This window comes from Bos grunniens, chromosome 15, assembly GCF_055505025.1.
Source record: "Bos grunniens cultivar Pamir isolate PY7600 chromosome 15, Bosgru_T2T1.0, whole genome shotgun sequence".
Classification (NCBI taxonomy): domain Eukaryota; kingdom Metazoa; phylum Chordata; class Mammalia; order Artiodactyla; family Bovidae; genus Bos; species Bos grunniens.
In genome coordinates this window covers 28,598,375-29,170,970 of record NC_141179.1, presented here as the reverse complement: position 1 = coordinate 29,170,970, position 572,596 = coordinate 28,598,375, and the positions used below count along the sequence as shown (strand labels likewise).

The 572,596-nt window shown below is 49.4% G+C and overlaps 4 protein-coding genes and 4 long non-coding RNA genes across 26 annotated transcripts; 4 read left to right on the top strand and 4 right to left on the bottom strand.

Moving 5' to 3' along the window:
• Positions 1 to 50,346: 50,346 nt before the first annotated feature.
• TMPRSS13 (transmembrane serine protease 13) lies at positions 50,347 to 83,027 on the top strand. Of its 3 annotated transcripts, XM_086339444.1 has the most exons (14): positions 50,347 to 50,432; positions 61,838 to 62,072; positions 63,145 to 63,249; positions 65,908 to 65,946; positions 66,051 to 66,173; positions 67,099 to 67,228; positions 69,067 to 69,159; positions 70,091 to 70,134; positions 71,181 to 71,343; positions 72,577 to 72,749; positions 78,036 to 78,134; positions 80,424 to 80,566; positions 80,718 to 80,870; positions 81,546 to 83,027. In XM_086339444.1, the coding sequence occupies exons 1-14, from the start codon at positions 50,412 to 50,414 to the stop codon at positions 81,570 to 81,572; spliced, it is 1,548 nt and encodes a 515-aa protein (XP_086195570.1). In that variant the 5' UTR covers positions 50,347 to 50,411; the 3' UTR covers positions 81,573 to 83,027. The 3 variants fall into 3 exon arrangements, with proteins under 3 accessions (XP_086195570.1, XP_086195571.1, XP_086195572.1); XM_086339445.1 differs by lacking the exon at positions 65,908 to 65,946; XM_086339446.1 differs by lacking the exons at positions 63,145 to 63,249; positions 65,908 to 65,946.
• Positions 83,028 to 113,495: 30,468 nt separating this feature from the next.
• FXYD6 (FXYD domain containing ion transport regulator 6) lies at positions 113,496 to 150,104 on the top strand. Of its 7 annotated transcripts, XM_086339438.1 has the most exons (9): positions 113,496 to 113,534; positions 125,255 to 125,488; positions 144,160 to 144,222; positions 144,831 to 144,869; positions 144,975 to 145,049; positions 145,624 to 145,660; positions 146,386 to 146,435; positions 146,985 to 147,035; positions 148,920 to 150,104. In XM_086339438.1, exons 2-8 carry the CDS (start codon positions 125,470 to 125,472, stop codon positions 147,011 to 147,013), a joined length of 312 nt encoding a protein of 103 aa, XP_086195564.1. In that variant the 5' UTR covers positions 113,496 to 113,534; positions 125,255 to 125,469; the 3' UTR covers positions 147,014 to 147,035; positions 148,920 to 150,104. The 7 variants fall into 7 exon arrangements, with proteins under 7 accessions (XP_086195564.1, XP_086195565.1, XP_086195562.1 ...); XM_086339439.1 differs by lacking the exon at positions 125,255 to 125,488; XM_086339436.1 differs by lacking the exon at positions 125,255 to 125,488 and having other exon boundaries at positions 113,496 to 119,169.
• A 1,637-nt stretch (positions 150,105 to 151,741) lies between these two features.
• Positions 151,742 to 167,543, top strand: FXYD2 (FXYD domain containing ion transport regulator 2). 2 transcript variants are annotated; one of them, XM_086339434.1, is made up of 9 exons: positions 151,742 to 156,915; positions 158,462 to 158,584; positions 159,818 to 159,894; positions 160,039 to 160,078; positions 164,596 to 164,634; positions 164,828 to 164,902; positions 166,543 to 166,579; positions 166,751 to 166,781; positions 167,356 to 167,543. In XM_086339434.1, the coding sequence occupies exons 4-8, from the start codon at positions 160,060 to 160,062 to the stop codon at positions 166,773 to 166,775; spliced, it is 195 nt and encodes a 64-aa protein (XP_086195560.1). In that variant the 5' UTR covers positions 151,742 to 156,915; positions 158,462 to 158,584; positions 159,818 to 159,894; positions 160,039 to 160,059; the 3' UTR covers positions 166,776 to 166,781; positions 167,356 to 167,543. The 2 variants fall into 2 exon arrangements, with proteins under 2 accessions (XP_086195560.1, XP_086195559.1); XM_086339433.1 differs by lacking the exons at positions 151,742 to 156,915; positions 158,462 to 158,584; positions 159,818 to 159,894; positions 160,039 to 160,078 and adding an exon at positions 162,168 to 162,709.
• On the bottom strand, positions 167,158 to 185,892 carry LOC147357521 (uncharacterized). Of its 2 annotated transcripts, XR_015141894.1 has the most exons (6): positions 185,770 to 185,892; positions 185,290 to 185,353; positions 183,702 to 183,830; positions 170,312 to 170,442; positions 169,094 to 169,706; positions 167,158 to 167,651 (listed from the first exon to the last, which is right to left on the bottom strand). It is a non-coding gene; the product is annotated as an uncharacterized LOC147357521 (long non-coding RNA). The 2 variants fall into 2 exon arrangements; XR_015141895.1 differs by lacking the exon at positions 167,158 to 167,651 and having other exon boundaries at positions 169,694 to 169,824.
• Positions 185,893 to 185,994: 102 nt separating this feature from the next.
• DSCAML1 (DS cell adhesion molecule like 1) lies at positions 185,995 to 555,709 on the top strand. 3 transcript variants are annotated; one of them, XM_086339404.1, is made up of 33 exons: positions 185,995 to 186,475; positions 203,397 to 203,714; positions 208,084 to 208,230; positions 456,844 to 456,990; positions 463,610 to 463,888; positions 467,414 to 467,689; positions 469,185 to 469,481; positions 471,166 to 471,438; positions 480,799 to 481,077; positions 481,488 to 481,607; positions 482,526 to 482,702; positions 504,774 to 504,973; positions 505,528 to 505,624; positions 506,241 to 506,369; positions 513,395 to 513,562; positions 514,754 to 514,824; positions 519,118 to 519,358; positions 522,858 to 523,004; positions 525,775 to 525,930; positions 533,482 to 533,621; positions 539,755 to 539,908; positions 542,107 to 542,224; positions 542,600 to 542,763; positions 543,160 to 543,258; positions 543,957 to 544,145; positions 544,529 to 544,816; positions 546,928 to 547,083; positions 549,156 to 549,186; positions 549,335 to 549,453; positions 549,756 to 549,908; positions 550,529 to 550,723; positions 552,527 to 552,838; positions 554,669 to 555,709. In XM_086339404.1, exons 1-33 carry the CDS (start codon positions 186,253 to 186,255, stop codon positions 555,142 to 555,144), a joined length of 6,339 nt encoding a protein of 2,112 aa, XP_086195530.1. In that variant the 5' UTR covers positions 185,995 to 186,252; the 3' UTR covers positions 555,145 to 555,709. The 3 variants fall into 3 exon arrangements, with proteins under 3 accessions (XP_086195530.1, XP_086195532.1, XP_086195531.1); XM_086339405.1 differs by lacking the exons at positions 185,995 to 186,475; positions 203,397 to 203,714; positions 208,084 to 208,230; ... (1 more) ...; positions 463,610 to 463,888; positions 467,414 to 467,689 and having other exon boundaries at positions 469,342 to 469,474; XM_086339406.1 differs by lacking the exons at positions 471,166 to 471,438; positions 480,799 to 481,077; positions 481,488 to 481,607; ... (21 more) ...; positions 552,527 to 552,838; positions 554,669 to 555,709 and having other exon boundaries at positions 186,297 to 186,475; positions 203,397 to 203,452; positions 203,632 to 203,714; positions 469,185 to 469,531.
• LOC147357520 (uncharacterized) lies at positions 188,861 to 189,696 on the bottom strand. The gene is made up of 2 exons (XR_015141893.1): positions 189,174 to 189,696; positions 188,861 to 188,939 (listed from the first exon to the last, which is right to left on the bottom strand). It is a non-coding gene; the product is annotated as an uncharacterized LOC147357520 (long non-coding RNA).
• On the bottom strand, positions 425,256 to 427,555 carry LOC147357519 (uncharacterized). Of its 4 annotated transcripts, XR_015141888.1 has the most exons (4): positions 427,541 to 427,555; positions 427,019 to 427,155; positions 426,556 to 426,682; positions 425,256 to 426,082 (listed from the first exon to the last, which is right to left on the bottom strand). It is a non-coding gene; the product is annotated as an uncharacterized LOC147357519 (long non-coding RNA). The 4 variants fall into 4 exon arrangements; XR_015141887.1 differs by lacking the exon at positions 427,541 to 427,555 and having other exon boundaries at positions 427,019 to 427,158; XR_015141886.1 differs by lacking the exons at positions 427,019 to 427,155; positions 427,541 to 427,555 and adding an exon at positions 426,847 to 427,001.
• On the bottom strand, positions 546,690 to 555,796 carry LOC147357517 (uncharacterized). 4 transcript variants are annotated; one of them, XR_015141890.1, is made up of 4 exons: positions 555,657 to 555,796; positions 550,095 to 550,217; positions 548,478 to 548,722; positions 546,690 to 547,147 (listed from the first exon to the last, which is right to left on the bottom strand). It is a non-coding gene; the product is annotated as an uncharacterized LOC147357517 (long non-coding RNA). The 4 variants fall into 4 exon arrangements; XR_015141889.1 differs by lacking the exon at positions 555,657 to 555,796 and adding an exon at positions 555,062 to 555,196; XR_015141891.1 differs by lacking the exon at positions 555,657 to 555,796 and adding an exon at positions 555,062 to 555,196 and having other exon boundaries at positions 548,573 to 548,722.
• Positions 555,797 to 572,596: the final 16,800 nt, after the last annotated feature.

Below are 572,596 nucleotides of genomic sequence, written 5' to 3'. Positions count from 1 at the left end.
CAGGGTGGGCATCTGAGCAGTAGTAAGTCCAGCTTGAGTGTGGTAACAGACACAACTCCCACTTTCTGTCCCTGGGCTGGTGATTAGGGAAGATCACTGTGTCAGAGCTACACATAACAGGGAGAGAGATCTCAAAAGAACCAACCCTGAGAATAAATCAAAGAAAAGGAAGCTGCCTGGGGATACTTGGTAGTCCTTGGGTCAAGTAGAATGACAGATGTGAGGGGGAAGGGACCACCAAGGGCCAGCCCAGCCCCGGGAGAAGCCTTCTTGCTGTTGGTTACAAAACCTAATTAACGGGTATATTCCTTCACCGTCTGCTCAACTCTTCTGGCTGAGAATAGAACAGATAAGAAGGGACAGAACCCCCTTTTGATTGTCCTTCTCTCTTCTGTTCAGATGGTGGCTCAGACCTGAATGGGGAGTTGCTTGAATTTTAGTTGGATGGGTGATAGTCCTCCTTAAACGACACAAGAGAAGACTCTACACATGGACATCACCAGATGGTCAATACCAAAATCAGATTGATTATATTCTTTGCAGCCAAAGATGGAGAAGCTCTATACAATCAGCAAAAACAAGACCGGAAGCTGACTGTGGCTCAGATCATGAGTTCCTTATTGCCAGATTCAGACTTAAATTGAAGAAAGTAGGGAAAACCACTAGACCATTCAGGTATGACCTAAATCAAATCCCTTACAATTATACAGTGGAAGTGAGAAATAGATTTAAGGGACTAGATTTGATAGATAGAGTCCCTGATGAACTATGGACAGAGGTTCGTGACATTGTACAGGAGACAGGGATCAAGACCATCCCCATGGAAAAGAAATGCAAAAAGCAAAATGGCTGTCTGGGGAGGCCTTACAAATAGCTGTGAAAAGAAGAGAAGTGAAAAGCAAAAGAAAAAAGGAAAGATATAAGCATTTGAATGCAGAGTTCCAAAGAATAGCAAGAAGAGATAAGAAAGCCTTCCTCACGATCAATGCAAAGAAATAGAGGAAAACAACAAAATGGGAAAGATGGTAACCCACTCCAGTGTTCGTGCCTGGAGAATCCCAGGGACAGGGGAGCCTGTTGGGCTGCTGTCTATGGGGTCGCACAGAGTCGGATACGACTGAAGCGACTTGGCAGCAGCAGCGGCAGAGATCTCTTCGAGAAAATTAGAGATACCAAGGGAATATTTCATGCAAAGATGGGCTCGATAAAGGACAGAAATGGTATGGACCTAACAGAAGCAGAAGATATTAAGAAGAGGTGGCAAGAATACACAGAAGAACTATACAAAAAAGATCTTCATGACCAAGATAATCACGATGGTATGATCACTCACCTAGAGCCAGACATCCTGGAATGTGAAGTCAAGTGGGCCTTAGAAAGCATCACTACAAACAAAGCTAGTGGAGGTGATGGAATTCCAGTTGAGCTATTTCAAATCCTGAAAGACAATGCTGTGAAAGTGCTCCACTCAATATGCCAGCAAATTTGGAAAACTCAGCAGTGGCCACAGGACTGGAAAAGGTTAGTTTTCATTCCAATCCTAAAGAAAGGCAATGCCAAGGAATGCTCAAACTACCGCACAATTGCATTCATCTCACACGCTAGGAAAGTCATGCTCAAAATTCTCCAAGCCAGGCTTCAGCAATACGTGAACCGTGAACTTCCTGATGTTCCAGCTGGTTTTAGAAAAGGCAGAGGAACCAGAGATAAAATTGCTAACATCCGCTGGATCATCGAAAAAGCAAGAGAGTTCCAGAAAAACATCTCTTTCTGCTTTATCAACTATGCCAAAGCCTTTGACTGTGTGGATCACAATAAACTGTGGAAAATTCTGAAAGAGATGGGAATAACAGACCACCTGACCTGCCTCTTGAGAAAGCTATATGCAGGTCAGGAAGCAACAGTTAGAACTGGACATGGAACAACAGACTGGTTCCAAATAGGAAAAGGAGTCTGTCAAGGCTGTATACTGTCACCCTGTTTATTTAACTTCTATGCAGAGTACATCATGAGAAATACTGGGCTGGAAGAAGCACAAGCTGGAATCAAGATTGCCGGGAGAAATATCATTAACCTCAGATATGCAGATGACACCACCCTTATGGCAGAAAGTGAAGAGGAACTAAAAAGCCTGTTGATGAAAGTGAAAGAGGAGAGTGAAAAGGTTGGCTTAAAGCTCAACATTCAGAAAACAAAGATTATGGCATCTGGTCCCATCACTTCATGGGAAATAGATAGGGAAACAGTGGAAACAGTGTCGGACTTTATTTTTGGGGGCTCCAAAATCACTGCAGATGGTGACTACAGCCATGAAATTAAAAGACACTTACTCCTTGGAAGGAAAGTTATGACCAACCTAGATAGCATATTCAAAAGCAGAGACATTACTTTGCCAACAAAGGTCCATCTAGTCAAGGCTATGGTTTTTCCAGTGGTCATGTATGGATGTGAGAGTTGGACTGTGAAGAAAGCTGAGCGCCGAAGAATTGATGCTTTTGAACTGTGGTGTTGGAGAAGACTCTTGAGAGTCCCTTGGACTGAAAAGAGATCCAACCAGTCCATTCTAAAGAAGATCAGCCCTGGGATTTCTTTGGAAGGAATGAAGCTAAAGCTGAAACTCCAGTACTTTGGCCACCTCATGTGAAGAGTTGACTCATTGGAAAAGACTCTGATGTTGGGAGGGATTGGGCACAGGAGGAAAAGGGGATGACAGAGGATGAGATGGCTGGATGGCATCACCAACTCGATGGACATGCGTTTGAGTGAACTCCGGGAGTTGGTGATGGACAGGGAGGCCTGGCATGCTGCGATTCATGGGGTTGCAAAGAGTAGGACCTGACTGAGTGACTCAACTGAACTGAAAGGGTTTTGGGCAGGAGAGATACATGCCAGATTTGCATTTTAATTAGAAGAGGAAACCCAGAGCCCAGAGATAACGAACTAAGGTGACTCAGCTTGTTAGTGGCAGAGTCAAAACCCTGGTCTCCTGATTGAAGTTCAGCTCTTTGCCTGACATGCCCCACCAACTAAGCTTGTGGAACTATGAAGACCATGTGAGTCTCATGTCTTGTGCCTGTTGACAAAGAGACAAGAGGAAGAAATACTGGTATCCCAGGTTAGGGACCTCCCCTGCTAATTCCCTTGAATCAGCAGAGCTGGGGCCAAGAGCTGTGTCAAGTCTGCAGTCTACCCTGGGGATATCATTCTAGATCAGTGGTCAAGACTCACAAGGCTGCTGGGAGGAACCTGTGGGCCTCAGAAACAGATACCTTATTCTCACTTAAGTGGACACTGCCAGGTGTATGCCCTTGGACCAGTCTCTTTACCTCTATTAGCTGATGACAAGGTTGGAAGAACTGTAACCTTCCTGGGCTCTTGTCAAGCCAGATGCAGAAGTGTTCTGACAACTGAGAAAGGCTTCCCAAATAAATGGCTAGTAGAAATGTTCAGCAGAAAGGCCTCATATTGGCTAGAGGGAGCCAGTGCCCTTTCTCATTGTCCTCATTCACTTGTCCTTTCTCCTGACTGTATTCATTCTGAGCCCCGCCCACCCCAGTAAGAGTGGGGCCTTTGACCATACTTGGACTCCTCCCCACTTCCAACCATCTTATCAGGAAGGGTGAGGACCTAGTTTATTGGCATTACTCTCATGAACCTGGATTTGAGATGTTGAGAACATTGACAAAAATATCGCCTTCATTTCAAGAAACAGATGTGTTTTCCTTCTGGAGTCTTGATGACTTTGATTTCTCCAGTTTTTAGGGATTTTATTTCCCTTTAATTCTAAACTTAGCAGCAGTCTGAACTTCCATCCTATAAATGGTGGAAATTCATCTGCTCTTGGGTTTCCATCCCCAGAGGACTTGTGGGGTGCTCCGAGAAGACTCCCATGCCCAGGGCTGTCCTGGCAGCCTCATACCTCACCTCCTAGGGTCTCTGGGCTGCAGCTAGCTGCTCACTTCAAGGGTGGACACAGGGTCTATTACATTTTGACTTTCTGTTGGAGGCTTGCAAATAGCAGAAGTACCAAAGAAATAATTTTCAACTAATTCTAGACTTAGCCACTCAGAGCTCCCACCAACTTTCCTTAGGCTTCCGGCAGTCATTGTGGCAGAAGAAATCAGTTAGCTTCCCATCACCTAGCTTTCCCATGGAAATTTCCAGGCCTTTCTGAACAACCTTCTTGCCCCCAGAGAGAGGAGAGGACTCCTTTTTGCTGCTCAAAGCCCACTTCTTCTTTTTTGCTTGAAGATGATTCACAGGAAGCACCTCAGTATCCTTCAAGGGAAATTCCTAGTCCTGCCTCCAAGGTATAGCCTGGCTCCATTGGCCCACAAAATGGCTAGTTTCTGGCAAGTTTCCTTAAGTCTGCCTTGGTGTTAGATAACAGGGCAGGTGGAACAGCTGCTGTGTGGCCCAGACATTGGCATGTCAAGCCCAATCCAGGGCTTGCACAGCCATTCCTCCATGGAGGGGAAGAGACCAGGTCTGCCTGCTCCTCCTGCATGTATCTGGGTTCCTGGTCTTCTATGAGAAAGACCAGGACAAAGAACAGTGATTTTCAGGTGTGGGATGTGACAGCCTAAATTCAGACTGGGGGAAACATTTCTCTTACTTCTCCAGGAGATCTGCTAAGGAGATGCTCAGTTGACATTGTGGAACAAAACCTCTAGACCTTGGTCTGAGGCACCTACCTGGGGTCCACCACTGAGGTCCAGGGCCTTGCCCAAAATAATGGGCATGTGCTTACTTTCTATTGACATGAGTAAGAAGGTTCGCCCAAGACAGAGGGAGGTTCCCACCTAAAGACAAATCCTAAGTACTACTCTCTGATGTAGAAATTGCTTGTAACCCTTTGAATTATAATTTTTCAGTTTCAAGAGTTTAAAGGTTTCCATTCTGCTGTACCTCCAGTGGCAGCTGGAGTGCCGGGTGGAAGACCTAAGACTGGGGTTCCAGCCCCCGGTTGTCAGTTGCCATCTGTGACTTTGGACAGATCACAAATTCCCCAGGTCTCAGGTTTCTTAGCTATAAAATAAAGACGATACCTCTTCTTGCATCCTATTAGAGTTGTCAAGAGGTTTATCGTAAGCAAACAATTGTTAAGTACACTTAACTAGATAATGTGGGATACAAAAATTAGTCAGACACTGGCCTGATCAGGAACATGTACTTTCAGTACATGCTTACTTTAATAAACAACTTATCAGAAGGACCAGCTTAGGTGTAAAGTGTTTTGTAAATCCTAAGATATAATACATATGCAGGGCTTCCCTGGTGGCTCAGTGGTAATCTGCCTGTTAGGAAGGAGACATGGGTTTGATCCCTGGATTGGGAAGATCCGCTGGAGAAGGAAATGGTAACCCACTCTAGTATTCTTGCCTGGAAAATCTCATGGACAGAGAAGCCTGGCGGGCTACAATCCATGGGGAACAAACAGTCAGACATGACTGCAACTAAACAACAAGGGTATTAGTACTGCTGGTAATTTTCCTATGGGTTGGGTCTCCTTCCTGGTCAATGCCAGGCCAAGCATATCTTGCCCAGGTCACAACCCCAACCTGTATGCCCCACCACTTTTGGCTCCAGAAGATCTTGCCATCCCGTGAAATCCTGGAGTCCTTATGTGAAGCTCGATTTATCTGTGCCCGATTCTCTTCTAGCACTTTCCCCAGGACATATTGGAAATAAGGCCTTTCCTCTTTCACAGAATTAATGGCAAGTACAGGAAATGATAACTGGACGCCAGCTGGGCATGGTGTACAGAAAGCACGCACATGTGCCCAGCGGATGGGTGCGTGGGAGGGGGACAGAGAAGAGGGAAGCGCTACAGTTCAAGGGTGCAGCTGAATATAATTTATAGGAAAATGAAAGTCAGAGAAGAGGACTTAGATAAAGGCAAGTTCACACCTCACCCCCAGATTCATTCTGTGGCCATCTGACCTTTGGGGACAAAATAACGAGTGAGTTGTTGCCCTTCTCACCTTCTTCCAAACTCTTTTTCACAAGCCAGTGGCTGGGTGACTGATACTGGGAAGTCCTGCTGGTTTCTCTGGTGGCCGGTAGCCCCTCCTTTCTGCCTGTACTAACTTACCCTTATCTCCTCCCCCAGCCCCTCTTCCCAGGACACCAAAATAATCCAAGTGTAAAATTCTCAGGCTGTGTGAGAGAAAAATGAGCATTTTTTCCTGAAGCTTTTTAGAGTTACTGCATACGGTGAGATTTTTTTTTTTTACACTTCTTAAAACTTTGGTTTGGGACTTCCCTGGTGGTCCAGGGCTTCCCCTACAGGGGGCGCAGTTTGTTTCTGGTGAGGGAACTGGGATCCTGAATGCCACACAGGACCACCAAAAACAAAACAAAACAAAACCCCCACAAATTTGGTAAATACATTTTTTAACACCTAAAAATTCTTTGATTAAGTAATAAGTGTTCAGAAATATATACCATTTATCAACTCTTTGGGCTTCCCTGGTGGCTCAGCTGGTAAAGAATCCGCCTGCAATGTAGGAGACCTGGGTTTGATCCCTGGGTTGGAAAGATCTCTTGGAGAAGGGAAAGGCTACCCACTCCAGTATTCTGGCCTGGAGAATTCCATGGACTGTGTAGTCCATGGGGTCACAAAGAGTCAGACACGACTGAGCAACTTTCACGTCACTTTCTATCCACACTTTGATGCACGGTTGTTATTATTTAGTCTCCCAGTTGTGTCTGACTCTCTTGAGACCCTGTGGACTATAGCCCACCAGGCTCCTGTGTCCATGGGATTTTTCAGGCAAGAATATTTGAGTGGGTCGCCATTTCCTTCTCCAGGGGATCTCCTGCATTGGCAGGTGGATTCTTTACCTCTGAGCCACCAGAGAAGCCCTTGATGCATGGTATGAAGCCCCAAATAGGTGACTTATATTTAATGTCGTGTGTGTGTGTACTAAGTCGCTTCTGTTGTGTCTTTTTGCAACCCAATGGACTGTAGCCCTCCAGGCTCCTCTGTCCATGGGATTCTCTAGGCAAGACTACTGGAATGGGTTGCCATGCCCTCCTCCAGGGGATCTTCCCAGTCCAGGGATCATCCAACCCTAGTCTCCTGAATTGCAGGCGAATTCTTTACCACTGAGCCCCTTGTGACCAACTGTAGAAATTTTAAGCCTAATTTCAGAAAGCTGAAGTAAATATTAATAGATTCTCTGATATTTATGAAATTCTCATAAGTGGTCATGACTTGTGTCCACAGTTATAAATTAACAAGAGAGTTTCCACGAGATGCTTGCCCATCCATTGCTCCCAGGAGATGCTCCCTGTACAACCATATATGAAATTTTTTTTTCTGGCTCCTCTGTTTATTACACATATTTTCTTGAGAATATATTTATTACACATATATTCTTGAGTTCTGGACTCAATTCTTTTCCCTTCTCCATTTAGTTTTCCTCCCCACCAGAGTTGTGATGACACCAACTCTGGTCATCACATACTAAAGCATAAGTGAGTAACTCAGCTCCTCTGAGGATCTGCTTTGATGACAAAGTCCATATTGCCACATCTTCCTCATGACCCTTCTCCCTCTTAGGTCAACAACTCAAAACTGCTAATATTCATTGAGCAATTGCATTCATCTCACACACTAGCAAAGTAATGCTCAAAATTCTCCAGGCCAGGCTTCAACAGTATGTGAACCATGAACTTCCAGATGTTCAAGCTGGTTTTAGAAAAGGAAGAGAAACCAGAGATCAAATTGCCAACATCTGTTGGGCTATAGAAAAAGCAAGAGAGTTCCAGAAAAACATCTACTTCTGCTTTATTGACTATGCCAAAGCCTTTGACTTTGTGGATCACAACAAACTGTGGAAAATTCTGAAAGAGATGGAAATACCAGACCACCTGACCTGCCTCCTGAGAAATCTGTATGCAGGTCAAGAAGCAACAGTTAGAACTGGGCATAGAACAACAGATTGGTTCCAAATCAGGAAAGGAGTATGTCAAGGCTGTATATTGTCACCCTACTTGTTTAACTTATATGCAGAGTACATCATGAGAAACGCTGGACTGGATGAACACAAGCTGGAATCAAGGTTGCCGGGAGAAATATCAATAACCTCAGATATGCAGATGACACCACCCTTAAGGCAGAAATTGAAGAAGAACTAAAGAGCCTGTTGATGAAAGTGAAAGAGGAGAGTGAAAAAGTTGGCTTAAAACCCAACATTCAGAAAACTAAGATCATGGCATCCAGTCCCATCACTTCATGGAAAATATATGGGGAAACAGTAGAAACAGTGACATACTTTAATTTTTTGGGCTCCAAAATCACTGCAGATGGTGACTGCAGCCATGAAATTAAAAGACACTTGCTCCTTGGAAGAAAAGTTATGACCAACCTAGACAGCATATTAAAAAGCAGAGGCATTACTTTGCCAACAAAGGTCCATCTAGTCAAGGCTATGGTTTTTCCAGTGGTCATGTGTGGATATGAGAGTTGGACTATAAAGAAACTCTTTATAGTTGAGAGTTTTGACTCCCAAACTCTTGAGAGTCATTTGGACAGCAAAGAGATCCAACCAGTCCATCCTAAAGGAAATCAGTCCTGAATATTCATTGGAAGGACTGATGCTGAAGCTGAAACTCCAATACTTTGGCCACTTGATGTGAAGAGCTGACTCATTTGAAAAGACCCCAATGTTGGGAAAGATTGAAGGCGGGAGGAGAAGGGGATGACGGAAGATGAGATGGTTGGATGGCATCACTTACTCAATAGACATGAGTTTGAGTAAAATTCAGGAGTTGGTGATGGACAGAGAGGCCTGGCGTGCTGCAGTCCATGGGGTCACAAAGAGTCGGACATGACTGAGCGAGTGAACTGAACTGAATTGCCCCGTATCAGCCACTGTGATTAGCACCAGGAGACTAATGAAAAGGAGACTGTGTTTGCCTTGGAGGATGTTTAGTTTAAAAGCAAGGGGAAATTTTTGGAAACCTAGCATTGATTACTGTGCTGGGTAATGTGCTATCATTGGGCTTCCCTGGTGGCTCAGTGGTCAAAAATCCGCCTGCCAATTCAGGAGACGTGGATTTGATCCCTGGGTAGGTAACACCGTGTCAAAAATCCGCCTGCCAATTCAGGAGACGTGGATTTGATCCCTGGGTAGGTAACACCGTGTGGAGAAGGAAATGGCAACCCATTGCAGTATTCTTGCCTGGGAAATTCCATGGGCAGAAGAGGCTGGCATGCTTCATGCAGTTCATGGGGTCTCAAAGAGTCAGACGTGACTTAGCAACTACACAACCAAAAAATGTGCTATTATTACTTCAACTTATCCTATTTGAGATATTCTTTCCTTATTTTACAGACAAGGAAGCTGAGAGGTTATATGACTTTCCCAAGGTTGCTCAGAAAATGGTTCAGTCCAGGTCTGTCTGACTACACCCCCGTGTTCCTCTTCTTCATGCCTATTCCCACCAGCCACACACAAAAGGCAGCAGATGGGACATTCCAGCCGTAGGCCAGTTGGGAGGCTGCCAGACAAAGAACTAGGCTGAGGTCTGCTGTAGGCGTTTGGGTACAACTGTGAGAGACCCAGGACCCAAGGCAGTCAGGGTGAGGTGTGTATGTCAAAGCTCCCTGTCTATTTACAAACATTTCTCAGGAACCTAAATATGAATGCATGTAGGACTCATTCTGATGACCCTTAATTTAATTACATCTGCAAAGACTCTGTTTCCATATGAGAGACCATTCATAGCTTCCAGGGATCAGGACATGGATAACTTCTGGGGAGCCATTTTCATCATACCAGAGTGATGCGTTTCAACGTTCATTTCCATATTCATTCAATCATACCTGGATTATATATAAATATATATATTGTTGTTTTTCAGTCGTTCAGTCATGTCCAACTCTTTGCGACCTCATAGACTGCAGCATGCCAGGCTTCCCTGTCTTTCACCATCCTTTACTATATATATACGGTGTCCTTCATCTTATATATGCGGCTTCCCTTGTGGCTCAGCTGGTAAAGAATCTGCCTGCAATGAGGGAGACCTGGGTTTGATCCCTGGGTTGGGAAGATCCCCTGGAGAAGGGAAAGGCTACCCACTCCAGTATTCTGGCCTGGAGAATTCCATGAACTGTATAGTCCTTGGGGTCACAAATAGTCCGACGTGACTGAGCGACTTTCACTTTCACCATATATATAGGTCTTCCCAGGTGGTGCTAGTGGGAAGAAACTGCCAGCCAATGGAGGAGACATAAGAGACATGGGTTCGATCCCTGGATCAGGAAGATCTCCTGGAGGAGGGCACAGCATCCACTCCAGCATTCTTGCCTGGAGAATCCTGTAGACAGAGGAGACTGTAAAGTCCATAGGTCGCAGAGTCAGACACAACTGAAGCAACTTAGTATATGTATAATATTGAGCATTTACTCAATACTGGACCCTGCAGGACACTGGAGGACATGGTAAGCAAATCAGAACTCTGTCGGAGTTTAGAGTTTATTTATTTATTTATTTATGAACACATGTTTAAAAGTATTGAATTTGTTACAGGATTGCTATATTCTGGTTTTTGGCAGAGAGGCATGTGGGATCTCAGCCCCCCAACTAGGGATTGATCCTGCTCCCCTTGTATTGGAAGGCAAACTGTTAATCACCAGACTACCAAGGAAATCCCAAGCTTATTGTTTAGAAGGAGAGATGGGCGTTAATCAAATAATCACCCAAATAATATGCAAAATTGCAGCCATGATAAGAGCTCTGAGAGTCTGTGATTGAGACTTGACCTGGTGAGAAAGCCCCAAGAGAGCTTCCATGAGGAGGTGCAGCTTTGGTAATCTGGGGCACAAGTTGGGGTCACCAGCTTAAGAGGGGAGGGAAGAGTGTTGCAGGAAGAGGGAACAGAGGGCAGAACCAGGGCATGACCAGCGCCAGCAGGATATGCAGGGCTTGTTGTGGACCCCTAGGGAGGGGGTGTGGGTTTCAGGGACTCTGTGGGGGTCGGTCTGTTGTGCCTCCTCCCCATCCTTTACCCCTAATCCTAACTAGTGGCTGCTGCCTCATGTCCTGGGACCTTTCCTCCCTGTTCCTCCCTTAGGCCTCATCCTTTCACTTCCTGCCCAGTGTGTATGTGGTTTAGCAAGGAAACCCCCATGTGCAGTGTTAAGGGCAGACCTCTAAGGTTTGATCAACAAAAATTTAAAAATTTAAAAAGTGCCTACTGCATGGCAGACACTGTGTCAGGAGTTACAGAAATTAAGACAAGAAAGTGACATTTTTCTGGCCCTCGAGGAAAGAGACTGTAGGGTGGAGGGGAAAGCAAGAGGGTTGAATGCTGAACAGGCTGTTGTCCTGCATTGAATCTCATTCCTGCTACTTACTGCTGTGTGGTCTTAGGATACTGACTTTACCTCTCTGTGCCTCAGTCCCTTTAAGGAGCACTTAAGCCAACCAACAATTAATGTGGCCCCACTCTGCTGTAGGCGGTAGGCCAAGGGCTGTCAACCTTCAGAGACCTGTCTGACTGGGAGCAGAACACTGGGGCTGATTGCTTCCTTTTCTGGAACTTCAGCTCTGGTTCTGCTGCCTGCAGTGCTTGATCCAAATAGGTTTCCAGGGAAGATCTCACCAACTGGCATAGTGGCTACTTTGCCCACACTATTCCCAGGCATAGTGCTCCAGGAGATATGGCCCACGATGACCGGGCCGAGGAGAGTGAGTGTTCTAGGAGTGTGGAGCCACCTTTCTGCCTCCCCTTCCCTCGTTCTGCAGAATATTGGATACTGTCTACAGAGAACCCTCCTTGATGAACACTAGTCATTCTAATGACCCCCAACTTTGCAGAGTACTCTTCTGGCCAAGGATTTTCATCTACATCTTTGTTTTTCGGCCACGATGACCAGATGCCTCTGCTTGAATTTTTGGTAATGACACTGGCCCTAGTCCTTTCCATCAAACCATCTGTGTGGAAAGGCCGATACGGGGTCAGACAACCTGCCAACTCTACTGAGTTTGGCTACTCTGATGGCTCAGTGGTAAAGCCAATGTTTCAGACACAGGTTCGATCCCTGGTCTGGGAAGACACCTGGAGAGAAAAATGGCAACCCACTCCAGTATTCTTGCCTGGAGAACCCCATGAACAGAGGAGCCTGGCGGGCTACAGTCCATGGGGTCACAAAAGAGTCAGACATGACTTAGCAACAGAATAATAACAACAACTGAGTCTGGCCAATGGCTTTATGTCTTTAAGCCTCCAATTCTGTGAATATTAAGTGATATCCTGCCCCTGTGTCTTGTTTTCACTCCATTGTGGTCCCCAAGATAAGGTTTAGGGTGGGGTGAAGAAGAGCAAAACCTTGAGCAGCAAGTGGTTGAACTCTCTAAACCTGGCTGAGCCTTTTTGTTCACTGATATTCATGATTACTCCTCCAAGGGCTGTTGTGGGGGCAGGTGGCTTACTGCCTAGAAATTTTCTCGTTGGGTTTCTTTTCCAACCATAGTGGCTTTTGCGTCTTCTTCTCCCTCCCTGCTCTCTCACCATTTAACGTCTAGGTGGGGGATTTTGTTTAGAGTGTGAAACAGTCTTCTAGATCATTCAGGTCTTCAGAGGTGTGAGGAGTTGTTTTTGTCCTTTGGCGGGGAGGGCATTTTCCATGTGAGCAGAGGCATGGGGCTGTGACCCCTCATACCCTGGGGCTACTGTGGTAGCCAGGGTCTGACCCGAGAGTCCAGGAACCCATGGGAAACTTGGAACTGGATTCTAGGGTGGGTTCTGGGGCAAGCTGCAGAGCCAGCCTAGTTGCTACACAGCCAGGCCCAGCAAGGACGGGAGGATAGGCAGTCTCAAAGATAGGCTGAGAAATGTGTGAAGGAGAGAGCTCAGAGCAGAGTCTACCCAGCAGCACAAAATCTGGGTGGACAAAGAATCTATGGAAATTCACTCCAATTTTTAGGGTGTGGTGTGCAAAGCATAGCCATGCACACCTTGCAAACATGGAGTTTGCAAGTAGAGTAACTCTGAGTCTCAGTTTCTTTCTCAATGAAATGGGGATAATAGTAGTTATTGCATTAGGCTTTTGCAAGGATTAAATGAATTAGATACATAAAAAATGTTTAGTACAGTGCATGGTGCAATGGTGCATATAATATACATATATTATGTATATATATATATAGCACAATTTCTTCATTCATTGTTGGACATTTAGGTTATTATTTTCATTTTTGAATATTGTAAATAATTGTGCAGTGACTATGAGGGTGCAGATATCTCTTCAACATAGTGATTTTGTTTTCTTTGGATATATACCCAAAGTGGAATTGATAGATAGTAGTTCTGTTTTGAATTTTTTTAGAGACCACCAAACTGCTTTCCATAGTGACTATACCAATTTACATTCTCACAGCAATGCACAAGGAAGGGTCCCTTTACTCCATACCCTTGCCAGTATTTGTCTCTTATTTTTTAAAAAATAATAGCCATTCTGCAAAACTGTGGTTTTGATTTGCATTTCTCTAGTAGTCAGTGATGTTGAGCATCTTTTCAGGCACCTGTTGACCATTTGAATGTCTTCTTTGGGAAAATGTCTATTCAAGTCCTTTGCCCATTTTTAAATTGGATTATTTGTTTTCCTGCTAATGAGTACATTATTTATATACTTTGGATATTAATCCCTTATCAGATGTGTGACTTGAAAATATTTTCTCCCATTCTGTAGGTTACCTTTTCATTTTGTTGATTGCTTCTTTGGCTGTGTAGAAGCTTTTTAGTAGGATATAGCCCTATTTATTTATAGGGCTAAATATATATAGCCCTATATATTTAATTTGTTGCCTTTGCTTTGGGTGTCATATCAAAAAATTGTGGTCAAGGCCCATTTCAAATCATTTTTTCCCTCTGATTTCTTTTAGGAGTTTTATGATTTCAGGTCTTAAATCTACAATACAATTTTAGTCAATTTTTGTGAGTAGTGTGAGATAGAGATCTAGTTTTATTTTTCTACATGTGAACATCCAATTTTTCCAGGATCCTTTATTGAAGAGACTGTCTTTTCTTCATTGGGTATTCTTGGCTTTCTTGTCAAATGTTAGTTGACTGTATAGCCATGGCTTTATTTCTGGGCTCTTGGATCTGCTCTGTTGGTCACTGTGTCTGTTTTTATGACACAGCCATACTGTTTTGATTATTAAAGCTTTATAATGTAGCATGATATCAGGAAATGTGATCCCTTCCACTTTGTTCTTTCTCAGCAAAGAATGCTTTGGCTAGTCAGGATCTTTTGTGGTGTCATATAAATATTAGGATTGACTTTTCTACTTCTATAAAATATGCCATTGGAATCCTGACAGGAATTACATTGAATCTATATGTGGCTTTGAGTAGTACATTCATTTTAATAACATTAATTCCTCCAGTCCATGAAAACAGGATAACTTTCCATTTATTTGTGTCTTATTTGATTTCTTTCATCAGTGTCTTACAGATTTCAGTGTAGGAAATTTTCATCTCCTTGGTTAAATTTATTCCTAGATATTCTATTGTTTTTGATGTTGTTGTAAGATTGTTGTCTTCATTTTTCAGATAATTTATTGATAGTGTATAGAAACACTACTGATTTTTGTATATTAATTTTATGTCCTACAACTTACTGAATTCATCTATTAGATGTAATATTTGGTGGTGTGTTTGTGGGTGTGTGTCTGGAGTCTTTAGGATTTTCTATATAGGAAATCATGTCACCTGCAAATAGAGACAATTTTACCTCTTCCTTTCCAATTTGAATGTTGTTTATTTCTTTTTCTTGCCTGACTGCCCTGGCTAGGACTTCCAGTACTATGTTGAACAGGGGTGGTGAGTGTGGGCAACCTTGTTTCTGATCTTAGAGGAAAAGCTTTCAGACTTTTAACACTGAGTATGATGTTAGCTGTGGGCTTAGTGTATATGGCCTTTATTTGTGGCGAGGTATGTTCCTCCCATATCTAATTTGTTGACAGTTTTTGTAATGAACAGATGTTGAATTTTGTTGATACTTTTTCTGCTATCAAGATGATCATGTGATTTATTTTATTCTATTAGTGCTATATATATGGCATTTATTGATTTGCGTATGTTGAACTATTCTTGCATCCCAGGGATAAATCCCACTTGATCATGGTAAATAATCTTTTTAGTGTGATGCTGAATTCAGTTGCTACTATTTTACTGAGAATTTTTGCACTTACATTCATCAGGGATATTGGCTCGTATTTTCTTTTCTTTCAGTGTCCATGTCGGGCTTTGATTTTTGGCTGGCTTCATCAAATGAGTTTGGGAGTATTCCCTCCGCTTTGATTTTTGGAAGAATTTGAGAAGGGTCAGCATTAATTCTTATTTAAATATTTGGTAAAATTCACCAGTGAGGCCATCTGGATGTGGGCTTTTCTTTGTTGGGAGATATTTGATTACTGAATCAATCTCCTTCATAGGAATTGAACTGTTCAGACTTTCAATTTCTTCATGGTTCAGTCTTGGTAGGTTGTATGTTTCCAAATATTTATCTGTTTCTTCTAGGTTGTCCAGTTTGTTAATATATAGTTGTTAATAGAAGCTTACTTTAATCCTTTGTGTTTCTGGGGTATCAGTTACAATGTCCCCTCTTTCATTAACAATTTTGTTGATTTGAGTCTTCCCTCTTTTTTTCCTTGGTTAGTTAAGCTAAAGTTTTGTCAGTTTTGTTTGTCTTTTCAAAGAACCAACTCTCAACATTGTTAATTTTTTCTACTGTTTTCCTATTCTCTATTTCATTTATTTCTGCTCTAATCTTTATTATTTCCTTCTTTCTGCCAATTTTGGGATTAGTTTGTTCTTTTTTAGTTTCCTAAGGTGTAAAATGATTGGGTTGTTTATCTGAGATCTTTCCATTTTCTTAATGTATGCATTTATAACTATAAACTTCCTTCATAGAATTGTTTTTGTTGTATCACATAAGTTTTGGCATGTTGTGTTTCTGTTTTCATTTGTCCCAAGATATTTTTCTATTTCGACTTTAGTCTCTTCTTTCATCCTTTGGTTGTTCAGGAGAGTGCTGTTTAATTTCCATATATTTTTTATTTTTCCAGTCTTTCTCCTGTTATTGATTTCTAGTTTCATACCACTATAGTCAGAGAAGATATTTGGTATGATTTCAATCTTGAATTTGCTAAGACTTGTTTTGTGGTCATACATGTGGTATATCCTAGAAAATGTTTCATCTGTACTTAAGAAGAATATATATTCTGCTCTTGTTAGATAGAATGCACTGTATGTGACTATTAGGTACATTAGGTCTAGAGCATTCCTCAAATCTGCTGTTTCATTATTGATTCTCTGGATAATCTATCCATTTGTTGAGAGTGGGATATTTAAAGTCTCCAACTATTATTGTATTGCTGTTTATTTCTCCTTTTAGTTCTGTTAGTATTTGCTTTGTATATTTAGGTGCTCTTTGGTGCATAAATATTTATACTCATTATATCTTCTTGATGAATTGACCCCTTTATCATTATATAATGACCTTTTTTTGGTCTCCTTTTACCATTTTTAAAGTCTGTTTTTTCTGATCTAAGTATAGCTACCTTCTACTCCTTTTTTTTTTTTTTTGGTTTTGTTACCGTTTGCTTATAGTATCTTTTTCCATCACTTCATTCTCAGTCTACATGTGTCTTTATTAAAGCTAGTCTTTTGTAGACAGCATATTGTTGGATCTGGTTTTCTCTCTCTTTTTTTAAATCTATTCAGCCATTCTATGTCTTTTGATTGGAGAATTTAATTTGTTTACATTTAAAGTAATTATCGATAGGTTAACTACCTATGCCATTTCGTTTATTGTTTTCAGACTGTTTTATAGATCCACAGTTCCTTGTTTTTTATCCTCTTACCTTCTTTTGTGATTTGATGTCTCGTGGTATCAGAGTGCTCTGACATCTTTATTATGTTCTTTTGTGTAACTGGTACATGTTTTCCCCTGTGGTTACCACGTGTATGCATCCACAGTCGCTCACTCGTGTCTGACTCTGAGACCTCATGGACTATAGCCTGCCAGGCGCCTCTGTCTGTGTTTTCCAGGCAAGAGTGCTGGATTGGGTTGCCATTTCCTACTCTGCTTGGGGAATCTTCCCAACCCAGAGATCAAACCCGTTTCTTGTGTCTCCTGCATTGGCAGGCAGATTCTTTACCACTGTGCCGCCTGGGAAACCTGTGGTTGCCATGAGGCTTATATACGTGTGTACATGATCAGTTGCTCAGTCAAGTCCAACTCTTTGTGATGCCATGGACTGTAGCCCACCAGGCTCCTCCGTCCAGGTAAGAATACTGGAGTGGAGCCATTTCCTTCTGCAGGGGATCTTCCTGACCCAGGCATTGAACCCAGGTGCCCTGCATTGTAGGCAGATTCTTTACTGTCTGAGCCACCAGGGAAGCCCAAGGCTTACATAAAATATCTTAAAATTTTAACATCCTGTTTTAAACTGATATCTTAACTTCAATAGCATTCCTAAACTTTGCATTTTTATTTCTCTTCCTTGTCTCATTTTATGTTATTGATAGTACAGTTTACAAAATTTTTTAATTTATTTTTTAATTGGAGGAAAATTGCTTTACAGTGTTGTATTGGTTTCTGCCGTACAACAGAGCAAATCAGCCATAACGATGCCTATATCCTTTCCCTCTTGAGTCTCCCTCCCTCCACTCCCCCATTCCACTCCTCTGGGTCATCACAGAGCACCAGGCTCTGTCCCTGTGTTAACAGACTTCTAATATTGTATATCCAGTAACAGATTATTGTAGTTACAGTTATTTTTCAATACATTTACTTTTAAACTTTAAAACTAGAGTTATATTAATAAGTAAATTACAGACCACCATTACCACAATAGAAAACTGACTTTGACTATGTATTTACCATTACCAGTGATTTTTACACGACTTTCATATGTTTTTATGATGTTAATTAGCGTCCTTTTACTTCCATTCAAAGAACTTCCTTTACCATTTCTTGTAAAGCAGGTTTAGTGGTGATGAACACCCTCAGCTTTTATTTATTTGGGAACATCTTTATCTTGCCTTTATTTCTGAAGGATAGCTTTGCCAAGTATAGTATTTGTGGCTGACAGTTCTTTTCTTTCAATGTTTTGAATATATCATCCCAGCTCTCCTGGCCTAAAAAGTTTCTGTTGAGAAATCTGCCAATTATCCTGTGGGGGATCCTTTGTATGTGACTTACTGTCTTTTTTTCTTGCTACCTTCCAAATTCTTTCTTTGTCTTTGACTTTTGACAATTTAATTATAATGTGTCTTGGTGTCACCCTACTTGGGTTCAGCTTACTGGGAGTTCTTTAGGCCTCATGGATCTGATATTCATTTCTCCCAGTTTTGGGAAGTCTTCTGCCATTATTGCTTTAAATATACTTTGTGCCTTTTTTCTTTCTCTTCTACTGGGATTCCCATAATGCAAATATTGTTTTGATAGTGTCCCATAAGTCCTATCAGTTCAGTTCAGTTCAGTTCAGTCCTATAGGTTTTATTAATTCTTTTTCATTGGTTTCTCTTTTTGCTCCTCTGATTGGATAATTTCAAATGTCCTGCCTTCAAGGTCGCTGATTCTTTCTTCCACATGGTTGAATCTGCTGTTGGGGTTCACTGTTGAATTATTCAGTTCAATCAGTTTAGTCGTTTTGTTTGTCAGCTCTAGGATTTCTGTTTTTTTCTTTTTGTGTGTGATGTATTTGTTGTGGAACTTTTCATTTTGTTCATATATTGTTTTGCTAATTTCATTTTGTTCTCTATTTGTGTGTTCTTGTAGCTTCTGAACTTCTTTAAGAGGATTATTCAGATTTCCATTTCCCTAGGGTCGGTTATTGGAGCTTTATTCGTTCCTTTGGTAGTATTATGTGTACTTGATTTCCACAATCTTTGCTTCCCTTACTTTGGTATTCACACATTTCAGTAAGCAGTCTTCTTTTCCACGCTTTATAGGTTCATTTTGTCAAAGACACTGGTTCACTAGACTTCTCAGGTAGGAGATCTAGATGTGTCAGCTGGTAACATCCTTGGACAGGTGAAATTTACTATGGGATCTATTTTTGGATGAGTCCACTGCCCAAGCTCTGACACTGAGGAACTCCAGTGTCTGAGGACAATTAGATAGGACTGCTGGCTTGGTTCCCTGCGCATGCAAGGCTATAGGATGGGTTCTCTGGGTTATCTGGGTTCAATGATCAGGCTTCCTAGATTGTTGGTACTGGGTACCATACTCAGCAGTAGATGGGGATATGAATTAGCTTCCTTGCACTAGCAGGGCCTGCATGACTTGTTTGGGGACCCAAATCAGACAAGAAAGTGCACTGACTTTCCTGGAAGATGGGTGAACTGGTTTTGCACTGCAGACAGGAAAAGCTATAGGATATGCTCTCTGAATGCCACTGGAAGGAGGGTTATAGGATGGGCTACACAGCTTCCTGTTTGCTTTGGTTAGGTTCCCTGGCTGGACAGGCTGAAGACTGTATTCAGCAGTGGGTGGGGCTCTGAGTTAGATTTCCTGTTAGGGTAGGTCCTGCAAAGCTATTATTTAGGGATCAAACTTCGCTAGCCTGATGGGCCACCATCATAGTTCTGCAGATGGGTAGGGCTACTGGCCAGGTTCTTCATTCAAGTGCTGCTCTAACCAGATTTACAAGATAGCTCTGATTAGGTTTCTTCTTCAGGTCAGCCCAGGGTCTGTGTTCAGCTTTGGGCAGTGGTATAAATTAGTTTCCCTGCCAGTTGGGGCTGCAGAATGGGCACCGGGGCTGGCAAGGTTCTTTCTTGGGTGATCAAATCAGACAGACCTGCATGCTAAGCTCCCTGGACAGACATGGTCACTGAGTGGGCTCTGCAGATTCAGAGCCACTGGCTGGGTTCTCCAGTCAAGTGCCACTGTAATCAGGGCTGTGGGATGGGTTACTGAGATTCCCAGGAGCTCCTTTTGGGTTTCCTGGCTAGCAGTATTTAGGGTTGTGAGTTGGCTTCCCAGTCCGGGTGGAGGGCCAAACCAGGCTCTAGGACTGACAAGGCCTTTTGTTTAAGCTTCCAAATTGGGTAGGCCTGTACCCTGCCTTGTTCCCTGATCAGATTGCACCAACATCTTTGCTCTACAGATGAGCAAAGTTCCTGATTGAGGCTACCACTTAAGTACAGGTATAGGAACTTGGCCTGCCAAAATCCAAGCTCTGGTTTCTATGAGCCCTCCTCTCTTCTCCATCCAGTTTGATTCCCAGTGGTCAAGCTCTGCAGATTCCCCTGTGATCCCCCTGAGGCAAGACTGGAGTAGGACTCCCAAGATACTGGGGGAGCTGGACGTCCACATTGGGCTCCTTTTTCCCTCTGGAGGCACCATCGTCTCAGGGACAACTGCTCGGTGTGGGGCTGTGCCAGTCTAGGGGAGGGGCAATGTGGTCAGCGTGTAGCTGTTCTTCATAACCCCCTTATACAGTCTGCTGGGTCTCTGTGGTACAGGAGATGTTTCAGCCTCACCTCCATGCTTTTGGATTTTTACGGTGATGTCTTGTCCACGAATAGTTGTTCATTGCTCTTGTGAAGTGGGGTGAAGTCAATGACCTATGTCATCATTTTGGTGACATCGCTCCATCCTTTTCTCTGTATAATGCAAAGGTTAAAATATATTAAAATTATATTAATTTTATTAATTATAAAATCACATATAATTTATATATAAATATAATAATTTATATTAAATAAAATAAAAATAATTTATATATAATATACAATCATATAATAAAATTATATTGATTATATTAATTAAATTTAAAAATATATATGGTTTTAATCATATTGCAGATATAGTTTTATATTTGGCTTTTCTATTTCTTGTTGTATCATGTGTATATATGATATATGTATGACATGTTTGTACATGATTATGTCTATGTATATGATGCATATGTATATCATATGTGTTATGATATATCATACATATTTTTCATATTAACATTTATTGAGCAGTTACAAAGTTTTGAGCATTGTGTTGATGTTTTTTCATTAATCGTCTTGCTTAATCTCACAACAATACTATGAGGTAAAAACTATCAGTATCCTCACTTTATAGATAGGTAGTTGAGACTTAGGAAAGGAATTGGTGAAATTGGTATTTCCAACCCAGATCCATTTGAGGCCAGAATACAGAGTTTTAACCACTACCCTATCCCATAATACTTTTTTAAAAGTGTGATATAATTACATGCAGTAAAATCCACAGATCTTAAGTGTATAAACTTGGGAGTCTTGACAAATGTATATACGTGTAATCACAATCTTTTAAAAAATTCTCTTTATTTGCTTGGCTGTGCCACGTCTTAGTTGCAGCACGTGGGATCTTAGATCTCTGTTGCAGCATGCAGGATCCTTTAGTCATGGCATGAGAACGGTTAGTTGTGACATGTGGGATCTAGTTCCCCAACCAGGGATCGAACCTGGGCCCCCTGCTTTGGGAACTTGGAGTCTCAGCCCCTGGACCACCAGGGAAGTTCCCACAATCATTTTTAATGACTTCATAACTCTCCTGAATCTAATTTGAATTTTTAGCTTGGTAAGTAAGAGGCTAGCCAATGGTACCCTGCCCTGTCTTCCCTTCCAGGCTGCCCTGGATTCCCCTCCCCAGTCTTTGCACAGTCTGGCAACTAGAAGCCTGGCATACTAGGGGCCTTCAGGACCCTTATTTGTACTGGTAGTTTAAGGTTTTGGCTATTATTTCCTACCTAGCCAATTCCTCTCTTGTGTGACATTAGACTAAAAAATTTTCCTTAACACACTGCAGTGAACAAACTGTACACCTCACACTCTTCGTGTGACTCTATTATTATTTCCTTAGAATAGATTTCTGGAAGTGAAATTACTAGATTAAAGGGCACGGACTTTTTTTTAAAACATCTTTTGATATATCATTTTTGCGTGTAAGGGTTTTCTCATTTTAAAATCATTTCCTTAGAGGAAATGTCAAGAACTGGGATTATTAGGGCATAAATATACCAAAGGTCTTTGATGTGCATTCAGGCAAGAGTTTTGCACCCTGATCAGCTTTCACTCCCTAGCTCACCTAGTGAATTTGAGTTTTGCTGGAGGTTAGCTTTCCTTGGCCCATGTCTTTTCCATGGCCAACCCTGTGATGGGATGAATGGGTCTCAGTGGGCCACTCCCCAACCTCTGAATGTGTAGGAAAAGATTATGTGGGGAAGGGAAGGTACTCATATTTCTAGGAAGCCACCTTGCCTCTCTGGTTTTTCTTCTGTCTTGTAGTGAGCTGTTACCTGCCTGCTCCCGCGACTGGAGGACGTCTTGTAGAAAGGCAGCTCCCTGAATTCATCTTCATGCCTCCAAAGCTAACACAGAGCCTGGTTCACACTGAAAATGAAAGCTGCTCGGTCATGTCTGACTCTTTGTGACCCCATGGACTGTATAGTCCGTGGAATTCTCTAGGCCAGAATACTGGAGTACTTCCCTGGAGAAGGTAGCTGCTCCCTTCTCCAGGGGATCTTTCCAACCCAGGGATCAAACCCAGGTCTCCCACATTGCAGGCAGATTCTTTATCAGCTGAACCACCAGGGAAGCCCACCTGGTTGAAACTGGTTTCTGATAAATAGTGGTTAAATAAACAAAGTTAGTCCCACTATGAAGGAGGTTCTGCTCTGTTTGGTTCATTTACAGTATCAAAATTTGCTTTATTTTTATTTATTTTTAAAATTTTTATTTTATTTATGTTTTCTTCTAAAAGCTTATTTTTAATTGGAAAATGATTTCTTTACAATGTTGTGTTGGTTTCTGCCATGTAACAACATGAATCAACCATAAGTATACATATGTCCCCTCCCTCCTGAACCTCCCTCCCACCTCCCACCCCATCCCACCCCTCTAGGTTGTCACAGAGCACCAGACTGAGCTCCCTGTGTTATATAGCAACTTCCCACTAGCTAGCTATTTTACATGTGGTAATATATATGTTTCTATTGATAAAGTAGCATTGTAACAGCATCCAATTTAATGGATCTCAACAGATTGGCTTCTTTGTCTCTATTTATAGATGAGTAAATTGCTCAAAGAGGAAGAAAACTTGCCTGAAATCACACAGCTAATAAGTCTCAAAGTTAACAGATTTGACTCCAGACATGGTATTTCTTTCCACTGTCTTTGGAATGTAATATGTGAGTCACACTGTTTTTATTTTTTAAAAGATATTTTCAATGTGGACCATTTTTAAGTTATTTATTTTTATTCTGGCTACACTGGGTCTTCGTTGCGGTACAGGGGGTCTTCTCTAACTGTGGCAGGCAGGCTTCTCTAGTTGCAGTGGGTGGGCTTGGTTGCTCTGCAGTCTGTGGGATCTTGCCCCATGGTATGTGGGCTCTTGGTTCCCCCACTAGAGATCAAACCTGTGTCTCCTGCATTGGAAGGAGGATTCTCAACCACTGGACCACCAGGGAAGTCTCACAGCATTTTAAAGTAACTGTGAAGGGTGTTGTCTGTGCTCAGGTTGAAGGCTGACACTGAGCTTCCAAGGAGAGGACCGTGGGTCAGAGACTCAGAGAGCAGAAAGGCTGTCTCCCCTTAGCTCCCTCACTCTCACCATCACTGTCTCTAGCTTTGCGTCTGTAGATATCAGTGAACTGCAAAGAGAATTGCCACCCTCACATTAATAGGATTTCTCAGAGTGGGCTACAGACCATAGGGCATCAGAATCTCCTGTGGCACGCAGATTCCTGGGTGTCTTCACAGCTATTCAATCAGACGTTCAGAGTCAAACCCAGTCAAATCTGCAGTGTAACCATTTCAGCGGGTGAATCTCATAAGCACACCCTCAAGTTTGAGAACCACTGCCTTAGAAAGCAGAGAAGGCAATGGCACCCCACTCCAGTACTCTTGCCTAGAATATCCCATGGATGGAGGAGCCTGGTGGGCTGCAGTCCATGAGGTCACTATGAGTCGGACTCGACTGAGTGACTTCACTTTCACTTTTCACTTTCACGCATTGGAGAAGGAAATAGCAACCCACTCCAGTGTTCTTGCCTGGAGAATCCCAGGGACAGGGAAGCCTGATGGGCTGCCATCTATGGGGTCACACAGAGTCGGACACGACTGAAGCGACTTAGTAGCAGCAACAGCAGCCTTAGAAAGAAGTGTCCACAGTTGGAGCTGCAGGCCTGGCAGGAGGGGTCGTCATAAGGGACAAGCATTCTCTTGTTCAAATTTGAGTGGCCAAGGCACACTGCGACTGCCAGCATGCCTGAGAGAAGGCCCCGGGCTTGTCCCGTGTGGGGGTGTCACGTCTCTGACACACGGAGCTGTGATATGACCAAATCAACGGTCCCATCTCAACTGACATTTGATGGAAGTAAGATGTCATGTTGATTACTGACCAGACTGTCGCTGGATAGCGGACCAGAGCACTATTGCCTTGAAGCATAAGTCTGTTTTTTAGCTTTTTCTTCGTTTTCTTAGGAATGTTCTTTGACCTACCCTTTGCTTCTCTTCAGGGGCCAGAGACTTCAAAGGCCAATGCGGGTGTGGAGCCGGGAGAGGCATTTTAGAACATAAAGAGAGGAACTAGGTGGGGCCTCAAGTTTTATTGAGAAACCACTGCAGAAAAATATCATCTGTGGTTGTTCTGGGTAGAAAAGACTCTGGGGTTAATTTCTTCCAATCTTTCTGTATTTTTAGATTTTCTCTAACAAACATGGAACAATAATACCTACTATTATGAAACTACGTGCCAGACTCTGTTCTAAGCACTTACAGGGGTTATCTCATTTCATCCTCACAACTAGCCCATGGTGGAGGGCCTATTTTTACTCCCCTCCTACAGATGAGTAAATTGAGGCCCAGAGATGTTAAGTAACTTACCCAGAGCTTCACAGCTGGTAAGCGGCAGGGGGAGGATCGAACCAAGGCAATTTGACTTCAGATACTATGGGTTTAGCTGCTATTCTCTCCTGCACGCTGTGTTTATAACATAAGAAGGTGGGCATTAAAAAAGATCTTGACACAAAAGTATTCAGAGGCTCCTTGTGTGCTGTCCATTTCAAGCGGTAAAGTAACAACACCAATATTTACCCCGCACTTACTTGGGACTGACTAATTTATTTCCATCAACTCGTTCAATTTTTTAGAACTTCCTAGAACTGCACTGCCCAGTGTGGCTGCTGCTGCTACTGCTGCTAAGTTGCTTCAGTCGTGTCCGACTCTGTGAGACCCCATAGACAGCAGCCCACCAGGCTCCGCCGTCCCTGGGATTCTCCAGGCAAGAACACTGGAGTGGGTTGCCATTTCCTTCTCCAATGTAGGAAAGTGAAAAGTGAAAGTGAAGTCGTTCAGTTGTATCTGACTTTTCTTGACCCCATGGACTGCAGCCTACCAGGCTCCTCCGTCCATGGGATTTTCCAGGCAAGAGTACTGGAGTGGGGTGTCATTGCCTTCTCCGTGGCAGCTACCCCTTTATGTGAGACCACTGGGTACCTGAAATCTGGTTAGTCTTAATTGAGATGTGCTGTGGATATAAAATACATGTTAGATTTCAAAGATTTAACATTAAAAAAATTAACTGGGTTAAATAAAATATGTGAAGATCAATTTTGTCTGTTTCCTTTTACTCTATATCATATAGGTGGTTGTTGTTAAGTCACTAAGTCGTGTCTGACTCTTGGTGACCACATGGACTGCAGCACACCAGGCTTCCCTGTCCTTCACCATCTCCCAGAGTTTGCTCAAATTCATGTCTATTGAGTCAGTGATGCCCTCCAACCATCTCGTCCTCTGTCGTCCCCTTCTCCTCCTGCCCTCAATCTCGTTGCACAGAGTCAGACACAACTGAAGTGACTTAGCAGCAGCAGCAACTCTTCACATCAGGTGGTCAAAGTATTGGAGATTCTCTTTATCTATAGGTATTAACTTTTTAAAAATTGCATCTGAGTGGTTGCATTTTGGGCTCATCTTTTATTTCGCTTGGCTAGTGCTGGTCTGAAGGGAGCTGTGTGTTGCCATTGCCTCATTTTCCAGACAAAGAAACTGAGGTGTTAAGGAGCCACCGGGATGATCCAGGAGGAGGCAGGATTGACATCCAGGCCTTGGGCTCCACCTTGCCTGCTGCACGGCACTGCTTTCCTCTCTGTCTTCCCAGAGTCTATAATCCATGCTGATCAGACAATCATGTATGCCTGAAATCAGTAATGGACAAGGAGTCCCACCAGATTCCCCGAGTCACAAACACATGCTGGGCACAGGTTGCGTGAGAAGCATGGTGCCACTACCCTCGCTGGATTCTGTACAAAGTGGCAGCTACGATGATTGCTGATGTTCCTTGAGTCCCTTTGCCAGGCACTGTGCCAGGCACTTCATCCCTATCCCTTCATTTAGTCCTCACACCTCCCCATGAGATTGCCCTTTGTAACCCCAATTTACAGATGAGAGGACTGAGATTTGGCAAAGTTAAAACCGTCGTCCAGGGTCACACAGTCAGAGTGGGCTGCATCTGGGACTCAGTCTCGACTTTGCCCACATTGAGAGTTTGCACTGTTGAACTTGCCTTGCCAACCGCAGACTAGGGGTTGGGAGGTAATATACATACCCAGGGGACTGTTACAGTGCAGGAAGTAACAGGGCAGCCAGCATAGAGCAGCAGCGCAGGGCACAGGGGCCCCTGTGAGTTGGCACTGGTGAACGAGGGACACGAGAGAGCCTTTTGAGTGCTGAGCTAGAAAATCAACACATCCCACATCAAATCAAGAGACCTGTTCGCTACTGGCTAAGAAAGACTCACTATGACCTAGACAACATGTCTGCAGGAAAAGATGTGTGCGTGAGAAGGGAGGTTGGCAGAGGAACCCAGGTCTCCCTAGGACTGAGAAGCTTGAAGGTCATCTGTACTCAGGACTAGAATCTTTTTGGAAGGGTCTGGCTTGATCAGTCCTGGGGTGAGGAAGGCACTTTCAAAGGAGACTATCAAGTTCATTCCTCTGGGAACTCTCTCCAAATTGAATGAGCAGTTGGCTTTCTGAGGGTTTGCTTCTGGGGAGAATTTATTTCTGTGCCTATGAAAAAATTCTAGACTTGTTTAGACCCTTGTTTCTCTGTGATCAGCTTTGGGGAACGCGCTGGTCTCCTTGGGGTGGGGTTAGTCCTCCCTTTGGCTTTGTACCTGTGGATCTCAGACTATCTCCAAGTCTGGATCTTTCTAGAAGGGCTGCTTCTGGCGTCTGTTCCCAAGTGCCAGTGGAGCAGCCCTGGATGAGTGGTACCCAGCTGTGGGTAAGTGCCCTGGGCTCTTCCTGCCCTACCTGCTGGGGAAAGAGGTCTGATACCCCAGGACTTTAATGAACTTGAGGCTTTCTTTCACTTTTTTGGTTTTTCTAGGGTTTAGTGCAATAGCATCTATGAATAGGGGGGAGAGTTCTTGTTTTAGTTTGGTTTGGGGGGTCCACCTTCAAAAATTTATTGTTTTTAATTTATTTTTTAACTGGAGGAAAATTGCTTTACAATGTTATGTTGCTTTCTGCTGAACAACAATGCAAATCAGCCATAACTGTACGTATATCACTTCCATCTTGAGCTTTCTTGACTCTACCCCTCTAGGTCATCACAGAGCACCAGGCTGGGCTCCCTGTGTTGTACAGCAGCTTCTCACCAGCTATCTGTCTTACGCACAGTAGTGTACATATTGGAGAAGGAAACACCAATCCACTCCAGTATTCTTGCCTGGGAAGCCCATGGGCAGAGGAGACTGGCAGCCTACCATCCATGGGTAATAGAATCACACACGACTGAGTGACGGAACCACCAGCCACCAGCAGCAGCAGCAGTGTCTAGATGTCAAGGCTACTTTCTCTGTGCATCCCACCCTTTCCTTCCCCCTCTGTGTCCACAAGTCCGTTTGGCTTGAGATGAATCATTTCGTGAGGACTTTATCATCTCAGAGAATTCAGAAAGCCTAGGTTCTGGGTTCTGCTAGCTGAGAAACAGCCCCTGACTGAGATTAAGTCATCAAGATAATGTCGAGTTGACCGGCTAGTGGCTTTCTTTGATGACATCTTCCACATCAGAGCCTCTCAACCTCAGTATGAGTGACATTTTGGTCTGAATACTGCTTTGTTGTGGGTCCAATGCTTTGCAAGGCGTTTAGCAGCATCATGGCCTCTACCCACTAGGTGCACGCCACCACCAAAAACAACCAAAAATGTCTCCAGACAAGGACAAATGTCCCTGGGTGAGAACCACGGCTCTGCACAGTCTAGGCCTCTTTCAAATTTCAACAGGCCAGCTACTTAGGGTGAGTCAAAGGAGTGAGGAATTGATCATGTGTGTGGCTGTTTGAGTGTTGGGGTGAGAGGGAAGGAGAAATATTCATTAAAAATTCCATCTGTGTTTGCCATCCGTGGGCTTCCCCAGTGGTAAAGAATCTGCCTGCCAAAGCAAGAGACTTGGGTTTGATCCCTGAGTCAGGCAGATCCCCTGGAGAAGGGAATGGCAACCCACTCCAGTATTCTTGCCTGGAGAATTCCATGGACAGAGGAGTCTGGTGCGCTATGTCCATGGGGTCGCAAAGAATGGGACATGACTTAGTGAATAAGCAATGACGATGCCATCTATAGAGTCTGACTCAGGGCACAAGATTAGAGTCAGAATTGAATTCTAATCCTCCACTTAGGAGTTATGTCATCTTCAGCAAGTTACTTAACCTCTCTTACCTTGACGTACCTAGGAGCAAGGCTAAAATGAGATGTCGGGAAAAGTGCAACGATGCAATAAGCATTGCAAATTCTCTCCCTGCTCCTTGGGATCTAAGGTGGGTTTGAGCTCCAAGTCCCAGACTGGCTGTGCTCTGAAGCCTGCACAAGAGGAATTCCCGGGTGACCCGTGAGCTCACGCTTGTCTTTTCTGTGTGTTTCTGTTTCCACGTCATGTTTTCTCTTCTGTTCCGTGGTGACGATTGCACTTCTTCCCTTGATTTCCATCAAAACCAAAACAGAAACAAAAGTAAAAACTCCCTTGCAAAAAAAAAAAAAAAAAATCCATGAGTATCATCAGTTTACTGAAAATGGGTGACCACACTGTACCTGTCAATGAATGCAGAATTTTGAATTTGTGTGTTGAAATTCCTGTCCTTTAAATTCAAATTGATTACCTAGCTTTGGGGGTCCCTTTCTGACCCTTCAGCTCAAAGGTGAAAGGCTATTACTCTGACTCCTTTCTCCCTCTCTTCCTCACAGTTTGCTCCCCCCTCCCCCTTGCTTCATCTCCTCACCATTCAGATCTTAGCTCACCTCTCACCTTCTTAGAGAAGTCATCCCTGACATCATTTTTATGCAGCTCCCTCTCTTCTTTCCCACCAATCACTCCTTATCACCTTGTTTTCTTTGTAACACTTACTACTATGGAAGTCATCTAGTCATTTACTAGTCCCGCTGCTTTTTGCCCATCTCTCTCCACAAGGTGTAAGCTTCATGAGGGCAGGGCCATCATCTGCTCACGCAGAACTCCTGTCCAGAACTGACCTGAGCTATCTTGGAGACTCTCTTCCCGCAATAAGGTTAGGGTTAGGGTATTTGGTGCAGAAAAAGAGGAGCATGTGAATAGGATGTAAAACCCAGAGCAGTGAGCAAAAGTTCCAGCACCAGCAGAAGAAAGAATGCAGATATAAAGGGAACTCTGGGAGACAGGAGTCCCACTCCGTCATCCTTGGAGGTGTGGGAGTGACCCTGGCTCCCCACAAGTTTGGGCTGGGGAACAGAGGGTAAAATCTTCAGACAACTGAAATGTGTTAGGGACATATAAAAAACCGATATACTGGGGACATTTTCCCTTAAGAAGATGATCAAAACCAAGGCCACACAAGAGGATTATAGGAGGAGTTTTGAAAAAGTTGATACTGTTCTTTTGGTGTCCTGAGTTCCCAGCCTGGAGGACTCTGAGGCTGGCCCAGGTGGGTAAGGCGGTGGTGAACTGGAGAGCCTTTCCTAGAAGTGTCAGCAGGCGGCGCCCTAAGCCAAGTGTGTCCTGTAAGGCTCCGCGAGCAAAGTGGGAGGTGGTTCTTCAGGCCCTTTGCTGGGAAATGACTCTCCAGGATGACTTCATCAGTGGGCTGTTCATCTACCAGGTTCAGTGGGGTGAAACCCAGGAGGACTGCATCACTTTGTTATATCTGAGGTGAGGGTGCAGCTGGAGGTTCCCTTCTTGACTTATTCATTCAACATTCATCAACATTCTAATTAGTGCCTGGTCTAGAGGGACACGGCAAGCATTTCCACAAGATACCTCTGTCCTGCTTTCTTTTGAGTTTGGGAAGTGGAGTGGAGGATGGGGGAGTGAAAGCCAAAGACTGGTGTCTGAACATGGAAAATGGGGGGTGTGGATGGCAAAGTGGAGAGCACCCCAGCCCAGCCCAACCCGTGGTTCTTTCTTGCACTCTCTCTCCTTTGAAACTGCGCACTTCTTGACTCTACTACGTCTCTGGCATTTAGTGCAAACTGCCCTAGAGTCTGATAAGTTTTTTCTAAGTACGTATCTTATCTCTCCAACCAGCTGAATGGAAAAAGATGCTAGGTCAGGAATTATGTCTCATTCATTAATACTATCTTAGGAACTCCCACCCCAGCTACCTCTTTGCCAGTATTCAGTACAGTGGCTAGAACATAGGGATGGATGTTCAATAAAGATATGATAATAATGATAATGGTGATGATGTTGATGATAAATCCATGGGCCATCTGTATTAACGTACTAGGAATGCTACAGAGGCCCTGCTGAAGCAAGCCCTGAATGTCACAGATACTAATAAAGATGTCAAAGGTTACTGAGGCAGGGTGGTGCGTGGTTTGGATTTGAGGATAACCAGCACCTCTGCTTTCGGAAGTAGTCATATCTCAGGAAGCAGATAGCAAAGATAGCACACCCTTCATTATCACCCAGAATATTTCAGCTGATGATGAATTACATTTATCATAATAGCGTAGGACCCACTAGGCAAGCACTTAACCCTTAGCTCCTACTGGTTTGAAACCTCCCAGTGATAGAAAGATGTGGGGCAGTGTTACTCCCTGGGCACAATTATAGGTAGTGATATTCATGATTCATTCATTCACCTGTGCCTGCATTTACTCATTTCTTGAGCACCTACTATGTGCCAGATGCTGCACTAGATGCTGAGACGCAATAGTGAGCTGAAACAGACATGGGCCCTGTCCTCAATGAACTTAAAATCTTGACAGAGGTCCATCCAATTATCACACAAATACAGAATGACTACTGTGATAAGCACATGCCCACACACTGATACAGAGGAGAGGTTCATGGTGAAATGAAAGCTTGTTTTAGGAGAATTTAGCCAGGAAAGGAACCCCTCTGTCACCCACAGGCAGGAAACCAGCATGGTAACACGTCTGAGCAAAGCTAGATGTGGCTTCTACTGAGATTACCTGACTTCTGTCCTCTCAGAGGCGAATTGGCTGCTTTGTATTTGAATTTCAGGGATGTCATGTTCTGAGGGGCAGCTAGAAACTAAAACTCTGCCACATTAGGGGTTTGATCAAACAACAAGACACCCAGTAGGTTGTCAGGATTCACTGATCATCTAATCTATCATTTTAAGTGGAAAGAGCTACTGAAAATAGGGAGGTACACTTTTTAGTTCAGATGATCAACTCATCCTGGTTAACCGGGGGCTTACCCAGTTTGGGCACTGAAAGTCCCATGTTCTGGGATTGTCCTGCTTTTAGAGCTGAGAGCACCACATCCTGGGAACCCCAGAGTCCTGGGCAAACCAAGATGGTTAGTTATTCTAGTGCAAGCCTTCACTCAACTCTGCCTCTTGGTTTCCTCTTCTGTAAGATAAAGCAGCTGGATGAGAACAGGGGTTCTCAGCCCTGGCTGCTCATTATAATTACTAGGGAAGCGTCTCAAAAATACAAGTGGCCAGCTTCTCTTCCACAGCTTTGACTGGGGTGAGGCCCAGGCGTCAGTGATGCAGAAATTCATCCCCAGGCTCAAGTGCTGGCCCATGTGGCCACTGGTGTTCCTTCCCCCTCCCCAACTTCTCCATCTCCCTTTGTGGCTCTCGTGGTCTTTCTTGGATGCTAATTCTACCCAGCTATGCCCACTAGGCCTAGACCAATCAACAACATCCCTCCTACTGTCCATCCTCTGTCTTGGCCTTCCCCTTCCCTAGCCTCGCTCACGCCTCACTAGAGAAGCTGAAGAGATCTCTAAGTTCAGATGACCCCTCTGTTGGGACCAGAGCCAGGCACCGTGCCCTGGGAGTCTTTCCCTTTTCGTCTTCACAGTGGAGAACAATCCCTGTGTGTGCCTCCTCCCAGGTGGGTCCTGGGCATCCCTCGGCCCAGGGGTCATGTGGCTGCCCAGTGACCCTAATTTCATTCCTACTCTGGGGTCAGAGACTGATACGTAGCTCCCTGCTTCAGATACCAATGTGCTCTGTGGGTACAGAAATAGACAAACATATAGTCAGCTGAATTTTTGGCAAAGATACCAAGATAACTCAATAAGGAAAAGTTAGATTTGTCAATAAAGGGTACTGGGATAACTGGATGTTCAAAATGAAAAAAAAAAAATGGATCTTGACCTCTACCTCGCAACACACAAAAATTTTAACTTTAAAAGGATTATAGATCCAAATGTAAAAGCTGAAACCATAAAAATTATAGAGAAAAATAGGAGAAAAATCCCTTGGGTTCAGAAATAATTTCTATCTACTTTTTTATTAAGAAAAAAATTTTTCTGGCCACATTGTGGCTTGTGGGATCTTGGCTCACAACAAGGAATTGAATCAGGGCCTGGTCACGAAAGTGCCAAGTTCTAACCACTTGACTGCCAGGGAATTCCTCAAGAAATGACTTTTAGATAAGTTATGAGAAACACAAACTATGAAGGAAAAAATTGATATGTTGAATTCCATCAAAAATAAAAACTTCTCTTTAAAAGACACTGTTAAGAAGATAAAAAGATAAGCTGCAGAATGGAGAAAATATATGAAAACATATATACAGAGAGTGCAAAACATATTTAGAATATAAGGAGAACTCCTAGAGCTCAATAATAAAGAGAGAAACAACTAGATAAAGAGGGGAGGGGACAAAAATCTGAATAAACACTTAAGTAAAGGAGATATTAGTTCAGTTCAGTTCAGTTGCTCAGTGGTGTCCTACTCTTTGCGACCCCATGGACTGCAGCACGCCAGGCTTCGCTGTCCATCACCAACTCCCAGAGCTTGCTCAAACTCATGTCCCTCAAGTCAGTAATGCCATCCAACCATCTCATCCTCCATCGTCCTCTTCTCCTGCCTTCAATCTTGCCCAGCATCAGGGTCTTTTCCAATGGGTCAGTTGTTCATATCAGGTGGCCAAAGTACTGGAGCTTCAGCTTCAGCCCAAGAATACTGGAGTGGGTAGCCTATCCCTTCTCCAGCAGATCTTCCCAACCCAGGAATCTAACCAGGGTCTCCTGCATTGCAGGTGGATTCTTTACCAGCTGAGCTACTAGGCAAACCCAAGGAAAATATGGAAATGACCAGTAAGCACAAGGGCTTCCCTGGTGGCTCAGATGGTAAAGAGTCTGCATAGTGGGAGACCCGGGTTCAATCCGTGGTTGGGAAGTTCCCCTGGAGAAGGAAGTGGCAGCCCACTCCAGTATTCTTGCCTGGAGAACCCCATGGACAGAGGATCCTGGCAGACTACAGTCCATGGGGTCGCAAAGAGTTGGACACGACTGAGCAACTTCACTTACTTACCTTATCTTAATTAGCACAAGAAAGAATGCTCAATGTCATTAGATATCAGAGAAATGCACACTGAAACCACGTTGAAATACTATTACATACTCATTAGAATAGCTGAAATTCAAAAGACCAACAATAGCAAGCATGAGTGAGGACACAGAGCAGCTAGAACTGTCATATGTTGCTGGTGGGGATGCAAAAAATGGTACAACCACTTTGGAAAGCAATTTAGTTTTTCTTACAAAGCTAAGCATAAACTTACCATATGACCCAGAAATTCCACTCCTAAATGTTTTATACTCAAGAGAAATGAAAACATGTCCATACAAAGATATACGTGAATATTCATAGAAGCTTTATTTATAATTTCCAAATTGGAAGCAATCCAAATGTCAACCAACTCGTAAAGGGCCAAGTTATATGGATTGCAATTATATGGATTGCAGTATATCCATATAATGGAATAGCACCAGCAGTAAAAAAAAAAAAAAAAAAAAAACAGACTACTGCTATATGCCAAAACATGATGTTGACTGAAAGAAGTTACACATTTAAAGAGTGCATACTTATGATTACAATTTATATGACATTCTAAAAAGGCACAAAAAAGTGAATCCGTGGTTGTCAGGGCCTGGGAGTGTGGACAGAGGACTGATTGAGAAAAAGCGTAAGAGAAACTTTTGGGAAGATGGAAATAATTGTTTATTTTGAATGCAGTAGCAGCTATGCAACTGTAATATTTTTCAAACTCATCAAATTTCAAACTTTAGAAAGTTGAAGTTTACGGTACATAAATTACACTTCATGATATCTGTTTTTAAAAAAACGACTCAGATCATGCCACTACACTCCCCCTACCCACTCCACTTACTTAAAAGAACACGATGGCTTTTCATTCTTCTTCAAATAAAATTTAGACCCCTGTCTGGACTAGATCTGACAGACAGAGTGCCTGATGGACTGTGGATGGAGGTTCGTGACATTGTACAGGAGACAGGAATCAAGACCATCCCCAAGAAAAAGAAATTCAAAAAAGCAAAATAGCTGTCTGAGGAGGCCTTACAAATAGGTGTGAAAAGAAGAGAAACGAAAAGCAAAGGAGAAAAGGAAAGATAAACCTATTTGAATGCAGAGTTCCAAAGAATAGCAAGGAGAGATAAGAAAGCCTCCCTCAGTGATCAATGGAGAGAAATAGAGGAAAACAATAGAATGGGAAAGACTAGAGATCTCTTCAAGATAATTAGAGATACCAAGGGAACATTTCATGCAAAGATGGGCTCAATAAAGGACAGAAATGGTATGGACCTAACAGAAGCAGAAGATATTAAGAAGAGGTGGTGAGAATACACAGAAGAACTGTACAAAAGAGATTTTCACAACCCAGATAATCACGATGGTGTGATCACTCACCTAGACCCAGACGTTCTGGAATGTGAAGTCAAGTGGGCCTTAGAAAGCATCACTACAAACAAAGCTAGTGGAGGTGATGGAATTCCAGTTGAGCTACTTCAAATCCTGGAAGATGATGCTGTGAAAGTGCTCCACTCTATATGCCAGCAAATTTGGAAAACTCAGCAGTGGCCACAGGACTGGAAAAGGTCAGTTTTCATTCCAATCCCAAAGAAAGGCAATGCCAAAGAATGCTCAAACTACCGCACAACTGCACTCATCTCACACACTAGTAAAGTAATGCTCAAAATTCTCCAAGCCAGGCTTCAGCAATATGTGAACCGTGAACTTTCAGATGTTCCAGCTGGTTTTAGAAAAGGCAGAGGAACCAGAGATCAAATTGCCAACATCGAAAAAACAGGAGAGTTCCAGAAAACATCTATTTCTGCTTTAGTGACTATGCCACAGTCTTTGACTGTGTGGATCACAATAAACTGGAAAATTCTGAAAGAGATGGGAATACCAGACCACGTGACCTGCCTCTTGAGAAACCTGTATGCAGGTCAGGAAGCAACAGTTAGAACTGGACATGGAACAACAGACTGGTTCCAAGTAGGAAAAGGAGTCTGTCAAGGCTGTATATTGTCACCCTGCTTATTTAACTTATATGCAGAGTACATCATGAGAAATACTGGGCTGGAAGAAGCACAAGCTGGAATCAAGATTGCAGGAAGAAACATCAATAACCTCAGATATGCAGATGACACCACTCTTAAGGCAGAAAGTGAAGAAGAACTAAAGAGCCTCTTGATGAAAGTGAAAGAGGAGAGTGAAAATGTTGGCTTAAAGCTCAACATTCAGAAAACTAAGATCATGGCATCCAGTCCCATCACTTCATGGCAAATAGATGGGGAAACAGTGGAAACAGTAGCTGACTTTATTTTTCCAGGCTCCAAAATCACTGCAGATGGTGACTGCAGCCATGAAATTAAAAGATGCTTACTCCTTGGAAAGAAAGTTATGACCAACCTAGACAGCATATTAAAAAGCAGAGACATTACTTTGCCAACAAAGGTCCATCTAGTCAAGGCTATGGTTTTTCCAGAGGTCATGTATGGATATGAGAGTTGGACTGTGAAGAAAGCTGAGAGCCAAAGAATTGATGCTTTTGAACTGTGTTGTTGGAGAAGACTCTTGAGAGTCTCTTGGACTTCAAGGAGATCCAATCAGTCCATCCTAAAGGAGATCAGTCCTGGGTGTTCATTGGTAGGACTGATTTTGAAGCTGAAAATCTAATACTTTGGCCATCTGATGCAAAGAGTTGACTCATTTGAAAAGACCCTGATACTGGGAAAGATTGAGGGCAGGAGGAGAAGGGGACGACAGAGGATGAAATGGTTGGATGGCATCACCAACTCAATGGACAGGGGTTTGGGTAGACTCCGGGAGTTGGTGGAGTTGGTGGGAGGCCTGGCGTGCTGCAATTCATGGGGTCGCAAAGAGTCGGACACGACTGAGCGACTGAACTGAACTGAACTGTGGCCTATGGGACTCCAGGACCACTCTTTCCCTTGTTCTTTCTGCTTCCACGATGCTGCTCTTTTCCACGAAGCTCTTCCTTCTACCTAGAGTACCGCCTCCGATTCTTTCTCATTATCCAGGACCTTCCCTGACTCCATCGCCCAAAGCAACCCCTTCATTCTGCTCCATTTTACCAATTTTCTTTCCATTGCTACGTGAAACGGTTGTGCTTGTTTACTTTTTCTTGCTTACTGTTTGTCTTCCTTTTTAGAACTCGAGCTCCATAAGGACAAGAACCTCGTTTGTTTTCTTCACTAGAATTTGTTCAGATTTTTTCACCAGATTTGTTCAGAATCCTCAGTACCCAGCCCAGGCCTAACACACAGGAAGCTCTCAAAATTATTTGTGAAAAAGTTTTTTTTTTAAAGGTTAAACACAGAGTTATCATATGACTCACCAATTCCAATCTTGCGTATATACCTGAGAGAACTGTAAACATGTGTCCGCACAAAACCTTGTACATAAATGTTTGTGGTAGCATTATTCATAATAGCCACAAAATAAAAATAACCCAAAAGCCCATCAACTGATGAATGGATCATTGAAAGGTGAAATAAACATGCAACAGAATATTGCACGTGTGCATGCTAAGTCGCTTCAGTCATGTCCAACCCTTTGCAATCCTATGGATTATAGCCCACCGGGCTCCTCTGTCCATGGGATTCTCCAGATAAGAATACTGGAGTGGGTTGCCATGCCTCCTCCAGGGGCTCTTCCTAACCCAGGGATCGAATCTGCATCTCCTGTGGTCCTGCATTGCAGGTGAATTCTTAGCCTCTGAGCCACTGGGGAAGCCCTGCAACTGAATATCATTTCACAAGAAAAAGGAATGAAGTACTGATACAAGCTACAGCATGAATGAACCTTGAAAATATTATGATGAATGAAAGGAGCCAGTCACAGAAGATCACATGCTCTGTGAATCCATTTATATGAAAAGTCCAGAACAGACAAATCTGTTGAGACAGAAAGGATATTAGTGGTTGCCTATGGGGTTGCAAGAGGTAAGCTGAGGAGAAATAGAGAGTGACTGCTAATGAGGGGCGATGAGTGTTAGAATTCATTGTGGTGATAGTTGCATAACTCTATACACTGTAAGCAGGCAAATTATTAGGGATGTGAATTCTATCTCAAAGCTGCAATTTTGTGTGTGTGTGGCGGGGGGGGGGGGGGTGCGGGGCAGAGGGATGAATTCATGAATCTGCTTCTTCTGATCACTTCCTAGGTCTTAGGGGAGACAAGTAAGACATGCCCCCATGAGCTGGTCTGTGTGCCAAGAGCTGGTCTATGTGTGCTAAGTCACTTCAGTCATGTCCGACTTTTTGCAATCATATTGACTGTAGCCTACTAGGCTCCTTTGTCCATGGGATTCTCCAGGCAAGAATACTGGAGTGGGTTGTGGTCCATCCTCCAGAGGAACTTCCTGACCCAGGAATCAAACCCGTGTCTCTTATATCTCCTGCATCGGCAGGTGGGTTCTTTACCCACACCACCTGGGAAGCCCATGAGCTGGTCTACCCTGCTCTATTCTAGAAACGCACAGTGATGCAAGAAATGTGCACACACATGTCCCGTTCCCCTCTGGGATTCCATCCCCATGGAGCATCCCTGGATGCTATGGGAGACCTCCCGGAAAGGGTATCCTGGAGGGCCGCACAGGATCCAGGCCCAGGTGAGACTGCTGGAATTTTCTCTCCAGGTCTCTGTGCTAGAGCAAAGCATTCTCTTAGTCACTGGGCTCCGTCACCCCGCCCGGGGTTAATTGCCCCTCAACCTCTGTGTGTGTGTCATCCACACATGTGGACGATTACGCTAAACTTGGGGCTGATGACTTGGCCCACGTTGCATCACACCAGTCTTGGCCCAGTGAAGACTGGGAGAACTGGCTCTCCCAGGTGCTCGGGGTGAGTGGAAAGCCAGGGCACTCAGCACTTAGAGGGAGAGGGGACAGTGGTGGCACAGAGGGCTCTCTGGTCTTCCTCACTCCTCACCCCAAAACTGGAACCCAGAGTGGGTGGAGCCATGGTGGCTCAGGCCAGAGCTGAGGATGGCTGGGTGGTTGGCCTTGTATTTGGCCTTGAAGCATTGAACTTAGTATAGGAAGGTCTATGGTTTGGTGTTGAACCACAGAAGCCTTGGGCAGCCTTCAGGCTCCAAGATGTGGGCAGAGGCCTGGGAAGAAAGGTCAAGGACAGGAAGTAGGTCTTTAGAATCCTGGCCTCTCAAAGCTCTGCCATAAGATGTCAGAGAGTTACCCTGCAGTAGTTTAAGAGAATGATTCAGAAGAGAGGATCCCTGAGGTTCTTTCAGTTCGGACATTCTGAAAGCCTGATTGTGAACACCCACTGAGCACTTAGCCTGTGCCGTGGCTGTGTATGTCCTGTCTTCATTCATCTTCACATAACCCTATGAGGTGTAGCCTAGTCACAGTAATTTTTCTTTGTGATAGGGAGATCAGTGGAGGAAATTTAGTTATTAAGCAACTCCTGATAGACACATAGTAGAGAGTCAATAAGGACTTGTTGAGACTTCCAGAACAAACTTATGGTTGCTGGGGGAAAGGACAGGGGGAAGGGAGTTAGGGGGTTGGGATGGATATGTACACATTGCTGTATTTAAAATGCATAACCATCAAGGATCTACTGTTTAGCACGGGGAATTCTGCTCAATGTTACATGGCAGTCTGGATGGGAAGGGAGTTTGGGGGAGAACGGATACGTGTATATGGGTGGCTGAGTCCCTTCGCTGTCCACCTGAAACTATCACAACATTGTTTGTTAATTAGCTATATCCCAATACAAAATCTGGAGAAGGAAATGGCAACCCACTCCAGTATTCTTGCCTGAAGAATTCCATGGACAGAGGAGCCAGGCGGGCTCCGGTCCATGGGGTCACAAAGAGTCGGACACGACTGAGTGACTCTCACTCAATACAAAATAAAAAGTTTTCTTTAAAAAATAAAGACTTGTTGACTGACTGGTTGCTTAGATTTATCCTAGACATTGCGAGGGGATGCAAAAGAATTACATGTCAATTAGTGAGTACTAATTGTGTGTATTCTTCTGGAAAGTATTGTCCAGTCTTGGAAGAGAGACTAAACTTCTACGGGTTTATTAATGTTGGCAATTAATTCAGGTAAAAGTAATAGTGTCCAAATTCAAGAAAATATATTGTGAAATAAGAAGAAATATATGTATTGGTCTCTGCTCCCTCCAGTTCCTGTCACAGGGCTCCTGCATCCCTTGTAAATAGAATGTTAGGAGAATCTTTTGTTTTAGTGTTTTAGTCTTTGACCCTGGTTCTTGACCCAGAGTTCCTAAAGTTCTTTTAATCTCCTGGGTGATCCGAGTGTCTTTTGTTCTAATGAGGCAACTCTGGGTGGACACTTGAGCCTTCCTGGATGGGGGCTGGCCACCAGAAAGACCGAGCCATGATGAGAAGCTTAGACATTTCGGCCCCACCCCCTCATTCCCTAGAAAGGGCAGAGAGGCTGGAAACAGGGTTGACAATTGATCATGCCTATCTAAGACAGCCACCATAAAATCCCAATAGTCTGGGGCACAGGGAGCTTCCAGGTTAGTGAGCGCTGGGAGGGTGAATGTGGAGAAACTCCTGCCCTTCCAGACCTCACCTGTGTTATCTCTTCATCCGGCTGCTCATCTGTGTCCTTTATCATACCCTTTAATAAAAGGTAAGTGTGAGTAAACATTTCCCTGAGTTTGGTGACTTGTTTTAGTCAGTAACTGAATCCAAGGGGGAGGAGGTCATGAGATCCTCCAGTTTGCAGTTTAAGTTGAACAAAAGTTGTAGGTAAGCGAAGACCTTATTACCTGCAATGGTATCTGAAGTTGGGAGCAGTCTCATGGGACAGAGCCCTTAACCCATGGGATGTGTCAGAACTGAGTTAAATCATAGCACATTCATCTCATGTCACAAATTGCTTGGTGTGGGGAAAAACCCACCTTCTGGTGTCAGTGTTGTGAGTAAGGTAGGAATGGGGAAACACAAGATGAACACCGAGTTTTTCCCATCACAAACACCTTAACCCAACTAGAGAGAAGCTAGTTTTCAATATTTGTTTTAGATTTTCTAAAGATGGTGAAAAGTTCCAATATTCAAGGTTATTGAAAAAGTTGTGCTTAAGAGGAATGTTGTATGATATAATATAATACCATTGTATTGAGTGTTGTCTCATTTAATCTTTGAAACTCCATGGGATAGTAATGGGGTATCATTATTCTCTTTTGCAGATAGATAAACAGATCCAGATAGTAAACTTATAAGTAATATAACCTGAATTTCACTTTAGGGTATATATATTTTAAGCCATAGTCTGGTTTACATCCTTAACCATTATAGATAAAATAGTAGCCTCACTCAGAAAACCAACCATAGAGAAAATTGGAAACTTCTCTATACAAAGAATTGTCAAGTCACAGTTGTTTTCAGACACATTTCCAGCACTTACTAGCTATGTGTTCTTGGGCAAATTACTTATCCTTTTTGAGCCTTGATTGCATCTTTGTCTGTAAAATGGGGGTAAAAGTATCCATTCATAAGTTTGATGTGGCAATTGACTGAGACACTGCCCATAAAGAGGATTCAATACACATTAGCTACTCTTCTGGCAGCAAAGTCCTGAGATGCGGAGTGTGAGGATGGAAGAGAATGAGGCTTCCATGAAAGGGCAAGTGTCATGAGGACAGACACCATGCTGGGCTGCTCCTGCTGTTTTAGTGGCCAGAGCAGTATTTGGTACATGATAGGTGCGCAGCAAATTATTGTTTACAGATGTATAATAGTTAAGCAAGATTTCGGGGGCTGAGTGGTAAATGGAAGGGAACATATTTCAGCAAAATGATCCAGGCACTGGGATCAAACCAGGCCATCCTAAAGGAAATCAACCCTGAATATTCATTGGAAGGACTGACGCTGAAGCTGAAGTTCCAATACTTTGGCCACCTGATGTGAAGAGCCAACTCATTGAAAAAGACCCTGATGCTGGGAAAGGTTGACATCAGGAGGAGAAGAGGGCAACAGAGGATGAGACGGTTGGATGGCATCATCTATTCAATGGACATGAGTTTGAGCAAACTCCGAGAGATTGTGAAGGATAGGGAAGCCTGGTATACTGTAGGCCATGGGGTGGCAAAGAGTAGGACACAACGTAGCAACTGAACAGCAACAACAGCAACAATTACCTTCAATGCAGTGGGTCCTGAGCCTTCTGCTCTGACTCAAGAAAGGGAACCAAAAGGTGCTACAAATAGTTTTGGATACTGCTTACTAGCGGGTGGTTCAGAGGGTAGTCACAGCACCCGAGGTCCATGGAATCTGGATGTTTTGGGGGAGAATTTTGGAAACTAGCTGGAAATCTGGTCTTGCTCTGTGTAATGCTCACCATTCAGTGCTTCAAGGGTCTCCATCAGAAACCCCTAAACCCCTTTAGTTTTCCCTCATTGTGGGAAATTTAAAGCTAAAAAGAAAACCCCAATATGAACTTATAAAACTTGGAAGGCTGAACTGAATTCTGGGCACATTTTAGCAGTCAAAAGCATTGAGTGAAGACAAATTGTAGGCAGATGTGTTTATACATAGTTTCAAGCTGATGGGAATAACGTCTTATGCCCTAAAAGTTTACTTCAGTGTTTCCCATGAGCCATCTCACACTATTACTTGATCTCAAAGGGGAAGGCAGAGAAGACCTTATCTTTGCTAGGTCACAGCTGACAGAACTCAAGTGGAGTGATCTGGCCAAATTTCCACTTCTGGGGAAGGAACTGAGCCAGGGCTGGACCTGGGTCAAGGCATATTGTCCCTAAGCAGTGTTCTGGGTTGGATATACAGACAGTTTCAAGGGAAGTTTTGCCTTCATGAACTTTTATGTTGATCACAGTTATTAGGGGCATGAGTGTGAAGTGCACAGTCTTGCAGGCACTTTGGCTGAAGCCGGGCTCAGCCAAGCCACCAGCCTGGGGACCTAGAGACCCTCTGGGCTTTCCTGAGATTGTTACCTCTCCCGTCCATGTAGGAGTGCTGTCCTAAGGGCTAGAGGAGGTAAACAAAGAGAAAGGGCTTTGCAAATGTGGTTTTTAATGTGTTAATATCCATGAGGAATAATATCTATAGTAATATCCATAAAGGAAAAAACTCATATTCCTATAGATTAATTTGATCTAAACTGAGAAATCTTTTGAAAGCCGAAAAAGCAGAAAGGCTCATGCTTTCTTTCCAAACTCTGAATAACCTATTGGAGAAAAGGAATAACATAGTTGCGTGCTTGAATATCTAAAGTTCCTCAAAAACAGAGATAACAAATTTATGTTTACAAAAGGGTGAAGGAAGGGAGGGGATAGTTAAATTAGGAGTTTGGGGTTAGCAGATACAAACTACTATGTGTAATAGATACACAGTGAAAATTTACTGTGTAGCACAGAGAACTGTTTTTAATATCTTGTAATAAACTATAATGGAAAAAATCGGAAAAGTATATATATACACATATATATAAAACTTCCTCATTTTCTATATACCAGAAGCTAACACAATATTGTAAATTAACTATACCCCCAAAAAATATCTAAAGTTTCTCACATTGTCTAGATTTAAAGTCTGGATAACTTTGTATCTTTTTAAAAATAATTCATATTAGAAAAGCCAAAAGTTCAAAATGCACAATGTTTCCCTTTCACTGGGGAAACGATATAAATGTCTATCTTTTGGTGGCAGTTGGCGAAACGCAGCATGATTAATCTGGGGACCTGCAGGGCTTCACCTTCAACGACTTCACACTTTTCATCTGCTGTGATAAAAACACATCTGAAGCAGCTGAAAAAACGAAGCTAGGAAAAGAGTTATTTACATCCAAATAAAGTCATCCTTTTAAAATACTCTGAGTTGTAAAGAATAAAGGTTCTAACAAGCATGTACATATTTAATACTTTAAACTTTATTATCAAAACAGCATATTGATACTTAAGAAAATTTAAAAATATGACGGCCCATTACACTGGTCTATTACAACCGACACCATCATGGTAAGAACATAGATGTGAGGCAGAAAATCTGGATTTGAGCATTAGCTCCATCCTGCATAAATTTTTGACAGTGGCAGGGTTATTGACTCTCTGCTTCCTTGTTGCAAAATGAGATTGTGTTCTGAAGACAGAATGAAGTCATATTCACGCAAGTGCTTTGCAAATGTGAGTTATTATTTCTTGGTGCTCCTTTTATACTTAACCATGAAATATATATATATGTGTGTATATATATATATATAATTTTCCGTTCAAATTCTTATTTACTGCACATTGCACCTGTTTTTCTTTCTTTCTGGGTTCTGACCACCCTTCTGTTCTTGTCTTTCTGGGCAAACTTTGGCGGCATTTTCTTCTTTCTTGAACTGTGATTCTATTTCTCTCTGTGAGATTTTCTGTTCCTCAGCTCTTCTGCAGTAATCTCCACACTGCCTGCTCCCCTTCACTGACTCCCTTCTCTTGTGCCCAATCTCTCTGCTTAGAGATTCGGTTCTCCAGAGTTGAAAAGGACCTCACTTTTTAGAGGTAAGGAAGCTGAGACCAGGGGCCCCTGGGAAGAAGTTGCTTAAGAGTAACAGAGCAGCAACAGAAGTCCAGTCCTGAGTCTTAGCCCAGGGCTTCCCTCCACCACACTTCCAGTAAGGATCCTTCTCTCTGGGCTTCGGATTCAAAGCATGGATCTTAACCCTCTCTATACATGCTCAATGGAGAAGGAAATGGCAACCCACTCCAGTGTTCTTGCCTGGAGAATCCCATGGACAGAGAAGCCTGGTAGGCTGCAGTCCATGGGGTCGCACAGAGTCGGACACGACTGAAGTGACTTAGCAGCAGCAGCATACCTGCTCAAAGCAGTATTTGCTGTTCAACCAAATTTAGAAATGATATCACAATGGATACTATTTATTGGCGGGTACTATGTACCAAAGCCTGTGCCAAGTGTTTTATACAAATGATTTCAGTGAGTGGGGGCATAAATACTTTATTTGAGAGGAACTGTTATCCCCATCTGAGGAGACTGAGGCTCTGAGATGAGGAGTAACTTGCCCGAGGACACAGAGGTAGTACCCGAAGAGCTGAGATTCTATTTGCTGTTGTTCAGTCTCGAAGCTGTGTCTGACTCTTTGCAGCCCCATGGGCTGTAGCACGCTGGGCTTCTCTGTCCTTCACTATCTCCTGGAGTTTGCTCAAATTCAAGTCCATTGAGTTGGTGATGCCATCCAACCATCTCATCCTCTGTCATTCCCTTCTTCTGCCTTCAGTATTTCCCAGCATCAGGGGCTTTTCCAGTGAGTCGCCTCTTCACATCAAGTGGCCAAAGTATTGGAGCATCAGCTTCTGCATCAGTCCCTCCAATAAATATTCAGGTTGATTTTTTTTAGGATTGACTGGTTTGATCAAGGGACTCTCAAGAGTCTTCTCCAGCACCACAGCTTGAAAGCATCAATTCTTCGCTTCTATGCCAGATCTCAAAGCCTGTTGTACAAACCACTCAACACTCCCTGCTCTGAATGTTCCTTTAAGGCCTCTCACATTCCCCTTGGCGGCCCCAAGGTGCCAGCCTGTCTTACTGCCTGTCTCTCACACCTCCTGGAATCTCACCTCCTCCTCCTTAAAGCCTTCTCAGATGGATCAGAGAGGAGTAGAGGCGTTGCTGCTGATGTGGGAGTCTCGTGGTCACAGCAGTGTCTCACTTGTTCTCACACTCTGTAAGCATTGGACTAGCTGTGCCCAGATGGACCCAGGTTGCCTCTGCAGGGCATACCCTCCACCTGCCTGTCAGCGCCACCAGTCTGTTTGCAGATGCCTCAGTCCTGTGGAAAAATTAGCAGCAGTCGGTGGGTGGTCCTGGTGAACCACTGTGTGTGGTCAACCGCCCAGTCACGTCCTACTCTTTCTGACCTCATGGACTGTAGCCCGCCAGGCTCCTCTGTCCATGGGATTCTCCAGGCAAGAATACTGGGGCGGGTAGCCATTCCCTTCCCCAGGATATCTTCCCAACCCAGGCATTGAACCTGGGTCTCCTGCATTGCCAGTGGATTCTTTATCACCTGTGCCACCTGATTTTTTCTCAAGGAGGAGCCCACGTCAATATGACTGTGGGGGCCCTGGCTCCGGGCCCACATTTCAGGGGGGCCATAGCAGCCATGGGCCTGATCTTAGAGAAATTCGTGAAGGGAAGAAGACCTTGACATCCCTTCACACCAGGAGCAAGCAAAGGAACTGGGTGTGTTCAGGTGGGCAGAGTGCCGGCTCAGAGGGTCACCAAACCATTCCGCCGAGTGTGAGAGGGGTGGTTGTGCTGAAGCAGGACTTGACTTCTGCTGGGAGGGGGACTGGGAATTCGGAGAGACGGGTGTGGGCGAATCATGAGGAAGAGCAGCTGCACCAAATCCTTCTTTGGAAACAGGTGGCACCAAGGACTGTCTCCAGATGGTGCATCTTCCGCTCCCATCTGGGCACAGCTGGGTGGCTTCCAGGGAGGGGCATCACAGAGGGTCCATCTGAGAGGGCTTGGCTGCTGTGGCCTGGGACATCCTGAGAACAGGCCTAGCCTTCCTCACTGCCCACTGTTAGAGGGGGCGGGGGCCAGAATATGCCAAGGTAGCCCAGGGTTCTGCCAGAGGCTTCTTACCTAGTTTATCCCGTCTAATCGTGGATTTGGGGTGATGCTAACCACCCCAGACAGTGATGGCAACTGTGATGGTCATGGGGAGAAGGCCCGTAGTACCTCTCTGCCTCCTGTTGATCCTGCACCAGATCCAGGGGGTAGCAAACTCCACGACTAAGGGGAACGCTGGCTCCTGGGTTGAGGGTTCCAGACCCTTTGAGGCACTCAGCTGTGGGGTCATTAGGTGGTCCTTTGGCCATGCTCAGGCTTCCTGCCCACCTTTCTTTTCTAGGTATGCCTGGCCTTCCTCCCTCTGCTCTATCCATTACTCAAGCCAAGAGGCCCCTTATCTGTAGGACATGGGAAGCCTCAGCCGTGCCCCACCAGCCAAGTCCCCTACCAGTCTTCCTCAGTCTTCTGGCCCCCGAGGGGCCAGCTGGGACCAGGAACATCATTTAGGCACATGGGTTATTTCTTCTCGGTTTGGAAAAAAGTACCACCACTCTACTCAGCCTCCCCTTATACTATCTGGGAACATCCTTAGCCAAGTACCTGGTGTTGATCTGGGCCAGTGGCCCTGCTGGTCTGGACTCAGGGAGAGTGCTGGACTCAGGGATGGGGGAAGCAGGGGCTGAGGGGGGAAGTACAGACTCTGGGGTGGGGCAGGTGTCTTGACCCAAGGGGTCTCTCCTGGTGACTTACTCCCTTGAGGGTGGGCTTGGTGTCTCCTCTCTGCCTGGCCTCTAAGTATGTGGTCTGTGTGTCCTGGCTTCCCTTAGACCTGAAGGGAAACCCCTCTGCAGAGCTCTGAGTGATGGAGAAGCTCAGAAGTGGGGTGCCTAGGAGGGAGGGCACTCAGAGTTTCCACGGAGGAAGCAAGGTAGAAATTCAGGAATGAGGCTGCTGAAGGATTCAGGAGCCAGGACCATTGGCAACCAGGTGCAAATAGCATGGCTAAGAGCCTCGATTCCCAGACTGTAGCCCTAGGAAGGAGCTCGCAAGGACCTGGGTAGTGGCAACTGGAGCAGCCGTGAAAGTGGAGTGCCAAGAGTTTAGTCTCAAAATAGTGAGATTTCTGTCACTCTTCACGCTCTTGGGGTTGCCTTGAGGCACTTGCTTGTTTGCATGGATGATATGTTTTATGTGAAACTCCCTCCACCCTGAAGGAAAATGACCCAGAGGCAGGAAAGGACGAGGCTACGGATGGCCTGGGGTCCCCACTGCAGCAGAGATGAACGGTAGAGCAAGTGAACACCTGGGTCCATTGCACTGCTTGCCTCTGGGTGGGAAGTGGTCAAGGTCAGGTCCCTGGTCAGAGAGAACTGAGGATGGTGTGACCAGGTGTCTTCCTTCTATGGAGACAAGCAAGTGCAGAAGCCGAGGGCAGAGAGAGGTCTTCCCCAAGGCCAGTTCTGTTGGGGGAGAGTTCAGACCTTAGGCCAGCCCAGCACCTACCCCTCTGGAAAGAGGAGAACTACCAGCAAAGAATTTCAAGCCTCAGTGTCCCTCAGCCCCGCCTCGCAGCCCCAGCACATGTACTGCGTGTTCCCCTCGACCCCGGGTAGGGTCCCGCCCTCCTGTTCTTTGCCACCCTCACCCCAGCAGCTACTGCAGGGCCTGGTGCTGAGCCGTCAGCACTGATTGAACTGAACCAATGGCTGGTGGAGCTTTCCACGTGGGTCCTCAGGCTTGGTCAGCAAGGATGCTGAGACGACCTGTGTCCCTGATGGACCCAAAGAACAGAGCAAGAAATACAACCAACATCTCTCCAGAGCCTCACAGTGCCGGACATATTCTCTGGGGGTGGACGTGTCACCACCGTCTTCCAGAGAGTGAATCTGAAGACCTCCAAGTTCACATAGCTGGCCTTTATCTCCGAGGTGGGGTTCTCATCCCCCCAGGCTGGCCCAGAACCCCAATCCTGAGCTCTTACCAGAGGCCGGTGGGACCTTCAGGGAATGACATGAAGTTAAGGGTGACCCTGGGAGGCCAGTGGTCTGCCAGGGGGACAGAGTGGGGGTCTGCAAGTCTGGTGCATGGAAGGAAAAGCCCAATGCCAGTCTCCAGCCTTAGTCCCTGGTGGCCTGAGTCGGGGTGGGTGCCTCCCTAGGAAAGAGGGAAGACAAGGCACAGTTTGGCATCTCCTTGGGAATGGCATGCTGCGATTCATGGGGTCGCAAAGAGTCGGACATGACTGAGCGACTGAACTGAACTGAACTGGGAATGGATAATCGAATGGGAGGAGTCCCTCTACCATGGAAGGCTGGTAGAGGGAGGAAGAAGGGAATGGGGCCAAAGCTGAGTTCTTTTGGAGAGCCAGGGCAGTGACACCCCAAATCACCCAAATCTGGAGATCCCTGGGGTCTCTGCCTGGGCCCTCCGGAATGCCTCTCCTCCATCCTTCTGCCTCTGAATTAGATTTCCCTCAAAGCACCTTTGGAGCCAATGGTTTCCAATCTGATCTAGAACTTTCCATTTTCCTATATGTAAATGGAGAGATAGTAGTCACATCCGTTGTTGTTGCTTGAGTGTCCCCTCAATGAGGCCCTCCCTGACCTTCCTGTTTCGAATTGTAATTTTGCCTCCCCAGCCCCCTCAGTCTCCTTCCCTGCCTGGTTTTGCTCTATGACCCTCTCCCCTTTCTAACACACTGTATCTTCTATCTATCACCATCATTATGATCTATCTGTTTATTTTTTTAATTATTTTTGTCTGCCCCACCCCCCAAATGCCAGTGCCATAGGGCAGGGGCCTTCACTTATTTTGTTTATGGGTCCCCAGCACTTAAAACGGTGCCAGGAACATAAGAAGCCCTTAACACATATTTGTTCAATGAATGAGTGAAGGATGGGTGAATAGGATTGTTGCAGGGATTAAATGCATCGTTGTATGTGAAGCATTTGGTAGGATACCCAGCACCTTATTATTTCTGCTGTTGCTATTGTTTGTTAGATGTGACTAGTACAGATTCCTCAGGCTCTTGGCTCTCTGGTTGTCCATCTGTAAAGTGAGGAGATTGAATCACTAGATGAACTCTCGGCTTCCTTCAGGCTCTAAAAGATCTGCAGTTCTATGATCTTTGTGCTCCAAATACTCAGAGTCTGGAAGGTTCTTCCTGAAGCTCGCCTTCTGCTGTTCTCAGCAGCTCAGCTGGGTGTGGAGGTGCTAAGTAACCCTTCCCGGCTCCTCTTGCTGTTTCTTTAGACTCGACTTCTTTTGACAGTATAGGGCAGAGGTATGGAACCATGAGTCACCCTAGGATTTCTTGGAACCTTTTCCCTTCAAAACATTTGTATGTTTTATTTGCACTGGTTTTGATGTCGTTTCATAACATTTTATCGTTTTCAATAGGGGCAATTCATTATGTGCATAATTAGAAGCCATTTGATTTTAATTTCCTTTAGCGTTTTTATAGAAATAAGCCAAAAAAAAAAAAAATTCTTTTTGCCAGACCACATGTCCTGATTTGAGATGTGGATATGCGGTCCTTGCAGATAAAGGTTCACACTGTCCTGCCGTGGGTGGGCCTCTGAGCTTGACCGATCCCCATGGGGACAGGATCATACCTCAGAGGGCTCAGAAGCACCTGTTTTAGGAGCCGAGGTTGGCAGGGCTAAGATCATCCTCACAGGCGCTGTGAGGACATTTTGGGCCATTATATCTCCCCAGAATCCCCTTCTGAAAGAGGCAATCTGGAACCCCTGTTCTTCCCCACAGCTGACTTTGTGGGGGCAGCTTTAGGAATAAAGGTAGCTTAATCCTCCGGGTATTTGGCATTTGCTGAGTAACTGGGGAGGCCTCGGAGGAGGGGCAGGGGACAGGTCTGGCTAGTTCTGCGCTGTTGTTCATACATGGGATTACTTCACATGTCCCAACCAGCTTCCCCGCCCAGCTGCGGGGGGGGCGGGGTGGGGGGCGGCACTCAGTTCCAGCCCCCTTTTTCCCTACATGCCTGGGACGCCAGAGGCCAACATGGATCTTCCCTTCGACACCAGCTGAGTCCGGAGGCTTCAGCCCTTGGGAGACCATGGAAAGGGACAGCCGCCGGGTGAGTGCGTCTGGGGACCTCGGGCCAGAACCTCCTAGCACTGGGAAAGCAGGGATGGTTCTGGCAGCTAGGTGTGGCATGGGCACCCGTGTGCGCCTTGGGTTTCAGAGGAAATTGAAGGTGCCTTTTCTAGGAGCTACTTGGCAGTTACTCGGGCAGCCTGCTTTATCACAATTCGTAGAAGTGGCCACATGGGAGGAGAAGCTGATGGGATTTGGAGAGTGGTCAGGAAGCACCCCCTGGGTTCTGTGGCTGGATCCCGGGTTCCCACTCTGTGGTCCCTGAGAACCCCAGCCAGTGTGTGTGCTCTTGGGAAGTCTTTGCTGGTTTGAGAATCACAAAAAAATTATTAATAGCATTCTAACCAAGCTTCAAGGTTATCTTGGGTAACTCCCTCACTAAACCATCCTGGAAAAGGTGACTTTCTATGTGCATTTAAGATCCTCGAGGGGCTTTTTCAACTTCCCTTGGTCATTATTTTGAGCCTCCATAATTGTCATGCTTGGAAAGTGTTCCTTATGTCTAACCATGATTCCTTCTGCTACAACCAAGGTGACTTTCCTTTTCTGCTTTTGGTGGTAGAGAGCAGCCAACTGTCCTCTGCTGAAAAGCCAGCCATGTCCAAAGCTTTTGTTCAACGATTCCTCAGCTCAGCTTTCTTTTCTTGAGGGACATTCCTCTTGTGCTCTAACTTCTCCTCGGGTCTTATTTTCTGCTCATCTCCACCTTCTTCTGTTCTCTGTTGATGTGGTGGAATCTAGGACTTGGGGAAGGATGGGCCACCTCTGGAACGGAAGCCTATGTTCTGGTGGACAGTGGGCTTGTGGTTCATTCTGAACCCTAGAAGTGTTTCTGCACAGTTTACCATCATCTCTCCCGCCATTTTTTTCCAGCTCTTTCTTGACTTTTCTGTGCCAGGTTTTCTCTCCTGCCCTCTGCTCTGGACTTCTTGGCTCATGTCTCTGCCTCACCAAAGTCATTTGACCCTAGGATTCTGGGGATCATTGGAGCCTCTGGTGAGCAGTAAGGGTAATGCAGAGGGAGTTTTGTCTGAAATGTTGGGAAAGTGAACCCGTGGTCTCAGCCGTGGGTCATGTTCTTTGATAACTTGCTGGGAACGTAAACTTCATGGCTCCTAGACAAGAGGGGTGAGAACAGAAGCTATCTGAAGGGTCAGTCCCTGGGACAGGGTGATGGGTGGGGGGTGATACCTGCTAGGAAGCTCACCTCTCCAGAGTTAGGGACCAACATGGAAGGTCACGGGAGGGGCATAGGATGGAGGGCAGGCTTTTCATTATTGATGGAATAAATGACACACGTATGGCAGGTGCCATGTTGACTCTGGGAGGCTGTCCTAACTTACCTTGGAATGAAAGAACTGAACAACTGCTTCCTTATTAGGGTTCTTAGGTTCGTCCCCTTATTTAAGGTGGAACCTCCAAGATTGTGAGCCTGAGGAGGGGACAGAGAGAGCTTCCTGAGGGTTTTAATCTCATCTGCAGTGGGTTTCTTAATACAAATGAAATTGAATAAGAGCAAAGTGGGAGCAATTGATCATCCAAGGCTGTGCCTTCTCCCTGAGGACTCCTTTGTAGAAAGATGCATTGTACTTTTTGACCATCAGCTCCATAGAGTAGTGAGAAAGAAGGTGGCCAATGGACTTTAGCCTGATGAAGCTTCTCTGTGAGCTGGTTGGGACTTCAGGGGAATCTCGGAAAGAAGGCAGAAAAGGCTCAGAGCTTCTTTGTATTCAAAGGAGAAGCTGTAGGGTGCGGTGGACAGAACACTGACCAGGTTCCTGGTCAGCTGTGACTTTGAACCAATTACTTAACCTTTCTGCACCTTAGTTTCTTCATCTGTGAAATGGAACAAATGTAGTATCTACTTCAACAAGTCTTAGAACACTGTCTTTCACCTAATAAGTCTCTTTGACGAGAATGTCTAGCATAGTTAGATAGATATATAGAGGTAGACATATATTCATAGCTAAGATTTATTGTCATCGTCATCATCATTGTCTAGGGTCTAGTCCTAGTTCCTCTAAATTTGGACAAATATCTTCTGTTCTCTGTTCCTAAGTTTCCCCACTTACAAAACGAGAGGGTTGGACAAATTGCCCCTAGGCCCTTTCCTGGTTCCATGACAGTCTCTGGAATCACATAGAGTGGAATTACAGATGTGCCACAATGGAGATGCACATTTATTCTTAAAAAACAGTGTGTATTTTGTGTTTTTTCATAAGGCATCACATTCTTAATCCTTAAAGAAGTGTCACATTTATTAAAGAAAGACAGAAATAGACCCACTGATAGAGCAACAATTCTCTGTAGAGTGGATTTTCCCCTCCTGGGTCTACTTAAAGTGGAGCAGGTTTTCCAAGACCACGGATGCCATGGACTTGAGAATGGCTGGAGATCCCAAGTCTGGTCCGGGATGAGGCAGCCTCTCTGCAGAAGGCTTGTCAGGTTCCCAAGACGGCAGACAGTAGGCTCAGGTGGCTCTGCCATTCCCTAGACCCTAAAGTGTAGGCACCCCCTAGGACCTCCGGCACCTGCCCTTCGTCCCTGCAGGTATGCAGCCCTCACCTGAGACCTCTGGGTTCCGTGTTGGCATTGGCGCTGAGCAGCCTTCCACCAAGCCCATCCTGCCTTGCCTCCCCGTGTTGTCCCTGTGATCTGGCAAATGTGAGCGTGAATGTTGTGGGGGGTGTGTATGGGGCTCCAGGCTGGGTGCTGGGCAGGAAGACCGAATGATGTAACAATAGCCACTTAGCTTAAGTGTCTTGGGTAAGTGTTTTGGCAAAACAGCTTCCTCTTGGTACGGCAACAATGGGGGTGGATGGTGCCCAGCCAGGCAGGGAGGGTGCTGAATTGGGGCATGAGAGAAGCTAGCACAGGGAACCCCGGGCTTTGTCAGCTAAGTGGAGGCCTTAGTAATGCCAGGTAGAGTCTGTGATAGGGTAGCAATTCCCAGGACTGCCCACGGGGCTCCCATTCATACCAACCCTGAACTGTGTCAACAACCCAGCATTGGCAAAGAGAGGACATAAGGAGAAACTGAGGAACCAAGTTTCTGGGAAACCAAACATTGTTTGCTTGGCAATAGGGAGTACTCAATACTCTTTGAACTATTTGATTAATGAATTAATGAATGAATAGGAAGGTGTTTTGATTCTGGCCTAATAGGGATCCCCAGCTTTTTCACACGTTTAAGAGGCATCATAAACTAGAAGGAACTTTAGCTCCCAATCATGCTGGCAATTTTCAAGTTCTTTGTAGCAACAGCCTCTTTCATTCAGATGAAATCTTATCTGGAACCCATTGTTTCAAACTGAAAAGTTAATCTGTTCTGTTTGAAGTGGGATAAAGGACTTGAAGACTTTTACTTACTAAGCTGGATTCCAAGGCATCTCCACGGAACTTCAAATGCTCTGTAGAAACTTGTCTGAAAATGGCTGGTTGTTTTTTTAATGTATTTTTAAATTTTTTATTTTGCATTGGGGTATACCAGCCCAGTAACAAACAACATTGTGATAGTTTCGGGTGAACAGGGAAGGGACTCAGCCATACATATACATGTATCCATTCTCCCCCAAACTGCCATCCCATCCAGGCTGCCACATAACATTGAGCAGAGTTCTCTGTGCTAGACAGTAGGTCCTTATTGGTTATCCTTTTAAAATATGGCAGTGTGTACATGTCCATCCCAAACTCCCTGACTATCCCTTCCTGCCTTCCCCCTGCCCCACACGCCCCAGAAACCATAAGCTCAGTCTCAGAATCTGTGAGTCTGTCTCTGGAAAACAGCTGATTGTTCAATCCCTTCATTGTGTAAAGTCGCCAGCTCCAGAAAGGAATGCCGTTATCCCTCAGGTCACAGAGCTGGTTCAGAGCAGAAGCAAGATTCCCTGGTGCCTTCGGTGCATGGGCCGACTCCTTGTTCTGGAGCCCAGTTTAATTCCAGGCTGCCTCGGGCCCCTGAGGCTAACATTGCTTGTGTGTGTGGGGGGGGGAATGGGGGGCAGGGCGGGGAGCAGGTGTTGGGGGCTGGGTGGGAGGAGATGCTGGGGAATCTGCCCATGCTCTGAGGGCCCTGTATTTGTGGGGTTTCTCTGGGTCCAGGGAAGGGAGGGGAGGAGTCAGCCCTGTGTACTGGAGATGCGACGAAGCCTAGCTTGGGCAGTGGGAATGGAAAGAAGCCTGAACCTCTCTAATCCAGTCCAGTTCATGCTGGAGGGTGTTCGGGCTCCCCAGCCGTGGCCCAGGGGCTCCCCAGGCTCCCAATAAGCCAGGGAGCTTTTTGGGTGTTGTTAAAGGGCTCCTGATCTTTCTTGGTATCCCGGCTTCTGCAGGGCTTGGGGACCACCTCTTCCTGCCTAGTCTGGAGTGCTGGGGTGCCCACCCCTAGAACCTCCTCGATGCTCAGGATCCCTGGAAGACTGACACTGCCACAGGGGCCTCAAGCTAGTGAAGAGTCCTTCCTTTTCTGAGCTTGTTAAGGGGCGGGCAGTAGGGGGAGCCTGGTGGTGGGCAGCAGCCTGAGGACAGGAGTCAGAAGGTCCGGATTCTGATCCTGGCGCTGCCCCCACCGGCTGTGTGACCTTCAGCAAGTCACACTGCCTTTCTGGGCCTTAATGACCTCAGCAGTAGGAAAATGGGTTGGACTAGGGGGATTTCAAGATGCTTCTAGTCTGTAGGCAGCCTACAGCACAGCCCAGGGCTAAGGAGGGAGGCCCAGTCAGTCCAGGCTGGACTTGAAGGGCTCTAATGGACCTGCCCTTGGCCCTGAAGACATGTTCAAGTTGCTGCAGGTGGACCTTCTTTTTTTTTTAAATAAAAATTAAATTTAGTTTTAAAAATTGGAGTATAATTGCTTCACAATGTTGTGTTAGTGTCTGCCATACAGCAATCTGAATTAGTTATTTGTATACATATATCCCCCCTCCACCTGCCCCCGGCATGCTGCAGTGCATGGGGGTCGCAAAAAGTCAGACCTGACTGGGCAACTGAGCAACAACAAATCCCCTCCCTCTAAGCCTCTCTGCCACCCGACTGCCACCCCACCTCTCCAGGTCATCACAGATCACCTGGCTGAGCTCCCTGCGTTATGTACACGGCTGTGAATATATGCCAGTGCTGCCCTCTCGGGGCTTCTCAGGTGGCACTAGTGGTAAAGAACCCACTGCCAACCCAGGAGACGTGAGAGATGCAGGTCGGGAGGATCCTCTGGAGGAGGGCATGGCAACCCACTCCAGTATCCTTGCCTGAAGAATGCTATGGACAGAGGGGTCTATGGGCCACGGTCCATGAGGTCGCAAAAAGTCAGATACGACTGAAGCGACTTAGCACCCATCAACGTGACTCTCTCAGTTCGTCCCACCCTCTTCTTCCCCTCCTGTGCCCACAAGTCCGTTCTCCACGTCTGCATCTCTATTGCAGGCGGACATTCTCAAGTCTAGCATGAGACGTTATTAAAGGGTACTTTTCCCTGTGCTGCCCGGGGCTCTGAGTGACGCACAGAGTGCAGGCTGCCGTCTGTGGGTAAATAACTGTCGCTGCAGAAAGCCCAGGGCACAGTCCACGGCGGCAGCCACATAACTGCTGAGATGAAGCAATCTGAGAGTGACTGTGACATCACTCAGCACAGCCAGAGGCCCCTGCCTCCCTGGCACCTCTGGCTGGGCCTGCAGGAGATGCAGAGAGGCCAAGGGTAGGACATACCCGGGGGCTTGTTAGCTCACTCCCATCCCCACCAGGTAAGGGGCCAGGGCAGAGCTGCAGCAGGAAACCCTAACCCTGACCCAGGAGCCATGGTGACTCTACCCCAGACGCAGTTGGTACAGAGGGCAGGTCTCTAGTTTTAGTCCCTGTTCTGCGATTAGACAAGACGTACCTGAGCAACTTTGAGCAAAGCATACAAATAATTAGGGCCTCTACTTTCTTGTCTGTAAAATGGGCATAATAATCCTCAGCAACTCCTGGCCAGGAAAGTGCTTGGAAAGAGCCCCAGGGCTCAGGGCCGGGCCTGCTCTTGTCAGCCCTCTCCCTGGCCCATCCCCGCTGCCTTCCTGCGGACCCTGGCCCTGCCTCCCTCCTCCTGCCCCAGAACATCTTGAGGGGACTGGATGAGTTTTGAGTAGGGGTCCCTGGGAGCTGCAGAGACACAGGCAGGTGGCAGCAGTGGCCACCTGGGGTGTAGGCCTGGTCCATAAAGGGGTGAGGGTTCACAGCTCCATTTGCTCCATTTGTAAACCCAGAGACCACGCCAGGGGTGGATAGGGTTAGATAGGAAGAAATGCCTTAGGATTGGCAATGCTAAGCCAGGGAAACGGCCCTGAGTCACCCAGGCTTCGGCTCTGCCCTGTCCCCCTCCCTCCCAGGGAAGGCAGAGGAGCCTCTGGTCTGCAGGTAGGTTGTACAGAGCCTGGGCCTTGGTCCTCTAAGTTCCATTCCTGGGTCTGCTGCTCACCTGCCAAGGCCAGGAATCAGGCCGGTTCAGGTCCAGGCTCTGCCCCTTGCGTCCAGGACCAGGGGCAGGAAGTCTCCCCGCCCTGTTCCCCACCTGCTCAAGGCATCTGCCCTGAGGGTGAGGTCAGGCCTCCAGGAGGGATGCTGGAACCTCAGCAACTGCTCTCCAAGAATTGAGGAAAGGAAATAAGTTAGTGCTCTAGTAGGCTAGACATCAGGAAGGACTTCCGGGAAGGTGGAGTGGCAGGCAGTCAGCGGCCGTGGAACCGCCTGTTCTGGGGGTCCCGGAAAATGAGAATACCTAGCATGTCCTATGACGTCTGGAGTCAGGAAGACGGAGTCAACGGCCTGTCTCTGACGCTGTGTTCCTCTGGTCTTGGGGCCGCGCTAGGGGGACACACTTGGGTGGCTCCCCACATGGGCCACTCTGTCTGGCACCTGGAGGTCCCTGGTCCGCGGGCTCAGAAACTCTCCGCCTGCCTCCTACCCTGTCCGACACTAGAGCGCTTGTGCTCCTGGGGCCTCCAGCCCCTGCTGGGGTATCACTGTTTCTCCCCTTCCCCCAGCTTCTCCTCCACCCCCAGCCCCCACCTCCCAACCCTGGGAAGTCTTTGTGCTGGGCCACAGAGGCCCAGAGTCAACAGTTTGAAAGAGTCTGACTGGAGACGACTCACCCTTCCACCTGGCTCCTTGGGCACCGAGCCCCCGGGTTGGTTCCATCTTACAGGTCCCACCTCCCTCTAGACTCAGAGAAGAGGGACCCACGTAGGTCTCCTGCCAGGACCCCAGGGCTCAGCTCATCTCTGCTTCCTGCTGGTCAAGGCCTAGGGTGGGCAAGTTGGGACCTACCTGTGAGTGAAGCCAACGTTGGGGACAGGGACCCTGCCTCCCATGGCTGCTCTCAGGCTCCTGCTCTGCCTCCCTGGTCCCTGCTCCCTCCAGCCTCCCCCAGGTCTATGCACCCCCATCTTCCTCTGGGCCTTCGCCACTGCAGGCCCCTCAGCTCTTTCTCTCTTACGCAGCCCCTGCCCGTCATGATGGGGTAACAGGATCAGAAGCTTGTGATCAAATCCCAAGACCACTAATCCTTTTAGAGGTTTTAGGCATGCTCTTGAGTCCCTCTGAACCCCAGTTTCCTCATGTATAAACTGGAGATAAAATTTTCTGTCCAGCTTGTTAACTAAGAGCCTTGTTTAAAATGGAATAAAAGGTATAAAAGCTCTTTGCAAATTGTAAACCCTGAAGAAATGCAGGAAGTTACTGTGGGCCTTCTTGATATTCTGGGGCCAGATTCTACTTGCTCTGAGGGGGCCTGGTGAGACTCCAAGCCCATCAATTAACTGAGATGTCAATTTGGGCATATTCTCAACCACGTTGACGCTCAGTTTCGAAATCTGCAAAATGGAGTTAATAATACCAACCACGAAAGCTGTTATGAGGTTGAAATGGGATCAAGTAAGACGTCTGATGGGCTGTTAAATTTGTTACAGTGATGAGCATTTATAAACCGGGCTCTGTCATATTGATTCCTTGCTTATCTGGGGGAAGGAGATAAGATCAGTCCCATTTCGCACGTGGGGAGACAGGTTCTGAAGGGTTAACTCACCTGCCCGAGCCAGTTAGGCATGGATGTCATCATATTTGAACACAGATTTTTCCATCTGAAGGCCAGTATCTTTAACAAACAAACAGACACCTACCCACCCGCCATCACCAAGCGTGATGGTCACCAAGCGCTTACTCTACATTCATCACCCATCACTGCAATGCTATGAGGCAGGGTGACCAGCTCACTGTACAGATGAGGAAACCAAGATGTACAGAAGTTAAGTCACTTTCCCAGAATTACCACCTGGCTTCGAGAGTACTGGAGGGCTCCTGACTACCAGGTTCCACCCGAGATCCTGACAGACCACTGGGACCAATGCTGTTTCCCACCAGAAAGTTCCACAAGGTCGAGATCCCTGTAGAAACCCCTGGCCGCACCCCCAGATCCCCTCTGGTGCTCCCAGCCCTGCAAGGCCCCAGCCCTGATTCTCAGGCCACGTCACAGATGCAGAACAAGCAGCCCATGCACAGGGTTCAGAGAGAAGATGTGCCAGGAGCCTCTGGCTGATGACTCAAGGAGGCGGGGGACTCAGATGCACGCAGGTGTGTGGCAGTTCCGGACTATGGGGTTCTGGGCAATCTGTGCTCTGAGCCTTGGATTCCTCATCTACAAAATGGGCTTCTAAATGTGTCAACCTCCCAGGGATGGAGTGAGGACCCCAGGAGGCCACAGATACGCAGGTTTATTGTAAACCCTAAAGTACCACTCACTGAGAGCTATTATCATATTATTGTCTTGAGTTATGGGAATTTCCCCTGAGGTGGGGGTAAACTTATATTATGAGCATCACAGACGGAGGCCTGGTAGATCAGTGGGGATGCCGCCATGCCAAGGTCCCGAGCAGGTGCTGAGGCTTGGGTGACTGGTGGGAAGGAAGGACGGGACCCTGCCCAGCCTGAGCTTGTCCCTCTCATGATAGGACCTTGGTCTGGTCTTTGTCCAGTTCCCTCTTTCTCCAAAGATGAGCTCACCCCACCTTATAGCCCTCTATGCCCCAGGGCTGTTAAATCTCAGCACGGTGGGTGCTGGGTGCGCCAGTGCAAAGGGGGCGAGGAATGACCGTTTCCTGCTGGACACAGGGCAGAGATTTCCTATTTTATCTCAGTGAATCCTCAGGATGATTAGTCCTATTCTACAAATTAAGAAAAAGGAAAGTTGAGGGGCTTGTCCAAAGTCACACCTCGGGTGAGACCTAGGATTGGGGCCCAGGTCTGCCTGACACCAAAGCCAGTGCTGTGAATAGAGGCATTGTACATTCACACATATTCTCACCTCCTCTCCCTGCTCCGACTCCTGTCCTGTTGCCCTTGAGGCTTCCGGGGCATAACCCGTCTTTGTTCTGTGGAGCTCTAGCGTCTAGACAACGGGGGTAGGAGGGAAATTTGAGCTCTGGTTCACCTGGGTCAGCAGCTGCTGCAGGTGCTCTTCACGTCCCTAAACACACACGCGTGTGTCGCTGCTCTGCTGGCTGGGGCATCTGGACCACGTGTACTTACCCACATCTGTCAGTGAACCCCAGTGACTGGTGACTCCTGGGATAGTCACTCCTGGTCCCTGCCCCTGGGAAGCTGAGTACAGTCAGGGACGTGACATCCCTTCTTGGATTCATCTCACAGCCTCCAGAAAAACAAAGAAGTAACTAAATCCGCTACCTCTGACTCTTAGAAGATGGAGTTTAAAAAAAACTAACCCTGTCTGGTAGGCTTGATAGTGTTGACTTGAGTCTGATGTTCTGATAAGCAGAACTTTTTAGTAACTGGGCTGCTTACTAGTAATGTCAAATGCATTTAAGCACAGCGGTCGGTGAAAGATGAAAAGGAGGTGCCTGAGGTCCAGAGCCCATCCCCTCCTCACAGCCCTGCTGACTGTACCCCCAGCACAGGGACCCTGAGCACAGGTCCCGGCTCCCTTTCTTCCTGCTGCTCCCCCGTTCCCTCCTTGGTGTTCAAAGTTCAGCAAAAATGAGAATGAGGGGCAGATGTGACCCCCTAGGCCAGGCTAGCCCCCAGCTCCCCCTGCTGTGCTGGGGACTCCTACAGGGGCTTAGAAGGCAGAGGTGGTGCGAAGGAGGGCAGAGACCTCTGTAAGGGGCCAGGGAGAGGAGAGAGGAGGCCTAATCTGGTGATAGGGCCTGGGCATTCTACAGACCAGGGCGTGGCTGCCACCAGAGGCTGCTCGAAGACTTTCCATCAGCCCTGGCTGCTCACCAACTCCCAGTCCCAAATTGAGTACACCCAAAGTCCTAGGCTCTCCACGGAGGAACAGCGCTGGTGTTCGTGGATCACCTGCTCTAGCCGCAGCTGCTTTAATGCTCACCTCCCTCCTGAGAGAGGCTGCAAAGCCTCCTGGTTGAACGTGACCTTCAGAGCCCAACTTTCTGGGCTCACATCCTGGCTCTGGCTCTCAAACACGAGAGTTTGACCAAGTTTGATCAATCTCTCTGCTTCTGTTTCCCTGGCTGCACAATAGGGATAATCAGAGTTCCCTCCTCATAGGGTTGTTTCTCAAGATCAAGTGAGTAAATAAATGTAAAGCATGTTAAGTCCTCTGAAACTACAGATTAAAGTGCTAAATCTAAATGAATGAATCACTTCTCCTATAGCTGAATAAGGTTAAGGACCTTGGTCACCTTCTTCCCCTGCATTCTACCTCTCCTGTTGTATTGTTGTGTGTGTGTGTATGTGTTTGTGTGTGTGAGTGTGCATGAGTTCCCTTGTTACTGAGAAAAGGGGAGAACGAGGCAGGTCAAGGCTTTTCTTAAGCAATGTGTCTCACACTTTTTGATGACAGCTCAAAGTAAGAATGATGTTTTATAATCTAAGGATGGGATGCCAGGGAGTGAAGAGGGAAGAAAGGGTGGTAACTCCCAGCTCAGAGTGAGGTCTGGTCCAGCAGCCTCTTTTTTGAGGGTACCTAGACACATGTCGCCCCTGGAGGAGGGCATGGCAACTCACTCCAGTATTCTTGTCTGGAGAATCCCATGGACAGAGCAGCCTGGTGGGCTACAGTCCATAGGATCACACAGAGGTGGACTGAAGTGACAGCACAGCACAGCACAGACACATACAGCCAAAGCAGATGCCCCATGCTCTAGGCAGATGGCCTAGTGCCCTCTGCCCACCTCTCTATAAGGGGAGAGACCACAGGGAGTTGGGGACAGCAGGCTCTAAGCTTTCATTCCATCCTCAGACACTCTCTTCCCTGTTTGGGGGCTCTGCTCACCCCTTAGCCACCTGCCCCAGGACCTCTGTCTGCTGGGTCAGCAGGGCTGACTGCTGGATGAGTTAATAGAGGAGTAGCCTGAGGGACAGCCTTCCATCTGCTTTCAGAATGCCTCCCCGGCAGGGACGCCTCCACCCCGGGCATCCCCGGGCCGAGCACCTGCAGCCCGGGCATCACCTTCGAGGTCATCGTCTGGCAGGTCCTCGTCTACCATGTCACCACTCACAACATCATCTCCAACTCGAGTGTACCTTGTCAGAGCCACGCCAGTGGGGACTGTCCCTGTCCATGCATCTCCTGCCGGGCCCACGCCAGCTGCCAGGGCCGCCAGGGAGAGCCCAGGTAAGGGGGACTCCTGCAGGGAAGGCAAGAGGGACAGGGAAGCCGCCCGAAGGCGGAGGGGGTTTAGTGGGGGTGAATCTCCAAGTTGGGCCCTCTCTGCTTCTCCTCTGTTCTTGGATGACAATGTCTGGGGAGGAGAGGGGATGGTCTGGATGGGCAGTGGGGGACCTGGGGAGGTGGGGGCAGAAAGGAACCATGACACACAAACCCAAGACAGTGGGAAACTGGGGTGAATGTGGTAAAGCATAAGATATCAGGACCAATAAAGCAGGTATGACTTGGGAGGCTGCACATACTGGGTCAAGGTGCAGATTTTGGGAGCCAGAGCTCCTGGTTAGAAACCAGGCCTCTTTCCTAGAGCTGCCCTGGAGGGTCTGCCAGGGAAGCTGGGGTCAACATGGGAGTACAGCGATGATCAAGGGCCTATCTGTGGGTGGAGGAACAAAGGGAGAGATTCTGATCAAGCAGGCACTCCCCACCCCCAACTTCCCAAGCTGGCCATTATGATTCAGCCCATAGGGGGACATGCCAAATGGGCCTCAGGGACTGGCTCTGCCCTTAATAAAGCAGCCCTTTTGCCCCCATCCCAAATTTGCCCTCCTCTTGCCCTCGAGTTCAGTCTGCCCCAGTACAAACAGGCCTGGAGAAGGATCTCAGATCTGGGGCTCATCTTGCCCTCTGAAGAGTCAATGAGGCACTTTGGTATAGAAACCTTTGGCATCAAACACATTTCATTTGAATCCCTGTTCTGCCACTCACTAACCAAGTAACCCTGAGCAAGTCATTTAACTTCCTTGAACCTCAGCTTCCCCATCTATAAAATGGGTATAATAATGCCCAGTTCACACAGTTGCTGTCAGAATTAAATAAGATACCACACACAAATGCCTAACAGGCCCATAATACATGCTAAGTAAAAGGGAACTTGGTATCAGGCAGGGATGTACCATATGCTGGGTGGAGAGGGCCTAACTGGGTCCTCCTGGACCAGCCTTCTTTCCCTACCCCGGCTCCTCTCTGCTGGACTCCCCTCTCACAGTCTCACCCTCCCCTGCTGCTGGCCTGATCCTAGGTATCACCTTGCCCAAGTTCACCTGGCAGGAGGGCCAGAAGCGGCTGCCGCTCATCGGATGTGTCCTCCTTCTCATCGCCCTCGTGGTGTCGCTCATCATCCTATGTGAGTTTAACGGAGGGAGCAAGCCTGGCCCCTGGTCATTGCAGGGTAGAGTGGGGCTGGGGGATGCGGGCACCCAGCAGGGAGACAAGAGTGGGGAACACACACCGGCTGCCGTGTCCACAGAGGGATGCTCCTACAAGTGGCCTTGAACCCTGGCACCTCCAGGCCCCTTGGAGGTGGGTGGGTTGAGAGGGTGGAAAGTCAGAGGAACGAGGAGTGGGTCCCTTCTGTAGTAGTTCACCAGTCTGAGCTCAGTTTCTGTGTCTTCAAACGGGATTAAATCCATTCATTCATTCAAGTTAACATGTGCTTAGTAAAATATCCTGAAGATTCTCTGGGTTATGAGGAATAAATGAGCTAATGGCACAGTGCCTGACACAAAATCCCACTCTAAAAATGTGAATTATTTAAAAAACAAGCATTAAAAACATTGATGAGGTAAAGGCCCCTTGGGCATTTTTGGTCAATGAGATCAAGTGTTCAGGGGTCCAATCTCCCTGAAATCCACACCCTCTTCTTGAAAAGACACTCAGGACCTGTGCCAGGACTCCCTGCTGGGATGTCTGCTCTGAGCTCAGCACAGTGGCAAACCTTAGCGGGAAGCAAAGGGGAGTACCCACTGTACCCCCCAGTCCTCGGGGCGAGTACAGTCCCCTGGGAGACAGAGATGGAAATGATTAAGGCCAAGTGGATTTGAGTACTACCATCAGGAAGAGAGTACAGCTGTGTGGGTACGGAGGCAGGGGACAGCTCCTGAAGATGAGGACCCAGAAGATGGCAGGGAGGGGAGGATCTCCTGACAGGGCATCTAAGCGGGGTGAGCGGCTGCAGGAAGTGTGTGGGGGGGCCAATGGGCAAGTTGGCATGGGGAAGGACCCGATTCGCCAGGGTGAATACTCATCTGGGGACCTGCAGGCTGTCCTTGGGTTGGGCACGGCTGGGCCACATTGTAGAGAGCTTGAAGTGCCAGGCGGAGGGGTGAGGATTCTGTTACAGAGGCTGCTCAGGGCGGTGAAGGGCGGGCTGGGCGACTGCAGGGAAACACCCAGCTGGCAGGGCTGTTTGAGGAAGAGAATCACGTGAAAGAAGTAGCTGGTTACAAGTACAGCTTTAGGACCAGATAGACCTGCTGCAGCATCTCGGCTCAGCCACTTAAGTTAATGAACTTCCTGAGCCTCAGTTTCCCCACCTGCCTGACAATGCCCATGAAGGTGTCAGCACAGAGCCTGCCTCGTGGCCTCCATGTGAACCTCCCACCAGGATGCTCGACCCTAATCCCTCCCTTCCCCACACAGGGCACACGCTCCAGGGGAGGCCCCTGGCAGTGCACAGAGAGCAGCAGGAAATAATCCTGCAGGAGGTGAGAGGGCAAGCTGGGCAGGGGGGCTCTCAACATGATTTCACAGGATTTCCTGAAGTCCCCTGACCTCTGGACTTCCCGGGGAGGTGGTCACTGAGTAGCTCAGCAATGCGGTCAGGACTAGAGCCCCCGCCTCCTGAGAGCTCTCTGCTACACATCAAGGCGATCCCAGGAGCCTCGGTGCCCGGGGTGGGCGTGGGTAGAAAGACCAGGGCACAGGAGGAGGAGAAGTCCAGCAGGTTAAGGGGACTGGTGTCTGAACCAGGGAGGAGCAGTCACACAGGGTGACCTCCAGCTGGTGAGACAGCATAGTGGGGCCAGTGACAGAGGCGGGGGTCAGGGCTGAGAAACAGGTTGCAGACAAGAGGCAGGGTAAGGGGTCAGACCCTGGGCTTCCTCAGGCGTCCAAGGTGAGGAGTTTCCAGGCAGGAGGCATGACAACTCCCCATATGGAAAGAGCTCTTAGGAAGTCGCGGAGCTGATGCTCACATATGGTTTGTAAAGCTGTCGGCTTTTCAACCCAACTTGTGCATTCGGGAATCAGCCACCTAGAGTTGCTCGCTGAGTGGGAAGACACTTTTTTATTTATTTTTGGCTGCGCTGGGTCTTTGTTTCCATGTGTGGGCTTTCTCTAGTTGAGACAAGCGGCGGGCTGCTCTCTGGCTGCGGCGCACAGGCGTCTCATTGCCGTGGCTTCTCTTGGTCTGGAGCATGGGCTCTAGGGTGTGCAGGCTCAGTAGTTGTGGCTCGCAGGCTTAGTTACCCTGAGGCAGGTGGGATCTTCCTGGACCAGGGATCGAACCTGTGTCCCTGCATTGGCAGGTGGATTCCCAACTGCTGGACCACCAGGGAAGTCCCTGGGAAGACAGTTAAAGGCCTTGAGACAAGCAGTGGGGCAAGAACTGAGCCTAGGGGATAGCTCTTGCTTATAGAAGAGGGAGGTGGAAGAAAATCTAGGAGCTTTCTAAGCTGGAAGGACAACCTCTGAGAAGATGGGGCAGGCAGTGGCTGCGGATGTGTGTGCTACAACCTGCAGCGCATAGAGATGCTGGGGATGCTGGACTGGGTCTGAGAAGGGGCCTCCGGGATACTGAAAAGGAGGATTTCTCTGAACAACTCTCTGGCCAGCATGTAGGGCAGGAGAGCTTCCGGAGTACTACCCATCTCCATACCTCCCTCCCTTACTCTCTCTCTCTCTCTCTGAGTGGCTGCTTTTGAGTTTGCCTGGTGCTGTCCTGCTTGCAGGAGCTTTCTGGAACATTCCAGAGCATTCCTGAGCAGCCTTTCTCTCCATACAGATGGGGGACGAGAACCCCAGAGCCCAAGAGGGATTGCAGGTCGGTGTCTGAGAACCCCCAGGGCCTTGGGCTGCATTGTGTCATGTCTCTCTGGGGCTAGCAATGACCCAGCTTCTGCTTTATGTTTTTTTTTTTTTTTCCAGTTTACTTTTGGCGGGGCCACACAGGGGTCAATTACAAAGAGCCAAGAGAGAGCTGTCCTAGTCACGCTGTGCGCTGTGATGGAGTTGAGGACTGTAAGCTGAAGAGTGATGAGCTGGGCTGTGGTAAGGAGGTTGGATGTGTGCGTGTGTTCATGCGTGCACTCTGGGGGCTGCAAACTGGGTTTCAGCTCAAATGGGAGGTGATGGACAGAGACCTGGAGGATCTGGGTTCTAGTCCTAATAGACTGGGGTCTGGAACCTGGCTTTGAGTGTGACTTGGGCGAATCACTTACCTTCTCTGGGCTTCAGTTTCTTAATTTGCAAAATGTGTGGATTGGACAAGATAAGTGCTTCTCAAATAAAATCTGACAGCTCCCAGCAAAGCAGAGCTGCTCTGCAGCTGGAGACAAGTGTGGGGTCTGAAGCCCTGTCCGTGTACCCCTTCTCTTTGCCCAGCAGGTAACCTCTGACCTGCCACATCTGTGGTTTCATGAAGGTCAGTTTGTAAATGAAGCCGCAGATGAGACAAAGACCTCTTTAAGTGGTGTCCTCAGTGGTTTTTACAAGCGTCGTCTATGTACAGCCCTGATGTGGGTGTCTGTGGGTACATAACCTGCCCCTTCCACCCGTGTGCATTCATGTGTCCTTGCCCACAACCACATCCATCTGTGACTGCGCAGGTCTAGTGAGCACTCAGTTGGATCAAGGTTCCCTTTGTCACACTCTTATTTGGGCACGTCACTGCCCTCTTGGGGTGATGCCTCCTAGCAGCGCTCACCCCTTCTCCCAGCAAAGGCTCCTGGGTCCTGTTGGACAGAGAGCTCTCTGCTCTGCTCCAACCCCTTGCTTTGGCTCTGCCCTCACCGAGCATCTTGGGCTCTGAGCATGGCTGATGGCCATCCTGTCCCCGGCCAAGCTCCCAGATGTTTGCAAGGCCTCAGCAAGAAGCCTGGGGAAGGAGCATCTCAGAGCCTCACTCGGTTCATTCCTCAAGAGCTTGGAGCCTCCTGGTGTTGAGGACCCCCCTTGCCCTTTTCTTGACCGGCAGTGAGGTTTGACTGGGACAAGTCTCTGCTTAAAGTCTACTCTGGATCCTCCCATCAGTGGCTTCCTGTCTGCAGTGACAGCTGGAATGACTCCTATTCGCAGAAGACCTGCCAGCAGCTGGGTTTCGAGAGGTACACCTTCCCCACCAGTCCCCGCTTCAGGGACGTCTCAGACTTTTCACACGGGCATCTCAGGCTTATTGAGGGTCACTCATACCAAGAAGACTCTTGGGGACCAGGGCTGAGGTCACGAGCTCATAGTGCCCTCAAGTTATTCAAAGGAACAGTAGCCTGGGGAGCCCAGGTCTGGGGGCAAGCTGTTTACAGGAGGCCAAAGTAGTTATTTGCATATATGGAGCAGGATGGCACTCCTATACGGTTCTTTGCATCAAAGCACCCTCATGCCCACGAGCACATTCAATGGTCGCGGTGGCCTTGTGAGGTGGGTGTGCATTTGGGCAGGTCTTGTCTTCTCCTCACATCTGATAACTAGAAGCTCAGGCTGGGCAAACCCTTCAGTGGACTCTGAGCAGCTGCAGCTCAAGCTAGGACTCATCAAACGAAGAGTGAGATGGGCAGATGTGGCCAGGTAAAGTCCTTAGCATCTTTGGCTCTAAAGATCTGAAACAGGAAGCTGGTACTAGTAGGGGGAGTAGGGAATGGGGTTTACCATGACCTTCCAGCTTAAAGGAGCCCTCCATTTCTGGCCACATAGTCACCTCCATACTCCCTCTTGGTCTGGGTTTCAAACCAAGTAGTTTGAGGGGTTCACTAATGTGTGTGAAGTTCTGGGGAGAGGGTTTATTAAGGATCTCACTGTGGGTTCTCTGTAGAAGAAGCACCTGGAAAACTAGGGCTTGGGGGCTAGGACTGAAAACCAGTTCTCTGCCCCCATCTCAGAGTTCCCATCTGTGAAAGATGACCTGGGTGATCTAGTTGGAAGATGACAGACATGGTTTATCATTGAGTTGTGTGACCTTATGCAAATGTGAACTTCCCTTGGACTTCCATAGACAGCGTCATTTATGCAAAGAATATTCATTGAGTTTTTATTATGTGCCAGACACCCAGACAAGATCCCTATTGTTGGACAATCTCTGGTATGGTGTGGGCGAGAGAGGCTTTAACCAATAATCACAGCACTCTGTGATGTGTAATGGAAAGAATACGTGGAAAGCATTATGTACACACAACAGAGAGGGTGCGTGACTGCACTTGGACGTCAGCAGAGCAATGGAGGAAGAGCACCCGCAAAGGGAAGCTTGCGTGTAAGGGTGTCCCATGTCCTAGAAACGCACCAAAGTGCCACACAGATAGCAGTCCATGGATCACGCAGAGCAGGATCACCTGGGGTGCTCGTTAAAATGCACCCTGAAATCAAAATCTCTGGAATTAGGATTTCAAACCCTTAACGACACCCCAGGGTGGTTCTTAGGCACATTCTGGTCTAAGGAGCCAAACGGTTCTCAGGCTTTAATGTGCAAACCCATAACATGGAGATTATTAAAATGAAGAGCATGGCTCAGCAGGTCGGGGGCAGGCGTGGGGCGTGGGGTGGGGATGCTGCTGCTGTGGGTCCATGGATCACAGTACGGATAGGAAAGGGCTCAGTCTGTGTTTCTCAAACTTCAGAGTGCAGCGGGATCACCTGGAGAGCCTATTAAAACTCAGAACCAGAACTGTTGATTCAGCAGGTCTGAGACAGGGCCCCCAGATTTGCATTTGTAACAAATTCCCAGGCAGTGCTAACATTGTCCCCAGAGATGGGACCATATTTTCAAAACGACTAAGTTAGTGTGTAAGGCTAGTGGGGGGAGTAGTGGAATATGTGGGTGGGGTCTGAGATCATTGGATTTTAACTGCCTCTGGCCTCTGTAGCAGGGCTGGCTGGGACTCTCATGCAGGCCCGGGGACCAGGGGTGGGCGCTTTCTCAAGGTGGTTCATTCCTTTCCCCTCTCCTCCCTTGCAGTGCTTACTGGACAACCAAAGTGGACAATAGGAATGTTGACAGCAGTTTCTCAGTCTCCGAATTTAACTCCACCATCCAGCAGAGCACCTATAGGTATGTGGGGTGGGCATGGCTGTCTGCTGCCTCCAGGAGTCTTTGGTAAATGTCCAGAGCATCTCAGAAACAGCTTCGTTCACTACCTGCCTCCTGACTTGGAAGTCATCAAAACTTGGTGCACAGAGCACCTCGAAGTCAGGGGCACCCAAAGAATTTACCTAGTTGCCAAAGATAGTGAATAAACTTTGGGGCCACTGATCAGCCTGATGTTGGGACTGAAAGCCACTGCAGTGAGGGCGTTCAGGGTGGAGAGGGAGAAGCATCCCTGGGGTGGCAGTGGGGAGGGGGAGTGCCAGGTGCAGGGAGTCAGGGGCAGGGAGGCCCATCTGGGGAGCATCACCCTCTCTCCCCGCCAGGCCTCACCACCTGTCACTCTGCACTGCAGCTGCTCTCGTCCTGATGCCACTGGGTGGAGGGGGCTGGGGGGGTGTTGCTCCACCAGCTAGCAGTGTTTACCCTGGGGAGAGGAGAGAAGAAACCAGGCTGTGAGAGAAGAAGGCGTGGGGAGGGAAGGAAGGCAAATGAGCTGCCTCCTGGATTCCTGCTTTGTGCTGGGTGGTTCACGTGCTGCATTGCTGGTAGGGCATTGAGCAAGTGTCAGAGGAGAGTTGGGCCACATGTTTAGCTGCAGAAAGATGCTGAGACAGTGAAGTCATGAGTTCAGAAGACATGACCTAGCCCGTATGTGCAACCTGCCACAGAAAAACTGGGAGGTGGGGAGAAGGGTGGGGCTGGTTTGCATTAAGCCATCCCTGTCTCTAGAGAAAGCACGGGAAGGGTCTGTCCTACTGGGAGGGAGAAAGGTCAGAATCTCCATCTTCTTGTGCAAAGGGGATAGGATAGAACTTAGCAGGAGCCAATCATGGAAGGCTTCCTGGAGGCGGTGGCTGATGTGCCCTTTTCTCAACTTTTGTATCTCCTCCTGCAGGTCTGATTGCCCTTCCCAGCAGTATGTCGCTCTACAGTGTTCCCGTAAGAAGATGCTCTTCCTCCTGGATTGTGGCCAGTGTGGGGTGGGAGTCGGGGGACAGAGGGATGGAGTCCCTGTGGAAGAGGGCTAACCCTGGGGATCAGAGCCAGGAAGAGGGGCTTGAGCAGCAGGCCTGTTTCAGGGCCAGGGTGCCTGTAAGTCATCTGGATAGACACTCTCAGGGCAGCATTTCCTCTTCTGACTCTGCTCAGCCCAGCAACCTCACTATTCAAGTGTCCTGGATTCTGGGCAGGGGGCAAAGGATTGAGACAGCATGTCAGAGCTCATGGTAGGTGAAGAGCTGGTATTGAATCTTGGGTCTGACCACAGGGCCAAAACCGTTAACCAGTCCACGAGTGCTGTGTTCTCATGATGACCAGGTGGGGTGCCCCCCTGAGCAAGTGGGCACAGTGCTATGGACTGAGCCCCTCAGACCACCGCTGGCTCTACACTCTCTCCTCCTTCAAAGGAGAAAGGAAACTCTGTGCATGATTTCAGGGGATGACTCACTCTGGAACACGTTTGGAAATGTTCCCCTGGGGCACAGGGCCCCCAACAGCACTAAATGACCCCCTGAGAAACCATGTGAGCACCAACTACTTGTGCCTCATGGGAAGGACTTTTCTCCTTCATTCTGAAACCATCCAAATCACATTGCTCATCAATTCAGGGTTGTGTTAGACTTGGTCTGCTTTCCAAAGCTCTTGACAGCAGCCCTCAGGTTCACCATTGTGACCCTAACGCCTGGCACATCACCCAAAGCAGGGGGTACTTAGGAAGCATTTGTTGAATTATTGGAACAACAAATGAGTGGGAAGAAAGAGGATTTCCTAGGATCAGACTTTCTACTGGATGATCCCAGAAAGCCAACCTACCATGTGGGAGCTCTGTGTTGGCAGGAAATAGCTGTGCTGAATCAGATTAAGTGGGCAAAGCAGCCTCCGTGGGTGGGTGGTGCCCTCATGCCTGAGCTTCTCTGGGCCTAGGAGCATGGTAGCAGCTCTAAGAAAAGCAGACTTCATAGTTCATCTCTTCTGCTTCTCTCCAGACTGTGGCCTGAGGGCCATGACCGGGCGGATCGTGGGAGGGGCGCGGGCCCCAGAAAGCAAGTGGCCATGGCAAGTCAGCCTGCAGTTCTCCCGTACCCACATTTGTGGGGGCACGCTGATCGATGCCCAGTGGATTCTCACCGCCGCCCACTGCTTCTTTATGTAAGTGCCCGAGGGTGCCGTGATGTGACACGGCTGAGGGTCTGGACGCCAGGAAGGGCTGAGGGCAGACTGACTTCTCTCTGTGGAGGGGGACTTTGGTTGTAAGCCTAGCCCCGAGGACTGGGAGGCACATGTGTGGTGAGGACCATGATTCGGTCCTGGGAGTGTGAGTTGGGGTTACTTATGCTGAGCCAGTGCAGAGAGAGAAAATACCATTGCTGGCTTCAGGGGAGAGAGAGGGGAAGGTAGACGGGAGGAATTGGGAGCCTGCCCTAAAGAACAGGGTGAAATAAAGAGGTTTGGGGCTTGTGGCTGCTTTCAAAACCTGGACGTTACAGGAGAGGAGCTGGAGACATCGGGAATGCTGTCCCAGGAACTGAGGGACTGGGGCTGTGGGCAGGGCAGTGCAGTCAGCTTTCAACAGTCACCAGCCAGGCTTGTCCTTCGAGTTGGTGGACAGGAAAGGGCTGGGAGACGAGGCCTCAAGGGCACCGGCTTCCCCAGCAGTGAGTCTTCAGTGGGTCACTTTGTCCTGTCGAAAGCCCCATTTCCGCTGAGAATACTACCACTGAGATGTGTCCTGTCCACTTCATTGAATCCTTGGTGGCATCCAGAGGAGACAGTGGGGCCAGTGGGGCCAGTGTTCCCAGAAGTCTTACTCATCTCCTCCCATTTTCTATTTTTAAAATGTTATCTATTTATTCATTTATGGCTCTGCTGGGTCTTCATTGCTGCATGTGGGCTTTCTCTAGTTTCCGCAAGTCGGGGCTACTCTCTAGTTGCGATGCATGGGCTTCTCATTGAGGTGGCTTCTCTTGTTGAGGAGCAGTGTTGGGGCTTCAATAGTTGTGGTGTGTGGAGTTGTGGTTCCCAGGCTCTAAAGCGCAGGCTCAACGGATATGGCACATGGGCTTAATTGTTCCTCGGCATGTGGGATCTTCCCGGACCAGGGATTGAACCTGTGTCTCCTGCATTGGTGGCTTTACCACTGAGCCACCAAGGAAGCCCCCATTTTCTATTGTAAGGTACAGAACCACCAGTTCAGAGCAGCTGTTTGAAAGTAGAGGATTGTTCTAGACCCCTGGGCTAAGATAGAGTGCCCCCTCCAGAGGTCATTTCATCCATCCTCCTGCCTCCAAGCTGGTGCTCTGGTTGAAGCTCCTTGTGTGCAGCAGATGTTGCCAAGACCTCTGCCAGATGGTAACTGGCCCATGCTCTCTGTGGCTTTGGCAGTACCCGGGAGAAGATCCTGGAGGGCTGGAAGGTGTACGTGGGCACCAACGACTTGCACCACCTGCCCGAGTCAGCCTCCGTCGCCCAGATCATCATCAACAGCAACTACTCAGATGACCAGGACGACTATGACATCGCCCTCATGCGGCTCTCCAAGCCCCTGACCCTGTCCGGTGAGTGAGCCCCTGCTCAGCCAGCACCCCTCGGTGCCGAACCTCTGCACTTCGTAGCATCCACAAACCCATCCCAGGGTCCAGAGCTTCCGCATGGCAGATGTCAGTCTTCGAGATCATTCAGTGGAACTCTATCTTATAATTGAGGGGACTGAGACCCAGAGATTGGAAATAAACTTGCCCCAATGACTCCTCTTCTATTTCAAGTTGGTGACAGAGCCAGGGTTTAGGCTCTGGGCTTCATTAAGATAAACAAATCGAATTGTTTCACTGGTACAGCCAGCACTTGACAGAGGCCAGACACCATGGTAAGTGTTTTACATCTACAATTTCATATAGTCTTCATTACCAGATCCTGTGAAGCAGGTACTATTATTAGCTTCATTTTCCCTTTGAGGAGAAGACCTTTAGAGAGAAGAGAATTCCCTGAGGCCATGAAGTAATAAGGAGCAGCTTCAGGACTGGGTCCAGGTGGGTCTGCTTCGCAGGCCAACGTTCTTCCCACACTGCTCTGTACTGGCACATTGCCAACACCGAAGTTGCGAACACAATCAACATACCTATGCAACCAAACAGCCAACTGCTGCAAAGTTGGAGCTGAGACCTTGAGAACTAAATGGGGCTACAGAAAGGAAATGCTACCGAAATTCTCAGGAGATCAGTTTTCATTCATTACTTCATCTGCCCATTTGTTCACGTATCAAATACAGTGAATCTACTACCTAACGGCTCTGCAGCTCCCCAGCAAAGAGAACAAGACTGATGGCACGCATAAACAGCCGCTTAGAAGCTAGTGATGGGATGTCAGGGGCCACCGGGGGAGAGGGGCACGATGGCACAGATGTGAGCAGCTAAACAGTCTTGGCAGGCTAGACAGACGTCTTTTCAGAAGCCTTGGAGGGCTTCCTGGTTAGTCTAGCCTTTCTGGCGCTCTGGGCCTGTGAGCTGGCCTTTCCTGGCACATTAATTGCGGAGGCGGGGTTGGTCCTGAGTCAGAGCAGTTAGCTCATCAGAGTGGTGGGGGGAGGAGGAGTCCAATCCCCAACGCAAGATTCGGTTGGGTGGGGCCAACCCAGAGCCACGCCCACCTCCGGCCACGCGCACGCTGTGAGCCCTCTCTGTGAGCGGAGGGGTGCCCTACTGCCGGTGCCTTGCCCCTTATGCACACATAAAAGGGGGTAGGCATTCTGCAGGACCAAAATAGGCCTTTCCAATCTTGTCAAACACAGACTCCATTTGGCTAACCGTCCGGACCTCGCTTGGCATCAACCCAAACCCCTATTAATATTATCTGATATTCCAAATCCAATTAAATAACTTGTAAAATGAAATTTAAGTTATTATAGCATTACATGTGCTTTTCAGACTACAGCAGTCCCTCCCTAGACTCTGATAGCCACCCCTTCCTGCTCCCCACTTCTGGTCAAGAAGCATCTTTGTAGCATTATAAATCATAGCTAGGGTTTATGTTGGAGAAGGCAATGGCTCCCCACCCCAGTACTCTTGCCTGGAAAATCCCATGGACCGAGGAGCCTGGTAGGCTGCAGTCCATGGGGTCGCACAGAGTCGGACACGACTGAAGCAACTTAGCAGCAGCAGCCCCAGCAGCAGCAGGGTTTATGTAGTCCTATGGTCAGACCATGTGCCCTGATTTTTGGTTTAGAAATCAGAGCAGATTTTCTTAAACTGCCTGGTAGGCTGAGCACTTTGAAGTTACTGTACTAGCTGAGAAAGCTTGTGAAAACTCACTGATAAATTTAATTACCCCTTAAAAAACTCAAGTAGATATATACTAGTGTTACATGTTTTTAAGGCTGTATGTCTCAAAAATAGGTATAGACTAATTTTTTTTTTGCGATACAGTAGGTTCTTATTTATTTTTTTAATTAATTTATTTTTTTATTGAAGGATAATTGCTTTACAGAATTTTGTTGTTTTCTGTCAAACCTCAACATGAATCAGCTATAGGTATACGTATATCTCCTTCCTTTTGAACTTCCCTTCCATCTCCCTCCCCATCCCACCCCTCTAGGTTGTTACAGAGCCCCTGTTTGAGTTTCCTGAGCCATACAGCAAATCCCTGTTGGCTATCTATTTTACATATGGTAGTAAGTTTCCATGTTACTCTCTCCATGCATCTCACCCTCTCCTTCCCTCTCCCCATGTCCATAAATCTATTCTCTATGTCTGTTTCTCCATTGCTGTCCTGTAAGTAAATTCTTGAGTGCCATTTTTCTAGATTCCGTATATATGTGTTAGAACATGATATTTCTCTTTCTCTTTCTGACTCACTTCACTCTGTATAATAGGTTCTAGGTTCATCCACCTCATCAGAACGGACTCAAAGGCATTCCTTTTTATGGCTGAGTAATATTCTATTGTGTATATGTACCACAACTTCTTTATCCACTCATCTGTTGATGGTCATCTAGGTTGCTTCCATGTTCTAGCTATTGTAAATAGTGCTGTAATGAACAATGGGATACATGTGTCTTTTTCAATTTTGGTTTCCTCAGGGTATATGCCTAGGAGTGGGATTGTTGGCTCATATGGTGGTTTTATTCCTAGTTTTTTAAGGAATCTCCATACTGTCTTCCATAGTGGCTGTATCAATTTACATTCCCACCAACAGTGCAAGAACATTCCCTTTTCTCCACACCCTCTCCAGCATTTACTATTTGTAGACTTTTTGATGATGGCCATTCTGACCAGTGTGAGGTGATATCTCGTAGTTTTGATTTGCATTTCTCTAATAATGAGTGATGTTGAGCATCTTTTCCTGTGTTTGTTACGCATCTGTATTTTTTCTCTGGTGAAATGTCTGTTTAGGTTTTTTTCCCACTTTGGGGTTGGGTTGTTTGTTTTTCTGGCATTTGGTTGTATGAGCTGCTTGTATATTTTGGAAATTAACCCTTTGTCAGTTGTTTCATTTGCTATTATTTTCTCCCATTCTGAGGGTTGTCTTTTCACCTTGCTTATAGTTTCCTTTGCTGTGCAAAAGCTTTTAAGTTAATCAGGTCCCACTTGTTTATTTTTGTTTTTATTTCCATTACTCTAGGAGGTGGGTCATAGAGGATCTTGCTTTGATTTATGTCATTGAGTGCTCTGCCTATGTTTTCCTTTAAGAGTTTTATAGTTTCCGGTCTTACATTTAGGTCTTTAATCCACTTTGAGTTTATTTTTGTATATGGTATTAGGAAGTGTTCTAATTTCATTCTTTCACATGTAGCTGTCCAGTTTTCCCAGCACCATTTATTGAAGAGGCCGTCTTTGCCCCATTATATAGTCTTGCCTCCTTTATAAAAAATAAGGTTCCCATAGGTGCATGGGTTTATTTCTGGGCTTCCTATCTTGTTCCATTGGTCTATATTTCTGTTTTTGTGCCAGTATCATACTGTCTTGATGACTGTAGCTTTGTAGTACAATCTTAAGTCAGGAAGCTTGATTCCTCCAGCTGCATTCTTCTTTCTTTCTCTTCTTTCTCAAGACTGCTTTGGCTATTCAGGGTCTTTTGTGTTTCCATATGAATTGTGAATTTTTTTTTTCTAGTTCTGTGAAAAATGTTGTTGGTAATTTGATAGGGATTACATTGAATCTGTAGATTGCATTTGGTAGTATAGTCATTTTCACAATATTGATTCTTCCTACCCAGGAACATGGTATATCTCTCCATCTGTTTATGTCATCTTTGATTTCTTTCATTAGTGTCTTGTAATTTTCTGTGTACAGTTCTTTCATCTCTTTAGGTAAGTTTATTCCTAGATATTTAATTCTCTTTGTTGCAATGGTAAATGGGACTGACTCATTAATTTCTCTTTCTGATTTTTCATTGTTAGTATACAGAAATGCAAGTGATTTCTGTGTATTGATTTTGTACCCTGCAACTTTGCTAAATTCACTGATTAGCTCTAGTAATTTTCTGATACTCTCTTTAGGGTTTTCTATGTACAGTATCATGTCATCTGTCATCTGAGAGATTTACTTTTTCTTTTCAGTCTGGGTTCCTTTTATCTCTTTTCCTTCTCTGATTGCTATAGGTGGGACTTCCAGAACTATGTCGAATAATAGTGGGGAAAGTGGACACCCTTGTCTTGTTCCTGATCTTAGGGGGAATGCTTTCAGAGGCATAGACTATTTTAAGTCGTATTTCGTGGTTTTGGTTAGTAATTGGTGCCATGTCTTCATTTACTTTTTGTTTACACTCTAGCAGATAAATGTGTTAGACTCCCAGTTTATAGGAAAAAAATTTTACATTTATCCTCCCTCCCTCCCTCTCTGCCCCCTCCCTCCCTTCCTCCTTCCCTCCTTCCCTTCCTTTCTTCCTAGGAGCACTTTATATGTATCAGGCACAATTCTAGGTACAGGAAGCTGCAGCATGCATAACACTGCGAATATCCTCTCTAGGGCTTCCCCAGTGGCTCAGGGGTAAAGAATTTGCCTGTAATGCAGGGGACTTAGGTTTTATCCCTGGGGCGGGAAAATCCCCTTGAGAAGGAAATGGCAACCCACTCCAGTATTCTTGTTTGGGAAATCACTTGGACAGAGGATCCTGGCGGGCTACAATCCATACGGTCGCAAAAGAGTCAGACTAAGCAACTAAACAACAACAGCAAATATCCTTTCTATTAACTCTTTTCCACTTGCAAACTGGTCAGTGCTCTAGTCCACAGGGGAACGTTAGTTCTCATAGGGAACTTATGTACTGATGCACAATAGCACCTTCTGTATGATTCTGAGTGCAGGAGCGAGTGAGCAGGAGTTTAATGGGCTGTGCCTCTAGGGGTTTGCTCTTCGAACTTGGTGAGGTTGTCTCACCCTGGAGGGAGAGCCTCAGGCCCTGGCCAACCAGGGTTGCCCTCTCCAGACCAAGCAGGACCCACCATTGAGACATCTTGGCAATAATACCAGGCATTTAGCCGGCACTGCTCCTTGCTCTGGGGGACAGGTGTGGAAGAGACTCAGTGAGGACAGCCGCTCTTGGAGTGGAGACACCCTCAGCCACCCAGTATCAGCTTGGCACAGGGAAACTCCAAGGCACATGCATATGCCCACATGGCACCACTGAAAAATCAGAATGTCTGGGGGACTCTGAGAGTACGCTGAAGACTGGAGGGTCAAGATAAAGTGATTGAATTTCTTGCCTGGTCAATTGAAGGCCTTGAAAGATTCAGGAGCACTCTAGGGGTAAGGAGGATGTCCTAGGATGTTGGTATTCTTGTCCCTCCTCGCACCCCTCCAAAACCTCCAGCCTCTTCCCTTCACTGATGTCTTGAGGTCTTGTCGCAGCTCATGTCCACCCTGCCTGCCTCCCCATGCACGGACAGACCTTCGGCCTCAATGAGATCTGCTGGATCACAGGCTTTGGCAAGACCAAGGAGACAGATGGTGAGAGGCAGATGCTAGACTGTGTGTTGTGTGTGTGTTTGACTGTATACATGTGTTTCTTTTCTTTTTTCTTTTACTTGTATTTTTTTGTGGCATTTATTTTCAGGCCATTTTTGTTTCTTCAGTATCTTCTGGGGTATCTTTTTCTTCTGTGCAACCTCCTCTTCTGGTTTAGGAAAACCTGCGCTTTTTTAGTAAGGATCATCTCCATGTGGCAGGGAGAGCTCATGTACGGGTTGATTCGACCATGAGCTCTGTAAGTCCTGTGCTCCATCTTGAAGGCTTTGCTTACTTGGGTGTGCTCAATGACCAGAGAATCTGTATCTAAGCCCTTAAGTTCATCATTACTCTCTGTATTTTTGAGCACGTGCTGTAAAAACTCAGCACTCTTCTTGGCCCACTGATCCTTTCCAGCCCCACTGTTTGACCTGAGCACACGTATCAGCTCCATTATTGTGACGACAGAATGGAACACACTGCTTTTTCAAAGTGACACCCTTCAGATACTTGGTAGCTTTTCAGATATGCATACCCTTAATGGCCTGGGCAGTTTCGTTAGTGTTCCTAGAGTGAACATGAAGATTTGAACCTCTTGGTTTGCACAATTTTGTGGCGTCTTCTGGATCAAGTGAATAGTGAACCATTTTTAGAGGTCACCTCAGGTTGCTTATCAGAAAAACTATACATGTGCTTCTGTATATGGGGTGATTTGTAGGGGTATTGAGATGAGGGTCTACCTAGATGAAGGTTTGGGTATATAGATTCATGGGCCTGGATATGAATGTGTGTATATACACACCTACATATACATCAAAGCCGGGCTTCCCTGGTGGTTCAGTGGTAAAGAGTCTTCTGGCAATGCAGCACACACAGGTTCAATCCCTGGGTTGGGAACATCCCCTGGAGGAGGGCATGGCAACCCACTCCAGTATTCTTGCTGGGAATTCTTGCATGGACAGAGGAGCCTGGTGGGCTACAGTCCATAGGGTTGCAAAGAGTTGGGCATGACTGAAGTGATAGCATGCATGCAAGTGTGCTATAGGGTGAGCACCGGGCTGGGCATTTTTGCCTAATTTGGGGTCCGGAAGCCTGCTGGTGATGATCAGGGGGGCTTTTGGCAATGGTTACAATGGGACTTAATCAGTTTTGGAGGTGGCCTTGGTTCTGGGCTCCATGCCTGTGGCATTGGTGCAAAGCCTCTCACCTGTGATCTTGGGATAGGACTCCCAAGTGCTTGGGATAGCACTCAGATATCTTACTAACCTCGTCTAGAAAGAGTCAGTAGACTGAGCCTAAAACTATAGTTGATGAAGAAATGAAGAAGCAGCAGCTGCTCATTCTGGCTGGAAGAGGAGGCCCTTTGGTCCTTGTGTGATGTGACCTACCTTGTTTTTGTCTGGGCTGAAACAAGGTTAGAAAGTGGTTTGGTCTTCCCTCACTTCATCATGATGACTGGGCGGCCTTGTCTGGTGTCAGTTCTGTCGGATTGTGGATACTGGGCAGGAAAGCACGGTAGTCAGCTGGCCTTGCCGTGAGACTCATGAGACTGGCAGGTGTCAAGACCTTGCTCATGGGATGAAGTGACTGGCTGGGAGCAGCCTTGTTCTGACCTTAGCTCTCTAACTGACTAGCTGGGTGCCTGTGCATGCCTGCTCTGTCGCTTCAGTCGTGTCTGACTCTCTGCAACCCTATGGACTGTAGCCCACCAGGCTCCTCTGTCCACGGGATTCTCCAGGCAAGAATACTGGAGTGGGTAGCCACACATTCCTCCAGGGGATCTTCCCAACCCAGGGATCAAACCTGCATCTCTTATGCCTCCCGCACTGGCAGGTGGGTTTTTTACCACAGTGCTACCTCTGACTGTGGGCAAGTCCTTCTTCAGCCCTAAATTTCTCCTTCTGTAAGTGGGTTCATCACACCTGCTCTCCTTAAAGCACATCATTACCAAAAGCAAATAAAGTGATCTATTGTGTTGACTGAAAAGTTCTTTTGGGTTTTCGTTCTATCTTTTCTGTTTTGAATGCAGAAAAGCACTGTGCGCGTGTCAGGCAGCCTGATAGGCTTGTGGGTTTGTCTCTGCATGTGTGTCTCTGTTCTGTGTAGTGATTTGTGTCTGGTGTGAGGCTGTATGTGCTCCTGTGTCCTGGGTGACCCACCATGGGAATGGTACCCTCCACGCCTGGGAGGTTGCCAGTCTGGGGCCTGGGGTGGGCAGCTGGAAGGCCTCAAAGCCGCCTGGAGTCTCACTCCCTTCCCACCCTCTCTCTCCTCCACCCCACCACACTGAAGAGAGGACTTCCCCTTTTCTCCGGGAGGTGCAGGTCAACCTCATTGATTTCAAGAAGTGCAATGACTACTTGGTCTACGACAGCTACCTTACCCCGAGGATGATGTGCGCGGGGGACCTGCGAGGAGGCAGAGACTCCTGCCAGGTGGGCTTGCTTCTGCGTGGGGCTCAGTCCTGGGACCCAGAGGGAAGGGAGGAAAGTTGGGGTGGTGTAGTCGGAGGGAGAGTCGGGGGCCCACCGTTTCCTGCTCAAGGGCCACCTTTCCCACCCTGCTGATGGGCGTGCTCCCTCGCAGGGAGACAGCGGGGGGCCTCTGGTCTGTGAGCAGAACGGCCGCTGGTACCTGGCAGGAGTCACCAGCTGGGGCACGGGCTGTGGCCAGAGGAACAAACCTGGCGTGTACACCAAGGTGACGGAAGTGCTCCCCTGGATATACAGCAAGATGGAGGTGAGAGCCCTGCTGGAGGCGTGTTCCCAGCAGGCGGGGATCCCCCAAGGTGGGGTGCCTGGAAGCAGGCCTGGCCTTTCCCCAGGGTCTTGGCCAGGTCTCCGCACCCCTCTGCTGTTGGGTGTGTTCAGAAGTTGCCAGGACAGGACAGGACAGGTGTCAAATGTTGGCCAACCCCAGCTGCCTGGACTTCTTCCCCTCCTTTTCCTCCTGCAAAACAGAGCTCAGAGGGTTGGAAAGGGGTGGGGACCAAGCTGGGGGCCAGCCCCCAGGATCCCTCTCCTCTCCCCAGCATGGAGTCGGGGAGGCCTCCCCTCCTTGGCAGGAGGTTGGTCTCCCAGGAAGCTGGGCAGCGGGAAGGGGAGGTCTACCCCACTTCTGCTGACCCAGTCCAGCCCCTGCCTCCCCTGGACCCCCATCCTTCCTGTAGCTGAGCCGGCCCTTCCCTTCTCCACCCAGGCAGAGAGAACTCTGGTAGGGGTGGGGAAGGTTGCTCTGCAAATCCAGGGTGGTGGGTCTCTCAGAAACCACTTCCACCTTGTCCCCTTGGCTGCCCCTCTTCTCTGAGGGACAGTGCCCCGTGGCAGCTGGGCTGAATTTTAGGCTCTGAGCCCGCATCCCGTCCTGTGCACACCCAGCCCCGCTTCACTCTGTTCTCTCTCTTTTCGTCCTCAGAGGGAGATGCGGTTCCGGAAATCGTAAGCAGCTGTCCTGCGTCATCTCACAGAGTCCGCCGTGAAGACTCTGGCCAAAGGGACCGAGCCATTTGCAACCTCCTCTGGGCTAAAGGCCACCAGACACCATCGTTACTGCCACCTCCACTGTCTGCTGCCTCTGTGAATACACACGTGTGTGTATGTTTACATGTGTGTGTCACTGCTCTCCCACGGTCCTCAGAAATCAGGAGAGCTGTCAGCTCTTCCCAAACCCCCGGCTGGAAATCACCTGAAGACAACCCTTTGGGCCCCAGGAGGGGTTCCCCGACACGGAAGTGTCCATCACGGATGGAGGAGGCGGAGCCCAGGGACGGTCTGGAAGGCCATGTCAGGAATTCTTGTTTCCCCACCCTCACTGGAGACTAGTCCAGAACAGGCAGCCCCCTGTGGCCCAGCCATCACCGCCAGCAGGGGACAGTATCAGATTTCACCGAGTGCCTGGACCGCCTCTAGTGGGAAGATACTCCTGTTGACCTTCGGCCCATCCCGCCCCTTCTCAGCCCTCTCGCTGGATGCGGAGAGGGGCCGCGCCGTGGCTGTGCACGCTGACCACTCAGGACAGGGCTTACTGTCTTCATTCGGTCACAGGCTGTTGGAGGCAAACTTCATTTCATTTTTATATTCAAGTAACAGAAATAAATGTATTATTTAAAGTTTCTCCCAAAATTCCAGGAGCCAAGAGAGCTAGCCACTCAATCGCCCCAAGAACTCTGAGGGACTCCTGGCAGCTGTGTCCCCCTGGCATCCCATGGAATGCTCTTGGCCTCAAGGGGCCAGATGAAGGGGCCCTTTGAGATACTCAGGGAAGCAAATCCATCACCAAGACAGCCACAGTGCTGCTGTATCCGAGGGCTGTATCCGAAGGAACCGATGCTGCTTCTCTGTTGGCCCCAGAGCCTGGGACAATCCAGGCGGACGGGCATCTCTGGTACACAGGGATGTCCTGGAACTTTGGAATTTCTTCTCAGCTTTCCTCATCTTTCACCTTCTCAGGGACACAGTGTTGCCATGAAAACTGCCTCAGAGAGAAAGCTGACTCTGTCCCCAGGCTGCCTCCAAACTGCTTTTCTGAAGAATATGAGTTGCCGCTCCGGCTGGGCATCAGTGAGTTTGGCCTCTGAGTCAGCTGAAGTCCCGGATCTTCTGCATCCTTTTCTCTGGGGCACTTGGTCCTCCCGCTGTCTCCTGCCTCCCTTGGGCCTATCTGGTGGTGCTCTGACTCCCAGAAGTGGGGTCCAAGCAGATCAGCCCAGCCCAGCTCAGGCAGGTGGCTGCTTGGGGGATAGACTGTTCTAGAAGAGCAGCTGGGATTGGCTAGCATGGCTCCGAAGGTTCTGAGGGGGCTGGTGATATGTTATCAAGGCTGGGGCTGGGAACAGCTTGTTCATGTCCACAGCACCCCAGCAGATCTTCAACAATAAAAATTATGTGACCTGAAAAATTTGTCATTGGATGTTTCAGTGGTACCGTGGGTAGAAAACTGAGGCTGTCTACCCAGATGCTCAGGCATCCTCAGTTTGGTTCTTAGTTTTGGTTCCTCAGCTTTGGGTTCTGCTCATTTAATCATGATTCATTTATTTATTCCTTTACCCATCATACTGGTGCCTGCCCTGTGCTAGGAACTTGTACCAGGCCCAGGAGGTACAAAAACAACAGTGGTCCTCAGGAACTCAAGGTCATGACCCAGTGTGATGGAAGCTGTGATTCAGTGTGAACACTGTGCCTGGAACACAGCCTGCAGCCTCACCTAGAGAGGTCAGGGAAGGCTTCCCAGAGGAGGTGAGGTTTGAAATGAATCTTAAAGAGCACGTGAGTCTTCACCAAGCAGATGGGTGGGGGGGAAGAGCAGTCCAGCAGTCCTTTTTGCCTCCTTCCTCTTTCTCTGCCTCTGACTTTGCCAGCTCAGCAAAAGGCATGTTTACGAAGAAGCCCCAATGCTTACTCAACTGTTTCCAAGAGAAGTGGATGGGTGGTTCCGTTGGCCTCTTCTAAAAGATCTAGTCCTTCTTGCTCCATACTGACTTTTCCTGCATTTAATATATTGACCTCTTTTATATTATTGACCTCATTTAATGCCCAGCACCCACACCACCCCCACTACACACACTTGTGCCTCTAGCCATGAGCACAGAATTCTCCAGGCCTGCCTGCATAGGCCTGGCCTTTGGACACCACCAGAGTGTTTAATTCCCCCCACCAGTGCCAGGGCAAATCCTTCCTCCAATCATTTTCTCGTTCCATCTGCATGACAAAGCAGGAGGTGGGGGCATGTGCCAGGCCCACTGGATGAGCAATAGGGGTAACACAACTGCTGTCACAGATCCCACAATTTCCCATGATCTCAGTGGCTTGACGCAATCAAAGCTTATGTCTCATAACCCACTCCAGTGTTCTTGCCTGGAGAATCCCAGGGACGGGAAGCCTGGTTGGCTGCCGTCTATGGGGTCGCACAGAGTTGGACACGACTGAAGCGACCCAGCAGCAGCAGCCAATGGGAGCCTTGCTTTCACGTGATTTTTCAGGGACTCAGATTTTTTCAGCCTAGTTGACTTTGTCATCTGCTTCCAGTGAGAGGACAGAGGAAAGAAAACGTGAAGAAGGCAGATCCATTTCTTAAACGCTCTGACTCAGAAGTGATCCATAGCACTTCACTCATATTTTATGGCTGTCCACGTGTCACGTGGCACCAACTAGATCAAGTGGGAAAGGCCCTAAGAAAAGTGGTCCTGGGCAGTTCCCAGGCAGGAGCGAACACTTGTTTTGGAGGATAAGCAGCCATCTCTGTCTCCCAGAGGAAGCTGGTCAGATCCCAAAAGCCAGGCCTTGGGGCAGAGAGTTAGAGCTTAGGCCATTTCTGTTCCTGTTTCCTAAGGAACCAGACCCTTTCCTTCCTCTCTTGGCTTCCTAGAGCAGAAATTGATTTGCAGGGGTGCAGGCGTATGCAGTCCATGGGGTCGCACAGAGTCGGACACTACTGAAACGACTTAGCAGCAGCAGCAGTAGCAGGCGTATGTGAAAAGACCCTGATGCTGGGGTGAAAACAGCATGAGATTGAGGGCAGGAAGAGAAGGGGACGACAGAGCACAAGATGGTTGGATGGCATCACCGACTCAATGGACATGAGTTTAAGCTAGCTCTGGGAGCTGGAGATGGACACAGAAGCCTGGCCTGCTGCAGTCCATGGGGTCACAAAGAATCGGACACGACTGATCAACTGAACAAGGCATGTGCATGTTCAGGGGAGGTAAGAGAAAGAGCAATCTCTAAATGGAAAAAAATAAAAGTATTCCTTAGGCCCAGGACATCTATAGAGGCTGTAAAAATCATAAGGACTTCCCCTGTGGTGCAGTGGATAGGAATCCGCCTGCCAATGCAGGGGACACAGGTTTGATCCCTGGTCCAGGAAGACTCCACACGCTGCAGAGCAACTAAGCCCATGCACCACAGCTGCTGAGCCCAAGGGCTACAACTACTGAAGCCCTCTAGCCTAGAGCCTGTGTTCCACACCGAGAGAAGCCACCGCAAAGAGAAGCCCACACACTGCAACACGGAGGAGCCCCCGCTCACTGCAACTAGAGAAAACCCGTGTGCAGCAACGGAGCCCCAGTGCAACAAAAAATAAAAATAAAGAATTAAGGAAGAGGCTGGGAGAATCTCAGAATTTCCCAGCTAGACTAAGATACCTTCGCCATGTCGTGCTGTGTGCTAAGTCGCTTCACTTGTGTCCGACTCTTTGCGACCCCGTGGACTGGAGCCCTCCAGACTCCTCTGTTGATGGAATTTTCCAGGCAAGAACACTGGAGTGGGTTGCCATGCCCTCCTCCCAGGGGATCTTCCCAACCCAAGGACTGAACCCGTGTCTCTTAAATCTCCTGCATTGGCAGGTTCTTTACCATTAGTGCCACCTGGGAAGCCAAAGTACCTTAGAGATATATTAAAAAAAAAAAAAAAAAAAAAAACAGAAAGAAAAAACTCATGGAGGGTGGGGGATGTGACTTCCCAAATTGATCCAGAATCTCCAGGGAGATGGGTGTGTGTACTGAGGGGAGGGTTTGCTGGCGACACTGTCCTGTGTTCGCTGGGTCCCAGGCATTCTCCAGGCACCAGTAAAACTCTCTGGCTTTGTCAGCTCTGTTGACGGCTGAATTTCCCTGGAATTTCCCGGTGGAGAGGGGCAGGGTCAAGTGAATGCGTCAGGAACACGGCAGATGAAGATGACACTTTGGAGGAGGAGCCACTTACAGCCTCGCTGCCCATCCAGCTGCCTCTGGGGTTTGGTTAGGTTCCCAAGAGCTATTGTTGCCCATAATTGCTCAGCCAATGTTCTGATGAAATTGGAAGGACGTTGGGAGATGCACATGGAGAGCTCCTCGTAATGATAATGATGAGGATAATGACAATAACAGCTAGCCTCTGCTGTATGCCAGCTACTGTGCAACACTCGATGTGTATTATCTCCTGTGAGCTTGGAGTACGCATTTTATGGCCTCTGGTTTACGGATGAGGAAACAGGGCCAAGAGAAGTGAAATAAGCTTCCCCCAAAACTAACAGCTACTAAGTGGCAGAGCTGGACTTTGACACCAGGCTGTCTGATGTTAAAAGCTGTTTTAAAAAACAGGTGGAGTCTTCCTAGCTGCCCTCTCCTGGGGTCTGCCATCTGGCTCCACGGATCTTTCCGTTCTCCACCAGGCTTCCGCTGTGCGAGGGGCAGGGTGGACAACATCCCAGGAGGATGGGCACATCCCTCAGAGCGTCACATGACCTGAACTTAGAGCAGGCAGTTTCTAGAACCCGGGACAAATGATTCACGGATGGGAGGAGGCCCCCTGGCACCTCCTGCACCCCCAACCCCCAAGTGGGTGGTTTCCCTCCCATGCCATGACATGCCACAGCTCCAGGACGCCTCCACGTCTCCTCGATGTGTGTAGGTGACTCCAAGAAGTGCGTGCCACTCATTCCGTACCTCCTCTGCTCTGGCTCAGGCTTCCTGTTCCCTGACACTGCCACTCATCCAGGGAGCAAGCTCCATACTGGTCCTACAGCGGGCCCACCCAGGGAACACGGAGGGCCATGCTCTGGGGATAAGCAGCTGGGACGGCCCAGGCAGGAGGCTTTATTAGGTGAGTCCTTTGAGAAGGGAGGAGCACGGCTTGGCCTTTGGTCCTCCACGCTCAGTTCCTGTCAGTGAAATCAGTGGGTATGACAAACCATCTCTTCTGTCTAAGCCCCAAGTCCCAGAAGTTCTTCACTTTTCATATGAGGAAGGAGCCGGGAATCCTCTTTGAATGTTGTTGCTGTTGTTGTTTAGTCGCTAAGTCGTGTCTCACTCTTTTGCCATAGAGTGTGGCCTGCCAGGCTCCTCTGTCCATGGGATTTCTCAGGCAAGAACACTGGAGTGGGTTGCTATTTCCTCCTCCAGGGGATCCTCCCAACCCAGAGATCGAACCCATGTCTCCTACATTGGCAGGAGGATTCTTTACCACTGAGCCACCAGGGAAGCCCCTTATTGGAATAATTCCTCCTAATTATGCTATGTTGCAGTGGAGAGAACCTTGGAGCTGGAAACCAAGTACCTGGAGGTACAAATTCTTCCAGGTACCTCCAGGCTCGGCCGCTTGTGTGGCTCTCTGTTCTTGGGCAAGCCGATCTCTGTTTCCTCGTATGTGAGATGGGTGTATCCAGCCCACACTTTGGTGCAGGATGAAGTGGGAGGATGCATGTAAACACACAGGGCAAAGTGATTGGCCGTATTATGATGTCTCAACAAACATCAAATTTGAAACAAAAAGGATAGGTCTTTCACCTCCATATGCCTTCACCCAACAAGTGTCATAGGAGAGGGATATTTGACTATTATCTTCAGGGTTTAGGAACTTTCCTCTTAGTCTCCTAGCAATGGGCTGATCTTCCGAGCAGATGGCACTACCACCTGCCCTCCCCTACTGGTGGCTTCTCTAAGCCATGGCAACGCACTGAATTGAGCTCACTCAGCTCTCTCATTCACTGATGGGACCAGGATGGCTTCCTGTCCCTGGCCCTGCTCTGGTGGCATCTGACTGCTCAGTCAAAGAAGCTGACAATTCAGGGCTGTGAGGGCACACACATCTTTGTTTCTGGTGGACTCGTCCATCCACGGCCATCTGGCTCCTACCCCGTCACGTCTGTGAATCGCCACATTGCCAAATCTGATGGAAACGGAAACTTTTTTAGTCCTCATCTTACCAGAACTCTGAAACTGCAGCATTTCACTCTCGAGTACTTCCTACTTTGTGAAATTGCTGCAGCTTCTGCGGCATCAAGTTCTCCCAATTCTCCTCCTGACCCTCTGGCTGTTCCTTCTGTCTTCCATAAACTCTATTAAAGGTGTCCCTAGGACACCAACTCTCTTCTCAGGGTATATACTCACCCTGAACCATCTCATCCAGCCCTGGATTTTCTAACCAATATCAGTGGAGCCGGTAGGAATTTGCTCTACATCATTAAAGTACAAGAAATGTCATCTTTCTTTTTAAAACCAGATTAAAATCTGACTTTGAACTGCCTCATCCTGGCTGGAAAACATCTCTCTTCATGTTCTTCCCCCAGAAACTCAGCCCCAGGACAGCCTGTCCACCGTGCTCCTGGTGGGGTACTCAGTCTGCAGCCATCGCAGATCCCCTTAGAGGATTACAGGTAAAAGGAGTAGCTCACAAACCTGCTGCTCTCTGTACCCCTAGTCTCAGGAACCCCACTCTCCCTGGGTCAATCTCAGGCTGCTCTCCACTCTTCAACCCCCAAAGCCCTTCTCTCTTTGCAGACAACTCAGACCTGTCTCTGTCATTTAAAAAAGAAAAATTATTCATCTGTTGGTTTGGGCTGTGCTGGATGGGCTTTCTTTAGTTATGATGAGTGGACTGCTCTCCAGTTGTGGTGCCTGGGCTTCTCACTGCTGTGGCTCCTCTTGCTGCAGAGCTCAGGCTCTAGACACAGCCTTCAGTATTTGCGGCACACAGACTCTAGAGCACCGTCTCAGAAGTTGTGGTGCATGGGTTTTGTTGCCCCAAGGCATGTGGGTTCTTCCTGGACCCGGAATCAAACTCATGTTCCCTGCATTGGCAGGCAGATTCTTAACCACCAGACCACAAGGGCAGTCCAGGCCTGTCTCTTTTATGTACACTACAGTGTGTTGGAATTTTTTGACCTATGACAAAGGCAAATAATTTCTCTCTAGGGGAAAAGCCATTCTTTCTTGATGAGATCATGGCAGAAATCAAGATCACCATAGATCTCTATGATTGTACACAGATTATCATGAGAACCTAAGTTTTCATTCTTCTAGGATAAATTACCCTAGGTGACATCATGGTTGCGTGCATGCATACTAAGTCGCTTCAGTCATGTCCGACTCTTTGCAACCTTATGGACTGTAGCCTGCCAGGCTCCTCTGTCCATGGAATTCTCCAGGCAAGAATACTGGAGTAGGTGGCCTTGCCTTCCTCCAGGAGATCTTCCTGAACCAGGGATCGAACTTGCATCTCTTATGTCTCCTGCATTGGCAGGCAGGTTCTTTACCACGAGCGCCGCCTGGGAAGCCTGACATTATGGTTATCATATGTTTAACTCTGTACGAAACTGCCAGGCTGTTTTCAGAGGGGCTGTACCTTTTTACATTCCCACCTGCTGCGTAAGAGTTCTAGTTGCTCCATGTACAAAATAGGTAACTAATGAGAATCTACTGTATAACACAGGGAAATCTACCCAATGCTCTGCGGTGACCTAAATGAGAGGGAAATCCAAGGAAGAAGAGATATATGCATATATGTGGTTCCTTCACTTCATTGTACAGCCAAAACTAACACAACACTGTAAAGCAATTATACTCCAAGAAAAAAGAAAGAGTTCTAGTTTCTCCCTATCTGCTCCAGTTCTGGGTATTGTCAGTACTTTTTGTTGGAGCCCTGCTAACAGACATGCAGTGGCATCTCACTGTGGTTTTAACTTGCATTTCTCTGATGACTAATGATATTGAGCATCGTTTTGTGTGTTATTTGTCATCCACCTATCGTCTTCAGTGAAATCCCTGTTCAGATCCTTTGCCTGTTTTTTGGTTTGTTTCTTATTATTGAGTTTTGAGAGTTCTTTTCTTTTCAAAGATTTATTTATTTACCTTTATTTTTTGGCCATGCCGGGCAGCATGTGGGATCTTAGTTCCCTGACCAGGGATCAAACCCGCATCCCCTGGACAGGCAGCTCAGAGTCTTAAGCGCTGGGTCACTAGGGAAGTCCTGAGCGTTCTATACATAGTTCAAATACTAGTCTTTGTTGAATATATGATCTGTAAATATTTTCTCCACATACGACCAGGCTTTTTGTTCTCTTAATTGTGTCCTTACAGAGCAAGTTTTTAATTTGGTGAATTCCAACTTATCAGGTTCCTTTTTTTTCGGATTGTGCTAAGAACTCTGCCAAATCCAAGCGCAAGAAGATCTTTTGCTGATAGTTTCTCTCAAGAATTTTATTGTTTGAAGTTTTACACTTGAACCTGAGAAGCATTTGGAGTTACTTTTTGGATACCATTGAGTTATAGATTGAGGTCTATTTTTTTGTTTGTTTCTTTGTTTGCAAATGGATGCCAGGTTGTTCTAACACCTTTTGTTGAGAAGACTGCAACTTTTCCTATCCAATTGTCTTTGGATTTTGTCAAAAATCAATTGAGCATGTTTGCACAGGTTTATTTCTAGACTCTATTCTGTTCCACTGATCTTTGTGTTCGAAAGTGAAAGTGAAAGTCACTCAGTCGTGTCTGACTCTTTGCGACCCCATGGACAATACTGTCCCTGCAATTCTCCAGGCCAGAATACTGGAGTGGGTAGCCTTTCCCGTCTCCAGGGGATCTTCCCAACCCAGGGATCGAACCCAGGTCTCCCACATTGCAGGCAGATTCTTTACCAGCTGAGCCACAAGGGAAGCCCAAGAATACTGGAGTGGGCAGCCTATCCCTTCTCCAGCGAATCTTCCCGACCTAGGAATTGAACCAGGGTCTCCTGCATTGCAGGCGGATTCCTTACCAACTGAGCTATCAGGAAAGCCCTGATCTATGTGTCTATCCTTGACCAGTGCCACCCTGTCTTATAGTATGTCTTCGGCTTCACAGGTGGCTCAGTGGTAAGGAAACTGCCTGCTAATGCAGGAGACCTGGGTTCGATCCCTTGGTCAGGAAGACCCCCTGGAGAAGGAAATGGCAACCCACTCCAGTATTCTTGGCTGGAAAATCCCATGGACTGGCTGGCTACAGTCCATGGGATCACAAAAGAGTCAGACACAACTTAGTGACTGAACAACAGGAGCATAGTATATCTTAAAGTTGGCGGGGTGAGTGCTCCAAGTCTGTTCTTTTTCAGCATCATTTTGGTTATTCTAGTTCTTTACATTTCCATAGAAATTTTAGAACCAGTTTGCTTAATCTATAAAGAAACCTGTTGGAATTTCGACTGTGATTGTGTAAATCTACAATCAATTGGGAGAGAATTAACGTGTTAACCACTGAGTCTTCCAAACCATGAACATGACATGTCTATCCATTTATTTAGATTTTCCTTGATTTCCTTCATCTAGATTTTGTAGTTTTTAGCACATAGATCCTGTTACCATTTCATTATATTTATAACTAAGCAATTAAATATTAATGAAAATAATGTTTTTATTGAAATAATATTTTTAAACAAAAGAGAGGGAGATGAGTGGCATTGTTTTATATTTTTCCAACTGTCTTTAATGTCTGGCTTAATGAAAGAACTGGATTCTCATTCTTCCTTCAGTGTTCAGTCTGTTGTGATACACTGTTTTGGTTGAAATACACAAAGAAAATTCAATATTATACAAATATAGAGTTGGAAAGTGGAAATCTATTTTATTAGCCTTTCAGATAATTATGAATACTTTTTTTGATACTTAGTGTACTCAGACTTGACAAGTGGCAGTTTCTTAAAGGTCAGGTGCAATGTGGAATGAAAACCTGTCAATGAATTTTTTACTCAGTTACTTTAAAAATCTCTGGTCTGTGTTGCACTCTGGGTTTTTTCTTGTTGTTTAGTCACTCAGTTGTGTCCAACTCTTTGTGACCCCATGGACTGTAGCCCACCAGGCTCCTCTCTTCATGTAATTCTCCAGGCAAGAGTACTGGAGTGGATTGCCATTTCCTTCTCCAGGGGATCTTCCTGACCCAGGGATTGAACCCACGTTTCCTGCTTGGCAGGTGCGTTCTTTAACACTGAACCACCTGGGAAGCCCTGAATGGATGGGTCTTTGGCCCATGTCTAATTTTGTAACATAATGAATCTGTCATTTGGAAAATATTGATTCTGAGTTATGAACATCTTCCAAATGCTGACATATTTCATTATACAGTACCAAAAATAATTTGTGTTAACATCACTACTGCTCTCGTTAGAAGAGTATTTAAGGATTGGAAATCAGTCAAGCCCCATGGGGAAGGATGCACATTTTCCAAAATTCTAATTTTCAGTTGAGAGTTTAAGTTTTGTCCCTAGCAACAAATATTGTCTGTATTGTCTGTTCTTTTCCTTGCTGTGACAAGCTCATTTTGTTCATTTTTGAGAAAATGATTGCCAACTATCAAGTCTGAATAGCCATTTGTCTGTTAATTTTCATTCAAGGAAAAATGGTATTTCATGAAAAAAGTGGCTAGTTCAGCTTGCAGCTCAAAAATGCAAGTGTTTTTCCTCAAGACAACTTAGCACTTTGGGATGCAACCAAAGCGCCTTGTTCACACTTACCATTTTCCACACTGAGTACTAAAAAGACATGTATTCAGGATTGAGACTAAATAATGAATACTTTTCAATAAGTAATTATTTCTACCACTTCATTGAGGGGCTTCCCTGGTGGCTCAGTGGTAAGGAATCCGCCTGCCAATGCAGAAGATAGAAGAGACATTGGTTCAATTCCTGGGTTGGGAAGATCCCCTGGAGAAGGAAATGGCAACCCACTCCAGTATTTTTGCCTGGACTTGGAGAATCCCATGGACAGAGGAACTTGGTGGGCTCCAGGCCATGGGGTCATAAAGAGTCGGACGTGACTCAGCAGGCACACTACTACTACAACTTCATCAAAGACGCTCTTAAAATCTGGCAAGTGTGTGCTGGTGGAGGACGCAGTGTCTGCACACAGTCTGTTGCTGTGGCCTCAATTCGTGGTTCAGTTCAGTTCAGTTCAGTCACTCAGTTGTGTCCAACTCTTTGCGACCCCATGAATCTCAGCACACCAGGCCTCCCTGTCCATCACCAACTCCCGGAGTTCACTCAAACTCACGTCCATTGAGTCAGTGATGCCATCCAGCCATCTCATCTGCTGTCATCCATTTCTCCTCCTGCCCCCAATCCCTCCCAGTATCAGGGTCTTTTCCAATGAGTCAACTCTTCGCATGAGGTGGCCAAAGTATTGGAGTTTCAGCTTTAGCATCATTCCTTCCAAAGAAATCCCAGGGCTGATCTCCTTCACAATGGACTGGTTGGATCTCCTTGCAGTCCAAGGGACTCTCAAGAGTCTTCTCCAACACCACAGTTCAAAAGCATCAGTTCTTCGGTGCTCAGCTTTCTTCACAGTCCAACTTTCACATCCATACATGACCACTGGAAAAACCATAGCCTTGACTAGATGGACCTTTGTTGGCAAAGTAATGTCTCTGCTTTTTAATATGCTATCTAGGTTGGTCATAGCCTTCCTTCCAAGGAGTAAGCGTCTTTTAATTTCATGGCTGCAGTCACCATCTGCAGTGATTTTGGAGCCCAAAAAATAAAATCTGACACTGTTTCCACTGTTTCCCCATCTATTTCCCATGAAGTGATGGGACCAGATGCCATAATCTTAGTTTTCTGAATGTTGAGCTTTAAGCCAACTTTTTCATTCTCCTCTTTCACTTTCATCAAGAGGCTTTTTAGTTCCTCTTCACTTTCTGCCATAAGGCTGGTGTCATCTGCATATCTGAGGTTACTGAGATTTCTCCTGGCAATCTTGATTCCAGCTTGTGCTTCTTCCAGCCCAGTGTTTCTCATGATGTACTCTGCATAGAAGTTAAATAAGCAGGGTGACAATATACAGCCTTGACAGACTCCTTTTCCTATTTGGGACCAGTCTGTTGTTCCATGTCCAGTTCTAACTGTTGCTTCCTGACCTGAATATAGGTTTCTCAAGAGGCTGGTCAGGTGGTCTGGTATTCCCATCTCTTTCAGAATTTTCCACAGTTTATTGTGATCCACACAGTCAAAGACTGTGGCATAGTCAATAAAGCAGAAATAGATGTTTTTCTGGAACTCTCTTGCTTTTTCAATGATCCAGCGGATGTTGGCAATTTGATCTCTGGTTCCTCTGCCTTTTCTAAAACCAGCTTGAACACCTGGAAGTTCACGGTTCACATATTGCTGAAGCCTGGCTTGGAGAATTTTGAGCATGACTTCACTAGCGTGTGAGATGAGTACAATTGTGTGGTAGTTTGAGCATTCTTTGGCATTGCCTTTCTTTGGGATTGGAATGAAAACTGACCTTTTCCAGTCCTGTGGCCACTGCTGAGTTTTCCAAATTTGCTGGCATATTGAGTGGAGCGCTTTCACAGCATTGTCTTTCAGGATTTGAAATAGCTCAACTGGAATTCCATCACCTCCACTAGCTTTGTTCATAGTGATGCTTCCTAAGGCCCACTTGACTTCACATTCCGGGATGTCTGGCTCTAGGTGAGTGATCACACCATCGTGATTATCTTGGTCATGAAGATCTTTTTTGTATAGTTCTTCTGTGTATTCTTGCCACCTCTTGTTAATATCTTCTGCTTCTGTTAGGACCATGCAGAAGCGTGGCCAGGAGGAGCTACCCCTCACCCAGGGTCAGGGGCGTTGACCGAGTGCACCAGGCTGAGACGGTGCAGGAGCGGCCGAGAGGAAGTACCCCATGTCTGAGGTCAGGGGCAGCGGCCAAGAGGAGCTACCTCTAGTCCAAGGAGCAGTGGCTGTGCGGGCCCAGGAGGGCTGAGAGGAGCTACTCCACATTCAAGGTCAGGAGGGGCAGCCGTGAGGAGATACCCCTCATCCAAGGTAAGAGAAACCCAAGTAAGATGGTAGGTGTTGCCAGAGGGGATCAGCGGGCAGACACACTGAAACCATAATCACAGAAAACTAGCCAATCTGATCACAGGGACCACAGCCTTGTCTAACTCAATGAAACTAAGCCATGACCTGAGGGGCTACCCAAGACGGACAGGTCATGGTGGAGACGTCTGACAGAATGTGGTCCACTGGAGAAGGGAATGGCAAACCACTTCAGTATTCTTGTCTTGAGAACCACATGAACAGTATGAAAAGGCAAAATGATAGGATACTGAAAGAGGAACCCCCCAGGTCAGTAGGTGCCCAATATGCTACTGGAGATCAGTGGAGAAATAACCCCAGAAAGAATGAAGGGATGGAGCCAAACCAAAAACAATACCCAGTTGTGGATGTGACTGGTGATAGAAGCAAGGTCTGATGCTGTAAAGAGCAATATTGCATAGGAACCTGGAATGTCAGGTCCATGAATCAAGGCAAATTGGAAGTGGTCAAACAGGAGATGGCAAGAGTGAATGTCAACATTCTAGGAATCAGAGAACTAAAATGGACTGGAATGGGTGAATTTAACTCAGATGACCATTATATCTACTACTGTGAGCAAGAATCCCTTAGAAGAAATGGAGTAGCCATCATGGTCAACAAAAGGGTCCAAAATGCAGTACTTGGATGCAATCTCAAAAATGACAGAATGATCTCTGTTCATTTCCAAGGCAAACCATTCAATATCATGGTAATCCAAGCCTATGCCCCAACCAGTAACGCTGAAGAAGCTGAAATTGAATGGTACTATGAAGACCTACAAGATCTTTTAGAACTCACACCCAAAAAAGATGTCCTTTTCATTATAGGGGACTGGAATGCAAAAGTAGGAGGTCAAGAAACACCTGGAGTAACAGGCAAATTTGGCCTTGGAGTACGGAATGAAGCAGGGCAAAGACTAATAGAGTTTTGCCAAGAGAACGCATTGGTCATAGCAAACACCCTCTTCCAACAACACAAGAGAAGACTCTACACATGGACATCACCAGATGGTCAACACTGAAATCAGATTGATTGTATTCTTCGCAGCCAAAGATGGAGAAGCTCTATACAGTCAGCAAAAACAAGACCAGGAGCTGACTGTGGCTCAGATCATGAGCTCCTTATTGCCAAATTCAGACTTAAATTGAAGAAAGTAGGGAAAACCACTAGACCATTCAGGTATGACCTAAATCAAATCCCTTATGATTATACAGTGGAAGTGAGAAATAGATTTAAGGGACTAGATCTGATAGACAGAGTGCCTGATGAACCATGGACAGAGGTTTGTGACATTGTACAGGAGACAGGGATCAAGACCATCCCCATGGAAAATAAATGCAAAAAAGCAAAATGGCTGTCTGGGGAGGCCTTACAAACAGCTGTGAAAAGAAGAGAAGCAAAAAGCAAAGGAGAAAAGGAAAGATATAAGCAGCTGAATGCAGAGTTCCAAAGGATAGCAAGGAAAGATAAGAAAGCCTTCCTCAGCGAACAATGCAAAGAAATAAAGGAAAACAACAGAATGGGAAAGACTAGAGATCTCTTCATGAAAATTAGAGATACCAAGGGAGCATTTCGTGCAAAAATGGGCTCAATTTGAGGTAAGCAGCCTTAATTTGTGATAGTTTTGTGTACCATTACTTTTGTATCATTGGTGCAAAAGTCGACACAGTGAAAAAGGCAAATGACCTCACAGCATTATTATGAAAATAGTTTTGACACTGCTGATCCCCTGAAAAGTCTCAGGACACCTTCTGGGGTCCTCAGCAACTGCACTTTGAGGACAGCTGCATTAGACCATGGGACTTCCTAGGTGGCGCTAGTGGTTAAGAACCTGCCTAGGAATGCAGGACACACAGGAGATGGGGGTTTGATCCCTGGTTCAGGAAGGTCCCCTAGAGGAGCGCATGGCAATCCACTCCAGTATTCTTACCTAGGGAATCCCATGGACACAGGAGCCTGGCGGGCTACAGACCAGGTGGTTGCAGAGTCGGACACAACTGAAGTGACTTAGCTCACGTGCACATATTAGACCACACAAGACAAAAAAGGGAAAGCCACAGGTATTGATTTTGGATAGGCACTTTCTGGAAATTCTACCGGAACCATATCTTGATCTCACCCTCCCTGCTCACTCTCAGCAAAAAGTGAACAATCACACCTGTGTAGAGGGCTAAGGCTGTCAGCTTTATGTGGTGATGCTGGGTCTTGTTGAAGAAGAGGGCTGCTTATTTAATTGCAGTTTAATGAAGAGCTCAGTGGGTGGGAGAAAGAGTGATTGGGAATTTGCATTTCTTAACGTCCTGGGCTTGATGTATCCCCAGCCAGTGCTCTACTTCTTCTAAGAAACACTTCGATCATTCTGCCTGGGACTGGGGAAGCATGGCCAAGAGTGTCAATACTAGAGACGAAATCTGGGTGGGGTCTGCTCTGAGGTTGGGACTAGAGATCAGAACGCCATCAGGTTCTTCTCTGATAATCCTCCTAACAGGATGAATAGATGCCCCAAATTCTGCTGGATTCAACACACTGTCACCAGCACTCACTAGTCTGGGACTGCATTGAGTGCTGGGAGCAGGACTGTGGTTGGGGTGGGGGACACACACCCACATCATGGCATCCCCTCCCTGCCCCTTTATACTCTGGCCTTTTTCTTTTAAAGCTTGATTGTGTTTGTAATTTTGTAATTTAATTCTCACTGTGTGTTGTGCTGTGCTTAGTCGCTCAGTCGTGTCCGACTCTTTGAGACCCCATGGACTGCAGCCCGCCAGGCTTTGTCCATGGGGATTCTCCAGACAAGAATACTGGAGAGGGTCGCCATGCCCTCCTACAGGGATTTCTCACTATAGGAGCATTTTTTTAAAAATCCAAACGATCCTAAAAACTATGAGATAATATACATAAAAGGTACTGTTTATTTGTCAAGCATAAACTTTCCATATCATCAGTTTATGATCTCATTTAATTACTCAACAACTAGTATAATAGTAGGTACTACTGCAAAGAAGAAAGTAAAAATCACTTTAAATCCCACCATCCAGAAGTATATATTATTGGTTGGCACTTTGGTAAAATCTTTCTAGAACACTCTCTATGCATTCATAGAGAGAGGTCTACAATTTTATATGAGTGGGGTCATATTTTACAGATTATTTTGTATGTTGTTTCCTTTTTTTCTCAACAATAAGAGATACACATCTTCCCCAAGGGGGTGGATATTATCATATTTAATAATTGTAGAATACTCCATAGTATGTATGTATGTGTGTGTGCTTAGTCGTGTCTGACTGTTTGCACATGGACTGTAGCCTTCCAGACCCCTTTGGCAATGGAATTACCCAGGCAAGAATACTGGAGTGGAGTTTCCAGGCCCTCCTCCAGGGGATCTTCCCAACCCAGGGATTGAATCCAAGTCTCTTATGTCTCCTGCTTGGCAGGTGGGTTCTTTACCACTACTGCCACCGGGGAAGCCCCCATAGTATCCATGTACCAATTTAATCAGGTGATGTTTTAATAGGATAGTTAGTTTTCAGATTTTGATATTACAAACACTTATGTCATAAATTTCTTTGTACATGCTTCATTCTAAAGCAATGATCTCCTAAAGGTACATTCCTGTAAGTAGGGCTGTCTATATATTTATTGAAAATGCTCCGCTGTTTTTCAGAAGAGTTTAACTTCTACACCTCCACAGTGTCGAAGTCTGTTATCCCAGAACTTTAGCAATTTTCTCTGTATGGAAAGAGGCAAGAGTCTAGCTTAATGAAATCGTTCCTTCGGGGATATACCCAGTGGTCCAGTGGTTAAGACTCTGTGCTTCCACTGCAGAGGGGATGGGTTCCATTCCTGGTCAGGGAACTAATATCCCACATGCTGAAGATCCTGCATGCCAAGCAGCAAAAAGAAAAAAATCATTCCTTTGATATGTACCTCAATTATATAGTGTCAGTATCCTATTCTTTTCCATCCTGAATCCCCCTCAGTCAGCTGGGGGCAGCTACAGAGGCTGATGGCTTGACGGCAGGCAGCCTGTTTGTCCCCATCCTGAGTTCCCTCAGGGCACGCCGGCAGGGTGGCTGCAGTGGCTTCCTGGCCGCAACATCCTCTGTTTGCTGGTAGGCAGGAAGCATCCTTTTTCTATACCTGCCCACACCACACAAGAGCATTTCTGCCTCGATTTGTTGCTCTCCTATCTCTTTTTCCTCCTGAGGTAGGAGAAGCAGGACTTGAAGGATGCAGAGAAGGTTGGAGAAGCTGAAGCCCAAAGACTGAGGGGGAGAGTGGGGCCAGAGGATGCTGAGAAGGTAGCAAGTTATGAGCAAGTTACGTCTGTGCACGTACATGCATTGGAACACACGTGTGGGTACCTCGGTGCTACCTGTACATGCCCTGTTAGTGCGCTCGTTCTCAAAGTGCGGTCCCCTGTGGGTGGAGTGCAGTGCTCTGTTTTAACAAGTCCTCCTGCTGGTTGCAAAGCTTGCTTACACTCTCGAACCCCTCCTACAGGATGAGTTTATCTGAACACACCTGTGTGCACCAGGCTTTGAGATATTTGACTTGCAGGTGGAGATTTGCATGTAGATATCCTGGCAGCAGGAAGCTCACTCCATCTCTCTTGACTTTGTCCTCTCTGAGCACTCCTGAGTCTAGGGCAAGCACTCTGGGGCACTCAGCAGATCTCAAATGATGACGATAATGACAGCAGCCAGATGCGTCTCCACCCAAGTGCCTTTTTCTTAACAGTCTCAGGATAGAACAGCCACAAGCCACCATTCTTTGATCACAGATAGAAATCTAATCTCAGCAGTGTAGGAAGCAGGAAGTTCACAATGGGAGAGCCAGAGAGATGGCCTGTTTGGAGTGGGAAAAAGCCTCCCAGCACTTCCCCTAAACAGGTTTCTGGGACAAAGAAAGCAATCTCCTGTCTATTCCTGGCTAATGACTCTGCATGCAGAGAGTGACAGAAAGAGCTGGGGGTGGGGGTAGGGGTAGGGGGTGGGCAGGGCCTCAGCCCAATACAGGGCAGGGGTCGGGTTGGGGGGTGGCTGGTGATTGTGAGGTGTCCTTCTGTCATGGATAATGCATTGTGGGAGACCTGGGGAGCTGGGGCTCCTCATGGGGAGAAGGGGCCAGGAGGGCAGAAGCCCTGAAGGCTATGAGCTAAGGTTGCATCTTCACCAAACAAACCCCAAACAAATATCTGCTTTGCACCTGGATTTGGGTCCTGGCTCTGCGACTTATCAACTGAGCAACTTTGGGAAGGTTGCTTCATTCTTTAGGTTCATGTTAGGTAATTAGCATAGGGAAAAGGAGTCCAGAATGGCCGTGGCTAAAAGATAAGGAAGAGAAAAGCCCGCAAAAATAGAACAAAGAAAGGTCCGAGGACCAGAGTAAGGACCTCAGGTAAAACATACAACACTCCTGGCTGGCCCAATTTACACAGGACAGGGCCAGGGAGAGAAAAACATAAAAAGAGGAGCCAAAGCTGGCTCGCTCCCGCGCTCTCGCTGTCTTCTGCGCGCGTGCATGCTCTGGCGCTCTTCTCTTCGTGTTTCTGGGTCAACATGCCCTCACGCTTCGAAGATGGATTTTCCTGCTATTATCTAAATAAAATAGAGCTGTAACACTGACCTGTAACACTGACTTGTCTAAGATCTATAACACGGTCCGCTCGAGACCTGAGAGCTATAACATGGTCTGTCCAAGACCCGAGAGCTGTGACACCCCGAGGGCTTTAAAGTCCGTCCCTCCAAATCTTTGTTGTGGACGAGACAGAACCAAGGAGCATACACTCACGTGACAGTTCAGTTTCCTTGTCTGAGAAACGGTGACAAAAATAGGATCTGTATTGCAAGGCTTTTGTGTGGATTATATGAGGGTGAGAGAGGAGAGAGAGGGGCTCCAGGATAGACATTTACAATAGCCCCCTGTTCACACTTCTTGAGGAAGAAAGAGACAGGCTCCAGGTTGGACCCTTACTACCAGCCTCCTGTTTACATTTCCTGAGGCAAGAGACAAGTGGGCTCCACGCTCCGTATTTATGACCAGTCTCCTGACTGCACTCTGCTACAAAAACAACCGGAATAGGCTAAATAGCTGGACACTGGACACTTTCTGGCAGGAACAGAGAGGGACTAAGCCCTATTTAAAACATGTAGAGGTCACGTATTTCCCACCCTTGGGGCAAGAGACACTATACATGTGCAGAAAGACTCCATGGGGTCAAAAAGGCCAGGGGTGCCAGACCATAGTGAAGGAGGAAACAGACCAAGCTGGACTCCATCTTAGGCCAGGCTGCGAACATTAGACTACATGCACGCTCACCCTCCCAATGGACTCTGAACTTTGTGCCCAGTGTCTATAGAAATGGCATACCAGTAGAAAACCGGACCCCCGGATAAAAGAGCCTCAGGACTTGCACTTGGATTCTCCGTTGCCTAAAAGAATATGCTAATTATCTCTGTAACAGAACAAAGTAGTAAATTCCATCATGTTTATCGGGATATGACCACAGGCCTATTGATAAATGTCCACTGTTTAACTATCTAGGCTTATGACACATGAATCATGGGTTAACTTTGATAGTATCTCTCTTTCACCTTGTCCAGACTAATTTCAAGGAATTTGGGAAGGTGGGTTTGAGAAAGTACACTTAGAGTATATAAGGTTTTCACAAAAACTGGTCGGGGTCCTTGGCTAAGAGGAGACTCTGCCTTGGGCCCGCCGGTGTAATAAATTACACTCCACTGTCTGCATTGTCCTTCTGAGTGAGTTTGTTTCCCGGAACGCATGGCTACAACAATGATAAGTCTCGCCATCCCCCTCCACACACCCAGACGCCCTTGTACTGAAATCCGTCTTGGCTATGTGCACACCCAGGAGAGGGTCCTGAGACAAATTAGTTATGGGGTCAAAGAAAGACAGTTGGCCAAAAGGAAAACAAAGACCTGGAAGACTGCCCTCTAATAAAGGATTTAAACTTCCCAAAGGTGTGACTCTCTTCATTCTCTTGCTGAGTTCGCCCATGTGTCCTTTTGTACGTACTGTGCTTTTCTAATAAACACTTTCCTTTCCTTTATACTTTCTATATCCTTGTTACATTTTTCTTCTCAAGGCAGATGAGGACTGGGGATTTGGACTCTAACTGTTGGCTCCTGGTGTAGTGGTTAGGGTTCTAGGTTTCCATCCAGGTGACCAGAGTTCAATTCCTGGTCAGGGAACTAAGGTCTCACTTTCAGCTGCCGCTCACCCCTGCGTGTGTCAGAAATGAAGAGGACGTATGGGAACTCATCAGTGCTGTGCTGGGCCTGTGGTAGAGGCTTATTTACCATTGGCTGTTGGTATTTGTATTACCTCCCGAAGGCTCTCCAGAGACCAGAAAAAGGGATTCAGTTCTCTCAGTCACTCCCCAAACCAACCTGTTGAGTTAAATTGGATGGATCAGTGGTCCTCCGGATAGGGGTGGGGTCATCCCTCCTGGAACACCCAGATTCCTGGCCATCTGCAGAGATCCATGGGTCAGAGCAGTGCGTGTCCCTCCGGCCCTACAGTCACCGCTGTCTCGTGTCTTCGCATCTGCTGGGACTTTTTGCCTCAGTCGTCTGCTACAGGGTAGAGTTCACTGCAAAGCGGGTCGGGGAAAATGGGGATCGGTAACCCCTGGCACTTGAGGCTGTTGTGTGGGAAGGAGTAGGACGTGCCTAGTTACCTGCCTGGTACACCCCAGGTCCAAGAGAGGTGTCAGTTAAGGTTCTCTGTTAGAGCTGGTCAAAGTATGCTTGGTCAGTACAGGAAAGTCAAGAGACAAATGTTTATTGAGCAGTTGTCATCACCAGGCACTGCGGTAGGTATTTTATACATATTTTCCCTACCAATCTTCATAATAACCCCATAGAATAGAGACCATCAATAATACATCTTCAGGGACTTCTCCGGTGGTACAATGGTTAAGACTTTGCCTTTCAATACTGGGGGTGTGGGCCTGATCCCTGGTTGGGAAGCTATGATCCCACACACCTTTGTGACCAAAAAACCATAACATAAAATGAAGTGATATGGTAACAAATTAAATAAAATTTTTAAAAATGATCCACATTTAAAAAAAAAAAATCTTAAAAAAAAGGACCCTCACAAGTTAGGAAATTGGTGCTCGGAGAAGTTAACGAGCTTGCTTAAGACTTATAACAGCACTCAATTCTAATTAGTGATTATCCATGCTTATTTTTGGAAAACTCAGCAGTGGCCACAGGACTGGAAAAGGTCAGTTTTCATTCCAATCCCAAAGAAAGGCAATGCCAAAGAATGCTCAAACTACTGCACAATTGCACTCATCTCACACGCTAGGAAAGTAATGCTCAAAAGTCTCCAAGCCAGGCTTCAGCAATACATGAACCATGAACTTCCAGATGTTCAAGCTGGTTTTAGAAAAGGAAGAGGAACCAGAGATCAAATTGCCAACATCCGCTAGATCATGGAAAAAGCAAGAGAGTTCCAGAAAAACATCTATTTCTGCTTTATTGACTATGCCAAAGCCTTTGACTGTGTGGATCACAATAAACTGTGGAAAATTCTGAAAGAGATGGGAATACCAGACCACCTGACCTGCCTCTTGAGAAACCTATATGCAGGTCAGGAAGCAACAGTTAGAACTGGACATGGAACAACAGACTGGTCCCAAATAGGAAAAGGAGTCTGTCAAGGCTGTATATTGTCACCCTGCTTATTTAACTTCTATGCAGAGTACATCATGAGAAACGCTGGGCTGGAAGAAGCACAAGCTGGAATCAAGATTGCCGGGAGAAATCTCAATAACCTCAGATATGCAGATGACACCACCCTTATGGCAGAAAGTGAAGAGGAACTAAAAAGCCTCTTGATGAAAGTGAAAGAGGAGAATGAAAAAGTTGGCTTAAAGCTCAACATTCAGAAAACAAAGATCATGGCATCCGGTCCCATCACTTCATGGCAAATAGATGGGGAACAGTGGAAATAGTGTCAGACTTTATTTTTGGGGGCTCCAAAATCACTGCAGATGGTGACTGCAGCCATGAAATTAAAAGACGCTTACTCCTTGGAAGGAAAGTTATGACCAACCTAGATAGCATATTGAAAAGCAGAGACATTACTTTGCCAACAAAGGTCCATCTAGTCAAGGCTATGGTTTTTCCTGTGGTCATGTATGGATGTGAGAGTTGGACTGTGAAGAAGGCTGAGCACCGAAGAATTGATGCTTTTGAACTGTGGTGTTGGAGAAGACTCTTGAGAGTCCCTCGGACTGCAAGGAGATCCAACCAGTCCATTGTGAAGGAGATCAGCCCTGGGATTTCTTTGGAAGGAAAGATGCTAAAGTTGAAACTCCAGTACTTTGGCCACCTCACGCAAAGAGCTGATTCATTGGAAAAGACTCTCATGCTGGGATGGATTGGTGGCAGGAGGAGAAGGGGATGACAGAGGATGAGATGGCTGGATGGCATCACTGACTCGATGGATGTGAGTCTGGGTGAACTCCGGGAGTTGGTGATGGACAGGGAGGCCTGGCGTGTTGCGATTCATGGGGTCGCAAAGAGTTGGACACAACTGAGTGACTGAACTGAACTGAACTGAGTGGTTTTCTCTGTCAATTTCATTCCCGTTTTTTGCATTCAACAAATACCAATTATACAGCAATTATAGGGCTTCTCGGGTGGCAGAGTGGTAAAGAATCCACCTGCCAATGCAGGTGATGCAAGAGATGTGAGTTCAATCCCTGGGTCAGAAAGATCCCCTGGAAAAGGTAATGGCAACAACCTCCAGTACTCTTGTCTAGGAAATCATATGGACAGAGAAGCCGGGTGGGCTACAGTCCATGGGGCTGCAAAGAGTTGGACACGATTGATCATACACACGCACACACATCCCAGTTATACTGGCTAGTGGGGGAGAAGGTTAGAAACGTAGGCACCACGTAAGAGGAAAGAACTTAGTTTATTTCCTGGGTGAAATCATTGCAGCCCTTCTTCTGATTCTGAAAAAGAAAGTTCCGAGTTAAACTTAGGAAGACAGTTGTGGATTCTCTTTTTAACAAGGAGTTGTGTGCCAAGGGCTATATAAATGTTTACTGTTAGAATAAACGGTCAGAATGGGGAGCATTTTATACCCGTCACCTCCCACTAAGCTTCCATACCAGGCCTGAAAAATGAAAATCAATAGAGATAATGCTTTAAAAGGTAGACATCAAACACACCTCTGGTCTGAGAGGCAATTACATGAACAGCATCATCAAAGAGACGAGTGAATTACAGGAGGGTTCAGAGGGATGGAGCTTTCGATGGATGCAGGAGTCCATCATAAACAAAAAGGCAGCGACTCCATGACCACAAGTGGCCAGGATGCCAGGCCTCTGGCTACTACTGGGTCCCCTTTGGGAGAATGTAGGTTGTTGATAGGTACCCGAGTTTGCCCTGTATGGAAGCTCCTCTCCCCACAAGGCAGTCAATCTGCAGGTTTCACATGAGACTTCCTTATACAGAAGTTCAACAATCTGCCAGCCCTAAATCATTTTTATTTTTTTTCCCCCTAAACTCCAGCTCAGGCTTTGGGGTGGAGGTGATGTTGGGGCTGCACAAAATAATAAGTGGATTCAGAACAGTCTTACTTGCCTGGCAAACGTGTCTGGGCTAGTGGGTTATAGCCTATTTTCAAAGCTGGTTTATAGACTGAATGGAGATGCCTTCTGGGTCCCTAGAGTTCTTCCTGGCCCCCAAACTCAGCTGCAGCCTCTGTTCCGAGCCCGGATCCAGTGGGTTGGAAGACAGTGTACGATGATAAACAGGTGTCTCTCGCCTGAAAGCTGGCTCCAGGCACTCAGGGAGGGGCAGGGAGTTCAGATGCCTGCTTATGCTAACAGGCTGTCAGTTCCTCTGTGCATAGGGAAAACAGAAGCGCGGAGCTATTCTGATCTTGTCTAGGGAGCCATTATGTACTGAATTTCTGACATCATTATATCCAAAGGGCAACACCACTCAGTTTTCTCCCATTTGTATTCACTAGGAAAAGACAAATGGGTGCTTATTTGCAGAGTGGAAAGGCTGGGGGGTGGGAAGGAGTGATCTTGTGCTCCAATCTGAATAACCAGCAGCTCTGGAAGAAGTGTGCTCACAATTAGAGATCAGCACCTTAAGGTGACGTTACATGCTTACAAGACAAGTTTAAGTTAATCAGGCAGCAGTTTAAGTTTTCCAGACTAATGGGATTGGGATGAATTTTTCACTTAGAAACAAATCGCATCCATCCTTTGGCATGCCTTGTTTCCTGACATATGTCATAGTTTTCCTGTGGGAAGATAGGGAGAGATTTTATTTTAGACTACCCCCGCCCTGACTGCCTTTGCTTTTCTTCCTTTTCCAAAAATCAAGATCTGGATAAAGATACCGAAGAAAGGGACCATGCAGGATCCACTCCAAGAAGAGAGATGCTGAGATGTGTGTTTCTGATATGCTGGCACGTTCATCAGGGTGTGCCTGTGGGGTTGTGAGTGGCAGGGAGAGGTCTTCTAGGGGAGGAAGGCTTGTGCTGAATTTCTGCTCTCTCATGATTAAAGGCTGCTCTCCCCACTTGTTCCCTTAGGATTGTGTTGGCTGCAAGGAACAGAAAACCAGCTACAGTCAATGTGCTGGGGGCAGGGCGAGGGCTGTCAGCCGGTGCCACCTCTAACGGAAGTGAGGAGAGCCGCTGACAGCCTCCAGCAGCCCCACCCTTTGAAGGCTCCAGCCTAGGGCCTGGGAGGGCCAGAGCTTACAGAGGGAGGGGAGGCCTGGCCTGTACAAACATCCCGCCACCCCCATCCTCCTGTCTTAATCTTTTAAAAAAAACTCAGTCTGGAAAAAAAAATTTATGTACTAGAAGCTGAATTTTCTCATGTAACAGGAACTTTGGAATTAGGTTATTCAGATGTTGCTGATGGCTCCTTCTAGCTTCCTTTCTTTCTGGTCTGCTATCCTGAGTTTAAGACTCTTTTTCTTCATGGTTGAAAGAGGGCTGCTTCACCTCCAGGCATCACACTCATGTTTCCGACCAAAAAAGGACAAGATATAGAAAACAAACTTATGGTTACCAAAGGTGAAATCGGGAGAGGGATAAATTAGGAGTTTGAGATTAACAGATACGCATTTTGTTGTTCAGTCGCTCAGTCGTGTCCAACTCTTTGAGACCCCATGGACTGCAGCACGCCAGTCCCTGTCCTTCACCATCTCCTGGAGTTTGCTCAAACTCGTGTCCATTGAGTCAGTGATGCCATCCAACCTTCTCGTCTTCTGTTGTCCCCTTCTCCTCCTGCATTCAGTCTTTCCCAGCATCAGGGTCTTTTCTAATGAGTTGGGTCTTCCCATCAGGTGGCCAAAGCATTGGAGCTTCAGTTTCAGCATCAATCCTCTACTATATGTAAAACAGATAAAGAACAAGGTGCTACTGATAGCACAGAGAACTATATTCAATATCTTGTAATAAATTATAATGGACAAGAATCTGAAAAAGAACATGTGTATATACATATACACACACACACACACACTTGCATGCTCAGTTGCTTCAGTCGTGTCCGACTCTTTTTGACCTATGGACTGTAGCTCAGCAGGCTCCTCTGTCCATGGGATTCTCCAGGCAAGAAAACTGGAGTGGGGTGCTGTGCCCTCCTCCAGGGGATCTTCCTGACCCAGGAATCGAATCCATATCTCCTGTGGTTCCTGCATTGCAGGCCAGGTTCTTTACCCACTGAGCCACCTGGGAAGCCATATATATATATATATATATATATATACACATATATATGTATAACTAAATCACTTTGCTGTACGCCAGAAAGTAACACAATATTATGAATCAACTATAGTCTACTTTAGAAAAAAGAAAGACTAGGGGAAGGAGCAGGAAGATGAGGAAGAAGAAAGGGAACAGAGGAAGGAACAAACGGAAAAGAGCAAAGGGCAAAAGGGACATATTACTGTGTCTTTCTTAGAATTCTTCCTCAGTATAATTCTGTTCCCATCTCCTTGACCAAAACTGGATCATATGAATGCCCCTAGTTATTGAAAAATCAGCAGTTTAAACTGAACAAGGACTTTCCTGGTGGTGTAGCCGATTAAGAGTCTGCCTGCCAATGCAGGGGACATGGGTTTGATCCCTGGTCCAGGAGGATTCCATATGCTGTGGAGCAACTAGAGCCGTGTACCACAACTCTACTGAGCCCGTGCTCTAGGGCTGTGAGCCCCAGCTACTGAGCCTGCGTGCTGCAACTGCTGAAGCCCGCCCACCCAGAGCCTGTGCTCTGCAACAAGAGAAGCCACCACAATAGGCTCACGCAACACAACAGAGTGGCCCTCACTCGCTACCACTAAAGAAAGCCTGTGTAAAGCAGCAAAGATCCAATACAGCCAAAAATAATAAATAAAGAACAAACCAAACATGTGGCAACTGATTTAGAAAAAAGTTCTGATAGAAGGGAAAAGAAGGCATGGACAGAGGAGCCCGGCAGGCTATAGTCCATAGGGTCACAAGGAGTCGGACACGACGGAAGTGACTCAGCAGCAGCAGCAGCAGACCTGGTCTGGAAAACCAGCGGTGTCTGCCATCCTCTGCAGTTTCTCCTGCTCCATCCACAGTCACTGAAGTCCTGCTTTTCAACCCCAATGTCATGTCAGGGTTACCTGTTCCTCCTCTCCTGACAGTCTGGCCTCCTCTCCTCTGCCTGGGACCTCACCAGCACTAGCTTCCTTACCCGCTTCATCTTGGGACGAGAGAACAAAGGAAATGCATCTCACAGGTGTGGTCTGGGCCCAGGGGACCAGAGCTCAGGGAACCAGTTCTGAAGACCCTTTGATTAAGCTGAAAGGTTGTTGCCTGGGAGAGAGATCACAGAAGAAAGTGTTCAAAATGCATCTGGAGAGGTGGGCTAGGGTAGGATCTTGTAGGATCTTGTGAGCTGTAATTCATTTAAATTTATTGTAAGTGGGTCACCATGCAAGACAGTGGGGTGTATAAATGGAGTAAGATGGCTGGCTGATCTCAAGGAGTTCCCATTCTACTAGGGCCTCATGTGTGTGTGTTCAGTCGTGTCTGACTCTTTGCGACCCCATGGACTATAGCCTGCCAGGCTCCTCTGTCCATGAGATTTTCCAGCAAGAATACTGGAGTAGGTTGCCACGTCCTCCTCCAGGGGATCTTCCTGACCCAGGGATCAAACTGGAGTCTCCTTATTGGCAGGTGGCACACCTGAAATTAAACACAGAAAAATTCAGATTATGGTATGTACACGCACAGATGCAGAGACAATGCAGTTCATGGCAGCATGGACAAGACAGCTTTAATTTCAGTAAGATGATTTTTGAATTTCACTCTGCATGGTAGATGCGATTCATGTAAGTAGAGAAGGGAGGGACAGGATGTCTTAAGCAGAGAAGATGATATGAACAAAAGTTTAGGGGCCGGCAAGCAGGCAGGGTATTTGAATAATTGTGAATGGCCCTGTTGGTCTGGGGAACAGCATTTGCCAGGATTGAGGTGACCAGAGTGATAAAATGGGGAAGGCAGGGCAGAGAATGGGTCAGGAGATGAAGCTGCAAAGGTAGGTGGGTGTCGGGTGGTAAAGACTGAATGCTGGATTTTAAGCAGCTGGATTTTAACTTGTAGAGAATTGGAGTCTAGGAAGGTTTGAATCACATCAGTGTTGTAGAAACTAATTTCCAAACAAGAGTTAGCATAAGGGTGGGGAGACTGAGGCAGAGGCACCAATGGGAGGCTGGCATCATGGAGCCTGATCTAGAACAGAAGCAGTGGGGGAGAGGCATTAGGATGGAGCACACTTTTCCAGATGAATAACAGTGTTGGAGCAGTGCCATTTCCAAAGTCAAGGAAAAGCAGGGAAGGAGAGTCAGCTCTGGGGCAGGGGGTGGGGGGGAAGTAGGGTCAGATGATGGATCCAGTGTGAGTATCGCTGAGCCCCTGGAGATGATAACTCCTCTGGGTTTCTGGAGTAAGGACCAGGCTGAGAGAGTGGGTCATCAGCCCCAGGTGGGCGGCAAAATCATGATCGTGGATTGGACTGTCCAGGAACAATGCAGAGCAGAGGACAAAGAGCCCAACACAGCTGCTTGAGGGAAAAGCTGAAGAGTTGGGGGAAGATCAGGAAAGGAGGAAGGGCGCATGACCAAGGAGTGCTTTTGAAGTGAGCAGAACTCTTTCAGCAAGGAGTTAGGAAATAGTTCTGTCTTAGGGTCTGGGGGCTTAGCATTTGGCTGAAGTCTGGGATAGCACGCCTTCAAATTCCTACAAAGCAGAATGAGTACAAACGGACATAGAGTAAACAACTTGTGGGCGGGGTCTGCTTGGGTCCTGTAGTCTGCACCCCAGGATGAAGCAGCACCCAAAGGGGCCTGCTAGGATGGCTTTTGGTATTGCTCTTTTAATTTTCCCGCAGGCCCTCTCTGCCTCCTGTCCATGGCCGTGTGACCTGGGTTGCTGACATGCTGAAGGTCTGTGTCTGCCACAGTACAAGGCAACTGGGGGCAAGTGCTATCCACATGGGGTCTTAGCTGCACTATTGCAAGGTATTTTGCTCAGCTTTAAAGCACAGATGAGTCCGTAAGCTTGAAACAGTTACACCGGCCTTCCAAACCTTAGGTCTTGGCGTGGCTCTTATTCTGGAGGGGTGGGGGTGGGGAGGATTTAGAAACAGTTTCTGTCCTTCCTCGTCCTTCTGTCGCTGTGGCCAGGACCCCCCCCCCCGCCCCCGCTCCCTGGCCTCTGGAGATGCAGGCTCCCTTCATTGGGGTGTAGGCCCATTTCCCAGCTTCACATGAGCCCTGCTCTCCTGACAGTTCCTCACCTTTGACTGTGGGATCCCCCACGCTGCAGAGTCTGCCACTCCCCAACTCTTGCTTACAACAGCTCTCTTAAGGCCCTTCAGAGGCTTCCCATTCTCCTGAGAATAAGAGTTGAATTCACCCAGGAACCACCAGGCCTGCCTGGACTGGCGTCTGCATCCTTCTCCAACCTGTCTCTTCTGTTCCAGAGCCACAGTGGCTCCTTTCATGCATGCGCCTTCTGCCTCAGGGCCTTTGCACATGTGGCTTCTGTTCCCATGTCAGAATCATCATTTCCCAACCCTTCCTGTCACTCCAATTCTTGGCTCCTTCACCTCCTCTCCATAACACCTCCTGACCCTTCAGCTTGCTTCTCAAATGCTACCTCCTCAGGGCTCAAAACCATTTTAATGACACATTTATCCATGGGATTATTTGATAAATCTCTACCTCACCCATTGATTCTAGTGTGTATTAGTCTCTCAGTTGTGTCTGACTTTTTGTGACCCCATGGATTGTAGCCTGCCAGGCTCTTCTGTCCATGGAATTCTCCAGGCGAGAAGACTGGAGTGGGTAGCCATTGCCTTCTCCAGGGGATCTCCCTGACCCAAGAATCGAACCCAGGGCTCCTACATTGCAGGCAGATTCTTTACCGGCTGAGCCACCAGAGAAGCCCCATTGGCTCCAAGGGGCCATGACTTTTCTTTCACTGTGCAGCCTGGAGCTTGGCCCGGGGCTCAGTGCCCAGTAGCTCCTCATACCATAAATGCGTGGAAAGAATGAGGCAGCTGGTGACCTTTTTCACTGGCGTCCGCATGTGTCCTAGGGGCTAGATGCGTTTCTTCCTCCCCTAAAAGGGAGCCAGGACTCCTGCCAGAACAAGCTTGTGTGTGACTGCATAGCTGTGTCACCCCAAACTCCCTCAGCTGTGGCCCTGGATGGACCGGGGAGAAGCCCATTTTCAGCCCTTCCACACGTGATGCAGCTTTTACTGTTCCCCTGTGGCTCTTTGCTGCCCTGAGGTATCTGAGTAATTTGGCCAAACACCATGGCATTCTCTGGTAAGAAAAGGGCAGGTACTAACAGGTGGCATGGCTTTGGAGTTCTGCTCCCCCGGCCCGTGCTTTCCCAAACAGACTTGCAGAGCCGGGATCTGAAGTGTTCTCACCAGGAGAAACTCTGAAAAACAACACAGCGAGGTGGCAGGTGGTAGCACTCAAGCGCGAGTGCGAAGGACACGGGCCTTGTGAGTGATGTGGCTTCGTCTCTCAGAGCAGAGCAAAAAGAACAGGGAGAAGGGCAGTTGGAACCAAGTGCTCATGTGCAGAGGAAAAGGTTTGCCCCTGCAAATCCATGTAAAGTCACACGGATCTAAGAGATCTGAGCCAGGTTTTGATGAAAGAGCTTTGATTTTCATGGGCACCCAAGGAACTCTGGGGACTGGGCCAGAGTGACAGCGTCCACTCTGTCCAAGGTCCGGTGCTCATGGAGGTGTCTTGTCCTCTCAAGCGTTCCCTACTCTTTCTCAGCAGCCACTCATGGCTTCCACATCTGGGCAAAGCCTTCTGGAACCCATGTTTATTTCCTGCCTTGGGACTTTGAGATTGGACCATTTCTCAAGATAATTTAGTCAGAGGGTCCATCTGGAAGGCGGTTCTGGATTATCGAGTCTCTCTCTTTCACGTCACAAATGAGAAAACTGAGGGCCAGGGCTGGGAGTGTTGAGGTAAGGCTGGCAGTACCCATGGTTCCAGGGTACAGGGTCTGTGAGGAAGTCCCTGTGGCCCCTCTCAGGCTTGGACAGCTTCTCCCAGGAATTCCCGGCTCCATCCTGCCCGGTCCCCCTCCAGGCTCTTCTGGGCAGCTTCATGGCCTGCAGCGTGGCTTCCTGGCTACCAACCGAGTGGCCAGCCCTTGCAGTATCCGTGGTTTCTGCCAGCGCCTGGCCTGGAGCCCTTCCTACAGGCCCTGCTCCTCAGAGCAGCTGCCTGCTCGCTGAGCGCCCACTCTGCTCCCGGGCTCAGCTCTGGGGGTCAGTGTTCTCACCGCCATTTCACGAGGAAAGAAACTGAGGCTCCAGAGCGCCCTTCAGTGCTGGGCTCTAGGGGGCATCACGGGCGGAGTTGCTGAGCTAGGAGTTAAATCTCATTAAGGTTTGTCGTTCTCGAATTTGGACCTGAGAAGTGGACTGGGAGGGGGGCAGTACTGTGACCCTGCGGGGGCAGGATGAGGGCCCCCCATGAGGAGGATTTGGGAGGCAAAGCTGTGGTTCCGGCGAGCCCCCGCCTCCAGCAGCCCACCGGGCTCTCGCTGAAAATGACAACTCCAGCCAGAACCGGCGCGCGCGCCTACGACACAGCCATTCATGCTTTAGGTGCGCATTCCCCTTAATTGCCAAGCCTCCCAGTTAACGTGGGTTGCAGTGTCTGGTGCTGGGTTATTTTCTCGTATTTTTCCGACCCCTCCCCGCCCTCCTCCCCGCTCCCCCCCGCCCCGCGCCGAGTTTACTATTTCGGAGAGACACTAGCTCTGTCATCGTGTTTGTCTTGCTCCCTCCCCACCCTCAGCCGAGGAAAACCAAAAAGCAACAGCTGGCGGCGGATGCGAGCGCCCTGGCCGGTCTCCGCGGCGGCGGTCTCCTGTTGCTTCTCCAAGCGGCCTGCCCCTTGAATCCCGCCCGCACCCAGGAGCAGCGGCGGCGCGCTCGAGGGGCGGGCAGCGCCGGGCGAGGAGAAGGGGGTCCGCGCGACGACGCTACCCGGAGGCCGGCAGACGGTGACACCGCGGTCCCCGGAGCCCAGCCCCGGCCGAGCCCCCGCCCACCACTCCCCACCCCTGCGGGACGCGGCGCTCCAGCCCGCCCCCACCCTTCCCAGCAGGGGAGGCGGGAAAAACAGCGAAAGCCTCGCCCACTGCCCTCCCCCAGCCTCGCCACTCCCAGGCTCCTCCGGACTCCACTCATCCTCCTGGGATTGTCTCGGAGGGGACACGCCGCGCAGGTAAGCGGCTGCAGAGGTGGCGAAGTTGGGTTCCTCTAACGAGGAGGGAGAGGGGCTGGGGTGGGGACCGATCGCGCGGCGCCAGGATGCTGCCAGGGTAGGTTTGTTTCGGTGGGTGTGAGCGGTTCTCGCCAGGCACGCAGCTAGGGCAGCAGAGACCCGGTAGGAGATGGAAACCCAAAGAGGAGGTGGGCGTCGGAAGAGAAGAGGGGCCGCCGACGGGGGAGACAGGCCGTGGCGGTGGGGTGAAGCTGTTCGGACAAGGCGTTTGCTGCTACCTGGAGCTTGGGGCTGTGGTTTTGGGAGAGGGGGAAAGGGCTGCTCTCCTCTTACCAGGGCGGTGTAGTTTTCCCTTTGTTACTTGGAAGCTGTGGACACTTGAGTGTGCGGTTGTGAAGACGAGGGGAGGTGGCTGGCTATGAGTGTGCACACATGAGCCATGAAAAATGGGACTTGCTGATTTGGCGCTTGGAGGACGGGGGAGCTGGGGCTGGGCAGTGGGCACCGGGAGGAGGGGCAGGTAAAAAAAAGGGCTGGCGTTCCAGGGCATGGTTCATGAGAGTGCATTAGTGTTCCTCTCCTCTTCTCTAACCCGTCCTGGCTTCTTCCAGCGGGGTGGGGGTTGGGGTGGGCCTGGTCCCCCGGCCCCATCCCCTCCTTTCCTGGTACCCTGCCCTCTTTCCCCAGCAAGGCTGGCCTTGGCACAGCCTTCCCCATTGTGTCTTTTGGGCTTCCTTGCCTAGTTGGAAGGGGCTCCTGGCACTTGCTTCTGGGCTCTTACAAGTGGTGGCTGGTAGAGGAAGCACCGAGGGTGGGAGCAGGGAGCAGGCATGCTGGAGAATGGGCCTGGCCAGGCCCTCGCTGCCCACATCCAGCCTCGGGTTGTGGCTTCCAGGGCTTCTCCCCGCCAATGTGGCCTCTTTCTCCACTTCCTTTGTCTTCTTGGCATCGTGCTCTCTGCCTAGGCCCAGATTTCCAGGTTTGGAGATGGATCAGTGGGCAGCCCATGTCTTCTGTGGAAGGGCCCCCACTCTGGGGTCCCAGGGCCCTCATCGTGTGTATGTGCTGATGTCTATATCTGTTTCTGCTTTGGCCTTTTTCACGTGACCTGCCCAGTAGTTGCCATGGAAACCCCTTTTCAATTCTCAGCCTCCCTCCTTTTCTGCCCATTCCTCACCTCCATATCTCCTCCCCTCCCCCCAACATGGTTGCCTAGATACTGATTACCCCTGACTTCTCTGGGTAGGAGACCCTGAAATGCTAGCTCCCACCTCACACTGATGTCGCCCCTAGCCACTCCAGCTCCCCCAACACACAGTACACATCACAAACACACCCCAAACATGCACGCTCACCACACCACCCACATACTCAGACACACACCTGCTTGCCACACACACTGCATAAACACACAGCACACACATATATTATATCACATGTACACCATGTACACACTAAATACACCATGCATGTACCAAACCACCGCACACAACCCACAAGGCTACACATACACCTGTCATTGAACTGTGTGCGCTTTCACACAGACCAGCAATAACATATACCATTGCTTTCCTTCTCTCTCTCTCTCTCTCTCTCTCTCTCTCTCTCTCACACACACACACACACACACACACACACACACACACACACACACACACACACACACGAGTACTTCTGAACAGGTCTCCAGCTGGAAGAGAGCGCGATTTCTGCCTCATCCAGCTCCTTGGAGGAGCGTGTAGGGGAAGGCTGAGAAAGGCTAGGAGGAAGCATCTCCCTGAGAACTCTGCAGAAGATGGGGGGAGATGCCCTTCCAGACTCCCTCAGAGGGGAGCCCCTCTCCTGGGTGCTAGATGCAAGAGGCTGGGCATGGACCAGAATGTAAATCTCTCCCCACTGCTTCCTACCTGCCTTTACCCTAAGAAAGCCTGAGGCTCCTGGCCCCTCTTAGGAATCTCAGTTCTGCCCCTGAGCCTTCCTGCCTAACACAGGATCAGGCAGCTCCAAGATCTGCTGAGGCTCTGAACCTCTGCAAAGGAAGGAGGAAAGGTGTGACTGTGTTAGGAGAGCAGGGGAGGGCAGGGAGAGAAGACAAAGCCTTGAGGATTGGGAGGAGGAGGAGCCAGCAAGAGAGGAGCCAGGTGTATTTAGAAAGTATTTAGGGTGTATTTAGGGTGATGATGGGCGGGGAAGGAGTGTCCAGGCTGCCCTCTATCCCCCAGGGACACTTTCCTGCTTTCTTCTTGGCTCCTCCAAGCACATCTGTGTGTCTTGGGACAGGAAGGCAGTTTGCCAAGGGCTCCTGGATGGCTAGAGCTTGCCCAAGACCTGTAGCTTCTCTCTGGGTCTGGTGATAGACTCTGGAGGCCAGGGTCTCCTTTCTGGCCACCTTGTGAACTTTGGACTGACTTGGGCCCCACTTCATTCAACTATTCAGTGAATTGCTTTAAGTACCTACTGTGTGTTCATTGCCAGGATCACGAGGAAGAGAGTCCCTGACCTCAGAATCCTAGATTTCTCAGAGCCAGAAGGGGGACATCCAGTCGGGACATCATGCAAATGGGAAAACTGAGGCTTGGAGGTCACACACTCCACTGTGGCTGAGGCCTCTGACTCTTCAGCCAGGATTTGTGACCCCCTCCCCACACACACACACACATACACTTCCTGTCGCACATCACTTGCTTCACTTGCCTTTTTTTCTTTGTTGCCACCAATCCTCTGGGGACTACCATGTCCCTTCAAAGTGTGGGTGCCCTAGTGGATGGGGAGCCTGCTTCATTATGTTTTCTTGGAGAATGTGGCCAGGAGAGGAGGGAGCAGAGGCAGTTCCCTAGACCCTGGAAACTCCCCGCAGCCATAGGGAAGCCAGAGCATTGGATCCTGTAAGTCAGAGCCTGGCCCCTGGCCCCGTTGGGCCTCGCTGGCAGCCATCTGGATGGCAGACTGTGTCAGGCAGCCCCCAGGACTCATTGTTTAACAAATCACTCACCAGCTTCTGCCTGAGCACCTGAGGAGGCAGACCAGTCACGAGAGGCCCTGGCCCTGCCTGCAGCATAAAGGAGGAGAGCCTGGGGGTGCAGACCGAGGTGTAGTCCTGGCTGTGCTCCAGGGGGCATTGCATTCATATCCCAGATAGCCCTTCAAACTGGGTTTCTGGTGGTAGTCAGGAATGGCTTAGACTGATCTCCAGCAACTGAAAGCCTCCACGATTTTATCTTTTTTAGTTTTTGGCCACACCACGCAGCATGCTAGATCTCAGTTCCTTGATCACAGATCGAACCCAAAAGCCTCCACGATTTTAGGCCTTTGTTTCCTCATCTGCCTGTAGATGGGTCAGATTTCATGATTTCTAAGGCATTTGTTTTCCTCCCAGTTTTTGTAGCCTGTACAGTCTTTCAAAAGATCCCTTTTCTCTCCAGGTGCCAAACTGTGCTTATAATTTTATAACACAGGGTTGTAGCTGAGTGGAGCAGGGAAGGGGGTGGTCTTTAGTCACCCCTGAGAAGGCTCCCTTTTCAACCTGTGAAGACAGGAGATGCTCAAGAATCCGAGACCAAGTTCTTATCTCCCAGGCTGCAGCCCCTGACCCTCCTGGACACCATGTCCACTTGGTCTGTTTTGCTAGGATAACACCCGGGGCCTGGTGGAGTCTTGGGAGATGTGGTCTCTGGAGGGATGAGCCAGATTGATTTTGAGTCTATGAATCCTCGGACAGAGAGCCTTGGGGCAACTGGAGAGCGTGACAGGAGGCACTGGTCAGGGCTGTCTGTCTCTGATGAGAAGCAGAATATCTCTGGCTGAAACAAAACCTTGGATCCAATTTGGCAGCATCTTCTCTGCCCTGGAATGGGAAGTGGGAGGGGAGACTCTGACCTGGGAAAGTATGAAGTCAGCCTGGAGGCCACACAGGAACACACTTGTTACAAAGACGCACGGGGGATCGGGAGGCTCAGGAGGGGCGCTGGGGCCCAGGGGACCAGGCTGGGGCCGTGGGAATGTGGCTGCTCAGCTCAGAAGCTCTGATTTGGGGCCAGGGATGAGGGAGGATCTAGTTAGAATGACAGTGACCCTCACATGGCTGGAGGGCAAAGCCAGTCCTCGGGAGGGGGCCAGAAGCAAGGTCTTAACGTCATACGTACATCCCTTTAACAGTTGTTAAGTGAGTCCCTTCCCTATGCCAGGCTCTGTGGGCTTTCCAGGACCTAGAGCCCTCTGAGATGATGGTTTCATTTCTCTGAGCGCTCCTGCCCGGTTCCTCCGTTTCTCCCTGGCTGACCTTACCCCACCTCCCACCCAGAAGGACCCCCCCCCAACCTCCATCTTCAACAAGCAGGGCCCCCGCACTCGCTCATGTGTGGCTCACACTTGCACTCTCTCTCCCCTTCTCACTCATACATAATATCCATACCTGACACACAGGCGTGAGCTCACAGGTTCCCTGCACCCTCTCACCTCGCCCAGCTGCAGTCTCTCACCCAGACCATGGTGATGGGCTCTCTCTCCTTCCACTTTCTCAGCCCTCTTGCTTTTATTACCACTGATCTGTGGGCCAGTATTCCAACCTCTCCGTGCCTGTTAGTGGGGACAGGTGCCTGGCTCTGGCCCTCGAAGCTCTCTGGGTCCTGGCCGCAGCTATCGCACCAGGCACCTTCTCCATGTGATCATCCCGAGCCTTGGACTTCCTACCCTCTGCCTCTGCTCAGGCCCTAGCAGGAATGAACCCTTACTTCGGCCTGCAGAGCAGGGGATGGTCGCCTTTGGAGATGCACAGACTTGGGATCTAATCTGGCTGCTGACGCTTCCTAGCTTGCTTAACTCTTCTAAGCCTTAGTTTCCTTATCTGTCAAATGGGCATGAGAATTGAGCAGGGCTAAGTTACGTCAAGTGCTTCTTTGTGCCTAGCATATAGAACACACTTGCTGGATATTAATTGCTATAATAATAATAGTACTAACACATTGTTATTGTTATTAGAATTTCTTTCAATTTTTTAGGACTTCTCAGGTGGCGCTAGTGGTAAAGAACCCATCTGCCAGTGTAGGAGACATAAGAGACGAGGGTTCGATGCCTGGGTCAGGAAGATCCCCTGGAGAAGGGAATGGCTACCCACTCCAGTATTCTTGCCTGGAGAACCCAATGGACAGAGGAGCCTGGTGGGGCTACAGTAGTCCATAGGGTCTCAGAGGGTTGGACACAACTGAAGCGACTTAGCACTCATTATCGTTACAGTGTTCTTTGAGGCCCCTCTCCAGTGCTCATTCTTTAAGATAGCTTTTCCTATTTCTTATCAGAGAAGGCAATGGCACCCCACTTCAGTACTCTTGCCTGGAAAATCCCATGGATGGAGGAGCCTGGTGGGCTGCAGTCCATGGGGTTGCTAAGAGTCGGACACGACTGAGCGACTTCACTTTCACTTTTCACTTGCATGCATTGGAGAAGGAAATGGCAACCCACTCCAGTGTTCTTGCCTGGAGAATCCCAGGGACGGCGGAGCCTGGTGGGCTGCCGTCTATGGGGTCTCGCAGAGTCGGACGCGACTGAAGCGACTTAGCAGCAGCAGCAGCAGCAGAGAAGGAAATGGCAACCCACTCCAGTACTCTTGCCTGGAAAATTCCATGGACGGAGGAGCCTGGTAAGCTACAGTCCATGCAATTGCAGAGTCTGCACATTTCTTAGTAAACAGACAAACTTTCCTCTTCCTGGTACCCCTGAAATGCTCTGTTGCTTCTTCCCTTAAAGGCTACTCCCACTGGGCCAGCACTTAGCTACTTATGGCCATGCCTGCTCCCCACACCCTCTCCTGCTTCTTCAAAGGCAAAGTCCGTTTTTTCCCCAGATGGGGGTGGGGGGGGGGTGGCGGGAGCATGGTGTCAGACGTGGAGCAAGCCCAGTGAGCATCTGTGAATTGAACATATGTGGGAAAAAGTCCTCATGCACCAGGGCATGTTGAAATCCCACTTGCCCCTCCAGGCTGTCTCCTGCCTATCACTCGCCCCCCAGGTGCACACCACACACACCTAAAGTGTACATTCCTTTTTGCCCATGGGTCATCTCAGTTTGTCCTGTTCCTTTGGTAGAGTTTGAAAACTAGGAGTTTGACCTCATTGGAGGTCTGGGGGGGGCTTCCCAGGTGGCGCTAGTGGTGAAGAATCCTCTTACCAATTCAGAAGATGCAAGAGATGTGGGTTCGATCCCTGGGTTGGGAAGATCTCCTGGAGGAGGCTATGGCAACCCACTCCAGTATTCTTGCCTGGAAAATTCCATGTGCAGAGGAGCCTGGCTGGCTACTGTCCATGGGCCCGTAAAGAGTTGGACACAACTGAGTGACTGAGCACAGCTCAGGAGGTCTGGGAAGTGCTTAAGGACTGAAGGCAGTGGAGGGAAGCTGATTCATCATAGTGTTTTGGTGACTGGGATTTGATGGAGACCTGGAGAGTGGGCGGGAGGAAATGAGGGGAAGGGAGCACTGAAAAATTTTAAAAATTCCTTTAAAATTCCACACAGATCCTTGAGTTGTTTTGAGCTTAGGTTGGATTTGACTTAAAACGATAATGGTGCTGAACGCCTGATCCTTCAGTCATTGGCATTAACTGAGCAGCCACTCTGCAAAGTGTTGGAGATTCAGAGAATGCCTAGAAGGTGCCTCCCTTCTACAGAGCTACAGAGCTCATAGTCTGATGGACGGGACCTGGACAGAAGCGTGGGCCTTGGCTCTGTGGGGATTGGGGCAATGAGGCATGTAACAGGAAGGAGGAGACAGTACTTTCCTGAAGCTGAGACAAACAAGGTCAGGTAAACCTCCATGCAGGCAAGTGACCAGGTTCGGCAGGTTTCCAAGTATACGGGCCCATAGGTCAGGGATCATCCCATGTCATTTCCACCACCAGGCAAGTCAGTGTGAGCACAGACAAAGTGCCCTGTGGGCTCAACTGCCCACCCAGAGCTGTGCTCTCAAGGCAGTGGGCTGTTGGGCAGAGAGAGTGGAAGGAGCCAGTCAAGCGGCCTCATCCTGCGGTCTGCCTGTGAGCAGGGTCTCACGGGCCTGGCTCCTGGGCCTCTTGGCCTGGCAGCTGCTCTGAGTTTCTGTTTCTGCTGCTGGGACTGTTTGGCCTCTCTTGAATGGTCCTTTGTCAGCAGGCGTGGGGACGTGATTCCATGGCTGGCCTGACTCACTCGCTCATGCCCGCCCGGTTTGTCAGGGCCCTGGCCTGGGGCTTCTGTGCACCTCGGCCCACCATCCTGACTCCCTGGAACTGGACTGAGGTCCCCTCAGGGGCAGGGGCGTGGGCCCCCGGGCTGGCAGGCAGCAGTGAGTCCTGCTCCCTGACTCACTCCGCACAGCTTGTGTCCTGGGCCTGTGGCAGGGTCAGCCGCACAATGCTGCCCCGTGTTCCTGCCTCTGGGGGCTGTCAGAGGAAGCCACGGGGTGACGGCTGGCCTGGCGCTGCCAAGACTGTCATATCTGGTGGTGACGGGGGGCTGGGGGTAGCAGCAAGGCCTCACGACCCTGCTGGTGGGCCAGCTTGGGGTCTTTCCAAGGGAGTCTTTTTAGAAACCAGGCCTGAGGCTGTGGTTTGTGAGTCCAGTGTGTCACTTCTAAGAGAGGGCTTTATTTCTTTTCGTGGTTGGCTCTTTTCCTTTTCCTCAGAAGTAATTCCACATTAAAGATAAAGGTGCCTCCTTGTTCAAACAGCTCTCTGTGCTTGATAAAGGGATTCTGTCCCTCCTACTCCCCCTGCGCAACTGGGCTGGATTGGGCCTGGGCTTGAGGACTGGGAAGAGCTCTGCACCATGGAGGCCAGTAGGCCCAACCTGCAGCCTCCCAGCTGTTGGGGGGTGCCCTCCTCCATGACGGAAGGATGGTGGGGCAGACCTATAGTTGGGGTTTCTCAAGGAGACCCTGTCAGGCCTGAGGGGCCTGGGAGGAAGGGGCCACCCTGGTGGGTGTCAGCTGCGGCGATTTGGGCCAGAGACCCCTGCCCTGCTTGTCAGCTGTCCATCTGCCTCAGGGCAGTGCAGGAATTCAGTAAAGTGACTACAGCCACCGTGGGCCCCTCAGCCTATTAGAATATCACCACTCTCTGCTCTCTCCTCAGTCCCAGGCTTTGACTTCTCTATGCTCTTCAGCCCTTCTCTGGAATTTTGTAGTTAGGCTATTAAACGGAATACTTGATGTTTAATGCTTGTTTGATGAGCATTTAACATGCAAATCAAGGGAAGACGTTGCATTTTCCTCTGGAGCCCACAGATCCATCCGTGACCTCTAGTTGGACCCAAAGCAGTTGTTTTAAAAGGCAGCTTTAAAAGCCGTTGCTGGGCTTTTGGCTTTGTGGTTCTGAACCATAGAAGCCCAGCCCCTATTACAGAAGCATCGGGCACCACCAGCAGGGCATAGGGCTCCACGCTGCTTGCCAGGAAGGTGACCAGACCTGGGCTTGATGGGGGTTGGGGAGCTGTTTGTTTTTTTTTAACAGAATTAAAAATTTATTAAATTGTTTTTAATAGACTTTTTAAAGAAAAAATTTAGATTTATAGAAAAACTGAACAGCTAGTACAGAGAGTTCCAACACAAGCCGCCTGCACATTTTTCTGATTACTGTCTTACCGTAGTGTGGTATATTTGTTACAATTGATGAAATAATGTTGATATATTGTTATTAGCTAAAGACCATCTTTATTCAGGTTTCTTTAGTTTTCCCCTAATGTCCTTTTTCTATTCCACAATCTCTTCCAGATAGCCACATTCCATTTAGTTGTTATGTCTGCTCAGGCTCTTCTTGGCTGTAACATTTTCTTAGACTTGTCTTGTTTTTGATGACCTTGAGAGTTTTGAGGAGGACTGGTCAGATGTAGATATACCCTTCAATGGGGATTTATCTGATGCTTTTTTTGGCTTACGGCTTTGGTGGAGGGAGATCACAGAGGTAAAGTGTAAGTTTCATCACACCAAATCAAGGGTGTATACCATCAGCATGATTTATCCCTGCTGATACTGACAGGGAGGGCTAGGCTTCCAGTCCCTTTCAGCACTTCCACTTCTGCACAATTCCAAAGCCTGGTGATGGGAGCTGTGCTCTTTCCCCTCCTCAAGACAAACATCAGTCTGTCAACCAGCACTCGGTGGCTGTCTGCACCACCCCAGCTCTTACAAGTCATGGGGTAACAGAGAGCTTCCAGCCAGGAGAACCTTGTTAAAAGACAGCGTAAACCAGAATGTGTTGTGTGGTAAGTCAGTGCTAATGACAGATCACAGGTGCTCTTTGAGTCTGGAGGAAGAAGCCTACAATTCAGTTCGTGGGCTGGAGTGGCAGTTGGACAAAGACAGCGTTTCTCAGCCTTGGCTGCATGTTAGAATGAGTGTGTGTTGTGTGCTCAGTCGCTTCAGTCATGTCCGACTCCTTGTGACCCTATGGACTGTTGCCTACCAGGCTCCTCAGTCCATGGGATTCTCCAGGCAAGAATACTGGAGTGGGGAGACATGCCCTCCTATGGGGGATCGTCCCGATGCAGGGACCAAACCCAAGTCTCCTGCATTGCAGGTGGATTCTTTACCACTGAGCCACTGGGGAAGCCCTAGAATGAGTGAGGGATTCTAAAAATGACTCATGCCTTGGTCACACCCCCAGAGTTTAGAATTTGGTGGGACTTAGTTGATTCCCTGGAGAAGGCAATGGCAACCCACTCCAGTACTCTTGCCTGGCAAATCCCATGGATGGAGGAGCCTGGTAGGCTGCAGTCCATGGGGTCGCTAGGAGTTGGACATGACTGAGTGACTTCACTTTCACTTTCATGCATTGGAGAAGGAAATGGCAACACACTCCAGTGTTCTTGCCTGGAGAATCCCAGGGATGGGGGAGCCTGGTGGGCTGCCGTCTATGGGGTCGCACAGAGTCGGACACGACTGAAGTGACTTAGCAGCAGCAGCAGTTGATCCCCATTATGATTATTATTATTATGCAAAAGCTCTACATGTGATCCTAAGATGCAGGATTGAGAACTGGACTACACAGGGAAAGGAAGGCCGTGCTCAGTGGAGGGAAGAGATACTCAGTGGCTTGGAGCTCGATACAATGTGGTGGGGGATGGGAGTAGATCATCTTAGCTGAAAGTACTGGGAGGAAATACTAGAAGGGTAGAAAAGAGATAGAGGTATTTATATGCCAGGCTAAAAAGTTTTGATTTTTTTAAAAAGTAATTAGGGTATGGAAACACCATGAATACACTGGAGTTTGGTAGAGAAGTGATCAGCATACACATTCGGTGTATTAAATCATACAGTCCAATTAATGTCCAAGACAGATTATAGGGAGAGGGTGAAAGATAGGTGCAGCTACTACAGTGTTAGGCTTCCCAGGTGGCGCTAGTGGTAAAGAATCCTCCTGCCAATGGAGACCTAAGAGACGTGTGTTCGAAACCTGGGTCAAGAAGATCCCTTGGAGGAGGGCATGGCAACCCACTCCAGTATTCTTGCCTGGAGAATCCCATGGACAGAGGATCCTGGCGGGCTATAGTCCATGGGGTCGCAGAGTCGGACATGACTGAAGCGACTGAGCACGCGGACACTACTGTATTATGCAGGGTACCGCAACAGCCCAGGGGAGCAGTGGTGAGGGTCTAAACTACAGCGAGCAGTGGAAAAGAAACTTACAGAGGTCCTGCAGGAGTGAGCACGGCTAGGACTTTGCCACAGATAGGACGTGGTGTTCTGGAGGCGGGGAGCAAACCCTGTGACCTCAGTGAGACTGTAAGCTCGACGAGGCAGGGACTCTGTTGCTGCAGCTCCCCCAGTGATGACTGAGGTCCTTGGCAACAGGAGGCCATCAGTACCTGTTGTTAATTTGGTTCCTGGAAGAATAACGTTACCATTCTTTCCAAAATTACTCCTCATTCCAAAATTAATCTTCTTTTCTCCACCAATTTCTCCACCTAAATGCAGGCAGATCTCAGCTGTTTGGAAATCAACCTAATTCAATAACTTGGGCTGAGATGTAAATAACTGTTAGGATTGAAGTATTTACCTTTCAAACAAAACGTTTGGTGGAATTAAGAACTCTCTTCTTGGGAGAATGTTGCGGGTGTGGATATATTTTTGAGTAGGGACTGTCTTTATTTCAGTTCTACACCTTAATCTAATTTTGAGCCAGACCAGAAAAAAATGGGAGGGGGGTCTGCAGCTTGGCAACCTGCTCTGAAAGGCTGTCAGTTGCTGGGCTGGTAGTTCTGTTGGCATGCCCTGTGAGCCTGGCTCCAATGGCCAGGACCTCCTACAACCCGTCTGGGATACTGTCTTGCTTCCTGCATAGATGCAGATGTTCTGCTGGGCAGAGAGCAGCAGGGTGCCCAGCAGGTACTGTGGGGAGGCTTGGGAGGGAGAGAAGGCAGCCCGTTCTGGTGTGAAGCTCAGCTGAGAGTGAGTGACAGGAAGACCTGTGAACAGCTGGGGTCCAGTGATGGCTGACGGATGAGCCAGCCCTCCTGCCTCCTAAGGGGCTCCGGGGTCCCAGCCTTCACATCAGTCATAGTGGACAGAACAGAGCCGGGCAGGAAACTGTGAAAGGGGAAGAAAATGACATCATCGGTGTCAACGTTAAAGCTGTTGAATTTTATCTGGGTTATTCTCTTGTCCTCTTTTTTCTCCCCTGGGCTGGGTCAGACCACTTCCATCCAATGAGCCCTGCTTGGTCTCAAGTCAAGGTCAGCATTTTTATTTCCCTTAGCGTCCATGCATTGCTGCACCTGCCAGGGAGGCAGCGAGGAAGAGTGGAAAAAGCCTAGGACGCGGCATCCACAGAATTAGGGGCCGATGCCAGCTGTGCCATTGTTAGCTGCGGGGCCTTGGACAAGTAACGTAACTCTGAGCCTCACCTTCTCGAATCTGTAAAAGGGCCCTGATATCCAACATCTCCTGCATCTGTGATGTTCCTTTGAGCTGATGCTTGTGAAGTTGTCTGGTAAGTCAGGCGTCTTACAGATGTTTGATGTTAGGGGCATCACCACCATCACTGTGATCATCCCCTTCAGCCATCATGGGCAGGGAGGAGGGTGGGTGGATCACACACAACACAGTTGGTCCCCCTTTGTCTTACGACTGCCACAGGTACACTCGAGGGTCTGAGGCTGAAGGACAGGAGTCTCTGGTCCGATAGACCTTACTCCAATCTCCCTTAAACCCAGAAGGCAGGAGGACCAGGGTGTCCTGGGCACAGCATCCCAGTCTTGCAGAGGTCTGCCTGGCACCCACCCAACCCCGGGAGTCTCAGGCCCCAGGCCTCCTAGGGAGAAACCCTGAAGGGGCCCCTTGCGGGAGGCAGTGGCTTCTCCTGGGAGGCCTCTGGGTTAGGAAGAAGACTAGGCGTGCTCACCGTGGGGTGTGGCACCTGAGGTCCACCAGGGCTAAGCCTCAGGCCCCTGGCCGCGGCCCAGCAGGCTGCTGGGACAGCAGAGGCCCTGTGTCTCCTGTTGGGCAGCCGCCCTGCAGCCAGAGCGGGATGTGAACTGGCTTCTCCCAGGAGCTGCAGCTGCCTGCTGACCCTTCTCTCCACACCCCACCTGGGCACATTTTCCTTCCCCTGCTCTTTGGAGCACTGGTGTGACTGGGAAAGGCAGGGCGTGGTGAAGGCTCCGGGGGAGCCAAGGATGGAGGCCCAGCTGGGGGCTCATGGGGAGGAAGACAGTGCGGAGCCTTGTGTGATGTTTCTCCAAAGTAGATTTCTCAGCAGTCTCCAACCTCTCCTTGCTTTGCCACCTTGTCCATCCCTTGTTCAGTCTCTATCAGGAGCGCTGTTTCTTTGTTGTTCAGTCGCTAAGTCGTGTCTGACTCCGTGACCCCATGGACTGCAGCACGCCAGGCTTCCCTGTCCTTCACTATCTCCCGGAGTTTGCTCAAGTTCGTGTCCATTGAGTTGGGGATGCCATCCCACCGTCTTACCTTCTGTTGCTCCTCTCCTTGGGCAGCCTCCATTCTGTCCCGGAGCCTCTTCCTTTTCGCTTTGCCTGCCTCTCTTGCACTTCTCTTTGGGCCCCCTCCCCTGGTCAGCTTCTCTTCTCTGGGATTTCTTTCCTTTTCTGTCTCATGTCCTCTGTCTCGTTTCTGGGTCTCTGGGTAGGGGGGGCTCCCGCACTTGGGACTGGGAGGCTACGTCACCCGCCTCAGCTGCCCCAGGCAGATCTGTGCTCCTCACGCCACCTGTCGGCGGCCCTGGGTAATGCAGCCTGTTTTTCTGGAGGAAGAAGAGGGCAGTGGCCCCCGGAGGCCTTTTGATTCTGTTAAGTGGGGGTCTGCCTGCTTCTGCTGTGGACCGAGACCTGTCCCCGCCCCTGTTGTGGGGACGCTGGAGACTTCCAGGGGTGGAGGGAAGTGAAAGGAGGCCACTGGGGCCTTTTCCCCAGCTCTGTTCTCTGTTTCTCTTCCCCATTTCCCAAGAGAAGCTAGAAAATCAAGGCGGAAGCTGAGGAAGGAGGTGGGGGAATGATGATATTAATAGTATCAGCAGTTGATACTTTAAAAACACTTGCTATTCACCAGGCAGAGACTTCCTGCTGTGACATGGTATCCCTTCATTGCAAATGATCCAAACCATTGCATCTGGTTGAGACAAGGCAGGTAGCCTGTGGGACCGGCCAGAGCACACCTGGCCGGGACCTCTCCCCATCTCTTCTCCCTGCTTCTCTCTCCTGCCAGCTCTTCCCTGGTGAGTTGCTGCCTGACTTCTCCGCACCAGATTCCCCCACCGCCACATCTCACACCTTGGCTGCTATGAACCCTCCTCTATTGTTTCCAGACTATGTGACAACCCCTGAGGGACACTGAAGTTTCAAACCCAGTCCTTATAGCAACAAGGGAGTGGGTGCGATTGGCAGCCTCCAGTAGACCTTCAAGGTTGGAGTTGGGGAGGAGCTGCTTACTCTCCAAAAGGAGATGCCAAAGGGACGGATGTAGGCGAATGATAACTGCTTATGCACAGAGGCTAGTTCATCTAATCCTCACAGCTCCTGAGATTCCTGTTTTACAGTTTCAGAAGCAAAGACTCCAAGAGGTAGAGTGACTTGTTTGAGACCCCAAAGCCACTGAGTAGCAGAGAGGCAGGATGGTGGAGAGATTCAGAGCAGGAGCCAGATTGATTGGGTTTAAATCCAGGCTCTGCTACCTTCTGGCTCTAGGACTTTAGACAAGTTGCTTATTCTTTCTGGTCTCAGTTTCTCCTTCTGTATAATGAGGATAATCATAAATGGAGCCATTTCCTAGAACTACCATAAGGATTGAATGAGTACATATAAACCACTTAGAACAGCACTTGGCATGCCATGAATGCCTAATAGCTGTTAGGTATTGTTATCACAGAGCTTTACAGTTTACAAAGGCCCTTCACGTATATTACCTCACTTGACTTTTATAATAGCCTTGGAAAGTGGGCAGCAGGGTTGGCTGATCCTCCAGATCCCTCCATGCTGTGCTGTCAACTCTGACCTAAACAGCTGCACAAATTCCATACTCTATTACCAAAAAAACCACCCTCTCCAGTGAACAACTCTATCCACAAGGGAATAGAAATTCTCTCTTGGGTGTGAGCTGGCAGACACTGAATTCCACTGTGTCTTTCTGTCAGGGGTGTGTATGAGGCCAGCGATGTTAGGACTTGGTTGGTAAATGTTTACCCAGAGGCGGGAGCCCCCTCTTTGCAGAGTTCATCTGATTCTCTCCAGGCCTGAGCCTTGCAGCCTAAGCCCACTGGATTGGGACAGCAGCAAGGACTAGAGTGGCAGCTGCCAGGGGCGTGAGCCCTCTGGGAGCAGCAGTGCAGGTGACCCGTTGTGGCCTTTGTCCCTGAGTGGGCGTGAACCCTCCCCTGGGGTGTGGGGCTGGGGGCGCTGGAGTCCAGGGCTCACAGCAGGAAGTTTACCCTTCTTCCCTCAGCAGGGAGGCAGACTGAGCTGGGCGGAAGTATGGAATCCAGCTCTCATCCACCAACGGACCATTCTTTCTCTGCCTCAGTTTCTTTCCCTTTAAAATGGGTCTGATGGAAACATAAATTTTCCAGGCTATTTTTAAGATTCAGTGAGAATGAATATTTAAAGTAGTAAGAATAGTACCTGACCAATATTCTGTTTATCACGATTATTATTATCATTTCTTATATCCAATCCTGACCCCAAACTGGGCTGTAACTATGGGCTTCCCATCCCAGCATTCTCCTTTTCTTCTATAGAGTCCATAGAATGATTCCAGTGCTCCCCATAGGGCTCTGTCCCATCGACTCCCAAACTGCCAGTCACCAGCGCCTTGCTTATTCCTACAGCCAGGCTCACAGCTGGATGACTCACCCAGAAGACTCACCTGTCTTGGTTCCACATCTGCTTTCACACTGCGGTCCAGGCTTCTGCTCCCAGAAGTGTGTAGTGTGAGTGCGGCGGGCTTGTGTACCTGTGGGAGCTCCAGCCATCAGGGTCCCTGAGGTTCATGCCAGTGGCTCCAGGGTTTTGCCTCACGTGGATTGGCCTGGGGGAAGCATTGTATGGAGGCTTCTCCAGTCAAGGAAGCTGCAGCTGTATCTTGCAGCTATATGAGGAACGGGAGTTTTGAGCCTTCTGTTGCTGTTTAGTTGCTAAGTCACGTCTGGACTCTTTTGTGACCCCATGGAGGTCCTCTGTCCATGGGATTTCCCAGGCAAGAATACTGGAGTAGGTTGCCCCTTCCTTCTCCAGGGGATCTTCTTTTACCACTGAGCCACTAGAGAAGCCCCCTTGAACCTTCCAAAAGGGGCCAAAGATAGAGAAGAATCACCTTGCATTTTACAAAAACAGATGATGAAACTTGGTGATGACTGATCTCTGGGAGCTTCAAGGTCCAAGAGTATAGGGCACACTGTAGGCATTTGAGGCCACGGTGTGGTCCCTGCTTCCGTTCCAGGCCACTTGTCACGTGGACATGAAGTGAGGGACAGACCCTCCCCATCCTGAAAGCAGCTTGGTACAGAGAAGGTGGAGCGGAGTGCTGGGCTCAGTCAGGAAGGACCCCAAAATACCCGCGGGAACAATTCCAGACAGAGCAGCCGTGTAGGTGATGACTGGCCCTTTGCTTTCTTTTTCTCCTGTACATAAAATCCCAAGAGAGCTTTGAATCAAAGCATCTAAGTTGGGAAGCAAAAGGTGATGAGCAGTTTAGAGAGAAGGGCAGCTGCATGTGACTGGAAGTGGTTTGCTTGAGTGCAGAGGACGCCTGGCTGCCCCAGCGGGGATGGAGAGTGGGAAGACCAGGGGAGCAGAAGGGGTGCCAGAGAAGATCAAAGACAACATTCCAGCCTGTGTGCCCTAGAGGCATTATGTCGCCCACATTCTCGTAAAAGCACAGCGCACCTCAAAGCTGGACCGGGAGTTGGGCCTCACCCACCAGATTATACTGACCATACACCCAAGCCTCATTCCTGAGCACGTATGATTGAGGGCCAAAGCTGCCATTCATGGAGGGCATGCATGACCCTTTCATAGAAACATGCTAAGGAGGCTTGAAAGGACTGCTGGAGCCAGGCCCCTGACTCCAAAGACATCAGACTTCTTGCCTTCTGTAATATTTTCCTCCCAAACAGTAAGACTTTCTAATGTCTTAGGAATGTAAAGCATCCACCTCTTTCCCCATAAATCAGACCGATTTGTCTGTGATAATTTTTAGTCTCTGGTTTTAGCCCTTAGCCCGGCCTTAGACCATTCAGATCTATGCTACAGTGATAAGCGTGTGTGTGTTGCTCAGTCACGTCCAAGTCTTTGTGTTCCCATCCACCATAGCCCGCCAGGCTCCTCTGTCCATGGGATTTTCCCAGGCAAGAATACTGGAGTGGGTTCATCGGGGGATCTTCCTGACTCAGGGATTGAACCCGGGTCTCCTGCATTGCAGGCAGATTCTTTACCAACTCACCCACACAGTACAGCCAGAATAATCAGAAAGGACTCTTCTGATTGATTATCTCTTTGCCTCCTGTTGAGAGAGTGAGGTGTTGGCCTCCAAGCCTTCTGAAGACCCTTTGCGGACACGGTTCTATCAGTCACCTTCCCAGAAGCCAGCACGGCCCCCTTGACATCTGACCAACCAAAGGCAGTCTTTATCTTTTTGGACAAGCCACACAGCATGTGGGATCATAGTTCCCCAAGCAGGAATTGAACCCGTGCCCTCTGCAGTGGAAGTGCAGAGTCCTAACCACTGGACCGCCAAAGAAATCCCTGAAGATAATCTGGATCACTAGGGTCTGTCAGTGCTTCTCTCCCCGCTCCTCACTGCCTTGGTCACTGCATTCCTGTAGGTGCCTTGGCTTCTTTCCTGGCTCCAGCCAGGCTACCGGAGCACCCTCAGGCATTGCCCAGCCTGCTTGTTTCCCTCATGGTACTCCCCTCCTCCAGTCCTGGCCTGCCCAGCGCCCAGTCCCAGCATATCAGAGCCGCAGGCAGGAGCTGGCAGTGTGAGTTCTGGGTAGATGCATTGGCTACATCACTTCTCTGTTGGCACTTCAGACTCCTCAAATAAAGAGCTTTCATCTCAATCATTTTAACTCACTGGCATTCAGTGCTTCTAAGTCCATCTGGTATACCTCACATCATGCTTATGTCCTATTTATACACAGCAAAATCTTTTAACAGGTTTCTTTGTTCCAAAGATTTGGATACATCATAGGCTAAATCTTGTTCCTTGGCATGCAATAACAGTCTAGGGTAACCAGTTAGCCTAAACAATAAGGCCCAGGTATTAGGGGTTCCTTGGTGGCTCAGATGGTTAAGAATCCGCCTGCAATGCAGGAGACCCAGGTTCGATCCCTGGGTCAGGAAGCTTCCCTGGAGAAGAAAATGGCAACCCACTCCAGTATTCTGGAAAATCCCAGGGACAGAGGAGCCTGGTGGGCTACAGTCCATAGGGTCACAAAGAGTCGGACTCGACTGAACGACTAACACTTTCACTTTTCCAGGCATTCTGTGACCCCATAAAGGTCCCCTTCTGGTATGTCCTTTCTAGGGAGGGGGCCTTATCTTTCTTTGGGGATCCTGCCAGGACCCAGGCCTTGGTGATCCCTCTGGGCACATTTTTGATGGGCTGAACCCTAAGGAAGGCAAGCAGGTGGGATGCCAGGGAAGGGAAGCGAGGCCTTGGGGGCTGAATGAGACAGAGATGAGGATGAGATGAGGATGTTTCCCTGTAATTTGGAGCTTGTGCCTTTTAAAGGGAGGTTGTTTCTGAGTTATTTTCACAATAGAACTGGGTATTCTGATCTACCTCACTGCTTCGTGGAATCAAAAATAATATAGCGTGATGCTATATCATCAGCTCGTGGCTTCTCTTTCTGAGCAGCTTTTACCCGGCAATTATGTGAAATTATGTGACTCAGTATGGAAAGATAATCACCAGAGAAACTCTTCTGATTGCTGTCTCCTGCACATGCAGAAAAGCAACTGTGCAGACGGCAGAGAGATCAGGGAGGGAAATTAACATGGACAGGCTGTTGCCACCCAAAGTGTCAGCTGTTTATCAGTGTCGAGATAAATGAGAGCATGGAACAGAGCAGGAAAATGAGTGGATTCTGAATTGTTTCTCTGAAGATGCTTCAGAGGAAGCACAAGGTGGCTGGTTCTGTTTTCCAGATGGGAAGGACCGTACCCCATCCCTGTCTAAAAGTTAGGACTTTGCCGGAGCCCCATCCCAGGGGGCCAGGTTCACAGGCTCTCCCAGGTAGGGGGGTCCATGATCTCACATGTGCAGGTGGCTAATGTGATTTTCCTGAACCCCCTCTCCCAGCTCCACCCAACTCTGCCTTGCTTTTCAGTCTTCCAAAAATTCCCGCCCACCCTTCAATCTACTACTTAGCCTCTGTGGCCTGGAAATGGGGTTTACCACACCTACCACCTCTCAACCTCCCCCACTCCTCGGCCAGCCTCGCCTCCTTTCTGGGAGAAAGGAATGTGAGGGGCAGTTGTGTGGGAGGGAGAGGAGAAAGAGATAGAGGTCCTCAGTGCAGCCATGAGAGAAAGACATTCTGTTTCCCTTCAGAGGCTCTGTCTGCGTCCTTGGCCACTCGACTCAGGGACAGTGCCAGAGGAACCAGCGAGATTTTTTAAAATGGGTGTGGGGGCCAAGAGGCCCCCCAAGGAAGCTTATGCTGAGGTGTGGCTGGCGTAGTCCTGGCCTGGGCAGCAGCTTGAAGGAGGAGAGTTGGTCTCTTTCCAGATCTGTAACAGTATTTCTTTCAGCTCACTGTAACTTGATCAGAAATGTTTTCTTTAGAATACAAAGACAGGTCTTTACTCTTTAGCCTGGCGTGCAAGATCCTCTAGAGGCTGACTCCAGCTCTCTTATCAGAATTCTCACCACCCACACTCTCATGCTTTACACAACTCGATTATTCACTGTTTTGGAAGGTATCTTATTCTCGAAATGGCAAATACTTGGCAGATGGCTGTCACGGCCCCTCCTGCGCTTTGCAGACATCACAGATGGATGAAGGCCCTCACATCTACCTGCCCTCATTCAGAAGCCTTCTGAGGAAGCCACTTCAGGTGGCCACTACTGAATGAAGTGCCTTGAGGTGCAACTTGAACTGAACTTGAAATTGAATACTGTTTGTGATCCCCGTTTTCCCTTCTCACTGCCTTTGCTCATGCTGTTTCCTCTGCCAGAATGCCTTTCCTTTTCTCCTTTCTTACCGCTGTCCCTCAGAATCCCATCCTGCTCTCAGGGTTCAGCTGGACTGTCAGCTCCTCCATGGAGGCAGCCCAGGTGCCCTATTGTATTCCCTGCTCCCTCTTCTCTGCCCTGCCATGCGGGCTACTCCTTGAGTGTAGTCTCTGCCTCTCGTGAAGCTCTCTTCACATTTGCTGAAATATCTTGAGTGCTCTGCTTTCACACACTGCCCCCCGTCTTGCTTGCCTGTTTATCCCTTGCAGAACCTGGAATTGTATACCTCTGTTTAGGAATTCAGTGTGTTTGTGTGTGTCGGGGGTGGGGATTTACTTGAACCTAAGCATCTATGGAGGTAATTAGGTGGAGCTGTGGAGAGGTGTAGCTGTGACTAGCGGCCTGAGACCCTTGACCGGTGTCCTTCCTCCTCCCTGGAGGGGCCTTGCTTGCCTCATAACCCCTCTGCTGGCTAGAAGCAGTCCCAGCTGCTTCCCCTGTTCAGGGGAGGGAATTAGACAAAGTCTTGAATACTAGAAGGTTGGAATTACTGGGGAATGTGAGATCTGCCCCCCAGAAGGGTGAACAATAAAGAAAAACTGAGTTTACAGCTAATAGATCGTCATTAAAGAAAATTCTAAGATGTTCTCCAGAAATCAAGAAAAATGGCTTGCTGGATGCCTGAGATTCAAAAGGAATCATAAACAAATGGGTTAGTAGATACACAGCATGAGTTATCTGTTGCAACATAACAGTAGCTTAAAACAACAAATGTTTATGATCTCACACAGTTTCTGAGGGTCAGCAGTCAGGGAGGAGAGGAGCTGAGTGGTTATGCTCTGGGCCTTTGATGAGCTTGCAGTCAAACTGGCAGCCAGGTTGACAGTCGGTGAAGGCTGGATGATCAAGCCCGCTTAATGGTTCATGGCAACCTTACTTCCTAGTGGGCTTTTGAACCGAGCTCCTCGGTTCTTTGCCATGTGGGCCTCTCCATAAGGAAGCCTGAGCATCCTTTAACATGGCAGGTAACTTTCCCTAGAGCAAGCAATCCGTGAGAGAGAAAGCAAGAAAAGAAAGCTGTGGTGCTTATAATCTGATACTGGAAGTAACATATCAATTCTGCCATGTTTTTACTGGTCACCCATACTAGCCCTTGGAAAAGGCAATGGCACCCCACTCCAGACTCTTGCCTGAAAAATCCCATGGACAGAGGAGCCTGGTAGGCTGCAGTCCATGGGGTCACGAAGAGTCAGACACAACTGAGTGACTTCACTTTCACTTTTCACTTGCATGCATTGGAGCAGGAGGAAATGGCAACCCACTCCAGTGTTCTTGCCTGGAGAATCCCAGGGATGGGGGAGCCTGGTGGGCTGCCGTCTATGGGGTCACACAGAGTCGGACATGACTGAAGCGACTTAGCCACGGCAGCAGCAGCATACTAGCCCTAGTGCACTGTGAAAGGAGACTGCACAGAGGTGTGGATGCCAGGAGGTACTGGGGGCTCTCTTAAAGGCTGGCCACTATACACACAGGTGAATCTATAAAGTGTTTCTTTCCAAGAAATACAAATGCTAATACCTATTTCATAGAACTAAGAACAGAACTGAAATTTTGTACAATAATAGCATATGTATCAGGTAGAAGGTGATTTGTATTTTTCAAGAAGAATATTTTACCTTATAACTATTATACATTTTGGCTTCCCTGATAGCTCAGTTGGTCAAGAATGTGCCTGCAATGCAGGAGACGCCAGTTTGATTCCTGGGTCGGGAAGATCCCCTGGAGAAGGGATAGGCTACCCACTCCAGTATTCTCGGGCTTCCCTTGTGGCTCAGCTGACAAAGAATCTGCCTGCAATGCCGGAGACCAGGATTTGATCCCTGGGTTAGCCGTAGACATTTAAACTCATTGTTAAGGGAATTCCCTGGATGTCTAGTGGTTAGTGGGGCTTCCCAGATGGCTCGATAGGTAAAGAATCCGCCTGCAGTGCAGGAGACAAGGGGTTGATCCCTGGGTTGGGAAGATCCCCTGGCGGAGGGCATGACAACCCACTCCACTATTCTTGTCTGGAGAATGCCATGGACAGAGGAGCCTGGTGGGCTGCAGTCCATAGGGTCACAAGAAGTCGGACACGACCGAAGCAGCTGCGAGTGCATGCTAGTGGTTGGTCCTCAGCGCTTTCATTGCCAGGAGCCTACATTCAATCCCTGGTTGGGGAACTCAGATCCCACAAGCCATGTGGCACAACCAAAAATATAAATTAAATCTTTGTGAAATTGAATATTGTTTTGGTCTGTTCTAAGGCTGCTATAACAGAATACCATAGGCTAGGTGGCTCATAAACAATAGATGTTTATTTCTCATATATCTGGAGGCTGGGAAGTCCAAGATCCAGGTGCCAGCAGATTCAGTGTCTGATGAGGGCTTGCTTCCTGGCTGATAGATAGCCGTCTCCTCACTGAGCCCTCACATGGCAGAGGGGCAAGGGGGTTCTCTGGGGTCTCTTATAAAAGAGCACTAATCTCATCATAAGGGCTCCCCAAACTCGTGACCTAATTACCTCCCAAAGGCCTACCTCCAAATACCATCTCATTGAGGATTAGGTTTCAACACATGAATTTTGGGGACACAAACATTCAGTCTATAGAAAATACAAATGATCAAATTCCAAAGGTAACTACTAAAAGACTAGAAATAGCTTGGATAATTTCTTAACCAGTAGAGGGAGAAAATAAATTAGAAAAAAAAAATCGAAAGAGAAATACACATAAGAAAAGTAGGAGGGAAACAGGTGGTAGAAATCAGACCAAATATGTCAATAGTCACAATAAAGTTAAATGGAGTAAACTTGACCGTTAATAATCAGGTCGAATTTTTTAAATCTAGCTGTTTACTGTAAGATGATAAGATACACACAATGCATAAAGAAAAGTAGAAAGTAAAGTAGAATTTAAGATAGGATTCATATGTAATCGTAAAAGAGTCAGCTCGCAGGACAAGGTAACAATTTTAAACTTATTGTTATAATATTGTAAGAAATTTGGGGATAAATTTATAAATTCTTCCTCACAGTGGTAGATTATAAAGCAACTTTTTCAAATTGGTCACACAGTCAAAACATGAGAAAACATATAGAAATTTCAACAATATGGTTAATTTTCTTAATCTAATGGCATACACGGAGAAGGCAATGGCACCCCACTCCAGTACTCTTGCCTGGAAAATCCCATGGGCGGAGGAGCCTGGTGGGCTGCAGTCCATGGGGTCTCGAAGAGTCGGACATGACTGAGCGACTTCACTTTCACTTTTCACTTCCATGCACTGGAGAAGGAAATGGCAACCCACTCCAGTGTTCTTGCCTGGAGAATCCCAGGGACGGGGGAGCCTGGTGGGCTGCCGTCTCTGGGGTCACACAGAGTCGGACACGACTGAAGCGACTTAGCAGCAGCAATGGCATACAGGGACTTCCCTGGGAGCTCATACAGTAAAGAATCTGCCTATAATGCAGGAGACCTGGGTTCAGTTCCTGGGTTGGGAAGATCCCCTGGAGAAGGGAATGGCAACCCACTCCAGTATTCTTGTCTGGATAATCCCATGGACAGAGAAGCTCGGTGGGCTATAGTCCATGGGGTCACAAAGAGTAGGACACGACTGAATCGACTTAGCACACACACACAATGGCATATAGAACTTTTTTCCCAACAATAAAAGAATTTGTAATTTAATACATGGAGTATAGTTTTTGAAGTGAATAACCATATACTAGATCACAAAGCAAGTCTCAATAAATTTCAAGATATCCAAATACTACAGAGCACATTCTCTGACCACAGTGCACTTAAGTTAGAGTGAAGTGAAAGTGAAGTTGCTCAGTTGTGTCCGACTCTTAGCGACCCCATGGACTACAGCCCACCAGGCCCTCCATCCATGGGATTTTCCAGGCAAGAGTACTGGAGTGGGGTGCCATTGCCTTCTCCGTTAACAGCGGCTAGGCATATTATATTTACTTGGAGCTGGTATACTTGGTGACAGCCTTAGTGCCCTCGGACACGGCGTGCTTGGCCAGCTCCCCAGGTAGCAGCAAGCGCACGGCGGTCTGGATCTCCTTGGATGTGATAGTCGAGCGCTTGTTGTAATGCGCCAGGTGCGATGCCTCACCAGCGATGCACTCGAAAATGTCATTAATGAAGGAGTTCATGATTCCCATGGCCTTGGACGAGATGCCGGTGTCCGGATGGACTTGCTTCAGCACCTGGTACACGTACACGGAGTAGCTCTCCTTTCGGCTTCGCTTGCGCTTCTTGCCGTCCTTCTGGGCCCTGGTCACAGCTTTTTTAGAGCCCTTTTTAGGGGCAGGAGCAGACTTCAAGTTAGTAACAAAAGTAAATTTAAAATCACTATACATTTGAACATTTAAAAAGCGTGCTTCTTGATGCACAGGTCAAATAAATTATAGCACAAGTCTAAAATACTAAGAACTAAATAATAATCAAAAAGTCACATTTCAAAGCTTATATTTGGAATGAAAGTGGCACTTAGACGATTATAGTCTTAAGTGCTAAGATTAGAAAACAAGAAATGCTAAATATTAATGAGCTAGATATACAATAAAAGAAAACAAATCTAAAGAGAAAACAATGGAATAAACCCAAAGAATGTTTAAGGGCAGAATTAAGAATAATTTAAAAAACCGTAAAGAGGATCAACAAAATTAAGAGTTGGTTCTTTGAGAAGACTATTAAAACAGTTAAATCTCTAGTGAGTCCAATCAAGACAGAAGAGAGTTGTCGCAAATAAACAAAATTAACAATGTAAAAAAGAACATAATTCAGATCCAACAAAGATTTCTAATGATAGCTAGAAAATACTACAAACAACCTTATGGCAGTAAATTTGAATAGAAAAGGAAACATTTCTGTAAAAATTAAAACTCACTAACTGTATTCAGGGAAGATCCTGTGGAGGAGGAAATGGCAACCCACTCCGGTATCCTTGCCTGGGAAATCCCATGGACAGAGGAGCCTGGCGGGCTGCAGTCCATCAAGAAAAAGGTAGAAATCTGAAGAATGTCGTGTGTGTGTGTGCGCGTGTGTGTGCGTGTGTGTGCACGCGCGCTCTCAGTCTCTTCAGTTGTGTCTGATTCTTTTGCAATCCCCTGGACTGTAGTCCGCCATCCCCCTCTGTCCATGGAATTCTCCAGGCAAGAATACTGGAGTGGGTTGCCATTTCCTACTCCAGGGGATCTTCCAGACCCACCGACTGAACCTGCTTCTTCTGTGTCCCCGGCATTGGTAGGTAGATTCTTTTACCAGTGCACCATCTGGGAAGCTAGAGTGTCGTAACCATTAACTCATTGAAAAGACAAGTTAAAATTATCCCACAAAGAAAATACTAAGTCAGGTGATTTTATAGTTTAGTTCTACCAAATGTTCAAAGAACATACTATTTATTTATACTATATTTATTTCAATCTTCTGCAGTCTCTTCCAGGGAGTAGCAAGAGAGGAAATACTTGTTCTGTGAGGCCAGTACTACCATGATACCAAAAGCAGGCAAGGTTGATACAATAAAATAAAAATTGCAGCCCCATATCACTCATGCACATAAATGCAAAAATCTTAAACAACATATCAGCAAGCCAAATCCATCAGTTTATTTAAAATAATACATTGCTTTCATCCCACAAATGCAAGGATGATTTAACATTAGATAATTTTATATTCACTTTACTTCATTGATATAGGTTAAAAAATATAGATGTAGAGTACTCATTCATAATTAATATAAAAGAGAAACATGTTGGAAAACCAGGATTAGAGGGGAACTTCTAAAATGTTAGAAGAAATCTATTTAAAATCAGTAATCTCCTTTTTTATAACTAAATAATATCCCAACGCAGGAGATGCCTGCCAGTGCAGGAGACGCAGGTTCAAGCCCTGGGTCAGGAAGATGCCCTGGAGAAGGAAATGGCAACCCATTCCAGTATTTGTGCCTGGGAAATTCCATGCACAGAGGAGCCTGGAGGGCTACAGTCCATGGGGTTGCAAAGAGAGGGACATGACCGAGTGTGTAAGTGTGCGCACGTGTGCACACACACACATATAAACACATATACTACATTTTCATTATCCAGTCTCAACACACACAGACAAAAGGTAATTATGTGAGGTGATGGAAGTATTAACAAACTTTATTGTGGTAATTATACACTGTAAACTTACACAATGTTATATCACAATAAAGCTGGGGGAAAATTAAACATACACACAAATTTAAAAATTAGTAAGACTATATGTGTGTATGTCTTTTATCACTGATTCTATTCTGCATTTTACTATAAGTCCTAGCAGTACAGTGTGACAAGAAATAGAAATAAACACTATATTCTTCTATTAGAATAGAAGAAACAGTCTTGTATCATTTACAGATATGTCCACAGAGAAACCAAAAGAATCTATAGGTAAATTATTATAAATAGTAAGAGAGTTTAGTAAGATGATTGGATTTAAGATCAATGTATACAAATCAATTGCCTTTCTCCATACCAGCAAAAATTAGAAAACACAAGAGACAGTATTTTAAATAACAATAAAATAATAAGGTACCTAGCAATATATCTAACAGAAGACGTGGAAGACCTATATGAAAGCATTTATAAAACTTTATTGAAATACACTGAGGGACTTCCCTGCCAGTCCAGTGGGCAGTGGTTAAGACTCTGCACTTCCACTGCAGGGGGCACAGGTTCGATCCCTGGTCAGGGAACTAAAATCCCACATGCCCCGTGGCAGAGCGCCCCCCCCAAAAAAAACATTGAAAAGAATATAAGCAAATGAAAAGATTTATTTATAGACAGGAGACTCAATATCACAAAAATGTTAATTGTCCCCATGTTCTATAAAGTGAAGTGAAAGTCGCTCTGTTGTGCATCTGACTCTTTGTGACCCCATGGACCATACAGTCCATGGAATTCTCCAGGCCAGAATACTGGAGTGAGTAGCCTTTCCCTTCTCCAGGGGATCTTCCCAACCCAGGGATTGAACCCAGGTCTCCCATATTGGGTGGATTCTTTACCAGTTGAGCCACAAGGGAATAGGTGAATTGTGATTCCAATGAAAATCCCAATCATTTTAGATGAGTTTAACAGACTGATTCTAAAATATATATATATAAGAGCAGAAGACCAAGAATAGCTAAGACATTCCTGAAGGAAGAGGTAAGAGAGGCAGAGAAGAGAGGAGAAAAAGAAGAGGAAGCTTCTCCCACCACTTGGGAAGATTACCATAAAGCTATAGTAACTGAAACAGTGATCTTGATGCAAGAACAGACAAATGGACGAATAGATCCAAAGAGAAAGGCCAGAAACAGACCCACACCTGAACAGAAACCAGATACATGACACGAGTGGCCCTGGAAGATACCGACAGATGGTGCCGTCCAGGACATCTGACTGTCAGGTGGAAAGAGCAAGAATTGGATTCCAACCTCATGCCTTCCATAGACATTCATTCTGGATGGAATACAGACTTAAATGTAAAAGACAGAACTTTAACATATTTAGAAGAAAAAAAAATTTTTTTAAGTATTTATTTGGTTGTACTGAGGCTTAGTTATGGCATGAAGGGTCTTCAGTTTCAGCATGTGGGGTGGGACCTTTTAGTTGCAGCGTGAAATCTTTAGTTTCAGCCTGCGGGATCTGGTTCTTTGACCAGGATGGAACCTGGCTCTCTGCAATGAGAGTGCAGAGTCTTAACTGCTGGACCACCAGGGAAGTCCTGCAAATTCTTTCTGACTCAGGGTGGCAAGGAATATCTTTAAACAAGACAGAAAGATCATTGCATTCAGTAACATTAGAAGTAAGAAATTGTACTCATTGAGAAACAGTAAAAATGTAAAAAGGCAAGTATCCTTAATGACAAAACTTTAGTATCCAGAATAATAAGTGAATAATAGTGATGTCAACCCATTGGAAAACTGAGCAGAAGACATGAAAGGGCCATCACTGATGAAGAAACAGGCATGGCAAATAAACAATCAAAAGCTAAACTGCATTTCTAAGGAATCCAATTGAGACCATAGTTTACACTTCTAGATTGGCAGAAATTAAGCAGTCTAGTAATAGCAAGTGATAAGGATGTGGAGTAGTAGGGACAGTCATATGCGATGGTGGGACTTTAAAGTGGGGATGGTCACTTGGGAAATAGTTTGAACATTTTCCATAAAGTTGATAATTTGTACAACCCAATGACTTAACTCCTAAACTTATCTCTTGAATATAATTTTTCAAACTGAAGAGTGACCCACTAATTAATTTGTGGGTCTAGCCATTAATTGGCCTAGCTATTTTTTTCTTTTAAAGAAACAGAATGGAAAATATCAGAGGGCATCATCCTTTTAAAGGCTAAGTATTGTTTAGCAATATTGTTATTTCTGGTTTACATGTATGTATGTTTGTACTGGGTTCCAACATAAAAAATATTTCCTGTGAAAGTGGTAGTTAAAAGATTTGAAAAACAGTGCCCTTGTGTGCTAGGCAACAAACTCAAAATATGTTCAAAAACTACACTATAATAGCACATAATTGGGGGGAAAATCTGTTGATAGAACAGACTAATACATGGTAATATTTACCTGCACAGTGAAGTATTACATAACACTGAAAAATGAATGAACTGTGTTTATGAATGAGTCTTAGAAGTGTTGAACAACAAAAAAGCCAGTGTCAGATGATGAAACAAAGTGATACATTATAAAGCTCAAAGAAGCTCCACTGATGTGTTTTTCAGATACATGTAAGTGATAAATATTCTTTAAAAAGAGCAATATATATATATATATATCTCCATACAATGGAATGGAGAAGGCAATGGCACCCCACTCCAGTACTCTTGCCTGGAAAATCCCATGGACAGAGGAGCCTGGTAGGCTGCAGTCCATGGGGTCACGAAGAGTCAGACACGACTGAGCAACTTCACTTTCACTTTTCCCTTTCATGCATTGGAGAAGGAAATGGCAACCCGCTCCAGTGTTCTCGCCTGGAGAATCCCAGGGATGGGGGAGCCTGGTGGGCTGCTGTCTGTGGGGTCGCACGGAGTCGGACACGACTGAAGCGACTTAGTAGTATACAATGGAATATTATTCAGCCATAAAAAGTACTGATACATGCTACAGTATAGATGAACCTTGAAAGCTTTATGCTAAGTGAAGAAACCAGATGCAAAAGGCTATGTATTTTATGATATGTTTATACAAAGACCCAGAATAGGCAAATCCATAGAGACAGAAAGTAGATAGTAATTGTCAGGGACTGTGAGAAAGGGATAATGAGAAATGACTGCCCGTGGGTACCAGCTTTCTTTTGGGATGATGAATGTTTCTTAAAGATGATAGTGCACAATTTTGTGAATATACTAAACATCATTGAATTGTACGCTTTAAAATGAATTTTGTGGTATATGAATTGTATCTTAATTTTTAAACTTTTTTTTAAAGAAAAGCAAGGAACTTGTTAAACGTCTATGTTCAGGGTGCTGTTTACCTCTGGGAGTAAGGCAAGGGGATGGGTTGGAGGAAATAGATAAATGCAGCAGCGTGTACAAAGTGCCAGTTCTTAAGCTGCTTTATGGATGTTTCCTTTTACTGTTTCATTATGTGTGTTACATATGTTTTTATACTTATGAAATATAATGTGAAGTTTAAAAGAAATACAAATATTAAGTGAAGTAGCATTAAAAGCAAATAACTGCCTTACGAGAAATGCTTCTTGAATTCCAAGTGGAGTCCAGGGTCACTGCCGTGGTTTGATTGCGGATGGAGCTATTCTGACCTCTGCTGGCCGGGAGGTGAAGGGCAGCTGGGGGCTGCGGGCTGCTGGGCCAGGAGAGGAATGAACCCTCCCAGCACGTGTGGTCCTGGCTGCTAGAGAACGTGCAGGAGGTCAGACCGCAGCCGGTTTCACCCCACCAAGAAAGAGCAAGCAGCTTTGGTCTTTTCTGGCCTGGGTTTCTTTCCCTTTACCTCTCTGGCTCTCTAGTGCCCTCCTTTAAGCCCATGAGTGAGGCACGTGTAACTGCACCGAAATCCATCCCTGGGAGGGACCAGCTGCCCTGCCCTCGGCCTCCATCCAGATGGCCCATCCAGGGACCACTGACCCGAGACCAGGGGCTTGAGCAGAAGTCTCAGGCACCTGCTGGGGAAGGGGAGGCCAGGCATTGATGCTCTGAGAACCTGTCTCCATGCTCCCTTTGTTTAATCAAACCACCTTTCAGAGGTTTATGAACTAGAGTCTATGAGAGGAGTTGACTTGGGCACTTTGGAGGTGAGAGGGTGCGGGGGCACCTTGAGGGAGAGCTGTCAGCCCTTCAGGGATTATTATACAGAGTCCAGGAAACAGCAAGCCTCCCACCCTCACCCCTGGCTGGACACGAGGGGCATTGGTCTCCCTGCCCCCGTTTAATCTGATAGAAAAAACTTCCGCCAGTGGGTCTCAGTTGTAGAGGATGAGGGCACAAGTCCCAGTCATCTTAATGAGCTAGAGATGGCCATGTCTCTGGGTAGTCTGGGGAGGAGGACTCAGGTGAGATGTTCTCCCCAAACCCTTGGGGTTTTGTGACTTTGGCACCGGAGAGGCGGCCTGGTGGAGGCATTCCTGAGCTGGGTTAGGATCCAGGCTCTGCTGCTTGCTTCATAAGTGTTATTCACCTCCTTTAAGCTCAGGCTCTTCACCTGCAAAACGGGTTATTAGTCACAGCGCCTGCTGGTTGAACTGATTCCATCGTAATTGCATTCATGCTTGCAGAGCCCGCTGTAAGGAGTCTGTCAGTGGCAGCTGCTTCGGCTTTCAAACCATCTGAGGGGAGAGCTTGGAGTCAGGGTGGGAGTCAGGGTGGGAGTCCGACTGGGGCCCAGGCCGGGCTGAGGGTTAGAGTGAGGAGTCTCCTACCCAGAGAATCATTTCCCTCCCTCTGTCCCCAGACGCCATGGAAGTGGTGCTGCTCTTCCTGTGTGGCCTCCTGGCCCCAGCGGTCCTGGCCAGTGGTGAGTATCCCTCAGGACCTGGCTCGACAGGGTGGCAGCCACAGCCCTTTCTCATGGAAGGTCCTGGCCCTGTGGGACACTCAGGGTGGGGGGCTCTGAGATTCTACCTGTCTGATCAGCTTCCTTGCCTTTAGTCTGCAAAGAAAATCCTGGAAGGCAGCAGCTAACTCAGCCCCCAATCCAGCCTGCCCACCTCTCCCCACTGGCTCCTGCCATCAAGCCCAGCAGGTCCCTGTAGACTCAGCCTGAATACTGGGAGCCAGACTTGCACATCAGTCTAGACTGCGAGTCACGTGTCCTCCCTTGGTTTCAGCCTCTGCACCTGTAACAAGAAGAAAATCCCCCTGCCTTTTGGGGATGATTTAAGATTCAGAAGGGGCAATATGTGTGTCTCCTGTGAACACAGACTCTGACTCGGGCTCTGAGCTGCACCTGCCTTTGGCCCCCACAGTGACCCTGGCAGGCTGCCCACCCTTCCATGCTTCTGTGAGCGTCTCTGCTTCCTGGGCCCTGCTTTCCAGGGATCCCTGTGTGGGGAGTGGGGCCTGTGAGACAAGGTGGGAGATGTGAGCTGTCTTCTTCTTGACCACATCTGTTTGTTTTTCCAGCCACTGAGCAGGAGAAAGAAAAGGACCCTTTTCATTATGGTGAGTGGTGATGGTGGGGGAGGCACAGCCCCACCCAGGGGCGGGACTGACGTGCTCTCCCTGGCCCTCCCCCTCTTCTGACTCTCACCCTTGTTCCTTTCGCAGACTACCAGACCCTGAGAATTGGGGGATTGGTGTTTGCCGTGGTCCTCTTCTCGGTGGGGATCCTGCTTATCCTCAGTAAGTATATTTGTTCCTCTGCTCACTCTCGAAGGGCAATGTCTGTGGCTGTGAAGCAGGTGGTATGCGGTGTAAAAGCCTGGCAGTTCTCTTTCCTGGAGATCGAAGGAGCCTGTCTATCTTCCTAGTTATCTCCAGAACCTAATACGCTGCTGGGCACATAATAGGTGCTCAGTGAAACAGTGAAGCATGAACAGAATAAGTACTCGATGAAAACAAGCACAGATACGAAGGGGCGGGGTGGCTGTATCCATCAGGGCGTGAGTGGGGAAGTCACAGGGGAGAGGAGACGGGGGCTGTCCTTAGAGGGCTCCGAGGCGTATCCCCCTGCATTTGTTTCTCCTCATGAGCCTGGGCTGCTCGCAGCTGTCAGCGCTTACGTGGTCAAGAAGACAGTCGTGTTGAACCTTGACATCAGAAGAGCCCTCCTCCAACCAAGGATCGCCACATACAGCCGTGCAAGTCATTCACTGCGCAGAATCCCAGGCCACTAGTCACACCGTCCCAGACTCACAGCGCAGCCCTGCTCTGGCCAAGCCGGACACTAACCCTGGATGGTTTCTTTGTCTTTCAGGCCGCCGATGCAAGTGCAGTTTTAATCAGAAGCCGCGGTAAGGATGCCATTGCTGTGGGCACCTGGGGTGACGCTGGGGGGGCACAGGGAGGGGCCCGTGGTGTGTGACCCCCAAATGAATGTATTTCTGGATTCTTGTCTCGGAGACAGGCCATGTGCCTTGGGGTAGGGGTAGAAGTTTTGCGAGTTGCCAGGCAGCCTTGGGGGCAAAGGAGAGGTCAAAAGGTCAAGGGTCAGCCTGCCCTTCTTTCTTCTGATGTTTGTGTGGAGTGGGGGAGGGAGAGGAAGAAGATGCTGGATCCTTGTCTGGAGGCCCTTGAGACAGTTGGGCTTGGCCTCAGGGTCTCTCTCGAGGTCTGTCTCCTCTCTCCAGGACCTGTGATGCTGCTCTGCGGGTCACTTGTTCATGAGGCTCTTTGATTTTTGTGGAAATTTGGGCTTCCTCTCACTCACCCTTCTGCCCCTACATAAGGGCACACTCATTAGTCCCCATGGTAACTCAGGGCAGCCCTGGACCTCAGAAGTCCCAAGTCAGTGACAGAACACACCCCTTCCCAGCACTTATCCCTCTCGGGTGCCAACATCGAAGGGTGCCCGTAAATTCCTCTGACTGCCCCGCATGCCATGAGCCCCATAATGGAGAATGATCCACCATGACCTGGAGGAGATGAATCCCTGGGCCCTGCCCCAGCAAGGGGAGTGGCGGTGCTCTCTGGGTTTGCCCTGGAGACCTCTGACAGCTTGCATCTTGTCTGCCTGCAGGGCTCCTGGGGATGAGGAAGCTCAGGTGGAGAACCTCGTCACTGCAAATGGTAAGTGTCAAGACCACCTGCCCAGGTGGGACGGAGGAAACGGGCAAGGGTCCTTGTACAGCTTGGGGTGGAGGATGGATGTCAGGTGCGGTGGCTTCTTGAGAGCTGGCCGGCCAGGCATGTTTCCAGGTGCCAGAGAGGGGTCCCGGGTCCTCTTCTGTGTCATCCCCTCACCTCCACTAGACAGGCTGACGACTGCTACTTACAGGGACTCTGCTCAGTGCTGGGCTTGGGACAGAGTGCTTCACTTCTCAGTAGTGGGCACACGGCCCCAGGAGGTAGGCATCACTCTCCACATTTTACAACAGAGGGGCTCAGAAAAGTTCAGGAACATGCCAAGTCCTCTAACAGGTGAATAGCAGATGGGGATCTGCGCGGGTCTGTCTGACTCACAGTCTGCATGAATCACCTCTGCTCTGTGGGTCAGGCTCCCCCCAACCCCCGAGACAGGCATAGCTGCTGTGGGGGGCGGGGGTGGCCCGCTGGGGTGAGGAGTTCATTCCCCACCCTCCATACATTCACTGGGCTCCATTCTGGTTCTTTTTCCAGCCACGGAGCCCCAGAAAGCAGAGAACTGAAGTGCAGCCCCCAGGCGCAAAGGTAAGATGCTGTCTGCCCATATCTTCTGTCACCATCACTGTTCTGACCAGAGTCTGGCCGAGGAGTCATCAGGGAAGAATTGGGCTAGCTTTTGCAATGTGCATGGCTTTTATTATGAGCTGTGCTCTGCAGAAACTCAGTCTGAAGTCCATGAGACAGATGGACTAAAACCTCCCAGTACCACATGCACACACACACAAAACATGCAGTTGGGAAATAGAGCTTCCTCACAACCCAGCAGTCAAGTTGCTGGGGCTTCATCCTAGCTGCCATGTGGGCATGGCTTGGGAGGGAATTAGCGTTCGTGAAATGCTCCTGATATCAAAGTCGTATAAAGACAATGGCTTCCAGTGATGATTCAGAAAGTTCCTCAGGCCATCCTTTGAAGTTAACATTTTATTTTGAAACTTTCCAACCTACACAGAAGTAGGAAGAATAGTATATGGCCCCGAACCCCCACCCCCAACACCATACCAGCATTATCAGTTCTTGACATTTAGGGGCACCAAGTTACTGTTCAGTATTCATTTCCGTTGTTCGTTATAGTAATGCAGGAAAGCAATAATCTAAATGCTTTATGGTTTTCAAATTGCTGCCACATACACAAACTCACTCAAGCCTGCCAGAAAAAGTGAGTAGGACAGGTGGGGTTTAGCCCCATTTTATAGATGAATAAATTGAGGTCAGAGAGAAGAGCCATACAGATAGTAAGTAACAGACTGGAACTTGAGCTCAGGGACTTTGTATTGATAGTTGAGGGCTGCATTTCACCACACCCCTCTGCTCCTGCCTGTCTCCCTTTATGACATACCCTGCGATACACTGGGACACAGCAGCGATCAGTCTTCTATTGCTCACTCTGCCTTTTTTCCATACAAATAAGGGATATGTTGTGGTTTAGTTGCTAAGTAGTGCCAACTCTTCGCGACCCCATGGACTGTAGCCCGCCAGGCTCCTTCTGTCCATGGAGGTTCTTATCCATGGGATACTAGAATTCTTTCCGGTATTCCCAGGCAAGAATACTGGAGCGGGTTGCCATTTCCTTCTTCAGGAGATTGTCCCAACCCTGGGATTGAACCCGCGTCTCCTCATTAACAGGAAGGTTGTTTACCACAGAGCCAGCAGGGAAGCCCCAGATAAGGGATATACTTTATCCTAAATTGTGAGTTGAAAGAAATTTCTGGATGTAGAATGCCGGTACACCAGCTCTTACCGTGATGGTAATAACACGGGGTACCTGTGGAGCACTTGAATTCACTCCTAAGTGCTTTCTGTTCTCATGACAGCCCCGTGGGTGGGCAGAGTGGGGCTCATTACCTCCATCTTCTAGCTGGGCCCTGGGGAGGTCAGGGATGCCTCAGCTTGACGTGGCTATAGATCCAATCCAGGTGGCAGGTGTCCTAGCTGTGGCTCAGTGATTTGTCCACGTCACGGCAGCTCGTGGTTCCGAATCTGGGGAGCTGTGTGGGGAGGCGCCAGGGAGGAGCCTTGAGCCAACAATTGTCTTTTTTTTTTAAACTAGAACTTCCTTGGAAACCGTGTTCTCCTGAGTCTCAGGACTGTGAGCAATTCTTGAGAGTGTCCTGAGAAAGAAACCCGGGTTTAACAATCCTTTCCATGTCTTCATCTGCCAGCTTCCATTCCCCTGAGAGAGCCCCCCACCCTGAGCTCCATGCCCTCCTCCACCTTCATCTCCTGGTCCTGGTTCTCAGACTCATCCTCTGGTGTACTGAAAACAAGGCACTTGGAGTGGGTCTCATCTTAGGGGTTCCCATGGGCAGAGGGGCTGCCCTAAGGAATGGCTGGGAGACGCGTGGATGGAGAGGTTTGAAAGGAAGCCAGGGGTTTGTTTTAATTTGAATTCTCTTCTGCTTCCACCTCCAGAACCTGAAGGCAGCTGCTTGAACCTTTAGATGCAAATGCTGATGCTTAAGAAAACCGGCCACTTCAGCAACAGGTCTTTCCCCAGGAGAAGCCAAGAGCTTATGTGTCCCCAGCCCCTTGACACCTGTCCTCAACTTAATAATGCAACCCCGCCTCCCCCACCTGGAGCCTGTGGTCTCGTCCACCTCCTGTGATGTGTATGTCTGTGTGTGTGTGTCTGATGACTGTGATCTTTGTGGTTGCTTGTTCGTGGATGATGTTGTGTTTTAGTGAACCCGAACCCACCTTCCTGGGCCGGAGCTGAGCCATGTGGCTGGCAGCGCCTGCCTCTCTCCGTGGCCCCATCACCTCCCACTCTTGGGAGTCTGCTTTTTCTCTGAGAGACCAGTCCCTTCTCTCGATTTCAGGGTGGCTATGGGGGTCTGGTGGGAATCTCCAGTTGGCTTGGGGCTTGGGAAGGTTTACATCACCTTCATGACCCTTGTGCATGGCTGCTTTTCACTCCTTTTGTAAGAACCTTGCTTCCATACTTGTCCCTGGACCAAATCTGTGCTGAGGTCTCTTGGCAGTGGGAGGTTCCAGCAAGGAGCTGATGAGCCCACCTTGCCCTCGGGTGGCTGAACCCCTTCCCTGGTGCCCATATGCCCCGCCTTACCCTTCCCCCGGGGAAATGTGCCCCTTGCATATCTTCTCAGCAATAACCCCCCGGGCTCTGGAACCATTCGCCCTTCTCCACCCTTCCCTGCTCCAGAGATTCCCATCTATAGCCAGCTCGCCTGGACCCAGACTCTCATCCCTGAACTGGGGCTCTGGCAGGTCATGGCTGAGTGGATGCATTTGGCTGGGGCCCGTGCTCTGGGGAGGGGCAGCATGGAGAAAGAGCAGGGGTCCTCTGCTTGGCTGTCTGCGCCCTGCTGGCCAGGCAGCAGCGCCAGCCCCCGCCCCCTCTGCTAGCCTGGCCCCAGGTTAGGGAGCAGGCAGGGCTCCAGGCAGCCCTGCTGCAGGGGGAGCAGCAGGAGGTCCCAGGTGGTGAAGAGAGTGGAAAGTCAGAGCCCGCCCCTCCCGCCCCTCGTGTTCTCGTGGAAACTGACCAGCCGTGCCGCTGTGACCAGGACTGCCATTCTCTGTGTCGTGATCTCTCCTCTCAACAAGGACAAAAAGGAATAAAATACCACTTGTTTCCTAGTGGCTCTGAGGTGCTTTCCTTTTTGTGCAAGAATGTACGTATTTGTAGGACCTGTGTTGCTTGAAGGGCTGAAGGGAGGGTGTCCTTGGTCAGAGGGAGCAAGTGACGGCCGCAGGGCAGCCGGGTGCTCTTTATTTTGGCTGCTTGACCACTTAGCTCCTCCCCGCTTCTCCAGCCACCCTTCCTCTGCCCTCCTTTGCCCACACCCCCACCTCCTCCTGCTTCCACCCCAGGTCACGGGGTTCAGGCTCCACCCCACAGCCTTACCCGTGCGTCCTACGTGTCCTGGAGCGAGGGGAGTCCTGAGGGCTTGCTGGCCTGAAATAAAAGGGTCTAACCTGTCCCTCTGGTCAGTTTTGGAGCCAATACCTAAGAATTTGACAAAGAGGGGTATGGGTGAGTTACTTGGGTTATGATCAAAGCCCTTACCCTTTCATCTTTCTCTAAACCCTCATACCCCCTCCTCTGTGAAGCCTTCTCAGACTTAAGGTAGATAAGTCCCTTCTTTTCTGTGCACGTAGTCACACTGGCTCCTGCCTTTATATCTTCGTGTTTAGTACTCTATGCCTTGGACCCGTACTGTAGAGACCAGGTGGATAATGTCCATTTTGGCAGTGACACAAGAGATGGGGCACAGGGCCGTGGGGTCACCTAGAGTGTCCTCCCAAAGGCATTCCAATTCAGTTTTGAAAGAAGGACTGTTGGCCAAACAAACACACCTGATGGGGCTGTCTTCCTTGGAGGTCATCCAGGTATGGCCCCCACCTCCAACTGTTTTGTGTGTCTTTTTTGTATGACCTGTTTCCTAGGGGGCAAGGACTATGTCTCCTTCAGACATAAGAATGCCTGAAACACTTTACAGTCTCAGAAAATCTTCACAGAGTCTGTCTAGATTCTATGAGTTGTTTGGAGCTGCAGAATCACAAGGCACGGGTCCTGAGGGACCGTGGGGTTCAGCCACGCCCTGGTCACCCCTGGGACATGTGTGATGCCTCTTCTGCGCTGCTTGTACCCTCGGTCCCCCAGGTCCTTGAAAAGACCAAGGCTTATAGTTGAGATCACACTCAACGCTGTCAACCCAGAGATCGTGGTGGCTGAAACAGCTCTGGTCACGCTTTGTATATATAAGCTCACAACCACCAATCGTGGAACTCTTGACTATGGGTCAGGGAGTTTGTAGGCTTTGCAGCAGTTGCAGAGAAAGGCCGAATGAAGATCCTTAGAGGCCCCGGATGCACAAAAGTTGGTGAGGGACTTCCCAGGTGGTCCAGTGGTTAAGAAGCCATCTGTCAATGCAGGGGACATGGGTTTGATCCCTAGTCCAGGAAGATTCCACATGCTGTGGGGGAACTAAGTCTGCGCGCCAGAACTACTAAAGCCTGCGTGCTCTAGAGCCCAAGCTCCGCAACAAGAGAAACCACTGCAGCAAGAGAGGCCACCGCAACGAGAAGCCTGCCCACCGCTGCTGGAGAGGAGCCCCTGCTCACCGCCACTAGAGACAGCCCGTGCGCAGCAACAGAGACCCAGCACCACCATAAACAAAAATAAATAAGATTAATTTTTTTATAAGTTGGTGGTTTTCTCCACACATTCATTATTGAAAAGAAAACATGAAACAATAAAAACAAGTGTAAGCAAGTCCAATGGGGAGGTTCTGATTTTGCTCATAATAATTATGTTAACAATAGAAAATAGTAGTTCTCATCTCTAGCATAAACCATAACGTGGTTCTCTCTTCTCTGCCAGACTCTGAGCACCTACCTATTTCTCCTCCTGGCGATCTGGCCTGATCTCTGAGCTAGATACTCACATTTTACAGCCTCTCTGATAAATCTTTGACAGGTCTAGGGCCACATGACTGGCAGATGGAGGAGCTAGGCGTTGGGTGCAGGCTGGCTGTCTCCAAAGTTTTTCACAGCACACACATGGCTTGGCTTCTTCAGGAGGCTGGCATCCAGACAGAGGAAGAGGATCGTCTGGGCTGGTGAGACTGCAGTTGGAGCCTGACGATCCCTTTGGGGCATCAACTAGCTGAACTGTCTTCTGAGGAGGGTCCTGTGGGAAGTGAGTGGTCTGGAAGCAAGACACATAAAGAACAAAGAAACTGATGATCAAAATAATAATAATGGATGAATGCATGAAGACAGCTAACATTTACCATGCACTTACTATGTGCCAAACCCTGGGCTGAGGTCTTCATGGGTTCCAACTTGTTTAGAACTCACAGCTATATATGATGGCATCCCTATTTTACAGATGAGGAAACTGAGGCTTGGTGGGACCTGCCTGAGTTTGCACTGCTGCTGGCAAAGCCAAGGTCCATGCAGGTCTAAGGCAGTGTGACCCTGTGCTTCAGAGGAAGGACCCAGGGCCATCAGGTGGACATGAGCAGGAAGCAAAACTTGGCCTCATGTGAGTGAGTCCTTAGCTCCCAGGCTATGATGACCCAAGACTGGAGTGAGCTCCCTGTTACTGGAAGTGTTCAAGGTGAAGGAAAAGGACCAGCAGGTAGAATCCTCTAGGCGAGATGGGCTCAAACCTACCCAGTATGACCTAAGTGTCCAGGCCTGAACTGAGGACCCCCTCATGCCCCAACCAATGGATGGATGAGCCAGTCTAGCTGGAGGGCGCGGGCCAGGGGAGAGGAGTCCAGAGTCCAGGCATGTCTTCCTTCTGGACCCGTACTCCATGCAGGGAGGACCTCTTCTGTCCACTCAGCCTCTAGGGCACATGGCTTATATTTGTGACTTGATTGAATATAACAAGAAATGAACGGGAAAGCTGGACTGAACAGGAAAGCTGCCATGATGTGCAATTTCCCAGAAGGGTCTCAGGCAGAAATCTCAGTTGTCTATACCTTCCACCTCCCAGCCACTCCCCCTGCTCCCCACCTCCCCCTGAATTCCACTCCAACAATTTTCAGGTCTATTTGCATGAGCTGTTTATGCTACTTAGCACCACATAAAAATAGGTTAACCTGCCTGCTTCCTACCCCAACCCTGGGCTGTGGCCCTCCCCTATCACTTTTTTTTTTTGCAGGTTGTGGATTGGAAGTTGCCAAATTGTTCTTGGAAGAGAGTCAGAGGCAGAAAGCAAGCAGCAGGGAGAGAGGGGTGGGTGAGGGGGTCTCCAGGCTGAAGCACACCCCAAGGTCACTGGGCACCTTCTCTTCCTGTGGGGCGGAGAGCTCTGCCCTGCCTGGGATCCTAGGTTGGCAGGGGTGGCTGGCGGGACTGAGGGTGAGAGAGCTGTCCAGCTCTGTCTGGTTCACCCCACCTTGTCCCTGGCTATTCTGCCTCACCCTGGGCCTGGAGAGAGCGTGAGAGAGACTGGGGGCGGGGGGTGGGGGGCACAGGTAGGTCAGGTGTGTTTGCCTGAGCCAGGGGAGGAGCCTTGGAAATACCTGTCTCCAGGCCACAGAGAGGAAGAACGGCCACCTCTCACCATTAGCCTGATTCATTGCTGTCACGGTTGAACTCCAGGGGGGCAGAATCAGCCAGATCAAGCCAACTGGCTGTTGATTTTATGGAGCCAGCCCCAGCCCCGTGCCTGGTTGCACAATAGCGGGGCACCGGCCAAGGCAGTGATGGCAGAGCAGGTGATGCTGCGATCAGGTGTCCTGAAGGACTCACGGTGGTAGGGGCTGCCGGGCAGTTGGCCCTCTGCGCCGTCCAGAGGTGCAGAGGGGGTTCCTGCCTCTCAGCCAGTGCCTGCTGGAACTGAAAAAGGCTCAGGACACCCCTTGTGTTCCCTCCAGCTGTGTGATCTGGGCCAGACCCTAGCATCTTTGTCAGTTTCTGTCTCTGTAAAATGAAGTCTTTCCTAGCCATGGGGTAAGCTGGGCTCCTGTGTAGTCTCGGGAGCTTTGGTTTCCTCAACTGCACAATGGGTCCATCAGTATCTTTCCTGTTCCCTCACAGGGTCAAAGTGAGACTATGGACATAAAAATACTGAAAAATTTACATGTATATATTATGTTATTGTCAACTGAAAAACATACAACCTAAAAGTTGAGGATTATGTTTTATTTGGGGGTATTATTGAGGACTATTAAAAACCCATCATTTTGCCAACAAAGGTCCATATAGTCAAAGCTATGGTTTTTCTAGTAATGTACAGATGTGAGAGTTGGACTGTAAAGAAGGTTGAACACCAAAGAATTGATGCTTTTGAACTGTGGTGCTTCAGAAGACTCTTGAGAGTCCCTTGGACAGCAAGATCAAACCAGTCAATCCTAAAGGAAATCAACTGTGAATATTCATTGGAAGGACTGATGCTAAAGTTGAACCTCCAATCCTTGGACCACCTGATCCGAAGAGCTGACTCATTGGAAAAGACCCTGATGCTGGGAAAGATTGAGGGTAGGAGGAGAAGGGGGAGACAGAGGATGAGATTGTTGGATGGCATCACTGACTCAATGGACATGAATTTGAGCAAGCTCCAGGAGATAGTGAAGGACAGGGAAGCCTGGCATGCTGCAATCCATGGGGTCACGAAGAGTCAGACACAACTTGGCAACTGAACAACAATGAAAAATTACTGAGGACTGTAGTCTGGGAGATGGCCTCTCAAGTAGCTCTGAGAACTGTTGCAAAGAGGTAAGAGAGAAACCAGGATATATAGGAGTTTCTACTGGAAAAAAAAAAAGTAGCTAAACATGGAAAGATCACTGCTTAATCATAAAAACCAGCCATCCCAAGTTAAGGATCTTAGTGCCTTTCTATGTATGGGAAGATGCAAGATTCTGGGCTTATTGAAATCATTCCTTTGATGTGCATCTTAGCTATCTAGGGCCAATATGCTGTTTTTCTCTACCCTGAATTCCCTCAGGGTGCACTGTCGTGAGCAGTGGCTGCTGGTTTGATGGAGGGCAGCATTCTTTACTGAAATGGCAGGCAACATTTTTTTTTGGTCCACATTATTAATATTTTATTACCATTCAGGTCCTCTGTGCCCTTTTTTGTGATAGCAGGGTTCCCCTTCTGTCCTGTAGACTGGGGTTCAAGTTCTAACATATCTACATACTGTGAGGGTCTGCTTCTCCATGAGTATCACAAAACCTGCTTGGATGAGTGGGATGAATGAAACAGAGAGATGAGAGTTCTTCAGAACTGTTGAGAATGATAACATGGATGGAACTGCTACCAAGTGAGCAGAGATGGGGGCCAGACTCCAGACCTGGTAATCTGTGTGCTCGAAGAAGCCAGGACAGACTTGGTAGTCTCTGAAGTCAAAGATAAAGATGATTACAAAGCCAGATGTGAGCTATTTGGGCCATGGCAGTGGAATCCAGAAGGTCATGGAGGAAGGGTAGGAACAGCAGAGGGTGGGTCTGCTCCTGGTGGTCTTCCTGGAGGTGGTGAGCTTGGAGCTACTTTTCAGAGATAAGGAGGAATGTGGTTACTGGAAGGAGAATGTCTGCCACTGGAGAGAAACAGCCTCTGTTCTCGTTCAAGCCCAGACGCAAGTTCTTAGAAAAGTCAAGAATGCATTTCTCTCCAGGGTATTCACTGCGGGAGAGGTGGGTCAAACGGGTTTGCCCTGGTCACCAGCTGTAGAACCAGAAGAGGACGTCCCCAGGTCCCACTGCTCAGGGAGCAGGAAGGCCTGGGTGACCTTGACTTTGAGTACATTGCCCCTTGGCAGCTCCCAGGACCTGTGTGCCCCACAGCTCAGGCCATCTTGATGCCAACTGTTAAGGAATGGACCCTCCAGGGCCCACCTCCTCCCAGCCCTGACTTATAAGACCCCAGTCACCCTGGCATCCACAGCCACAGCCAGAGACAGTATTCCCTGGGGTTTGGGGCCTCTGGCAGCACAGCTGTGGCCTGAGAGTCACCACGTTCCCTGCTAGGTGACCATGCGTGCCACGCAGCTGAGGACGGACCTGAGCCAGGAACCGGACTTTCTAGGGGCTCCTGGCTTCTCTCCAACTGCGAGCCACCACCAGGAGGACTGGTGAGCCAGCCTGGAGTCCAAGGCTGTGGCCGCTGCCATGCAGCTCCCAGGTCCAGGGCTGGTGGATCTGGAGGATCCTATCCCAGGAAGGCTGGCGATGAGGGCCTTTGCCTCGATGCTGGAGACAAGGCTCAGGCGATGTCCCAGCCTCTCAACTCTTCACCCACCAGCCCAACCATGAGCACCCCAGACGGCTGCCCAAGGCTGAGGAGTCGGGGGACGAAGGAGGCCTGCTAGGGAAGATGGGAGGCTGAGGCACACCAGCTGAGGACACTGTGCCTTTGGACAGGCTAGAGCTGAAGGTGGGGTCTGGGAGTTGGGACCACCTCTCCATGTCTCCCAAAGAGCTCCTTGATTTCTGGGTCTTGGGGAAAACAGCAGAGCATGCCCCTCTTTGGCTCCAGCCTGGAACAACAGACAAGAGAAGAGCGGTTGGTGGCGTGGGGGCGGGGGGCGGGGATCTTTGCATTGTAGTCTCTGGATGAAAGAATTGTGTTCCCACCTCGGTTGCCCCCATATCCCAGAAGAGACTGGAAGAATAATAAAAGGGGCCAGACGCCAGCAGGTAACAGCCATGTTGTACAGGGTGTCGGGGGAGGAAGGGAAGTTTCAGGGTGCTGGGTGGGTGGTTGGCTGGCAGAGATCATGCTGAGGGTCATGGGCAGAAATGTGCCCCAAGAGCCCACTTTAAAGATCACCCCGCTGGGGACAGCCTGGGCAAGAGATTAACTTTGAGTGTCCTTGTCTCCTGGAGGCCTGCCTAGGGTGAGGGTCGTGAAGGTGGCACCTATTAGGACCCTCTTGGCCAGGCCTTATCCTACATCACCTCTATTCCTGTATCAGCCCTACAAGGTAGGTGCTATCACCCCATTTTACAGATGGGAGAAGGATGCATAGGATCAAGTGTGGGTGCATGTGCCTGCAGGGACCCCTGACCTTCCTGAAGAGACATATAGGGAGAGAAGCTACCCTGGGCTTCTCTGGGGGATGGTGGGCCATGGTCCAGGTTGAAGGAGCCAACACTTCCCTGGAAGAATGTAGGATGTCTCAGTGTCAGCTAGGCTGATGAGCTCAGTCAGGACAAGGAAGGGCTGGGTGTGAGTGAGGGGAGAGGGACAGGACCCCCTTAACTTGTAACATCTGGCTTCCCCTGAATGCACAAGGCGAACACTTTTATGAAAATTTCTGCAGGGCTCCAAGTGAAGCGCTGGAGGGGAGTTGAGGGGCAGGGATGGGGAACTCCCAGGAAGGACTCTAGGGGAGCTGCTGACAGGGGATGGGGGTGGTGCTGGCCACCCACTGCCTCTCTGTAGGGACAAACTAGTTCCTGCTACTTATTAGAGAGCAGGTGAGTCATAAGAAGAGGTTGCATTAGGCACACTGTTTGTCTGCCTGTGCCACTGGCAAAATTATTTCACTTCTGGAACCAATTCATTCATTTAATAAAACCGGGGGTCCACCCAGAGCCAGGCCCTGCTCTGGCACTGGGGATCTAGGAACGAGCACGGCAAACAAAAATCCTTGTTCTCCTGGAATTTAGTTTCAGTTGAGAGAGAAGTGAGAAGCAACTTAAGGAAAATATAGAATTTATCTGCTGTAATAAGTGCTATGAAAATATAATAAGGCTAAGAAGGGATTTGAAATATTACAGAGTAGGTGTGTAAATTATAGGCTAGGATGCAAGGAAGGGACATTGCCTGAGCAAGTTCAGCCAAGGAGTTTTCTGGAAGAAGTGTCTTCAGGAAGAGAGAATAGCAGGTGCAAAAGTCCTGAGGCAGGAGTGTGTCTGGAGGGTCAGAGGATCATCAAGGAGACCAGCATGGTGGGAATAGAAGGGGCAGGGAAGTCATTAGAGACAAGGTTGGAGGGGTCACTGGGGCCAGATGCAGAAGGGCTTCTAGAATACAAGAACGGTTTTGGCTTTTACTTAAGGCTTCCCCAGTGGCTCAGTGGTAAAGAATCACCTGCAAAGCAGGAGACACACAAGACAGGGGTTCAGCCTCTGGGTCAGGAAGATCCCCTGGAGGAGGAAATGGTAACCCACTCCAGTATTCTTGCCTGGAAAATCCCATGGACAGAGAAGCCTGGCAGGCTACAGTCCAGGGGGTCGCAAAGAGTTGGACACGACTGAGTAACTGAGCATGCACGAATGCACAGTCCTCAGAAGGTGTGAGCAGGAGAGTGAATCCTTAGTAAAGTGAGGGAGTTGGGTGGGATGACCTTGGAAGCTCGTTCTAGTTATCAGTGACACAGGGCTCAGGGTCTCCATTTGGGATGGAGATGCCTTTCTTCACAGCATTCGTGTCTGGGAGTGTGTATATGTGTGTGTGTGTGTGAGAGAGAGTGTGTGTGTGTGGGGGTGGGAGTGGTCCTGGCTGACGTCTCTACTTTCTTTCAGGGCCACTGATAAGTCTGCACCAGGCAACCTCTAAAGGCCTATCTGGTCCTGAGATTCAGGAGTTTCTCCAAGTTCCCAGCCTGGGGGATGTCTGTGCTGTGGCTCTGGGCTGTGAGCATGCAGGTTTCCACTGGCAGCATGTGACCGGGGGTGGTGGCGGGGGTGGGGGGCGGCTGTGTGGAGGCGGCGTCTGGTGAGCAGCTGGGCCCCTGGGCAGCCTTCTGGGTGGCGGGAAAAAGAGGAAGGAGCCCAGAGGCAGGGCTGCCTGCTGGGGCGGGTATGGCTCCCCAGGACAGATCTCATACCAGCCAGACAACTCCCCCCAGGTCTGCCTGTCTCCGTTTCCAGTATTTTCCAGCCCGGGTGGCTCCCTGGGGGTACATTAGTCATCCCCTAGGGGCAGGAAGTGTTGATAAGGAGGGACAGAGCGGTGGGTGTCATCTGACCAGAGCCCAGACCCGCACCTTGCAGACCCTGCTGTTCACTGTCTGTGTTGGGGCGACTCACGAGGGACCGAGGAGGAGCCTGTAGGAGCCTGTGGTCCCCAGTGAGCCTCACAGACTGCTTGCTGCAGCCTCCCTCCAGGCCCTGACAGGGGCCCCAGTGGCCAGAGAACAGGCCTCGCTGAGCTGGGGGCGGGGGACACTGCTTGCCCTCCGGTTCCCCCGGGTGGCTCCTGGCTCCAGCTGGGAGACGGGCCCTCCCACTAAAAGTGCTGTCTTCCGGCCGCCCCACCCTGCGGCACCAACCAGCATCCCCTGGGGCCTCGTGAAACTGCTGGTGTCTCCAGACAGACAGGCAGGTCTGACCTCACAGCCTGAGCTCAGACCCTGGGGGCCAAGCGAGGAGTCCCAGCTGAGGAAGCCCAGGTTCCGCACCCGCCTCTCCTCGTAGCCCCAGCTGCTCCCCATCTCCGCCCAGCTCCCGGGGGAGACACGGGAGGCTGCAGACGGTGCCCTGGGCCCAGTGCCAGGGCCAGAAAGCGCTCCCTCCCCGCCGGGGCAGCTTCCAAGGGGCTGCCCACCATCCTGTCCAGTCTCAGGGATCTCTGGGCTCCAGAACAGGCCCTTGAGGCCACATACATCGGGGCCAAGGCCAACTGAGCTGGGGGAAGAAGGTGTCACTGGGGAGAGGTTTGGGGGAACCCCTGCGTGCCCCTGAGTGTCTCTCTCAGATGACCCAACTCCAGGGACAGGGGAAGATCGGGGACTCTGATTCCACGGGCTGAGGCCCCGGCCAGGGACTTCTTGGCTGCTGGTGACCTTTGCAGGTGCCCCGGGCTACACGGAGGCATTTCACCCCTGTGTGGGGGCTGTGGTTTGTTTGTGGACACTCACAGCTCCCCTCATTTCTCAGGTGCTCTTGGAGGTCAGAGAATCTGCCCCCTTCTCACGTGGAGCCCAGCCCAGCCCGCCCCGGCAGGCAGGCACGAGGTGAGGGCTCCGTTGCCAGCCCCTCCTCCCTGCCTTTGTCTCTTCCTGCCCGTGGGCTCAGCTGGTTTGTGGAGAGAGGGAGGGCAGCTCTTCGCATTCAGGCCCTGGGTCACTAGCACCTCACGACTCTCTCTTCTTCTGAAGACACAGCCAGCAGCTCCTGCTATGGACAGGTGGTACCTGGGTGAGTGCCCTGAACCCCGTCCCCCCACCTCACCATCCTGGATTCTGACACAAGTGTCCACCCCATCACTTTCAAGAGCACCCCCCAGCTCCCCAGGAGTATAGGGAAAGCAGCAATGGGGAGAGGCACGATTTCTAAATGAGGGCATCTCCTTCTGGGGGCCTGGGCGTGCTGTCATCTCTGCTCCCAGCATCTCTGAGCTGTCAAGAGCTGGGAAGGCAACTTGTCCCACAGCCCTCATTCTCTGTCGGTCATCTGTAGGAACTCTGAAGCCAGACTGCTAGGCTCAGAGCTTGGTTCTCCTACTTCCCACCTGCCTGACTTCTGGGAAGTTATTTAACTTCTCTGTGCCTTCATCTACAAAATGGGGATGATAATGATGCCTTCCCTGCCTCATCAAGTTGCTGTGATGATTAAATGAGTTGGTTTTTATAGAGTCTTTAGGACAGTGTCATGCACACACAGTTAAAAATGTAACTATTGTAGATGTAGCTATTGATTTGCTGTTGTAGCTATTGATTTGCTCCCTATTTCTCTTTTATCTCCTGCCCATCTCTCTACCTATCATCTAGCATAACCATTGATCTATCTATGTATCTATGAACTTTCCACCTATTTTTATACTCCAGAAAGAATCCACGGTAGCTTATGAAGATAGACAACATGTACTAAGGGAGCAAGATAATGTACAATAAGGGGGGATCAGTGTCTGTGTGGAGAGCCCCAGGAGTTTGGGGAGCACAGTCATGGGGGTCTGGCTTTCTGGCCCTGGATTTGTCCCTGACTGGGTATTTCAGGCAAGTCGCCCAGTCTCCCTGCCCTCAGTCTTCCTGGGCTGTCCACTGGGGATCACGGCACTGGCTGGGCCAGCTCCAGGGGTCCTTGTGGGGGCAATGAGCAGCTCAGTTTCTTTACCCGTGGAATGGAGCAAACGTGGAATTAGCAGGACAGCGTGTGCAAGAGCCTGACACATACTCAGTGCCTGCCAAGTGTCAGCTCGGTTGCGTTTTCATGAATTTCCATCACTTGGCCTTGGAAGCCGAAGAGGTGAATGGGTGCCTCAGCTTCTGGTCTGCAGGCCGTGACAGTCTGTCTTTCTATCTCGCCCCCATGTTCATTTTGCTGGGAAGTGGGTGGCTTTCTTGGTGTATAACAGTTAACAATAATGACACTTACTGTGTACCAGGCCCCCCACCATGCCCTTCACTGCATTATCCCACTTTCTCTTCACAGCAACCCATTTTACAGATGAGGAAACTGAGGCACACAGAGATTAAATAACTTGACAGGGGCCGCATGCTTAGCAAGTGGAGGAGCCAGGAAGTGAACTCAAACCTTGATCCCCTGTCACTACTCCAAGAGGATTAATAGATGGAGTCCTTTTGAAGGGCTAACCTGCCCTTGGTGGACAATGACCTCTGACCTTGGCCTTTTAGCTACAATTGAGCATCAGCCTCTTCTGGAAGCCAATCTGATTGATTAGAACTCAGCCAGGAATATGAGCATCCATGGAGGACCTAGCACCGGGGTCCCCAATGTGAATGGGGCCACAGTAGAGGGAGAAGGAGTCCCTGCCTCCCAAAGCAAGGGCCTGGCTGTCAGTTTTCACCTTGCCTCTCACCAGCTGTGTGCCCTTGAACCACGGCCATACCCTCTCTGTGCCTCAGATGCCTCATATATAAAATGGGGAAATAACACAAAGTACCAGGAAATAACAGTTAGAAACATGCTTTTCATATCATAAAAGCAAGGCGTTCTCTCCATGGTCTGGCTCAGCCCCTTCCCAAAGAAGCCTGTGGTGTAGCGTGGGGACTGGCATGGAAGCTGGGCTTCATGGCTGGAGAAGGGCGTGCCAGAGGCTGCGGGGACCGAGGGCTTAGTGAGGGGTGACTGGAGCCCTTCTGACCGAGGTGAGAGCTGTTAGATGCGGCCTGGATGGAGGAAAAAGGTACAAAGGAAAGGGCCTTCCCAGGCATGAAGGCCTGGAAACCTGCACAGTGCACCGGGGGGCGGGGCGGGGGCTCGGGTGGGTTGTGCACCGGGGGGGCGGGGCGGGGGCTCGGGTGGGTTGTGCACTGGGGGGCGGGGCGGGGGCTCGGGTGGGTTGAGGGGCCAGGCACCCTGGGATCACCTCAAGAAAGCCCCGAATGCCAGGCGCCGGCCGCACCAGCAGCCTGCACAGTGCTGGGAGATGTGGGCAGCTGCTAGGGTCGAGGGCCTCTGTGGGACCCCCGACCTTGTCCCCCGCAAGCTGTAGTACGTGCTGAATGCATTTCAAACCCCCCGCTTCCCTACTGTCAGGGCCCCAGCTGTGGCTTCTCCACCTGGCGGGTGGACCCCACGGCTCTTCTCTCTGGAAATTTCCTTTGGGAGGGTTTGGAAAGACGGCTAGTTCCTCCCTGCCCCCGCTGCCCCTGCACCTCCTCAGGCCTCAGCGGGAGCCCCACTGTCCACACCCGGGCTTTTCTTGTGACCAGGGTAAATATTACCTGGCACTGTTAATGTTTAATGCCCCCACCCCATCTCTGGCCACCCCACAGCCGGGCAGTCTCCCCAAAGCAGAGGCAGCGGGAAGAGGGCAGCGGGGACGGGCCTGGTCTGTGGGGGAAATGGCAGAGTTGACAGATGACGGTGAGTGCGTGTGTGTGCGTGTGTGTGCGTGCGTGTGCATGCGTGTATGTGAAGCAGGAGGTGCTTGGACCATCTTTGAGGGGTGAATAAGACCCCCTCTTCCATCTCCTGGCACCCCTGCCTTCCAGAGCACCCAGCACCCCTCTCTCGTACCGTGCGTGCCAGCCTCCTCTCTAAGAAAATCTGCTTTTAAAAGAGGATCCCACCTTAACACCAAAGCAATCTAGCTTGAATGGTGGAAACATGGGTGCCAAGTAGGAGCTGCTGGGGCATGGGGGGTGGTGAGCATGCATCTTCTGGACTAAACCGAGCGCAGGAGGCAGATGGGGGTGAGGCGGGGCAGCAGTGGGGCCCCGGTCAGCCTTCTCAGCCTGGCTTTAGGACCAGAGCCCCCGGGTTCAGGACACATGCCTAGAAGGCATCCTGCGAACAAGGGCAATCGGGTCTGGAATTTAGTGGGCCTGCTGTGGACTGTGGTGGTCTTTGAGCCAGATCTAGAAAAGCTGAGGTCTTTGGGTGGGGTGGGCTCTCCCAGTGGCTCAAGACGAGGAGGTCAGGGAGGATGCAGTTTCCTGGAGCGGCAAGAGGAGTGGTGAGTCCTGTCATGGCTCTGACACTAATGTCCGTGTGACCTTGAACAAGACTTGAACTGAAACTGGGGAGACAACCTCAGAGGCCTTCTGCATGGGGACAGGTGCCTGGGGCCCCCTCAGGCCCTTCAGTGGACCCCTCCTAACCCAAACTCTCCTGGCCCAGGGGGTGAGCTGGGCTCACCAGACCCCACCGCCCAGGGCCCAGTCCAGCACAGCCTGGGAGGTGAGGACTGGCGTGTTCCTTTGACCTTGGGCACTGCTTCCCTAGCACCAAGAAGGGGCTCAAGTAGGGCAGAGAAGAGAGGCCACCACAAGACATGACAGAAAAGCTCTGGCCGGGTGCCCTCCAGCTGCCCAATAACAAGTGCACTCAGTTTACAGGTGGGAGGGCAGAGCCATGACCTCTGCTGGGGGCTGCAGACTGGATGGGACCACCCGTATTGAAACGTCTCCTTCCTCCTGACCATGTGAGAGGCAGCACAGCAAAGGGGTGAAGCACCTCGATTTTTAACAACAAATGGCCTGGGTTCATTCCCAACTCTGCCCTTTTCTAGCTGTGTGACTCTGAGTGAGTTGCTTAACCCTGCTACGCCTCCATTGTCTCATGGATGATATTGGAATAATATTAATGCCTCACAGGATTGTTACGATGGTTAAATGAGCTATTGCTTTGTTAGCCTCCGTCTGCCACATGCCAATATACTGTTTCTGAAATAAATTTGCTTTCCCCTAAGGATAGCAATGTAGGATAGAAGGATCTAGAAACAGAGGTCCAAGACTCATTTCTGCCTCCAACTTTTACCGGAACTTTAGAGAAGTCTTCAGACTGGGCCTTGGTTTCTTCCTGTTCAGTGAACATTAAGGTTCTACTTATTTATTCATTGGTTCACTTCACAAATATTCGCCAAGTATTGGTTGCCCCAAAAGTTGGTTTGGAATTTTCCATAAGATGTTATGGAAAAACCCAATACGTTGTGGCTGATTAGTCATATGGAGAAAGGTTGCTGCTGAGGCTTATGGAAGATGCTTCTGTGGCCTCCCAGAAGTGCCAGCCCCACCCCACCCCCAGGCACGGTGGGTCCCTGCTTTGGAGGCTCAGTGGTGGGTCCCAAGCCGACCGTCAGGAGCCACGGAGAGCAGATGGTGTCACTCGCAGTGGCATGACCACCCCTGCTCCTGGGATGTCCCTCCAGCAGCTTCCCCTGGCCCCCCTGAACCTCTGGGGGTGCTGGGACTGGAAGCACGGGAGTCCCCCTGTTTCTGTGGCTCACCCCATCCCCCACTGGCTCTCAGGTGGCAGCCCCAAGGAGAACGAGGACCCATTCTACTACGGTGAGTCTGGCGGGCCCCCTCCCACCCTTCCTGAGTGATCCGCCCCCCCACCCCAAACCCACCACCACGCATCCACAGTTCCTGGCCTCTCCCAGCCCTGGGTCATGTGCCCCATCTTCCTGAGTTATTACTGTGGGGCTAGGGGAAGGGTCTGGGGTCACCCATCCCACCTCCCCGCCCTCTCTTTCCCCAGACTACGAGACCGTCCGCAATGGGGGCCTGATCTTCGCCGCCCTGGCCTTCATCGTGGGGCTCGTCATCATCCTCAGTAAGTGGGGCCGTCCTGTATAAGGGGCTGCTGAGGGGGGCACAGCTCCTCAAAGCCGCTGAGCACACTGGCTTCCCGGGTGGGGAGGGGAGAGCCTCTCTCTTACCCCCTTCCCGGGCGCCCTCGCCTCTCCCACAGAGAATGTGAGAACCTGATGCAGAGGGGGCTGTTGGTCCCCAGACCACCCAGGAGATGCCCTTTCCCCCGAGTGCGCCCTCTAGTGGACCAGAGGGGTGCCGCCGAGATGGGGAACTGGCTCCTGCTGGCCCCGGGAGGCTCCAGTGCCCTTGCGGCAGGGGAAGGGAGGGAACCAGCCTCCACTGGACGCTCCCTCCCCCAGAACTGAGCGCTTTCTTGACCCATTAATCCTCTTGGCAAACTGAGGGATGGCCGCCACTGTCGCCACTTTCCAAATGAAAAAACCAGACCCGCAGTGGTAGGTGCAGCAGCCTGCCTGAGGTGCCGCCGCCAGATCGGAAGCAGAGTGGGTTCCGAAGCACCTCACCCCGACCCCGGCCTGCTGCGGGAAGGCAAGCACCCCTGGCAGCCCAAGGTCTTAGGCTCCCTGCTGGTTTACTGTGGATCCCTTACTCCCTGGGCCTTAGTTTGCTCATCTGTTAAATGGGGATGATCCCTCTTGTCTCACAAGGTTAGGGCTGGCAGTCAAAGACGCGACAGCCAAGGGAGTAGTGTAGGTATGGGGTGTTCTAGCGGAGAGAAAGCTCTTTGCCTTACCCGGCCCCAAAAGGCACACAGCAGGGGCTTAATAAATGTTTGCGGACTGGTGCAACCAGAAGAAAAATACTCAGAAACACGCCGGTGAAAAGAAGATGCAGAATGTAGCACATCTCCTTCCAAGTCCTGGGATTCTAATGGGCGTGTTAGATGCTGCACCCCCCCCCCCCCGCCCCCCGCTGCCTCCACTGATGGCTCCAGTCTACCGACAGGGCCAGCCTGCTCGATTCCCTGGCAGTTCTCTGAGGGCCTGCCTCCCGGATTCCCCTGGCGGTTCCCTGAGGGCCCCGCTGTGTTGTGGCTGAGCTCGCAGTGGCGGAGGCGGATGGGCGTGAGCAAGGGTTTTTGCCCTGGACTTTCTGCGGTTCTTCTCGAGCAGCTTCTACATGCCCAGTGGGGTGTGGGGTGGGGCACGCTGTGATGGCTCAGTCTCAGCACCATTCCTATCCCGCTCATAATCCACCACGGACTTCCCTGTAGCTCAAACGGCAAAGAATCTGCCTGCAATGCAGGAGACTAGGGTTCGATCCCCGGGTTGGGAAGATCCTCTAGAGAAGGAAATGGCAACCCTCTTCAGTACTCTTGCCTGGAGAATTCCACGGACAGAGAAGGCGGCCCACAGTCTGTGGGGTCGCAAAGAGTTGGACACGCCTGAGTGACCAACACAGACACACACACAGTCCACCATGGCGCCGCCGCCACAATGTTTGCGGACTGCCCAGCTGGCTGACTTGGACTTCTGAACGCTTATGGTCCAGCCATATATAAAGAGAGACAGTCAGCTGTGGTCTCCGAGGCGGACACGAAGCAGCGCTGGCAGGAGGAGAGGAGGAGGGGCTACGGAGCTGAGGCCTCCAAGGTAGAGAGGGTCTCCTTGGCAAACTAACCTCGTTTCTCTCTTTAAGGCAAAAGATTCCGCTGCGGGGCCAAGAGGCAGCACCGGTGAGTGCCGGCCTGGTGACTGATGGAGGTGGGCGGGGAGGGGTGGGAGGGGCCGGCAGAGGGTTTGCTCGCTCAGGCTGGTGAGGAGGGTCCCCAACCTCAGGGAGCCCTGAATCCCTGCCCCCTCCACCCCACTACCTTTTCTTACCTGTCTGCTTTCCTCCATCCCAGGCAAATTCCTGAAGATGGGCTCTAAGGAGAGGTAGGTTTGCGAGGAGCGGGCAATGGCTCTGGATAATAAGGAAAAGGGTCTTTCATCCATCAGTCAGGTGTCTGTCACCCTCATATGGGTCTTTTCCTTGTTGGTTTTTAAAAATTTTTTATTAGAGTATAATTGCTTTACAATATGTTAGTTTCTGTACACCAACGTGAATCAGCCATAAGTATACACATATCCCGCCCACCTCTTGAGACTCCCTCCCACCCCTCTAGGTCATCGCGGAGCACCGAGCTGAGCTCCCGGTGCTCCCCAGCAGCTTCCTGCCATCTATCTACTTTGCACATGGTCGTGTGTATATGTCAGTCCTATTCTCTCAGCTCGTCCCCCCCGCTCCGTCCCACTTGTGTCCACACATCTGTTCTCTATGTCTGCGTCTCTATTCCCACCTTTTTAAAATGATGGCCCCAAAAACAGAAAAAAAAATATGCCGTAGGATGTGTGACCAAGGGAGGCTGCAGAGATGCGCCAGAGGAAGGTAAGGTGAAAAAGGGATGAAACGGAAGTCCCAGCCTCTGCAGCCCTGCTCACAGCCCCCATCCTGCCTTTCTGTTTGCAGAGCCAGTCGTGCCCACCTTTGCACCAGGGCTGCTTAGAAGTCTTTCCTGAGCTGTAGACCTCTATCCCAGCACTGCCAAGCCCTCTGCTGAAGGAAGCTTCAGGCTCCACGTGACCCCTGGGTGGGCTTCACCTCCTTCAGCCCCGTGTTAATAATAAAGCTGGCCTCAGAGACGGCTCCTTCCCTGACCTCCTCCCTCGCTCCTTCTCTCCTGTAACTGCCGCCGTCAGCTCCTTCAAGCTGGAGTCAGTACTCCTGGTCTCTGGCTTTTCGCGTATTCGCTCACGTGCCCACGCCTGTGAAAGTAAGAAGTCCAATGTCATCATCTCCGGGCCTCTCCTCACCCCCCAAATTGCCGAGAGCCCCTGGGACAGAGGACTCAGCCTGCCTTCCGAATGCCAGGCAAAGAGAAAGCCAGACGGCCGAAGGTCACAGGTTCAAAGCCCTTGGGTGGCCCGGGGCCTGGGTGTGGCTCCAGTGGGAGTCGCTGTGGCCCTGCCCTGGGCTGCCCGTGTTTTAGTTGTTTGTGGGCACATTATGTGCTCTGCCCGCATTTCCCCAAGTGCACCGGCGTGCCAGGATGGGTGGGTCTAGGGATCTTGGGCAGGGGGGTCCTCAGCACATGCTGTCTCCTCATCCCTCACCCCCAACTGTGATGCCAAGCTCCAGCCATGCCCTTTCCACTCTTGGGGCCAGGGAGGCCTCAAGTTTGACCTAATCTCATCCACCTCTCAGTACTGGCTTGGTTAATTTCAGGGTCCATTCAGAGAATGGACAGTGAGGGTGGGGCCTCTGTTAACCTTTCCCCCAGCCCCCTGTCCATGCCCTTAGGCCTCCACCCTACTTCAACCAGAGATGGTGTCAGGCTGCCCCTCCCACCAGCCCCTGACTTCCTGATGCCCACGGCCCCCAGACAGCACAGCACGCTGCCCGTTTCAGGCACTTTCTGCCCTCTGGTAGGAGCCCATCTCCCCTTTCCCTCCCTTCCCTCTGAGAGGGGAGAGGCGGCTCTGAGGCTGGATGGGGTGGTGGGATCATGGCACCACCCAGTGTCCATTTCCTCATCTGAGTTTTTGAGCATCCAAGGGAAGGCGGAGGGATTGGCCCCGGAAACCAAGACAACAGCAAGTCAGCAGAGTTTGAAATGAACAAGCAGGGCACTGGAGGCGGTGTAGGCCGCACTCGGCTTGAAAATTGAGTTCTTTGTCTTAATCCACTGTCCCCAGGACCACCAACCCTCACAGATTCACAGAAGGCTTGGGCACCGAAGGCCTGTAGGGAGCAAAGTAGACAATCCTTAATTTTCAGGAAGAGAAACTGAGGTCCTGAGAAAGGCAGCGACTTGTCCAGGTGACACAGCCAGCCGGTGTCAGAGCCAGAGTGACACCCCAGGTCTCTGGCTCCATTTCAGAGTCCTTCTCACTGACCCCATGGGTTGGGAGGAGACACTCCAGTGAGACACAGAGTGGAAACCTTGGCTCTTGCAACTCAGGGCCAAGGTCTTTGTGACATCCTGCTCTGAATGTGGGCTCACGGATGACAAATAAAACCTGACAGGCCAACCCCCTAAATAGAATTCAGGATTTCCAAGACACTGGAGCTGTCCACGATAGTGGCAGAAATGAATGGGATGGGGCAGGTCCAGCCATGGGGGATTTCAGGGAGGGGAGCTCCTGAAATTTCTTGGATGTAGCAGCAAGGCAACCAGGAAGAAGGGTATTCCAGGCCTGCGGCTCACCTGAGGAGAAAAGCCGTGGAGAGGAGTCATGTTTCTAGAAGGTTCCATACACAGGCCCCGAGCCTGCCAACCCAGCTGCCTTGGAGGGGGCTGGTTCTGGGTGAGTCACTTCGGCCTCTGCCCCTGCTGTAAAGCCCTCCATCCTCGTGAACCATGAGGTTTCCCTGGATCCCAGGCTGTTACCCTGGAGCACCCAGGGTGCTGTGCAAACTACCCAGTGTCCCCTCCAGAACTGTCAAATATTAACCTTAGGGTAGGCCCATGCCAGCTGTTACTTAAGCAGCTCCCAGGAGAGCAGCCGCTGCTGAAAGCCACAGATTCGGGTAACCTTCAGTGTCCTCATGAACACTCTCCCCCTCCCTCTCCATGAAGGTCACAAGGACTGGGAGCTACTGAACTTTCACTTCACTCTGGGATTTTCCACAATTCATACACAAATTAAGTCACGAATAAACACCAAGACTGGGACGTGATTGAATGAATTACTTTTAATCACACAACAGTGACAAAAACAGCTAGTCTGAGGGCATGCAATTCCGTTTGTCACCACCAGAGGGAGGATGTGTCTTACTCCAAATCCTTTTCAAAGGGCGTTTTCAACTCAGTCTAGGGGCTGGGAGAAGAGGGAGACAGAGGATGAGGTGGCTGGATGGCATCACTGACTTGATGGTCGTGAGTTTGAGCAAACTCTGGGAGATGGTGAAGGACAGAGAAGCGTGGCATGCTGCAGTCTATGGGGTCGCAAAGAATAGAACACAACGGAGCGACTGAACAACAAAGGGCTGGGAGTCCTTTGCTGGAAGAAGAGGCCTCCGGGTCTACCCGGTGCCCTGGTTTCCCAGGAACGCCCTGGGCCCTTTCCATTCTGTCTGCACACCCCTCCGGTGTAATTTGCCCTGCTCTGGGGTCTTGAGCCTCCATGGAATGTAGAGACCCTCTGTGATCTACACAGATTCCTCGACTTGGGGTAGTTATGTAGCCTCCAACCACATAGTTTGATTTAATCAGTGTCATGAGCAGGACCTGGAGAGAGGTGAGCAAGAAAGGAGAGTCCCCAAGAGCCCACCCTGAGCATCCTCCTGGCCCCAACCTGTCCTAGGGAGTGGGTTCCCTGGGCTGATAGGAATAGGGTGGGGTTGGGGTGCTGAGCTGAAGAGAGGTCCAGGGCAGAAGGGACTGTTGAGGCTCCCCCCCAACCCAGGCCCTCCTCCCACTCACCCCTGCTGGAGAGATTAATGGCCTCCCTGTTGATCCTCGGCTCCAGGCAGCTGAGGTCTGAACGGCAATTCAGCAGGGCTCTGCCCGGTGGTGACCTGCTCCTTGCCAGGTGCTCATTCTTCATCGTCCGCCTGACAAACACCCCGGGGGGAGAGGGGGGAGGTGGAGATCAGAGGCCAATGCTACAGCCGCCTGGCCTTTCCTGTCGTCACAGTGAGTCTCTGGCTGGGAAGATGGATCGGGCCTGGGCCTTGGAGCCAGGGCCACAGCAGCCACAGGGCCTTGGGAGGGGAATCACGGAGCCAGGGACTGGACTGAGACAGGCAGGGAGGTGGCCGAGTGACCCAGCCTTAGAAGAAACCCTCAACTCGGCCTCGGTGTTCCCCGCCCCCACTGGGGACACTCAATATCCTCTGCAGTTGAGCGGCTGAGGGCGTGGGAAGAAAACCTATTTAGAACTTGGGACCTTGGGGTCCATGACCTCAGCTTGACACTGGGGGCCCCGGGGGTGGGGGCCACCTGGGGAGGTCGCCACAGGAAACCAGGTAGGGGCTTTTCCCCAGGGGTGGACGGGCCTCGTGCCTGGACAGCACTGGAACCCGCTGCACCCAGGGTGGTGGCTCCCCAGGCTCTGATTCGGTAACTTATTTAGGGGGGAATTTCAGGCTGCCTGCTCTGACCCTACATGACCTCCCCACTCCCCCGGAGGGCCCGGGGCACTCCTGGCTGCTGTTGGCCTCTGGAGCTCTTAAACTTGGTTCCTGTTTCAAGAAATTCTTGCTGTTGCTTCCCCGAAGGGCTTCCTTGGTATCACCAGGAGGAATTCCCCAGGTGAGGTGGCCGAGGGGAGGTTAGAGGAGGGAAAGTTTCAGGCTGGGGCAGCAGTCTGAGGCCCGGAACTTCATTGGCAGTGCCGTCCATGCTGGGGACGCTGGTCTCCCTGCCAGCTTTGGCCTCTGCCTCCTGTGTGACCCTGAAACACTTTCGTCTGCCTCTGGACTTGGCTTTGGAAAAAGCAAACACAAGACCAAAATTGCAGGTGTTGGCTTCAGAGTCAAGGGGCTCTAGGAAGGGGTAAATGGGACCTGTAGCTGGTCCCCTTGTTACCCCCAGCCCCTAGATGAACAGTGCCCAGGGAGGCTGGGGGTACACACACACACACATGTTCACTCCCTCCTAGCAGTTAAAACAGATTTACCCAGCAAGTGATGAAGGCAGACAAAAAAGACACACTTGACAAAGCAAAGGAGATGAGGCTGGCTTGGCCCACAGCCAGGAGCGTGTTGTATTCTCTCGTGGTCTTTGTTTCCTGAAAGGCCTATCAATCAGTAACAGAGTCGTGCCAAACCCAGCTGCCTGGAGCCAAGTGGCCCCCGCCCTGAAGTAAATAACATTTCAGGTCTCCTGTCCATGGACCATCTGCTCCTGAAGCAGTGAGTCACATCACTGGGGAGCGGCCTCGGCCCTCAGATGCCCGCCCCGAGCAGGATGCGATGGGTCCCGTGGGGTCTCAGCGACTCCTGGACCCTTCCTGAACCCTGCTCCCAGGGGACCTGTTGGAGATGCTGCGTCTCTTGAGACTCTGACCTTTCCTTCATGTCTGTCTGCCTCACGGTCTGCGAACCACATGAGGGTGGGGGCGGCATCTAATGGTTTACCCACCCGTCCCCAGCGTTGCGCCCATCAGAGGCGTGTAGTATACGCTCAGTAAATGTTTGTTGACTGAGCTCGTGACTGGCTGACCAGAGGAACGAATGAGTGATCACCCGCAGCTGCACCTGCTGCTTCCCAGCTTCTGAGGGGGCAGGGAGAGCTGCTGGGCATTGCAGTCTGGTCAGGTGGCTGGTGGTGTGTCTGTGTGCACCCCTGGAGCCTGAGCCAGGAAAGGGCTACTAGGGGCCTGTCCTAGTGACAGCCAGCATTTTGTCCCTGATGAGACAGTTAAGATCACAGGCTCTGGAATCAACCCGCCTGGATGTGAGCCGGGCCTGACCAATTGTGATCTATGGGATGGTGGCTATGTCCCCGCCCACCCCCAATCTCAGTTTCCCCCAGATAGAGAAACAACGTCTGACTTGAGGAGTTCGGGCTCCAGACTGGTCCTCGCTGACCGGCGGCTGCTTTGTTTATACTCTCGAAGATTCTCCCAATGTGGACATCTGGTGCTCCTGAACTCTGCAGGCACCCTAGCCCTTGTCCTTAATGCCTGACCGGCCAGTGCAGTCTTCTAGAACACTATTCAGGGCCAGGAGGCAGAGGCCTTGAGTCCACGCTCAGCCCGACACCCATGAGCACGATTTGGGCCACAGTGTGGACATGGCCTGACCCGTCCTGGGAGGCCCCACCACCTGGACCCTCTGCCAGCTTGGCTGGGCTCACCAGCTCCCCTGAGATCAGTGGAGGGCGGTCTATGGCTGCTGTATGGGGACCAGGGAGGGTTTGTGGAAAAAATTTGTGTGTGTGTTGGGAGTGTGAGTGTGTGTGAGTGTATGTGTACATACATGTGTGCTGTATGTTAGAACTGGGGAGAAGCCAGACAGGCCAGGCGATGGTGGGCCTGCGTGGACCCAAGAGGCTGCGCCCAGCATCTGGGGCGTGGGGAACAGGCAGCTCCACCTTGCCAGCCACTCTCTGGATCACGACCCCTCAGCTGAGCATGAGGGCTGGGTTCTTAGAGGACACACACACAGCTAGGCAGGGGGTGAGCGGCTTCACTGTGAGGCAGGGCTTGGGGTGAGGGGCAGCCGTGTGGTGGAGAACCCGAGCCTGCCCTGTCCCTTCTTACGGCGCTAGGGGGAGGCAGATAACCAGATTCCCCATGCAGTGGCTGGGAATGGAGATGTCCACAGGGAACTGGAGACTGACTGCAGTGCCAAGACAGTGGGATGTGCCCTCCAGAGCCACACAGCCGCCAGGGCCCAGGCAGAGGGACGGGGAGGCGGCTCCTGGGCTTCACACTGCCCTGCCCTCCTCTTGATCTGATGTTTTTCCTCCTCTCAAACCACGCAGTGAAAACGATCAGAGCAGGAATACTACAGCAGAAGAGGCATGGGGGGCGATGGAGCACAGACTTGGGTCTGGAGCCTGGCTCTGCCACTGACTAGCTGGGCAGCACAGGGCCCGCCCCTTAGTGTCTCTGACCCTCAGTTTTCTCATCTGCAAAATGGGGATCACAATGCCCAACGCATTAAAGAGATTGAGCAAGATCTTTTGTGTAAATAAGATTGGGGACTTCACTGGTGGCTCAGTGGTAAAGAATCCACCCGTCAATGCAGGAAACATGAATTCGATCCCTGATCCGGGACGATCCCATGTGCCACAGAGCAACTGAGCCCCTGCACCACAACTATTGAGCCTGTGCTCTAGAGCCGGGGAGGCAGAGCTACTGAAGCCCGTGCACCCTAGAGCCTGCGCTCTGCAACAAGAGAAGCCGCAGCAGTGAGAAGCCCTGGCACCACAACTAGAGAAAGCCTACCTGCAGCAACAAAGTCCCAGGGCAGCCAAAAATAAATACATAAAAATTATATTAAAAAACCAGGATCGGTAAGCCATAAAGCACTACAGAAGTGCAATGTGGGTTTTAATTGCAGTGTGAAGCAATATCAATCAAGGTTTTCACTGGGTTGGGTGATTACATGCATTTCAATATAATTCAGCAAAATATGTATTAGACATTTGAATATCAAGTATGTGCCAGGCACCATGTTAGGTATTTTAATAAGCTTAAGTGGAACTTGTTTATGAAACTGCAGAACACAAACCCATAGATCTGCCTGTCTGGTGTTTCCTAAATGCCAGTCCTAATACCTATGCTGAGCAGCTGGGATTCAAACCCCTGGGAAATGTAGAATACAGATCCCTGCTTCTGTAGTCTTGGATCTCTCTTTCTCTGTCTCCATGGTCGTGTGTGTGTGTGTGTGTGTGTGGTTGATTAGTTGAATTTAGGAACCACTAATCTAGTTCAGTCCTTGCTGAGCAGTGAAATCTGAGCCTCAAAGAGGAAGACACTCTCAGAGGACAGCAATCAGAGGCCAGGCCAGTCCCAGGTCCCCTCAAAGGCTTGTCCTCTGAGGAAGTGCCTCAGCAGAGCGTCTAGAATAGGGAAGCAGAAGACTTGAGCTGGAGTCTCAGCTCTGTATTTAGTGACTGCTTAACCTTTAGCAGGTCACTTGCTTCTTGCAACCTCAATTTCCTCATCTGTAAAATGTGAGTATTGATACCTGTCTCACTGGTGTCTTCGAGGGAGCATGCTTTAAAGCCTGCAAAGCTCTACTTTTTAATTCTGGATAGAGCCAGACCTGACTTTTCCAAGGAGAAATCCCACAGACCGAACTGTCATCCTCTTCCCGGAAGTTCAACCAGATCTAATATGGAAAAACAATCCCCTCAATGGAGCAGCCCCCACCCCACCTCACCCTGCCCCAGTCCAAGGTTTCCGGTGCTAGTCTTTGGGTGACACCTGCTGGCCATGTCAGGTACTGCATAATCATGTCACCTAACAACCCTGGGGAATGATCGTCTCCTTGGACACTCACTGCCACCCCACGTGATAGGTGTTATGCTTCCATTTTACAGGTGAGGAAAGTGAGTTCCTGCCAGGCATAGTGAATCTCTGATTCCAGGTCCTTTGTTCAGCTCCATCTCTTCCTTACCTCTTGCTCTTGGACTGAGCAGGGTGGGCAGGAGAGCACCTTAAAAACCACCTTGAATAGGAACCGGGATTAGGGGCATGGCCTGAGTTGGGGGGCCAGGTCCAGGCTGGTCTAGACTGTTGTCTTAGTGGCAACAGCCCCGCCAGGCAGAAGACCTGGTGTTCCCCGTCTCCAGAGAAGCTAGACGGCTGGCAGGGGCTGCAGCTGCAGCGAGACCCTCTGAAGAGGCTCAGGGAGGCTGTTTGCCCAGGCTGTGAGCTGAGGGCTTTGGAACAGACCACTGTGAGCTCAGCTGTTCTGGGCAGTGGCTGGCCTGAAGTCCAGTGCACGTGTGTGTGTGTGTGTGTGTGTGTGTGTGTGTGTGTGTGTGTGGTCTAAGCTACTTCTCAGTAAGGACAGTATCAGGTGTAGTGACTGAGAATAAGGATTCAGCCTTATCTCTAAAAGATGCACACTGAAGGATCTGCGGATGAACTTATATAATGCATGAGATTTGCTTAAAAATATCCTTGGTGATGGGAAGTGAGGGTGGAGGGGGAATACAGATAAGACAAGATTGGCCACGAGTCAACAATTGTTGGCCCTAGAAGATGGGCGCATGGCAGTTCATTATACTCTTCTCTCTACTTGTGATACGTTTGAAATTTTCCATATTAAAACCTTTCTGAAAACTTGACAACAGAGATACTACCAACCTCCACAAATGGCAATAAAGAGAAAGGAGACTCTGGCCAGTCCTGCTCAAGGCTTGGGCTTCTGACACTGGCTGTGTGAATTGCCCTATGTCTCAGTTTCACTGTCTGTAAAACGGGGATGATCATAATTATATCAGTCTTATAGGTTGTTTGGAGGGTTAACTGAGATTAAGCACCTAAAGTACTTAGCATAGTGCTGGACCATAATAGGGTTTAATGATAATAATCGTTATTAGGAGTCCATCGCTCTGGTTATAATTTGCCAAAAGAAAAAGCTACTTTGGCTGATTCAGACAAACAACTGGCCAATTCAGTTCAGGTTCTGACCAGTGAGTCTTGGAAGACTCAGCCTTAAACCACCTCGTGCCAAGTGTGTGGGTATCTCACGCACTTGTATCTCAGATGGGCAAACACACCCCACAGAGCCAGGTTCATGAAACCCCCACAGGGAGTTTGAGATGTCCCAACTCCTGGTACATCTATTTCTATCCAGCTTTTACTCTCCAGGCTCTTCCCATAACAAAGCCCACTCACATCCTGCCTTGATTTTTCCTAACCACTTCTTTCTCTGAGCTGAAGCATCTGTCTTCACAGTCTCATTGAATCTCAGCCCTAGGTAGAATCTTAAAAGTCTTCTAACTGAACACTATGGCTGCGGAGGATAGAGTGGCAGGCAGAGCTACCCAGCTGATGGGTGGGAGACAGAGGACAATACAACCTGGGTTGTGAATGCCTCGGTAGATGGAGAGCAGGTCTGGGGGTCAGGAGTCCTGCTTCCAAGCACTGCCACTGACCCTCAGGCCACATGGCCTGGATTTTCTTCACCTGCACAGCCACAGTTTCCTCCTCTATGACGCAAGGTGCTCCCAATAGATGGCCTCCAGACCCCTTCCCACTCTGACCTTTAGGGTCAGTGTGCAGACCTCCGCATGCTGACCTCTCTCTGTCTCCTTCCCCACCGAGTGCAAGCTCACCAGGGTAGGGACCCACCTTGGGGTTTTCAGGCCCTTCCTTGCACAAGGGCCAGGCAAAAACTTGCTGAAAGTGCAAATAACCTGACATGTGCTTCCTCTGGGTTGAGTGTGAGCAGTGGCCAGTGAAAGGACAGAGATTTCAGACTAGGAGAAATGGGAAACCTCCCCAAATACTTCACACTGTATCCACAACTTGGAGGTTCCCAATAACTCCTACAGTGTTTGAACGGTTCTGGGAAGTCCTTGCAGTAAAAGAAACCTATTTGCCTTGGTTATGCCAATGTTTTCCAAGCCTGTTTGACCAGAACTCAGTTTTTGCATATCACCTGTTCATGAAACTCTTGGGAAATGCGGTGTAAGATCATTCTGCCTTGTCAGCTTGGTTTAAGTACAATCACATGTAGTAGAGATGCTACACTTTCAATGCCATGTGGTCTGAGATTGGGCCTCCTGCTCCTCACACCTACATTCTCAGCTGAGCCTGCGACCCACACTAGACTGGGCTGGGCCTTCAGAGGTTGTTCAGAGTCTTACCGGGGCTTCCCAGGTGGCGCTAATGGTAAAGAACCTGCCTACCAATGCAGGAAACTTAAGAGATACTGGTTTGATCCCTGTGCTGGGAAGATCCCCTGGAGGAAGGTATGGCAACCCGCTCCACTATTCTTGCCTGGAGAATCCCATGGACAGAGGAGCCTGGAGGGCTACAGTCCACAGGGTCGCAGAGAGTCAGACACGACTGAAGTGACTTGGCACGCACACACGTGAGTCTTACCCGGTGCGTGCAAATGATGCCATTTGACCCAGGCAGTATCTCCTCTCTGAACATTCTGCAAAAAACGTGTCTAGTCATGCCCCCCTACCCCCGATCATCCACACCAGGGTCGCAGGGAAGCAGCAGCTCATGGGAAAGAGGTCCAGCATCGTTGGTGTGTCAGCCGCAAGGAGCCAATCAAATCTTGGGCAGCAGAGAAGGTCCGATACCTATCTAGGGAGTGTCAACTTCTGTCCTCAGAACTGCACAGACCTCATCTGGAGTACTGGGGCCACTCTGCTTTTAAGGGGGATGCAGGGATAGTTAGGGGCTTCCCAGGTGGTGCTAGTGGTAAAGAATCTGCCTACAGTGCAGGAGGCCCAGGAACTCTGGGTTCCATCCCTAGGTCAGAAAGATCCCCTGGAGGAGGGCATGGCAACCACTCCAATATTCTGGCCTGGAGAATCCCATGGGCACAGGAGCCTGGAGGGCTACAGTCCATGGGGTCACAGAGAGTCGGACATGACTGAAATGACTTAGCTCGCATGGAAGGATAGTTAGGGAGTTGGGGATGGACATGCACACACTGCTATATTTGAAGTAGATAACCAGTAAGGACCTACTATACAGCACAGGGAACTCTGCTAAATGTTACGTGGCAGCCTGGAGGGGAGGGGAGCTTGGGGGAGATGGACACATGCATATGCATGGCAGAGGCCCTCTGCTGTCCACCTGGAACTATCACAACACAGTTTGTTAATCGGCTAGACCCCAATACAAAACAAAAAGTTTTTTTTTTTTTAAATGGAGATGTTTTGAAAGTTGAATATGTGCAAAGGGGAAGACCAGGAGAGGGAAAGATCTGGAAATTATGCTGGAACAGGAGAGATGGACAGAACTGCGATATTTAGTCTGGCAAAAGAAAGGCTTGGGGCAAGGAGGGCGCTATGGAGGCTCTTCTCAAATATTTGCAAAACTGTCATCTGGCCGATCCTTTGAACTCCAGAGGGCTAAGGCAGAGCGGGCCCCATAAAGAAAAGAGTGAGTGTGTGATCACAGAGGATAAGGTTAGGATGAACTTCTGTGTGGGTAGGGAGCCCCTTGTCCTGGAAAATTTAATCAGACTGTCAGCACCTGTCTGGTGGTGTAGAGAGAACATGTGGGTGTGAAGTGGGGCTGCTCAGGGGGGTTCTCAGGCACCACTGGGCCCCTCGCCGAGTCTATGGCTATTGGGCTGGTACCCTCCACCCTTCTCACCGTTCCCACAATGTTGCCGTTTCCCCTGGCAACCCCAAACAGCATTTTACCCACTACTACAGCACTCCAGCTCTGTGACTTTGCCCGCCAGCACGTGGACTTTCTGTGCTCAGCGAGGCTGGAGGGGCTTCCTGGTGTCTTCCATGACCCTTGGGCTTTGAGGGGCACCTCAGTCCTCTATGCTGATGGCCCTACCCCAGGGATGGGAGGGGCATTGTCCCCCAGAGAGGGTGCAGAGGGGACTCTAAGTGGCCTTCTTCCCCTGAGATCCTCCGGTCTGAGAATGAAGTGGCCAGATTTCCTAGGAAGAGGGCTTTGAGCATCTAAGTCAGGGCTAGTTCCACGGCTGGGACCTTGACCTTCCCTGCAGAGTGGAGAATCTCTTCAGGGGCTGTGGCCTTTCAAAGTATCCTCTGTGTGTGTAGCACTGGACAAACATATAAATTACATGGTGTGTGACATCTCTGAGGCAAGGGACTGTGATGGGAATCCAGTCTTGGATTCCTGCACCAGAATCCAGAAAACCTGTTTCTTGGCTCATCTCAGCCTCCACGGTGTGACCCACCCCCTAGGATGGACTCAGGCTCTGTAGGACCTGAAGCTTAGACCATTCGGAGGGCCCTCCTTCGGGAAAACAATACACAGCTATGAATACAAAATGAGAGACAAACATGATTATTTAGGATGCTAAAAAGAAAATTGCTGCAAATTACAAATTCTGAAACAACTGACAAATACCACAGACATCACACAATCTGGGCAAATCACAGTATTTGTGTGAACTCACTACCTGACACACCTCTATAATGCCTTAAAAACATTTTTCTTACACAATTTTTCTGCTCACAATTTCACCAACCAGCTCCTGGCTCCATACATTTCTGACCTGGTTTCTCTTCCATGACACACATCTCTAGTACAGACGTCTTAGGCCATATCATGCTGTGATTCGACTTGGGCCCTGCAACTTTGTGTCACAAAGCCAAGTAAGTTGGTGCAATGGGTGGTCGTATTCCTACAGCCATTCCCTATGCTGGGATGGTTGCAAAAAAACATACCTCACCAATCCCAAATCTAATGAGTGAGCTATAGATTCATCTCTCACTTGCTTTGGGGGATCCTGAGTCAGAGCCCCAAATGCACACCAGAACCCCAAATGCACCACAGAAAGAGCAGAAGCGATAATTGATTGCAGATCAACTGTAGTAATCTACCAAATTACCAATACCATCTGACTATGTGAACTCATTGCTGAGACCCTGTGGAACTCTGGGACATCAGTTGTATTAGATTCATGGTAGTTCTGCCTCTGGGCACATCACAAGCCTCTCGGAGTTCCCGTTTCTTTATCTGTAAAGTGAACAAGACCTTTCTGGCCTCATCTGGTCTGTTATGGACAAGGATCTGAAATAAAAGAAAATGTGAAGCCTTTGTGATCCCCAAAGTCCCACGCGATGATGAACATGAGAAAGACCACGGTGAGGCTGGCTACACAGGGATCTGCTGAGACCTGGCTTTAGGGTCAGAGTTCCTGAATCTCTGGTGCTCACCTGTCCAGGCCAGAAACTTTCATCTGATAAGGGGAAAGCTTTAAGGCTTTGATTCCAGTTAAAGGACACACTGCTGGAAGGCATGACCCATGAAGTTGTAATTGGGTATTTGCAGCCCTGTAAGAATGAGCTTGTCTGGTCATGAAATTAGCATCGAGTGCCTCCTAATACAAGGAAGCATCAGGCTCTGCAGGTACAAACCAAACAGGTTTGGAGCCTAGTATTTGGAAGAGGAGACAAGTCAAATGTGTACATAAGTAGTAGCCACAATGAGGGAGGAAGGGGTAAGAGCCACAGGCCAAGGAGATGTCTGGGGCAAGCAGAGTCCAGAGAAGGTCCCTGCAGAGGTGAAAAAACTGGTCTGTGCTGGCTGGGGAAAGCTGGGGGTGCCTGACCAGGCCTTGCTGCTAAGGGAGGCACACACAGGTGGAGAAGGGGCACTGGGTACCTGAGGAAGAAGGAGTGGAAAATGTCGCACTCAGGCTTTCCAGAGAGAAGATGTTCACGTACAGTTTGATGAGCACATTTGTGAGTGCCTTGTGGGTCAGCAGAACTGTAGAATGACCTAGGAAGCTAGCAAAGTAAGCTCCCACTCGTGGAATTTTCCTGTTTTTCTTTCTCACTTCGTTTGGATTCCTCCCACCTTCCCCTGCCCCCACCCCTCGAGAGAGAGCTTCAGCTGCACAGAATTTGGGCTTCATGGAACCTCTCTGGGTTCACTTCTTAGCCAGTTTCAGAGTGGGGAGCAGAGATAGGACTATGGTGAAGAGGCTGCAGTTATTGAGGGGGTTTCTGCACCCCCTGACCAACCCTCCTGAGACAGTGGCCTGTACAAGGTCTGTGGGCCCCCAGAGGTGCCATCTGTGGGGGAGGAGCCTCAAAGATTGGGGCACTTTGTTCAGAGAGCTTAGGATCATGATACTAGAATCCAAGATGTGGAGAGGGTAAGTGACAAAATGTACCTAGACATCCTCAGCGTTAAGCATACAGAACTTCGGTTTAAGAAATGCCCAGGTAATTTAATGACAGTACAATGGCACCCCACTCCAGTACTCTTGCCTGGAAAATCTCATGGACGGAGAAGCCTGGTGGGCTGCAGTCCATGGGGTCGCTAAGAGTCGGGCACGACTGAGCGACTTCACTTTCACTTTTCACTTTCATGCATTGGAGAAGGAAATGGCAACCCACTCCAGTGTTCTTGCCTGGAGAATCCCAGGGATGGGGGAGCCTGGCGGGCTGCCATCTATGGGGTCGCACAGAGTCAGACACGACTGAAGCGACTTAGCAGCAGCAGCAGCAGCACTGCCTTTTTGTATAGGCATCATAGCGACTTCACTTTCAATTTTCACTTTCATGCATTATAGAAAGAAATGGCAACCCACTCCAGTGTTTTTGCCTGGAGAATCCCAGGGACGGGGGAGCCTGTTAGGAGGCTGTCTATGGGGTCGCACAGAGAAGTGACTTAGCAGCTGCAGCAGCAGCATAATCTATGAATTGCAATGATTCACCTTTCTCAAGACCCTGATGCTGGGAAAGATTGAGGGCAAAAAGAGAAGGGGGAGACAGAGGATGAGATGGTTGGATAGCATCGAGTCAATGACATGAGTTCGAGCAAACTCTGGGAGATGGTGAAGGACAGGGAAGCCTGGCGTTCATGGAGTTGAAAGGAGTTGGACAGACTTAGCAACTGCACTATAATAACAAGCTTGTCTCAAGAAGACAGAAGTATTCTAGATACACGTGCATGCATTTGCAGCAAAAATGGTTTCCTTTGTGCGGTTTACTTCTGAGTATCTGTGTGAAAATACATATTTCTGTCTCTGCCTACATTAGAGAACGTGCAGAGGTGAAGAAACTGAAGCCCCAGAAAGAAAATGACTTGTCCAAGATCACAGCTGACTATAGTGGCAAAAATAAGACTAGAACCCAGAACTCTTCATATAACATTAAAATCAATTACAGATTGGAGAAAAAAGAAAAAAAAAAGCCAAGGAAATCCTTATTTTTTTCTCCTCCAACCAATGAATAAGTACTAAGAAGGTCAATCCTGAATTAGCTATATAACCCCAAATGTCAAGTTTGTACCACTGACCTGGTTCAGTATTGATTCCTTTTATGAAAACCATGATCATACTGAGTTGTTAAAGAATTTCAGAGCACATAGGAAGGCTCTACTAAAATAATTATATGTCTTTGTTTTTGAAGAAAAGTATCCAAAATATATAAGCTGTTGTTTGAGTTAAACAATAAAAACATCTGTGGTTTCTCATGATGGCTCTAGTCCTAATATAACATGGCAAAATAATACCCCCCAAAATATCCATGATTAACCTGAATTGGAAAGGGTTCACCTCCCAGTGTCTTCATATAGCTGCTTCAACTGGCATTGGTAAAACACACACACAACCAGCTACTTCATCACCCACCATTCTAATGCAATAAAACATTGAAAATTAATCACTGGTTTTAAATGAACGGTGTGTCTCTACTGGCAATGAATCCCACAAATTAGGGCATATGCATAGGTGTCAATGCAGGATTTTTGGACTGTATTCAAATTGCATCTGAGCACAGGTGTGCCTGTCATTAAGTGTCTGTTTACCTGTACACATGGATGTTTGCCTGGGCAACTGTGTTTTTTCTCACGTCGGTGAGCATACATTTCTGTGGGGGTGTGAGGGCTCCTTTCCAAGTTGGGACTCTAAAGGAATTGTCCCTCCTATCAAAATTAAAAAAGAGTCCCTCCAAAATGTCAGCTGTGGGAGGAAAGCATCGGGGTTTGGCGTGGGCGGAGGTGAAGCACGCATCCCACTTTCTTTCCTGTCGCTTTTCCCTGGGGGTTCCCTTGCTGGGATTCTTGCTGACTCTGCCAGGCTACTCCCTACCTCCATCTCCTGTTAAGAGCGGACTTCGGAACATCGCGGAGCCAGATTGTCACTTTCAAGGATGTTTTCCTAAATACTAAGGAGGGACAAAACCTAGGAAATGGAAAATACGAAAAGCAGGAGGACTGTCTGTTTTCAGGTCCTTTCCTTGAGGACAATCACACCTTGCTTTTTCAGCCTCAAGTGCACCTTCCTTCCGTGTTTCTGTGGCCGCTTCCTGGATTCCCAATGCCTGAACTCTGGCCTCGCTGCCATATGGACGGCAGAATGTCATCCCAATATCCTCTTCCATCCAGCTCTTTCCTCCCCTCCCCCGCACAGGTCAAGGTCCTCTGAGCAAAGCCAATAACATTAGCGATAGACGTATTTACTGTGCTTGCTACATGCCAGCCACCGGGCTTGTCTTATTTAATCCTCACAATAGCTCTCCGAGGCGGATGCTGTGGCTGTCCCCATGTTACAGGTGAGGGAACAGGCGCTTAGTGCCCATGAATTCCCCAAAGGTGGACAGCTAGTGAGGGCAGAGTTGGGCTGAGATCTTAGCTCTGGCTTCAAAACCACTCTCTTAACCATCACATTATATATAGAGAGAGCTTCCTGTGCTAGAGGGAGTCTGCCCTCCTCACCTGCCCACCCCCGCTCCCCATATCCTCACAGCTTCTTCAGGAGACAGTCAGCAAATGACTTCACCCTTCAGGTCACACTTGACTCCCTCCACAGGCTGCTGTGGTCCCTGAAAGGCCCTCAGGTGTAACCTGCATAAAAGGGACACTCAGGTTAGAGGAGGTACTTCAGGTAAATGGAGAGAAGGGGGTCCCCCTCTCTCTTTCCAGCATGTGGGGCCTGAGCAGCTGTGCTGACACCCCCAGGCCCCACTCAGAGTCCGCCCCTCCTGACAGACAGCAGCCCCTTTCATCCTATCTGACTTAGCAGTTTATTTTAGGCACGGCCTGACCAGGTGCTCTGGGTCAATAGGCTTAGTTTTAAATAACTGGATTCCTGTCGGCAACGGTCTCCTTCAGAAGGGGAGGAACAGGGCAGACGAATGAGCCCAGCAGGCTGGCAGTGCTGAGGGATGCTCTCTGCCAGCAGACTGGAGATGGCTGGGCTCTGTGGCTGCCTGCTTGACCCCTGGCAGGTCCCCCGCTTCCTCCCAGCAGACTGGAGATTGCTGGGCCCTGTGGCTGCCTGCCTGACCCCCCAGCAGGTCCCCCGCTTCCTTGCTCCAGGCCTCAGCTTCCTCACCTGTCAAGTGGAGGGCGGGCTGTGTCACCTCAAACACCTGTTGCAGTCTGCCCCTCGTCTCTGACCTATACCTGTGTGCGTGTTCAGTCACTCAGTTGTGTCCGACTCTTTGTGACCTCATGGACTGTAGCCTGCCATCCTCCTCTGTCCATGGGATTCTCCAGACAAGACTGCTGGAGTGGGTTGCCATTTCCTCCTCTAGGGGATCTTCCCAACCCAGGAATGGAACCTGTGTCTCTTGGGTCTCCTGCATTGGCAGGCAGATTCTTTACCATTAGCATCACCTGGGAAGCCTATACTTGTGTTTCCAGAGGGCAAAACACCTAGAGAAAAAGCATCTTCTGTGGAGTGGTGACTTGGTGTCACGGAGTAGGGCCACCAGAGGAGGCAGCCCCGCGCAGAGCAAGCACTTCTGCCCCAGAATCAGGAGACCTGGGTTCCGGTCTTGCTTGCAATACAAACTGGGTGACCTTGAACAAGCCAAGCCTCATTTTTCTCACCTGTTTTAAAAGGGAGTGATAAAGCTTCAAAGAATATTGTGAGGATGGCACGGAGCAATTGCAGGTGAGAGCCCTTTAAACTCTGAAAGCGCTATAGGACAAAAGTAAATGCACCTGGCAGTTCCTCAGAAAGTTAAAAATAGAATCACCATAGGATCCAGCAATTACCACTCCCCAAAGAGTTGAAAGCAGACTCTCAAAGAGATACTTGTACACCTATGTTCAAGGCAGCATTGTCCATAGCCGCCAAAGGGTGGGGGCAACACAAGCATCCACTGACAAATGAATAGACAAAGTGCGGTCTATATATACTATGGAATATTATTCAGCTATGAAAAGGAACACAATTCTGACACGTTACAACATGGATGAAACTTAAAGACATTATGCTAAGTGAAAGAAGATACAAAGTTGTACGATTCCACTCATGTGCAAATTCATAGAGACGGAAAAGTAGATTCGTGCTTACCAGGAGCTGGGGAATACAGAGCTATCGTTCAATGGGTACCTTTCCGTCTGGATGGTGAAAAGTTCTGGAAATGAATAGTGTGACGGTGATACAACACTGCAAATGTACTCAATGCCACGTAGAAAGAAAATGGTAACTTTTATATCATGAAGATGCTAACGTATTTTTAAAAGTAAATGCCTTGGGCCCCAGTGCCTAACTCACTGCCTGGCACACAGCGTGTACTCAACATTCATTTTGTAACTGAGCGGATACCCTCACTCAAGCCCTAGTCAATTCCATGCCAACTTTAGGCAGATCGCTGTAAGGAATAAACCAGTTTCTGCTTAGTGACAAAGCTGTGGGGCAGCGGAGATAGAGGAAGATAAAGGAGGAAGAGACAGGAGATGCAGCTGACATGAAAACTATTCATTGCAAATAATGTCTGAGTAATCACAATGTGCGTGGTGGGAGGAAAATTCCCAGAGTGTCTGGGCTCACCTGGGGCTTCCCACGAGGCAGGCTTGCAGAGGGAACTAGGGGTTGGGAGGGCATGCAGGTTTCAGCTCTGAGATGGACAGTCACCCGGGGCGGCACCAAAGGGTCTTCGTCTGGCTTTTACTCCGAGAATCAGGCTCCCCCACCCAGGTGGTAAACTGAGTCGGAAGGAAGCACGAAGCCGTGGCCCCAGGTGACCGAGCTGGGGAGACCCGGGGCGCCCTTGGTCCGGGCAGGGCGGGCTCTTAGCACACGTATGGCACACGCCTGTGCGCGACCGCAGGCTGGGAGCCGGTGGGTGGCAGGGACCCCTCGCCTCTCAGACGGCGAACCCTGGTACGGGTCGTGGGGTCCGGGCCCTCGCCCCTGTGCCTGGGCTTGTGGGGCTGGGTGAGGGGGCGTCTGGGCTCGGGGCTCGCGAGGCGCTCCCCAGCCCGGGTGCCGCGGGGGGGGCGGGGAGAGCGGCCGCCTAGCCCAGCCCCGCGGATGACAGGAGCGAGGGAGCCGAGGAGGGAGGAGCCGCCGCCGCCGAGCGCTGGGCTGAGGAGCGGAGAGAGCGGGGCGCGGAGTGCGGGCGGCTGGGAGCGCGCTGAGCGGGGGAGAGGCGCTGCCGCACGGCCGGCCACAGGACCACCTCCCCGGAGAATAGGGCCTCTTTATGGCATGTGGCTGGTAACTTTCCTCCTGCTCCTGGACTCTTTACACAAAGGTGAGACCCGCGCGGGCTTCAGGGCGGCGGAGGCGGCGGGGCCGGGGTGCGCGAGGCTGGCGGCGAGGCGGGGTGCCCGGGGGTGGGTGGCTGGGTGGGAGGCCTCCAGATACTCGGGGCTGGGGGACGCACCCCGGCCCCGGGTGGGTGGCACCGGGGGCGGGGCAGGCATCCGGAGAGCGGCCAGGTGAGAGTCCGCCCTGGACCGCTCGGCCAGCCACCCGCGCCTGCCGTTTTGGGGGCGCGCCCCGCGGGGTGATGGTGAGAGAGCCCCTCAGCTCCCCGCTTCTTGCTGGGCCGCTGTTCTGCCCGGACCCCTCCCCCAGCCCCTTGCCCGCCGCCTGCGGCTGGGTGGCGCTGGGACCCCGGGGTGCCCTCCGAGTCGAGGGGTCCTCCGGCCGTGACGGTTCACCTGGAAGTCCTGGTGGAACCCGGCCGCGGCTTACTTCCCCTCTGCCGCCGGGTGCCCCTCCGCCGCCCCAGACCCCCTGCATCGCACCGCATGGCGCTTATCCTTGCCCTGGCTGGATGCAGGGCGAGGAGAGCTAGGGGTCCCGAGACTTGAGGTCCCTCGGATACCAAGTTTCTTCTCCAAACCTAGAGGTCGCCTTCTCCCAGCCCCATCTCACCCCCCACCCCTGCCCCAGGGCACTAGCCTCGGCTTCTTCGCTAAGCCACCTGACCACCTCGGGCAGCGCGCCCCAAGGTGCGAGATTCTACGCTTCGGCGCCTGGTCAGCCGACCTGGGACAAGTCTTGGGTTGGGGGGGGGGGGGCGTGTCGCTTTCCCTGGAGAGAAGGCGTTGCTAGGGGTGGGTCCAGGTGTCCGGCATGTCCAGACCTGCTGCTGGGGCTCTGCGCACCTGATCCTCGAGGCGGCCGGGGTTGGGGGTTGGAAGTGGTCACACATCTTCGACCAGAGTCACCTGGGCACCAAGTCGGCATCAGGCCGTCCCCGGCGCTCGGACTTCCCAGGCGTTCGCAGAAGACGTGCCCCCAGGCGCGCGGATGGCGGGAGAGGAGGCGGCCGAACTCCGCGCCCTTGCGCGGCGGAGCACACACGCTCGCTCTTCCGAGCTCAGCTTTACCTGTTCAGCCCTCCAACTTTTCTCCTTCGCGCCCTGGGGGACAGCCTCTCCCCTACTTTGCCCAGGCGGCTGCGATGGCCCAGTTGCAACTCTTGACCCCTAGGCGATGGGGGAAGGGCAATCCAGTCTAGGGTTGGCGCTCCCGGAGGGGTCTCTAGTCCTTCGTTGCCCGCGCCCCAGGGGTCTGGAGTCTGCAACCTGCGGGAACTGAGTGCAATATCTTGTGGCTTTGGGGGAGAAAGGTGACCCTTATCTTATTTGTAAATACCGCGGGTCAAAGCCAGATTGAAGGCCGAGATGGTGCTGAGGTTTGCCTGGAGACCGGGGTGCGGGGCGAGGGGCGGCCTCTGAACCGTGGACAAAGTAGTTGAGTTTCTCTGACCCAGTGGGGTCCATGGGGTAACACACCAAGGCTGGTCTAGATTGATTAACCCCTTGCCCCCTGCACAGCACCCTCTCACATCACCTCAATGGAGCCAGAAGCCTGCCTGTGGTTCAACCGCGCCCCCCCACCCCCCAGTCTCCCTCTCCCCAGGCTCTTCCTGCCTCCCTCCGCCCCCGCAGGCTGGCTCGGCTCGCAGCTTTAATTACATTAATATTAAAAATACATAAGGTGAAGAGCAGCAGCTTTCTCTCTCTCGGTCTCTCTCCATCCGCCACCCTTTGCGTTTTGTCAGACGAGAAAGCATAGGCCGGAGCAGCTACCACACTGTTGCCCAGCTCGGTCCACACACGCCCCCAGGCCCCCGCCGCTCCTGGAGACCTCTTCCCGCGTAGCCGATCCCCAAAGACGAGGCCCCTTAGCGAATACCTGACGGGCTCTCCCCTCCCCCCTTCAGAAGGCGGGCATTAATAAATGAAGCCCAAGCTATTTGATAGGGAAGGGGAAGATGGGGGTGGGGGCGGAGAAAGGCCCAGGAGGCGGCAGGACAGCCCGAGGGGCAAAATCTTTTCCCAGCAGAGAAGGAAGTCGCTCTGGCCTTGGGCCTGTGGGAGGCTGGAGGTGCCAGGTGAGGCGACACCTACGTGGCCTTTGGATCTGCAGAGCCCCGGGTGCCCCTGCCATTCAGAGGCTCCAGCGTCTGTGTTGGGCGCCAGGGCGACTTGCCAGACAGGCCTTTCTCTTCCTTCGTGCCTTAATTGGATCTTAGGTGCCAGGCTGGTCCCGGGGGCCTGTTCTGCTTGGGGTGGCAAGGTGGTGGGGGTGGCGGAGGCGGCTGGGGGAGATGTTGAGGAGGCGAGAGCAGCGAAGATGGGGTTTGGTGTATTTTTCTCTCCCGTTGCCAGTCACCCCCGCGGCACCAAGGAAAATGTAAATGTGAATGTTCGAGCCTGTTACAGAAAACAATATCCTCTTGCAATAATTTGTACGTCCATCTGTGAGGAGCGGGAGGAGGCAGGGAGAGAGAGAGGAGAAAACAAGATGAGCTGAAGCGTCCTCTGGATGGAATTAAGCAGTTATTGAATGTGTTTTAAGCTTCTGTTATTTCCATTCCTCTTGAAATACCTTTTTTTTTTTTTTTTTTGATGAAGCCTGAGCTTCAGACTGATTGCCCAGAACTAAAGTGGGAAGGTGTTTTAATAATCGGTTATCAAGTCTCCAATAACTACCTTATTATTGCCAAACGCATCCAGGTTTGGGCAGCCAGATGAACCCCAGTGAGACGCTCTCTGTTGTTCCATCCAGCGTGCCAGCATCTGTGTTGCCTGCATTTGCATTTTTACTGTGCAAAAGAACAAGCTTCCCCGGCACTAAAATTCCTGTTTTCTAAAAGCCAAAATAATGGGTTGCATTGATTTTTTTCATTTCCCACCCCAACCTCTTGGATGGGGACTCATGGTTCCTCTCTCTTGAGAAGACCGAATTAAAAGGCTTCTTCAAACCATTAAGAAAAATCTCTAACACTCTGTTCAGAGTCTAATTAAAGGCAGGAGGGGGGGCGCTCAGCGAGTGTGTTTTTAAAATCTCGACCTGGCAAACACAACTTCGGGGAAGCAGGTGAAGGACCCATGGGCATTGGGGAGAGGGTAGGTAGGCAGAGAAGCCCTGGGTGCCTGCATAACATAGGGGGAGAATGGGGTTGTCATGATGCCTGACAAACCTTTCAGATGTTTCGTATTTCTGGGCATCAAAGTCAGCTGCCTTGAATGTATTTCTGCAGCAGACTGGGGAGCTCAATTAGAAACAAAAAGCAAGTAAGCAGTTGACCCAAAGGCAGCGCTTAAGTTGAGCAGATCCCAGGAGACTGGCTGAAGAGGCTTATTTTTCTCAGATTGAGGAATGAAGAGGAGGTGGGCAAGCAAATGGCGGCAGGGGTGGGGGTTGGCCCAGCGATGCTTTGCTAAAGAAGCAAGCCCATCCCCACCAACAGGCTGACTAGGAGTATCCGGACACAGGGTAACTCTGTGGGCTTTTAACAGAGGGGTGCAGACTTCGTGGCCCCCTTACCTGCTCCTGGTCTTTGGAGATTCCATTCTTGTAACTTGCTTGGTCCCCTGCTCAGCCTGATGAAGGATGATTTTATTTATGGATGAGTTGAAGGGAGGGTGGATGTTCAGAGAGCTTTCTTTTCTTTTTTTTTTTTCAGGGGAATGGGTACCAGGCTGGGAGAGACTCTCCCCTCCCACGTGATCCTGGAGGAGGTGTTTCTTGGGGGCACTGGAAGCAGTCAAGAAGAAAAGCCCCCTGCTTCCAAAGTGCTTTCTCAGCCCCTAGCTCAGTAGATTCTAGACAGCACCCAGGTGCCTGAATGGGGTGAGCCACAGGCAGCAGACATGGCAGGGTGCCAGGGACCCAAGGGCAAGCCCTGGATTTGCATGTAATTTGCATACAGATTTGCATGCTCACCTAGCCAGGCCAGGAGCCTCGGGTAGCATCTTGATAGCATCTTGATCTTGGCCTCAGTAGAAGCCAGGCAGTGACTTCTTTCCTTGGGTGGAGTGGGAGTGGGGCAAGAGTGGGAGAAGGAGGATGTTTTCAGGGGTGCTTCTTTCTTCCAAGTTTTAGCCCCCCAGGGGTTTAGCACTGAGTCCTCCTCCTGGCAAGGCAGGCCCTCAAGCTTGCAACGGGGATGGAATGTGTGACAGTGGCAGAGATGCCTAAAGGCGGACCAGACTTGGGGTGTGGGTTGTCCCACCTGTGCTGCAGAAAGGAGAGAGGGGCACACCAGCCATGGGAATCCAGCACCAACATTCACCTTCTGGTGTGTGCACCCTCAGGATGGAGGCAGCTTAGGGCTGTGGTCAGTAGGTGGAGAAGCTGCAGCTGATGGGAAGGGAGTATCAAGTGAGACAAAATGCCCTTACACCCTCTTGGTTCGTCAGTGTCCAGTGTGGGAGGAGGTTGTGGCCTCTGAGAGGAAGAGGCCCCAGCCTCCTCTTCTCCCTTTGTTAAGGTGCCTTCTGTCACATGCAGTGGTTGGAGTGGGGGGCAGTAGGAAGGCAGGCGCTGTGGTCAGAGGACTGATGAATAAAGAGCTGGGAGTAATGCTTGAAGAGCCAACAGTTTGTGGCAGCTACTGTGCTCCTTCCCACAGAGTCAGCTGGGATGTCCGAGGTAGGGAGGCGGCCTCGAGAATGATTCTGTCTGCACTTCCAGGGCCCTGGGCAAATCCCACCCTGGCAAGTGCAGCTCCAAGGCCTCCCAGAGTGCTTTTCTGCACATCTAATGATCTGGGAGGGGCTTCCCCGGTGGCTCAGTGGTAAAGAATGTGCCTGCCATTGCAGGAGATGAGGGTTCAATTCCTGGGTTGGGAAATCGGGAAGATCCCCTGGAGGAGGAAATGGCAACCCACTCCAGTATTCTTGCCTGGAGAATCCCATGGACAGAGGAGCCTGGCAGGCTGCAGTCGTGGGGTTGCAAAGAGTCAGACGCTGGCAGTGATCTGGGAGGGCTCTGGTCCCACAGACATTTCTGAAGAAGGTGGGGGTGGAGCCCTAAGATGTGGGGTGGAGCCTCAGGGGACGGCTAGAGGGAGAGAAGGCCAGTGGGCAGAGCTTCAAGCTCCCATCCCTCAATTCTTCCAACCAGAGCATTTTGTATATCAAAATTGTAAAGAAAAATGAGATTTCAACTCGATGGTGTAGTGGATATTCTGAATCAAGGCAAACCCTTCATTCACATCCTTGTTCTGCCCTTAATAGGGGACATTGGGCCTCTGAGCCTCACTTTCTCCGGCTCTGAAATGGGATTAAAGGAGATGATGTATACAGCATAGCTAGAATATAACTGATTCTCAGTAAAGCTTAGACCTCTTCTATTTTTCTGCACTACTTTCACCCCCAGCCCACCATTGCTGCTATTTAGCCACTAAGTCGAGTCTGACTGTTCTGTAGCCCACCAGGCTCCTCTGTGCATGAAATTTCCCAGCTAAGAATACTGGAGTGGGTTGCCATTTCCTTCTCCAGGGGATCTGGGGATCTTTCCCACCCAGGGATTCAAACCCACATCTCCTGCTTGATTATTAGGTTCTGTCAGTTGTACTAATGAGCCACAGTTTTGGCCAAGCCAACTGACTTAGACTTTGTAGCAGTAAGAAGACTGAGTGGTGGCCAGGGCAGGGAACACCACAGCTTCCTTCTACCATCTATCAGTTGGGTAGCTGGCAGGATCCATCCTCAGCCAGGTAGCTGGGGCCATGCAGGCACCTGGGTTTCCCTGGGAGCAGGGTGTCCAGCACACTCCCATTCCCCAGCCGCAACTGGTGGCAGCTGTGGAAAGGGTGAGGGCGCAGATGGGCTCCAGATCTGGACTTGAGGGTGAGGCAAAGGCCAGTCTCATACTTGTCTGAGGAAGGTTGGGGTTGGCTGGTAAATCTTGACTGTGATTGGACGGAGTAAGAACTAGCCTGGATTTAATGCCATAAACCTGTGTAAATGTGCTGCTCAGGGTGAGCCACCCCCCACACCTTGTAGCTGGATGGATTTCACTGTTTTTCAGGTAGTTTCATGTATAGAGGACACACCTGACAGCCCTAGATGTTGGGGATCCCCAGAGCACTCCTCTCTCCATCACCCAGACAGTCGCAGGGAAGCAGCCAATGGCCCAGAGGTCACGTGCTGCTCATGGCAGGTTGTGGCCTGCGGTTCCGTGAGTGGGGGGTGGGGCTGTGGCACAGCCGGTTGTGCCCTGTTTAACAGATGTTTGTCCCGCGCTACTTTAGCGTGAATAGCATTGGCCTTGGGCACCACCGCTGCCATTCAGCTGCTCTCCCCTCATCCATTCAGCTACCTCCCACCCCACTTCCCCATGCCCTTGCTCTCCTTGATGCTTGTGTTGACGGTTTCCAAGGTCACCATCTTCATTAAGAACAGTTATTCAAAGGCTGGTTGCATCTCCGTTAAACTCTGTGTGTGTCTGTGAAGAAGCGTTATTCATAAACCTAGAAAACTAAGCTCAGCCTAATTTAGGCACGTCACCTAATAGTTCATGTCCCTCTACTTCCTAATCTGTAAAATGGGCAAAATAATCCCGGTCCTGATCATCCCCCCGGGGTTGGTTATTGCCTGGGCACAAGAAGGATGAAAGCCATACAACTGTAGAGCATGCGACAATCCCCTGTAAGCTGATGAGGGCCACATATAAACACACACGTGTGAAAAACCACAGCAGACCAGTTTCAGCCTTATAAATGCTCTGCTGAAACGTGAGGTATAATTACTGTCATCTCATCATACAGGAACAGCAAAGGTCTCACAGCTGTGTGTGGCTGTCTCCCCCTTCCTGGGCGCCCCACATATGGAGAATTTTCTAGCCTTTTCATCAGTGTGGGGAACAGCCAATGAGACCCAGCAGGGCTGGCAACTATCTTCATGGAGCAGTCTTGGCAGATTCCCTGTGGCCCCAGTGCCCGGGGGTGTGGAAGGAGCTTACCTCTCCTCCATCCCTAGGTGCTTAGACGTCTGTTTACTCCGTAGTCCTCTGGACGTTCCCTTGAGGGTATTTTCCCTGCTGGGAATCCACACTTGTGTGTGTGTGTGTGTGTGGGAAGGAGAGTAGGCACAGGGTCCCATCTTGTGTGACCTTGTTTGAGGTCACGGCAATTACTGGAATCCAGGCCCTGAGCTGACTCATTGGAAAAGACTCCTGTGCTGGGAAAGATTGAGGGCAGGAGGAGAAAGGGGTGACAGAGGATGAGATGCTTGGATGGCATCACTGACTCAATGGACATGAGTGTGAGCAGACTCTGGGAGACGGACTGGGCCTGGTGTGCTGCAGTCCATGGGGCCGCAAAGCATCGGATACGCCTGAGCAACTGAACAGCAACAGACCCTGAGAACCCAGCTGAGTCAGGGCCATGGTCACCTTGTATCTGGTATCTGGAGAGGCCTCCCAGAGCCATGGGTGAGGAGAAGGACGGGGGACCTGCCTTGAAGGTGTGACTGCCATGGGTCCAAGTCTTCCAGGTTGGAAGTCACGTTCAGGGACACTGAATTCATCCCCTCACCAGCTGCCTGATCCCCTCTGCACTTTCCCCCCAGCGGTGTTCCTCCTCTGCTCCAGCACTTCCAGTCACAGGGAACTCCTTCCTTTCAAGGCACCCCATTCCCCGCCAGACATCTCTGAGTATACAGAGCTCACCCTTGTGATCAGCCAGTTCTGTTTTGGCCCTGACCTCCTCCTCGCTGACTCTTGCTCCTACCTTTTAGGCCACATGGAGGCAGGATCTATGGATCCTCTTCTACATGGGCACACTGACCACTAGTACGCAGATGTCCTGCGCACCTGAGCCCTCTCCTCTAGGCAGCCGACCAGCAGCCCTGGCCCCTCTAACGCTTGCTCCTGTGCTGTGGCTTCCTTTCTCCATGATGCCCTCCATGCCTGGGTTGCTGGAGCAGCCAGAACTGCAAGATCGGTGGAGACAGGGCTTGGGTCCCAGCCAGGACTCTGGCCAGCTGTGTATCTGGGAGTGTATGACTCTCTAGGCCTCGCTCTCCCCATCTGTAAATGGAGGAGATTGGACAAAATAATCTCTTAAATCCCTCCAGCGTGAACAGTCTAAATCTAGGAATCTCTGGGGACAACTGTGCTGTCTGAGCTGACTCCTGGGAAAGACCTTTCTGGCCACAAGGGGTCTTCTTTTGACAGGCCCTGTCCAGGAGGGGCTGGAAGATTAGAGTCTGTTTGACTGTCAGCTGTTGCTCATAACTCCTCCTGGAGTTCCATATGGAGCTGATGGTGAGGGGCCTTGTAGGTTGAAGGATCTTTACTGGATCGCAGAGCTTTCTGATTGCTGGTTATAGGACCTATGTTTGTGCTAAGAATCCTAAGGGGGAAAGAAAAAAACCCCATGTTTCTGATGACAGAGGTGGCCACTTGGGCCTTGGGGCATTGCTTCTCATTGGGGTGATACTGCTTTCTTAGGGCTGTTTGGAAGTTGGAGATACTTTGGGGTTGTTATAGTGACGAGGGTAGGGAGTATATAGTGGGGGGTGGGGAGGGATGATTAGGGATGAAATGTCTGATGCCTGGGGCAGCCCCAAATAATTCAGAATTGTCATCCCCCAAATGGCTCTCATTCATCAGAAAACCCCCATGTAAGGATGATCACATCTTGGAGACATTCTGAGAGTAGAATGCAGTGCTCCCTTTGAGAAATGCAGCTGGTGTAAGGTAGTTTGAAATGCCGCTCTGCCAGCCCTGGCTGTGCTACTGAGGAAATTACTTGATCTCTCAAAGACCCTGTTGTCTGAGCTGTAAAATGGGGTCTTGGGCAGTAGCCCCATTAGAGGGTGCTTGTAGCGCCATGATGCAAGGAAGGGCCTTCTCACAGTGCCTGGCACACAATAAATGCTAAAAAAAAAAAAAAAAGGCAATGGTGACCATGATGATGGTGAGGATAGAGATGAAGCGGGAATGCCAGGTTTGGGGACAGAGGGTATGGGACTTGGTCCCAGCTGCACCATCCTGTCCCAGAAAAGTATCAGTGCTCAGATGCTGTCTGGGGAGACTAGCCCTTCTCTGCCTCAGGGTCTAAGCTCAGGTTGTCTCCAAGGTGTGAATATAGTATGGGGGGTTTTCTGACGGTGGGCTGGACCTTGTCTCTCTGGTCCTTACCTGAGCTTTGGATAGACATGGTGGTTGAGCTGAAGCCCCACTGGTTGGTCCTCTCTGAGATCTGTTTTTCCAACTATGGAACAAGAACAGAGTGAAGACAAATGATACATCTCTTTTATGAAAACCTTTGTGTGGAGCTGCAGCAGAGTAATCAACCTTGCAAATTAATCCAAGAAACCTCATGGGGCCACATCTGCATTAAAACAACAGCTCTGTGTGAGGCCGGGGGAGCTGCGGTAGATGTGGGTATGGCAATGGCCTGTCTATCGATCACACCGTTATTATTTTATTAACTTGATCGCCAAATTAAGGAAATTAATGCAGGGCTAAGATCCTGTCAACCAAGCCCAGGAGAACAGCCTGTTGTTGGGAGAGTGGGTAGAAATACAGTATGGCAGGTCTATGGAGCATTATTGTGAGTGTAGACAGAGGACCACCTGCCTCAGAAATGGAGTTCCCTGGCCCTTTAACAGACATGGTGGATCTGGTATCTAAGGATGCGCATGTGTAACAAGCTATCCAGGTGGTTCTGACACATAATAATGTTGGAGATACTGTCTGAAGTTGTCACCATCATTGTTGGTGAGAGGTAAGTATTTGCTGAGGGATATTTATTCCACAAATACTTCCTGTCTGCTCACTCTCGTGATAATACAACAGCAGTGAACACTTAGGTGGTTACCTATACCACTTACATATTAACTCATCTAATTCTAACAACCCCTGAAGTAGATATGGTCACCCCCATTTTATAGATGAGAAAACCAAGGTGCAGAGAGAGGTGAGGTCATCTTGCCTGAGGTTACAGTGCTTGTCAGGGGGAAGAGCAAAGGGCATCAGAGTCTGGGTGTTTAACCTCTGTGCTACGTGCCTAGTGCTGCGCTCGGCCCAGGGGACAGAGTGGTGAGCAAGGCAGCTCACAGTCCTGCGGAGAAGCCCTGCCCACTCCTCTCCTCCCTACTCCTGTCCAGCCCCACTGCCTGTGCCCAGGTCTGGATACCCCTTGGGGGTTCTTGTCCGTCTCTTGGGGTGGGGGGTGGCAGGTGGCAGGGGCCCCAGAATCGGCAGATGCTCCTGGATGAAATATGCAGTGAAAGAGAAGGGTAAATATTGTAAAGGAAGAGAAAAAAAATAATGACTCACTTCTCCCAGTGGAGGTGGTAGGGCGTTAATATGTCAGTCCCCTCGGGTTGTCATTTACGATGATTGGAGATGATGACATGGGGACCATTCAGTGTGCACCTGGAGGAAGCCTCAGCTGGCCAGACACCTCCATCCCAAGTCAGGCAGGTGGGGTGGGGGCCCCTGGGTGTCGACTGCGTGCGTGTTGAGTTTCCTTCGCCAAACTAATCCCAATGGCCAGACAGCATAGGGCAGGCGGACGAGTTGATACGATGGATATTTAGGTTTCAGGGGTGACCCTGGGGCAGCCCAAATGCCTGGGGCGATTTCTGGTTTAAAAATATTGCTGTGCTATTTCTACATTTCTAATCTCCCAGCCATTTGGAGCTTGTTTTATGAAACGCGGCATCGGGGTGGTGCTCAATGTTAACCGGCGGAGATTAAATGGGTTTAAGTCTGGGCGTCTGTCACATCACAACCAAGCCCATAACTTCCATTTTCTATTAAAAATCCATTTCCCCCTTTGACCAGAAGAAGCTTTGCTGTTGATCTGATCTCTCTCTCTTTATTTATGAAGTGTTTCCCCCTCCTCTCATTCTCTCTGTAAATCTGCCTGGTTCTGTCTGCAGAGGAAAGAAAGAGCCGGGGGAGATGGCTGAGATTTAAGGGGAAAATCGGAGTTTCCTGTCCAAGGATTTGCTTTCCAAATTAGGACCGGCTTCCAGAGGAGCAATGAAAGAGAGAATTCTCATAAGGCCTCAAACCTTGAACTCTTCAGCGTCATGTTGGAAAAAGTCTTAGGATTGGGAGCCAGGCAGACCTTGACTGAGGGTTGGCTTGGTGGCCTCCTGGCTCTACCATCTTTTTCCTCACTTGTAGGATGAGACTTGGGTTTCCCAGCGGGCTCAGTGGTAAAGAACCCGCCTGCCAGCGCAGGTGATGGGGATTCGATCCCTGGGTCAGGAAGAGCCCCTGGAGGAGGGAATGGCAGCCTGCGCCGGCATTCTTGCCTGGGAAATCCCATGGACAGAGCAGCCTGGCGGGCTCCAGTCTGGGGTTGCAGAGAGTGGGGCACGACTAAGTGATGGTGTGCACATGGGATGAGATCCCCAGGGCCCACCTTGTACCTCTGCGTGGGGATTCTGTGAGAGAATGCCCCTGAAGCAAACAGTAGGCACTCAGTCAATGTTAGTCTCCTTTGTTTTGAGAGCTCTGTCCCATCAGCCAGAGGGAGCCTTCGGGGAGTAGGTGTACAGCCAAAATGAAATTAGAGAAAGGCTCTGAGCCCTTCTGCAGACTCTGCCCTGGGCAGTGGGTTAACCCTTTTCCTGCTCCTGTCTCCTCTGCAGGCTTTTGAATGGTGGTGGTGGGGGGGAGGGGGCGGGAACGTTCTCTGGAGTTTGATGCTTTTCACCACACCTAGGGTCCTGTTGCGCACATGGCTGGTGCTGGGTAAAGAACTCCTGAAGGAGTAAGTGTCTCCTGGCCCCGAGTCAGGAAGGACCTGGGAGAGGAGATTGTTGGAGGGCGATGGAGTCACCCACAAATGCAGAGCTGCAGAAGGGAGCTGGGCCCCAGCCACCCTTTGCTGTATTTTTCATCTCCCTGGTCTTCTCGGAGAATCTCTGGAACTCAAAGCTAATAACAATCCCATCCCTCCTAGTCCTGCATCCTCATTATGTGGAACCATTACTTTCACGTTCTGTCTCACCTGGAGGACAGGTAAGATAGTACAGTCCTCCCCCTTTTGTGAATGAGGACATTGGAGGGTCAGAAAGGCTAAGTGGTTTACCTGAGGTCACACAGCACTTCAGCAATGAGCCCCAGGAGTGAAGACTTGTCCCAGGTCTCAGACTATTGTCCCACACTTCTGTGCTCCCCAGAGCTGGCTGGGGCTCTGTCACTGCTCTGAAGATTCAAACAGGAGCCTGAGAAGGAGGGAAAGCCACCACCATCAAATCCTCTCCAGACTCTGTGAGGTGGGGTCAAGGCCCCCAGGCCCTCGCTACTGCCCTTCCCATGGATGGTGACTGAGTGTGCTCATTGCTCCTGTGGCTGCTCACTGTCCCATGTGCCCGCCACCATCTGGGCACGTGGTGGAGACTTGAGGGAGTTAGTGCCTCAGTTTCCCCTTTATAGATTTGCTTACTCCTTTCTTTTGGCAGATGGGGTGAGGCTGAATTAATGTTTATTTAAGGGCTTCTGCATTCTGGGCTGACAGGTGCCTTGTGATGGTAAAATATGAACCCGACGTAAGTGCAAAATGCTATTGTTTTACACCTGAGGGTGATGCTTCATAATGGCAATGCACTGTCAGAGCCGTAAGCAGAAATGAATGGTTTGTCTAATCCTCCCCAGCTCCCCCAGACTCGGAAGACAGCGGCTCACATCCCAGGGTGGGAGAAATATGAGGCTACTCACCTTTTGCTATCAATCTGCTGTTTCTTCAGCCCTGACAGGTGGCTGGACAATCCCAGTCCATTCATCAATTACATCCACCCATTTGTAGTTCCTGAGAACCCCACGTCCTTGGCTCTGGCAGGATCCAAGGCCCAGAGGGCAGGAAGGCTGTTGCTATTGTGGCTGATGCTCCTTCCAGAAGCCTGGAGCCAAGGGAAGCCTGGGCCAGGGGCTGTATCTGCAGGCAGGGATGAGGAGACTAGGAATGTGTATTTAGGGTAGGTTTGGGAGGGAAGAAAGGATGGGGAGGGATACCCAGCCTGGAAAACCAGATGCTGTGGCTTGATTCCTCTTGTCTTCAGCATGTTTCCTACAATACAGCAGTTTCCTTCCCAGGCTCTGAAGTCAGGCAAAGTTGGGTCCCAGCCCACCTCCAACACTTACACTCTGGGTTACATTGTGTGAGTTACTTAACTTCTTGGAGTCTTAATTTCCTTATCGGTGCAATGGGAATATTTCTCAGGTGTCACAGTGGTAAAGAATCCACCTGCCAATGTAGGAGATGCAGGTTTGACCCCTGGGTGGGGAGGATCCCCTGGAGAAGGGAATGGGAACCCCCTCCAGTATTCTTGCCTGGGAAATCCCATGGACAGAGGAGACTGGCAGACTACAGTCCATGTGGTCACAAAGAGTCGGACACGACTTAGCAGCTAAACAACAGCAATGGGAATTACAACATCACCTAAGAGAGTCATGAGGTTAAGTGAGAGCACCCAGCCTGGCCCGCAGTTAGTGAAATCCATGGTTGCTAGTATTATTGCAGTTGGTCTTATCACTGAGGGCTGCATCATACAGATCCTTAAATATTTTCTTACCCGGCCCCTTAAATCAGACAGTTCCTGAGTTCCTCTCTGTCAGAGATCTTTCTCAGCTTCCTAAGTCCATTTGTCAGGCATAATGTAGAGTCTTTCTGTTTCTTGATGGATTTTGGCTTCCAAAATCCATAAAGCTGCCATGGTGAGTGTGTCTGATTAACTAGGTTGTCTCAGGAAGTACCCAGAACTCGAGAGTGATGTTCCTGTTCCCACAGGCTGAGCGTTGTCTGAAGTGTTGAGTCTGACAGGGGCCCCTCTCCCAGGATGTGTGTGCGTGTGTGCATACAGGTGTGCAGATGTATAAATCTTGCTCGTGGTCAGCTGAATAGGGAAGTTGGTGGCCAGGTGGTTTTTTTTTTTTTCCAGAATGGTATAAGCCCCCTCTTTATTGTTGCACTGGTTACCATCATCTGAGGGTTAAGAAATCAGACTCTGGACTCAGTTGCTTCATCTGCACCCGGAGCCCTTGGTTACCAGTCGTGTGGTCTTGGGAAAGTTGCTTTGATCTCTCAGTGCCTTAGTTTCCTCATCTGTGAACTGGAATAATAACAGTATCTCCCTCATAGGGTTGTTGGGAGGATGAAAAGAGGTCATACAAGTAAAGGGCTTACAACAGGGCCTGGCAGGAAGAAGGTGCTTAGTGAATAATTGTTGATCGAATGTCAGTAAAGAAACCTTTGGAAGGTGAGCAGGCTTCTGGGAATCTGGGGAGAGTGGATCGGAGAAGAAACTTCCCAAGCCTTAGCCTGCTTACTTGCGAATGGAATGATTTCATGGCCTTGGAGAACACCCAAGCCCCTGTGAATTGGACAGGCTTCTGAGAGTCCCTTTCCTCTTGCACAGAGCAGACTTGCTTGGCCACCACCCCCAGGACTGATACAGTGGAGGCAGTGAGAGGACGTGGGTAGGGAAGCTGTGCTTCCCAGTTCCCCCCTCATCCCGTTGCTCCCCTGTAGCCAATAAGGGTGCAGTGCTGGGTGGGGACAGCAAATGCATTTGCTGCTGAGAGGATGCCCCTGACACCGCAGCAAGGAGCCCAGGGATGTGTTTTCCAGCTCTGCTGCTAATGGCTTCATCACGGCTTTTTATGAGCTGATGTGAATTGCTCTGACCAATGAGCCTTAATGGCCTTCCTCAATGAGCTGCCCGGTATATTCTCCCTGGAGGCTCGGCTCAGAGTTAAGCTGAGAATATTAATATGGTCTGGATGCAGGCCCTCCCCCTCCTGATAAAGTTGTGGAAATTGAGGTCAAGTTGGGTCCCCTGCAACGTTCTTTAAACAAGCAGCGGAATAGTTTGGTTGCTCCTTGATCTTCCTGGTAGAGAAGGAGTGGCTTCCAGCTGGAGACCTGGGACTGGGCCCCTCTTGCTCTGGGTTTGCCTCCACCTGCTGAGAGGTGGCCCTTCCTAAGGAGGCAGGCTCCTTGGTAGGGAGGGAAGGTCCTGATTCCATCATGCAGGGCTGTTTCCCACAATGGCAGGCAAGACCGAGTCCTGTGCTGGGCTGAGTGTTGCAGACAGCTGTGCTTGCCGGGTGGCCTTGACATTGTCAGGTAGCTGCTGTCGTGAGCATGTTCACCTGTGTGATCAAGTGTTGCAATGGCGATATGTCAGAGACTCATGGGATCTTTGTAGTCTCATGGATCCCCCCTCCATTTTATGAGTGAAGGAATGGATGACCAGAGAGGGGAAGGGAATTCCATAGTCGGTGTGTCAGGGATGGTTTTAGAACCTGAGGGAGGCGGTGATATCTGTTATTCCTAAGCTTGGATTGATCTACTCATGGTGACACCAGTCCTCATCCCATCCCTTGGGACAACACATTTTCCAAATTGATCTCCGGAGGGGAAGATGGCTCCCAAGGTCTTCTGCAGCTTCTCTCGTCCAGGCAGCATCCCACTTTGGGAGCCCTTCCTCTTAGAACATGGTCTCAGACCTTTTACCTTTTGGCTCTGGTGTGTTAGAAAGCGTGCTAAGATCCTGTTGAGAGCACTGGGTTCAGATTCCAGTTCTGTAGCTTATTAGCTCTGTCATCTCAGGCAAATCACGTAACTGTGCTTAGCCTCCAAAAGGGAATGATAAAAAAGAGGCCATATGTTTTGCCAAAAGTTTTACTTTATTTTAGGTTTGAAGGATTTGTTAACAAAAGAAACCACTCATTACATACAAATACATGACTTCAATATTTAATAGAGAATTATTTAACTTAATTTCAATATACAATCATTAAAAGAAAAGAGAAAGAGAAACAACAGAGAAGAGGAACAGCATGTACAGGCTTCCCTGGTGGCTCAGTGTTAAAGAACCCACCTGCAATGCAGGAGACAGAGGTTCCATCCCTGGGTCAGGAAGACTCCCCTGGAGAAGGAAATGGCCACCCACTCCAGTATTCTTGCCTGGGAAATCCCATGGACAGAGGAGCCTGGTGGGCTGTAGTCCATGAGGTCACAAAGAGTCGACATGATTTAGCAGCTAAACAGTAATAACAGCAGCACACACACCACCATATTGGGCCGACCAACATTCAGACTTAAAACAGCATGCTGGGAAGTCCCAAGTAACAGCAATCTGGAGTCCCAATTAGGAAAAGGTCCTGGGCAACGTGTCCACTCCATAGGTGAGACTGCAAATTGCAGTTTGGGGGTTCCTGCTTATAATCCTGGGCCACAAAGTGATATCATCATCAGTTTGCATAAAAATGCAGCTCTGGGTTTCCTTTAACGTTTTTATAATACCATTTGTTTCACATTGTGAGTCATAAGATTTTGTTAGACCCCAGGGGGTTGGCCTGCCCTCCAAGTGCTCAAGAATTCCAAGACCCACACCCTTTCTTATCTAAAATGTTGCCTGACTAGTTGTGTTTCCAGGCAGGCACAGAATCTGGGCAGTGTCCAGGGAGGTCAGAGGCCTGCTCTCCTGCTTCTCAAGCCTGAACAAGACTTCCTCCATTTTAATTTCTGTAACACCATGGCATCCCCTCTCAGGATTATAAAGATGGACTGGGGGACTGGGTGTGAACATCTTTGCATCTAATAGGTGCTGAATAAACATCCCTTATCTAAGCAATGTCAGTGTCTCTCTTATACTATGGATGCCTGGGAGTGGACCACGGCTTTGGACTTGGCTTGGTGTGGAGAATGAGCCGTTTCAACATTTTGCCGTCCCTGTGCTAGGCTGGAAGCATCTGCAAGGTGGGAACTGTCTCTTACTCATCCTTGCCAGTGCCTGGTGTATAGTCAGTGCTCAGCAGTACTTACTGAATGGCTGGTGCTCCAGCGTCTTATGAATGAGCGCCGGCTTGCAGCCTTGGTGGACGCTGAGGGTATCCTTAGCTTCACTAACTAGCCTCTCTGCTCTCCTCCTCTCTCTCCTCCCCTGCAGCCCGCCTTGAAGATGTCGGCACCAGCCTCTACTTTGTAAATGACTCCTTGCAGCAGGTGACCTTCTCCAGCTCCGTGGGGGTGGTGGTGCCCTGCCCGGCCGCGGGCTCCCCCAGCGCGGCCCTTCGATGGTACCTGGCCACGGGGGACGACATCTACGACGTGCCGCACATCCGGCACGTCCACGCTAACGGGACGCTGCAGCTCTACCCCTTCTCCCCCTCCGCCTTCAATAGCTTTATCCACGACAATGACTACTTCTGCACCGCGGAGAACGCTGCCGGCAAGATCCGGAGCCCCAACATCCGCGTCAAAGCAGGTAGAGGACCAGACACGGGCTCCCCTACAGGGCAGGAATGGGGAGTGGGCAGTACCCATTCTGAGGACGAGTGTAACAGGGAAGAAGGCAGCCCTTCAAGGAAGGTTGTGTTGTTTAGCTCTGCCACTGCTTGTGTGTTCTTAAGGCTTCCCAGGTGGCTCAGGGATAAAGAATCTGCTTGCAGTGTGGGAGCCACAGGAGCCACGGGTTTGATCCCTGAGTCTGGAATATCCCCTGGAGGAGGAAATGACAACCCACTCCAGTTATTCTTGCCTGGAGAATCCCATGGACACAGGAGTCTGGCAGGCTATAGACCGTGGTGTTGCAAACAGTCAGACATGGCTGAGCAACTGGGCACTGTGTGTCCTTAGGCAGAGAACACCTTTCTGAGCCTCAGCTTCCTCCCCTGCAAAGCTGATGCAAGCATCCACCCATTCATCACCATGTGTGTTGGTTCAATGAGATAACGCCCGTTTAAATTAAGTAATGTGTTCATTTTAGTACTTGGTTCATGAAAAACATTCAGTGACTTTCTATTTTTTTTAAAAACTACCCTTTATTGAAATAGAATATATAAAAAGAAATGTGCACCCATGGACGGAGGAGCCTGGTGGGCTGCAGTCCATGGGGTAGTGAAGAGTCGGACACAACTGAGCGACTTCACTTTCACTTTTCACTTTCATGCATTGGAGAAGGAAATGGTAACCCACTCCAGTGTTCTTGCCTGGAGAATCCCAGGGACCGTGGGGCCTGGTGGGCTGCCATCTATGGGGTCGCACAGAGTCGGACACGAATGAAGCGACTTAGCAGCAGCAGCAGCATATAGATTGATGAATTTTCACAAAGTTTAATATCCAGATGAAGGTATCAGCATTTCAGAAGCCTGTTCGTGCTTTTTTTCAGTCACTCCACCCTTTGGGGAAACCACGGTCCTGACTTCTAACGAGATGGATGTTTGCTATTGCTGTACTTCATCTAAGTGGAGTCCTACAGCACATATTCTCTTGAGTCTTTTGCTCACTGTTGTTTGTAGGGTTTAGCTCTACTGCTGTGCAAAGATATTGCTTGTTCATTCTCATTGCCATGGAGTCTCGTCTGACCATCCTGCGCTTTATTTATCCATTCCACTGCTGATGGACATCTGAGTATAAGGTATCTCGTGAGGACAGACATTTAGGTAAAACCCATGATGGAAAATTCTTAGCAGTGAAGGATTTTGGTCTTGGGAAGAGTTGACGGAGGCAAGGAAGTGAGGGCTTTTCAACTGGTCTCTTTATAGAAACTAGAAAGTCTCATTTCTCTTTGTTAGGTCTGGAGGCAAGACAGTGGCCTAGATCAGCCAGTCTTTACTAGGATGTCATGATATGCTGCTGCTAAGTCACTTCAGTCATGTCTGACTCTGTGCGACCCCAGAGTCGGCAGCCCACCAGGCTCCCCTGCCCCTGGGATTCTCCAGGCAAGAACACTGGAGTTGGTTGCCATTTCCTCCTCCAATGCATGAAAGTGAAAAGTGAAAGTGAAGTCGCTCAGTCGTGTCCAATTCCTAGCGACTCCATGGACTGCAGCCTACCGGGCTCCTCCGTCCATGGGATTTGCCAGGCAAGAGTACTGGAATGGGCTGCCATTGCCTTCTCCGCATGATATACTGGTGTGTTCTAATCCATTGTGCAGTGTGCCTGAAATAGTAATAAAACACTGAGGTTTGGTGAATGATTCTTAAGCATTTTGGGTGGGAGAGGACAGGTAGTGTTCTAGCTAGCCCACTACGATGGTACCCAGCCTTGGGTGCACCATCTTTCCTGGTGATTGTTTTGGGCAGAAGAGAGAGGTTTTCAGGGAAGTCTCCCGGACCTGCCTGCCTAGTGATGGATCCTGCTCTGACTTCCTGGCCTAGCAAAGAGTCAGCCCCTCAAGGAAAGTTGTTTTGTTCTTGGGAATCTTAGTAACTTACCTTAGGTGCAAAACACACCTTTCTGAGCCTCAGCTTTGCCTCTGCAAAGCTGACTGCCAGCACCTACCCCATTCATCACTGTGTGATGGTCCAGTGAGATAACGCTCAGTTGCATTAAGATCCTTCTGCCTTACAGCAGCCTCTCACACGTACGAAGTTCCAAGTAGTAGGGAATGGGTGTATATAGGGGGTGAGCTGGGTTGGCAGTTTTTAATTAAAGAGCTGATTTTTAGCCCATTGGTCTTTCCAAGTGGCTCAATGGTAAAGAATCTGCTTGGCTATACAGGAGATATAAGAGATGTAGGTTCGATTCCTGGATTGGGAAGATGATCCCCTGGAGGAGGAAATGGCAGCCCACACCAGTATTCTTGCCTGGAAAATTCCATGGACAGAGGAGCCTGGAGGGCTACAGTCCATGAGGCCACAAAGAGTCAGATATGACTAAGCAACTGAGCACGGACTTCATCCTGCTGGTTTGTTTAGAGGGCGAGTCTGAGCTCTCAGCACGCCAGGGCCATGCTTAGCTATCTCCTCTGGGGCTCCCCGTGGACCCTCTCTTTGGGAGCAGCACCCTTCCCCTGAGAGGACCCAGGTGCTGGACTGGGAGCCCTGAGCCCATGGTCTGGAGGCCACTTCTGGCCTCCACAGCCTGGAGAATTGAGCTAAGAGCAAGCGATGCCCTATTTCCTGTTACCTGCATGTTACTGGGTCAGGTGTCAGTTTTCACAATAATCCTGTCTGGTGTTTCTTACAGTGAAGTGACTAAGACAAAGGTTAAGCCACTTGCCCAAGGTCACCTTGCCAATTGATCCCAGAGGCATAGCTGTAATGACAAGTAGCACTGCTGTAGTATTTTCCATGTGCCAGGCCTGCTCCATGCTGCTGGTATTGTTTCCTTTTATGAATGAGGAAACTGAGGCTTCAGTTTCCATTGTCCAGGGTTACAGCGCTGCTCAGAGGGGGTGGCAGGGACAGCTTGTTTGATGCTGCTAGCCGTGGGCCTCTGCTGGCCCTGGGGGACTGCCCCAGCCCTTTTCCCCCTCCTCTCTGCTCCCTCTCTTTAGTCTCCTCTGTGCTCTCCTCGCATCCGCAGGCAGTGCCACATCCAGCGCACAGAAGGGCGGGGGGACCATAGCCCCACGGAGCTGGGGGTGCCTCCCTCCACGCCTCTCTCCTCCATCTCAACTGTGCGTCTTCCCGTCACAGCCATGGGGAGGGAAAGAATAAAGGCCAGGAGAGGACTGGACGGGGCTGGCCTGATGGGAAAAGCAGCCAATTAAGAAGCTCTTGATGAAGCCACGGGGGCTGCAGGTGCACAGCCGGAGGGGTTGCCGGGCCCTGAGTATCACCCTGGCAACCATGGCAGGGAGAGCAGGAGGGCACGCTGCCCAGGTGCCTGCTGAGGGACAAGGTCGGGAGGCAGTGGGGCTCTGGCTGCACCAGCTCTGCTTGGCAGAGAAGACATGGAAGGATGGAGAAGGGCCCTGGGGAGAGGCCAAGCAGGGGAGGATCAGAGAGAGACAGAGGCGGGCCCCTCAGCTCTACCCCAAGGCTGGTCCAGCCTACCCAGGGGCCCGGACAGGCAGAGCATCTGCAGATGGCAGTGCCTCAGAAACAAGCCCTGGGACCGAGGCAGGAGGCCTCCACTGCACACAGTGAAGCAGGGGTCATCTGAAGGCAGGACCAGGATTGGAGGTCAGGCTGTAGGTGGTGTCAGGTCAGGGGAGAGAGCAGCAAGGATGCTTTGGGAGAATCTTGGAGATTGCCCATGTCACTGGCGTTCCGCATTTTCAGAGATCTTCACTGTTTCAAATATTCTCTCTCATTGTTCTTATAAACCCCTGAGCCCTACAGAAAGTTGTGCATGTGAACTACATTTTCCCAGGCTGCCTTTCACTTTGAAGTGGCATACAAAAACGTCTATTGTTAGATCGTGTCCCATGGTTCTTGTTTTGGCATGTGATGGTCACCGGGCCTCAAACCGTTACCACCCTGGGCCCAGGAATAATGTAGGAAGGTGAGGTTTCCTTAGAGGCGTTCTGGTACTTTTCCTTATAAAGCACACATCCCCTTATTGAAATGATCCCATTGCAGGGTGGAGGTGCTGCCCTCCAGGCCTGTACAACCTAATGAACTTTGTTAAAACTCACCAGAACTGGAAGGGCTAGAAGGTGGAGTTACGGTCTTGTAGAGGGAGGCTGGGTGTTTCTGAGGGAGGGTGGGGAGTGGAGGAGGTTGCTGGACAAGGCAGGAATGAGTTCCCTGGCAGGAACTTTTGGGTGGGCCAGGTGGGATGTGGGAGAAGAAGTGGTGGTGGGTGAGGCCTGGGGTGCTGAGAAGTGGCTTTCTCGGGCCCCCCACCCTGTCCCAGCCCAGCCTGTGACCCCCTCTTCTTTCCGCCCTGCAACCTGTCTGCAGTTTTCAGGGAACCCTACACCGTCCGGGTGGAGGATCAAAGGTCGATGCGTGGTAGCGTGGCCGTCTTCAAGTGCCTCATCCCCTCTTCAGTGCAGGAATACGTTAGCGTTGTGTCCTGGGAGAAAGACACAGTCGCCATCGTCCCAGGTAAGAAAGGACCGTGGCGCTGCCCAGGCAAGGGCGTGGGGGTGGGGTGCAAAATCGGAGGAGCCAAGTTGGTGGTTGAGCTCACCCAGCTCTCGAGGTTGGTTCTGGCGAGCAGTTTTTATTGTTCTGGTAATGCTCCGGCAAAAAAGTGTCTTCCGTCTTGGCTTGATGCGTCTCCGTGTGAGGTATTGAAAACCCATGTGCCAGCGGCCTGTATGCGCAAAGATCCCATCAGACACAGGTCGGTCCTGCTCCCAGGAAGGAGTGGGCTCACCTTCTTTCCTGACACTTTGATGGGTCCATGATGGCCCATGGCCTTAGGGATGGGAGGCAAGGCTGAAAGACCTTACCTATGAAAGACTGTGGGGAGAGGAGGGATGAGAGGCTGGTACATGGTCCATGTTCCCGGGATTCTCAGGGGACCAGACTTGAGTGAGCATGTGTGTGGGACTCTTATTTCATGAGCTGCCTAGACGTCCCTTCAGAATCCTAGCTGGCCTCATGCTGTGCCAAGAGTTGGAAAAAGAGGTTAATACCGTGTTGTAGGCTCTCTTTGTTAGAGGCACTGTGATTGCAGTCCCTTCGTTGCTGGTTCCTTTTCCCTATGCAGAGTTGTCCCTTCCACAGGAAAACAGGTCTGGAAACCCCAAGAGAGGACCTCAGATCCTCAGAATACCTCCAGGCCTCTGGTTACAAAACCATGGGGTTTTTCCATCGCTCCAGCATTTCTCCCTGCATTGCTGTACTTTGCAGAGGCCCTGCCACGTTTCTTCCTTTCTCCACCAAGGGCCTTGGTTTTCCTTTCCTTTCCTTTCCACTTGACCAGATTGCTCGCTGAGTGCCCCTCCAGCACTGATGATCCATCGCTGGGATATAGGAAATGGTTCTAGTTGGCTTGAGTTCTGCAGGTTAGTTGAAGAAGACAGACTTCTGTTCCTGACACCTGTAAAGCTGGAGTTCCAAATCTTGCTATACAGCTGAAGTCCAGGGGAGCTCTTTGAAGAAACACCAGTGCCTGGGCCCCATCCCAGATCAGAATCTCTAGGGGCAGAACCTGGACATGAACAGTTTTAAACCTCCTCCTTATAGGGTGGCTCCAAGATGGAGCTGGGAGACCAGTGCTTCAGCATCTTGACAGCCAAGGTGGTGTGATACTTTTTTGAGACATTAATTTTTGTTTTGCCTTTGGAACTTTTTCCTGCTCTCAGTCCCAAGCCGATGGCCAGGCCATTATATCTCCTGGTCTCAGATCTTGTACAGGAATCAGAAACTACTTGATACCTGCTCTTCCTGCCTTTTATAAAACCATAAGCAAACAGCAAAGATGAGGATGGGTGTTCTGGCTGGGGAGGAGAGCCTCAGAGGAGGGCAGTGAACAAGCAGGAGACAAACAGATGCCAGAGGCAGGGTGGTGCTGCAGGCTGCTCAGTGGGTATGGCTGGAGGAAGTGGTCGGACTTCACAGGGTCTGCTGTGGGTGGCTCCATGGGGTCTGGGACTGAGGATAGGGTTCTTATATTCAAATGAAGCATAAAGTACACAGCCTTTGACCCAGAGTGATGATGCAGGTAGGGACAACAGGCTGGTGAGCACCAGAAAGACCCTGGACCTTGGTGCCTCCTGGGGGAAGCCCCAGTAAGGATGGAGATTGTCCTGTCTCTCCAGCAGTCACATGGAAAGATGATTTAAAGAATGTGGTATTTTCTCATAGACCTGAATTTATAGACCAATAATTATATTCATTAAAATAATAATAATAATTTTTGAGTGTTTACTATATGCCCAGCACTGGGCTAAGAAACTTTTATATATGACCTCATTTTATCCTCACAAAAAATCTGTAAGTGTATTTTTTTTCCCTTCACTTTTCTGAAGAGGAAACTGAGGCTCCAAGAAGTAAAGAGACTTTGGGTCACACATCTTATGCAGAGAGCAGGGCTGAACCCAGGGCTGTTTTTTTTAGCCTGTGCCCTGAACCCCACATGGAACTGCCTCTTGGCACCCATACAAATGTATCCAAGAAGAGTTACTCTGAGTACAACAGAGGCTTGTGTGCCTTAGACAAGGGGGATCCTGGCCTCAGGAAGGTGAAAAAGTCAGTGCTGGTGTTTGGGAAAGATTCATAGAACTGAGTCAAGTGTAATGACTAAGATCCCAGAATCTAGGATCAGACTGCCAGGGCTTGAAACTCAACCCTCTGGGTAACTTTTACCTCCATGGTGGCTCATTTTCCCCAATAATAATAAAACAGGGTGATGATTGACCTACTTCACAGGGATCAAGTAAGAGTGAAGCTAGTTCATGTGTCAGATGTTTCAAACCCTGCCTGCCACACACCAAGGAAGGGCTGGGACTGTGATGGTAATTATAAGGGGCGAGAGCATTCTGCTCTCTGTCCTGTTGTCTCCTGTTGTGGGGTGTGTGTTTCTGTGTATCAGGGTCTGTGTGCCCCACCGGACTGAGTTTCCCAAGGGTGGAAGCTGGGTTGTTTTCATGTACACACCCCTCTGGCTCCTAATACACCACCTTTTATCACAGGATGAATGCTCACCAAATGTCCCGTGGATATGTGAATGGATGATTGGGAGAGTTAAAGAATGTGGGAACTGCATGCACAGAGGCATTGGGATAGGCTGAGCGTGGGGGGCGTGAAGTGGTTAGAAGCTCATCTCAGACAGGAGAGATGAAGGTTAACCTGGTTCCTGTGTGGAGGAGCTGGAGGCAGTGAGCTTCCCCCAGGCTCACTGTTGTTGGTGCTTCAGGGCTGTCTTTGATGTCAAGCCTGGGCTGGTGGCCCCAAAGGGCATAATTATCAGGGAAGTGGGCTAGATGCCAGTCTGCTGGGCTCTGTACACATCGATTCTATAGACCTCTTCCTTGCCTTGAGCCTCAGAGAATTTTCCTCCACTACCTAGTTCTCCAACTCCATCCAGCGTCATTCTAGATCCTCTGTAGCTACGCTTTAGATCCAGGGATGGACTTCCCAAAGCACATGCAGCCAATTATAACAGCCTCGCAGAGGAATTCACGAGAACCAGAAGGAGTAGAGTTTTGCATGCTCCAGGCTCTGTAGATAAAGGGCCAGAACTTGGGTCTACCCACCCCAGGCTTTAATTTTGGAAAATGCAAATTGCTTATTGATTTTTTTCATAAAAACAGGATACTTTGCTATCCATACCACACTGGTGTTTGTGTGTGTGTGTGTGTGCGTACTTCAGCTGGGATGTTGGACAGCGGCTTTTCATGGTGATGCTGCTACTGCTGCTAAGTCGCTTCAGTCGTGTCCGACTCTGTGCAACCCCAGAGACGGCAGCCCACCAGGATCCCCCGTCCCTGGGATTCTCCAGGCAAGAACACTGGAGTGGGTTACCATTTCCTTCTCCAATGCATGAAAGTGAAAAGTGAAAGTGAAGTAGCTCAGTCGTGTCCGACCCTCAGTGACCCCATGGACTGTAGCCTACCAGGCCCCTCCATCCATGGGATTTTCCAGGCAAGAGTACTGGAGTGGGGTGCCATTGCCTTCTCCATTTCACGGTGATAGGGAGAGATATAATGATGGGGTTGCCTTGAGGTTGAGGAAGTACTTCCTTAGGAGCTCGAGTGACTTTCTTCTGACACTTTGGGGCAGCTTCTGGAGCAGGGAGAATGGTGTTGACTTTGATCTCTGGGTCTGCAGGGCTGGGCTCAGATCCTTCAACCACAGGGCCAGCAGGTACAGGTGAGAGAGCAGGAGGAGGAACAAGAGGCTTGTGTGGGCCATTCAGGGCCCAGGAGACATTTCCCTTAGGAGGATGGGTGCTCTGGGAAGAAGGGGCGGTTGCAGACCCCTATAAATGAGGAGGGGGCCCTCCAATGCCTCTCTGAGGGCAGTTGAAGGAATCAGAGGCCGAGGCCCTAAGCAAGCTCCGTGGGTTGGTATTGGCTCACAGGTTGGCCTTTCCAGTTGTACCCATTGGGAGGGGCAGGTAAGCCTCCTGGAGCTGCTGCTGAAACTCTGAGCCACTTTGGGGCTGTGCTTTGCGCAAATAGGTAGAGGCTAGAGAGACAGCCCAAAGTGCTACCTTCCCCAGCGACCTACCACCCCTGCCCCTCTCTTCCTCCTCCTTCCTGCCCCCCAAGCTAGTCAACTTCCTCCCATTGGGCTCTTCAGTGATGTATGTAAAATAGCACAGAGCCTCTCACCTAGGAGCTGGCAGAGTGCTACCTCTTACTTCTCTCCCGGGAAACTTGGTCTGAAGTAAACTGGCTCTACAGAGTGTGTGGAGTGGGGGGTAATAGGGCAAAAGGCTGTGTGTAAACATAAATTAAAATTAAGACCTCCAGTGAAGCTGAGATGTGGTTTAATTTCCCATCTGCATGATCACCATTACAATGCATGTTACTGGATATAAAGATAAATCCGGCCCTGTTCCTAATAGCTTTTAATTTCCACCAGACCTGATTATATTGATGCGGGCTCCTTGTGGGAGTTTCCCAGCATGCTCTTCCCCAGCATCCTGACTGGTTGTCTGGGCCCCAGTGGGGAGTTTTGGCCACTGCTCAGATGTGTGGACCAGATGTATCTGCCTGGGTGTGGAAGACAAGCCTGGAGCAGTTCCCTGGTCCAAGTGGGCAGGGCTCTTGGCTGCTGGGTCGTCATCGGGGCTTGGCAGAGGTGGGAGTGCACGATGGACCCTGTGTGTTTGGGGAAGGGAGAAGCAGGAGCAAGGAGAAACAGCTAGAGGGTTCTTTTGGAAAATGGGCAGTGTTCCCAGACCACAGGTGGGAGTCAGTGAGCCCACCACCCATTGCCCCCCTTCCTAATTGTCCCCAGTGTTCCAAGTTGCTCATAGGTTTTCATACCGATTTGTATTTGGTCCCGCACCTCCTCTGCCTGTCTACACCGATCCCCTCTTCTTTATTATTGACCCCGCACTCTTCTTTTGTCCTTTAAACTCGTTCACATGTGTCCCCTTCCACGAACCTTAACATCAGCCTGTAGCAGACCTATGGCTCCTCTAGTTCCATTCCTCGAACACTTAATTCACTGTGTCTCACAGTAGAAGAAATTGTTTCTGTCTGCTGCAGGAGAGTGGACAACTCCATCTTTCCCATCTCTTTATCCCCAGGGCCCTCACAGCACCTGTTACAGTGTAATAATAATAAGATTAATGATCATATTCATTATGTATTGAGACTTCCTTTGTGTTAGGCATTCTACATATAATACCTCTAATCCACACAATAACCCTTTAAGAAAGATAGTTTTTTGCTTTTCTATTTTTTCCCCCAATTTTGTATAAATGAGGACGATGGAGGCCCAGGGAAGTTAAGCAACTTCCCCAAGACCACACAGCTAATAAGTGGCCTGGGTCTGAGCTGGGCTCCTCCAATTGCTCTCTTTCCTGCTGCCTCTCGGGAGCAGCTCCTCATTAGGAATGGCCTGTCCTCAGATTCTAGCATAGGAGGAGGGCTCATCCCTGTTTCCTGCACTTGCTTGAGGGCCAGAACATGTCCCCAGCACTTGCCCTGGCTTCTGGCTTTGTGTGCAGTGAGCAGAGGCTTTAGTTTTTCTGAACGGCAACAGCTCTCCAGCTGCAAGATCAGTGAACAACCATTCTAACAAGGAGGCTTTATCAGGCCCTGGCTCTGTTTGGGGCCCAGTGGGAGACACAAAGTTGGTCCTGATCCGGGAACTTAGGATTCTGTTCATGTCATCAGCTCTGATGGACAAGGATGGATAATCCCAGCACAATAACAATCAGATATGATCTTGCTTGGCTTTGGAATGCAGGGTTAGTGTATTAATTGCATTTTGCTCCAGCTGATTCTAAAGCTACTTGGATCCCATGAGTCTCCACCAACTTGGACAGGGGATGGCACAGATGAGAGAGCCCAGGTGGTGCTTGGAAAACTGCTGGGCACATGTAGGCTATAAATGAACAGTCACTTACTGTAGGGCCTTTAAGGTCATACGGCCCAGCCTCTTCATTTAGTGATAAAGAAATGGAGGCCCAGACCAATGCCCTCTTCTGTCCCTTCCCTCTTCTTTCTTGCTCATTCTCAGAGCATAACATCTTAACTATTCATGGGATGCTTTTCTTTTACTATCAGACTTCTTTCCTTCTTTGTCTGTCTAACCTACCCATCTTTCAAAGTCTGGTTCAAATACCCCTTTTTCCCCCATGATGTCTTTCCCAATTTCTGCTAAGAATGGATTTAAAAATCATCCAGATTAACCTCCTTCCAGGGGATCCTTTTCTGAACTCCATCCGAAATTTATCAGTTCCTTGCTCAAGACGCTAATTGTATTTTGTTCTATAATGTTTTAAAATCTGTGTTATCCCCACTATGAGAATGTCTAATCAGCAAGAGCAGGAACTGTGTTTCGTTCAGACCCCTATCCCCTCCAGTATTCAGAGAAGATGATTAAGGATGGTGATGAAATGACAGATTCTCTCTCTCCCCTGCTGGACCGCCCTGTGGCAGGAAGGAAGGAAGGAGACCTGCCTAAGGTCACATGGAAAAATGATACTTTACAAAATCTAGGCTTGACAGCATTTGAGCTCTATTACACTGAGCGGCTTCAGAGCTACATTGAGAGAGACCACTTCTGTGGGTTCCTTCTGTGATACTCTGTTGTTTAGTTGCAAAATTGGGGATCTCAGCTCTTGACTACTTAAGGGCTTGGAGAAAATGGGCTGGGATTGTCAGCCTGTACTAATATGAAATAGATGGTGTGCTCAAGGTAATTTAACAAATGGGTGCTAGGCAGAGTCTCATGCCTTACGAAGGAATTAAGCTTAACCATGACCTGTTTCTTGCCTTCAGCAGCTCCTATCTAGGGGTTTTAGTGTCTTCCCAAGAGGAGATGATATATCAGACACTGGGATTCTTTCTGATGATGTCTGCTCAGAAAGGCTCTTGAAGGAGAGGGAGGCCTTGGAGCAGAAATAGCATGTTGGGTGAGGTCACAGTGTGGGGAAAGACAAGGAGAGGATGGGGTTACCTGAGGATGTGGCTGGAGGGTAAATAGAAGCGGTGAGAGAGAAGTCTGGGAAGGACATCTAACACATAAAGGTTCTATCTAGGTCTAGAAAAAAATGGCAACCTGATAATAATGACTAATGTTTATGGAGCACCTACTAAGTTTCCAGGCTCTGTTCTAAACATTTTATATGCTTAGCTCATTTAACCTTCACAGAAATCTGAAGCTGAGTAAATAAGCATTCTCCATATTATAGATGAACACACTAAGGCACAAGGAGGCTAATTGAATTGCCAAGTTAGTCAGCAGTAGAGCCATAATTTAAATTTTTGCATCCAGACTCCATTATTTGTGCTTCTGAACTCCTTACTGTGTTGTCTCATAAAAAATTAATATACAGAATATATATTTTTTAAAAACTGCTGTTGATTTTTAAAAATCAACAAGAAAAAGACAACACACAATAAAAAATAGGGTGACAGATACGAGCAGACAATTTACCGAAGAGGGAGAGCTAGGGGAATGTGGCAGAAAGAAGTCAGGCTGTGGAGTCTGCTAGTTCTAATCTGTGACCTGGAGCAACTTACTTACAAAGCTTCAGTTATTTCACCTACGAAGTGGGGACCATGAAACCTGTATATGGAATCCTTTAGATGAACATTAGGCCTCTGACAAGACTTGGATTCTCAGACGGAAAAAGAGTGGACTAAGTTCAGAAGGGAAATTGCCTACCCAGCTTCATGATGTGATCCAACCATGGGCCATGCTACCTTCTCTGGGTACCAGGCTGGAGACAAGACACAGGTCAGCCAAGGATGCAGCCTCCCAAAGGATCTGTGATACTGGGATCACTGGAGAATGGTTTCCCCTAAGCATGATCTTGAGAAAGCTGTAAATAGCTGGGGCCAGGTGGATGACCACTGCAGTGCTTTTAACTCAAATAGGCCATCATGATATCTGGGCAGAATGAGAGAGATAAAGCGGCTGTTGTTTTATTAATCTCTGTATTCGCTTATGCCTTGCATGGTGCCGGATCAGAATGATGTTGAAGAAAGAAGGAAGGTGTGTGGTTTGGTATCAGCACAGCAAAGATCAGCTCCACAAACTACCTGGGTCTTATCCACTCAGTCTCAAACCCTGGCTCAGTAATAACACTAAGCAGTTTATGAGGTGCTTTTATACCATCTCATTGACTCCTCAAAGGAACCCCCGTTCCTTTCTCCTTTTTACAGATGAGGAAAGAGATGCAGTGAGGTTCTGGGACTTGTATAATTAGAAGAAAAGTCAGAAGGAGGAGATAAACATGTATTAAGATATAGTTTTCTGCAGGGCCCTGTGGCACGCAGAAAGTTGCCTCATTTAATTTTCCTCTTAACCCTTCGAGGGAGGCGTGCTACCCCCATTCTTAAGTACAAAGACATGAGATTCAGAGAGGCCAAGCAGTTTGCTCCAGGGTACACAGCTTCTCAGTGGCAGAGTCTATGCTTGGACCCAGAGCTTTTGTCCCCAAAGCCCAAGCTCCATTTGAGTAACATACTTTAATGACTTCACCCTGAAGGCTGACCCAGGGACTCACGACAATTACTCTTTCTCTCATCAAAGCAGTTGTAGAGGGGAAAAGGCAACTGATCCTTAATTTTGTTGTTGTTGCTTATTGTTTGCTTTTATGGGGAAGGGAACATCTGATTCAGACTCCCTCATCTTCCTCTTCTGAGGGCAGAGAGAAAAATCCACCTTCAGTGCCTACTGCCGTCCCCAACCTTTTTGGCAACAGGGACCGTTTTTACAGAAGACAGTTTTTCCACAGGCTGGCGGTATAGGGGGCATGGTTTTGGAATGATTCAAGCGTACTGCATTTATTGTGCACTTTATTCCTATTATTATTATGTCAGCTCCACCTTAGATCATCAGGCATTAGATCTCAGAGGTTGGGGGACCCTGCCTTAACAGACCCTTTGAAGGTTAGAGATTACAGGGAACCATTTTGAAGCAGCCAAGGAATTCTCTCTTAAGTCAGATGGCCTAAGGTGAAATGATAATCATAGTGATAATAGCAGTAAGAAAATGAGTGATCAGTGATGGAGATCTTGTGTGATAAGTGCTTTTCATGAGTCATTCATTTCATCTTCGTAAGTCATTCATTTCATCTTTATAAGTGTCCTATGTAGCCGGTGGCATGATTAGCTCCATTTTGCAGATGAGCAGCCGGAGGCAGAGAAGCCAGTCCCCTGCCCAAGGCCATAGAGGGCACGTAGTAGGGCAGGATCTGAGCCCAGATGGTTCAGTTTCAGCTCTTAGAGGTGACCTGGGCCACCTTGCACTGACCCTGACGTCTGTGTCATCTTTCACTTATAAACCTGCTCTCAGGTTTATAAAGCCAGTTCACAGGCAGCATCTTACGGAATCCTTCCAACCCATCTGTGGGAGACACGTTCTTAGCCTCACTTAAGAAATCAGGCTTGGGGAGAGCGGAGGGGCCCCTCCCAAGGTTACACAGCCAGGGATGGGTGTGCCAGATCTCTGGTTTGATGCTCGCATCCCAGGAGCTCTTGAGGCCCCCACCTGGAGCGCATGCCCGCAGCTCCCCAGCACCCCTTCCTGTCTCCCTGCAGGCGGGCTGCTCTGCGTTTGCATGCCAGTTGGTTGGTTCCAGAACCATCAGCCGCAGCTCCTCAGTCAAGCAGAAATGTCTGTGTTCACAGGTGCCTCTGGCGGCGTGTGCATGTGTCGTATTTTGCTTTTCCATTTAGTTCATGGCAGGTGCTGCATTTCCTGAGCACCCACTGGGTGAATTTCAGGAGATGTAAGACAATTGCAGATGAATGCTCTGCCCTGGGATCATGCCGTGGCACTGGACACAGAACAAGCGACATTGTTTGCTTAAGTTGGCACCTCTGTAAGTTACCCTGAAATCAGAGCAGAATTCTTTATAGAAGGTTATCCTACACATAAATCATCATTAGACTACCTCATTTTTGTTTAATGCCTACCTAACTGTGCTGGAGTCTAAAAATGTGTGTTTAGTGAAGTCAAGGGTTGCAGGGAAATTATAGGGTTTTCAAAAACCCATTTGCTTTGCTGGTGCTCACATCAGAATCAATCTTGCCTTTAGTTCTCAATCTCATTGCAAACATGCAGTATGGCTCGCCGAATTCTGGCATTTAATGTAGGGTAGCATTTATTCAGAAGAAGCCAACGGTGCTTACAGAATGGTAGAGCTATGTATAGATGGCACTTCCTGCCAAGCCTGTGATTTTGAACTCTGTTGCGTATCAATGAGACTTCGCCGCCAGAGCTGGAGCCACATGGGATGGGCCGGAGCAGAGGCCGGCGGTGGGAGGGGAGCTGGCATTCATCACCCCACAAGCCTCACTGCACAAGCACATAGTAGGTGCTCAGACAATGACTGTTGAGGGAGAATGTTTAACCAGGAAGGTGACTGACCTTTAGATTAGGTTGTAAATGAAATGGGTTTTTTGTTTTTTTTTTTGGTCACACTGCATACCATGTGGGATCTCAGTTCCCCAACCCAGGATTGAACCTGTGCCCTCCTGCAGTGGAAGTACAGAGTCTTAACCACTGGACCACCAGGGAAGTCCCTGAAATAGATTTAAATGATGGGAAAGATGTGGTGCTCCTGGGATGCCTGACCTCTGCCAGACCTTGGCAGTCCCTTTGTGGTGCAGTGATGGTGTGGGCTCTGGCCTTCGAGGTACTTGGGCTCAGATACCGTCTTGCTCCTTGCTTGCCATGTGACCTTAGTTAAATCCTTTAACCTCTCTGAGCTTCAATGTCCTCACATGAGAGCCACAGAAATTGTGTACTTTTTCTATATAGGGAAAACATATTTTCCATGTATAGTTTATATTTTTCTATATAGACCTACTTCCTATATATAGATCCTTTCTCTATATGTAAGTTTTCCATTTTTCCTGGTTCTGAGCAGGCACGTGATTAACTGTACCAGGATTAGTCATCTTCTTGAGACCCGGAAGATCTCCGTGAGGAATGAGATTCCAGGAGTGAGCATCTGGGTGTGAGCATCGTCTCGTGTGTATACAAAAGCGAGCATCCAGGGATGAGCAGCCCGGGGTGAGCAGACAAGGTTGAACAGCCAGGAATAAGTATGCAGAAGGATGGTCTTGGCTCTCATTGCCCTGGAGGTCACTTGGCCTTCAGGGTGAAGGGCACAAGATTAGAAAGGTCAGGAGACAACTGTCATATGGGGGCAGAGGCAGGGTAAGTCCTTCGTGTTACCCCTGCATGGCTGACGCCTGCTCCCTAACATTTAACCTTGGCTTTTGTAGTCTGGGCTTCCCTTGTGGCTCAGCTGGTAAAGAATCTGCCTTCAATGCAGGAGACCTGGGTTGGGAAGATCCCCTGGAGAAGGGAAATGCTACCCACTTCAGTATTCTGGCCTGGAGAATTCCATGGACTGTACAGTCCATGAGGTTGCAAAGAGTCGGTCATGACTACATGACTTTCACTTTCATTTTGTAGTCTACCTGGCATCTTGCTGTGCGCAGAATCCTCAGGAGTCTAGGCATGTGTCTTTTGGGGCTGCCGAGCCTGCCTTTTGTAATGAAATGCAAAGCCAGTCAGAAGTAGGAACAACCCTCTGCCTTCCAGTACACGGGGCAGGGGGTACTCAGAGGCTTCCTGTAAATTGGGAATGTTTTCCTCTCATACATGGAGATTCCCCTCTTCCATTTCAAGGCCAGGGCTTATCTTTAGGGACCTGGGATCCCCAAGAATCTGGACAGTCAGCCGGGAAACAGATGAGAGTGAGAGACAGAAACCTGTGATGGCGAGTGGCAGTGTGCAGCCAGGCGTCGGATAACCTCTGTCCTCCGTGCGGTGTTCCATTGGGCCCTCGGACTTTGTGAAGCAAAGGAATCCCTTCTGAGAGCATGTGGCAGGCGTCCCTCTTCACTGCCTTTCAGAATGGGACACAGAAAAGGAAAGGGCTTCTATCTGGAATATTCCAGGGCCTTCTGTCCTGACACTGGCTGAGGGATGCTGTTGTGAGAAGTTCGAGGGACTAGTTGTCCCCGTCAGGTCTATGCGCAGGAAGAGGCACAGACTCCTTTGGACTGCTCCTGGCGGTGTCAGGTCCTACGCTGACTTCATTCCCTGCATCTCTCTAGGTGGCTGTGTTGGCATCAGCAACAGTCAGGTGGTTGAATTTTCAGTTCATTATTTAATCTAGCAAATGTTTTTTGAGCACTTCCTGTGCGCAAGATGCCGTGTTATATAGACAGTGATTCCTGAGGGTCTTTGCTTGAGGATCTCAGGGGATATGAAGAAATTCCTCTTCCTGCACACCAAAGAAACTCATATTAATTAAAGTAAATATTTGTGTGTGTATACAAATAATATGCGTGGTGTAACTTGTACATGTCGACTGTGCACACACATGTGCTCACACACACATACTCACTTTTCCTTGCCTATGTAAAGGGGTGAGAGATTCACCTATATAGACCAGAAGCACCCCAGAGCAGGGGCCAGGGCAGACATCTTGGCCCACTGTCTATAGGAAAGCGCAGCACCACGGGAGCATAAAGGTCAGAAGTGTGTCTGGGTGAGTGTTTAGGCCTGGGCCTTTTCTCTTGAACAAAGAGAACAAATCCTTAGTCCCTCCTCAACTCCTCATTCAGCTCATAGTCTTCTGGGTTGGGCTGGGGGTGGCCCATGTGTTCTGAATTTCATGGACAATTTTGGATGGATCGTGATTTAATGAGGTCTGTTTGGTCCAGGAAGGGTGAATGGAAGCCAGGATGATGTGGGGCATGATCTGCTTATCTGCAGAGGGCTTGCTGTCTAACAGGTGGGATGAACTGGGGACACAGGTGAGCCCACCACGAAACAGAGTGTGATGCGCAGATGCACGGCCTCTGGGGGCTCAGAGGTGGGCGCCCTGCCTTCTGTGATTAGCACAGGCGCCGTGCAGGGCGGCAGTTCCCGTGGGTCGTGGAGGATGGATGTTTTGGCAGGCGGAGCTCCTGCGGGGGAGACTGTTCTAGACCTGTCAGCTCTCAACTTTAGAGTCGCCTGGGGAGATTTAAAAAAAACAAACAAACACCAATGGCCAGCCCAACCCCTAACAATTAAGTCAGGATCCTTGGGGGAAGCCCCTGGCACCTGTATTCATGAAACCCTCTGGGTAAGCAGCTGGGTTGCAAACCCCTGTTTAGGAGACCATAGTTTGGGGGAGCAGATGTAAAATCCAGGAGCACCAAGAACAAGGCTGCACTCTCTCGGGGGGAGAAGCCTAGTTTGGCCAGAGCTTAGGGTCCACGTAAGGGTAGGGTGTGGTTGATGCTGCACTGAGTTGTGTATAATTGAAGGGCAGTGGGGAGCAACTGAAGATTTTGATAGGGAATATTCTGGAAGGACTTTTGGGAGTTAGTCTTCTATGATTAAGGATGTTCCTAGAGACACGGCGGTCATCCTTACTCCGCCTCCTGGAACCGAGGTCAGCCCTTGAATTTCCTAGGAACAATCATTGGGCCTCCTTCAGGCTGATGGCTGTCCCTCACCCCACACTCTCCCTCTTTTTCCTGCTGCTCCCCAGGCGGCTGTCCCATAACCCAGGGCACTGGCAAGGTGGACGCGGGAGCTTGCCAGCAAGGCCTATGGGAGGAAAGGCCCCGTGATGTCACACCCAGAGTTTAAGCAGGATGGGGATCTGAGGCAAGCTCGACATTCTCTTTATAATATGTGTGAATAAATTTATATTGTGCTTTTAGAGTTTACAGCACACTTTGTGTATGTTCCACTTTGACTCAGCACAGTTCTGTGTAAAACAGATACCCCGACTTACAGATGAGTAAACAGAGGCTCCGAGGCTTTCAGGAACCTTTCTCTGTGGCCTCTCTGATTTCTCCTGTCCTTGGGAGAAGAAAACCTTTGGGACAGAGTAGGGAGCACTTCGGGCCAGCATTTATTCAGCCACTGGCCTGCGGGCCAGACACTGTGCTAGGCACTGTCACAGCAGTGACCTCATGTTTTAAAGACAGAATATCTTTTCTGCTTCCTCATGGTCTGTGGCCCGGGAAGAAGGGGAAGATACTTAGCTTCACCAGCAGTGATACAACTGGATAAATAAAACCACAGGACCACTACTCCAGGTCTGTTTGGGGAGTGTACCTCATCAAGATCCTTTTGTGTTATCTCATTTTATTCTTGTGAGAGATGGTATCACCCCCACTTTCAAACGAGGAAACTGAGGCTCAGAGAGACACCTTTCTCCGGCCAGGTAGCAGAGTCAGATGGCAAGGACGGCCATGCTGTGCGGAGTGCATTGACGCTGCCCTGACTCCTCGAATGGAGTTGTGGGGATAGTAAAACACACAGCATCTGCCCCGCCACTATGAGAGCAGGATGGAGGGTCCTTAAAAAACTAAAAATAGAGTGATCCTGTGATCCAACAATCCACTCCTGGGCATATATCCCGAGAAGATTTAGAGTTCTAATTTGAAAAGATACATGTACCTCAATGGTCATAGCACCACCATCACAATAGTCAAGACAGGGAGACAACCTAGATGCCCATCAAGAGATGATTGTGGATGTATTGCACACACACACAGACACACGCAGACACAGACAGACACGCAGACACACACACAGACACGCAGACACACACAGACACACAGACACACACACACACAGGAATGTTACTCAGCCATAAAAGAGAGTGAAATAATGCTATTTGCAACAACATGGATGGACTAGAGATTATCCTACTAAATGAAGTCAGACAGAGGAAGGCAAGTATTATATGACATCATTTATATGTGGAATCTAAAAAATAATACAAATGAACTTGTATACAAAACATAAATATACTCACAGACATAGAAGACAAACTTCAGGTTACTGAAGGGAGGATAAATTAGTAGTACGGGATTAATAGACACAAACTACCAAATATCAAATAGATAAGCCACAAGGATTTACTGGAAATCATAGGGAACAATATTCAAGATCTTGTAATAACCTACAATGGAAAATAATATGAAAAATGTATATGACTGAATCACTTTATTGTACACCTGAAACTATTACAATATTAAAAAACAACTATACTTCAATTAAAAAATATCCATATCGCATCTGCTGTGTGCTAGGCACTATTCCAGTTGTGCCTATCCAATTCAAATTATTCCTTTTGTGTAAACTAACTTGTTTAGTCCTCCCAACATCATGTTACAGTAGGTAGAATGATCATTTTAAAGGTGAAGGAGATGAGGCATGTGGAGTTGAAGTAACAGGAGGTAGATTGACAGGAAAGCTACGACAAAGCTAGACAGCGTGCTAAAAAGCAAAGATCACTTTGTCGACAAAGGTCCGTGTAGGCTTTATGTATAGTTGTGTGTGGTTGTGAGAGCTAGACCATAAAGAAGGCAGAGCCCTAAAGGATGGATGCTTTCAAACTGTGGTGCTGGAGAAGACTCTTGAGAGTCTGTTGGACTGCAAGGAGATCAAACCAGTCCATCCTAAAGGAAATCAACCCTGAATATTCATGGGAAGGACTAATGCTGAAGCTGAAGCTCCAATACTTTGGCTACCTGCTCCAAGCAGCCAACTCATTGGAAAAGACCTTAATGCTGGGAAAGATTGAGGGAAACAGGAGAAGAGGGTGACAGAGGATAAGATGGCATCACCGATACAATGGACATGAACTTGGGCAAACTCTGGGAGATGGTGAGGGACATAGAAGCCTGGCATGCTGCAGTCCTTGGGGTCGCAATGAGTCGGACACGACTAGGCAACTGAACAGCAGCGACTCACCTAAGGCCGCACAACTGGTAAGAAGTGGAGTGGAAACTCCACCCCAAGCCACCTGGCCCCAGAGCCCACTCTTCACTTTTTAACCATGAGATCCAGGTCTCCTGTTTTTCTGTTCCAGGCTGTTCCCCTGGACTGGGTTAGGAGTCGGGAGGGAAAGCACAAAAGGCAAGCTCCAGTCTGGGGCCTGGGTGTGCAGATCCGAGGCAACCTCATCTGGAGGGAGCATGTCCAGGTGTGGGACCACATCTGGAGGCCAGGTGTCCAGGTGTGACCCCTTTGAGGGCCATTCTGCTCTCTGACTCTTCCCTCTTTCTTTCGGATCATGTGTGTAATGGTCACCAGCTCCCCCAGAGTTTGGTAAGGATCAGGCTGGAAAGATGGGGAGCGGCCTACGGTTTCAGTTCCAGCTCTCTCACAAAATGATTTTATGCCCCCTTCCTGGATGTCAGTTTCCTCACCTATAAGTGAAGGAGCTAAAACGGATGATCCCATAGACCCCTTCCAGGTCGGTTCAATTTAACAAATTCTACTGAGCTCCACGTGCCTTCCATCAAACCGTGACAGGTCTGTGTCCTCCTGGGGAGACAGGCATGTTAAGAAATGAGCTCCAACACATATTCCTTAAAGAAATTCTTACACAGGTGCAAGACAGGAATTGTCACGGCAGCCGTGTTTGTGATAGCAAAACATCGGAAAGCAATATGGATAAATTAAATCTGTTATATTCCAACAATGAAATACTATACTGCAGGGAAACGCATGAACCAGAGCTTTACAAATCAACCTGGACATGTCATTGAAACATGCTGAATGGAAAAAGCACAGTGCAGAAGGATGCGTACATTATGGTACCATTTGCATAAAGTTTGAAAACATGCAGAACAGTATCCTGTGTTGTTTCTGGCTACATGCATATGTAGCAAAAGTACCAAAACACTCAGGAGAATGATAAACACCATATTTAGGGCAGCGCTTACCTCTGACGAAGGAGGCAATGGGCTCACGGAGAGAAACATAACTGCTTTCAGAATGTCTTCGTTCTTAAAATGTTTCTTCTAAAACAGAAACACAAGAAAATATAGTCAAAGTAAGCTTGGATATTTTCATATTATTTTTTTCCTTTTTCTATAGGCATGATATATTTCATTAGAGAAGTACCCATTTCAACATCATAGGCAAAATGCCAGGAGAGGGATGAGGTTACATACAGGCTGGGTGCCTCTGTGATAGTCTAGGTCTGGGGGATTGGGAGCAGAGAGCAGAGGTTGGTGGTGAAAGTGAGGTTTGGGGGCTGATCCTGGGCGGGCCTGAGTTGGTGGGATTGGGGAGGGGCGAGTACACAGCCCGCACCTCAGCTATGCCCTCTGCGACCTAGTTCCTGCCACCTCTGCCTGGGCCACCTTGGCCAGGCTTGGTGCTCAGCAGCTATTAAATAACAACAATGAAACGGTGTAAATATAAGAGGAGGAGAGATGTGTCTGCCTCGGGATCCCACTGTAATCCGTTTCCCGATTTAATGAGAGTCTGGAGACCCAGCATGAGGCCACTAAAAGTTAAGAATGCCGGGAGTATTCATAGGGCTGTGAGACCCCCTTGCTCTCTGAAGCTGGGAACCAAGGAGCATCCTGGCAGTCTTCCCTCTGTCCTTCTGTCCTGAGGGGCAGTTGATCAATGTCAGAGGCCAGCTGGGTAGGGACAAGTGAGTTGCGGGTGGAGGAGGGAAGTGCTCAGATAATTACCCATTTTGAGAAGTTTACTCCCAATTCCAGCTCAAATTACAGAGAAGGCTGGGAGCCCAGGTCATGTCAACAGGGAAACCAGAGAAAGAAAAGTGATCTCCCGGTGCTCCTGAGGCCTGGAGAACACAGGGTGTGCTGGGGAGAGAGCAGGCAGGGATCACCAGATGCTGCCTTCTAGAACACTTAGTTCTATTCCAGTTTGCCTGAAAACAATGATTTCCCCTGTCCTGCCTTTCCTCTGCTTCCCCGACCCTCTTACGTACCCAGGTTCCCAGGTGGCACATGCGGATGGTAGAACTGACATGTCAGGGCTGGAAGGGGCCTTGGAAGCCCCGGAGCCCAGCCCCTGCTCATTATATAGATGCCCTTGGTAGCCTTGAAGGAGCTGGGGCCCAGTCCTCAAGAAGCATCCCACTGCAGGATGAGGGCAGATGTCATCCTCAACAAGGTGGCTCTGGGGTGAGATTCCCCAAGGTCTGGAAGGGTTGTGAGACGGTCTAGCGTGTGTGTGTATCAGGGTGTGTGCGCAGGACAGCGTCTGTACCTTGTTTATCATAAGCAGGCAGATAACAGACGTGTTCCTGAAAAGTGAGGTCTCAATTCTCATCTGAATACGGAGGAGTGCTCTTTTTAGGAAAAACCTTGAGGTGATGTTGGCAAGCAAAGGAAGAGTTGGGCAGGCTCTGCTGATAGGAGGAGACACCGGGACAGCCTTTCTGGGAAGCAATTTGGCAGTAGGTAGCTGAAGCCGTAAATGTCCATATCCTTTGGGCTCTCTCCTTGAAAAGTAACCAAAGATGGCCATGAAGATTTCTGTTAACTGCTGTGTTATTTACAAAAGTGAAAAAAAAAAATCCTACATATCCAGTGATAGGAGAATGATTAAATAATCATACAATAATAGAATTGAAATATTCTAATACATTTTCAATTACATGAAAAAAGATCATAATATGATCTTAAGTTGCAAACACATTATATATGTATGGCAGGATCCCAATTGGTTAAAAAATACACACACACACACACACACACACATTCATACTTATATTTTAGACGGATATCTTGACCTACTTCAAAGCTGTTAGTGATTGCTATGGTTCTTTCTGGGTGGTGAGATTAGGAGTGATTTCTGTTTTCTCTTTTATAGTTTTCTGCACTCTGCAAGTACATTTTGAGAAGATTAAATGTGAAGTGGTTTTGAAAAGCCATATTTAAGTTTAGGTACCTTGCAAAGTAGCTGATGCTCTTGCTAATTTAGGAAGTTCCTTCTTAGGTTGGGCTAAAATCTTCTTTCATGAAATTCATCCCTTAGGTCCTCACCCAGTCCCTTGCCCACCCCCAAACTTCCACAGAATTTCATAGTTTCCTTCTCTCTCTGTAGTACCCTCTGTAACAGGACAGCTGCCATCCTCTCCAGTCCATCCCCCGTTCCCCAATGTCCCATCCCCCTGGCTCATGCAGCCTATTTCTGCAGCAGGCCCTTGTATATTTGATCTGATCTCATCGCATCCCGGGTACCACCTCTGGTCAAACTCCAGTTTTTCAATGTCTTTCTCAAAACCCAGACTCAGAGTGAGTGCCCTGCACCACAGATGGTAGAAACAGAGGGTTCAATGGCACCCTCGCCCCCTCCTTGGTTGGAACATGCTGTCTCCACTAGTACAGCCTGGGATCTGCTTTTTTATTATCCACTCATGATGTTGGCTGCTTCTGAGCCTCCTGGCCCTCAATAGCCCTGGGCCCTTTAACCTGAATTTCTCAACTTCCTCATTTCTAACATTGGAATAATAATATTACTCCATAACCCAGATATCATTCCGATGGTCCCTCCTCCTAAAAGCTCTGAAAGTTGTCTCTAATTTTAATTCCACATCCTTGGGAATGTCCCGTATCCTTCCCAAGATGTCTATAAATTCTGGGAAGGTTTATGGTCTCATAGCATCACTGACTCCTGCTTCCCAACTATTCTGAATCTCCTTTCTTTGCCCTTTGTTTCAGGGCTACACTGTCCTGCTGCTGACCAGATGTGGCCTCAACTTCCTTCCTAATTTTCACAAAAGTCCCACCCTCACATAAGTCCACATGTATCTTGTAGACCTTTCTGTGAGCTTTTGGGTGACATGGACTGCAGAAATGTGCTGCAGTCCCTAAGGGTTCATCGGGAACTGCCATGTTAAGCGGCCTTCCTCCTGTCCCCAGCTCTGAACCTCCAGGCCCATTGTTAAGCGGCCTTCCTCCTGTCCCCAGCTCTGAACCTCCAGTCCCATTGTTAAGGGGCCTTCCTCCTGTCCCCAGCTCTGAACCTCCAGGCCCATTGTTAAGGGGCCTTCCTCCTGTCCCCAGCTCTGAACCTCCAGTCCCGTTGTTAAGGGGCCTTCCTCCTGTCCCCAGCTCTGAACCTCCAGTTCCATCTCTGAGAGGAGCTCAGCATCACTTTTCCCTTTTAACTTCCTAAGTTAACCTTCTAACAGGGAGGATTCAGAGGGTCACTAGGATCTTTCACACAGGGAGTATGTTGATTTTGATGGATATTAATACCTTTTTATTGTTTTAGTCGCTAATTCATGTCCAACTCTTTGCGACCCCAGAGGAACTCTTTGCATCGGGTTCCTCTGTCCATAGAATTCTCCAGGCAAGAATATTGAAGTGGGTTGGCATTTCCTTCTCCAGGGGATCTTCCTGACCCAGGAATTGAATCCATGTCTCCTGCATTTCAGGTGGATTCTTTACCACTGAGCCACCAGGGAAGCCTGTATTAACCCCTTTAAAAGTGAGAAAACCCAGGAGAGCTGATTTGCTTCCCCTTCCCTCCTCTGATGCTTTACCGAAGAGCAGGGCACTCCTGCTCCCAGGACAAAGGGCCTTTCCCCCAGGTGGTAGTGGGTGTAACAGAGACTCCAGACATATTGGTGGCTGTGGTTTTGGTGAGAAGCATACAGGTGTGATGTCTTATCTTAATGATGGGTAGCCAACAGGGTGTCAGTCCGTGACCAGATGCTCCTTTGTTACCATGGTTTCAGCCCAACACTCAGAGTCTTCCTACCCTACCTTGGGCAGGGAAAAATTTACAATCTGATTTTGTGACTTAATGAAAAGGGAATGTCAGAATTCCTCAAGAATGTTAAAAAAACAAAATCAAGAACTGTTTAAAATGGCTCATTTTGCATTTCTGACTTGACTCTACAGTTTGATTATAGTCAAGAGGAGACTTTGTCTAGTTGGCATTCCTGAGCGAGTGGGACTCTTCCAAAGGCAAGAAGCTCTGATGTAGGGGAGAGAGGATACGCTGGAGGAAGCGGGAGACTGGGCCTGGGTCTCAGATGGGTTTCACTTGGGGTGCTTATTTACCTCTTGGAACTTCCTTGTCTGTTGGGTTGGCCAAAAAGTTCATTCATGTTTTTGTGTAATATTGAATGGAAAAATCCAAATGGACGTTTTGATCAACCCATATTAAATGCTAGTGGGAGTTATTACTTTACTGGTGTTATTTCCTTGGCTATACCTACCTGATGCTGGAAAGATTGAAGGCAAAAGGAGAAGGGGACAGCAGAGGATGAGATGGTTAGATAGCCTCACTGGCTCAATGCACATGAATCTGAGCAAATTCTGGGAGATGGTGGAGGACAGAGGAGCCTGGTGTGCTACAGTCTAGGAGGTCACAAAGAGACACATGTGACTTAGTGACTGAATAATACCTGCCTTAGCCAGGAGCCCCAGTCAGCTACTAATACTTCCCTGGGGAATCTGCCTCCTTCCTTTAGGGCAGTTCTTCCTTAAATCTCTCTTCTGTCATTAAATTAGCATTCACATAATCCATGCTCCCTCTCCCTGGTCTTATTTGTGTTATAGTTTTCCTTACCAGCCCTGGACAAATCTTTTGGGACTGCACAGAGAAAGAGGAATTAAACTCAAGTCCTGTCTAGTGACTTACAATAGAAGTTACTGAAGGGTTTTGAGGCTTTGTTTCCTTGGACGGACAGATCACAGAGTTTGGAGCCCTAGGGCAGTGCTTCCCAACTGTTTTCACTTTTCATTGTGAGTAGAACAAAGATAATATCGACCTGGCATATTGGGGGGAAAGAATAAGGTTGCCTATAAGGGAAGTGACTGGTTCTCATGGCTAGTGGTGAGGCTCTACCTGCCTGGGACCCGCCCTGACTCATCTTGAGCTGAAGGAGCTCTGCACACAGGTTAGCCACCTGTGAAGTCACTTGGGGGAACATAGTGGGTAGGTAGGAAGGTGCCTGTAGGTGGAGGTGGGGGGTCAGTTTGGAAGCTGTGATTTTCAGTGGGCAAGAAAGTGCCATGACAGTGCAGAGCAGCCCTGGTAGCTTCCCCGCCGGCCCCTTCTCTTTTTCTTCCTCCTCTGTCTCTACACGACTCCTCCCAAAGGGACTTTAATTATAAAGTCAATGTTTTCAAGAATAGCTAAAAGGAGGTGAGCCAGCAAGCTGTCACTGGCAGCTTTCAAATCCTTGTTTCTTCTGCCAGTGGTGGAAAGGAACCATCCTGGCCCACGGTCCTTCCTTCAGCTACCTTCTAGGAAGGTGTGTGTGTGTTGATCCATCCACCCACCCACCCACCCGTCTCCACTGCACCCTCTGGATCTGGGTCCTGGCCCTCAATATAGTCATAGCTCAGGTGACAGTCAGGGGAAGCTTCCCTTCTCAAGGGGAACTTTCGACATGAAGGTGGGGAAGATCAAGGAGCAGCGGCTGCTGAGGGGAAAGGGTGATGGAGGCAGAGTGACGGCAGCGAGCTGCATTAATTCCCTGGTGTCAGATTTAATGAAGGGCTGCCTTCTGTGCTGCCTCAGAAAGGCACATCATGGAGTGATCGGTGCTGGATGCACGCACAGCTCCAATTAAGACTTTCTGCATCTCACAGGGCCCGGGGTGCCTTTGAATCTCTAGACTAGGGGGCTTTGGCCCCCTCCCCCTTCCAGGCATGCACAGCCCTCATCCAAAAGTCAGGGATCTTTGCTTCTCTTAAAGGGAAAGGACTCCAGGATCTTTTTTAGCTGTGCACATGTGTCTCTGGTGACCCCTTGCTTCTCTCATCTCTCTTCGTTGTCCTTAGGCAAGGCCCCAGCCTCTCCTTTGCAAACAGTGCCTATTCACTTGGCCTCCAATGATTGAATCCTACAATCACAGAGGCTTGGCACTGGGAGGGGACCTGGCAGAGTCCCATAATCAGTGATAGTTGGGACTTAGAACCAGGCTCTCTGAGGCCGTCTCCCTGGCTTCCATCTCTTCTGGCAGCATGCAGATGAGCCACAGCTGCATCTAAGCCCCACTAAGTCACAGGTCCCAGCTGCCAATTCCAAGCGATGCCCACAACCATGGTAACTTAGCCACATATCACACTTGACAATCAACAAAAGTGTGCGCTCCCCATCTTACGTTGTAAGTGCTGCACTGAAAGCCAGGGAGAGACTCTTACACTTGGGTTTGAGTCCCAACTCAGCCACTAACTAATATGTGACCTTGGGCAACTTCCGGTGCTCATCTTCGCGAAGCCTCCTTGTCTCGTTTGAAAATCAAGAATAACAACACTTATTGCACAAGTTCACAACAGAGTAGACTCTCATTTTGTGGATAAAGAATAAGGATCTGGGATGAAGTGACATGCCCCCAACAGAGTGGCGGTGAATGGCAAAGTGGGAGCCAGAGCACAGGGCTCCTCTGCACTGTATGTGCTCCGCCTTTTGCTGCAGTGATGCTGCCATCCTCCCCCTCCTCCCCCTCCTCCCCCTCCTCCCGCTCCTCCCCCTCCTCCTCCTCCTCCTCCTCCTCCTCCTCCAGCACCCTCATCATCATCTCAGCTACCATGTGTTGAGACTTTGCTTTGGTCCAGACCCTCTGCTGAGTGCTTTGTAGATTTCATACCATTCAAATCTGAGAGGGAGATAGGTTTTAAATGTATTCCCATTTCACAGTTGAGGAAACAGAGGCTGGGAGTGGCTGCATGGGGTGAAGAGCTATTGAGTGCTCTCTGCAGTATTTGCAACCAGGCCCCACTGGACTCCCCACCCATGCCGTCACTCCTTGTGTCCCCACCCCTCCTGCCACCATCCTGGGGTCACAGTGCTCCTGGGACAGCTGTGGGCTGAGTGACAGGACAGGCTGAGGGACTGGCTCTTGCTGGCTCATGTGTCAGGCTCTGAGCTCGCCCAGGGTGAAGAGGCTGGGAGGGGGGCCTGCCCGGTCCTCCCGGTGTCCTTGCTTCTCCACTGGCCCCACATGACAATACCATTCCTGACTTCAGAACTTGCAGCATTTCCCAATAGGGACAGAAATAGGCATCGTCTCCCCTGTTGTCAGAGTAGAAATGTGAGGCCCAGAGAGAAACAGCAGGCTCACACAGAGCCTCTAGCAAACCCCAACCTGTGCGCGGCCAGACCCCGCCATCTCCCCAGGCCGCTCTGCTGGAAAGTCCTGGTCCTGGTGAGCAGCCCCAAAAGACACATTCTCTGCCTAATACTCAAAGAAATCTTTGTTCTAGTGACCTGCCTGTGGTGTACTTCTTCGATGTGTCCTGGCCCCGAGGGGTTGGGATGAAGCCCCCTGAAAGAGCTGGCACCTACCCACCCCCCACTGCACAACCAGGGTTCACTCTCCTAACACTTCATCAGGTATAATGCTGCTGTGAGATAACACTCAAAATTATATGTGTCCCAATGCCTTCCTCTTTATCGATGGGACTGCTAATGAGACCCTAACGTGAGCCACTGGAGTAGACGAACACAAATTATTGTCCCGCCCTGTAGGTTTGGACTGATGAAGCTTTCCCCTTCTTGTTCAGCTGTGGTTTTGATGATGAACTTCTCTTAGCTTTTATGGGTGTCAGTTCAGGCCCCTGAGGATTCAGTGAAAGAGGTCTCCAGGAATCAGAGTGCCTATCTCCTCTACCCCAGAACTCAGACTTTTGATCAAAATGAGAAAGCTTATGCTAGAAAGGGAGACTCTGCCTTCTGTAATACATGCTGGATCCTTTAAGTCACACACGTGCGCACACACACACACACACACACACACACAGAAGAGGTTCGTGAACTGGTGGTGTTAAATAACAATTAGGTCAATAATGCCCTTTGCAAAAACCTTTTAATAAACTACATCCATTGACAATTAGCCCCTGTGAGAATCTTAGTCTGGGAAAGCCATGATGGAAATTGGATCCAGACGCAGACCCAGTGCTGGGAGTTGAGACTCTGCTTTCCCAGGAAAACCTTTCCCTGTTCAGCTCTACTTGGGAAGGACAGAGTCACAGCCCTGGGTCAATTTCTGCAATTCCTTTTGCCTTGACCTTGAACATGGATGCTATCTTTTCCCTGTCTGGGTCTCCATTTTTCTCCCCAGGTGGCTTCAGGGATGGTCAGGAAAGCTGTGAATTGAGGACTTGTTTCTGGCTCTGTGGCTAAGGGCAGAGTTTGGCACCAAGAGAATCTCTGAAAGAGGAGTGCTTTCTGCTGCTTGTCCAGGGCTTCCCAGAGAAGTGGTGCCTTCTCTACTTGCTGCTCTTCTGCCCAAGCCCAGAGATGGTGCCCAGGCATGTTACAGAGAGAAGTAGCTTGAGAGGGGTGAGAAACTGTCTGAAATAATTCCATCCTTCCCTGGAGACTTGGCGTGAATTTTATCTAATCACCATGGCAACAGATAAAAAAAAAAAAGAAAAAAGGTGTGAGCATATCGCCTTTGCTGTGATAATTCAGATTTATATATTCAGATCAGATTGGAGTTGGAGATTTTTTTTTTAAGGGAGCAGATGCAGCAGAAGGTGTGACTGCAAATAATGTAGCACAAATGTTTGATGATCCTGCCCTTTAAGAAGTGGAACGCAGTTTCCTGCAGTTTTTCCAGAATATAATTATTCCATCAAACCCATTGCAATGAGGACTCATTACGGGCCTGGATAATGCAGAGTCACGTCCGTGCCAACAACACGCCTGCGCACACACAAACACACACAAACACGCATGCATGGGTAGCCCCAGCCCCCGCCCCCAGCTGCTGGCCTCCCCCAAACAGAAACCTCAGAAGGTGCCCAAAAAAGGTATGAGGTCTCAGTAAGGGAAGGCTGTAACCGAAGGGCCAGGGAGGACAGGTCAGATTCTACCCCGGAAGGGAAGAGTCCCAGCTGATGTGGGGTGAAGGGCCCCCCTTCTCCCATCATCCCACCCACGTGAGCCTCCTGCCATTTTACGGCATGTAAACCCTCGGGGGGCAGGCACTGGAGCTGGATGATCTTGCTGAACAATGTCTGGCCAACCTGGGGGGTTGATTTGGGTATTTTCATAAAGGACATGGTTCTGCGCATTTGTTCAAGGTCCCATCTGGTCTGAACGGGTCTGCTGACTCCCGGGCCAGGCACTTTTCTGGTAAAGGCTTCATCTGGGGATTAGAATCATCTCTTGCCTGGGAAATCCCATGGCCAGAGGAGCCTGGCGGGCTGCAGTCCATGGACATGACTGAGTGATTAAACCGCCATCACCACCAAGACCTGCGCCGTTTTCTTTCATCCTCGTCTTGCTCACTCTGGGGAAGACTGGCATGCACGCAGTGGCCCATGTGCTTGGCAGCATAGCCACGCCCAGGAGACGTGTCATCAGTGTTTACTGGGCGTTATCTACCCCTTCTCTGCCTGATGCATGTGCCCGCAGGTACCACCTTTACGCGGCTGACAGTTTCTCTAGGTCTCATGGTCTTGAGCCATTGGAAGTTCCACTAATGGGATCACCTTCATAACCCACTGCCCTGGTGGAGACTCAGTCTTCCTCCCATTCTGCCAAAGGAGTAGAGATACCCTGCTCCCAGCCGTGCCCACCCCAGGCCCCACAAAGACACAGGCATCTACCTGCCCAGGCCGGCCCTTACCAGCTCCCCCCAGGAAAGAATCAGTGCAGTGCCAGGGCAGGCAGCAGGATCGGGGGAGTGGGAGGAGGGAGACGGAGCCCCTTAGGGCTTAGTGGGGGTCCCCCCTGCTCTGCTCGCACTTCTTGCTGGGGGATGCATCCTCCATCATTCTCTCCCCTCCCCTGAACTGACATGTCCCAGATGAGAAACCCAGGCCCCAAAGGGTCACGGGCTCTTTGGGTGCAAAGCAAGAATACAGACACAGGTGTTCCAGCCTCTGGGCTGTCACTGCTCAGTGCCTCTTGTCAACCACATCAAGCCCTGATGTGTTAGACAGTGGCCAGACACAGGCTTGCTGCCCTGTGTGCCACGTGCCCCTCAGGGTCCCTACTGGCCTGGTGTCCGCTATTGTGAAACCCACCAGAACTCAAGTTTGCACAGCCCCTTGGGGCTGTCTTTTCTAACACCTCCTGTTCAGCCATCCTTCTCAGGGTGTAGCCTCAAGTCTCTCGGCTGGAAGGTGGGTTCTTTCCATCATCTGCTGCGGGTCACATGCCCTTCTTGCCCAGGGAGAGCTCCTGGCAGACCTACCCTTCCTGTGATGCAGCTTAGCCTGAGTTCCGGCCATTCAGAAGCCCCAGAAGTAGGCTGGGTTCATCCGTGTCTGGGCCTCAGCATCTTGCCAGGAAGGGTCCAGGTCACCCGCTGCCGCCTCCCCAGCAGATGGGCTGGTTCTTCAGGCTACAGTCTGCTGCCCACCCAGTGCTGTTCTCTGCTGCCCTCTCAGCAGACTACTCAGAAATTTCCTTTTCCCATAATTTACCTGAGATGTTCAGGTGACAGGGTGCAGAGCGCTCTAGACATGGAGCCAGTCCCTGCCCCCACCCCTCACAAGGAAATAAAGCTGCTTCTCAGGGATGGCTCACTCCCCCCGTGCATGCCACCCTCTGAATAGGAAGAGGCAGGCGGCAGATTGTTTGTGTTCGGTATGTAATTTATTTACCTGGGAAGGCACAGTTCCACGGTAGCATCTGGTTTCCAGCATGCTTCTAGGCTCTTATCCTGGCTCACGCCCCATCTGGCTCAGAGGAGACCAGGGAAATGGGGTGGGGGGTCTGGAGAAGGAACCCTTAGTTCTAGGCTTAATCTTTCCCCCTCCTGCATCCTTGGGCTATGGGTCCCCTCTGGGAATATGCCTGTTCCACCTACCTAGGGCAAGGCTGAGGAAGACCACAGAGCCCTCCCTCGGAGCCCGGCAGAACCCCCCAGGGTGTATGTGAGGGTTGGTCCTGGGCTATGGGAACACAGAGCCAACTGGAGCCAGATCTGATCTGCTCCACCCTGCCAGCGGCTGGGCGTATGCAGTGGCGCCCTGAGAAGTTACCACGCATAGCACCCCTGCCTCTCCTGCTGCCCCCCACAGTGGTGGGTGATGGTGATTGAGATGGACTGAAAAGGGGTAGTTGATGCAGGCCTTTCTCAGCCTCCCTATGTGGCTGAGTCTCCCTCAGTGGGGGTTCAGAGGGAATCCAAGTCTCAGATCCTGGACATAGTTGGGGTGGACTCCAAGCAACACCACCAGCCTGGATGGGGTCCCAGCCCTCCTCTCCTCCAACCCCCATCCATCGACAAAGTGGACTGCAGACCAGAGAGGCCCCGGCCCTGTGTTCTACACCAGCTGGATCCTGTCCTCTGCTCTGAGCTACTCCAGGAGTGTGTTGGTGGCTGGTGACCAGGAAGAGTCAGGTCTTGTGAAAAAGCTGGTGGAATCAGACTGTGTGGGTGGAGACAAGACTTTGAAGGACATGCTTCCAGCCTTCCCTCTAATGGGAGGGGTGATCAGAGGGGTAGGGGACCAGACCTACCTCCCTTGTGTACCAGGCTTCAGGGGGCAGAACCAGTGGGCAGGAATCACGGGGAGGACAGAGGTGCTTCAATACCGACATGGTTTTTCCAACAAAGTGCTCAAGCAGTGGCTTGGATTCCCTGGTAAGTAGTGAGCTCTCCACTACTGAGTGAGTCTAAAGCAGAGCCAGGTGGTGATGTTAGTTACCATTTACCGAGCGCCTGCTGTGTGCAGGGGTTCTGGTTCTGTATTCACTGTCTCCAGATAACACGCTAGAGGTACCATTGTCCCCATAAGGCACTGGTGGCAGTAAGCTCAGAGAGGTTAGGTAATCTGCCCAAGATCACACAGCTTATAAATAAGCAGAGCAGACTTGTCCTGCTGAGCCTGTGCTCTTCCTGGCACTTTATGGGGCTTGTGGAAGGGAAGCCTCTGGTGTGGGGGGAGGGGTCACCAGATGACCTCTAAGAACCTTCTCACTAAAGATGTGGTGGCTGACTTCACAGGGAAGTCATCTTTGCTTAGCCCTTTGCCTCTGGTCACCTGGCATTTCAGTCTGACCTCAACACTGAGGCTCTCCGGGACTTTCAGGGCATGGCTACCGCAGCTTATAAGACTCTCTCCCACAGGGCACTGTGTTCCAGACACACAGCAGTGGCGTGAGTCGGGCCTCATCCCTCCCCACGTTACCCGAGGGACCCAAGGTCCGAGGATCTGGGTGGTCTGTCCTAGACCCTGAGGCCCCAGGTTCCATGACTAGGAAGACCCCTGCTTCCTTGAGAGTTCAGCCTGCCCTAGGGTGCCTGGCTCTCCTTCCTCAGGGCAGCTCAGTAGGGAGGGCTGTTTTTATTTGTTCAGGTATTTCTTTCTGATGGGATGGGTTTTTGTGGAGCCATCTGGAACTCCAGCCCTGCCCTTGGTGTTTGTGCCGATGGTGGGCTGAGGAGCGGGGAGAGGGTGGTGAGTGCTTATTGATCGACTAACCCTTGGGCACCCAGGTCATTGAAGTCCCCAGGCTGCTTAGCAGGGGTCTGTAAGTACACCCTGGCCAGGATTACACCAAGAAGTACCTAAAATCTGGAGAAACCCACTCCTGGGGCTGAGGGTTTGAGACTGATGAAAAGAGAAAAACTTTATTGCATCAGTGTTGTTACGGGGAGAAGGACTCTAGGTCGGGAAGGTCGGGGTCTAGAGGCAGGGGCCTCAGGAGGGAATAGGAGCCAACATAGACTGCGGGTGTGGGATGGAGTGGGGTGGGGGAGGAAGGGAGATAGGCAGAGAAGGCAACAGGGCGGCAGGGGCCCTGGCGTTGGTGCCCCGGGTGTGCAATGTCCTGGTGGCCCTCGGATTCGGTTCGTTTGTTCACTCGTCTGTGACTCCCTGTGTGCTCTCGGGAGTCACCACGCAGAGGTGAGATGCACCTAGCAGACCCACGGACTCTAAGCCAGTGTCATGTGTCGAGTTGGAGGCATGTCTGGGTTGCTTAGGGAGCCCCAGTGAGAGAGGATGAGGGGACCAGGCCTGCCCAGGGAGGGGGGTTCCAGGAAAGGCCTGACATTTCTGCTGAGTCCTGAGACAGAAGTAGGAGCTTGTCCGGTGAGGAGGGGATAGGACGGGTCCAGGCTGTGGGAATAGCAGTGTGCGAGGGGCTGGAGGCAGAAGAGAGCGCCCTGTGGCCCCAGGCTGCCAACAGCACGCTCAGAGCTGCCCGGGGATCTGAGGAGGAGGCAGCATGATCGGGCGTCTGTTTCAGAAAGACGCCCTGACGGCAGCAGGAGGGTGGCTTGGATCTGAGGAAAATGACCCCGCTCCTGCGGGCTCCCTGCACCTCCCTGGGTACCACTATGCTTCCCCCAACCTTCCGGCTCCCTGTGACAGGGCCAGGGGCACAGACAGGGAGCCCCAGAGCCCTCTGCCAGGGCACTCCTTCTCAGCCACACCACCAGCACAGGACCCAGGTGCCCCTGGCTGCCTGACCTCTGGCCTGCTCCCCAAGGCCCACATCTGTGGTGCCTAACACGTCTGCAAAATGCTGCAGTATAATAGCACAGATTCACCTCCGTAGTCCTTACTGTGGACCTGGCACTGTTCTAAGCACTTCACATATATTAATTAAATCGTCAGAGTAACGGTATGAGGATGGTGCTCTTTTTTGGGGGGGCTGTGCCATTAAGCTTGCAGGATCTTCCCCAACCAGGGATTGAACTTGTACCCTCTGCGTTAGGCGTGTGGAGTTTTAACCACCAGACCACTAGGAAAGTCTGAAGAAGGTGCTCTTATTATCCTCACCTTACAAATGAAGACCCCTGAGGCACAGAGAAGTTAAAGGGCTGCCTGGGCCGCACACCACTAAGCGGCACAGTGGGGACCTGCCTCTAGGCCATGGAGCTCAGAGTCTGCTTGCTTGGTTGACTTCGGATCATGAAACAGAAGATAAGCTCTTTAAGAGCTAGCCTGTTGAAAGGGGAGGAAGATGCTGGGCGCCTGTCTTGCATGGGTGACGTGAGTCTCTCTGGGGGCGATGTCCGCAGTCACCAGTCCTGGTGAAAGGGATGCCCTCTGGCTCATGGGCGTGAAAAGGATACAGGCTTAGGGCACCCAGGACAGCTCCACCTGGTCGGTGCTGGTCCAACTCCACGTGAAGGACAGAGCATGGCAGGGTTCCTGCTGCCCCGTCCCTGTTCCTGCATCCCACCCCGCCTTTTCCTTCAGGGAAGGAAGCCTCCCTGGGGTGGAGCAGCCCAGACTCCCTTGGTAGCCTGCCCTGGTTCTGTTTTCTTTTGTTTTTATTTTGCAGCTAGGTTGGGTTTGTTGCTTTTTTAAAAATTGCTTCTTAAATGAAGTATGACATACATACAGAAAAGCACACAGACCTTAAGTGTGCGGTTCAATGAATCCTTACAAAATGAACACACCTGTGTAGCCACCCTCTAGAAGCACCTCCCCAGCACCCCAGAAGCCTCTCGTGTGTCCCTGCAGCTGGTCCCTCCACCCCCAAGGTGACCACCCTCCTGACGCCTGTCACCATGGACCAGCGTCGTGTGATCTTGAACTTCTACAAAGCAAAGCACGTGTGTTCTCAGCCTGGGCTCCTGGACTCAGCATGCCGTCTGGGAGGGTCACCTGCAAATTGCATTGTCATCCTGGTCTATAATCACCCAGGCTGGCAGGCAGCCCCTGGTCTTGCCCACCTATATCCACTCTGGTTACTCCACCCTCCGTGGGGTGGGGAGGTGACCTGCTTGTCTCAGAGATGACCCACCTCGATTCTGTGATGTCCTTTATTCTCATCTGTAGTTCTGAGATCTTGGTCTTACTTTTCTAACAGGAAATCACTGTCTAGAATCAAAACCAGGCCTTGGGGGCTGAGGCTCCGTCTCTCAGCTTCAGGCTCAGGCCTGAATGGGAAGCACAGACCAGGCATCAGGTGAGGTCGGTGTGAACTTTGTCCCCCTGGGGCCCTGGTTACCAGGGTGACTCGTGGCTGGATCTTGTTGGAGAGTGGAGGGAATACCCACCAGCCAGAGCCTGGTGGGGTGCTGAGGGGAACTGAGGGATTGCAAAGGTCCCTTCCAGCTCAGAAATCCTAGGGATCCAGGTTTCTTGTAAAGACTGTCTTTCTATGAAAGGAAAGATGGTAGTATGTATCCTGAGGCCTCACCTGGCATCCCTGGGGCTTGTCAAAATGCAGAATCTCAGGCCCCACATGCCCTGCAGCATCTGCATCTGCATCTAACACGACTGGTTGCTTTAGCACATTGCAGTGTGATGAGTCTTGCTTTAAGCAGCGCATTGAGGTGGTCAAGAACTTGGACTCTGGAGCCAGGCTGTCTGGGTTTGCATCCTGGCTCAGCCACTTACTGTGTGACCTTAGAGAAGTTGCTTAACCTCTCTGAGCTTTATAAAATGAGGATAATGATAGTACATACCTCAAGAGGTTGTTGTGAGATTTCATTGAGATAACCCACCTGCAACACTAAGCCGTATGTAACACATAATTAGCCACACATTATCTAGAGAAGCCAGGGTGCTGTTCACGAATCATTTATTCTAACTCACACAACAGCCTTAGAGTAAGCGGTGTGATTACATTCGTTTTCCAGATGAGGAAACTGAGGCTGAGAAGCTGCCCTGTCCAGGAGGCAGAAGGACCCAAAGTTTGAAAGAGGAGTTCTCTTCTCAGGTAGGGTAGAGTGGAGGGGTGGCCAGTAGCCACTTTCTGCTCACATAGGTTAGGGATGGGATTGATACATGGCAGGCCAGGAATGGGCTGCTGGTGTGCTGGTGGGTAGTAAATTCTGCCTGTGAATTGCGAAGGATTAATTGTTAAGAATAAGCACAAGTTTTTTCTCTCCCAACAAGCTCTAACTTATATGAGAAAGAGGGAGGCAGAGGCCTCTTGGAAAAGAAGAGAGAATACTTAGAGGATCTGGGTTTCAGAAAGGACCTGCTCTCCCACGGAACCGGGCCAGGGGTCAAGTGTGTGGTTATGCTGAAGAACAGGAGATGAGGCGGCCCAGGGGTACTGGGCTCCACTCAGCATCATGCATCTCAGGGGACTGGTGGGCCAATGGGCCTGTGAGAAGCTGGCTTCCTGGGGAGCCTGAGGGCCCTGGTTGCACACAGGTGTGGTTGGAGATGTCCAGGGCTGAGGGATCTCTGTGGGACGTGGGTGCAGACAGGTTACCACCAGGCTCTGTGTCTGTTCCCACAGACACATGTGTGCATATCTATGGTCCTCCTGCCCAGCACCCGGTCTCCTGCCCAGCACCCCTCCTCCTAGCCCCCATCTCTGGGCCTGGCTGTCTCCTGCCGCTCCCTCCCAGCCTCCATCTGCCTTCTGTTCTTTCTCACCACCTTCTCCCAGATCTGCTCCTCGTCTGCAGTACCTGAGGCTGTGTTGTGTTGCCTGTTTGCTTGTCTGTCTCTTCTGCTGACTGTGAGTGCCTTAGGGGCAAGAGCCTGTGTCTTATTTTCCTCTATATTCCCTCATCCTGGCACAAGGCTTGGCACAAGGCAGGCTTTTTGATGCTGGCTGGCTGGGTAGAAGGAAGAGTAGAGACAGCCTTTCCATAGATGCCCTCCCAGAAGGGACCCTCAGAGACTGGGAGAGGCCACCTGCGGCCACAGCTCCCTGGTGTTCATCACTGTCGTCTGAATTGGGTCCCTTGGTGTGCCAAGGGCAGATTCTAGACAGCAGTTCTCAGAGATAAGACCAGACCCTGCCCTCTCCCCAGTGGCCTTCTTCTCCGGATGTACTTCTCTGATCCAAATATATTAACTCTAAAGATAGATTAGTAGCTGAGGGGTAAAACCAGCCCAAATACCACATGCATTTGTTGGTAAATGGAGTCACTGGGAACTCTGTTTACTGGGAGAATACTGGACAGAACTGGATGTGTGCACAGTGCAGGGCCCTGGGGGCTTCCAGCTGCAGGGCCTCCCCTTGGTTCCCAGCATGGAGTGGCTCACCCCGGGCACACTCCACCTGGACACCTCTGCTCCCTACAAGCCCAGGGTGTCACCAGGTGGATGGGATCCCATTGCTTTTCAGAGCATTTGAGATTCCGTGTTTGTGAGCAGGAGTGTGCCACAGCCAGACTTGAGGTGGGACCCCCGCCATCCTCAGATGAGCCTCCGCCATGGCCTGGATCCTCAGCTCTATTAGTGAATCAGCTCCGTGTTTATTCCGTCTTCCTCAGATTTCGGGTCAGGAGTTCAGGTTCGAATATAGGCTTTCCGTTGAATGTAGTGTATGACCTTGGGTTAGGGCATTCTGTTACCCACGCGTCTCTGAGACCCGCTTAGATCCCCGGGAATGCAGTATGAGAGGATGCCCTGTTACCTCACAGAGGGCCAGAGGGCCAGAGGACCCTCCAAAGGCCCATTGTCAGGGAGCCAGAGCCCAGGAGAGATGATGCCTTGTTTTGCTTCCTCCAGAGTACCCCTTTGCAGTGTGGAAGCAGATGGTGACCATCTAGTAGGGATAAAACCCAGTGGGTGCCAGCGTGAACCCTGCTTCACCTTTCCACTCTTGTCCCCCTGTCCCTCCATGAAGGTGATACAGGTCAGCCAACTTTGCCTGAGATGTGGAGGCAGGTATCAGCACGCAGCTGGACAGAGGTTTTCAGCATCAGCAATGCGGTCCATTGACCGTGGCTGGAGCTAGAGAACTCTCGGTGTTAGGCAAGGTGACCACTCATCCTGGTTTACCCACATTTCCTGGTTTAGCACTGAAAGCTCTGTGTCCCAGGAGCCATCCCTGAGACAGACCCTAGTGTTGAACAGCCCAAGTCTAAATTCTGACCAGGTATTTAGTGGTTGTACAACCTAGGGCAAGTGCTGTATGCTATCTATACCTCAGTTTCTTTGTGGATTGCACAGATCCATTTCCATGACTGGACTTTTCCTGGTGGCTCAGATGGTAAGGAATCCCCCTAAGATTTAGGAGACTGTGTTTGATTCCCGGGTAGGGAAGATCCCCTGGAGAAAGGAATGGCAACTCACTCCAGGGTTCTTGCCTGGATATCCCAAGGACAGAGGAGCCTGGGGGAGGGGGGGGGCCCACAGTCCATGGGGTCACAAAGAGTAGGACATGACTGAGCAACTAACACTTTCACTTTCATTTCCATGATTAGATAAAATAGTCTATGAAAGGAGCCTGATCCTCCCTTGCTATGGGTATTAGTAATTGTCTAGCTTCTTTCTGAATCTTCCCTGTGGCCAGGCAGCCCCTGTCTCCCCAGGTAGCCTGTTTTCTCCTCACTTAGCTCTTTGTTAAAAAAAAAAAATCCCTTTCAGGAATCTCTACTCACTGATTCTTCTGAACTGGTCCACATCACATGATCATGTGCCCTATTGTGGGAAAAGACGAATCAGTGTAGGGGTTGAGATGTACCATCTCTCAGGGGACTGGCACTGGGTCTATGGTGAGGGGCCCAGGGGCTCTAGAATTAGAAACAAATGACTGCATATGTGATGACATGGAGTCCCACCTTCTTATCCTGTTTTGGGGCTTCCCTGGTGGTTCAGCTGGTGAAGAATCCACCTGCAACGTGGGAGACCTGGGTTGGGAAGATCCCCTGGAGAATGGAACGGCAACCCACTCCAGTATTCTAGCCTGGAGAATTCCATGGACTATACAGTCCGTGGGGTCGCAAAGAGTCGGACACAACTGAGCGCCTTTCACTTTTCCTCCTGTTTCTGGTCAATCTCTCTTGCTCATTGCCACCACCACGTGAGACCAGCAGTGTGGCCACCGCGCATGGCTGGGCAGTGCATCTCCAAGGGCGCTGTTCCTTTGAGTTGTGCAGTGCACAAGCTGAATAGCCACACACACGGTCCAATACATGCTGGAGGCACAGGGGGAGCTAAGGTTGACTTCAGCGAGAGAACCTTCACTGTGTACAGTTGAACCAATTTCTCCCAGGCATGTCCTATTGACACACAGGCTTTGTGGGCTTAAAATTCTTATGTCTGTGTTATCATGTTAGCCATCTCCAGGTCCCAGGAGAGTGTTCTCAAACTTGTGTGTGCATCCCCATTGGCTGGAGAGCTTGTTAAAACAGACTGGTGGATCCCAGCCCCAGAATATCTGATTCAGTGGCTCTGGGGTGACAATTCTACCACTAGCTCAGGGGATGCTGGTGCTGCTGGTTGAGGACCACCTTTGAGAACCACTGTCCTGGGCTGACATTTCATAATAACCTATGTGATGGGAGACAGGATTCTAGGGTTCATATCTCTTTACTGCCTCTTCTTAGTGGCAGCAAGCCTGTCACCTCACCTTGCTGTGCGTTAGTTCTTTGATCAGTTAGGAGTAGAAATGCCTGCCTTCGGTACCCTGTGGTGGCAGTTGGAGGATCAGATGGGACAACATGTGTTCAAGAGCTGCGAGCTGTTTGCTAGCTGTGTAGTGTGGTTTTCAGCTGGGCTGCAGGTGTTTCCCCTCTGTCTTCTGGTGGAATCTTCTTCTAGTTACCTCCTTTTAGGATGTAACTGCGTACCTCTTCATCTCTTATCATAGAAGTTACCAACATGTGGAATAAAGGGCTGGTGGCAAAGGGTGACTGCTGGCTGCATCCCTGGTAGCCATCCAAGTTGCTTTCCCTAAACAGAGATATGATTATGTTGGTGGAAACCCTCAGACGGCACCTGTCTGGGGCTGCTGCAGGTCATGAAGCTTAGTCTGCAGGAGACGTGTCCTAAACTTCTCCTTTGGGGACCTTGAAAATCCTTGTAGAACCAGGGAGAAACGCCCAGGAAACCCAAGCCTTTGGAGCTGGAATCTCAATGGGGAAACCGATAGACCATATTTTTATGAATACGCGTGTAAGTACGTTTTGTAGAGAGATTCTGAGGGACTAAATGTGCACAGACACGGGATAGCCGGTGAGGATGAAGTGTGATTGACACTGGCGTGGTAAGACTAATACTGACGTCAGCCAGAGGGCTCTGGCTGCTGCCGGCGTCCAGGGGAAGACTTGAAAAGTAGCGAGGTAGTTACTGCTAGACTCACAAAATTCTTCCTAGGGAGGAAATGACCTGAAATGCAAAATAGGTTTCATCCTGTTTGGAAAACTGGGAAGATTCTAGCGAGAAAAGTACTGACGGGGCAGGAATTGCTGGGCTGCCGGCAGAAGGTGAGGAAGGAGCTCAGAGTGTGTGGGTGGTGAAGAAATGAACAGAAGCTATTTGAAATCATCCTGTTCTAGAACAATGCATAGCACGTCCCTGTATATAGATGTATACTCACACGCAATCATTCACCGTCAACAGCTGTTGAGTAACCTACACTCGGCAGGTTGCAGGCAGCCCCCATCTTTCACCCATGCAACCTGCAATCGCTTCTGATTTCGGTGCCTCCGATTTCGTTCCACCTCTATCTGAAATAGAGATCTGATCATATCGCTGCCTGACTTTAAACCTTTCGTGACTCCTGGCTGTCTAGGTAATAAATATCTCCACCCACCGGACTTCCCCCACTTCCTGGAACTGACCATATCATCTCATGCCTCTCTGGATGCCCTCTAGTTGTACCTGTTGCCTGGACAGCTTCTTGATGTGAGAAGCCCAAGACATCTTTCATAAATCCTTCTTTGCATGCATCTCTCTATGAAGCCTTCCCAGGGGCCAGCAAATGAATCTGTTGCAGTTACTGGATTGTAGAATGTCATTGATTCTGAGCTGGGCTACCATCCTTTTCATCATAATAAGCAGCACCTTATATGTATCCACCATAGTACCATGTATCCCAGATTCTAGAATTTCCTCATGTGGACTAGCAAGCCTCCTAGAATGGTAGTTTTCTGTGCTGTCGAAGTTGCCTATTCTAGTCCCAGAAAGCATCATCCTGTGATCTGCTTTGGGACTGGCTGACTTGCCTAGTGCCTGGCACATAGTGGGCGCTCAGTGTATCATTGCTGACCCACCTCTATGGGGACATAAAATGAAGCAGACACAGAACTTGGCCATTGTTCCCTACGCTCCACCTAGAAATCCTGAAAGGCTTTTTACACCTGTTCTTTCTTTTTTATCATAGCATCACTGGAAAGGAAAAAATAACAGAAAATAATTTTTTTTTTCTAATTTATGACTGGAGGACTTGAGGCCCAGTAAAGTTTAAAGCAACTCATCCAAAACCAAGAGCAGAGGTTGAACTTCCTGATTCAGAAGAGAGTGTTCTTTCTTGGCTCGCCAGGGTCATCCCCTTAAAGCAGTGGATATTGAAGAAACAGCACATCTCTGGCAGGAATCCAGCAGCTGTGCCATGTGCCGTGGTTTACGGGTTCCTTCTGTGTGCCAGGGGCTCAATGCACAGGATCTCATTCATCCCGCACGACAGCTCTGCAAGCTAGGTCTTTTGCCTCCGTTTCCCAGATCAGGAACCTCAAGGGGAAGGAGACAAATAACTTGCCCACGTTTTCAAAAGCCCAGTGAAGTGGGCTGTGCTCCTGAGGGACCGTGGTTGTGGTTCTGCCCTCTCGTGTTATAGATGTCCTCTGCATTACTGCCAGAGCCAGTCACTCACTGGTAAAATAAAGAGATGAAGCCAGTGGTCCTGTGATGCTTTGGAAGCATGGGAGTTGGGAGAAGTGGGGGAGTAGGGAAGGGAAAAGGGAGATGTTTTAGCTGCAGTATGACTGGCACTGGAGGACGTTACTGGCATTCTGAGGGCGGGGCCAAGGATGCCCAACCCAGTATAGAATTGACTCAGCCCAATACTGCAGCCTTCCTATGGTAGCCAGCCTCTGGGATGGCCCCTAAGTTCTTCCCTCCCCATATACACACCCTTGTGTCATGCCCTCCCGCTTTGTACCTGGGGGGCAACATGTGACAAGAGCGATGAGGTCTCTTCTGAGACTGTTGTTGTTTTGGTTTGGTTTTTGCTCTTCGGGGTCTTCACTGTGCCATGTGGGCTCTAGTTCCTTGACCAGGGATCAAACCTGGATCCCCTGCATTGGGAACTTGGAGTCTTAACCGCTGGACCACTAGGGAAGTCCCACTGAGGTTGGGTCTTAAATGACTGTGGCTTTTGATTTCATCTCTGCCCGTGGGTCACTGGCTCTGGGGAAGGGCCACCAGCTGGTTGCGAGTGGCCATAGGACGAGGCCCACGTGGTGAAGAACTGAAGCCTCTAGCCCACAGCCAGAAGGCCTGACCAACCACATGAGTAAGCTGGAGGTAAAAGGAGCTGAACGTGGAGATGTGGCCATGGCCAGCAACAGCACAACCCTATGAGCCAGAATCACCCAGCCTGGCCACTCCCAATTCCTGGCCTCACAAACTGTGTGTAGTTATAGATGGTTGTTGTCTTAAGCGGCTCAGTCTGGGGGTGGTTATGCAGCATGCGTGAATGTTCAGTCACTTCAGTTGTGTCCAAGTCTTTGTGACCCCATGGATTGTACGTAGCCTGCCAGACTCCTCTGTCCATGGGATTCTTCAGGCAAGAGTACTGGGAGTGGGTTGCCATCCCCTCCTTCAGGGAATCTTCCCAACCCAGGAATCGAACCTGCGTCTCCTGCATCTCCTGCATTGCAAGCAAATTCTTCACCCACTGAGCCACCTAGGAAGCCCTTGTCATGCAGCAGTGGGTACCTAATACAGCCCTGTTAAGAGACACTGCCAGTTTGTGATTTCTGGGAGGGCTCTAAGGAGCCCTACGGTTGGGGTTGGATTCTGAGTAACAATAGCGATATTACTGCAGGAGTGTGGGTCCCTGATTGCTCACAGTAGGAGCTGTGTTTGCTCCTGCATAGCTGGTCTCTGGGCCTCCTGGCTCCTCCCTCGGTCTTGCCCGAGTGTGTCCTTCTGTGTGCCCCTCCCTGGGAGCTCCGGAGTTGGAGAGAAGCCTGGGCGCGGGAACAACCCGGCTGCTGTCTCCTCGGTGGTGACAGTGACAGGGCACGCTGGGCACAGCTCCGTTGCCAACACAGTCTGTGCTTTATTACAGCCCCTCTTGTTTTTCAGAACCTCTTTCATTTTGCATGAGGGGACAGATGTGAGGGCCTTGCAGGCTCACACAGGCTGCCGTTCTGGGAAAAGGAAAAAGAGAGTTTGTGTTCGCCTCTCTTCCTGTGGAGGTCCAGGCTTCTTCTTGCTTTATTTTTTCATGTGTTTTTTAAAGGGGTGATTGTGCCCCTCTTGGACACAGACGTACACACACAGCCACCGCTCTCTCCAGGGACAGGTGTCTTGGATCTGCCCCTTTCACTTGTGTGACCTTGAGTAAATGTTGCATCTTCTTTGAGCTTTAGTTTTCTCATTTATAAAATGAGGATCGTCCTACATGCCCTGTGCACTTCAGAATAAGATAATGAATGTGGAGGTCTTCTAGAAACTACCATAGTGGCTCTTGGGGCTTCCCCAGTGGCTCAGACAGTAAAGCATCTGCCTGCAATGCAGGAGACCCAGGTTTGACTCCTGGGTTGGGCAGATCCCCTGGAGAAGGAAAAGACAAGCCACTCCAGTACTCTTGCCTGGAAAATCCCATGGACGGAGGAGCCTGGTAGGCTACAGTCTATGGGGTTGCAAAGAGTCAGACACAACTGAATGACTTCCCTTTCTTTCTTTCGTAGTGGTTCTGCTTCTGGTGTTCTCACAACCTGGACACAGTGCTTGGCCCATCCAGGCAGAGTTCTCTTGGTTGGCCTCCTTCCTCCTTGGCCTCCGGGTGGGGGCAGTGGGTGGGAGCTCCCGGGAAGGACATGCTGTGGGACCCAGACAGTCCATCTCCCCCACCCTCTGCCTCCCCAGATACGCATTGTGGTCCTGGACCCTTGGGAGGAGCCCCCTGTGTGGAGTGAGGAGGGGCAGTGAGTGTTTTGGCCACATGACCTGATTCCCATTAAACAGCCAAGGCCCCTGGCTTTCTTACGCAAAGGTGACCAGCCACCCAGAGAGGCCACAGCAGCAGGTCTACCAGGCTTTGAGGATTGTCATGTCTGAGTCCCTGCCCTCCAAAACTCAGTCCCAGCCTTGCCCTCCTCAGACATGTTCTCTCACACACAGATCATTTACTCACAAAAGTTATGGAACAAAACAGTCATTTGCCTGCCCTCACGGAGCTTACAGAAGAGAACAGGAAATGGATGTTAACCAAAGGTGGCTCAAGTGGTAAAGAATCCCCCTGCAATGCTGGAGACCCGGGTCCCAACCCTGGATCTGGAAGATCTCCTGCAGACAGGAATGGCAACCCACTCTAGTATTCTTGCCTGGAGAATTTCACGCACAGAGGAGCCTGGAAGGCTAGAGTCCATAGGGTTGCAGAGTTGGACACATCTTAGCAACTAACTTTTAACTTTCACTTTTTCAAACACAAGTCCTGAGTAGAAAGAGCTCATGGGGAGAGGCGTGGAGGGGTGGGAGTCCCAGGAGACTTTTCTGTAGACCTGCTCTTGAGGCAGAGGTTTCAAAGATGAGTAGGAGTCGGCCAGACAGAATGAGAGGAAGAGTCCAAGGTTGGCCCAGGTCCACTGAGAGCTTGGTGCTGGCTAGGAATGGGCGAGCCAGGGCTGGGGAGGTAAGTTCAGGAGGTGAGAGCAACCAGGGTGAGGGGGAGAGGCAAGTAAGACTTTCTGGAGATCTCAGGTATTTCAGAGATTTAGGGGGACCCCACCTGGCCTTTCTCTCTCCATACTTTTCCCGGCTGTGTTCCCCATGCCTCACATGGTGTTGCTTCTATCGGCTGAAAAAAGATGTACAACTTGGGAGTTGCGAGTTAAGTTTTATTTGGGGCAAAACGAGGACTGCAGCCCAGGAGGCAGCATCTCAGATAGCTCTGAGAGACTGCTCCAAAGCGACAGTGGGGGAAAGTCCATATATAAGGTTTTGGTGAAGGGGGAGTTCAATACCATGAAGCATTCATTTAACAAAAGATTTTTTTTTGTTAGTCATGAGGATCTGATGTCACCATGAAGGGATTTAGGGCTTCTCTAGATATGAGGAGATGCAAGGATTGAGATCATAAAATCTGTTCTTAAAAGCATCCAACTATCTAAAGACCCGTCCCACCAATTTCCCTGGAGCACAGAGCGCCTCACTCCACCCTGCATCCCCTCAGGGGTTGTTGAAAGTCAACAGCTACAGCAGCATGGGGTTCAGTCTCCATAAAGGCAGATGGCAAACACCTGTGTTGTTCACTCGTTGGCAATGCTCTTGGTAAGTGCCAAGTTTTAGTTGACACGACCCCCTTGTGGTCATAAATCCGACCATACTTTGGGGGGCATTTCATGACCATTTTGTCCCATGTTGCTGGGAAGGCTCATTCCCAGTTCTGAAGAAGGATTTTGTTGATAGGCCACTCAATGTGCTGTACTGGACTAGGTCTTAATAGTCAAAGATCTCTGGACACCTGTCTTCTAGTTATGGTCCAGGAAAGTATTCCCTTTTGTTGCATCTTCCCATATCTAGAGTTACACTATTGCAATCATTGATTGTATATTGAGCTATACATTTGATCAACTGCTTCAAGTCTATTTTCACTGGAGGCTCAGTCATGCATTTGGTAATACAAGAAGAAATAATCTTGTGAAACAAGCAAAATACAAATCGTATAGTTAATAACATTAGTGGAATTAAAAGTAAATATTTTAGCCATGAGCCTCCCACACCAAACCAGTTTTTAAAAGATCAGCAAGACTAGGGAATGGGTCACTTAAAGCAGAAGTCTGGTTTTTTATATGGTTCATCAAATGTGTTACATTACAGGATTTATCAGGTATGAAAATATAGCATTCACTTTGAATTATAGCACAGATATTTCCCTGAGATGCTGTAAGGTGTCAAGGGCCTTGCAGTTGTGTAGCACTGCCTTTCTCATCATAGAGATCTCAGAATTCAATAGGCTAAATAGCCCAGTTAATATCATTTAAAGCTTATGAAAGTTGTTAAGGCTTTAATATGGTCAATTATATCCTCTAACCCCATTGAAGGCATGCACACACACACACACACAAGCTGCTAAATGGTCATACCAGTAGAATACAGATCCTTGACCCACCTCTAATTTGTTAACATGTATGCCCTTAAATTCATGGGAATCACAGGCTACACCTTTGTATCCATCACTGTAGATGTGAAGGCTATAAATTAGTACCACAAATCCACTGGGTTCCATACCAATCACTCTCTCTAAGGTAATAATAGGCATAGTTCATAAAACATCCAGCCTTGTCTCAGAATGACCAGCTTGATCATTTTTAGTATGATTTAACCCTTCCCAACATAGAGAAGCTTTTAAACTTAAATGACCATAGCCTGGTATGTAGATCCACTCCATAATTGTGGGAGTTTTCCTTTTAATAGATGAGCGATTAATTTCTTTTATTGAGACTTAGGTTGTCACTCTGATTGAGTTTGAGTGACCCTAAGAGAAAACTTAAATCTATGGCCAGCATCAGAGCAGGTATTATTAATTGGCTAGGTGAGAGGATCCCACCTAGTAATATCATGAATAGGTAGAACAGGACTGAACATTCATCTAAAATAAATTTCCTAGGGGGTATCCAATCAGAGCCCTAGAAAACAGAAATCCACCAAGGTAACCCAGAACTACTAGACACAGGTAATTGGCCACAACCCAACGATTGGATTGAAGTTTAAACTAGCATAGAATCATGTCCATGATAGAAAACATTTGATTGGTAGGCATAGGACCAAGGAATCAAGAAAACGTTATGAATGATCATACAGGTCAGATCAGCATCTTGGGCAAGCTGTCTGCTTCTGATGCCTCCTCCTTGTCCTGGTGTAGTTTCCTCTGTTTGAGCATTGTTTTAAGGTGAGTTTGAGGTCAGCAGGCCTCTCTACAGACCAGTCCAGCTTAGGGGTCTTTGGAAGTAGGAGTTAACCCGAGTCAATTTCCCTTCAATTTCACTGGGCATGAGCTAGTGAAGAGTATCTGATAGAAAGGTCTTTCCATCCAGGTTGGAGACAGTTCCTTAAATTACGTCTTCTTCCAGTCCTGGTTACAGGTCATGAGTGAGGCATCTGATCTTCATCCAAAGACAGATTCCTGAGATAAGCTTCAGAAACAATCCTAGACTGCCCTTTAATAATTCAATTAAATTTTACATTAATATACCCTAACAGCAAAGAACTATCCAGGAAATGAGTCTTAGTAGGTACAGATTTCCATTAACAAACTGGATTTAACATTCATTGAAACATCTTTTTCTCCCTAAAATCACTGTCATTTTTACCAAATATAACCAAATTAAGACTTGTTTGTAATATAGGTTTGGTCTCAATAAACTTGGCCTGATGATTTATATAACCATAGTTGATCATAGACTTTTTTGCTTTGATGAGACTTTTATAGTCTCAGACTGAACTTTTAAAATAAAACCTTTCAGGGCTAGGAAAGTCATCCCAAAGGCTTATCACAGATTTTGCCTAACAGATCTAAGTAAATTTCTCCCTTCTCAGTTCAGTTCAGTTCAGTCACTCAGTCGTGTCCGACTCTTTGTGACCCCGTGAATCACAGCATGCCAGGCCTCCCTGTCCATCACCAACTCCTGGAGTTCACTCAAACTCATGTCCATCAGGTCAGTGATGCCATCCAGCCATCTCATCCACTGTCGTCCCCTTCTCCTCCTGCCCCCAATCCCTCCCAGCATCAGGGTCTTTTCCAATGAGTCAGCTCTTCACATGAGGTGGCCAAAGTATTGGAGTTTCAGCTTTAGCATCAGTCCTTCCAATGAACACCCAAGACTGATCTTCTTTAGGATGGACTGGTTGGATCTCCCTGCAGTCCAAGGGACTCTCAAGAGTCTTGTCCAACACCACAGTTCAAAAGCATCAATTCTTCGGTGCTCAGCTTTCTTCACAGTCCAACTCTCATGTCCCTACATGATCGCTGGAAAAACCATAGCCTTGACTAGATGGACCTTTGTTGGCTAAGTAATGGCTCTGCTTTTGAATATGCTATCTAGTTTGGTCATAACTTTCCTTCCAAGGAGTAAGCATCTTTTAATTTCATGGCTGCAATCACCATCTGCAGTGATTTTAAGCCCCCCAAAATGAAGTCTGACACTGTTTCCACTGTTTCCCCATCTATTTGCCATGAAGTGATGGGACCAGATGCCATGATCTTTGTTTTCTGAATGTTGAGCTTTAAGCCAACTTTTTCACTCTCCTCTTTCACTTTCATCAAGAGGCTTTTTAGTTCCTCTTCACTTTCTGCCATATGGGTGGTGTTATCTGCATATCTGCGGTTATTGATATTTTTCTCTGCAATCTTGATTCTAGCTTGTGCTTCTTCCAGCCCAGTGTTTCTCATGATGTACTCTGCATATAAGTTAAATAAGCAGGGTGACAATATACAGCCTTGACGTACTCCTTTTCCTATTTGGAACCAGTCTGTTGTTCCATGTCCAGTTCGAACTGTTGCTTCCTGACATGCATATAGGTTTCTCAAGAGGCAGGTCAGGTGGTCTGGTATTCCCATCTCTTTCAGAATTTTCCACAGTTTATTGTGATCCACACAGTCAAAGGCTTTGGCATAGTCAATAAAGCAGAAATAGATGTTTTTCTGGAACTCTCTTGCTTTTTCCATGATCCAGCAGATGTTGGCAATTTGATCTCTGGTTCCTCTGCCTTTTCTAAAACCAGCTTGAACATCTGGAAGTTCACGGTTCACGTATTGCTGAAGCCTGGCTTGGAGAATTTTGAGCATTACTTTGCTAGCATGTGAGATGAGTGCGATTGTGCGGTAGTTTGAACATTCTTTGGCATTGCCTTTCTTTGGGATTGGAATGAAAACGGACCTTTTCCAGTCCCGTGGCCACTGCTAGTTTCCAAATTTGCTGGCATATTGAGTGCTGCACTTTCACAGCATCATCTTTCAGGATTTGAAATAGCTCCACTGGAATTCCATCACCTCCACTAGCTTTGTTTGTAGTGATGCTTTCTAAGGCCCACTTGACTTCACATTCCAGGATGTTTGGCTCTAGGTGAGTGATCACACCATCGTGATTATCTTGGTTGTGAAGATCTTTTTTTTGTACAGTTCTTCTGTGTATTCTTGCCACCTTTTCTTAATATCTTCTGCTTCTGTTAGGTCCATACCATTTCTGTCCTTTATCGAGCCCATCTTTGCATGAAATGTTCCTTTGGTATCTCTGATTTTCTTGAAGAGATCTCTAGTCTTTCCCATTCTGTTGTTTTCTTCTATTTCTTTGCATTGATCGCTGAGGAAGGCTTTCTTATCTCTTCTTGCTATTCTTTGGAACTCTGCATTCAGATGCTTATATCTTTCCTTTTCTCCTTTGCTTTTCACTTCTCCTTTTCACAGCTATTTGTAAGCCTTCTGCAGACAGCCATTTTGCTTTTTTGCATGTCTTTTCCATGGGGATGGTCTTGATCCCTGTTTCCTGCACAGTGTCACGAACCTCATTCCATAGTTCATCAGGCACTCTATCAGATCTAGGCCCTTAAATCTATTTCTCACTTCCACTGTATAATCATAAAGGATTTGATTTAGGTCATACCTGAATGGTCTAGTGGTTTTCCCTACTTTCTTCAATTTAAGTCTGAATTTGGCAATAAGGAGTTCATAATCTGAGCCACAGTCAGCTCCCAGTCTTGTTTTTGCTGGTCATAGCAAACACCCTCTTCCAACAACACAAAAGAAGACTCTACACATGGACATCACCAGATGGTCAACACCGAAATCAGATTGATTATATTCTTTGCAGCCAAAGATGGAGAAGCTCTATACAGTCTCCCTTCTCAGGGTCTCCAAAATTCCTTGAGATTTCTGTACCTGTTAGTGAGATAACCTTTCTAACTTATCTGATAAAGTTACTGGAAACTAAGAGCTTCCAATCTCTGGAGGGTTCAGATAGAAAAGATAAATGTTTCAATTTGTTTATAAAATTTTACTGTCATAATTAGTTTGAGGGAAAGGTTTTTTTTTTCTTTCTTACGCCTGGAAAACACAGGTTCAAATCAGTAATTTTTTCAGATAGAAACCATAAACGTTATGAGCATATTCACCTGTTCATTCAGTCCTTTCGTTAACCTTTGTGAAGTCATCAGGTTTTCCATTAGATTGCTTACCCAGCTCAGAAACTGGTGTTTATCCAAAAGTCCTTTTTATAAATCTTTTTGAAGAGGAAGCATTTTTGCAAAACTTGGTTAGTGCTCTGACAATATTTTGAGATAGTAACTAGAATTATGCCTGATAACAGTTTACCTGAAAAAGCAACCCACTCCAGTACTCTTGCCTGGAAAATCCCATGGACAGAGGAGCCTGGTAGGCTGCAGTCCACGGGGTCACAAACAGTCGGACACAACTGAGCGACTTCACTACACTACTATCAGAATTTTAGGTACTCCATACAGTTTCTAGGATATCTATATCCTAGGGTAACATTTACCATACAATATAACCCGAGACTTATTACTCACTTGACAATACACCCCATTTAATTCTGTATACAGAATGAACCTAATTAGTAATATCTCTTTTAGGGATGTTTCAGGGGCCCTCTGAAGCATCCCAAAGTTAGCTAGAAATCATCTTCATTAGAATGATCTAGGAAGTTTTGTCAACAAATATCAAAAAGGTTTAGGACACTAAATCAGATAGGATTATAGGTTATTGGAAAACAATATTATTCAATATTAGCCAAAGTAACAATAAAGGATTTCAGAACAGATCATTTAAGAAATCAACTTAAATCTATCATCAAAGGCAGTTCAATATCTGAAGAAAAGATGTCCTCTTAACAGAGAGAAAAGGTAAATTCAAGTTTTTGCACCAGCTTACTTTATTCACAAGGTAAACTTAATTAACTTTATTTTAAACTTTTAGTCCTAAGTTTAAACTTTAAACCATGTACAAAACTCTCCCCTTCACAGTTTGGTTCACTTTTCACAAGCCTTTTCACTTTCTGCTCCCATCACTGTGTTCTTCCACCTAAAAACCCACTTGTAAGTCAGGCTTACTTCCTTTTCCCTTCACAAAATGCAGTTCCATTCCTCATACCATCTTTACTGAAAACACACTTCCTACTTTCCTTAAGCAACCAAGAACTGACTTTTGTTATTAGCATTTTATGGATTGGTGAGCATATGTACCAGTGATAATTTCTAAAACCTTTGCTTTCTTAGAACATTTTAGGATGGCACCAAACATCATTCATTTTTAATCTCAAACCTCTTTAGTTTCTCTGTAAGAGGAAATTAGTGTTCAGTAGTAAATGTTGCAACATGTTATTTTATTTGGCAATGACTTAGCTACTCAGTAGACTTCCAGCACTTAGATTAGTACAACCCTTAGAAATTCAAGTTACCCCAATCTGGAGAGACTATTTTAGACAGACATTCCTAAAGCATAATTATTCTTAATAGTTTATCTAAAAGCTCATATCTCATTTACATTTTTTTAGAAGTTTCTTTACTCGAGGTGATTTCCTTACTGACAAACTTGTAACAGATATAATAATATTTAATTTATATGAAACCTAGGTACAATGAAAATATTCTGCTTAATGTTAATTACTGTTAGACATGTCTACATTAGTTAGATCAACAAACAAACATTAATATCAGGTATTTAATACTGAATATTTCCCAGTTCACGTGAACCTGGAATTCATTTAGGTTAATTTCTCTTGTATTTAGAATTATTTGATTTGTAAGTGCTTAAACTTTTTTTTTTTTTTTTTTTTGAAGACCCACTAGATTAGAGCTCATTTACAAACTGATCTCAGCAATCGGCAATATTATCCAAAAAAAAAAAACAAAGACACACACTGAGACATACATATATCCAAATAGACAGAGATCCTTTAGCTTTGTTTTTCAAACTTAGTTATGAATACTAGTTAAAAATGGTTGGAATAAGATTTTAAAAGGCTTTTTTCCCCTTTTGGTTTCAGGAATTAGAGAAGGTTTAGATAAGTGATCCAGAGAGCTCTGGTCTAAAGTATAGGAGGAGGTATTTCCTCAGGGCAGGAATTCTTAAAGAGATAATTTTTTCCTTCAAGCTTTCTCTGGAGTCTAAAGAATATTGTGACCACATTGTCAAAAAATATTTTTCTGTGACCATAGTTTTATAGCCAAAATTTAGACCAGATAGTGCTCAACTTGGCCCTGATAACAAGGGCAGATTGGTCCCAGCAGGGATTGTTCTTCTGGGGAAGTGGGGGTCATAGTTTGATCAGACCCAGGCTGTTGATTACAGGAGGAAGTGCTGGATGTAAGAGAACTTCAGTACATTCTCCTATCCTGTGTCAGTAAAGACCTAATATTTTTAGGCCATTTTTCTTGTCATTGGGTCATAGCTATAGACTGACCATTTAAAAAAAAATTATTTTTTCCCTAGGGGTTCCCAAGTGGAGTGTGGAATTAGAGTGAGCAATTCCCATATTACTCGAGCAGTTTGTACCAGATGTCTGTCCACTCAAACCAAACCAACAAACCAAACGGAACCAGAACTTCACCAGCCAGGAGGCACACTCCAAATGAAACAAAAGGCAAAGAGATGCCCAGAAATCAAAAGCCTAGTGCCAAGAATTCCCCCAAAAGATGGTGAAGTGATGCCCAGAAATCAAAAGCCAAATGGCAGAAATGCCAAACGTGACTTCCCAGTTCCACTAGGCCTGTGACCTGGCAAAGTCAGTGCTAGCAGCCTTTTTTAGTTCTAATATAGTTTCAAGCAATTTCTTGGTTTCCTGCAAAGAAGTTACTCTATCATTTTGTTTTAGAAGCTTCTAGATACCAGTCCAAGTAAGCATGGCAGGGCTTTTCTAATTGTGCACGCAAAAATATCAATTTTGGAATATCAAAAGAACCCCAATTTGGCCATTTTAGGTTGAGATCTCTTTTAGTATAATTTCTGTAATTAACTAGGTACTTGCAAGTATGAGCTCCGTACATATTGTACATGAATCTGGCTGGAGTGTTAGTCAGAGGCTGGCTTTCTGACACCCCTTTGTTTCTGTTTTTGAGAGATTCTGCTTCCCCTTTTAAGCTGAATTTGTTGGGGATAAAAATCACTAGTGAACTTGTGAAGTGGGCCCATGTGCTGCTTGTGAGCTTAACTCCTCCAGGAGTCACCCCAGAGTCGTTTCAGCTCATCTTATGTGTCTCGGATTCTGCCTCCGGCAATTTAAGACCACTGTGACTGCTCAGGTTGCTGAATGGCCAGTTCTTATGTGCGACCCCCAGATGAGCAAGTATTTAAATTAATAGTGGGTTTCCCTATGGGACCGCTGCACGGTATGAGGACTAGGTCTCCACCACTCCTGTAAATTTCTCAGTCATCTGAGAAAACTGAAATCGGCCAGGAGGAGTCTTATCCCTTTTCTTCAGAACAAAGCTCTCATATATTTTCCTCTCTTTTATCCTGACAAATTCTATAATGGCAGTCAAATTGAGGAAAAGTGTCAGATCAGCCTCTTAACCACTCAGCCAAGACCATTCAGGCCCCTACAATGAAGCAACCACAGCACCGTTCAGCCGAGCCTGGGGTGTTCCTCGATTTTTTTCCCAGTTGAGCCCCCCTACCCAGTTCCTTTCCACGGAGTGGGTAATTCTCCTGGCATCACCTCAGGACCAAGCAAACCTGGGTGACAGCCTATGCCTTTTGGGGATGTCCCAGCAGCTGCAAGGACTGTCTGGGTAGCAGCTCGAGGAGGCAGGAGAAGAGGTGACTTTTCCAGTTGGTCCCCTGAAAGGGAAGCCTCATACTCCAGAATCCCGAGACCTAGGGGGGCTCTCTGCCTACCCCCTCCCCAATTCCACATTTCCTTCCGTGACTTGTTGAGGGACCCTGTACCAGACTGCTTTACCCTGAGGATCATTTGACTATAGAATTAGGGCAACAGTCACTGGCAGTACCTATAATCCTTTGGTATTGGGATGGCCAAAAAGTTCATTCAGGTTTTTCCACAGGTGCCGTATGGAAAAACCTGAACAAAATTTTGGGCCAACCCTATAGTCAGCCAAACAGCCTGCTGCCACCTGAGTCCACTGCCTGGGTGCTCAGAGGGAGAAGCTGCCAGTGACTGTTGTCCTAATTCTATAGTCAAATGATCCAGCCCCACCCGGGACCTCTAAGCCAGGGCGTGGGGTCCAGACCTCTGCTTCCCTTACCATTCAGCAGTGATTTGTAGGAAGCGTACTGCATGCCGGCACTGCATGGGTCTAGATGGGGAGTATTTTTAAGCATGTTCAACCAGAGTTTCACAACATAGAGCTGGATAAGACTCGCTCTGATTGCCTGGACTTTGCAGGGCCAAGGAATTACTCCCGATGCCCCATCCACTCCTTTTGAATTTCCCAGGGGCGTGGCCTTTGAGCCTCCCGGCAAGTCAGCTGCTCCCTCCCCTCCCCAGCCACCCCAGCCTGGCTGTCTCTGGGTCCCTACTCCTCCTTCCTGCCCCCACCTCTGCCACAGCCCTTCCTGTCCTCCTCTCTTGCCAGTTCACCCCCAACGATGAGATTCCTACTTAAAAATAAATCTCTGTGATCTTTAATTGCAGACTAAATAATTGCTTCATTTTATTTAAATGTGGCTCTTGGAGGCTCTGGGAACAATTAGAAGAAAACAGAGGGCAGTGCTGGGTGCAGGTTTTCAAGCATATAATTATTTTTTTTCTGATTATCATACCGATGTTTGCAGGATCTGGAAAAACAAAGTGTGCCCCTCCTTCTGAGTTAGTCATGCACAATTTACATGCAATAATAACAACAATAATGATAATAATAATAATTCCTGGCTCTTCCCGGATTTCATACTTGGCTCCCAAGGAAGCGGAGAAGTCACTGTGCACTTTTCAGAAGGAGAGAGATGAGAGCAGCTCCAGCCACCTCCCACAGACCCCGAGAAGGAACCCAGGTCCTGGCCCTTCCTGTTGGGGTACTGGGTTTGATGTGGACTGGGCTGACCTAACACATAATGCTCTGAGAAGTTCTGGGCAAGTTCAGTACTCTATCCTCAGGGACCTTCATTGTGTCCAAAATTCTCCCATTCATTCTACATTCAGCGTTAAGAACTGGATGGGGCCCTAGAAGTCATGTATAGTCCTCTTTTTATAATGGAGGAAACTGGGGCCCTCAGATCACAAAGCTTATTAATAACAGAACCAAAAAGAGGCCTTTGTGTGTGAAATAGGAGAACAGGGTCCTTAGGACCAGGCAGACCTAGAATTGAATTCCTGTCCTGCTTATCACGATATGTACGATCCTGGGCACATTTCTTTTTTTAAGTTAGTTAAGAATGTTGGGTTGGTGTCAAAATGGCTAAAGTTAAAAGAATTTTAATTTATGTTAAAATTCAAATTGGTTCAAGCAGTTTGAGGATTTTTTTTAATTTTTTAAATTTATTTTTAAAGTTTTATATAATTTTTAAAGGTTACACTCCATAATATGGAGTGTATAACTCACAAAATGTTGGCTGTATTCCTCATATTGTATAATACATCCTTATGCTGTGCTGTGCTTAGTTGCTCAGTCGTGTCCGACTCTGTAATCCCATGGACTGTAGCCCGTCAGGCTCCTCTATGGGGATTCTCCAGGCAAGAACACTGGAGTGGTTTGCCATGCCCTCCTCCAATAGCCTGTCTTTTACCCAGTAGTCTGTATCTCACACTCCCCCACCCCTAGATTGCCACCCCCACCGGCAACTGTGCAGATTTCTTAATCTGGAAAAAATGAGAAATAATAATGCTTGCTTATTTTGAGGAATGAAGAATATAGTCTACATGAAGGTTTCCAGCACAAGCCCTGCACATAGGAAATGCTTGATTGATGTTTGCCTTCTTTTCTCTTCTTTGCAGTATTCTTCAGTCTTTGAGTCAGCTGGACCAAGTATGTAGCGATCCCTGGGAGGGTTAGCGGCTTTGACATTGGGGCTAGATGCCAATGAGGAGGAGAAAGAGGCCATTGAGCATGGAGGGTGCCTACTGAGAGGAAGAAGAGGATGGCTCTCCATCCGGGCCTTGTGTGGGCTGTGTGGAGACCCTCCGTGTTCCTCCCCAAGTCCTGATGCTTTACCTTCCTCGCTGCTGTGTGTCCCGGCTGGGTCCTCCCACCTCTAGGCTGGAAAAATGGCCTGTCAGGCTGTTTAATCCACACTACTGAGCACCTACTGTGTGCCAGACACTATAGATACTAATCCTACAAAAGCAAGTAAGAGGTAGCTTTTACTTTCAAGGAGCTTGGAGGCTGCATTGACAGAGACATGGACCAGTTGTCTTTACTGTGATGTTAAATGATCTGAAGAGGATCTCCAAGGAGCTGGGAGCCTGGGCAAACTGCCCAGACTCTGGGGTTCAGAAAAGCCATTTAGGGAAGCCTTACCTGAGTGGGGTCTTGAAGGATGTGCAAGAGTTGGGTAAAGCAGGTTTACGGGGAGAAAGGGCAGGCTGGATGTATAGATGATCTCGATGGTTCAGAATTATGCTTGTGTTCTGTGAGGCTCTTGGTGGCTGGTTTTCCAGTGTCCATGCGGGGGACATTGAGCCATGGGAAGGCAACACCTACCCTTCTCTGGAATCACAACTCAGGTAAAACAGAGGGCTGCATATTGTTCTACTGGACTTGGTTTGCTAACGTGGATATAAGAGGCCTTTAGATCATTAACTACCTCCCTAGGGTAGGACAAGGTAGGCAGTCTTTTTTTGTTTTTTTTGTTTTTTTTAATGAGAGCTTTATTGAGATGAGGGGTTTCCCTGGTGGGTCAGACAGTAAAGAATCTGCCTGCAATGCAGGAGTCTTGGGTTCGATCCCTGGGTCGGGAAGGTCCCCTGGAGGAGGAAATGGCAACCCGCTCCACTATTCTTGACTGGAGAATTCCACGGACAGAGAAGCCTGATGGGCTACAGTCCATGGGGTCACAAAGAGTTGGCCACAACTGAGAGGCTAATACTATCACACTTATTGAGATGTAACTCCCATATCATACAATTTACAATTTATGGTTATAAAGTGTACAGTTAAACGGTGTTAATATATTCACAGATTTGTACAGCTGTCACCATCATCAATTTTAGAACATTTTCATCACCCTAAAAAGAAACACCTTCCCTGTTATTAATTATTCCCTATTCTTCCTCCCACCCACACCCTGACTTCAGCACATCCCATTCTGTGCCTGTATAGATTTGCCTCTTCTGGACATTTCGCACCAGTGGAATCATACAGTATGTGGCCTTTTGCGTCTGACTCATTCACTGAGCACTTTTTCGAGGTTCACCTATGATGTAGGTGTTTTCTTGACCCACTCATCCGTAGATGGACGTTTGATCTGTTTCTGCCTTCTGGCTGTCATGAAGAATACTGCTGTGAACGTTTATATACAAGTTTTTATGTGGGTGTGGTTTTCATTCCTCTTGATAGATACCTGGGAGTGGAATTGCTGGGTCAAACAGTGATTCTTTATTTACCTCTTGAGAAACTGCCATACCATTCTCCAAAGTAGCCGCACCATTTTACGCTCCCACCGGCAGTGTCTGAAGGTTCCAATTTCTCCATATCCTTGCCAACTCTTGTTATTATCTGACTTTTTTTTATTATAGCTGTCTTGGTATCCTGTTGCTGCTGTAGCAAATTACCAGCAACCTAGTGACTTAACACACATTTATTATCTTACAGTTTTGGAGGTCAGAGGTCTGAAATGGATCTCATGGGTCTAAAATCAAGGTGTTGGCAGGGCTGTATTTCTCTCTGGAGACTTTAGGGAAGAATCTGCCTCCTAACCCTTTCCAGCTTCTGGAGACCGACCTATATTTCTGAGTTCACGGCCCTGTCTGACTTCAAAGCCAGCAGTGGTATCACTTTGACCTCTGCTGTTGTTATCACATCTTGTTTTCTGACTCCAGCCCTCTTGCCTCTCTTTCACACTTAAAGGAATTCTTGTGATGGCATTGAGCTCATGTGGATAATCCAAGCTTCTCTCCCATCACAAGATCCTTGAGTTAATTGCATCTGCAATACTCCTATGCCATCTAAGGTGACATATTTACAGGTTGCAGGGATTAAGATGACGGACATCTTTGGAGGACCACTATTCTGTCTAACCCCAATGATGAGTGTGAAGTGGTATCTCATGGTTTTAATTTCTATTTCCCTCCTGGTAAATGATGTTGGGCACCTTTTCACATGCTTATTGGTCATTTGTATATTTTCTTTGAAGAAATTAGGCACTGGTTTCTTAGATATGACACCCAAAGCACAAACAACAAAAGGAGAAACAGATAAATCAGATTTCATCAGATTAAAATGTTTTATGCTTCAAAGGACACTATCGAAAAGGGATAAGACAACAAATAGAATGGGAGAAAATATTTCCAAATCACGCACTGAAAAGTGACTTATTATCTAGCATATATAAAGAATTCTTGCAACTGAATAATAAAAAGATAAATAACCCAATTAAAATAAGGGCAAAGGGTCACGAAGATTTGCTGCTATGTTTCCCTCTAGGAGTTTAATATTTTTAGGTCTTACAATTAGGTCTTTGATCTGAGTCAGTTTTTTTGCATACGCTGTAAGGTAGGGGTCCAACTCCATTCTTTCACATGTGGATATCCAGTTGGCCTAGTACCATTTGTTGACAAGATTATTCTTTCCCCAAATGGACTGATCTTGACTCCCTTACCAAAAATCAATTGACCCTAATTGTGAGAGATTATTTTAGAGTCCTGTTTGTTTTCCTCTCATCTAAATATCTATACTTATGCCAGCACTACACTGTCTTGCTTCCTGTAGCTTTTTGTAAATTTTGAAATCAGGAATCATGAATCCTCCAGGCTTGTTCTTTTTCAAGATTGTTTTGGGTAATCTGTGTTCCTCCCAATTCCTTATTAATTCGAAGATCAACTTGTGAATTTCTAAAAAAAAAAAAAAGCCAACTGGAATTCTGATATGGACTGTGTTGAGTATATAGAGCAATTTGGGGAATATTGCCATCTTAACAGTATTAAGTATTTCAGTCTATAAACAGGGGTATCTTTCAATTTAGTTAGGTCTTCTGTAATTTCTTTCACTAATGTTTTGTACTTTTCAGAGTATACATTAGGTACATCTTTTGTTAAATTTATTCCTAAGTATTTTATTCTTTCTGATGCTGTTGTTTATAGCTAGTTTGTGGAAATACAATGGGCTTTTGTGTATTGGTCTTTTACCCTGCACCCTTGTTGAATTCATTTATTAGTTCTGATAATATTCAGTAGAAACCTTAGGATTTTCTCTGTATAGAATTATGTCATCTACACATAGAAGGTGTGTTGTGTATTCAGTTGCTCAGTTGTGTCTGACTCTTTATAGCCCCATGAACTGTAGCCCACCAGGCTCCTCTGTCCATGGAATTTTCCAGGCAAGAATACTGGAGCAGGTAGCCATTTCCTACTCCAGGGGATCTTCCCAACCCAGGGATTGAATCTGCATCTCTTATGTCTCATGCATTGGCAGATGGATTCTCTACCACTAGTCCCTGGGAAGCCCTAGAAGCAAATAGAAGGAAGAGAGTTTTATTTCTTCCTTCCCCATATGGACGCTCTTTATCTTTTATCTTGCTTAATTGCCCTGGCTAGAACCTCTAGTACAATGTTGATAGAAGTGAGAGATGACATCCTTGTCTTGTTCCTGATCTTAGGGGGAAACATGTACTCTTTCACCATTAATTATGAGGTTAACTAGATATTTTGTAGATGCTCTTTATCAGACTGAGGAAATTTCCCTTTATTTTTAGTTGGTCGAGTGTTTTAAATTTTGTCAAATGCTTTTTCTGTCAGTTGAGATGATCATGTGGGTTTTGTCCTTTATTTGATTGATGTGGTATATTACATTAGTTGATTTTCTAATGTTAAACCAGCATTGCATTCGTGGGATAAATCCCACCTGGTTATGGTATAGAATCATCTTTTATGTCTTTCTGGACTCAGTTTGCTAGTATTAAGTAACTATTCTGATGTCAAGGTTCTCTGGGAAAGCCCACTCTCTGCTCCTTCTTCCAGATCGTCATACAAAACCATCCTCCAGAACCCTCTTCCCTTGGCTTCACTGTTGCTGTGTTGGCCCATGGACTGTTAACTGATGACAATGGGAATGATAATCCACTGAGTCCACTATCTTTAAGTGTTGGCTCAGATGTTACCTTGGGTAGGAAGTCTTCGCAGCAGCTCCCCACCTCCCATCCCAGTGGGACTGCTAGCCCCCCCACCTCACCTGGGCTCTCACCGTTCTTCATTCTTTACACATAACTTGCTGCAGGACAAGCCAGGACCAACTTCTCCAAGTGGACCGGGCTCTGCTTCTGATATGGACCGCGTCTAGACATGCTTGACGGGACTTGATCCCTGCCAATGTTTGCCTGGCTGTAATCCCTTACCTCACTGGGTTCTGATGTTCTACCGTTAGAGATAGAATTCCTTTGACTTAAGAATTTATCCCAAGTTAAAATGCAAATGCATCAGGAGAGGTACACTAAGTCCCCCACATATGAATGAGTTCTGTTCTGAAAGCACATTCCAAAGTCCAATTTGTTTATAAGTCCTACAAAGTTAACCTGAGTACCCAACTGACACAATGGGCTATATAGTACTGTACTATATAGTACTGTAGGTTTATAATACTTTTTACACAAATAATAAATAAAAAACACAAAAATGAACACTTTTAATCTTACAGTACCTTGAAAAGTGAAGCTTCCCTGGTGCCTCGGATGGTAAAGAATCTGCCTGTAATTGCAGGAGACCCGAGTTCAATCCTTGGCTCAGGAAGATCCCCTAGAGAAGGGCACGGCAACCCACTCCAGTATTCTTGCCTGGAGAATTCCATGGACAGAGGAGCCTGGTGGGCTACAGTTCATGGGGTCACAAAGAGTGGGACATGACTGAGCGACTAGCACTTTCACTTTTCACCTCGAAAAGTACAGCAGTACAGTACAACAGCTGGCATACAGGGGTTGGCATCAAGTGAACAGGCAAGAAGAGTTACCAGCTGGAGGAAGAGGAAGAGCTGAGAGATGGTGGAGCTGAAGGACTGTCAGCAACAGGCGGTGCTGACACTGGTGGTTGAATAGGTTACTTTCTCTCCTGCCCTTTTCCCTCCCCAAGTCCTGTGCTGTGGCTAGCGGGGTCCTATCCTCAGCTTTTGCAGTGCTGCCTAGCTTACTTAATAGATGGCTTTCACTTTGGACCTTACAGAGAAAAAGAGCTGAAGTCCTGGTCTCCTCCCTCCCAGAAGGCCCCTGAGTTCCTCCTGTGTGTGGCCCACCTTCCCACGGTCTGTACATCTGGAGAGGGCCAGCCATTCTCATACTCAGAGCAAACTTCCCGATGTACCCTTTGCTTGGATCAGGAGCATCCCATGGCCTTATACTTATATCAGTAAATACAAAATATAATATGAAATAAATACAAATAAGCCACCTAAGGGATTTTTCTATCCTAACAACAACAAATTGCCCCCAAGGTAATGCACCTCCTCTCCCTTCCCCAACACAGAGGAACTGGCTTATTGGTTTAAATACCACCTCCTAAAGCACCCAGGGATGCCCGAGTTCATTTAATCCTCCCAACAGTGGTTATTGTTACCCTTCTAACAGATAAGGAGGCTGAGGCCCAAAGAAGCTGAGTAGTTTGCCAGGCTTTTGGCCCCAGAGCCAGAATCTCCACGCTGTCCTACCCTCACGGAGGGCAGTTTGTGGGCTGCAGTTCCTTCCAGGGATGATGCATCCAGGGAGGGTGGCCAGCCTGGCTGCAGGGGCCCAGGCTGAGGATGGGAGCCCTGGCTGGGTTTCTTCTGTTTCCTCTGTGGACCCAGGGGCAGGGCAGCGGAGGTGTGGGATGGTGGGTCAGGCCCAGCAGAGCAGGTCTGGGGATTCAAGGCCCCCTGGGGCAGAGAGAAGCCTGGATGGTGTGAAGCCTGGGAGCTGGGACTGCTTCAAGGTGAGGTCTACTGTCTCCTGCCAGCTACCACCTACCGCCTTGTGTTAACTTTTAGCCTAACTGTGGCCTGTTCCCTCTGCAGAGGCTCCAAAAGCCTTGACATTCCACCTCCCACCCTCTGAAGCTGGGGTCTGGCACCAGCCCACTCTCAGGGAGGGTCTCCCCGACGTCTACGGACCTCTCTGCCCCACGGCAGCAGGAGGGGTACGCTTTTCGACTCTGCTGCCGCTGATTGGAACGCATGATCTGTTTTCCCTCTGGTGTGTGCAACAGTGCGGATCAGACAGAGAGTGGAAACAGGAAAGATAAGTGGGAAATAAATCACCCAACTTGATTTAGTCATAATAGTAAGGAGAGGGTGATTGCCGAGCCTCGATCAGGGCTGCAATCAGCGCTCCAGGGGCCGGAGATGGAGCTCTCTCTTCTCCACACCGACCTTCTGAAGTGCCCCACAGAAGGAGGGGCTGCGGGCTCAGAGGTGGGGCAGGGGGCTGTCCTGGGCCCACTCTGAGCTTGCTGGGAGCCCTGTGGCACAGACAGAGGCCTGCTCTGCCCAATAAGCCTCTGCCCTCCAAGGGGGGAGACAAAGGGAACACAGCCATGTGAGGGCCCAGCCCCAGTCTGCCTCCTGTCCGTGAAGACCCCTGCCCAGTTCTGCTGGGGAAGCACTCTGCGTATTGAACTTCCTGGTGGGAGGCAGTCAGAGTTGGTGGGAGGGCAGGGAAGTGCTGGTGTGGTCTGATTCCTCCTATATTTAATGCTGTCCAGAACACAGCTTAGCTTCCTATTTTTCCAGGCAGGACTGGGCCAACTCTTCCAGCCTGGTCTTTGAGGCTGTCCAGGAAGGAGAAGTCACCCTATCTCTCTGCCTCTCTACGCCCTCCCACCACCACATCCCCATCCTGGAGTCTCGCCCCTTGGGATGAGCCCAGATCTAACCCGGAGGCCTCCCACTGCATTTCCAGGCCTTGTCCCCTCTGTCTGCATGGCTGCCACATTCCAGGGAGACAAGCCCTGTGTTCTCCCACATTCCCTGCATGGCCCTGGAGGAAACCTGGTATCAAGGGCCTGGGGAGGAGGGCAGTGATTCTAGAGGCCTGGGTGTTAGGAGACAGACTAGACGACGCAGGAATATCTATTCCAATTCGCTAAGGGATATCTGCTCTGGCAAGTTATAAAATACCATTTCCACCGAGGTTGTGGAATTACTTACAGGAGCCACAATGAAACCAGACAACCTTTCAATCAAGCTGCCTGTTGTTCCTGCTTCAAGGCTGACAAAATAAATACTGAGCAAATAAAGTTAGTCGGCATCTGAGCATTTTAATGAATAAAGAGTAGCAGGCGGACCTGGGGAGCAGGGAGCTGCCGCACATTCCCGGGCTGCAGACGGATGAGGCCCAGGTGACAGTGTGGGGCTGCATCCCTCCCACTTCCCGCCCTCAGTGGTGATGCCTGCGGACAGGCCAGCGGGACCAGGGTTCAGATAACCAGCCCCATGACCTCAGCACTGTATATCCAGCCTCTGAGAGATTCATACTCTCAACAGACTGGAAGGAGTCTTTGGAGTCTGCCTGTTGCACTCCATAAGGCAAGGGTCAAGCAGGCTGAACTGTAGGTGAGGTGCAGTGGGAGGGAAAAATAACGGTAGGGCCTTAAGAAGGGACTTTCAAAGTGGCTTTTGTAGCAAGGACGAGGTGCAGGTGTGCAGATGGGGGCAGATGGTGTGGCATTCATGGGGGTCGGAGGGCAGGTAGCCCTGTCTGAGCAGAATGGCTGGGCTGGGAAAGAAGGACCTGGCCTGAGAGAACCCAAGGTGGCACAGAGCCCTGAGCAGGTCACCCAGTGGGCACTGAGGGGAGATGCTCAGGTGAGCTTGCTGAATCACTGCAGGCCTTCCAGGGACCTGCAGAGACCTGGAGAGGACCATAAGGGGAGAAAGAATAAGGTTTTGCTTTTCAAGGGAGAAGGCAGGAGAGGGTGGCAGATGGTCCACAGAGGGGCTCAACAGCAGCCCCGGGCAAGCTTCTTGCACAGATTGGGTGCGGATGACTGTGGACTCGAAGCAAATGAGGAGTGGTCTGACTGAAGACTGGCTGCGCCAGACAGACAGACCTCTTTCTTTTGAGAAGTATGGGTAGGTCAAAAGAATGTCCTGGACCTAAGATGAGGATTTCAGAGTGGCACTTGTCATATCCTTTCATGGCACCCCCTGTGGACAAGCTGGATGGTATCCAGTGAGGGGCATTCGAACCAGGACCAAGACCGTGGCGGATGGATCCCTAATGGTTGAGATCAATCTGGAGGGAAAGCTCTGAAGATGTGGGGACCAGGGTGTTTTCCACGTCCCCTCTGTCTGTGTGGCTGCCACATTCAGGGAGATAAGCCCTGTGTCCTCCCACATTCCCCGCATGGCTCTGGAGGAGCCCGGTGTTGAAGGGCTGGGGAGGAGGGTAGTGGTTCTAGAGGCCTGGATGTTAGAAGACAGCTGAGGTGATGCAGAAATATCTCTTCCACTTCACTAAGGGATATCAGCTCTGGCAAGTTATAAGATGACATTTCCACTGAGGCTGTGGAATTATTTACAGGAGCCACAGTGAAACCAGACAACCTTTCACGTGCTCCAAAGTGTGTTTTCTGTTATTTTGGTGAAGTTGTGGAGGACATGCTAACTAAGGTTTGTGGGGACATCCCTGGTGGTCAGTGGTTAAGAATCCGCCTTGCAATGCAGGGGACATGGGTTTGATTCCTGGTCAGGGAACGAAGATTCCATATGCTGAGGAACAGCTACAGAGGCACTTTAACCACACACCACAACAAAAGATCCCGTGTGCCGCAATTAAGACCCGAGGCAGCCAAATAAATAAATATTTTTAAGAAATGTTTGTGAATGATATAAAGCTACAAGAGGGTAACAAATACCTTCTATAATAGTAAAAAAATAATAGCTCATACTGTATAGCACTTCCTATGTGCCAGGCTTTGTTCTAAACAGATTCCATGTGTGAACATTTAATTTTTGCAGCATCCCAGTGAGGTAGGTCATAGCATTATTACCATTTTATAGATAAGCAAACTGAGGATGAAAATTAAGGTAACCTGTTGCAGAACCAGGGTTTATTCCAGGCCGTCTGACCTCAGACCCTATGCTCTTAACTCCTTGCTAAGATAGAAACATGATACAAAGCAATTTCACTGGACTAAAATTATTGGCAGAACATGAGATGAAATCTAATAGGAAAATATGGGAAGTACTGTTTCTAGAAGCAAAGGGTATTAAGACAGAATAGGGTGTGAGGTTTGTCACCAGCATGTCTCAAAAACTCTTGGGAAGAGCTTTTCTTGGCTGCATCTCAACCTAAATCAACAAGGTGACAAGGCTCCCAAGAGATCCCTGGGCAGTGACAGGCCGGTCAGTCCATAGCTGTGCACTCCAGGCTAGTGTTTGTAAAAGGGCATTGAGAAAATGAAGCAGGTCATGGCACAGACAGGCCCTGGCAGAAAGGTAGGGGGTCAGGAGAGTACAGACAGCTCTGACTATAAGTAACTGAATAAATAATGTCAGACATTGAGGGATGGTTAGAGTAACTGGAGATAGGTTACTCCAGTAACAGGGCTGGACTGGCTGCCCGTCTCCAAAGGGAAGCCCCAGGACCTACAGCAGACAGTAAGGGAGGAGCATTTCAGCTCAGGGCAGAGAAGCACTTGCTAGCTCTTGCATTGTCTGGGGGAATAGCACCCACCTTGCTTGGCACAGTGCTTGATGCACTATACATGTGCAAAAAGTGGTGGTGGTGATTGTGGTTATGATGTTTAACTTCAGCATGAGAATCTAGAACCTACCGCTGGTTGGGTGTACGGTTCCAGGCACACCCTTTCACCTCTGAGCCTCAGTCTCCTCATCTGTAAAATGGGGGTGATAAGGCCTTAATCAGACAATTATTGAGGATGAAAATTCAATGAGTCTGTCTGTCTCGGGAGCCTAATTAAAAGTGTAATGTATATAATAGGTGGTCTTCCCTGGTGGCTCAGATGGTAAAGAATCTGCCTGCAATGTGGGAGACCTGGATTTGATCCCTGGGTCGGGATGACCCCCTGGAGGAGGGCATGGCAACCCACTCTAGTATTCTTGCCTGAAGAATCCCCATGGACAGAGGAGCCTGGATGGCTACAGTCCATAGGACCGAAAAGGGTCAGACACAACTGAGAGACTAAGCACAGCACACCTATAATAGGTGCTAGTGACTGTGACTGCAACTCAGCAGTGGCCGCAGGACTGGAAAAGGTCAGTGTTCATTCCAATCCCAGAGAAAGGCAATGCCAAAGAATGCTCAAACTACCGCACAATTGCACTCATCTCACACGCTAGTAAAGTAATGCTCAAAATTCTCCAAGCCAGGCTTCAGCAATACGTGAACCGTGAACTTCCAGATGTTCAAGCTGGTTTTAGAAAAGGCAGAGGAATCAGAAATCAAATTGCCAACATTCCCTGGATCATCAAAAGAGCAAGTGAGTTCCAGAAAAACAACTATTTCTGCTTTATTGACTATGCCAAAGCCTTTGACTGTGTGGATCACAATAAACTGTGGAAAATTCTGAAAGAGATGGGAATACCAGACCACCTGACCTGCCTCTTGAGAAACCTATACACAGGTCAGGAAGCAACAGTTCGAACTGGACATGGAACAACAGACCGGTTCCAAATAGGAAAAGGAGTCTGTCAAGGCTGTATATTGTCACCCTGCTTATTTAACTTCTATGCAGAGTACATCATGAGAAACGCTGGACTGGAAGAAACACAAGCTGGAATCAAGATTGCCGGGAGAAATATCAATAACCTCAGATATGCAGATGACACCACCCTATGGCAGAAAGTGAAGAGGAACTAAAAAGCCTCTTGATGAAAGTGAAAGAGGAGAGTGAAAAAGTTGGCTTAATGCTCAACATTCAGAAAACTAAGATCATGGCATCTGGTCCCATCACTTCATGGGAAATAGATGGGGAAACAGTGGAAACAGTGTAAGACTTTATTTTGGGGGGCTCCAAAATCACTGCAGATGGTGATTGCAGCCATGAAATTAAAAGACGCTTACTCCTTGGAAGGAAGGCTATGACCAACCTAGACAGCATATTCAAAAGCAGAGACATTACCAACAAAAGTCCATCTAGTCAAGGCTATGGTTTTTCCAGTGGTCATGTATGGATGTGAGAGTTGGACTGTGAAGAAGGCTGAGCGCCGAAGAATTGATGCTTTTGAACTGTGGTGTTGGACAAGACTCTTGAGAGTCCCTTGGACTGCAAGGAGATCCAACCAGTCCATCCTAAAGGAGATCAGTCCTGAGTGTTCATTGGAAGGACTGATGCTGAAGCTGAAACTCCAATACTTTGGTCACCTCATGCGAAGAGTTGACTCATTCGAAAAGACCCTGATGCTGGGAGGGATTGGGAGCAGGAGGAGAAGGGGATGACAGAGGATGAGATGGCTGGATGGCATCACCAACTCGATGCACATGAGTTTGAGTGAGCTCCGGGAGTTGGTGATGGACAGGGAGGCCTGGCGTGCTGCGATTCATGGGGTCGCAAAGAGTCGGACACGACTGAGCGACTGAACTGAACTGAGTCACTGTGAATTCAAGGAACAGTAACTGTAATAGGGGCCATTTCTTTCTTAAGCGCTTACTCTGTGTCAGGAGCCATGCTAAACGGGTGGAAAGCACTCTCTCCTTTGATCCTCACAACTTAAGCGAGGAAACTGGAATTCAGATGAGAGGAGAGCCTAAGTTTGAATCTAGGTCTGGCCGATTCAAGTGCATGACATCAGCACCACTCTGCTGCCTCCCTGGGACTCAATGAATTACTCGGCACATGAGAAGGAGGCAGAGTGGAGTTTGAAGATTCAGGGGATCTGCTCCAGGTTTCCGTCTTTATTCTAGCACTTTATTGGAGCAGAGCCCTGGCACGGGAAGCTCAGCCCACCTCCTGACTCAGCCCCTGACTCCCCGCCCCCTCCTCTGTCAGCCCCGCTGTGGGGAGTTCCTCTTTCAGCCTGTCTGACTCCATCTATCCAGGCACTTTGTCCTGCTAATTCTGAGAGTGGAGGGCGTGTGCACTCTTGATGCCGTTCAGCCCTAATTAGAAGTTCCTGACAGCTTGTTTGGGGCCCTGTCAGGCTCTCTGACTGGCCTTGCACCAATAAGTAAAAAGGAAAATTGCTATCTGCCCCGCACCTGGATGCCTGGGTGTCATTCTGAGCAGTGTGTGCAGGCAGCGGGTGCTCACTGGCCGCTCCTGTTCTGTGCTGACTCTGCATCAGCAGCCCAGGCGGGGCCTCTGTCCCTCCAGGGTCCACCCAGGGCTCCAGTGCCTGGACCAGGAGGGACCTATTGACTGAGACTTGATACAGCCTTAAAGGGGAGCGAGGCAGACTGCCGGGACTTTTGTATCCAGATTTTAAGTCCTTTCTGCCTTGGAAGCTCCACGTGAGTTCAGGGCCAGAAGGCCACAGAGCCCAGGAGGCCTTTTTTTTTTTTTTTAATTTTAATTTGAGTATAAGTGCTGTACAGTGTTGTGCTAGTTTCTGCCCTAGAACATGAATCATCTCTAAGTACACCTATATCCCCTCCCTCTGGAGCTTCTCTTCCACCCCCATATAGATCATCACCCTATCGGTCATCACAGAGCGCTGAGCTGAGCTCCCTGTGCTATATAGCAGCTTCCCACAAGCTGCATATTTTACACATAGTAATGTACACATATATATATGTATATACTACTCTCTGAATTCGTCCCACCCTCTCCTTCCCCTCTGTGTCCATAAGTTCATTTGTAGTGATGACGAGGAACCTAGTCTGTCATACAGACTGAAGTCAGGTAGAAAGAGAAAAACAAGTATTGTATATTGATGCATATATACAGAATCTAGAAAAATAGTACTGATTAACCAATCTGCAGGGCAGGAATAGAGATGCAGATGTGGAGAATGGATGTGTAGACATTGTAGCAATGGACTTGTAGCACAGGAGGCTTTTTTTCCTTGAGACCTATTATAGGTGGGCCCAGTGGAAGGTGGGATTGGATGTTAAATTTTTTTTCAGCTGTGAGAGAATGATATAGCAGAGGCCTAAACCCCTGGACTTTTCTGCTCATTGACCTGCCTTGAAGAATGCCTTGAGAGTTAAACAGTTATCACACAAGGCTATGAGGCTGGACAGCCTGGCTTCAATCTCTGTGATTAAGCGTGAGCCTTTGGGCAAGTCATTTCGCCCCTCTGGACTTAGTTTCATCATCTGTAAAATGGGAATAATAATAGAGTTGGAAGGATTAAATTAAACACTTCATAGTAGTATCTGATTCCTAGTAGGCATTCTTCAGATGTCAGCTAGGAGTATTATTATTTTTACAATATAATGAAGTAGTTTGAATTCCAGCCATACTGCATATTAAATTTATGATCTTGGGCAAGAAATCTAACTCTGATCCCGATCCCGAATTTATTTCTAAAAATGAGTATAAAAACAGTACCTATCTCCTAGAGTTATTATGAAGATTAAATGAGATTATGTCCCTAAAACACTTAGCACAGCCCTCAAAATAGGAATCAGCAAACTATAGCCTGTGGACCTAATTAGGCCCATCACCTGACATGTAAACCTTTTGTCTGAACACAGCCATGCTCCTTCCTGTAAGTACTGTCTCTGCTGCTTTGGGGCTGCAATGGTAGAATTGAATCTGGCGGAGAAGGCAATGGCACCCCACTCCAGCACTCTTGCCTGGAAAATCCCATGGACGGAGGAGCCTGGTAGGCTGCAGTCCATGGGGTCGTGAAGAATTGGACACGACTGAACGACTTCACTTTCACTTTCACGCATTGGAGAAGGAAATGGCAACCCACTCCAGTATTCTTGCCTAGAGAATCCCAGGGACGGGGGAGCCTGGTGGGCTGCCATCTATGGGGTTGCAGAGTCGGACACGGCTAAAGCGACTTAGCAGCAGCAGCAGCACAAAACTGAATATATTTCTTATCCTGCCGCATTATAGAAAAGGTTTACCAATCCCTGGCCTAGAACTTAGTAAGTGCTCATCAGTGCTAGCTGTTGTTATTAACAGGTAATTGTCATTGTAATCCTCGTGTTTACATGAGGATCCTCTTACTCTAAGAGTTTCTAACCAGAGAAAGTTGTTTCTCCCAAAGGTCTTACATAGTAGAGGGGAATTTTTCTTTTTTGGCTGGGCTGGCTCTCTGCTGCTGAGTGCAGGCTTTCTCTACTTGAAATACGTGGGCTTCTCTCTTTGCAGTGGCTTCTCTTGTTGCAGAGCATAGGCTCTAGGTGTTCGGGCTTCAGTAGTTGTAGCACACAGGTTTAGTTGCTCCGCGGTACATGAACTCTTCCCAGACCAGGTATTGAACCTGTGTCCCCTGCATTGGCAGGCGGATTCATAACCACTGGACCACCAGGGAAGTCCTAGGGATTTTTTTTTTAATGTTTATCTGACTTGCATTTTTAGAAAGGAAAGTTGGGTGTGCTATTTAGGGTAGCTATATACCTTCCCCCTGAATCATGGATTTTCTGTTTTAAGGGATATCAGTAATTTGAGAGTACTTTGAAATTAATTGATTAATCTCATTGCTGAATTCTGTCAATGAGGGGGCCCAAGAAAGCACTGGTCCCAAGAAAGCCCATGCTAGATTTCAGATAGCCAAAGCTGTCTGGATAATCCAAGGCCACTGCCTCTGGGCTTAGAACTTGGTTCATGGTCCGCGCTACACAATTTGTCCTTCCAGTGTGGGGGCTTGTGAGGGGTCCTGGGAGCTGCCTCAGGGTCATTCAGGCTGGGAGAATCCTGCCCATTCACTGCAGTTCAGCAGACTCCCGGGGGGTCCCGGGGGTGTGGGTGTCTAGGAAGAGGCTGGGGCCAGTGCTGACCTCACACACAGCCAGGCTATTATCACTCAATTTTTACACCGTGTTCCGGACACTGTGCTGCCTGCCAGTGGAGTGCAGCCGTTAAAATATTAATGTCTGGCGTGTGGCAAACATTTAAAAAATGCTAAGATGGGAGAGCTGCTGAGCCGGCCTTGTTGACACACTGCCTCACCTGGGTGTTGTTTGCTAGGTAAATACCAAGGATTCCTCCCCAAAGATGGAAACTGCTCTTCTGGCCTCTCCCTTCCTCCTCCGACCCGATTGGTGAGGCAGGTTTGTGCCTCCTGGGGCGGTTCTTTGAGAACAAGCCACGTAAGTGTGTTTTAGTGTCAGTTACCAGGAGACTTTTTGGAAGGGCTGGTGTCAGGGTGTTGTCGCTGGCAGCTCCCCGTGGTGGGGTGGGGCAGGGGGGTGCCCTGAGACCAGCTCTGGGCCAGGCACAGTGGGAGGTGGACATGGTCACTGCCAGCCAGGAACTCAGAGTGCATGAGGGGGTTGACCCCATGCCCCAGTGCCCAGCCCACAGCAGAGCCAGGAAGGCGAGACGCCCACAGTGGAGTCTGAGCCTCCTGTGCTCAGAGCGGCCATCGCTGGCTCATCGGGACCGTCTGTTTAGCGGATCTCCAAGCAACTCCACATTCCTCCCACAGGAGGCCACCTCCAGTCAGTCGGAAACACCCGACATGAGACTAATTTGCTGTCCTTGGTGGAGGAAAGAAGTGGTAGCAGGGAAGTTCTGATGAGGTGCCAGAGGGCTCCAGGGGGCACAGAGCCCCTGGGAGGGGGAAAGACAAGGCTTCCTGGAGGAGGTGACCTTTGGGGTGGGGAAGAAGGACAGCGCAGGTGGAGGGTGCATTTGGCAAAGGCTCAGAGGCAGGACTGTGCAGCGTGAGAGCAGAATCGGCAAGCAGTGTCCTTGGCTCCACCACAAGGCAGGGGCCGACCTGCCCAACCATCCCGGTGGTGGAAGCTCAGGGCTGTCCCTCATCTCTGGCTTTTCCCAGCAGGGTCTCTTTCACTGATCACAACCTCAGGAGATCTTTCTTCCTGCTTGGAGTTGAGTCTCCATCCAAACTAAACAGAAAAAGCAAATGACACAAACTCAGACTCTGGCATGTCTAGGATGGAGACGTCTGGCCTCGCCAGTCATCTACCCAAGGGTCAGCAGACTTTTTCTCTAAAGGATCAGAGAGTAAATATTTCAGGCTTTGCAGGCCATAAGGTCTCTATCACAACTCTTCATCTCTGCTGTATGGAGTAAAAACAGTTGAAGACAATCTGTGAACCAGCAGGCGTGGCCAGGTGCCCCCAAAAAACTTCATTTATGGACACCAAAATTTAATAATGTAATATTTAGAATTTTGTATGTCTTTATTTTTCTGGCTGTGCTGGGTCTTCATTGCTGCGTGTGGGTTTTCTCTAGTTGTGGCGACTGGGGGCTACTCTCTAGCTGTGGAGCCCAGGCTTCTCGTTGTGGCGACTTCTCCTGTTGCAGAGCACAGGCTCTAGGGCAAGTGGGCTTCAGTAGAGGTGCACAGACTTAGCTGCCCCATGGCATGTGGGATCTTCCCAGACCAGGGCTTGAATCTGTGTCTCCTACACTGGCAGGCAGATTCTTAACAGCTGGACCGCAAGGGAAGTCCAATAATGTAATATTTGTGTGTGATGGAATATTATTCTTCTTTTGACTTTTTTTTTTCAATCATTTGAGCCACATAAAAACCATTTTAGCTCCCAGGTTGCAGCTGGGAGTGGGCAGAACCTGGACTGCTGATGCGGTTGGACCATCTTGTCTGAAACTTGATTGGCACTCTGCCTTCTGGCTCCTCTGGGCTGCCCTCCCCACTCTTGTTCGGTGTGCTCACCTGTTCCCACAGGAGGGCTGGTTTTGCAGAGCTCCTGCCCTAATGTGGGGTAGGGAGGCTAGAGTTGAGCTGGCTGGGTTAGGCGTTTAAAAAGCAAAAGCCAGAGCCCTTGTAGAGGGACAGCTCTCCAAGCTAGCAATGTCCTTTCCTAAGACCTCATTGGTCACAGGAGGGTCAAAGATGAGGAGATGAAGGCCCAGAGAAGGGAAGTGATTTGCTCAAGGTTGCTCAGCTGGCTCACAGCACAGCTGGGACAGGACCCCTCCCCTCCAAGACTGGTTTCTTTCCACTTGACATGAGATAAAAGAGTCTCCATGTTAAGCATCCTCTTGTCCCCCAACTCTAGACTGTCAGGAAGTGGCCCTGGCCTTTGCTCCCATGATCACTCATGCCCGCTGGCTTCATCTTTCTGAGAAAAGAAGGCCACAACCAACGAGCCCCAGTGTCGGTGGTAAAGGGAGAAGTAAACCATGATAAATTGCTACTAATGCTGCTGGGTGACTGAGATAAAGGCTTGATTGTTTGGGCAGCATAAATCAACACCCTGAGCTGGATGGGAAATAAAGCAATAATTTAAATCTATTTTCAGGGTCTTGTAGGCTGAGCGACTGACCAGGAATTGATATCGGAGGATGGAATAATAGATAGGGGAGGGTTATAGATGGTTAAACCACACCAAGTGGATATATGTCCATACTCCCCCAGCTTGTCACAAGCTCTGTGGGTGGGCTCCAGGCAGAACCATAACTTCTGTCCCTGCTCAGTAAAGACATCCCTCTGTAATTAGCCCACCTGCCTTCTTCCCCTGCCAGCCCACCCACAGAAAACCTCTGCTCTTCCTCCAGGCATCCCTTCCTCATTACTCTTCATGCAGGGACTCTTGGTGAGGCCCTGTGCTGGGCACAGATTCAAAGATGCCCAAGATGAAATTAACGTTACAAGATCGTCAGTTCCCTGAGGTCAAGGGCTGTGGATGTCTAGTCTACCACCATATCTGCCCTGCCTAGGACTGTGCCTGGCATGTAGTAGATGCTCAATATATTTCTTAGTGAATAAGAGACTGGTCAAGCTGTGCCCCCAAAGTCACAATGAAGTCCATTAACTGCTTTACAGAGAATGCACTGTGGCAGGGGAGCCGAGAATTGGTGAGGATACTGTTATTTCTGGGAAATCTTGGGAGGGGTGGGAAAGCTGAAAGTGGTGAAAGCTGGTTGAGTCTTGAGATAGGAGTGGAGGTGGTCAGGGGGCCAGGGATGGGAGCAGGGCCCTCCAGGTGGAGGGAACAGCCTGTGCAAAGGCCTGGAGAAGATATCATTGCTGATTCTGAAACCAAACAGCATTGGGTTCTTGAAGAAAGGTGATGCTAAGCCAGTGGGTTACAGTTTCCAATTCCAATTCATATTTCCCTACACAACTTTCTTTTCACCAACCACTCGTCATGTGGTTTTCTTAGTTTGCGATAATCCAAGTGGGTGGTGGTGTAATAGAAGGACACTTGGACTGGTCAGGTCCCTAGGGTTCTAGTCCAGAGGCCCTATTATGTAGCTCTTTGGCCTTGGGCATGTCCCTTTGAACCTCTCTGGTTCTTCTTTCCCTCCTGTGGAAAATGGTAAGATCTGAAGGGTTCTATTAGATCGCCTTCCAGGTTCCTCCTGATGCTTTAAATCCTTTCTGGGCAGGCACCACCTGCTGAGGCTAAGATGCTCTTTCAGCCCCTAACTGAAGGTTAGGCACTTGGTAGACTTTAATAAATACCCAATGATGGCTTACTTAGGGCAGATTTCCCTGCCTTTCCAAAAAGGTAGAAAGATGAAATTCCCCAGGATATACTGAAGTTATAGATGGTCTCTAGTCTTTATCCAAAGGGCAGTGATAATGAGGCCAAAATAAAAACATCCCCTGTAGCTCAGTCGGTAATGGCACCCCGTTCCAGTACTCTTGCCTGGAAAATCCCATGGACGGAGGAGCCTGGTAGGCTGCAGTCCATGGGGTCGAAAAGAGTCAGGCATGACTGAGCGACTTCACTTTCACTTTTCACTTTCATGCATTGGAGAAGGAAATGGCAACCCACTCCAGTGTTGTTGCCTGGAGAATCCCGGGGATGGGGGAGCCTGGTGGGCTGCCGTCTATGGGGTCGCACAGAGTCAGACACGACTGAAGTGACTTAGCAGCAGCAGCAGCAGCTCTGGAGAAAGCAATGGCACTCCCCTCCAGTACTCTTGCCTGGAAAATCCTATAGATGGAGGAGCCTGGAAGGCTGCAGTCCATGGGGTCGCTGAGGGTTGGATACGACTGAGTGTCTTCACTTTCACTTTTCACTTGCATGCATTGGAGAAGGAAATGGCAACTCACTCCAGTGTTCTTGCTTGGAGAATCCCACGGACGGGGGAGCCTGGTGGGCTGCCATCTGTGGGATCACACAGAGTCAGACATGACTGAAGTGACTTAGCCGTAGCAGCTCAGTTGGTAAAGAATCTGCCTGCAATGCAGGAGACCTGGGTTCGATTCCTGGGTTGGGAAGATTCCTGGAGAAGGAAGTGGCAGCCCACTCCAGTATTCTTACCTGGACAGGGTAACCTGGAGGGCTATAGTCCATGGGGTCTCAAGAGTTGGACACAACATAGTGACTAAACCACCACCACCAACACTGCAGTGTACCACGCACCAGGCCCTAGTCAAAGACCCGTAGGTGCCTTAGGTCAGTTAGTCCCAGTAAGAATCCTAGGGGATAGGTGCTGTCATTATTATCCCCACTTCACAGCCCCAGAGAGATGGGCTAGCTTGTCCAACACTATATAGTTAGTAAGTGGTGAAGCCGGGTTTGGACCAGGCAGTCAGACCCCAGAGGCTGATCTGCCAAGCTGGTTGCTGTGGCCATGCTAACCTGCCCTGCGACTGAGGGAGTTATTTTTCAGCCACTAAGTCATATCCAACTCTTTGCAACCCCATGAACTGCAGCACACAAGGCTTCCCTGTCCTTTACCATCTCCCAGAGTTTGCTCAAACTCCTGTCCATTGAGTCATTGATGCCATCCAACCATCTCATCCTCTGTCGCCCCCTTCTCCTCCTGCCCTCAGTCTTTCCTAGCATCAGAGTCTTTTCCAGTGAACAGGATCTTTACATCAGGTGACCAAAGTATTTTGAGCTTCAGCTTCATCATCAGTCTTTCCAGTGAGTATTGAGGGTTGATTTCCTTTAAGGTTGACTGTTTTGATCTCCTTGCTGTCCAGGGGACTGCCAGAGAGACAGATGCAAAGATGAGTGGCCTGGGATGCGGTTCTGGGTACTGTAGTCAGCAGCAGAGTCTGAGACACTGGGAGATTCTACCTCCACCACCTCCGTACGGGCATAGGCTGCTGATTCTACAAACAGTGGAGATGGATGGGCTCTACAAGATCTGTCACGGCCCAACAAGGGGACACATCTGAACCGGTGCTGGAGGTCGTAAATTTTTATGTTCATTATGTTTGTTTTGTTTGGTGTAATTAATGGATCTATTAAGCCTAATCAAGGTCTGACCTCTTTTATAACCATTATAAATCACCTCAAATAGCTCTGGGAGGGGAGGTTGGTGTCATTTTGCAGGCCTCCCTGGGCAGGAGTGGTCATTCTCTGGAGTGAGGTCTCAGAAATGGGGTACTGGGCAGGGGGAGGGAGGAGTCTGGCATGGGTCTCCCAGAGACTGATTAGGGATAGGGTCAGACTATCAGCAGAGCATTGGGAGCAGAAGGGAAAGGAACCATGGGGAGACTGAGGCAGGGGGACTTGTGTAAGCCCTGCTCTAGGGAGGCTTCATCAATCATGTTTCTGAGTCTTGGGTCAGGTGTTTGCTGCAGAAAGGCATGTAAGCAACAGAATCTTTCATATTTAACCTCTTTATCCTACAAATGACTCCCTGAGTGATGAGCACACTCCACACAGCCCAAGATGGGAGCTGGGTGCAGGGAGGGGTGAGTCAGGGAGAAGACAGGAGGAACCCGAGGATACATTGGAGGTGCTGAGCCGCCAGCCTAGAGCATGGAGCCATGATCACGGTGTCTCTCATTCCATCTCTTCTCTGGTTTGGTGAGCAGTGTGATTGAGCGTGATTGAGCAAGGTGGCAGAAGCTCATTCTTGGCTATTAGGATGAATGGATCCCTGGGATACCAGCAAGGATGCTACGGGTCTGCATGTGCTTTAATAATAGTAGTAAAGAAACTAACAAAATACCACTCTCCATCATTAAAATGCAGAAGCAGATAAAGAGCAGCTCCTGTGTAATTACCAAAAATTCTTATTTCCATAAGAAACCAGCACTTCATAAATGTTCCAACCTGAGCCTTTCTCTCCAGGGAAACTGGATTTCTATGAATATAGAAATTTGGTAATTGCCCCTGAAACTGCTTTTCTCTGTTAATGAATAGCAGGAGCTTGCTTTTGCTTACAGCCCCAAATGGACCGGTTTCCTTCCCCGTCACTGGGTCACTGAGCACCCACCTCACCCCCTCCTCCCCCTCCCCCCCACCATCACACTCATCACACCCATTAGGGCCTCAGGGCTTGGGTTTCAGGAGAAGTGATTTTTTTTTTTTTTTTTTCCTCCAGGGTAAGAAGGGAGTGGGAGAGGGCCTGCCAGTCAGGAGCCTAGTTCTGCATTTTCCCAATTGCATCTGTATTTTTCCATACCATAGGTATACATTTTATTTCAGTGCAACATGCTTTCAAAAAATGAAATAAAATAAATGCACTATTAGATTAAAAATGTACAGCATTATATAGCTCATAATGCCATGGTAGATTTTAAACCTCTAAAAGCATATGCATTAAAGCAATTTTCTAAACTAATATAGCAAGAAGTCCACAAAAGCACTACAACATTTGATAATAGTTGCCATCTTCAGTTGAGGATAATGATGTTAACAAATGTAATGGGAGTAATGAGTGGAGATTCAAAAAGCTGCTTTTGTTTAATTTTTTGTAATGCAAATTAGTTTGGAAATGAAAAGGGGGTGATGGGGAGGGAAAAAAACCCTCTTATTTGAAATGAATCTTAATCCTAGCTAATGATAGGCCAGTAGTAAGCAGAAGCGGCTTCACTGTGGAATTGAACAATCCGGAGATGCAATTGTTAAGGTGATGGAGATGAAAAAAAAAACAAAAACTGCAGAATCGAATCTTCTTTCTTGAGCCTGGAATTGCAGATGTTTGAATTTAGAAGCCTCCAGATAACATGGGTGTTGTCCCTGGAGTTATCTGTGCCAGAGATTAGAGACCTGTTCCTGGTGGATAGAAGGGTGTGTGTGTGTATGTGCTCAGTTGCTAAGTCATTCCTGACTCTTTGCCACCATGTGGACTGTAGCCCATCAGGCTCCTCTGTCCATGGGATTTCCCATGCAAGAATACTGGAATGGATTGCTGTTTCCTTTTCTCGACCCAGGGATCAAACTCGTGTCTCCTACGTCTCCATTGGCAGGTGGATTCTTTACCACTGTACCACCTGGAAATCTCTGAATAGAAGGAAGGGGACTCCTAAACCTGGTTTTAGGAGAAGCTGGGGCAGGGAGAAAGGGGTGATGAGTACAAGAACTGTCCTGGACCTTCACCCAGGCTGGCTTGCTCTGTGAGATCCTGAGTTATTTTAGCAAGCTGCACACTGGTTCCATGCAGGGACTTCAGTAAGCTATTCTGCCCATCAGTTTTTCTCTTCTGTGAAATGGGTGCATCAATGGGTACTCAGAGCACATTTTTGAGGGTTGTGGGGTTCACATCTTAATTTCAAAAAGAAAGGAGGGTGGCACAAAGCAGAGCAGCTATAACTTCTTCCAACATCATTTTTCTTTGCTTTTGATTGAGCTCAGCCTGCCCCAAAGGCAGAAATCATAACCACGACTTTGATACCCAAAGAAAAAAGTCTGTTCAAGAATGCCATCCTGGAGGGCTCCTCTGTGGTCAGTCAAGGGTGCACTCAATTGTCCTAGTTTTCTCTAGAGAAGGCAGGAGCAGCAAAGCTGGAGGCACTGGATACACTTCTCTAAGAATCTGTGCATCTTGGGAGCAGGGGTGGGTGTAGATGGAGAACAGCCCTCACTCACTGAGCTAGTGACAGATACCATGTGGGTCAGAACTTGACACGTTCTTTCTTTTGAGTATGTTCCATTTCCCAATTAGATTGTCGGCTCATAGAGGCCAAGGATGCTACTGTATCGATGGTGTTGTTCACGGGCCCCATCCAGCTAATGGGCTCAGCCGACATTAACAGCGACTGTTTACTGAATTTCTAAGTGCTTTACAAAATGCATTTCATAATTATCCCCATTTGACAGGTGGGGAAACTGAGTCATGGAGAGGTTAAGTCTCACAGCTTGGAGAGGGCAGAGCTGGGCTTGAAACCAGGAGTCTGCTTCACTGGTTCTAGTCTCAGGATTGTGCTGGATGCATTTTGGATTGCTAATGTTGGGGGAAGGGGTTCTTTGCCCCAAAAGTATGTCATATCCCACTGTGGACAGCTAAGAAGCCTTGACTGGAGGATCACCAAGTCCAAGGAAGGCTGCTTTCTGGCTAAAGGAAGATTTGGGGGAATAAAATCGTTTTTAGGGAGAGTATCATAAAATGATATGATTTTTGAGAGGGTGCAGAGAAGTGGGGAATATGACTTACAGTCACTCGCCCGGTTTACAGCTTTAATTAATCTGAAATTGCAACATAGATTTTTGTGATTCTTTAACGGTGATCCCAAGATGAATCTGGGAGGTGAAATATCCATGTAGTAAACAAGGCAGTGTTAGAGGAAGCAAAGGAAATGCAGATCCCGGGCCATCACAGTAGTCATCTGTCAGAAGGGTGTGCCTTCTCCACTCTGTCCCTTGTAGGAGGGACAGCCATCCTTGCACCAAGGGCAGAACTGCACCGAGGCTGGGTCAAGTCCAGCGATTTATTCTTTGTGTGTATTACCAAGAAGGCCTGGCCAGGGAGCAGAGGCACGGAGCCGGCTCCCTGCTCCTTTGGTCTGGGTCTGTCCCGTTGTCATCGTCACCTTCGGGGATTGACTCATAGGGGTCCCATGCCTGGACCAGCTCACTGGAGGGTCTCACCTTTCTCACAACTGCTGCTGAAGCTGAGGGATCCAGAAACACTTGTTGCTTGAAGATGGTGACCTACTGGCTTCTCCTTTATGAAGCCTTACTCCAGAGCCAGTGAACTGAGAAAGAAGAGGCTAGTGGGAAGGGAGTAGTCGCTGTGATCATGCAGCCATCTCCTTCTTCATGAAGTTTGTTGAAATAAATAGCCACTTAAAAACCCCTTCTGATTAGTTTTTTGGACTGAATGTTCCCCTGCCCCTCCCCACCAAATTCATATATTGAAGCTCTGCACACCCACTCCACCTGACTGTATTTGAAGAGGGAACTTCTAAGGAAATAATTAAGGTTAAATGAGGTCATAAGGATGGCACCCTCATTCAATAGGACTAGTGACCTTATAAGAAGAGGCCCAGAAAATTGCTCACTCCTCTCTCTGCCACATGAGGAAGAAAGCAGCCATCTTCTTGATTTCCATCAACCCAGGAAGACCACCCTCACCAGACCCTGAACCTACTGGCACCTAGATCTTGAACTCCAATCTCCAAAACCATGAGAAAACAAGTTTCTGAGATTTAGACCACCCAGCCTGTGGTATTTTGTTATGGCAGCCCAAGCAGATTAAGACAAGTAGCATCTGTTTTACAATGGTTAATAGCTTACTGGACCACAGATCAATACTAGGCTGTATCTGAAGTCCTTTAGTAAGGTACCAAGTTTGGCATAATTCAAGTACCTCATTTCAGTTTATTCTGGAATTCAGAGTCCATGAGCTGAATTTTATCAATATCCTCATTTCACAGAGGAGGAAACTGAAGCTCAGAGAGTTTAGACTTCCTGCCCATATCAAACAGCTAGTGAGTGCACTTGAAGGAGCGTCTCCGACTCTGATAGGCTGATTCTGGGCTAGGACTCTGGCTTGAAGGAAATCAGGATGATTTACTGGATGGTGCATTCTAGGAGCCTGCACCCCTACCCACGCCCAGCTCACACTCTGCTAGGTGTCTAGGTCCCTATTGTGAGAAGGAAGAGAAGACCTGGGGGATGGGTAGAGTAGCATGCTCCTTGGGGGCTCTCCAGGCCTCCAGCAGGACTTTGGGGCCCTGATGGACCAGTGTTGCTCTGGCCGATGCCATGTGCCACGTCTGACACACACCCTTCCCATGTCTCCTGAGTGCCTGAGAACACCGACTCTTGAGACAGTGCATATCCCTTCTGAAAATGAAAATATCAGGAATGCCTCAGGTGCAAAGGAACATATCAATTCCTCAAAAACAAAATGTTAACCTCTAACATTTTTTGAAGGTTTACTGTGTGCCAGGCACTGTATATTTACTATTTCATGTGAGTCACACGAAACACTCACCATAGCAGTCCTTTGAATTAAGTATTACTATTATCCCCACTTTACAGAAAGGGGTATTGAAGCTGAGAGAAGCTTAAGAAACCTGCCCAAAGTCAAACAGAATTTAATTGGTTTGAGAAGAGCAGGAGAATCTAACCCAACTAAGATAGTTTGAGGTTTGACATCAAGTCCACTTTACAGCAGAGCTCCCCAAAGAGATTTGGTGTCTTTGCAACTGGTGAGTTTCTTGTCCCTACAGGTGCTCCAGCAAAGGGAGGCACTTCCCTGATGGGGATGGGGATGGCATGACACAGCTGTAGCTTTATGTGTTGGGATTAAATTGGACAGGTTTGAAGTCCCTTCCAACTGTGAGTCTCATTGATTCTGCACAGTTAGTGTGGAATACTGGGTGACACGCTGTCCTGTTCATGGGAGCCGGAAGCGGAGGGCATAGAGCAGGGGCAGGAAATACAGGAGACGTAGTTTGTCCTGTGCAGCTCACAGTTCTCAAGTTCACCATCACCCTAATCCGTCCTGTGTCTTCACCTCTTGGTAAGTCCACTCAAGGTAAGTCTATTCAAGTCTCTGCTTGAACCTCTCAGGGATGGAGAGGGTACTCAAGCCCACTCCTTGAGACTTGAAAGATAGCCTCATGATACTGCTTTGGAAGCATCTGGTCTACCTGCCTTTAGACAGCTCAGACATCTGCTTCCGCCTGCATTTTGATGTGCCTGGAAGTGGCCTAAGTGTGCTGGCTTGGGAAGACAACTGGAAGACTAGCTTGGGAGGCAGTTCCTTTGGGAAGCGGATGGAGGAGCAGAGAGGAGAGAGCGCCAAGGTCATTCACTTTCTCCTCTCTTCTTTCCTGTAGAATCCAGGAATCTGGTTCCACCATTTTCCTAGCTTTGAAAAGGTGGTGTTTAATCACTTGAGATTTCAGCTGACTCTAGGCAGGGAAGTGACTGCCCCTAAATAGTGTTCTCCATCACAAGCTTCCACTTGCCTGTTATCTCACACCTGCTGGGCTGAGGGTCAATCATGTTGTGGACCTGGAACCTTGACTGTCGCAAAGTACAGGCTTTATAGGTAACTTCAGAACCCCCTAGTCACCACTGGAAGCCCATCCAAAGCCAAGCAATACTACATGTTGGAGCAAGAAGAGAACTAGATTCTGTTTGCACCCATGAACATGTGCGTCCCTGCGTACATGAATCCAGGTCTATTTGCAACGATATATTTCCACATGTGACTTGCTCATGATGTTGCTTCAGAAGGCCTTTGATTTCCCCCTTTATTTTGAAAAGGAGAAAACAAAAGTTAAGAACCAGGACTGTCAGCCTATGGTTTATGAACTCCTTGAGATACTGTGGGATTTGATTCTAATCAGTAATTCTGTGAAGACTCCAAGAATCCACACTTTAAAGTAACAGACCCAAGTGGTATTTATAGTTGAGGGAGTTTGGGAAAGCTGAATTAAGGGATTCCCAGCTTCCCAAGTGGCACAGCAGTAAAGAATCCTCCTGCTAATGCAGGAGATGCAGGAAATGCAGATCCCTGGGCCGGGAAGATCTCCTGGAGAAGAGAATGGCAACCCACTCCAGTATTCTTTCCTGGGAAATCCCATGGACAGAGGAACCTGGTGGGCCACAGTCCATGGGGTTATGAAGAGTTGGATCCAACTGAGCATGCATGCAATGTACTAGTGGTCAAAGTGGGGCCAGACACAAGGCCTCCTGCCTCCAGTCACACTACTCGTGTGTATGCAGATGAGAGAGTTTGCTCAGACACACAAATATTTGCACAAATGCATCTGCCTCCGTGGACAGCTGCCACCCTCCTGGCTCAGTTCACCAGGAAAAGTCAGTCTGGCCCAGAACGTGTGTGATAAAGGGATTCGCCGTGCAGAGGGTCTTTCTGCTTACACCCCTGTTCTAGCCCTTAATCCTGCTGGATTATCTAAACTAAACACTGAGCTCTTATTGCTTTCCTCTCTGGGAATAGGCCCGCACTGAGTTGCAGGAGAGTTAGGAGTGATCTGAACTCTGATCTCTATCTGCCTGTAAGCTTTAGATTCTCCCTGTGTGAGACAGAGGCTGATTTGAAGCCAACAAATAAAATTAAAACCCAGGCAAACCTCCCACTAGCAGAGGCTGCTCGTGTCAGTTGGAAGATAAAAGGTGAGCCTGCTGGAGAAGGGTGATTTTGGTGTCCATAGCCGGCAGGGAGAAGTCTGGATCCTCATGAGGAAAGGGGGACTCAGTGGTTGACGGAGAATCCTTCATTCCTAGTGGCCTCTCCAAATAATGCCAACTGGGCCAAGACACCCTCATGCTTCCAACTCTATCAGGACCAGTGAGATGGAGGAAGGGGCATACATTCTGAGCTTACTCTGCCTACCCAAGTTCACTAGCAGAGAGTGAGGGTAAGTTGCACTCATAAGCACAACTCTTCCATGCCAGGCAGAGTACTAAGCACATCACCCTGCGTGGGACATATTCCATCCCCATTGTACAGATGAGAAAGTTGAGGCTCAGAGAGATTAAGCACTGAACTAAGGTCATGCTTCCCTTCCTTGCCTGCTTTCCACCTCCCCCACTACTGAACACATGGGAATTTAGAATTCCAAACTTCACTACTAACGAGACAAAACATTCTGAGACTCTGGGAGGAGGTGGGTGGAAGTAACAAGACATTCACCTGTGTGGGATTATTTAGTTATCATTCTGCTTAAAGACAGGTGGATGGATAAGCCATGTGGTTGAGGTGATCTGGATCCTTGCCCAGCTCTTTGAGTCTCCATTTTTCCACTCCTAACTGGAGATAATTCCAAGCTGCTCCCAGGATTACTTGGAGCCATGAAGAAGTCCCTTGTTTATCACAGAGGGTATCACTGTACAGAACATATGTTAATCATGATAGAGGGTGGCAGTGAGAAGAGGAATTTTTAGCAGAGTAAAAATTTAGCATTCCAAAATTTAGAGGAATTTTAGCATGTCTCTGGAGGGTAGAAGTGTCTGCTGCTGCTAAATCGCTCAGTCGTGTCCGACTCTGTGCGACCCCATAGACGGCAGCCCACCAGGCTCCTCTGTCCCTGGGATTCCCCAGGCAAGAATACTGGAGTGGGTTGCCATTTCCTTCTCCAATGCATGAAAGTGAAAAGTGAAAGTGAAGTCGCTCAGTCATGCCTGACTCTTAGCGACCCTATGGATTGCAGCCTACCAGGCTCCTCCGTCCATGGGATTTTCCAGGCAAGAGTACTGGAGTGGGGTGCCATTGCCTTCTCCAGTAGAAGTGTCTCGTTTCTAACAAAACTTAAGTATTTGAAATAATCTTAAAAGGAAAACAACATCGCTACTTAAAGTGAATTGCCTTTGGATTAGGAGTGCCCAAGACAAATTTAGACTCTCAGGTTGGATTTACCTGCAACCCACCCTCTCCCAAACACAAATCTAATCCCTGGTGGCTCAAGAAAGAGTTGGTAAAGAAAGTGCCTGCCAATGCGGGAAACCTGAGTTCAATCCCTGGGTCGGGAAGATCCCCTGGAGAAGGAAATGGTAACCCACTCCAGTATCCTTGCCTGGAGAATTCCAAGGACAGAGGAGCGTGGCGTTTGAGGTCGCAAAAAGTTGGACACGACTTAGCCACCAAAAAACAAAAAAACCAGCATAAACCTGGCTTCTGTTGCCATCTTCTCTGAGAATGCAAACTCATTTTAATAACAGCTGAAGCAAAATAAAATGAGAAAGATGATTCTGCTGCGGGGGGAACTCATAGACTGCCAGTCAAAGGCAAGCGCACACTATTTTTAGGTTATGCATTGTAGGGGGTTATCTGCATTCTCCACCTCTCCCCCGCCCCCAGACTTCCCTCCCATGGTGTGGGTACGGAGGTTGGCACGCCGCACACACATCCGGGGCGCACAGACAGACCTTGACAGCGCTCTACTTAGCTCACTGCCTTCACCACCCACCTAATGCACACGGGGAAGCGGAAGCGCTTTTCCAGCGTTCCCCTGAATGAAGAGCTCTCTGTTAGTCACCAGCAGCCTGGCTCGGCCGCCAGTACCATCCCCACAATGAGGTACCAAAATAAATGGCTTTTGAGGCATCACAGAGGAATATGCTGAGACTCGCGTACAATTCAAACCGTTATTAATACTCGCGTTGTTCCTGGGGTGTGGGTGTGTGTGACATCTACCTTTTCCCTTTGGCTGGAGCAAAACAAGAGAACATATGTTCTCATCTCTGGGACTCCCAGCCCAGGCACCAGCAGGAAGAAAAACTATAAGAAAGCCCAGCCCCTCCTCCAGTTCTCGGGGTCTCCGCCAAGCTGCCTGGCCTGGCCTGTGACGTCTGGGCTGGGGATGTTTGAGTTTTAACCGAAAGACTTTTCCGGACATCAATTTTGCCATCAGTCTAAACAGATTTTTTTTAAGTGTGTGTATGGTGTGGGAGGGGGTGAAGGTAGGGATGGGGGCCGAAGAGGATGAAAGGAGCAGAGAGACTGGCAGATACTCTGACCCACCTTGTTGGGTTGTAGGAAGAAAAAGGAAGAGATGGTGAGGGCGCTTTGAGGTTTTCAGGGAGTAAGTCTGAGGAATGATAATTAAGTCTTTATCTTTTTTTTTTTTTTTTAGTAAATTTCATTATCATCGTCTTCTCTGGTTTGCTTCAGGTCAGCCTATTTAGAAATCCTTCCTCCCTTCCTCCCCACTTACTCCCTCTGTCACTTCCTTTTTCTATCCTTTCTTTTTTCTCCCTCTTCCTCATTTTTCTTTCTTTGTAGGAGTGAGGAGCAAGAAGCTTGAGGTCTGCTGTGTGATCCTAGACAAGTTGTTTAACCTCCTAAAGCTTAGTTTCCTCATCTATAAATGGGCATAATAATTCTTGTAAGAATTAACCCAGGTAATACAAGTGAAGAATTTAGCACAGGGGAAGCCTGACCTGCTGCAGTCCGTGCAGTCACAGAGTCCAAAATGACCGAGCAACTGAACTGAACCAGCAGCTGGCGTGTCCTATGACGCGGGGAAGGGATGGGGCGGGGGTAGTGGTAACAGCTGTTGTTATCATCACTGTCATCGTCATCATTTCTCTCTACCCCCATCATTTATTGGGCTGCCTCTAGGTATAGATTCCAGGCCAGGCCTATAGACCATCCAGTAAAGTTACTACCTTCAGGGCACCTACCATCTCCTGGGGTAACAGGTTGGCTTCCACTTCCACTCAGCTGCCTTTAGAGAGAGAAGATTCTGGGTGGAGTAAGGCTGGCGACCGAAGAAGAAACCTTGATTTCCAGGGATTGGAAAAGGTCAGGAGTAGAAGAGAGATTTATATTTTGTGTTTTGGTGGTAGGCTCGCTAATGGGCCTAAAATGTAGTTGTCACTTGGGAACCAAGGTTTCCTGGGACCAGAAAACTAGCAACCACAGAAGCAGAGTTGCTTTCAGTGTCAATATTTGCCACCAGGGGTGAGTAAACAAAGTCTCTCAGGTCAGAATCCAGCGTCTGGGAAGGAGAGACGGCTGCAGGCAGGGATCACAGTGTGGAATAGGTGGTTCTCTGAATTGCAGACGAAACAATCCAATGGGATGGAGAACAAGAAATATCTTTGCAGATCCCCCTTAGAGCATTAAGTGGGTGGTGAAGACAGGCAGGCTCATCTTGAGATGAAATAGCCCTGGGGTGATAGAGAGTTGGAGGCCTGAGCTCCAAGCTATATTCCTTCAAAATTGCTGGTTTGCATAAGGGGTTGCTGAGCAGCCCTGAATTCTCTGCAGGCTCCCGCCTCCTTTCCCCACACTTTGTGCTCACCACTGGCTGCTGCACTTTCTCTGAGCTCCCTTACCTGCGTCTTTGTGGGATGAGCCACAGATGCAATCACATTTTCCAGGAAACTGCAAGTTGGCTCTGCTAATTTAAGGAAACCTCCGAATTCATATTCACCAGGTAGATAAATTAGGAGGTGGTTATGTGCTGGAGAAGGAAATAGCAACCCACTCCAGTATTCTTGCCTGGAAAATCCCATGGACGGGGGAGCTTGGTAGGCTACAGTCCATGGGGTCGCAAAGAGTCGGACACGACTGAGCGAGATTTACTTACTTATGTGCATTCCAGAAAAATCTATTTTACATTGATGCTTAACTACAAGCATCCTTTAACTATCTACTAGATGGTTCTGGGCTTGAGTTATCCCTGACAGAGATTCTGGGGGAAGATACATAAAGAGTTAGAACCACTGTTGGTATCTTAAAAATTGGAAGTGAAAATAAAGCACTTCTGATATTAATAATGAAGCTCAATGGGAAACACTGTTTGAGTCACAAAAACTTGATAATTACACAGTTTTTATAAAGTTGTATTAAATATTTGTTCATCCATTCATGCAATAAACATAAATACTTATGTGCCAGGAAGTATGATGTGAATAAGATATAATCCTTGTTTTTGAGAAAGCTTCAAGGAAGAATAAATCAGTCTTGATGATGCGGAACGGGAATTTCTGTGAAGAGGACAAGTAAACACAGTGGACTCATGAGGCTCTGAATCAAACTGGAGGAGAAGCAGTCAGGGAAGGCTTCCTGGAGGAGGTGAAGCTTCAGCTATAGAGAGTTGGTGTTTGCTAGCTGAAGAAGAGGGGAAAGGGCAATTCTGGCAGAGGGAAGATCCCACAGGAAGATAGCATGCTCTAGGAGGAGACCCCAGTGGCCAGTACATAGAGGGCAATTAGGTTAAGAAGGAGGGCAGAGGGGCCAGCCAAGGTCAGGAGAGATGTTCCAGGACTGAGCAAAGACTCTGAACTTTTCCTAAAAGCAATGGGGGCTGTTGAATTGTTTCAAATGAGGGCATTAAGATGATCCTGTTGTTATTCTAGAAAGATCATTCTGGCAGCAGCAAGGAGGGTCGACTGGGGAGCCAGACAGACAAGAGGCAAGCTGGCAAAGAAGTGGCAAGGGCCTGCCCCAGGCGGAGAGGCAGGCTCTGGGGCAGAGAAGGTAGCCAAGACCTTGGCACTGTGTCACTGGGGGGTGTGGGCACGAGGGAGGGGAAGACCGGCGCAGGAACCATGGAGCAGTAATCACAGCTGCGAGGCAAGGTATGTTTACCCTGCCCAGTGCCACGCTGTTTGCCTTCCAGACGGTTAGGGTGGGCTGAATGCCCTGGGAGTTAGGAGGCACGTCCTGTGACATCCCTAGGACGTTCAGGCCTCAGAGTAGGGGGTGAAGACCTGAGCCCAGAGCTGAAGCAACAGAGTGATGCCAGAGCGGGATGGCAGAGCTCTGTGTCCAGATGGCAGGACTGGGTGCCTAAGGTGGCATTTTTGTTTAAAGATGCAGGAACAAGCATTTGGAAGCTAGAAGGATGGAGAAGAAGGCTGCCCATCCCCCACCCCCTCTGGCTTTGCTGACGGGTCCCTTTTTCGACAGTCCCAGGTGGGAGGGGGGTGGCTCTTCCCCAGAGAGCAGCCATCTCTTCCTCCTCCTCGCCTCCCACCTGCCACCGGAGGCACCTCATCTTGAGTTCGGTGGCAAATATTGAACTACTTTTCAGAAGTGTTAATTGGGATTTTTAATTGACCATAAGCAGGTTATCAAAGCCTGTTTGTCTCTGGTGGTTGTTTATTCTCCAGGGGACGATCCCACCCAGAGTGATGTTACCACTTGACAAGCACATGTTCCCCCCCAGTCGCTTCTCTCGTCTTCGTTTTGTCTCACTTAAAAGTAAAACTAAAGCCAATCCTGCTGTGTCTCAGAAGGCAGGACCTGATGTGGTTTAAGTACTGGCGGTAAACGCTGAATGGCTGTGTCCCTAATGGCAATCTGGGGCTGCACCGATGGTGAGAACGTTATAGGAAGGGCTGCTCTGCTTCTGGCCGGCTGGAGCGGGGGGCCCCGGCATCCGATGTGGCACTGCTCAGGTGGGACCAAGTCTGGCAAGAATTCACCTCGATCACGTGGTCAGCCCTATTGGGGAGTGTGTGCTCCTTGCTTCTCCTCACTTGACCGCTGCCCTTCAGATACGTCCTAGGATATTGCAGATCAGCCAGTTGCCAGTTGGCCTCACACACGCTATTTTGGACCTCATTCTGGCCTTGTGCTCTGAGCCGCTGCTTCTCTGGGTGTGGGCTGGAATTGGCTGGGATGTCACAAGGGGGAAGGGGAGCGAGGGCTATGCATTGCTGTCTGGGGGGCTCTGGACCAAAGTGTTTTTCTGGGCATGAAGGAGGAACAGGAAATAGGGTGGTCTAATCTGATAGAAAGTGCCTCGAGGCTGTGGTCCACTTCTTCAACTTCTCTGGACCTCAGTTTAGCATCTTCAAGACGGTCTTTGCCCAGAGTAGAAAATGAAATGAGAGATTTCATTTGGGGAAGATCTGAGGAAATTTTAGAGCACTATTATGATGAATAAACTCATTCATTCTTTAAATATCTATTGAGCAGAAGCCAGGCACTGTCCAAGGCCCTGTGGATTCAGAGTTGAATACAGTCAGGTTTCTGAATTACCCTCTGCCCAACTCATGAGTTCCCAGCAGGAGAAGGACAGCACCCAAGAGGTAGGTCTCCTTATTCTGTGCCGTCCTGCTCACTGAAGAATGAACGGAATGGTCCGTGCACGCCTTTGCACCTTCTGTTGCTAGCTCTCCGCTGTCTGTAAACTAAGGCCACCTTTGTTTTGACTACCATTCAGCCTCTAGAAGTGAGGGTGAGATCAAGCCCAGAAGGGAAGTGGGTTTTACAGTAAGTCCTCTATATATGAACCTTCAAGTCGGGACCTTTCAGAGATGCAGACGTGCGTTAGCATGTCCAGCTTCGTAAGTTAGTCCACATGTCTGGTGTACATTGTCACGTGTGTGCATCCTCTGCAATGTCTGCGCTTATGTGTACTTTGTCCAGTGCTGCGTAGAGTACAATAGTACAGTGTCTTTATTTCAAGCCCAGAAGCAAGTGTGAAAGTGGCGGTGATGTAGCTGGTACTATTGCACTTTTCAAGGTACTATACTATAAGAATAAAAATGTTTTCTTCATTTCTTGTGTGCCGAGGTCCAGCCTCGGCTGATCCAGGGAGTTTGAAGCGGGGATGGCGTCAGTGAGGATCAGGATACAATAGCTTCAATTAGATATTAATTAGAGATGTAAAGAGTAATAGAATGAGGATAGCTCAGTAGGAAAATTTCAGTGGAGAAAAGAGGCTGAGTAGCTTGGTTTACGCGGGAGACCAATAAAACTTCAAGACAAGAAGTTTGCACCACTTACGTAGGCCGCAGGCATCCTTCCGTTCTCCTGAAGGAGAGGAGACACTGAGGCCTCCCCAGTCGGATCTTAGAAGCCCAGGCATAATTAGTAAGCTTGGTGGGTTCCGCACTCCAGATGGAGACTCAGCCAGAGTTTGAGAGAGAGAGCGACATGGGGAGACCAGTATTTCGAGAAACTGATCCCAATTCTTTATTTTCCATGGTCTACTTTTATACACTGAGATGTTATACAAAAGTCACGCGGGGTCAGCAGTCCTGACTTTTATCAAAGTCAGGTGCTTCATACAAATGTATACAGAGGTCTTAGGGGTGTTACATCATCTTCTGGCCAGGGGGCCTGCTGACAATTTATGACTCTCTCCTTGTGACAGTGGTCAGTCAACCAGGACACTTATTTCTCCAGGGGTGATTATTCTTAAAAAAGACTCCACCTTCTGAAGGTACCAGATAAAGTTACATTCCTATAGGGTGAGGGTGTATTGGGTTTGAATTAAGGAAAGAATTTACTTAGCCTAAGGTCTAACGTGATTAATATCAAAGGTTAATACTTATTTCTTCTATATATTCATTAATGTGTGTAAGGGCAAGGGATGGGGAGACTTAGCAATAAACATTGGCTCAACAAATGAAAAACCCTTCACCAATACAATTTCTAATCAGCCCACTATACTTATACTAATGGTTTTCTAACTTTTCTAAGGAACCTGTTTTTAGAAGGTTTAAAGCATCTCGTGCCTCTCACGGTTGGGAGGCTGTGAGCAATCACATGTGGCCGGACAAGCCTGTCAGGCAGGCTAGAGAACCTTCAGAGAAGTTTGTAGGTTAAAACACTCTTGTCACACCCAGGAGTTTTTATTAACTGGAGCTCTAAGTTAACTCCTTCTCCAAAAGAGGTGGTGGGGACAGCCCCCCGAAAAGTCAGAGGTGTAGGTGAGAGCACAAAGTAGTAAAGTAGGCAGGCTCTGGTTATGGGGGTAGATGCTCGAGGATTTCCAGGGGGACTCCTGAGGCTCGATCCTGCCTTTGCAAATGTCGAGCCTCCTTCCTCATGACCTTTGCCACGGGTGGAGGTCCTCCTGGCGGCTCCCTGCACTTGTGTTTGTTTTTTTATGTGTTATTTGCATGGAAAGTATTATACACCTATTACAGTACAGTATGACACCTATTACAGTATAGTATGATATAGCTGATTGTGTTAGTTGGGTACCTAGGCTAACTTTGTTGGACTTACAAACAAATTGGACTTACACCTGTCCTCAGAACGGAACTCATTTGTATGTAGGGGATTTACTGTTTGGGAAAACCAGGTGGGACGTGTGTGTGTGTGTGTGTGTGTGTAGTGTGGGGGTGGGGAGGGGTGTTTGGTGGCTTCTGTGTCTGTTTGCATCCTCCAAGAAGCAGATGTCAGATGGAATTAGATGTACAGCCAGTGTACTGGGAGAAAGCACTGTGAAATACCAAAAGGAGTGGGAGCAGAGGTCCGTGGGGACAGCCTTCAGTCCAGAAGCAGGTGAGAAGCCAGTGAGAGGAGAGAGGGACAGCGAGGGACATTGAGGGGAGTGGGCAGAAGGGCCCTAGAGGGCACAGCAGCTTGAGAAACCTGCAGCCAGGGAGGGGGGCTGTTTCTCCTTCATGCTCGAGCGAAGCTCCCCTCTTCCAGCCAAGGTCCCCTCTTGCAGCCAGGAGTCCTGTGTTTGGGTGGGAATGGCCCATCTCTAGAAACTGGACTGAGATCCGTTGCTGGTTAACAGTAGCCTGGAGAGAGCCGGTGTTGGCGTCAAAGCAGAGCTGGGTGCGAAGGCGCGGCAGCGGGAGGCTCCTTGGCACTTTTCTTGCAAGGGAGGTCCAAGCAGCATCCTCCAGGGCTGCAACATCCTGTTTTCCCACACCCTCTCCCTTCTGGCTTCTGACTCCTCCCCTTTTACTGCAACTCCCTAACCTGTGCTCCGGGATAAAGACAAAAGCTCCCACAGAGAGGTTGGAGGGACATTCAAGAGGAAGGGGACATATGTATACTTATGGCTGATTCACACTGATGTATGGCAGAAACCAACACAACATTGTAAAGCAATTTTCCTCCAATTAAAAAAAAAATTCTCATACACTCACCTGGACCAAAGGCATTAACCCTTAAGCACATCCTTACTTTTGTCTTCCCATTTGAGACAGAGCCTGTGTTCCTGCCTGCTCCCTACATAATAATCCCCCCATACTCTGCACACCAAGGCAGGGGCTGCCGCCCCGCCACCTTGGCTGACCCCTGCCCTGTTTGCTCAAACACTTTCTGTCTGGTCCCTCTCCTTTATTCATCACTCCTTTCTACCAGGACCTGCCTTCAACCTGTCAGGAGCTGTCTGTCTGGTGGCCCTCTCCTTGATGGATGACCAGGTAGCTACACAGGTTAAAGAATCTAAGCTAGAGTGTTAATGAGTCATCAGATCAGATCAGTCACTCAGTTGTGTCTGACTCTTTGTGACCCCATGAATCGCAGCATGCCAGGCCTCCCTGTCCATCACCAACTCCCGGAGTTCACTCAGACTCACGTCCATCAACTCAGTGATGCCATCCAGCCATCTCATCCTCTGTCATCCCCTTCTCCTCTTGCCCCCAATCCCTCCCAGCATCAGAGTCTTTTCCAATGAGTCAACTCTTCGCATGAGGTGGCCAAAGTACTGGAGTTTCAGCCTTAGCATCATTCCTTCCAAAGAAATCCCAGGGCTGATCTCCTTCAGAATGGACTGGCTGGATCTCCTTGCAGTCCAAGAGACTCTAAAGAGTCTTCTCCAACACCACAGTTCAAAAGCATCAATTCTTCGGTGCTCAGCCCTCTTCACAGTCATAGTGACTTGATAAATTACCTCTTCGGGGTAACATTCACACACTGACGGACCTTTTCAATGCTTTAGTCCAAAGGAGTGTGGTGTTGTACATAAATGTTCTGTGCTGGCATACCTAGTCGGATGGGGTGGGGCAGAGAAATTCCTTTTTGCTCCCTCAGAGCACTGCCAATGAACTGTCCTGGGAATGTGTGTAGAGATACAGAGGGCAGAGGGTCAGGATTTTTTTTTATGTTATGGTTTAAAGCAACCAGATTAAAAAATGAGTTGAATAGACATATCTCCAGAGGACACATAAAAGTGGTCAGTAAGCAATTGAAAAGACACTCAACATCATTAATCATTAGGGAAACACAAATCAAAACCGAGATACCACTTCATACCCATTAGAATGGCGGCTATCAGCAAAAGAGAAAATAAGTATTGGTGAGGAGGCAGAGAATTAAGAACTCTTGTGCATCATTGTTGGGAATATAAACAGTGCGACTGTTGTGAAAAACAGTATGGTGGTTCATCAGAAAGTTAAACATAGAATTACCGTACGATCCAGGAGTTCCACTTTGGGGGATATACCCAGAAGAATTAAAAATAAGGTCTTGAAGAGGTGTTTGTACACCAGTGTTCACAGCAGCATTATTCACTGTAGACATAAGATGACGGCAACTCAAATGTCCAACAACAGATGAATGGATAAAGAAAAAGGTGATGTATCCATGCAGTGGAGTATTATTCAGCCCCCCAAAAGAAGGCAGTTCTGACACATACTACAACATGGATGGATCTTGAAGACATAATGGCCAGTGAAATAAGCCAGTCACAAAAGGACAAATACAGTGTGATTCCACATATAAGAGGTTCTTCCAGTAGTCAAGTTCAGGGAGACGGAAAGTAAAATGGTAATTGCCAGAAGTCGGGGAGTGCAGTAGGGAATTATTGTTCCATAAAGTATGGAGTTTCAGTTTGGGAAGATGAGAAGGTTCTAGAGATGGGTGGTGGTAACAGTTGCATAACAATGTAAATGTACCAATACCACTAAACTGTACACTTAAAATAGTTAAGATGGTAAATTTTATGTATATTTTTTTTTCTCTAATTTTATTTTATTTTTAAACTTTACATAATTGTATTAGTTTTGCCAAATATCAAAATGAATCCACCACAGGTATACATGTGTTCCCCGTCCCAAACCCTCCTCCCTCCTCCCTCCCCATACCATCCCTCTGGGCCGTCCCAGTGCACCAGCCCCAAGCATCCAGCATCATGCATCGAACCTGGACTGGCAACTCGTTTCCTACATAATATTTTACATGTTTCATTGCCATTCTCCCAAATCTTCCCACCCTCTCCCTCTCCCACAGAGTCCATAAGACTGTTCTATACATCAGTGTCTCTTTTGCTGTCTCGTACACCGGGTTATTGTTACCATCTTTCTAAATTCCATATATATGCGTTAGTATACTGTATTTATGTTTTTCCTTCTGGCTTACTACACTCTGTATAATAGGCTCCAGTTTCATCCACCTCATTAGAACTGATTCAAATGTATTCTTTTTAATGGCTGAGTAATACTCCATTGTGTATATGTACCACAGCTTTCTTATCCATTCATCTGCTGATGGACATCTAGGTTGCTTCCATGTCTTGGCTATTATAAACAGTGCTGCGATGAACATTGGGGTACACGTGTCTCTTTCCCTTCTGGTTTCCTCAGTGTGTATGCCCAGCAGTGGGATTGCTGGATCATAAGGCAGTTCTATTTCCAGTTTTTTAAGGAATCTCCACACTGTTCTCCATAGTGGCTGTACTAGTTTGCATTCCCACCAACAGTGTAAAAGGGTTCCCTTTTCTCCACACCCTCTCCAGCATTTATTATTTGTAGACTTTTGGATCGCAGCCATTCTGACTGGTGTGAAATGGTACCTCATAGTGGTTTTGATTTGCATTTCTCTGATAATGAGTGATGTTGAGCATCTTTTCATGTGTTTGTTAGCCATCTGTATGTCTATTTTGGAGAAATGTCTATTTAGTTCTTTGGCCCATTTTTTGATTGGGTCGTTTATTTTTCTGGAGTTGAGCTGTAGGAGTTGCTTGTATATTTTTGAGATTAGTTGTTTGTCGGTTGCTTCATTTGCTATTATTTTCTCCCATTCTGAAGGCTGTCTTTTCACCTTGCTAATAGTTTCCTTTGATGTGCAGAAGCTTTTAAGGTTAATTAGGTCCCATTTGTTTATTTTTGCTTTTATTTCCAATATTCTGGGAGGTGGGTCATAGAGGATCCTGCTGTGATGTATGTCGGAGAGTGTTTTGCCTATGTTCTCCTCTAGGAGTTTTATAGTTTCTGGTCTTACGTTTAGATCTTTAATCCATTTTGAGTTTATTTTTGTGTATGGTGTTAGAAAGTGGTCCAGTTTCATTCTTTTACAAGTGGTTGACCAGATTTCCCAGCACCACTTGTTAAAGAGATTGTCTTTAATCCATTGTATATTCTTGCCTCCTTTGTCGAAGATAAGGTGTCCATATGTGCGTGGATTTATCTCTGGGCTTTCTATTTTATTCCATTGATCAATATTTCTGTCTTTGTGCCAGTACCATACTGTCTTGATAACTGTGGCTTTGTAGTAGAGCCTGAAGTCAGGTAGGTTGATTCCTCCAGTTCCATTCTTCTTTCTCAAGATCGCTTTGGCTATTCGAGGTTTTTTGTATTTCCATACAAATTGTGAAATTATTTGTTCTAGCTCTGTGAAGAATACTGTTGGTAGCTTGATAGGGATTGCGTTGAATCTATAAATTGCTTTGGGTAGTATACTCATTTTCACTATATTGATTCTTCCAATCCATGAACATGGTATATTTCTCCATCTATTAGTGTCCTCTTTGATTTCTTTCACCAGTGTTTTATAGTTTTCTATATATAGGTCTTTAGTTTCTTTAGGTAGATATATTCCTAAGTATTTTATTCTTTCCGTTGCAATGGTGAATGGAATTGTTTCCTTAATTTCTCTCTCTGTTTTCTCATTATTAGTGTATAGGAATGCAAGGGATTTCTGTGTGTTGATTTTATATCCTGCAACTTTACTGTAGTCATTGATTATTTCTAGTAATTTTCTGGTGGATTCTTTAGGGTTTTCTATGTAGAGGATCATGTCATCTGCAAATAGTGAGAGTTTTACTTCTTCTTTTCCAATTTGGATTCCTTTTATTTCTTTTTCTGCTCTGATTGCTGTGGCCAAAACTTCCAAAACTATGTTGAATAGTAATGGTGAAAGTGGGCACCCTTGTCTTGTTCCTGACTTTAGAGGAAATGCTTTCAATTTTTCACCATTAAGGATAATGTTTGCTGTGGGTTTGTCATATATAGCTTTTATTATGTTGAGGTATGTTCCTTCTATTCCTGCTTTCTGGAGAGTTTTTATCATAAATGGATGTTGAATTTTGTCAAAGGCTTTCTCTGCATCTATTGAGATAATCATATGGTTTTTATTTTTCAATTTGTTAATGTGGTGTATTACATTGATTGATTTGCGGATATTGAAGAATCCTTGCATCCCTGGGATAAAGCCCACTTGATCATGGTGTATGATCTTTTTAATGTGTTGTTGGATTCTGATTGCTAGAATTTTGTTAAGGATTTTTGCATCTATGTTCATCAGTGATATTGGCCTGTAGTTTTCTTTTTTTTGTGGGATCTTTGTCAGGTTTTGGTATTAGGGTGATGGTGGCCTCATAGAATGAGTTTGGAAGTTTACCTCCCTCTGCAATTTTCTGGAAGAGTTTGAGCAGGATAGGTGTCAGCTCTTCTCTAAATTTTTGGTAGAATTCAGCTGTGAAGCCGTCTGGACCTGGGCTTTTGTTTGCTGGAAGATTTTTGATTACAGTTTCAATTTCCATGCTTGTGATGGGTCTGTTAAGATTTTCTATTTCTTCCTGGTCCAGTTTTGGAAAGTCAAATAAATAACCTAACTCTACACCTAAAGCAACTAGAAAAGGAAGAAATGAAGAACCCCAGAGTTAGTAGAAGGAAAGAAATCTTAAAAATTAGAGCAGAAATAAATGCAAAAGAAACAAAAGAGACCATAGCAAAAATCAACAAAACCAAAAGCTGGTTCTTTGAAAGGATAAATAAAATTGACAAACCATTAGCCAGACTCATCAAGAAACAAAGGGAGAAAAATCAAATCAACAAAATTAGAAACGAAAATGGAGAGATCACAACAGACAACACAGAAATACAAAGGATCATAAGAGACTACTATCAACAATTATATGCCAATAAAATGGACAACGTGGAAGAAATTTTATGTATATTTTTACCACAATAAAAATTTTTGAAAAAGATGTCGTGATTTATGATAAGAGAAGAAAGATAAATAGATTAACCCAGATTTGGGTGAGGAGCTCTACTCTGTATGTTGCAGTCGGGGTATATGACAAAGCAGGATCAAAGTCCTGACCCCAGGTTGGAAACCAGGAAGGACTGCCAGAGGTGATCCTTGGAGACGATGGGCTGCACCGGGGCAGGCGGCGAGGTATGTGAGGAACAACAGTCAGCCAAACCAGAGTCGGGTCTCTGTGCTGCCAACCCAGTGCTGTGTGACTCTGGACAAGTGATCATACCTCTCTGAGCCTTTGTTTCTGTATGCTGCTGCTGCTGCTAAGTCGTTTCAGTCGTTTCCGACTCTGTGCGACCCCAGAGACGGCAGCCCACCAGGCTCCCCTGTCCCTGGGATTCTCCAGGCAAGAACACTGGAGTGGGTTGCCATTTCCTTCTCCAATGTATGAAAGTGAAAAGTGAAAGTGAAGGCGCTCAGTCGTGTCCGACTCCTAGCGACCCCACGGACTGCAGCCCACCAGGCCCCTCCATCCATGGGATTTTCCAGGCAAGAGTACTGGAGTGGGGTGCCATGTTTCTGTATAGCACCGGTAAAATAGGGCAACGATGCTAACAACCCTGGAGCTGATGTCAAGCTAAGTGCAGTCTGTCTGTGGGGTGGGTACATAAGGAGGTCCCTAGCAAATAGAAGGCTCTGGTTAAATGTTAGCTCCCATATTAGTCCCTGAAGCTTCTGCGGAGGAGGTAGGGTTTTCAGGCTGTTTAAATGCCAGCGGCTGCCTCCGATGACAGGGGAGGTTGTACTATTAATGGGCGAGCATGTGAGATGTCCTTTTCCATGGTGTTGAGCAGAAATCTAACGTGTTGAAAGTGAGCTGAATAGTGAGGATTAAGCTTGTGGCTCTGACTGTAGGAGATGCACACTTTTAGCCGGCATGAGGATCCTGGCGACTTTGAAAGGAAAGGAATTACATAAAGGCTCGGGAGCCTCTGCTCTGTACTGAGGGAGGGGGCACAGATGGGAGGAGATGGGTCCTGCCCCCCCGCCAGCTGCTCCCAGGCTCGGCAGTGGGGGCAGTGTGAGATGGAGTCAACAGCCACCCTGGGGGGCTTTAAGAAAACAGATGTAGCTTCTTCTGCGTCTGGTGTCATTGGTGGGTGATCGAAACCAGAATGGCAGAACTCTCTCACTATTTCTCCTTAGTAAATAATCTTCAGAGAACATGCTATAAATGTATGGTTTACAGTCTGAGCTGTGCCCCCCGTGCTCCTTGAAATTCTTGTCTTCAATCCCTACTTCATTCTTCTCAGCCCCATTCCAGGCCTTTCCCTCTCTCAGTACCCCAAGCCAGCTCTGCATGCATGCGTGCCTGACTCTGCGACCCCATGGACTGTAGTCCACCAGTCTCCTCTGTCCATGGAATTTTCCAGGCAAGAATACTGGAGTGGGTTGCCATTTCTTTCTCCAAGGATCGAACCTGTGTCTCTTGCATCTCATGCATTGGCAGGCAGTTTCTTTACCACTGTGCCACCTGCGAAGCCCTCCAAGCCAGCTGTGCCCTCAGTGAAAACACCCTCACTGACATGAGAAAGCCCCTCAGGTGTGGACCACCTCAACTCTTCTGTCTGTGCTCTCCAAGGAAACCTTCTGTTTTTCTGAAAAAGAGAAATGGTTATACCTTGGGCTAAATTTCCTGCTTGTATCTTTCCGTTTCATCTAGGACCTTCCTTTATTATTACAGATTACCTTGCCAGCCTCACTTTCCCTTTCCCCCTGTTTTCAGCCATGTTTAAAACCTCTCATCGAAAGAAAGATTTTTAGTCTTTTTTTTAAAGCTATTCTTCTATTACCCTTTTAACTAAACCTCCAAATTTCTGAATTTTTGGCTAACACTTATTGAACATCTATTGTATATTCTAAGTGCTTTACCTCTATTATATTTAATCCTAACAACAGCCTATGACATAAATCTTGTTATAATCCCCATTCTATAGTTGATGAAACTGAGGCTTAGTGAGTTCACCGCTTACCCAGGGTGACATGGCTGGTAAGTGGTGAAGCCAGGATTGTAACCCGGGTTCATTGCAGCTACCCATCCTCCAGCCATGAAAGAAGTCGGTCAGTCACCCCCACCAGCTCTTCCAGTGCCTCTTCTTGTGGTCCTTGTCCTCTGGAGCTCTGTGCTGTTGTTGCTCCATCGCCCAGTCATGTCTGACTCTCTGGCCCCATGGACTGCAGCACGCCAGACCTCCCTGTCCCTCACCATCTCCCGAGTCTGCCCCAGTTCATGTTCATTGCATCAGTGATCTGGAGCTCTGTAACCCCTCAGGAAGTAGCCCTGGGGATTTGCTCCTTTGTGTGCCAGATACCACTCTCCTGGCTCCCTCTACACAATGCCTTGTGTATCTGTAGCAGCTCTTCTTCCCTTGTCCCCGACCCCGACCCCCCGCAACACACACATATCAGTCTCTGCCCAGGCTCTGTCCTTAGCCTCTTGTCTTGTTCTGCACATGCCCTCTGGGTGATTTTAACCATGGCCTGTATCTGCAGCCCCACTATGCCCAGAGTCTCAAAATGGACTCATGACCTCCTTCATTTGAATCTGTTCTTGCTCCTTTCTTCCTGAGATTGGTGAGCAAAACCATTTAAGCTAGAAGTCATGGAAGACATCACCGATGATATCTTGCTCTCGTCTCTAACTCTAATTGGAGAAGGCAATGGCAACTCTCTCCAGTACTCTTGCCTCGAAAATACCACGGACGGAGGAGCCTGGTAGGCTGCAGTCCATGGGGTTGCAGAGAGTCAGACACGACTGAGCGACTTCACTTTCGCTTTTCACTTTCGCTTTTCACTTTCATGCATTGGAGAAGGAAATGGCAACCCACTCCAGTGTCCTTGCCTGGAGAATCCCAGGGACGGGGGAGCCTGGTGGGCTGCCGTCTATGGGGTCACACAGGGTCGGACACTACTGAAGCGACTTAGTAGCAGCAGCAGCAGCAGCAGCTAAGCTTAATGGATAACCAAGTCCTCTTGAGTCTACTGTCTAAGCAACTGTAGGCCCTCTTTCTTTATCTTTATTCCTGCTGATGTCACCACCCTGGTCTAAGACCTTATACTATTTCCCTTGACCGCTTATTGTCTTGCTTCTGCCATTGTCCCCTCTAGTCCATCCGCCACACAGCTGCCAGGAGCTTTCTAAGATGAGGTCTATCATTCTGCTCTGGACATGCCCTGTCTTCCGATCATCTAGAGGCTCAAGTTCAAGTCCTGACAGGCATTCAAGGCTGCTTACCACCTGGCTCCAGTGTGCTGGTCTCATCTTCCACAACACACCCCACCTGCCACCCACCTGCACCTTTAGCCTTCATTCACATTAACTCCACATAGAAGGAAAACATATATCCATGCCAGCATCACAGAGCAGGCAATTCAAGGTCTCTCTGTTGCAACGTGCTTTCTTCAACAGTAATGGATGGGTCCCTCCTCCTCAAACTTAGTTCAAACCACCACCAAGACACCTCACACACCATTTTTATGGTGAGTTGTTCAAGTGTACCTGTCCTTGGCTACATGGGGCAGGGACCTCCCCAGGGACCAGTTCTGCTGTGAAAGTAGGTGGCATGGGCGTGTAGCACATCTTAGGCACCCTCTAAATGTTAGTTTTCTTTTGTTTTGACACATAAATGGAACAGGTGCCAGGAGACTCTAGATAGAATCATAGAATAATTTTCAAAAACTGGGAAAAGATAGAGACTAAAAATGATGGTGTGGGGGAGGGAAGCCCCTCCCTTCCACACGAAGCCACACTGCCTTTAGAGAAGAACCAGCTTGTGTTCAGTCAAAACAAGTCATGTCAAAAAAAAACTCATCTCCTGTTTGCATAAGGAAGCTGGACTGGTAGGAGAAGAAAACTTTGGAACCACAAGATACCTTGGTTTGAATAAGGCTTTTTGCCAGAAGCTTTCACTGCTCCTTGTGGGCAAGGCTGAGAAGCATGGTTGCAGCATAGTCATTGATCCAGTAAAGTGTTGCATTGGAATAGAACTTGGAGCCATCCGATCTAACCCACTCACATTGCAGATGAAGAAACTGAGACCCTAAAAGGCTCATTTTTCTAAAGAAAAACAGCTTATTAACAGCAAAACGGGGCCCATGGTCTATTTCTTCCATTTCCAGAGCCTCTGCTGATACTAGACTTTTCCTAGAGTCTGTTGGTTTGTGGCCTTCTGAGCAATCATGCCCAAAGAAAGCTTCCTCATTGGCTGAAGTCTACCTGATGGGAGATGTCAGATGATATGCTGTCTGCCCATTCAGTAATTTATCAGACTTCAGAGTGTAACCCTGAAGGCATATTTTGGAAGTAAGTGAATGAGGGACGTCCCTGGCGGTCCAGTGACTAAGACTCTGCACTCCCAACACAGGGGGCCTGGGTTCAATCCCTGGTCAGGGAACTAGATCCCACATGCCTCAGGTAAGAGTTTGCATGCCCCAACTAAAAACGATCCCCCATGCCGCAAGGAAGATCGAAGATTTCGAGGGCCACGACTAAGACCCAGCACAGTCAACTAAACAAGTAAATAAAAATTTTTTTTAAATAAGTGAATGACACAGATGCAGAAGGGCTGGCTGACATTTGGGACTGCAGAATTGGGATCTGAAATACCTTTCAGACTGGAATGATGGGCCGAAAGTAAGGAGTCGAAATTGAACAGGAATAAATGGGAAGTCTTGCGCTGAGGTTTCCAAAAAAATCAATTCCATAAGTACGGGCTGGGGAAAACTCAACTTGATGTAGGTTCAAAAGTAAAGACCTATGTGTCTGAGTTGAGTACAAGAGGATCTTAGGGCATCTTAACTGCTAAAATAGCCACGGCAGGTGCCGAAGACTATTCTTGTTATGAAATGATGAAAGTGAGATTCCAAAGCGGAGGCTGTGGAGCTTCCACCTCAGTTTGTCAAAATTCCTCTGTAAGTGTGATGCTCAGAACTGGAGCCCTGGCTCCGTGAGCTCTAGAGAGCAGAACTTGGGAGCTGGAGGCTCACAGATTTTAGTTCCACTCAGGGAAAACATTTCAACTGGGTTTCCATGTCCAGCAATACATCCATACAAATCATGAGCTCTGTGGGCTGGAGGCATGACCCTCTATCAGGGAAGCAGAGAAGAGTCACCTTGGGGGGAAAAAAAAAGCTAGATTTGAAAAAACAATTCTTCTCTTTCTCAGCCCAGCACCGTTCTCCAGGATAACTGGTAGTTTTAGTTTCAAATTCCAACCAACATTTAGTCACTGAGCACCTCCTATGAACAGAATCCTAAGTGTCCACTATGGACAGAGTCCTAGGTGCGTGGGCTTCAGTAGTTTGGGCTTGTGGGCTCAGTAGCTGTAGCTCTCTGGCTTTAGAGCTCAGGCTCAGTAGTCATGCGTGGGCTTAGTTGCTTCCTGGCGTGTGGGATCTTCCCAGACCAGGGATCAAACCCATGTCCCCTGCATCGGCAGGTGAATTCTTAACCACTAGACCACAGGGAAACCCTGAATAAAGTTACTTTAGTAGATGGCTTAGAAATGAGGGAAGGAGACAATGTGTTCTAGGCACACTGCACCACTTATACCTATAGTCTCTTTCCTTCTATTGATCCTTTATTAAAAAAAAAAAAAACACCTTATTGAGGTATGATTGACAAAAAGCTGTACATGTTTATAATATGTACAACAATGCATTTGGAGATACATATGCTCCTGAGAAACCATCACCACAGTTCATGCCAAACATATCCATCCTCTCTGAAAGTTTCCTCCTCTTAGTGTCCCTCTAAAGAGGAGGGAAATACAGGAGAAACAGCCTGCACCCTCCTGTACCCCAGAATAAGGGATGAGATGGTGGGGGCGGCAGATGCGATGGGCAGAAGCGGGGCAGCGGCAGTCACAGTAAGCATTAGACAGAGGGGGCTGGTTTAGCGAAGGGAAGAGAAGGCTGAGAAAGGGGGTCAGGGAGGTGCCCCAAGCAGCAGGGGCTAGACGGAGGCGAGGCTGAGGGAGTGGCGCTCGAGGACTGTATCGTTAGGAACCTTGCCCCAGGATGGGGAGAGCGTGTGTGTCCCCCTGCAACACAGCTTAAAGACTTAACACGCCCTCAGGCCCGGCTCTCCAGCCGAAATGGACTTATTTATTTTTAATAGAGCCCATTTGAGGTAGTTGTGTTTTCAAAGGCTGATGTCCTCGTAAGTACTTTTCATTCTCACAGGTTGAAAAAAATCCTTTCATGCCGGGGCGGGGTGGGGGGCATGGAGGGGCTGGGTGGAGGGAGGTGCCCCGCAGCCCCCTGCAGCCTGACTTACTGAGGGGAGAGTCTCACACCCACCCCAGAGAGCCAGGGATGGTGGAAAGGAAACTTGTGACTAAAGCAGCAGGGAAAGGAGGTGGACGAGGGGAGCGAAGCGGGGAGGTCAGGCCTGGCCACCCCTCCCCCATCCTTTTCCCTGAACATGGAGTGTCGATGTAGTCATGGCTTTTAAACAACATTACACACACTTGTCGTCTGAGATAAAATGTTATTAAGATTAAATGCTGAGCAGGGAACGGAATCCGACTTCCCACTGTCATATTTCAGCTCCGGTGAGTGATTGCCTTTCCATAGCCCCAGCTCCTAAGCAGGGAAACGGCATTATTATCATTAATAAGCCCATAATGGGGAAGAGAAATTATAAACATTTCTGCAACAAGCGGCCCTCCAGTGTTAATATTTTATGAGCACACAGAGAAGCCGGCAACTGAATGTAAATGGCAGAATTATATGTAACTGTAATGTAAACACGCATAATTAGGTTGGGGTGGTGGGAGGAGGGGAGGCTGGGGGCAGTGGGCGGAGGGTGACTCTTAGGGTGCTGGGTGGGGCCCCAGAGACAGAGAGTCGGAAGCCCCAGGGCTTCTGTCATCAGTTTCTCCTCTTCCTGCCGCTGTGTGTTTTCAGGCAAGCCTATGTCTCGGGGACCCCCATGGGCAGGAAGGCCACTGTTGACCCCAGACCGTGTACAGCATCCTTTGGTACTGGGCTGCTTTAGACTTTAAGTACTCTGGGGATGGGCAATCATGAGACTAAATGCTGCTTTCTGGGGCTTTTGAGTCTGTTCACGTGTGTGTTTCCTCCCACTTAAGGTAGTGTATGTATCTGAAGGACGGAGAGCCTGTCTTCTATGATTTGTGTACTTGCCAAGAGCATGGCATATATGTTGCAGGAACCCTGTGTCAATACACACATATATATGTGTGTGTGTGTGTTGTTGTGTAGTCACTAAGTCATGTCCCAACTCCTTGTGACCCCATGGACTGTAGCTACCAGGCTCCTCCGTCCATGGGATTTTTCCAGGCAAGAATACTGGAGTGGATTGCCATTTCCTTCTCCAGGGGATCTTCCCAACCCAGGGATCGAACTCATGTCTCCTGCATTGCAGGTGAATTCTTTACCATATGTACGTATATATATTTGGTTAATTGTTTTGGTTTGGATTTTTAGCCATGGGACCTTTGGTTCAAACCAACCATTTCATGGGAGGCCAGTGGACAAAAGAGTTGTTCTGACTAAAGCAGGGGTGGGGCCGAGAGCCCCCCTAGCCAGCCCTTCCTCTTCCAGGAGCCTCCAGAATCACCTCGGTGGAGCACAGTGCATGGGGACTACTGAAAGATTCCCCCTGTCTGTTTCCAGATGACAGAACTGATTTCCAGAGAGAGGTGACCTTCCTGTCCCTGGACTAGAACCCAGGTTCCCCCATCTTCTAGGGTGGACAGCTTGGTCAAGGAGTGGGAGCCAGGTTCTTCCTCCAGCTCTGCCATTACCTGGCTGGTGGCCTGAACAAATCTCATCGCATCTCTGAACCTCCCTTTCCCATCTGTAGAATGAATAAGACAGTAAGATGACCTCTCATGTTCCTTTTCAGCTCTGAGATTTAAGCAATGTGCAGACTTGCAGGAAATTTACATTTTCCAGGGCAGTATCCAAGGCGACAGGTGTTGAGGCCAGCAAGGGATAACCTGGTGACCTGTTGATACCGCCACACCTTGTGAGGCCATCAGTCACTTGCCTGGGTTCTGCCCTTGGACTTTAAGCCTCCCCGGCTGGGACTTCGATTACCACCCCGACCCCCGCATTGTGGTGTTTGCCCACAGCAGGCTCAGCCCAGGAGGGCAGGGGCCACAGTGCCCAGCATAGTGCCTGGCTGAGAGCAGGTGCCTAATAGAATCTTGCACAAATGATCGGTTGGAGTAATGAATTGGTTAATAGATTAATGAACTGAGCGGCTTTCTCTTTGTTGTTGCTTTCAATATAGTCTGTGATTTCATGAACTATTTATTGAATGCCTACTATGTGCCAGCACTGTGCAACTGACTTTACAAAAAAACAAAAATGCCTCTGGCTGGAAGTGGTCTCTTTTCCTTCCCCTTCCTCCATCCCCTGCCTCCTAGATTTTCCCTTTCCCCCTGCTCCTATTCATTATTTCTCTCTGCAGTTATGTTATTATTGGCCTTGGCAAAGAGTTTCAGCGGTGTCGTTTGTCTGAGCAACATTATGCAGAATTAAGTTCCAGGGTAATTTCAGATGCAAATACCTGTCCTCCAGGAGAGTGTGAATTAACCCTGCTGGTCTCAGCTCGGCAGAAGCAGCTGCATTTGAATCCAGGTCTCTAGCAGCCAGGAAAGCTGGCTTGAGGGGTGTGTGTGACCCCTCGCAGAGCCTCCTCAGGAGTCTCAGATGTGGCTCCCAAGGGTGGGAGGCAGCCTTGAACAGTCATCACGATCATCCCTCATCGCTCAACTGAGCATCTAGAAAGCTGAGGATCTCTGCCCTGGCCTCTTCCCTCCCCTCTGTAAGCATATTTTATAACCAGCTGGCAGGAAATTTTTCTTTGCAGTTAACCTGATCTTTCTTGCGATGTGCTACCCTCCTTTAAATACAGACTTCTCAGATTGCAATCTGCCTCCAAAGTACTGGAGGATCTCATTTAAAAAACAGATTCTGGGGTAAGGCCTGAGATTCTGCATTTCCAACCAGCTCTGTGGTGATGCTGTTCTGCAAAGCACACTCCAAGTAGCAAGGTTTTAAAAATTAGATGGGCAAAAAAGACAGAAGGCAAAACAAACATAGAAGCAAACAGCCTTGCTGATTTGAGTTTATTTGTATGGTCCCTTAAACATTTCCATTTCTGCTGCAAACTACTGTCTGTCTGCCAATTCCTTAGCCTCTGCAGGTCTTGGTTTCCTCATTAGTGAAACAGTGAAGCAATTCTCTCCAGAGTCGTGATGAGGGTTAAGGCTCGGTACCTGGCCCAGAGGGAGAACTCGGCACCTGCGGACAGTATCTGTTGAAACAGAAGACCCCAGAAGGAGGGAGGAGAGTAGCTATGCCACTTCCTGGGGTTATTAGGTAAGAAAGGGATCCATGCAACCCTGAAGTCTGTCCTTCACATGGACCAGTCCTCAATGATACCTGGTAACCAACCAAGTGCTGAAAACGTTACTCAGCTTCCACAGGGAGTTTGGAGGGTGCCAATCTGCTTAGGTTGGCCTTGATTTAAAAGGAAAAAAAGGACTTTGTGTAGCTTAGAGTATCTTAATAGCACTTAACAGATTTGAAGATGATGCTGATGATTTGATTGGACATTCATTTGGGGTTTTTATTCTTTGCAAAGTTTTTTCCCATGCCTTCTCTTCGCAGCCCTTTAAGGCAGGTAACACAGATGTTAATCGTTCCCACCCTGTGTGTGATACAAGATATGGAAAGGTTCAGGGACATGCCCAAGGTCAGGTGGGTTGTCTCTGATGAAGCCTAGCCTAGACCCCTGCCTCCTGTTCCAGTGTTCTTCCTGCTGCTCTGAAAGACGGGGGCTGCCTGTGTATGATGGGAAGAGGCAAGGAAGAGGGTAGCTCTTTGCTCTGACATTGACCAAGTGCAGCCCCTCCCCTCCCCAGCATTTCCTGACTCTTGTCCAGCTGGGACTCAGGACACTTGTTGGGGTATTCAGGCCTGGCCTGGGCCCAGCTCAGGGAGCAGAGCCCCCACACTCCCCTGCCTGGAGATGAGAAGGGATCATGGGCTGCCAGTTCCTCATGAACCCAGGGGCCATGTGCAGTGGTTCATGAGCACAGTCAGCCATGGTCCTCCCACTCAGCCCCCTGGGGTTGACACCTCCATGGCACGTCTACGCTCCAAACTCTCTGAGTCATTATCTTCCCAGACACCATTCTTTTCTTCCTTGATATTGCTGCTGCTAAGAATTCATCCTTCCGCTCCCCCTTCTCCCAGCACTGGCCTTCTTTACCCTGGGGGTAGAGGGTGTCCAAATGAGTTTCTCTTTCCTCTGACAGCTGGCAAGGAGAAGGGGCATTGGGTGGCCTGTGCTTCTTCTGGACCTGGGTTCTGACTCAGGGATTCCCTGAAACCCCCTTGTAGCTGGAATGCTGGGGCCTGCCAGGCCACAGGACAGCTCTGGTCAAATCCAAGTCCATGCTACACAGCTGTCTTTTTCCTGAGGTCCCTGGGCACCTTTGTGTGGGAGTGCAGGCCACCTGCCTCTCTAAGCTTCCCTTAACAGTTCTGCTAATTTTTCAGAGCCATGATTCCTTCCCTTGCAACCTAGTGAGACCACTCTTCTAGGCTTTGATTCCTTCACTTTTCAAACCACTTTTCAAAATGGTAATATTAACCTCCCAGGGTCTGAGGAGTGTTCCGTGTACCATACACTGCTAGGCAGACAGTGGATGCTCAGTGAATGGTTATTGGAACAAAATGCTGCAGAAGAATTCAGGATTTAAATTCAGATTGGTTCCCCAGTCCAAGTAGCCCTTGAGTTCTCCCTCCATTCGTGTCTTCAACTGTGAGCTCTATGGTTTCCTCCCCCTGTAGTCACTTCTCCTTTCTCCCCACTTCCTGTACATCTTCTTCTACACCCAGTCCTGGGCCTCCCTCTCACTGCTCCACATTCTGCATGACTTTCTGCTTCCCCCTGCCTGCAGCCTCTGGAGAGATAGGGTCAGTAAGAGACTACCCCCAACCAGAAAGCTCCTCACAGTCACAGACTCTTAAAGAGTGGAAGACACATCTGATGTGTCACTGTCCACTTTTCTACCCTGTGCCTGAATCACATGTTTCTGGAGCCAACTTATGAAGACTTTGAAAAGACAGAGGTAAATCATTGGGGGTCCTCATGACCATGATGTGAATCATCGTTGCCAGGTTGGTGGAGGGTGGTCCTTGCCACTGTGGTTAAATTTCAGAGGTCTTGGGGTCCTGGTGACCACACTGCTTCTTTCTCCATCCCTAGGTATATGCTTGTGGTTGTTTGGTCACTAAGTGATGTCTGACTCTTTTGCAAACCTGCAGACTGTGACCTGCCAGGCTCCTCTGTCCATGGGGTTTTCCAGGCAAGAATGCTGGAGTGGGTTCCCATTTCCTTCTCCAGGGTTGTCTGCCTCATCCTTAAAACTCTGAATTCACTGTGCACCCGTGTGCTCCCAGGAGAGGCTACTGGAAGGCTCTGCGGTCAGTTACCCCTGAGGAATTCTGAACTGGCCACAGGCAGTGGGGGAGAGCTTGGCTCAGAAAGGAGACACCAAGTTTCAGAGGAGCTCGTAATAGGGCCCCTGCAGAGAGAGGCAGGGACCCCAGGTGCAGAGGCTGGGGAACAGCTCTGAAGTAGGCTCTGTTCTCAGCCCCATCAGCAGCATAATCGTGCCCAGTTACTCTTTTCCCAAAAGGCAGGTCATGAACCCAGTCTATGCCATGCTGTGCTCTATAAGCTGCTCACGCCTGATCCTCATGAAGGGCTGTACGAGCCCTTTTACCGCACCTCTGCCAACGTGAGGGGTGGGTCAGCGGGGGGGGGGGGGATTTCCTCCAGCTCCTGGAGTGAGCCAACTGTTCCCTCCCCCACCCCTGCTCTCCCCCATCCCAGGCTGCCTTTCAGAGTCAGGCTCAGTTCTGCCTGCCTTGCAAGCCTCAGGCCAGGAGCTGGCACCCCTGTGGTATGGGAAAGGGGGCCTGGAGCCTCGATTCTGGGTCTCAGCTTCTCCCTAGCCCTGTCTCAGCAAGCTGTTGCCTCTGAGCATGCTCATCGGCCAGCAGGACAGGTACAGCTACAGAAAGAGGATCTGCCAGTGGAAAAATCCCTCCCGGTCTCAAGGGAAGAGGTCACAGCACATCTTCAGGGGATTGGCTCTCCCTAGGTCCTGCTTTCCAAAAGTAAAACTTGAGATGAGGTAGTTTCAAAGGGCTCACTTCCCATGGGGTGCTCGTCATACCACTGCTAGCCATCGGCATCTTCCTTCACCATGACCTGGCTATGGAACTTTCAAGACTATCCCACTCACAGCTACCTTGTCACAACCTTGGCAGTAGGGCAGATAATGGGAGACTTGGAGAGGTGGAGTTGCTACCCAAGTGGACATGCTTTCTATCTCTTGGGGAACTCAGAGCTCACAACAGCTCCATGAATACTGGAGTAGGTTGCCATTTCCTTGTCCAGAGCATCTGTAGGTGCCTATTCAGAAATCTCACCCCCTCGGCCAGCAGGCCTTGCATCCTACCACAGGCCCTGTAACTGGAGGTGATGGGGCCTCAGACCTGCCCCTGGGGTCATGAATGCCCCATCACTCTGCCTGAACTCAACTCTGCGTGCCTTGCCCATGACACTGGTATTCACTAACCTGACCAGAAAAGGTGGGGATGAGAGAAAGGTGGGGTGATGAAAAGAGCAGCTGCCTGGGCACCAGAAGGCCTGGATTCTACCTTTGGCCATTAATTTCCTGGGTGACCTTGTCTAAGTTATACAACCTCTCTGAGCTTCACTTTCCTCATTAGAAAGGGGCCAGACTGAATGATCCCTAAGTTTCCTTCAAACCCTGAAATCCTGATGCCTACAATTTCTCCCACAGTTATATTGCCTACAGTGTGACCCGACATCAGTTAATGTTGAGAGGTTGAAGGAAGCCTCTTGGAGATCCCTATATACCTCCCTTTTGATGGGGGAACCAGCTCCGTTGCCACATTCCCTGTGACGTACTCTGGGTGCTGGCTGGACTGGTCCTGACCTCCACTGGGAGTGAATATTTGAGCCTTCTTCCCCTCCTAAAGAATTGCAATTAGGCAAGCTAATTCCAACCCCACCCTTTGGCTAAAGATCTGAGCGCTCAGCAAGCCCCAGCAATATATAAAGAGAGGGTTACTCACTCAACACGGAGTTCTGTATTTGTTCTCAAGCTCTCACACAAATACCCTTCAATTTCACATTATTGACTAAAAGTGTTTAACATTCAGTAATACATTTTAAATTACACAGACACATCTTATCAGCGTAGAAAAACCAGCACAAAGACAGAATGGGCCACCCTCTTCCGAACCTGGTCTTTTCTTAATGAAACTCCATCCCTCCCCTCCACCCTGCTCCTGGTTAACGCCGAGTCTCCGTGTATAATTTAGTTAAATGGATTTGATATGCTGGCATTGTCACCCCACACACCCCCTTTCTCTTTTTGTCCGTTAATGAAATGTGTGAACAGTTCGTTCCCAGCTAAAAGCAAGTTCTGATGGGTTTCGTAGCTTTCCATGTAGGAGGGAGAGGCGGATCCTGATGGAGGCGCTCACTGGCAGTGGGGGAGGCAGGGGAAAGGTCAGGACAGAGCTCCATGTGTGGTGTGTCCACTTGAATGCTCCCCGTGTCCGAGCCCTGCTGTGGGCACAGGGACCGGGAGAGGACCCACCCACTTCAGAAATGAATCGGCACATCCATGACCCAGGAGAAAGGGATTGACATTGGGATGGCGTTCATGGGAAGAAAAATCCTCCTAAGGGTGTATTCCCTGTTGTCCATTCCTTGGGAGAGAAGGCAAGGATGGATTAGAAAGTTCTTATTGTCTGGCTCGAGGGCACCAGCAGCATATATGTATCTGTGTGCATTGGTGTCCACCCTTCTGTGTCCTTCTTTGAAGTCCCTATTGGGACTTTGGGAGAAGGCAATGGCACCCCACTCCAGTACTCTCGCCTGGAAACTCCCATGGATGGAGGAGCCTGGTAGGCTGCAGTCCATGGGGTCGCTAAGAGTCGGACATGACTGATCGACTTCACTTTCACTTTTCACTTTCATGCATTGGAGAAGGAAATGGCAACCCACTCCCGTGTTCTTGCCTGGAGAATCCCAGGGACGGGGGAGCCTGGTGGGCTGCCGTCTATGGGGTCACACAGAGTCGAACACGACTGAAGCGACTTAGCAGCAGCATTGGGACTTTGATAGGGGTAATGGACAGGCGATAGCCAGCTGTGTGATCAGATAAAGAAGCAAACATTTTTCTGATTCCTCATGTCATCCAGGAGTCTTCATAAGTGCAGTGCTCACTTCTGAGAGGTACCTTCTTTCCCCTCATTTTCTCTATGGGGAAATAGAGAGGTTGAGTAACTTTCCCAAAGTCACACAGCTTTTAAGTAGTGGATCCAGGACACGAACTTGGGTAGTTTGGCCCTGGTGTCCGCATACTTAACTCCTGTGCTCTACAGGAAAGGGCCTGGCAGCAGATGCCTCTATAGCCTGTCGGCTGTGTGGCCTTAGGCTGGTCACCTATCTCTCTGACCTTCCATTCCTTACTGGGATATTAGGAGCCTTAAAGACAGAAGTGCACATCAATGTACTTTGCCGATTTTGAAGGGATATTGATGACTTCTGAATAACTGAGCCCAGGCTTTCATCACTATATTCCAAAGGGATCCACATACTTGATGTATGCTTTACACAGTAGGTCTGTCGCTTTTTCAGTTAGAAGCAATGCAGTCCAGCTTCTGTTGATCTTTAGGAGTGATCTAGGCCTGGATGTCCTGGGGACCAGCCATGCTCTGGCCTCTGTGCAATTGTCCTGGCCATTCAAAAGGTCAGCATCCCCTCATTTCATACCTCATCCATTGTGTCATCAGAGGTCATGATAGTACAGGTATCTTTGTAAGCTGCTTCTAATTCTTATTGGAGCAGGATATGCTACAAATTGGTCAAACAAATAACATAGCTGGTGGTCAATAAATACGTCTTAACTGATGGAATGAAGGAATAATGGAGGGAGACTGAATGAATGAGTTGGTGAGTGGGCCATCCAGAAAAGGGGCACATCCTCTCCAGAGGACAGAGAGTTATTGGGGCATGATGGGGAGTGAGTAAGTATGGGTCTGATTTCCGTTTCAGCCATTTAATAACAATGGGATCTTGGACAAGTTGCCCTCTGCTTTGAGCCTCAGTGTCCTCATCTGAGGAACAGAGGAGACAGTGGGGAAGGACAGAGAAGCCTGCTCAGGGAGCTGTCTCCCCTCCTGCTTCCCTCCATGGCTACTCCAGGCAGCCTTGAGCCTTCAGACTCTTCCCTGGGGGAGGCACATGCCTGTTGCAAACCCATCTGTCACCCCTAGTCTCTGGGTCATGGATCAGACTCCCTCCAGAGCTCTGCAGCGCATGGGGGCTTTCTGGTGTTGGCTAGGGTTAGGGGCTGGGGTAAGGGATGCATTCTCCTTGTTGCCCCCATAGGGAAAGAGGACACTGAAGAACTCATACCAGCCATCACTCTCTTGAAAGAAACCCTTTCCAGCCTTGACATGTGAACTGGAGGTGGGCTTTGGGTCAGGGTTACTGTGTACATCCTGCCTGCCTGGTTGCAAGGAGGTCTGCAGAGGAAGGTCTGTCATCTCTCATTAGGATGTGGGAGTTCTTTTCACCTGTTGTGTTCAGAGTTTGGCTTCAGCTGAAATTCACATGCACACTGAAAAGTCCTGCTTAACCAGGGGCATAAGGCGGTGTTTGTGTGGGATCTTGAAGGAGGAAGAAGAGGAACTTTCAGGCTGTAGGGGGGCAGGGTGGAGACGCTTTCGGGGGAGCGGGAGGGAGTGGTTCCTGTGAGGGAACCTTCAGGTTCAGGCTGGAGCAGGTGGGAAAGCAGGAAGGCAGCAGAGGTGGGGGGCAGACAAAAGTCATGGGGGAACCGGACTAGAAAGACTCAGGACGGGCTGGGTCAGCAAGCTCCTCTCACACCTTTCTCCATGGGGCACCGCTAGCATTTGAGGGGTTACCCTTAACACCCAGACACCCTGTCTTTGTGACAACCAAAACACCCCAGTTTCCAAACCCCACCCAAGGGGAAGGGGCTCGCCCTCACTGAGACCCACTCTGTAGGTGATGAGGGGCCCCCAGAGGATGAAGCCTTGGCCTTCAAAAGCTCACAGCGGTGCCCGAGTGGGGATGGTGGAAGCTGGGTGGCCAGTTAGGAGCTTAAATAATTCTATGAATTTGTGGTGATATTAATAGAAGAGGCTCCTGTGAGCCAAAGGGTTTTATGTGGGTGTTTGTGGTTCTGGCTGGTGCCTTAGGAGGATTCCCAAGGAGGCAGTAAAGAAAAAGCCCAAGGATTCATTTATTAAATTAATTAAAGAAACAGTATCCATTCATAAAGTCCTCATGCGGGTTTTCTGTTTTCTTTTTAGAGGGAAAGAGGAGAGGATGCTGGGGGTGGGGTGGGGGAGAAACTGAAGGAGCATGCAGTCTCCGATCAGCCATCACAACTCTGCAAATTAAAAAAAGAAAAGAAAAGAAATTCAGTAACAGCCCAGCAAGTCAAGAGATTTCTTTTTTTTCCCCTCAACTTGAAATCCTCTCACACACACATACAGGGGGCCTGGCTTGGTACAGTCTGCGAAGGGAAAGGGGTGCTTGCTTTCCTAGGCTCTGCAGGACCTCATTGTCCTGTGGTCCAGCCAGGGGGGTCTTCAAACTGGGGAAGTCTATGTGCCCACATCCCTGAACTTCAGTGCACCTGGGGATCATGCAGATGCTGGTCGTTTGCTTTCTCAGGAGAGGTCTGAGGTTCTATGTTTCTAACAAGCTTCCTAAGTGTGGCAGGTCCAAGGACCACACTTTTGTGTGACAAGACCCAAAAGCCTCGATGATTCCACCAGGCCCATCCATTTGCAGAGGGGTTGCTGGGTGTTAGCAAAGATTGAAGGTCCCGGAGGGAAAGAGAAGGGCAGGTCTGAATCTGTGTGGGTTTTTCGTCTCCGGTCTAGAAAATGTCGAATGACGAACTGGTCTCAGAAGGAGGATGGAAGAGAAAGCAGAGAGCAGAGCCCCCCTGGGACAGTGCCCCCTCCCCATGCCACCCTGAGGGCTTCATCTTCCTCGCCCCTGTGTTCCTGGAGCTGGTCAGTTCCTGAGAAGGAATAAAATCTCCTGACCATTCTCAAGCTGCTACAAGCCCCGCCCGTGCTCCTTTGGAGGGGAGGGTTCCCAGAGGACCCACCCGGTGGGCGAGCTGGGCTGTCTGAGCTGTGAGACCCTCTCAAGGTGCCCTGCTTGATCTTCCCCCTTTTTAGGTGGATTTGCAAAGCACGAGGGAGGGACAGAGGGCAGCTCTGGTGATCCCACAGAGAGATGGAGGCGTGTAACCACGGACAGCAGCCTGGCTGCACGGTGAGGCTGGCAGGGTTAAGCACAAGGCAGGGCAGTCAGCTGCCTTGTTACAGACTCTGGTGTGAGTCACCACCCATACATCCCAGACAATTCCCAGCAGTAAACCAGAAAGTCCCTTTCAGCCCCTGGGGTGGGGTCCCACTTCCATGCCTTGGTGGGGAGAACTTTCTAGATCCCTGGGAGGCCTCTGCAGCTCTCTGAGCCCCCCTCCAGGGAGATTTCTGCACTTTGTACTCACTGAGGGGGTCTGAGGGGACCTTGTGTGGGAAGTGGCAGGTGGGGGCTCCCCAGGTGGGGGCCCACCAGGCTCAGGGGTTAGACGCTGGTTCTGGTTCTTGCTGGCGGTGTGGTCTAGGACGAGTCATTTGGGTTTTCTGATTTGGATCTCATTTGCACAATATGCCCTTTTAGTTCAGGAAGATGGTGGGAGAAAGAATGCCAGGTGGTAGAGCTGAGCCAGTGCCCAAGTGCTCACGTGGTCAGACTCCTACCTTCAGCCTTAAGATGGTGGCATGTTCACCTATGGGATGAGTGAGGGATGTGGGAGGCCCAGACAGGTTAACTGAAATGCTGAGAGTGAAGAGATGGAGTCCAGCACTGAGAGCTCTTGCCGGGTGAGGACTGTCCATATCCAGAGGATTATGAGATGTAACTTGCCAGCCTCACCATCCCCAGCATGTCTGTGTCATGGAGAGGAGGGACTCCGATCCAGCTTCAAAACCCTTTACAACCATCGGTGGGGACAGTCTTCATGGTTAGCACCTGGTAACCATTCTCCCTGGAGAAGTTTGTGAAGCTTGGCTTCCCTCTGCAGAATGAGCTGGCGAGTTCACAGGCCTCCGCTGTTGTCCTCAGATCCAGGAGAACTCGGGCAGGTTTTTGGTAGATTGCATTCAGTAGATTACGGTAGAATGGGCTTTGGGCCCAGACAATAGAGAAGGTGAAGGTATCGGGCACAGAGACCCAGGACCCCCACAAGGACAACCAGACAGGGAGGAGTCCCTGGGGTAGACGGGACTTTGGGGGTGAGGGGCATGGCCAAGGTCATGGGGGCATGGCTGCTCATCAAGGTCCAGATAAAGTACCCATCACCCACAGCAACAAGATTTTGGAACAGCTGTTGGGTAGTTACCAGTTTTTTTCTTACCAATATATATATGTTTTAACTAAAGTATAGTTGACTTACAATATTGTATTAATTTCTGCTGTACAGCAAAATGATTTAGTTATATGTACATATCCATACTTTTTTTTTTTTTTTTTAATGTGGCCCAATCTCAAGGCGTTCTCAAGTATTCCCCCTCTTGGAGGTTTTCTCTGATCCTCTCAGGGAGGAAGGTGACTGCCCTTTCCTGCTGCCCGCAGCTGAGCCCCCTCCTGCAGCTCTGACCCCTGACACCTTTGCTAGAGGCCGGGGCCTGGTTTGTGAATCCTGGTGCCCGCCAGGGCCCTGTCCCTGCCACCTCAGGTCTAACAACGCCTGGAGCTCTCCCTCTGCTCCTGCCTAGCCTTGAGCACCAAAGAGCAGCCAGACCCCATGTCAGCGGTAGGGTGGCAGTGACCCTGTCTCTACCCTGGTGCAGACCCAGAAGCAGTCCTCCTATCCATCTGAAAATCTTGCAGCCACCGAGACCTGCAGCTCTCCTGTGTATGTTAGCTTTGGCTGCAGGTGACCTTGGCTTGAAGCCTGCGCTTTGTGTCTCTGAGTCTCACTCTGCTCATCTGTGAAATGGCGGGGGTGGGGGGGGTGGCGTGGGGGTGGGAGCTATCCCCTACTTCTCAGTGTTATAATTCAATGAGACAGGAAGTGTAAATACTCAATACACTGCCTGGTACAAGAAGTGCTCAGTAAAGATTTGCTGAGAAGCCTTCTCAGAACCACATCAATCAGTGCTAACATCTTCACTTTATTGAACAGGCTGGACTCAGAGTGTAGTCAGGAAATCGCTTGATTTTCTTTCCCCACCTCTGCCCTTCCAACCTGCTCTGTTACATTTTCCTTCTCTGCATGACATCTCAGCCGATCCTGCAGCATTTCTGCTCTCTAGCTTTCTAGTATTAAAATCTCCAGTTGCTCCCGCACTTAAAACCCTCCCCTCTCATTCGGAGTCAAAGTTGAAGTCCTTGCCTGCAGACCCCAGCCCCGCTCTGTCTGACCACCTTCATCCGTTCCCACCTGCCCCACACCCTGTCCCAGCACCATAGCCCCTTGCTGTGTCTGACATGGGGTTCGTGCTGGCCTCTGGCCTTCCTTCCGCGGGATATCCCCAAGCCTCACGCCCTCACTGCCTCCAGGACTCTCTAAAATATCAGGAGTTATTAGAAATGCCTTCTCTCACCCCTCTATAAGGTAACAACCCCTCCCCGCCCGCGCTTTCCCTGCCCAGCCCTTGCCCCACCCTCGTACTAAACCCCATCTGACACACACAGTGTTTATGCCTTCATTTACTTTTTGCAGTCCCTCCCCTGGACGCTAAGCCCCAAGAGGACCGAGATATTGTCCATTTGCCTTACTGCTGTAGGACCTGAGAGAGTTTCTACACATAGTAGATGCTCAGTGAAGATTTGTTAGTGAGTCTCAGTCAAAACTTCAGTGCGTCATTCATCAAGGCTTCTCCTCTCCTCCTGCCCCGAAGCCTGGGCCCCACCTGGACCAGGCAACCCCAAGGAAAAGGTGGGATGAATTGTTTTTGCACACTCCTGGCTTCACTGAGGGAGGGAGGCAAGGAATGAGCTGATGTGTCGCGTCACTTACTGGGCTGCTGCTGTAGCCCCTGCAGATGACTCAGTGAATTCTCTGGGGACAGTTCTCTGGGGCCACTGACACTTCACCCTTCCCCCGTGCAAGTGGTGACCTTTAAGGCTGATGTCTCCCGCATCCTCTTTAGCACTTGTTCTAGACGTGCTCCGCAGCCTTTTCCTTTGGCCCCAGCTGGCAGTTCTGGGGAGTGGTTTTTTTTAAGCCAGCTCCTCAGGGGAGCAGAGCAGCAGGGAGGGTACCAACAGGGCTCAGGAGCAAGGATGCCTGGGGTCTCATGCCAACCAGATGCTCCGTCCCTCAGTGACCTTAAGCAAGTCCCTGCACTTGTCTGAGCCTCAGTTACTGTATCTGTAAAATGGAGTTAATAGCAGGATCTTCTTAGTGTGATGTTTAAGTGAGTTCTGTGTGTAAGTTTCTTGAAACAAGCCTGACCCATAGGAGGTGCCTAATAAAAATGAGCCCTGGTAATGGTCCCTTGTGCCCTCCATAGTGTCTAAGGACCCCTCAATAAGCAGAAGCCCCGTGCCCCCACGGCAGCCCTCCAGAATCTTCTCTGCTGCCTCTGCCCTGGGCCAGGGTCACTACCAGCCCCTGCCTGCAACCCTAGAATTCATGACTAGTTTGCCTTGAACTCCCCCCCACATCCACCCCCAGATTCTCAGGGCTGCATGGATTCACAAACCCTTCCCTCAGACCATGGGTGAGATGTAGTCTTCAGACACATGCAGAGACCCACAGAGTGCTCCACTTTCTTCACAGAGACCCCCATTCTGTCATCTCATTGGAAGTTTGTGCTACTTTCCCAGGCAGGAGCAAGGAGGAGCCCAGAGCCTCAGGGCCAGCTCCCCCCAACCCTACGCAAGCCCCTCATGGAGAGCCTAGGACCTCTCCTTAGAATGCCCTTGTCCTGCGATGCTCAGCTCTGGGCTTCGAAGGCAATTATGAGACCATGGGAAGCATCCTGTTTTTGTTATCCTGCTCCTGCTCACTTGCTCTATTGTGTCTGACTCTTTGAGACCCTATGGACTGTAGCTCTCCAGGCTCCTCTGTCCATGGGTTTTTCCAGGCAAGAATTCTGGAGTGGGTTGCCATTTCCTCCTCCAAGATATCTTCCATACCCAGGGAATCGAACCTGCATATCCCGTGTCTCCTGCCTTGCAGGCAGACTCTTTACTACTGACCCACTGGAGTATGGTAATGCATTTGGGTTGTTAGAGCAGAAAGGAGACTTGATGTTCAAGTTCAGACCTTCCTGGTAGATGTGAAGAAACCAAGACCTGAAAAGATGAAATGATGGAGCCAAGAGTATTCCACTGGTCAGTGCTTTGCAACCTGCCTCTCAAGTAGAATGGGCCAACCCTGTCTTCACGAATGGCCTTCCTTTAGATAGCAGAGTCCCTGGGGCTTGTCTCCACCCCTCGAGAAGGAACTTCAGCAGGTGACTGGCCAGACTGGGCAGAGCTCACAGCCCACCCACATGCCTCTGCTTCCCAGTGACTGTGGCCTTGGGCCTGCTGGAAAGCCTGTGGCCCTGGGTGCTGCCCCGTGGGGAACCTAGTTCTGCCCTTCTCTCTGGCTTTGTGAAGTAAACCCCCAACGTGGGCTGCTCATTTGACATGACGTCTGCTGAGCAGATTCTGGTCCCTCCAGACAGCTCCAGGCCCTCCCGGGCGCCCATGATGGAGGCTGCCTGTGGGGAGCAGCAGCTGAGGCCAGCACAGAAGGGCCGTCTTGGGAACGGCCCCCATCTGAACAACTGTGGAAGTGCAGCCCTTGGGCCCTTTGAGGGAGAGGGGCCCAGACTGTGAAAAGTGGTTTGGGGGCATGTTGTGCCGGGGCCATGGGACTAGGAAAAAAGACCCATTTGGTGCCCTACATTTGTCGGAGGTACTTGCGTTTGAAATGCAGGGTTAAGATATTGACCAGCAGAAGAGTCTTCCTAACCCTGGTCCAACCTCTTTCCTAGCCCCTTTTGTAAGGTTTGATTCATAAAACTCCACCGTCTCGTGGTGTAATGGTGTCACTTTTTTCTCCCTTCCTCCCTTACGATTGATTTTTTTTTCTCATAATCAAAACTATTAATAGCAGTGATTTTTTTTTTTTGGCCAACTTGCAATACTATTGCCAGTCCTTCCCTTGGCTCTCTGCTCTATTTTATCGTTTCAATCATCATGAACTTTTTTATGAGAAAATCTGGTGAGTTTGGAACCCATTAGCAGAATCGCAACTCAAAAACCCTATTTCCTCCTCTACTTCCTGGTCCCTCCCTCAGACCCCTAGCCCTCCACTCATAAAGAGATGTCCCTGGAGCGGGGATCACTCAGCATGGAGACAGAATCATAATCAGGAGAGTCAACCGTTCGATGCAGTTTGCATTTTACTGGGAGGAAGTATTGATAAGATAGAGACTGAACTGGGCGACTCAGAGTCTGTGGGTTACTTTCAGGGCTACTGGTTGGGGAGGGATGAGAGCTGATGTCGATAGCTGACCTTTACACCAATCGAGGAGCGATGCCCGGGGTCCTCCAGCTTCTCTGCTGGGGAGTGAGGGGAGACTGGTACTTAGAAAACCAGCCTCACGGCCACGTGCATCTGTTTAGTGATCCCATCCAGGAAAGGTTTCCTCCCACAAGTCTGACTGCAGACGGGGAGCCAGGCTGAACAAAAGAGGTGGCCCCTGCCTGGCCAGGGGTTCAGAGTTCAACTGATATTTTGTGATATGTTTAGAAGTGTCCAGAGCCTTGCCATTCTGTGTATGTGTGCTTTGAGAGCAGCACAGTGAGGAGATGGGCTGTCCACATGGGTAATTACAAAAGCTACTCTGTGTCCTTCATGTCTAACAACTCATCAAGTCTGCAGCCTTGGGAAGAATGTGGCTCTTATCATCTTCATTGTACAAAAGTGAAGTGTGAGGCACAGAATGGGCAAAAACTTACCTAAGGCCACACAGCTGGGCAATAGCACCATCAGGACCGGAGCCTAGGCATCTGGCTCTGGCATCTGTTCTCTTAACCATTCCGCTGTACACCCGATGAGATACTTGGCATTCCACAAATCTATACGCTTATCCTCTCCTCTGGTCGTAAATACCCACCTAGGGCAAGCAGCCAGGGCCGATGTACTCCATTTTCCAAGTGTAGAAACACAGGTTCAGTGCGATCATCTAATTTGCCCAAAAGTCACCTGGCAGGGAGCAGCTGAGGAACTCAGAGGACACAGGCAGAAGAGATCTAAAATACTGTTTCTTTGTGGACTTTGAGTGTATTGTTTCTCTTGTGCTGTCTGCTCAGCCCTCTATAGGTATAATCACCCCTCTTCAGGGCACTCAGAAGAAAGCGGGGCTTGGCAGGGGGGCCCTGTGGAGGGTGGGGCTCCTGGATCTGGATCGGGGTATCTGGGTTGCAATAACACGCACCCGGTAGTGCGGGGACACTCCCTTGCTGAGTATCCCATTAATATCCAAGGGAGGGAGACTTCCCCGGTGGTTCAGTGGCTAAGACTCTGAGCTCCCAATGGAGAGGGTCTGGGGTTTGAGCCCTGGTCGGGGAGCTAGATCCTGCATGCCACAACTAAGAGCTCACATGCCATAACTAAAGATTCTGCATGCCACCACTGAACAAAAAAGTGTGTATCCAAGAGAGGCTTAGCACATGGGCCGGGCGGCACAGAGCATGAAGACAAGGTGTGCTTGCCACTGGGGGCCCAGTTCACCAAGACAACCATGTCAGCTGTCTCTGGCCCATCAGAGACACCGGTACCTGTAATCCTCTCACCTTGTCACCAAACGGGGCTACGACTTCTGCCTCCACCTCCACTGAGAACCTGAAATATCCTGTAGTCAGGAATAACTGCACCCGATTGCCAGCCTAGGAGCCCCATCCGTAGAGGCAGGCTTGGCTGGGAGGCCTCAGGAGGGAGCCCCAGCTTTGTGCCAGAGACTGCCCACAGCCTTGCACACACGTGGGCGTGAGTCAGAGTGGATGGGGCAGACTGGCATCCACACAGAAAATTGACAAAGTAAATTGCCCTGGATGGAAGGGCCATCCTTCCTTCTTTCCATGGAGAACCTCCTATTTAGGGCTGGCAAGGTGAGGGGATTGAGGGAAACCCACCACATGGGTGAGACTCAAGGAAAGGAAGGAGTTTAAGGGAAGAAAGTGGAGTATACGCTTCCAGTTGAATCCGTTTCTTGGCACCGCCTTCCCAGTCCCGGTCTAACTTTGTGAAAGTGCACGGAAATAGGAGATAAATAAATGGAAACACCGAGTTCCAGGGCAGCCTAAAAGGTTGGGGAATGGATCGATGCTCTCCCCAGGCAGCTGTCCGAATGAAGTGTAATAGTTAATAAAGGCTGATTGTACACACACAGCTGGGCCAGCAAACGGAGCAAGCCGAGGCCCGGGAGGCTCATCCTTTTCTCCAACCACCCCCTCCCCCCAGTGGTGATCACAGGCTGATTAAATCAGACTTCTTCTCGGCAGCGGATCCAATTAGTGGGGAGCAGGAGCTTGGATGTTACCAATGACTGCACAGGCCACGTCCAATAATCCTTCATCTCTCTGATTTGTTACCCTGGGCATGGGGACCGGGGGTGGATTTGGTCAGGGCAGGGTGGGACGGAAAGGATGAAGGTAGGGACAGACTCCGGAGGAAAATAGGGCATCTGGCCATCCACACTTGGGGTAAGCGTTGGTGCAAACGTTCTCAAGCACTATGGGGAGAAAGGCAGAGGAAGAGGCAGCATTCCTGCCCAGGGGGAGCCGCCCAGCTTCTGGTCGGAGAATCCTACACGCAGGATGTCTCAGGAAGGTGCTTAACATAAACAGAAACACCAGCACAGATCTTAAAAAAGCAGAGGGTGATTCACAAATCATTGATAGTTGGCTTTGGAACGTATTGATTTTCCTCCCAGAAGATTTACCTACCTAATTCCGCTTGGCTTAAGCAAGTAATAAAAATGTGTTTGCCTTTCTTGATCACATTTAGACTGGCAGCGAGGGGCACGGGGGCTCCGAATCCTGCTGGCTGGCTGGAGAAAGGTACTTTGGGTTTACAGCTTGTCCATCGAGAGCCATAAAAACAGGCAATGAAAACTGCCTGGGGAGATAGACGAGCACAGTGGAGCACAAGTGGTCGGGAGAGATGGGACCCTGGCGGGCAGTCTAGGGCGGCTTCCTGGAGGAGTTTCTACCTGCCTGTGGGAACAAACACAGAAACTCACTGTTCACCCGGATGTCCCCCTCCTCCACTTCCGCTTCCTATCTCTAGATGTAGGTAAACCAAATGGCATTCGACGCCCTGCCTGGCATGCAGACTGCCCATCTGGCATGGATGAGCGCCTTTAAGCTTGTCACATCACACCTTCAAGTCTTTGAATCGGTTCAACAAGTATGCCAGGCCCATAGTGGTACTCACCCTAAGGGCCACAGGGGAAGCATCATGCGGAACCCTGATGGTTAAAGACACAGGCTGCAGGAGAAAATGAGCCGCCTTTGACAACAGAGCAGAGTGCGTCCATCTGTACGTGTTGTCCACCCGTGGGGTTGCCCTGGATGCCCGTGGGCTTGTTCTGAGGTTGCTGCAATTGCTTCCGCAGAAACTGTGTCATGCGCATGTGCTTAACTGTTGAATTTCCTGAGTGGCAAACCCTCATTCAGGGAGCATTTTTCCTTCCAACTGTGCCAAAAGAAGGGCCTTGGTATACAAGGTGCCTCCATGAATCTCTGTGCTAATGGACAAGTTATGTGTTTGGGGTGAGGGGAAAATGGCCACTTGGAAATCTCTTGAGTGCCCCCAAGGGAAGAGCTGCTGGCAAGGCACTGATGTTGCTTCCACACTCTGAACTGTACAACGAGGACTGCCTGCCCTTCTCTTAAGTGGCACTTGGCTGGGAGGCAGGAGGTCTGGATCTGGTCCTTGCTTTAACACAAAAGGGCTGGTTCCCTTGGGCACAACCTTGACCTCTGAGAGCCCTGGTTCCTCATCTCCAAAATGAAGGAATCAGATTGGATGATCCTCAAAGTTTCTTTTTGTCTCTGAAGACCTGCGGTGCTGTGAAATAAAGTCCCCCCACCTCCACCCCTCTTCTCTCTGACTTTCTGATACTGTGGCCACAGGCCTTCTATTTTTATTTCCTTTCATGTTCCAGGATCTGAGTATCACTTTTGACTGACTGTAGGTGTAATAGAATTTGTACTTTCTCAAAATTTAATTACTAGCAGTAAACGATCAATCAATCCATTGATTAACTACTTATTGATTTCCCCCCTACGTGGCTCTGAGACAGGCAGGCTGCATTTGGAGCACAATCCTTTGGTAATTGGCTTATCCTGCCGGGTGCACAGCCTCTGTTAAAAGGCATTTGGGTCTTGGTAAATGGCTTTTTATTTAAGTATTTATTTCTCAGATCCCAGGACTGCTGTTGGGAGACATTTTATGTGTGCACTGGGTTTAGCAGGTAAGCCCTGAAATATAAACATAGACTCCACATGACTGCCTGACATTCAGAGCAAGAGAGTCAGACCCTTTTTAACCGAGGGTCTCAGGATAAGTCATTTCAGCTCAGTGTGCCTCTGGTTGTTGTTGTTTAGTTGCTAAGCTGTGTCTGACTCTTTTGTGACCCTATGGACTGTAGCCCGCCAGGCTCCTCTGTCCATGGGATTTCCCAGGCAAGAATGGGTTGCCCTTTCCTTCTCCAGGCGATCTTCCTCACACAGGGATTGAACTCATGTCTCTTGCATTGGCAGGTGGATTCTTTAGTGCTGAGCCACCAGGGAAGCCCTTGCCTCTGATAGGTCTATAGCAAGTTTATAAAATGAGTGTGTGGGTGTGTGGGGCGCCGTGATGTCTAAAGGCTCAGATTCCTTAACTCTGATTCTAACTCTCTGTTTCACAAACAACCTAACTTAAAGAGATGGGGATTTGCATATCAAACGCTGCTCCTGGCTTAGGTTACCCAGTCTTTATCCCTCTTGGGGAAGATGTGGACCCAGTTGGTGCTTTGAAGTGTGAGCATTAAGTGCATTCCTTATGCCAGGCACAGGCCACAGGGAACTGGCCCCACAGTTTTCAAGTGTGTACCACTTTCAAGGTACAGCTAGCTCTTAGTTACCACGTAGACACAAGCATGGAGGAAGGAACTGCAGGCTTAGACTTCCTCTGCCCATGTCCTCTGGGCTCCTTCCCTTCTGCCTAGTCCTTGTGTGCCCAAGAGGACAAATTCATTTCATTGTCAACATTGGCGAAACGACACTGCAGGACAAGTCTGTCCCTTCTTCCTCTGTGCCTCTCCCTAAACCTTTGCTGCTGCTAAGTCGCTTCAGTCGTGTCCGACTGTGTGTGACCCCATAGACAGCAGCCCACCAGGCTCCCCCATGCCTGGGATTCTCCAGGCAACAACACTGGAGTGGGTTGCCATTTCCTTCTCCAATGCATGAAAGTGAAAAGTGAAAGTGAAGTCGCTCAGTCATGCCGACTCTTAGCAACCCCATGGACTGCAGCCTACCAGGCTCCTCTGTCCATGGGCTTTTCCAGGCAAGAGTCCTGGAGTGGGGTGGCATTGCCTTCCCTGCCCTAAACCTTTAGTGGATTCTAAAGTCAAGAAAAAAGGCCCTTGGATTATCTGTTGGATTGCAGTATCAGATTAGGGCATATGAGAAACAGGAATACACTAGAAGTTAGGAATAGAACATCAGCCTAGCACAGAGGTGCAAAGCTTTCATTCTGTCCTGGGAGTTGGCAAATGCCTCCAGGGGGAATTGCTGCCCATCATCATGGCCTTTGACTGTAGCCTTTCCCGCTGAAGCCACAGACCTCAGACTAGGACTCGAACCCACAATCTTCTAACCACACTCCTTTGGTTGGGGCTCAAACCCAGGCACATTTCAGATGGGACTTGAACCCATAATCTCTGGCTTTGGAGGGAATGTTAATTCACAACCTCCCAGCTGAGACTGCACACCTGGTCACAGGAATTCAACAAGAGGCAAAAGGATAGGTAAGAAGTAGATTTATTAATATAGGAGTCTTGTAAAGTGTGCAGCAGGCAAGTGGGGTCTGCCCTGAGAATTAGGTGGGAAAACAGGTTTATTTAGGGAGGTACACACTTCATAGACAGAGTGTTGGCCATCTCAGAGGCAAGAGGCTCTGAAAAACAGGATGATTAGTTTTTATGGGCTGGGTAATTTCATATGCTAATAGGTAGAAGGATTATTCCAATTATTTCAAGGAAGAGATGGGGATTTCTAGGAATTGAACCACCACCCGCTTTTTGGCCTTTTATGGTCAGCCTTGGAATTGTCATGGCACCTGTGGGTGTATCATTTGGCATATGCTCATGTATTACAGTGAGCAAATAATGAGGCTCAAAGTCTACTGGAAGTCAAATTTTCAAGCATCTTGGACCTAACAGCTTCTAACCAGTTTTTGTCATATCCTTGATAGCTAATGTCATTCTTTTGAAGGTTGTGCCCTGCCCCTTTCCCTCCTGTGTCACTTCCACACTGCAGCCAGAACCTCCTTGAGGACATCACTTCCCTCATTTTAAAACCTTTGTTCAAAGGATCGCCAGGGTTCAGAATCAAGTCCAGGCTCCCTGACATGACACCCAAGGCCTGTCCTGATCCAGCTGAACTTGCCACTTGCCTCCTGTCCACCTATCTTTCTGCCCTGCACTTAGTAGGTATTCAGTATTTACTGGAGGGAATAAAACAGTGAATGAGAGAGTTTGGTCTTAAATGATAAGGTTAAGGCACATAGAACATACCTAAGATAATGGTGACATGCATCACAACTGCTGTCTTCATTTCCTTTCTGAAAGGTAAGCAAAGGTCCCTGAAGACCTAGGGGCCAGAAAGGTTCCCTCCGCTAAAGCAGGTCTAGCATCACAGGCTTGGTCAGGCCATCAGCCCTAGTTTGACACTTCCATTGTTAAATCCAGATGTCTCTCTGGGGCCCAGGGCCCCCATGGTCTGGCCCGTACCATTCTCTGACCCCATCTTGTGCCACAGTTCTCCTGATTCACTGAGCGATAGCCACACCTATCTCTTAGTTTCTCAGTCAAACCAGGGTGTTTCATCAACCCCAGGGCCTTTGCATAGACTGTTCTGCCTGGAAAGCCCTTCCCCTACACACTTCCCCATTGGCTCCATCTCATCTCTGTCTGTCTTGGGCACTGGTATTTCCCCATGGCACCAAGAATGTCCTTTAAAAAGTTGTTGAATGAGCAAGCAAGCCAACATAGACAGCTTGGACTGGAAGAAGCTACATCAACCCTGGCCTGCCTCCATCTCTCATCCTCACCCAGCTCAGGCAGATGGAGACCCTAAAGTTCTCCCAGGACCAGATGCCGCAGCCAACCACGTGCAGCAGAGTTTTCTCAGAACCTGCCCAGGGGTCCTGCCCAGTCATATGCCCACCCAGGCCAGAACTGCCAGGGCCATTGAGGCTACCCTTCATTGAAGAGGCTTGCTTTGAGGGCTGCTGTCCCTAGTGGGGAACCCTCTGGCTCTCTCCTTTTATGGGGAATCTTTGCCGATGGATTGGCTGTAATTGTCGGATTTGCATTTGGCACACCTGCAGCCAGAGGCCCTGGGGGCACCTAGGCCTTTGGAAATCAATAGGAATAAACAAATAAATATATTCATAGACTGGGACCTGGAGAGGAGGGGTGGCTGGAAAGGAGGAGAGGAAACAAATCAAAGTCCCTGGCTTACCATCTGCAGCAGGGGACCCACTCCCCACCCCCATCCCTACCGCCCCCACCAGACCCAACGCGGAGCTCCTTTCTCAAGTACCCGCCTTCTATCCCCACAGTGAAACTGAGACTGTAATTTCAGTGCTAACCTGAATGGGTTTGTTTCCTTTTATTAACTCCAGCGTTGGGGTTTTAGGCAAGTTGGCTATTGTTCAAGCCACACTCCTCTCCTCTCTACTCCCCACACTTGGAAGCAGTAGGAACAGCCAGAAGGAGATGGCATTAAGCTGCAGAAGTGGCTGGTGTGAGCCCAGGTTGCCCTGCAGTCAGATGGAAGCCAGTAGCAGAGCAATGGAGGGGCGGCCAGGGAGGGCCAGCTCTTTCTGCTTAGAAGCCAGTGTTGTTCAGGGTCCAGCCCAGGTGCCTTCCTGGGTGCACCTGCTGGGGCCCCACATTTAGAAGGGGACTTGGCCAGCCTTGTAAGGACCCACTGGACTCCAGCATCATGAGGCAGGAAACAACAGCACACTGTGCTCTACGTCTTACAAGACGCCTTTACACACCCGTGTGTGTGAGCCAGCTCCTGCTGAGAGCTTGCCCAGACATCCAGCTGCTGGGGGCTGGGCTGGGGGGCTGGGGGGATGCGCTTTGGCATGAACTGGCCCCATGGGATTTGTAGGCTGTAAAGCACCCTGCGGAGAGGTGCCAGCCTTTCCTCCTGTGGCCTGTGAGCTCCCAGGAGGACAGCTGTCTTATCATCAGTGTACTCCTGCTTCCATTTCCGGCCTGTCATAGACTTTGTAAAGGGATGAATACATGAAAAATGAAGCAAAGAAAATAAGGATAATAATATCCACCTCCCAGGATTGCTGTAGGGATAATAATATCCACCTCCCAGGATTGGTGTAGGAATAAATGAGATAAGGTGTCTAAAGCTTTTCGCACAGAATAAATGCTAATGGTGTTTGGTGGTTAGTTTGTTCCCAGAGGATTAAGTTACTTGTGCCAATGTCGGGTGCCTACTGAATAGTGGATCTTCTGATGCTGGGTCCTGTATCCCTTCTTATCCAGGAAAGCAGTCATAAAAATAAATGTGGCTTTAACTGTGTTTGAATACAGGTGGCTCCTAGACAGGAACAAACACTGGGAAAAGCTTTGGGGGCAAAAAATGGTTGGGAATCGGTATCTCCTCCTTCAAGTGTGAGGAATCAGTCGAGGCAGAAAAGGGCACTGGGCCTGGGAGGGGGGTCCCCAGGGCACTGAGTGACCCATAGAAGCTGTGGCTCTGAAGGTGCCCAGCAAACTGCAGCCAGGAGGGGACGTGTTAAGCTGCTGGCTCAGCTAAAGTGAAGCCAGGATGCGTGGGGATGCAGAGCTCCACTGTCATGAATCTGTGGGCTTACCCTGTTTATGGTTATTGTTATTATTGGAGTATAGACAGTTAACAATGTAGTGATGGTTTCAGATGAACAGCAAAGGGGCAAAGGGACCCAGCCATACATATACATGTATCCATTCTTCCCCAAACTCCCCTTTTTCTTTAAAAGAGAGTGGAAACCTTTGAGAATGTCAGCTGTCCCTCATGGCTCTGTGTATTCTTATTAGCCAGTATACCAAGCCGTGGGGAAGTGGTTCTGCCGAACCTATGAGTATTCACAATGTTTGCCAACCAGAAAGCCACTGGACTATCTTTCTGGCATATCTGCTAGGTGCAGGCATTGTGCCAGGTACTTGGTTTTGTTAATTGAGGTGACATTCACTTAAAGCACCAGGTACCTTTTAGATATGAACTCAAAGCTCCAAAACAGCAACACCAAGTGGGTATGGGTATCCTTATTTCTGCAGAAATGGAAACTGAACCTCAGAGACATGGTGTGACATGCCCCAAGTCACACAGCAGGGAGGTATCCAGGGAGCATAGATTTGTCCGAGTCCAAAATCCATACCCTTTCCATCCCACCGCAATGTATAAATGTACGGATTTATATAAATTGTGAGATAATGAAATACCTGCCCATGCATGAAGCCAGTGTGCTTTCCCGAGTGTCATTGTTGATTTGGCTACCTGTGTACCACAGGCCCCTCGTGGGTCCAGGTCTCTGGTTCTCTGCAATCCTGGCTTCCTGTGGACCCCTTAGCCATTTGCCTGGAGAAGGCACCATCCCAGCCTCTCTCTTCCCAGGCCCTGCCCCTCTGCCCCTGGTCTCCGGATGCTGTGAGCCACAGCACTTTCCGGGTGCACTGTTGGGTAGCAAATGCTCGCTGTACTTGTTACAGCTCAGTGGAAACACCGTGCTCTCTGGAAGAGCAGGGGAGGAATAAATGTTTCAGTCACGCTATAAATAATGTAGCAAGGAAAGATGTTGTGAAAGTGGTGCTCTGGGTTTTGCCAGGAGGTATGTTTTCCTTCTTTCTTTTTTTTCCCCTTTTACCTTCCTCCCCCAGCTGCCCCCCTCCCCCAACCCCCGCCCCGCCTTTATTCAGTCTGATACAGAATGCCTCCCACCAGGGATCAGAGGAAAACAGCCCTACTCCAGGGGAAGGAGAAGATTAAACTGTTGAAACTAAACAAATCAATCCCTGTAGAGAAAAGGCAGAGGGGAGGGGAGGTCCGGCCCAGCCAGGCCCTTGGCAGTGATCTGGGGACTGAAAGAGAGAACCTCCCGGAAGAGGCCGGGTGTCATTCATGCTGGCAGGGGTTGGGAGTAGAGAGGAAGTACCACTGGCAGGGACAGCTGCCTGAAAAAGGAGGGTGGGGATGAGCTTCTAGACCTTTCATCTTTCTTTCTCAGCCCAGCAAGTGGGAGAGCTCTCAGGGGGAGGCTGGCTGGGTTCTGCTTGCAGGACTGGAGCAAAAAATGGCAAAGGAAGTGATGGGGGGCAGCCCCAAAGGTGTAGGGGGCTGGGTAGCCAAGGTGATGCAGCCAGAAATGGAGCCCAGATCATGGGAAAGATGGGAGCCAAAGACAGAACCCCGGTAGGAGAGCCAGGTGGAGCCTTGAATGGGATGGTATGCAAGACCAGAAGCATCCAGGAGACTGGCAAGCTCACAGGACCGAGTCTGTGATGTGGCAGGGTATTGGAGGCCAGCTTTTCTCTGACAGCAGATGTATTGTTTGGGGGCAGATCTTGTGCCGAAAGATGCCTTTATCTTCTGGCTGCTTGGCCTCAGAGTTTCCTGGGGTTCAATCAGATGAGATGGGGATCTCTTCCAGCTTCAGGGACAATTGGATGTGGAAATTCAAAGGCAGTAGTGGCTCTGATGATGTTGATATCAGGGAACCAGAAGGACCCAGGGCTTTTTCGTGTAGGTCTGCATTTCTTAAAGTGCAGGCTGGCAATCCCAGGCATAGAAATCATCTGGAGCTTATTTTAAAATACAGATTTCTTTTTCCCATTTGAGATCTACTGAATCCAAATTTGGGATGGGGCCCAAGAATCTGCACTTTAAATAAATACGTACATAGCTCCTATTTACATGGATTTCAATAACCCTTCTTAGGAGCTACATTCATTTCCTTTGATCAGAAAGTGGTTTGCTGGAGAAGGTCTTTACCCCGTACTTGAAAGCTGATTTCCTGTGAAATATAATACTATCCCTCTGACAGTCTGGAAACATTGAGTACTTACTTGTGTTCAAGGTGCTATGCCAGGGGGTTTGCCTGGGGTCAAAGACAGAGTCTTAGGGTGGTTATTGTTGTCCAGTTGCTAAGTCCAGTCTGACTCTTTGCTACCCCTATGGACTACAGCACACCAGGCTTCCCTGTCCTTCACTATCCTGGAATCTGCTCAACTCTTGTCCTTTGAGTAAGTAATGCCATCCTACCATCTCATCCTCTGTTGCCCTCTTCTCCTCCTGCCCTCAATCTTTCCCAGCATCATGGTCCCTTAGAGTTAAAGAGACCTCAAAAACCATCTGCCACCCAGAGAGAGAGCATCTTCTAGGGCATTCCTGAAGATTGGCCATCCATGAACTCACTACTTGGTGAGGCAGCCAAGTCCATGCTTGATTGACTTGCAGGTTTCGAGTCTGCTTCCAGGCCCAGAGGCCAAATCTGCTCCCTCATACACAACAGCTGGCTGTCATGTTCCCCTGGAATCTCTTTTCCAGAAGAGAAACTACCAGTTCCCTTAAAGGAAGAATTTGTCCAGACCTCTGACCTTCTAGCTGCCCTTCTCTGAGTCCTTAGGGTTGTGGCTGACCTTCTCTAAGGGAGGCACCTTGTTCCTGGAAGAAAACTGACCAAGAGAAGGGAAGGACTGAGACAAGTCCCTCTCCCCCTTTTCTGGATACAGATCAGCCTGTCCCTGGAAAGTTGCCCTTAGAAGAGGGAGGCTATTTCTTCCTAGGATGACTTTTGGTGGGGTAGAAGGACTTAGGAGAAAGTGGAACCAGGCCACTCCAAGCCTTCATCTCTCCCAGAAACTCACTGGCCTAGAGTTTCTGTAACAGCATCCAGCCTTTGAGAAGCCGTTTACCTCCTCAAAGGAGATGGCTTCCCTGGTGGCTCAGACAGGAAAGAATCTGCCTGCAATGGAGGAGACCTGGGTTCAATCCCTGGGTCGGAAGATCCCCTAGAGAAGGGAATGGCAACCCATTCCAGTATTCTTGCCTGGAGAATCCCATGGACAGGGGAATCCAGTGGGCTACAGTCCATGGGGTCACCAAGAGTTGGACACGACTGAGTAACTAACACATGTGTGTGCACATTTCCCAGCTCCAGGCAGCAGGTGGGCTGCACACCCAGGCTGGGCTGGGAGGTGCTGACTCCCGCCCTCTTCTTCACAGACCCAGTCTCCACGGCTCTGTTCATCACCATTTGACGTCCTCAGTTCTTGCCCTCCACAGAGGCTACACCAGGAGAAAGCTGCTCATTAGCCAGGAAAGCAAAAGGGAGAACAGTACCTTTTGATGGAGACAAGCCTCAGAAAGGACTAGGCCCTGGCTTGTGCTGTCACCTTGGCCTTGGAGAGGGATGCAGGAGAGGAGACCTAGGAAGACCAGGTGGCAGGTGAGGAAAATGATTTGAGCAGTGGCATTTGGGACTGATTGAAGCGGAGAAAGTCTGGGGCTGGGGAAGGCTCATTATAATAATTGTATCCTTCCCCTGTAGTTACGACCTTGCAAAATGTAAGTTGATGTTTGTAATGAGTCATAATTAGACAATCACCAAAAGTTGCAGTGAGTAGAATGAATGGAAAACCCAACCAGCAGTGGAATTCACTGTTCTCAAGCACCTGTTGCGTTCTTATTTTCCTCCTCCCTGTGGTGGAAGCCTCAGGGGGAGGACTTCTGTGGCCATGGTCACCTCCTCCTCTGTCTGTTTTTCGCTTGGCCAGGCTCGGCCGTCCTGTGAGGCACCCCTCTTTGGTTTCCAGCCCTTGGGATTTCCTCCTGCCACTTGGGTTAAGTTCCAAAGATCATCAACAAGCAGAAGGCTGAGCACAAGCCTAGGATTCTTGGTCCCAAGAAGGAAAGTCCAGGGACCAGGCCATTATAGCACCCCTCATCCCTAGTGAAAGTGTTAGTCGCTCAGTCGTGTCTAACTCTTTGCAACCCCATGGACTGTAGCTCGGTGCCAGGCTTCTCTGTCCATGGGGATTCTCCAAGCAAGAATACTGGAGTGGTTTGCCATTCCCTTCTCCAGGGAATCTTCCCAACCCAAGGATCAAACCTGGGTCTTCCACATTGCAGGCAGATTCTTTACTGACTGAGCCACCTAGAGAAGAGGCCTAAGCATCTTCATCACTTTTTCAAGCAAAAAATAGGACCTGTGCCCAAGACTGCACAGCTAGAAAGTGACCAGTAACAAAACATATTACCTCTTCTGTGCTATTTATCTAACAGGATCACCATCCCTAACTCGAACCCCTAATGATAAGATTTTATATAAAATGTATATATAAAATATGTATAGATGTGTACATGATGGGATGGAAAGATATTTGGGAACCAAGGCTCTTTCTCAAAATCAAGCTTCAAAATCTAGAGATTCAGCTTACTAGAGGACACCCTGCATTCTTGCATGGGTGTTCCATGCACTCGAGATCCCTAATACAATTTTGCATCATCAACTATACAGGCAACTATATGCTGTGCTTATAGTGGCAAATAATGCCCTGACCCCTCTCAGCAGCTGGGCCCCAGCTCCCAGGGTGGAGTGAGTTTGAATGTTTACAACATTTACATTTTAATTAAAACCCTTCTGGACTCTCCAGAGTTTCCATGAATCTATTAGTCCCTGCTACAGCCTCCCCTTTATAGCAAAGTCATTTCAGAGGATGGAATTTATACTAAGGCTTTCCTCTCACTGCTTGTCAAGTGAGTCCTCACAGAGACTCAGGGAACAGGAAGAAATTCAGAGATTACAGGATCCAATCTGTCAGTTTTAAGACTGAAGCCTGGATGCGTGTATCTAAGTCACTTCCTTCATGTCCTACTCTTTGCAGCCCCGTGGACTGCAACACACCAGGCTTCCCTGTCCTTCACTGTCTCCCGAAGTTTGCTCAAAATCATGTTCATCAAGTTGGTGATGCCATCCAACTGTCTCATCCTCTGTCGTCCCCTTCTCCTCCTAACTTCAGTCTTTCCCAGCATCAGGGTCTTTTCCAGTGAGTCACCTCTTCACATCAGGTGGCCAGCATAATGGAGCTTCAGCTTCAGTGTCAGTCCTGAATAGGGAAAGCCATTTGCCCGAGGACACATAGACTGTGGCTGACCTGGGCTTTCAGTTCAGACCTGGCTCCTCGCTGATGCTTAAACATTTGACTATAACACCGGCTCCTTGCCAAAGTGGAGGGACTGGGAAGGGGCAGGCCCTTGGGGGCTTTAGTCTAAGATTCTTAGAGCTTTGAATTCAGAGCTCCTGCAGGGCTGGAGCCCTGGGAAGGGACTTGGGCTCTGAATCAGGAGACTCTGCTTTTGTAGTGAGGCTGTTTCCTACAGCCTGTATCAGGGAGGAAACACAGAGAGAAGCAGGAGATGAAGATGGGAGCAGAGAGAAGTGGTTCTGGATGGTGAGTAAGGACAAAGGTGTGGGGCAGAAGATGGAGTGTCGGGTGAGAAGGGAGGCTCAGGCGCTGAGATGCTCTGGCCCAGGGCAGAGCCAAGCTCAGTGGCCTCCTCGGCCTCTGGCTCCCCGGAGGGTGTGCTTAGGGAAGCTGACTTGTTCTACCAACTGTGGCCTTTGGCCCTCAGAAGGGTTAGTGCTTAAACAATAAAAAGGTCTTGGCAAGAGACTAGGTTGGCCAAGCTGTTCTGGAAGACAGTCTGATTTTGCCCAAGACAGGAAATCAGATTTTTGGTCCCGACTTCAGCCTTTACTAGGTGGCCTCTATCAAGGTCTTTAACATTTTGTGGCCCTGGATTCCTATGACTAAATGAGAATAGTATTATTGACTTCATATTCTGTGGTCAGATTTATATTAGATACATGTGAGAATGTGTCATAAACTAAAAAGCGACATAATAATATCCAAGGGCTGGGTATAATTATCTCCACCAGTGAGCCTCCCCTGTGACATTTACCTCCAGGTGCCAAGGAGCATAAACTCGGCTCAAAGAAGAAATGATCTTTCAAACACTGGTCCCCTGTTACCGCAGGACTACACTGAACTAAGCTCACCTTAACTCCCAACCACTCAACCCCCCAGGAACTCTGAAATAGCGTCAGTGCTGACCCCAGACTAGGAGGAGAGCACGGTGCCCATCACTTGAGCAGGCTGCCCGAGAGTCAGAAAGGAAGTGTGGGTCGGTCGGCTGCTGTATCTAGAAGCCAGAGCTACACCCAGCCTGCTCCTGGGGACAGACAGGCTGGCTGGAGAAGCTAGAGTTCCCATCTTTGCCTTATGGCCAAGTTAACTTGTTTTTGCTTGAACACCACCAATAAGAAGCAGCAGTACATTGGGATGCTGGGGAAAACATGCAGTTTGTTTCATTGACACTTTGGTTTATGGGCTTATTAGTTCATGGCCAAGCAATCCAGTTGCCCTAAGGAGAATCTGTGACACTTGAAAATGTGTCTATCCTAAACCTGAACTGTTAATTGTCTCTCCCTCTGGCTGGAATGATTTGTCTGGGCTTCTGTCGCTCTCTTCTGAGATGTTAACCCTTTGTTCAGTCTAGGTCATAGGTGTTGACCTTGGCTTTCATAAGCACGGCCGTGAACTATACCTTCTACCTGCAGTTACTACCCTAATGATGCCCAGTGTAAGACTCCAGGCAATCTCAGACCTCACTCTGCAGGCATGGGCTTTAGTTCTTTCTGTGGCAGTGAGTTGACCATGTGATCTTGGACAAGTTATAACTTTTCTGGACTTTAGCTTGGTAACCTGTAAAATGAGGGGATTGAACTTCATTGCCCTTCATCCACTTCTCAGTGGATTAGGAAAGCCCCTTTGACACCAGATGGTGACAGAGATGGGGCAGCTGATCACGTAGGCCTGGTCGCCAAACCTCTCAAGCTGAGACCATCATCTGATACTGAGCCTCAGGTGAACATGTGGCATAAGCTCTGAAGACTAAGGCTATTGAAGGGACACCATGGTGGTTTCCATTTATGGTTAAACATGGATCCTAACAGAGCCTGGCTTTCTGTTCTGTGCTCGTTGGAAAGACAGCCTGGTGACTCCACGGTCCCCGTCAAGCCTTTGTTGCCAGTTAGCAGGCAGTTGCATTGTGGAAGGACCATTGTTCTCAAGTAGTCAGCTCGCTGTGCCTCGTGCCAGCTGGCATCCGGTGACCAAGCCCAGCTTCAGGGCCATAAGGTGATGCCGGCAAGAGCAGGTGTGCATTCATTGTGCTGCACCAGCCATGCACCAGAGTCAATCACTCCTTGACATTCCAGAAGCATGCATCCTTTTCCAGGAGGCAAAACAAGAGGTCTGGCTTTTTGTGGGTGTGGAAGACGAGTGTGGCAGACTGTTGAGCCCAGTCCCAGCATCTCAGAGTGAAAACAGGGTCTTAAAAGGCCACCCATCCATTTCCATTTTGATGCGAAAATCTCCCTCTGTGGTCCAGCGGCCATCTATGATGTGTGTCCTTCCAGTTTCCAGAAAGGAGAAGTGAGACCACTGACAGTTACAAAGAAAGTCAGAAAAGGAGATCCTGCTTTGATGAAAGGTTGGGGTGAGGAGGAGCTCGCGCTGCCAGGGACCTGGGATTAGATGGTTACTGACAGTGAGCACTAAATTCAAATCTGAGCTCTTCTGGCGGCAGGGGCGAAAATGGAAATATGATTGTTATATGGGTGTCTGACAAAAGGACTCGTGGCAGGAGAGACATTCTTTTCCCTGGTACTAAATTTTCAAGCAAGCCACAGTCATTTCCTGGCCAGGGAAGGTGACCCTGGAGGTTGGGATTTAGTTTCTATTTCCCTTTTCCTACTCCTTGCCATATGTTCCAAGATTCTATATGACTTCTCAAGGCTTGCTCTGATCAGTTCGTTTTTCTCCATTTCTTCTTTCAAGAACCCATTGAGTTATGTGTGAACCTGAAGTCCTGGGGAGCCAGGTCCTCTTTGGAAATTCCAAGGGTTTTTGAAGCTCTGGGAGGAAACCACTTGACCTGGGATGTTGGTGCTGATAGACAGGGCGGGCAGGGCGCGTCACCTGCAAGGAGCAGCCGCCCTGAAGCCTGGGAGCCCTGCGAGGCCTGGGTGACATGCAGCATTCCTGGCAGTGCAGCCCACAGACCCACCAGCTTGGGGGTTCTGCCAGCCTCCAGTGGCTGGTGTAAAGACTCCTTGTATGAGTCAATAGTTAAGCTGTTTAATTTTTTTTCTCTTAGAGTAATAAATACATTTCTAGTTCTTCATTTGTCAGTGGCTGCATCCCTGACATGACACTGGCACCTCCTGGTAAGCCTCCAGTTCCTTGGGGTGGCCTGGGATGTTTGAGGACCATGTACTGTCCCTAGTAAGTGTGGCAGTGTCCTGGGCATGCTCTGGGCACCACGGCTAGACCCTCTGTGTGTCATCTTCAGAGGCCATACAATGTGGTGATGAAGACCACAGACTATAGTCAGTCTACATAGGGCTCATATCCCAGCACCCCCACTGACTGGGTTCTGTGTCCTGGGTTAACCCTTCTGAGCCTCAACTATTCATCTATAAAAGGGGAAGAATAATAATACTTCACTGGGTGGTTGAGAAGTTAAATTGATAGGTACACAGGCAGATAGATAGATGTTTCGGTAGTTATTTAGAACAGTTGTTGCTGGCACACAGTAAGTGTTATATAAACCTACAATTATCCTCTTCCTCTTCCTCAGAACGTCTCAGAGGCGTTGGCATTATTAGCCCCATTTTACAGCTGAGCAAACTGAGGCCGGGAAGAGCTAAGTTGCTTGTTGAAGGCAACACCACTAAGTGTGGAGCCAGGATTGGGATCTAGCCCTGTCTTACTCTGGACCCCGACCCTGTTCTGAAGAGTGCGATCAGTCTTCTGAGATGGCGGGCACCTCTGCCCTGTACTGTGGTCCCACAGCACACTGCCTGCTCTGACCCAGCGCTTGGACCAGAGCGCAGGTCCACTTAGTGAGGTATTATTTTTCTTCCCCTTTTATAGATTAAAAATTGAGGCTCAGAAGGGTTAACCCAGGACACTGGATTGGGAGAGGCCAAGACGGTCTCAGCAGGTGTGACACAGGGAACTGAGGGACAGGGCTGGGGGGCAGGCCAGCCTCCTGCTGAATCCAGGTTTGCCTTCCAGGCTCAGCCCTGCAAAGTATACCTCCGCTCCCCAGTGTCTGCATCCGTTAAACAAAAATCCCTCTTGGCACTTGACAAATGTGGTTTGAAATTGGACCCAACTCGTGCAGGGGCTGAGACGAGCTGAGATGACCCTACAGACAGCAATGGCTTTCAGGACCCCTGAGCTTTCTGTCGCTGGGGCTCCTGGTAGAAGACCGGAAGGGCCTAGGGTATGGATTAGACTTTTCTACCAATTTTGCATCAAACAGACCTAGTTTTAAATCCTGTGTTTACTGTTTGCTTGCTGTGTGAGTTTGGGCAAGATTCTTAACCTCTCTGAGCCTCACTTTCCTCATCTATAAAATGAAGATGATAATATGTCCCTCATAGGTTTCTTGTAAGTACTTAATTGTAATACCTGGAAGTCTAAGCCTGTAATAAAATAGAAACTATTTATTATTTTTTGTTAGTATGATCATTATCATTATTGTATGCTGCTGCCCTGGAATTCAAACCCTGAAGTAGCCAGCTGTCTTCTGCCTCTACATTGAACCTACCACTGTTCTAAACTAGGGTACACTCAGATCCCTTTGATACACAGGCCCCAGCAGGAGTGGATCCCCACTGCAAACGGACCCCAGTATTAGGATATCAAGATGGCAGCTGGGACTTCAGGCCTGGAGCTGGGTCCAGGGGTGGTAGGAAGGCTCACGTCACAGCTCAGCCCTGGGCTGTGCACTTAGGGTTTGGAGGGAGGGAGCGCTGGCAGCTGTCGCAACATCTGGACACCTGGCACTGGGGCTGGGAGGAAAACATGGGAGGAGGGTTTTCTCTTTCAGGAGCTTGTTGCTTCTAATTCTATATTTTACATCCTGGGGTTGAAATGGGAAGAAATACTCTTCCAGGTGGCCCCCCAGAGTACCCTAAGAAAAGCATTGCCATTCCTTCCTGCCGCTTCTCCATTCCCCCCGGGCTTTGTTCCCCCACCACCCTGACCCAAGCTTCAGATAAACATTTGTGGACGGTGATGGTGGGGGGCACGCACACCTGGACAAGAACAGGACGGACGTAGCTGTGTTCCTGATGGCTCTCTAAGGTGCCCTGCAACTTAACGTTCTGCAGGACTCAGAGCTCGTCACTCAAGGACACAGCAGCTTCCTCGGGCAGTGACAGCTCGGCAGTAAATCTTGCCCATTTAAATAATGCCTCTGTTCCTGTTCCACTTGCCTGTATACCTGCCATCCCCTGATTCCTGCCGATGCTCCTCAGTGGTAGGCATTAGTCTCTCCTGTCTCGTGGATGGGCCAGTGGGGCTCAGAGAAGTCAACGGCTTTCCCAGGGTCACAGAGCAAACTGGTGAAGTATCTAGAATGTCAGCCTATGCCTCCTGGTTGCAGTTGGATGTTCTAATTTATTTTTATTTTTTTTATACCAGCTTTATTGAGATATGATACACATACTTCACAATTCACCCATACATGATTCAATGAGTGAATTCAATACACGGGCTTTTAGTATATTCACAGATATGTACAGCTGTGACTAAAATTTGAGAACATTTTCATCACCTTGAAAAGAAAGCCCTGCCACTTTAGACAGCACCCCAACCACCCCCCAATATCCCCAAGCCCTAAGCAGCAAGAAATCTATTTTCTATCTCTGTGGGTTTGCCTATTTTGGACATTTCATGTAAATAGAATCCTGGAATATGTGACCTTTTGTCACTGGGTTCTTTCACTTAGTATAATGCTTTCAAGATTCATCCACATAGTAATATGTGTCAATACTTCATTCCTTTTTATTGCTGAATAATATTCCCTTACGTGGTTATACTACATATTATTTATTCATCAGTTAATGGACATTTGGGCTGTTTCCATCTTTTTGGCTATTATGAATAATGTATCTATAAACATCCCTGTATAGGTTTCTGTGTAGATGTATGTTTTCATTTCTTTTGGGTATCTACCCAGGATCAGAATTGCTGGATCAATGGCAACTTGATGTTTAGCCATTTGAGGAATTGCCAGACTGTTTCCCAAAGTGGCTGGTATTTACATCCCACCAGCAGTGTATGAAGGCTGCAATTTCTCCACATCTGCAACTTCTCTAAATCTTACCAATACCAATGTTCTCTTAAATCTTTATCTGGCTTACAAGCAAGCCAGGGAATCTTTGGGGAGGTGAGGATGAAATGAGACAAGGCCGATCTAGGCCAAGTGATAGATGAGTGAGCTGGGGGAGAGGGAGTAGGAATCGCTTCTAGAGAGCTTTGTGTCCAGCCTTCCAGAAGGCATTCTCTTATCAGGCTTGACCAAGGATCAGTGATGGTCTCCATGGAGATCATCTCAAGTACTGAAGCCAGAATATTGGATTCACTGAGTGGCTGGGGAAAAATCACAAAAAAGGCGACTGTAGTTTCCTGTATAGCTGATGACTTCAGGATTGTAGATTTTGTGTGTGAACTGGCCACTTGTCCCCAGACAGGCCTGGCAGGGGACCTGAGTGAATGGGGAAAGCCCTGCTTCTAGTTTGGGTAATTCAAAACTTTCCAGCAAGGCCAGGGAGCTGGCTAATTGTTCCAAGCAGTGGTGGAGGTGGGGTGCCATAGGGAAGCAACAGCTCCACCTTTATGCATTTCTTCTCCCATCACCATTTAGATGCCAGGGTCATACGTTACTACCCCAGAGTTAAGCAAAGCTAGACACTGAAGTCTAAAGAACCAGGGTGTAGGCTAGTGTTGGAGAGAGAAAAAGAAAAATCATACTGAATCAAAAAAATGGAGCAAGAAGGAGAAGCATCATGGTAGAAAAAATGGCCCCAAGCTTCCTGTGGCTGTGAAAAGACGTGCTGAATCCGTTCGTGCCTTCAGTGGGGCTGGGGGAATGGTAACATGCGAACACCCTGCTTCCTACCACCTCCCCAGCACACGGGTTATAAACGTGACAGTATTTTATGACTGTCCTAGTCCTTCATCTGCTAATCCAGATGCTTCTGGAGGGAAAAGCAAGGGTCTCGTGGCATTCTGAAGCTGAGCATGTAGGTTCAGACTTGCATGGGTCCCCATCTCTCCTCCAGCCCGTCTAGCCACCCTAGGTGAGACCAGAGCCATGGCTGCCGTGAGTGTGAGCATCTCTCCTATCAATGGGAGCACAGTGGAGCTAGAGGAGCCTCAGGGGCCTCCTCGCCCACGCTGTCAGTCACCAGTGGGGAGGGAGGAGCTGGGAGGGGAGGGCAGTGGTGGGACAGGAACTGTGGAGGAGTGGGCATGTGTTCCTGCTCCATCTCCTGGTCCTTTTCTAAGGGGCTCAACACGGCTACCTTCCATGGCCCAGGAGTGACCTCATGGCAGTCTCTAGTTACATTTCCACAGCCCAGGTGACCTCTGATAACCGAGAGGAAGACCTCAATAGGTAGCACACCTGAGACTAATCCCACCGATGCTGTCTCCCCGAAAACAACACCCTACTGAGTATCTGTTTCAAAGTCGGGGGCTTCCCTGCTGGAGTCCACCCTGGTCCAACGGTTCACGTTCAGCCTTATAATAGGAGAGCTCTGGTGAGGAAGGAGATTCAAGGAGGCACCAGAGCCAGAAGCCCAGGTCTTGCTGGTTTAGAGGAACTACTCTGAAGACAGACAGGGGCAAGCCTGGGCTGCCCTGGGCGATAAGAGGTGGTGATAACCACGCTGGCACACCGTGTAGACGCTGGTGTCCCTGATGACTGTCTGGGCCACATGAGGAAATGAGAACATCCGCCTGGAAGGGATGCTGTGACTCTAAAACCAGATCATGTCAAGAAAGTACTTTGAAACTCTGAGGGACAACAACATTTTAAGGGTCCAATTCTTACTTTGCTCAAGTGCAGTGCAGGGCTCAGACAGCTGAGCAAAGAATCCATGAGCTTTGGAGCTGGGAGAATGGGGACCACAGGACAGATGTGCTGCTGCTGTAGCCTCTGCCAGGGTCACATCATCCATTTCTCTTCCTGGTCCCCTCCCCAGGCTGAGACCAGAGCCGTGGGACACCAGGCCGGCAGCTGTGGCAGCTGGGACAGGCTGTAATAGCAAAGCACTTTGGACTGAGGCTTTGATCCAAAGTGTGGCCTTCATCCGCACCCTGGAATTCTGGGATGTGACCCACTAGGCTGTTTCTATTTGCCCACAGTCATGGGGTTGACCTCCAGGGTCCCTCACCTTCACCCACCCACTGGAGACATTCCTGCTCGCGCCCTGGAGGCCCCTGGGGACTCCTCACTGCCTGGGCTTTCTTGGGGCCAGTCTGGCTGATGTAGAGAAGCCACTGAGAGCCCAGACTGCAGGTTCCCTTGGGGTTCCAGCCCCTGACTATAGCCGCAGTGGGAAGCTGGGCAATTAGCTGCCTCACCTGAGCAGCCCTCTGCCAGTCCCCCTAATCCCGATAATCCTAGCAGGCCATCCACCTGGAACCCCAAGCCTCATCCCCACCACCCACCCCCACCAAAGCCCCCCCCACCGCCACACACACATACACCACACACACGCACCTATACCACACACACACACACACACCACACACACACATACAACACACACACACACCACACACACACACCACACACACACATACACACACACCACACACACACCACACACACACACACACACACATACACCACACACACATACCTATACCACACACACACATACACCACACACACACACACACACCACACATACACACATACACATACACCACACACACACACACACCACACACACACACACCTATACCACACACCCACACACACACACCAAACACACACACACCACACACACACACACACACACACACCACACACACACACACACACACACACACACACACACACACTGTACTGGGTGACTCAGACCAGCTCTGAGGACAGCCTCTGATGCACAGTTCAGCACCATGACCTTTCTTTAGGTGTGTGTTCAGGCTGTCAGAGGCCCAGCAGCCCCTTTGCATGAGATTCCGTGTGATCTTTTCTGGCTTTCTACCTAATTATCCTGAAGAAACTGGAGGGGAGGGTTTATGAAGAGTTATAGTCGCTTCTCTTCAGGGCATCATGCATTAGTTCAACTAACATTTATTGAACATCTGAATTCCACAACGAGGCCTTGTGAGCCTGCAGTAAAGACACGGGTCCCATCCTCCTGCATGTGTAATCTGCAAGAGCTCTCGATACTAAACCAATCCACATTTACAGGTTCTCTAGTGCAGGGACTCCCCAAACTGGCTGTGACTCAGAATCACCTGGGAAGTGTTCTCAGATTCCTGGGTCCCACCCTACAGATCCAGACTCTGAAGGCCCAGGATGGGGCCTGGAAATCTGGGCTTTCTGGAATTTTCCAGATGATGCCAGAGGGAGCTATCGCCAGGGACTCCTGATGTCATCCATTCCCTGATTTCTCAAATCAGGAAACTGAGACACAGAGAGGATTTATTGCCTTGCCTGGTTAAAGGCACAAACCTCTCATCAGTGCCATTTCCAGGATGTCCTGCCAACCAAAGGAAGGACAGGATGAGCCAAGCAAGTGACTCTGGCAAGAGACCATCTGAAACAGGGGTCCCCACCCCGCTGGCACCACAAACCAGGACCGGTCCATGGCCTGTTAGGAACCAGGTCGCACAGCAAGAGGTAAGCATTGGCAAGCAAAACTGAAACCATCCCCCCATCCGCAGAAAAATTGTCTTCCGTGAAACTGGTCCCTGGTGCCAAAAAGGTCGGGGACCACTGATCTAAAAGGTTTCCCAAGGGACAGCGTTTGGAAGGGCTGTATTTCAGAGGAAGGAGGAAGGACTTTGTAGGCTCAGGGGACATGGAGGGGACAAAAGTCTCAAGGCGAGAATTCCCTGGGACTTTGGGGCAGGGTGAGAATGTAAGAACTAGGAGATAGGTCCAGAAAAGTAGACTGGGGCACACTTGGGACCAGGAAACTCATCCAGTATTCAGGAGGCACTGGGAAGTCTTTTTTTAGCCAATGGTATTTTTGAAACAATTATGCTCACAACACTGTGAGCACTTAGTTCAAGGGGAGCCAGTTGCGAGCAGGGAGATCGGTGAAGAGGGAACCCAAGTCCGACCTCTGGGTTGGGGGCTGGGGGCTGCAGTGGGCCGGGGAGCCAGGCCCAGAGACTGAAGGTGACGGTGGGTCAAAGATGCGATGGTGTGAACCTTTTGTGTCTGGAAGTATGACAGGTGAAGCTGGGGGGCCTGTCTGGGGCGAGAGATGGACTTTAGGGAAAGACTTCGCCTCTGGGTGTTCAGCTGAGGTGATATAAGTGAAGCACGATCACAATTCCCGGCCCGAGCAAATGCTGAAGAATTTGCTGCTGTTCCTTGTTCTGCCGCCAGCTCAAGTCTGAGCTGTGGACGCTCACGTTCCCCACCTTGGTTGGTTCGCTCTCGCTGGCAGCTCACCTTCCCGGGAACCACCAGGCCTTTGACTTTGCAGGGGTTTTACCCCGTCTCTGGAGGAGGCCGCCTGGAGCCGGGGCCACCCGGGATTGTCCGAGCCTGGAAGGGGCCAGAGAGCAGGGGCGAGACCTTTTTATCGAGCGGCTCCTGGGAGTGAGTCTGTCCTAGGCCTGTGCTGTCATTTCTCTCTCTCACTCCACGCAGCCCCCAGCCAGGGGTCACCATTGTCCCCATCCTGTGGAGAAGTGAGTCACACCTGGGTCACGCTGTGACCAGAGATAAGGACACACACCCAGCGTCTGCTGACTCCAGAGCCCATCCCGCCTCCCTCGCTCCCCCCATCGTCCTTCCTTCTCTTCCTTGCCCACATTTGATTTCTTCTGTCATGCCAGGAATTGAGCTCAGCTTCTGAGTGACAGGAGGCCGGCTGAGGTGAGCCACAGGGAGGCCTGTCCCGCTCTGGGCTCTGTCCTCTTCGGGAAGGGCTCTGGGGCTTGGGCCGTGGCTACCAACTCAGCCTTGAGCCTGCCCCTCGGGGGAGCCCAGGAGCACCCCCTCACACCCCCGCCCCATCCTTCCCCTCAGTTTCCTGTGTGGAACTAATTCACCCCAGGGACACACAGCTGGGCAGAAAAACCAGCCCTCCAGTTTTCCAGGTCACTGCGGCTCCTGCTGCAGAGGGCGAGGGCATGAAGCTGGGCACAGATGGTGCTGGCGGGAGAGGGGTGCAGAGGGCTGGGGATGGGGTGAGGGCTGGGTAGCACCCCCATGCAGGGCTGGGTGGTGTGGCCTTCTGGGATGCTTCTGGGCCCTGGCATCTGTCAGGGCACCTCTCTGAGCTTGTGCGTGGACCGCTGGACTGGAAGTCCCAACAGGCAGGCCACTAGGGCACAGGGCCACCCATGCTGCTGTTGGGGAGGGAACGGCATCCAAGGAGAGGCCAGGTCAAGAAAGGATCTTTGGGTACAAGCCCCCCTTACTCCCTCTTTCTCTCTGGGACTCCCTCGGCCTCTCCCGCTCCATTCTCCTCCACCTTCTCTGCTCTGCTTTGCTCTCTCAGGACCCTGCCTCATCTTTGCTTTCTATGGGATTGGCCACAAAGTTCATTCAGGTTTTTCCCATAATATCATCATCATCTTACGGAAAAACCTGAATGAACTTTGTGGCCAACCCAGTACCAACCAGAGGGCTCTTCTCTCCCCATCTCCCTCCCCTTTTTTCAATTGTCCTCCCTGTCTCGCCTCCTCTCCCCATTCCCTTTCTCTCTCCCCTTCTCTCTCTCTCTCTCTAAGCATCTGCCTCTTTCTTAGTCCTGGGCGCCATGCTCACACCCTAATGACATGAAAACCTGGGGTGGCCCTGGTTTGCTTGCTCCTATCTTCCTCATGTCCCTCTACCTCTTGGCTCACACCTCAGTCTGGGGAGCGGACCCCTGCTCGACACTGCCCACCTGCCTTGTTAGCCTCAGTCCATTCGGGAGTTTGCTGAGCACCTCCTGGCCCTTTCCTGGGAAAGCAGAGAGAGGCCAAAGGGACAGGAAGCGCTCAGTGCCCCGTCATTCCTGTCTTGGTGCCTTTGCTGATGCCTCTTGGGCTGTCCCTCAGGGAACTTCATCCTTAGCTCCAGCAGCAGAGCAGGCTAGAGATGAGGCATCGAATGTGGTGTAAAATGTATTTGGAAAGGATGCTGTGCATTGTAAGACCATCTGTGACATTAGTGAGCTTTGTGACCTTGGGCAAGTCACATTGCCTCTCTGGATTTCATTTTGTTTCCTAGCATGAGAGGATTGGACAAGATAACTTCTAGGGACCTGTCTAGCCACAAAATGCTAAGCTGTGGATGCTTTGCTGAGGTAAAATGCCTCTGTCTCATATCTGAAATTTGACCATTTGTGATTCATTCCTTTGGCTATGAGATGTTTTTCTTCTCTAGGAGAAACCTTTGAATGCAAGTATTCTTGGACCAGTTAATACCACTGGTGTACTGGCAAGTGGTGAACAATCACCTCTCAGGGAGAGAAGCCCCAGTGGGTAGTGTTTCCAGATTGGTTTCACAAGCTAGATACCCCTATGGTGGCCAGTTGCAAGCTACCAATATGATATCACTGAATGAGGAGTTGGGAAGAGAGGCACAAAATACTCTCTGAGCCAGTATGAGCAGCACCTGCAGTTAATGATGTGTGGGCACCTTGACAGGTGCACAGAGTAGATGCTAAATAAGAGCTGTAAGGTAAGCAGCTGGCAGTAGCCAGGAGCACAGGCTTCCCAGGTGGTGCTAGTGGTGAAATTAGAACACTCCTGCCAACGCAGGAGATGTAAGAGACACAGGTTCGATCCCTGAGTTGGGAAGATCCCCTGGAGGAGGGCACAGCAACCTGTTCTAATGTTCTTGCCTGGAGAATCACATGGACAGGGGAGCCTATGGCCCATAGGGTCGCACAGAGTCGGACAAGACTGAAGCGACTTTGCATGCATGCACTCAGCCAGGAGCACAGCCTGCGAGAGGGGTTGCAAAGGAATGTAATGTGGGGGCAGTAAGGGAAGAGGAGGGAGTCTGGGCAGGACAGGGAACCTGGCAGAGCTCCCCCGAGATTGGACTTTCTACCCTGTCTCCCTTTCTCTCAAACTCCTCGTTGGTCATCAGTCATGCTGATGGGTGGGGTCCCACCTTGAAAGCTTGAAAGAAAGCATTTCTCTTGGGTTCCACCTCTCCAGAGTCTGGGGAATCTGTTGCAACTTCCCTGCCTTTCAGTCATGCCAGACCACAGCTTCAGAGACTGTCTTTCCAACAACAATAGCAAAAAAAATCAGGACCCTGGTCTGACAGGGAGCTTTCCCCACCCCTGATTTTGACTTTTTAAATGAAGTCTTCCAGGGTCTAAAAATTAAATCCTGGTTATGTATTTAATGAAATGCCTTTATTAAAAAGAATACAATTATTTTACATTTGAATAGGGCTATAAAAATTCAGCTAACCATATAGCAGCTAATACTGTATTTGAAAATGGAAATCGCTCAAGTTATTAGGATTTGTTAATACTGCGTAGTGGGTACACAGATATGGGTTATATAATTCTTGATGCTCTTCTGTACATTAGAGATAGTTCATAAGCAAAAAGAAATTACTCGAGAAGCTCGACTCTCCTAATTTCAGTCCCAATCCTCCCAGGAATTTCTCTTCCCACCCCCTTTAAATCACATGGTGGGGAGGAAGAGATTAGCCTCAGTTGTCCTGGTCCTCCAATAAAGAGGCACAGAAGGGACCCTGGGTCCCAGTAGGTGGAAGGGTGGGTCCTATTGGGTGGGTAGGTGGGGGACCCCAAGCAAACCCCTCCTCTCTCTGGCACTCATTGTCCCCAGTCATCAAGTCAGGGATGGAGTTTCTAGGGCATCTGGGTCCTTTGAGGTCCTTTGGGGCTGTGGCCACTGTCTCCTAAACTCCTTCCTTGGGCCAGATGAGCCCTGCAGACTTCTGTGAAAAGTGCTTCCATGCTCCAGGGTGAACCACCAAGTGGAGGGATCTCTCAAACCATGTCCCTGTCTGTCTAAGCCAGGACAGCCCGCATGGGGGCATGATGGTCCCCACACCTAGGGCTCCCAGCTCCCGTCTGTGACACCGAGGTGGCTGCTTGGGGTCTGGGACAGGGTGGCAGTGTATTTGCTCTTCACTGTGCCGTTCAAGGTGGGGTCCAGTGCCTAGGAGATGGGTGACCTGCGGGGTGGGCTCCATCCTTGACCAGCCAGCCCTAGCTGAGTTTCCTTAACCCCCTCCCCCCACCATAATCCCCAGCGTCAAGCACATTAGACCTTGCGGTGCCCCTCTAGCTCTGCCTGTTATGGAGAAACATATGTAGGGTGATCCCCGGCCCAGAGGTTGTGATGCCGGCTGCACGGCTGAGAGAGCTCCCAGCCTCCCCCTCGGCTTCCCTGTGACAGCTACAAATAGGCTCTTGAACGGATTTAATAAACCCGGGGAAGGAGTCGTGGCCGTCTCGCCTCTGCTGGGGAAAGTGATGGATGTCTTCAGTGGGGAGAGGAAAGAAAACTTTCTAAATGGGCTCAATTTAAGGAAGGAAAGCGGTCTGGAGGGAGTTTTTTGGGTGTGAGCACGTACGCGTGAATGTGCAGTGAAGGATAAGCATCTCTGGAGCCCTGGCTGGAGCTAGAAACCCTTGGGAGCCATAGTCTACGCTTATCTGTGCTCACCTCCACTCCCAGGATAAGTGAGCAGCACCTGGGGAACGAGGCAGGCCCTGGAAAACTCTTCTCCACACAGGACTTTAAAGTGAGGGTCAGGGGCTCCCTGGTGGTTCAGTCGTTAAGAATCCATCTGCCAATGCGGGGGACACAGGTTTGATCCACATGCATGGGGCAACCAAGCCCATGTGCAGCAACTACTGGAGTCCTTGAGCTGCAACAAGGGAAGGCACCACAGTGAGAAGCCCATGCACCTCAATTAGAGTAGCCCCCGCTCGCCACAACCAGAGAAAGCCCTCACATGGTGACAAAGACCTAGTGCAGGCAAAAATTAATTAATTTAAAAATATAAAGGATGATGCCTGGTACTTTGGGATTCTAAAATCACCTCCTTTTTTCCCAAGAGGAGGCTTTGCATCTTGTACGGGAAGCTTGCAAGATGTAGGAGATGTGACTGCCAAATATATTTCTCTTAGAAGAGAAGAAGCATGCGAGACGAGGGGTCAGAAGGTGACCTGAGCCTGGGATACGACCATGGGCCCCCAGCTAGGTCTGTCTTTGCAGACTTCCTTGAAGAGCTGTGACCCAGAGGAAAGGAGCGTTCTTTGGGTAGGAACTGGGAGAACCAGGCAGGTGTCCAATCAGCCTCTTTGTTGTTCAGTTGGTAAGTCGTGTCCAACTCTTTGTGATCCCATGGATGGCAGCATGCCAGGCTTCCCTGTCCTCCCTGTCTCCTGGAGTATGCTCAAGTTTATGTCCACTGAGTCAGTGATGCTATCCAACCATCTCATTCTCTGTCACCCCCTACTTCTCCTCCCCTTAGTCTTTCCCAGCATCATGGTCTTTTCCAATGAGCTGGTTCTTCACATCAGGTGACCAAATTATTGGAGCTTCAGCCTCAGCATCAGTCCTTCCAATAAATATTCAGGGTTGATTTCTTTAGGATTGACTGGTTTGATCTCCTTGCAAGGGACTCTCAAGAGTCTTCTCCAGCACAGTTCAAAAGCTCTACCCCAACATTAGTATCATAGGCCAACTCTCCACACCGCCCACCTACACAGGTTTGTACATAACATTTCACTCTGTCATCTGCCCACCTTCTGCCTGTAGACTAGCCTTGCTACTTTTCAAACCATTTTCCTCACCTGTGGAATGCAAAATACAGTTGTCCATATTACCCCATGGGACAAGGGGAGGATCATAGGAACCAAGGTCTTCAGGGTCTCTGAGCCTACTGCAGGGTGATGAATGTTGGTGTTGGCAGGTGTATGGATGGCCACTCAAGCATTTGTTTCTATGGAGTGGGGACGCCATTAAACAGTGAGCATCTGAGTCAGTCCAGAGGCTTAGGCTGAGCCACCCAACTCACTATAAACTGGGCAGACCTGGGCAGGTGATTCAGCAACTTTTCCTGGATGAGTGAAAGGCTACAGAGAAGAATCCTCACCCTTTGGACAATTAAAAGGAAAACTTGCAGAAGTCTTTAAGGGATCAGCCTTGAATTTTCCTCCCCATACCAGCCTCAAAGAGTAGGAACATGGACCAAGCTAAAGACGTGGGAATATTTACTGGGGGTGATGGGATGTACTCCCCCACCACAGACATGCACAAACTCACAATCAGATACACAGGCATCACTTTGGTCTTCTTCAATTATCCATCATCATCTGACATCCATGAAATAAGCTTAACCACTTCAGAAACTGTATTTTCAGCTTGTCCCACCTCTAGGGGCTAGATGATCCCTAAGTTTACAAGATTCTGTATGAAGTCACCTGTTCTCTCAATCTTAAACTAGCCCCCATAAAATCTTCAAAGGGAACTATTTGGAAACTAGCAGATATAAAGAGAACACAGGGTGGGTACATTTGGACTCAGAAGTAGGCAACAAGCCCACCAGAAGTGAAGTCTGAAATCCCTGCAGGTTGAGGGTTAAGGGTTGAGTGGAGAGTTTAGCACGGGCAAATCAGAGGAGTTTTGTGTTTCTGGAGAGCAAGGCTGGGACAGCCATCCTGCCTTGTCCTCCCATTGCTCCTCAAGGGCATCCTGGAGGAGGCTACACCTCCTAAGCTGCTAGAACACAGGGTGGCTCTGGCAGCTAGGGCCAGGAAGAGCATTCTAGACAGAGAGCTGGAGGTGGAAGGAGGAAGATGGAATCCTAGAACAGGAGGGGCATTGCCACGGGCAGGATGGGTATTTCTCGGCTCTTCCACTCTGCCGGCCTCATCCTAGCAGCAGCAAGACCTGGGATCATGATGACCCCTTGGCCCACAAAGGAAGCCCACCTGCAGAACCAGTTCTGGACCACCACAGCGGTGGCCCCCGGCTACTCCCTCCCATGCACAGGGACACAACCCTCCTTGTCTCTGGGCCACTCCTTTCCAAACCACCACCCAGTGCCGTGGTGCTCCTGCTCTCCCAGCAGCTGCCGGTATGACCTTGTGAACCTGGGGTCCCACCAGACACCTTGGCCTGGGGGCCAGATTGTTCTCGAGTTTGTCCCCCAGACCACACCCAGGGACTGTGGCCGGTGGGGGCAAGGCCTGTGCACAGACCTGTATAAAAATACAGATTCTCGCAGACAGTTCCAGAGCTCAGGAAAGACCAAAGGAGAAAGAGAGCTCAGAGCTGGACAGATGGAGATAGTTATACTGTTCACCCACTGGGGACTGGGGGGATTAAAGAGAGGATGCCCTTTTAGAGCTTAGCACAGGGGCTAGCTTGTAAATAAGTGCCTAGTGAATGGCAGCCAGTAGCTTGGAGCCCTGGAGGAGTCACCTGGCTTCAGTCATGTGACCAACTGAGGCGGGATTTCTGTACTTAACAGAGCTCAGCTACTTCTTGTTTGTTTTCTGCTACTGGGGGCTGTCAAAGGTGGGCTTTCTACTAAGGGAAGGAAGCTCGGTCTCTGGGGAGCATGTAAAAGGAGAAATGAAAAATGGAAAATGATTTAGTGAGTACTTCGTATGTGCCGGGCTTCCTGGGTGGTCAGTTGTAAAGAATCTGCCTGCTGATGCAGGAGATACAGGAGACGCAGGTTTGATCCCTGGGTGGGTAAGATCCTCTGGAGGAGGAAATGGCAACTCACTCCAGTATTCTTGCCTAGAAAATCCCAGGGACAGAGGAGGCTGGTGGGCTACAGTCCATTGTGTCTCAGAGAATCGATCACGAGCACCCAAGCATCACGCATGTGCCAGGACGAAGTCCTCAATGCTTTTAGCATCACCTTTTTTCTTGCATGTATTATTTTTGCCTTTTTGGGGTATTGTAATTATGAAAAATTTTTCAAATATACATAGAAGTATAGAGGTTAGCCTATGAATGCCATTATGCCCATCACCCAGTTTTAACAATTACTGGAATTTTACCATCTGTGTTCATTTCCACCTCTCACTTAGCCCTTGCCATCAAGAAACAGCCCTTGAGCTGTTTCTGGCTTGTAAGCCCCACTCGCAACCCCACTGGATCATAAGCTCCTAAAAGGCAGAAACCATGGACTTGGGATCCTGTCATATCTGAGTCTTAGGTCAGTTCGTGGTCAGCTCCCTGACCAGGGATCGAACTCGGGGCCCCCTGCATTGGGAGCGCAGAGTCTTAGCCACTGGATCACCAGGAAGTCCCCATTCCCCCAACTTTAAGCACACTGCTGTTTATCCTTATCACCTCCTTGTTAAGTCAGGATGCTTGCTCCAAGTGAACTGTAAGTCAGAAAGGTTACATGGTGTGCCAGGTCCCCACCCACCAGGAATCAACCAAGCCCTGCCAGTGTGTGCCTTGCCCACGTGCTTTCCTGATGCCAGGCTGGGGGTGGGATGGCCTGGGAAATAAGGGCAGAATCTGGTTGACGTCCCCCCCGCCGCGACACGTGCGTGTACTGGCCCTGGTTCGCTCTGGCAGGCACCATGAGGGTTACCTGATAGCTGTTTATAAAGCCCAGAATCTGCTTAGTGAACAGCACTATGGTGTCCAGAGCATCCTAAGACTCAGATACGACAGGATCCTGAGTCCATGGTTTCTGCCTTTCAGGAGCTTATGATCCAGTGTGGTTTACAAACCAGAAACAGCTCAAGGGTGATGGCAAGGGCTAAGTGAGAGGTGGAAACGAACACACTGGGAGGTGCAGAGGAGGGACTGGGGGGTGGGGAAAGCTGCTGGGGAAAGAGACGCAGGCTGGTGTGGCAGGAGGAGACATGAGCTGGAATCCTAGTTCTTCTACTTACCAGCTATGCAACATCAGGCTCTCAAGCCTCAGTTTACCTCATGGGTAAAATGGACGCAATTATGCCTCTTCAGGGCACGTGAAAGGCTGAGCTGTGAATGATAAGCGTCACTGCTTGTTTCCTTCTCCTGTGTTCCAGTGGGGGTGGGGTAGCAAGCCCTGGAGTGAGGCAGAGGGCTGATGGCAGTGCAAGGTCACACCCTCGGCCTCAATTCCCTCTGCTTCCCGGGGCAGGAATCAGCAGTCAGTGATGCTGCTGCCATTGCCTCCAGTCTTAGACTCTGCTCTCTCTTCCAAGTCCGTGTCTCTCTTCTGAGTCAGGACCCTCCCATCTGGGAGCTGGAGGAGGTTCTGGACTGTCATTCTGGAGCTGATGCTGACCCGACCCCCTCCTTTCCTCCCTAGACAATTAAAAAGCCTCCACATCGGTCCCCACCAGCCGGGTCGCACGGGAAGGCTGCCGCAGTCGTCACAGACAGCTGTGTGCAGAGGCAGAGTGGGTGTCTGCTCGGGGGGCTGAGTGTACGCGTGCGTGAGACACCAGGGAGGTCATTATAGGCTTGTCTTGGATGCAGACAACTAACCGTAAGAGGCATTCTCGCACTAATGTGCTCGCAGAGGATGCTGAAATTAGACTTGAAAGATAAAGAGCTGAGACTAGGATTGCCCCCTCCCCAGCAGCCCTGCAGCCTTCGGAGTGATCAGCCTCCATTGTTAGGGCTGGGAAAGAAGGTGGCACTTAGCCATCTATGTCACAAGTGATCTCTATTCGGGACCCTTGGGTCAACCAGCTCCCAGTCCTGGCATCCGATCAGACCAGAATTACTTGGCAGGATGGCAGGAGGGACTGAGATGTGGCCTCGCCCCGACTGGAAACACACAATCTCATCTTGCCAGTTGGAGTGGTTCTAACCTGATTAGCTACAGAACGCAATGTGTGTATTCCCCTCTCTCTATTATAAAAAATAAAGTAGGGGTGGAATAAATAAGCTTTTGATAAAAGTATGGCTATGTGCCTGGGTTTTGTATTCTTTTGGTTGAAGCCGGAACACATCTGTGTTCATGGACACACACGTGCGCGCGCGTGCACACACACACACAGCAGGAAACAGATCTCATCTCAGTTCTTATGTGACACGTCTCAGTGAGTTGCAGCTCCCAGGCCGCACTGTGCAGGGGGAAATGGAGGGTGGAGAAGAACCGGAAACAGACACAGAGGAGGAGGCAGGGGCTGGCCTGCTTGCGGAGGCCAGGAAGGGGCACAGGCAGGTGTGGGGGAGAGGTCTGTGTAAGAGGAAATGAACGTTGGTTTGGGGGATGAGATGTGATCAGATTCAAGAGGTATTTTGAAGGCAGAATGAGGAAGGTTTTCTGATGGGTGAGATGGGCCAAGGATTAATGCTCAAGTTTTTGGGAAAGTGTATGAACAGACCAGAACCCAGAGGCTGGCTTTGAGCCCTAACCATGGCACTTGCCCTGAAGGATTCGGAGGGAATCATTCCAATAAATTTAAGCCTGTCTGTAAAGTACGAGCAGCTAGCTGCCTTGCATTGCCTTTGGGTGGGAAAGCCATATCTTAATGTGAGATCTCAAAGTAGTCTACATATGAAACGGTCATTTCCATTGCCACTTTTCCCTCCTCGTTTTTCTCTAATTGTATCTCATTTTCTCCCATTTCTGTCACGGATCTGTTTTTGAGCATCTGCTGTATACAGTGACATGGGCCTGTACTCACGCTCAAGGTCTGGATGCTCTAAGACTTGGACGGTCTCAGAGGAGGTTTCCAGACCCTCACACGGACATTGTGGATGCTCTGAGAGAAACTCTGGAACTGCAGTGACCCAGAAACCTGGGTATAACCACGGCAGGCCTCCACGCCCGACAGGGAAGGCTTCTCTGGGGAAGTGACTTCCAAATCCAGAGTTGATGGATGAGCAGGAGTTAACCAGGCAAAGCGGCAGGGATACAGGGGTAGAAAGTGGGTTCCCAGTCAGGGAGCGTGATGTGCAAAGGCCAGGATGCAAGAGGAAGTATGACCCACCCGCTATAATGGTTCATTGGAGAGACTCCTGTGTTCATGAAACAGGATGTATTTTATCAGGCATTCCTGGAAGTGGTTCCTCTATCTTGTCTATGAATAAAATAAGAATAGGTCATAGTAACAATGGTAATAGATAACAGCTCCGGTTTGTTTTTTAATATTTTTAAAAGGTTATTATTTGGCCACACTGGGTCTTAGCTGCGGCATGCAGGATCTTTTTCAGTTGTACCATGAAGACTCCTAGTTGTGACATATGGGGGCAGGGATCTAGTTCCCTGAACAGGGATTGAACCCAGGCCCCCTGAGCTGGAAGCGCAGAGTCCTAGCCACTGGACCACCAGGGGAGTCCCAGCTCTGATCCACTTACTAACTACCACTTAGGCACTGTACTAATCTCTTTTCATGAAGTGAAAGTCGCTTAGTCGTGTCTGACTTTTTGCGACCCCATGGACTATACAGTCCGTGAAATTCTCCAGGGATTCTCTGGAGCGGGTTGCCTTTCCCTTCTCCAGGGGATCTTTCCAACTCAGGGATCCAACCCAGATCTCCCACATTGCAGGTGGATTTTTTACCAGCTGAGCCACAATTTCTTTTCATATGTAAGTTCTAATCCTTTCAGCAGCCCTACAGAGAGGATATAAAATTCACATTTAAAGTTAGGAAATTAGAGCTCAGGAAAAACCAAGGAATCGCCTAGAGTCACACATCTAAGAAGTGCGGACGGTGGGTTTTAAGCCCAAAACTACCCCATTCTAACGCCGGTGTCTTGCCAGCCGTGCTTTGAGTAGGAAGTTTTGAGGGTATCAACACATTTTGGGGAGACATGGCTCCTACCGGGTGGTGCTACTGGTAAAGAATGTGCCTGCCGATGCAAGAGGCCTAAGAGACTTGGGTTCAATCCTTGGGTTGGGAAGGTCCCCTGGACGAGGGAACAGCAACCCACTCCAGTATTCTTGCCTGGACAATCCCACTGACAGAGGAGCCTGGTGGGCTACAGTCTATAGGGTCGCAAAGAGTCGGACACGACTGAGCGACTTAGAGTGCACACACACAGCTTCCTACCATGTCCCTTAGAGAGAGAGGGAAGCGTGGAACGCCCATCCTGGCCCTCCCCAGATGGACGGATGGAGCCTGCTGGAAGCCGTTTCCTTGGCTGGGAGGGGAGGGCAGGTGTAGAGACAATTTCTGAGGAAAATATGTCTGGTTAGTGTGTTCCTACTGCTGAGTTACTGGGTCTCAGGTGCTGGTTTTTGCTAATCCCAATACATTGGGAATTGTTTAATAGGATTTTTCCTTTTAATTAAAATATGATAATGAAACCTACTGCTTCACTCTTAAAAAGGAATACTTGAAAATACTCACCTATTCCCCAGATGTCTGGCCAGGAGAAACATGGGTGTAATTTTATTCACTGTAGCCATAATGCCGCCAAAGGGCTCAGCTTTTCCTCAGACACGCTGCCCCCCGTCAGTATCTCAGGACCCAGTTCTGGTTCCTCCCCCACCTGCCAGGACAAGACCCCTGGCTTTGGGGAGCAGAGCACTGGCTATGATTTGAGTGTGCGCAGAAGAGAAATTACAAAAGCCCCTGCATTGGAATACAGTTTGGTTGGCTACTCTTTGGAAGGGGTAGGAAGGAAAGAAAGGATGAAAGAAAGGACGGAGGGGGAGCCCAGAGAAGGGGGTCAACCCTCGAACAAGTTGTTTGAATCAGGGGTCCCCAAGCCCCAGGATCTAATGCCTGATGATCTGAGGTACAGCTGATGTGATAATCATAGAAATAAATACACCATAAATGTGATGCCCTTGAATCAACCCAAAACCATTCCCCTCATCCCGGTCCCTGGAAAAACTGTCTTCTATGAAACCCCTCCCTGGTGCCAAAAGGGTCGGGGACCACTGGTTTAAATGATCTGAGCTTCCACTATCTGCCCTGCTCCCCGGAGTAGGTAACCCAGTTTCGGCTAAAGTGACCTTTCCCAGTCAACATCACAACTTTGCTATGTCATCACCTCCTCTCTTGCGTGTCATAAAGGATGGATTCTTCTTTTTCCCATTTCTTCTCTTAGATTCTCTGCTCTTCTCTCCCACCTCCATCCATCTCCTTCATGCCTTCTCTTTTCCTCCCCATCTTCTTCTGGGCCCCTCTGTCCTCCCCTTTTCCTCTTTTCCTTCCCTTCTCCCAGACACAGCCATTGCAAAGCTCATCCTTGTTCCTTCCCCTGAGCCCCCAGGGCATTCTGGCAAAGGGAAATTGATGAGTGAGTCACAGGATTTTTTTTTTTTTTAAAAGCTGTTGGGAAGTTCTGCATTTAAAGCCATAAAACCCAACCACCGGCACCACTTCCCTCGTATACCCGTGATTCGGGTGCTGTGGAAAACAACCCACAGCTTGCTGCATTCCTGACTAGCCAGGGATGAAATGGTAAGGCCGAATTTGCCCGGAAAGCATGGGCAGACGGAGCTGGGCTGGCTCTCCCCCTCCCCCAGCCCTCTCCCCGCCCTCCCCCTCCCCTTACTGTGCACCAAACCGAATGTGATTGTTTGCTGCCGCAGAACATCAAAGAGCAGAAGAATTGCTTAAGAAGAAAATATCGGGGTTATGCATTCGAGAGCAGCCTGAGCTTCCAGTAACCTTAGGGACTGCATATCCATCTGTAATCAGCCCCCATAAGGGTGATTTGCTCACTGTTGAACAGCCCGTCGGGGGCTTGGTGGGTGGGAGGCATGGCCTTGCCAGCCAAGGGAGGAGAGGGTTTATGGCTTGGCTACATTGCTGCCTGTACCTAGTTACAGCCCAGACGAAACCCGACTTCAAGGCCCCTTTATAGCCAGAGGCCTTGCTTGGCTCTCCAGAGGTACCCCACTGCAGCTCCCTTGGGGACCAGGAGAGGAAGGCCCTGTTCCTGTGACTAGCCAGGCTCAGGAACCGCCCAACTCTGATCTGTGACAAAGATCAGCCTCGAGGGGCAGGCGGCCACCTTGCAGAGGAGCCCAGATGTTGGTGGGAGTGGAGGTGGTGGGAAGGGCTGGCAAGAGGGAAGAGGATTTGCAAGTGGAGGTGGCTTTGGGGCCCAGCTGATCAGCCACGGCCACCAGAGCATTAAGGAGAAATCACTAATGCAAATTCCAGGCAGCGTAGACTCCGGGCCGTGAGCAACTTGGATGAAGCCTGCAGGCCCTCAGCATCGTATATAGTTTTTTACCTTTTCCTGACCTTCTAAATAAAGCCTCACATAGGAGCTGGAAGGAGCCTTCAAGATGGCCTGTTCTACCAAGCCAGGCAGAAAGGAGTGCCAGGGCAGTGTGATGCCACAGCATGGAAGTGGAGGCTGAGAAGGGTGTAGTGACGCCTGAGTGTCACACTTAGTGACAGTCTGGCCCGGAATGGGTCTGCCTGAGTCCCGCTGGCCCACTTCCTGTTTCGTATGGGACAGCCTTTGAGACCTCCAGGGTGCCAGCCCACAAGAAGCACAACCCCATCCATGTCCCCCCACGCCTCCAGGAAGCCTTGTACAAGAGCAGAAATATCTTCTTTCTCTGTCCCGTGCCGCTCTGTTAGAGCCCTTGTCCTGATCCGTCCCATTTCAGGATTCTCTAGATGTATAACTGCTTTCCCTGCTTGACTGTAATTTCCCCAAGGCAAGGCTCAAATTTTATTCATCATCGCATCACTCAATGCCCAGCACACTGCACGGCACACCATAGGCTACTGGTAGATGTTCACTGAACTTGAATTTGAACCTGTCCCATTGCTTCTCCGCCTTGCTCATGGTACCCCCCTGAGCACAGGTCAGTGTCAACCTATGCCAAAGCATCTGACCCTCCCTCCTATCCATAGAGCCCCACTTAGTGAGCGTGAGAGTCTGGAAGACCAGAAGGGTCAATACCGTTAAACAGCCAGGTGGCTCTGTACCATCCCCTCGCCCTCCAGGAGGACGAGCTTCCGTTTGCCATGTTGAATTTTGAAGAGACAAGTGTCTTCCCCAACCCTTCAATCCTGAGGAGGGATTTGCACTTTGATTATTTTTGAAAACAGGTTTGTGTAAAATTTGATTTGAGAAAACATTCTTCTCCCACACGCTGAAGGATTGAGGGTCTGTAATCCCTCTCAAATCACCCAGATGAGGTTGGTATTGCAATGTCGGCATCAGAGCTAACAAAGGGGGATTAGCAAGGAAAATTCTACGTGAAAACCTGCCACGTGCTGAAGGCTTTCAGTGCAAAGCAGATAAGATAGGTACAGCCAAGCCATTTTTAACCCAGTTTTTAGAGCACCCAGAGCCCTCCTTCTGCGCTGACAGGGAGAAAGGGCTGGATTTAGTCGCGTCTGTCTCTTCCCTGGCCCTCTGGCCCTCGCAGCTGGGAGAACTGTTTTCATTGGGAGGACAAGGGTCCCCTTCTCTGAAGAGTGGCTGGACCCTGGGCTGGCAGAGGTTTCTCCTGCTGGACCTCTTAGCTGATGGGTACCTGGATTCCCACAGGCCACCAGGTGATACTGACTGTTCCCAGCAGCCTACCCCTCTTGGTACAGTTGTCACCCCAAATGCTAGAGCTTTGTGTTGTCTTTTCTGATCAGGAGGCTGATGAACAAGGTGGTATTGTCCCCGGCAAGGCTAAGATGCTAAGCGCCCACCTGGATCAGCCTGCTCCTGAGCCTGGTAGGAAATCTGGCTTTGAAGTAGACATTCCCTATTAGACTAAACATAGGCAAGTTAATCTGTATAAGCTTCAGCTTCCTTTTTAATTTTTTATTTTATATTGGAGTATAGTCCGTTAACAATATTGTGATCATTTCAGGCGGACAGCAAAGGGATTCAACCATAGGTATACATGCCTCTATTCTCCCCCAAACTACCATCCAGGCTGCCACATAACATTGAGCAGAGTTCCCTGTGCTCTAGAATAGCTCCTTGTTGGGTTTCCATTTTAAATATTTAGCTTCCTTTTCTTTTGTAGACAGTGTCTGCCTCTAGCTTTGTTGGGAGAATTTAATGAGATGATACATGTAGAGCCCTTTTCATGGTGCCTGGCACATAATAAATGCTTATTAAATGGGCAGTAAGTTACTCTGAATTAGTACTGCTCTTACATATGGAGAAATTGAAGGGAGAGAAATTCACGTTAGCCTGAATTTTTTGAAAATTCTTGGGTTCATTCCCTTCAACAAAGTCCAACTCTAGGCCACATGCTGGACCTGTGTCATGAAACTCAGTGTAAGTGTTGGCCACCCCCAGAGAGACTTCCTGAGCCCTTGTCTTTTGACCAAATTGCCTGGTGGTATGTCAGCTCTCAGAACCAATCCCTTTGATGACCTGCTCCCCGCTAGGAAAAGGGGGAGCTTAGTAAGGGGATGGAAAGGTTTAGAAGAGAAGGCTTTGAGGAAACACAGTGCCTGCCTTCAGCTGGAAAAAGGCCCAGGAGGAAGCAGAACCAGTGCCAAGGGGTGGGAGTGGAGACATCCGATTGTTTACTATAACCTGACAACTCAAGTGGCTTGAGGGCACAGTGACCTTTCTGGAGAGGTGGTGAGCTTCCCATCCTTGGGAGCATCTCAGACAGCACGTGGCTAGCCTCTGATAACCAGGCTGTAGAAGACGTCACTCTCTGGAACAGAGGCTGCAGCGAGTTTACTTCTAGTGTCCCTCCAACAGTGCATCAGGCCCCAGGGCTGTGCCCTCTCTAGGTTACAAATGAGACACTTCGGTGCCCCCGCACGGCTCCCTCCTGCTCCAGCTGGGATAAGCCTGTGGCTCAGCCAGCTCCTCTGTCTGTAGACCCTCCGCCTCTGCTTGGGGGCTTCTCCCCAGGGTCAGGGACCAGGTTGCTGTCCTCTGTCACCCCAGAGCTTAGCTCAGGGACTGGCCACAGGAGAAGGCTGAGGAAAAGCCTCAAAAGTGCAGGTTGTTAGTCCAGGTTTGATGCATGAGGCACGGTGCTCAGGGCTGGTGCACTGGGATGACCTTGAGGGATGGGATGGGGAGGGAGGTAGGAGGGGGGTTCAGGATGGGGAACACATGTACACCCATGGCTGATTCATGTGAATGTATGGCAAAAACCATCACAATATTGTAAAGTAATTCAGTTCAGTTCAGTCACTCAGTTGTGTCCGACTCTTTGCGACCCCATGAACCGCAGCACGCCAGGCCTCCCTGTCCATCACCAACTCCCGGAGTCCACCCAAACCCATGTCCATTGAGTTGGTGATGCCATCCAGCCATCTCATCCTCTGTCGTCCCCTTCTCCTTCTGCCTTCAATCTTTCTCAGCATCAGGGTCTTTTCCAATGAGTCAGCTCTTCACATCAGGTGGCCAAAGTATTGGAGTTTCAGCTTTAACATCAGTAATTAGCCTCCAATTAAAATTTTAAAAAATTGTTTTTAAGTGGAGGTTTCTGGAGGTTAGATGGGCAGATATTTGTCTTAAGGACACCTGAACACACAGTCACACACATATATCTGTATACACACACATACACACATATACATGTGCACATATGTGCATACATGTCCACACATGCACACACAGACACAGGCATGCACACACAGAAGCTCACTAAAATAGTTGCCTGCCCCGATGTCTGATATTCTGATATATTCTTTCCTGATAAACAATGTTCTTTTCCTTCGGGCTTCTTTCAACATACAAACGTCCCCAGAGACTGCCCTTTAGGCTGAACTGACTGCCTTTTTCTAGTCTCTGAGCATCCTGGAGTCCAGTACTGGGCCATGAAATAATAGCCTGGGCATGATGATTGTTGCTAGTGAACACTGGCTGGGCTGCAGCTCTGGGGGTCTCCTCCTGGGCTTCCTAGGGAGCACAGGGTGTAGAAGCAGGTGAGGTCCTGCTTCCAGAAGCCCTGCTGGAGCCCCTCCCCCAGTCCAGCAGGGGAGGTTTCTGCAGGAGAGCTCTCAGATGGGCCCCGTCCTCTCCGCTGAGTGAGAATGAACGGGGGCAGCAGCAGGAGGCCCAGGAACCCTGCGGGGTGGGCTCCTCCTGGTTGGACCTCCAGCCAGAGGGCTCTGGGGTGGGCAGGGTGTCTTTCCAAGGGCCACTTCCTTGCCTGTCACCCACCCCTGCCCCACCTCTGACTCCTGTGCTCTCCTGCCTATAAAATATAAATGGCTCTCGTTTACTGAGTGCCTGTGATGTGCCAGCCACCCTTCTGAGCACATTATGTGCCCTGTTTCATTTAGTCATCTCAACCCTGGGACTTCGGTGCTGGTTTCCCAGTTTTATAGTTGAGGAAACAGGCCCACAGTAGTCATATGACCTGCTCAAGGTTGTCCATCTGGGAAGCGGATCAGAGCGGGAATTTGAACCAGACAGTCTTCTCCAATTGTGCTCTCGTCACACCCTAAAGCAGTCAAATATGGACGATGTGTAGGACAAACTCACTCTCTCTCCAAGGGCATAGAATCTGGGGTCCAGATGCCTGTTTTCAGGCCCCGGCTCCACCCTCTGCCCGCTCTCTAAGCTTCAGCAGTGTAGTTGCCCCTCTCTGCCTCAGTCTTCGAACCTGTAAACTGGGGGCAATACCGCTCCTATTTCTCATGGCTGCTGGGAGCCTCGGTGCAGCGGGGCCGCCAGTTTCTGCCAGGCCCACCGAGCATGTGGTCACACGGGTTAGTGGTGGCAGAGACGAAGCCCGGACCTCCCTTAGCCCTTGGGGGAGGCCGCTTGGCAGGGTGGGCTGTGTGCCTCCTGCCCCCCAGACCCCCTCACCCCCACCCACCCCAGTGTGTTCTACCAAGCCTCCACCTGGAATGGCAGGACTCGCTGCGGGGTCTTAAAGAGTGGAGACCTGCATGGCTCCGTGGCCTCTGAGCTGAGCAGATGTGTGTTTTGTTTGTTAGGCCAATTAGCAGCAGGCCTATTAAGTGCATTCAATGACCCATCCACAGGCCATGTGGCCGGGCCCCCTTTGGCCTGTCTTGCTGTCTCTTTCTCTCTTTCCAGCAAGCTCGGGGACTGTGAGGAGGAGGACAGAGGGGCCTCAGGGTGGGAGACATCACCCCTGTGCCCTGCCGCAGTGCCGGGAGGGTGGGGGTGCAGTCTGGCCACTGTTCCACCCGACCTGAGTGAGTCTCTGCAGGCGGTTGTCCCCCGCCTCAGTTTGCCGGCCCGGGTCCTGTGAGGCTGCACTGGGCTCTCTCCTTCTCTTTCTCGCTTCCCTCCCCTCCCCCACGTTTCAGAGCCGCTGCTCTGTCTTCCCGACTGTCTCTGTCTCTTCCATTGTCTGTCACTTCCCGTTTCCGCGGCTCCCTCTGCCTGTCTAGGCCCCTCTGGCTGCTGCCTCCTGGGTGGGAAGAGCACTGTCTTCTGTCCCCAGGGCTCCCTGGGGGCTGTCCCAGATCCCAGAGCTGGCCTCCCGCTGGCACGTGGCCACCCACGCGCCCAGCCTGGAGCTCAGCCTGGCAGCCGTCAGCTCTGCCGTCCCCTGGCTCAGGGAGGAGTAACCTTGGAGCTTCCTGGCCCAGTCTGCCTGGCAGTCATGCAGACCTCTTAGAAAAGACCCAGAGGGATAACTGGGGCCGCTGGGGTCTTGGCATCAGGGAAGCTGCCTGGCCAGAGGCACTTGCCTATCAGCATCGCTGAGCCTCCAAACCAGACCTCACACCCCCGGCACAGACACATCCCCCTCCCCACTTCCAGAGTATGACCTATATCAGTGAAAACCCCTAGACCTCCTCTCTGTGGAGCAGATTTACACTTGAAGTAGAGCTGATTCTTCTTCATCTTTTTTTTTTTTTAATCTCTAGGTCTATTTTTTTTTTGTTTTTTTTTTTAAGCCTCATTAGCACTGATCAATCTGCCATTTCTAATTTCCATCTGAGTCTGGAAAGTGCATGTTCCATGTGGGTTTGCCATGCTCAGGGCCAGGCTGGGGCCACTCTGGAGGGACCTGGAGGGACTTTAGCAGATGGAGCAGGAGCAGGAATGATGTGATAGCCACACACACAGGTATATGCGACTGAAGGGAAGAGGCAGAGGCACTGCCTGGGAAAGCAAGTAGTGACCTAGCTAGGCATGGTGAAGACACACCAGACCTAAACTCAGAAAGCGGAAGAAAAGAAAGGGAGATGGATGGATGGGCGAGGCTTTGTGGAGGTATGTGCATCCTGGGAAGGCCAGGTGAGCAGGCTAGGAGAACCTCTGCAAGGAGGTGGCCTGGGGGGATGCCAGGCTGGGTAGGCAGCCAGGTCCTGTCTGGGAGCAGGAGACCTGGGAGACGTAAGCCTGGAACCAAGGAGAGAGGACTAAATGGTCAAAGAAAGGAAGAAGTGTGTGGAAGAGGGTCCGTGCAGGGCACAAGTGGGGTCTCGTGTCAGGAGCCTAGCTGTTCTTCAAGGAATCTGGCCCCGGTGCTGGAGATACATAGCCATGTGAGGAGCCCCTCCAGGCTAGCTGAGGTGTGCTTGGAAGTTGGCAACTGATCAGCTTTTGAGGGCAAGAGAGAGGAAAAATCAAAGCAAGCCAGAATAATAAAAGCTGACATGAATTGAGTGCTTGAAGGACATGAAGGACACCAACACGATCTTGGTATCATCATCCCCATTTTACAGATGAGGAAAATAACCCTGAGATGGTCAGTGTGTTGCTCAAGGATTTGCATCTGGGAAGCAGGGGCTGGAATGTGAACAGGAAGACTGACCTCAGAGTCCAGGCTCTTAGTCATGACATCTAAGTTAGTCTGAGGTCTGAAATCCAAGAAACACGATAAGAAGTTTATGCTGATGAAATGCAAAGTCTGGCCTACAAGCGTTGTAGGATCTAGCCACCGTGCCCCTCCCCACCACCCCATCCTGGCTCACTCTGCTCCAGTCTCGCTGGCCGCAGCCTCAGGGCCCTTGAACTTGCTGGTTTTCCATCAGGAACACCTTCCTCCCAGCCATCCACGTGGCTCACTCCAAACTGCCTTCCAGTGTATGCTCCAGCATCACCTTAGAACAGAGGCTGATCCTTACCCCCTGTATGAAATAACAGCCCCTCCCCATCATTCTCCTTCTCTCTTTGCTCCCTTTATTTCTCTTCATAGCACTTATCAACTGCTTGACCTAGAGCGTCAATTTCCTTATGTGTTGATTCTCTCTCTTCTCCAACTAGAATGAGTCCTTGGCACATAATAGGCACGCAATAAAGCTTTTTAAAAATAGTGTTATTTGTTGTTTTTCCCTTGCTGCTTTTAATATTTGTTCTTTGTGTTTGATCTTTGTTAATTTGATTAATATGTGTCTTGGGGTGTTTCGCCTTGGGTTTATCCTGTTTGGGACTCTCTGGGTTTCTTGGACTTGGGTGATTATTTCCTTCCCCATTTTAGGGAAGTTTTCAACTATTATCTCCTCAAGTATTTTCTCATGGTCTTTCTTTTTGTCTTCTTCTTCTGGGACTCCTATGATTCGAATGTTGGAAAGATGGTAATGATAACCCTGTGTGCGAGACAGCAAAAGAGACACAGAGTTTAGAACAGTCTTTTGGACTCTGTGGGAGACCGAGGGGGGGATGATTTGGGAGAATGGCATTGAAACATGTATAATATCATATATGAAACAAATCGCCAGTCCAGGTTCAATGAAGGATACAGGATGCTTGAGGCTGGTGCACTGGGATGACCCAGAGGGATGGTACGGGGAGGGAGGAGGGAGGGGGGTTCAGGATGGGGAACATGTGTACACCCGTGGCGGATTCATGTTGATGTATGGCAAAACCAATACAATATTGTAAAGTAATTGGCCTCTAATTAAAATAAATAAATTTAAATTTTAAAAAAATAGTGGTAAAATATACACAACATAGAATTTACCATTTTAACCATCTTAAGGGTACAGTTCCGTGGCATTAAGTACATTTGCCTTATTGTACAACCATCACCACCACCATCTCCAGAACTTTCCCATCATCCCGAAGTGAAACTCTGAACTTTTTATTCAGTAACTCCCCTTTCCCTGCTCCGCCAGCACCTGGCAACCACCATTCTTCTTCCCGTGTCTATGAATTTGACTACTCTCAGCGTCTTATGTGAGTGGCATCATATAATAGACATTCTTTCGCGTTCAGCCTATTTCACTTAACATAGTGCTTCAAGGTGCATCCGTGTCGTAGCGTGCAGTCAGAACTTTTTCCTTTTTAAGGCTGAATAACATTCCTTTGTATTAATACTCCGTATTCGGCTTATCTATGTGTCAGTGGACACTTGAGTTGCTTCCGCCTTTTGGCCATTGCAAATAGTGCTGCTGTGAACATGAGTGTACAAGTATCTGCTTGAGTCAATGAGGACTTTTTTGAATGAATGAGCAAATGAATGAATGAAAGCTCAAGGAGGAGCTATCAGGAGTAGGGAGAGATATATTTGAGGGACGGGCTAAAGCTCGGGGGAGAGGCTGGGGCTAGACTCAGGCTGAGGGCCCGACTGTGCAGTGGTGATAACTGAAGTGGGTGAGTGCGTGCTCAGATGAGGAGGCTTGTCCTGCTCTGAAACCAGTGGTTCTAACTATACCAGGAAGGTGGACAGGGCACGCAAGGCCCCCAGGGACTCAGGCTCCTGCTGCTCCCTCCTGAACTCAGAGGAGACGGGGAACACATGCTCTCATGCCCCAGGAAAGGCCCTGAGCAGAGGCTGCCCCTGTGGGTTCTTTCATGCCATCCTGTCCTCAGTTCCACAAGCTGGCACTGTGGCTGCAATATCTCGGGACAGGGTGCAGATCTGATTCTAGTTCTGTCTGTATGTCCACCCAGCTGTGTCCTCCTGGATGCCTCTGTCTCTTATCCTTAGAATTGGAATAATGATGTAAGGATGTCTCCCTCGTGTTGTAAGGTTCAAATACAATATGGGGTGGTCGTGGTTTAGTCGCTGAGTCGTGTCCGACTCTTGCAACCACAGGGACTGTAGCCTGCCAAGCTCCTCTGTCCATGGGATTCTCCAGGCAAGAATACTGGAATGGGTTGCATTTCATTCTCCAGGGAATCTTCCCAACCCAGGAATCGAACCTGGGTCTTCTGCATTGCAGGCAGATTCTTTACCGACTGAGCTACGAGGGAAGCCCCCATATGGAGTGGACAGGCTTTATATTATAAAACATGTGTTTGTGTTCTTGGTCGTGTTCGATTCTTTGTGAACTTGTGGACTGTAGCCCACCAGGTTCCTCTGTCCATGGAATTTTCCAGGCAAGAATACCGGAGTGCATTGCTGTTTCCTCCTCCAGGGTACCTTCCTGACCCAGGGATTCAACTCTTGTGTCTCTTGCATTGGCAGGCAGATTCTTTACCACTGTGCTGCCTGGGAAGCCCTTATAAAACATAAATCCCTTTAAAATGTCAGGATAACAAGTATACTCCAATAAAAATTAATTTAAAAAATATTTCAGGATAACAACTGAGAAGTCCCAGGTGTCCAGCCCATGATGGTCTCTGTGGAAATGTGGGACAATGGAGTATACAGAGGCGGCACTTACGATCCCCTTGGAGAAAAAGAGTGGTCCTGACGGGAGCTGAGGGAGTTTGGAAAATGAAGCACTCAGGTGTGAGAGGGACGTGCATGCGTGTTCAGCTGTGTTCGACTCTGCAACCCTATGGACTGTAGCCCACCAGGCTCCTCTGCCCATACAGTTCTCCAGGCAAGAATACTAGAGTGGGTTGCCATTTTCTCCTGCAGGGGATCTTTCTGACCCAGGGATCAAACCCATGTCTTCTCCGTCTGCTGCATTGGCAGGCGGATTCTTTACCGCTGCACAACCCAGAGGAACACAAGGAGCCTAATTCCTGATAAAAAAAGAGAGGAATGTCAACCGTGGGGTCAAGGGAGCAAGAGAAAGTGCATGGGCTCTAAGCCAGATGCCTGTCCAACTTGGCCGCATCCCCAGGTGCTTGATCCTGGACAAGGCACTTAACTTCATTGAGCCTTAGTTTTCTCAGCCCCAAAATAAGGATATGGCAACCTCCTTCAAAAATTTAATGAGGTAACATGTGCGGTGTGCCTGGTGCTGGAGTTGCCCACGTTCCCTGTTGGGTGCCACATGGGCACACTCATGCACAGAGTTATGGTTACTGAGCTGAAAGCCAAGAGGAGCCATGGTCCCAGACGGGCTTTAACAGAAAGGGGTGCCTGAGCATCCAGATGGTAGGGAACATGCGTGCCGTGGCTCAGAGGTGGGAGTGTGTGTGTGGTGATGGGGGCCTGGCTGGCTGTAGCCGATTCTCCCCCATGAAGGGCATGAGACAGGCCTCCAGTCAAAGCTTTGAAGATCAACACCAGCCAATGTGCCCGAGGCCTCAAGGAAACTGGGCAGATCTAAGGGAAATCATCCCCAGATGGTGGCAAGGAAAGAGCTTTTGCATGAGAACAAAGTTTCATTGGGAGAGGAGGGCTAGGAGGCCCTGGGCCCCTGGGGAGCCTCTTGGTGGAACAGGGGCTGAAGGAAAGCTTGTCTTCCTATCTCAGGATGACGAGACAAGCCCTGTCATATCTGCCCAGGAAGAAAAGGGATAAATTATGTTTCTCCTGTAATATGTGGCCACCTGAAAAAAAAAAAAAAGAATTAGAAAATTAATTATCTGCTGTAATTAGTGTAATGACCTACACCATTAGAGGTTATTTACCACAGAAATAAAACTTCCCACCGTAAATGTCAGCTCATCTTCCTACGTACAAAGTCTCACAGGAACCATTGCTGACAGGCCTGGCTGATATCTTTTGCAGATTTTTTTCCCCTCTATCTTTCTTCCTAGGAAATGAAGGTGTCCTCATGGGCAGGCAGCAGGCACCATGGAGTACAAACGAGATTTGCCCTACTGTGTGTCTGCTGCTTATTGCCAGGCCTTCTGGACCCTGCCTCAGATGGCAAAGTGTGGGAGACAGTCCTTGGGACAGCAGGCCAGGGGAGCTAGGACCTGCCAGGCCCAAGATGTGCAGGCATGGGCCCTGGAAACAGACGGGCATTGAGTGCCTAGAAAGGTGGTGTGAAAATGAGTACCCTCAGTATGCAGGCATGCATGCTAAGTCACTCCACTATGTCTGACTTTTTGCGACCCCATGGACTGTAGTCTGCCAGGCCCCTCTGTCCATAGGATTCTCCAGGCAAGAATACTGGAGTGGGTCGCCATGCTCTCCTCCAGGTACCCCTGCACCGAGGGACTTTTTCGCATAGAGCTTTAGAGTCTGCCGCGTACTTTCACATGCTCTGCCTCATTTGATGCTCACTGTGATGCGATAAGCAGCTAGTGGTGGTTGTTTAGTCGCTAAGTTACGTCCAACTCTTTGCGACCCCATAGACAGTAAGTAGCCCACCAGGCTCCTCTGTCCATGGGAATACTACTGGAGTGGGAGTAGATCTTCCTCCAGGAGATCTTCCTGACCCAGGGATTGAACCCACATCTCCTGTGTCTCCTGCTTGGCAGGTGGGTTCTTAACCACTGAGCCATCAGGGAAGGAGCTGGACCACCCCCTTTATGGATGAGGAAACTGAGGCTCAAGAGGATACAGGAAGCCCAGTGAGTAAGTAAAATGGCCTTGGACGCTTTACCTGGTAATGGCCTGTCAATCTAACCTCACCTAGCTGTCAAATCAAGAAATCTTGATTTGAAGGAGAGGGATAAGCACCCTAGATTAAGGGGCGAGTGGTACCCACAGTAGGCAGCCAGGCAGCAGCATGAGTACCCAAATTCACTGCTCAGTGTCCTCTCTGATCAAGAAAAGGCAGCCCTCCCAGCAAGCCCTTGGCTCTGTGTGGCACCCACAGGGGACCAGGGCTGCTTGGGCTGAGCAGGGGGCAGATGGTTATTTGGTCTGACTCTTTGTCTAGGTCTATGGACAGAGAAACCTGGCAGGTTACAGTCCATAGGGTCACGGAGAGTTGGACACGACTGAAGCAACTTAGCAAGCAAGCAAGCAAAGCCAGAAGCGCAGAGGGTCCCAGCAGGAGCAGGCTGTGTTGAACGCCATCCAGGGGGCATTTTTACCCTCTGACCTGAAGTTGCTGTTGGGGGCATCTCCAGCCTCCCTTGTACCCAGGACTTAACTCCAGATAACGGGGCAGGGTGGCAGCTGTGGGAAACCCCACTGCTCAGGCATGGGGCACACAGTGCCTGTGGAGCCTCCCTGGGGGTAGTTGCTTCCTGCGCCAATGTCATGGCCAAGCTTGCAATGTGGGACCAGTGTTGCTATAATGGGTTTGGGGGAAGAAGGGCCTCAGAAGCCACTGCAGCCCAGGGGTTAATAATGTTTCTCGGGATTTCCCTGGTGGTCTGGTGGTTAAGATACTGTGCTTCCACTGCAGGGGACGTGGGTTCGATACCTGGTTGGGGAACTAAGATCCTGTATGCCACGTGGCATGGCAAAAAATAGAAAAAAGGAAAAATAGTATCTCCAAGGGGACACTGATGGCCCTTGGGGCTGGACCATTCTTCCTTGGGCAGCACTGGCCCATGCATCAAGGGTATTTAGTGTCTCTGGACCCCGCTCATCAATGCCAGCAACACTCATAGACATTGTCGTGCTGTGTGCTGTGCTAAGTCACTTCAGTCGTATCCGACTCTTTGCGACCCTGTGGACCATAGCCTGCCAGGCTCCTCTGTCCATGGGATTCTTTGTCTATGGGATTCTCCAGGCAAGAATACTAGAGTGTATCCAGGGTATCTTCCTAACCCAGGGATCAAACCTGTGTCTCTTACATCTTCTCTTACGTCCCCTGCATTGGCAGGAGCATTCTTTACCACTAGCGCCATCTGGGAAGCACATTGCTGACAATCAAAAAATGCCCCTATATACTTCCAAACAGTTTTGGGGGCAGCACAGTGTCTCATACAAAGATCCGCTATGGACACCTACGGGATGTGCCTTCATTCTTCACAGTCAGCGCCAGCCCCTCACCAAGTTGGGTCGAGAGTCTCCTCTGCCCCCAGGCTCTATGGCCTACCTGCTGGACAGATGGCTTTGGCGGGATCACAGCACACCCCTAGGACCCCCCTTCCTCATTTCTAAAATAGGGGACCCCCTCCAGCTTTCCTGTTTTCACAGGCAGGCGGCATGGCTGAGCCTCCCCCTCCCTCCTCATCAGGCCTGTAGAGCTTAGCGTGAATTGGAGTCACTCTCTTCTCCCAGGGGCGTTGCTGTTCTAAGCCTTCACTCTCACTGTGGAATAAAGAGCTTTGTCGCAGCCAAGGGAGCTGCAGGTGTCAGGGAGTAGGTGGAAGAGGTATTTTAAAAGCCAGAGGGCACTTTGCCAGGGCCCTGAAATCCCTTTCTTAGATACTGCCTTCTCAGAAAGCGGTCATGCTGAGCCGGACGCCCCCAGCCTAGCAACCTGCGAGACCCCCGCAGAGATGAGGCGTGTGCTTGCGGTGGGAAAGGTGGAGTCTGGGTGTGCATAGAGCTCCTTCTCCCAGGGATTCCTGGATTGACTGCATGTTGGAATCCCCCAGGGGAGTGGTTTAAAACATCCAAAGCCCGAGCTGCAAGGAGACTAATGACAATACAGTGTGTGGGGTAAGTCTGGATGCCAGGGGGGTGATTCCAATTGCAGACAAGTTTGGAAACCACTGACCTTGACCCAAAAGCCAAACCTGACTCCCAAACTTTCTCTCTGTCATCTGCCAGGCCACACATTCATCCATGCCCCCGCCAGAGAAAGCCTTCCTAGGTTTCTCTGCCCCACGACCTGGCTCCCAAAGCTGTGATCCAGCCAAGGTTTGCATTAGAACCTGAGGGTTATGATGTTTCTCCATGAGAAGTGGATGCGGGTGCCCCCTGGACCCACCTGGGGAGTGAAGGAGTTAAAGGGCTGAGGAGGGGCTGCAGGCTGTATTCTGGGCCACCAGAGTACCTGCAGATGTCTATCACGATAAAGGATTATCTCATCCAGATATGAACAAACCATGAATAAAAAGCCCAGAATATAGAACAAAAAGGGCAAAGCCCAGGTGCCCCTGATGCATTCTTTTGATCTCATAATGGACTTACTTTCTACTGTCTCTCTCGAAGCCCATTTACAGATCAGCTTGGAACCTCCAGATCCCCTTTGATTTGCAGGTTAAGATCACCTTACTATTCATCCTCCTGTCAAGGGCCACAAGGTCAAGAATGGCTGCGGTCATCCTCTGGGTGTTCAGGCAGAGGCACCTCCTCTTCCCAGGCCTTGCTCAAGGGCCCCCCTCTGGCTCTTTGTCGCTCACTAAGCCTTTGCTCCTGACCTTTCTCAGCCTTCTCTGTGAGCACCCGTGAGGCTGTCACTCCAATCCAGCTCACTTCAATCAAGCCGAAGCTGGTGGGTGGCTCTGCAAGTTGGCTAGACTTGCTTTAATTTAGAATCAACAAACGGTAAAAAGTTCATCATTTAATAAGCTGCTCTGTCTCCTCACTCTGCCTTCTGTCCAGAGAGCTCTCTCCCCCTGTCCTTGATGGTACCTGAATGCCCACCGTCCTGCTCTTTGGTGGACACTGGAGCTATGGCTTCATGCCTGGGGACAGTGACCCATCGTCACTAGTGTGCCCAAACTGGTCTCCATGCCAGAGACCTGGATTCAGATCCCAGGCGTGTATCTTGGCAAGATACTTAACTTCTTTTTTTTGAATTGAAGTATAGTTGATTTACAGTGTTGTTAGTTTCTGGTATACAATATAAATACATACACATACGTATTTATCAGATTATTTTCCCTTGTAGATTATTACAAAATATGGAGTGTAGTTCCCTGTGCTGTACAGTAGGTTGTTATTGGTTACCTTCTTTTTTCATTTTTATTGGAATATACTTGTTTACAATGTTGTGTTACTTTCTACTGTACAGCAAAGTAAATCAGCTATATGTATACACATATCCCCCTTTTTTTGGATTTCCTTCCCATTTAAGTCACCACAGAGCATTGGGTAGCTTTTTTGAGTTATAACAGTGGGTTCTCAGTAGTTGTCTATTTTATACATAGTAGTGTGTATATGGAGAAGGCAATGGCACCCCACTCCAGTACTCTTGCCTGGAAAATCCCATGGACGGAGGAGCCTGGTAGGCTGCAGTCCATGGGGTCTCGAAGAGTCAGACACGACTGAGCGACTTCACTTTCACTTTTCACTTTCATGCATTGGAGAAGGAAATGGCAACCCACTCCAGTGTTCTTGCCTGGAGAATCCCAGGGACAGGGGAGCCTGGTGGGCTGCCGTCTATGGGATCGCACAGAGTCGGACACGACTGAAGCGACTTAGCAGCAGCAGCAGTGTATATATGTCAATCCCAATATCCCAGTCCAGCCTACACCCCTCTTTCTCCTTTGCTATTATCTATTTTATATATAGTATTGTGTATATGTTAGCCTCAAACTTCTAATTTGTCCCTCCTCAAATCACTTAACTTCTTGAGCCTCTGCTTCCTCTTCTGTTAGGAGTTTAATTAACAACAGCTGAGATTTGTCAAACATTTATCGTGTTCCAGGCACCGAGTTAAGTGTTTTTGAGGTATTTGTCTTATTTAATCTTCACAACAATACAGTGAGATTGGTGTTAACATTATCCCCATTTTAGAGGCGAAGAAACTGACTCTCAGATTATTTAACTTCAAGGCTCCAAAACTGATGAGTGATGGAGCTGAGATGAACTGACTCAGGTCCCATGCTAAGGCATCTTTCACTGACAGAGTTTAGCATTTTAGACGAGCAGATACGCTTCAACATCCTGAGGGTTTCCAACTGTTGTTAGCTGATGAAAAGCAGGGTTCTCGTGTTCTTTAAGGAAGGGTGGAACTAGAGCTTCAAGATATTGAATGACATGCCTGAGGCCACATGGCTAGTAAGGGTAGAACCAGGATGTAAGCTCAGACTAGCCTACAGTCAAGTCAGTGCTCACGATGGCTACGCTGTTTTGCCCAGCAGTAGAGCTTATGTGTGTTGGTATGTGTGTGTGTGTGTGTGTGTGTGTGTGTGCCCAGCTTTCAGGGTCTGATACACAGAATGGACTCTGAATATTATTATTTCTCTGAATATTAATATATAAATAATTATAGATTATTTACTGACTCTGTTACCCATAGGATCCTATAGAATTAGCCTAGAAGCATCATGTGTGCTGAGTGCCTTGAGGAGCACCAAAGTATATGTCATTAAGATGAACTTGATTTTGCTAAAAGCCCTGGGCCCGAGTGTCACCATGGAGATACATGCCCTCTTTGGTGTGAGACAATGAAGTGGAGAAGCCACCATCTATAAGATGTGGATTTTGATTTGTCTTCCAGGAGCAGGGACAGGTTATACAAAGTTGCTCTCCCTTATTTCTTGTTTTCTCCTGTGATGGATGGGGCGCCGGTAGGAGGGAGCTGGCTGGCAGTGGTGGTGAGCCTGACAAACTAATAGGTCATGTGTAGATTAGACATGCAGTCAGATCAGGTTTGGGGGAACACTGTCCTAACCAACCCAGCCACTCTTCCCTCCATCCTCACCTGGAATATTTTCATGTGTGTGTTCTGGAATTTCACTCCACTGCTCAGTCCTGGATGAAGCTTCCTATTTCATGTCTGGTTCATCCTACTATATTCAGTTCTGAATGACCAGAGTCCTAACCTACAAGGGATGAGGGGATGCCAGGACCCAGGGCTTTTAGAAAAATCAAGTTCATCTTGTCTACAGAGCTTCCAGGCTGTTGGCCCTCTGGCTTAAGCAAAGCTGAACATGGATCTAATGGGAAAAACCAGTCTGGTAGTAGCTGGTCAAACCTCTTCTCTTTCTAAGGAAGTCCTCATTTGGGCAAACATCAGAGCCTAAACTAGGCAAATGAGCTCTCAATCTGCTATTCATTCATCTAGCAGGAATGGAATGAGGGTCAGGACTTCCCTGGTGATCCAGTGGTTGAGAATCTGCCTTCCAATGCAAGGGACATGGGTTGAATCCCTGGTCAGGGAGCTAGGATCCCACAGGCTGTGGGGCAGCTAGGCTGGTGTGCTGCAACTGCTGAGCCCACCGCCACAGCTAGAAGGATCCCCCAAAGTCACCACAATGCGCACCACAATGGGAGATCCCCCAAAGTCACACAGCTAACAAGCAGTGGAGATGGAATTGTAACTCAGTCTATCCAACTCCAAGTCCACTCCATCTAGCTTCCACACTGACTCCTAATTCTGTATATTTGGTCTGCACTTATCCCTGTGGGGGTGGGTACCCCATCCTGCCCGTCTGGACCTAAGATGGATTTACAGAGGCAAGGGTGTTTCCTCTGTGGCATGGGGGAGGGAAAGGACGAGGTGTGGCAAAGTGGGGGCCGCCTAGTCCACACTGCTGGCAAGCAGACAAGCCTGTCTGCGCAATGGCTTGGAAATCTCCCCCTCTGGAGTTAATTTCAGTCACAGTGTCTTTCCTATTAAATGGAGCAGTTGGTTGGCTGGGGGTGTCAGAATGGACTTATAAAACTGGAATCCAATCTAATCTTAGGGGGAGGGGAGCATGTGTGTGTGAGAGAGAGAGAAGAGGTGGGAAGGAGAGGGGAGGGAAAGGGAAAGGGGAGGGAGCTGGCAGGGTGTGCATGTACCGGTGGGGTAAAAGAGCAGTTTGTTAGTTCTCCGCTGTTGGTGGCTGATGAAATTCAGACCTAGTTCTGGTGTGTGCAGGGAAGCTGGATCATGTCCCCACATCTGCTGGTATGAGCTGCTTCCTCATCTACTTTCAGAGCTGTTGCCAGGCTCTACCTGCTGTTCAGGGGAAGCTGGGACACTGTTTTGGGACCTTTGACATTTGGGACCTCAGAGTCACGTGGCTGTCATTGACCAGGCTGGTCTTCATTCAAGCAGTGATTTATTGTTTCCAGTGAGTTAAGCACTGTGCTGAGTGTGTGACCAAATTGGTTTTAACTAATTCTGTCGCTGAATTTATAGGGGATTGAAATTATTATCCCTATTTTACAGCTGGGAAACTGAGGCTCTGAGAAGTTGCCCAGGAGCACAAAGATAATAAATACTCAGGTTCTGAAAATTATTTCCCCTGCATCATGCTATTTAGTATCCTGCCAAAGGAATTTTCTAAGGGAGGGGCAAGAAAATTAGAAGCCCTGTGACCTGCGGTGGATGTGTGAAAACATATGAAGATGTATCTATAAACTACTTCACTAGCAAAAAAAAAAAAAGTAAGATAAAATAAGGGAAACTTTGCATTTCCCAAAATGTAGCCATGTTTTTCAAATCTTCATTTATACCCTGTAAGTATACCAACATGAACATTTTGGAATCAAAATATGTTATCCATAATCCACTTTTAAGTTCTTTAGCTAAAAAGGAACTACAGATTTGCAAAGGGCACAAAAAAAGATTAAACATCTTTTCCCTTATCCTCCAAATCTAAATTTTTCTGGAAAGGATCTCTACCCTATGGTCTATAAATTCACAATGAGTGAGACTCTCCAGCCCTGGAAGGTCTTAATCTTCTGTGCTTCTTCAAGAACCTGGGTCCTGACCAGGGTCAGTTCCTGAAGAAATCTGGCCTGGATGCCCATCTGGTGTCCTCAGCCAATGGCCATGGCCCTGCCACACCACCATCGCATCGAGGCCCGGCCCCAGCGCTGCAGCCAGGCTGTTTCCTAGCGACCAGGTTGGGCAGAGAAGGCCTCAGACCCGCTGCCCAGGCTGGAGTAGAGTCACTGAGCGCTGGGCCTGACTTGGCAACCCTTGCGGGCAGCATATGGGGCTGAACAGATGGGCTGGCCCGGGCACCCCCAAGCCAGAAACATGAAGGCAGGAGTGGAGCTGGGGAGGGGACAGAGAGAAAGGCAAAGACGACGGGTCAGGAGCTGGGTCCCTGGGCCAGCCTGGGCGAGCCACTTTGGGGCAGGTTTGATGCTAGGATGGTGCAGAAGGAAGACACAGCCTCTGCATTATTCAACAGTCCTGTATTGGAGAGTCCTGCTTTCCGAGGGACACCCTCCCCAGCAAGTGGTAATGACACTCAAGGCCATCCCAAGTGAGGGACATTCCTGCAGATACCAGGCAGTCTTGGGCTGCGTATAGCAGCCTTAGTAGCAAGAGGTCCCATTTCTCAATCCGATGCTCTCTTTTGCTCCATTGATATGCCTCTCTGCTCCCTGCTGTTCACTTTCTCCAGCCCAAATGCAAGCATCTCTGCTTGCAAAGACCAGGTCATTTTTTTTTTTTTTTGGTTACTCCACACAGCATGTGGGATCTTCGTTCCCTGACCAGGGATCAAACCCACACACGCCCCCCTCCCTGCCCACCCTGTGCTGGAAGTGCAGAGTCTTAACCACTGGACCACCAGGGAAGTTTACTTTTTTAAGCAAACAAAACCTATAAAAGAGAGGTTGACAGTCACATGAACATTTTAAAACTAGGGACCTATTTTGCTTTTGAGCTAGACTTTGTTTCTGTTTAGATGGATGAGTTTCTGAAGTTGGCTTGGAATGGGAGAAAAGGTTATAAGAATAGGGGATCACCAGACTGCAGGAGGGAAGACTTGGGGTGTTTGGGGGGAAATAGGACTCATAGGTAATGAAAAACTGAAGTTTAGTGTGAAAAAATGAATTCACTTAGAGGAGAGCCACCAGGTGGAAGTTCCAGGGAGATAAATTTAAGTTCCATTATGTGGAATTTTGTTCTTATAATTAAAGCTACCTTAAGATGGAATGATGCCTTTAGAAGGTAGTAAACTCCCCATCACTGGAGGTACTCTAGCAAAGACTGAGCAACCACCTGCTAGAATGTTGGAGAAGCCATCCAACCACTGAATGAGATTAAGACCCTTCCAACCCTGCATGTTTTTAATGGTATGAAAGGAGCTATATTGAATAGCTCAAAAACATGATTCAAGAAGTGTTGAATGCTACATACGTTGGCAATTGTCCTTTTTGAATGAGACATCATCCTGGGAAAGGTATTGTAGAGATCAAAGCTAACATGAGAGAGAGCGAGAGAAGAGGGGGAGAAAGAGAGAGGGAGAGGCAGAGGCTATTATACTATGATAGACCTAGTTTAGTAAGAGTCCTTGCCAGTCACCCGGGGGGCATTGTCCTGTGTGGTCGCCTGGGCATGGATAGACAGTGTGTCCTTCAACAAGTGCCAGCACGACCTGGCCTTGCAACCCCTCTGCCTAGCTAGGTGGGGGGAGGGAGGTGCAGGGAGTATGCTGAAATGTGGCAGGGCCGTTTCTTTTCTAGTATCTCAGAGAATCCCCACCATCCTGTATGCTGGAAATGGGGACTGCTTCCAGGTCACAGGGCTGCAGGGAGCATGTGAGTGTGTGTGTATGCCTGTATCTTGTCTTGTGACAGTGTGTGGTAGGTTGTTTTTTTTTTTCCCCCAAAGAGCTTAATACGCCAATGTTTGTGGAGCATCCTTGGAATCAAAGTGTCTTTGGCGTAATTATTGTTAATTGCTTAGACTATTCTATAAACTCATCCAATTAAGAGAAAGTTATTAACTTTATAAAATATCGCAGGCATCCCACAGTGCCATGTGTAGATGGAATAACAGTTTGAGAGGCAGAGTCAGTGTGAAATATCATGCAAATGAGGAGGCTTATTTACTTCTTTTAAAAAATACAGCAACATCTACACTGTGGGGGTGTTTCCTCTCAGTTGACCAGAAACACTTGGGCCAGTGGCTGAGCCTGGAGGGCTTCCCAACCTGACCCAGCTTCCCCAGAACTTACCTGAGGGTGTTTTCACTTAAGGCATCCAGGAGCTCAGACAGGGTTCCCAGCAGACTTATCGGCTCCACTTACCAGCTCCACCACGCATCAGCTGTGTGACCTTTTAGTGCCTACCTAACCTCTCTGAGGAGAAGGCAATGGCACCCCACTCCAGTACTCTTGCCTGGAAACTCCCGTGGATGGAGGAGCCTGGTGGGCTACAGTCCATGGGGTCGCGAAGAGTCGAACACGACTGAGTGACTTCACTTTCACTTTTCACTTTCATGCATTGGAGAAGGAAATTGCAACCCACTGCAGTGTTCTTGCCTGGAGAATCCCAGGGACGGGGGAGCCTGGTGGGCTGCCATCCATTGGGTAGCACAGAGTCGGACACGACTGAAGTGACTTAGCAGTAACCTCTCTGAGCCTCCATTTCTTTCTTTGCAAGATGGGAATACTGACTTCCTAGTGTTATCTGAAGGACTCAATGAATTAATACACAGAAAACCTTTGGAGTAATACCTGACATGTGGTAGTAGTAGTAGTGATAGTCACTCAGTCGTGTCCGACTCTTTGTGACCCCACAGACTGTAGCCCGCCAGGGTCCTCTGTCCATGGAATTCTCCAGGCAAGAATACTGGGGTGGGTTGCCATTCCCTTCTCCAGAGGATCTTTCCAACCCAGAAATCGAAACCGGGTCTCCTGCATTGCAGGCCGATTCTTTACCATCTGAGCTACGAGTCAACAAATTTCGGTGAATAAGGGTATCTTTATAATTGCTAGACTTTTCACTATAATTCTGTGAAAGGGTCAATGTTTCCCATAAAGTTCTTCTCATCTTTTGTACCACAGTAAGAAATTGTAAAGTTCCATTATACAGTCATTATAGTATTATTATTGTAAGATCAATCATGGTTGGGCTGAATTTTTTTTTTAAGTCTTTTTTCCAGGTTTATTGAGATGTATTTAACACCTAAGATTGAATGAGTTTAAGATGTACAATCAAGGTAGTTAACACATCCTTCACCTCACATAAATACCATTTTTTGTTGTTATGGCGAGAACATTTAAGATCTACCATATACAATACAGTATTTTTAGCTATGCTGCTGCTAAGTCGCTTCAGTCGTGTCAGCTCTGTGCGACCCAATGGATGGCAGCCCACCAGGCTCCCCCGTCCCTGGGATTCTCCAGGCAAGAACACTGGAGTGGGTTGCCATTTCCTTCTCCAATGCATGAAAGTGAAAAGTGAAAGTGAAGTCGCTCAATCATGTCCGACTCTTAGCGACCCCATGGACTGCAGCCCACCAGGCTCCTCCATCCATGGGATTTTTCAGGCAAGCGTACTGGAGTGGGGTGCCATTGCCTTCTCCATTTTTTTTTTTTTTTAGTCTTCAGTTTATGTGTTAGATTCCCAAATTTTATAATCTTTTAACTGGAAGTTTGTAACCTTTAGCCAGTATCTCCTCATTTTCCTCACTATCTAAGCTCTAGCAACCACAAATCTATTTCTATGATTGTGACTTTTTTAGATTCCACATATAAGTCAGATCATACAATATTTTTCTCTCTCTTATGTTAAGTAGCATAAGTTTGTCAAGGTCATCTTTGTCACAAAAAGCAGCGTGTTATTCTCTCTGATGGCTGAAGAGTATTCCATTCATCTTTTATCCATGGATGGGCATTTAGATTGTTTCCATGTTTTGGCTGTTGTTGCTAATGCTGCAATGAACACAGAGGTGCAGATACGAATGTGAGATGGTGATTTCAATTCCTTCAGATAAATACCCAGCAGTGATATTGCTGGATCATACTGTCATTCTATTATGAATAGTTTGAGGAACTTGCATAGTGTTTTCCAAAGCGTCTGCACCAATTTACATTCCCACCAACAGCGCACAGGGTTCCCCTTTCTCCACATCCTCCAGAGCAGTTGTTATCTCTTGTCTTTTTCAGGGTAGCCATTCTACTGGGTGTGAGGTGGAGGTGCTCGCTCAACGTAGTTTTATTTTGTTTATTTTGGCCCTGAGACATGTGGGATCTTAGTTCTCCCATCAGGGATCGAAACTGCACCCCCAACATTGGAGGCACAGAGTCTTAATCACTGGACCCAGGGAAGCTCCCCCTAAATGTGGTTTTGATGTGTGATTCCCTGATTAGTGATGTTGAGGATCTTTTCATGTGCCTGTTGACTCCTTTGAAAAAATGTCTGTTCAGTTCCTTTGCCCATTTTGTAAGTAGACTATCTGTGGTTTTGCTGTTGAGTTCTCTGAGTTTCTTGTACTATGGAATATTAATCCCCTATCAGTATGTAGTTTGCAAATATTTTCTTCCATCTGTAGGTTTCCTTTTCATTTTGTTGACTATTCCTTTTGCTGTGCAGAAGCTTTTTAGTTTGATGTACTTGTACTGGTGTAACATACATGTGTCAAAGGACAGAGGTTGTAGATGTATGGCTTGATGGTTTTTCACAAAGTAAACATATCTGTATAATCACTGTTACTCAAGACATAGAACATCACCAGCAGCCCAGATGCCCTTTGTGTTCTCCTTCCAGTCACTAACTTCCCCCTTCCTGAAAAAAAAGTACACACATTATGCAAAGTATATTCTTTTGAGGGGTCTGACTTCCTTTGCTCAAACTTATATTTGTGATTTACATTCATATGAGATTCATTCATTCAGACTGGAACAAACTCCAGTATCCATCAGCAATGGAATAAACTGTTCTATATTGATGCAATGAAATACTGCACGACAATGGAAAGCAATAAACTTATGTACACCAGCAGCAGTGCAGCCTTCCCACTGAGGACTTGAGGCTATTTTTCAGCCCCGAGACTGACGGGAGATCGCTGAAGTTCTTGGACCACCAACTGTGGCCACCCTCCTGAGCCCCAGTGGCAGCTCCAGCAGCAGAGTCAGTTTCTCAAGTTTTGTCTGTCCTGGCGACCTTTCAAACCACTGAGAGTGCCACACCATGCTCCAATCCAATAAGACAATCAGTAGTGAATTGGAGTGGAAAACTTGGTAGGTGATGAGCACCCCATCACCAGAGGCCTGAAGGAGATGCTAGAAACCTGCTTGTAAAGGGACATTCAAGCCCCAAAGGGCTAAAAAGGGGTCTTCAGGCACAAAGCCTAGCAGTGAGACAATCTCAGGCCTACTTGGATTAGATAAAAGTGATATTTGCTAGCTGGCTGCCAGGCCCAGCTGCATCCAAGTGACCATAGCTTTCTAGCAAGAATCTGCATGTCCCTCCTCTGCTGGGACTCTCCATGCTGCCCCCACCTGGTCGTGGGAGCAATGCTCAGTGAAAGAACACTCAGCAATGAATGACCTGAGGGTCATGGGTGAGGACCTTTATCCAGTAGCCACTTGGTCAGCTGGCCCAGTCACGTGCGGGAAGTTGCATTTGTGAGGATTTCCTTCCCAGGAAGAAGATGCTGCCTTCCCACCCACCAACAGCACCTGCTTGGGACTTAATGAGGTCCACTGCCCAGGTGTACTTCCTTCTCTATCACCCGGCCAGCCACATGGCCTCAGTGAGGATGGAGAACATCTGGGGAGCTGCCACCCTGACGGTGAGAGACATGCCCGCACCTCTCCCAAAACTGACCTTGGAGACCAACAGGTTCAGGTCATTGGACTTCACCCCACCCACTCCCCTATATCCATGCCTGTTTCTGTGAGATCTTCCCCAGCTTTGAGAAAGCAAACTCATGCTGGTCCAGAGTTCACACATGGTGCGAATAGGTTGCAAATAGGATTAGCTGGCTCCTCTGGCAGGCCTGGCCTCCCAGACTACAGGGCATGATAAGGGTGCAGGAAAAGGAGGCGGAGGCTGAGCCTCCTTTGAGCTCCAATGAGGCGGAGCTTCATCCTGGAGCTCTCCCCCAGGATGAAGGGCACAGAGGAGCGTCTTCTTTCCATGTCAGTATCTTTGTCCCTGTTTTCTGATTTCGCCATTGCAGTGGCCCATCCAGAGGGCATTTTTGCCCACATTCCCCAGAGCAGGAAATCAGTGCTGCTGGGGACCTGTTACTCCCCCTGATGGACAGATCGCCCTGCCATGTAAACCAGAGGCAGCCTGGGATGGGCAGTTCCACTGTTGGTTCTTTGCCAGCTTTCTCCCGGGCACGGTTATGTGACCACAAACTGCTCCCTCTGTCTGTCGGCCCCGGACCCACGCTCTTGCCCCAGGCTGGCCTCCAGCCTGATGCTGCCCCGGGCCAGGCTCCCTGCTGAGCCAGTGCCCGCCATGCTATAAAGGGACAGATGCTGAGTTTTGTGTGACTTCTCCTTGGCCACCTAGGTGTCTCTTTCCCTGACTCTAAGAAATGAGCTGCACTCTGTTGCGGGTCAACTCCCTGAGTGTCCTGACCCCTCTTGCAATTTCCACTGGAAGAGCAGCCTGGGCTGGGCACTGCCAGGCCCCAGGCCTCTGTCCCAGCATCATCATCCATCTACTGTGCAAACTTGACCAAGTCACTCAGTTCTTTGGAGCCTGGGTTCCCCTTAAGTCCCACAGGTATAATGATCCCTGCCCTGCCTACCTCAGGAGACTGTTTTAAGACTCAACAAGAGGGCATTAAAGCAGGGAGGAGGAGGAACCCAGAATCAGCTGAGAGAAGGAAAGCTTTTTGGTTAGGTAACGTGGCTTTGCTTTAGAATCGCCTGGGGAGCTTTTTAAACTCTGGATGCTCATGTTGCACCCCAGACCAGTCAGAATCCAGGCATCCAGGTGGTTCCATTGAGCACCAGGGAGTTGAGAACCAGTGGTGGCAAGTCTTCTGCCCATCTGAGTGATGTTGGCAAGACTGGCATTTCATCTGTTAATCTGCTCACCAAGGACCTCCCCACACCCGGCACTGGGCTAGATGCTGGGGGTCCAAAAAGGAAGCAGGCACAGGGCTCTTGTTCTTAAAGAGCCCTAGTGTATGGAGAAAGCAGACATACAGATGGGTAACCATCCACATGGGTGCAGGGTGCCCAATGGGGAGTAGGCTCTGTGGGAAAGGCATGCAGAGACCTACAAATATTGGGGGTCTTTTCTTCCCTGTGGCATCTTCCCTTTGCTCTTTCCAGGGAAGCATGCAGGAAAAGTGACCCTAAATATCCTGAGAGCCCCTAAACTTCCCCAAAGCCCTGCCCACCCCCAGCATCCAGATCAAGATGAAGCTGATGGAACTCAGTGGGCCCCCCTCTCGACTCCCTGTATTTGGATAAGGGAAGGGGTGGCCGGGGGGCTGCCTGTAGCCCAAACCTTGGTACTCTGCCAGGCCTGCTCCCACCCTCCCCTGGTCCCCTCCCCTGGCTCCTGCAGGAGGCAGCTGGGGAAAGCAGCCTGAGTCCCAGACCCCCTGGGGCCAGTTATATTTGGATGTTAAAGTAATGACACATCTCCACAAAGTCCTCCCTCCTTCCTGCCTAACACGGTGAAGTCTCCTGGCAGGGAGGGGGCTGGCTTATATTTAGGTCTGGCATTCCCTGGTAGGCATCCTGTTCTGAAATGGAAATTCTTTTAATAGCCAGCCAGCCCTGAGCATTTAATGAGCTGGTGTTTGACTTTTTGATTTCTTGTTCTTGGTGGAGGACTGTGAGCTGCCTCAGCTAATTAGGCACCCCCCCCCCCACTTTACAAAGCATCCTATTTTTTGAACATGGGGAAGAGGAGAGAGTATTATTTCTCAATGTCGCCTTTTCCTTTTAGATTTCAGCCTCACCTGACAACTTTGCTTTCTGGGGGAAATTCACCTCTTCCAAGAAGTATTCCCAGATATACCCACTTACCTCCAGCCATCTCCTTACTGTGATTCCAAAAGTGCCCTTGAGTCTTTTGCTAAGGTGCCTGCCACGTGTCCCCAGCAGCATCAGCAGCAGCACAAGAATGCCTGTCTCCTCTTTGGAATCAAAGCATGTTAGGGCTGACTTCACCATCTAGGGTCAAGGATCCTTTTAAAGGCTGGTGTGTGGAGTGGTGGGGGTCGGGGTGTTGATGACAGGGAACATGGACCCTGTACCCAGAAAAAAAATATGCATAAAATGTGAATACAATTTCAGGGGTACTTGGACCCTCAAAACCCCATTCATGGACTCTAGGTGATCTAGTCCAACCTCCTTGACTCATGGTAGAAGGTATGACCAAATTAGAGGTGGAGAGTAATTTGCTCAAGGTCACACAGCCAGTGGGTGGCAGAACTGGGACTTGAACTCTGGCTTGTTCTCTTTGCCCCTCAGCCCACTGGGCTGCTTCTATCAGGACCATCCAGCAGTGCCTTTTCGTGGGTTCCTAAACCCCATCCCCCAGAACATCAACCCACAAGGCCCAGGGCAGCAGGCTGTGCATTCAAAGGGTGCTCGCCTCTTGACGAAGACAATGAGGAGAGACAAGCTGGCTTGGTCCTGGGCTCACTGAGCCTCTGCAGATGCCCAGGGCATGGAAGAAGGGAGGCATGGCATTTTGGACAGGGCAGGCTGCGCAGTGTGGTTCTGGTGGTGGACACTGGCCCGCTCATTCCTGGGCAGTCCAGAATAACAAGTATTGATCTTTCTATTACCTCCTGGGAGGGCAGCTTCATTTGTCAAGCAAACTACCTTTGTATCTGCAACACAGAAATTGATCCACAGCGGGGCTAGAGGTTGGCATGTTAGGGGTGGGAGTGGGGAGGCAGGAGAAGGAAGCAAGCTGGAGAAGAGATTGATAGCATGATGCTGATGTGGAAAATGAAAATAGAAACCTTCCAGACTTGATGGGAAACATCTGCCTTGTCTGATGATATTTCCTGAGTTCTGGGATGGGGATAATGCAGTTTGAAAGTTGGCGAGCCGTGGGGTTTGGCATGCCTGTGCTGAGGAACAGGGAAAGGAGGAAAGAGGCTCTCTCAGCCTGGCCTGGGAGCTCTGTCTGGAAAACCTCCCCAAACACGCAAGAAGCCAAGATTGGCCCTTGTTGTTTAAGCATCACTCCTTTTGAGTCAATCCAGAGTTTATTGAACACCTACTGTGTACAGAGTGCTTGCTGTACCTGGGGCTGAAGGGCATTTGGAAATGAAGAAGGATGGCTCCTGGCTCCCCAAGACCCCACACCCAGTGGAGGGATAGGGAAATTCATAAACCACTTCAAAATTCAGCCAAGGGAAAGGTCTTTCAGAGAGACAGTGTTGTGGGACCGTGTGATGTGTGCTACGTCGCTTCAGTTGTATCTGACTGTTTGTGACCCTATAGACTGCTAACCGCCAGGCTCCTCTGTCTATGGATTCTCCAGGCAGGAATACTGGGTTGCCATTCCCTTCTCTGGATCAAACCAGGGTCTCCTGCATTGCATTCTTTACCATCTGAGCCACTATGGGGCTGTGGGCGAGGTTAAATTCAACTTAGCAATTTCTTAGAAAAGCTGCAGTGTGTTTCCAAGACTGAATAGGACTTCATGAGGCAAAAGGGAGGAGGAGAGGGCACTTCAGGGAAGGAAATGACTTAAGTAAAAGCTTAGAAAGGAAAGAGGAGTTTCGATAGCCATGTGAAACGATTTGACAAAGAAAAAGATAGCGTGTCTCACCAAGGAACTGATGAGTCTCATCAAGAGTACTGATCCTCACCCAGAAAATGAGCACAGGATGAGAAATGTAGCAGAGGGAAAAGAGGAGCTAGTTTGACTTCTGTTCAGTCATCCAGTAAACATGTCGGTCTCTCCTGTAGACCAGTTACTGCATCCTGCTCACGGAGTACTATGGTGATCAGACATGGTGCCTGTCCTCATGGAGTTTAGAGTCCAGCTGAGGTACAGACATTTATCAAATACTCCCTCAAACCTCAGTATGAGGCACTATGCTCCAAGAGCTCAGGGGTTCAAGAACTCGCTAAGGAAATGATGGGTGGCTGAGATCTGAAGGATTCATAAAAGACAGAGAGGAGCATTCCAGGGAAGCGGATAGTGTATGCAAAGACCATGGCCAGCAAGGAAGGAGGGAAGGGAGAGGGGTCACCCTGTGGATATTGAGAAGAGGCAGGTGGGGGCCAGACCTGGGAGACGTTTCATGGGCCATGTTGAGGGTTGTGTCTTTTTCTGATTGTGCTGGCTGGTGTGGGCAGAAGGTCTCTCGTGCAGCTAGTAGGAAAGAGGGGTAAACAGACACATCCTCCCGGCAGGGGGGTGGGCTGTGTAACTTGCCAGGAGACAGAAATATTGGGAATGTGCCCTTTGACTCAGCCATTCTGCTTCTAGAAATCCCCCCTACAGAGATGTTAAGTATCCATTAGCACATGTGCAAAGAGATCCATAAGTCTTCCCAGGTGGCTACAGTGGTAAAGAATCTGGCTGCCAGTGGAGGAGACAGGGGTTCGATCCCTGGGTCAGGAAGATCCCCTAGAGAAGGGCATAGCAACCCACTCCAGTATTCTTGCCTGGAAAATCCCATGGACAGAGGAGCCTGGTGGACTACAGTCCATGAGGTCACAAAGAGTGGGACACAACTGAGCACAACACACGACTCAAAAGAGAGTTATGTACGTTGGTTTGGGTTTGGGGTTTTGTTTTGTTTTGTTTCGTTTGCAGTATTATTTGTAGTTGCAGAAACCTAGAAGAAACTTCAGTTCTCCAGAATAGAGAACTGGTTAAATAAATGGACATAACTGTGTGTCATTAAATACTGGGCAACCATTACAAAGAATAGAGCGACTCACTGCATGCCTATAAGAAATAACTCCCCCAAGATGTTTTACTTGGGAAAAGAAAGGCAGAATAGAGGAGGCAAAAGGTACATTGGACTCGTCTGGGAGGTTCAGGCGAAGACCACACCTCCATCACCGCTTCCTTCCGAGGCTGTCCTTCCTGCTGGCCCCGGCAGCCCTGGCTCCTGCTCACTGATGCCTGTTGCTGTTCAGTGGCTCAGTCGTGTCTGACTCTGTGACCCCATGGACTGCAGCACGCCAGGCTTCCCTGTCCTTCACCATCTCCTGGAGTTGGCTCAAAACTCATGTCCATTGAGTTGATGATGCCATCCAACCATTTCATCCTCTGTCACCCTCTTCTCCTCCTGCTCTCAATCTTTCCCAGCATCAAGGTCTTTTCCAGTGAGTTGGCTCTTCGCATCAAGTGGCCACAGTATTGGAGCTTCAGCTTCAGCGTCAGTCCTTCCAATGAATATTCAGGGTTGGTTTCCTTTAGGACTGACTGGTTTGATCTCCTTGCAGTCCAAGGAAGTCTCAAGAGTCTCCTCTAGCACCACAATTCAAAAGCATCAATTCTTTGGCACTTCCTCATGGTGTCACTACATTTAGGGCTGGGGAGAGGAGAGGTCACCCACAGAAACTAACTAGAGATGCTTGTTGACAAGTTCTCTGTTGACTCATCAATCCCTTAGAGGGTCAGGAAAGAGCTTCTACCACCTGCCCAACACTTCACATTTTTGGGGTGAGGTGTGCATGTAATATGTAGCTGGCAGGAGAAAGAAGAAGGTGTGACCAGAAAATACAGTTGTAGCAACAAAAAGGGGTGGGGGCATTCTCTGTGGACTCCACAGGAAAGGAGCACAGTGATCAAGTGTCCTGTTGGCATGAAGAATGTGGAACTAGCCACAGTTTCAGTCCCCAAGCCATTGGCTGGGAACTGTTTGACAGTCCAGTTACAAACTGGTGCCTCTTTGAGTGAGCAGGATGCACTGTTGGGTGTGTTGAGGGTTCATTCCTCTTTTAGAGGGAGATGGGAATGGCATGATTTTCAGGTCAAGACTGATCACTGGGGCTCCCTTAGAAATTCTTAAAGAGAAGTTCATTAGGGCTTGAGGATCACAAGGCCACCAGGTCAGATCCATACAGCTCTCTCTGCACTGTCCCATGACCGCCACAGGAGAAGGTCAGAGTACAAAGACAGTCTTCCAGACTCTTAAACATTATATCTACCACTTCATTTCATCCAACATGTACTGTATATGAAGTCAAAAGGCAAACTACAAGTCAAAAAATTATCTGGAACAAATACAGCAATGGTAAAAATTGTTGTTCAGTTGGTAAGTTATGTCCGACTCTTTGTGACCCCATGAAATCCTTCAGATATAGTACTCTTCTAGATCATTAAGGAAACACTAACATCTGAGAAGAAAAAGGAGCAAAGAGCATGACAGAGATTCACAAAGAAATAAAAACATTTGATACAAATATATTTAAGAATCAACCTCACTAGTAATCAAAAATGCAAATTAAAGCAAGCTGCCATTTTTGCCCTTTCAGTGTGGCACATCTTTTTACATACATAATGCTCAGTGTTGGCAAAGGTCAGAAGGACTCTTCAGGAAACTGCAGATGATAGCAAAAATTGGTACAATATTTACATGATATGTGTCAACACTTATGGCAATATTTGTCAAAGAGCCTTAAAAATAATGTCTCCTGTAGATCTAATAATAATTTCATTTCTGGGAATTTATCCTAAGAAAATAAACAGAAAAATATAGATAAGCATTTTTAATAATGAAAAATCAGAAATGGTCTAAATATCAACAGGGATTGTTTAAATATATCACAGTTTAAATATATCATTGTTTTAATATATCGTAGTTAAATATATCATCAGTATAATGGGAGGTCACCTGGACATGAAACATACTATTAATAGTTTATAAAGACTCTTTAAAGCTATAAAAGTGAAGAAAAAAATAATGATAAAATGTTCTCAGTTGAATCTGAAGAAAAATGAGCAGGAAATATGACTATGTACAATCTGATCTCAGCTATACTGAAATGTGTGTATAGGTGGGTAGTGTTTGTTTAAAACATATATAAAAGTTTAAAATGATAGTAAGGAAATTCACCAAACCATTAATAGGGAAAGTTGGATTGTGGATTTCAATTCTTTTTTTTATATTTTTCAATATGTTTCAATTTTTTATAATAAGTATACTTTCTTTTTATGATCAGAAAAAAATGACTCAATAAAAGTTACATCTATTTGCAAGGCTGTGTTAACCATACCAGACCATTAAGTATTGACATCATCCCTTCATTGTGGAATTGCTATATTCCACAATCGCACTGCTGCTAAACTTTTCGTTTGTTCATGCATATTTCCCTCCCAGATTTCCCCTGAGGTCTCATCCACCTGCCTCACCCACAGTCTTGGCTCGATGTCCTTACACAGGAGGTCTCAAAGCACACATCGTGGGGTCAAGTGTATGCACCATGATGCTGATGAAACTTCTGTTAGTTTCCACGAGTGACCTCATTTCTCAAGATCTGCTCTCCTTCTAATGTAAACGGAGAGAGGAAGTTTTTTTTTTTTTTTAATTTCAGTTATTTTTATTGAAGTATAGTTAACTAGGAATGTTGTGTTAGTTTCAAGTGTACAGTAAAGTGATTCTATGCACATATATATATTCTTTTTCAGATTTCTTCTTCATTATAGGTTTTTAAAAGATACTGAGTATAGTTCCTTGTGCTATACTGTAGGTTCTTGTTGTTTATGTTAATCCCAAACTCATTATCTGGGAGTTTCCTGCCCCCCTTTCCCCTTTGGTAACCATCAGTTTGTTTTCCATGTCTGTGAGTGTGTTTCTGTCTGTAAATAAGTTCATTTGTATCCAATGAACTCATTGGAGCTTTTAGATTCCACATATGGTAAGTAATATCATATATTTGTCTCTGTCTGATTTACTTCACTTAATATGATCATCTCCAGGTCCATTCATGTTGCTGCATATGACATTATTTCATTCTTTTTTATGGCTGAGTATCATTCCATCCTGTAAATATTGCAGCTGTGAAGAATCCGCCTGCAATGCAGGAGTCGCAGGAGATGCAGGTTCCATCCCTGGGTTGGGAAGATCCTCTGGAGAAGGGCATGGCAATCCACTCCAGTATTCTTGCCTGGAGAATCCCATGGACAGAGGAGCCTGGCGGGTTATCATCCATAGTGTCACACAGAGCAGGACACGACTGAAGCAACTTAGCACGGACGTACAGCATTCCGTTCCGTAAATTTACCACGTCTTATTTATCCATTCATATATTGACGGATGTTTAGGTTGCTTCCAGAGAGGAAGTTTTAAACTCACCACTTAAAAGAGACTGCAGCCTCTTCCAGTTTAAAATAGTCTGTTGGGATTTCATGAGTAAATCCTCTTATGAGTTCCCATGCTTTGTCGGGAACCTTTCCTCCCCACTGATGTGGCCTCTGGATTCGTCCTCTCCAGGATGGCTTCTGGGTGCAGGGAAACGTGCACCTTCTGGCATTTGGAATTGATCCCTCTGGGTCCTGCGCTGCCCTCTTGCTGCAAAGTCCCGTCCTCGCCACCTGTCCTGCTAAGGTCTTCACAGCTGGTGTGACCCAAAGTGTATTCTCTCAGCAAAGACAAGGCATGGGAGGACTCCCCTGGGGGTCCAGAGAAAGGGGGGATCTGCCGTACAGATTATCTATGGAACCAGAGTGGGGTTGGGATGGGTGGGATGAATGGAACCTGTGTTAATTAAGAATGACTTCTTGTAAGAGTATATTTGACTTCCCTGGTGGTTCAGCAGTAACGAATCTGCCTGCCAATGCAGGAGATGCAGGAGGTGGGTCAGGAAGGTCCCCTGGGGGAAGAGATGGCAACCCACTCCAGTATACTTGCCTGAAAAATCCCATGGACACAGGAGCCTGGTGGACCACAATCCATAGGGTCACAAAAGAGTTGGACACGACTTAGCAACTGAACAACAACAAGTACGTTATATCTAAGGGTGGAAAGACTATAGCTGTCTCCAACACTTGAGGGGTATCGTATGGAAAACAGATTACACTTATTTCAAGTTATAGCTACTAGCAGTGGATAAACATTTAGGGAAGGGGAGTTGTTTGATTCCCAGAGCTGTTCTCAAGTGGAACAGGCAGGCTGGAGGCAGGATTTAAACAAAGGCTGAGTGATGTTCTCCAGGAATACTGAAGACTCCTGGAGGCCACAGAGGTCCAGAAAGGAAGAGAAGGTACTCCTATCCCCTGGTTTCCTCTCTGCTCCTCATTATCCACTCATGGGGGAACCTCAGGAGGAAGGAAAGAGGAGCCCCCAGCAGACCTAGAGTTCAATGAAGAGGGGTTATCACTGCTCCAACAGTGATTCCCCACATCACCCACAGAAGAGCCCCGCCTTGCTCTCCCCAATACACAGAAGGGAAGACTGAGACTAGAGAGTGGAAAGGATAATAAACCATTGCTGTATTCTGAGCACTCACAGGCCCTGGGCCAGGCATTGTGTATGTACAGCTACTGACCCATATAACTGCCTACAGGGAGGCCGGCATTTGCCCTGTTGACAGATGAGGAAACTAAGGCTCGAGGAGATTAGATGACTGCCCCACCCTGATGGCAGGAGAGAACCCAGGTCTGCCTGGTTCCAGCCCATCACAATTCTCCCTGGGGCAGGAGAGCCTCACCTAGACAGCTTGAACTAAAGCCAGACCCTCCTTCCACACCCTCTCATCTCTCCCCATCACCCCAACCTCCCTGCCGTTTGTCCAGCCCTCTCTCCCAAGCACCTTCCTCCTGCAGGCCACCCTGACCTACCGCAGAAATCTAGTCCAACAAAGACAGGCTCCGTGTGCCCAGGACTAAAAGAAGCCAGGTGGCAGAGTAAGTGAAAGTTGGCTGAGGGCCTCTGCTTAAGTGCTTTTCCATTCTGCCTTGTCTCAGCATTCTGGGCTGTGCTGGGTTGCATGTGACTCCACGGGCAGGGAGAGAGCGCCGTGCTTGTCGCAGAGGGAAGCTCTCTGAGTTGTGATGGGGAATTGGTACAAGGATGTAGGAGGCCTGAGCTGAGCTCCGGGAGACAAGGGCAAGGTCAGCCCCAGCTTTCCCAGCCTAATTAGTGTCCCTGGGAAGTGTTGGTCAGAGCAGCTCTGCCCTGGGGTAGGGTAGGGAATACAGACATGGAGAAAGGTCATGCTGATCTAAAATCCAGGAGGGTGAGTGAGGCAGAGCAGAAGGAAGAGGATGCTCTTCAGCTGCCTTGGTCCCCAGAGCACCTGCCTCGTGTCCCCGTGGCAGGGCGCCCTGGATCCCAGACAGGCCTGGTTGTCAGAAAGGCAGGGCAGGCAGACTGGCATGGGAAGAGATCTCCTTCCATTTCTATCTCTGGTTCCTCCACCCTGGGCTCTGAGGACGATAAACTCCATGGCTCCCCACCCAATCCTCCACTGGAGCCCTCAGAGAGAAGCTAGAAGTAGAAGGAAAGAGGGTGGAGAGCAGGATTCGATGAGGGGAAAGCTGTCTGTGAACGGGCTTGGCCCACCCTGTTTGAGCATGAATAAATAAACAACTGCAATAATGAGGCAGCCGCCTTGCCACGCAGCTCCACAGCCAAGAGAGAATTCCTTCAAAAGAACGGAGCCGGTGCAGGTTCATTATTCATGAGCAGCGCCCTCCAAGGTGGGGGCCTCTGTTGTTTGTTGCAATTTAACACAGGCCTTGGTGGAGAGGGAGGGCGGGGGAACGTAGGCAGGGAGGTAGATCTCTGTGCATCAGCCAAATGCGTTAAGGGGCCAAGTTCACAGAAGCAGCCCCATAGTCAAGTTCACGGTCAGTGCAGTTTGCCCTCCTCTCTGACAACAGCAGGGGAGCTGTGGCCCTGTTGGATCACGCACAGTGCCTCGCTCTCCACCACCCGGTACATGAACTAGTTTATGCCACCAAATGTTCAATTCATTGTCACGTACTGAACGCCTGCCATGGCCAGACACTGTGCAAACATGCAGGGCTCCTGAAGATGCGTGAGACGCCTGCATTACCTGCAAGGAGCTTATGCTCTAGGGCTACCAGGGTGTGGAAGGCAGTCTGCTTAGGAGAAAGACCAAGCTTTGATTCAGGCGGGCTTGGGTTTGAACACCAGCTCTACCAGTGCACCAGCCATGGTACCTGCTCATCAGAGCTTCCTTGTCAATTAAATGGGGATGAGCCTGCCTCCTTTGAAATATCATTTTAAGGATTATATTAATAAATAATGTTTTGGCACAATTCCTGACACATGATAGATGCTCAGTATATTAGAGCTGCTGATGATAGTAAAAGAATTTGACCTTCCCACAAATATCTCTTTTTTTTTTTTTTTTTTTTGGCTGTGCCACACAGCATCTTAGTTCTCTGATCAGGGATCAAACTGGCACCCTTGGCAATGAAAGTGTGGAGTTCTAACCACTAGACTGCCAGGGGATTCCCCCAATATCTCGATCTTCAAGATCATTCAGGAAATTGTCTAAATGCTTTCTGTTTCTATCCGAAGGTTTGACATTTCTCAGAGTAGCCCTCCTTACCCCAAACAATTCCACTCTTGTACCTCGCCGGAAGAAAGGAGTGCATCTGACTTCTTTGAGTGTAAAAGTCTTCCTGCAGGATGGATCCTGCTGCATGAGCTTACAACATGCGCCTTAGGCTTTAGGAAATGATACAAGTAAATCACTAACATTTACTGAGTGCTGTCTATGTGTCAGGCGCTAGGCTAAGTCTCTTATGTCCTTTATCTTATTTAATCTTTATGGCAAGCTCTGACACAGGTAGTGCTCTGGCGCCATTTTACAGATGATGAAACTGAGGCCCAGAGAGGTTCACTTGCCCACAGTCACACGGCAAGTGACAGAGTGAAGGTTCGGATACGCCTGACCCTGAGCACTCAGCCACTGGCCTGTTGACACGTGGGTTTCCTTCAGCTCGGAAGCCATGTGAATAGCATGTGATGCAGGATTGGGACACCACTGATGGACAAAATTCGGACCAAGTTTGGTAGCAGTTTTAGGGTGAGCATTATAGCACGCTGAGAATTCCCAGGCCAGGAGCTGGAAGATTCCCCCTCCATAGGCAGGCCGGTAGACTGTCTGCTCCCTCTCCGGTGGGGCTTCACTGCTCTCTTTGTCTTAGCTGTGTGTGACATACTTGCCTTGCTGAAGACTATGAATTACTCAAACTCAGGGACAGACAACCAACAACCAGCATTTATTTATTTTATTTGGCCTTGCCGGGTTTTAGTTGCAGCGTGTGGGATCGTGGGAACTCTTCATTTTGGTGTGTGGGATCTAGTTCCCTGACCAGGGATTGAACCTGGGGCCCCTGCAGGGGGCATGGAGTCTTAGCCACTGGACCACCAGGGAAGTCCCACCACTGGCACTTATTAGGCACCAGCTATGTGCCTTGCCTTAGGCTGAGTGCTACAGAGTTTAAAGAGAGGGACCTTGCCTTCGAGGAATCACAGGCAGAGAAAGAACAGACATATGTGCACATGTGCCAAGACACCAGGCCACCTATGCCCAGGGCCTGATGTGGAGCAGAGGGAGCACTCTAGTCCCAACACCAGATTAACCATCTGCCTGTATCTGGGGGCACAAAGTGAAGTTCCTGTGTTTGGACATCACCTAAAGGCAGCACCTCTGGGCATACCCCCAACAGAGATGCCAGTTGTGAGATGGGAACAGACACAGGAAATGCAGTGGTCCTTTCGATAAATCTGTGCCTTTAAAAGAGAAATGAGCTGGGGCTTTGTTGGTGGGTGGCCTCATCACAGAAGCAGGAAATGCAGTGAGACTAAAAAGCAGTCCTTCCAGCGCTTGTCTGTCCAGGGATTGAACCCAGGGCCCCACTGTCCTGGGAAACCTAAATTCAGAGAGAGGACATTCAGCTGAGTTGGCCTGAACCCCAGTGTGCCCAGGTCTCTCCACCCAGGAACCAATGAATCAGAACTGGCTCTGAGAAAAAATATGAGGGCCTTCCGTACACAGATTCCTTGCTCTTCATTTTCCCTTCGGCTGGTGAAAGCTGTTTCCACCCATTCAAGGGAATAAGACTCTTGTGTCCTTCCTTCCTTTATAATTGGTTCCTACTCTCAGAAAAGGCTGGAGGAATTTATCCTTCCTAAAGAGTAAATAACTGAATACATTTTATCATGTTGTCTCTCTTGGGGGTATTTGCATTGAAACCAGGATCAAGGGTTTAAGTGAAAGGAATAAAACACAGACGGTGGGATTTTACATCGTAGTGGATACTGAACAGTGTTTTGGATGGTAGAGTGCTTCTGGATCTTTCCTAATGGTCCCACCTGCTCTAGGCATCTCAGCTTGGCCTCTGAAGGTTAAAGTAGGTCTCCTTGCCAAAGTGTTTCTGTCTCCTCCCCGCACCAGCCATAGAAATCTGACCTTTGGACCTCAGTCTCCTGTTCTGCTGTGAAGGGTTTATGATCAGGGTTGGGGCATCAATGTGAGAGTCTCAGCCTTTAAGTCTTTTTTGTTTCTATGTTTCCTAAACCAGAAATGCTGGACCAGCATAACTAGTAGACATCGTAGCCTGGATCACACTGTGGTTTATTTAGAGCTGGAGATGGGGGAGGGACAGAGGGGAGAATTAGTGGGTGGGAGGGGTGGGGGAAGGGAACAGCTGCTACAGAGCCTACTCTCTGGATATACAGCAAAATTGTGGCTTTTAATACTTTTCAAGGGATAATCGCGTTCAATAAATTCCAGCTGAGGGGGTGGGGACTACCCTCAGATGATTCCTACCCTCCCTCCATCCCCCCGACCGTGGCCTGCCAAGACCCCCACTGGCCCCCAAGCAGTTGGGTCTATGGGGACCTATCACTTCATCTCTGCCCCCTCCTCCTCCTCTAGCCCTGGCTCCCAGCCTCCTTCGGAGGCCACCTAAGGTGGGAGGAAAGGTCCTTGATCCTTCATCAATCACCTCTCCCTGGCTGGCAGTACCCAGGGAAAGGAGTCGCCATCTCCACGGCCACGTTGCACAGTTACCAGCAATGCCAGGAGATAATGACAGGTTGAGTGTTCTCCGCCTGGTGAGGAGTTGCATGCAAATGACTCGGCTCTGAATGAATTTAATTGTCACTGCCTAATGTGGTGGCTCAGACCACCCCTCCTCCCTCCCCTGGTTGGGGGGAGGAGACAGCGGGGAGCAAAGGGGATCCTGTGGTTTGGAGAGGGATGGCTCAGAATGATCAGTGGGACCCAGAGCCCGAGGGCAAGAGAAGCTGGCATTTCCCCTCTGTGGGGCCAGCCTGCTAGTGCACAGCTGTGAGCAGGGAGCAGGGATTCACCCCCAGACACGATCCAGAGTGAGATGTAGCTCTACAACCGTAAATCCCTTTACGCATCGCAGCTCAGCCGCGAGAGGCTGTCATGTGCCTGCAAGACGTTCCCGCTTGGCCAGCCAAGCCCCGGAAGAAAGGGGAGGGGCTGCAAAGAACAGGCAATAAACGCTCTCCCTGTGTACCGCACGCAGCCCTGCCCCAGCCCACCCTCTGGGACTCTGGCGCGGGTGCTGGCAGAATGGGCACAAAGACTAGACAGGGAAAATGTGAGGGTGATCAGCAGTAGAGACAGCCGATGCATATGGGCTGCTTCCTTCATTTTAGGCATTTTCCTAAACCAACGCTTATTCTCAGAATAAACTCACCCCCTTCTCACCATATTTCTATAATGTTGGATGTGTCACTAGCACCCACCATGTTTGCAGGTAAGTAAAATGAGGCATAGAGAAGTTAAGTACAGTCATCCCTCGGTATTTCTGGGATAGCTTCAGGGGTCCCACTCCAAAATCTATGGATACAGAGGACCAAGTGTAACTTGCTTCAGATCACACACTGTGGCAGAGCCGATTCAAATACAGAACCTGGCCCTACACTTTGCACCCTGCCATTCCCCTCCATATAGTAAAGCCCCACCGCCAGACCCCAGTTCTCCTAGAGTTACTGATCAGTCCTGGATGCTACTGTGGTTTCTGTCTCTGAGGACACATCATTGTTGGTCTGATGTTTGTACATCTGTGTGTGTTTTGTGCCCATCTTCTGACCCAGCTAAAAGTTATCTGACCCAACCTCGAGCCAGGGTCCTGCAGCCTTTACTCTGTTGGCTCCTGAATTGGAGTCCGGAATATATCTTGATAAAGAAGCATGGGGTGGTAGCAGTTGCCTAGTGTTCAGGGGAGAAGTCTGGAGAAGTCAGTGAACAGGTTCACACGGTATGGAGGGGTTAGGGGTGCTGCTAAGCAGAGAGAGCTCTGAACCCCTAAAGGGGCCTTATCTAGAGCATCACCGTTTTCAATCATGCTATACCTTGGGGTTCTATGTAGAATTTCATTTGGAGAAAAGCATCCATACCCCCAAAGAAAAGTTTCCAACGCTAGAGGGTTTCTAAGAACCTATTCCTTAATTCTAGAGCCTAAGTAATAAGGAATCACTGAAGACTTTTGATTAGGGAAAATCATTTGGAAATCTCCTTCCAGTCACTAGTATCCCAAGGTTAGGAAAGAGTATGGACCAGAACTAAAGTTGGACATCCAGTGGCCAAGGGCTGGAAACCTGCAAAACCAGAAACCACCCCCAAAGTTTACCCCAAACTGCAACAAAATATTTCACGTTAGATAGTCAGAAGTTCCCTCACCACCGAAAGGAAACTGGTGACGAGATCCACAGCACTGTGATCATTCTGTGACTCCACCATGTTAGTGTTATTTGAGGTCACTGAGTGATTACTCCCCAGGTGTCTAAATTCTTAATGTACTTATCCTTTCAAAACTTTGGGCACCAATGTCAAATAAGAAAGACAGTACCAGAGACCCTACTCCAAAAATGGGATAGTCAGAAGCCTTCCTCCGAACTCTCAGAGCTCTTGATCAGTTTAAACCAAAGCAGTTCAGCCCTGATTTTGAGATGATGACAAACATATCTTGGGTTCTGTGTAGTTGCACCCCCAGGATGCTGTAATGAAAGTTGGCCCTGCTCCTCCTCACCAAGCAAAGTGCTCCCCTCGCCCCATCTTCAAGCCCTACCCCCCACCCCTACCCCCAAACCCTGAAATGATAGAGACAGGACAAAGAAACATTTGGAGCTTACATTTGGGGAGTAAGAGGCCATGGGTTTTTATGATCCTGAATATAAACAGAGATGAAAAGCCTGAGTTTCTTTAGAGTCAAGAGCTTCTAAAGTGAGCAGAAAGCATAACGGAGCCCAAACCGAGTTCAACCTAGTTTTCAGTGCTGCACGTTGACTAGCTGCCATCTCCTAAGTCACCCTGTAAAGTGAAGTCGCTCAGTCGTGTCCGACTCCTAGCGACCCCGTGGACGGCAGCCCACCAGGCCCCTCCGTCCATGGGATTTTCCAGGCAAGAGTGCTGGAGTGGGGTACCACTGCCTTCTCCTGAGTCGCCCTAGACACCCATGACATAGCAGGATGTATCTGGGATTGGGATAATCGGAAACCTGAGTTCTGTTCCTTCCTTTGCTCTTCAGTCTGGGGCAAATTGCTGAACTAATTCCTACTCTTCAGTTAAATGGGGTAATAAGTTCTACCTTTAGGATATGGGGAAACATTAAGGTTCTATGAAGCCTATTATTGTTTTTTATTTTTGTGTTGTAAAAATGCCTTACACCAAAAGGTAACTGTCGCTCCAGATCTCTTTTACATAGACAGTGAGAGAAAGGAGAGATGGAGAGAATGTTTGAAAGTGTTATATTCTACTTTCTGTCATAAGCAGCAACCATCCACCCTGTTAAGAGAATATTTTTTTAACAACTAAATGACCAAGAAACTTTATCAAGTATATATTAATTGTATTCCTCCTGCAGCACCCAACCTAAGTTTGTGGACGGGGCTCAATGTGCCATACACTCAACAGACTTAATGTATCTTTGGTTGAACTTTTTTTCTTCTTACTTTAAATAATGATGATATTCCCAAAGGTGAAAAAAAAGTGAGTTTATGGATGATGATTCTGGGGTTGGCAGTTTTCTTTTCAAATTAGAGAAGGCACATTTAAGCTGCTAAAAGAGGAGGTCAGGAGAAGGCAGCACCCTAATGAAAAACCAGAAGTAATCCATGGCAGTTCTTTCTCCCAAGCTGACAAAAGCCCTGGCCTTGAACTCAGCATGGGTCTTAACTGTTCAGGGCACTGTTGCCATATACCTGCCTTTCAGTTTCCTCTTGCAGAGGTCTCTCTGGCAAGTAAGGTGCCCATGACCCTTCTGGTGCTGTCCCAGGTCCTGAAATGTCACGGGTTCTCGGCTTGGTGATTAAAGTGGCTCCAAAGCGCTCCCCTCTAGTCAGCTGTTGTGTGGAAACTAATTTCCATATAATAACATTTTGTTATTTGTAATAAATCATACCCACAGTAAGGTGACTGGGTTATGTCATTATTTGCAAACCTACAGAATGTAATTATAATATGTCTGAAAACCTCCATGCAGAACAGTGCAGTTGCAGCCACAGCGCCATCCAATAATAATAAAAATTTATACTGTGCTTTATGTGACCGCTCATCACATAACCGTTCTAGGCCAAGGGAAAAGAAAGCCCACAGCAGCAACAAATTCACGAATGTGGAAACCTTGCAAATGCCAAACTAGTTGATTCCAAAGCGAAAGCTTGCTCCTGGGTTTCCTCCTCTTTTTTCCTAGGAACCTTTTACAGTGACAGACTGGGAGCCCAGGTTTGCCTCTGCATTCCAAACAAGGATCTCCTTTTGGAGTTTCCTCTTTATGTGTTAAGTGCACGCGCACCACCTCGGCTGAGGCTGGTTCATAGGGATTAGTTTTTGGAAGAGTGTGCCTGTGTGTTCCCCTTTCACGTCTTTCTCCCTGTGTCCTTGTCTCCCATGCCTCATCTTACTTTTCTAGAATGCACTGTTCCGTTGCTTTCTGTGAGCATAGTAAAGCGTGTTCCAGGGGCAGTAACTGAGACACATCCTGTTATTCATCTTGCATGTTTCCAGCATTTTCTCTTGTTGAATTTCACTCAAGCATAAAAATACATTATTGCACATGCAGTGGGCTCTCCAATACCACTCTCTCTCCTCACAATCTGCCGTTTCCCAGGCCTTTGGCACATCCTGAGATTTTTTTTTTTTTTTTCTGAGAAGAATTGCAAATCTGACTGATCAGAAGATACTCTGAGCTTCCAGAGAGGTTGTGTCTCCTGGTAGCAATCCTCTTTAGCATAGAGCTTATATTGAGTTGACCAAAAGGTTTGTTCAGATTTGTCCATAAGATGGTATGAAAAACCCAAACTTTGGGGTCAACCAATAGTTTTAAAAAATCTGAACTAAAGAGTGGAACTCTTCACCATCTAGTACCTTGAGATCTTTTATAATGTCCCCCCGTTTTAGCTGAGATGGTCTTACTTTTAGTACATATGTGGTGGTAGCAGGTCACTAGAGTAATTTTGCTTAGGGCTGTGAAATTTACCTTCAGGTCCAAAATTGAATTCAATCTACTGTTTTCAGCAGGAGCTATGGGCTTGTATATACATCTCTTTTCCAGGTATTTCTGCACTTATTGATGCTGAGTGTGCTCATTTATCGCAGACAATACAGAGCCAAAAAGAATTTATTGTTAAGTTTCTTGCTCCCACGTGATTTGTCTTAGCGCTTAAGACATGACATTTTGTTCCTCCAGTTCAGTTCAGTCGCTCAGTCATGTCTGACTCTGAATCACAGCACGCCAGGCCTCCCTGTCCATCACCAACTCCCGGAGTTCACTCAGATTCACATCCATCGAGTCAGTGATGCCATCCAGCCATCTCATCCTCTGTCGTCCCCTTCTCCTCCTGCCCCCAATCCCTCCCAGCATCAGAGTCTTTTCTAATGAGTCAACTCTTCGCCTGAGGTGGCCAAAGTACTGGAGTTTCAGCTTTAGCATCATTCCCTCCCAGGGCTGATCTCCTTCAGAATGGACTGGTTGGATCTCCTTGCAGTCCAAGGGACTCTCAAGAGTCTTCTCCAACATCACAGTTCAAAAGCATCAATTCTTCGGTGCTCAGCCTTCTTCACAGTCCAACTCTCACATCCATACATGACCACTGGAAAAACCATAGCCTTGACTAGACGGACCTTTGTTGGCAAAGTAATGTCTCTGCTTTTGAATATGCTATCTAGGTTGGTCATAACTTTTCTTCCAAGGAGTAAGTATCTTTTAATTTCATGGCTGCAGTCACCATCTGCAGTGATTTTGGAGCCCCAAAAAATAAAGTCTGACACTGTTTCCACTGTTTCCCCATCTATTTCCCATCAAGTGATGGGACCAGATGCCATGATCTTCGTTTTCTGAATGTTGAGCTTTAAGCCAACTTTTTCACTCTCCACTTTCACTTTCATCAAGAGGCTTTTTAGCTCCTCTTCACTTTCTGCCGTAAGGGTGGTGTCATCTGCATATCTGAGGTTATTGATATTTCTCCCAGCAATCTTGATTCCAGCTTGTTCTTCTTCCAGCCCAGCATTTCTCATGATGTACTCTGCAAATAATTTTTATTTTTTTATTTCTGCTTTTCTAAATTTTCCAGATGTCTTACACTGAATTTGTATATTTTAATCGGGGGGGGGGGGGTGGGAAGTAGATATTTTTAAAAGCACTTTAGAGACAGCGGCTCCACTGACTTCCTTGATTCGTATTCTAATGAGTTGCTCCCCAATCCTCCCCCAGCCCCACTTGGAAGAAAGCCTTTCTCATTAAAGCCCCCCTACAGCCTTCCCTGGGGGCTTCCCTGGTGGCTCAGAGGGTAAAGTGTCTGCCTGCAATGCGGGAGACCTGGGTTCGATCCCTGGGTCGGGAAGATCCCCTGGAGAAGGAAAAGGCACCCCACTCCGGTACTCTTGCCTGGAAAATCCCATGGACGGAGGAGCCTGGTAGGCCACAATCCATAGGGTCGCAAAGAGTCGTACACGACTGAGCGACTGAGCAAGCGACAGCCTTCCCTTGCCCTCATGTCTGCAGAGAAGTATCTTAAGGAAATATCAAAGGATGTGTGTGTGCATTGTGTGCGTATGTGTTGTATATATGCATGTGCATGTCTGTGTGAGTGAAAGAGAAAGACAGAGTAATCATTATATAAGGAAGGAGAAACTTACCATAGAAATGCAAAACAGAGCAATTGAAGAGAAAGGCCATGGGTGAACTCCAGAGGAGTCCCACCTTGACAAGGATAACAATGAGGAGTCAAAATCCCGCCAGAGAAACTGTCAGAAAGCAAGGGATGACAGGAGAACTGGATAATAGAGAAGGTCTATCCAGAGGGGAGAGGACACGCCCTCTACCCTTCCCTGGCCCGCTTCCTTCTTTAGGCTCCAACTGCATAGGACTAAGGGTAAGAGAGTCTAAGGAGGATGCCACAATCCAAGGAGGGGCCTGGGGAAGCCAGCCAGAGAGAGAGGACCAAAAAGCTGGAGTCAGAGAAGGAGCTGGGGCTGCTTCAGGACCTTAGGTGGCGGTCGTCTGACCCTCTGGGGACCCCTAGAGTTAGGGTGAGGGTTAGACAGATGTCAAAGCCACAGCACAGCCCCCTGTTTAGTGAAAGAGGCTGATGCTTAGAGGGAAAATGTGACTATTACTGGAGCCTTAGGACAGGAGGCCCAAGCAGATGTGCCCGCTCTGCTAAGAGCACTGTGAGTTGGATGGCCTTCTCCACCAGGGGTAACATCACTCACCCCCACACCCCCAACTCATGTGGGTGATTGAACAGGGTGGGGGTGAAACAGGCAGCACATCTTATTGTCCCAAATGACTGAAGGTGCTCCCCACGTTCAGTGCGTGAAGATGGGGTAGACTCACGAGGGAAGGAGCCTGCCCCAAATGGCAACATTGCCCCATATTGAGAATGGGGAATTTAGTGCTGAAATGGAGGGCCCAGTATCCGTGCACCTCTCCTGCAGTTCCTTGAGGTTTACCTTTAGAGCCCCTTGTTCCTTTCCTCTCCCGTGGCAAGGATGAGGAAGGCTGGAGTCTCACCTCCCTGGATAACCATGCCAGGGGAGGCTGGGCTGCCTGTTTAAAGGGCACTTAGAAATACAGCTGATACAATACAGTGCTGTGAGGAGTATGGGAGCCCCACGTCTCTGTGATGAGCAAAAAGAGGCTCCCCACTTTGCTTCTGTGAGGACCTCAAATCCAACCCTGGCCTTTACCTAATAAACGAGGTTCTAGTGCTGGCCTGGCACGAGACCTCTGGGATTAGTGGTGGTAAGAAGCCTGTGAACCAACCAGGGTGATAGTCAGCCTGACGCTCCCACTGCAGGGAGCCTGGGAGCCTCTTCCACTCTCCCCTTTCGTCTGTCAGATTCTAATTAAGGGACCCGCACAGCAGCCCTGGGGTGCCGCCTGAGTGACCTGGGCCCACAGCCCCAGTGAGGCACGTGGAGAGGCAGCTTCGTGGCTGCCAGGGGGGAAATCTGCCTTTTTAGGGAAAGTGTGCAAAAGACAGGTGTTGGGGTGGAGCGGACAGCTGTGCTGGAGGGCAGAGGATGGCTGTTTTACTTGGTTCTGAGGCCAGAGTTTGCCTACCACCGAGCATCTCCTCTGTGTAGAACAATTTGGCCAGATACTGCCAAGGGCAGGACAGACAAACACATGACCTTTGACCCTCTGTCAATGGATTGGGAAGCTGGGCTCCTCCCACCGCTGTCTCTTCTCCCCTCAGAAGTGACTCAGAAGTGCCAGGTCCTGTGCTGGACACTTTGGACACCTAAGTTCATGTCAGCTTCATGCATCCCCTGAGGTGGGTGCTCTCGGCCATTTGTAGGAGAGAACACTGAGCCTGGAGGAAGTGACCACACAAGGTGACCATGTCAGAGTTCATGCCCAGAGCTGCTGGATGCCTGAGCCCTTCCTCCTGAGCCTTGTCAGGTTGCTGCAGCAGCCGGAGCTTAGGCTCTGGGACCAGGCTGCCTGGATTCAAATCCTGCTTCTCCATTTGCTAGCTGTGTGACCCTGAGGCATGAAATCAACCTCTTTATACCTCAGTTTCCCCATCTGAAAAATGGGCTAATAATAGTACCTACCTCATAGGGTTATTGAAGGGACTGTATCATTGAATACTGTAAAGCACTTAGAATACTGCTCAGCACACAGTGGGTGCTACATAGCTATTAGCTATTAATTCAGTGACTGCAGTCCATAAGGGAGCCCAGGCTTCCTTATCCAGTCTCCGAGAGTGAGAGACCTTCACAGTTAGGTGTCAGGGTGGAGGGATTTTTGTAGACCTGTGACAGACTTAGGGAAGATATAGGGAAGGAAAAGACATAGGCCCAGCTCTCAGGGGGCTTTCAGGAAAATGAAAGACCCTGGACATGCATGGCAGGACACACACACACACACACACACACACACACACACACACACACACCCACCCACCCACCCACCCACCCACCCACCCTGAATGATGATAGTGTGAGCTCTGGGTGTGCCTGCCGGACAACTTCACTCCAGCAGCCATGGAACCATGGCTCCATCCAGGCTGGCTGGTGTTCTCAGCTGACTCGGCGTCCAGGAGGAGGTACACTGTGAGTTAGGGAGCAGAGGGATGATAGGCTAGGGCTTAGGAGAGAATGTGAGATGGCAAAACCAGCAGCCCAGAGCTGTGGAGAACCTGGTTGGGTATGCTGGGCCCCTGATGACTGGTGTCTGAGGCCCCGGCCCTCACAATCAGCGCAGTTCCCACCCTGGCCCAGGGGTCCTCCTCCTGCCCCCCTGGTGGAGAGGACCAGCTCAGATCAGTAGCCTGGGCCCAACCTGGCCCAGGGTATCTGAGCCGGGGCCTGTGGCCCAACCCCCAAGCTGTGGCCTCTCCTGCCAGGTCCTTGTGGGATGCCCCCTTGACCCAGGCCTGCCTCCCCTCTGTCCAATCCTAGAGAAACCCACTTGGAACCGAGGTCAAAGACCTAAGAGCCCGTAGTCTCTGATTAGGAGCGTTCAGAATGGAGGTGGACCCCAGGAACAGGCTACACCAGGAGGCAGAGTCCTAGGGAAAGAAGAAATTCCCGGAGCCGCCTCCCTGGCAAGCGCGCCTCCATCTTTCCAGAATGTGCAGTGAGCAGGGCTCCCCAAGGCTTCAGTGACACAGGAACCTGAAGGAGAGAAGTTAGACGCCAGCACCAGAATCCACTGAAAGCCCGTCAGAAAGCAGAGGTAATTTACGAGGAGGACGCTGAAGCAATGCAGGCAGAGCAGGGGAAGGAGAAGGAGCGCAGCCCAGACACATAAATATCAAAAACAGAAGCGTGGGTTCCTACCTCTGCACGTCCCCAGACATATAATATTACCGATCGCGGCTTGCATGGCGCTTGCATATTCCTGCCGCTCGGATACGATACAGTAAATGCATTGTGACAGTAGCTGAGTGGATTCTACGTGCTGAACAGATGTCTTCTAGCAGACGAGGTTTCTGTGACTGTATCACATTGTGCTTTCATCAATTATACATCACTCCTCATTACAGAGGCAGGCGCTCATGACGGCGTGCATGGCTAGGTAAGACACCCGGCCAGACTGAGGAGTGGAGGGCAAACTCTGGGGGAGCTGGGATGCCCACTGGGTCTTGGGGATGCTGGGACCACCTCCTCTCCCCAGAGACCCCACATCACTCCTCCTCCCTGCTGCCTCTTTCTAAGTCTTAAAACCCTGTTTCCTACACTAGCTGAGCTAGGGTCATTTTTTTACCCCCTTCAAAAAATAATAATTATAAAGCATTTCAAAGGGTGTAAAAAAATGAATTGCAGATGCCCATCACCCCATCACTCAGATTCAAGAACTATTAAGATGTGTCTACCTTGGCTTCTTGCCTCTCCCCAACTTCATGCTCAAGTGTTTGAAAGTTACCCCCAGGCCTCTTGTGATTTTGCTTCTATATAACTCACTTGAGTCTTTCAAATATGGCCATTTCCCACAGAACCATGGGCTTCCCATGCAAAGAATCCACCCGCAATGCAGGAGATGCAGGAGACACAGGTTCAATCCCTGGGTCAGGAAGATCCCTGGAGGAGGGCATAGCAACCCACTCCAGTATTCTTGCCTGGAGAATCCCATGGACAGAGGAGCCTGGTGGGCTACGGTCCGTAGGGTCACAGAGAGTCGAACACAACTGAAGTGACTGAGCACACACGCGTAGAACCATGTGGTCATTATCACTGCTTATAAAATCAACAGTACTTTGTTGTCTTCATGCAGTAGTCAGTCTGAAATTGAGGGTCTTTGGGATTTATGGCCACATGTCTCTTAACCATTGCTCTGTGACTTCCCCAACCTTGGCCCCCCACCCCGCCAACTGCACTCTTCTATGAGAGTGTGCTCTTTCTACAGCAGCTCTTTACTCTCTGATCCCCAGACCCACCAGGAACTCAGGTAGTATTCTGCCTTCAGCCTCATGCCCTTCCTCTAGGCTATGGCAGGGTCATAGGTGTGAAGAGGACCTATTGCTAACCCCTGGGAACACTTCTGTGGGAGGAATGATCCTTCCTGGCAGGTGTTGGGGCAGGAAAGTCAGTTAATGACAGCTGAGACATGCCAGGCTACTGCTTTGGGGTATAAGTCAGTGCTTTCCAAAATGTGGTGCACACGGGCAATTCTATGGGATAGATAAGCATTAACAACAACAACAAAAAGAACTAATGTATTTATTCTAATCTTCATTTTGAAATGTCAGAATTGTACATCAAGCCCATGATTTCATAAATATCATTACAGTGAATGAGGCCAGGCAAAAATGTTTGGCAATTTTAAGGTCGATTTGGAAAAATATGTTAAATAAATAATCATACAGAGGTATTTGGATAAGGCAAAAAAATTCCTAGTGTGACCCAGTCCCTGAAGTCTAAGAGCCCTGGTACAATGGAAGGAGAGGAGGTTTAGACTAAGGTCATGTTAGTCCAGGCTTTACTAAGACCCCTGCTTAGTTATTAGCCAGCAAGCAAATCACTTCTCTTGTGGCCTCGCTCTTTCACCTGTACAATGGGGCTATGCCTGTGTGCCTTGTTGATGTCAAGCTCAAAAAGGACAACTAAGACAAAGACAAGTTTTAAAAATATTCTAGGAACGCCCCTGATTTAAGCCCTCTGTACCTCCTGTCACTCACCCCACTCCCAAGGGTCTGTGCAACACGAAACCTGGATCCATCCACTCCCATCAGCTCTAAGTGCTTCAGGTCGTTAAGCCTGGCCATTGTAATAAGCATCGATTACCATTAGCAACATTATTATATTTACCCAAGATCCCTGGTGCATATGGAAATGCAGAGGGCTCTCCCGCATCTTCTGCTTTACAAGAACGATTTGCCGTGTCTAAAAACCATTTCTAGAATTAATTTGCCTACTGCAAACAATTTATATTAATGAAAACACATTGAGTTGGGGGAGGTTGGCGGGGGGTGTTCTGCCTGCAGAATATGTTTGCTTTGTTCACCTAGAATAAAAAGAGTTTGCGTGCGTGTTTGTTTTGAATAAATGAATAGCTGGGTGACAGGAGGAAGGTCTGCCCGTGCATCTGATCCAACTCGGTCTAGCATTCCTCTCCAGGGCGGATGGGGACGTGGGCAGGAGACAGGGCCGGGTGCTTACATTTTAATACGCTATGATGTCTGTCATCTGCTTCTCTGTATTTACGACCCCCTCACGCTCGCATTTGATCGTGGTGGAGGAGGAAGCTGCCACCCCCTTCCCAAGTCACACCCAAGGCTTGGAGTCAGCCCAAGTGGGGGCCTCTGAGTCCACAACCCCAGCCCTCCCTGCATGAATCTCTGAAAACCGTGCCCTGTTCTTTGCAGCAGCCACTCTCCCCCTGTGTGTGCTTAGTTTATTTATTTGGGTCAATGAGGCTCATTTTCCTCTCTACAGATGGCAGCAGGGTCCCCTGATCCTGCATGATGTTCCCCAATTGTCAGAGCAGGAGGGAGATGGGAGGGAGATGGGAGGAAGAAGAAGAAGGGGAGAAGGATCCAAGGGGGTTGGGGGCTGTGAGGATGGGGACAAGAACCCCAAGCCAACCTCACGCATCCGCTTCCCTTCCTGGGCATTGATGTCAACATTTGGGTCGCAATCTCCCCCACCCCGCCCCACTGGATCCTTCCGTTTGGATACAAGCATCTCAGATGTTTCGTGCTCGACAATCCCTTGACGACAATGTACTTCAGAGCTTTCTCCAGCAGCCGAGCTGAGGCTGTGGGGTGTGAAGGCTCTGGCTCTGCCTCGCCAGCATCCAGGGTACATGTGTGTTTGCATAATAACCTACAAAATGCTTCTTGCCCCTCGATGTGCCTGCTCAGGGGCCTCAAGGAGGAGGGCTTTGTCATCACGGCTTTGTGTGGGAACTGCAGCCCATGTTAGCCTGGATTAATTTGCCCCTGCAGTTTGCACGGGCTACCTAAGGTCAGAAAGGAAACCAGAAGTGATGAGAATGGGCCCTCCCATGAGCAGGGGGGCACTTGGACCTCAGTGAATGCACCCCTTTGTCCAGAGAAGGGAAGGCTGCAATACCAGCACACAGTACCCTCCCAGGAGGAGCCGCTGACAAAGACAGCAGCCTCTGGGGTGTGTAAGATCCAGACCCCGGTGCCAGACAGCCTGGGCCACTCCCAGACCTGCCAGCTTCAAGCTATGTCCCCTTAGTGCCTCAGCTTCCTCACTCTCGAAATGAGGGTAACAGTGGGAACCTGGCCCAGAAGGTTGTCGTGGGATTAAATGAGTTCATGTCACCAGTGTGCTTAGAATGGCACCCGCCACGCTGAAGTGCAATGTCAGTGTTTGTGAAGTAAATACAATGCACTGTGTCACCCCAGTGGTGAAAGGCTTCCTGGAGGTTTAGAATGATAGTGTCACCAGGTCCCAGAGGTCAGACCTCAAGATCTGAATCCTGGATAAAGAAGCGCAGGGACCTTCAGGCCCAGGGAGGCTTCGCACGGCCCTCCCACTGACCCCTACCCCACCGAGGAGGGAGCCCTCGAAAGGCCTGCATTGGTGCCGGCTTGCTCTGCCTCTGTCTCTCGGTCAGGTGGGAATAAGGGACACAGAGGTGGTGTGAAGAGCAGTAAGGGCTCTAATCCTGAAAACCAAGGGAGGCTTTTTTTAAACTTTGCAATTCCTTCCCTTTCAATCTCCACTCCCAGAAGAGTAACTGCTCCGATTCTGTCCCCTGCCCCGTTCGCTCATCATCTCGGTGACGGCTCTGCGGGACAGCCAGGGCTCCAGGCTGCAGAGAGACTTGGAGAACGTTGGTCTGACTCAGCTCTGACAGGCAGCTCCTCCATCTGGGGTCCCAGGTTCCCTGGAGGAGGCGGGGGTGGGGGGATGACAGGGAGATGTCATCAACACTCAGAGCCGGGACCAGGCTGACGGCACTTTTTACATCCCTCAGACCTGCAGCGGGGCTGGGGAGCAGAGCAGGTGCTGGGAGGCAAATCGCAGGGTTATAAAGAAGCGAGGTGGTGGCAGGGGAAAGGAGAGTGGAGGGTGGCAGCATGATGGGGAGGTTGGAAGGGGCATGGATCTGGGTGTCAAGAGCCTGCCTCACGGGAACCCAGGCTTCAGCATCTCCTAACTGGCTGACTTTGAGCAAGTTACTCACCTCCTTTCACTCTCAATTTCTTCAACTATTAAATAGAGATAATAATAGTGTCTGTATCACAGGATTTTTTTTTTGAGAGAGAGAATTAAATGAGATGCTCGTAGCACTGATTCATTGCCTGGCACGTCAGCTATCTCGGTTACCCAGACAAGTGAAGGCAGTGGTGACAAGTCTTGGCCTCAGGAGGCATCCCCAGGGGTGGCAGAAATAGGAATGACTCCTGGAAAAAGTTGGGTGGATGCCACGGCATGTGGCCACCTGCCCAAAGAACTTGTCCAGGAAAGGGCCACCCTGACTGTACGTCTGTCCTGGAGGATGAGATCAGATAGGACTGTAGGAGGCTACTGGCTAGTACCCCCAAGGGGCCTCACACCTTGTGATAATCACTGTGCTCCAGAAAGGTGAGCTTGGCCTTGGCACTGGGTGGTCTTTACCCCCAAAAACCAAGGTGCCAGATGCCAGATCACTGAAACCCTGGGAGATGTCATCCTAGGTCCAGAAAATGGTTTCTCCTCCAGGAATCAACCTCAGTCAATGTCCTTTAGTGGATAAGAAAGCACTGTATCGCCCAGCTCATGGAAACGCTGGGTTCTGAAGCCTCTTTCCTGCCCTTAGAAACCCATCACAGAAGCATGGGCTGGACGGAGAGAGGAAAGCCTTCCTCTCTGGAAAGTTCTGGCTGGCTCCCTAGATCCAAACAGCCTTGCAAGAGACCTTCCTCCAATTGTCTTGATTGAGCACATTGGGCTCCTTCCCTCCAGCATTTCCCCTCTAGCCAAAGAGAAGTGAGGCCAAAGACTGGGGAGCTGGAAGGGGCAGGCGTCAGGGGTAAGTCCCTCTGCAGTTGCCAGGACATCCCTGGAAGAGGAGAGAAGCAGGAAGGCCTGTCAGGAAAGAACCCTGGGGAGAGTTCTGCCTACCCTGTGGCATTAGCCCCCTCCCCAGCACCACTGAGACCCCAGCTGTTGCTTCAGGAAGGGAAATGGGAACTGGAGAAAACAGGGTTCAATCCAGCGCTGCTGTGGACTCTCTGATCTCCTGAAAAGGTTCAAGATTTAGACTTTGTGTCTCATGGTAAGCTTCAGTCTGCCCAAAGGACCAGTGGGATGTGTATTTGGAGCATAGGCAATAGGGTGTCTGGAAAGAGAACACTGGAAAAAAGAGAGTGTCTTTTCCAGGACTGACTTGGGGGAAGGAGAAGGGTGAGATGCATTCTTAGCCCAGGGTGAGCTTTATTATAAGTGGTACCCTACTTTGGTGGGGGTTAAAGGGCAGGCTGTCCTAAACCTAGGGGCTGGGAAGTTAAGGACCAATGTTGATCTTCCCACGGGGATGTTGCAAGGGGGTAAGGGGCCCTCCTTAACTCAGATGGCTACCTTGTGGGGTCACAATGGGAGATATGAAGGAATGCCTGTGTCCTGTACTTGGGGGTGGGGTCCGCAGTTTCCCCATCCATCCTCCCACGGAGCCCAGATCGTGCTCTCATGTCCAGAGACGGAAGAGTGGGTAAGGTGGGAAGCAGGCAGCTGCGAGGTGCAGAGAACAGAGCTCCGGGTCCAGAGTCGAGAGCCCTGCATTCTCATCCTAGCTCTGCCACCAACTGTGTAACCTTGGGCATGTCCCTTCCCCTCCCTAGTTTCTGTAAAAGGAGGAGGTTGGTTCAACTGGCTCTCAGGTCTCTCCTCCTGGATTCTAAGCTTCTAAAAGTGGCCAGTCACACCAAAGGCATTCATTCCGTTATCAGCAAACATTTACTAAGAGGCTCCCCTGCTCCAGGCATGGTGCTGAATAGTCAGAACACCTGGATAAATCAGGGAGCATCCTGCCCTCAGGGTGCTCGAGGGGACAGACCCATGGTATAAACGCAAATGCTATGAGAACATGGAAAGGTGTGATTCATTCTGACAGGAAATTGGCCAAGAAGGTTTCACAGAGGAAGTGACATTTCAGCTCAGCCTCCAGGAATGAATAGGGGTCCCCTGCCCTGGCGACTCGCACTCCCTGAGCTCCTCGACAGAATGCACCAGCTTTGCCACCAGTCTTGTCCTGCTGCCGCCTCCTCCAACGCAGCTCGGTGAAGACCAGCAGGGGGTGCTCTTGGAAGTCAGCTGTGCGACCCCAGAGCCCCAGTGACATCCCCCAAATACCAGTGCCACTCTGTTTATGCATTCGTACAGATGGATTTGGAGAAACTATGAAACCACTCACTTGAGACAACAGATGACTCCCCCAAAATCATCTCCATTTGATTTGAAATGCACTTTAAGGGGTCAAAAATACGAATTCCTAATTCTGCTTTTCTGAGCATCAGGATGAGATGAGTCACATGGAAACATTGAATGACTGTGAAGAGAGGAAGCCCAGAATAACCCCAGGGTAGAATATTGGCAGAAATTATCTGGAGGGTATCATCAAAATGAAACAGTAGCAAATAGTCAGGCCATCCATTACTAACTCATCATCTTTGCTCTGGCTCTAAGTCACGTTATAATAACAAGAGGTAACATTTTCCTCGGACCAGCCCTGTGCGTCATCCTCCCAACAACTCAGTGAGGTCGGTCCTGCTGTCAAACCAGTCTACAGAGGAGGAGACCGAGTACCCTGGCCTGAGCCCGCGCTCTTTTCCTCTGTGCCACACATGAATGTGCCATACCCTCTCTGTTCAGTGGGGACGATGTGCATATTGATTTTTCCTGACTTAGAACACGGGACAAATAGTAGACATGCCAGGAGCCACCCAGACCCTGAGAATGTTGCTCTGAGGACCCTGAAAGGTGGAGACAGAAGCAATCTAGTTTCACCCTAAACAAGTCTTATTAATCCACCAGGTGTCCAAGGGGCGCTCCCTGGATCTGGGCAAACCTGGTCCCAGGTGATAACTTGACACAAGTCCAATGGCAGACAGATGCCTTGCTTTCCAGCTCAGCTTTGAGATTGGTTAGTGAAAAGGAAAGTGAAAATGTTAGGTGCTCAGTCCTGTCCAACTCTTTGTGACACCATGGACTGTAGCCCACAGGCTTCTCTGTCCATGAAATTCTCCAGGCAGGAATACTAGAGTGGGTAGCCATTCCCTTCTCCAGGGGATCTTTCTGACCCAGGGATCAAACCTGGGTCTTCTGCTTTGCAGGCAGATTCTTTACCATCTGAGCCACCAAATGCCCCATCTCAGGATTGAGTTTGCCTCTCTTCCCCCTGTTCCAAACCCTCCAGGAGTTGGTAGGACTCTTTACCTGGTGGGGTGGGAGTGAGGGTGTAGGGCAAGTGGTGAATTAGACTGAGATCCTGGCATCTGAGTCTCCATGTAGAAATGGAGCTAGAACAAAGCCAGGATCCCTGCCCCTCAGGGTTAGAGCCCAAAGTTAGAGACGAGGGAGATGAGGCCGGCATGAGTCAGTCATCTGAATGCAAGAGGACAGAAGCGGAAAAGAATTTAAATGTGTTTCTATTTTCTTAGTTCCCTGAGGGTCCCTTAATGTTGCATGGGGAGGTAGGGGAAAGGCAGTGGGGAGTAGAATAATCTCCACAAAGCAGGCTTGGCCCTTGGCCATGAGAAGATGACTCCCCACAGGGCACCAGGAAGCCCCCATCCCCACCCCCAAACTTCAGAGTTTCTTTCCTTTCCTGAAAGCGTCACGCCTGTTAAAATGCAAATTCCTGGAGAAGAGCCATGCTAGACCATCAGTCCTTTTTGCCCACTGTCTGATGGGGCCCAGCATCCCTCACCAATCATAGGGAACGTGGGGTGGAAAGGGCCTCTAAGATCTCTGGGTTCAGCCACCTCCTATGTAGTGGAGGAAGATGTGGAGAGGGCATGACCTGTCACAAGGAAGTGGGGTTAAGAAGGGGTCTGGGGCTATGCTGTCAGATGCTTCCCGAAGGACTCACAGGCTAATCGGGGGGCAGAAGCAGACAGGGACTTGGAGCGGGGTGGCTAACAATGCAAGGCTAAGGGCAATGGCTCTGTGACAGGGGATAAGGGAGAGAGCAGTGTGGGCTGGGACCATCAGGAAAGTCACCCAAAGAGCTAGGGCTGCAGCTGAGCCTTGCAGGGTGGCAGGTATTTGGATTGAGATGGGTAAGGGATTCACATAGGGGTGAGATGGATCAGGCCGTGGAGGCTGAACAAGCAGGCTTACATTTTGGAGAGCATCCATTAGAGAAAGGGGAGCAGAGGACTCTTGAGTAGAGGGTTGCTGAGGTGGGAGCAGTGTTGAGAAGATATGCATGACAGAAGGGTAAGCAGAAGGAACTGGAAAGGGACAGACATAGAGGCAAGGAGACTCAGATATGAATGGTCTGGTGATGGAAGAGGCATTGATAGAAAAGAAGAAATGAGGGGCAAGGATCCCAAGACTGTCCAGAGCCCCCAGAGCAACGTGGGGAAGGAAAAGGCCATGGTTTCATGAATCAGAAAACCACCTCGTCACTGCGTGACCATGAATCACTCACTTCATCTTTCTAGGCCTCAGCGTTCTCATCTGTAAAATGGGAATGGCTGTATTAATAATATCCCTGCCTCCTGTGCAAAGTTGTTGTAAGAACGAAATGAGATCATGATGTGAATGGATTCTGGGAAGAGTGAAGGGCCGGGAACATCTTCTTGTCCCCTTTCCCTCTTGAAAATCAGTACTGAAAAGCCACGCTCACACCCTAAGCTTCATCACATTCAACCTTATTCATTTCAAAGCACAAATAGAACCTCTTTCTTTCCAGCACACTGGGATAAACTAACCAGACTCCTGGTGGCCAGAAGTTGCTATTTGGGGCTTTTAGGGGCCCAATCCACTGTGCAGGCCCCACTCAGCAGCACTGGGGCCCATGGGAATCCACATCCAGGCACAGACATGATCCACTAGCCAGGGCACCAAGCTCAGCCAGCCCCAGAAACGGAGGGTCCTGACACTGAGGCTGGGCCCTGTGGCTTCCTTCCTCTCCCTTAGCGTCTGGTCCTCTCTGGTTTTCACTCAGTAGGCTTGCGGGCCCCTCATTCTCCATCCAACCATGAGCAACCCTCCCCCTTCCTCCCCACATGCTTCCCCAGGCATCCTTAGGCATAACCATTTAATTTATTTATATTTATGAAACCTCCAACTAGGTCAATGCACTTTCATGCACATCTTAATAATTGTTGATATAGTGGGAGGGGTGGGTAGAGAAAAGGGTCACATGGGCTGTGGAAACTGGCTCATCCCTCTCTCCACCAGCGAGGTCATCAGGGACCCAGTGCAAGGAAAATGCCTTTGTTGGTGTACTAATTGCTGAGTCCGTATCAACGCTGCCTTCCACAGCCCCCGTCAGCACTTCTCCAAAGAAATGGAGAAGGGTTTTGTGGTTTCAAACCACATTGCACCCCCAGATCCCATTGGACTTGTAAATGGATGCAGAGCCCCAAATCAACAAAGCAGCAGCTGAGATGAATTTAGACACTGAGTCCAAAAGAAAGCAGGCTGTGATTCTCCCAAGAAAGGGAACTTAACCTTTCTCTTCTGCAAGTCCTTGACGCCTTTCTTGTCCCCTGCACTCACCCTGTCTTCTCAAAATGAGCTTGCTCTTACTTGATCCAGAGACCTCCTTGAGAACTGTGCTGTGTCTTACAGGAAGTTGTAACCTAGGGATCAGCTGTGGGTCTCTAATTCATACACAAGAAGTGAATTTTGAGGCAATAGGAATGAACTCAGAGAACAAGAAGGGCCTCTGGAAAAAAAGAGCAGGATCAATTCAAACCATGAACCAAGTCTGCTGTGTTGGTTTATAGAAAGACTATAATACCCTGTTCTGCTGAGGGAGTGTCACAGTGATTAAATCCATGGGCTTTGAGATAAAAAATCTGAGTTGAAATCTTGGTTCCAATTAACTTACCAGCTGAGTGACCTTCATCAAGTTAACATTTCTAAGCCTCAATTTCCTCGTCTATAAAATGGGGATAAGAATAGCACGTAGTTCAGAATTGTCTTGAGGATGAAAAGAGATAACACGTGCATGTAAAATTCTCAGTGTGTGGATTTTACATGCATTAATCTCAATGCATTATGCTCAGATGCATTGTACTCGACGAAAGAAGCCGGTCTCGAAAGGCTACCTGCTGTATAATTCCGTTTATATGACATTCCAGAAAGGGCAAGACTACAAGGGCAGAAAACAGATCAGCGGCTCCCGGGAGCTGGGGGTGGGGATGACCACAAAGGGATTGAAGGAGTTTGGCAGGTGACGACATTCTTCTGTATCTTGATTAAGGTGGTGTTTACAAGACTATCGGTGTTAGTCCAGATTTTTAGAACTGCGCACTGAAAGAGTGGGTTATACCGAATGCAGACTGCACCTTGTTAAACCTGACTCCTCCAAAAAAAGAGAGGATGCGTTCATGTAAAATCCTAAACGCATGCTGTTTACTAGAAAACTACGCTTTCATGGGTAGTAGGCAATATATGGTGACCCCTCTATGATCACTCTGGTGGGGAGTCCCTGCCTGCCTCAAAGCCCACAGGCACCACACGTTCTTCAAAGGGGCGGAAGGGCTGAGTTCCTCGATTCAGCCTCCTTCGATGGTCCCTTCCAGTCTGTGACATTTGCTAAAGGTACCCCACCTCCTTGGCTCACCACGGAATTTTGCGTGCGAATGACTGCGAGTTTTTTGTTCTGGTTTGAAGACCTTGGCAGGCTGGCAGACCTGGGGCCCCAGCCTCAGAGCTTAATAGCCACTTTCTCAACTCCTGTCATTGTTCTGTAATCTGTATAATTTTAGGACCCTGTACGGCGCCTTCTCTAGGCTCATGGTTCCCATTAATAATCATGATCAGCACTTACCTAGGTGCTTTTCATTTTCAAAGCCCATTAATTAACACTAATTAATCCACACAGCAGTGCTGGAAGGAAGGGGAGCTATCATTATCCTGGTTGTAAAAAAAAAAAAAAAAAAAAAGGAAGCAGAGACGAGGAAGGCTCCAGGTGACTTGCCTGTGGCTGCAAAGGGTAGGAAGGGATGAGGAAATTCTAGGCAGAGGATCCCGGGACCCAGGTCCCAGTTCAAGGCTGCAACTCTCAGTAATGATTCAAATGACCAACATTTATTGGGCAACTACTGTGTGCAGGGTATCCCACAGAGATCTTTCCTAGCATTTTCTCAGTTCATCATCACAGCAATCCTGTGAGCACCTCTGACTATGAATCATTCCTTTTTATGAAGAAAGAAATGGAGAAACAGAGAGATGAGCACCTGCCCAAGGTCACAGAGTGCACACACAGTCCAGACTCAACCACTCATTGCTCTCACTTTACCTCCTGACCAGACCGCCCCTTAGAGTGAACGTGACCTCAAGTTCCTGGAGGTGGCACCCAAGTGGGACAGGTGCTGGGGACTTTGTATTGTTCTCAGTATGTACAAGGAAGGATGGAAAGGAGCTTTGGAGGCAGCCAACCCAAAAAGTAGAGAACAAAGCTAACCCAGAGCCAACCCAGTGCACATAGCATCCCCCCACCTCCTGATCACACTCTCTCCCCCTTCTCCTCCAGTTCCTTCCTTAGCCCAGGAGAAGACTATCCGTTCATGCTCTTCACCAACATCTGTGGAGCTCAGCACAACCCTGAGCTCTGGGAGCATCTAAAGATGAGTCAGGCCTGGTCCCTGTTTCCATGGAATTCACCGTGTCTCCTAGAAGCAGAGCTTTGAAGCCGGAAACATCCAGAAAGCTCAGGGGCTACAGGAAGCAGTGAAACTCTTCCCTAGTTACTCTATATTCAAAGCTATCTTCTTGTGCTCCACAAAATTTGTACACGGAATAACATAATTAATTATTCAATATTCTTTTTTTGGATAGAGAATGTTCATTTTTAATTTTTTTAACTTCTTACACAATTTGAAAAAATATTTTTAGTGGGGTTTTGGGTATTTTTTTTAATATTCATTCATTTGTTTGACTCAATTTTGAAATTTATTTGGCTGTGCTGGGTCTTACAGCACACAAAATTTTTCATTGTTGCAGCATGAAGCGATACACTTGGAGAGAAGTAGGTGGATCTGGGATACATTTGTTGATCAAGTCAACAAGACTTGCCAATGACTGGATAAGGGCAGAAAGAAAAAAGGCTAATGCATGTATTTTGGGACTAGCATCTGACTAGATTAAAATGGGAATAGAGTAGATTTATGGAGACTAGGAAGGCTGGAAGAAACAGGTTGGAATGCTAGGTTCTGCTGTGGACATGTTACCTTGAAATGACTGTTAGACATCCAGGTAGAGGGGAAAAGTTGGCAGTTCTTTTCTTACTGTGGGACGATTAGGGCTACAGATTCAGACCTGGGAAGTCGTTGGCAGATGAGTAGGATTTAAAGCCATGAAAGTAGATACAGAAACCAAGGGAGAGAGTCTAGATAGAGAAGGAGGTTTAGGACATTGCTGTGTACCCCTATTTAGATGTAGAACAGAAGAAAGGAATCAGGAAAGGAGAGGGAGAATGTGTGGCAATGGGGAGGGGGTTCGGAATCAGGATAAAATGCCATCACGGAAGCCAAGAGAAGTAAGGGTCTCAGTAAGGAGGGGTAAAGGCCTCCAATGCGACAAGTAGGGCAAGAAGATCTTCCATGGCCCCACAGTTCCCAAGCATGGAACTCACTGTGGGTTTTTTTTTAACATATTGATGCTCAGGCCCTACCAAGAGCTATTGAATTAGGCAATCTAAAGGCAGGACCGGAATATCAGTACTTTGTAAAACATCCTCCAGGTGATTTTGGTCCAGCCAGGCCATGGACCAGGACCAGAGAACACTACTCCAGGCCCAGCTCCTGGGCCAGAGACCAGAGAAACTCAGTAACCTTGGGTGATACCTGTACTAGGAGACCCTAGGATTAGACCACACTGCCTATTATGTAATTTGGTGCTCTGTCCATTTCACAGCATTGTTACTGTGGATTTGAGGGGGTGGGGAATAGAGTTTACTGTATAGAAATAAGTTGTAAGATACATTAAATCAGGGACTCAATTTCGAAATGAAGTCCCAGCCATGTGTAAAGTGTATTGCCTCTGCGTAAGATGCCTAGAATATTCAAGTCAACGGTAATTAGCCTTTGAAGGCGATCGTTGCTGTGCCTGCAACCCAGTTCTCAATTACCTGCATTTGGATTATCCACTTGCAGTGATGAAAATGTTGACTCTGCAGCTGATTGTTTCCTGACACTCAGGACGCAGCGGGATCCTTCTCTCCATTAGCTCCTGCCTGATCAGGAACTGAAAGCAAGAAGGGTTTAGGGTACAGAGAGAAAAGAGCTCACTGAGAACAGTCAGGCTTCATTTGTGTTGTATGAGGCTTTGGGAAGGGGTAGGGGGGAGGTTTCCTTCTCTAACCATGTCTCACGTGCCAGGCGCTGTGTTACAAGCTTCCTGGGTACTCTCTTCCTTAATAAGCACCGTATCTTAGCTCTCTAATTCATTTCTATTGACTAAAAAGACACTAGAAGCTGGAGAGTGATAAAAAATGTTGGCAGTAAAATGAGGGAGGATGAAGTAGAAAGCATCCAAGTAAATGTGAGTAGGGTCCAGTGCTGAGAAAGTCACCTGCTCACTCCTAGCCGGGGAAGAGGAAGGCCGCACCCGCTGGGTAAGCCAGGTCAGTGATTGCTCCATGGTGGCAGCCCCCTCACACCCTGGAAAGATGGTTGACCCTTCTCCTTGGATGAAAACCCCCTCATGGACCAATGTGGAGTTAGCAAAGCCGAGAATGAGGCCCTCGCCCCTAGCAGGCCAACAGCCCTCCCACGGCAACTTGCTCGCAGATGCTATTGTTAAGTGGAAGCAGGTGGTCCCGGAGGATTTGGGTGAAGGGCCCGGATGCCTCATCACGGGAGTCATCACAGGGAGCTGGTGGGATCCAGCTCAGAGCCAGGCTCTGCTGATGAAGGACAGGACAGGAGCATCACTGGAGACAGGCTGGCCTTCACGGAGGCAGAGTCTGAGAATTCCAGACCTCTGTGCATCCTACCCAGAGCCCAGGCAAGGACTCAGGGACCAGACAAGAACCCCGGGACCAGCCACCCTCTCTCTGTTCTACAGTTCAGACAGGCCTCTCTCCCTAGCCATGTGGACACAGACTTGACTTTCTGAAAGCCACCCTACAGCACACCACGGTGTGTGGAGAGAAGAGCCCTGCCTGCTATAGAGACCACGAATCACAGCGCCTTAATTAGGCGGGAGGGAGGCCAGGGACAAGCCCCTTAGCCCCAGCTGTGCACCAGGATCTCCAGCAAAAGCAGATGCCAGGACCCCATCCCAGCCTACAAACTCAAACTTCACAGATAGAGCCGAGGCTTCCGAACTTTGAAAAGTGACCCTAATATGCAAAGATTGAGAACCATTAGATCTATTATTTTAAAACTATGTATTTATTTTTGGCTGTGCTGGCTCTTTGTTGCTGCGAGGGCATGTCGCTAGTTGTGGCAAGCAGGGCTGTTATCTGGTTGTGGTCGCAGGCTTCTCACCATGGTGGCTTCTCCGGCTGTGGAGCACAGGCTCTGAGGCACACAGGCTTCCGTGCTTGCAGCATGTGGGCTCAGCAGTTACGGTCCCAGGACTCTGGAGCACAGGCTCAATAATTGTGGTGCACAGACCTGGTTGCTCCCCGACGTGTGGGATCTTCTCAGACCAGGGATCGAACCCGTGTCTCCTACCTTGGCAGATGGATTCACCACTGGACCACCAGGGAAGCCCCAAGAACTACTGATTTAAAGTTGATCATCAGGTCCCCTGGAAGCCTTTCCCCTTCCAGGCAACTCATCATAACCGAGCTTCCCTTGAAACCCCATTGGCTCACATGGACCAGGGCCCCTGCGGTTTCACGTGGCCAGGTCTGCCGGGCCAGGCCTCCCCTTCCAGGCCTGTGCAGTGGACTCCATTTTTCTTCACGTGGTGCGGTTGGTGCTGGTGCCCATGGGGTTCCCGGGTTTGCCGTGGGCCCGAAGGCAGGTGAGAGAGCCAGAGGACCTGATGCCCTAGAGCTCACCTGGTCTGGGGCCTCGACCTCTGTCCTTGGGGGGTGGGAGGGAGCCAGGCTCAGGGGCCCCCATGCCTGGAACGGTCCTCAGAGGAGAGATGACAGCAGAGGCACTGCAGAGAGGATGCAAGTTCCTGGGGTTCACATCTGAGGGCTGATGCTAAAGGGCCTGCGGGTCGGAGGAGAGGCCACCCCATAGCTGTCTGGCAGAGGCTTGTCTGAGACAGAGGGCAGGGAACAAGCAGACCACAAGAGCTCAGCTTCCAGGTAATAACAGCAGGCAGCCCCGTCCTGAGCCCACCACCAGCCGCACCCCACCTCGTCTTCTCCTCACAGTGGAGGGGTCTCTAGGATCTTCTGAGAGCAGCACAGACACCCCTGGGCACAGGCCTCTGGGGACCAGCCAGGACTCAGAACGTGCTCTTCCTTCCTCCACTAATGACACAGTGCCCGCTGGTCCTGCTGTGGACCTGGATCCCATGGGGGATAACTGAGACCCAAAGGCCAGAAAGAGGCCTGCCCAGGGTGGCCTGGGAGTCGAGGTCAGAGGTCAGGTGGGTGCTCTAAACCTCCCTCCCATCCACCCAACTCCTGGAACAGGAGTTTTGGCCCTCTTTCCTAGTTCCAGAAAACCCTGGGATTTTAGAGCTGGAGGGACCCAGGAGGGAGGAGGGGACCAACACAAGCCCACCTTAGAGCAGCTTTGGAGCCAGCCCTCCACTCCAGGGATGGGGGATCCCCCAGAAGGCCTTAGAGGGAGCCGACTCCTCACTGAGCTCGTGCCACTGCAGTCCTGGGCACCCAGGGGAATGGCTGTCCTGGAGGGATGGGAAGGACCCAGGACCCCAAGAGGTGTGTGAGGTCGAAGCCCAAGACACCCTGGCTCCCCAGATTCCAGCCGCAGAAGCCTCGCCCTCAAGGCATGTCCTGCATGAAGGCCAGAAGGAGGACCTAGAGCAATAGCGTGGGGGATTCAGCTCACCCAGAGAAGCCCCGGAATGCACGTGTCTGCAGACAAGCCTTTATTCCACTGTCCTTCCTTCCGGGAAGGCCCAGCCCCTCCACTCTGTTAACCAAATCCTCCCTGTCCTTAAAGCATGAGCACCTGATATTCAGCAGAATCAGAGATGCCTTCCCTAAGTCAGAAGACTTACTCGTTTCAATCACGCTTAGTGGAGCCTGGCTAAACACCTGTCGCCCATGTCAGCCTCATCTCTCCAACTATATTGTATCCTCCTTGAGGGCAGGGACTGTTAAATAGGCAGCTTTTCATCATTTTCTCCCCCTTGCCCTGAATGCACAAAACATACAAGATTAAATACATCGTGTGTATATGTGTGTGTCTGTGTGTGTGTACACACACAAGCACGCACAACAGGGTGGGCCAGGCTATGGATCTTCAAAGTTATATTGGCTCAAACACAGTAGAGGTTTATGTCCAACATGATGGCCTGGTCTGTAGGTGACTCTAGGCATCCAGGCCCTCTCCCATCTTATGGTTCCCCCACCCCTAGGGTCTCACGTTGGCTGCATCCCACCACAGAAGGGGAACTAGAACTTGGATATCCACTGCTTTGGAGAAGTCTTGGTCCCAGAACAGCTCAGAGAGGGCTGGGAAGCGAGTTCTATCTAATGCCCAGGAAGCAGGGAGGATGCTCCTGATGGTCTACGCATACCTTCCCCACCAGGGCTCGGGTCGCTGGACCCTGCCTCTTCCCCTGATGAAGCTTGGATTCCATTATCTCATTTGCCTGAGCTCCTGGTGCCCAGCTGAAGATCATTTGACTCGGGAGCTGGGTCCTGCCCAAGGCTGGCATTAATCCTCAGAGCTTAGCCTCTCGCCTCAGCTGCCACGTGTGGAAATCTGGCCTTGCAGCTGGCGTGGAGCCAGGCTGGCGGGGAGCAGACCTAATCCCACTTTGAGCTCTTCAGGGAGCAAGGCCCCAGCCTCAGCACCAGCTTCCAGCTGCCTTGGCCGGGGGCATCCCTGTATTTTAGCTGAACCTCCCCACCCCCAACACATGCAGGGTTGTGGCCCTCAGTGGTCCCTGGGGTCGGTAGGCATAGTCAGCAAAGAACTCCACCATCTGCCACTGGGCACTAGAACAGCATTTCCACAGTGTGATAGTCAGGGAAATTGTAATTGGTCTCACACACACAGTGAACCCATTCTTTACACAGGACTTCTCAGAGCCTTTAATTGCTCAGTCGCCAAAAATATAATGAGCACCTGCCAATTGCCGGGTATGCGACTAGCTACTGGGAATGGGTGGTAAATAAGACAGACAAGTTTTGGGCTCTCACGGGGCTTGTATTCTAGTGGAAGGAGATAGAAGATAAGCAAATGAGAGCTTTAAATAGTGGCAAGTGCTACGAAGCAGGTAAACCAGTAAAGGCTAGAAATTGATTGATGTGTTAGTATGTGTTGTGAATCCCCAGGGGCAGGCAGGACCAAATTTTCTATGACCAGTTCTCAAGACCAGGATTCCTTGGAAAGGTCTTGAGGAAACAAGCACTAGAATGATCTTTCTAAAACTCAGATTAAACATGTCAGTCTTTAGCGTTAAGCCCCCTGAGTTCCCCCATCATCTCCAAAACAGCTTTCAAGGTCTTCTCTTGGCTGGCCCCCACCATTCGAGCTCATTTGTCTTCTTCCCTCTCTAAAGGTTGCTGGTTTGACATGCTCCCTCACATTCCCAAGTTTGCCCAGGGTGGTCTCACTTCTCAGAAAGTCCTCTCCACTTTCTTTGTCTTTGCAAACACATCCTTCAGGGCTCTAACAGAAGGTAAGCAATCTGCTGTAATAAACAGCTCCAAGATCTCAATGACTTAGTACCTTACAAGTTTATTTCTCACATCACATCCCTATGAGTCAGCCAGGTTCTTCTCCTGAGGTCTCAGAGTCTTCCACTGAAATCCAGGTATGGGGCCAATAAGTGGAGAAGAGGAGGTGAGTGTGGAGGAACATGCGGCAGCTCTTGGGAGCCAGGTCTGGAGTGAGTGCATCGTTTCAGCCTGCACCCCATTGTTCAGTCATACAGGCCTACCTGGCTGCAGGGAAAGATGGGAAATGTAGTTTTCTCTTGGCCTACAAGGAAAGGAAACTTGACCAGTAACAGTTATCTGAGCCACCAAGACCCAGTTCAAATGTCACCACCTCCCTGAAGCCTTTCTGACTTCTCCTTAGCAAAAGTTAGTACAGAAAAAACTAAAGGTGGTAGTTTGGTGTGATGGGAGGCAGGATGGGAATTAAGGGGACTGAGTTCATGTTCTATCTCTGCAATTTGCGAGCAGGGGTAGAGGGTAACCTACCTTCTGACTCCTTCACTTGACCAGCTCTCTAACCTTGCACAAGTTATTCTGTAGGTCTCCATTCCCTAAAACAAATATCGTATAAAATAGATGATGATAATGATGATGATGATGATAAAAATTACCTGGAAGGATAGAGTAACTCAATCCACATGAAGTGCCTGAGCCATAGTGAGCATTCAAAAATATTATCTGTGACTAGCATAAACACTGAAAACTAGGTCAGGTCATCAGACCCTGGGGTCAGGGAGACAGTTATCCAAGAGACGTCTGCCCGTCTCACAGATGAACTGACTCTTCTGCAGCTCTGAGCTCCTGTACATGGGGTGGGTGGGGTGGGGCGTCCCACCCCCAACTCAGTCTGCCGGCTGCCTTTCTAACATCTTGCGTGGTTTACTCTCTGCCCTCGGCGTGGTCCTCTCTGTCACACAGTTCATCCCGTGGGGAAGCAGGGCAACATTTGTCGTTTTCTCTCGGCTTCTCACTTTTCGGATTCTCCCCACGTCAGTACCCATGCTAATAGTTTTCCTCTTCTGCCCAGCACTTAATAACACTTGCTGCCTTTACATTTTCCAAACAAGAAGGAGTTAACGTAATGGTGGTGAAATGCCTCAAAACTAAGCACGAACAGCAAACGTGAGAGGCACGCACACCGTGACAGAGGCAGCCCAGATGACACAGGAGGGCATTAAGGACCTCAGGGCAGCCGATGAGACTCAATTTCCCTCTGGCGTGTAGCTTTGTTCACATCTGTAAAAGTTTGGAGGTAGAAAGTTCACAAGGAGAGGAGCTTTTATCAGTTGTTTTTAAAATGCAGCTGGCCCTCGAACCCTCCTTCCCAGCCCTGCCTGGTTTCCACCACAGTCGGGGTTCAGTATTTAACAAGCTTCTAGAGCTGGAGGCTTGGGGGTGAGGGCTAAGCTGGGCTGCCTGCACCGTGGATCCTGCAGCGCTGTCTACCTTGTATGATGCTGGTTTGTTCTTTGGGTGTGCTTTTTCCTCTCTTTCCTTTATCCTCATTTTCCTGAATCTCTTTTAACTTGCCTTCTATGTGCAAGAAATAAGCACACTATAATAAAGCAGCCAATTGCCCCCCAGGACTGGCATTGGGGCAGATGACACACCAACCAGGAATTGGGTTTGGTGTGGTTTTTGACATTCATCTCATGTCAGTAAGCAGTTGTCTGGGATGGGAGGTGTGGGTGGGGCATGCTGATGAATAGCAATAATTGTATCTATTTATTTTGGGGTGCACTGGGTCTTCATTGCTGCGTGCAGCTTCTCACTGCAGTGGCTTTTGTTGTGAGTGTAGACTCTAGAGTGCAGGCTCAGTAGTTGTGGCGCATGGATTTAGCTGCCCGTGGCATGTGGGATCTTCCTGGACCAGGGATCAAACCTGTATCCCCTGCATTGGCAGGCAGATTCTTAACCACTGGACCATCAGGGAAGTCCCGATGAGTAGCAATAATAGTAGCCCTTTATTTTCTACATTGGAGCTTTCTATGCAGGGTCTATCAGCCTTACAACATTCCTATAATATGGGAAAGAAGGAACTTGAGTCCTGAAAAGTGAAGCACCTTCACTCATTCATTCATTCATTTATTCACAAAGTGCCTACTCTGTGTCAGCTACTGGCAGAGAACTAACATTCAGCCCAACTCTTTTGGTTTCCACTAATTGATGCTTCCTTGACCTTGGGCCTCCAAGAACTTACCTTCCACCAAGGACACCCACATGTCAACATTTCAGTGCAACTCACAATAGCATTAAACACACGCCATGAGGTATGAGGGTTCAGAGCAAGAAACAGTTCTAAGGAGATCTGAAAAGCACACAGAGGAGGCGGCATTCCCACAGAGGGTTGCATGGAGTCCAGGCGCAAGGGGAGAAGGGCTGTGATGTGTTCAGGAAGAGGCGTGCTCTAGGTGGGGAGCATTTGTGGGGCTCAAGGGGCTGCCTGGGAACTCATGATGTATTACTAATGGGAGCTTGATCTCTTCAGCCCCTCCTGGAAGGATGGCACCTTAGAGGGCCACGTCCATACTCTGTCAAACCCACAGACCCAGAACGCCTGCCCCTCTGAACCAAGGCTGAAGGCAGAAGGGCTTGCATCATCAGCCATCTATAATAGCCCATTCTCTCCCGCACTCTCTCTCCAGCAGAGGCTGTGAGGCTATTTTGGCTGCTTACCCACCCCCTTCCTTCCCTCACCCCCCATCCTTGCCCTGAAAGGTGTTCCACCTGGGCTTCTACACCCATGGAATCATTGCGTGCAATCATCTATTCATTCCACATCCACCAAGCCATGCTGTGCAGGGCACTGGGGATAAGCTGGTGCTTATCCCATCCTCAGGGAGCACATGCTTGAACAGGGGAACGTGTCAAAGGCAAATGCATACGGTGGTGTGCAAGGAGCCCAGGGGCTCTGCCGTGTGTACAAGGGGCGTCCAGCCCGTCCCAAGTGGTTCCTGCAGAGTGTTCAGTGGAAGTGAAAGCTGAGCTACAACTGAAGACAGGATGTTAGTGGAGGGGGCAGATGGGGTGGGAGTCATCCCCGGCGGGTGGGGGGAGGGGGCTTCCTGGGCAGAGACCCCAAGGAGAAGGAGAGAACTGGGGAAGGCTATATGGTTCTGAGCAGATGGACTAAGGTGAGCGGCAGGGGACAGCTGGACATGTGGGCAGTACCCTCATCAGGAAAAGGCTCATGGAAGTTACAAAGGAGTTCGGCTTTCATCCCCACGGCAGCACAAAGCCACAGTGGGGGTTTACGAGATGGAGTGGTGACATCAGAGTGCCCCTACTGTGCGAGGTCTAAAAAGTCATCTGGCCAAGTCCTCATTCTGCACAAAGAAGCCAGAGCTGGGAGATGGGAAGCAAGGGTCCAGGATCTCTTGGCTGAAGTGGTCAGGACACAGCCTCCTGATGCAGAGCTCAGCGCTCACTACTCTGGGTGCAGTCTAACTGCATGTTAAGGGGTGATCTGAAGGCGCACGAGGAAAAGGGCATTTGCCCACCTTGCATTGCTCGGGTGAGAGGAGGGCCTTGTTCCCCGGGGTAGAGGGGTGCCATCCCGCACAGCACACATGCCCAGCGTGCTACATGTTCCCTAGTGATCCCTGTGCCCCAATCGCCTGGAGCATCTGCTTCTGCAGCCTGAGCTGTTCTGCTCACCTGTGGCTGTGCCCAGGAGCCCTGGTACCCACCCCCCAATCTCTGTCCCTGGGCAGCCCCGGAGCCCAGGCTTCGGGACAGCTCATGGTCCAGGCCGGCCAGGACTGGGGAGTTCACGCTTTGTTAAGCATTTCCTGTCACTGCCTCATGAATTATTTAGTAAATGAAGATTAATTTTGCAATAATAAGGAAAGCCTCGAGGGGATGGGCAGTGGGGAAGAAACAGTGCTGGCATACCCAAGATGAAAGCCCAGGCCCCGGAGGCCAGGATGGCTGGGCGGGATCTTACGCCAATGTGCTCTGAGCCCATGGGCCTCTCCCAGGCCTGGTCCAGGGAGCTGGTGGGGTGGCTCCGGCGAGCGGCACAGGAGCTGGATGCAATACCCCCATTGTGAAGAGGCAGAGGCAGAAGCGGGGCAGGAATGCTTGCCCTCTCCAAGTTCTAGAGAGTTCTGGAAATAGCCTCAGCTAGGAGTCAACAGGCTGAGTTCTAATTCTGGCTTTCCCACTAGTAAACTGGGTGTCCTCAATTTTCTTCAACGTAAAGAGGATTAGTGGTCCCTGCCCTGTCCGCTTCATGGGGCCGTGTGCGTATCAGATGAGAGGACCAATAGAAGGTATTGAGAGGATGTGACAGTGGAGACAGGGACTCTGATGACGACAAGGCTGCTTCTCACCAGCTTGGACCATCACTTCACCCCTCTGGGCTTCTTTGTGTACTGCACAGAGTTATCATGTTGATTAAATGAGATACTCTATTAAAACATCTACCACTGTGCCTGGCATGAAGCAGATGCTCAATAGCCAGCAGCTGTGTTAGAACTATTAGAATTTCCATCATCAGCATCATCCTCATCGCTAATAGAATGCAGTCTTCTCCAGCCCCTGACTTCTTCAATATGTCCCTGGTCAGAGTGGTCCCTCCTCCCTTCCAAGAAGAGGCCGACTTCAGCCCCTCCTCTGCTCATTCTGCCTGCCCGCCCCACCCTGCTCCCAATAGCCAGATCTATTCACTTGGGGAACTGGCCTCAGGAGCTCTGACCTGGGCTGCAGCTTCCTTGAGCTTAGGGCAGACCCTTCCCCTATCCCAACCCTACACCCCAGCTCCTGCTAACCTGGCTCTGACTCACCCCGGCCAACCCACGCATCTCTGCACCTGAACAGCACCCTCATGTGGCCTTTGACCTTGCTCAGGTCTGTAGGCTGGTCCTATCTCTCTCTGCCCCTCTTCAGCCCGGCCTCCTCCTTACCTTGCATTTCTCCAGGGCACCTGGACCTGGTGTAGTGGGTCCTGATGGCAGCTTCTCAGCTTGTTCACAGCTGAATGGCCACTGCTCCTTCTGTTGACCCCACAGCACCCAGTGCTGCCCTGAGCCTGAGACACTGATCAGAGCTGACTCCCCATTCCCCTCCTCCCTGCTTTTTTTCCCCCTCTCTCCTCTGATTCCACCCAACCATGACTTCTCAAGCTCGTCATTGTTGACATCTTGGACCTGATCACCTTTTGTTGAGGGGCTGCCCTGTGCTTGTGGGGTGTTTAGTAGCATCCCTGGCCTCTACCTACCAGATGCCAATGACAACTCCCCCTACCCAGTTGTGACAACCAAAACGTCTCCAAACACTGCTCCTGTCCCCTGAGGGGCAGTCACCCCTGCCCCACCATGGGAACCACCGTCCTAGGCCTTTCCCCCCTTGGTCCCTAATGCTGTCTCCCTGGGGATTGTCCCCTCTGGCCTTCTCCTCACCTCAGAGCCACGCCCCCTCCCCTCCCACTGCCACCACCAACACTTTACACCCCGGACTGGACTAAACTCCTTCTCTAGCTAGAGCCACTGCTCTTTCCTCCAGTTGCCTAAAACCAGGCCACCCCAGATGGAGACAGCAGATGCAGATTGCACATAGGAAAATGCTTTGTTGGAGCCTGGGGCCTATCCCTTGTTTTCTGCTCAGACGAAAGGGAGGAAGATGGACTGGGGCTCTGGGAAGCTGAAGCTCCACTCCCCCTTGACTTCTGCTGCACCCAACCCCTCTGTTGACACTGGGGCCTGGAATTGAGGGGAGGGGTGGCAGGGGGGAGCAGAGAGTGGGACTGGGACTACAGGCCCAGAGGGGCCTGGTTTCCTCCAGGACAGGAAGCCTGAGCCAGTTCCATGCTCTGCAAAGGTACAGAAGGGAGCAAGGTCAAGCCTTTTCCCCGGAAGCCAGGGATCCCGAGTCCATGTCTGTCCCAGGGAAGCAGCCTGCAATGGCAGGAGCACTTGCAGCCTCACCCAGGAGGTCCCTTCTGTCTCCTTTCAGAGCCTCCTCTGCCATACTCAGTCTCTGCACTTGCTTCCCCAGGTCCCCATGGCACTTGACCTCCCATCCGTGACACTTGACCCTAACTAGAGTTTCTAGGGAACATTTTCACTTCTTTTAGTATTACCACGAAGGCCTCCAAAGAAATCCTCATGCCTGTTTTAAAGGATCCCTCATCCAAGGTCTAGTCCAGCTTCTAGCCCACCTGGTCCTGTCTAGACTGGCCCTTTCCTGCATCCATGTGCAGGAAAGACAATGCTCCCCTCTTACTGGGGAGATGCCAACATGTCACCTCTTTATCAGCACTCTCTTCCCCACAAAACCAATTTAACCCAACAAAAGTGGATCAGCATCACAGCTAAGAAGATGCAGGTAAATGGACTGTTAAGTTCTAGGTGGATGGCTGCAAAATGATGCCAACACTTCCTCCAGTGCATGTAAATCCTGCTGGACAAGTTTATTTCTCAGAGCACTTGACCTTCCCTTGGAGGCAGAGGACATGAGCACATCCATCTCTTCAGCTCCCATCCTTCATGCGGGCACACAGGTGGTGTGGCTGCAGTGCCAGGCAGAGTCCCTGCTACATGGGCTCTGGAGTCAAGCAGGATCTCATGTAGGGCATGTTGATAGGATCTTGTTGTCTCTAGCTTTTCTCCATGTCCCCTCTACCTACTTCCTCTTGGACCCACTAGTAGGGCCAAGCTGGAGGATGGGAGAGACTGGGCAGAGACTGGACTTTGATGACTGTGAGCTTCGAAAGGAAAAAGTCTGGTTCTCTCTCACTCACCTCCCAGTCCCTAGCCTCTCTCTCTCTCCCCTTCCCTCTCCCTCCCTCTCCTTCTCCCTCCCCTTCTCTCCTCTGTAGACACAGCCCAATTCATCCTTCTAAAGCACTTTTCCCATCCTACACACCACCACCCAGAAACCTTCAGATGAGCCCAGACTCCTTGCCCTGGCCTTCAAAGGCTCTGCCTTCCAGCCCTCCCCTGTCAACCCCCTGGACCTCCTGTAGCCCCCAGTTTACCCCTCAGCTCCATGCACAGGTTTTTTGTCCATAAACCTCCCACGGGAGCTAAGGACAATCCTGCTCCCCCAGCTTCCTTCAAGGGTCACAGAGCACCTGTGAGCCCGGCCTCGTGCTTATCACTTGTAACTTTTAGTCTCGTGTAACTGACATGACGTGCCTGAGTTGGGTCCCACGATGAACCCTCTTTGGCTCATTGGAAACTAGTACAAAGGCCTTGGAAACTGGCCTAAGTGACATCAGTAAGGGACAGAGTCAGGTCTTGGCCCCAGACTGCAGTCTCCTCGCTCCCTCCTCCCCTTCATCCCCCTTCCCCTCCCCCTTCCCTGCCCGACTCCTGCAAAGGCTTGAGCCGGCTTCCTGCTGCTGCCCTCTCCGGGTTCCCTGCTGCCGTCCTCCACACTTTTGCCAGAGAGCTTTTCATGAATCAGAGTGGATCATGGTGGTTCAGCTGACAGGTGTGCAGCACTGACTGTGTGCCTGGCTCCTGAGCCCCCAACCACGACGACACTCTCTCCTCAGCAGCCCCTCCACGCAGAGGCTACAAGGCAAGCTCTTGACACTCTGGCCCCATCATGTCATCGCCCCCTGCTCTGCCCTGATTCCCAGAGGCCCCCAGCCCTGTCATGCCTTATGCCTTCACCCCCACACTGGGAAGCAGGACCCCCCACACCAGGAGACAGACATCCCACACCCCTCTGAAGAGGTGTCCTTCAGACCCCAGCTCAATGGTGACCTTGTCTCTGACAGAGCGGTCACGTGGTCCTCTGGGTTCCCTAGAGCCTCAGGCCACCCCTCTCAGGGAACCGTTTCTATGGGTCTGAATCCTCCTCATCCAGTTGTGAGCCCCTGGAAATCATGAAGGTGCTGGTCCACACATCTTAGCCATCACCTGCCTTGAAATACTAAGGGTCCAGACCTGAATAGATCTTGCCCTTCAAGGAGCTCACTATCTAAAGGGGAGAGAACACGAAAATAGCCCCTCTTGAGAAAAGTGATGAATCCCATGAGAGAGCCGGGCATGGGGTGCTAGCGCAGTCTGGACAAAAGGTAACTCACCCATCCAGGGCAGTGTCCAACCTGAATGCAGAAGGCCATGGAGGATGCCTTTGGGCCAATAAAGGAGGCCATTCGGAAGGAAGGGCTTGCAGAGGGCCTGAGGGGCACAAAGGCACAGGGCCAGACGTTTCCAGGAGATATAGAGTCCCATCATGTCAGAGTAGCTGGAGCAGGAAGACGATAGTACAAGAGGCTGGAGGGGTGGAAGCAGCCAGAGGCAATGAGCTTCAGAAACTGCCTCCGTTAGGATGGCATTTGGCTGCATGTAACAAGAAGTCATCAGCAATGGCTCAGCCAAGTTGGAGAGCTGTTTTTCTCATCTACCAGAGTCTGGGAGTAGGCAGCTCAGGGCTGGCCCAGTTGCTAAGAAACCAGACTTCTTTTCCCTTCCTGCTTTGCCACCCTCATGACTACCAGACAGCCTCTGTGCTTCTGAGCCACATATCCATCTTTTTAGCAAGAAAAGAAACGAGGAAGGGCAAAGGCTGAAAGGTGTGTGCCAGCAGAATCCGTCCTTTTGTTATTATTTTTCATTACACTAGAATGCGCATAACATAAAATCTGCCATCTGCATCATTTGTAAGTGCGGTGGTATTAAGTGCATTCACATTGTTGTGCTTCCATCTTCTAAACAGTAATGTTTAAGTTCCGTTTCAGTTTGCCAAACTGAAATTCTGCATTAAGCAACAACTCCCCATTTTCCTCTGCCCTTGCAGTCCAAGGGACTCTCAAGGGTCTTCTCCAACACCACAGTTCAAAAGCATCACTTCTTCAGCGCTCAGCTTTCTTTATCATCCAACTCTCACATCCATACGTGACCACTGGAAAAACCATAGCTTTGACTATAAGGACCTTTGTCAGCGTCTTTGTATCTGTCCCTAATTCATCACAGCACCAGGTATATAATAAGTGCTCCATAAATGTTGAATGTTCCCCTGACTTCTGTATATCTATCTACACCCCACACATCCTTTAGCACCTACTGAGAGGCCTGAGTCCTCCAGGAAGCCCTCCATCCTCCATGGCTTTTTGTCGGGCCCTTCTTGCTGTGCCCTTGGGTTTTTGTGGGAATGAGGGAGACACCCTGACTTGAATTGTTTTCATTGCTCCACGGATGTGACGTCTCCTTCTCACCTGGATGCCAAGCTTCTTAAGGATCAGGACTCTGTCCTTGACCTCACTCTTTGTTTCCCCAGGCCAGCCCGGGAGAATTCTGAGTGCGTCATGGGCCCTTAATACACAGATACTAAGTTTGTGCCAAATGAAGTCCCTTGTGAGTGTCTAGTCAAAGACAAAGCCATGGAGTGATCTCCTGGCAGCAGAAATGACTGGATTTGAAACTAAAGTTTCAAGCCCTGGCTTCCTACTTGCACCTCCTTACCTCCAGTAAGACACTTAACCTTGTTATCTCGACTTCAGAATGACCCTAACAGTCACCTCTATTGGTGTAAATCGTTCACAGATTGCAAGGTCCTCTTGTCCACGTTGTCCTCTTAATCCTGACAAGGACCCTGTGAAGTAGGTAGGGCAGGGTTTGGGCTTTTCTGGTGGCTCAGAAGGTAAAACGTCTGTCTGCAATGCAGGAGACCCAGGTTCGATCACTGGGTTGGGAAGATCCCCTGGAAAAGGAAATGGCAGCCCACTCCAGTATTCTTGCCTGGAAAATCCCACGGACGGCAGAGCCTGGTAGGCTACTGTCCACGGGGTCGCAAAGAGTCGGACACAACTGAGCGACTTCACTTCACTTCATACTCAAGATGAGAAAATGATTGTTCAGAGAGGTTAAGTGATTTGCCCAAAAGCGTAAGCTATTAAGTGCCAGCATCTGAGCCCTGTAGTTCCCTCTCTGCCTCTCTCACGGAGGCAGAATGGGGGAGAGAAGTGAGAAGCTGGACAGAAACACGCTTGGCAAACCCAAGGTGTTCTTTGCTCGATCAGCAGCTGCATAGACAGGGATGGTCCTCTTTGACCCACGGGAGATGCAGCAAGATGGAGATTTGGTCAAAGAAAGAGGATTGAGAGGCTGCTTTTCTCCAGGCAGCTGTTGTTGTTTGGTCACTCAGTTGTGTCCAGCTCTTTGCAACCCCATGGACTGCAGCACGCCAGGCTTCCCTGTCCTTCACTCTCTCCCACAGTTTGCTCAAACCCATGTCCATTCAATCAGTGATGGCATCCAACCATCTCGTCCTCTGTCGTCCCCTTCTCCTCCTGCCCTCAATCTTTCCCAGCATCAGGGTCTTTTCCAGTGAGTCAGCTCTTCGTATCAGATGGCCAAACTATTGGGCACTTATGGGTTCAGACAACTGGCAGGGCAGGGAGGGTATTCCCAGCAGGGACTTAGCTGTCAGGGAGGGGGCTTCCCCTGGCCCCCAGGGCAGGGATGAAGCAGAGTTCTCTTTCCCCAGATGCCTGCCTCTCACAGGCCTTCTTCCCTGGAACCTGCGTCTCTATAACCACAGCTCTCCTTCCTTCTCCAGGGCTCAGCCCCCATCACACTCTCCCTACCTCGCATTCCCCTTCTTGCTCCCTCCTTTCGAAAAGCATAATGAGTTTGATAAGAAATTGTCTTGTTAACAGGATTAGCCACGGAAATCTCTCGTCCCCTCCCATTCATTCTGTAATGCTCCTGTCTCATGTCCTGTAATTCTCTGCTGGTATCAGAGGCCCCGGACCACCTCAGGAATATTCATTTCTACTTGTTCTTTGATCGTGTGACTGCTGATATGCCAGGACACCCCCCACAGCCGCTGGGCCTCCGAGGCCTTGTGAAATTACACCGAGGCCCTCACTGGCTCACTCCCTCCAGAGCCAGCGGCTTTCAGATTTTCTGCTGCTGTGACCCACCCCCTCCCACCCCAACTCCTTCCCACCTCAGCTGCCAGATCTGGGGTCGGGATTACCTTTAGCTTAAAGACCAAGGAGGCAGGTGTTTCTGAAGCTTTGTTTTAGTTGCCAAGTCGTGTCCTACTCTTTTGCAACCTTGTGGACTATAGCCTGCCAGGCTCCTCTGTCCATGGGATTTCTCAGGCAAGAATACGGGATTCCATTCCCTTCTCCAGGGGATCTTCCTGACCTAGAGATTGAACCCAGTCTCCTGCATTGGCAGGGGGGTTCTTTACCACTGAGCCAACAGCCCATGCTGGAGCTTACCTGGCAGAAGAGTGCGAGATGAGTGCCCCAGCCCCACTGCCTTCTTTCTACCCCTCCCCCTACACGCATCCCTCAGAAGATCCTAGAAAAGGAGAATACAGAAGTGTTCAGTACAGTGGATGACAGTATCAAGCTTTGAACCTGGGTTCACCTCCTGGGTCTGTGGCACAATTTCCCCAGCCTCTCTGAGCCTCAGTTTTCTCATCTGTACATTGGGAATGATGATGCTTGTCTGTAACACACGGAGTATAGTACCTGATACACAGTAGGAACTCAATTCATGCTCTTTTCCTTCTCTGCTCTTTCAAGACAGGAATGCTACTGAGGGTGGGGCATACTTGGGATTGACCAAGAAATTATTGTTTCGGCTTTGACTCACATCCCCAGACTCTTTCCTAGTACCAATTCCTTCTGACCTTTGTCCTCCCAAATTTCTTTCTCTTTACACACTTTCAGGGACTTGTGCAGAGGAATCTTGATGGCCCCTTCAACATTAATTAAAAGAAAGTGCAGCATATATGGAGAAGGTGATGGCACCCTACTCCAGTACTCTTGCCTGGCAAATCCCATGGACAGAGGAGCCTGGTAGGCTGCAGTCCATGGGGTCGCTAAGAGTCGGACACGACTGAGCGACTTCACTTTCACTTTTCACTTTCATGCATTGGAGAAGGAAATGGCAACCCACTCCAGTGTTCTTGCCTGGAGAATCCCAGGAACGGGGGAGCCTGGTGGGCTGCCGTCTATGGGGTCTCACAGAGTCGGACATGACTGAAGCGACTTAGCAGCAGCAGCAGCAGCATATAAGGTGAATCCGAAGAAAAGATAGCGGGAGAAGAAAGGAATTGCCTGTCCTGTGCCCCTAAACCATGGTTGAGAGCAAAGCAGAGAGTCAGGCTAGGCAGAAAGCCCGCCTCTGCATCAGTAAGCAATTTTCAGGGAGAGGCAGAGGCACAGGGGGGCGGTGCCAGGAGGATGTAACCTACCCAGGAGGTAGAGAGGAAATCACTGGAGTTGGAAGAGGGGTGACTAGAGCTAAATCTAGGTTAATTCGGAAACAATTTTGTGATCGATTACACAGAAAGTGCCAGAGAGCGAGAGGTGGGAAATTGCACCTATGTGGGGAATGAGCTCAGAATTCCGATTGTGTGGGGAAGCCAGGCAGTTGGCGCCACTCTGAGCAAGGTGGGTGTAGCAGTGCGTGCCCAGGGGAGCTGGCAGGGCCAGAGCTGTGCTGAGAGGCCTTGGGTGTAGCCGGAGCCAGTGTCACACTCGGAAGATACACACACCAGGAGCGTAGCCCTCCCCGTGTGCCTGGCCAAGGGGGAAGCGTTCACCTTGTTTATTTCTCATTTCTCGTTCAATGTTTGTATGTCCCTGAAAGATGGCTGTGGTCAGCAGCTCATGTCAGTAACAGACCTACCCCCCCGATGGAAATCCCATAGCAGGGTCTGAGGTGTCTGTCCTCAAGGAGCTGTGGAGTCAGACAAGCTGGGTTCAAATCCCAGTTATGTTGTTTTCCAGCTGAGTGACTTGGGCAAGTTTCTGCATCTCTATGAGCCCACTCTCCTCATCTGTAAAATGGGAATGCTACTGCTGCTCTTGGGATTAAACTGGAGCCAGGCATGTGAACCATCTAACACCCTGACTTGGCACGCAATGAAAGTCCTTAAATGAGAAGTACCTCCGACCACCCTCCCCTTTTCCTCCCCCCATGTGTTGCCACCAAGGAAGATGCCACTGATGCATTATTTAAATCAACAACAAAAAGCAAGTGTCTGGTGGAAGCTGGGTAAGGGGTACAGATCTTACAAATTAGGGGAGGAAGAGATGAGAGAGGGCTAGATGGGGGAGAGGAGGTTCCTAGGTACATAGGATGTAATTTAGAGCCCAGAGGTGCTGAGATTGCATGGCTCTGGGGGAAAGTGAATGCGCCGGAAGAGTTGGGGCAAGTGCTTCTGTGTTAACATCACTTCTTTGAGACAGACTTGTTTTGAGAACTGATGAGATACAAATGTGGATGGGACTGTGAGCATTTCTACCTTTCCTGATAAGCTGGCATCACTGGTGTGTCACAGAGTCACGTTGATTAGCCTGTAAATAATAAAAACAGATGTTCAAAATAGCAAAACTGCCTAGGGAACAATCTAGAACCACCAACATGAGTGGTCACTCCAAGCTCCCAAGTGGGTTGAAGTAGACGTTAGATGGATCTCCCTTCCCCGGAAGCTGGGTAGTCATAGCAATGAGAGCTATTGCTTATTTGAACTTTCACCATGCAGGCACCAGTCAGGTGCTTTAATCCTTGCAACAGCTCCAACTCTGTGTGACTGGAACTATCATTGGCAGAATTTTAGAGAAGAATAAATGGAATCAGAGGGGTCAGGTATGTTGTGAAGATCACATGGATGAAGCCAAAGTTTGGCTGACTTCAGAGCCTAAGTACTTACCATGGGGAAAAGAAGGCTGAGACTCATGTGCTCGCCCCATTCATCATTCATTCACTCAACAGATATTTTTTTGAGCATCACCACGTGCAGGTTGTTGTCCACAAAACTGAGCAGTCCCTGCCTTCATGGAGGTCATGGTCTCATTCATGAACACACCCTGGGCCAGGCCTGGGCAGTGCCAGGGCCTGGAAGGCAGAGGTGAACAACCTGCCAGCCGCTCTCAGCCTTGGGGGCTCTGACCACTCATCGTGGGAGCATCGTCTCTGCAGCGTGTGACACTGAAGGCCTCTGAAGCAGGCCTGGGGGCGGAAAGGTGGTGAGTCTGGAGGCAAAGACAGGAAGGACAGAAGGATGGTCTCCACTGCTGTGCAGGGCCCCTGGAGCCACATAAGATGACTTCGAGAGGCCATGGTACTGTGTCCCTTTTAGCCACACCCCCTTCTGGGACACTGTCAGATCAGCTTTCTCATCCCCATCGTCACCAAACAGAGCCCCAGGGAAGGAACAGGACAAGGGGAAGCGTGAGCTTCTGTGGGGCACTATCTCTGCTGCAGACCAGAGGCCTCACAGGCCCCGGTGTCCTCAGCACCACCTTGTGGACGAGGGGCTGAGGCTGAGGGTCCCTCTCTGGGCCCTGCAGGTACTAAGTGGCAGGGCGGCTCTCCCACCTGCAGGTCTGCGCTCTGCCAGGTGTGTATTTGCAGCCCTAGCCCAGAGGTACTGGGGGTTCAGAAGAGTTTTGCATGCGCTCTTTAAGGCACCTGCAATCTACTGGGGGTACAAGAATGATCCTGCGGAGCAGGTGGGAACATCCAAATGGGAAACTAGAGGCCCTTCTGGGTCCCAGGGTGCAGCCCCAGAATCTGAGTCTGCAGAAGGGGAGACGGTCTGCACTAGCTGGACTCTCTAGGGGCCTTCTAGAAGAAGGAGGGCTTGAGAAGGACCTCGCTGAGTGCAGGGGAGTGGATGGCCCTCCATGCAGAAAGGGACCAGTGGGAATGCCCGTGGTGCCAGGATGCATCAGAGCAAAAGCACAGCTTTGGGTTCAGATAGCTCTGCTTTGTGATTTGGGGCTAGTTGCTTTGAACCCTCTGATTCTCAGTGTCTTCATCTTTTTGAGAAGAAAAATCCTCTGCCACAGTAAGGCGAGATGAAAGGAGAAAGCCCCCAGCACAGTGCGTTTTCCTTCCCATTGTTTTGAGCCTTTACCCCAGAGCCGGGATGGAATCACAGCAGCAGCCAGGACCCACCCTGCCCTGCCCTCAACCAGCTTGCAGTCTTGGGACAGTGCCAGGTCTTGAGCGACAAGTGTTCAGGGAAGAGGACAGGAAATGGAAGACAGGTGGGAGCGTCTTCTTGCGGAAGGGAGTGTGAGCTGAGCTCTGGGGGATGGGGGCAGCGGGAACTTTGGGAAGGAGGTGAGAGAAGTGTTCTGAGCAGCAGCAAAGCACAGGGAGGAGGCAGAAGCCGGGCACTGTGGAGGACAGAGGAAGGCCGTGGTGGCTGGAGCTGGGGCCAGGGCCAGAGGTGGAACAAAGGAGGGCCAGAGGAAGGATGGCGGGCCTCCGCCGCCCTGTTAAGCATTTGGGTCTTCATCCTAAGAAAAATGGGAAGCCACAGGATGATTTTCAGTGAGATCAGACGCTATAGTGAAGGGGAATAAATTAGATGAGACCACTAGTGGGTATGGACACATAGTAGGCAGGCCCTTGATCCATAGTAGGCCATTTATGGTACACCCAGTGTGTGTGCTATGGGGCAAGCCCGAGCTCTGGGGAGGGGCTGGGGAGCAGGGAGCAAGGCCCTGGGGTCAGAATGGATCTCTTGTGTCTGACGCTTCAGAGCCAAACAGGGTGAAAGAAAAATGCCAGCTACTTTGCAGCTCATGGGGATTCTGGGTGTGGGTGGCCATTCAGAGGGAGGGACAGCGGGGTGAGGGTCTTGAAGACGAGCGTGGAGGTTGATGGAGGCAGGGAGACGGTGACCATCCCTCCCCGCTCCTGCAGGCGACGGCCTGGCTACTGGGGTTCTGTCGAAGCAAGGCAGCCTTCCCAAATTGTAATAACAGTTATTTCTATTACACCATGAGCATCTGCCACAGGGCGCAAGGAGCTGCGTAACCCCCTCAGTGGGCACCATAAAAGTGGGGGTGGGGGCTCCAGGGGGAGGGTTGGAGGCCACTGCTCCCCGGCTGGGCTCCACCATGTGCGGCAGGAGGAGGGCTGAGAAGAAAGAGGCTTATTTCAGCACCCTGTTATTATGGCATCTTGTTTCCATAGTTTGTTCAACAAACCTCTCTCCCTCTCCGTCTCCCCCCACCGCTCGCCTCTTTTTTTTTCATCTTCCTCTCTCAGCAAATCCATTTAAATGCAATTCTATTCTTAAAGCGCCCCTCTCATGCATGTCTAATGAATGTCAGGGAAATGCTATTACAATGGGGCCGAGGAGGATCCGATCGGCAGTGTGTGTACAAGTCATTTGAAAGGAAGCCTGGGAGCGCTCCAGTTTTATTACAGCATAATTAGAAATAAAATCTTGTTGCAATAGGAGAATGAGAGATGTGTGCTAATCCTGTGGTGCAGGGAGATAGAGCTGTGTTTAGAGGAAAGGACTCAGGCAGAGAGAGAAGCTAGCCCCTGGCCCTCTCCAGTTTCCCCTCCCCGAGACTCTCCATCCGCGCTCCCACTGTGGTAACCCCAGCTCCCTGGGCGCTGCTCCAGACACAGCACAGACCCCCTTCTAGATCTCCACTGCCCAGAGAGGTCAGTCAGCAGGCTCCTGGGGAGCTGAGCCTGGTCTTCCTGGAAATTTACATTCTCCCAGCTATGAGAGGCCAGTTGTGGGCAGTTGGGAGGTGCTAGGAATGGTTGGCTTGGGGTCTGAGACCTCAATCAAGTTCTGAGCTTGCTCCCCTTATGAGAGTTACACGTTCATTTATTCATTCAATCGTTCAGACCTTCAGTAATCACTGACCTTTTGTGTGCCAGGTACTGTGCTGGACATGTTCATTGACGTTTTTCACTCTCCTAGGAAACAGGTTCAGAGAGATTCTGTGACTCATCCAGCATCATTCAGCTTGAGAGAGGAGCACAGTTCCAACCCTGCATCTCACTCAGGCCAGATTTTCTCTGCTCCATCATGCTGTCAGCTTGCCGGGTCCTCCCGAGACTTCAGACACCTGTCCCCGCAGGAACCCCATCTCCTATAGAGCCCCGAAGGCAGAGCTGAAGATGGGGATCTGGCTGATCCCTCTTCCTCCTCCTCCTCGTTTCGCTCAGTCGTGTCTGACTCTTTGCGACCCCGTGGACTGTAGCCCGCCAGGCTCCTCTGTCCATGGGATTCTCCAGGCAAAAATAACAGAGTGGGTTGCGGTTTCCTTCTCCAGCTGATCCCTCCTATGGGGCAGAAACAGGCATCGCCCCTCAGTTCCACATCTTCTTCCCTGACCACTTGCCATCTCTTCTCAGAGGTGGCGGTGGTAGAGGAGGGGCAGAGGCTGTTCCCACAGGCCCCTGGGGACACATGTGGGAGGTGGTGCCACTTGGAACCTGTCATGCTAGCCCCCTGCCCAGCCTGGCATCATGGCTTTGGAGATTAATACAAGATCATGGTGTCTTCCCAAGCACCTGAGAGCCCCTGTGCCAGAAAGCAGTCACCTGTCACCTGTCCCTCAGAGGTTGTTAAGTTGCATACCAAAGGCCCCACCCTCCGTCCATCCAGGCTCCCTACGACCCAGATATGTTCAGTCTGCCTGATTTCAGTTCTGTGGGGAAAGAGCAGTGGGTCTGGAGACAGGAGACCTCTTCCGACAGCTCTACTCTGACCCAGACTGGCTGTGTGACCCTCTCTCAGCTCCCTCGGATGCCCCATGCAGCCGCAGGTCAGGCTGAATGGTTGATGCCGAGTGTGGACAAGGCTCCCTGAGTGATCACAGCCCCATTCCCTACTCTGGCGCCCCGCCCACCTCATCCCTCCCTCTGCTCTCGGCGCCCTGAGGGGTCTGGGGACCAGTCTCTCCCCACCTCTCACGCTCTCACTCTCTGACCCAGCCTGTGAGGTCCACCTGATGCCCGTCAGGACCAGCTCGTCCCTGTCCTCCTCCCCATTCCTGCCCTCCAGTCCTCACCCTGGTGTCTTGTGGAGCACGACCCAACTCCAGAATCTTAGCACTGAGGGTCCTCAGGGAATAGCATGTCAGGAGGAGGAGTACATTCATCTTCTAGGGCTTCCATGACAAAATACCAGACCAGGTGGCTGAAGCAACAGAAATGTAGTTCTCATAGCTCTGGATGCTGGAAGCCCAAGTTCGCAATACTGGGCCCTCTCTCCTTGGCTTTGAGACGGTCACCCTCCCCAACATGGTCCGCCCTCTGTGCCCTCACATCCCTGGCATCTCTTCTTCCTATCAGGACACCTGTCATATTGTATTAGGGACCCTTATGACAGCATTTAAACTCAGTTACCTCTTTAAAGGCCTAATCTCCCAAAACAGTCCCACTGTGGGGTAAGGCTTCAACAGGGGAATTTTGCGGGGACACAAATCAGTCCATAACTGGGCGGATCTAGGACTTAAAGCAGGCCAGCCAGAGCCAGGACTTGACTCCAGACTCCCCCGTAGCATCTCCACTATGCTGTAGCTCTCTTCCTGGGGTCTCGGGGATGGGATTACATCCTGGGGTCCAAGTGTGCAAGGAAAGCAGAGGAGGCAGAACCGGGCCTTGGCTTCCTTTGGGCTTTCCAAACCCAGGCTGGCAGGTTCCCCCAGGGCCCTCACCATCAGCAGGAATCACAAAGGAGTGAGAGGAGGGTGCTTCGCAGAGTCAGCCTCAAATAGGTGCCCGTAGGCTGCCCTGGTGCCGGGCCCCCAACAGGGCAGGGCAGGGCTAACCCTGCCAGCCCTGAAGAACTGATCACCCCCACCCACCTGCCCTGGGAGGAGGTCCTGCCACTGGGGTGAGTCATCTCCTTAGTCTCAAGAACCACCCACAGGCTCCAAGCAGCAGGAGGACCCCTCTGTTTTGTAAATCTCTATTGGATAGAGCAGGAACTGGTAACCTGTATTGACTGCAGGTTTTTTTGGGGGGTGGGTGGGGGAGGGGAGTGGGAGTTCCCTGGGGGCCAAATGAGGCATCCTGAGGCCACCCTGGGAAACTCTGGGCTTGACAGATTGTCTCTTCTCACACAAGAGAACCAAAGAGACCAAAGCCTGATCTCAGAGAAAAGCTTCATACATCCCTCCTGCCTCTCTCCCCCTACTCCACACCTCCTGCTGCTTCCTGGGACCTTCCTTGTCAGGGTCACCCACCCCCAGCCTCTCTCTACTGCCAGGACTTATTCATTCAACACAATGCCTGCACAAATACCTACACCCCACAGACGTGTCATGGACACATATGCCCTGTGCTTTTACATGCTTCATATTATGCAACAACATGAAGTATGTTATTACTTCTTATGGTAATAGCCTCTCCTTACATGTGTACAGTGCAGTACAGGTCACAAAGCCCTTTCATGGCCATCATCACGTGGACACTACAAAAGAACCCTGTGAGCCCAGAGACACCAGGGGTGAGGGTCCCCAGTTTGGAGATGAGAGATCAGAATCCCAGAAACATTAAGGGGTTTTCCTAAATCCACACATCGGTAGGTTGGTAGGTCTCAAATCTCCCATTTCTGACTCCAAACACAGTGCTCCATATACCCACTGTAGCACAGGCCCCTCCTGAGCTGCTGCGTGGGCCTTCCCTGGTGGCTCCCACCTGCAGATGCTGAAGACGTGGAGTCGATCCCTGGGGAAGATCCCCTGAAGGAGGAAATGGCAACCCACTCCAGTACTCTTGCCTGGAGAATCCCCATGGACAGAGGAGCCTGGCGGGCTACGGTCCATGGGGTCACAAAGAGTCAGACACGACTGAACAACAACAAGCTGCTACAGGTCCCTGGACACAAGGTTCCTTTCTCAAAGGCCCAGCTCTGGAAGCCTCTAAGATGCAGCAGACTGAACTCACCCCAAGGCAGGAGAGACGGAGTCACTCAGGGCAGTTCAGTTCTTGAGCCCACCTGTTTGCAGAGGGGCGGGGTGCCACGCTGCCACCATGGCTGTATTACGTTACCTCGTCTGACTGTCGGCCCCTGGGACTCTCATGTGGTTCCATCCTGGAACAGCGAGCTCTGTTAGTGGGCGAGGGCAGCGTTTCTGCTCCAGTCTCCTAAGGAGGAGGCAGGTCTTGATCAGGGACGGATAATGGGGGTTGAGCTTCAGGCCAGCTAGAGAGGAGGTGTCCTTGTCCCTCCCTCTCCCTGGGCCTAGCCTCCGTGGGTCCCCACGTGTTTTAGGAGCTCCTAGGCAGTGTAGAGTCACCCCCTGGGTTGGGGGCTGACCCTGAAGATGAGTCAGCCAAGGTGTACACTCCAGATTGCCCAGCTCTGGTCACTGTTTATCTCCTTTTTTTTTTTTTTTTTTTAGCTCAGTCTGGTTTTAGTGTCTCAGCTTGGAGCTAGGGGACTGAGACAAGGATCAGCGGCCTCACGGGCGAGCAGCGGCCCAAATCATTGCAGTGTGGCAGCAGGGGTTAGAGGGGGAAGAGACCCCAGGGTGGGAGGGACCTCGGCGCAGGACCCAGGCCTGAGGTGCAGCGGTCTCAGCCCATTGGGCATGCCTGCTCTGCTGCAGGATTCATTCAGTCAGCACATGCTAACTGAGCATCTAGTGAGCCAGGCACGTTCTGGAGTTGGATGCTAAAATAACTCCTTCTCTCAACACCATGTGCTCTGAAGACAAGAATTTTGATAAAGGGGTCAGGCAAGGCCTCTCCAAGGAGCTGGCATTTCAGCTGAGACTGAATGGGACGGGGTGTGAGTCAAGGAAAGAGCATGCCATTTCTACCCCAAAAGGCCTGGGGGTAGAAATGAGCACATGCACACTGATTTGACTTGAAAAACCACTGTAACAGATGATGTTCAAGAGGTCTCACTACTCAGCTTTCTTTAAGCTAAGAATTTTTAAATTGCTAGGAGGAAGGAAACTTAAAGAGTATCAGTTTATTTCCCTCACTTAATACTTACATCTTCTTTGCAGTATCTCAGTGCTTCTTCAGCCTCTACTGAATTACCTCTGGTGACAAGACACTCACTACCTATCAAACACACTCATTCCAGTTCTTCATAATCTTGACTTTTAACATGTTAATTGTGGTAAAATACATGTAATGTAAAATTTTACATCTTAACCATTTTAAGTGTTCAGTAGCGTTTCAGCTTAAAGTTCACTAATGTTTAACATCACCGATGAGAAGGTTGGATGGTAACACTGATTCAATGGACATGGACTTGGGCAAACTCCAGGAGTTAGTGAGGGACAGGGAGGCCTGGCTTGCTGCAATCCATGGGGTTCCAAAGAGTTGGACACGACTTGGTGGCTGAACAACAGCAATAAACACGTTAAACAACTCATTCCACCCTCTGTCTAGCCCTTGGCAACCACCATTCTCTCTGTGTCGAGGAATCTCACTATTGTAGGTACCTCTTATAAGTAGGGTCGTACTGTATTTGTCCCTTTGTGTCTGGTTTATTTCACTTACATGATGTCCTCAAGGTTCGTCTGTGTTACAGCAATGTGACAGAATTTCCTTCCTTTTAAAGGCTGAGTAATATTCCATTGTATGTATAGACCTCATTTTCTTTATCCATTCACCCATCAATGGACACTTGTCTTGCTTCCTTCTCTTGGCTATTGTGAGTAATGCTGCTATGAACAGGGGTAAACAGGTATCTTTTCAACACCCTGCTTTCAATTCTTTTGGATATATTCCCAGAAGTGGAATTGCTGGATCATATAGTAATTCTATTTTTAATTTTTTTAAGGAATTACCATACCATTAAATCTTGACTTTTGAATGTTCACAAATAGTTATTTTTGAAGGTCTAATTGAGTAGAGGAAATGATTAGCAGTGGTAAGAGGTTTTCCAGACATAGAAACACTCAGAAATGGGAGTGGGCTAGTCTGGGAAGGCTTCCTGGAGGAGGCAAATTTAGAGCTGGGAGCTGGTTTTTCTGAGTCGCACATGAGGATTAAACAACGGTAGAATTTGGGGAAGTTTCTTTCATTTATTCACTCATGTATTTATTCATTGCATTCTGGGGATATTTATCAAGGGTCTATTTTGCAACCAACACTGCTTTCGCACTGAATGAAATGGGAAACTATTGGAGGGCTTTAAGCAAAGGAGCTGCGTGAATCTGACTGAGGCTTTAAAGCATCACTCTGGCGGCCTGCTGGGAACAGATGGAGTGGGAGCAGAAGCAGGGAGGCCAGTAAAGAAGCTGCTGTCCTGCTCCATCTCCTCCTTTGCTCTAGAGGCTGGGTGGGATCTGTCCAGTTCACACCTTCCAGCAAACCCTCACCACCCCCGCTCCTCTGCCTAGGACCCTCTCCCTACCAACTCACGCCTCCCGAGAGCAGGGAGAGAGAGGGGCCCACCATTGCAGAGGGCAGATTTTTCTCCCCCAGCCTTCAAGGGCCGCCAGGAGCCCTGAGGTTTCTGAGCATTACCTCTCTGTGATTACTACAGCTCCAGGGAGTCTCCAAGGCCCAGCTCTCTGACCTCTTGGAAAAAGACAGAAAAGTTGCTGTCAGCTCAGTTATCACTTGTGTCCAGGGCCTCTGAATGGCCAAGAAGGGCCTCCTTTAGTTCCAGGTTCGTGGGAGGAAGGGGGAGACTGCAAGAAACCTGGCCATGGGAGGGGGCAGAGAGCCCCCAACAGTGGCCAGCCCTCCATCTCTTGAGATGGAGCCACTTGTGCTGACATTTAACGAGTACCACCCAAGTGCTGGAGACGGTCCCATGCAGTAACTCATCTTTCATCTAGTTCTTCCAATACTTCCAACAACTGTGTGACCTAAGTCCTATTATTTATTATCTGCATTTTCCTGAAGCAGAAATGGGACTCAGAGAAGTCTGGTGTGATATAGAGACATCCACTGTCAGAGTGAAGGGCCTTACAGTTTAGTTAATCCAGTGGTTCTCCACCCTGGCTTCACATTACATCACCCAGAAAGCTTTTTAAAAATACCAATTTCCAGGCCACACCCCTAGAGATTCTGAGTTTAATTTTAAAAGCTCCTTAGATGATTCTAATATACAAACATAGTTAAAAACACATATCTCCTCCACCTTTTCCCTCTTTGTACGGGTGGGGAAGCTGAGGGCCTGAGAGAGGACTGGACTTCCCTCGGGTCACCCTGCATCCATTTCCCAGGGCTGCCTAAACAAATGACCACAAAGGGGTGGCTTAAAGCCACAGAGATTCACTGTGTCACGATTCTGGAGGCCAAAAGTCCAAGATCAAGGTGTGGGCAGGGCCCTGCTCCCTCTGCAGGCTCACAGAGGTGGGGGTGGTGGGGGGGCGGGCAGTGAGGAATCTTTTCTTGCCTCTTGTCTGGTTTCTGGGGTCACTGGCAATCCTTGGCTTTTTTTTTTTTTTGACCATGCCACCCAACATATGGGATCTTAGTTCCCCAACCAGATATCAAACCCATACATTGGAAGCATGGAGGCTTAACCACTGGACCACCAGGGAAGTCCGGTCCTTGGTTTTCTCTGCTCATGGTTACATCACTGCAATCTCCACCTCCGTCTTCACAGGCCTTCTCCCTGTATGTCCCTGCCTGTGTCCAAATTTCCCTCTTCTTATAAGGACATCAGTCATACTGGATTTGGGATTGACCTTATTCTATTATGATCTCATTTTAACTTGATTCTGTTTGCATTCACAAGCTCTGTATGGACACTTTTGTGGGGGACACTATTCCACCCAGGATATGCCTCCTCATTAGTGGCGAAGCTGGGGTGCCAATTCAGTCTCCTAAGTCTCAGTCCTGGGCTTGTCCCCAATGCTGGGTGTCTTGGCCCCTCTTTATCTTCCTCTTCTCACTAATGGCTTCCATTGAGCCCCCTCCACACCCTTTACCAGCCCCCATTACTAGAGGCTCAAGCATCCCTGGTAGAAGAACATTCTTCTAACTGTGGAATCCCAGAGGGCAGAAGCCAAATTCAGGACTTCCCCGTGGAACCCAGTTGAACACACAGGGATGCTCCATGGAGACTTGATAAATGGAGCCAAACTATCGAATGGATGAGTGTGCCTTTGTGAGGAAGTGAAGACCCCTCCGATAGAAGCAATCAAGCAGAGGCTGGCTAAATGTGTGTCTCTATAAGAGGTGCTGTTATTCTGGGAGAGTCAGCGTAGCACAGAGCTTTAGAGGAATGTAGAAAGTAGACTAATGGTCTAGGCGCTACACCTTATTTGCTGTGTGACTGTGGGTGGTTTATTTAACCTCTCTGTGCTTTGGTTAGTAACAACAATAATATCCATTCCAAAGGAGTGTGGGGATTAAATGAGATAATGTTCATAAAGTCCTTGGCCTAACATGTAATGGGTGCTCCATAAACCAGATCACCAGGAGAAAGGATAGTAGAGTATTCAAGTAATAATAAAAAGAAAAGGATTCATTAACCACACACAGCACTCCCCGGTCTTGGGTGTGTTCACAGACCATACTGCAGACTTTGAGATGTGACAGACAGGCAGCGCCAAAGGCAGAGTCCACACTGCAGCACAGTTCCATGCCCTCGTCCTAGAGCCTAAGGGAAAATGACCCTCCGTGAGCACACTCTTGACATTTAGAGTACAACAGTTGTTGTCACTCTGACTTGACCACTAAATGTCATTAGCACACCCCTAAGTTTTGGTAACAACCAAAAATACTCCCAGACAAACATGTCCAAGTGGCCTCAGGGTGGAGGCCAGACATGGTGGTCCTGCCTACCACTCCATCTTTCCTCCAGCTGGACGCAGCCTACTCCAAGGAGGAGAAACCAAGACATTGGGATGATAATGGCTCCTCTCCCCAATCCAAGGACAGGTGGTCCCACTGGGCTGCAGAGGATGAGCTGCCAGACTGCCAGGGCAGCCCCCTGGAGCCAGCCTCGGAGGCTAGCTGTGTTTGGAGTCCCGGACCCTCTGAACCCCCCACCAGCGGACTGTGCCTCCTCCCCCTCCACACCGAATGCCTCTCACTCCACAGGCCCCCTTCTCCATCCTTCCCCAGCAGGGCCCATCATCTGATTCTCATCAAACATGCAGAACTGATGTCGCACACGTCCCCCCAGTGGGGATTAACATAATACCCCTGATTCCTCCTTCCCCTCTTGCTCGCCATGCATCCCCCTGACTGCAGCCTGCCTTTGTTTCAGGAGGAGCGATACACTGTATCTGGAAATGTTACTGCAATTAAATATGCACAAGAAGGGGGGAAGGGAGGGGGAAAATGAGGACAATGAAGGATGTGAAACATCAGATGCAGCAGCTGCTTGTTGCTATAGAAACCTCAGATCCCCACCACCATCACCACAGCACCCCTCCCCAACTTAAAATTCCTCAGGGCCAAGTGCACCATTGCTGGTGTCGATCTGAGGATAACAGGGTCCTTGCTATCCAGGCTGGAGCACCTGTGGGCCACTAGGGCTGATTTTCGGGCGTTTCCTGTTTTTCCTCATCCCACCACCTCCAACCCTCGTACTTCTGATTGGCAGCAACACCCTCCAGTCGTCCTGCATTCCAGCCGCAGTTACATAATAAATTACAAGAGTGCTTCCACGTTTGACTTTGGGATGTCACAACATGGAGACAAAGCGGCAGGTGCAGAGTCTGGGTGGGGAGCCTGGCTTCCTCCATGCTTCCTGCGGGTCCTCTGACTGCTGGCAGCAGAGCCGGCTCCTTCCTGCCTCCTTTTCTTTTTTTACCCACAGTGCTGAGTGGGGGTCTACACGGCATGGTCTTCGTGTTGGAGGGGGCAGGGCGGGGGTCCACAAACTCCAGGCAGCCTTCCAGCTGGCCAAGTGTTCCTCTAAGGAAATCCAACAAGATGCTACTCGGTGGGGATCTGCATGAAGTCCCGGACCCAGACCCACTTAGCCAAGAGTGTCCAAGAGTGGAGAGAAGGAAGGTAGCCTAGGTATAGCTTGTGGACACATGACAAGGACCTTTAAATCAGAGTATGAAGCAGTAGTAAAATTGATCTTTCCCCTCATCCCTACTCAATTCCCCCTGAAAAGTTAATGCAGCTTAGGTGGGTAGTTGGTAGCCCTGCTCTATTCTGCCCTGCTCAGATAAGCTGTTTGTTAGACCCCACCCTCAGCAAAATGTCTGGCACCTAGCAGGTCGGCTGTTCAGTCTCTAAATCGTGTCTGACTCTTTGTGACCCCTTGGACTGTAGTTCGCCAGGCTCTTCTGTCCATGGTATTTCCCAGCAAGCATATTGGGGTGGGCTGCCATTTCCTTCTCCAGGAGGCCTAGTCATGTACAAAGATATATGGAAGGGAGAGGAGAAGAAAAGGGGGGGTGGGGGAAGTGGGAAAGAGGGAGGAAAAATTAAGAAATTTGTAGATAAACCAAAGTTTATTAAGAAGCCAGAGATCAACTAGATTGAAGAAGCTGTTTGAAACCCTACTCTATAACAATTAAAAAATATAATCCTTAAGACTCATGAAAAGTCAAACAGCCTGATTGCTGCCTTCCAGTGTGTGAGGGAGTGTATCAGTCACATGAGTTTAGGCTGCTCTGTAGGGCTCCAATGAGTAGAAACCAGGACCCATGGAGACCAGTTGTGACCAAGGAAGATCTTTCTCAAAGTCAGCACCGTCAACTTTGCAGTGGGTCACTGAATGAGGTAGTGAGTTCCCCAGCCCTGGAGGTATTCACATGAAAGCCAGAGAAGCTTTGTCAAAGATGCAGTCAAATGCATTCAGCTTTTCAACCCTGCAGATCTACAGGTTTCATTGTTGGAAAATGTCCTTTCAGGAGGTCCCTGTCCATGGTGCTGAGATCTTGGGCTTTTGCTTGGCAGGATGAGACACCACAGAATACTAACCGGAGAGTGTCAGAGCTCTTGACTGAGAGGGCTCACTCAGCCCCCAGGTGGGAGGAAGCAGACCTCAAATAACAGGATTTGAAGTGGATGGGGCTCCCCAAAATGTTTCCTTGTGAAAGCCTGGCAGTCTGGTGTTAGCAAGTCCTTTGTCTGAGGTCAGCATTACCCTCTCTCCAGCAGCTTTCTTATAAGTCATCATCACTGTCCTGATTCTGATGCCCCCTCTGGTGGAAATGGCAGCCTGGGCTCTTCTGTGTCTGCCTGGGGAAGCAGCTATGCCCTCAGAGAGCAAGGCTGAGGGACCCTAGGTTAGCCTCTCCATCTCAATCTGGCTGGATCTTGGGTGGGAGACCATAAGCTTAGAGAGTCCCAAAGCCAAATACAAGCCTTTCCCCAACCTTGAGTCCATATTCTCCCCATTTTAAAATCAGCCCTAAAAAAAAAAAAAAAAAAAAAACAGCCATAACTAGCTCAAGTTCAGGGTTTGCCTTAGGATCTTGGATGAGGAAATCCACTCTACCTCGCAGTAGAGTCTTATAATCAGCCAGATGGGTGAGACTACTCTGTCCTTTCCACTTCCCAGCCAAGTCACGGCAGTGAGACTACAGAGAGGACAGGGAAAGTAAAACAGTGCAAGCGCCTTTGCCTTGCATGATGGGGACTTCCCCAGTGGTCCACTGGCTAAGACTCTGTGTTCCCAATGCAAGGGGCCTGGGTTCGATCCTTGGTTAGGGAACTGGATCCCCCATGCCACAACTAAGGATCCTGCATGCCACAGCTAAGACCTGGCACAGCCAAATAAGCAAAATAAATAAATAAATAATTTTTTTAAAAAAAGAACTGCATGATGAATTAGCATCGTAGATCTGCATCTCCACACCCCCTCTCTTAGTATAACTTAGTCTCAGTAATTGTTTCTTGAGTGAATAAATAACTGACATTGAAGGAAAAGGATTTAGGCTTGTTTGGCTCAGTGCAGAGGGAGAGCTAGGAGCTGGCGAAAGGCCTGAGTTCTGATCCACTTACTGCCTGTGTGATTTTAAAATGGGGATGACACCTCAAACAGTTGTAAGAAGAAACAAGCAATGATTGTTAAAGCTTTGCAAACTCTCGCCAAGAGATAGGAAAGAGGAGGACTGTTGCTCCATAATTGAGCACTTGCTGAGTGCCAGACACTTTATTGTTTTTGTCATCATTATATCCACTCCATGAAGTAGTGTTTACACTCTGTTGTGCAGATAAGACTCAGAGAGGTTAATTAACTTTCCCACAGGCACACAGCTAATAAGTGGAAGAGTCAGATTGGAACCCAGATCTTGACTCCGAAGCCCAGCATCTTCCTGTGAAAAGCTGAAGCATCTACACTTAAAGGAATAATTATCGTGATTTCTCTTTGTTTACACATGGAAAATGCTCATCTGTGAGAGATGCTCTCCTCACAGCTTCAGCCCCCTTTCCCCATCATCTCCCATCCCCCAGGGAACAGGGCAACCCGGCTGAGCAGAAGTCCAGCTCCAGGCCCGAGTTGCTTCTGGGGGCAGATCCCGCCAGAGAAGTAATCAACTGTGTCCTGATTATGTCTCCAGAGAACAGGTTTCTTATCACTTCCCACGGCGGGCTGTACATCTCCGACGTGCAGAAGGAGGACGCCCTCTCCACCTACCGCTGCATCACCAAGCACAAGTATAGCGGGGAGACCCGGCAGAGCAACGGGGCCCGCCTCTCTGTGACAGGTAGGCCAGAGGGCTGGAGAGGAAGGGCGGGCACCGGCCTGCCCCTGAGACCGGGTGGGCGTGCTGACACCATGGAGCAGGGAGTCTGCCGTGTAATCAGGGCATTCAGGAGGAGCAGATTCAGGAACACAGGCACAGAAAGCACCGAGCAGACCTCATCTGGTTTGATCTGGGATATGTCTCATATAAAGAACTCTGCACTTCAGTTCTTTTCAGGCGTCTACCTGAGAAAGCTGAATGCCCCTGAAGAACTGTTGGTTGATTTTGTTTAGTCACTCAGTCATGTCCATTTCTTTGTAACCCCATGGACTGTAGCCTCCAGCCTCCTCTGTCCATGGGATATTCCAGGCAAGAACACTGAAGTGGGTAGCCATTTCCTTCTCCAGGGGATCTTTCTGACCCAGAGATCAAACCCACGTCTCCTGCGTTGGCAGGCAGATTCTTTACCACTGTACCATTTATCAAATACTGGGGGATATGGAGCCCATCCCCTCTCCTTTTTTTGCCTTTGACGCCTGGAAGCTCATAGATATAATCTACTGCTCCAACGCAATAATGATTGGATTTGATTGGATTAGGGAGACTTTGTATTTCCTTGTGTCTCTATTTTTTTTAAGATTCTATTAGTTTATTTATTTTTGAATACATATATATCTTTCATTAGGGGCTTCCCCAGTGGCTTAGTGGTTAAGAATCAGTCTGCAATGTAGTGGCTTCAGGAGACACAGGTTTGACCCCTGGGTGGAGGATATCCACTGGAGAAGGGCATGGAAACCCACTCCAGTATTCTTGCCTGGAGAATCCCATAGACAGAGGAGCCTGGCAGGCTACAGTCCATAGCGTCGCGGAGTCGGATACGACTGAAGCGACTGAGCACATGTGCTCGTATCTTTTATTATAGCCTACCTCACAACATTTGAAAGTAGACAAACACAGGTAAAAAAAAAATCTCTAAATTAAGTAAAGGATCTTTTTTCTGGAATGATTATAGCTTCTTACAGAAGGATGGAAGCTGCTATTTCCTGAATCTCCATGTGCCAGAAATTTCATTTCTGTACTGTCTCTTAGGCACTATCATAGCCGGGTGAGGTGTGCACTGCGCTCCGTACTTCTATAGGTAAGAAAATCAGACCTTAGGGAAGCCAAGCCACTTATCCCAACTGTTTAACCAGTGGGAGGCACAGCCAGAATTCACATCCTCCAGCCACAGACCCCCATGGAAGGGGCTAATTGAACACCATGCAGATGCCCCAGTTACAGAGGAAAGGTCACCTGGCGCTCTTCAGGGGAGGCCTCCTGGAGTAGCACTTTTCAGACTCTTGACAGTGATCCTCAGACATCATCACCGGTGCCATGCATGCTGGTGTTTCCTACCAGACGCACTGTGACGCACTCTGATATTTCCTATTCTACTCTATCCTGTCTCGGTTTATCTAAATGCTGGTCACCACTCACCACATGGATTCCATCACTTCCTAACCGTGTGTGACCTGCAATTTGAAGATCCCTGCTCTTATGGAAGCGGGGTCAGAGTAGCTTCTGGAAGGAAGATGAACTGATTGTCAGAACACCTGGTTTGGAGACTAGTACCACCAAATCGCTCAACCCCTTTGGGTCTCTGTAAAAACAAGCTAGATTAGGTGACTTCTCAAATTCCATTTTTTTTTGTGTGTGTGTGGAGTATAGTTGCTTTGGGCTTCCCTGGTGGCTCAGAATATGCCTGCTATGGAGGAGACCTGGGTTCAATCCCTGGGTCTGGAAGATCCCCTGCAGGAGAAAATGGCAACCCACTCCAGTATTCTTGCCTGGAGAATTCCATGGACAGAGGAGCCTGGCAGTCTACAGTCGATGGGGTTGCAGAGAGTTAGACATGACTGAGCAACTAACATATAGCTTATATAGCTGCTTTCCAATGTTGTATTCATTTCTACTGTACAGCAAAGTGAATCAGCTCTATGTATACACATATCTCAGCTTTTTTTTGGATTTCTTTCCCATTAAGGTGACCACCAAGCACTGAGTAGTTTCCTGTGCTATACAGTCGGTTCTCATTAGTTATCTGTTTTATACACAGTGGTGTATATATGCCGATCCCAATCTCCCAGTCCATCCCACCCTCCTCCCCCTCTTGGTGTCCATATGTTTGTTCTCTCTGTCTGTGAGGTGACTTCTCAGATTCCGTCTATCTCTCTCCTGTGATTTGGGGAGGATTACCCTGACCAGCCAGAGAAGGCAATGGCACCCCACTCCAGTACTCTTGCCTGGAAAATCCCATGGGCGGAGGAGCCTGGTAGGCTGTAATCCATGGGGTCACTAAGAGTCGGACACGACTGAGCGACTTCACTTTCACTTTTCACTTTCACGCATTGGAGAAGGAAATGGCAACCCACTCCAGTGTTTTTGCCTGGAGAATCCCAGGGACGGGGCAGCCTGGTGGGCTGCCGTCTATGGAGTTGCACAGAGTCGGACGCGACTGAAGCGACTTAGCAGCAGCAGCAGCACCCTGACCAGCAGGTGACTGTATCAAGGGCCCCCTCTTATTTGCCTGGTGCATTTGGGGAGCAAGACCAGAAGCCAGGAGAGCAAGGATCGGGCTCTCTTTTTCTCTCATGTGTCTCCAAAGCTTGGGCCTGTGCCTGGCACATAGTAGGTGCTAAGTCAATATTTGTGGTTAAAACTAGCCAATGCCAAGTGAAACTGCGCTGTCGCGTGGGGAGGAGATGGGACTGCACAGTGTGGCCCCACCTTTGTGGCTAGACCTTGCCATCTGCAGCCCAGTTCCCAAACGTGCCAGTGGCTCCCTTCCGAATTACAGGGACTTGTGGGTATGGTGTTTTGCATCTCATTTGCATGCCTCTCACATGGCATCGAGTCCCCCATCCTGCTGGGCTGTTGCTTGCCCTTGCATGAATATTTAGCCCCTTCATCCTACTGATCTTACTTCTGCTCTTGTCCCTCCAAAAAGACACCCTTTAAACTAGAAGAGGGCCTTCCCTGGTGGTCCAGTGGTTAAGACTCTGCACTTCCAGCATAGGGGGTGCAGGTTGCATCCCTGGTAGGGGAATGAAGATCCCACATGCCACATGGTGCAGCCAAAAAATGGGGGGGGGGGGGACTGGAGGATATGCCAACCCTTCTCCCTCTGGGGGGCTGTGGCGAATGCCTGCCAGCTGGGGCTGGGGGGCGTGGAGAATGGGATATGCCACTCAGAGACTCAGAGATAAAGCCCAGATAAACAGAGAAGCAAAGACAGGGAGGCACCCGGATGACAAAAGAGGAGAGACATGGGCACAGAGGGAGCAAGACAGGGGACAGAGGAAAACAGAAACCTACCAGAGAGGTGAGGGTGGACAAGACGACCGCGGCAGGGAGACAGAGACCCAGAGGAGGCCGCTGGGAGTGCAGAGGTGCCCCGGGGAAGGGGCCCCAGGACTGACTCGGGCCCTGATGTGATGCGACGTGACGAGGAAGTCTATGCGCTACTTGTCTTGGCAGAAATGCGACTGATACCCAGGCAAGGCAGTGCAGAGGGGAATTCGTGCCAGGGGGGTGCTCAGGCCACAGCCCCCCGACCTCAAATCTCAGATCCATTCCCTGAGTCGAGGGTAGGGATCAGCTTTCACCTGAGCAGAGGCAGATGCAAGGAAAGTCTGAGCCCCCTCAAAAAAGGCCTAATAACCATTCGACACATTGAGGTGCTTTTTAGACTTTATTACCCAGTGCTGTCCTGAGCATCTTCTCTGTGGAGTAGGCACCTTCATCTGCATTCATAAAGGAGGGGACCTCCATTCATAAAGAGTGACCAGAGAGGCTGAGAGGCTACACCCGGGTTCCCCAGCTCACGGGCTGCCAAGCCGGGTGCAGAAGCCATGTTCCAGGGCGGCATTGTTCAGCCAGCTGGGGGAGGTCCCAGCAGCATCCCCCCAACTCCAGGGCACCCTGACCCCCTCACAGCAGCCCCGCCTCGGCCCTAGAGATTTCTCAGGGCCGGGCCATCTGTCTCCCCGAGCCCTGCACCAGCCCTGGCAGCACCCGATCCCCCCAGGCTGTCGCCGTACACGCCACGGCATTTTACTTCTGCTCCCGAGTAATGAAAGAGGTTTCTTTCCTTCAGAATTTAATTTCACGCCTGAGACTCGGTGATTAATTCCCTCCCACCGCCCCCCACCACCCCCGCCCCTTCCTCCACCGCCCCGTTGGCCCCTCTGCTTGTAAATTCTGCGGTGTGCCACAGAATTTGTGTATTTTGCATCAATTAAGTGTCACGTTGAGTAATTCTTCCTTGGCACCAGGTTTGTTTATCCCAACCGTTCCCACAGGGTTGTAGGGGAAGAGGCCGCAGAAGCTGGCGGGGCAGGCGGGCGGGCACGGAATAGTAATCGCCCGGCACATCTGCGTGGCGGTTCGGCGTCAGCCTGGCTCTTTGACATACGTTGTGCTTTGTTGCCCACACAGCCTGGGGAGATCTGGAGATGGTAGTGTCACCTCTGCGTGCAGGAAACTCAGACTCTGGGAGGTCATAAGACACCCCTACCCACCCACCCAAGGTCACCCAGCTCAGCAGTGACCCCGGCCACTGGCATCAGGGTCGCCTGATTCCCACTCCCCGGCTGCTTGTGAGAAGCCTTGGAGGGTGGGAAAAGAGCAGAGAGCCTTCTGCAGGGAGGAGCCTTCCAAGCACAGCCCCTCTCCAAGGGGGCGGGTGGGGGGCAGTCACAGGGTGAGCCGAGAACAGAGGACATTTCCCGGTTCATCAAGGAGGGGCCAGCAGGGTGTCAGCACTCACCACTCACCCTGGAGCCAGATCCAGTGTTAGATTGTTCCGTCTCAGACCGCGTTTACTGAACAAGCATGGGGAGACCTGGTTTTAGATCCTGGCTCTGCAGTGGGATCCTGGGCAGGTCACTGCACCTCTCTGGTCTCAGGGTCCCCATCTGTGTGTGCCCTCCAAGTCCCTAAGGACCTCCCCCTAGTGGCTCAGAGGGTAAAGAATCCTCCTGCAATGCGGGAAACCCAGGTTCGATCCCTGGGTTGGGAAAATCCCCTGGAGAAGGAAATGGCAATCCACATCAGTATTCTTGCCTGGAGAATCCCATGGACAGCAGAGCCTGGCGGGCTACAGTCCATGGGGTCACAAAGAGTCAGACACAACTGAGCAACTTCACTTTCACTTTCCAAGTCCATAAGTCGGCTCTACTGTTCCATGAGCCTATGAAGTTCCGCAATGTGGAAAAGGCAGACCGCTGGCCCACCCCCTGCCCATGTGCCCCCATTCACCCTCCCTCGGATGTCTATGGCTCGGGCAGCCCTGCTCTGCGCCAGGCACGTGGGGATGCCACAGGGGATCAGCACTGCCTCAAGGAGCTTCCAGGGAAACCGGATACATGGCCTGGTGCAGACGGCTGCTGGCAAGAGCTGTCGGGGTTGGGGGGGGGGGGCCCGAGGGCGGCAACGGTGGTTGCCTCTGGGAGGGAAATAGGGAACTGGAGGCGGAGCGAGGGGACTCCCTTTTCACTCTGTGATCTTGTCTACTTTCAGAAGTTTTGCCATGTGTGTGTATGGTGCCTTTTTTTTTTTTTTTATCTTTTAAAAAGAAAAGTTTGCTTGAAAATAAAATGAAAGAAAAAGAAAACCCTATGGGCGTCCAGTGAGGATGGCCTGGGGGAGATGTCCAGAAAGGGTGACACTGAAGCTGCTTTCTGAAAGATCAGTAGGAGTTGGCCAAGCAGAGCGGGCTGGTGGGGCACCCAGGTGGCAGGCAGTGTGCTGACAACATGCCCGGTGTGGGGAAGTGGTGACATCAGAAGGTTGGGGGGGCGGGCCGGGCCAGGGGACCTGGTTGGGGTGAGATCACAGATCATAGAGGCCTAACTCAGCATAGGAAGTGGGATTGTAATATGTAGGTAAAGGGAGCCTGTGGGGTTTACATCAGGGGAAGGTCCCCAGTGGGCAGAACACCCAGACAGGCCTTTCAGGGTGAGAACTAGACTGAGGTAGCAGCCAGAATGCTGTTCAGATGGCAGGGATGTCGCACACAGAACCCCATCGATGAGGGCCTGGTCTGGTTTGGGAATGCAAAAGAGGGGAGCATTGCTGGATGGCAGGTGTATTTTACAGAAGGCTTAACTTCTGAATCCTTCTGGGCTTGGAGAGAAAAACACTGCCTCCTCTGAGCCCACCCAGATTGCAGGTGGGAGCAGGCAGGACAGAACCGAGGTGCCCATCCTTGACAGACCCAGACCAAAATGGACCAGAATTATAGTCCCAAGAGGTCATGATTTTCATGCCATGGGGACTGTCTGTATGAACATCTCTCCCTGCCTCTTGTGGTTTTGCTTTCTCCCTCTGTTTGTCTGTCATTCTAACCTAGTCTGCCCACCACATCCTTACCTCCCTCAGCCCCTGCTCCCAGCCATGCTTCCCAGGGCCTCCATCTGGCTGAGCAGGAGAGTTTGGGCCAGAGTCTGGAGCACCAGGGGATCCAGTGAGCCATCCCACTGGGTATCACTCACTCCAGGCACCAGTGGGCAGCAAGTTCTGGGTGCCTGCCTTCCCACCCCGACCCCCACCCCACTCTTCCCAAGACTGGCCAGGACCACCCATGCTCTCTGCCTTCCAGACCCTGCTGAGTCTATCCCCACCATCCTGGACGGCTTCCATTCCCAGGAAGTGTGGGCCGGCCACACCATGGAGCTGCCCTGCACCGCCTCCGGTTACCCCATCCCTGCCATCCGCTGGCTCAAGGATGGCCGACCCCTCCCAGCCGACAGCCGCTGGACCAAGCGCATCACGGGGCTGACCATCAGTGACCTGCGGACCGAGGACAGCGGCACCTACATTTGTGAGGTCACCAACACCTTCGGCTCGGCAGAGGTCACAGGCACCCTCACGGTCATTGGTGAGTAGGGGAGCACCTCTTCCAGCCCCAGTAAGCTTTGAGAGCGCTGCCTCTGGTGGGGAGGGACATGAGGGCAGCCCAATGCTTCTGGCTGGCCCCAGAGATGATCCCCTTGTTGGGGAAGGCAGGTTGGTGCCCTGAGAAAAGTACTGGGTTTGAAATCAGAAGACCTGCCTTTTAGTTCTGATGTCATCAGATAATAACTGACCTGGGGGAAATCAGATAACCATGAGCATCACCTCTGTGCCCTTTTCTGTCGAACAGGATAATAACCCTGCCCCTCCTACCTCCTAGAGGTCACGAGGGTCATAGGGAACAATGACAGTGACGTGACAAGCTCATGGGGTTTCTCAGCTTCTTGGGAGGAGGCAGTGTCTATACTAAAGGGAACGATGCTGATGCGAATCTAGTAGGGGACATATGAGTCCATCAGAGGTGACATTCAGAGTATTTAGGGATAACTTCTAGGGAGACACTGGGGGTAAACACCCAGGGCAGCCTTTCCAGGACCTGCCAGTTGGGCATGAACTCTGGTCCTTCCTGTTCCTCCTCACATTCCAGAGTCCCAGGGTCCAGGGAGCACACATGGAGAGCAGGAGGCCTTCACAGACCCCTGCTGTTGCTGAGCCCCTGGAAGGGCAGAGGGGCTGAGGTCAGGCAGGAAAACCCCTGGAGGGGGAGTGGTGAGACCGGGAGCTTTCTTCCCCCACCCCACCTCATCTCTCTCTAGGGTTCCCTGCTCTTGGGGCTTCAGGGAAGGTGTTGGCAGAGAGGGGCTGAGACTTGGAGACCCTGTGGGATCTCAGTCTTGTGGGGCAGCAAGAGGCTGAGTCCACGAACTCTGAACCTGATGACATCCTGGGGGATTCAACCTGGGCAGTGGAAAGAGGCTGTCCAGAGGTGGTCCCATCCCCATCCCCCACCTCTGCCGTTGAGATTGACCAAAGAGGCTCTCTGCCCAGCTCACCCCCTGTCTCATGAGCACAGAGCTGCAGGTCTCCAGACCCTCGGCTGGACCAGAGGACCACACAGAGCCCACCTCCTCTGGGCTGACCTTCTGGGTGACATTCTGTCACCCTCAGCCCAGATATGGGCCCAGTCTCCTCCCCATAACCACAGGGATCTTGACAGTTGGGGCACGTTTATCTGCAGTGCAGGGAGGAGACCCTCCCCGTGTGAATTCACTGTAAAGCTGGAAGAGCAGAAAGAGCCCCCAAGAAATGCTCTGGGAGCAACAGTTTGTGATACAAACGCTTAGGTTAAAATGCTGGAAGCTTAGGGGCGGGGGAAGGTCCTCTCGTATACAGACAAGACGTGGACCACAGAGTAGGCAGATAGGAGGACCAGGGTCCGTACCCTCTTCTAAGCTCCATCCAAAATTGTTTGGCCTGCAATGCGGGAGACCTGGGTTTGATCCCCAGGTTGGGAAGATCCCCTGGAGGAGGGCATGGCAACCTACTCCAGTATTCTTGCCTGGAGAATCCCCTTGGACAGAAGAGTCTGGTGGGCTACAGTCCATGGAGTCGTAAAGAGGCAGACATAACTGAGCAACTAAGCACACAGTATTACCTTCACCCCCTTCAACCTCTTCTGCTACACACAAACACACACTCACACTCATACACGCACACTCTCAGGGAACAGGTCAGGAGGGCTGCGTACCCCCATCCTTGGAAAATTAGCACACCTCACTCTGAGTTAATTTGGTGTTCCAAGCTCCAGCTTCAGTACAGACAGGCAAGCAAGTACTTACACACACATGTCCAGGCAGATGTGTTGAAAGTTCACATGCCCACTTCCCTGTACACACATGCGGACATACATGGTGTCTGTGTACACCCACAGGTACACACTCTCATCCTAGACCACATGGACACACAGTAAGTAACCGCCTAGAGCTGTGTGCACATGCTCTGCCCCTGCGGGCATGGATACTCCTGACCCTCTGAGATGCAGAGCTCCCCACCGTCCCCCTCACTGGGCTGGACTGGATAAACAGGTTCAGGGGGAAGTGACATGGCTTTTCTCTGTCTTCCTTCCCCTCTGATAGCCCCTCTTTGCCAGGTTCATGGAGAGGAAAGCAATGTTTTCATATCCCCCTCATTCTGCCACCCAACCTCCCACCCATCCTCCATGAGGCCCTGTGCAGAGGCAATGAGGAGAGAGCTGCTGGCTGGCAGGTCCTGGGAGCCCTGGCTGGTACCTGGGGCAAGTGGAATGCCACCTGCGTCATTGCACACTGATGTTCCCTGGGTAGCAGGCAGAGGATCTGGGAGTGAACAGGCTAAGCAGAGTGTGAGCAGACTCCTGCCTGCTTTGACTGTGCCCACCCAGGCAGGCCTGCCATACGCCCCTCTCCTGCAGGCTCCATTATTGGGGGTCTAAGGCTCCTGCAGGTCTCTGGCTCCTGAAATCCCCAAGCCCATGGAGATCAAGGGAGAGAGGCCAGCTTGGGGCTGGTAACCAGCCAGCCAGTCAATCAATAAACACAAATCAGACAGCAGTTGTGATATAAAGATGAGAGACACCGCCCTTCTTTCAAGTGGCTCACAGTCCAGGGGGAGAGAGAAAAACAAAGTGGTGATCGGAAGACGGTGAGCTTGGTGTTCTGTTAGTTACACACAGGGAGCCTCAGAAGAGGAATCCTTAACCCAGTCTGGGAGGGGAATAGTATCCAGGAAGGCTTCTTGGAAGGGGTGAGTTTGGTGTGAAGGATGAGTAGGAAACAGGCAAAGGGGGCCAAGGGTGCCCTGGGTGTGCAGGAACCACAGGCAGGATGCTGCTCTAGAGACTGCAGAGCTGAGGAGGGGGCCAGGTCTCAAGGGCCTCCATGGCCTTGGATGCCAAGCTGAAAGTTGTTGGGTACCATGCAAGTTATGATCAGGGCAGTGGCTGGCTGCAGTGAGGTGGACCGATGGAAGGTCATGAGGAAAAAGGAGGAATGGAGAAAAAGTTCCTCATGGGTCCAGGCCTGGAGCTCTAGGCCTGCAGCCGGACAGAGGCAGTGGAGGTGAAGAGTAGGGAGTCGACTGATGCATATAAAAGAAGTCAGACCAGCAGAAAGTAGTGATTGGTTATCTGGATAAGCACAGGAGACAGGTGGCGGGCCATGGGTGCCTCCCTGGTTTCTAGGGTGGGTGACAGTGAAAACGATGAGCCAGCCAAGCTTCCGTCCTCCTCATGAGCCAAAGGGCGCTTTCCAACCCCGCCCAGGCCAGGACCCCACATCAGGACAACACAAGCCATCAGAACAACAGGTGCCAAGACATCCTCTGGCCTGACCCTGCCATTTCACAGATGGGTAAACTGAGCCTTAGAGAGAGGAATTCACTCAGTCTGGTTCCCACCCATGCCCCCCACCCTGACACACACACAACACATCTTGGAGACAAAACCAGGGTCTCCTGACTCCCAGGGCCTTTTATGATCGCCACCCACCCACAACCACACTCCACTCACAGTGAGTCCTTTGCTTTTTTTTCCTCCCCATTTCCCCTCGCCTTTCCCCTGCCTGGTCCGGCCCAGACCCCCTTCACGTGACCCTGACACCAAAGAACCTGAAGACTGGCATCGGCAGCACGGTCATCCTCTCCTGTGCCCTCCTGGGCTCCCCGGAGTTCACCATCCGCTGGTACCGCAACACCGAGCTGGTGCTGCCCAGTGAGGCCATTTCCATCCGCGGGCTCAGCAACGAGACGCTGCTCATCACCTCGGCCCAGAAGAGCCACTCAGGGGCCTACCAGTGCTTCGCCACGCGCAAGACCCAGACTGCCCAGGACTTTGCCATCATTGTGCTGGAAGGTGAGTCGGGGCTGGGGGGCAGCTGGGCGGGTGCCAGATTCCCACAGCCAGGCCAGGAGGTACCCCCCCTCCCAACAGGAAGCATTCATCCAGCGCTCACTACACACCAAGGAGATGCACTGCCTCATTCCATCCTCCCACGGGCCCTGCTTGGAGGTATTTTTTAAAAATAACATCTATTTTGCAATTGAGGAAACTGAGGCTTTGGTCACTTGCCCAAGGTCACACAGTTCTGCCAAGGAGCTGGGGTTGAACTCAGGTCTCTTAAACAATAACTCCATTGCCTCTACAAAATTACTGCTGCTAAGCCGCTTCAGTCGTGTCCGACTTTGTGCGACCCCATAGACGGCAGCCCACCAGGCTCCCCCGTCCCTGGGATTCTCCAGGCAAGAACACTGGAGTGGGTTGCCATTTCCTTCTCCAATGCATGAAAGTGAAAAGTGAAATTGAAGTTGCTCAGTCGTGTCCAACTCTTCGCAACCCCATGGACTGCAGCCTACCAGGCTCCTCCACCCATGGGATTTTCCAGGCAAGACTACTGGAGTGGGGTGCCATCGCCTTCTCCAACAAAATTCCTAGAACTGCACTATTAGAGGGTTTCCCAGGTACGCTACTGGCAAAGAATCCACCTGACAATGCAGGAGACCCGGGTTTGATTCCTGGGTTGGGAAGATCCCCTGGAGAAGGAAATGGCAACCCACTCCAGGGTTCTTGCCTGGAGAATCCCATGAACAGAGTAGCCTGGCAGGCTATAATCCATGGGGTCGCAGAGAGTCGGACACGACTTAGCGACTAAACCACTACAAATCCTTTATAGCATTCCTGCATGGAAGGATGGCCAGCATTAATGATTACATACCCATGATCCATGGAGAAAGTGGGGGCCTGGGGGTCCAGTCTTCGGTTCACTAAGATTTAAGCCCCGTCACAGACATCTCCCCCCACCACAACGGCCTCTGGGGAGCTTGCATCTTAAGCCTCAAACTTTCAGCTTTTTGATGCCACCCCTCCCACTGAAATGAGCTGGAATTAGATTCTTCAGATCCAGTCCCTTCAAGTCCTGGTTCCACACATAGTTAACCTCTGAGCCTGTGTGTCTTTATTAATAAAGTTAGAAGAAAGAGGTGGAAAAGGAAAAGTTGAGAGGATCTAACATTTATGAAGCACTTACAAAGTGCTGTGTAAGCGTCTTTAAAGCATTAATTCATTTGTTCCTCACATCCGTACAAGGAGGATATAATTGTTGCTCCCATGATCTCCATCGTCCACAGGGGGATGCTGACAAAACTCAGACATGTTAAGTAACTTGCCCAAAGACACAGAGCTAACAAAGTGACTGAGACTGGATTCAAATCCAAGGGTCTTCATTCATATGCAATAGTAATAGGGCACCCAACAGGGTTTTATGGATAGCACGTGATGAGGTGGGGTGGCCTGGTGGGGACAGTCTCTCCATGACTCAGTGACCCTGAAGGGGGCTCCTTGCACCCTGCAGATGGCACTCCCCGCATCGTCTCATCCTTCAGCGAGAAGGTGGTCAACCCCGGGGAGCAGTTCTCACTGATGTGCGCGGCCAAGGGTGCCCCACCCCCCACCATCACCTGGGCCCTGGATGACGAGCCCATCGTGCGGGACGGGAGCCACCGCACCAACCAGTACACCATGTCCGATGGCACCACCATCAGCCACATGAATGTCACGGGGCCCCAGATCCGTGACGGGGGCGTGTACCGGTGCACGGCACGGAACTCGGTGGGCAGTGCTGAATATCAGGCGCGAATAAACGTAAGAGGTGCCTGTCTACATTTAAATATCAGAATAGGCTTTTAAGTTCCTTTGCCATCTCTGTGGTTACCATTATTCTTGTGGTGATTAGTACTTATTATTAATCGTCATTTTGATTTTAGTAGAGGTCTCTCTCCTGTCCCCCTCTCCCTGCCCCCCGCAAATCCCATCATCCATTCTTGTGTGTGTGTGTGTGTCTGGTACAGTTCACCCTCTTTGCATTCCCATTCTCCTCCTCCCTGCACCCCTCCCACAATCCTGCCCCCTACCCCATCCCTCCCCATCAATCTCTCTGGCTCCAGGTACACTGAGCACTCCACTGGCATCTGCGTCCCATCCAGGCCTTGCAAGGACAGGCACAGGGCAGGGGGCAGTGGTCCAGGCATGCCCTTTGGTAGAGATGTCCACCAAAGCTTTATCCCCATGTGCCCCCACAGAGCCACCCCTGAGATGCTCCAGGAGCTGTGAGCAGCCAGGAGCCAGGGAACCATCTTCTCTCAATCCACCATCTCCTGGCTAGCCTCTAAGACCCCAGCCATGAAGACTAGGGGGTTCTGGCTGGGTGAGGGTGCCCCAAGGCAGGCACCTCCATGAGTGGAGGAAGGAGTCCTCATAGTGACCTTCCCCATGCCTCAGGTCTCCAACTTGCTGTGGTAAGAACAGAGGCTCCTCTGAAGCACTCTGTAGCCAAGTGGGGTCAGACTAGTCCTCATCTGACCCTACCAGTGAGCCCTGACCCAAGAGCAGAAGAGGCTCAGGGGAGTGGGAGGGCCCTGGTCCAGGGGCGCTGGTGGCCGCCGTGGAAACAGGGAAGGGGAGAGGCGAGGTCATGCTGAATTCATCTGTGCCAGGTCTCTGACCCCCACATGAGAAACATGGTCTCCCTTTGACCACCCTCCTGCCCTCTCTGAATTGGAAGGGGACAGAGCTGCCCAGTCATGGGAGATGCCTTGGCCCAGCCCCTCATCTGCTGGGTGAGGGGGGAGCTGGAAGCCCAGAGTTTCATATACCTGCTCCAGCACTAACCCTGCTTGGTAGCCTCTGAGCCTCCTTTGCAATTCCCATGTAACCATCTGCCCACTAACGCAGCCTACGACCCTCCCCATTTCCGCCAGGGTAATCAGAGCCCCTCTTTGTAGCCCCTTCCCAGGGGCGCAGAGAACACATTTATTGTTGAAAGAAGAGCATCCAAGGAAGACCTTCCTATTGTCCTTTAAGTAGTTAATATACGTGAGATCCTTTTTGGTCTAAGACCGTTGTGAGCAAATCGAATGAAAGTAACAGCATCTCGACATTTCCATTTTAACCCCCAGATCTTAATCTCCTCCTAAATGAGGACTCACCCTCCCAGATCCCCATCACTTCTTGGTGAGGCATCGGTTTGCTCATCTAGCCCATCCCAGTAGGGGAATGGATTCTCGCCCCAGGGCATGAATGAACCGTCTCTGTTTGCAACTGTTTGAAGCTAGTAACAGTGAATCCTGGAGAGACCCCGGGTGCCCCCAGTTCCAGCCTCTGCCTCATAAAAAAAAAAAAAAAAAAAAGGTCTCCCTTTCCCCCTGCCGAATTTCCATCCCCTAAGAGTTTCTGAGGCCAAACGACTGAGACGAGCACCCCAGGGCGACGCCTGGCTGTCCCTGGCTAACCGCACCATCACCCGTCCTCTCCTCCTCCCTCCGACTCCTGCCCAGGCCCCCCCAGCATCCGGGCGATGAGGAACATTACGGCCGTGGCTGGGCGGGACACCCTTGTCAACTGCAGGGTCATCGGCTACCCCTACTACTCCATCAAGTGGTACAAAGACGCCCTCCTGCTGCCCGACAACCACCGGCAGGTGGTGTTCGAGAACGGGACCCTCAAGCTGACGGATGTGCAGAAGGGCATGGACGAGGGAGAGTACCTGTGCAGCGTCCTCATCCAGCCGCAGCTCTCCATCAGCCAGAGCGTCCACGTGGCCGTCAAAGGTAGGCTCCCCCCGCTGCCACCCTGAGCCGGAGCACCTCCCTGGTCACCCAGGACTGCAGGCTCCTCTCCGCAGCCGCTCAGCTGGCAGCAGGCAGTCCTGAGTGGAAAGCCAAGAAGAGAAGGCTCTGGCCTGGAGTTTGGAAAAAGTGGGGCAGGGAGATTGCACGGGGGCAGGGGGCACAAGAAGGCCATGGGTACCTCTATGTCCAGTTCCGGCTGTGGGCTGCAGGTCAAGGAAGCGCTGGCCCCAGGGGCATGAGGGGTCAGTGACACACAAGAGGAGTCAGGTCACCTGGTCAGAGGTGATCGGCTATATTGTTCCCCTGTGTCAGCATGGAGCCACCCAGAACTCAGCAGGGCCCATCAGAGACCAGCAGGCACTCGAGGGGCAGGACTCAGAATGGAAGCAGCAGGAGGGAGGGTGGAAGGCGTAGGCACTGGGTGCCCTGACTCCCTTCCGGGGTTCAGACAGGCGAGGCTGCTTTTCCATAATTGACAAGGACCTTTCAACTGCTAAGGCCTTCACTGGTGACTCATATGGTAAAGAATCTGCCTGCAGTGCAGGAGACACAAGTTCGATCTCTGGGTCAGAGATCCCCAGGAGAAGGAAATGGCAACCCACTCCAATATTCTTGCCTGGGAAATCCCATGGACAGAGGAGCCTGGGGGGCTAGAAGTCCGTGAGGTCACTAGGAGTCAGACACAACTGAGCAACTAACACTTTCAGCTGCTAATGCTGCTGGAGGTCTGGAACCTAAAACCCTCATCCCTCCCAGGCCCTCCACGCTCACCTGGGCGAGGTCTGTGTTCTGTTCAGACACCTGACACTGTGCCTGGTACGTGGTAGCCATTCAGTAAATGTGGATTGAAGGAATGAAGGCGCATCAACGAGCAAATAAATGAATGCCTGACTGAGCGACAGAGGTCCCCCTGGGTCAGGGGCTGTGTGGCGCTTGAAGCTCCCTCTCAAACACATTCTTTGAAACTGACAGGCCTGGAGATCGGATGGTGGGTGAGAGCTCGGTGGCCTGGTTTCCCAGGGGGCAGGGTGGAGAGGTGGGGCCTGCCTCCTGGGTGAGGAGAGGTCCCTGAAAGCCAGGCAGCTGGAGTGCTGGGTCATTGGGCCAGTGGTGGCCATGATGGATAAGGGCTCCTGTCCCTTTCTGAAGAGCCGGGGTAGGCTCCAGCATATCCCCAAATGGGAAACATGAACGCAGAGAGGAAGTCAGCCTGGGCCCTCGAACCCACAGGAAGGAGAAAGCTGGGGGCTCCGGGCTTGGAAAGGGCTCTAACATGGGGGGAGGGTCCAGGGGGCCCAGATTCCTGAAGCAAGACAGAATGGAGGCCTTGTAGACAGGAACAGGGGGTCTCAGGGGCATCTGGGCCTTGTGGACAGGAAGGGGGGACTCAGGGGTGTCTGGGCCTTGTGGACAGGAAGGGGGGTCTCGGAGGCATCTGGGCCTCATGGACAGGAAGGTGGGGATTCAGGGGTGTCTGGGCCTCGGGGACAGGAAGGGGGGTCTCGGGGGTGTCTGGGCCTCATGGCCAGGAAGGGGGGTCTCGGAGGTATCTGGGCCTCGTGGACAGGAAGGGGGGTCTCGGGGGTGTCTGGGCCTCGTGTACAGGAAGGGGGGTCTCACGGGTGTCTGGGCCTCATGGACAGGAAGGGGGGTCTCACGGGTGTCTGGGCGTCGTGGACAGGAAGCGGGGGACTCAGGGGTATCTGGGCCTCGTGGACAGGAAGGGAGGTCTCGGGGGCGTCTGGGCCTCGTGGACAGGAAGAGGGGGACTCGGGGGAGTCTGGGCCTTGCGGACAGGAAGAGAGGAGTCTAGGGGAAGGACTGGTTTGGGGAGACAGATGCTGCCTCTGGTTTGGACCCCTTCAAGCGTGCGGTGAAGATGGGCCACCCAGGGGGAAGTGTCAGGACAGCTGGGGAAACGGAAGGTACAGCAAAGGGCGCAGTCAGGGCTTCACTGCACTGCTGCCTGTCACCCGGGCTCTCTTGTCGGCGCACCGGGGCCGAGTCACATGCCCCTCGTGCACCCACCACCTGTCGCAGTGCCAGACAGCGTGTGCTGCTCGAGCCGAAACTGAGACTTGAGTCTGGGCTGCGGTGACTTTCTGGGAAGCCTGGCTCTGAGCCCGAGAACTGGGGGAGGGGCCGTCCTGGTGGCCCTCTCAGGCTTGGAGACAAGAGACGAGACCTTAGCAGCATCCGCCTCCTGCCTCCTCTCTGCTGCACCCAAGTCAGGCAGAGGGTCGTTCTGGCCCCTTTCAGCCTGAAACCTCTGCCCAGCCCAGCGTCCTCATGCCAGCAGGAACCTCCCAACCCCCAGGCCCACCCAGCCTGGCTCCCGGCATCACAGGACGACCTGCCTGTATCCATTTCTGTTACACGCAGTGGACTCAGAGTTCACAGTGTAAACATCACATATTAAAACATCTAACCTTTGCTCTATTCCCTTCGCCCAGCCGCACCAGCGAGCATTCGGCCGGATTCGTTGACTTAAAAAAAAATAATAACAGGGCTCCAGTGAGCCTGGTAGTACTCAGAACATCCTGAAAGCTGCTTCTGCTCATCAATTATTCAACCCCATTCAGGGAGCTATCAGCCCTAATGAATTGAATCTGATGCATTCCGTCTCGGCGACTCGCTGGGCCTGTTGTGATTGTGCTGAGCGACAGTGTCTCCGGCCCCAGGGCGAGGGAAGGGGCGTGCGTGTATGTGTGTGTGTGTGTAATCCCAGAGCTCAGAGCCCCTGCACTGGGCATGTGTGGCTCCCAGCATGCAGCATGAGCTTGGCGTTCACAAGCAGAGATGTGATGTGTGTGTATAGTGCACAGGGGCGTGTGCACACGCAGCCCCTTCCCTGCCCGCAGGGTCTGCAAATCCAGCCGTAGAAGGGGTACAGTCCTCCGTTTTCTCTCCAGATCAGTGCAGGTGCTCTGTGACCCTGTGCCCCTGCCCATCTGAAAGCTTAAATCCATCCTCCCCAATCCTTCCCAGACTCCCTCTCCCCACCTCATTAGAATGCGCTTTTGCAGAAGAATCCATCAGAGCTGATTATGAGCACGCTGCTTGATTAGCTGATGTGCTGTTCGAAGAGCTACTCGAGGAGGAGGAGGGTGGAGGAGGCGCCTCTGGGCGTGGAAAGGGGACCCAACTCTGGGGGAGGGAGGGGACTCAAGGGCAGACCTCTAGACCCACTCCTGCCTGTCTGCCTGGGACATGTGTCCCACCCAGAGGATCAGAGCAGAGACCTAGAGTATAGGGACGGATGCATGGGGGTGAGACGGGGCACTGGAAGCTTAGGATCAGTTGGAAGTCCTACACCCTCATCTCTCTGTAGGGCCAAGTGCCACGGCAGGTCAGGGCAGAGCAAACACTCACACTACTCCATGAGCTGGTAAAAACCCTGCTGACTCTATTCCTTCTGGGACTGCTTGTCTTCTGATGAATTTTCCAAACACTGAGATGAGGCAAGCAGAACACACCAGACACACATGCATGCACACGCATGTGCAGAGGCCTGTGTGCATGGGTGCACACGCATGGACATACTGTATGTTTGTATGTATATGCCTGCAACAGACAGACACAAGTCAGCCTGTCCGCACTTCACACATACCACACGCAGTGGTATATACCCTCAAGGTTCCCTCTGTCCACATCCTCCTGTGAAGTGACATTCCTGAGCCACAGACGGTAGCTGCAGGCGCTACCATAGAGGAGATCCCCCAAGTGAGCCTGCTGTGACCAGCAAGGCAGAGAGGGCGAGGGTGCTTCCACGGCTGCCTGGACTCGGGTGTGTGTGACCCTGACTGGCAGGGGAGAGCCAGGCTGTGAGAAAGGCAAGGTTTGTCTCTGGGCATCCAGAGAGAGTCTTAGTAGGATGCTGAGAGGAAGGCATGGAGATTCAACCTAGATTTGGTGTCTTTAGGGCCCCCTATAGCTGAAAAATAATGTAGCATAAAAGCATCTCTGGGCACACAGGCTGAATGTTTAATTAACTAAGAAAGCAGGGCTGTAACAGGAGCTCCTTGGCCTTGGCCCAGCAAAGGAACATCTCCATCCCCACATCTGAGCCTCCGGAGGCCCTTCAAAACAAGGGCATGAGTTGCTCTCTGCCCATTCTCAGTAAGGCCAGGACCCGGAGGTAGTGCCAGGTCCCTCTGGATAGCAGAGAACACACACATGCAGGCGCACACTCTCCCAAGTGCGCACACTCCTCACCACACTCCTTCCCTCGCTGCTCAACCAGTCCCTGCTGTGTGCTTGGGGGCTCCTCCTTCCCCCCTTTCGTCCTAGAGAATAGGGGTTTCTACGATCATGGGGCTTAAAAGAGAGCTGGTTCCCCGGCCAAATGTGTGCCATTGGCACAGATGGAGATTTAGAAGGAACGCGCTGGGATCCACAGGAAGTGGGCACGACGGATTCCCAGGGGCAGGTTGCCCAACGCACTGCGGGAAGGACACCAAGGATGCTGCTGCCCACGGCCCTGTTCCTCAGCAGAGGAAGCCAGGGGCACTGGAGCAAGCCTCCTCCTCACTGAACAGACAGGGCTCACGCAAGGGCAGTGCTGAGGATGAAGCAGCATCTTTCTGTCCATTTGGGGACATTGACTGTGCCCCACTCTCTTCCAGGCACTGTTCTTTGAACACCGCTGTGCTCAAGACAGGCAAAATTCCTGCCCTTGGGGAACTTACATTCTAGTGGGGGAAATGGTTAATGCATGCAATAGGTAAAAGATGTTTCATGTCAAACAGGGAGTAGGGAGCAGAGTGCCAAGGGGCGTGGAGAGTGGTTTGCAGTTTTAAATAGGGCGGTCAGGGAAGGCCTTCTGGAAAAGAGGGGGCTGTGTTTAAAAAAAAAAAAAAAACTGAAGTGACAATATTCCTAAAATATGAGGCTTGTTACAACTGGATGTGTCAGGCTTTAATGACTGTTGGGTCCAACTGCCCCATTTTGCAGATGAGGAAACTGAGGCTCAGGGGCAGAGCAGGGTGGTGGCTAGAGGGTAGCCTGCTCACATTGCTCTTGGATAACAGAGTCTTTCCCCATCTCCATGCTGCATAAGCATGGGAGCTCCAACTTTGTACGGTGCCCATTCTCTACCAAATAGTGTTATAAATAAAAAGATTCAGTCTTGAAGAGAGCTCATGAGAGACACCATAAAGTGTTTATGGGCTGGGCTGGTGGTCAGCATGACCTCCTCTGCACAATGCCCCCAAACAAGCTGCCGTAACAGCTTTATGGTGGCCGGGGGCCACAGGGACTGCCACGACTGCTCTGTCGTCTCAGCCATTCGAGCCTCTGACTTCTTCGCCATCACAACAGCTTGCTCAGACCCTGCCTCCCACACAGCTGAGAGTTGCCCTCTCACCAGAGATGACTGCGGCCAGAGCAGGGCTTCCAGAGAGAAATCCCGTCATTACATGGCATTCATGCCCCCTACCTTCAGACTGTGTGCTGGGGAGATGCTGGGAGTCAGGGCAGGAGGGTCCCTGTGGCCTGCTGGTAACCCTGAAGAAATTCCTGGGCATCACTGCCATGGAGGTGGTCCAACCCTCAACTTCTTTCTCAGATGGGGGGATAGACACACACACACATTCAAGGAGCCCGTGTCCGCCTCTGAGTGCTGGGAAGACACCACCGCCTCCTCCCAGTTTACAAAGTAGCCCCCTGTCCACACTGCAGGGCTCCTGCCCTGATTCTCGGAGCCTCCCGCTCACAGCCTCCTCTCGGTGTTCGGCGAGCTCGTGACGGAGCCAGGGTCCCTAGGCTTTCTTCTCCTCCAGGCAGTCCTTGTGTGCCTGGACTTATGGGGTTGTGGGAATGCCATCCTGGAGCCGAGGAATTCTGTGAGCAGCTCTGGCCTCTACCACCCTGTCCAAGGAGCTTCTAAGGGGACATTTATCCTCAATACCATACCTGCCCATCCTGCAGCAGGAGACAGTGGGGAGGGGAGTAAGGAACCTTACTCTTTGGACCCCCCCGGGGTTGTCTGGTCATCTGCCTCCTGCAGGACAGCAGTGCAGGAGATCTGGCCATCCCGGCTGACTGTCTAACCCCCAGGATGGATGTTGACTGCTGTCTCCTTCAGTGGACGCTCATACTGCCGTCAATATTATTCTGGGAGACCAGAAGGGAATGACAGCCTGTGATTGGCCCCTGCCTCTCCGCTCAGCCTTCTCCTGCATTCTCACTCATATATTTTGTAGAGCACATGTGTCCTTTAGCTCTGTCCAAATGCCACCTCCTCCATGCAGCTGCAGATGGAACCAGGTGACACGCTCTCTGCTCTGAGTTCAGCATCTGTGTTTTCGGGTGGAGCTTGTTCAGTAACCACCAAGGGAGATGTCTTACCTTCCCGAGCAAATGCTAAGCTTCCAGAGGTTCAATCCACAATTCAAAGCATGTTCCTACTTTCCCCAGCCCACAAGGAGCATAATGCCTTCACAGTGCAGGCATTTCATAAATATTCGATGAATTAGTTAATGAATGAATTAACCTGCCTTAGTAACTTGTTCCGTTATCTAAATCCCTTCTTACTGAGAGAGACGATCTTCCCCTTGCCTGAGCTAAATCTGCCTGCCTCACCGCACTCTCCACTTGCTCTGCTCTCGATGGAAATGGAGTGCTTGGCCATCCATCCCTGAGGCACGGCCTTCTGCTCCTAGGTAGAGCCACCTGCCCCATGCCTTGCTTGCCCCACAGACTCCTCTCATGACTGTCTGACTCTCCTCTCGTCCATGGAGCCGGCTCTTGTTCTAGGACAGCAGGGGCCTGACCCCCGGGGAAGAACTAAGGGAGAAGCTCCTAGCTCCCAAATTATGTCGCATAAACACAGCATCTTGAAACACACGGTAGAGCTCCCTCTTTTCTGGACCAACCCCCATCCTGTGCTTTCCCACCCCTGCTCACCTCTAAGGTCCAAGCAGGAAATGATAGCCAGACATATATTTACTCATCTGACAAGCACTTATTGGGCTCTTTCAATTTGCCAGGTATAATAAATACTGCCCTGTAGGGGCTCCCAGACCTCCCAGGGAGGGTGGTACTGCGAACAGTTACCTCACTGGCGTGTGATCAGGGCCATGATCAAGTGTGGACCAAGTGCTGCAGGGCTGTGCAGGAGGAGAGCAGGCTTCACAGAGGAGGTGGTACTGGAGCCAGGTCTGAAAGGATGAAGAGGAGTTTCCCATGAAGCCCCCTCGACTCTAGCTTTGAGCCTTTGTGGGAAGGAAGGCTGGACCAGAACTGGTTCTGCTAAGCCAAAGGAGATACACTGGCTGGCAGATCTGGGTCTGTGCAACAATTCCATCAAAAAGTCCATGGTGGCCAGAGGACTCAATCTGATCTAAGTTCCCAGCGAAGGGAGGATGGAACCTCCCAGGAAGGTCAGCGGAACCCAACAAGGAATCTCTGGAAAACTTCAGCAATGAGCACTGGGTCATTTCAAGAGTCAGGGATTCAGAGACATCTCATTGGATATATGCAAGACCCAAACCACTCAGAATATGGGGATAAGACCCCAACCCAGAGAGCAGCTGCAGCCAGAGTTTGGGATGCAGAGATCCGAACCATGACCAGAGTCCCAGAAAAGCTGGCTAGACTGAGGACCTGGATTGGGGCTCATGGTGGAGCCCACATGGTAGTTATTTCCACCCAGTGCCCAGCCGTGTTCACTAGACCTGGGCTGATATTTCGGAGCTGTGGGTGTTCCTGGTGAGCTGATGGAGCCCTCATGGCCAGAGTGAAGGGTATGGTGGGAGGTGACGTTGAGAAGGTCAGGTCAGTTAAGGCCCCTGCTTCACCCCGTAGGCCTTGGGGATAATGTCTCTCCTCGGTGTCACTTCCTCTAGACCTAGAACTCTTGACCAGGAACTTTCCCAAAGGTCCAAAGGGCTGCCAAGGGTTTTGCCACACCTGGCCGCTACTCAGGGCCTGCTCCCTACTGAACCCTGAAAATCCTCGGGGTGCAGGGAGAGCCTGGGACATGCATATGATGTCACCCATCCCTTTCCCCTCTAGGTTCATCACCCCACCCTCACCGGCTGTGTCCACTCTGGGTGGGGAGAATAGCAGGCTTCCAGGAGGGATGGGGCTGGTGCCTGGGAGGAGGCTGGAGGACTGTGGATGGCTTGGTAATTTAATTATTTGACTGCAGAAGGAGATCTCATCTACTGGGTGCTCATCCTTGTTAAGCTAATTGTCTGTCTCCTTCTTTCTCTTCTCCCCCCACTTGCCGGGGAAGTCGCTGTGGCCTAATTGAGTTATCATAAAGATAATGGCTGATGCTCTAGCCAGGGCTGAGAAAGGAGGATCCCTCTTACAGCGGCTCAGGCTCCAGACAGGCCCCCACCCCCACCCAGGAGCTGAGATGTGGGCAGTAGGAGGAGGAGGGGGTGGGGAGGCTGTGTGGGTGATGCTTAGCCAGGTGAGTCTACTCAAAGACGACAGGGCTCCCCCTCTGCTCTTTCCTGCCACCCAAGGAGAGCTTGTGTATGAGACAAAAGAGTCTCTGATCTGGGCATGTTTGGGGCTTTCTCAACAAGGCAACAATGTAGTATAAAGAAGAGGTTTCGGACTTGGAGAATAGAGAGATCAGGTTTTAAATCCCACAGTCCCCTCTTATAAGCTGGGTGATGGAAGGCAAATGATTGCTCTGAACTCAGTTCTCTCATCTGTGAAATGGAGACAGCTCAGCTCACATCACATTCTTGGAGGGAGGATTCAACAAATCCTTTATGTGGATAAAGCAGCTGAAACAACCAGTGACGGGAGCTGCCATCCACCTGTCCTAACGTGATGATAATGGAAAGGGCTGGGCTAGGTGACAGGGCCTCCGCAGGAGGAGGCGAGGATACAGCAGCCTGGCTGGGGAGCAGCCCGAGCATCTGGGGCACGTCATCTTTATCCATGCCAGGCCCCCAGACAGCTGGAGATGCAGTTCTGGGATACCACAGTGATCACAGGGACACCGAGGGATGGCAGGGAAGTCAGGGCAAACGCTGAGCAGTGTCAGCAAGCAGACAGGAGTCAAGAAGCACACGAGTCGTCACCATTCAAGTTCCAGGACAAATCTGAAGGTGATGATGAATGCAGGCCAGCCCAGGCCCTGGAGAGAGAGCAGATCCCAGGCCCGGGTAGGCAAGGGGATGGAAGCCAGGGGATGATGTCAGGGCACCCAAGAGATTCTGCATATATATATAGGAGAACAGGCACCAGCACCCAGGGGACTCTGTTTGCAGCCCACACAGTAGGGAGGAGCCAGAAGGCCAGGCAGGGGTGGATGTGCTGCCAGCCAGGCTGGGGCACGTGGGGGCCTGACCGCAGCACCCCCTGCCTTTCCAGTGCCCCCTCTCATCCAGCCCTTTGAGTTCCCGCCTGCCTCCATCGGCCAGCTGCTCTACATCCCCTGTGTGGTGTCCTCGGGGGACATGCCCATCCGCATCACGTGGAGGAAAGACGGGCAGGTGATCATCTCGGGCTCGGGCGTGACCATCGAGAGCAAGGAGTTCATGAGCTCCCTGCAGATCTCCAGCGTCTCCCTCAAGCACAACGGCAACTATACGTGCATAGCCAGCAACGCAGCGGCCACTGTGAGCAGGGAGCGCCAGCTCATTGTGCGTGGTGAGTGGGACAGGCCGGCCCCGTCGGGGGAGCGGGGCCCCAGCTCTGCTGTGGCTGGACACAGGCTCTCTAGATTCCCAGTCTGAATCACAGGCTCAGAGAAAGTTGACTCCAGCTGGGACCTTAAGGATTAAGAGGCTCAAACCTCTTACTCTCTGGGAAACTGAGGCCTTATGAGAGGAAGACTCGGTTGGTCACTGGTGATGTCAGAATTGGTGCTCAGAATTCCCAATGTCCAACCTGATATGACTGGCAAAAGCTCTCAACATCTTGGGTTTCAGAGATGCCTGCTCCCCAATTTTGTAACGGTCCAGGCAGGGCTGACATTACCTAGAAGGTGCCTAGAGCCCCAGGAAACCTATCAGAGACCAAGCTGATCTGTTCCTCCCCCACCCCCCCTCTTTCTGCAGTGCCCCCTCGATTCGTGGTGCAGCCCAACAACCAGGATGGCATCTATGGCAAGGCTGGTGTGCTCAACTGCTCGGTGGATGGCTACCCCCCACCCAAGGTCATGTGGAAGCATGCCAAAGGTAAGTCCCTGGCCAGCCAGTATCTCTGACACAGCCGGGTGGGGAGGGGAGGATGCTAATGCAACTGAAGTCTAGTCCCTACGCAGGACTCCTGGTCCTAGGTTCTGAGCTCTCAGGGACCCCAGGCTATACCTGAACAGGAGGTCCTCCTCAGCCACCCACAAGGGTCTATGGATGAGGAACAGCTGGGGTCATGCTAGTTCTAAATTTCCTCTTGTCCCTGTAGATTGACCTCTGCTGTCTTCTCTCCAGCTCTAGAACTCAATCCAATCCACTTTCCCTATCCCTCCCCAAGTCTCCCCAGCCCGCCCTGGGGTCCCAGAGCCTCATCGACCCCTGATCCTTACTTGTCAAACCTATTCTTGGATCTCTGCCCTTCTTGGAACCCAACTTCATCCCAAGGATGCATTTGATATCTGACTAAGTCCCACACCAACCTCTTATCCTTACTGTGTCCATGGCTGACTCTGGGGGAAGGGGAGGAGAGATTTGAAGCCCTACCCACCCCCAACCTTGGAGGATGGCTGGCCTCTTTCCCAGGCCTGACTGCCTAAGACCAGGCAAGTACCACACAAGGTTCAGTCTTCCCTTTGCCGATTGCCAAGTGGCCCAAAGATAACTCTTTCTTCCTCTCCAAGAAATTCAGCCCAAAGGAAGCTCAGTGCCAAGGCGGGCATCGAGCTGAGGCCCCGAGTCCATCTCCATTCCTCAGATCTGGGGCAGGCTCAGACCTCTGTGAGGGTCTTTCCTGTTTCCCAGGAAACAGGAACTGTGTGAGCTCCCAGCCCTTTGGGGATGCTTCAGAATGGCCCTAAAGCAGCAAAAGAAAGGTGCCAGGCCATTCCTTGAGGCACTGCGATCCTCCCAGCTCACTCCCCGACCCGGCCACCGGCCCTCCTCTCTTCTGCCTCCTTGCAGGGAGCGGGAACCCCCAGCAATACCACCCAGTGCCCCTCACCGGCCGCATCCAGATCCTGCCCAACAGCTCGCTGCTGATCCGCCACGTCCTGGAAGAGGACATCGGCTACTACCTCTGCCAGGCCAGCAACGGCGTGGGCACCGACATTAGCAAGTCCATGTTCCTCACCGTGAAGAGTGAGTTTCGCCCCCATGAGCCCCTCCCAGCACTCCCTGATCGCAGGCCAAGGCCCATCTCTGCACTCACCCTGCCTCCCCACCTGGTTTCCCTTGCTCCTTCTCGGAGAGGGAGGCAGGAAGGATTCCTAGGCAGAGGTGGGCTTAGGAACTCTGAGGAGGGATTCAAAATCACTCTCATCTGAGACAATGGCCTCACTGTGAATGGCCCCAGCTCACTCTGCTCTTATCATGATAAATAGGTTAGGTGAAGTCACTAAGTCATGTCTGACTCTTTGTGACCCCAAGAACTGTAGCCCACCAGGCTCCTCTGTCCATGGAATTTCCCAGGCATGAATAGTGAAGTGGGCTGCCATGTCCTTCTCCAGGGGATCTTCCCAACCTAGGGATCAAATTCGGGTCTCCTGCATTGCAGGCAGACTCTCTACTGACTGAGCCAGTAGGGAAGCATTTACTATACCAAAGTATCATGTGACAGCCTATTTATTTTGCTCTGTAGGTTGGCAATTCCATCTGAATAGTCATATCGAACAATTTTTTTTTCTGTTATTTAATGTATGCCTGCTTGTGTATAACCTGTTAGTGGCTTAGAAAAGAAGAGATCATATACACAGTATAGGAGAAAGGCCTGTGGGATCTGGGTTCTGATTCCAGGTCCACCTTTTGATCTTCCTGGCTTTGGGCAAGTGACTTCACATCTTTAGGTTCCTTTCCTCACCTGTGCTAGAGGTTCGTTCCCAGCCCACTAGGCTCACAAAATCATTGTGCTTAACCCAGAAAATGATCGTGGAAAAGGGAAGACAATTCAGAAAGGGCAAAAGAGCAATACAACTCACCTTAGCTCGGTGCCATACCTCTGGCTTCTAAATCCCCAGACCTAGAGTCGGAATCCATCGCCTTGAAGTCTGGAATAGCCTTGAGTTCTGTTAAGTCACCCACAGACATTCCTACTGGGCAAACCTATCCCTTCATGCTGTTAGGGGTCTATGTAGTAGGCCCCTAAGAGTCATGTCAGGACAGTGTCTGAAACAGACCACAGGCCACAGAGAAGAGCAGTTAAACCCTGAGTTTTAGCATCTGACCAAGCCAGCTGTGACTCTGGGCATAATCACTGTGACCTCTCTGGGTTTTCCTGGGCTCTGTATCTCATGTTCCTGCTGTACAAAAATGAGAGTCATGAGAGCACCTTACCTGTTATGTTTTATATCAAAAGCAAGTCAGATGGCGTGTGTAACGCAACCAGTATTGTACCTGGCACCCAGTAAGCCATCGGAGAGTCAGCCACCAGTTTTGGTTTTAATGGGAGACCCTCCAGGGTACGTGTAGGAAAGGCTGATGAGAGCAGTGCCCAGAGTGCGGTCTGCATCTCCCTGGAGGCCCCGCCTTTAAGAGTCATAGTTTCTTTATCGTTTGCCGAACCCGTGTTCAGCTCAGCACAAGACGGGGAAGCCCCGGCCATCGATCGATGCTCAGGGAGCTCCAGGCGCCGGAATCCCCGCCCTGGGGAGCTGCTTCCCTCACACTATCAAAAAGCACTTTGTCCTTAATAAAACCAGGCAATCAATCTACATCCCTCAGCCAGGGAGAGGAGAACACTGCTAATTCTGTCTGCGTGAGGCGAGAGGAATAGTAGGCACCTCGTGGAACTAGCCTGGCTGTTTGATCCTTATCTCCCCACTGTCAGCAGGAAAAAAAGAGCTCAAACTCTCAGCCCCCTTTTTTTTTTTTGGTTTTTGCTCTTTTCCTCTAAGTTAAAGGATTACACTAGGCAAGCGTGGCTGTATCTTTGGGCCCATGGTTCCTCTGTGTCAATGAGTCAGACATGGGTGATGGGGGATGTGGTGATCAGGAGGTGGGAGGTGTGTGAGGAGAACCAGTTCACATCAGGCTGTTCCTGATGTCCTGGGGGTCCTGGGCAAGTCACCTCCCCCCGCCCCCCAGACTGCATTTGTCTGAGCCGTCTGTCCTCACTTCAGAGCCCAGGCAGGAGCTACAAGAGCATGTTTTGTAAATCCAGGGCAGCCTCATGAGCACGTGCGTGCAGCAGCAGATCACACGCTCAGCCACCCACATTCACAGGAGTGTCCACCTCTGGCCCCTCTTCCCAAGGGATGACGGCAGCTCCGCACTCCTTGTCACTGGTGGGCAGAATCTGGCCCTTGATCCTCCCGCCACCCCCCCACCCTTGTCCTGTTTCAGCCGCTTTGTCACTTGGCTCTGCCTCCTTCCACAGTAAGGCGCACTCACAAGGGCTTTCCCTAGGTCTGCATCTGCACCGTCCCACAAACTCCTCCAGGTTTTTCCCACTCACTGCGCCTCCCTCATCTGCCACCTGTGACACAGTCTCTCTGCCCTGCTCATCCAGCCCTCTGCCCTCTCCTCCTCCAACCTCCCCACAGGCTGCCGTCCAGCTGTGCCCCCACACCGTCTGCACACCCGGGGTCCCCCAAACCATCACCCACAGGTGCTGCCTCGGATGGCCCTTTCTTCACAGCCTTTCTCCATCACAATGCCTCCTCCTGTTTCCACCCTACTCTCCCCAGTGACCCGCCAGCCACACTAAAGGCCCCCACACCACCCCAAAAGCCAGCAGGAGAGCGGGAAGCAGGAGCTGGGGCATTTGAGGTCCAAGGGCAGTCAGTGTGGAGGCTGAGTGAGGCCGGGGCCTCTGCTGGGGGCTGGAGGTCTGACTGCTTTTCAGTGGTGGCCTGAATCATTCACACAGCACCTGGCTGCCAGAAGAGTCTCCTGTGACCATGGGACACTGCCGGGGGTGGGAGGGGGACGGGGAAGGGGCCAGGGGCTCCCAACCTTCTTTGGGAGCTTCTGCTGTGCGTCCTGCTGCTTTTCTGTGGGCACACTGCTCCAGGCAACCTACGCTCAGCCCCTCCCCAAGAACATCCTTCCCGCCAACCCCCACCTCCACCTCCCCTGCCCTCTTCCTCCTTCAATGTCCCTCAACCTCTCCCACCTCCCCACAGGCCACAGGTAGATGGGGAAAAACCCACAGGATCTGAGTGCGTGGGTCACACGAGGGATTGCCAGGGCAAAGCCCTTCCTGGTCATCCCTCAGTCCATCTCAGACAGCCCACACCAACGCTCCCCCGCTCACCTGCAGGCCAGCTACGGAAAAACCTGCCGTTTGCAAAGTCAACGGCACGGCTTTCCTTGATGCGTCTAACACTCTCAGGAAAATGTTGCCCCTATACGGCTCCACATTGTCAGACCTCACACTCATGTGACCTGTCGGAGGGCAAACTGAACTTCATCCCCACATTAGCCAAGTAGAAGTAAGAACATAATATAACAAAGAGACATACACCATAAAAAGCATTCACAGGTCAAACTGGACATTTGTGGTTGACCTCTGTTGGAAAGTGTCCTCACCATTGACCCCGATGGTTTCCAATGATAACAGAGGCTCTCTGGGCCCTCACTAAATAATCCATAAAACTCTGTGGATTAGAGCACAGACTTTAGAACCAGACAAACTGGGGTTCAAACCTCAACTCTGCCACTTGATAGCTGTGGGATCTTGGACAAGAAATGGTCTCTGTAAGCCCCAGTTTCCTCCTCGGTAAGTTTGAAGCTATAATGACATTTACTCATTGGTGAAATTCAAGTGAGACACGCACTTACATCATTAACACAGTACCTGGCTCAAAACTCACATCCGATAATCATTAGCAATCATTAGTTTTAGGTGCTGAAAATCTAGTGACGGATAAAATGGAGTTGCTATCCTCAGGGAATTTAGTATCTTGAAGAGGACAGACATACATCCAAAATAGCTATGGTACATGAAGCGATAGGAAAGTGTGAAAGTGTTAGTCACTCAGTCATGTCTGACTCTTTGTGACCCCTTGGACTGTAGTCCACCAGGCTCCTTTGTCCATGGAATTCTCCAGGCAAGATCACTGTAGTGGGTACCCATTCCCTTCACCAGGAGGTCTTCCCAACCAGGATTGAACCCAGGTCTCCAGCATTGCAGGCAGATTCTTTACCATCTGAGCCACCAGGAAAGCCCATAAGTGCCTTAAAAAGCTACAAACAAGGGGATACAAAGAGAATCAGGATCGATTTTAATTTGGGTAGCCATCAAGGGAATATTAAGAGAAGTTCCACAACAGGAGTAGTTGCTAAGTAGGACTTGAATGATGAGAAGGATGCCGACAAGAACCAATGGAAGCAAAGGTCATTCCATTCCAGGATGAGGACAAAGTATTGCGAGACTGTGGAGGCAGGCAAGTCCATGCATTCCAGGTGGAACTTAGGGTTTCTGGTGGAGAGTGAAGGGAGGATACTGCTACTGCTAAGTCGCTTCAGTCATGTCTGACTCTGTGCAACCCCATAGACGGCAGCCCACTAGGCTCCTCTGTCCCTGGGATTCTCCAGGCAAGAACACTGGAGTGGGTTGCCATTTCCTTCTCCAATGCATGAAAGTGAACAGTGAAAGTGAAGTCACTTAGTCGTGCCTGACTCTTAGCGACCCCATGGACTGCAGCCTACCAGGCTCCTCCGTCCATGGGATTTTCCAGGCAAGAGTACTGGAGTGGGGTGCCATTGCCTTCTCCATAGGCAGGGAGAGTACACATGAGGTGCTTGTGGGTTTTGGAAGCAAAATGCTTTCTTTCTATGCAGTGTTGACTCTTAATATCAGGCACCAAATAAGAGTTGCAGGAGCCCAGGAGTCTAGTGCAAGTTGGGATTCCAGAGCTGGTTCTTGGGGTATTTCTTTCCTCAAGGCCTGAAATTTCTAAGAGTTTGTTAGAGGGAGCAAACAGCTTTCCTAGTCCCTGGACACGCTTGTTGGCAACCATCCAGGCCCAGCTGGTCCCCAGTCCTTCCTGACCCCCAGGATGTGGGTGCTGCTGAGGCCATGCATACCTAAGCGGACAGCCCAGCCTCAGCACTGTCACAGCACAGCATTTGACAGTTTACAAAGCCCATACCCAGCCTGTGGTGTTGGCGCACGGTAGTTCCTTCTTGGGGAAGGAAAGATCCTGGATCAAGGTGACTGAGTGATAGAATCCCAGCTGAGACAGGTGCTTGCCTCTGTGGACTCACATTCTGATAGAGAGAGCACAGACCAAGAGATGGAAGACTGGCTGCTGGTCCCAGCTCTGTGACTCACTGGCTCTGTATCCACGAGCCATCCTTTCCCTTCTCTGGGCGTCAGTTTCCTCATCTGTACAGTGAGGCCTGCACTAGAATTTAGTGCATAGCTGACCCCAGGGTCCCCATCGGCTCAGACAGTCTATGATTCTAGATATGCACATGGTCCTTTCAGGGCACCAGGCCACCTCCCAGAACTGGGTTGAAAAACAAATGTAATTAACAGATGAAAACACTGCGTCCACGGGGCTACCTTTTATCTCCCTGTTAAAATGTAAAATGAAACAAGAAAGATAATGACCAAAAGGAGGAGGAGGCAGTCCCTCCTCCATCTGACAGTGGGGCAAAAGTAAAGCATCTTCAGAGAGAATGCTTCACCAAGAGTCAGGTACAAAGAAATGCCACTTAGTCTGAGGTGCAAGAGCCAGCTGTGTTCTGATGCCACTGCTGCATGGGACTCAGTCGTCCCTTTGTGCCACAGGTTACCTGACTAGACAGGCTCTGTTTCACCCCCAGACTCCCCTCCACTCTTTGAAGGCTCCAGTGATGGGCCCAAGGCAAAGCCCACGGCCGATTAAACCTATAAGGGCTCTTTGTTTGGTCTGGGTTTTGATTTGTTTGTTTAGCAAAATGTCAGACCAATTAAAGCCAGATCCAAGAGCCCTCCAGAGCTCACAGGCAGCTGCAGAACCACAGAATTCAGGAGGGAGGAGAGGAGGAGCCAAATGGGGAGTAGGGGGAGTGGAGGGAGTGGGGCTCACCCTGGCGGAAGGAAGTCCGGGGCCTGGGTAGACCAGGTCACCTACCAGCGGTTGACCATTGTGCAGAGGCTGGGATGCAAAACCTTGGAAAGACAACTGTGTATCCAATGACCTGAGATGGTCCTAATTTCACACTTGCTCAAAGGAAACTCCTTCTGTTGGGCAGAAGCAGCCCCTCCCTTGGACCTGTTGGCCAGGGCTCCTGCTCTAGAGCTTCTTCTGCCCTCCTCAGCCCCCACCCTCCCCACAGGGCAAGGAACCTATAACCAAAGGACACGGCTGCCCAGAACCCACTCCTCCCTTTCTCGACCATGCTCCAGGCACCCAGGCTGGAGACATCCTGTCACCAGGCCAGGCTCCCTCCTGCGGCCCCCACTGAACCCTGGTCAGGAGGTCCCAGTCTGAGCCCACCCACCCTATGCAGGACCCAGGGAGGCCAAAATGAGTAGCTGTAGCTTAGCAGACAGGAAGATCCTGACCAGGGAGACAAGAGTCCTGATTTCCTGTCCCCATGTGCCCCTACTGCTTCTGGATAAACCGGGGTCAGTCCCTCTCTCTCCCTGAGGCTCAGATTGCTCCTCTGTTCAGAGAAGTCATGACCTTTTTCTCCCTTTGCCTCAGCCCCTGAGGCATAAACAGAGCTCAACGAGTGAGTGATACTTGCTGTGCCAGTGGAGGCCTGGTGGGGCATGTGAGCACAGTTCCAGAACCTACCTTGTAGAAGCCCTTGGTGTTTCAGGGCAGCAGTCACCAACTTTTTTGGCCCCAGGAACCGCTTTCATGGAAGACAGTTTTTCCATGGCTTGGGGCGGGGGGTGGTTTCAGAATGATTCAAGTATATTACATTTATTGTACACGTTATTTCCGTCATTATTACATCAGCTCCACCTGAGGTCAGCTGGTCTTAGATCCCGGGGTTGCGTGCTCCGTCGTGTCCTACAACCCTTGCAGCCCCGGGGACTGTCCTCAGAACGCCATCAGGCTCCCATCTGGGCCTCTCAGGTCGACGGAGACTTGAGACCTGCAAAGTCAAGATTCTGAGAAAACTTTCTCCTGCTCGTGTGATTCATGCCCAGGTCTGCCACTCCCACGGGCAGCGGGTGCCCACCCCAGGGCCAGGTGCTGTCCACAGCGCTGAGGGTGTGATAGGGGTGAGCTCCCCGCAGAGCAAGGGCAGTGAAGCCCACAACCTCCCACCTCAGGCAGCCCCTCCAGCTCCACGGGGACTGGCTGTGACTGTCCTCTTGGAAACTCGGCGTGGGGAATTTCTATCACACACTGGAACCTTGTGTTTGCTCCCTAGAGCCACTGTAACAGAGTTCCACAAACCAGGTAGCTTAAAAGAATTATATTCTCCCACAGTTTTAGAAGCCTCGAAATTCCAGGTGCCAGCAGGGCTGTGCTGTCTCTGCAGGCTCTAAGGGAACCTGTTTTTCTTGCCTCTGCCGGTGGTTGCCAGCCATCCTTGGCATCCCTCCCTCAGATTGGAGTCTCTGCCTGCATCTCCCTGGGTGTCTTCACACCAGCTTCTCTCTGTGTGTGTCTCCCCTCTCCTTCTTATAAGGACACCAGTCACAGTGGACTAAGGGCCCTTCCTACTCCAGGAAGACATCTCTTTAAAAATTATCTATTTATGTGTATTTATTTGGCTGCGCGGGGTCTTAGCTGTGGCACTCAGGGTCTTCCATCTTTGTTGTGGCACACGGGATCTTTAGTTGCAGCATGTGGGATCTAGTTCCCTGACCAGGGATCGAACCTGGGGCCCCCTGCAGTGTGGGAGCCTGGAGTCTTAGCCACTGGACCACCAGGGAAGTCCCCAGACATTACTAATGGTTGATATCTACAAAGATCCTATTTCCAAATAAGACCATGTTCACAGGTACCAAAATCTAGGACTTGAGATATCTCTGGGGGGAACACGACTCAAACCACAAGAATCCCCAGGCCCAGTGGTTTAGTGTTCACAGCTGCATGTTTCCCAGAACTCTGGGAGCAGAAGTGCCCTCCTTTTCAGGATGCCACCACTGCCCTTGTCTGAATACCCAGCCTCCTCACCAAAACTCTTTCTTGGTCAGGAGCTGACGAGCCCAGCCTCCCCTGTGCATTAGCCCTAGAGCAGGGGTCAGCAAACGGCCGATGGCCATATCTGGCCAGCTACCCCTTTTGCAGGAGCACGGCCATGCCCATCCTTCAATACCCTATTACCTGTGGCTGCTTTCAGAGCTACAGCCACTGAATTGAGTCACTGAAACACAGAACTGTGGCCTGCAAAGCTTAGCATATGTGTATGTGCTGTGGGTCTTTTGCAGGAAAGTTTAGGGCATTTGCAGCGATGACCCCGAAATACTACCTTCCGAGTAATTAAAGATGGGCAATGTCTCCTTTTGCCTCTGAAAGGATTCTGATGTTCAGGCTCATTTCAGACTTGAGTGTTTTCTCATCTCTAAGGTGGGGATAAAAGTACTACCCACCCCCTTGGGTTGGAGCAGGTGGATTTAATGAAATAATTCAAATAGAGCATTAACCAGGGTGCATGGCACATAATGAACATTCAATAAACATCAGCTATTTTCATTATTGCTATCATTTTCCTGTTATTCTGGGGAGTGTAGAAGACCAGAGGCGAGGGAAAACCAGGTCTCACCTTCATGTGAGAAAACTGGACCCCACCTCCCGACCCCTGACCCTGTGCTTCTGCTTCTCGGCAAGCAGCCAAGAGAGGGACTGACTGATCCATTTTCAGGCTGGAGAAAGCGAGGCCTGGTGAGTTTGAAGGCCTCGGCCGGCCCACCAGGCAGCAGAAACAGGGCTGTGGTCCAAATGTCAAAGGCTCCACGGTTCTCCATGACCCGCGCCCCACCCCCTTCAGCACACGCTGTTTGTCAGTTCTGTGCCCCATGCACACGGGCAGTGGATGGCTGGGTCCCCCCGGCACCTCCCCACCAGCTCTTGGAGCCAAGGCTGATTGCTTCCATGCAATTTGAATTAATCTCATGCTTCAGGTGGAGCTCGGCTAATCAGGGGAGACAAGAAGCCGAAGTGGGTGCAATCAAATTAACAGCGCTAGGCCCTGGCTCTTTAAGAAGGAAAAAACAAAGCCGGCACCAGAAGGCACCTCCCCCCACCCCAACCAGCCCTTCCCTGGGGAAGCCTGGCACGGCTGCCAGGGCTGAGCGCAGAGCTTCTCCCGCCCTACCCCACCCTGGGCCGACCACCCCACGCGCCAACAATGCCCCTTTGTGGCAGCTTATCTCACACCGCCAAACAGCCTGTGGTTCTTGTCGGGATCTTGTTAACAAGGAGCAGAGACACAAGCTTTCGCGGGGAGGCGGGGGATGTGGGCTGAGTTGGAGGGAAGGAGGGGCCCACTCACCTCAAATGGGTGAATGGGTGCCTGTAATCCTTTCAGAAACAAAAGGAGATGCGAGCCTCCCAGCTGGGCAGCTCCCTTCTCCCCTGGGGAGGAGGGCCTGCAGAACTCTCTTGAGCCTTCAGGGCATGTGCTGTCCCCTGGAGAAGAAGGAGTCCATCCAGAAAAGCATTTCAACATGCCAGAGAGTGCATCCTTGTTAGCAAAAAAAAAAAAAACCCAAACAAAACAAAACAAAAAAACTATGGGACTCCTGGAGAGATTTCGGTTAGACTCTCAGAAGGACTTCCTGAGACAGTCAAGTCGGGTCCTTGGGGTCGGGGAAGAATACCGTGACTTTGCTGCCCTTCCAACCTTCCTGGCCTTGAGGTCGTCCTCCCTGAGGAGAGGAAGGACCAGAGGGGCATCCACTTGAATGGGGAGGGGAGAACCATCCAGCCCTGTGGTTCTTCTCTCAGACCTTGTGAGGAGGAGCTCCTGAACCCCCTCTCCCAGGCCATCCACCTGGAAAAACAGAACAGCCTAACCCCTGGGTGTCCCGGCTCCCAGACCCTTCTGCTTCACCCGCAGTGTGGCTGCACTTCTCTGCAGGGACGCGGGGGTCTTTGCATGCCCCTTCTGCTCCCCCACCTCCTGCCCTTCTTCGACCAGCGTCACTTCAGCGGTAAAATCAGAGGTGCCCTGAATCCTGGCTCTGCTGCTCTCTAGCTGTGTGACCTTGGGCGATTTACTTCTCTAAGCCTTAGTTTGCCCATCTGTAAGTGAAAGTGTTAGTCGCTCAGCCGTGTCCAGCTCTTTGAGACCCCCGCCAGGCTCTTCTGTCCATGGAGTTCTCCAGGCAAGAATACTGAAGGGCATTGCCATTCCCTTCTCCAGGGGATCTTCCCAACCCAGTGATGGAGTCGGGGTCTCCTGCATTGTGAGCAGATTCTTTACCATCTGAGTAAAGTGGGAGTAAAAACAGGGTTGTTGTTGTGAGGATTAAATGAGTTAATGCATTTAAAGGAATGCAGAATAGTGTCTAGCAAATAGTAAGGCCTCAATAACATAAACGTCTAGGATTATCCTGTACTGGTGCCCCAAGCTTCCTTTGTTTGTTTTTTTTAAATACGTATTTATTTTATTTATTATTAAATATGTATTTGTTTTATTTATTATTGGCTGCACCGGGTCTTAGTTGCACCATGCAGGATCTAATTCCCCCACCAGGGATCAAACCCGAGCCCCCTGCATTGGGAGTGTGGAGTCTTAGCCTCTGGACCCCCAGGGAAGTCCCCCAAGCTTCCTTTTGAAGCGTAGCATTCCACACCTCTTTTCCATTTTATCAGGCCTCTCCCAACAGCTGGTGGCATTCACGCCCTTTTTCTTCCACATCCTCCTTCCCACACGCACTGCTCTTCTCCTCTGGGTATTGGGAACTGAATCTTCCCTCCCTGGCGATTCGGGGACTGTCAGAAACACCAGCTGAGCTCCAATCACCAGCGGAAGAGAGGGAGGGGCACAGAGACAGAGAAGGCCAACTCATCGCCTCCCTAACTCCTGCCCCCAGGCCCGGCCAGCCCTGGCCTGGCCCCCTGCCCCCCTGGCCCAGCCCTCCTCCAGTTCTCAGCTTCCTGCTCTCCCTTTAGAATTCCTCCCTGTCATGTCACTCCCACCCAGCTTCCCACTTCTGGGACAAAGCCCAGGATGGGAGAACAGCCCACCAGGGCAGAAGGAGAAAAGTCTGGATGAAACCAGAGGAAGGGATGCTGGTGAGCTGTCGGGGGCTTGGGGCGTCTCCTTGGCACTCCCCAGCTGTGTGACTATTTAGACAGACCACGTAGCCTTTCTGAGCTTCCATTGCCTCACTAGTACTCTTGGCGCTAAAAGCCCCCAGGCCACCTTCTTAACAGGAACGTCCTGATAAGGATGTTCCCGCGCTCTTAAACTGCAAAGATCAGCCCAACCCAGCTTATGCATGGGGCCCCAGAGAAGGGGGAAGCTGGAGAGGCCAGGGAGAGTCCAAGTAGGTGCAGAGTTTATAATCCTCATAGCAGGGTCCAGGGGCCCTAGGTCTCCATCCCCAAGCCTGAGGGGCTGGTCAGAAAGTCTGTGGATGCTTGGGGGTGAGAGGAAGCAGAGCTGTCTCCTGGTGTTTTAAAAATCTATCAGCCTCTCACATCAAATTAAAATGTAAATAGCAGCTGGTCTGGGCAGGACCTGGGGGTGACAGGAGCCAGCCTGCGAGTAATTTCACAGACGGGAAGCGGTTACATCAGATTCTGACAACTGTCTTGTTTCTGAAATTGATTTCCTCTCCCCGGGCCTTGCTGCCCCAGGAGGGCCCTGGAGCGCGGGGAGGGGGTTGAGTCCGCTGTGGCAGGGGCAGGGCGAGGTGGCCAGTGCCTTTCTCCTTTCTGTGGCTCCTGCCAGTAAAGCCCCATCAGGCCCGGGAGGAGGAAATCTGAGAGTTCTGCAAGGCTCTAAGGCCACAGGAGAGGCGCCCAGAGCCTGGGATCCTGCATCCTTCCCACAAATACATGCTAGGTCCTGAGCAGGGTGCTTGTACCCCAGAGAGTCTCACAATCAGAGATAAGGACACGGCAGTATGACATGCACCATGCCAGGAACGCTTGATGCCCACAGGAGGGGTGTCTGCAGTGACATGGGGTGTCAGGAGAGGGCCTTGGGAGTCATCAGGAAGCCCCTTTGGGTTCTACCAGGCTTTGCCCCAGTCTGGCCATGCGCAGTGCTGGAGGTTGGCGCCAGGGTTGTAAAGCTCTAATCAGACTGGCCCAGCTCCCCCCAGGACCTCCCACAGGACCCCAGGGAAGAACCCACCCTCCCCACCTACAGGGGTTGTGTATTCAGGGGCAGCTCACCCACTTGGTCTCCCAATGCCCTCAAGCCCAGCCTTTCCCTGTTGCCCAGTCCCCAGAGAATCTCTCACCGCACCCTTCTTTGTAAAAAGAAATTAGGTTTCCTTGGCTGTTAATTGAATTACACTGCAGGAAAGCAGAGAAGTTGTATCTCATTAAAGCCTCCTGTGTCCTACTGGGGCTCTGTGTTGCCTCCGTGGCTGCTATTAGCGCTTGTCATGTAGAACTCAGCCCTGTGTGTACAGCCCTCCCCTCCCCCCACTCTCCTGCCCATCTCTCGCTTGGAAAGTGAGGCTGGTAAGTCTTACTTCTCATGGTCATTGGCGGTGGTGGCCAGTGAGCAATGAACCAAGAGGCCAGAGCATCCATCAGATAGCCTGCTCCATCAGGGGTACTGTGGGCATAGGGAGGCCGTGGCGCTTGGTCAAGAAATACATTGGGACCCAGGCTTTGGAGCTGGGGAATAATAACAGTACCTACCCCAGATGACTTAATTCATGTAAAGTACTAGAATACTGCCAGCACGTAGTACAAGGACGTTCTCAGTAAAAGGCAGCCATAAAAATGTGTGTGTGTGTGTGTGTGTGTGTGTAGAGGAAGGGTATGCTTTTGTAATGCAGGGCTGTGGGTAGATATGTGTTAGACAATTACATCAGACTGTTGACATGCAACTGACACCTACATCAGGTTACATGTGTGTCACACAACCTGTGAGTTTGCAGTAAAACCATCGAGAGTAGGCTGTGAGGGTGACTGTGTTTGTGACGGTCCGATGGGGGTGGTTTTGACATTGTGTGCAATGCACACATTGCATATATGTGCCCCTCCACGTGACTACACGTGAACCTCTCTCTCGGGAATTCTCCGGGTCTGCTTTCAACCCAGAAAGCACTCTGGGGCACAGCAGGGTCTCGGTGCAGTGAGGGTTCAATTGTGTTTATCAGTGTGATTCAGTGGAGCAGAGAGACCTTCTGATCCCGAGCAAGAAGCAAGGGGGAGACCAGGGGACTGGAGAGCAGATGGGGCGGGGCAACTGTTGCCCTGGGCTCCCCTCTGTTAGGGGGCTGCCTCTTTAAGTGCAGCAGCCACAAAGGCGGAGGCCCCCAGTGTGTGGCTCAGGAGGGCACCCAGGACCTGGGAGACCTGGACAGGGTCTGGGAGGAGAGCGCAGCAGCAGAGTCCTGTCTGTGGTTGACAGGCAGGCTGCGGAGGACAGGAAGGAAAGAGGAGGCAGGTCCCCTGCTTCTTGCCCAGAACGAGGGGCTGCAAACCCCTATAAGCAAGAAGAGCTTGCCCAGCGAGCCGGATTGCCCACCACCTTTCATCTCTCCTGAGACCTGGACATCCACAGGGGCCCAAAGCATGAGCATCTCTCCAGGCCTCGCTGGAATCTTCTTTGTGCTGCCCAGGTTGTCTAATGTGGGGCGCTCACTGCCTCTGCTGCAGCCCTTTCCCTAAACAGCAAACACCCCTGGAAAACTGTTTCTCAGGCCAAACAAGAGGCCTGCCTTCTCCCTGTGTTAAGAGCTGTTGTTTTCAGCCTCCCTTCAAACTGCATGAAGTCTGTCCATCTTCCTGATCACAGTGCAGCTTGTCAATGTCCTCCGTCAAGTAGAGAGCCCAGAACGAGGCATGATGCTTCACAAGTGATCTGGAGCTTGTCATTCTATGTTCTGAAGACCTGAGCACTAGTTTTCATGGCATCAGCTCACCTTCCACCATTAGTATTAGAGCTTCATGTGTTAAGAATCATCTCTTCCCTAATATCTCTAATAGTAGAGATTGAAAGTGAAAGTTGCTCAGTCGTTTCTGACTCTTTGTGACCCCATGGACTACACAGTCCATGGAATTCTCCAGGCCAGAATACTGGAGTGGGTAGCCTTTCCCTTCTCCAGGCGATCTTCCCAACCCAGGGATCGAACCCAGGTCTCCCACATTGCAGGCAGATTCTTTACCAGCTGAGCCACAAGGGAAGCCCAAGAATACTGGAGTGGGTAGCCTATCCCTTCTCCAGCAGATCTTCCCAACCCAGGAATCAAACTGGAGTCTCTGGGGACTCTGGTATTGCAGGTAAATTCTTTACCAACTGAGCTATGAGGGAAGCCCTGTATAGTAGAGATTATATCCTACTAATCTACTATACCAATATATACACTAATATACAATATATATACTAATATACTATACTATACTACTACTACTTCTATGCCAAAGCCTTTGACTGTGTGGATCACAATAAACTGTGGAAAATTCTGAAAGAGATGGGAATACCAGACCACCTGACCTGCCTCTTGAGAAATCTGTATGCAAGTCAGGAAGCAACAGTTCGAACTGGACATGGAACAACAGACTGGTTCCAAATAGGAAAAGGAGTACATCAAGGCTGTATATTGTCACCCTGCTTATTTAACTTATATGCAGAGTACATCATGAGAAATGCTGGACTGGAAGAAGCACAAGCTGGAATCAAGATTGCCGGGAGAAATATCAATAACCTCAGACATGCAGATGATACCACTCTTATGGCAGAAAGTGAAGAGGAACTAAAAAGCGTCTTAATGAAAGTGAAAGTGGAGAGTGAAAAAGTTGGCTTAAAGCTCAACATTCAGAAAACGATGATCAGGGCATCCGGTCCCATCACTTCATGGGAAATAGATGGGGAAACTGTGGAAACAGTGTCAGACTTTATTTTGGGGGGCTCCAAAGTCACTGCAGATGGTGACTGCAGCCATGAAATTAAAAAACGCTTACTCCTTGGGAGGAAAGTTATGACCAACCTAGATAGCATATTCAAAAGCAGAGACATTACTTTGCCAACAAAGGTCCATCTAGTCAAGGCTATGGTTTTTCCTGTGGTCATGTATGGATGTGAGAGTTGGACTGTGAAGAAGGCTGAGCACTGAAGAATTGATGCTTTTGAACTGTGGTGTTGGAAAAGACTCTTGAGAGTCCCTTGGACTGCAAGGAGATCCAACCAGTCCATTCTGAAGGAGATCAGCCCTGGGATTTCTTTGGAAGGAATGATGCTAAAGCTGAAACTCCAGTACTTTGGCCACCTCATGTGAAGAGTTGACTCATTGGAAAAGACTCTGATGCTGGGAGGGATTGGGGTCAGGAGGAGAAGGGGACAACAGAGGATGAGATGGCTGGATGGTATCACTGACTTGATGGACGTGAGTCTGAGTGAACTCCGGAAGTTGGTGATGGAGGCCTGGCGTGCTGCGATTCATGGGGTTGCAAAGAGTCAGACATGACTGAGCGACTGAACTGAACTGAATCTACTATACAAATGAGTAGACTATAATAACTAATACTGTTTATTAGTATGACCAGGGGCAAACTGCTTCCCTGTGCAACCTCAAGTTTCCTCATTTGTAAAAGGAAAGGTCCATGTTCAGTTCAGTTGCTCAGTCGTGTCCGACTCTTTGCGATCCAATGGACTGCAGCACGCCAGGCTTCCCTGTCCATCACCAACTCCTGGAGCTTACTCAAACTCATGTCCATCGCGTCAGTGATGCCATTCAACCATCTCATCCTCTGTCGGCCCCTTCTCCTGCCGCTTTCAGTCTTTCCCAGCATCAGGGTCTTTCCAATGAGTCAGTTCTTCGCATCAGGTGGCCAAAGTATTGGAGTTTCAACATCCGTCCTTTCAATGAATATTGAAAACTTTAGGATTTCCTTTAGGATTAACAGGTTGGATCTCCTTGCAATCCAAGGGACTCTCAAGAGTCTTCTCCAGCACCACAGTTCAAAAGCATCAGTTCTTTGGCACTCAGCTTTCTTTATAGTTCAACTCTAACATCCATACGTTACTACTGGAAAAACCATAGCTTTGACTAGACAGACCTATGTTGGTAAAGTAATGTCTCTGCTTTTTAATATGCTGTCTAGGTTGGTCATAGCTTTTCTTCCAAAGAGCAAGTGTCTTTTAATTTCATGGCTGCAGTCACCATCTGCAGTGATTTTGGAGCCCAAGAAAATAAAATCTCTCACTGTTTCCATTGTTTCCCCATCTATTTCCCATGAAGTGATGGGACCAGATGCCATGATCTTAGTTTTCTGAATGTTGAGTTTTAAGCCAACTTTTTCACTCTCCTCTTTCATCAAGAGGCTCTTTAGTTCTTCACTTTCTGCCATAAGTGTGATGTCATCTGCATATCTGAGGTTATTGATATTTCTCCTGGCAACCTTGATTCCAGCTTGTGCTTCATCCAGCCCAGTGTTTCTCATGATGTACTCTGCATAGAAGTTAAATAAGCAGGGTGACAATATACAGCCTTGACGTACTCCTTTTCCTATTTGGAACCAGTCTGTTGTTCCATGTCCAGTTCTAACTTTTGCTTCCTGACCTGCACACAGGTTTCTCAAGAGGCAGGTCAGGTGGTCTGATATTCCCATCTCTTTCAGAATTTTCCAGTTTATTGTGATCCACACAGTCAAAGGCTTTGGCATAGTCAATAAAGCAGAAATAGATATTTTTCCAGAACTCTCTTGCTTTTTCAATGATCCAGTGGATGTTGGCAATTTGATCTTGGTTCCTCTGCCTTTTCTAAATCCAACTTGAAATCTGGAAGTTCACAGTTCACGTATTGCTGAAGCCTGGCTTGAATTTTGAGCATTACTTTACTAGCATGTGAGATGAGTGCAGTTGTGCGGTAGTTTGAGCATTCTTTGGCATTGCCTTTCTTTAGGATTGGAATAGAAACTGACCTTTTCCAGTCCTGTGGCCACTGCTGAGTTTTCCAAATTTGCTGGCATATTGAGTGCACCACGTTCACAGCATCATCTTTCAGGATTTGAAACAGCTCAACTGGAATTCCGTCACCTCCACTAGCTTTGTTGTGATGCTTCCTAAGGCCCACTTGACTTCACATTCCAGGATGTCTGGCTCTAGGTGGTTATCTAAAGCATCCATCGTGGTTATCTGGGTCATGAAGATCTTTTTTTACAGTTCTGTGTATTCTTGCCACCTCTTCTTAATATCTTCTGCTTCTGTTAGGTCCATACCATTTCTGTCCTTTATCGAGCCCATCTTTGCATGACATGTTCCCTTGGTATCTCTAATTTTCTTGAAGAGATCTGTAGTCTTTCCCATTCTGTTGTTTTCCTCTATTTCTTTGCATTGATCACTAAGGAAGGCTTTCTCATCTCTCCTTGCTATTCTTTGGAACTCTGCATTCAGATGGGTATATCTTTCCTTTCCTCCTTTGCCTTTAGCTCAGTTTCTTCATTTGTAAAAGGAAGGGTCTGTGTAGATCATCTATGTGCTTAGTCACTCAGTCGTGTCCAACTCTGCAACCCCAGGGACTGTAGCCCACCAGGCTTCTCTGTGCATGGGAATTCTCTAGACAAGAATACTGGAGTGGGTTGCCATTCCCTTCTCAAGGGGATCACCCAAGCCAGGGATCGAATCCACATCTCCCACATTGCAGGGTCATTCTTTACCATCTGAGCCACCAGGGAAGCCCATGGGTCATCTATACCCATGCCTTTCAAGAGAAACAAAATGAAAGCTGGCTATATAATTTAAAATCTTCTAGTTGTCCCATGTTCAAAAAAGTAAAAAGAAAGAGGTAAGATTCACTGTGATAGTATATTTTATGTAACCCAGTATATCTAAAATATTAACATGTGATCAACATAAAATTATTAAGGAGCTGTTTTACATTCTTTTTCTTTTCTTCCTGTGTTTTTGAAATCCAGGATACACTTTACATCACAGCACAACCTACTTTGGACCGGCCATGTTTCTAATGGCCAAGAGCCACGTGGCTAGTGGCTGCTATAATGACTGCTATCTGGGTTCTGCAATTCTAAGACTTTGTGATTCTGTAAAATAGCTGGCAAGTGACATCTTAAGGTATGCATGTATTTATCTGATGCCTTTCTCAGAACAGGAGAGGGACATGAGACCCTTAGGGTAGGAACAGTATCCAGGTTTCTTGAGGAGTTGCTACATGGCAAGCACTTCATATATACAGACCCTGATTGCCCCCATAACAGCTCTGCGGGATTAACACCCATGTCTTCACATCACAGATGGTGAGTCTGAGGCTTGGAGAACTCAAGTTGCCTGCGTTAAAGACCTCATAGCTGGGTAGAAATATATGCACTTGGCCCCCAAGCTCTTCAAGCTGGGGGAGCCCACAGAAGCAGTCTCTTCTTCTTGACAGATGGGCTCCCCTGAACCTGCCCTGAGCTGTGGGGCTATGAGAACACTGGGTCTGCTGTGTGCTGCTGTTTGCCGTAACAATGGTGAAGAGAGCCCACCCCTGACCCCAGGTGCGGTTAATGCTCAGGGCTGAAGGACCAGTTAGGCTCTTGAGGTCTTGTTGTCTCTGATTGTCTCTATGTCTGTCTCTTTTAACAAGCCTGCATGGGAAGACTCTGTGAGGCAGGACTGGCGTGTATGGATGCACAGGCTGTGCACTGCTCAAAGGTGCATAGCCTAAGGGGCAGGTGGAGTCTGGAACCCAGTTCCTACTCTACTGGCCAAGCTGTGGCTCCCGGCACCGTGGGGCAGCCAGCCAGAGGAATGCCTTTGTAATTCACACACAGGCCCAGGACAGGTGGGTGCAGCCCTACCTGGAGAGCAGAACAGGGATGAACTGCCAGCTTCTCACCCTGGTACAGAGCCTTGAAGTCCTCCTACCAAAGAAAGACTCATCCTTTCCCCTTCTGCCTTGGGCCTCTGGCCTATGCTGGGGCTTGACTGTGCCCCCACCCCCTTTACACACACACACACACACACACACACACACACACACCCCTTGTCATGAACACCCCCTGGCCTCTTCTTCAGCTTCAGCAGCAGCCTCTTAATAGCAGGGACTCCCCTTGCCTAGGGGCTAGGCCCTCTTGCCTAAGGGGCTGAGCCTCTCAGGGCTCAGGCCTCCCAGGGGTGCCAGGTCACAGGCTCTGACCATTCACGTCTGAGAAGCAGAAACAGCCCTAAGGCCCCTCCCCACCCCCACATCCCGGCATTTCAGTGCTTCAGGAAAAATGGAGGCTTCTGCAATGCAAGGCCCGACTTGTTGATGTAAAATCTTACTCTATATTCCACCCAGGTTTATACAAGTGAATTATGCAAATCTTTGATGGAGAAATATTCCTCCGCACATCCTTGAGAGTGTAAAACCTTAGTCAATAATTCATACTCTCATGTCTCTGACTGCAGGCTTTTTCTTCATTATAACTTGCACCTCGTTATTTGTCTTCCGAGTTTTATTGTATATCTTGGTGTAATGCCGTGCATTATAAAATTTATCTGCTTCATTATTTGATGAGCCAGGGCTGAGGATTGTGCTAAGATGTTGGTGTAGGGGCCAGGGGACCAGGACTGCCTTCAGGATCCAGCCCCATGTGAGAGAAGGTAGAGGAGGCGGCTGGCTGCATGGTGACTTCAGGGGACACCAGAAACCACTCTTCACCCCCTACACTGGTTCCAGATGTCCCCTCATGCACTGACTGGCATCCCAGGTCACACCATTACAGCGCTTTGCCTTCACACCTTTTTCCAAAGGCTTATTTGTCCTTAGAAGTCAGATGACCCTGGAGAGTATGCTGGGAAGAATGTTGTCTGAGTAGGTGTTTAAAACTGGAGAGAAAGGAATTCCCTGATGGTCCAGTGGTTAGGACTCTGAGCTTCCACTGCAGGGGTCCTGGGTTCCATCCCTGGTCAGAGAACTAAGATCCTGCATGCCCAGCCAAAAAAAACTGGAGGGCAGAGAATTCCTGAGGATGCTAGGAGGGAAAGGAAAGGGCAGCCACTGAAGTGGATCAGGGGTGCGGTACCCAGAGGGGAGTCCATAGGGTGGGGAGCATAAAGAGAGAGAAGACAGAGTTTCCTCTTGTGCCATAACCCAAGCAGGCCAGTGAGGAGAGGATGCTCAGTGTGAGCAGAGGTCCTCCCCTAATGGCAGGGGTGGAGAATGCTGTCTGATTCTTGCAGTCAACCGCAGCGCCCTCTAATGTGTCTACTCTAGCATGGCTCATGGGTCCTCCTAAGAAGAGAGTCCTGGGGATCTGTACTCTAAGAGGCAAGGTCTCCTGGGAAGTGGGTGAGGAAATGGCAAGGACAAGGACGGTCCTCCAGCTGTATTGGATCTCTTACCTCTCTGGGAACTGCCCTGCACATCGCTGCCTCTGGGCCTTTGTTCCAGCAGTTTCCACCCGCAAGGGTTCCGTTGCCTCTGCTCTCCCCATTTGTATCACTCCACGTCGGATGGTGAGCAGTTCTCCTAGCACAGTGCTTAGCAGTCTTTCCTGGAACTGCTGTTGTGCTGTCTGTTCTCACCCCTGCAGTGAAACTCCCAGAGGTCAGGTTTGTCCTGCTCACTCATAGCTCCAAAACCCAGTGTGGCCCTGGCGCCTAGTAGGAGCACCATCATTGTTTGTTGAATGGCTGGGTGATGCCCTTGCAGATGTTCCTTTGCCAAAATCAATTTCTCCTAATACCTCCCTGAAAAACTCAGATTTTCTTCATGTTCATGTTGCTTAAGCAGGTCTCTACCTCCGCCTCCCCTTACCCTCTCCTCCCAGGAGACAAGGACCCTGGGGCTGAGACCATCTTTCCCTCTGCCCCACCTTCCTCCTGCTGCTGGCTGTGGTGCTCAGGCCCAGAGGGGGTCAAGAATGAGAGGCCTCTGCTCACGGCAGTGGGAGGCTCTCCTGATGGCCAGCCAGGGCCTTGGTTGTTTCATGACTGTTTTTTTCAGGTCAGTGGTGAGGGGTGGAGTGGGGGAACCTATTAATGCACTTGTAGGAGTTAATTATGATGCTGCTGGCCAGGGTTTTCTGTTGCATTTTGTTGGGAAGAACTGGGGAGTTTCTCAGCTGCCTGGGAGGGCCCTGCTGTCTAGAAGCAAGGGCTAAACCAGCTGACCTCTGTGAGCCATGGACACAAGGCAGAGACCTCAGGCATGTCATCTGGGGTCCACAGGCCTCCCTGTCGAAGGTGCATGGATCCAGTTCAAGGGACTCATGAATTGGGGCTGGGGTAAAACGGCATCTTTTTTTTTTTTTTTTTTGCTAACTTCTAACTGAAATTTTGTACTTCCATTCTGAACCATAAGCAACAAACCACAGTGGTAGCAGCACCTGTGACTGTGACTAATAGGTATTTTTGCATCACAGCTGTGGCAGTATCTGAAAATATCATTTATACTATCACTATTATGAAATTGTTCTAATGTAACTCAGCACTAGATCTTATTTCATAGAGAATAGTGAAGAATATATATTATGTGATGAACTATATCAAAAGTTTGCTTTTGAATGTTATTTGTATAACCATACTTTGGTATATCTGGTTTCCTTTGTCATTTTATGTATGATATGCATTTCAAAGGATTCAAAGGATTCTGTTTATTGCCTTAAAGTGAATGAATGAATAGATAGACTGATTCTGAAAAGGGGCCCATGGACTATCAGAACCCCTGATAAAGGCAGAGGCTGCCCAGGTCATGGGTGTGCGGGGAAAAGGGGACAGGCAGTGAGGTTTTCTGTACCCACCTCCAACCATTATTAGACCCTCTCCCTAAGGGCAGATGGGGCTTCTCTAGTGGCTCTGTGGTAAAGAATCCAGCTGCCAATGCAGGAGACTCTGGTTCCATCTCTGGGCTGGGAAGGTCCCCTGGAGAAGGAAATGGCAAACCACTCCAGTATTCTTGCCTGGGAAATCTCATGGACAGATGAGCCTGGAGGGCTGCAGTTTGTGGGGTCGCAAAACAGTCAGATACCACTGAGCAACTAAACAGGAACTCTTGGACGGAGGTGCTCCTGGGAGAGGGGCAGCCACGAAGCAGGGGCAGCCACGGGGTGGGGTCATCCAGGGGACGGGTTATCCGGGGGGCGGGGCACCCAGGGGCGGGGCCGCCAGAGGCGGGGCCTCTGAGCTGGGCAAGTGCTCTCCCAGGGCTGGTTTTCCCCACTCATTGGGACCTCCTACACCTCCTCCCTTCTCCAGTCCCAGCCATGATCACCTCCCACCCCAACACCACCATCGCCATCAAGGGCCACGCCAAGGAGCTCAACTGCACAGCACGAGGCGAGCGACCCATCATTATACGCTGGGAGAAAGGGGACACGGTCATCGACCCCGACCGCGTCATGCGGTATGCCATCGCCACCAAGGACAACGGCGATGAGGTTGTCTCCACGCTGAAGGTAAGCACCCATGCCCGTCTCAGGGGGAACCCGACTCTCAGAAAGTGGGGAGCCCACAGCTATTGCATCTGAATCCAAAAGAAGTAAACAGGAGTCTGGGAGCCCCACCCCGAAAAATACCTCTCCTTTGCTACCTATTTTCCTCCTTCACCCACCAACCTATGCCTTGAGCCTCATTCTGTCTCCTTTCTGACAACTCTCCACTTTAAATGTATGGGATCCTCAGCCACGCCCTCCCTCTCCCCTCCCTCCTGGACCCCTCAGATCCTCCCTCCATCCTGGGACCCCCTCAGCGCCCCCTCTCTCGTGGACCCCCAGCCCCTCCCTCCCTCCTAAAACCCCTCGGCCTTTCCCTGCACAGACTCTTGCACACTTCCATCCATTGAACTTTCTGGGAAGAGGAACTCTTGACAAACCCTGGGTGGGTTCCCTCCGAGAAGAAGGTAGTCTTGCTGATCCCCAACTAGATGGGCCCCCTTCAGCAGATGGGCTCTAAAAGACTCTCCCCATTCCTTCCTCTCTCCGCACCCTCTGCCCCTCGGACTGCCTCCCAGCTCAAGCCTGCTGACCGTGGAGACTCTGTGTTCTTCAGCTGCCATGCCATCAACTCATATGGGGAGGACCGGGGCCTGATCCAGCTCACGGTACAAGGTACCTCACCTGCTCCACGTCCCCAGCCCCTTCCTCTGGGCCCTGGTGCTCACTGCCAACTCCCCTCAAGAGTGGGGGACACTCCACACCCAGGGGCAGTGACAGGAAACAGCTCTGGGGAAAAGCCTCAGTCCACTCTCCCTCCTGCCCAGAGTGGTGCCATAGGGTCCTTCCAGGACACTGCAGACAGTGAGGTCTGTGATGGCAGAAGGCCCTGTGGAGCACACTGTTGCCCCCAGAAGTGGGAGACCTGGATTTGTGGGCCCAGACCTTGGGGGAGGTGTGCGGAGGGAAAGTCAAGATGGAAAACCTGGGAGCTCTGCATGGTGGGAAGCAGGCCATCAGCTGTGAGGGGTCCCTCCAAAAGGGGCTGAGGAAGAGAGGGGAACAGAGCAGGGACCCAGCACGCCCACTTCTGCCTCTGAGCCTTTAGATCTAAGTTTCTCCTCCATCCCTATGCTGCCTTGCCCAAACTCCAGGGCTCAGGACCCTCAGATAGACCGTTGTGTCTCCAATCCTCCCAGCACAGATCCCTTGATCTCTGCAGAGGGTCGGCAGGAGGCTAAGCTCTCTGCTGCCATCCTCACCCCTGCCCCCTTCCCTTGCCACTCCCCAGAGCCCCCTGACCCCCCAGAGCTGGAAATCCGAGAGGTGAAGGCCCGGAGCATGAACCTGCGCTGGACCCAGAGATTCGATGGGAACAGCATCATCACGGGCTTTGACATTGAGTACAAGAACAAAACAGGTAGGTGAGGGCTCGGCCCACCATAGCGCCTTGCACCACCTGCCTGGACGGTGTCCCTCCAGTGTGACGGCCCCTGGCTGTCAGGGCTGCCCATCTCAGACAGACACACAAGCCCTTGTGTCTTCCAAAGGAAGGGACATTGGTCAGGTTAGGAAACCAGGGGGCAGGTAGAAGGACCTCTACAGTTGATAGGGAGGAAATGTCAGTCCGTCCTTCCCAGGACTGACCCTGGGCAGATCCATAGGGTGGTCTGATTTAAAGCAACTTAAAAGTCACTGAGCCAGGAGCTACTGGCTGTATATGTGGGGTCAGAGACATCACAGTTTCACTGGGTCATCTAGGCACTCCAGGTTTGGGATGATGGGGTTGCTTGGGAGTCAGAGAAGCTGGTCTTTCCCAAGAATGAGTCACTGGGGAGGTAGGAGTCCCTGGAAAGTTTAGATCTAAGTTTCTTCTTCTTAGAAGCCCTCTAAAACCCCTCCCTTGGGACTCTATTAATAGCTTCTAAGAGATTGCCTTCCACTGTGAAGCCGCTTAGAGCAAAGTGAACAATGGACTCCTGTGTCTCTGGGGATACCAGGGACCCACAATCAAGTGGCAGGAATGGCAAGGAGGGGACAGATGACCTGAACAAGAGGTCAAGCCAAGAAAGAGCCATAGGTGATCACGTTTGTATCTGCGTGACTATTTCTAAAAGGTACAGGCGACAGGGGGGCTGCCCCGGAGAGGCCCCGGGGTGACTTCAGTGCAGGTGAGAGAAGGAGAAACATACCTCTCCTCTAGGGTCCTTTCATACTTTCAGAATTCAAGACCATAAGCCCATATAAGCCTTTCAAAGTAATTTTAAGGTAAAATACAGAAAGCAAATCTGGAAAACTGAAGCCTCCCCAACCGTCCTTCTCCCACCAACTCCAACTCATCTTCCAGGACTCAGCATAGATCCAAGGTTTTGTTTCCTCAGAAGCCTTCCAGACCCTTCCTCTCTTCCTTAGCACAGCACACAGTCATTGGCTGACTGACTATCCGCTCCCCCAAAGGGTTAGCCCCAGGATAGCATCCACAGCTGTGTTTACCTCTTGAGAAGCCGCCCTGTCCAGGGCACTGGGTGCATCATTCTTGAGGCTGGTTTCTACAGGAAGGAACCCTGCCCTCAGAAGCTTACAGTCTAATTGGGGAGAAAAGTCAGCTCAGAGCCAGACCTCCCGAGGTCACTGTCAGTGCAGAAGGAGAGCCATAGAGAGAAGGGGGCGCTGCACAGACGGGTCATCAGAGCAGCACATCTCCTGTCCTTGCAGATGCTGCTTTGAGTTGGGAGAAGATGGGGAGCTAACGGGGCCTAGATTCAGGGAGAGGGACAGGGCCGAACCCCAGCACGGTGCAGTGCGCTCTGGGGAGTGGCATGTCTAGCAGAGGGTTCACAGACCCAGTGGTGCTAGTGGTAAGGAATCCGCCTGCCAATGCAGGAGACGTGGGTTCAATCCCTGGGTCAGGAGGATCCCCTGGAGGAGGAAATGGCAACCCACTCTAGTATTCTTGCCTGGAGAATCCTATGGACAGAAGAGCCTGGCAGGCTACAGTCCACGGGGGCACAGAGAGTTGGACATGCCTGAATGACTAAGCACACAGACCCAGTTTCTGGGTTTTTAGTCTTATTAGACTAAAAAGTGCTTTGGGCTCCAGGTTGGGAGGGGGCCTCTGAACTGAGCTTTTATTTCCTTGGGGAAGGTCATCGAAAGCCACTAGCCATGTCTGAGATCCTGGTGAGAGATTTAAGCAACATGGCACCTTGGCAGGGGTCGTCAGGCGTCAGTGGGGAGGAGGGGTGTCCAAGAAGTGAGTGAGCAGGCTGCCGCCATCCTGTAGCTGGGACAGGTGATGAGCAGGGGCCGGGCAGCAGTGGAGGCAGAGGGCACAGAGAGGAGAGGAAGCCCACTGGGTTCATCTCACATCTCAGGGCTTCCCAAGGCTGGACACAAGCTTCCCAGGAGCCAGACAAGAAGGGGCAGGTCTGTCCACAGCCAGCATCTCCCTGCCTGGTTGATGTAGCTGGCAGGGCTCCATTCCTGTTGGGGGAGTGGATGTCCAGGCTGTCACTCGGGGCCCTCCCCTACTGCTCATTGGGACTGCTTCCCTGCCCTCCTCCCCCATGCTGCCCCATTGCCCACCATCACCCTCCTCCACTGACCACCTTCTAATGTGTGGAAACCTTTCCTGGGGCGCTGCTCAGCCAGGCGAAGCTGAGAACATCACACATCTGGAGAGCTGTGCAGAAGGAGAGATGGGCAGGGAAGATTCTATTTTCAGAGCTCATCCACGTCTTCCCCCAACCCTGTCTGGCTCTCATGAAAAAGGAGGAACCATCATACCCACCCCAGCACCAGGGTACCAGGATGGATGGAATGGAGAGGGGAGGATAATGAAACTCAACCTCAGATTCTCCCATCCACAGGAGCTTTGCACCTGTAAAAAAAAAAAAAAAAAACACAGGATCAAGAGCCCAGAGAAGCTGGGCTGGTCCTTTCTCCAGTCTTCAGGTAGGCCTACTCTGGGCCATGCCACTCAGACAGGCATCTATGCTGGCATTTAGGAAAAGGAGTCCCGTGGGAACTGGGGAGCATTACCATTGGAGTCAGGCAGAGGCTGTGAACACAGCATCGCTTCCTCATCTGTGAGGTGGAAATAGTAATGCCTGTCTTGTGGGATTGTTTTGAGGACTGAAGAGAAAGCAGCTAGCATGGAGCCGTAGTTCCTCTCCTCCTTCTAACTGAAATAGCTCGTGTGGCAGTTTATAGTCCTGTGGGACTTGCAGGCTGAAATGTGTGTCTGTCAGTCAGCAGCATGTATTGAGTGCCAGTAATTTTGTTGCAGAGTCATGCATCAGCCATGTGGTAGAAAAGAGAAAGAACGAGGAGACAGAGCATTGCCCTTGGAGCTGATAATGAAGTTGCAGAGGGAATATACAGAGATGTACACACACTTGAGCACACACACACACACACACACACATGCACACTCGCAGGTACTTTCAGGACCATTACAAAGCACTCTCCAATCACATGTAATATACCACAAACTAAATTACGTGACAACTGAAAAAGGTATCCTAGGGAACGGATGGGTGACTCAAAGAAAGGAGGGGCATGTGTGTGCATGCGTGTGTGTGTGTGTGTGTGTGTCTAAGTAGATCTTCTGCCTGCATGCAGAATAGTAGAACAAGAACAAGTTTCAAAGCAGAAGACTGGGGTTGACCAAGTGTCAGGCTTGTGTGATCTTTAGCAAGCTACTTAAGGTCTTTGTGCATCTCTGTCAGTACAGACAGTGGCACATACTCCAAGGTGGCTGCGAGGAATACGTGAACATGAAGATTTATGTGCCCATGCCTAACACAGAGCCTGGCGCATGGGTCCCCATGCTGTGGCTCCTGTCCCTTCCCTCTCGCCCCAGACCACACCCTCCTATGGCTGGAACATCTGTCCCTGACCCCCCTTCTTGGTCACAACTGTGCCTTTGCCAGGTTTTCTGCCATGTTGCTCATCATGCTAATTTTCCCAGGGAAATTACCACGTCTGCCCTTTCTAAGCCATCGTGCTCACGCTGACTTCTCCTGGCCCTAGGCAGCAGAGTAATAATACATGAATGCTGAATGATAAATAGCACCGTCCACACAAATCTATCAGACAGCGCTGCGCAGATTTAAAAATGCAGACACCACATTTCGCCCCTGTTTTCCAAGCAAGGAGCAGGGATGGGTTCTTTGAGGATGGCCCAGAAGGCAGCCTCATGGTGGGAGCCATCAGCCATCGTGGGCTGAGCCAGAGGGTCTGGTGTTGGGACGTGGTGAGTGGTCGCGGTGATCCAGGAAACCCCTTCTCGGTGCAGTGGAGATCACTGTGGTGGGCTCAGAGCCGTGATGCAAGGAGGAAATCAGAGATGCAGGATGGACTTGTTTCCCCAGCACAGGCAGCTGAATGCTCCAGATGTGGCTTTTGTCCAAACGCTCCCCCTTCTACAGTGAATATGTCTCCTGAAATACCAAAGCCCCCAGGTCCCCTCCCAGCAAGCAGCCCACTAAGTAGAAGACACTGACATCTCCCCAGCCGCTTCCTTATTTTTTAAGAAGAATATTTTGCATCATAAACCCTTTGATGAAGAAAGGGAGTGAGAGCCCTTAATGAAATATGTTAATCTGGATAAGCCAGGCTCATATGAAAGGGAATATTAAAAGAGACAATATTCACCAAAGCCAGCTCAGTACTCTGAGAGCTGAAAAGGAAAGGGGAGAAAATAGGGCCACTGATTTCAGCTATTCAGGTCAGAGAGATGGCAGCGATCAAGTTTGGAAAATCAGCGAGAGACCTCCAAATTTGACTCTGATGCATGAGCCTGCAGGGGCTGTGGGGAGAGAGCTGTTTTGTGCCAACATCAAAGGTGATTTGGGAACACAAGGACAAATCCACCTGCAAATGACTGGCAATAGCAGAAAAAAGGGGGCCACTCTCTGGGATCCCCCAGTCTTCCTATGATTGGCAGCTAGGGAGGAGGCAAGCAAGGGAACAGCAAAGGGTATTTACTATGACTGCAGAATGTGGAGGAACCACAGGTCCAACATCCAGGACCACAAAGTGGGCTCTGATCTAAAACCAAGAGTGGGTTTTAAGTGCCCAGCGTGTGCCAAGTGGGTGAGATGGGCAAAGTTGTAGACATGGTTCCTGCCTTCAGGGAGCTTCTCTGTGTATAAATGGAAATAGAATCCAGGGGTGGGAAAAATGTATGGAGTGAGAGGAGAGCCTAGGATGGAGCCTTGAAGAACTTGAACCATAACGTAAGAAAGATGTACCTGCAAAGTGAAGAGATAACCCAAGAGATTAGGAAAAGCTGGAAAGTGAAAGTCACTCAGTCGTGTGTGATTCTTTGTGACCCCATGGACTTCGCAGTCCATGGCGTTCTCCAGGCCAGAATACTGGAGTGGGTAGCCATTCTCTTCTCCAGAAGATCTTCCCAACCCAGGAATCGAACCAGGGTCTCCTGCATTTCAGGTGGATTCTTTACCAGCTGAGCTACCAGGGACTCCCTAGGAAAAGCTAGAGACTGTTTTAATAGACACCCAAGAGAAGAGTGTTTTGGGAAGGGACAGGTTTAAGTGTTGAACACACCTGGAAGGCCAAGTGAGAAATCGCACTTGATGACATGAGCGTCACCTGTACAGTGCAGATATGGTGCTGACGTCATAGAAAGGTATGAGGAGTGAATGGTGTCCGGCACTGCACCTGGCACATCACAAGTGCCTGGTAAATATTAGCACCTCTCTTTTTTAGCCCCTTAGTTTTCAGACACATCATTTGGGTCTCCTTCCTCTGCCTGCACTCATCAAAAATGAATGCACTGACTCATGATCGCTGTCCCTCTCCTATAAACATGGGCAAATCAAATATGATGTGTGAGCTGGCACCAGTTCCCAGATGCCACAGAGAGAAGTGAACACCTGCCTCCGCATTACTAGCCCATTTCCTCCTGAGCCAAAGTGGTACCCTCTGCAGGAAGGAGCCTGCATGTTTGAGACTCTGGCTTAACCTCTCACCCCAGTGACTTTTGGGCAGTTGGGGTGTTTTGAAAAGACAAGGAGAATATACAGTTTTTCTGAGCATCTACAGTCTGCCGTTTGTGACTTTGGCTCATGAAACCAAAGAATTAAATGCGAAACTGCAGATGGGGAACTGGGCCAGTGCCCTTCAACAGATGCCAAGCTGGTGTGGCTAAAAGAGGTGTTTTGAAATGCATCAAGACCTCAATTTGCCAGAACCTGGGGGATGGGATAGTCTCTTTGGGTGAACTGATCCTCCTGGTTTACCAGGCATTAGCTTAAAAAAGAGTCTTCCTAAAAAATTCTAGAATATGCCATCCTCCCTCCCTGATTCAGGGATTAGACTGTAGTGAATATAATTTAATCTTCTCTACTGACAGTTTTCAGAATCCTCTACTGTGGGTTTAAAAGACATGGAAAATTAGACTGAATAGTCGCATTAGGACGTGCCCCGGGAAGATTCTTAAGCTCCACTATCAGCTAGTTTCCTTGTGCTTTGCCTTTTTTTGTCTTTTCAAAGCAAAGTGCCAATAATGTAATCTGGTTATGAATTCTGGGTTTGGACGGTACTAGCTGAGACATTGCTGTAACTGCAGGCCCTTCCATTTCTCTCTGGAATCCCCTGGTAGGTGCACAGGAAAAAATGCATTGAATGAATGACTGGGTTCCTCTGGAGACGCAGAATGTTTACTGTCCCAGTATCCCTGAGTGGTATTTATCGGGTATCTTTCACATTCTACAATTTCACTAAACATTAGCCCTGGAATGGGCTGCCAGTCCCCCTGGATAAATTGGGAACATGCTCATTGCTTTGTTGGCTTCTGACTCTAGAGATTCAGAGACCATTCTCTTGCTGATGAGAGAGGAAGGGGTTTGCCTAGGGACTCTGCCACTTGGTTTATTCCCCTCATCAGCCTAGGAAACATTCAAGACCACCACCACACAAATCCACAGGAAAAAGAAATACAGAAGCACACACAGAGGAGGAGAAAGGGGGATAAGACTTGGCTTCCCCATTTGCACTGGAATCTTGGGTGGAGGGGGTGTCTCACAGTTACAACACATCACTGATGTGGTGTGAGAGACCAGGAAAGGGGCACTGGCCAATGAGACCCTAAGAGATAGCAAGCATTGGTGATCTTGGAAGGGGCCATAGGAAACATCTCACCTGAGGTTTGAGTTTACCAGGCGGCCCTGGGTAGAGAAGGGTTAAGCTTCCTGATTCCCCAAGCAGTGGACTTGCTGTTCCCATCCTCAGGCATCCCTTGATCTCTTGAACTTCATGGAATAGAACAGTTCTCTCTGAAATTCTCTTGCTGCAGTCTCTGTAAACAGGACCTCTCTGGGCATCTAGGTTGAGATTGGGATGTTGCTGCTGCTTGAGGCTGGAGAGGGGTCCTGGAGTTTGTCTGGCTGAGGTTAGAAGTGGGTGTCCTTTCTCCAGATTCCTGGGACTTCAAGCAGTCCACACGCAACATCTCCCCGACCATCAACCAGGCCAACATCGTGGACTTGCACCCGGCCTCCGTGTACAGCATCCGCATGTACTCCTTCAACAAGATTGGCCGCAGCGAGCCGAGCAAGGAGCTCACCATCAGCACTGAGGAGGCTGGTGAGCACCTCGCCCTGTCACCCCTGCCCATGGGCTCGGAGATCAGGGACATCTGGGGCCCTCACCCACCCTGTCCATTGGCAGTGGGTTTGCAATTAGAAGAGTGGGGGGTGGAGATTCCAAGGTGTGTGTGTGTGTGTCTCCCTCTGGATCATTGGAGACCCTTATCCCTGACCTTTGCCAAATGGGTTCTAGATGCAATGCTTTCAGGAGCTGTCCGAGGTTCTGCTCCCACTCCACTGGCCCCAGCCTGTCTGGCAAGGACAGATCTGCAAAGGATGGGGGTACTAGTGCCCTGGATTATCTCCTGTGACTTTTGCCATGAAGTTTTCCTGAAAATTTAAGCAAGATTTCCCTTATTGTATTTTCTCTTACCTGTCATTGCAAAATAGAAGTTAATACGAAAAAGTACATATACATGTGCAGTTTTACACATAATAATAATAATAAAGCAAAAACTAGTATAACCAACACTCATTATCACTTCCCAGAGGCCCTCTATATACCCCTTCTCAACCATAACCCCATCCCTCCCCCTGAAGTAACAAGTATCCCAGCTTCCTTGTTTCCTTTTTCATACATGTCACTAGTATATGTACATATAAACATACAGTTTAGTTTTGCCTGTTCTAATAGAATGTATGCATGAAATAATACTTCATATATTCTCTGTGTTTTCCTTGTTATAGTCTAGATTCTTTTTGTGAGCTTCAGTACAGCTGTATGATTTGTCTATTTTCATTCCCCATCCAAGGAATATAAACAGTTGCAGAATTACAGACTCACCAGATGGACAAACTTCTCCCTTTAACTGAAAGAAAAAAAAAAATGCCAAAATGTTTTCCAAAGTGCTTTCTCTCCCATGGTTAGTGTATAAAAGTTCCTGCTACTTCATATTTTGGTCTGCACTTTGTACTATCAAACTTTAAAAAAATTTTGCCAACCTGCTGGATGTGGAGTCATACTTAATAGTCGTTATTTGCTATGTTTTCAGCAAATTATGGAGAATGAATAGGAAATTTAAACCCTATGATCATTTCAAGAGGGACTCAAACAGAAGTTCTCTGCTGCTTTAGACAAGCTTTTCCTTTCTCTGCAGCAGCCCTCCAGCTCAAGGATGGGACTGAGGGCATAGGGCTCTTTTCTTCCAAGACGTGACTCATAAGGTTGTTTCTCCCAACCCCACCCCAGCTCCTGATGGGCCTCCCATGGATGTAACCTTGCAGCCAGTGACCTCACAGAGCATCCAAGTGACCTGGAAGGTAAGCAAAGTCAAAAGCATTTCCCCTGAAATGCCTCCCTCCCTTCCCCATCCTTAATCTTCAAATGAAGCCCCAACAGACTTGCTAGTGTCTGGTGTCTTGCAATGCCCACGCCTGTTTGTTGCTAAATACTGAGGTTGAAGGAGTGGAAAGAGAGGAGGATAGAGGAACTGGTCCCCCCACCAATCCCCACTCCCTTCTCCACCATGGCTTTCTGATGGAGGCCTGTGCTTGGAGTGGGATGAAGAATTTGTCAGTGCCAAGGAGAGAAGATGATTCTTTTACCATGCTGGTTTGTCCTACAAACTCCACAGGTTGTAATATATCTAGAGCTGGAATTGATTTTGTATACATTTCAAAGGGGCTCTATGGATAACAGGAGATGAAATGACAGGGTCTCACCCTTGTCTTGGCCCTGTGACTAGAGCTGGGAAGTAGGGTGAAACCATACCCTATGTTCTCACGGTCAAGACTTCAGCAGGGAGCTTGGTCTTTTCTTGATTTCCTCCTGTGTAAAATCAGGATGAAAAAATAACTGCCCTCCCTAGCTCTGGGGGACAGGGAGCTGTAGAGAAAACAAACCAGTATGTGCCACAGCCATTTCTAAGGGGAAGAAACTTGTAGATCTAGAAGGTATCCAGAGACTCTGTCACTGATGGGAAATCTTGGAGGCAATTCCACAGCAGGGCAGAGAACCAGCATAACCCTGAGCATGACCAAGCAATGCTTTCCTGGGAAACTCTGGCCTCATCGCCACATCCCTGGCATGGGCACAGAAGGGCTGCCCATTCTGATGGCTTCCAGCTGCATTTTCCAGTGTTTGAGTGTTTTCTTGCACTAACTTATCTGTTCCTGTGGAGTGGACAGAAGAGATATTTCTCCTTCCTATCAGAGGAGGCCATGGTATAAAAATGCAAGGTGACTTCCGTGGTCATTCAAGTCATGACAGGTGCAGAACTTCACTGCACGTAGTCTGGAGCCATATCACCCACAGAAGCCCACTGTCCAGAGGTCAGGAACAGAGAGTTTCCTAAAGCCCATTCATGTTCTTCTTCTTGAACATTAGGGTTTAGGGGGTTACCTCATCTACATCTGGGCTCTGAGTCCAAGGTCATTTTCTGACTCTAACTCCTGGTAGAAAAATTCCAGGTACTTTAGTCCTCCTCCTAGTCCCTTCATAAAGGTAGACTTGAGAATCAGAGAGATTCAAAAGGGTCTAGTAATATTTTCCCTAAAAAAGACCACATATTTGGGACCTCCTTGGTGGTCCAGTGGTTAAGACTTCACACTTGCACTGCAAGGGATCCAGGTTCAATCCGTGATCAAGGAACTAAGATCCCACATGCTGTGTGATGTGGCCAAAAAATTAAACAATTCTTTAAAAAACCAAGGGAAAAAAGACTATATGTCTTGGTGTGCGCGCGCGCGAGCGCACGCACACACACACACACGCACACGCACACACACACACACACACACACACACACACACACACACACACACACACGGCAGCAGAGCCTGGTTCCTTCCCGCTCCAGAGAAATAACCAGGACAAAAGTGGGACAGAGGCTGGGCAGTTGGCCCTCCCTGGGTACCAGCGCTCCTAGTAGATAGATACCTGGAGCCCTGGTTCCCTCCAGGTTCAGATCTGGTTGCCAGAGCTTCCCTCAGAAACTGGGAGTGAAGCCTGGAGTCTAGATCCCAAGTCGTATCTGCATCCTGATTCTGCATCCATTTCCTAAGAATACTCCAAGGAAGCCTGGAGGAGGGGACGGGAATGAATAAGTATGTAAACCTCTGAGACATTTGGCTACAAAGCTCCAACCCGGAGGTCGATAAAAATTTAGAATCAGATTTATTTCTCCAAAGTCTCATAATGAAAAATAAAATTGATTAGAAAGTTAGAACTTCAGAATGAACCAGCCTATCAATAAATTTGGGGGCTGACTTCTCAAGGGAATTTTTTTTAACACCAAGAAACAGATTAATGAAAAATAAAGATTCACTTGAAAGATAAGTCACTTCATTTTAAGACTCTTTCCTTGAGATGGATCACCACTGCTTTATGACATAAATTTGCAATCAGCTCTATTGATTTCTTAATGCTTCAGAGAAATATTGTTAAGATTGATTTAAATCCTGAGTGTGCCTGTTTAAGGGGGTGGTGCCATACAAGGAGAAGGGAGAGAGAGGGAGGGAGGGAAGATATGTCAAGATTTGTAAAAATGTGTGAATATCTATATGTATGTAGCAAGGTATGCCTGAATGCCTACCCAAGGCCTCTGCCAGTATACATTGGTGTGAATGACGGTGGCGTGGTGCTCTGTGTATCACACATAGACAAGTGTATACTGTGTGCAGGCGGCTCTAGGTACGTAGGTGTGTGTCATTGTGTAATGATGTATATATCAGTGTATTTCACCGTGGGCACAGATATGTAATAGAGTGTATGTCAGTGTGAGGACAAGGGCACCCTGAAGATATGTTTGTGTCTATAATAAGTGCCTGAATGTGTGAGTGTGTAGATTATTTGTTGTTTAGTCACTAAATCGTGTCTGACTTTGTGAACCAATGGACTGTAGCCTGCCAGGCTCTTCTGTCCATGGGCTCTCCCGGGCAAGAATACTGGAGGGGGTTGCCATTTCCTTCTCCAGGGGATCTTCCCCACCCAGGGATTGAACCCTCCTCTCCTGCATTGGCAAGCGGATTCTTTACCACTTAGCTACTTGGGAAGCCTGATTGTGTAGATACAACACCCACATTCAAAAATTCCCCCTCTTACCAACTATCAAACAGGACTGTCCAAGTGCAGAGAGAAGCATTATTCAGGCAGCAACGAAAAGTCAAGTCAATTAAATACACACACACCTAGTTAGTGAGTTCAAAACAATTATGTGAAATTTAAAACTTCATTATATTGAGTTAACGGTGAGCTGAAAAATGCAGTTCATTTAAAACACTCATTGAATTTTAAAAAATGAGCTGTTTTACTAACTTAATTGTTTTTGATCACACTATTTTTTAGTACAGTAAAAGGTGGGCTTTTAAATTAACTGCATCATCTTTACAACCCTGATTCAAGCTGTTTTTCTATGTACTGGTGTGTGTGCTGTCTCAATATATAGATGGGCATGTCCCCTCTTTAAAGGAGCCAGTTTCTATTTGTGAGTCTGTATGTTTCTGGCCATGGGTAGGTATGTATTGGGATGTTTGTTTTGATGGGCTGGATTGCGTGTGTTCGTGGTTCCAGATATAAGGGGACGTATCAAGATCCTATGTATGTGAGTGTGTGTGTATATGTGAGTGAGTGTGTGTATGTGCGTGTGTGTGTGTGCGTGTGTGTGTGTGATCATATTCAAGAATGTCCGTGTCAGTGTTTCCCTGTTGATGTTTTCTCTCTCAGAACACCTGTGTGTGCGGCTGGTTGTGTATCAGGGTTTTTGCTGGGGGTGAGAGTGTATTTTCCACCCCAAGACTGACGCCAGTGGAGTCTTCTCCCTTGGCCTGCCCACCTGGGATCAGCCCTTCATTCCCGCCAGCCCAGGCAGAGCTCCGAGGTCCCCCCTGTCACCCCCTTGTCACCCCATCTCTGTCCCTCCGTCCAGAAGCCGGCTTCAGGCCTGGGCTCTCCACGCACCCCAGCCGCTGGCCAGGATGTCAAGGGCGGTCCAGCTCCAAGAGGGGCTGGGCTCGCATCAAAGTCAAGGACTCTTTTTTTTTTTCAACTTGTGGTACCATACCATTTTATGTACACAAAACGGATCGTTTTAACCATGTTCATAGGTAGAGGTCAGCAGCATTGTACAACTACAGTGTTGAGCAGCCGTCACCACTGTCCATCTCTAGAACTTTCTCATGATCCCAAACAGAAACTCTGCTGGCCCAGCCATCCTAGCCCCCAGTAACCTCTGTCCTACTTTCTGTTTCTGTAAATTTGGGAATTGTACGCACCTCGGAGAAGCACCATGCAGTATTGCTCCTTTTGTGTCTGGTTTATCTCACTTAATGTATTTTCTAGGTTCATTGATGCTGTTCAGTTTATCAAAGTTTCATTCCTTTTTAAGGCTGAATAATATTCCATTGCATATATGGACCACATCGTCTTTATGCATTCACCTGTCTGTGCACACTTGGGTTGCTTTTACTTTGGCCTTGACTCTGGGTGGAATGGGAGCCTTGGAAGGCTTGGGAGCAAGGGAGTGACATGACCTGCCTTTGGGTGTAAGAGCGTCCTCTCAGAATGTCACTGAGTCTTTGTCCCCCTCCACCACCCTCCCACTCCTACACTCACAGGCACCCAAGAAGGAGCTGCAGAACGGTGTCATCCGTGGCTACCAGATCGGCTACAGAGAGAACAGCCCGGGCAGCAACGGGCAGTACAGCATCGTGGAGATGAAGGCCACTGGGGACAGCGAGGTCTATACCCTGGACAACCTCAAGAAGTTCGCCCAATATGGCGTGGTGGTCCAGGCCTTCAATCGGGCAGGCACGGGGCCCTCATCCAGCGAGATCAATGCCACCACCCTGGAGGACGGTGAGGGCACCAGTAGAGGGTAATGGGTACAGATGTCGGCTGCGGGCAGAGCCGCAGGGCTTCCAGGGAGGGCTGGGGGCCCTTCCCTGCTCCTGGGCCCCATCATCCTGTGGTACACACAGCCTCCCTGGATCCCTCCATCCCCTCTCACCCATTGGCTTCTCAAGGGATGCTTGGTCCATTTAGGCCTCTGGGAATCTCCATCCGTTGGCTGGCTCTCTATCCATCACTTTCTAATGCTCTGCCCATCGGTCTCTCTATTGAGCTACTGGTCTGTCTGAGTGCCTGTCTGTGCATCTCTCTGACTCTCCATCCATCTTCTCCCTCTGCCTTTTCCTCCTCCCTCATCCTGGCCCCTCACCCATCTCTCTCCCCAAGCTCTTTCCTCTACACTCTGGGTCCTATTTCTCTTCATTTAGGCCCTCCAGGTTGGAAAAAGGGCAGAAGCCAAGTTACCTATGTACTTCTGAGCTAGAAGCTGTCCACCATCTGTTTTAGAGACTGTGGAGTTACAAAATACCAAGGTCCATGGACAGAAGATTTGGAGCCCAGTTTTTAAAACTGAATTCTTTGAGGGTTGGAGAGGACTCCAACTTTGAGTGAATGATGGGGCCTGGTTTCTCAGGAGGAGAGGGTTAAGAGGCAGCAGGAGCATGCCTGCTCTCCAAGCACAGAGAAGACCCCACTGTTACCTGAGCTTGTGCTAGGAAACGAAAGGAGACGTGACCCTTGATACCCACCCCAAGAGACGTAGCCAGGCTGGACACAGCCCCCAAAGAGCAGAGTAAATAGGGCTTCCTTAGTTTGGCATCCCACTCCAGTATTCTTGTCTGGAAAATCTCATGGACGGAGGAGCCTGGTAGGCTGCAGTCCATGGGGTCGCTGAGGGTAGGACACAACTGAGCGACTTCAGTTTCACTTTTCACTTTCATGCATTGGAGAAGGAAATGGCAACCCACTCCAGTGTTCTTGCCTGGAGAATCCCAGGGACGGGGGAGCCTGGTGGGCTGCCGTCTATGGGGTCTCACAGAGTCGGACATGACTGAAGTGACTTAGCAGTGATACCCCAGCCTAAGACCAAGATATGAGATTAAAACCTGTCACTGAGTCTGAGCCTTCCCCCAGCAAAGGGAGGGAACTGACTGCCCTGGAAACATAATGCCATTGCTCCATGGCCACCCAGACACCCAGCATTCTACCATTAGTCATTCCTTTTGCTAAGCAATGTCCTCTCCCTACCTCATTCTCTCTGGAAACGCAAACACCTTTGGGAGGGAGGACACATCAGGTCAGAAACACCAGAAAGTAGATTAACTCATATCAGTTGTTCTTAACTTTGGCTACAAGTTAGAATTATCTGCGGAGTTTAAAAATCCTGATGCCTGGCCTCATCCCCAGAGATTCCCATTTAATTGCTCTGGGGCTCAAGCTAGGCTGTGAGAGGGAGCAGATGTCAGTGCACTGAGCCCCTGGGGGAAAGGGAGAACACAGAAGGGGGGAAAAGTGCATAGAATGCAGAGAGGCCCAGAGAAGCACCTGAGCAACATTCCATCCAATCCCTCACCCCCTCCACCACCCCACATCCTCACCAGCCCATCCCCCACCGCCTGCTCCTGGCCACAGGCCTGGCTGGATAGAGGAAGACCAGCTTGTAACCATTAAGTACCATTGGTGCCATCCCAAGCAGTACTCTGACACAGTGCTTCTCAAACCTGAGTGCACATCAGAGGGTTGTAAACAGATTGCTGGGCCCTCCCCCAGAGTTCTGCTTGAGCAGGTCTGGGGTGGGAGCCAAATATGTGCATGTCTAATAAATCCCCAGGTGATGCTGATGCTGCTGGTGCAGGGATCACCTGTGAGAACCCGAGCACTAACAGCCAGGTCATTGCCCATAAAAGGACCCAAGACTCACGGAGGCTAATAACCTGTCCAGATTGCCCATCTGATGAAGAAGAGCCCAGGTCAAAATCCAGACCTGACCCTGAATCCCATACTCTTTCTACTTCACCCTGTTGTTACCCTCTTTCTTGGGAGTGAGGCTGGATGCAGGACCAAATGACATGGATGCAGGATGCTCAGGGAAGTCACCCCCAGGGGGAACAGCTGCCCCAAGTCCATATCAGCACTCCTGACCAAACACTAAACTCCATCCTCCAGGGCCATCCCAGAAAACAACCTGGCCGGGCCCACCCTTGGCTTCCATGAGGGCCCCACATCCCTTGCTTTTGAGAGGGATACAGAGGGGCTGAGATTACCAACAGGGAGAGATCAGCATGGGCCGTGGAGACATTTTCCAAACAAAGGAGGAGAGGGGGAAGAAAGTTTCCAGCAGCATTTGCTCAGCAGTTTTTCATACTTAATTGAGGCCCTCGTTAGCCTGTCAGATCCTGATCGTTTCCTGGCAATATTAGCACTCCTCCTGGGGTATTCAAGGGCCCCTGCCTTAGCAATAGTGTCTTTTCCATAATTATATTACCTTCATTTTGTTCGAACGGGCGATCTGTATTAGTTTATTACACTGGGTCCCTAATTACATGGTGCTTATATTTTTACACCTAAGTAATATGAAACAATAATCATTCTCAGAGAGGATCGTTAGGATGATGTATTATCATTTAAATGCTCATAAAAATTAGAGTTGCCTCTTGTGGGGCAATGGGATCTAATTACCTTCCATCCAGCCTGTGCCTCCTTTCTCCCACTCAGAGCGAAGCAGACGTGGCCTTGCCCTTTGCCCCCAGCTCCTCGGAAACCAGCGGAAGTGCCAGCAAAGTTGCCCCTGGCCCAGGTGGCTCCTTGGGGCCTCGTGTTGCCCGTCTCTCGTCTCAGACGGGCGAGCTGCAGCTGGGCCACCCCCAGAGGCTGGGACTTATGTTAAGTTCTCAGATGGAGAGGGTTAAAGGCAGGGTGGGCCACCCAGGCTGGTGTGTTGGGTGCAGGGACAAGGGACAGAAGTGCAGTGATTCCAGAAGTCCTAAAGGTGTCTGAGGGACCTCTTCTCTCCTGCCCCAGGGTTATTTGAGAGCCTCTTTCCTTCTTTTCCTTCCCTTCAGTTTGGCACAGGGGCGGGGACACACATGGCTGGCAGCCATCAGATAAGAGCATCAGTTACAGACTCCCCCCGGGGCTGGCTTGGTCTTCCACATTCTGTTACGTTCAGCGGAGGTGGACTCCCTGGGCTGTGGTGCCCACTGGTGAACCCCCAGGAGCTCATGCCCGGACTGCATCACCTTCTTCCCTGAGCACTTACCCAGAATCAGGAACATGCCAGCCAGAGCCCAGGAACCAAGCTGGAAAGACCTCTATTCACCCAAATTTTCAGGGAAGGAGACTGGTTTCCCTTCCCAGCCACCAGCCCAAACTCTCGAGACTCATTGAGTCAGGAGGGCCTCCCACTTGTGTGACCCGAGGTTCCTCTGGCCGGGCAGCAGGGTCCTGCCTGCACATGCGTGTTGTCCTGTACCTCCCTAACCAGGCCCTTTGGCTCTCCCCTCCGCAGTGCCCAGCCAGCCCCCCGAGAACGTCCGGGCCCTGTCCATCACTTCCGACGTGGCCGTCATCTCCTGGTCGGAGCCCCCGCGCAGCACCCTCAACGGCGTCCTCAAAGGCTATCGGGTCATCTTCTGGTCCCTCTATGTTGACGGGGGTGAGTCTGCTAGGGGTGGTGGCCGGCTCGCGGGGTGAGAGGCCAGGGGTTGCTGGAGGCCCACACTTAGAGCTGAGCATCTTCCCGTGGGATGTCGAGCGGAAGTCCAGCCTCTCCGCTGCACCCCTTATTCCCACGCCAGAGCCAGGGGCCAGAGTGAGAGGTGTGTGCACGGTCACCTTTCTGCTGGGGACAGACACCAGCTGCTCCTGTTCAGCAGTATGTTGGGCAGTGGCTTAAGGGGTGAGATGGACACACTGGCTTTTCTGATGGAATGTGTTGGTATGAGGACTTTGTGGCCATGTCAGTCAGGAAACAGGTGGTATACTCAAACGGGACAATTGAGACTTTAATGAAGGCTCTGCGTTCAGAGGAGTGTGGCGGGAAGTTGGGGTCCCAGGGACTAGCACCAGCAGGAAGCTGTCACCGCCTAGGACTGAGGGGCCAGAGGAGGAAGCAGGGTCCCTTGGCCAGATGGATGGCGAGACCTGAATTCTGTGCAGCTGAGCTACCCAGGACCTGGAGACGAGCGGGGAAGGGTGCACAGTGGAGCTGCCGTTAGGAACAGCAGAGGGAGGAGAGCCAAGACAGTGGCCCAGCCCTTTGGGCGCCTTCCCACAGGATGAGCTAGTGCAGCCCCGCAAACACAGCAGCCCCTGCCCACTGGTGCAGCAGAGCCCTGGACCAGGAAGTCACGCAAGCCAGGGGCCCAGCATCCCACACTGTGGACGTGAGTTTGCCTCGCCATATCCTGAGCCTCCTGCCACTGGTCACCTGGCCCGTTCCTTCTCTCCTGGAGGACCTGGGACTCCAGCTCACCCCCAGCCCCCTGGGCCAGCTGCCCTCCCCAGCCCCCACCCGGGTACTGGTCTGCCCAGAGGCACTGCTGACAGGAATTCTCTCTCCCTGCCACGCCTCCACCTTCTCCCCCAGGAGTGCGGAGCCCTGCAGGTCTTCTGGGGCCTTATGTGGTGAGATGGCCTCATCTCATCTGTGCTGAGCCACAAAAGGCTCATTTTCCAGAACTCGCTCCCCCTTTTCGAACGCTGTGGCTCCCCAATTCAGCCCTCAGGTGAGAAAGGCATCAGCTTCACTAGTCTCCAAAGGCCACAGAATTGATGGCCAGGCTGCCCTCCTCCTGGGTCTTTCTCTGGCTTTAGTCCTAGACAGGTCCACTCTGGTTTCTGACCTCCTGGGAGAGGAAAGTCCCACTTCTCAGGCCTCTGAGTCCCCCTCCACTGACCCAGAGTCCCCTCAGGCTGGGCCTGGAGTCCTCACCCTCTGGACCCTGGCAGACTGTGGCCAGTCTGCGGCTAGGCCCGAGACCAGGCCTATGCCTGCGCCAGGTCCCTCGTGAGGCGCCAGGGTGGGTTTGCTGGCACTTGTCTTCCGCACAGCCTGTCTTCAGCTGGTGTCTGGGGCTGTTTTCTAAAAAATCCCAGTAGCCTCAGGGGGAAGGTTGTCAGCTCAGAAGCCTCTTTCCTCCTCTTGAGACCCTGGCTGTCCCATGGGACGCTCTCCCTAAGCTCTTCTTCAGCATCTATAGCAAGTTCTTGGCAGATCCAGGGTGATGGGTCCTCGCTGAGCCCGAGGAAGGCCTGGCCCTCCCGGCCATGGCTGTCACTCCAGCAGCCTCGCCCATGTTCTCTCTGCAGGTTCTTTGCAGACAAGATGTCCTTGATGTGGGGGGAAGGTAATGGGGACTTAACCCCTTATCCTCTCGAGAGTTCAGGGTGCCGGTCCAGAAGCAGTCAGGTGCAGGGCAGTCATCCCCAGCCTGTCACAGGTCATGCCACCTGGCTCCATCGCCTATGAGAGCCGAGAGCCCAAGGAGGTGTCGACTTCAAGAGCAGTCACCACCTGAAAGTTGAGAGTTATTAATATTTGGGGTGGGAATTTTTAGGACTTCAAGCCTGGGAGATAGCATCTCAAGTATCCCTGAGAGAACTGCTCCAAGGAGGTGGGGAGAGATTATATAGAAGTTTTGCCACCAAAGCCAAGTAGTCTGAAGGTCAAAAGTATTTTTGTGAATGAAAGAAAGCCAGATATTCCAAGTTAAGGAATTTAGCCCTTTTCTGTGTATGGGAAGATGTAAGAGTCTGGACTCACGGAAATCATTCCTTTCATAAGCAGCTCACTATCCTGCATTTTTTTACATCCTGAGTTCCTCAGTGTTTACTGTAGGGAGTGGCTGCAACCTGAGATCTGCCAAATCACCCAGGTATTCTTCTCTTTCCTGAGTGCCCCTAGGGCTCAGGGATTCAAGGATTTAGAGGGCTAGAATGATGATTGTGACATCCTTGTTTACTGATATGGCAGGAAATACTCCATTTCTCAGAGGTGCTGGGCAGCCAAGAGAAACAGCTGCCACTGCCCACCTGGCCAAGGCTCCTTCTGGGTTCAGGTCACTCCTGGGGTCCCTCACATGGAGAGAGGGGTGGGTGGAGGACAGGGAAGTGAGATTCAGGGGGAGAGAGAGGTAGAACTATTTTATAGAGAAAGCATTAAGTTGAATTTGGTACAGGGTTGACTAGGGGCTGAGGCCCAGCTGGCATTTGTGGGTCACCCTGGTTGGGCCACTTGGGGAGAGATACGGCCTGGGAGCAGTGTCGCAAGTCTGCAATCATGACCTTGAGGTGAAAGGTTCCCCTCGTTGCCACCACCATGGAGTCAAGGTCCAAGCCCAGGCTGGTGGATGGGCAGTGGCTGAGGGACCATGGCCTGGCCTGGCCGGCCTGGGCCGCACTCAGAGGATGCTCGTGTCCGGCAGAGTGGGGCGAGATGCAGAACATCACCACGACGCGGGAGCGGGTGGAGCTGCGAGGCATGGAGAAGTTCACCAACTACAGTGTGCAGGTGCTGGCCTACACCCAGGCCGGGGATGGCGTGCGCAGCAGCGTGCTCTACATCCAGACCAAGGAGGACGGTGAGTGCGCTCCTCCCACCCAGCCCGGCCTCGGCACTCGGGGCCAGCTCCCAGGACTTGTTGCTCCAGCCTTCCACTGCTCACCCCACCCACAGTTAAGGGGGAGAGCAAAGCCCCGTCCTTTCTCCTATCCCTTAATTCTCTGTAGAGTGACTCATTGGAAAAGACCATGATGCTGGGAAAGACTGAAGGCAAAAGGAGAAGAGGGTGGCAGAGGATGAGATGGTTAGATAGCATCACTGACTCAGTGGATATGAACTTGAGCAAACTCTGGCAGATAGTGAAAGACAGGGGAGCCTGGCGTGCTGTAGTCCATGGTGTTTCAAAGCATCAGACATGACTTATCAACTGATCAACAAGGGTGACTTTGAGAATTCTGGGAGCGCTGCTTTGGGAGAATACAGCTTACTGCGGGTGGTGGTGAAGCGCCCCAGGACTCATGCCTAAACCTACAAGCCACCATAACCCCTTCCCCTGTAGCACTGGATTCAGAGGCCAGATACAGCCTCTCCTCCCACCCCATCCCAAGAGCATCCTCTCTGTGGCATCTGCTCCCCTGCAGGGTTCAGGCTGGTCTTCTCTGGATACAGAAGGTTGGGGATGCCGGGAACGGGAACATCACCCGGGTTAGTGACTTGGTGATCATGCTGCAGAGGCCCCAGAGTGAATGGGCCAGGCCCTAGACTCTGATGGGTGTGTGGTGGGGGGGGACACTCTCAGGACTGGGATGTGCCTGCATTTGGATCTGTGATCTCAAAGCCCCTCCCCCTGAGGGCAGAACTGGAAGAAAAGGGAGATAAGGAGCCAAACCCCCAGGGTAGAGTGATGCAGTCAGATGGGAGAGGCTGGGGGCTGAGTCAGCCCAGGAGGGATCAGGTCCAGACAAGGGTCAGACTTCCCACCCAGGTCAGAGTTGTACCCCTCAAGGGGCCTCACTGGGGACAGGAGGTACCATATGTGACCCTTTGCAGCTCTGGGCTCCTCTTCCACTTCCTTCCTCACCCCGCCAACCCCAACACTTAGTTGATTCTAATTCTCCTTAGCCAGGTGCAATGTGGTTAAAGAGTCAATTGATATGACATGACTTGCATCCAGTGGGTGCTTCATAAACAGTAACCAAGGTTGGCATTTTGGCCTCTTTCCAACTCAGCCTTGGTTTTTTCCAAAGGATACAGAGACCCCTGGTCTAGGTCCTATCCAGACAATTTGGCAGAAGGAGCTGGAGGGGTGACAGGAGGTAGAGAGGGGCAGCTCAGGCTGGGAGTGATAGTGGACCTCTCCCAGTGCAGACCAGCTTGGTGACTTGGCGACGGGACTAACTGTGATTAATGCTCCCCACTCTCCCTAAGCCCCTCCCTTTCCATCAGATCAGCCCCCTCCCCCCACTTAAGCTCTTAGCAATTAAATATTTACCAACCTGCCTGCCCTACTTTTCCTGTCATTAATCCCCGCATCAAGGTTTCCTGGGACAGCTCCAGGCAGAGCCACCTGCTCTCGTGTGGAGACCTACCGGGGATGGTGCTCGGAGCCTGGCCCCTTTCAGGGCCTCAGGGACACACATACACACTGGCACCTTCCTGGCCTCTAGAAATTAACCACCCAGACCTCCAGACTTTCTTGCATCCTATTTTGATGCAAGGGGCTGCCCAGGAGGCTCAGTGGAAAAAGAATCCACCTGCCAATCAAGAGACTTGGGTTCAATCCCTGGGTCAGGAAGATCCCCTGGAGAAGGAAATAGCAACCCACTCTGCTATTCTTACTTGGGAGATTCCATGGACAGAGGACCCTGGTGGGCTGTGGTTCGTGGAGTCGCAGAAGAGTTGGACATGACTTAGTGACTAAACAACCATGACAGTTCCAAAGGCCTGAGTTATAAGCGTCTCCACATGTTTGACTGACCAAGGTGAGACCCATGAGGGAACCCAAAGTCGAGGAGCACAACCCTCCCTCCAAGAAGCTCTCCCCACCCTAGAGCTGCCTGTGGAGTCACAGGGGCACAGCAGGGGCCAGGATCCTACGGTGGCAGCTTCATGGGGTGGGAGGAGCAGATATGGGTGCCCCAGCCCTGCCACTTGTTGGCAAGTCACTAACCTCTCTGCCCCTCAGTTTCCTCATGATAAAACCTGTCAGCTGGTTCGCCTCATCTAGATGTTGTAAGAAACAGCCTAACCACAGAATCCTTTCTAAAATGTCAAGGGCTGGCAAATGGTAGTTGGTTTACCCAGAGCTGGCAATGAAATGACTGCTTCCGGTGGACCCAGGTGCCCTTGGGGGAAGCCTAAGCTGAAAGGAACCCACTGTCAGATGAGATCTCATCCAGAACAATGGTCATAACTTGACGTGTGTGTGATGTGCCATCATAAGCATGATTTAACCTTCCAGTACCTGGCTTCCCAGGTGGTAAAGAGTGGTAATGGTAAAGAATTTGCCTCCCAGTGCACAAGACGCAGGTTTGATTCCTGGGTTGGGAAGATCCCCCAGAGGAAGAAGTAGCATGCCACTCCAGTATTCTTACCAGGAGAATCCCATGGACAGAGGAGCCTGGCAGGCTACAGTCCATGGAGTCGCAAAGAGTCAGACACGACTCGCATCTGAGCAGCAGCAGCAGCCTTCCAATAGCCCTTTGGGGAGGGTATTATTTCCATTTTAGAGATGAGAAAACGGAGGCCTCGAGAGCTAAAACAACTTGCTGCAGGTTACAAAACTGATGGGTGGCAAATGAGAGCTTTCCTGCCTCCCCAACCTCTATGCTTTCCATCACACCATTTGTGTCAGTTAGGAAGCTTTTGGTTGTGCGTAATGCAACTAAAAAAAGATTGAAGCAATAAGCACATTTATTATCACACAAAACAAGAAGTCTTGAGTAGGGCAGCTCCGGGGTTGGGTAACTCACTGGTTCCCATCTTTTCTGCTCTGCCATCCTCAGCCTGTCAGCTGTTCCTCCCATGATTTCAAGATGCCTGCAGCTCCAGGCATCACGCCAGACAAGACAGAGTTCAGAGTGAGAGAAGCAGTCTCTTCCTATGGGCGTGCGTCTCTTGGAAGTAAAAGAAACCTTTCCCAGAAACCCCCTCAGCAGACGTATGCTCATTTCCCATCAACAACAGCAGGGCAATATGCCTCTCGCAAAGCCAGTCACTGAGAGGAGAATGGAATTATCATGGCTGACTTACTCTAAGCATGATAAGTCCTCTGGTGTAGGTGATGGAGACAGATTTCTCTGAAGGGTGGAGGAGCACGGGTTACCCACGCAAGCAAGGAATAGGGAGGAATGATGGCAGAGGGGTAGGCAGGCAAGCAAGCCCGCCCCACCCTACTGCTCCACTGCCACCGGGGTCTGCAATTTGTAGGTGGCAGTCATTACAGGTATTACTCAGCTGACTTGGAAAGCACACAGATCCACATTCTAGTCCCAGCTCTGCCACGGCACCTTGGACAAATATCCTAATCGGAAGACACTGCAACTTCCTACACACCACCCCCACCAGGCCCCCGCAGGATTTTGCCAAAGGAAATAAAATTGACAGAGAATTTAGAGAAAAGCAAGATAAAATGCAAGCATATCAATTCAAGCTCACTTCTTAAGTCCAGATCTCTCAGTCTGAGCTTGGTTCCAGACTGGCTTGGCTATACTTAGTTCTTTAGCTCGAAACCTCTTGCCTGCTGCTCATCTGCCCTGTGAATACCAGACCTATCTATATAGCCTCAGAGTGCAAAGTTGGGTTGGACTTAGGACCACTTTAAAGGTTTTTAACTGAGAAAGAGGCATGACCTAGGTGATAACTCTTGTAGAAGCATGGAGGATTGGTCATAGGAAGCGAATAGGGGATAAGGACTAGGGTGGGAAAGGCCTCTTAGAACCTGTGGGCCTCTAGGCAAAGAAAAGGAAGGTGTGTGTAAGGGCAGCAGCAATGAGGATGAAGGAAGGAGGAGGGACAGGTTTAGGGAAACATATCAAAGGGGTTCCACTTCCAGGAATGGTAGAGAGTGTGACTCCAATCCACTCTCCTCCTTGTTGGACACTAGGAAATCTGAATAAAATATTTTTAAATACTTGCTTGAAGGTAATTAGAGAGCTGGCAGGAAAGTGAAGAGTTACTGGGCCAGGATCCAAGGGAGAATAGAGGCCCAGGAGGTGATCTTGGTATTTGGGACAGCTCTTCCCCCGAGGGATGTTTGCTGAGTCTAGAGGCAGTGACTGAGATACTGAGCAGTGCCAGAAAGACATGAATTGGAGGCCAGGGCCTGCTACAGAGTGAACCCTCCTCTGCTCCCCACTCCAGCCTACTTTGAGTTGAGAGCATGAAGGGCAGAACTCTAAAAGTGGACCAAAAGTAAACAGCTCAGCCTCAGATCATCTCAGTCCTAGAAATTAGATTGAGGTGACCTCAGGTTGTTAGTGTCCCAGATTGCAGGTGCCTGCTGGACGCAAACATGAGTTCTCCCTTTAGGATGATTATATCATCTGAGACCTCAAATTATTTCCACAAACAACTTTGCGAATAGTGTGTCTGGCATACAATAAAAACAATGGGGACAGTGTGAATAAAAGCCCGCAGAAAAAGACAAAAGAAGCAGCTCTGCAAGAATTCCAAATGGGTTTCATTAAATTTTAAGAGCATTGGAAGCTATGAAATAAAACATCTAGAAACAAAAACTACTAATATCTGAAATTAAGAACTCACTAGATAGGCTTAATAACAAATTAGACACAGCTGAAGAGATACTTAGTGAATTAGAAGATAGGTCAGAAGATAATATCAAATGAAGCACAAAAAGACGAAAGAATGGAAAATAAAAGAGCAAATAAGACATAGAGCGATGCTTTCCAAACTTTACTGTGCATACAAATCACTTGAGGAATCATGTTAAAATTGAGATTCTGATTTAGTAGGTCTAGGGTACAACCTGAGATTTTGCATTTCTAACATGCTCCCAGGCGACCCTGCTGCTAATCCATGGACTACATTCTGAGTATCAAGGACATAGAAGTTGTGAGAAGATATCCAAAAAAGAGGATAAAGAGAATGGAGCAGAAGATAAAATGTCTGAAAACTTTTCAAAGTTGTGAAAGATATCAAGCCCAAACGCAAGAAGCTCTACAGCCTTCACAAGGAATAACTTAAAGTCCACACCTAGGCTTATCATAATAAAGCTACTGAAACATAAACAAATAGAGAAAAGTCTTAAAAGCAACCAGAGGATGGAAAAACCAGTTACCTTCAAAGGAGCAAAAATAAGACTGTCAGCTCACTTATCAGAAACAGTGGAAGCCAGAAAACAACACAATGAGATATTTAAAGTATGTATGAAAACAAAAATAGTTATCAACCTGTGACTTTATACCTTTTAAAAATATTTTTCAAGATTAAGGTGAAATCAAGACGTTTTCAGACAAACAAAAACTGAGAGAACTTATCACCAACATAGCTGCCCTGAAAGAAATACTAAAGGGTGTTCTTTAACTAGAAGGAAAAGGATCCCAGATAGAAGCTCAGTGATGTGGGAAGAAAGGAAAAAAGAGCAATTAATGGCGAATATGTGGGTAAATTGAAATCAATATTGACGGCATAAAATGATGATGATGTAATCACCTTGAAAGGGGTGTCCAGATATTACAGAGTTAAAATATATAACAATGGCATGTAAATGGAGAGATAGTAAATGGAAATTCCAAGTCCTCGCATTATCTGAGAAGAAAAGCGGCAGTTACTAGACTTTGGTAAGTCAGAGACTCACACAATCTAAAGGTTATGAAAGACTGCATAATAGCAAAACTAATAGAAGGGGGAAACAGAGTTTCTCTTAATGCACAATCCAAAGGAGGGCACAGAGGACAGTAGAAAGGAAAGCAATAGGTGGGACAAATAGAAAATAGGAAGGTGGGACAGTTAGACCCAAATGTATCAGTAGTAAGATAAATTGGCTAAATTCTCCAGTTAAAAGATAAATACTGCCAGACCGGCTAGCAGTGAAGCAAAACTCAAATATGTGCTGTGTTTAGGAGACATCAAAACATAAAGGTGTAGAAAAGTTAAGCATGGAAAAAGGTAAAAGATGTACCATACAAAACTAAGAGAAAACTGGAATATTAGTATCAGACCTTGTATGCTTTAAGGCAAAAATCATTCTTAGAAGGACACTTTTGTTATGATAAAAGACTTAATTTACCAGGCAAATAAAACAGTGCTAAATTTTTAGGAACCTAATAACATAACCTCAAAATACACAGAAACAAAAACCAACAGAACAACAAGGATAAATAGATAAGTCTACAATCACACATATTTCTCTTAATAACTGGTAAGAAAGAAGTGTGCAAGGCCAGAGAAGACTTGAACTCTGCAGTTGCCCCCGTGGCCATCCGTAAACACCCACCCACTGCATCCCAGAACAGCAGAGACCTCTAGCAGAAATAAATGGCAAGGCTGTAGTAGTGAGGAAGGGCAGAGTCAAGGATGACTGCCAGCTTCTGGGCTCAGGCCCCTGGATGGATGATACTGTTTCTAAGTATTTTATTTAACCTAGAATTGTTGACCACTTGTTAAGAGTTTTTAAAAATTGCAGTAGGTGCTAAAAACTGAGAGCGCAGGAAGGGAGTGCAAAAGTACTAACTGTTACGATTTATTGAGTCTCTTCTGTGTTAGGCACCATGTCAGGTGCTTTATCTTAATTAGCACTGATTCTCACTACAAACCTTTAATGTGGTTGTTATGTCCATATAGATGGAGAAACTGAGGCTCAGAGAGATAACATAAGTTGAATAGGATACCATCACAACGTTCAAAGGAGCATAAAAGCTCCCAGGAGAGAAGACAAGTTACAGCAATACAAGGAAAAAATGAAGGAGAGTATGGGCTGGAAACAGGATGCTGCTAGGCTCCAGGCCCTGGGGTCCCAAGCAGGCCCAGACATGGGAGCAAGGGGAGGTCACAGTCCATAGGCTCAGATCCACTCGGGATGGGTTTCTCAGCCAATTCTAAGATTTTTCCCTCCTGGAAAGAGAAAGAGCCTAGCCAGCACCCCAAGGGCAGTACCCTGAGTACACGGCAGGAAGCACAGTCACCCACTGGCTGACCACTGACCTTTGACCCTCAGGAGGAGGCCTGCTCTGTGAGTCTCTAGAGTTCTCAGCCTCAAGGAGCTCACAGGCCAAAAAGAGCAAAGTGACCAGTATATCTGGCCTACATACAAGCTTAGTAGAGCATTGGCTAGGGGATCAGGTTAGGACCACTGGGATCAAGATGAATTCCTTATGGGTTCTGTTTCTTTCCTGTGTCTCTTAAGTTCTTGGTTCTGGCCAAAGAGTTCTGTAGCTGGCCATTCCCAATGCCTCCATCTCAGAGATTTTGTTCCAAGCCCCTAATGATCACCTTTATCCTCTCAACTGTTTGCCATGCTAGAACCTCCTCCTTTAAACCAGAGCTTCAAAGATGCCTCCTTCAGGAAGCTCTCCCAGATTAATCTGCCTTAATCTCTCCAACCTGTCATTGTTTCCTAAAGGCTTTGTTCCTCCATTCTCTAAACTGACCCCACCTTCCCCCTGCTTAGTTCCAGGTCCCCCTGCGGGCATCAAAGCTGTTCCTTCATCCGCCAGCAGTGTGGTCGTGTCATGGCTCCCCCCAACCAAGCCCAACGGGGTGATCCGCAAGTACACCATCTTCTGCTCCAGCCCCGGGTCTGGCCAGCCGGTAAGTGGGCCCAGGGCTGAATGTTGAGCAGGACAGGGGAAAAGGAAAGTTCCCTATAGATCAGCTGCTTCTGGGCCAAATCCTGGGGCTGGTTATATCTGTGTTTCGACTTGATTCATGGATAAGTATGGGCACCGGTCACCCAAGAGTGGTTGAAGCCTTACCCAAGTCCATCTTGGGTCAGTCCTCCGTTCCAAGGACTACAAGATTATCACAAGCCCTGGAGGCTTATTTGAGTAGGGGTCTCCTTCAAGCAGGTGGGAGAGGGAGGACAGGGCCTCAGCTCTTCTGGTCTGGCTGACCAAGGAAGCTCCTAGCAGATCCCAGAGCTCTGGACTGAGCACTCGCTAGCCCATGGCTTTTGGAAGTGAATCAGCTTTTCAGCATGGTCAGTCTGGGCTTAGAGGGCTGCTGGAGCTCTGCCCCAAGTGGCCCCCTCAGCATGGATCCAGTTGAAGAGGGGAAAAGATGGGGGACAGCTGGGGGAAGACCAGGGCATCTCTCTCTGGGCGCTGCCTGCCCAAACCTGGGAGTATAAAGTAAGGAGGCCCCTGGCACTGGGGCACAGTGTTGGGGGGCTGGCCCCTGCCCTCCATCAAGGGCTGCTAAGAGGGAGGAGAGGATGAGGGCAGGTTCTCATCTCATGCAGGTGGCTATGCACCCACATCCCATAACAGGCATCCTCCCCTCTGCCCCTTTCCTTATCTCCAGCCACTCAGTCACAGAGTTCTGCTGGGTGGCTGATCTGTAGTATACCTGTTCTAATTGTGAGAGCAAGTGCAAAGAAACACGTGCCCTTGGGATGCTTCCAGGCTAGTGAGGGGAGCAGAGGGGGTGCTCCCGGGGGCGGGGGTGTGAGTACTGTTGAGAGATGTGCTCAGGATGGGGGAGATCAGGGAGCAGGAGAAGGCCAGCTTCTCCCTCCATCAGCAACTAGTGATGTGACGGCAGCCCCAGCACCTGCAGATGAGCTTCTGACAGCCCAGAAAGCTGCCCTGAAATTGCTCGGTAATTGTGTCATCATCTCGTCCCCCGCTCTCCGCTTTCCTGTGGTCTTTCTGAATTACCCTCTGAGCCATAGGCAGCCCCGCTCCTTGCCAGTGAGGCCATAGCTCTATTCCCAGAGGAGAAGCCCAGGAATGTCTTTTCAGTGACTCCGCCCCCTCCTCTCCATCCTCACCGTCACTATTTCACATGCAGGAAAGTACACATATGATGACTGTACAGCCCCATGAACTTTCATAGCACTTCCAGGCACTGAGTGGGGGATTCCCAGAGCAGGAAATAGGGCAACACCCCAGAAGGTCACCACCCTCCCCCTACAGGTATAACCATCATCCTGACTTCAGATTAATACTATATCAAGTACAAATACACAATATATATGGGCTTCCCAGTTGGCTTAGTGGGTAAAGAATCTGCCTGCAATGCAGGAAATTTGGTTTCGATCCCTGGGTCGGGAATATCCCCTGGAGCAGGACATGGAAACCCACTCCAATACTCTTGCCTGGAGAATCCCATGGACAGAGGAGCCTGGCAGGCTACAGTCCATGGGTAGTCCGTGGGGTCTCAAAGTGTTGGACATGACTGAAGTGACTGAGCACACATGGATGCATGCATTATATATATATACATGCTGCTGCTGCTAAGTCGCTTCAGTCATGTCCGACTCTGTGCAACCCAATAGACGGCCTCCCACCAGGCTCCCCGTCCCTGGGATTATATGTATATATATATATAATATATATATATATAAAATCTGCCTGGCTTCTTCGACCCAACATTAGTTTGAATTTGTGAATTTCATCCATATTGTTGTGTGTGGTTAGAGATTATTCACTCTCACTTCTGTATAGTTTTCAATTACATGTATATATCACAGTTTATTTATAATTATCCGTTGACAGGCATTTGAATAGTTTTCCGTTTGGGGCTATTGCAGTTGGTGCTCTTGTGTATGTATTCCTGTTGGGCCTGTGAAAGGAACTGCTGGGTCATGGGGTCTGCAGATGTTAGGCTGAGACCTCTGTCATTGCTGGGGGGTGTGTGCCAATTTTCCAGTTAACATGTTCAGCTGTGTTTTCTGCCCCTTTGCCCCGCTCCTCCTGCCCCTCCCCCCAGTACACACATACCTTCCAGGCTCTTTTTACACTAGGCTGGTCACCATTCTGGACACCTGCTCTGCCTTTCACACCCCTGCACCTCTGCCCCTACTGATCCTACCATCCACGGCACGTTCTTCATCCTCTAGCACACACTGCATGTGTTAAACGGCAGTGACCTGCTCACTCACCTGTCTCCCGCACTAGTCTGTGGGACCCTGTGAGGACAAGGGCGGCATCTTTTCATCTTCAGGTCCCGAGCCATAGAACACTGTGCCTGGAACATCCTTGTCCAGGACATACATTTGATGAATGAATTGCTAGCAGCCTAGCAATTGTGAAGTCTTAGACATTGGGCAAATTTCCCTTCATAAAGTGATGAGAGGGTGGGAACTCCTCCAGCTTGGGTCTGTACGCGCAGTACCTCCTCTCATAATGAAGTCTTTCAAAGGGATTGGTGTCTGGGAGCAGAGTGTCCTCGTTAACTCAGTCTCCAAGAGCCCCAATCCACTGGTGGGGGACACTTCTAGGCTCCAGAGCAGAGCCCCTGGTCCCCATGCCCTCCTCCTGCTACTGCAGACCCGGAGACCCTCCCTCCTTCCCCTTCATGTCCCGAGCGTGAAGGAACCACCTCTCTCCTGTGGGTGGGGGGCAGATGTGCTGGCGTGATGAGAACTCAGTTCAGCCATGTTGCAAAGCAGGGACTGGGCTGAACAAGGGGCCAGGGGACCTGACCACCACCTGTGGTTATGGGTGGTGGGCGATCGTTTTGTAGAAATATACTCCAGGTTCCAAGCAACTGCATCACAAATTCACTTATGAAAGAGCTTCAGGATTGAGGGCACACTCATGTACATGGAATGAAGCAAGACCGTGGGAATGAGAGGCTGAGAGGCAGATGCACGTGTGTCTGAGTCTGAGTGTGTGCATACATACTGGAGTGCGTGACCTTGTGTGTACAGAATTCTCAGAATAGATGTGGGAAACTGCATGAGGTGCAGGATACCAGGAATTACACCCTGGGGCTGGCCAAGGCTAGCCAGAGCTGCACTGAGTCCTGTTAGAAATGTTTCTAGTTTAATACATTTGCTGTTTGTCAAAATAATACAATTTTATTGTAGAAAATTCTATAAACATATAAAAGAATAGAGAAGAAAGTAAAAATTACTTGCCTTCTCACTCTCTAAAGATAACCACTGGCAATGTGTTGGGGTATAATCTTCCAATCCTTGACCTGCACATACACTATGGTTTTGTTTTGGTTTTTTATAAAATTAAAATTTATAAAATATTATATAATCTCCATTTTTCATGTAGTATATGTAGGCACTTTTCTACACCATTAAATATTCTTTTTATTGAAATAGAGTTGACATCAAATATTCTTTTAAAATATTATCTTGAGTGCCTGTATATATATAATCTATTTAACCAGTCCCTGAATTGCTCTATATTTAATCTATTTTCAGTTTTTTACCATTATAAATAATTTTTCATGGAGAATTCTTCATAAAAGTCTTTATACTCATTGTTTTATTATTTTCTTAGTATAAATTTTTATAGGAATCCATGGATCACAAAAAGTATAAATATTTTTGAGGTCTGCATGCACATTTGCAAACTACTCTTCAGAAAGTTTGTACCAACTTACACTTCCACCAGCATTATGAGTAGCATGTATTTTTCCCTTGTGCACATGCTAATCTAAGATTATATATTTTTCATTTTCTGTCAGTTGGATTCTAAACTAAGTTGATTATTTTATTGTGTGTTATGTGATTTTTGGCTTTTTTCATCTTTGGATCATTGTCAATTCATGTCCTTTCTACATTTTATATTTGGGTAGATCATGGTTTTCTTCTTATTTATTTTTAAGTGCTCTTTACATATTAAAGATAATAACCATTTTTGCTCATATAGGTTGCAGGTGTTTGCCAGTTCATTGCTTCCTTTTTTATTCTAGTTTTCATTATAAAATAGGTTTTCTTTTCATATAATTCAAATTTATAAATCATTTCTAGTTATGACTTTTCTATTTGTGATTTTCTATTTTTTATTTTTTGATTAGAAAAATAGGTAAGTAATTAACCTATAGTTTCTCCTTGCATAGTTTTACCTTTTTTTAACCTTTGATTACTGTGATTTTATTTTGGAGTGTAGTTGTATGTTTTTGAAAGTGATTTCAGGAGATTAGGGGGAAGTCCAGGTTAAAAGGAAGGCACCCAGGACCTGGGTAAGATGCTAATACCTTCCAGGGGAAGCCAAAGCCTTCCTGCCCTGTGTGGACACAATGCACAGTCAGGTACACACTGACAGACACAAGCAAGGATACTTAACTTTTCTCTACACATGCACACACACACTTCCACCCTCACAGAAACACATGCCCCCGTTTACAAAAGAGAAGAACATGTCCCCACTTACAAAGGACTGGCACACTCCTTGCCTCAGGAGTCCTCACTGTGACCAGTCAGGGCAGGCGGAGCTGGATTGCTTTCTTAGTTTGCAGGAGAGAAAACTGAGGCCCCAGGAACCATGAGAGACACTGTGGTCCATACGGTAAGAAAGGCAGGCAGGTGTCAACGCTACTTTATTGCCCTGCCTCGTGCTCAGATATGACCTGCATTTACCCACACGGTCCCCGAGCACTGCACCCTGAAAGGACTTCCCAGCTACCAGGGCTCAAGGTGGCTTTCCGGGAGCTCCTGGGCCCAAGGCCAGCTCCCCACGAGAGAGGCAGCAGGGGGGATCTGCCAGGGAGCTCTGTGTGTGTGGTGGGGATGCCTGTACCCTCTCCTGAGCATCTTCTTACAGATGGTCTGGGACCAGAAAGGATGTTTTCTCCTGTTACAAGTCACTGGGCCCCTCAGCCCTCCCATGGGTGGCAAAGAATGTCCCTCTGTGACCCCATGTCTGTCTGGAGATCTGTCCCTCAGCATGTGCTTGAATGTGTCTACACATCCATGTGCATGAGAGCGTGAGCATGGGGGCATGCGTGTGCAACATCCCCTGATTGCAAAAATAACTAATTACTAGCTCCCTCTGGCCTCGGGGCCCCCCATCTGTTCCAGGGGCTGCTCCCCCTCCCTAGACTTCCGCCCTGATTTCAAAGAGGCCCTGGTGCTGTCCTGCTTTCCCTTCCCCGCGGCTGACCAAAAAATAAAATGAAATGAAAGTCAGCCCCATCCCGCCTGCACCAGGGAAGGGGCTGACAGGAGGTCTGCAAACTAGCGCTTATCAAAAGCTCCTTCTCAAATTCATTTCAATATCTGAGCCTCTGGTTTCCAAGGCAACATAATCTTTTCATCAAAGCAACTGGTAAAACCACTGGGATCCGATATTGTTTTGTTGGCAACTTATCAAAACTGTCATTTGGTTAAAAAAATTTTTATAGATTTATATAACCTACAAATATATACGGTGATCTATACCACTAATAATCGTTAATAAAGTGCTGCCCCGTGAAGCTCTCGTAGTTCTCTCTCCCTCCCCTTCCTCCCCCAGAATGGGGGGGCGGGGGGAGGGGCGGCGGGAACAGGTGGTAGGAATGAAGGAGACATTAGGCAGTAGGGCTGGCAGGTGACTCTGAGTGGGGACCGGCTGGGGGAGCCTGTCTACAACCCTAATAAGGCAAACGCAGTCATTTAGCTTCTTAGAGACTCCCTTTTCTCAGGGTTTTCCTGGGATCCCCCCCAACCTCCATTCTCCCTTCTCCTGTCTCCCGCCATCTCTCACCCACCCGAAACACATTTCTTGGCCTGAAGCCATCACAGCCAGCGACTAGATCAGTCCAAGAGGTGAACTGAAACTGACCCAGCAAACCGCCAGAGCCGGCCCATCAGTGCCCAGGGCCAAGTCCAGGGCAAGCTGTTCAGTGTTGCTCCAAAACCAGAAAGGGCCAACTAGGCAGGATCCTGTCTCCACCGCCCATCGCCCTGGCCATTGCCCCACTGAGCCCAGGGCCCCCAGGAAGAGTGGAGGTGGAGACCCAGGGGCCTTGGCTCTTAGTACGCATTCGCTCTGCCCCGCAGGCACCCAGCGAGTATGAGACAAGTCCGGAGCAGCTCTTCTACAGGATCGCCCACCTAAACCGCGGGCAGCAGTACCTGCTGTGGGTGGCCGCCGTCACCTCCGCCGGCCGGGGCAACAGCAGTGAGAAGGTGACCATCGAGCCTGCTGGCAAGGGTGAGCAGCCTGGGGCGGGGGCTGAGGGCAGAAACTGCCAGAAGGCCCCTTCTAGAATGACGGTTCTCCCCAACACGAGTTGTCTCCCTCCACCTTGTCTGTGGCCTGGCTGTAAGGAGCTGGCTGGCCGCTTGCCTCCCTCCTGCATCCACCAAGACTGGGCCTCTGCTGCCCCCTGACTCCCAGAAAGGCTCACAACAGGCTCAAGGCCATGCCACTAGTCGGGGCACCCAGCAGAATGCACCTTGGTCCCCCACTCCAGACTCTTCTCTGGGGGTGAAAGAAAGGGGTGTTAGCCCCACCCCCAGCTCAGCTCCTCCAGAGGGGATGGAGTTGGGATATGCTGCTTCCATGGAGCAGAGGGCTGCAAAGACAGCCCCCTCGTTCCAAAGCCTGGTCATCTCAGGCTGACATGATCCCACTGGTCACAGACGTTACAGAGGGCATGCCTCGAAGGAGGCTGTGGGCTGGGTTGGGTGCACGGGGTGAATAAGAACATAACTGCTCTCAAGGGTGCCCCACTGAACCCCTGACCTGGGCATAAGTGTGGCATGGGGGCATGTGTACCCCTACTCTACAGGCAGTGATAGTTCTGAGGCCTCAACCCAAGACCAAGACTGAGGCCACCTCACAGAGCTGCCAGGCTCCCCCATGCCAACCCTGCGGCACGGGATTTAGCCACACAAGCCTGAGACTTCGAGCTTCTACCTTGACTCTGGGCCTCCCTGGGCCCTCCCTCCTGGCCCTGCCTCCTCCCACAGCCACAAGTGTCTATAACCCTGAGGCCCCAAGCCCTGAAGCAGCTGCCTCAGCCTAACCCCACTCCAGGGGTAACCAGCTTCCTTTGGATGAGATACAAGAGGCGTCAGCCCTCCCCGCCTCAGGCTCGGAGTCAGCGGGCACTGAATGGAGGGCCTGCAGCTGCCCTGCCGCGAGGGTTGTCATCCCATTTTCCAGGGGACACTCTGAGGCAGGGTAGCACAGCCCTCAAACACAGCAGAGTGGTGGGCCAGCCCTTCTGGCTCCAATTTGGGGGCTCTTTCTACAAAGCCTCAAGTTTCTTCCCTCCCCTGACCCCTCCTCCCAGTGGTGCTGCCAACCCCTTCTCCTGAACTTATCTCCTTCCAGGAAGGAAAGGACCCAGGACCCCCACCCCCCGACAGACACACACACACACACACACACACACAAACACACACACACACACACACACATACACATCCCCACACACACACCCACTAAGAGGTCCCAGGAGCCAACCCCAGCCACAGGGCAGAACTGGCTCTAGAACAGTGTCTCTAGAGCTCCATCAAACATCCTTGGCAGGCAGCCGGGGGTTCCTCTAAAACTCCACTTTGAACATGTCACTACTTCCTTGTGAGCCTCCTCGTGAGGTCAGGAGGAAGCCCAGCCTCCTAGAGGTGCCAGCAGAGCCTTGGAAGCTTCTCCTCCCGCTCACTGCTCTGACCCTTACTCTGCTGCCCTCTCTTCAGTCACCCTGGGCTTGGGTCACTCATCCCGGAGGCTGAAGGCCCTCCCGCTCACCATGGGTTTCAGGCCCCCGTGCCTCTCTCAGTTCTATTCCCCCTTCCGACACACCTTCCTTCTCTGCTTACAGTCCATTAACAATGTTGTGATAGTTTCTGGTGGACAGCAAAGTGACCCAGCCAAATATATACATGTATCCATTCTCCACCAAACTCCCTTCCCATCCAGGCTGCTACATAACATTGACCAGAGTTCCCTGTGCTATACAGTAGGTCCTTGTTGGTTATCCATTTTAAATATAGCAGTGTGTACATGTTGATCCCAAATTCCCTGACTATCCCTTCCCCCCATTCTTATCCCCTGGGAGCTAATGAATTCCTTCTTTGACTTCAAGATTCAAGTCCAAGCTTCCAATTGCAGAAGTCGCCCCAGGCCTTCACCTCCTCCACGCCTCCTTCCTGATCCCAGGGCTATGGTACCTACCCCCACCATAGTATTTTTCACTCTAATGATCTGAAGTGTCTGTCTCCCTCTTAGATGGTAAGCAACTCGAAGACAGGGACTAGACTGTACTCATTCTGTGGCTCCTTAGAGCCTCCTATGATACCTGGTCCTAACAGGTATCTGATAAATGTCTGCTGAATGAACGATTTCCCCTCTGAAAATGAAAACGAACACATGGGGTCCTTTTCATCCTCTCTTCCCTCTAGCCCCAGCAAAGATCATTTCTTTCGGGGGCACCGTGACAACACCCTGGATGAGAGATGTGCGGCTGCCTTGCAATTCAGTGGGAGACCCAGCCCCTGCGGTGAAGTGGACCAAGGACAGGTGTGTGCGGGACCCTTTAGGGATGGTGACCCCCAGAGATGGGCGTTGCAGAAGAGCCATAAAGAGAACTGATATCCTTCCCTTCCGGCTGACTCAGTCATCTCCAGCCCTGGGGAGGCCCTTGCTGGGTACATGGCTACACCCTCACGTGCTAGCCTGGCCTCCCTGGCTGCCCCTGTCGGCTGCCATGGATCTCCCTTCCCTGGGTGGTTGAAGAGGCCATGGTTACTAGATATCCCCAGGAAGCGCTGAGTGAAAACCAAGAATCTAGGGTCCCGGAGCCAGTGCCTTACTGCTCCCAGCTCTAACTGCCTGCAGACCTGGGGGAGGCTCCGGGAGGGGATGCCTGCCATAAGCTGCCCCCACCCCCCACAGTGAGGACTCAGCCATCCCCGTGTCCATGGATGGGCACCGGCTCATCCACACCAATGGCACGTTGCTGCTGCGCGCGGTGAAGGCTGAGGACTCAGGCTACTACACCTGCACGGCCACCAACACTGGCGGCTTCGACACCATCATTGTCAACCTTCTAGTGCAAGGTGAGACCCTGCGAAGTGGGCGGTGCTTGAGAGATGAGATCCTGTGAGGTGGGCGGGGCTCTGAGAGGTGGGACCCTTCGAGGTGGGCGGGACTTGAGAGATGAGACCCTGGGAGGTGGGCGGGGCTCTGGTGGGGACAGGGATGGTTAAGCGGGAGGAATTCCATCCAGAGAGAGACAGAGAGAGAAAGAAAGACAGAGACAGAGGGGTTGTCAAATAAAAAAGACCAGCCACCAGGGAGACAGACCCTCGGTGGATCAGAGGGGACACGTGGGAGAGGAGGCAGGAGGGGTAGAGAGGAGAATGAGCAGGAGTGGGGGAGGAAGAGGGCACCCCTGTCCCCCATCATCAGAGGTTAACCCTTTGTGGTGTGGGCTTCTGACTCTCCCCTCACAGTTCCCCCGGACCAGCCCCGTCTCACTGTCTCCAAAACCTCGGCTTCATCCATCACTCTGACCTGGATTCCGGGTGACAATGGGGGCAGCTCCATCCGAGGTGAGGGGGCCTGGATGAGGAGTGCGGAGAATTCTGGGCCGGGGCAGAGGAAGCGCTTCACTTACTCCCACTGCTTGTCCTCATAAGGCTTTGGAAGTGATGGGAAGAGGGGTGGTTTGGACCACAGGGGAGTTACCCAAGCGCCATGGAAAATATACCAGCCTAGACGTCTGAACTTTAGAACACCCACCCCCGCATTGCCAGTGGTGAGCTGTGTGAACCTGAGGAAGTCTGTTTTCTTCTCTGGGTATTAGTTTCCAAATCTATAAAATCAACAAATGTTCTAGATACTTGAACTTAAATATGCATATGAATCACCAGGGGATCTTGTAAGAACACAGATTCTGATTCGGGGAGCTGAGAATCTGCATGTCTAACAAGCTCCCAAGTGATGCTTTGGGGCCAGGGGACTGTACACGGAGTAGCAAGGTCTCAATAGGACCCCTTTGAAGTCTCACAGCTCCGGTTTCTGCTCCCTTCCCCACCCTGGCTTCTAAACCCTAACACAAGAGCCGATGGGAGAGAGTCCTACAACTCACCCCAGATCCTTCCAGTTTTGCATCTAATTGGCGTCCACGCCATCCTAACGGCCAAAAGTTCCCCCTGCTGGCCCCCTGCGGAGCCCAGTCCCATGACAGCTGTTGGGGGACCCCAGGCCCCGCCCTGCCCCTCCTGAGCCAGGCAAACCTCCCGGCCAGGCTTCGTGCTGCAGTACTCGGTGGACAACAGTGAGGAGTGGAAGGATGTGTTCGTCAGCTCGAGCGAGCGGTCCTTCAGGCTGGACAGCCTCAAGTGCGGCACGTGGTACAAGGTGAAGCTGGCGGCCAAGAACAGCGTAGGCTCCGGGCGCATCAGTGAGATCATTGAGGCCAAGACCCATGGGCGGGGTAAGGCCGGGGACAGGGTGGCAGGTGCTGGGATGGGGTAGAAGGGCACAGGGAAGCACAGAGACTCCAGGGAGACCCCACCTAGTTCCATCGCTGCAGCATCTGGACAAATCATAGTAGGAAAAACTGGCCCCACTTCCCTGCAAGGGGTGGCAGACAGATGGCTCACCTCTTCCTTTTTCCTGCCTCTGTCTTCCTCCTGGGCCAGGCCTTGCTCTCCTTGTCCATCTCCCTCTCCTCTTCTTCCTCCTCCTCTGTCCCCTGGAGCATCCCTACTCCCATCCACACCTCCCACTGATCCCTCGGAACCACTGCAGTCCCAGCCGCCCCAGGGAAATCCTTCCCAGTCTCTCTAACCTCTGTCTCTCCCTCTGGCCCCCCAGAGCCCTCCTTCAGCAAAGACCAGCACCTCTTCACCCACATCAACTCCACGCATGCTCGGCTTAACCTGCAGGGCTGGAACAACGGGGGCTGCCCCATCACCGCCATCATGCTGGAGTACCGGCCCAAGGGCACCTGGGCCTGGCAAGGCCTGCGCGCCAACAGCTCCGGGGAGGTGTTTCTGACCGAGCTGCGGGAGGCCACGTGGTACGAGCTGCGCATGAGGGCTTGCAACAGCGCTGGCTGCGGCAACGAGACCGCCCAGTTTGCCACCCTGGACTACGATGGCAGTGAGTCGGCACGGGCGGGCGGGGGCTGCTGCCGGGGAAGCTGGCCGAGAGGCAGACACGTAAAGAGATAGACAAGCAAATTGAAAAGAGGTATGACTCTAGTCAGGGACAAAGGCGGATGGGTGAGTAAGCAAGCAAAGGACAGGCAAAAGGAGCAGCAGACAAGTAGGCAGATAAGTGGGATGCACCTGTGACCACACAGGTGGATAGGCAGGCAGGCAGGTCAGTAACACTAAAGACAGAGGATCTTTGGGACCTCCCTGGTGGTCCAGTGGCTAAGACTCCACGCTCCCAATGCAGGGAGATGGGGCCAGCTTCTATCCTGGTCAGAGAACTAGATCCCACATGCCGCACCTAAGAGTTCACATACCACAACTAAGACCCAGCAAGCCAAATAAATAATAAAATTGAAAAAAAAAAAATAGAGGGTCTTTGAAGGTGCAACCCTTGCTCTCCATTGCTTTAAAGAGATGAGAGGAGGCAGAGATGTAGTTGATGTCCTGCTCTATAAGAACACTCTGTTAAGATGGTCCATTAGCCAGGATCGGGTAACCTATGCTGCAGTAACAAACACTAAAAGCTTCATGGCTTGATCCAATAAAGATTTCTCACTCTCATAATGTGAGGGCTGGCTAGCCACCATTGTTTCGCCATGTTAGCTAGGCCATCTTGAACATGCAGCTTCCAAGGTCACCAACGAGAGAGAGACAGAAAAGACACAGCAGTTCCTAACTGCCCTGGCCAGGGGGTGCTGGACACTCATCGTTTCTATTTGCATTCTGTTGTACGTAACTAATAACATGGCTCTAACCTAACTGCCAGGAAGTCTGGGGAATGTAGCTGAGCCCATGGGTGTTTTGGTGAGCACCAGCTGGTATCTGCCACATGTGGATACCTCACACTCATGCACACACATGTTTAAGGCACATAGAAGGCTGAATTCATAGGGACCAGCTGTCACAAGCGTAACTGAATCTACCTGTGTGTTAAGGAAACAGAATAAAAGTGGCATCTCAGGGTATTTGCTCAAAGAAGGAAGACTTCATGAAGAAGATGACTCTTAGCTGAGGTTTTGAAACAAGTAAACATCAAGGCTTGGCAGAAGGCTCTGTCAGCGGGAGAACTCACTCATCACATCTCCTAGCAGCCACCAGGGTTAGCAGATATCACCCATGGGGGAGAGGGCAGGGAGAGACTGCAGGGTGTTGAGTGGCTTTTGCCCCCATTTGGGGAAGAGAACACAGGATCCCACTGCCCTGACTTCTGTCTCCTGTGATCCTCATCATCACCATCCCTCAACCTTACCAGCTGGATGTGGGAATCTAAGCCCATCAGCTACTCTCTGGAAATGAACACTGAACTCCAACAGGCAGGAGACTATCTCTGAAAGGGTTCAGGATGATTCTAAAACAGGCCTCAGTTCAGTTCAGTTGCTCAGGCATGTCCGACTCTTTGCAACCCCATGAATTGCAGCACGCCAGGCCTCCCTGTCCATCACCAACTCCCAGAGTTCACTCAAACTCACGTCCATTGAGTCGGTGATGCCATCCAGCTATCTCATCCTCTGTCGTCCCCTTCTCCTCCTGCCCCCAGTCCCTCCCAGCATCAGAGTCTTTTCCAATGAGTCAACTCTTCGCATGAGGTGGCCAAAGTACTGGAGTTTCAGCTTTAGCATCAGTCCTTCCAAAGAACACCCAGGACTGATCTCCTTTAGGATGGACTGGTTGGATCTCCTTGCAGTCCAAGGGACTCTCAAGAGTCTTCTCCAACACCACAGTTCAAAAGCATCAATTCTTCAGCGCTCAGCCTTCTTTACAGTCCAACTCTCACATCCATACATGACTACTGGAAAAACCATAGCCTTGACTAGATGGACCTTTAGGAGTCTTTAATATCATATGCAGTATAAAAACTACACAACCATTCATGGCTGTCCTGATGGGACCAGAACTTGGGGAGAGCAGAGGAGAGAGTTGGGGCTCTGAACTGGGAAGTAGAGATTGGAGTAAGACCAAAGGCAGCAAGAGAGGTCCAAGGGCTATGTTGCCCATGAGACTCTGCATAACGCTCGACTCCTAGGGCATCTGACTCCCTTCCTCACCCCCATTCAGGCACCATCCCGCCCATCAAGTCTGCACAAGGCGAGGGGGACGACGTGAAGAAGCTGTTCACCATCGGCTGCCCGGTCATCCTGGCCACACTGGGGGTGGCGCTGCTCTTCATCGTTCGCAAGAAGAGGAAAGAGAAGCGGCTGAAGCGGCTCCGAGGTAGGCGAGTTTCTTTGTGCTTCCTCAGCTGCGCTGGCCACTCTCCACTGGCCTGGAGCACTGTCTGGATGAAAGAGGGTGTCCATGTCCCCTTGAAGGGAGCACTCACTCCAGCCTTCTGAAACCTCCTTAGTTGTTCACTGCTGCTTCCTCTGTGTCCCTAAGACTTTGTGCCTGCCCTCACCAGGTTGACTTTTAGTGGTCCACACTGGTAAAACCATGTTGCTGGTTAAGACAGTTGAACAATTCCATAGTTGGTTGGTAAATACATGTTCCCTTCCACCCTGGATGCTCCATTCTCTCATATAGGACCTCTGCAACTTTCCTAGGGCCCAGCCACTAAAGACATGCAAGTGGTCTCTAGGATCTTGCTCAGCTTTGACTGAGCTGTTTCCATGCCTTGTCAGGTGTTAAATATTTTTAGTATCCTCCCCTGTCCCAACACCTGATACCCTGGTCTGGCATGAATGGGCTTGATTTACCCAAGACCAACTAGTTTCTAAATAAATGTCTGTTTATTTATATTTATATTTATTTATAAATATAAAATTATAAATATAAAATTATATTTATAAATATATTTGGAATATATTTATTGAGTATGTGCTATATTGTAGATACTGCCAGACATTGGAGATATAAAAATGAATGAGAAAGAGCAACCCATGCCCTTACAGAGTTCAGAGCCAAGGCACAATAAGAGCACAAAAGAGGGGATAACTAAGGCTGCCTAGGGTATTTAGGAGTTGGGTGGATAAAAGGTTGGTTCAGTGGGTGGTTGATAGTTGTTAAGTGGTTGGATGGATGGATGATTGGATGTCTGATGGATTGATAGTTGAATCACTAGATGGTTGGCTCCATGGAGGATGGATGTATATTTGAAGAACAGATGGATGATAAAATGGATAGATGATTGTATGGTTGTATAAATGGATGGTTGGATGAATGATTGAATAGATGAATGGATAATTAGGTGAATGGTTGAATAGATGCTTGGATGGGTTGATAGCTGAATGGATGAATGGTTGGCATTCATTGGGAAGCCCATCAAACATCCAGTCATCCATCCATCCAACCATTTAAAAACCATCAACCACCCACTGAACCATCCATTTATCTACCCAACTCCTGGTGGGTAGATCACTGGATGAATGGATCAACAGTGGATAGATCAATAATAAATGGATGGATGGGTAGCTAGATAGATGGTTGAATGTATTCATAAAGCTAGATTCCCTCTAACCAGTCATTCTCAGTTATCAGAAGTCTAGTGGATTACCCATGTTCTTTGTTTCTCCTCTCTTGTCGATTCCTAACCTTAGAGTCCTAAATCTATTCAGGGTCCCTATGAGATAAAACAGGCTCCCTGAGTGGCTCAGTGATAAAGAACCCACCTGCCAGTGTAGGAGACATAAGAGATACCAGTTCGATCCCTGGGTCAGGAAAATCCCCTGGATAAGGGCATGGCAACCCACTCCAATATTCTTGCCTGGAGTATCCCCATGGACTGAGGAGCCTGGCGGGCTGTGGTTCATAGGGTTGCAAAGAGTCCAACACAACTGAAGCAACTTAGCACATGCATGCATGAGATAAAACAGTGACCTTCAAATCCATCCATGGACTTTTGGGGACAGATGCCCTAGAGAAGGAAATAAAACTTTGGTTGATGTCATCTGGAGGTGCCCACTGACCACCTGTACTTCATCCTCGACTCTCTCCTCTCTCCAACAGATAACTGAGGATAGATCTACCACTGATGCCTATTTCCAACCTGCTGTGATGTCTTGTTTGATTAGAATCAGTTCAGGAAGCAGATGGAATACTTTATATACTGTCTCCCTGTTAGATAAAAGTCTGAGGAAAGGAAAACAGGCCTGAGTCAAATCCTGAATTGGGAGCAGTGAGACCTTACCATGTTTTGGATTGTCTCCAAGGTCCTTACATTTCTTCCCAGGAGACCAGCCCTGGCCCCATTTTAGGGAATTCTCTCTCCTTGCTCCCCATGCCTCTTCCAATTCTGATCCTGCTCAGACCCCATTCTCACTCAGTCCCCTCTCTCTACTGTTTTGCAGATGCAAAGAGTTTGGCAGAAATGTTGATAAGGTGGGTGTCACATCGCTACTTCCTCTCTCCTCCCATTTCCGTCCCCTCACCCAGGGTAGAGGCTTCTGAGACCCCACTATCCTGCAAAACCTCTCCCCCAATCCCTTGTGGCTGCCTTGTCACCCACCTCCAGCCCTTCTCCCCACAGCAAGAACAACCGAAGCTTTGACACCCCTGTGAAGGGGCCACCCCAGGGCCCACGGCTACACATTGACATCCCCAGGGTCCAGCTGCTCATCGAGGACAAGGAGGGCATCAAGCAGCTGGGTGAGTGACAGGTGCCACGAGCTCTGTGTCCTGCTGAGGGGGCTTCCCCAGGCCACATCCCATGAAGGGCAACCACCAGTCCTCAGACAGTGCCTGGGGTTCTGGAAGCAGCCCCATCAACAACTCCACAACCTCAGAACTCACTGCAGCTTCTCTCAAGGACTGGGTTGCCTCCTCTGTTAATGGGGAGACCTTACCTGACCTTTCTTAGGTTCAATGTCAGATAAAGACAAAGAGAAATTTGGGAAGCAAAGATGGTGCCCAAAGGGAAGGATTCCTGCTGATTGTGTTTTCTCCTCCAGGAGATGACAAGGCCACCATCCCTGTGACTGATGCTGAGTTCAGCCAGGCTGTCAATCCTCAGAGTTTCTGCACCGGAGTCTCCTTGCACCACCCAGCCCTCATCCAGAGCTCAGGACCCTTGATCGACATGTCTGACATCCGGCCTGGCACTAGTAAGCACCATCCCCAGGAAGACAGCCCACCTCCCAGATGAGGTTTCTTGGGCACAGCATAATGCAGAGGTGACTTTTTTTTTAAGGAGGGAGGAGCAGCATGGAAGAATGGAAAGAGCACTGGAAATAGAGTCTAGAGACCTTGATTACAGACCCACTAGCTGTGGCCTTGGGCATATCACTCACCTTATCTCTCTGGGCCTCACTTACTTTCCCTAGAAATTTTGAGAGGGTTAGTTGTTCTTTCTCTCCAAGGGCCTCTGCATCTTCCGCTGAGACGCTGGACATAAGGACAGAATACATACAGGCCTGTAGGGAATGAATGGACAGTCATGAGGCAGCAGGAGAGGAGATTACATTCTTCCCAGGCTGTAGAAAAGATGGGGTGGCCAGGGAGGACTAGGATGCTGCCCACTGCCCGTATCCCTGACACTGCAGCCCTCCTCCTCCGTGGATAGCTCTGTGTTCAGGAAAGGCAGCATGCTCAGCTTTCCCAAGGGAGCTTCTGTGGCTGCTCCTGCCTCCTCCCTTGCTCCCCGCCACCCTTTCTGGTAAACGCCAGCTGCCCAAGCCTGAGTGGCCGCAGCTGGAGGGTGATAGCTCTTGCTTCCTCTCTGCAGATCCAGTCTCCAGAAAGAATGTGAAGTCAGCCCACAGCACCCGGAACCGGTACTCAAGCCAGTGGACTCTGACCAAGTGTCAGGCCTCCACCCCCGCCCGTACCCTCACCTCCGACTGGCGCACTGTGGGCTCCCAGCATGGTGTTACTGTCACCGAGAGTGACAGCTACAGTGCCAGCCTCTCCCAGGACACAGGTAAGCCCAGGGACCTGGTTCCTGCTCACTCTCCTCAGTCTCCCCCATTCCCCATCTTCTATTTTCCCCACTCCTACCCACCAGCATGGAGTCCAAGGCACCACTCAGTTTCATTTCCAGCTGGTCACTGACTTACCCTGTGGCTGTAACAAAAATGCTTGACCTAACCGAGCTCTGCTTGTCAAGGATGTCATTTTGCTCTCCCAAAATATGATGGAGAAAATGGTACACATGATGTTTGTTGGAGAAGAGGTTAAGGCTTGCTCAGAGGGTGATGCTTATTATCAAGAACAAAAGCTGTGGGCTTCCCTGGTGGCTCAGTCATAAAGAATCTACCTGCCAATGCAGGAGACACGAGTTCCATCCCTGATCTGGGAAGATCCCACATGCCGCAGAGCAACAAAGCCCGTGTGCCGCAACTACTGAGCCTGTCCTCTAGACCCCAGGAGCCACAACCGCTGAGCCCGTGTGTTGCAGCTACTGAAGCCTGAGCACCCTAGAGCCTGTGCTCCACAAGAGAAGCCACCACAGTGAGAGGTGCATGCCTCGCCACGAGAGAATAGCCCCCACTTGCCTGCACAGCAACAAAGACCCGGCACAGCCATAAACAAATAGATTTCAGAAAGAATGAAAGCTGTTTTGCATTTTGTTAGTCAACGATCCCACTTTTTTAATTAATTAATTAATTTTAATTAGAGGCTAATTACTTGACAATGTTGTGGTGGGTTTTGCCATATACTGATATGAATCGGCCACGGGTGCATATGTGTCCCCCATCCTGAAACCACCCCCCCATCTCCCTTCGTCCCTCTGGGTTGTCCCAGAGCACCGGCTTTGAGTGCCCTGCTGCATGCATCGAACTTGCATGGTCATCTATTCTACATATGGTAATGTACATGTCTCAGTGCTGTTCTCTCAAATCATCCCACCCTCGCCTTCTCCCACAGAGTCCAAAAGTCTATTCTTTATTATCCCACTTTTGCCACCACCACTACCTTCACAGGAAGAGAGCAGGGTCATGTGAGCCTCATCCACTCCGTAGTCAGGCTTTCAGATGGCTACTGGGGTTATGGTTAAGGTAACTGCTCAATCTGGTCTCATTTTCACCCTCTCCCCATAAGCCCACTTTATTTTTTATTGAGCTATAACTTATATATAACATTTCATTTCAGGTGTACAACATAATGGTCCGATATTTGTATACACTGCAAAATGATCGCCACAATAAGTGTAGTTAACATCCTTCACCACATACAGTTTTTTTTCTTATATTGAGAACTTTAAAGAACTACTCTCTTAGTAACTTTCAGATATTCAATGCAGTGTTATTAACTGTAGTTATCATGCTGTACCTTATGTTCCCATGACTTACTTATTGTATAACTGGACGTCTGTACCTCTTGACCACTTCACCCATTTCGCCCAACTCCCGCCCCCACCACCACCTCTGGCAACCATTAATCTATTCTCTGTAACTGTGCAGGGGTTTTGTTTGTTGTTGTTTTGGGGTGTTTTTAGAATCCATACATAAGTGATATCATGCTGTATTTGTCCTTGGTTTATTTCACTGAGCATGATTCCCTTGAGGTCCATGCATATCTTCCCAAATGGCAAGATTGCCTTTTTAATGACTGAACACTATCTCACTGTGTGTGATTGTGTTTGTGTGTGTCTTTTTAGTCTATTCACCCACTCACGGACACACAGGTGCCTCTGTATCTTGGCTCTTGTAAATAATGCTGCAGTGAATATGGGGGTGCCACTCATTCCCTTTTAACTTTGTGCCCCCCCCCATCTCCCAAGACAAAGGACGGAACAGCATGGTGTCCACTGAGAGCGCCTCTTCCACCTACGAGGAGCTGGCCCGGGCCTACGAGCACGCCAAGCTGGAGGAGCAACTGCAGCACGCCAAGTTTGAGATCACTGAATGCTTCATCTCCGACAGCTCCTCTGACCAGATGACCACGGGCACCAACGAGAATGCGGACAGCATGACGTCCATGAGCACACCCTCAGAGCCCGGCATCTGCCGCTTCACCGCCTCCCCACCCAAGCCCCAGGACGCTGACCGGGGGAAGAACGTGGCTGTGCCCATCCCTCACCGGGCCAACAAGAGTGAGTGTTCAGACCACCTCCCTTGCTGTGTCCCTGCCTTCCAACCCCCTGAGCCTAGGCTAGAACCTAGCCCTGCCTGCACCCTACCCGCTCGCCCAGCACGGCTCCTTGGCAGTGGGGTATAGTGCAGAGAGCAAGGACTTGGGAGCAAGCAGATCTGGGTTCACATCCTGTCTCAAATGCTTAATACCTCTGTGACCTCGAGCAAGTCATGGAACCTCTCTGGCCTTAATTTTCTTGTTTTTGAAATGCAAACGAGAGCATATACTTTGCATTGTTATAATGAGCATTAAAAATGTTGTCCATGCCTGGCACAGAGTTAAGGGGCAATCCTGGCAGCTATGTCCATTTTGGTCAAATATCATGGTGGGCAGTGACCCAGACTGACAGGGAACATCTGATTCCAGGGCCCTGGCCAGAGTATATGCCCTTTGAGGTCAGCAGGGCAGGTCTAGGATAACCAGGGGGAGGGAAGCAAGGGTGCCCACAAGTAGACATCAGGGCCACCATATGCAAGGCACAGGCTGTCAAACCAAGCAGTCTGGTCTGCTCGGCAGTGTCCTTGCTAAGGGGCCACGCTGAACTAGGGGTTCAGGGTCATCTAGAAAAGAGCACAGGTTAACAGAAAGAACAGAGACCTAGGAGTCCAGCAGCCCTTTACGACTCCCCCTCCCCATCCAGCTCTGTGAATTTGGGTAAGTTACTTAATCTCTCTGAACCTCAGTTTCCTCATTTGCAAAATCCAAGCAGGTATTAATGTATCCAGGGGTCTGCGGGGTCTAAATGAGATGACCTAAAGAGTGGCTGGCATAGTGGACAGGAGAGGGGCCTGTGCACAGGGTGCTCACAGGGCGGAGGGATCAGGATGTGGGGTCCTGGAAGCGTGTCCTGTGGAGGCACTGAGAGAAAGGAGGAACATTCTGCCTGGAGAAGACAGGATGGAGGAGAGGGATGCGGAAACGAAGCGGAGTCAGACGTCTGAACGGAGGCTTGGGAAAGGGAGGAGGCCGGCTCTGGTGGCCTTCAGAGGACAGAATCAGGTTGAATGTGGCGAATTGACAAGGATTGACATTCCTTTCCTTCTCAGGGTATAGAAAAGCTTTCTAACAGCCAGAGCTTTTGGATGACCATGTTTGGAAAATGAGCCCACCCACAGCTGAAGTTGATCAGTTATAGTGAACAATTAACAATAGGGATCAATCTATTGAGCAACACCGTGCCGCTGTATTGCAGCCTTTTCCCTGTGTGTGTTAGTCGCTCAGTCGTGTCCAACTCTTTGCAATCCCCATGGACTGACTATAGCTCTCCAGGCTCCTCTGTCCATGGAATTCTCCAGGCAAGAATACTGGAATGGGTTGCCCATTTCCTTCTCCAGGGGATCCTCCCGACCCAGGAATTGAACCTGGGTCTTCCACACTGCAGGCAGATTCTTTACGCCTGAGCCACCAGGGAAGCGCAACACAGGAAATTTGACTCAACACAGGAAACCTCACCCCGCCCCAACATGGGCAGGATTGACTGACTGATAGCTCTTTCTGGATTCCGTGGGTGGTGGTGCATGGCCTTCTTGGAGCAATTTTTCTGGTTAATTCTGATAAGGAGCCTTTTCCCTACTTTGTCTCATTCCCTCCTCACAAAATTACTGTAGGGAGATGAGGTTATCCCTATTTCATAGATGAGGAAACCAAGGCTCAGAGAGGCCAAGTGACTGATCTTTCCTTGACTGGTTACTGCCTATGGGTGGAGGGACTGGCTGAGGGCTGGGGGCGGGGGAACAGGCTGCTTCCAAGGGGCGTCTGCCGCTGACACCACGCACTTCCTCCCTTCCAGGTGACTACTGTAACCTGCCCCTGTACGCCAAGTCAGAGGCCTTCTTCCGAAAGGCAGAGGGGCGTGAGCCCTGCCCCGTGGTCCCGCCCCGCGAGGCCTCCATCAGGAACGTGACTCGAACCTACCACCCCCAGGCTCGCCACCTGACCCTGGACCCTGCCAGCAAGCCCCTGGGCCTTCCGCACCCCGGGGCCCCCACGGCCGCCTCCACCGCCACCTTACCTCAGAGGACTCTGGCCATGCCGGCACCCCCCGCCGGCCCGGCCCCCGCAGCCCCCGGTCCCGCCCCCGCCGAGCCCCCGGCGGCCCCCAGCACCGCCCCTCCGGCCCCCAGCACCGAGCCTCCGCGGGCCGGGGGCCCACACACCAAAATGGGGGGCTCCAGGGACTCACTTCTCGAGATGAGCACGTCGGGGGTGGGCAGGTCTCAGAAGCAGGGGGCCGGGGCCTACTCCAAGTCCTACACCCTGGTGTAAGGGCGCAGCCGGAGGGCGGCCGCGAGCCTGGACCTGTCTGCACCTCCAGCCCTCACACACCAACTTGGCTGGTTTCCTGCATTATTTATATCAAACTGACAAAAACCCACCAACAAGGAAAAAACAACCCCCTGAGTCATGAACGCCTGTACATAGAACTCTTTTGTACAAATGAAACTATTTTCTTCTTCTCCATGAAGCCAGGGCACAAAGAATTTGACAGTACACGTCAAATCCCCCCACCCCACAAAATCTGCCGGGAGAGATATATACCTATATAGAGGGATAGGAGCACAGCGATGAGCTATATATCTATATATTTCTCTCACCTTATTTTGAGACAGAGGCACAAAGACTCAGCAATTTTTCCCTCCTACTCACCCTCCCTCCGATCTAGGTGGTTTTGACAGAGACCAAGATCCCAACTCAGAGACACTGCATGCGATTTTACTGTTCCAAAAAAAAAAAAAACCAGGAGTTGCTTCAATTTGCAGATGCTTATGTGTTAATACCTTTTTCTATGAAAAAAGACCCAGCGCCGTGTGCAATAAAGGTTATGTTTCTATGTGGTCGCTTTTTTCCCATCTGGCAAGGGTCAGTGAGGAGGCAGGGACAAGAGGCCCCTCTACCAGGCCGTTGGTCTTCGAGGGGAGAGACTTTGAGAAGCCCAGCTTAAGCTCAGCACGTTAATCTTTTTAAAAGGCTTTCCATTAGCCAAGCTGCCCCTTGGGCACCTGTTCCATTCTCTGTTCTATGCTGGGCCCTACAAGGGACGAGCTGTGTGTCTTTGGTTTCCTAAACCTCTCTGAACCACAGTTCACTTGTCGGTAAAATGAGGCAACCTCGGTGAGAGCACTGGGAAGCCGATATGGGGATGGGGGCTGTGTTTACTGGCTTCTGTCTGCCCTTTGGGAGAATGCAGTGCAGCCAGGTGAACAAAGCTACTCTAACAGCTAGTGGGCTGTTAAGTCGTGTAAACGGTGCCTCTAAACTGGGAGGAAGAGATTGTGTTATCCTGGCGGGGACCAGCCAAAGCTTGAAGTTCTCAGCTAACTCTTGTTACAGCAAGATGAACCCAAAGGGAGAAGGAGTGAGGTCATCAGAGGTCCGAGAGGTGAAAAGGGCTCACAAGGAGGGGAACAGCGTTCCACCAGAGAGAATGAGGCCAGTGAGCACACCAGGTGCCACACCTAGTGTCAGAGGCGCTACATAGAGTTAGATTCAGGTGGAAGCAATCTCGCCCACGTGCAGACGCGCAGAGAAGCCAGTTCTCATGGGAGGGTCAAAAAGCATGTAAGCTGGGCCAGAGGACATAAGAGTTTGGATAGGCGGAGAGGAGGGGATAGACCCAGGAGACGCCAAAGCCTCCGGAAGTCTCCTTCTATGGTGGCCGGGCCGCCTGGTTGAGAAGGAAGGGCCCCTCGGAAGTGCACAGGGAGGTCCTGCACTCAGCACCCCAAGTCAAGGCCGACTTGTGGACCCCGAATCTGGAAGGAAGGTAAGTCTGGGCCCTGCTGGTCCCACTGCCCCTCCCTCTAGAGGAGGAAGTGGGAAGGGGACCCCAGGGGTGGGGAGGGAGGAAGCGAAGGTTTGTGCAGGGTAGGAGTAGTACCCATCGGTCTGGGACACCAGAGAGCTTTCCCTGGGATGCACGACCTTGAATAGAAGCGCTTTCCAAAAAACAGCTCATTCCTCAAATATTTCCTGAGCCCTCGCAAGTGCGGACACTGGAACTCCGGCCCTGGGTAACTACATGTTGGGTAGTTCATGCTGTCGGCATGAAAGAGGGGAGAAGGCAAAGATTATGTATTCCTGGGTGGCTTGTAGACCCTTAGGGAGACTCTGTTTCAGGCCTGCAGGATCCACCCAGGGAGTGGGGGAACCAACTGATGACAGCATTTGTGAGAAAAGGCCTTCCAGGCTCCTTGCGTGACTGGAGGACAGGCTGCCTCCCAGGGCTGCACATGCCATCTGCAGGTCACCTCCCAAAGTGTAGGCACAGTGATCAAGCCCCAAATTCTTGCTGAGGACTGGCTAATATAAATTTACGGCAGGTTAGGGAAGTAGGCATCACGATCTCCATCAGGCAGGCAAGAAAGCTGGAGCCCTGGTGGGCTGAGTAAGTTATCCAAAGTCAGAGGAGCAGGAAAAGATGATGAGGTTCAAACTCAAGAGTATCTGAATCCTTAACCAGTGAGCCACCCTGCCCTCTGTTCCACTGTTCAGAGGCTGAGTTTCAGTTCTACCCTGAGGATGATGCCAGGTGAACAGTCTGCCAGGTCCAGGGGACCCAGCTGGACTTAGTGGCAGGAAAATGGCCAGTGTGGAATTATTCATGAGCCATTCAGAGAAGAGAACCAATACAACACACTGAGTGGGCCGGAGTGAAGGAGCACCTCTGATGGACTGACTCTGGCAGGGGACAGTAATAGGAGGGGAGAGATTTGGCTCTGGGGGGTCTGTTGGAGAAGGCCTGGGACCAGAGGTGAGCCATGTAGGAGGAAAAGGACTTGAAGAGGCATGAGACAATGAGGCACGAGCCAGCTTCACTTATGCTCAGTGGAGTTGGGCCCCTTACTAAGAAACACAAGTCCTGGAAATTCAGACAGACTTGGGAAAATCCACACAATTTTGTATGCTGATGGTTTCTACCTTTGATGGGTTTTTCAGCTAAACCACAAGGTTGCCTGTTAGGATGGGTACGCAGGAGCTAGGTCATTCATCAGCTCACCTCCTGCTCACACATCCCCAGCTCAGCATCACTGAACTCTGTCTGGAGTAGCTGTCTTAAATATTTCTAGTTCCATGATGTCTACCACAGACAAGGCCACCATGTGTCTCTAGAATCTAGATACTCAAGTTGTGGTCCACGGACCAGCAGCATCACCTAAGAGCTTGTTAGAAATGTGACATCTCAGGCCCCACCCTTGAACCACTGGATCAGGATGCAGTTTAGCAAAAATCCCTAGAGGATTCACACGTGCCCTAAAATTTGGGAAGCCGCCCTCTAGAAGGGCTTCTGAGACAGCATGCCCCTGCTCTCTCCCTTCTGCTAAAAACCAGAGCGAGACCTGCGGGTCTTAGTTGCACATCAGATTCACCTGAGAAGCTTGTTAAAAAGAAAAAACAAGCGACCCAGAACTCACCAATTCCAACTGAATCACAAATTGTGGACCTGCAACCCAGGCATTTGTATTTGTTGTATGTGTGGAAAAAGACACAACCTAACATTTACCATTTTAACCATTTTAAATTTTTTAAAGTTTTATTTAATATTAGAGTATAGTTGATTTACAAAGTTGTGTTTCAGGTGAACAGCAAAGTGATTCAGATGTACACATATTCATCCTTTTTTAGATTATTTTCCCATATGCTGCTGCTACCAAGTCACTTCAGTCGTGTCTGACTCTGTGCAACCCCAGAGACAGCAGCCCACCAGGCTCCCCCGTCCCTGGGATTCTCCAGGCAAGAACACTGGAGTGGGTTGCCATTTCCTTCTCCAATGCGTGAAAGTGAAGTCGCTCAGTTGTGTCCGACTCTGTGCGACCCCATGGACTGCAGCCCACCAGGCTCCTCCGTCCATGGGATTTGCCAGGCAAGAGTACTGCAGTGGGTTGCCATTGCCTTCTCCATTTTCCCATATAGGTTATCATAAAATATTGAGCAGAGTGCCTTTTGCTATACAGTGGTTTAGTCATTTAATCGTGTCCGACTCTTGCGACTCCAAGGACTGTAGCCTGCTAGGCTCCTTTGTCAATGGGATTCTCCAGGCAAGAATACTGGAGTGGGTTGCCATTTCCTTCTCCAGGGGATCTTCCCATCCCAGGAATCGAACCCAGGCGTCCTGCATTGCAGGCATATTCTTTACTAACTGATCTATGAGGGAAGTGTTCTACAGTAGGTCCTCGTTGGTTGTTTTACATATGCTGCTAAGTCGCTTCAGTCGTGTCCGACTCTGTGCGACCCCAGAGACAGCAGCCCACCAGGCTCCCCCAACCCTGGGATTCTCCAGGCAAGAACACTGGAGTGGGTTGCCATTTCCTTCTCCAATGTGTGAAAGTGAAAATAGTGGTGTGCATATTTTAATCCCAAACTCCTAATTTATCCCTCCACCCACCTTTTCTCTTTGGTAACCATAAGTTTGTTTTTAAAGTCTGTGAATCTGTTCCTGTTTTGTAAATAAGGTCACTTGTATCATTTTTTTAATTCCACGTATAGGTGATATCATATTTGTGTTGGATGTCACTTAGTATAATAATCTCTAGGTCCACCCATGTTTCTGCAAATGGCATTATTTCCTTCTTACTTATGACTGGGTAATATTCCATTGCATATATGTGCCGCATCTTCTTTATTCCTCTGACGATGGACATTTAGGTTGCTTCTGTGTCTTGGCTTTTGTCAATAGTGCTACAATGAACACTGGGGTGCATGTATCCTTTCAGATTTTGGTTTTCTCTGGATATATGCCCAAGAGTGGGATTGCTGGATTGCATGGTAGCTCTATTTTTTAAGGAACCTCCATACGGTTCTCCATAGTGACTATCAATTTATATTCCCACCAACAGTGTGGGTGGGCTCCCCTTTCTCCACACCCGCTCCAGCATTTATTGTACCTTGACTTTCTGATGACCATTCTGATCAGTGTGACGTGATAACCTTATTGTGGTTTTAATTTGTGTTTCTCTAATATTTAGTGATGTTGAGCATATTTTCATGTGTTTTTTGACCATCTATATGTCGTCTTTGGAGAAATGTCTACATAGGTCTTCTGCCCATTTTTGATTGGGTTGTTTTTTTTTATATTGAGCTACATGAACTGTTCATATATTTTGGAGATCAACCCTTTGTCAGTCATTTCATTTGCAAGTATTTTCTCCTATTCTATGGGTTGTCTTTTTGTTTATGGTTTCCTTTGTTGTGCAGAAGCTTCTAAGTTTAATTAGGTCCTGTTTGTTTATTTTTGTTTTTATTTTCATTACTCTAGAAGGTGGATCTGAAGATTTTGCTGTGATTTAGTCAGAAGTGTTCTTCCTATGTTTTCCTCTAAGAGTTTTATAGTATCCAATCTTACATTTAAGTCTTTAATCCATTTTGGGTTTATTTTTGTGTATGGTGTTAGAGGGTATTCTAATTTTCATTCTTTTACATGTAATTTTTCAGTTTTCCCAGCACCACTTATTGAAGAGATTGCCTTTTCTCCAGAGAAAAGATTGCCTCTTGCCTCCTATGTCATAGATTAATTAACCATAGATGTGTGGGCTTATTTCTGGACTTTCTACCTTGTTCCATTGATCTATATTTCTGTTTTTATGCCAATATCATACTGTTTTGATTACTGTAGCTTTGTAATATAGCCTGATGTCAGGGAGCCTGATTCCCCCAGCTCCATTTTTCTTTCTCAGAATTGGTTTGGCTATTCAGGGTCTTTTGAGTTTCCATACAAATTTTAAAATGTTTTATTCTAGTTCTGTGGAAAATGCCATTGGTAATTGGGTAGGAATTTCATTGAATACATGTAGATTGCTTTGGGTAGTATATTTTGACAATATTTTTTCTTCCAGTCCAAGAACATGGTATATGTTGTCTTCTGTTTCTGTTTTCTTCTAGTTCCTTTATCAGCGTCTTATACTTTTTCAGACTACAGGTCTTTTGCCTCCTTAGGTAGATTCGTTTGTAGATATTTTATTCTTTTTGATGCAATGGTAAATGAGATTGTTTCCTTAACATTTTAAACCATTTTTAAGTTCACAATTCAGTAGCATTAAGTATATTCACCTTGTGGTATAACCATCACCATTACTCATTTCCAGAACTTTTTTCGTCTTCCCAAAAACTCTGTACCTATTACACGCTAATTCCTCATTTTCCCCTTCCCCAGCCCCTGGCAACCACCATTCTACTTTCTAATATTAATAACTTGACTACTCTGGATACCTCATGTCAGCGGCATCACACAGTATTTGTCCTTTCAACTGGCTTATCTCAATCATCACATTTTCAAGATTCATCCATGTTGTAACATGTATCACAATTTCATTCCTTTTGGACTTCCTTGGCAGTGTAGTGGTTAAGACTCCATGCTTCCACTGCAGAGGAGCACAGGTTTGATCCCTAGTTGGGGAAGTTCTTCATGCCATGCAGAGCGGCCAAAAAGAAAAAAAAAGTCATTCATTTTTAAGACTGAATAATATATCATTGCATGTATATATCACATTTTTATACCATTCACTTCTTGATGGACCGTTGGGTTGTTTCCTTTTGTTTGTGAATACTGCTGCTGTAAGCACTGGTATATAAGTACTTGTTTGGCTCCCTGCTCTCAATTCTTGTAGGCGTATAACTAGGAGTGGAACTGCTGGATCAAATGGTAATTCCATGCTTAACTTTTTAAAATGAAGAATATATTTATTTTTATTGTGGTATAGTTGATATATAATATTGTATGTATATGATTTGATATTTGTATGCTCTGAAATGATCACCACAATAAGTCTAGTTAATATCTGTCTCAATACAGAGTTACCAAATTTTTTTCTTGTGACTTTCAAGATCTACTCTTTCAGCTTTCAATACAGTATTATTAGCTATAGTTACTGTGCTGTATGTTATATCCCCATGACTTACTTATTTTGTAACTGAAGTTTATACCTTTTTGACCCCCTTTCATCCGTTTAGCCCACTCCACCACCCACCTCCCCAAGCCGCACCTCTGGCAGCCATTATTCTGTTGTCTGTGTCTATGAGCTTAGAAGTTTAGGGGTTTGTTGTTGTTGCTTTAATATTCCATGTATAAGTGAAATCATACAGTATTTGTCTTTCTCTGACTTATTTCACTTAATGTCCTCAAGATCCATGCATATCATCACAAATGGCAAGATTCTATGCTTTTTATGATATTGAATAGTATTCCATTGTGTATATGTTGCATCTTCTTTATTTAGCATTAGTGGACACTTAGGTTGCTTCCATATCCTGGCTACTGTAAATAATGCTACAATGAGCATGGGGATATAGATAGATTTTCAAATTAGTATTTTCCATTTTCTTTGGATAAATACATAGAGGTAGACTTGTTGGATTGTGTGATAGTTCAATTTTTAATTTTTTTGAGGAAACTCTGTACTGTTTTCCATAGTGGCTACACCAATTTAGAGTCCCATTAACAGTGTACAAGAGTATACTTTTCTCCATGTCCTTACCAACATTTGTTATTTCTTTTTGATAATAGCCATTCTGACAGGTGTGCTGTGCTATCTTATTGTGAGTTTGATTTTTAATTGTCTCATTAATGATGCTGAGCATATTTTCATGTACCTGTTGGCCATCTATGTGTGTTCTTTAGAAAAATATTCAGATTTTCCTGCCCATTTTTTAAAACTTTATTTTATATTATAGATGATTAACAATGTTGTGATAGTTTCAAGTGGACATCAAAGTGACTCAGCCATGCATATACATGTATCCATTCTCCTTCAAACTCACATCCTGTCCAGACTGCCATATAACATTGAATCCAACCCATTTTAAATCAGATTTTTTCATTTAATATGTATGAGTTCTGTATTTTGGATATTAACCCCTTATCAGATATATGATTTGCAAATATTTTCTCCCATTTAGTAGGTTGCCTTTTCATTCTGTTAAGGTTCCCTTTGCTGCGTAGCAACATTTTACTTTGATATAATCCCACTTTTTAGTTTGATGTAATCAGAAAAGCCCTGAAGTTGGAAAAAATTGAAGAAAGGAGGAGAAGGGGACAACGACAGAGGATGAGATGGTTGGAAGGCATTACGGACTCAAGGGACATAAGTTTGAGCAAGCTCCAGGAGATGGTGAAAGAGAGGGAAGCCTGGCGTGCTGCAGTCCATGGGGTTGCAAAGAGTTGGACATGACTGAGCGGCTGAACAACACAATCCCATTTTTTCATTTTTGCTTTTATTGCCTTCCCTTTGAAGTCAGATTCAAAAAAATTATCACCAAAATATTAAATCAAAGGGCTTGCTGCCTATGCTTTCTTGCAGGAGTTTTATGATTTCAAGTCTTCCATTCAAGTCTTTAATCCATTTTGAGTTAATTTTTTGTGTATGGTGTAAGACAGTGGTCAAGGTTCATTCTGTTGCATATGGCTGTCCAGTTTTTCCAACATTTATTCATGAGACTGCCGTTTCCCCATCATATGTTCTTGGTGCCATTGTCATAAATTAATTGAGCATGTCTGTGTGGGTATATTTCTGGGCTCGCTCTCCTGGGCCAGTGATCCATGTGTCTATTTTTATGCCATTCTCTTTTTATTACTATAGCTTTGAAATATAGCTTGACATCAGGGAGGGTGTTGTCTCCAGCTTTGTCCTTATTTTTCAAGATTGATTTGACTCTCTGGTATCTTCTGTGATTCTACACAAATTTTAGGGTTGGTTGGTCTATTTCTGTGAAAAAAATGCTACTGGGATTTTGATAGGGATTATGTTAAATCTTTAAGTCTCTTTGGATAGTATTAACATTTTAACAATATTCTTCCAATCCATATTCCAAATAGAATATCTTTCCATTTATGTCTTCAGTTTCTTTCATCAGTGTCTTGTAGTTTCCAGAGTACAAGTCTTTCACCTCCTTGGTTAAATTTATTCCTAGGTATTTTATTCTTTTTGATGCAATTGTAAATGAGGTTGTCTTCTAATTTCTCTGATAGTTTGTTAATAGTGTATGTAAACATAATAGATTTTGTATATTGATTATATCCTGAAACTTGACTGAATTGTTTGTTCTCACAGGTTTATTTTGGTAGAGTCTTTAGGGTTTTCTATTATGATATGTCATCTACAAAGAAGGACAGTTTTACTTCTTCCTTTCCAATTTGGGTGACTTTTATTTCTTTTTCTTGCCTAATTGCTCTGCCTAGGACTTCCACACTATATTGAATAAAAGTGGAGAGAATGGGCATCCTTGTCTTGTTCCTCATCTTAGAGGAAAAGCTTTCAACTTATCACCATTTGATGTTAATTGTGGGTTTGTCATATATGGCCTTTACTGTGTTGCGGTATATTCCCTGCATACCCACATTATTGAGAATTTTTATCATAAATGAATGTTGGATTTTGTCAAATGCTTTTCCTGCATCTATTGATGATCATATGATTCTTATCCTTTAATGTGTTAAAGTGAGTCACTCAGTCATGTCCGACTCTTTGCAGCCCCATGGACTATACAGTCCATGGAATTCTCCAGGCCAGAATACTGGAGTGGGTAGCCTTTCCCTTTTCCAGGGGATCTTCCCAACCCAGGGATCGAGCCCAGGTCTCCCGCATTTCAGTCAGATTCTTTACCAGCTGAGCCACAAGGGAAGCCCAAGAATTCATTGTGTTAACCTGGTGTATAATGTTGACTGATTTGCAGATGTCGAACCATCCTTGAATCCCTGGAATAAATCTCACTTGATCATGATATAGGATTCTTTTAATGTACTGTTGAATTCTTTTGCTAATACTTTGTTGAATTGTTGCATCTATATTCATCAGGAGTTTTGGCCTGTAATTTTCTTGTGGTGTACTCACCTGGTTTTGGTAGTGGGGTAAAGCTGGCCTAACAATGAGTTTGGAATTGTTCCTTTATTTTCTATTTTTTGGAAGATTTTGAGAAGGATTGGTATTAATTATTATTAGAATGTTCAGTAGAATTCACCAGTGAACCATCTGGTCCTGGACCTTAGTTTGTTGTTATTGTTCAGTCATGGACTGCATCAGGCCAGGCTTCCCTGTCCTTCAGTATCTCCTAGAGTTTGCTCAAACTCATGTCCATTGAGTTGGTGATGCCATCCAACCTCTGTCATTTTCTGTCACCCTCTGTTCACCACCTTCATCCTCTGTCACCCCTTTCTCTTGCCCTCAATCTTTCCCAGCATCAGGGGCTTTTCCAATGAGTCAGCTCTTTGCATCATGTGGTCAAAGTATTGGAGCTTCAGCATCAGTCCTTCCAATAAATATTTATGGTTGATTTCCTTTAGGATTGACTGGTTTGATATCCTTGCTGTCCAAGGGATCCTCAAGAGTCTTATCCAACTCCACAGTTTGAAAGCATCAGTTCTTCGGCGCTCAGCCTTCTTTAGCATTCAGCTCTCATATCTGTACACAACTACTGGAAAAATCCTAGCTTTGACTGTACAGACCATTGTCATTCAAGTGATATCTCTGCTTTTTAATACACTGTCTAGGTTTGTCACAGCTTTTCTTCCAAGGGGCAAGTGTCTTTTAATTTCATGGCTGTAGTCACCATCTGCAGTGATTTTGGAGCCCAGGAAAATAAAATCTGCCACTGTTTTCATTTTTTCCCCACCTATATGCCTTGAAGTGATGGGACCAGATGCCATGATCTTAGTTTTTTGAATGTTGAGTTTTAAGCCAGCTTTTTCACTTACCTACATCACCTTCATCAAGAGGCTATTTAGTTTCTCTTTGCTTTCTACCATTAGCGTGGTATCATTTAATTCCTGATTCAATCTCCTTTCTAGTAATTCGTCTATTCAAATTTTGTTTCTTCATGATTCAGCCTTGAAAGTTTGTATTTGTTTCTAGGAATGTATCCATTTTGTCTTGGTTGTCCAATCTGGCATGTATGTGTTCATATTGGTCTCTTAAGATCCTTTGTATTCTGTGGCATCAATTGTAATGCCGCCTCATTCATTCCTGATTGTATTTATTTGAACCCTTCCTTGCTTTCTAAATGAGTCTAGTTAGTCAATTTTCTTTTCAGGGAACCAGATCTTTTCTGTTGTCTTTTTTTTTCCTCTATTTTATTTCCTTCTACTTTGATCTTTATTTCCTTCCTGCCACTAACTTTGGTCTTCATTTGTTCATTTTCTAGTTCCTTTGGGTGTAAATTAGGTTGTATTGAAGTTTTTCTCATTTGCTGAGGTAGGCATTTGTCTCTATGAACTTCCCTCTTACAACTGCTTTGGCTGCATTTCTATAAATTTGGGCATATTTCATTTGCCTCAAGGCATTTTTTAATTTCTCATTTGACTTCTTCATTGACCCATTCGTTGCTCAGCATGTTGTTTAATCTCCACGTATCTGTGAATTGTCCAGTTTTCTTCTCGTAACAGATCATTTTAACCGTGCACAATTCAGTGGCATTAAATACACTTACAATGTTGTGCATCACCACTCTCCATTTCCAGAACTTTTTCATCTTCCCAAAGAAAAACTCCATACCTGTTAAGTGCTACTTCTCCTTTTCCCTTCACCCAGCCTCTGGTAACCACCATTCTACGTTCATTTCTGCTAATGTGACTAATATAGAAAACACATGTAAGTGGAATCAAGAGTGTTTGTCTTTTTGTCTGTTTTTTTTTTTCTTGGCATAATGTTTACATGGTTCCCCCATGTTGAAGCAAGGATCAAAATGTCATTCCTTTTTAAGGCCAAATAACATTCCATTGTGTGTATGTATTACACTTTTTGTCCCGTTCACTTCTTGATGGACACTTGAGTTGTTTCCTTTCGTAAATTGTGAATACTGCTGCTATGAACATTGGTGTATACGTGATTATTTAAATCCCTGCTTTCAATTCTTTTGGGTATACAACTAAGAGTAGAATTGCCGATCAAATGGTAATTCTATGTTTAATTTTTGAAGAACTGCCCAATGGTTTTCTGCCAGACATCTGATTAAGTATTTGTAGCCAGAAAAATGATACTCAAACATTTATTTACTCAGCAAATACCCTGAAACCCTTCTTATGCCCTACCACTGAGCTAAGCACTGGGGGTGCAAAGGGCCAGTGGATCTGTTCTAATGTTCAAAAGGCTCTCTGTCTGCTGTGTGTCCAAACTGTCAGAGTCTTGAAAACGGAAGCCTGGGGGAAGAGAATATATCATAGACAGCTGGCTGTCTGCCAAAGCCTCATGCTTGCCTGACTATACACACACACACACATACACACACACAAACACACACTCACACACACTCACACACACACTCACTCACTCACACACACACACACTCGCACTCTACATAGGTGCTGGGAAGTGGCTGCCCTGCTGGTGACTACAGTTCCTAGTTCCCCGACTTCTGGGCAGGGCCCTAAGACTAAGTTCTGTCCAGTAGAATGTGGTAGAAGTGATGCATGCTATTTTCAGGCCTGACTTAGCCACCCATCACTTTCTCCAACTGGATGTCAAGGTGAGCTCAGAAGCCACTTACTATGGATGGCAGTGCCTCAGTCAGCCTGGGTTCCTATATATCTCTGCAGGTCTGTGCACCCCCACCCCCACCAGTGCTAACCGGACTTCCTATGAGCAAGACAACTGACTTGTGTTAAGTCACTGAGATCTCAGAGCTTACCTTTACAACAGCTAGCACCATCTTAACCTATGCAGAAGATGAGGAGGAACTTGACCCCCCATAGAAACCTTCCTTCCATAACTCAGATTAAGGACATCTCCACAAAAGCCGTCTCTGCTTCACCCACACCTATGCAGGCGAAGTGTTGGGGAACAGCAGCTGATGACTTCAGAAAGGGGAGGGTAACTGTATTTGTAGGATGAGGGTGAGAGAACCAATCAGGGCTCTGTCCTTCCTCCTGGAATCCATATCTTCTGGGCAGTGGCAGCAATACTCCTAGGAAGAAAGGGCAACAGCTTTCAGATGTGTGTTACCCTGGAGGGGATCCATGTTTGGTTTTAGTGTCTCTAAGAATCAGTGACTCTCAGGATTCAAAAATGCCTTCCAGGTTACCTAGTTCAGACTTCCACCCAAATCTTGAATCTCTTCTGCAATAAGTCAGGATTACCTGGCCTTCACATGCTTTACCTCCTGATAGAGAATGTATCGCTTCCCAAGCCAGCACATTTCACCTTTGGACAGCTCTGCTAGCAATGCCCCCTTTACAGTAAGCATAAAGTTGTTTCTTTGGGCTTTTTTTTTTTTTCATCTTAATGTAGGCATTTATTGTTATGAATTTCTTCCTTAGAATTTCTTTTGTTGCATTGCATAAGTTTTGATACATTGCATTTCTATTTCCATTTGTCTCAAGGTACTTATTTCCCTTTTAATTTCTTCTTTGACCCATAGTTGTTCAGAAGAGTGTTGGCAAATTTCCATGTATTTGTGAATTTTCCGTTTTCCTCCTTTTACTGATTTCTAGTTTCATACCATTGTGGTCAGTGAAGATACTTGGTATGATTTCAGTCTTCACGAATTTTCTGAGACTTGTTTTGTGACCTAATACGTGGTCTATCCTAGAAAATTTTCATGTGCACTTGAGAAGGCTGTATATTCTATTGTCCAATAGAACATCTATATATGTCTGTTAGGTTCACTTGGTCTAGTCTTATTCAAATTCACTGTTATTAATTCTCTGTCTAGATGATCTATCCATTGTTGAGAGTGGGGTATTAAAGACCCCAACTATTACTGTACTGCTGTTTATGTCTCCTTTTAGCTCTTAACTTTTGCTTTATGTGTGTGTTTATGTGCTCCAATGTTGGGCACATAAATATTTACAATTACTTGATCTTCTTGATATATTGGCCCCCTGATCATTATATAATGATTTTGTCTCTTTATCACTTTTAAAGTCTGTTTTGTCTGATGTAAGTATAGTTACCCTACTTTGGTGGTGTTCTTACAATCTGTTTGAAACATTTTTCCATCTCTTTACCCTTAGTCTATATGGCTTTAAGGCTAAAATGATTCTCCTGAAGGCAGCACATCTTTGGATCTTTTTTTCCCCAGTCAGTCATTCTATGTCTTCTAATTGAAGAGTTTAATCTGTTTACATTTAAAGTAGTTGATGATAAATAAGGACTACTGCTGCCATTTCATTTTCTAGATCTATTGTTCATTGTTTCTTATCCTGCTGTCTTTTTTTGTGTTTTGATGTCTTCTGGTATCAAAATGTTTTGACTTCTTTATCACGTTCTTGTGTATAACTACTACAGGTTTTTCCCTGTGGTTACCATGAGGCTTAAATAAAATATCTTAAAATCGTAATTCCCTATTTCTTTAAATTTTTATATTAAAGTATAGATGACTAACAATGTTTTAATTTCAGGTATACAACAAGGTGATTCAGTGATACATATACACGTATCCATTTTTCAAATTCTTTTCCCATTTAGATTATTCACGTGTATTGAGCAGCATTCCCTGTGCTATAGTAGGTCCTTGTTGGTTATCTATGTTAAATATAGCAGTAGTAACATTCTGTTTTAAACTGATAACTTCAATAGAATTTCAAAGCTTGACATTTTTACTTCTCCTCACATTTTAGAGTATTGATGTTGCAATTTACATGTTTCTATATTGTATAACTAAAAGAATATTGGTAAAATGGTTATTTTTACTACATTTGTTTTCTAACTTTTAAACTAGAGTTGTGAATTACACACTATTACTGAACCTGACTGTATATTTACTATTTATGATAACTAGAGTCCTTTTATTTACACTCAAAGAATTCCTTCTTTTCAGTTCAGTACAGTCGCTCAGTCATGTCCAACTCTTTGCAACCCCATGAATCACAGCACACCAGGCCTCCCTGTCCATCACCAACTCCCAGAGTTCACTGAGACTCACGTCCATTGAGTCAGTGATGCCATCCAGCCATCTCATCCTCTGTTGTCCCCTTCTCCTCTTGCCCCCAATCCCTCCCAGCATCAGAGTCTTTTCCAATGAGTCAACTCTTTGCATGAGGTGGCCAAAGTACTGGAGTTTCAGCTTCAGCATCAGTCCTTCCAATGAACACTCAGGACTGATCTCCTTTAGGATGGACTGGTTGGATCTCCTTGCAGTCCAAGGGACTCTCAAGAGTCTTCTCCAACACCACAGTTCAAAAGCATCAATTCTTCGGTGCTCAGCCTTCTTCACAGTCCAACTCTCACATCCATACATGACCACAGGAAAAACTATAGCCTTGACTAGACGGACCTTTGCTGGCAAAGTGATGTCTCTGCTTTTGAATATGCTATCTAGGTTGGTCATAACTTTCCTGCCAAGGAGTAAGCGTCTTTTAATTTCATGGCTGCAGTCACCATCTGCACTGATTTTGGAGCCCCAAAAAAATAAAGTCTGACACTGTTTCCACTGTTTCCCCATCTATTTCCCATGAAGTGATGGGACCAGATGCCATGATCTTCGTTTTCTGAATGTTGAGTTTTAAGCCAACTTTTTCACTCTCCACTTTCACTTTCATCAAGAGGCTTTTGAGTTCCTCTTCACTTTCTGCCATAAGGGTGGTGTCATCTGCATATCTGAGGTTATTAATATTTCTCCAGGCAATCTTGATTCCAGCTTGTGTTACTGGAAAAGGTCAGTTTTCATTCCAATGCCAAAGAATTGCACTCATCTCATATGCTAGTAAAGTAATGCTCAAAATTCTCCAAGCCAGGCTTCAGCAATACGTGAACCATGAACTTCCAAATGTTCAAGCTGGATTTAGAAAAGGCAGAGGAACCAGAGATCAAATTGCCAACATCCGCTGGATCATGGAAAAAGCAAGAGAGTTCCAGAAAAGCATCTATTTCTGCTTTATTGACTATGCCAAAGCCTCTGACTATGTGGATCACAATAAACTGTGGAAAATTCTGAAAGAGATGGGAATACCAGACCACCTGACCTGCCTCTTGAGAAATCTGTATGCACGTCAGGAAGCAACAGTTAGAACTGGACATGGAACAACAGACTGGTTCCAAATAGGAAAAGGAGTACGTCAAGGCTGTATATTGTCACCCTGCTTATTTAACTTATATGCAGAGAACATCATAAGAAATGCGGGGTTGGAAGAAACTTTTCTTATAGGGCAGGGCTAATGGTGAATTCCCTCAGCTTTTGTTCAGGAAAGTCTTTATCCCTCCATTTCTGCAGGACAGTTTCATCTAATATAGTACTCTTGGTTGACAGGTGTTTTTTTGTTTTTTTTTTTAATTTTAAATATATTATCTCATTCCTTTCTGACCTAAAAAATTTATGTTGAGAAATTTGCAAACAGTCTCCCCTTCTACATAACTTTTCTCTTGCTGCTTTAAAAATTCTTTGACTTTTGACAATTTAATTATAATGTGTCTCACTGCAGCCCTATTCAGGTTCAACCTATTTGAGGTTCTCTTGGATCTGGATAAAGTTTTCAGCCATTATTGCTTTAAATATACCTTCTATCCATTTCTTTTTATCATTCCAGAATTCCCATAATGTGAATATTCTTTTTATTGTGTCCCATAAGTTCCATAGGCTTTCTTCACTTTCTTTTTCCTTTCTTTTTGCTTCTCTGACTGTACAGTTTCAAATTTCTTATCGTCCAGGTTACTGATTCTTCTGAATGCTGAGTCTGCTTTTTTTTTTTTACTCTACATTGAATTCTTCCATTATATTTTTTCAGCTCTATGATTCCTTTGTTTTTGATGGTTTCTATTTCTTTGCTGAACTTGTTGGGCTCATGCATTGTTTCCCTAATTCCATTTAGTCATCTTGTATTCTTGTAGCTCACTAAACTCCTTTAAGAACATTATTCTGAATTCTTTGTCTGACAGAATATAGATCTCCATTTCTCTAAAGTTGGTTTTTAGAACTTTATTAGTTTCCTTTGGTCTCATATTTATCTATTCATGATCCTTTATTATTTATGTTGGTATCTTCCGACATGAGTAAGGTCTCCCAGTCTTTGCAGGTTTGCTTTGGCAGAGACAATTCACCTGTCAGCTCAGTTTAGCTCTGGACATACCTGCTGGCAATGTCCTTGGGCAGGTGGGCCTACTAATAGGATCTATTCCTGTTTGAGGCAACTGTTTAAGCTCTGAAGTTGGGGGAGGAGGTGCCACTGGCTAAGAACAGTTGGATAAGACTGCTGGCATGGTTCTCTAGCCAAAGGAGGCTGTAGGATAGGCTCTGCGGTTGTCTGAATTCTCTGGTCAGGCTTCCTACACAGTGGGGCTGGGTACTATACTTAGCAGTTGGTGGGGCTATGGCTTAGCTTCCCTTGCCTTCATGGGACAGAGGAATGGGACCCAGGGCCTGCATGGCTCCTCATTTGGGGACCCAAATCAGGCAAAAGTTGTGCACTGGATATCCTCATCAGGTAAGGCCAGCAGCCTTGCTCCGAAGACAGGGAAAGCCTCGGGCTGTGCTCTTTGTCCAAGTGACACTGTAAGCAGGACTGTTGGATGGGTTATATGCAGCCTCTCTCTGGGAGGATTCCCTGGCCAGGTGGGCCAATGGCTGGGTTTAGCAATAAGTGGAGCTATGAATTAGTTTCTCCGCCCAGCTGTTCTTGGGAGGACAGCTCCAAGGCCAGTAAGGCTCTTTGTGGTCCTGACTGAAACCAACGTGTGCCCCAAGTTCCCTGGCCTGACCAGGGCTACTACCCTTGCTAGGGGTGATCAGCTCTGCCCACCTGCCTCTGGGCTCAAGCATTGATGGATTACATAGCAGTTTTCAGGTGTTCTCAAGCAGCCCTTCC

Coding starts and splice junctions, on each gene's coding strand:
- TMPRSS13 (XM_086339444.1), top strand. CDS start 50,412: ATGGAAAGGGACAGCCGCCGG. Junction 63,250..65,907: donor GGTGTCGCTCATCATCCTAT/GTGAGTTTAACG, acceptor CTCTCCATACAG/ATGGGGGACGAGAACCCCAG. Junction 66,174..67,098: donor GAGTGATGAGCTGGGCTGTG/GTAAGGAGGTTG, acceptor CTTGACCGGCAG/TGAGGTTTGACTGGGACAAG.
- FXYD6 (XM_086339435.1), top strand. CDS start 143,974: ATGCTTGCAGAGCCCGCTGTAAGGAGTCTGTCAGTGGCAGCTGCTTCG. Junction 144,870..144,974: donor AAAGGACCCTTTTCATTATG/GTGAGTGGTGAT, acceptor TTCCTTTCGCAG/ACTACCAGACCCTGAGAATT. Junction 146,436..146,984: donor GAACCTCGTCACTGCAAATG/GTAAGTGTCAAG, acceptor TTCTTTTTCCAG/CCACGGAGCCCCAGAAAGCA.
- FXYD2 (XM_086339433.1), top strand. CDS start 162,346: ATGCATTTCAAACCCCCCGCTTCCCTACTGTCAGGGCCCCAGCTGTGG. Junction 162,710..164,595: donor GGCAGAGTTGACAGATGACG/GTGAGTGCGTGT, acceptor ACTGGCTCTCAG/GTGGCAGCCCCAAGGAGAAC. Junction 164,635..164,827: donor CGAGGACCCATTCTACTACG/GTGAGTCTGGCG, acceptor CTCTTTCCCCAG/ACTACGAGACCGTCCGCAAT.
- DSCAML1 (XM_086339404.1), top strand. CDS start 186,253: ATGACAGGAGCGAGGGAGCCGAGGAGGGAGGAGCCGCCGCCGCCGAGC. Junction 482,703..504,773: donor CATGTTCCTCACCGTGAAGA/GTGAGTTTCGCC, acceptor TCCCTTCTCCAG/TCCCAGCCATGATCACCTCC. Junction 542,764..543,159: donor TGTCAACCTTCTAGTGCAAG/GTGAGACCCTGC, acceptor CTCCCCTCACAG/TTCCCCCGGACCAGCCCCGT.